The 562,779-nt window shown below is 39.0% G+C and overlaps 1 protein-coding gene and 1 pseudogene across 14 annotated transcripts; both read right to left on the reverse strand.

The window, feature by feature from the left end:
• Positions 1–7,562: 7,562 nt before the first annotated feature.
• On the reverse strand, positions 7,563–426,736 carry LOC126458388 (protein bric-a-brac 2-like). Of its 14 annotated transcripts, none has more exons than XM_050095383.1 (7): positions 426,454–426,735; positions 416,804–416,989; positions 388,530–388,745; positions 359,095–359,731; positions 332,676–332,735; positions 81,052–81,310; positions 77,727–77,853 (listed from the first exon to the last, which is right to left on the reverse strand). In XM_050095383.1, coding segments are annotated over exons 2-7 (1,359 nt in total). In that variant the 5' UTR covers positions 426,454–426,735; the 3' UTR covers positions 77,727–77,852. The 14 variants fall into 14 exon arrangements, with proteins under 14 accessions (XP_049951343.1, XP_049951350.1, XP_049951347.1 ...); XM_050095381.1 differs by lacking the exons at positions 77,727–77,853; positions 81,052–81,310 and adding exons at positions 194,947–195,084; positions 202,472–202,749; XM_050095386.1 differs by lacking the exons at positions 77,727–77,853; positions 81,052–81,310 and adding an exon at positions 7,563–8,819 and having other exon boundaries at positions 426,454–426,734.
• Positions 52,538–52,655, reverse strand: LOC126459718 (5S ribosomal RNA; annotated as a pseudogene).
• Positions 426,737–562,779: the final 136,043 nt, after the last annotated feature.

A 562,779-nucleotide genomic window follows, 5' to 3' on the forward strand; every position in this document is an offset into this window, starting at 1 on the left:
AATTTTCCTATAGGCGGTATCTATCTTGCCCCTAGTGAGATAGGCCTCTACATCCTTACATTTGTCCTCTAGCCATCCCTGCTTAGCCATTTTGCACTTCCTGTCGATCTCATTTTTGAGACGTTTGTATTCCTTTTTACCTGTTTCACTTACTGCATTTTTATATTTTCTCCTTTCATCAAGTAAATTCAATATTTCTTCTGTTACCCAAGGATTTCTACTAGCCCGCGTCTTTTTACCTACTTGATCCTCTGCTGCCTTCACTACTTCATCCCTCAAAGCTACCCATTCTTCTTCTACTGAATTTATTTCCCCCATCCCTGTCAATTGCTCCCTTATGCTCTCCCTGAATCTCTGTACAACCTCTGGTTCTTTTAGTTTATCCAGGTCCCATCTCCTTAAATTCCCACCTTTTTGCAGTTTCTTCAGTTTTAATCTACAGGTCATAACCAATAGATTGTGGTCAGAGTCCACATCTGCCCCTGGAAATGTCTTACAATTTAAAACCTGGTTCCTAAACTGTTTTTCAGAGTTCTCACTGCTCCACTAGGTGGCATTCTCCAACTCTGGGTTGTCTCACTGCTTGCTGCAGTGCATCCTGAATGATGAATTACATTTTAATTTTTACACAGTGATGATAATGTAGAAGTTTCATGGCTGTGATTATGATGAATGGAGACAGTTTTGTGAGAGAATGGTTGATGTTCCTGCTGCTGATGACATTGTGTTGATGATGAGCAATTAAGCACACTTTCAGTTAGAGGTTATGGAAACATACAAAAGTGTTGCTATTGGGCAACAAACAACCCACAAGAAGTGCATCAGAAACCACTGCATAGTGCATAAGTGACAGTGTGGTGTGGAGTGTCCAAAGTGCAAATCGTTGAGCCTTGTTTTCCTGAAGAATGCAGTGTTAGTGTAACAGTGAATGCTGCATGTTATGTTGCAATGCTAGCCAATTTCATGTGATCACAACTGGGCACTATTGGGATGAACATGGCAGACAAGTGGTTCCAAAAAGATGGATGCTGCTGTTTCACATGACATGTTGATGAAAGTTATGGTGAACTTTGAAGAAAGACTTTTAACTGTGTATTCACTAAGGAGACAACTAAGTTATATGTTATCTTAAAATATAAAAAAAAAAAAAATGTAACAATTCAGAAATTGGATACATTATCAACTGTCATGATGTGAGTACATTTTGTATGTGAGCAAAACAGAGCCAATTATACTCGTATGAAATTCACACATTCTTTTTGCACCACCATTTATTTGTGGTTAATAATAAAAGTGAATTTAAGATGAATTCTGACGTCCGCAACCACAATATTAGAAATAAAAATATTTTTCATATAGACCATGGATCCCTGTCTAAGTTTTAGAATGGCATTTTATATTCTGTTGTAACAGTTTATAGCATACTATTCACAGAAATCAGACACGAAAATGAAAAACCCCAGATATTTAAAAAGAAAGAAAATGAATATCTCATTAATCACTCTTACAATCTGGTATAATATCTGGGCTCAGAGATGTAAATTCCAAATAAATCTAATGTTTGAGTTAACCAGATCTTGATACCACCAATATATAAAATGCTGACAGTGGGCTGCGTAAACTAAATGCTTTATTTGAAGTGTTAGATAAAAACATTATCTGACAGTTATAGTATAAGTGAAGCAGCAGTAGCTTTTTTTTTCATTTCTTTTTCAAAAGACCTTTTTTTTCCTTCTGTAACAAAATAATCTAGAAGCAGACATTTATCAGTGTGGGTAACTTAGCACAAGTAATAATTTGTTGTTAACATATATTAAAGTAGTAGCTGTTAGTGGCTGCTTTTCCCTGTTAATGTTTACGTATAGAACTGAATTATAGAGGTATGCTGCAGCCAAGATATAAACAGAGTATTCATCCTTTTTTTAAAAAAAAGGCAGTTAAGGCATTAAGCAAATGTCAGCCAAAGAGCATGAGATTAAAGTCAACAGGACATACATTAACAAGTAACCACAAAAGCCTCAACAATTTTGGAGTTTGGATTCTGTGCAATATCAGATACAATGAACAATATAAAAGTATGTTCAATATATGAGGGCAAGCTGATAAGTTATTCTCCAACTTTTTATGTGAAAACTCTTAAAGCTATTTAAATAAAACAAACTTTATTAAGATTCTACATCTTTATTCTTCATGTCTACATATTTTTTCTCGTACATAGTCACCTTGGGGATGAATACACGCTTCACAATGAGAGACAAGTTTGCTGATACAATCACTGTAGACTGTTTGACTTTGTCGATGAAGTGATGACCTCACCTCTGTTTGCACCACTTCATCACTATTAAAGGGAAGTCTTTGAAAGTGTTCAATTTCTACAAACAAACAAAGATTGGATGGGACTGTATGATAGGTAACTGAGAACAGTGAACCCTGGGGCGTCAGACTGTTGCAGATGTCACAGTGCTCATGGTGCAGGAGAGGGTGCTCCATGTGTGGAAAAACATTCTCTATGGTTAGAAACTCGATTACAGCACATTGCATCCCAAGCACCGGCATAGTTACATTACCCACCACACTACAATTCAGAGCCCTCGAGCAGCAGAGGGTTGCGACTTGAATCAGTGGAGCAGAAAGTCAACCGAGTAATATGCATGACACAAAGTATCTCAACTGATATTGAGAATAGGATAAAAAATTTGGAGGCATTACTTCTCAGCATGCCCTCGTGTATTTCTCACATTGCACAACTAATTTTAAAGTACAGGCAGTACAACAGGTTTTTTTTTTTTTAAAAAAAAAAAAAGATGTATATATTTTTAACACTAGGGCAGGTTGTGATTATAAGATGGCAAGATACAACATAAAATGTACAGACAACATCCCACAATCATATGAGAATCAAATTGTTTAACAAACTTCCAAAGTTTATTAAAAAGTTTAAATGGAAGTTGCTTTAAGTATGATTTGATGGTGTACCTCTGTAGAAATGTTTTTATAGTGTTATGGAATTCCTCTTAGAGGAATATATTATCTTAATTTCCACTACATTATTTATAGGTAATATGTAAAATAAAGGAAAGGCTACCACTCACCTACAGCTGACTGACACATGGTGCATAACACATACGACAAAATCAGTGTTTAGTAGCTTTTGAGCTCTTGCTCTTTGTCTAGTTGGAGTACTCACATTCACACACACAATCGCACAAACACCCAAATGAAGACACGTGTGGTCATGGCGAGATTGACTCAGTCAGTCAGTCTTTCTGCGACTGTAGGTGTGTTCATTTGCATGTCTGTGTACTTTTACTAGACAAAGAGGGAGAGCTCGAAAGCTACAAAATATTGTTTTCGTTGTTTATGTCTGTGTGCCACATATCGATCATATAGGTGAGTGGTTGCCTTTCCTTTATTCTATGTATTATTCCATCCAGGAATTTCAATTGCTGTTAGTTATAACTAACTAATATAATGGGTGGCGCAGTTAAAAGTAGCTTGCCCCAGACCCCATTCTGAATGTTAACACAATATTTTGGCTTCTAAAATAAAGTAAACAACCACAACAATGCTCAATTTTATGCAATAATTGATTGTTATCATTCTTCTGTCAACATCTCAGTTTATTTCATCAGCAAAGTTAGATGTTTCTCTTTGCAGTCTGCAAAATGACTTTCTTGATAGAAGAAAGAATTAAAATTGTGGAAGCATATGTGAAAACCAGTTTGATTTACGAAACTCATGAAACTTTTTGGGGTCACATATCCAGATAGAGGGCTACCTCCAAAGAGAGCAATGCAGAATCTGTATAAAAACTGGTGCACCTATGCATCTGTGCAAAATGTAAAATAAAACAGAATTCCTTCACTTTGCACACCAGAAGTTATTGCAGACATCCACCAAAGAACCCCAGAGCCCAAAGAAGTCTACACATAAATTGGCCCAACATGCGCATGTAAGTAGGTGGAGTTGCTAGCGGATACTGGACAAGTCTTAATTTGACAGTTGTGCAGCAATTATGGGAGCATGATAGTCATAAACGTGTAGTTTACAGCATTTGGCTATGGAATAACATCAACAGCGGTTTGTTAGACCCTTTCCATTACATCATGAGTGATGAAAATTGTTTCAACTTTCCAGTCATATGAATTCACAGAACACGAGGTACTGGGCAATAGAGAATCCCGACATTGTGTGTCAGCAATCACTCAAGAATGAAAAAATTGGTGTTTGGTGTGGTGTAACAGAATCATGCATTATGGGACATATTTTTTGGCACTAACCTCAACATGGTTGTATATATGGAAATTTTTGATACATTTTGTGCTCAACTCACTGAATACAAAAGACAATACCACTTCTTCCAGCAAGATAGGACAACAGCCACATGTCTAAGGTATCCCTGGAAGGAGTCTATGACGTCTTCACTGAGGAACAAACTGTCAACAAATATTTTTGGCCATATTTGCTGGGTCTAGCAACATGTGATTTTTTCCTGTGGGCACACTTGCTGAGCCACACATGATACAGAAAGTGAAAGACAATATCAGCTGTGAAGCTACTGCCATCGATACATGAACTTTATGCTGGGTGTATCCGAATATTCTCAAACATGCACAGTTTTGTACGATGTTGCAGGTGTCACTTTCATCATCTTCTACAAATGGGTTTTTCAATGTATTTTTCATTGTAAATAAATGGTAAGTGTGGTGTCACCGCCAAACACCACACTTGCTAGGCGGTAGCCTTTAAATCGGCCGCGGTTTGTTAGTATACGTCGGACCCGCATGTCGCCACTATCAGTGATTGCAGACTGAGCGCCGCCACATGGCAGGTCTAGTCTAGAGAGACTCACTAGCACTCACCCCAGTTGTGCAGACAACTTTGCTAGCAATGGTTCACTGTAAACAGACACTCTCAATTGCATGACAACAGTTTAGCATAGCCTTCAGCTACGTCATTTGCTACGACGTAGCAAGGTGCCATATTCAGTTACTATAATCTGAACAGACAATATTGTGAATCATGTACCATCAAGAGTGACGTTCATCATTAATGGATTGAAGTTAAGGATCAAACCAGCTACGTCCGCTTTCTGCATTCTAATTCCTTGTCATGTTCCAGACTTCACGTCAGTATAGTTCTTCCCTCCTCACGCCAGCCTGCGTGAGCTAAAACGTGTGCATTTCGGCCTCCTCTAGTAACACGGTGTTGGCTCTTTTGCCAACACAACAGTAAGTCCATTTCAACTTTTCGTTTCTGTAATTTCACTACATTTCCTTTATACTTACATGGGCTACTTTTATCTGTGCCATCCTATACATAACGTTTCTGTAGTTGTCTCCGGAAAGTTATGACATAAATTAAAACATGTGCCCACAATCCAAAACAAATGTAGCATTCATCTAAGGTGAATAAATAAATAAACTTGACTCATTCCATATCCCTCCCAGGTGGGATTTCTTGAACATAATGTGCGAATGAATGTATGGTGAATTGTTGAAATTGCTGGTAATTTCATTGATATATGGTTCAGAAAACCATCACCACATGGGATGACTACTAGTTTAGTGATTCAATATAGAGCAGGGTGATGACCATCAGTGTCACAGTGAATAGTTGTATGCATCACAATTTGACATACTTCTTTGCCATCATTTTTCTGGGCAGCTCCTAAAGAAGTTTTTTCTGGCAGTTTCCAGCAGCCTTATAAAAATTGTCAAAACATATTGTACGCAATGAAGTTAGCTTTGCAGATCAATAAAGGTATAAGTATAAAGCTGTACATAGTGCGTATTCCTAGACACTATGTTGCAGCTTAAATAAATGGAGGCATTCTGTCTGTAAAGTCTGCATTTTATTATCAAAGAACAGAAACTCCAAATTGGAATATCAGCAATTTCCTAATTTGCTGCATTTTATTATGATATTCAACTTTTTAGATGTACCTTGTAATAATTCCATTGGTGGTTTGGTTTAGGGGAAAAAAAGAAAAGAAAAAAAAACAGCAAAGATTTGCATTAAAGGAGAATTTAGTAAGGCCAAGGAGACTTCTGAAAACCAAAGTGCAATGCAATAACAGGACAAACATGCCGAAACAAAAATTTTCAAAGATTACAAGGTGCTAAATTAATACCAGGAATTGAATTACCTAAAGGCAAATTAAAATACATGAAAAAAGAATTTTGTGCTAGAAACACAGTGACATGATAATATCAATAAAGTGCTGTCTGAAAAAGAAGAAGGAAGTATTGTGCACAATACAAAAGATGCCACCCGTAATTCTGTGTCCCATTTGACATTTAATTTCTGTTTAGTCTTATTTCCTCCTACTTTTTTGTGTGATATATATATATGAACATCTGCCTTCAAAGGGTATCATTTTCTGTGACTATCCATGTGTACTTGTTGCTGTTGAAACTTGTTAAAAGAAAAATTTCACAAAATATTTTCTTTGATGTTTTTATTATCTATACAGTACAAATCAAATTATGAAATTACCTAAGAAAATTACAGAATGGCTAGGAAAACAAGATTATCTGAAACAATTATAAAAACTAATTTACATAAAATACACTCCTGGAAATGGAAAAAAGAACACATTGACACCGGTGTGTCAGACCCACCATACTTGCTCCGGACACTGCGAGAGGGCTGTACAAGCAATGATCACACGCACGGCACAGGGGACACACCAGGAACCGTGGTGTTGGCCGTCGAATGGCGCTAGCTGCGCAGCATTTGTGCACCGCCGCCGTCAGTGTCAGCCAGTTTGCTGTGGCATACGGAGCTCCATCGCAGTCTTTAACACTGGTAGCATGCCGCGACAGCGTGGACGTGAACCGTATGTGCAGTTGACGGACTTTGAGCGAGGGCGTATAGTGGGCATGCGGGAGGCCGGGTGGACGTACCGCCGAATTGCTCAACACGTGCGGCGTGAGGTCTCCACAGTACATCGATGTTGTCGCCAGTGGTCGGCGGAAGGTGCACGTGCCCGTCGACCTGGGACCGGACCGCAGCGACGCACGGATGCACGCCAAGACCGTAGGATCCTACGCAGTGCCGTAGGGGACCGCACCGCCACTTCCCAGCAAATTAGGGACACTGTTGCTCCTGGGGTATCGGAGAGGACCATTCGCAACCGTCTCCATGAAGCTGGGCTACGGTCCCGCACACCGTTAGGCCGTCTTCCACTCACGCCCCAACATCGTGCAGCCCGCCTCCAGTGGTGTCGCGACAGGCGTGAATGGAGGGACGAATGGAGACGTGTCGTCTTCAGCGATGAGAGTCACTTCTGCCTTGGTGCCAATGATGGTCGTATGCGTGTTTGGCGCCGTGCAGGTGAGCGCCACAATCAGGACTGCATACGACCGAGGCACACAGGGCCAACACCCGGCATCATGGTGTGGGGAGCGATCTCCTACACTGGCCGTACACCACTGGTGATCGTCGAGGGGACACTGAATAGTGCACGGTACATCCAAACCGTCATCGAACCCATCGTTCTACCATTCCTAGACCGGCAAGGGAACTTGCTGTTCCAACAGGACAATGCACGTCCGCATGTATCCCGTGCCACCCAACGTGCTCTATAAGGTGTAAGTCAACTACCCTGGCCAGCAAGATCTCCGGATCTGTCCCCCATTGAGCATGTTTGGGACTGGATGAAGCGTCGTCTCACGCGGTCTGCACATCCAGCACGAACGCTGGTCCAACTGAGGCGCCAGGTGGAAATGGCATGGCAAGCCGTTCCACAGGACTACATCCAGCATCTCTACGATCATCTCCATGGGAGAATAGCAGCCTGCATTGCTGCGAAAGATGGATATACACTGTACTAGTGCCGACATTGTGCATGCTCTGTTGCCTGTGTCTATGTGCCTGTGGTTCTGTCAGTGTGATCATGTGATGTATCTGACCCCAGGAATGTGTCAATAAAGTTTCCCCTTCCTGGGACAATGAATTCACGGTGTTCTTATTTCAATTTCCAGGAGTGTATATTTGGCTAAAAAAGAAGCATAGGAGTAATATGTAAATCACATGTTCTCTTGAGTCATGCTCAATACTGAACTCACATAGCAAAAGCAATACAAACTTATAGACTAATATAAATAATGACACTGAATACGGCAGCAGTACTTCAATGTAGCAATAACGTTTTATTTTTTTGTTACTATGTATTGTTATTAGATAAATTACTAATACATTTTGAATTTTGTTTTCCTTTTTTACTGTATCAGTGACTGACATTTTTAAATATCAGAGTACATTAAAGAATAATGCCAAAGTAGATATTTCTGTTTCTGACTTGTAGCCATTGCCAACTGATTTTGTAGGAGGATCCACACTGAATTAAAAATTTTATTAGTAAAAAATTCAAGCCATCGACTTCAAAACATTGTGATAATTAAATGCAAAACCTCCAGGAAATTTGTCAACAACAATTTAAAAACTTATAATTTTTATTACAGACTTACTAGTATTACAAAGTGAGACATAATATCGAAATAGCTGTTAACGTGAATTAAATGAAACATAATAAATATTGACAGTTTTAATGAAAATTCTCTTCTACAAATCATTTATAGGTCCCGGAAAAGAATCAGAGTGAAAAGACATCTGTTTGTGATAACGACTGTTGTGAGTAGACAGGCTCCATTTAGTTTTAAAATAACGATTGCATTTCTCACACATAAAGATCCGGGACTGTACTCGATGTTTCGCTGCAATGTGACGTGAAATGATGGCAAATGTGTTGAATGAACTTTGGCAGATATTGCACATGTAACGGTCACCCATAACTGAGTACTCATCACTGCTATCTGAAAAATGAGAAAAAGCAGAAGATTACTGACAATATTAATTTCCCCAGCACATCAGTTATGAAGTCTGGCAAAAAAGAATAGTGTCTGCTGGCAATACTAAAAAACTATATGTACTAGCTTGTGCATACATGACTTTTTTGACATTGGACTATATCTTTACACTGTGATAAATTTCATCAAAATTGATCAATTCAGGAGCAATGGGTGACCGACCAGTTTGCTAGAGATGTTTTTGGTGTAAGATATTACTTTATTTTACTGTTTTCAGAAGGTGTAACAAAAGAGTAGTCAATTGTCTGGAATATAATGAGGCAAAAATGGAAGAGATCCAGTGTAACTTCATGGAAAATAACATGTGGCAGTACTTTAAGTAGTGACAGGTACAAATACGGGCAACAAAATTATCTGGCAAAGTGCAAGAACCCACTGCAGTAAACAGTATGTCCACTGTCACTGAATTGATTAATTTTGATGAAATTTGTTACAGCATAAGGACAAAGTTTAAGGGTGAAAAAAGGTGACAGACTGTTCCTTATAATGCTAGCAGTCTAGTCTCCCTTTTGCCAGAACTTAAATATATCCCAGTTCTAAGTTCAAACAAATGAAGCCTACATTTCACATGAAAATTTGAAGCCACTAGAAAGCAAACTAAAGACAACTTCAAAACAAGTATTTCATATCTGGAAAGATGTGATAAGAATGCAGAATTTTGGAAAAATAATGCATTGCCAGTCAGAGTGCTGAAAATGACCACATTCAAAGGGAGAGAAAAGAGTTATTTTTCATGTATCACCATCAGTATTGGTTGTATAAAAGGAACAGATTGCTGGAATAAATACTGTTTCAGATAGAAGAGACATCTCAGCTTAAATAGATGTGAACAAATAGATGTTGAATTTTCAATAGTCCCTTCATCAGAAGGAGGGAAACATAGAAAATTATTAAAGGAGCTCATTTCTGTATTGTTTGTTACTTCTTATATACATTTAGACACAATATTTCTGTCTATCCAAAATTCACAATCTTTCCTTTAATTTTTTTCCTCATTTATCTTTTCCCCTTAAACAGCCTAAGACATTCTGATAGCCAGGGATTCAAACCCACCCCACACCGCCCCATCTCCCCCAAGAGTTGGACACACTAATATAAACATCCTGCAACAAACTTGTTGTTTCAGAGCTAATAATCTGACTTACTTGTTGCTCACTGTCTTTCATTTCTCTGTTGTACTCTAACATATCCTGAAGCGGTCTACACTCATTAGTGCATCTTTGAGCACTGTGTTGATTTAACATGTTGTTACAGAATTTCATTGAGGAAAACTGTTGGTACTCAATTCACTGGTGCATCCATTAAAACTGCCACAGATTTACAAGGTTTATCATAGAACTAATATATTTACTTGCACAACATGTGTTCTTTGAACTTTAACTACAGAATAACTAGTGAAAGAAAAACTAAATTTGCTGGCAGAGACAGGAGGGTATTAAAGAGGATCACATTGATGTTTTTGACACTACATCTGATTCAGTTTAACTATTTCTTTTGGCTACAGGTACAGTATAGATAATGAACATTTTGCAACCAAATGAAGTTGATAAACTGAAGTGGGTGTAACAATCTTAAAAATTGATGTAGACTTTGAAAATGAAGTTGTACTTCCAGAATGTGTTGGACTTACACAGAAAAATAAAATATTATGGTTGAAGATTATGTAAAAAGATCTCTAATTTTGTGTGACAGAAACTGCATAAACAAAACATTCATACTGAAGTGGCTATACTGCTTGTACACCATGTTAACACAAAGAAAGAGGTTTTAGTAGTGCAAAAAGCACAAAACCTGGGCACCTATAAATGGAAATATATATTTTGGTGAGTCTGGGATACACTGTTTCCTCATGAAGAATTCATTTATACATCAACAATATCATGGTATGTGAAATTCAGACAATTCTGAATTATAGTGCAGTTCTGTAATGAATTACAAGGTCTTATCATCATTTTTAGTTCCATCATTGTCCAGCTCCAAGCTAAGAATGAGGATGGAGGAGAGTTAGTTGGGTCGGCAACCAGCCAGAAAACCACTAACATAGAACACTGGTAAATAACCCAATTCCCTAATGAAGGCAATGGCTTCACACACAAGGCCTTTAAGGAGGATGATGTTACCTCTGTGGAGGAACAGTCACTGGAAAACATCTCGTGGTATCAGTTCTGCTGTTAGGGGTGACAAATATATCTGTTCATGATATAAGGGCAGTCTCTTGGTATGTGGAAACCATTGGGAAGCTACTGCATTAACAAAGTACTCAAACTGCTTACATAGCATTACAAATCTTTTGACAGCAAAAATTAATTTCAGACAGACATCTGCATGCAGGAAGCTGAAGAAGATCACATTGATACAAGATTAAGAACAGGAGCAAGGAATGTTAAGATCTTCTTGCAATTGGGACATTGGAGAATCTGAAGGAGGAAATGAGAAGAAACAGAGTGGATATAATGGGACACCCTGAATGGAGAATGGACAATTTGTACAAAATGAATTCAGGATATTTTATTCTAGAGCAGCATGCAGAGTAAACCATGGTTTTGGCATAGTATTTGGGCCAAAAGTCAAGGATGAAGTCACATGTGTAGATAAAAGGCTGTACCAGTGAAAACCCACAACAAGAAAAATCTGGTGAAAAGTTTACAAATGCCAGACAGAGGTCAATCTGATGATGAAGTAAATGAAAACCACGACAACGTAGAGGCTATAATAAAGAAAGAAGAGAAAAATGTATGTTTAACAGTAATGGGTAACTGGAATGCAATAACAGGTGGAAGAACTGTGAGCTAATGTGGATTAGGAAGAAGGACTGAGTGAGGAGAAGTATTGGAGGACTTCCATAAAACAAATCTCTTCAGTATTGCAAATATTTTCTATGAGCAATACAGAAGAAAAATGTACACTTGGACTAGATAGATGGCTCAAACATACCAGACTGACTACATTTTGATAAGGAAAGGTTTAGAAATTGTTCAGAACATGATAAGACATTATCAGGAGCAGATATCACATCAAATCCGGTCTCTTGACAGGAGAAGAAAGATAGAAAAATGAAGACAAAATTTAATGTGGAAAGACTTAAAAAGGAAGAGGTGACAAGTGTATTTCAAGAATAACTTAAAAATAAAGAGGTAACAAATGTATTTGATGAGAAAAATCCACAAAAAAAGAATCCAAATAACATAACAGTATAAAACGCAGCCACAACCCACCCTCATAGCCAAGATGCAGCTACCACCAGCAGTCGCGGTCATTATCTGCCTGCACAGCAAGTCTAGCAGCAGAGAAATGTTCCCACATCAAAATTCTGTGAGTCAACAGAATCCAAATAACATAACAGTATAAAACGCAGCCACAACCCAGCCTCATAGCCAAGATGCAGCTACCACCAGCAGTCGCGGTCATTATCCGCCTGCACAGCAAGTCTAGCAGCAGAGAAATGTTCCCACATCAAAATTCTGTGAGTCAACAGGAAATTCTGGGGCACTGACAAACTTTTGGGAGGCTTACATGGCTTGATCCAAAACTGTGGGCAATCTTGGTCATTGGTCCTATTTGAGTCCCTACTGCTTGACAGAGAAATGTGATGGCTTCCATTTTGTCAGAGCCTGACAGCTGCATATACAGCCCCACAGCTAGCCAGTTACCATTCCAGACAGCCAGTCAGTGTCGTGGCAACAAGCCAACCACAGAGTCAATATCACACTTATGAGGCAGCCGCTACTGCTGGTGCCGGACTCAGAACAACTGGCTGTCTGGTTTCCAGGCCATGGCAACCAGAAATCCACTTCTCTCTCCTCAATGAGAACACTCATTGATCTGCCTGCTGCCTAATGGCTGGTGAACGAATGGAAGACATCTCCCCCCCCCCCTCCCCCTCCCAGCTTCATTCCATTGATGTCCATCACAGCCAGTGGTCCAGAGTTCATCTCCCTGGGCAGCTTGGATACTGTTGCATCACCAGATATTGAGCCACAGCATATGAAGACTGTGCTGCCTAGTGCAGGTTGCCAGATCTAAGATGGGGGCTGTGACCCCAGTATCGACTAGATGCCTGGTGTGTCAGCAAAACTAAGTCAGTGCACCGCCTCCTGGGTAATGTGTGTATTCCACAGGCCACATGTATGCTCACTTTACTGAGTGGAAATATGAGACAATGCAAAGCTATGTCCTGGGTGAGGTCACACCAATGTAATTGTGCAGATCAGATGGGATTTGTTTATTTGTTGTTTTGCTGCAGTTGCTCACAACATCCTACAGTCCCCTTGCCATCACATGAACACTGCACACCCTAGGTGAGAGTCAACCTCCTCCTTATAGGTACTAAGATGCCTTTCACCACTGAGTAGTAGTAATTAACCTTCTGACTCGCTACATTTTGCATTTAGAAGTAGGATTGCTTGGAGATTGAGAAGAAGGTATGCTCCATTCTGGTGACAGAAGCAGATGAAGATTTCAATGATGAGTCAACTGGGACAGCAACATATGTAAGCAGCAGCTCAGATTTTGGGTTTTTACTCAGGGGTCCTTGTAACCTTGTATCCTGGGAATCCCCCCCCCCTCCCCCCAGTGCCTGGATCAGTCAGATACCATGACAGTATTTTGTAAAGGCCTGAGGGGTGAACCATTAACTCCAGTAACATTCACTGAATGTAATCTACCAGGGCACGCAGCCCCGTGCACCAAGTCGCATGGTGTAATTTGTTGGGTACGTTATTGTAAAAGACATTACACCAGAAAGTGATGGAAGTGCACCTAGCTTACGTGTGGAGGAATTTTGTGAAGTAGAATCAGTACTGTGAACAGTTAACAGCTTAAAAGAACTGTTAGGTGAGGCTTATGTTACATGGACTTATGTTATATGTCACATCTGATAATGTGAATAGCTGGAACATGGCATATTTAATTCAGCAGGAAAAACAGATATCTTGTAGCAAAATACTCTGAACCTTTAGTAAAGTGTGTACAAGAAAATAGGAAAATCTGATAATACAACAACTGCCAAGGTAATAGTTAGAGAATATCATTTAGTTCGAAGCTTTAAGTTAGTTAATGTAGATGTAAACAATAGCAGTACAGCATTGGCAAATTAGAACATGGACTAAGTGTCACAACAGTATAGAATGGTTAGGACTTCCTGTCTTTGCATTATGTGACACAGTCTCAAAGTAGCTATACAATGAGGCACTATATGAACATGAGATTATCATTAGATTTAACGTCATCATTAAACCATTCTAGGTACACCAAGATATGATGAGCTCGGTAGCGGTAAATCTACCTATGATATCTGTCCAGGCTAGAGATTTGACATTATGGAAGAACAAGTCAGATGTTAAGAAATATTACATAGTATCAAAGGTGCACCACAGGCATATGAGGGTAACTGACAAGCAAGTGTGACTCAGGAAATCAGTCCATGATATCGGAGAGCTCTGTGAAGTGCAGCAACTGGGCTAGTTTCTCAAAGTAAGAGGTAACTATGAGTTGAGATTTTAAGGTTTCTTATGAAGTACTGAGAATTTATTGTGCAACTTAATGAGTTAGAGTTACTGTTATGTACTATTGTGGGAGATGATGAAGTACAATGTGCATTACTGAGTTATTGTGAGAATGAAGTTTGTGTTACGAGGATTTAATGGGTTAATTGAATTAGAGAATAATGGTGTTTTTCCTGGTCAATACATCTGAGAATGCAACCATAGCAATGCTACTACTGACTCCTTTCTACTCTAAATAGCTTCCACGATGTTTAGCATTGTGGAAATAAGGTGACAGGGTAGCATAACATAAATGAGTTAATACAAGTCAAGAAATGCCTGTTCTTTTGATTTTGAGCACTGGTGAGGGCATGACACTGTGTGTGTAGGTTAATGCAGGATGTAGCATAACAAGATATATAAGAGCTTTTTACTAGTTATTACAAGTATGCAGTGCATATACTGTAAGAATGTTTGAAATTCAAAAGTCAGTAGCATCAGCATGCAAATATTAAGTGGGAAGAGTGGTGACGTTATTCTCGTAGGATGCTTCACCCTTGTCATTCCTTTCCCACAATGTGGAATAACACAGTGGCTAACTGGACTGAAATGTGAGAGTTGAATGAAAATACTCAAGACAAGGATCTACAGAAGCTGTGTTGTGAGACAGTGTAAAAACAATGATAAGACATATTAGCAGTCTTTTGCAGCTAGTCTCTCAAGTGGAAATCTGGTGGGCAGGATTTACCTATGGAGGGAGGAAGTGTAGTGGCATAGAAGGCAGCCAAACCTAGAGTCATAACAAGGGTACAGCTACTGCCACCAGTTGTGATCAATAACCTGCCTGCACAGGAATCCCAGCAGCAGTAAGATGTTTCCAGACTGAACTTACGTGAGTCAATACCTGGGTCTGAGACACAGACCAACTATCAGAAAGCTTCCACTGTTCTATCCACTATTGTGTGGAAATTGCCAGACCTTGGTTACTGGCCTTTATCCAAGGCACTTCCATGTGACACAGAAATGCAATGTCTTCTGTGTGGTCAGCACTTGACAGCTGTATTTAAATCCCCTTAGACAGCCAGTCATCATCCCCATATGCTGGGAAATGACGCTGTGTTGGATGCAGCCAAGGAATCAACACAGCACTTATGATGCACCACTGACACCAGACTCTGAACCCCTGACCACTGCCTGACTGGCCAGGTCCTGGCAGCCAACACTCCACTACAGTCTGTATGTGACTGCCTCATGGCTGAGGCATGAATGGAAGACTGCCCAGCTCCATGATGCTGATGTCCATCACAACCTGATGCAGCCAACAGTCCAGGGTTCATCTCCCTGGGTTGCTCTGTCTGCTGTTGTGCCACCAGGACCCTGAGCCAGAATGTAAAATGTCTTACTGCCTGCCACAGGCTGTCAGTTCTGAGGCGAGTTGTGACCTTCATGTCAACTCAGCACCCAGCATGTTGGCAGTGTCAAGTCAATGCGCCACCTCCTGGGCAGCATCGATATGCCGTAGGCTGCACTACCTCCGGAATGCCCACCATACCAAGTCAAAATGTTACAAGATGACATCAAGCTCTGCCCTCGGTGAGTGTGCATCCATAAAATTGTCCAGATCAGGTAGGATAGTGAAGAACTGTTATGTTCATTGATTGTTTTGCTGAGCCGCCCACTATGTCCTCCAGTCTCCCTCATAATCACAGGAACCCAGCAAACTCCATCTGAGAGTCGAGCACCCCTGACAAGCACCAAGACAGCTCCCACCATGCAGTAGTGGTCAGTGCACAGCCAACCCTCTACAATACACAACTCCTCAGACAGTAGTAGCAACAATTTGCCTTGAAGAAGAGAACAGCGTTAAGCAACTGTGGGTAACAGAAAAAAAAAATGTTGGAGTAGATGAAAGAAAATACAAAATATGAACATTTTGCTAAATAAGAAGGTAGAAAAAGATACAATGCTCTAAATAATCAGCTTCAAAAAGAAACTGGTAAAGCTACAGCAAAATGCCTACAACAGAAATGTGAAGAAATTTAGGAATTAGAAAGAAAGGGGAAGTATGGAGTGATGTATGGGGAGCAAGTAACTTGGACCTCAGGAATAAGGAGAACAAAATGTGGATGATAAAAGGTGAGAATTGGAATGAAATTGCAGGAAACAAGGATTAATCAATAAATGAAAGATGTATCATGAAGAATTATATGAGGTACGAGGTTGCCCAGATGCTTTGGATGTGTTGTGATCTTCAGTCCAAAGACTGGTTTGATGCAGCTCTCCATGATACTCTATCCTGTGCAAGCTTCTTTACCTCTGAGTAACTACTGCAACCTAATCCCTATGAATGTACTTACAATATTCACCTCTTGGTCTCCTTCTATAACTTTTAATCTCCACACCTCCCTCCAGTCCTAAACTCGTGGTTCCTGATGCCTCAGAATGTGTCCTACCAACCTTTTAGTCAGGTTGTACCACAAATTTCTCTTCTCCCCAATTGTATTCAGTATTGCCTCATTAGTTTACTGATCTACCCATCTAATCTTCAGCATTTTTCTCTATCACCACATTTCAAAAGCTTTTATTCTCTTCTTGTCTAAACTGCTCATTGTCCATGTTTCACTGCCATATATGGCTACTCTCTGTACAAATACTTTCAGAAAGGACTTCCTGGCAAATCTATACTTGACATTAACAAATTTCTTTTCTTCAGAAATGCTTTTGTTGCTATTGCCAGTCTACATTTTGTATCCTCCCTACTTTGACCATCATCAGTTATTTTGCTTTCATAACAGAAAAACTCATTTAGTACTTCAAGCATCTCATTTCCTAATCTGATTCTCCCAACATCAGCTGATTTAGTTTGACCCTCATTTTGTTTTTGTTGATGTTCATCTTATATCCTCCTTTCAAGATACTATCCATTCCTTTCAACTGCTCTTCCAAATTGTTTGCTGTATCTGACAGAATTATGATGTCATCAGCAAACCTCAAAGTTTTTATTTCTTCTCCCTGGACTTTAATTCCTACTCCAAATTCTTCTTTTGTTCCCTTCACTGCTTCCACATTATACAGATTGAATAACATTTTTCCATTATTCTGTAAAGGATTCGTGTTAGTATTTTGCAGCCATGACCTACTAAACTGATAGTTCAGTAATTTTTACACCTGTTGGCACCTGCTTTTTTTTTCTTTGGAATTGGGATTATTACACTCTTTGCCTGTCTCATTCATCTTACTCACCAGATGGAAGAGTTTTGTCATGGCTGGCTTTCCCAAGGCTATTAGTAGCTCTAACAGAATGTTGTCTACTTCTGGGGCCTTGTTTTGAATTAAATCTTTCAGTGCTTTGTCAAATTCTTCATGCAGTATCATATCTCTCTTCTCATCTTCCTCTATGCTCTTTTCAATTTCCATAATATTGCCCTTACCCTTGTATAGACCCTCTATATACTCCTTTCACCTTTCTGCTTTCCCTTCTTTGCTTAGGACTCTGAGCTCTACATTCATACAGGTTGTTCTTTTTATTTTAGATATGGAGGATGAAAAAGAATTACTTGAAGAGGATAATGCATTTCCAAACATTACAGAAGCCAAGAAAAGGTGGAAATACTGAATTCGTCCAATAAGATTTATGATTAAGGTGAGTGGTCAAATGACTTCACAGAAATAGTGAAGATGCCAATATCAACGATAGCTAATACCGTGGAATAAATGGAATATAGAAATAGATGAGATATCTTACTCGGTCAAAAATTCTATTGAGAGTAATGAACTCATGTTGAGACTTCTGGTAGAGAGAATTAGATGAAAAACAGTTTGGCTTCAGATGGGAATAAGGTACAAGATATGCAAATGGACTGTTACAGATCGTTGGGGAAAGATGCCTAAAAAAAGGTGGAGAAGTTTGTGCAATCTCTGATGACACTGAAAGAACCTTTGAGAACAATTTTCTGAAGCACAAACTGCAAATCAGAGGACAAAAAAGCAAATCATCATATGTCACAACAAGTAAAAATAATGAGAGGTAATTAAATGGCTGTAAGAATTAAAATTGGGTTAGAGATTAGACAATGCTGTTATCGTTCACCTACTATTTATAATACCCATTTAGACGATTTAGTGAAAAACCACTTCCAGCACAAGAGTTGTATGATAATAGTAGGAAAGATAATATGATGTATCAGATTTGCTGATGGATTGGTATTACAACGTGAAAATGAGAAATAAATTAACAATACGATAAAAGAACTAAACTCCAACTATGCAGAATATGGAATGAAGATAAATGTGAAAAAGATTACGCAATGGTTTCAACAAGGCAACTGAGAAAGATGAAAGTGAAAAGCTGTGATGAGATAGAGGAACAGCCTGATAATTTCAAGTCCCTAGGATGCAAAATAACATGATTTGTTATCAAGAAATAAAGATAAGGAAGCTATTACAGAAAAAACATTTTACAGAAGGAGGAGTATTTTCTATGGTCCATTAAATGAGCAATTAGGGACAAGATTAATGAAATGTTTTGTGTGGAATGTAGTCCAATATAGCGCCAAAACTTGTACACTGCAATGGAGAGAGAAGAAACATTTATGCCCCTCACCACGGACACTATGTCAGGTTCATTTGTTCATAATTCATACGCTGGCACTAGATGTCATGAGTATTGCTACCAGAGGCAGCCAGACAGCAGACGTGGCCACCAACTGATGGCCGTATTGCGGACATGCCTTCCTAGGCTGCCACTGGCAGTGCTGCTATCAAATTGGATATGAAGCTAGCATCAGGCCCCCTTCAGTATTATGACTCATGCCTTTGAGTACACAGTCTCTTTGTGTCAGTGACTACAGTATTACAGACTTGTCTACAGGCTATGGCACTCGGGGCATTGGTCGAAACTGACTGTACCCGTGCTCTTCAACCTATTGAGTTAGGTACGCGATTTTCTTTTATTTTATTTTTTTGTCCCTGTTCTCTGTGTTCTGCTGTTGAGGCTGGTCCTTTGTTAACCTGCTGCTTGGTGGATTCGTGTCTTGCTGTGACAGCAACACTAGAGCAATGAAGATAGTGTTGTGTTTCTTGCAGATTTCTGGACAAACACCACATTGCTTGGTAATGATTTTCTCTGTTTTTCAGAAACTTATCTGTGACTTCTAATTGAAACATTCCTTACAGATCCAGTGTTTACATTTTGTTTCTATTCAGTGTCTACTCTGTGTTGAGTCATGGCGAATGTGCTGCAGGATTTACCACTGAGCCTAGCTATTGAGTTCCAGGCCCAGCAACTTCAATAACTTAACACAGGAATGACACAACTGATGCATCTACACGCAGAACTGTTGGTGTCACTCGCAGCGCCACAGGGAGCACCAAAACTAGCTCTGCCTGTCTGTGCACCACAGTTCCAGACATCTGGTGCACAGTAGGAAGACTGGTGTGAATACTGTGCTCAGCTTGACACCCACTTCACTGCACATCATATTCAACAGAAAACCACATTTCTTTGGCAACAATAGGCACTGTAGTACACAAGCTGGTATGTGAACTTTTTCCCACCACCTGCCCCAAATGTGTAGCCTATGAGGACTTGATTGCTGTGTTAGGCAAATACTTTGATGAACAAGTGAATGTGGCTGCTTCTCATTACAAGTTTTTCCTATTACATGTGCAACCTCATTAGACTAGCAAACTGTGTGTAGCTGATTTACAAGGCCTGACCAGGCATTGCAACTTTAAGTGTGAATGTGGTAAATGTTATAGTGATGCCATAATCTGAGGCACTATCACAGAGAACATGGCTCACTCTAAAAGCAAGGAACAAATACTGAAATACCCAGATCTAAATTTAAAGCAAATATTGGAATTAACCGAGTCACAGGATTCTTATGACAGTGCTGCAGTAGGCTTTGACTCTCCTCACATTTCTGTGGTGCAAAGTATGATTGATAGTGAGCTGGTTGTCCACCTGTTTCAGGCACTGCACTACTCCAAATTACAGCCAGGGCAGGGCTGTGCGTAACAATAGTGTGATAGGCAGATGGTGTGTGGTGTTAAATCTTGGCTTCAGTGCTTCATGTCACACAAGCGGCAGGCATGCCCTGCCATGATGCAAAGTGTTTGCATTGTGGTAAGCATGGACATGTAAAATTAATGTATTTGCATAAGCAGAAATCCCACAAGCAATCTGTTCCTTATTCAAAATGTCAGTCTGTGAATCTCAATGTTGTACTTTCAAAGTCGCCTGGTGCTATTCATAGTGCCAAGTCAGTGTCAAAATCAGAGTCACAGAAGTCTAATAACTCTTATCCTATTCAGTGACAAGCAAATAAAGTCTTTTTCACTTTGCAGACTGCTAACTGCAACATGCACGTGCAGTTAGGTATGGGAGCTTCAGTGACAATTTTGAACAGATGCATGTATGAACTGTTAGGAAAGCCTAAATTTCACAAATCACAGAACAACTCTCTCAAGTTTTCAAAAGCTATGATACTGGTCATGGTATCCCAGTTCTTGGTGTTTTTAGATTGCCTACCACTTTTCACAATGTTACAAAGACAGCTTCATTCACAGTGTTGTGTTCAAAGGACAGTCAAAACATTTTTGGTATTGATTCATTAAAACTTTTTGAGTTGCAATTTCAGTACTCTGTTTCAAAACTTTGTGGTGATTTCAGTGAACTTTTTCAGGACTGCCGCAGCAGAGCCACCAATTCTAAGGCTCATATTACAACGAAGGAAAGTGTGCAACACAGGTTTAGCTGGGTATGGCCTGTACTTCAACCAATTAGAGACCTAAGCACTACAACAATTGTTAAACTGGCAGGGTAAAGGTGTAAACACTCCAGTAGCAACTAGTCAGTGGGCATCTCCTCTTGTAACTATCATGAAACCATGTAGCAAAATAATATTGTGTGCTGATTTCAAGTCAGCGGAGAATGCTCACACAGTGATTTACTCCTTTCCATTAACATGGTCTCATGGACTGATGGATGAGCTAGGAGCAGGTAGCTTCTTCTCTAAAATAGACTCACAGGATTCTTATTTGCAGATGGCAATTTCAGTACTCTGTTTCAAAACTTTGTGGAGATTTCAGTGAACTTTTTCAGGACTGCCACAGCAGAGCCACCAATTCTGAGGCTCATATTACAATGAAGGAACGTGTGCAACACAGGTTTAGCTGGGCTCAGCCTGTACCTCAACCAATTAGAGATCAAAGCACCACAACAATTGTTAAACTGGCAGGGCAAAGGTGTAAACACTCCAGTAGCAACTAGTCAGTGGGCATCTCCTCTTGTAATCATCATGAAACCATGTAGCAAATTGAGATTGCGTGCTGATTTCAAGTCGGTGGAGAATGCTCACATGGTGATTGACTCCTTTCCATTAACATGGTCTCATGGACCAATGGATGAGCTAGGAGCAGGTAGCTTCTTCTCTAAAATAGACTCACAGGATTCTTATTTGCAGATGGCGTTGGATGAGCAGTCTCAGAAATTTTTTGTGACCAACGCTCACAGGTGGTCACTCAAGTTTTTGCATTTGGCCTTCAGCAGTGTTTCAGTGCTTGCAATTTTTCGGCACTTTCTTGAACAGCTGACTGCTATAGTGCCTTCATGCACAAATTATTTGGGTGGTATTGTGGTTTGGGGTCATACTCCCAAGTAAAATCTTTCTAAGCTTCTGATGGTCTCAAGTGCTACAAACACAAGTGTTATTTTTTTCAGACCAAAGTCGAGTGTCATCAATGCTCAGAGCATCCAACCATAGCAGTCTCATTAAACTGCAATTCATGACCTTCCAGTGCCTTGCAACATAAGTGAACTTCAAGCAGTAATAGGAAAACCCACTTACTACTCCATTTCATTCTGAATGCAGGGCCAATTGCTGATCCATGGACAGGTTAAGCAAGAAAAATGTTCCTTTTGTATGATATCAGGAGTGTCAAATGGCTTTTCAGAGACTGAAGGAAGCTTTGTTGAGTGTTTACTCCATCATGATTCCATTACTCCAGCCTAGTTAGCGATAAATGTTTCCTCATATAGGATTGGTGCAGTGCTTTCACACATAGTTGGATCCATGGACAGACCAACTGTGTTTGCTTCCAAGCTTTTTGCAAGGCTCAGTGCAATTATTTCCAACTAGAGAAGGAATCCCTCGCCATTATCTATATGTGAAAAAATTCCATTAGTATCTTTATGGAAGGACATTTTACTTGGTGACAAATCACTAACCATTGACATCATGGTTCAGACCTTCCAGGCCAGTTCTGCCATACACAGCAGAGAAGCTGCAGTGCTAGTCTTTGATATTATCCAATTACCAGTATGAAATCATGTACAGACCAACAGCTAAACATTCCAATGCAGACACCTTCTATCATTTACTTGTTGGCAACAACGCAGCATTCAACCCATTTAAAGACTCTTGTTCCCATATTGATGTGCAGGACCATGAAACTCTCGATATATTCCCCATTGAGCTTGTCAGATTGCTTAGGCGATGGCTGCAGGTCCCAATCTGCTGCAATACATCCACACTAGTTGGCCACATACTGCATTTCAGGGTGGGTTATTGGTAAAACATGGTGTAATTCTATTTCACTTGGGTAATGATCAATTTATGTGATAGTTCCACAGTCTCTACAGAAGAAAGATCTTCATCTTTTGCCTCAAGGCCTTGGAGGCAGCTCACTTAATGCCACTGTTTATGCCAGGATGGACACACAGATTGAACAGTTGACCTCTCATTGCCAGGCATGTGCAGAGCACCAGTCTGCTCCACCCCAAAGATATTTCAATGGCCCAAGCCCAGTGCCCCTTGGCAGCGACTATATATTGATTTTGGGGGTCCATTTTGGGACAACCATTGGCTAATTATTGCAAATTCCCATTTGCGGTGCCAATGAAATCAACCACAATAGCAAACACCATCAAAACTCTCAAATAAATTTTCAGTATAGAAAACCTCACAGAAGTTATAGTCTCAGATAATGGACCATAGTTTACATTGGCAGACCTCAAACATTTTCAGAGGCCAACAGTAATCAATATGCGACAAGTGCACTGTTCCACCAAAAATCTAACAGCGAAGCAGAATGCTTTGTTAGAACATTTAAGCAGCAAGTGGGCAAGTTATATGTCTCCCACACATGGGAGCTAACTCTGGTGATTTCCCTGTCCTCATACCATTCCCAGTCACACAACGGCAAGTTGCCTGTGGAAGTCCTGCATGGATGCCAACACAGAACACTGCTGCATCCACTACAGTTTTCAGGCCTTCCCCTTCGGTGTACTAAATTTAATGTCAATGATCATGTCTTTTACAGAGTCTTTGGCAGAAACAGACGGTGGGAACAGGGAGTCGTAACTCAAGTCTTGTGCTGCTTTCTTTATCTTGTACAGCATTTGTCCAGGCTGCACAGGCAGCTGCTGTTGCTGTTTGATCCTGCCACAGATTTCTCATGGAGCCCTAAGGTACCTCACAGCCCCAACTGACCTTGCTTCCCTTGTGTCCCAAGCCACTGGCACTGGATGGGGAGCCCACAGACGTCAACATGGTACCACCAACTCAGCAGAGTCAGCAGTCCTTACCATGGAGGTCTGGTCCTCTCCATCCTTCCCCTTTTCTGCATGCCTCCGAGGACCCACCATTCACCAACGTGTCATCATTTGTTCACAAAGATGCTCCATCTCTTGGCATGGGTGTACACCCTATGACCGATTTCTCAGCTGGTGTTTGTGGTTATTTGTAAGGTGAATGTCAGAGTGCAAGCAGGAGCTTGCCATCACCTACAGTTCTGGCTCCTGCATGCACTATGACACCTGCATCCAGACTGCTCTCCCCTTCCCCCACTGTCATTACCAATGAAGCCAGTACACAACACAGTGAGGACGTTTCCAAGAACAGAGGGGGCAAAATGTGGTGTCATTCGCCCCGACACCATGCCAATTGTGTCTACTTGTAATTCGTACGTTGGCACCAGACGTTATGAGTACTGCCACCAGAGGCAGCAAATGCAGTTGCTAACCAGAGACTGTGCTACAGACATCAGTTTCTAAGCCAGTGTTACTATTAAAGTGGTAAGAGGCTGCTGTAAGCTAGTATCAGCCACTCTTCAGTATTATGATCAATGCCTGAGAGAACACAGCCCCTCTCTATTAGTGACTGCAATATTATGGACCGACTATGACACTCTAGACATTGTATTGGCTCTGACTGCACTAGTGTTCTGCAACCCATTGAGCTAAGTAAATGAGTTAACTGTTGTTGTGTCTCTCACTCACTTCCTTCAGCCATAGAACCCAAACTTCACTACAGGATACAACAAGCCACTTAGTGGGTTTTGAGATGTGGTTTTGGAGAAGAGTGGGAGATATGAAATGGATGTATAAAGTAAGGTATCAGGTTGTGTTACAAATGGTGAATGAGAGAAGACATATAGTGGAAACAGTGGATGAGAAGAGATTGCATAATCAAGAGTGGACTAGAACAAAAGATGTTTGGGAAGAGAACTAGAGGAAGTAGATGATTCTAAGTAACTGACAACATCAAAAGGCATTCATAGTACAAAGGACGTAAAAAATGTATACACACCAAGGAATGAAAACTATTTATTATTTCATTGTTTTAGATTAAAATACTGATCACATATGTGCCTGTGGTGAGGTTAGATGTTCAAAATGTCCACTGCTGGGCAGCCAAACACATAGTGGAACAATGAGTGGTCACCACAGCAGCATCGGTCAATGTTTCAATGGTTATTGCTGCACATGCTACTGTAGTCTCATGGCATGATCTCCAACGCACATGGCTTGAGTTGAAAGACTTGCTCTTTCACAGTTTCCCAAAAGTAAAAGTCCACAGGGGTTAGATCTAGAGACATTGGTGGAAACTCACTGGGCTCTCTTCGTCCAATCCAATGTCCCTGTTGACTGTCACCTGTGAAAGCTCATAAGGTTAGGTGTTAGTGTGGTTGTGCCCCATCCTTTTTGTAGAAAACTTCACCATCAGCTCCATAAAGTGCACGCACACTTGGAAAAATTTACTCATGTAATATTTCGAAGGGCACTTCTCCAGTGAGAGTACCATCAAAGAAAGTGTGTCCTACGAAGCCTCTAGATCAGTGGTTCCCAACAGGTGGTCTGCGGACCCCCAGGGGTCTGCGAGCTATGCCAGAGGGTTCTGCAAGGTGCTATTAGAATAAATAATATATTAAATATATTTCGTATGATAACAGATATTTTGTTTTGGCCGCTTTCTGCATAAGCAGAGCTTTAGCGAACACTAACTTCTGCGTCTAGCATATTTTGAGCAATAATCAAAAATTTAACAGTAACAATGATGGCTAAATTGAAAAAGTTTTAAGCTCAATATGTTTTCAATAATGAATATGTCAATGTTTTTTTCTAAGTACCAAAAATAGAAAACATATAAAAAGATTCTTAATTTAGCTTTTTTAGGTACTTGGTCAAAATATGGGCCAGCATTCAAATACTGGTATCTGTAGATTTCTGCTTGATACAGTGATCACTTCAACCATCACCCGCTGACTCAAATCATCAGTCAGCAGATGATGGTTGAAGTGATCACTGTATCAAGCAGAAATCTACAGATACCAATAGCTGAATGCTGGCCGCTATTTTCACCGGAACCGAGATTGGAATCTTCCTAAACATCAGTCAAGGGGCCTGAAGGTGGTGTAGTAAATTGCCAAAACTGGTAGCCAAATAAAATAACAGATTGAAAATTAAATGGCTGAAAGGTGTCCGATTTGAAATTCTGTACTGAGCAGCTGAGTCCCACAACCATCTCTGAAAAGATGGACACACAGAAATTTCATCACAAACTGTTCATTATCAGCTATCATTTGTTGCTGATACCATTCAGAAAATTGTATTGATGATCAGAATCATCATCATTAATTGCATACAGTAATTGTGGGATGTAAATTTTCCATTTAACCACTTTTAGAATTTATTGTACACTTGTAATGATAATCCTGACTTCGCATGATAATCCTGACTTCGCATGCACATTGAGTAATAAACTTCTGTGGAGAAGTAACACACTTTTCCAACACAAGAGCTCATGAAGCAGGACTTGTAACTGTACATGGTCTTTGTAATATCACAAATTGTTCCATATGTTTCAAACTAATCAATGATGCCTTTGGGTGCACTGGAGGTTCTGTTTCAAACTACCACCTCCAGTGACACTGCACTTCAACGGCATTATCAAACTTGATAAATCACTTCAGAATGCATTTTTGCTCCTCAGACATTGTGTTCAAGCCATTTTGTTTTCTCATTATTGTGATGAAAGTACTGACATCCACTGTGTGAAAGACCATACTACAACATACTCGTAATTCAAATTGACTGACAATATCAGTATTCTGATAGTCTGACAAAGAGCATATACATTTTTTGGCAGACTCTGTACACAGCTATGAGAACTGGGTGGGACTGGAGAATGCTCAGTTTGCAGTAATGGACCTGCCTTATGGACAGAAAAGTCATCATAATTGTGATTTTCAGTGGCTACACTGATGTACTGAAAGGAACCATATCTAGTAACAGTTTTGAATCCAGTTTAGGTGTCTGTATTTGTGGAAAGATAAAGGCATTGCTCTCAGCAGGGGACAGCATCTTCCAAGATGGTGTTAACCGCCACTCACAATCTACCCAAAACTAGACTGATGAGAATGAGAATCAGTAAGTCATTACACCTGACCTAATGAGTTTGAATATTATTCAGCCATTGTGGTTGTGCTGAAAAGACAACAAAAAATATATATTTAAAAAAAATCAAGAGTTTGTTCCCTCCATCCAGCACCTCACAAGGTACTGGCATGGTTTCTTTGTGAAGATACATAAAAATCCTGTTGCCCACCTTTCAAGATTTATATGCATTGGTCCTCAGGAGGATTCAGACTGTTAGTTTCATTTTCCACGCAGCATTTGTGCAATACATAATAACGATGTGGAATGAGTCATTTTACTTTGACATCATAGATTAATTTGTAAGTATGTTTTTCTTTAAGTTACTTCAATTTTTTATTCAAAACATACAGATTTGACTACGTAATTCCTACCCACCATCTTCCATACATTAAAACAACAGAAATTCTTCTACAAAATAGGAGTTGTCAAGGAGAAACTTTTTCAGTTTGTTTTCATATTTTAGTTTTGCTGTCTGTGAGACATTTTATATCACTGGGTAAGTGACAAAAGTTTTTGTTGCAGGATTCTGCACCCCTTTTTGTGCTACAGACTATCTTAATGTGAAGTAACAAATGCAATTTTTCTTCTGGTATTGTAATTACTTACATCATTGTTCCTTTTGAAAGAGGATTGTTTACAACAAGCTTCACAAGGGAATAAATAGCAGTAGTCAAAATGCTGAACTCCTTAGTCCGATGTCTACAAGTTGTCATGGGTGACCACTATATATTATTCTCACAGCCTATTTTTGGGCAATGAACACTTTCTTTCTTAAAGATGAGTTACCCCAGAACATTTTTTAGAAGACAAACTTAGTGCTTCACTCCTAAACAAACACAACATTTCAGCTGTTCAGAAAAAATAATGAAAGCTGATAAAATGCAAATATATGAGACAGGCTGGCCATGTACTGACTTACTGCCTTACAGTGGAATTCAGAGTTATGGCAACAAGGAAGCTGCAGCAGAGGAGGAACACCAGACATGGGCAAACAGAACAGAGATTGGAGATAAAACAGCTAAAAAAGCCAAAGGGTGGAGGGCAGCAGTAAATATGTGCACCTGAGTTGGTGAGGAAATTGGAAGTTAGTGTCACCAGGGTAGGGTGCATCAACAGAATTCCTCTATCTATAAATGAGTCAGAGGCGTGCAACTGAAAGACCTATTTCTGCCACTCAGGAGCCTCAACTGTTCATTTTCTGACTCATACCAATCAAAAGTACAGCTCTCTCCTGCTTCAGCATGTAGACACAGTTAATTGCTTTTTGTAGCCACAACTTTCCTTTCACAGCTTCTGTTGATCCCCACTTAATTTCTTATAGTAAGGTAAGTTCTGGCACACACACACACACACACAAACACACACAGACACACACACACACACACACACACACACACACACACACACACACACACACACACACACACACCTGTGTCCTATGTACAGGGTGTTTCAAAAATGACCGGTATATTTGAAACGGCAATAAAAACTAAACGAGCAGCGATAGAAATACACCGTTTGTTGCAATATGCTTGGGACAACAGTACATTTTCAGGCAGACAAACTTTCGAAATTACAGTAGTTACAATTTTCAACAACAGATGGCGCTGCGGTCTGGGAAACTCTATAGTACGATATTTTCCACATATCCACCATGCGTAGCAATAATATGGCGTAGTCTCTGAATGAAATTACCCGAAACCTTTGACAACGTGTCTGGTGGAATGGCTTCACATGCAGATGAGATGTACTGCTTCAGCTGTTCAATTGTTTCTGGATTCTGGCGGTACACCTGGTCTTTCAAGTGTCCCCACAGAAAGAAGTCACAGGGGTTCATGTCTGGCGAATAGGGAGGCCAATCCACGCCGCCTCCTGTATGTTTCGGATAGCCCAAAGCAATCACACGATCATTGAAATATTCATTCAGGAAATTAAAGTCGTCGGCCGTGCGATGTGGCCGGGCACCATCTTGCATAAACCACGAGATGTTCGCAGTGTCGTCTAAGGCAGTTTGTACCGCCACAAATTCACGAAGAATGTCCAGATAGCGCGATGCAGTAATCGTTTCGGATCTGAAAAATGGGCCAATGATTCCTTTGGAAGAAATGGCGGCCCAGACCAGTACTTTTTGAGGATGCAGGGACGATGGGACTGCAACATGGGGCTTTTCATTTCCCCATATGCGCCAGTTCTGTTTATTGACGAAGCCGTCCAGGTAAAAATAAGCTTCGTCAGTAAACCAAATGCTGCCCACATGCATATCGCCGTCATCAATCCTGTGCACTATATCGTTAGCGAATGTCTCTCGTGCAGCAATGGTAGCGGTGCTGAGGGGTTGCCGCGTTTGAATCTTGTATGGATAGAGGTGTAAACTCTGGCGCATGAGACGATACATGGACGTTGGCGTCATTTGGACCGCAGCTGCAACACGGCGAACGGAAACCCGAGGCCGCTGTTGGATCACCTGCTGCACTAGCTGCGCATTGCCCTCTGTGGTTGCCGTACGCGGTCGCCCTACCTTTCCAACACGTTCATCCGTCACGTTCCCAGTCCGTTGAAATTTTTCAAACAGATCCTTTATTGTATCGCTTTTCGGTCCTTTGGTTACATTAAACCTCCATTGAAAACTTCGTCTTGTTGCAACAACACTGTGTTCTAGGCGGTGGAATTCCAACACCAGAAAAATCCTCTGTTCTAAGGAATAAACCATGTTGTCTACAGCACACTTGCACGTTGTGAACAGCACACGCTTACAGCAGAAAGACGACGTACAGAATGGCGCACCCACAGACTGTGTTGTCTTCTATATCTTTCACATCACTTGCAGCACCATCTGTTGTTGAAAATTGTAACTACTGTAATTTCGAAAGTTTGTCCGCCTGAAAATGTACTGTTGTCCCAAGCATATTGCAACAAACGGTGTATTTCTATCGCTGCTCGTTTAGTTTTTATTGCCGTTTCAAATATACCGGTCATTTTTGAAACACCCTGTATGTATGAGTGCATGAGTGTGTGTGGCTGTGGACAACTCAGTGCTTCTACTATTTGGTGGGTGGTCACCTTTCCTCACACATTATTCACTTCTTTTGTGATTCCCAAGGATAAGCATGCTCTAGACTTTAGTCTCTGTTTCGAAATTCCAAATTTTAGTTGTCACTTCCAATAGTGAACTTTCATGTTTCAAGAACAACTCAGACTTTGGCCAATTGAATATCACAATTCATAGTTGGGAAAACAGAATATTATAACTATACATTCCATTGAGATGTCACAAAAAGGAAAGAAGAAAAAATGGGACTTAAGATATTTAACCTAGAGTATGTCACTGCTAATAAATATTTTAAAATTGGTTCTTTCTCTGTAGTCTGTTTCCTGTTTTTCACTTAGTTTATTATAACGGAATTTTTAATTAAAATATGAGATTAACCACTGCTGCCAAAATTTCAGGCAGTTGTTGATAAAATGAGCTCCCCTTTTTCTGATCTTTTTTTGTCTTTGAATACCATACATTAATTGTAAGTTTAACACCATTTATGGAGAATGGGTAACAGAAACCATATATTTGACAACAGAGTAGCTGTATTCTATCCATTCTCCAGTACGAAAAAAAATCTGAGAGTGATGTAGAAGTGTGTAAATAATGAGCAATTGGGGAATCTTTCTGATAAGTAGGTTTTTAGTTAACTCACAACATCCATGACTTAATTCCCACAACCATCAAAATGTGCTATATACGTATATGCTGCAATACGCTCTTTGTTTTGTCTTCATGACACTGACATGGAATTACAGAAAAGCTAAGCTGAGAAAGACCTTCATATTTCTCAGCTGTGGTTCAGTCTTGTAATATGGTACATTATGTTTTATGGAACAACCTCATTAATTTGAATCATTTAAATATTTTTGTGAGAATGTGAGTGTGATCTACTGATTGTCACTATAATTCCAGTTTTTAACTCTCTTTGCCAGTCATTCATCTGATGAATATCAGCTAGTTTCTTATGCTCATAACTGGAAGACCTGACCTAAACATGTCGCTCCTCTCCCATACATTTCTCCATGGTGGTTGCCGACCTGATACAGCAGAAGACATAAGATTTCCCACAATAACATACCTGCTGGATCTACACTGTGAAATCAATCACATCAATTTCTTGTATGTGTAGTTCTTCATTACCCATTATACAAATTTTCAAAGGCTAAATTAACATCATTGTTTCTGACTGAGCTTTCTTCCAAATGGAAGTTAGAATACGTGTGCTAGATGAACTATGTTGCTGCTCTTCATGTTTGTTTGATTGACTAGAATCTTCTTAACATTGACTCATTAACTTACTGTGCTATACACATTATGTTTATGTTCACTGATTTCATCCACAGATCTGACAACACAGTCTGACACTAAGGATGTTGGACAAAATATGTTAATATTTACAAGGGTAGACTGAGGTTCACAGTACATTAAAACGTGTTTATATAAGGTTTGTTGCATTGAATAGTTCATGTGCTACACTTAATCATAAACAGCACATTTACTGTTCTAGATATTCTTTTCCCCTATGAACCATGGACCTTGCTGTCGGTGGGGTGGCTTGCACATCTCAGTGATACAGATAGCCATACCGTAAGTACAACCACAGTGGATGGGTGTCTGTTAAGAAGACAGAAAAACAAGTGGTTCCTGAAGAGAGCCAGCAGCCTTTTCAGTAGATGCAGTGGCAACAGTCTGGATGATTGGCCTTATAACATCAACCAAAATGGCTAGTTGTGCTGGTACTGTGAATGGCTGAAAGCAAGGGGAAACTATGGAAATAATTTTTCCTGAGGGCATGAAGGTCTACTCTATGGTTAAATGATGATGGCCTCCTCTTGGGCAAAATATTCTGGAGGTAAAATAGACCCCAGTCGGATCTCCAGGCGAGGACTGCTCAGGAGGATGTCATCATCAGAAGAAACAAAATTGGTGTTCCTTGGATCAGAGAGTGGAATTTAGATCCATTAATTGGGTAGGTAGGTTAGAAAATTTAAAAAGGCAAATTGATACTTTGAAGTTAGATATAGTGGGAATTAGTGAAGTTCGGTGGCAGGAAGAATAGTACTTCTGGTCAGATGAATACATGGTTATAAATACAAAATCAAATACGGGTAATGCAGGGGTGGGTTTAATTATGAATTCAAAAATAGGAATGCAGGTAAGCTACTATGAACAGCATAGTGAATGCATAGACAAGATAGACCCAAAGCCCAGGCCTACCATAGTAATACAATTTTACATGCCAACTACCTCTGCAGATGATGAAGAGATTGAAGAAATGTGTGATGAGATAAAAGAAATTATTCAGATAGTTAAATGAAATGAAAGTTTAATTGTGATGGGTGGCTGGAACTTGACAGTGGGAAATGAAACAGAAGGAAAAATAGTAGATGAATATGGACACAGGAAAGGGAATGAAACCATTGTTAAGACTTGGTTTAGGAATTATAAAAGAAGGATGTATACAAGGAGGAGACATGGAGGCACTAGAATGTTTCAGACTGATTATATAATGGTAAGACAGAGATTTAGGTTCCAGTTTTTTAACTGTGAGACACTTACAGGGGCAGAGGTTGACTCTGACCACAATTTATTGGTAATGAGCTGTAGATTAAAACTTCAGATATTGGAAAAAAGGTAGGAAATTAAGGAGATGGGACCCAGATAAGTTGAAAGAACCAGAGGTTGTTGAGAGTTTCAGAGGGAGCAACAGACAACAATTGACTAGAACAGAGGACAGGAATACAGTAGAAGACAAATGGATAGCTTCAAGAGATGAATTAGTGAAGGCAGCAGAGGATCAGCAAGTAAAATGACAAGGCCATGTGGAAATCCTTGAATAACACAAGAGACATTGAATTTAATTGACGAAAGGAGAAAATACAAAACTCTGTAAATGAAGTAGGCAAAATGGAATACAAATGTCTAAAAAATGTGATTGACAGAAAGTGCAAAACAGGTATGCAGGAGTGGCTAGAGCATAAATGTAAAGACTTACTTGGGAAAAGACAGGTACCACCTACAGGAAAATTAAAGAGATCTTTGGAGAAAAGAGAAACACCCGAATGAACAACAAGAGGTCAGACAGAAAACCAGTTGTAAGCAAAGAAGGAAAAGCTGGAAGGTAGAAGGAGTATATAGAGGGTCTGTACAAGGCAGACAAACTAGAAGGCAAGATTATAGAAAGGGCAGTGAATGTAGGAGAAGATAAGAAGGGAGTTATGATACTGCGGGAAGATTTTTTAACAATGAAAACAATCAATTACTGACAAAATTATTTAATTGGATAGATAAAAAATCTACTCACTAAGCAGCAGCAGAAAACACACATACAAGATTGTTGTAATTGGCAAGCTTTCAGAGCCAGTGGCTCCTTCTTCACGCCGAAAGGTTGAAGGGGAAGAAAGAGGGATGAAAGAAAAGGACTGAAGAGGTCTAGGAAAAGGGGGTAGATTATGGGAAAGTCACCCAGAACCGTGGGTCAGGGGAGACTTACTTACGGGATGACAAGAAAAGACTTAATTGTGGGGACTGCATCAGACGAGATTTGAAAAACTCAGAGCTTAAAGGTGGAGGATACGAGTAATATGCAGACAGAGATTACTGCTTAAATACCATGCATGAGTTAATAAGAGTGAAAGGCTAAGTTGATTGTACATAACAGAGGTGAGAGGTGGGAGGGGGGGGGGGGGTAGTGAAAAACAGACATGAAAGACAATGAAACGTGTAGAAAACTAAAACAGAGTGAAGCAAAGAGTAGTTGCACTGAAGAAATGCTGAGAATTAATAAATTTACATAAATTAAGGCCAGGTGGGTGGTGAGAACCAAGGACATGTTGTAGTACTAGTTCCCACCTGTAAAGGAACTGGTGTCTGGGGGAAGAATCCAGATGGCACGTGTGGTGAAATAGGCACCGAGGTCACGAATGTCATGTCGTAGAGCATGCCCTGCAACAGGATATTGCAAGTTGGCAGTATACACCCTCTGCCTATGCCCATTCATCCTAATTAATAATTTGGACCATCCCTGCTGCGAGACTTGCACTATGCACCCTCCTACCACCACCTATAACAGCCCTGTAACTGGCAAAATATAAACTATCAAAGGGAGAGCCACCTGTGAAAGAACACATGTCATATACCAGCCGTTATGTAAAAACTGTTCGACCTTCTACATCGGCATGACTACAAAATGACATTCATGACCTCGGTGCTTGTTTCACCTCACACGCCAAGTAGATTCTTCCCCCAGACACCAGCTTCTCCAAACTCTGTAGGTGGAAACTAGCACTACACCATGTCCTTGGTTCTTGCCATCCACCTAGCCTTAATGTATGTTAATTTATTCCAGCTCAGCATTTCTTCACTGTAATTACTCTTTGCTTCACTCCGTGTTAGTTTCCTACTTCTTTCATTGTCTTTTGTGTCCATTTTTCGCTGCCCCCCTCCCACCTCTGTTATGTACAATGAATTTAGCTTTTGACGCTTATTAACTCTTGCATGATGTTTAAGCAGTAGTCTCTGTCTGCATATTATCCTGACTTCCCCCTTTAAGCTCTCAGGTTATCATATCTCATCTGATGCAGTCCCCAACAATCAGTCTTTCCTTCTCAGCCCATACAGTAAGTCTCCCATGACCCATGGTTCTGGGTGACTTTTCCGAAATCTACCCCCTTTTCCTAGACCTCTCCAGTCCTTTTCCTTAATACCTCTTCCTTCCCCTTCAACTCTTCTGCCTGAAAAAGGAGCCACTGGCTCTGAAAGCTTGCCAATTACAACCATATTTTATGTGTGTGTTCTACCGCCATTTGGTGAGTAGATTTTTTATCTATCCAATTAAATAATTGTGTGAAGAATTTGATAGAGCTGTGAAAGATCTATGTCAAAACAAGGTCCGAGGAGTAGATGATATTCTATCAGAACTACTGATAGCCTTAGGAGAGTCAGCCACGTCAAAACTCTTCCATCTGGAATGCAAGATGTATGAGACAGGTAAAATACCCTCAGACTTTAACAAGAATATGATGATTTCAATTCCAAAAAAAAGCAGTTGTTGACAGGTGCATAAATTACTGAACTATCAGTTTAATAAGGCATGATCACAAATTACTAACACTGATTCTTTGCAGAAGAATAGAAAAAACTGGCAGAAGCCAACCTCAGGGAAGATCAGTTTGGATTCCGTATAAATGTAGGATCACGCAAGGCAATACTGACCCTGCTACTTATCAAAGAAATAGATTAAGGAAAGGCAATCCTATGTTTATAGCTTTTGTAGACTTAACAAAAGCTTTTGACAATATATATATATATACTAAGATGGTATCTGTTCTTTCAGACATGTCCGAAAGAACAGATACCATCTTAGTATATATATATAGTTAAGGCTCACCGGCCACTTGAGCATCTTCTTCTTCTGTGCGAATGCACAGACAGTGCCCGAACTCTTACTGGAATCAGCAATGCACCGCGAGTAATGAGTAAAATGGGTAGGGGCACTACGAATGTAGTGCGGGACAATACGTTGACAATGTGGGTTTCGCGGGAGGCATGCCAGAGATGAATCCCTGCAGTTGTGCTATCCTCTGTGTCCACAGTGGCTCAGATGGATAGAGCGTCTGCCATGTAAGCAGGAGATCCCGGGTTCGAGTCCCGGTCAGGGCACACATTTTCATCTGTCCCCGTTGACATATGTCAACACCTGTAAGCAGCTAAGGGTGTTCATTTCATTGCTTATGACAATGTTGAATGGAATACTCTCTTTCAAATTCTAAAGGTAGCAGACATAAAATACAGGAAGCGAAAGGCTGCTTACAACTTGTACAGCAACTGGATGCCAGTTATAAGAGTCGAGGGACTTGAAAGGGAAGCAGTGCTTGAGAACGGAATGAGATAGAGTTGTAGCCTATCTCTGATGCTATTCACTCCTCATATTGAGCAAGCAGTAAAGGAAACCACAGAAAAATTCGGAGTACAAAGTGATGTTCAGGGAAAGGAAATAAAAACTTTGATGTTTGCCAATGACATTGTAATTCTGTCAAAGACAGCAAGGGACTTGGAAGAGCAGTTGAACAGAGTGGACAGTGTCTTGAAAGAAGGTTATAAGATGGACATTGACAAAAGCAAGATAAAGATAATGGAATATAGTCAAATTAACTCAGGTGATGCTGATGAAATTAGATTAGGAAATGAAACACTGAAAGTAGTAGATGAGTTTTCCTATTTGGGGCAAAATAACTGTCAATGGCCAAAGTTGAGAGGATATATAATGTAGATTAGTAATGGCAAAAAAATTGTTTCTGAAGAAGAGAAACAAAATTTGTTAACATTGAGTATAGATTTAAGAGTTAGTAAGTCTTTTCTGAAAGTATTTGTCTGGAGTTTAGCCATCATGTATGGAAGTGAAACATTGTCGATAAACAGTTTAGACAAAAAGAGAATAGCAGCTTTCAAAATATGGTGCTACAGAAGAATGTTGAAGATTAGATGGGTAGATCATGTAGCTAATGAGGAGGTACTGAACTCAATTGGGGAGACAAGAAATCTGCGGCAGAACTTGACCAAAAGAAAGGATCAGCTGATAGGACGCATTCTGAGGCATCAAGGGATCACCCATTTAGTATTGGAGGGAAGCATGGGGGATGAAAATCATAGAGCAAGACCAGGAGATGAATACAGTAAGCAGATTCTGAAGGATGTAGGTTGCAATAGTTATTAGGAGATGAAAAGGCATGTATAGGACAGAGTAGCATGGAGAGCTGTATCAAACCAGTCATAGGACAGAAGGCTGCATCAACAGGTATTCTTTTACAGAATAAACCAATGACTCAGCAAAGAGGGCTTCTTGAGTTTATAAATCTGTGTATTACCCTCAACAGGTTTTTACTTATGATGAGCTTACTGAACAGTTAACGCCCATATAGAATGCTCCCTTTTGACAAAGTTGTGAACTAGTATCTAACTCATTTAGGTTTGAATTTGTTCTAGTATAATGTTAGTAGTTTCGCTGTTTTTCTTTATTCTGCAGTTGTTTGATACTATGTGGTTTTCAGAAGAATTTTACAGTTTCAAGAATTTTCATGCAAGGATCTCCAGCCTTCTGAAAATAGGTTTGCTAGAGTCCTTGATTTTGATTCCATTAATGATTGTCACAATGTTCTTCTGCATTCTAAAAATAATTAGGGCAGTTGTAAAATTACCCCAGAATGTCACACCATATCTTAGCTGGGCCTGTATTTGTGCAGAGTATGCACCGTTGACTGTTTCCTGACCCGTGCATGCTTGCAGAACACACAAAACACAGCAGCCAGTATTTATTTTACTAGCTCAGTGTGTTTATCTTGTTTCAGATTATCTAGCTCCCACAGACAAGGGATATGTATTCAGTGTTTTTTTATTTGGTTGCTCATCGACTATTATAGGTGGTTTGGATGGGTTTATGTTTTGTGTGGTGTGGAAATTGATGAATACTATCTTTTTGCTGTTTATAGTCTATTTTTACGGCTCAGTTCCAGTGTTATTCTGCTTTCTATATTGCTGTCCCCTTTGAAGGGTACAGCTGTGTCATCTACAGCTATAATGTTTTTGTAATCATTTATATTCATGCTTGGGTCATTTACATACAGGAGGAATAGCAGAGGTTTCAGTACTGAGACCTCATTATGGAAAGGGTCTTCAAGAACATAGTGTAAGTAAAGGTATAAATTGTTTCTGTACAATATGTTCGTAATAGCAATCATTAATATGTTGATTTCTATTTGAGTTTGAAAAGGTTGCCACTGGCCATGTCATAAATGACAAAGAAGTTATTACTTTGGGAAGAAGGTTTCTGATTTCCCAGTTATAGCACATAATTTCTGTTTACTTACTCCTGCTTGCTCCATATTTATATATAGTGTATTGCTGTTTGTCCTGAGGCAACAGTAATCCACATGGTATAGCATGAAGGCCTCTAAAAGTCACACTTACAATTTATCACTTTAGTAACATGAATTTTCAATCCCCGAGTCTCCAGTTATGGCACATAATTTCTTTTTACTTACTCCTGCTTCCTCCATATTTATATATAGTACACTGCTATTTGTCCTGCGACAACAGTAATTCACATGGAATAGGATGAAGGCCTCCAAATGTCACACTTGCAATTTGTCGCTTTAGTAACATGAATTTTCAATCCCTGAGTCTACATGATCATATAATTTCAATATAATGGAAGGAAACATTCCACGTGGGAAAAATTTATATATAAAAACAAAGATGAGGTGACTTACCGAACAAAAGCGCTGGCAGGTCGATAGACACACAAACAAACACAAACATACACACAAAATTCAAGCTTTCGCAACAAACTGTTGCCTCATCAGGAAAGAGGGAAGGAGAGGGGAAGACGAAAGGAAGTGGGTTTTATGGGAGAGGGTAAGGAGTCATTCCAATCCCGGGAGCGGAAAGACTTACCTTAGGGGGAAAAAAGGACAGGTATACACTCGTACACACGCACATATCCATCCACACATACAGACACAAGCAGACATATTTAAAGACAAAGAGTTTGGGCAGAGATGTCAGTCGAGGCAGAAGTGTAGAGGCAAAGAAGTTGTTGAACGACAGGTGAGGTATGAGTGGCGGCAACTTGAAATTAGCGGAGATTGAGGCCTGGCGGATGACGAGAAGAGAGGATATACTGAAGGGCAAGTTCCCATCTCCGGAGTTCGGATAGGTTGGTGTTGGTGGGAAGTATCCAGATAACCCGGACGGTGTAACACTGTGCCAAGATGTGCTGGCTGTGCACCAAGGCATGTTTAGCCACAGGGTGATCCTCATTACCAACAAACACTGTCTGCCTGTGTCCATTCATGCGAATGGACAGTTTGTTGCTGGTCATTCCCACATAGAATGCATCACAGTGTAGGCAGGTCAGTTGGTAAATCACGTGGGTGCTTTCACACGTGGCTCTGCCTCTGATCGTGTACACTTTCCGGGTTACAGGACTGGAGTAGGTGGTGGTGGGAGGGTGCATGGGACAGGTTTTGCATCGGGGGCGGTTACAAGGATAGGAGCCAGAGGGTAGGGAAGGTGGTTTGGGGATTTCATAGGGATGAACTAACAGGTTACGAAGGTTAGGTGGACGGCGGAAAGACACTCTTGGCGGAGTGGGGAGGATTTCATGAAGGATGGATCTCATTTCAGGGCAGGATTTGAGGAAGTCGTATCCCTGCTGGAGAGCCACATTCAGAGTCTGGTCCAGTCCCGGAAAGTACCCTGTCACAAGTGGGGCACTTTTGTGGTTCTTCTGTGGGGGATTCTGGGTTTGAGGGGACGAGGAAGTGGCTCTGGTTATTTGCTTCTGTACCAGGTCGGGAGGGTAGTTGCGGGATGCGAAAGCTGTTTTCAGGTTGTTGGTGTAATGATTCAGGGATTCCGGACTGGAGCAGATTCGTTTGCCACGAAGACCTAGGCTGTAGGGAAGGGACCGTTTGATGTGGAATGGGTGGCAGCTGTCATAATGGAGGTACTGTTGCTTGTTGGTGGGTTTGATGTGGACGGACGTGTGAAGTTGGCCATTGGACAGGTGGAGGTCAACGTCAAGGAAAGTGGCATGGGATTTGGAGTAGGACCAGGTGAAACTGATGGAACCAAAGGAGTTGAGGTTGGAGAGGAAATTCAAGAGTTCTTCTTCACTGTGAGTCCAGATCATGAAGATGTCATCAATAAATCTGTACCAAACTTTGGGTTGGCAGACTTGGGTAACCAAGAAGGCTTCCTCTAAGCGACCCATGAATAGGTTGGCGTACGAGGGGGCCATCCTGGTGCCCATGGCTGTTCCCTTTAATTGTTGGTATGTCTGGCCCTCAAAAGTGAAGAAGTTGTGGGTCAGGATGAAGCTGGCTAAGGTGATGAGGAAAGAGGTTTTAGGTAGGGTGGCAGGTGATCAGCGTGAAAGGAAATGCTCCATCGCAGCGAGGCCCTGGACGTGCGGAATATTCCACACGTCCAGGGCCTCGCTGCGATGGAGCATTTCCTTTCACACTGATCACCTGCCACCCTACCTAAAACCTCTTTCCTCATCACCTTAGCCAGCTTCATCCTGACCCACAACTTCTTCACTTTTGAGGGCCAGACATACCAACAATTAAAGGGAACAGCCATGGGCACCAGGATGGCCCCCTCGTACGCCAACCTATTCATGGGTCGCTTAGAGGAAGCCTTCTTGGTTACCCAAGTCTGCCAACCCAAAGTTTGGTACAGATTTATTGATGACATCTTCATGATCTGGACTCACAGTGAAGAAGAACTCTTGAATTTCCTCTCCAACCTCAACTCCTTTGGTTCCATCAGTTTCACCTGGTCCTACTCCAAATCCCATGCCACTTTCCTTGACGTTGACCTCCACCTGTCCAATGGCCAACTTCACACGTCCGTCCACATCAAACCCACCAACAAGCAACAGTACCTCCATTATAACAGCTGCCACCCATTCCACATCAAACGGTCCCTTCCCTTCAGCCTAGGTCTTCGTGGCAAACGAATCTGCTCCAGTCCGGAATCCCTGAATCATTACACCAACAACCTGAAAACAGCTTTCGCATCCCGCAACTACCCTCCCAACCTGGTACAGAAGCAAATAACCAGAGCCACTTCCTCGTCCCCTCAAACCCAGAATCCCCCACAGAAGAACCACAAAAGTGCCCCACTTGTGACAGGGTACTTTCCGGGACTGGACCAGACTCTGAACGTGGCTCTCCAGCAGGGATACGACTTCCTCAAATCCTGCCCTGAAATGAGATCCATCCTTCATGAAATCCTCCCCACTCCGCCAAGAGTGTCTTTCCGCCATCCACCTAACCTTCGTAACCTGTTAGTTCATCCCTATGAAATCCCCAAACCACCTTCCCTACCCTCTGGCTCCTATCCTTGTAACCGCCCCCGATGCAAAACCTGTCCCATGCACCCTCCCACCACCACCTACTCCAGTCCTGTAACCCGGAAGGTGTACACGATCAGAGGCAGAGCCACGTGTGAAAGCACCCACGTGATTTACCAACTGACCTGCCTACACTGTGATGCATTCTATGTGGGAATGACCAGCAACAAACTGTCCATTCGCATGAATGGACACAGGCAGACAGTGTTTGTTGGTAATGAGGATCACCCTGTGGCTAAACATGCCTTGGTGCACAGCCAGCACATCTTGGCACAGTGTTACACCGTCCGGGTTATCTGGATACTTCCCACCAACACCAACCTATCCGAACTCCGGAGATGGGAACTTGCCCTTCAGTATATCCTCTCTTCTCGTCATCCGCCAGGCCTCAATCTCCGCTAATTTCAAGTTGCCGCCACTCATACCTCACCTGTCGTTCAACAACTTCTTTGCCTCTACACTTCTGCCTCGACTGACATCTCTGCCCAAACTCTTTGTCTTTAAATATGTCTGCTTGTGTCTGTATGTGTGGATGGATATGTGCGTGTGCACGAGTGTATACCTGTCCTTTTTTCCCCCTAAGGTAAGTCTTTCCGCTCCCGGGATTGGAATGACTCCTTACCCTCTCCCATAAAACCCACTTCCTTTCGTCTTCCCCTCTCCTTCCCTCTTTCCTGATGAGGCAACAGTTTGTTGCGAAAGCTTGAATTTTGTGTGTATGTTTGTGTTTGTTTGTGTGTCTATCGACCTGCCAGCGCTTTTGTTCGGTAAGTCACCTCATCTTTGTTTTTATATGATCGTATAATTTATAATGTTCTTTTCAGTTTTCAGAATTTCCAGACTTGTTTCCTTATGTCTGCAAATAGTTTATTAAAGATATTTATACCAGATTATGGTACTCAAGTCTATACCTACAACAGCAAAATTTACATGAAAATAATCAGGCATTATTCCCAATTAGTTTCCTTAAATGATACGTTATGTCTTCTCTTTGCAACTGAAGTGATTTTTTTAGTACCGTATAAGCATACTCAAGTCTCCAGTTCACATTACTTACAGTTATGACTATCACATCATTTCAAATTCCCTCACTTGTTATTTAGAGACATTTGAATGGCATGTTTTGTTTTCACTGTGCTCAACAAAACCCAGCAGCGGCAACTATTACAGCTCAAATATGACATTATATTTAATAAAAATAACGCATTTTATGTAAGCTATAAGATGAACATGTACTAAATAATAAAGGCTTATATGAGATGAAATATTATTACCACTCACAAAAATTGGAACGATTTGGGGTGAACTGTTGGGAAAATGGAATGACATTTGATGGGAAACTACAAAATTTAAAAAAAAAATCCAGCATTTCTTCCAAGTTAAAGATACAATAAAAATAAAATATGTTTTGTAGTGCAAGCTCTTCTTTTTGATGCTGTTTTAATAGCTTGTGTGTCAGTTTGGTACTTATTTTTATTAAGCAGCTTCATTGTTAGGCCTCTTGTAACTTGGTGAAGTCCATTCCTGACCATTCAATTAAAGAAAAATGTGAGATGTTGATTAGGAACTGAATGTTGGGCCTGTGTATTAGTAGCCATCACATGATAGACACCAAACCATGGATGAGATAGGAGACAGCAAAAGTGGTGAAAGCACATGAGAGTAATTAAAAAAGGGAGAAGTCATATAAAACACTGAGCTGGAGATAATGTTATGTAACTGAAATTGAGCAAAAAATTGAAATGGAGCAAAAACCCTGTGGGCCCATCAGTAACGAACAGTCCCAATGTTATACTCTGCCACTGGCATTATTTAATGCAGTATGGAGGGGCGTGGGGTCAGCACACTGCTCTCTTGGCTGTTGTCAGTTTTCATGATCTGGAGCTGCTGCTACTCTGTCAAGGTTCAGTGCACCCCGTTCCAGTCCTCCCACTGAAGAAAAATCCCTTGCAGTACCAGGGATTGAACTCAGGTCCTTTGCATAGCAGTCAACTGTGGAGGCAGACATAAAATTTTATATACATACTAATAATCAGGAACTGAAACTCGTGACACAGGCATAAGAAAAAAATAAGAGACAAACGGGAGATGTAGTGTCGAATTTGCAGGGGGTAGGAAGGGGACTGGCAATAAAAGAAAGAAAGAGTATGTGGGGATGAGAAAAATTAAAAAGATTAGAAGTGAAAAGGCAAGAAAGCTAGAATAAAAAGTGATAGTTGCAGTAACAACAAATTGCGCTGCTATGACAATATTCAAATTATAAGTGATAATTTACTACAGTCACAGTTTAAAATTAAGTCCAGAGAACATAAGTGATTTCAACCTATTGGAGCCATCTTCTAATCTTTAACCCCCTGCCCCGCGCAGAAGCACAAGAGCGCGCACACACACACACACACACACACACACACACACACACACACACACACACACACAGAAAGAACTGTAGTAACTTGCTGTTTGATTATATATATATGTAGATGTTCGAGGCATGTTGGAATATAAAATTATATGAAGATTGACTGGTTATAGATTATAAGGCCACAAAGAATTATTTGTTACGAATCGCTGTCTCAGTGCTGAAATACTGAACAGGAAAATGTCCAGAATGGTATCCATCTAGATGTTAATCTAAGAACTTTAGGAAACAAGTGGTATGGAATGGAGATACGCACATAAGCTTAAAAGTAACTGGTGTGCATTACAAATAATGGTGACCTTTTTGAGTTGTTTAAAGAATGACATGCTTAATTTTAAAAACATATATTCTAGGTAATATGAAATCTAAAAGTTGAAACATTTTTAAAAAATAGAACATTTTTACAGCTGATAAAATTTGTTTATTTAGAATATGTTTCACAACTACATAACCTATGTAAATAAAGAATTTTCATTTCAGTTTACATTAAAAGGTACTTATAATTCAACCACTGTATTATGTGAAGGCCTTATTTAAATGTAGTAACATAACAAAATGGCCCAGATGGTCCTGTGACATGGAGGGGGTTGCAGTACTGCTAAAGAAACTAAGTGTAGTCTTCAGTTGTCATGAAGACACTGGAGAGGTGCTGTCCACACATGAATATTGACTTACATAAAAGAAAAGTAAGGAAGGCTAGGTTTGCTGTATTTTTGTTGACATGGTCAACAGGGATAGAACACAAGCTGAGAATGGAGGATAGTGAAATAAATCTGCTGAGTTCTTTTCAAAGGCAACAGAAACACAACAGCATTTCAATTCAGCTATTCAGGGAAATCTTGGAAAAAATGTAAATCTACATGGCTGAATAGTGATTTGAACCTCATTTCATTAAAATATGAGTGCAAGGCCTCAACCAAAGCACTACCTCACTTTTTGTTAGCATCAGCTGTCCAGCATACTGTGGGCACTGCAGGACAGGGATTCAATCTCATATTTTATGTGTTGGATGGCACATGGAACTGACAGCAACAAGCTAAAATTATCATCAGGTTGCACCACACAATACCAATAAATTTCTAGTTCTTCAAGTGGATTCAAAAACCATCATTTACATGTCTAAAAATGTTAGGAAAGGCATAGATTGCTACTCACCATAAAGATGACGCACTGAGTTGCTGGCACGCATAATGAAGAGACTGTTATACGTTATAGCTTTTGGCCAAAGCCTTCTTCAGAAAAGAAAATGCATACACATTCACACAAGCAAGCACACTTCATGCTTACACGACCGCTACCGCTGGTGGCTCTGACTGAAATGTGACTGTCAAGTGAACGGCAATCTGGAATGGCATGCGGAAGGAGGAGGGATAGTATGGTATGGGTGGGGGGGAGTAGAGCACTGTCTGGTGGTGGGTGCAGGGACTATGTCACGGCCCGACAATACCTCCAGGCATAGCATCAGGAGGTGGGGGAAAAAACAGGGAGCGGAAAAGGAGAGGAGCATGGAAGGGGAAAGAATGCATGGGTACATTGGCAGAGGGTGGCACACAATGACGATGAGGGATGTGAATTGGGAGGAGGTGATAGGATGGGGGGGGGGGGACAGAATCTGTTTGGTGTAGGGTATGGGGACAGTATGTCACCGTAAGTTGAGAAGGGGACAATTTTGGGAGTGAAGAATGTGTTGTAAGGATAACTCCGAACTCCGCAGTTCAGAAAAACTGTTGTAGAGGGGAGGATCCAAATGGCCTGGGTTGTGAAGCAGCCATTGAAATCAAGCATGTTGTGTCACAGGGTGGTCTACTCTTCTCTTGGCCACAGTTTGTCAGCAGCTGTTCTTCCTGGTGGACAGCTGGTTGGCAGTTATACCAATATAAAAAGCTGTGCAGTGGTTGCAGCAGAGTTGGTACACAACATGGCTGTGTTCACAGGTGGCCTGGCCTTTGATGGAGTAAGATAATCTTGTGATAAGACTGGAATAGGAACTGCTTGGTGAGTGGATTGGGTAGGTCTTGCACCTGGGCGGTCCACAGGGATATAATCCTTCTGGTAAGGGGTTGGGACTGTGAATGGCATGGGGATGGACTAGTACGCTGTGGAGGTTGGGTGTGCAATGGAACCCCACTTTAGGAGGGGTGGGAAGGATCATGTGTAAGATGTCCCTAATTTCAGGGCATGATGATGCATAATCAAAGCCCTGACAGAGAGTGTGGTTCAGTTGTTCCAGTCTGAGGTCATACTGCATGACAAAGGGGGCACTCTTTTGTAGCTGGCTCTTTGGGGGTGGTGGGAGGATTGGGGGTGTATGGGGACATGCCATGTGAAACCTGCTTTTGGATTAGGTCTGAGGGGGGTAGTGCCTGTCTGTGAAGGAATAGGTGAGACTTTCAGCTCACTGGGAAAGGGAGTTCTTGTCACTGCAAATATGCTGTCCCTGGGTGGCCAGGATGTATAAAGGGCGCTGATGACCTCGATGTTGAGCGCCCATAAACCCCAACACACACACACACAGGATGTATAAGAGGGATTTTTTGGCATGGAAGACATGGCAGCTGTAAAAATACATGGACTGTTGGTGATTGGTGGGTTTAATTTGGACAGAGGTGTGGATGGAGCTGTCAGAGAGGAGAAAGTTAACATCCAGAAAGGTGGGACACTGTGTTGAGGAGGACCAGATGATGCAGATGGGAGAGAAGGTGTTGTGGTTGTGAAGGAATGAGGATAGAGTGTCTTGGCCCTGAGTCCAGATCATGAAGATATCATCAATGAACCTGAATCACATCAGGGGTTTGGGAGGCTATGGAGATTTCCTCTAGATGGCCTGTAAACAGGTCAGCATAGGAGGGTGCCATCTGTTAGAATGAAGTTGGTTAGAGGTATGAGGAATGGGGTAGTAGGTTTGGAATCTGAAGGATGTTGGGAAAGATAGTGTTCAGTTGTGGAAAGACCATGGATATGAGTAACACTGGTGTATTGGGAAGTGATATCAACAACAACCAGCAGGGAACCAGAAGGTAAATGGATGGGGATGGTGGAGAGTTGGTGATGGAACTGGTTGGTATATTTGATGTGGGAGGATAGATGATGGTCAACTGGTTGGAGGTGTTGGTCAATGAGGGCCCAAACCCTTTTTATGGGGGCACAATAACAAGCTGTAATGGCACAGCCAGGATTGTTGGGTTTGTGAATTTTGGGGAGCATGCAGAATGTTGGTGGGTAGGGTATCATGGGAATGAGGAGGGAAATGGATTCAAGGGAGAGGTTCTGGGAAGGGCCTAAGCCTTTAAGCAGGAACTGAAGGTTGTGTTGAAGTTCTGGGATGGGATCACTCTGGCAGCATTTATACACACATCAAAAAATGTTTTCCAACACCCCAGTTCCTGGAACTCCTGAAGATACGACATTGACTGTGGATATTGTATCACAGACACAGACCCTTTGACTGTTCGGAGATGTCACTACACCCGCCCAAGATGTAAATAACCATGCATGAGCAGCACCTATTAGACGGAGGGGGTCTGACAGCCGATCAGTTCCAGTTATTCCACCAGGAAGGAGGTACAGGTTCGTGTTGTCTGTAGTTCAACCATGCCTAGATGGTCAATACCACAGTTCAATCACATCCACATTGTTACTTTGTGCCAGGAAGGGCTCTCAACAAGGGAAGTGTCCAGGCATCTCAGAGTGAACCAAAGCGACGTTGTTCGGACATGGAGGAGACACAGAGAGATAGGAACTGCCAATGACATGCCTTGCTCAGGCCGCCCAAGGGCCACTACTGCAGTGGATGACTGCTACCTGTGGACTATGGATTGGAGGAATCCTGACAGCAACGCCACAATGTTGAATAATGTTTTCTTGCAACCACAAGACATTGTGTTACGGCTCAAACTGTGGGCAATAGGCTGCATGATGCGCAACTACAATCCCGGTGTCCATGGCGAGGTCCATCTTTGCATTGCAACCATGACACCATGCAGCGCAGCCTGACAACATGCCGAATGGAATCATGTTCTCTTTCACCAATTAGTGTCACATATGCCTTCAACCAGACAATCGTCGGATATGTGTTTGGAGGCAACCAGGTCAGGATGAACGCCTTAGACACACTGTCCAGCGAGTGTAGCAAGGTGGAGGTTCCCTGCTGTTTTGGGTTGGCATTATGTGGGGCCGACGTACATTGCTGGTGATAATGGAATGTGCCACAATGGCTGCATGATACGTGAATGCCATCCTCCAACCGATAGTGCAACCATATCGGCAGGATATTGGCGAGGCATTCATCTTCATGGATGACAATTCGTACCACCATCGGGCACATCTTGTGAATGTGCTTCCTTCAGGATAATGGCACCACTCGACTGGAGTGGTCAGCATGTTCTCCAGACATGAACCCTAGCAAACATGCCTGGGACAGATTGAAAAGGGCTATTTATGGACGACGTGACCCACCAAGTACTCTGAGGGATCTACGCCAAATCGCCATTGAGGATTGGGACAATCTGGACCAACAGTGCCTTGATGAAATTGTGGATAGTATGCCATGACAAACACAGGCATGCATCAATGCAAGAGGTCATGATACTGAGTATTAGAGGTACTGGTGTGTACAGCCTCTGAAGTTCTCACTGTACAGTGGTACAACATGCAATGTGTGGTTTTCATGAGCAATAAAAAGTGCAGATATGATGTTTATTTTGATCTCTATTCCAATTTTCTGTACAGGTTCCAGAACTCTTGGAACTGAGATGATGCAAACTTTTTTGACCAGTGTAGGTTGACAAGTCAGACATTTGGCAGAGGCAGTCTGCCAGGTAGTCACTACGACTCATCATGACACAGGTGCAGCCTTTGCTTGGATAACTTATGGAGGTGATGTCTGGAATGCTCTTTGAGGTGCTGGAGAGCAAAGCACTCAATTTCAGAGATGTGACGTATGTAGTACGCATTGCACAGTAGCAGCATCTTGCAGAGGGAGCAGAGGTGGCTCTGAGATGCCTGTACCATGGAAATGTGTTTCTGCAGTATCAGGTTTGTGAGGGGCAGGTTCAAATGGCTCTGAACACTATGGGACTTGACATCTGAGGTCATCAGTCCCCTAGAGCTCAGTACTACTTAAACCTAATGAACCTAAAGACATCACACACATCTATGCCCTCTGAGGGGCAGGGACTGGTGAAATTTGAAAAGTTGGAAGTCATTGTGAACGGAGGAGTGGGTTCCAGAGAAAGGAATTTTTATGACTAGGCTGTTGGGAGGGGGGATTCAATGGTTTAGGCAGTATTTAACAAACAGAACGTGGGACTGGTTTTTAGCCAGGGAAAGGAATACTTTTTTGAACTGGTGCAGAAAGATGGAGTGGTGGTCCATTGTGGCAGTGATGGCGTTAGGGAAGTGGGAAATGATGTAGGAAATGGACAAATGAAGGTGTTGGGTGGTTGTGAGGGGAGCCTAATAACAGAAATATACTCGTAAAAATAGACAGAGGTGTGTAAAAACATGCACAAATGCGTAAAAAAAAAAAAAAAAATGCACAAATACTTCTTTTATGCATCCTGCATGCAACTTTGAAATTCTGAGCAATATTACCAATAAAGAATTTAAATGTATATAGAAGTGTACACTGGGGGCTGTTTCATTGCTTCTTAATTGAATATACCCTTTAAAGCATATCTCAAAGATCCTTCCCGTGTGCTCCACTTCAAACCTCATTATATTTTGCCATTTGTAATTTTGTAGATACAAGAGTGGACCAATTTTGTTTTAATCATACTAATGACAGTCATTTGTGTATAACAGCAAATACCTTACAGTTCACAGCTACATACTACCCCTACCTACACTCTTGTTTGTAGGTATGAAATACTTTCTTGGAAACCAAGTGTACAAAATATGGCTCCAATATTAAAACTAAAGGAAGGGCCCATAAGAATAGTAACTAAAAGTAATAACTGGGATCACTGTAAAAATATGTTTAAAGGGTTGGGTATTCCATTTACCTTGCACTACTTCTGATACACAAAATGTTCAAGCAACTTACGGACATGTCTTTGACAACTGCCGTTATTTCATCAAGTGCACAACCCTGTTGTTTTCAAGGGACAAATGCCATTCCCTGCCTCAAAAAGATGGGGTCTGTATTTGGCAAAACATTGGTGGTTGTCGAAGACATCACTCAGCTGCATTTTTTATTTTATTTTTATTTACACGTCAAGTTCTGTAGGACCAAATTGAGGAGCAAATCTCCAAGGTCATGGAACGTGTCAGTACATGAAATTACAATATATGTGTAATAACAGATAAAAATAAAATGTTTATAAACCCAAAAAAAGTCAATCCATAAGTTTAAGTAAATGCAATCAACAATACAACAAGAATCAGCTTAAGTTTTCAACGAACTCCTCGACAGAATAGATGGAGTGACCCATGAGGAAACTCTTCAGTTTTGATTTGATTGCACGTAGATTACTGTTAAGATTTTTGAATCTCGGTGGTAGCTTATTGAAAATTGATGCAGCAGTATACTGCACACATTTCTGCACAAGAGTTAAGGAATTCCGACCCAAATACAGGTTTGATTTCCACTGAGTATTAACTGAGTGAAAGTTTCTTACTCTTGTAGATACGCTAATATTGTTAACAAGAAATGACAGTAAGGAATATATATAATTAGAGGCCCATCATCTGGCAGCATTTTTTATTTTATTTTTATTTACACGTCAAGTTTCGTAGGACCAAATTGAGGAGCAAATCTCCAAGGTCATGGACTCGTGAACAGGGGTCGACAAGAAGTTCGTGAACTTACACCACTTATTGCCCGAACCACCCATTTCTGAGCCAAAAATATCCTTTTAGAATGGGGATCGTTACCCCAATTTACAATACCATATGACATAAATGAATGAAAATAAGCAAGGTAGAATAATTGTCGTGTCGAACGATCACTCACTTCAGATATGTTTCAAATAGTAAAAACTGCAGCATTAAGTCTTTGAGCAAGATCCTGAATGTTGGCTTTTCACAACAGTTTACTATCTATCTGAACACCTACAAATTTGAAATGTTCAGTTTCACTAATCACATGTTCATTCTGTGGAATTAAAACGTCACGTTTTGTTGAATTGTGTGTTAGAAACTGTAAAAACTGAGTCTTACTGTGATTTCTGTAAGTTATTTGATCATTCCATTTACCAATCAACAATGCATATTAAGAAATCTATTATTCATTACATGGTCATTTATGATCATGCCATAAGAGGAAGGAAAAACATTTTCTATCAGATTAGAAAACTGCCAATTCTGAGCAACACCATCTCTGGCACTGATAATGGCCTCAATTTTGGAAAGAAGAGAGAGTTCACAAATTTCTTCAGAGTTGCCTATCCAGCTGAAGCCACTCACTGATGATTACATCCTGTACATTTATCAAATTTCAGGGATGTTGAGTGCTATATTACACCTGCTGTTTCCAATAATCAGAGACATTTTCTGTTGAATTAAAACCAAGTGATTTAGCATGTCAGTCAAGATGCCACATGGCATCTTCAGTGTTCATCAAACTGCAAACGTATTTGTGCAGTCCTGTGAACATGAGTGTTGTCATCTTGGAAGACAGGAGTGTCCACAGCATACTCATCATGAAGAGGTAGAAGATAGGGCAGCAACTGTCACAAAAATTAAACAAACATCTTGGTTCTCATTCACAGTAATCTGAATGTGTGGGTCAAAGTCATGGTAAGAAAAATTCCCCAAAAACATTACAGAACTACCTCTGACATGAACTACATCCTCTCCACACTGCAGGCTAAATGCCTCAGTGGATCATTGATGAATTTGAGGACTTTGCATCATATGAAGAGGCAAAATTGCAGCTCCTCGGATCACACTACATGTCTCCAGATGGCTACTTTCCAGTTCCTGTGTTGTTTAGCCCACTGAAGACACCTAGTTTTATGTGCTGCTATGAGCAATGGTCTTTTGTGGGATACCAGTCTTCAGCTGTCCAAGGCATGCAGTTCCGTTTTTGGGTTTGAAATCGATTGTCATTGACTAGATACGATACTCACCTTTAGTACCCGTTAATTAGGATATTCTTACAATCACTGTTCTTATGCCATGTTAAATGGCTACTAGTGGTACACCATTCTTGTAAACACATTGGACAACCTGCATCGATTCTCTGACAAATCGCGATACTTCATTCACTCTGATGTCATGGGCACTTCCAAACATGAAACTCCTTTTTGCCGTTCTGTCATTTTTCTGTGTTGATCCAACTTGTTGTGCTGATTCTATACAGCTGACTGGCACATACACACCACTTCATTATCATGACTTACACCTGTGGTAGATGGTCACATGACTACCTGGTGGCAGTTCTATGGCATCTACTCTCCTCCAAAGTAACCACTGACCTCATTTAATGGGATGAGTAATACTTTGGCTGGTGAGCTTACATACTACACAGTAAACTATCACACAAATAACACTACACTGAGGTGACAAGCGTCATGGGATACCTCCTAATATTGTATCGGACCTCTTTTTGTCTGGCATAGTGCAGCAAATCGATGTGGCATCAACTCAATAAGTCGTTGGAAGTCCCCTGCAGAAATATTGAGCCATGCCGCCTCTACAGCCACCCATAATTGCCAAAGTGTTGCCGTGCAGGATTTTCTGCCCAAACTGATCTCTCGATTATGTCCCAGAAATGTTTGATGGGATTCATATCAGGCAGTTTGGGTGGTCATATCATTCGCCTGAATTGGCCAGAATGTTCTTCAAACCAGCTGCAAATAACAGCGGTTTGGTTGCATGCAGCATTGTCGTCCACAAAAATTCCATCATTGTTTGGAAACATGAAATGCAAATATTTAAGTAAAGCACTACGTCTTCAGGCCACAAGTGGCCCATCGGGACCATCTGACCACTGTATCATCCTCAGCTGAGGATGCAGATAGGAGGGGCATGTGGGCAGCACACCGCTCTCCTAGTCATTATGATGGTTTTCTTTGACCAGAGCCGCTACTATTTGTTGAGTAGCTCCTCAATTGGTATCACGAGGCTGAGTGCACCCCAAAAAATGGCAACAGTGCATGGCCGCCCGGTAGATCGCCCATCCCAGTGCTGACCATGCCCGACAGCGTTTAACTTCAGTGATCTGACGGGAAATGGTGTATCCACTGCGGCAAGGCCGTTGCCCACAAATGTTCAAGTACTAAGTGCAAATGTTCTCGAAGAAGTTCACTTGGGCCAGAGGACCCAGTCCATTTCATGTAAATACAGCCCACACCATTACGGAGGCAGCCCTAGCTTGCACAGCAGCTTGTTGACGACTTAGGCACATGGCTTTCTGGTGTCTGTGCCACACACGAACCCTACCATCGGCTCATACCAACTGCAATCTAGACTCATCTGACCAGGTCACAGTTTTCAATTCATCTAGTATCCAACCCATATGGTCACGAGCCCACGAGAGGCACTGCAGGTGACATCATGCTCTTAGCTAAGGCACTTCTGTCAGTTGTCTGCTGCCATAGCCCATTAATGTTACATTTCACCACACTATCCTAATGGATACATTTGTTGTATGTCCCACATTGATTTCTGCGGTTATTTCATGCAGAGGTGCTTGTCTGTTAACACTGACAACTCTACGCAAACATTACAGCTCTTGGCCGTTACGTGAAGGCTGTGAGCCATTGCATTGTCTGTGGTGAGAGGTAATGCCTGAAATTTGGTATTGTTGCCACTCTTGACACTGTGGATCTTGGAATACTGAATTTTCAAATGATTTCTGAATTGGAATGACCCATGTGCCTGGCTGCAACTACCATTTCGTGTTCAAACTCTATTAATGCCCGTTCTACAGCCATATGCACTTCAGATTCTTTTCACATGAATCACCTGAGTACAAATGACAGCTCCACCAATGCAGTGCCTTTAATACCTTGTTTATGTGATACTACTGCCATCTGTATATGTGCATATCATGGCTTTTTCAGATATTTTTGGCCAAAAACAATTCTTTAATGATGCCGCAGACTCAATATTTACTGGAAGTGGCCCCATATGATTTTTATCTGTTCCAAAATAAAGAAAATTTTAAGGGACCGTCATTTTACAAGAAAAGTTGAGGTTAAAACCACATCAGTGTGAGAATTAAATGCTATCTCGAAGATCGAGTTTGTAATGGAACTGGTTAGTAGAATGAGATTTTCACTCTGCAGCGGAGTGTGCGCTGATATGAAACTTCCTGGCAAATTAAAACTGTGTGCCCGACCGAGACTCGACCTCGGGACCTTTGCCTTTCGCGGGCAAGTGCTCTACCATCTGAGCTACCGAAGCACGACTCACACCCGGTACTCACAGCTTTACTTCTGCCAGTATCTCGTCTCTTCCTACCAAACTTTACAGAAGCTCTCCTGCGAACCTTGCAGAACTAGCACTCCTGAAAGAAAGGATACTGCAGAGACATGGCTTAGCCACAGCCTGGGGGATGTTTCCAGAATGAGATACTGGCAGAAGTAAAGCTGTGAGTACCGGGTGTAAGTCGTGCTTCAGTAGCTCATATGGTAGAGCACTTGCCCGCAAAAGGCAAAGGTCCCGAGTTCGAGTCTCGGTCGGGCACACAGTTTTAATCTGCCAGGAAGTTTCATGGTCAGTAGAGATCAGAAACAGCAAGGGCATGTCTAATGTTCGAATTGCATATATAACAATTCAAGGTACCACCATTACATCAGTAGTGATGGGCTCCCTTCATTCTTGTTGCACTTCTGTGAGCATGAGAACTGTGGCTGCAGTCACTTCATACTCATTGACTTGTTCTTTCTTACTAAACCACACAGGTGTGTAAGGGTAGTTGTGAATTATTGTTAGTACTGTTAGTACAGAAGGTGAGTACACAACTTGCTGTTGTAAAGTAACACTGACAAGGCAAAGTGTCTGAGTGTCGGGATCAGATGGTGTTTAATGAAACTGTTTTTTGTGAGACTGTGGAGGGTATAGCACGAAAATTAATGATGCAAAATCCTCAATGGCAAATGTGTTCCATTAGAGGAGAAGTGAAACCTGGAATAAGTTTCACACTGTAGTTCATGCTTGAGATGAAAAACATACAAATTTTGTCAAATGCAAACAGAATATTTGTATTCTTATTTATTCTATATCCACCATGAGAAAATATACATGCTGTGTGAAATGAAAACTGGGTATAGAAAACATTACTGTAATATCCCTGCGACAAAAAAGTATGCTATTTCTGTGCTCATTTGATCCTGGCAACTTGCAAGTTGTGTAGTGTACCATTCATTTCTGCAATTTATTTTAACAATTAATCACAATTTAGAGATTGCACTTCAATCTCATGTCATGTTTTTTGATACTGTCGTAACACTCTCAGTAACATCTCAAAAGTGTGTTTATGTCATTGTAAATATTAGACATTCTCCGAATAGGTAGTAAATAATAAAACAAATTTACAGAAGTCTCAAAACAAGTTTTACCTACTTAAACGTTTGTATAAACACATCAATAATCACTGCTAACAAATCAGTTGTTACAATGGTATATAACTTATTCCTGTCATTTAGGTAGGTTGGACATTTTGTGACATTTCAGCTCGCACTTGAGAATGGCTGTCAAGCAACAATCATGATTATGCAAAATAAATTAGCAGTAATTTACAGTTTAATGGCAGAAATTTCTTTCAAGTCATTTGTGTGTGTAGTGGGACTGCTGCAAGTCCGTGGTTACACTTGTGAATTTGTGTACTTCTCTCCTTTCTGAGCAAGCTGAGTCCACTTGTATCCAGCATCAAACTCAGGTAACAATTTGGTTGTGGTAGAGACTCAAGAGTCAAGTCTATGGGCACATAGAGCTGGCAAGTTGGGAGATAATGTCACAGTGCTCGCTGGTGAGTTTGCAGCAAATATAGGGAGCCCATTTCTGACCTCTACTGGTCAGTGGTCTGATACATATATTTAATTCATGTAACATCTTCGATCATCTTTGGTTGTTTTGGCGGGAAATGAGTTGTAAAGTACCATGAGTTGTAATCTGACATGCACTGAAGTCAGAAATGTTTATGGATGACATTATGTTGTGTCAAAAAAATGGCTCTGAGCACTATGGGACTTAACTACTGAGGTCATCAGTCCCCTAGAACTTAGAACTACTTAAACCTAACTAACCTAAGGACATTACACACATCCATGCCCGAGGCAGGATTCGAACCTGCGACCGTAGTGGTCCCTTGGTTACAGACTGTAGTGCCTAGAAGCGCTCGGCCACTCCGGCCGGCTATGTTTTGACAGTTAAATAGATTTTGTGAAGATTTACTCTGACAGAGTTAAAATATTGGAGCTGTAAATAAAATCAACTTTTCATTTACAAACATACACTCCTGGAAATTGAAATAAGAACACCGTGAATTCATTGTCCCAGGAAGAGGAAACTTTATTGACACATTCCTGGGGTCAGATACATCACATGATCGCACTGACAGAACCACAGGCACATAGACACAGGCAACAGAGCATGCACAATGTCGGCACTAGTACAGTGTATATCCACCTTTCGCAGCAATGCAGGCTGCTATTCTCCCATGGAGACGATCGTAGAGATGCTGGATGTAGTCCTGTGGAACGGCTTGCCATGCCATTTCCACCTGGCGCCTCAGTTGGACCAGCGTTCGTGCTGGACGTGCAGACCGCGTGAGACGACGCTTCATCCAGTCCCAAACATGCTCAATGGGGGACAGATCCGGAGATCTTTCTGGCCAGGGTAGTTGACTTGCACCTTCTAGAGCACGTTGGGTGGCACGGGATACATGCGGACGTGCATTGTCCTGTTGGAACAGCAAGTTCCCTTGCCGGTCTAGGAATGGTAGAACGATGGGTTCGATGACGGTTTGGATGTACCGTGCACTATTCAGTGTCCCCTCGACGATCACCAGTGGTGTACAACCAGTGTAGGAGATCGCTCCCCACACCATGATGCCGGGTGTTGGCCCTGTGCGCCTCGGTCGTATGCAGTCCTGATTGTGGCGCTCACCTGCACGGCGCCAAACACGCATACGACCATCATTGGCACCAAGGCAGAAGCGACTCTCATCGCTGAAGACGACACGTCTCCATTCGTCCCTCCATTCACGCCTGTCGCGACACCACTGGAGGCGGGCTGCACGATGTTGGGGCGTGAGCGGAAGACGGCCTAACGGTGTGCGGGACCGTAGCCCAGCTTCATGGAGACGGTTGCGAATGGTCCTCGCCGATACCCCAGGAGCAACAGTGTCCCTAATTTGCTGGGAAGTGGCGGTGCGGTCCCCTACGGCACTGCGTAGGATCCTACGGTCTTGGCGTGCATCCGTGCGTTGCTGCGGTCCGATCCCAGGTCGACGGGCACGTGCACCTTCCGCCGACCACTGGCGACAACATCGATGTACTGTGGAGACCTCACGCCCCACGTGTTGAGCAATTCGGCGGTACGTCCACCCGGCCTCCCGCATGCCCACTATACGGCCTCACTCAAAGTCCGTCAACTGCACATACGGTTCACGTCCACGCTGTCGCGGCATGCTACCAGTGTTAAAGACTGCGATGGAGCTCCGTATGCCACGGCAAACTGGCTGACACTGACGGCGGCGGTGCACAAATGCTGCGCAGCTAGCGCCATTCGACGGCCAACACCGCGGTTCCTGGTGTGTCCGCTGTGCCGTGCGTGTGATCATTGCTTGTACAGCCCTCTCGCAGTGTCCGGAGCAAGTATGGTGGGTCTGACACACCGGTGTCAATGTGTTCTTTTTTCCATTTCCAGGAGTGTATATAAAACAAAACTGAATTCTGTAATTTGTTCTAAACGGTAAAAATGTCGTATCTTCAGATGACTGTGCCAACTGTGAGAACATCGAGGAAAAAAAAAATTAATGTAAGTAAAATATTATTACAATTTTTGAATTATATTACCATTGTGCCAATTACAGAAAAGGTTAGAAGGTCCAGAAGTGTTTTGGGGTCTGGAAAAAGTGCTGATATATGTGTGTAATATCTAGTGGAAAATTTTGGGAGATAACATTCATGTAGATGAATAAATAAAGATGTTTCCAAGAGACAAAATTCTTATTATTTTTAATACTCTTCTTATATAGTAGTAAACTCTTTTAAATGGTAAAAGAAATATGTGTAGATTCAATGGAGTTAGTGGTATAAGAAGAGGTCTCATTTTAAAGTAAGACTGAGACTATCTACTCTTTAAAAATGCCATTATGACCTCTGCCCACCACTGCTTAGTGGCATTGCAGGCATGTGATGCAGTAAGGAAAAAAATGTAATGAGAGTAGAGATGGATGGGGAATCATTCAAGTGACAATGCAGGCTCCGAAAGGGGAAATCCACTGACATTTGTGTCACTGACAAAGGGCAGATTGTTATAGCTCCACACCTGGTGAATATGAAAGTAGTTGAAGGATGGTGAAACCATGAGTAGGTGGCAAGGTGTTGGGCATCCATACATCATCATGGGACACATAGATCAGAGGGTTGCACACTAAGTAAAGCAGTATAGGTGACTGTCTGTGGCAGATCCGATGACAGAGTACAATGCTACTGGAGGCACAAGTGTTCGAAGTAAACCATCCAGCACACATTGTTGAACATGGGACTCCACAGTAGATGGTGTCTATGTTTACAGATGTTGACCCAACAACTTTGTCAGTTACAATAGTGGTAGTCATGGGATCAGCAAGATTGGACTATGGATCAATGTAAATGTGTTGTGTGGTTGAGGAAACAAAGTTTCTTTTTACACCAGGTCACAAACATCTGATAGAAATACAATATATTGTGTGCTGTTGCTGTACAGATTTGTTGCACAATATGCTCTTCATACAGACTGATTCCAAGCATTTATGCAATTTTCTGCAATCCTGTGGCTCTGCATACTCAATTTTTGACAGTTTTCTTGTGTTCAATAATTTGTACATCTGTAATTCAATAATATTGTCTCAGTATGATACTGGGGTGTGATGGATAAAACAAACAAAATGAAAGGCATGTACAGCTGTCAACCTAAATGAATGGCTGTCCGCTAACTGTGTTCAAGAGCAAAGTTTATCACCTAATGACTGAACATGCCTAAAACTTCAACAGCTGTTTCACAACTCATGGCATACACCTTCCCACCACTCCCCCCACCCCTTCCCAGTTTCTGTGAATTGCGTATGGCAATTATCTTCCTAATACATCCTTCTAATTTCATACTCCTCCTGTCTTCAATCTCTGCTAGTTCCTGTCAAGCCCCGATTTTACAGTTACCTGGCAGAGAATAGCCCAAGATTATACCAGCTTGAGGAATTTGCTAAAACTTATATCAGTATCTGATTTGAAGATGCCCCAGCACTTTATGACAGAATTGGCTATTGCTGGTGATGATGATAACTTGGCATAATTTTCTGCATTCACGTTCGACAGTAAGAATTACATTAGTCTACATCTACACTCTGGAAAACAGTGTGAAGTACACGGCAAGGGACACTTCCTATCGTATTTGTTATTAGGGCTTTTTCTCATTCAGTTCACACATACGGAGTCTGAGAATAATGATTGCTTAAACACTTCTGTGCACACTGCAATTAGTCTAATCTTGTCCTTGTGACCGCTAAAGAAGGAGCCTGCATAATTTTCCTAGCTTCATTACTTAAAGTTGGGTTTTGAAACTTATTAAGAAGGCATTCACAGAATAGATGACATCAGTCTTCGAACATCTGACAGTCCAGTTTTTTTCAGCTCTTCATGATGCACTCCAAGGGTCAAACAAACTGGAGATTATTTATTCTGTCTTTCTTTGTACACATTAAATTTCTCAAGTAGTATTATTTGGTATGGGTCCCACACACTTGAGTCCTATTCTAGGATGGGTTGCATAACTGTTTTGTATGCAATCTCCTTTTCAGACTGATTACATTGCCTTAATATTCTACTAATGCACTGAACTTTGCCCCCTGCTTTATCTATGACTGAGCTTATGTGATCATTTCATTTCATACACCTACAAATTGTTACACCCTGATATTTATATGAGGTGGGTGACCCCATCTGTGACTCACTGATAATATAGTATGTTTGTTTGTTTACATTTTTGAACTTTAAAGCAAGTCACCAGCCTTTGCACCTGTTTGAAACCTTATCAAGATCTGACATGCTCAACTCCCTTAGTTCCATGAAAACACAACTTCTCTGACAGAATCTCATGAACAACACAACTAATATCTTGGTTAAGCTATACAGAATCTCAGCTGATGACACAATATGATGTTTAATTAGTAGATAAATGTCTGTAAGGGTGAAGGATAAGGAGACATCAAGGTGGAACCTTGGTTAAGTATATTAGCAACACAAAAATTTAGAAAATCGTTAGATCAAGGAGATCAGGCAATAGTTATTGGCCTGTGCATACTCAACCTATTATAGAGAGGTGTTATAATGGCATCAGTTTCAGAGTAGCCTCCCTGCGAAGTGAAACAATACTAAACAGACACGTGACTGATTATTTCAATAAAACAGTTCAAAAAGTTTTCAACTTTTATTTCTATAAGACTGTACACTCACTGAAGATTACAGTATATAATAATTTCTTTTTAACGGATTGAATTGTCTGGACATACAATCCAAAGATTTTTAATAAAGATTTAAAATCTTTCTTTAAAGCATAGAAATAAAATAAATTCAGTTCTTAAAAATGATTGTCTGAAAACTGTTTTGTCACATTCAGCTGTAGGTTCCTGTGTTGATTGGATAACATTTTTACAAACAAGGAAGAAATAACATGCACTATGGATGTGGGTATAAGCTATGCACTCTCGTCAAATAAATTCTCTAATCTGCTGTTTTTTTTTTTTTATGATAACAAAATCACCATTCAGTCAATTACTAAATTTCTGCCTGGCTCTGTAGGCATCTGCATTAATGTTGCATGAAAAATGACCACATTTTTTGCCTTACAACTATGTTGGCCAGAGAGAAAAAAATCTCAAAATAGACATTTCTATCACTGCCTCTTCTGGGCTGTAAAAGTCATTACTACACAAGCATTTGTGAATTGTAGGACAAGAAAATTTTCACCATCAAACTCTAACAAGTACAGATTTTGAATTATTTACAAAGAAATGTGTTCACTCAGTTATGAATAAGATAGAGGAAGAGAGAAATATGCATTCAGACTGGGAAATTAACATTTATCAGTTTTGCTTCTTTCTGCAATAAAATGTTAGAAGGGTTCAATCATATTCACAGATTAGATTGAAGACCATAGTACATTTACATGAGAGTTTATAATTTGGAAATTAGAATTTTCCAGTTCAATGCAAAGATACAACAATTAAGTTTAAAAACACTGTTTATAGCTTTACAATTATTTCAATTCTGTTCTTTGTAGGTTTAAGGCAATGTTTCAAACCTTTTCATGTCTATTCAACTGTGACTAACCAACCTTCAGGAGGAAGGTGTATGGTAACCCTCTTTGAATAGTAGGTATTCACAGGCAAGCTGCTGCAGATTCAGTCTACTCTAATAGGTGAAAACAGACATCATACACAACAGTTTACTTAATATTGCCACAAATGCAATTTCATAAAAACAGAACTGTTTTGTATCAACAGTTAACTTCATTTATCAATACCACACTCTCAGAATAAGTTTAAATTTAACATCAAAGCAAAACTGGCACTAGAAACTGTTATCAGAATTCAATTACAACTGTTGAAACTCATAGCACAAACTGAGGTAGTATGACAAGCAAAGTAAAAGAGATCAGATGGATATGTGATCTGAGCTTTTGCACAGTTAAAGGTGGTGATGGTGGTTGTATCCCAGCTCCTGCTTTTCTAGTGGTTCACACTCCACTTGAGCTGTACCATTTAAGTTTGAAGTACATGTTTTTCTGAAAACTTTTAGGAGAAAGGACTACATTTTTAATCAGCAAACATAATACAATAATGGATAGCCAATGATAGAAGATACATAATGGTATGATGATGAACCTGCTATCACTATACAGAGAATATTTTTAATTCATGTGGACATGAAAAACTAATGATGATACTGATCATGTTTAAAGTTTCTCTCTTTCCAGGTTACTCACACACAGATGTATTAGTACCTAGGGTGAACTGGAAAGGAAGAGAATACAGAATTCAGAAATGGAGGGGAAAGGAGTCAGATGAGAAACTTTGGAGGAAAACTTTTTTTATAAGGCACAACTGTGACAGTTATCAATATCAACTGAAATACATAAATAACTGTAACCAGATACTTCATTTATTTGTCCATTATGCATTTCTGAGCATTAAATTTCTAGCATCAAGTGGATTTATTTAAAACAATGAAACATACATGGTTTCTAAATATGATTTTCTGAACAACATGTGTGTAATATAAATACGATTCAGTAAAGGGCCTACGAATACTGGAAGGTATTATATTGCTGTCTGGCCCCGATAGCTGAGTGGTCAGTGTGACGGATTGCTGTCCTACGGGCCTGGCTTCAATTCCCGGCTGTGTCGGAGATTTTCTCCGCTCAGGGACTGGGTGTTGTGTTGTCTTCATCATCATTTCATCTCCATTCAGCACGCAGGTCGCCCAATGTGGCGTCAAATGTATTAAGACCTGCACCAAGGTGACTGGACCTGCCCCGCAAGGGGCCTCCCGGCCAATGATGCCAAACTCTCATTTCCATTATATCGCTATGTACAAAAGCAACAAAAGTTTACATGTAACTACAAAGTTGCATAAAAGCCATGTACTAAATAGTTTCGTTTTAGCCTTTTGCTGGCAGACAGTGCCACTTGTTGATTAGAAGAGATATGTGTAGAAATGACCAAAAATAAATATTTAAAAAAAATTTAAAGTTGCAAAACCTACTGTGTCATTAGGTCATCCATGATTAATATTATATTAATTTAAATAAATCCACCGCATGATGGGTTATAATGCACTGATAAGCATACTGGAAAGATGAATAAAATGACTGGTTACGTCATTTCAGGTTTTCTTGCATCCACAGTCATGCAATATTTCAGAAACTGTTACATTTTCCACTTGGACTGTTATTAAATATATTTATTCATGATTCCGACTCTGGCCTATTACGCATTTCTCAAGTGACAGCTCACTGTGAAGTGCATCAGTGCATAACTGAAAGGAACATTGTCATTTCTTGAGTGACTGGTTACAGTTATATGTATAGCTGATACAGGAAGCTAAAAATAAAAGTATGATAAGACTAAAATAGTATGGGATAATGGGACTGGACCAAAGGCATGTGTTGGGGCAAGAGACTGGATGGGAATGAGCTGTGCACCATCTGCAGAAAATAAGAATCCAGGATTATACACTGAAGGGAAAAAATCACAACACCAAAAAATAGTTAATGTAGAGTAATTAAATTTTTGGAATGCATCTGTCTAGGTACTATATTGAAGTGATTAACATTGCAATACCACAGGTGAGTGTAAGTGCAAGACAAGCTATTGAAAATGTGAACTGCTGGTACATTAATAGCCAGTGCCATTGCCCAAATGTTGAATGAAAGCATGCAAACTTGCGTGTATTGTTTTGCACAGGTGCTGGATGTCAGTTTGTGGGATGGAGTTCCATGCCTGTTGCACTTGGTTGGTCAATACAGGGACAGTTAACGGTATTTGTAGATGATGCTGGAGTTGTCATCTGATAATGTCCCATATGCGCTCGACTGGAGACAGATCGGTATGTGGGTGAGCGTTATCCTGTTGGAAAACACCCCCTGGAATGATGTTCACGAATGGCAGCACAACAGGCTGAATCACCAGACTGAAGTACAATTTGCAATCAGGGTGCATTGGATAACCACAAGAGTGCTCTTGCAGGCATATGAAATTGCACCCCAGACCATAAGTCCAGGTGTAGGTCCAGTGCATCTAGCATGCAGACAGGTTGGGTTCAGGTCCTCAACTAGCCTCCTTCTAATCAATACATGGCAATCATTGGTACCAAGGCAGAAGTAGCTCCCATCACAAAACACAACAGTCTCAACCCTGCTCTCTGAAGAACTCTCGCTTGACACCACTGAAGTCACAAATGGTGGTGGTTTGTGGTCAGTGGGATGCACACTACAGTGGGTCTGGCTCAGAACTGTCCTTAAATTAACCAATTTGTAACAGTTCATTGTGTCACTGTGGTGACAATTGCTGTGGAAATAGCTGCTGCAGACGCAATGTGATGCAACGGAGCCATATACTAAATACAATGGTCTTTCTTCTCGGTAGTGTCATGTGGCCATCTAGTTTTTAAATTGTAATTATAGATATTTGAAGAAACACATACAATTATGAATTCATACCTTTTTACCACATGGTGTGGTTTTTCTGATATATTGTGTTTCTACAGTGACTGCTTTGTTTCACAGTTTGTCATCTGCAACCACTTACACCTTAAAGCGGATAAATTGTTTAAGCCAAAATTACGATTTGAAAATTGTTATTTCTATGCCTGAAATTAATTAATTCTCCATGTGTGTGTGTGTGTGTGTGTGTGTGTGTGTGTCACTTACATTTTCTTTTCCTCATCTTCATCACTGTCAAACACTATATATTGAGCAGTCACTGTCACTGTCACTATTTCACTGTTTACCAGCCGTAAAAAAAACATGGCGGACAGTGGAACAGTTGAAGTTGTAAAAACAACATGGTTGACAGTGGAACAGTTGATGGTGTTCCTGGCGACTGTTCTGAATCTTTCAGACAAGTCTGTGCATTTGTGTGTGTGTGTGTGTGTGTGTGTGTGTGTGTGTGTGTGTGTGTGAAAGTGGAGGGGGGGGGGGGGGGCAGAGAGACAGACAGAGATAGAGAGAGAGAGAGAGAGAGAGAGAGGCAGGGGAGTGTGACAGTAGGTTTGAGGATTTTTTTGGGGGGGTTGGGGGGGGGGGGGAGGTGGGGGAGCACTCTATAGGTTGGTCTTGTCTAATAATTCCTTGTTGAGGGCAGAGAACAGAGTGCTGTTGCAGAGAGCTGTGTATTCATTTATCACTTGTTTTCCTTCCACTATGGTTTTTTGTATCTGATAATTTTTGTTAATTATTAGTTTTTGTGTGGGACTGTTACAGCATTTGAGAATTTTCAAATCAGTATTGATGTTTGTTGGGTTATGTTTCTTGACCATAAGGTGTTCAGAAAATGTGGAATGACAGCTCTTACTTTTTAATGCTCTTCTCTGTTCTGTGTATCTGGTATTAAAGTTTTTGCTTGTTTGCCCTACATAAAATGATTTGCAGTCTTGACATGTTAGTGGGTAAATACCAGATGTGTTGTGTTTGTCTGTGCCTGTGTTGGTTGTCCTTAGTTTTCTCGGTGTTGAGGTGTCTGTCCTGTAGACTATTTTTACCCCTTGTTTTTTTGACATGTTGCCTATTCTGTGGACTGCTTTGTTGTTGTAGGTGAGAGTTTTTACAGCTGGTAAACAGTGAAACAGTGACAATGACAGTGACTGCCCAATATATAGTGTTTAACAGTGATGAAGAAGAGGGAAAAGAAAACCTAAGTGAAACATAATGAAAACACACACACAAACATAATTAATTAATTTCATGCGTAGAAATAACAATCTTCAAAAAATAATTTTGGCTTAAGCAATTTATATACTTTAAGGTGTGAGTGGTTGCAGATGACAAACTGTGAAACAAAACAGTCACTGTAGAAACACAATATATCAGAAAAACCACACCATGTGGTAAAAAGGTATTCATAATTGTATGTGTTTTTTTTCCCAAATATCTGTGATTACAATTTAAAAACTAATAGTTACATGTATACCAACAGTAAAGAACATTCTTTATCTTTAACAGTCATAAACTAAATACCCACTGAAGATGCTGCAACTGCAGTGAAACATGTTTGGGTTAAAAAACAAAACTGTGTTTTGTTAAAGGCAGACCCTATCCAAAAAACATATGTATTGTTAAAGCAAACAAGGAAACAAGAGCTTCAACCCCAAGATGATTAACGGTGTCTTTGTCACAGTAAAGGCATTCTTGACTAACATCAACTCACTATGTTCAGTCTTAAAGATAACAAATCCTCATGACCATTACAATGTCTATTTAAAGCAAACATGATTTGCATCCTCATAGTGGCACTACTAGTGCCACTCTTACTCGATTTGCTTGATGTTTAAGTAGACATAATCTTTTGGATGTAGAAACATGCCTACCATCTTTCATTTGTTGCACAACTCCTTCTTGGTGTTGCATTTTTTTTTTCTCATCAGTGTAAATTTCAGAATGTAACCAGAATAAATGGTTGAAACGTATCACACTTTACAAAATTTAGTTCACAAGACACATCTGATTGCTTACTGCCATCACAAGGAAATACCTGAATAGGAAGGGACAAACCATGGAACAGAAACAGGACTTAAGCTATAGTACTACAAGGAATGGAAAAAAACAATAAAATGAGAGCGGAAAATAAAAACCAGGAGATTTTCCCCAAAACTACCTGCAATTAATTATTTTTTACAATCAATCTATGGCAGCAGGACAAAGTGTGAGGGGGAGAAGGGGGACAGAGAAGGGGGGGGGGGGGGCACTGCGTGTGTTTGCGCTCTGACATGAATAGGAGCTCAAAAGCTGAGCAATAACACAATACCATCATTATTGCTTTGTGTACCTGTCTATCACTCAACCTTCCACTCCGGAGTGAGTGCTCATCTGTCCTTAATCATTCATTTATTTTTCCATGAACATATGCAATTTGTACCTCAAAAATCAAGATGACGAACACATTCACAATGGCTAATAACCATCTACTGTACATGAAGCTTCTATCACAGACTTAAATTTTCTTCACATTCATTATTTTTAGTGAAGGCTATTAAAATGGCAATAAGAAATATAAACTGCTTTTCAGGTGTACATACATCAACAAATGCTCAACTCTGGGTCAGCTTTACAGTACAGTGAGAGTAATACTTCAAAGAGAAATATGAAAAACCAGTCATTCATTTTCCTAGAGTTACACTACAAATAGTTTTCTGCCAAGCCAGCCTGAAAATCACAATTGTGTTCCCTTACATATTTCCACTCAATCAAAAAAAATCTCAAATAATTGCCCATTAAGGTTTGGTATGCCTCAGACCGAAGCAATGAAGATGGCACAGTGTAGTGTACATCTCCATCACTGCTAGAGAGTGCAAGTGTTATCTTTTCCAAACACCGTGCACCATGCGGGTGTGTTCACGTAAGCTGTACTTGTTCTTGAAGATGCGGCTGCAGTAGGTACATGAGGCAGGTGGTATGCCTGCATGTTGTGTCCTGATGTGTCTTCGAAGATTGCCCGAGGACAACACTGCATAACAGAAGGGGCACGCCTCCATCCCCGGAGATGGGACGGTGTTCCCTGTGATGCAGGCAACAACAGTCAGTCAGTACCTATGTGAAATACAATACTATCGTAACATATAGAAAGTAGTTCCTGTTGAGGAGTCTTTTTTCAAGAAATTTGATAGTAATGTTGCAACTTTAACTCAGTGTAGGATAGTAAATGAAACCAATAAAAATTTAGATTCAACAAAAGTTTTCTCAGATGTAAATATGTATCACCATGTCTAAACGCAAAAGTGTGGAAAGATAAGAGAGGTACAGCACATCTAAGCAGAAAAATGTTAGGGATAATTAGAATAACCACTACACCGTGACAGAAAGCAATAAACAAACAGAAGAACTTAAAGAATATATTGAAGGACCACTAATGGGATAAGATAGATACTGAGAGGGGGTAGGGGTGGAAGTGGAGGAGGCAAGAGTCCTGAGACAAGGAACAGGGGGGGGGGGGGGAGGGAGGGAGGGAGAGAGGGAGAGAGAGAGAGAGAGAGAGAGAGAGAGAGGGGGGGGGGGGAGATGAGTAAACAATTACTTTATTAATTAATTATTCCATCAATGTTTGCACACTTAGCATATTTGTATTTCTTGTATACTTCTTTTTAATACTTCATCGATCTGTTATCCTTATTGCTGTTCCCTGAGCAAAAATTTACAGTCCAAGTTTGTACAACTCAATAATTTGCACACTGTTATTGTTGCAATTTCGAAATAACAAATGTTCCTTTCAATTCAGATCAGATGTTCCCACTATAACGATAAAATATTAACTGTATCATTTGTGATACAGACAGGTAACCTTATGTCAATAGCAAGGCTCAAAACCACCTTCAAGAAAAAAGACAATGGGGCATAAAATATGTAAAAGTCTGAGAACAAAGTGTAGACAATTTCATGCATTACTATACATAAAATGAATAAACTCAATAAGGCAAATGATATCCAACTTCTCGAAGAGAGGAACAAGACACATGATAACAAGTTGAAATAAGTGACTGCAAAATTCAATGAATTCTTCCTACCAGTAACTGAAAACAGAAGAAAAAGAATATTTGAGGATCAGAAGGAGATCCATTACACTTACTTAGACAAACATTGATTACTCCACCATGACATCAATTTTGCTAAGTCATATGTCAGGAAATTTAGAAAAATCATCAGATCACTGAAAAGAAGTAACTCTCTCTGGCTGTGATGGTTCCCATCAAAGTATGAAAACCTTGTGTGACTAAGGTGAGTTATCTTTGCAACCATTCAATGAGTTAAGGCGTATTTTCTGAAAGACTGAAGTATGTGGTAGTAACAGCTATTTATAACAGTGGAGTTATTCAAGGCACTTCTTATTATAGAACCACCTTCTCCTTCCTATGGTTTGAAATTTTTTTGAGAAGGTAGTTTATGACAAAATACTGAATCATTTGCCAAGAATAACCATCCAACAAGAGCTCTGTTTGACTTCCATGAAGGCTTCTCTACTTAGAAAGTTCTTCTGGGGAAACTAAAATGATATAATATTAAAGGCATTCTATAGGCTTGGATTAAGCTGGATCTTAACAGTAGAAAACACAGGGTTACATTAGCAAATGAAATAACAGGAATAAAACTACACTTAATGTGGAAAAAACACTAAATTTGGTGTCCCAAGAGATATGATGCTGGGTCCCTTCCTGTTCTTGGTTTACATAAATGATTTACCTGAGGTATTAGACAACTTTTCAAAAACTATGATGTGAGTTGAGGACACTAGTATATTGATAGAGAATATAAAAACACTGACACCAATCACAGCGAGAAGATTAATTCAACAGGCTTCAACTAGTTCACAACAAACAGTTTAATCTCCAGTCTTATAAAGACTCATATTATCGATTTCCAAACAAATAAAAATTACTTAGAGGTGCCCAAATATAGAACAATGGGCACTCATTTACATGGACAAGAAACTGAGGTAGATACAAATATATGGATAAGTTAACTGAAAAACTCAGCTCTGCCTGCTTTGAAAAGTATTTACTGTACAGAAGTGAGCAATAAGAATATATTATAAAGCCAATAACCAAACATCTTGCACATGCCTTTTCAGGGAACTTGAGATTCTCATCCATAATACATGTACTCCCTGACACTTTTTTGGGTTAATAACAACAGTGAATTTAGGATGAAATGTGAAATTCATGATCACAATACTATAAACAAAAATAATTTCCTGTAGGGAATACATTCCTAGCTAGGGTCCAGAATGGACTCTTTTATTCTGAATTAAAATGTTATAATGTAACAGATTACTGCCAGGAAATTGGAAACACTCAGATATTCAAAAACTTAGTAAAAGAATACCTCATCAGCCAGCCTTTCTACAGTTTATCTGAGTATTTTGTACTCAGGGATGTAAATTTCATATATCTCTAATGTTTATAGTCTTAGTTTGAATAAAATAAATTTCCTTGAGAGAGAAAAGCTTCTGTTCACAAATCAGCACAGATCTAGAAAGCATCACTTGTGTGAAACTCAGCTTGTCCTTTCCTCACATAATATGCTGTGGCTCATGTATGAGGGACAACAGACAGATTCTGTGTTCCTAAATTTCCAGAATACATTCAACATGATGACCCACTGCAGAGTGTTAATGAAAGTATGAGTATACAGAATAGTTTCCCAGATTTTCAAGTTGCTTGTTAAGACTTCTTAAGTAACTGAGCCCAGTGCACTGTCCTCGAAGTCAAGCATTTATCAGAAACAAGAGCACTGTCAGGAGTGCCCTGGGGATGTGTGATAGGACTGCTCTTGTTCTCTATATACGTAAATGATCAATGGACAGGATGAGCAGCAAGCTGCAGCTATTTGCTGATGATGGTATGGTGTATGGAAAGGTGTCCTCATTGACTTACTGTGGGGGGATACAAGATGACTCCACAAATTTCTAATTGGTGTGATGAATGGCAGCTAGCTCTAAATGTAGAAGAATGTAAATTAATGCAGATATGTAGGAAAAACAATCCCACATTGTTCAAATACAACTTTAGCAGTGTGCTGCTCGGCACAGTGACCTTGTTTAAATATCTGAGTGTAAAGCTGCAATATGATATGAAATGGAATGAGCATGTAAGGACCATAGTACGGAAGGTGAATGGTAGACTTTGGTTCATTGGAAGAGTTTAAGGAATGAGTGGTTCACCAGTAAAAGAGACCGTGTACAGAACATAAGTGCAACCTATTCTTGAGTACTGCTCAAGTGCTTGGGATCCCTACCAGGTCAGATTAAAGGAAGATGTTGAAGCAGTTCAGAGGTGGACTACTAGATTTATTACCGATAGGATCGATAGGATCATAGCATCATCATGAAGCTTTGTGAGCAGAACAATTCTACTGCTGTCAATGTACATTTCGTATAAGGACAATGAAGAGGAGATAATGTAAATTAGGGCTCATATGGAGACATAGGTCAGTTGTTTTACCCTTGCTTTATTTGTTAATGGAATGGGAAAGAAAATAACTAGTAGTGATACAAGCTACCCTCTGCCACTCACCATGTGGTGGCTAGCAGAGTACATACTTAGATGTAGAAACAGATCTTGACTCAGTATACAGGGAGTGTCAGGAGTAATGGCCACTATCCAGGGATATGACACGAGTCATTATTCAAAGCCAAAAAAAGTCTAGGAGACACAGGCTGTAAAATGTATACCTTGAGAGCTACAAGCACTTCTTTATCTTTGATATGGTGAAACAAATCTCTTCTGCAGCAAGCTCTTTACACTCCATATTTTGGAAGGAGGACCAAAACAAGAAAAAACTGTCTACTAAACATGGGCTCTACAATGCAAACCTCAGCAGCTGTGAGCACCTATTCAGTAGAAGTACTGTGTTTCACACTAGCGAAGGTGAAGAAGTGCTGTTAGCTCTTAAGGTATGCAGTTTAGAGTCGATGTATACCAGACTTTTTTGCTCCAAATGATCATTCCTGTCATGTTCCTGAATATGGTCCATTCCTCATGGGACGTCCTGTGTAGAGAGATGATAGGCCTGTGTTAACTTACATACAAACTTTGTTTGAAGCAATTCCAGTAAGTATCATGTGACACCTGTCATAATTTGTTATTAGAACATTTTACAGAAGTACCTTGCAGTGGCTGGTACTGCCTGTGAATGTTTAACTTGATTCAATCCATATTCCTGAAGCCTCTCCTTCTTGAGCTTTGAATGAATGCATTTGCTTTGTTAAAAATATTTTAAGTGAGTATTAGTCAGTCCCCTAAAAAGAAATTTCATGATGCATCTGTGAACTTCATTACTCAGTTTACAGTTATGTAATGGATTCCACTAAAAACTGACATCCTGAAGCCTGGAGCCAATCACCAGATTATTTGCCAGATTATTTTTGCTATGGCCAAAATTCAAGAAAACACATCTTTGTTAGCCTCCTGGTATCTGACACATTACTGGATTCACAGAAAAAGGCAACAGGATTTTTTTCAATCACTTGTTCTGTTCTTCTTACAGAGACTGTAGTGTTTGTTCTTTTTGACAGAGCACTCATTTATAACAGAGCACAATGCACTCCTGTGAATACTTGCACATAATAATAGCATGTTAATTATATCATGAGTAGTGGAGCTAATTTGGCTGGAAAAATCTTTTTTAACTACTTCTTTATTTTCAAACATTCAAACATCAGTAGTACTGATTGTTAAATCACTCTACTTCTAGCTGCATGGTGGTTATTTGCATGAAGAACATCTTGAGCTTCCCTTGCAAAGTAACAATTCACAACAGTATGTGAAATTTTACGTTTTATTTTCTCATCTTCTGCTTCATTTCTCATTTGATTAATGACTTTGTGGACAATAATTTCTACGTTACTGACAGCAGTAGTGCACAAACACAATTTCCAGTGACTGACGGTTATCTTTAATAAACAAAATATAAGCCTGTGAACACTTGCTTTTGACAGTGTGTTAATTACATCATAGGCTGCTGACTTTGTAGTAGAAATTAATATCAACACTATGAGTAGACAGCTAAAGAATGTCAGAGTTTTTTTTTTTTTTTTTGAAGTCTTAAACAAGGGCTTGTTTCTTCATATACCAGGAAAAGTAGGTGGTTCATTGAAATGGAAACTGTACAGTAGTGAATCTGAACTACTTGCAGAAGTGTAAAATATCATTTGTTTCTGTTCCATTCTCTTCAATGTACAAGATATTAACTCGTGTTAGGATATAAAATAACTACTGATACACATATTACACAATGTTTGATGCCTATGCTACACAACCCATAAGGAAAACTGGGTTTGCAGTAAACTACTGGATGCAGAGGGTTCCTTCCATCAGTTTCTTTTTCGAGACTTGCTTCTGTGGCTACAGTTAACTTTTTGAAGGAGAAGATGTTTCTGTATAACCTGTATTCTTTATAAATAATTATACTTTGTAATTATCTAATTTATACCTCATTGGTGATTACCAAGCATACGCCACCAAATATAATAATCAATATGGCTTAATAATTTCAGAATTTGTTATGTTCAAGAAAGATCTGAAGTAAACATAAGAGCTGGATGCACCTCGTATGTCTGACACTGCCATGTGGTGGCACGGGGGTTCGACAAAAATATGCTAACACCAAAAGAAATGCATGCTTGAACATAAATGCACAGATGCTAGCCAAGCCTGCAGGTTTCACTGTTGCATTTGACCATGAACGGTACCTGCACGATGTCCTCAATACACTGCAAATGGCAGCCATTGTCACAACAGTGTTCTATGTAATTGTGAGCACATTATGTCAGGACTAAGTGAATTCGAACATGGTCAAATTGTTGGTGCCAAAGTACATGGTGTTTCAAGAGACTGGATTTATACTGCATACAGAGAAAATAGGAAAACATCAACAAGTCACAGTGGGGACAAAAGTGTGTTTTGATTGACTGTGACAGATGGTCATTGAAGAAGATTGTGATGAAAAATAAGATGATGATAGCTACAAAAGTCACTGCAGAACTGAATGTCACACTCGCAAACTATGTCAGCACCAAAACACATGAAGGAAGTTCCATAAGCAGGGCACTGCAGAGTGAGCTAAAATTCTGTGACCACTCATCACCGATGTAAATGCCTGTAACAGGAAAAAGAGGGTGCCAAAGTCATACAATCTGAACTATGAGTGATGGAAAAAAGGCATTTCGTTATGCGAGTCTTGTTTCACACTGTAATCAGCTTATGGGCAAGTTTTACATCCCAAGAGTGAAACAAGTGGAGCTTTGGTAATGTATGGCCGGCCATGTCATGGTATTCCATGCCCCCCATCGTTAGTCTGAAAGATTGCATTATTGTGAAGGATTATGTGATCATTTTGGCTGATCAGGTCCATCCTATGCTACAATGTCTGTTCCTCAGTGGCACTGTTGTGTTCCCAGGTGACAGGCCATCGTTGAAAAGTTCACATCATCCAGGACTGGTTTTGTGAGTGTGAGGTGAACTATTGCATCTCCCTTGGTCACCACAGTCACCAGATCTCAATATTATTGAACCTTTGTGGTCTACTTTGGACATTAGGGTGCATGATCCACTTCCATCATCATTGCTGGAATATGCCACTATTTTGTACAAAGAATAATACAAGATTCCCTTGAAAATTTTGATGCAATGAAAGAACATGCACCAAATATGCGAATAACTGTACTCCTCTACTACTCTAGTGTCTCATTTTGTAATCAAATTCAGTCAGCATAATCTGATTCACAATTCGACTACATTCCATTACTCTTCTTTTACTTTCGTTGATGCCCATCTCATTGTTTCTTTTCAAGACACTATCCATTGCATCCACCTGATTTCCCAAGGCCTTTGCTGCCTCTGACAGGCTCCAAAACTGTCTCACTCCTTTCTCAATTAGTGTTTCCTTTTCATCCCCTTCAACTCTTATAGCTGAGGTCTGGTTTCTGTACTCTGCTCCTGTATTTTATCATTACTACCTTCAGAGTTTTAAAGAGTGTATTTCATTTAACATCACAAATGCTGTAAACAAGAGCTTGTCTTTCTTCAGTCAATCTTCTTAAGATAAGTCACAGAGTCAGTATTGCATCATATCTTCCTACAGTTCTCCGTAGCTTTCCTGAGGTCAGCTTCTATCAGTTCTTCCATTCCGCATGAACATTTATGACTCTGCATACCATTAGCTCATGAAAAACGTGCTGTTCCTCCTAAAATAGTCTTTGTAAAAAAAGAAAATGGCAGTGTTTATTAAAGGGCGAACCTAAAATGAAGTATAAATATGTGGAGATATATTCCAGCTTTCATAAAAACGAAATTTAATTCACTTACATAATGATAAGCATGCCATTCACATCCAAACCTCATAATACATTGCATATGGTAATTATGTTCATTAAATTGTCATTACTGCTAAAGAATACAGACAAAAATGTAAGTTGCTCTTGAAAACTAGTTAGCTTCAGATTGAGATGAACTTTCCCATGAGAGTTCCAATGCAATGCTTTTCACTTCTGATATTATAATATTAATAATGTGGCCTGTTGTAAAGAATAATGATTCCTTCATATGATGATATTCAGGGATATCTTAATAAGCACATGAAATCTCCCAAGCCAGTATGTTCTGGCTTTATAATTTATTCTGTACATTTTGTGAGGAATACAATGGTGCAATATATAAGCTTATAACAGTGAAAATCATCTTTAGCGACAATGATGCCTTTTTAATGTTAAAGCTTAGCCTTCCAATAAATGATGCTTCAAGAAAATTTGGCACCTGAATATTTTGAAACCAGTGGTTGAGTGTGATCACCATCTCACTTATGAAATGGATAAATTTGTAAGCTAAAAGAAACAGTTCTTGTTTCAGTAAATTCTCAGATTCATAGGTGAGTGTACTTACAAGCAATTTAAAAAAAAAATTATTAGGATACAGCACTCTTGTTCAGTGTGGTTTTACCACGTCTGTTGCAAAAACCAAAGCACACTATGTGCCATGTTGGTGCTCTTTCCTTTTACAAATTGCCCTCCTTATCTGCAACTAAGATACAGAGCGCGCTGTTTATCTAGCGAGTGTGGTGGTGGTACACCAATCAGGGTAGTCAGATGTTGCCACGTGGAGTAGTTAATGGGACCACTGGTGCTTGGGTGGCAACATTCTCCTCTCTTGGTGTCAAAGGGGTCACATGGCACGAATTATGGTGAGACATACAGACTTTGGGCACTGGGAAGTTGTGTCATGGACAGTGCGGTATGCTACCTTATGGCACTTCTGGACCATAGTGCCTTTGCAGCTGTGCTTCTATAAGCCACGCCAGCCTGCATCATCTTCATTGAGGAGGTCGTCGCTCACCAAGTTATGTAATTGTAATCTATTAATGTTCCATGTAACAGCTGTTATCCTGATTCTAAAAGCCTACGTGGTCAGTGGAGGTTGCCACTCGATAACTGCCACATTAGATGTGGCAGCCCTCAACCCTTCCCCCTTTCTTTTAATGTCGGGGGCAGTAAAAGCACTGGCTTTGGTGACCTCATGCTTGGTTTGACCACAATTGACTGTATTTCATAGGCACTGTGTCTAGGCACAAACAGACTGTTTTCAGTTATTCCTTATTTTGTCAGGTCATCACACTGTTGGGTTCTATTTATTGTGCTTGGTGTTACTAGTCAAATTTTGTAAGAGAAAAAGCACATAATCCCCATTGTATAGATTAAACATTGTGCTTAAGAGCTTTATCTCTCTTGTGCAGAGTAGAATTCCTTAAGAAAAGCCTCCCTTAAGAAAAGCCTGGCAGAGCCAAATAATAAATTTGTTCCTTACTCATTGAATTCTAAGGTTAGCTAAGGTGCTGGAATTTGTTTCTCGCTGCAGATATAGAGGCAGTGCCTAGTCGTGGCATTTCATATTCATTATTTTTTTAATTCTATAATTCAGGCAATTGCATTTTCGTTTTAGCGTTGTTTAAGTGTTGAGTTAGCCCAGTGAAGCAAGTTTGTAACATTCTTGTCAAAGGTGATGGAAAATTATATTTAACTTATTTGCACCCATTGCTCTTCTCTCACACTGTATAATAACATTTTGTCATAATTTGACATTTAAGGTTTCCTGTTTATGGATTTGTCTATAGAGAGTTATAGTCTGATAAAAGGCCCTATTTAATTTTATAAGTGTTGTTGGTATTCAAATTGTTGTCCCTTTCTAACTGCCGTTTAATGTAATTGTTGCTTGTCTCAGGAAATGATTCTCTTAGTATATATATCATTTTTTAATGGTAATAAAGTTTGTCAAATGGTGAAAGAGGTGTCCTTAAAACCTTGGCCCAGTCCTTGAATATGTTTGATTTTGGTTAAGCTGCACTCTTCAAAAGGTGACAATTTCACACTATATGTAAATTGTTGTTTAGGTTTTTTTGAATAAAAAATATTATTTAAAAAGAAATCTCCATACATTATAAAAAGGCTATTGTAAATCCTTTCCGTGAGTTTCCATTGACATTAAAATGATTTCATTCACTGTAACAGTAACATGAGACAAATCAAACTTGTGATTGAACTTTTCATAAACCGTTTGCAACTACCCATAATGCAATAACAATTACTTAACTTAAATACTTTTGTCTGCTTACAGTGAAGTGGGAGACTGTTTACCTGCCTTCTTGCAAGTAGGCAACACTAATAAATAGTAGCAGATAATTTTCTCTACCACTGGTATACCAATTCAGTCACCAATGGTCATGTAAATAAAAATGTATGTGTTCATTAATCGTACATGGAACTTCTTGCTAAAGACTTCTAGTTCTCATACTTCATCCATGCCATTTCCGTAGTACACAAATACAAATTGTACATCGCAGATCCCATTGATATGTCTCTTACACCTGAGTTATGTATGTTATGAAACTAATACATCACAATTCACAAATCTGTTATGAATCTAAAAAATAAAACATGATTTCCAGTGCAGCACTACGAAACAGTATAACAAAAACAGTTACTAAGAAAATGTTATTTTCCAGTTAAACTGCAGGTGAATTTACTTAGGGCATAGTAACTAATATCAAGAACAAGATTTGACTCTCTAAATTATACAGTTTACAGAATGCATTGTGAATGAGAAATACTTCCAGATTCTTTTAGAGAACATAATAATAATTAGCACTTTTTGAAAGATGGCACAGTTTTTCTGAAAATTGTGTTTGTCTGTGTCATCATGGTAACAGATGTCTCTCTTAGCATCTAAAGCAACAGGTTTCAGGAAAGTCATTACTTTTACGCATAGGTCCTTTTACATTTTTTTGTAGTTTTATTTCATTAGTTACAATTGTATAACAAATGCAGTCATTTTATTTTCAATGGAGGGTAAGAAAATTTAGCTTACTTACAGGAAGTAAACTACTAATTACACATAAATATACAAAAATTACAATATTTATAATAAGGATTAACACTTATATTATATAGTGAAATGTCTTTTAATGCAATCTAATATCACACTCATGGCCACTGTATGCAGAACATGAAAATGACAGGCTGCTCTTTGACTTCTCCCATCTGCAGGTGTTAACTACTTGTTGCAAAATCAGTGGCACACTAGATGGAATAAAAGACTTTTTGGTATTTCAGTTGCCACAGGTACCTCCACCTGACAGTATGTCAAACATTCATAAATTTATTTTACAATTTTTTCTTTTGTTGTATCACAGACTGTGGTCCCAATCACAGACATATTCTGACCCAGATTCAGCGTTTGAGGATTGTAAGTGTATATCTCATACGTCATTTAGCATGAGTCATGTGAATATGATTCTTGCCACACTTTGGACAGACGATGCACCTTGCTGCGATGGACCCACATATTGTACTTATTTTTGAACAATTTTCCACAGACTGTGCATGGTTCAGGCTCAGCTCCAGGATCCGCATGTGCAGTGTGAATGTGACGTGTTAGGGATGTAGATACAGCCAAAACCTTCCAGCATATTGGACATTGCCGAGAAGCCCTCATTTCTGGAATGAGGAAACCCACAATGTTTTATGAACAATTAACATAAAATAATTAGACTGCTCCGTTCTTAAGGTTAGTGATATTGTTTCTGAACTTCAGACGGTCATCTTTATGTAACCATATTAAAGTCAGTTTAAAAGTAAAATACATGTGGAGAAAGAGCAGTATTCTGTAGATGACAGACACATAGTGTTGGGTATCAACATCCACTTCCTGAGTGGCTTTGAATACTTATATTGTACTTATAAATACTTTCACACATGTGAGTAAAATTGCAGTAGTGGTCAGCATGACTGGTAACAAAAGTTTATGTACATAAGGAGAAGATGGGGTTGACAACATAACAGATTAAAAATTTTTCTGCAACAAAGCAATTCATCTTCAGTAAAAAATACTAGTTCTGTCACAAATTTAGCTGTGAGTATTTTCTATTACATTAAATTCCAACTGCTGAAAGTTATTATAAAGATGCCCTGCATAATTACTGTGCTTCTACATTTCACACAACCTATCCTAACACACAGCAAATTGGATGGCACAGCACAAAATACTACATTAAAGTAATTGCATGTAGTGATAGTAAATGGAAGCTCTATTATCATTATCTGACAGTTCAGATGGTATGCACAAGAGTAAACATAGTCATGTTGACATGGGCTTATCTGCATAGTCACAGAAGTACAGATTATTTTTGAGTTAAGGAGAAAATAGAAGCATTAGTTAATAGAAAAGTAGAAGTAGTAATACATTACTCTTTTCAAAATGCTGTTTTTGATTCTACACTGCAGATACATAGTGGTGTTCTATTGCAATAACTCGTTCAAATATCATTTATAGCACTTTCTTGTTCCTTTTATAAATATGATCTTATAAATTTAGACTATTATTCCAATCATCTCACAAATGCACATCACACAAGTATGAATTTCTTTCATACCGTAAAATTCCAGATTTTAAATACAATTACTTATATCCTTTACAAAGAAAAAGATCTCCAAAACTGAAATAGAATCAAATAAAAGAAGGAAATAATGCCCTTATCAGGGAGCAGCAGACACAGCCGAGAACAAAATGTAACACAAAAGCTAATGATTGATGCCAGATAATCCTCAATTCTGCAAAAAAGGAAATGATTAGTCGAAACATGACTTTTCAGTAACGGAGTAGAAAAGTCACACATGACCCCACGCCAAAGGGCATGTCAGGATACAGCAAAATCAAAAGTGCCAGATGACATTTCTACCTAACTCCCGTAAAATTCCATTTTCTACAGTTTGGGGTTCTCTGATTCAGAAACTATCTGTGTCTTCTGCTGCTTGGCATGAAATATTTCTTCTGTAATTATGTGAAGATGTACAATTTGTGATATTATTGACATTGAATTATAACTATTCATATTTACACCAGAATAAATTTTCCTGACGATCAGATGACTAATGATTAATAGTGATTTAGAGTTATAAACACCTGACATTCAGATGACTAACAATTAATAGTGATTTAGAGTTAAGAACAAACTTATATACATGGCATTTCTATGTAATACTTAGCAAACTGACTGTAGTATTATAAACAAATTTATCTTTGCTACAGGTATGCAATGTTCAATTCATTTTAGAATTGAGTCTAATGTGGAATTTAACTTTTCATGATATCACCAAAAGAAATTTCTTACATTTACTGATTAAATTGATTTAAATGACATTATTTACGAGTGTATACATCTAAGAGCAGGTAGTTGATGCCATCCTTTTTTTTCTTTTATGAAAGACTTCCAAAAATATCCAAACTGTCTGATATTTTTTAATGCAGTGGGCACAAATTGAGATGGCTCACTAAGTATAATCTTCACTACAGATGTTACTTCTCTGCACTCACCATCATAATGTTAATGAATATTCACTTATTGCATGCACTCAGTATCATCATACAAAAGAATATTCACTACCATTAACAGATTGAACAGTGATATTGCACCAGAAGACAAAGTATTCCATTTGTACTTCATTCATTAGCCATCTCTAATGACCTCACTGTTGACAGGACAATAAACTATAATTATCCTTTCTTCTCCCCCCCCCCCCCTCCCTCTTTCTCCTGCCCACACCCCCTTACCCCTGAATGGCCCACTTCCAAGTAAGAACAATGGGCCAATTACAGTTCCTTATTCTTTCTTCTCTTCTTTTCTTCCAGTAGTCTTTCATCTGTTCACTTCATTTTTTCTTTCTGTCTTCTGGCCAATACAGATCAGTTTTTTTCACTCTTTTACCCTGCAACCCTTCCATATTTAATACTTTTTCCCTAATGACTTCCCTATCAATTGTTTCTTCAGCTTTTATATTACTGTTTTCTAACCATATTTTTACTTCATGGATCCAACTTGTTGTTGACTTCTTATCTCACAAATATTTGAAGATATTTATGGTTGATCTATAGTCTCTAATCAATATAAAAGTCCATAAAACACCAGTTTTCTTTTTCTCATTACTTCTGATATGTTTTCGATTAATTAGTACTTATTTCTTTCAACTCTCTGAAGAAAAGGGTTCAGATTCTTATCTCTCACTGGTCTCATTTCTGTTCAGCCAGAAAAAGAGTGATAGCTCATCTCAAAAGCCAGTGCAGTTTTGCTGAGATGTTACATGTGTCTTTCAATCAGTTGTAGATTTATTTCCTCATTTTTGTCTGTTCTTTTCCAGAATGTATTCTCACAATACAATAGAATGTTGAGTGGTCCATGTTTGTCTATATATGTATCTAACATGTATGCTAAAGTGGAGCACATTTCTATCGGCAGTAGAGTAATAAAATCATCACCTGCAGAATTAGAGAAAGGAGTCTTAACCTGGCTCTCCAACTCCTAAACTATTTTTGGAACAAAGTCCTCCTCTATTCATTTCCATGGATATCTTAATATTCTTCTACACTCTTTTCATTTTTATGATTTGCATGTTGTATTTAGTTTGTATTTCTTTCTTTACATTTTCACTGATTTCTGAAGAGCTTGTGCTCCAGTCCCCTGAGATATGCCAGCAGTATTTGAAGTCACAACTACAGTAGTCAGCACAACCAAATAGTTTTCACATTACATGAAATAAAGAAGTACTGGTTCTTGGATTCACTTCAGTATGTTTAAACACTTTCTTTTGGTCAAAACATGTTTTTACAAGAGTAAAAGGGGTACACTGAGTACAACATACTAGAGTTGCAGGAATCCCCCAATGCCACTGTTAGGGCTATCAAATCCTGGACAACCATGTACCAGTTTCATATGTCTTCGGAAGTTTGATTTGCGACTGAGTACTTTGTTACAAAGCGCACATAATGTCTCTCCAGAATGTATTTTCTTGTGTGATGTTAGATTTGCAGCATGTCTGTATGCCGCTCCACAAATATCACAGCTGAACATTTTTGCTCCAGGTGATGAGTTTCCCTGCTGGTAACTGATATTTTGCAGACCTGAGGAAAGAAATAATCTTCAGAAATAGTAAATAAACTGTCAGGTATCTGGTTTTTACATAAATATGATTGCTGATTTGAAGTTAAAAAACACACAATTTCTACTAACTTCATTGCCTGTACTACGTGAAACATGATTACAAGAAAAAAACAATTTTTTCTGCTGTTTCAATTAAAGAAGTATGTAATCTTTCCTTGAAGGGATCACAATGTACAAACAGTAAGGGGGATGCTGAAAAGAAGAATTTCTGCCTTTTAAATTCATTACTGAATTTGATCATTTTTGGAAAACCACATGAATGTGTTTGATCTACAACAAACTGAAATATTCACTTTAGCTAAAGTTATTTTGCAAAATAACTGTGGTTCTTCTTTTAAAGAAAGCCACAATAATGAAAAATGAATACAATAAAAGAACTGAAATGTTCATAGATGATCAAATTATAGAACTAATATGTCCATTTAAATATCTGAGGTGTGATTGCCCCTGGGAAGTGTGATAGGACCTCTCTTGTCGTCTATATACATACAATCTGATGGATAGGATGGAAAACAATCTATGACTGTTTGCCGATGACGCTGTATTGTATGCGAAAGTGTCATCTTTGAGTAACTGTAAGATGATATAGGATGACTTGGGTAGAGTTTCTGTGTGGTGCGATACATGGTGGATTATTCTAAACATTAAATAATGTAAGATAAACCAATCCATAAATGTTCAAATATAGTATTATTCATGTGCTGCTTCACACAGTCATGGTGATTAAAAAAAGAAACTCTACCCAAGTCATCCTATATCATCTTACAGTTACTCAAAGATGACACTTTCGCATACAATACAGCGTCATCAGCAAAGTTACATGAAGTGCAATAAGCATGTAAGGAGCCAGTCTCTCCTTCTTCTGGTGGAAGAGTTGAAGAGGAAGGAAGAGGGTTGAAGGAAAAGGGCTGGAGAGGTATACGGAAAGGGGTGCAGTTAGAAAAGTCACCCAGAACCCTGAGTAAGGAAAGACTCACCAAACGGGATAGAAGGAAGACTAATTGTTGGGAACTGCGCTGGACGAGATTTGGAAACCTGAGAGCTTAAAGGTGGAAGACAGAGATTACTACTAAACATTGTGGATGAGTTAATAAGAGTGAAAAGCTGTGCATTGTATGTAACAGAGGTGTGAGGAGGGATGGTGAAAAATAGACAAGTCAGAAAATGAAAGATGTAGAAAACTGAAATGGAGTGATGAAAGGAGCAGTTATTGTGAATAAATGCTGAGATGGAAGGAATTAATGTAAATTGAGGCAAGGTGGGCGGCGAGAACCAAAGACACGTCCTAGTTCCCACCTGCGGAGTTCTGAGAAAATTGTGTCTTGGGGGAAGAACCCAGATGGCGTGTGTGGTGAAACACGCACCGAGGTCATAACTGTCATGTTGTACAGCATGCTCTGCAACAGGATATTGTGTGTTGCCTGTATACACCGTCTGCCTATGCTCATGCTTTTGAACTTTTTTCCATTTGTGGTCCACATCTTTGTCCTCAGCACTGAATATCTTAAGCTGAATACCCAGATACTCTGGAGTTTGCTCTCTTGTAACAATGTGGAAAATTGTGGAAAAACCTACAGAACAAGATAAAATAAAATGGTGTGAAAACCTGACACCTGCTGTTGAAAGCAGGTTTTTGAGGGAAAGTGATACAAGAACAATAAAAGGAGAGGAAAACGTAAAAGGGTAGAGATACTTGTGTTACTCCAGTGACATGCAGAGAAAGTTGTGAAAACCAACCTCACTCACTGAATTTCAACAAAGTTCACAATCTGCAGCATTTTTCCCAGAACTAATCATGGCCCCTGGTTCCAAGCGGAGCGGAAAATTTGAATCAGTGACTTTGAAAGTTCTGTGAAAAGCTAGGCTGTTTCTTCCTAGACTTCTGACATAAAGTTGAGAACTGCAGGGTTCCTTAAATCAGTAGGGTGTGCACTACACATCAGGTGATGTTACACAGGCAGCTAACTGTGTCTGGGGTGCGCACAAGTGGTTTTTTAGATTAAGAGGCTCACCTGCCACTCCAGGTAACAGTAGCTGTAGACAATAACAATAGCTGTGCAACACCTGAGTACATAGGTGACATGGTACATCTTCCTTACTAAAGAACTCTAAATACAGTCATAAATTTTACTCGATACTTCATGTGACTGCACTATAATTAATAAGCACTATGTAGTACTGAGTCAAATGCTTTTGTAAATAAGAAATACTGCCTTGATCCATGGCTTGTGGTGTAACATATCCCTCCAGTAGAGCATTTACCTAACCAATGAAAGATGGTTGCAATAATATAAACCATATAGTAGTTAATTATTTAAGAATACAAAGCTATTTGCAGATTTTTATCATCTGTTTTGCATGTGGACTTATAGGGTTGCATACTGAGTTTCCTTATGTTGGGATGGCACCTGCAGTATTATCATGAGTTACAGTAACTGCATGGGGTTTGTGTAAACTCCATGAGCTGACATCCTAGCTTGGAGTAGAATGGTGTGCTACTGAGTACAGAGGATGCCGTGACAATGCAGTATGACATCATGACAGAACAGAGGACAGCTACAGAACTGTCAAACATGTCATTAGACTGATATAGGATTTCAAAGTGTACATACGAGTGATGTTTCCTGTTACTAAGAGACAGCACATTGGCACGTTTTATAAACAATTGTTAAAATGAGAAGTATTTCGTATTCCCCCTTAGAAAGTTGGAAGTTGGTGATGTTTATCAGATTCCAGCACCTGCACAACTGTAGTGGTAATGAAGCCCATCAAGCTTCTCCAGCACAGTCCAAACAGAAAGTTTAATTATAGGTGGAGCAATTCAGAACTTCAAGAAAATGACAAATTTGTATCTGAACAAACGTATATTTAAAGGGGAACATTGCAGGCTTTCAGGATGTTGTTGTTGTTGTGGTCTTCAGTCTTGAGACTGGTTTGATGCAGCTCTCCATGCTACTCTATCCTGTGCAAGCTTCTTCATCTCTGAGTACCAACTGCAATGCTTTCAGGATATCATGTGAGAAAAGTACAAATTGAGTTTCACATGACCAATATTTTTGTAATTTTTGCTGGTTGCATGAAAGTGTTCATTATGTTCTCATTATGTTTAAGCTCATAATATGTTCTATGATCCTACAACATATGGCTGACAAGAACACTGGACAGTAGTTTCGTAGCTCACTTCAGCTATCATCCTTGTACCTAGGTGTGAGCTGTGCTTTATTCTGACTATTGTGCCCAGACTTTTTGTTCAAGAGATTTACAGTATATTGTGGATTAAAAAGGGGTTAACTCATTCCAAATTCTGCATATTATATAATAAGGATCCCTTGTAGCACTGGAACTTAATTAATTTTATACATTTACAGCAGTACTCTGTGAACCTCTGTGAAGTGTGTGGCGGAGGGTACATCCCATTGTACGAGTTATTAGGGCTTTTGCCCGTTCCATTCACATATGGTGCGCAGAAAAAAACAATTGTTTAAATGCATCTGTGCATGCTGTAATTACTCTAATCTTATCCTCATGATCCCTATAGGAGTGATGTGTGAGGGTTGTAGTATATTTAGAGTCATCATTTATAGGCAGTTCTCGAAATTTTGTACGTAGACTTTCTTGGAATAATTTACATCTATTTTCAAGAGTTTTCTAGTTCACTTCTTTCAACATCCATATAACACTCCCTCACAGGTTATACAAACCTGTGACCATTCCTGCTGCCCTTCTCTGTATATGTTAAATATCCCCTGCTAGTCCTCTTTGTCAGGGGTCCCACACACTTGAGCAATATTCTAAGATGGGTCACATGAGTGATTTGTAAGCAACTTCCTATATAGACTGATTGCATTTCACTGATATTCTATTCTACCAATAAATCAAAGTCTGCTATCTGCTTTAGGCATGACTGAGCCTAAGTGATTGTTCCACTTTATGTCCCTACTAAGCATTACATCCAAGTATTTGCAGGAGTTTACACATTCTAACTGTGACTCACCAATATTATTTTCATAGGATACTATGATTTTTTTTCATTATGTGAAGTGCACAATCTTACATTTTTGAACATTTAAAACAAGTTGCCAGTCATTGTACCTCTTTAAAATCTTCTCAACGTTTGACTGAATATTCGTACAGTTTCATTCTGACTGTACTTCTCTGTAGATATCTGCACCATCTGCAAAGACTCTGAGGCTACTATTAATATAGTCCACAAGATCATTAATATACAACATGAACAGCAAGGGCCCCAACAACTTCCCTGGAGTACACACGAAGTTACTTCTACATCTACCCACTCCCCATCCAAGAGAACATGTTGCATACTCTCTCCCAAGAAATCCTCAATCCAGTTACCTATTTCATCTGATACCCCATATGATCGTACTTTGATAATAGGCATATGTATACCACTGAGTCAAACGCTTCTTAGAAATTGAGAAATACTGCATCTACCTCACAGTCTTGAGCCATGACTTTTATGATGTCATGAGAGTTGGGTCTCACATGATCTATGTTTCCAATTCCATGCTGGTTGGCATGGAGACGGTCATTCTGTTTGAGGTACCTCATTATGTTTGAGCTCAGAATACATTCTAAGATTCTACAACAAATGGATGTCAAGGGTATTGGATGGTAGTTTGGTAGATCGCTTCTGCTACCCTTTTTGTAGACAGGTGTGAACTGTGCTTTTTTCCAGCTACTGGCCACAGTTTTTTGTTGACAGGATCTACAAAAGATTATAGTTAACAGAGGAGCTAACTCAGCCACGAACTGGGTATAGAATCTGACAGGGATTCCATTGGGCCCTGAGCTTTCTTCAGTTTTAAAGATTTCAGCTATTTCTCAATGCCACTGACACTAATATCACCGTATTTCACTCATCTTTTGAATGGTATAGGAATTAAATTGAGCCAATACTCCTGGGTTTTCCTTTATAAAGAAACATTTGAAAACAGAATTAAGCATTTCTGCTTTTGCTCTGCCACTCTCAGTTTCATTTCCTATCTCGTCCATGAGTGGCTGGATGCTAACTGTGGTGCCACTAACAGCCTTTACACATGACCAAAATTTCTTTAGGTCTGCAGACTGTAGCTTCTCATTTGCTTTTCCCATGACTAAGGTTATGTGATCAATCTACTTCTATCTTTAGACATTGCTACTTCCTTGTATTTGTCTCATATATCCGAGCAACTGTGGCTCATTAACCTTGTAATCAACGTTTACGATATTTCTGCATTTCATGAACTTTAAAACTTCTCATTTTCCTATATAAAGGTGGAGTTGCCTGTCCTTATGCCAGATTGATATTGTGCCAAAAATTAACTGGATGTTAAAATAATTTCAATAGGTAAAATTTTCCCATAGACAACTGCATCTGGTATGGTAAGTATGAAACTACATTAATTCAGTCCAGCGAGACCACGACACCTAACATGAATAATATTGGGGATATTACACTTCCTTTTCATCCAGGATAATGTGTTGCATTCTGCCTGCCAAGAAATTTTCAACACAGTTGCAAATCTGATTAGACATACCATACAAATGGAATTTCTTTGACAGACTTTGGTGTGTTACTGAACAAAAAGCTGTTTTAAAGTCTAAGACGATCAAATCCAACAGATTATCTCTATCCATAGCACTCCAAATAACATGGCTGATGAGTGCAAGTTGTGTTGCACAGGATCAATGTTTTTAGAATTCATAGTAGTTTTGAGGGGGAAGGTGATTGTATTCCATTATATTTGAACTCAGAATATCTTCTAGAATTCTGCTACAAATGTAGATAAGTGGTATATGGAAGTAGTTCTGCAGAGGAGTTCTGCTGTCCTTGTTGCAGGTTTAGTGTGATCTGTGGCGATTTTCAATTGCTAGAAATATCTTTGGTAAATTATGGTCAAGGTGCAACAAATTAATTTGCAAATTCCATGCATATCTTGACAGGGATTCCATCATGCATTTGGACCAAGCTGGGTTTTAGTGATGACTAGTCTAATAACATCATTCATCTTTGCAGCAGTAAAACAGCTGAATGACAGCAACATTCTTTGGTTTTCTTTTGTGAAGGAACATTTAAAGCAAATATATTTAAAATTTATTTTGTTATTATTTGCTTCAGTCTTTGTCTCTTTACAATTTCCACTGACAGCCTTCACTTGTGACCATTTGTATGAGAATTTTTAAAAATAATTTTCAAAAAAACCATAGGTTTTCCATCATACTTCATTTCTGCACTTGTAATTTCCCCAACTTTGAGCTGGTTAAAATGCCCTCAACAAGTATCGCATAGTCTGAGAACACATAGCTCAGACAGGCAGCTACTAGAGATGTTAAACATCACAAGATTCTCATATCAGTACAGTGAAAAATAATTTTAGTGCACCACAAGATTCTCATAAAAGCACAATGAAAAATATGTTAGTATATTGCGTCAGAATATCAGGGGATTAAAAAACAAAGTACATGAGCTTCTTGTTTGGTTATAAGATTTAGAAACTGAGGGTGGAACAGATGTACTACACCTGTCTGAACATCATGTAGTCACAGGTATGAAAATGGGAAATGTAGGTGGATATAAGCTTTCAGCACATGTAAGTAGAGACACTATGGAAAGAGGAGGAGTTGCCGTATATGTTAAAATCTGTCACAGTGTGAAAAATTTGGAAACTAAAAAATTTTGTGTATAGCAAAATACAGAAGCATGTGTGTGTGAGCATAAACTAAATAATTGTACTTTTATAATTGTAGCCATGTATAGAGCCCCATTGAGAAATTTTCAGCTATTTTTGAAAAACTTGGATTCTTTGTTGTGCTATCTATCAGACAGAGGGACACAAATATTGTTTGTGGAGATTTCAATGTAGATTTTCTGAAAGAGGCCAATAGAAAGGTTTCCCTTGAAGTATTACTTGGTTCTTTCAATTTGATGTCAGTTATTGATTTTCCGACTCGGGTGGTACAGGAAAGAAGCACACTAATAGATAATGTTTTCATAGACCAAGATAAATTCAATCAAACAAAAGCTTTTTCTGTTAAGAATAGTCTGTTTGATCATGATGCACAGCTAGATACAGTATATGACAAAGCTCCATACAGTAATGCAAAGCAGTCCTCCAAAATAGTGTGTTCAATTTATGATTTTAACAACTGAAAATTTTAGGGAAAGTTTGCAACACTTGGACTGGGATGAGGTGTACAGGGAACCTGATGCTAATTTAAAATTTAACCTATTTCATGATACCTTTGTGAGGATATTGGAAAACAGTTTCCCTGAGAAAACAGTGAAATACACTACCCTCCATAAGTTTGGAAGCACCTAGTAATTATAGACAATGGAAAGGAAATACAGTATAAAAATGCATTTGGTTGTTTTCCAAATGTTTATTAAGCTCAAATAATACACAGGAAGAGGCAACAATTAAATTTTCAATTCCTCAAAATAGCCACACTTTGTTTTCATCACTGCCTTGCACACTCTCGGCATGCGCTGCATCAGTTTTGCCAAGGTTTCAGTTGGAATTAATCTCCATTCTTGCTGCAGGACCTCCCTCAATTGTGACCCACTCATGTTTTCCTGTTTTTGGATCCTCCTGCCCAATTCATCCTATAGCAGCTCGATTGGGTTACAATCAGGGGATTGGGGCAGCCATTCCATGTTTTTCAGTATCTTACGAACTCTAGAGACTTCACATAGTTCTGACACAAGCGAGACGTATGCTTCGGGTCATTGTCTTGCTGCAAGACACACCCTTTCCCAATCAGATGCAAACCCGATGTATTAGCATGTCGCTGGAGAATGGCATGATAATCCTTTTGGTTCAGTTTTCCATCTACTTTCACCAAATCTCTGACTTTATTCCCTCCAAAGGATCCCCATACCATCACAGAACCCCCTCCGTGCTTTACAGTTGGAATTACGCACTGAGGATTCAAGCGTTCATGGGGTAAATGGCATACAAATTGACAGCGTTTACTTCCAAATATTTCGAACTTGGATTCATCAGTGAATAAGACTCTTTCCCAATCCCCCACTGTCTGATGTTAATGTTTCTTAGCCCACTGAAGCCTTTTCTTCTTGTTAACAAGGCACAATAATGGATTCCTTGTTGCTACATAACTTCGGAGGATGTTGTCTGCCACGCGTCGTCTCACTGTTGTCTCACTCACCAGTTGTATCCCTCGTTGTGTTTACTTCAGCAATCAATTCATGGACAGTTTTAATCTGTTGCATTTACTGGTCACTACCAAATACTTTTCCTGGCATTCTGATATTTTCCTGGGTGCTCCTGTGCAAGGACGATCTCCAAAGGAGCCTGTTTCTCGATGCCGGTGTATGGTTTTGACAACTCCGCTGATGGAAATCATCAGTTTTTTTGCTATTTGTCAGACACTACTGACTTCTTGGTGCAAATTGATTATCATTACCCATGATTCATAAGGAATCTCGCACTTTGGGGCCATTTTTAATTACTTTCGCGGCGTGTTATACCTTTATGCAAACGCTAATACAAGTGAACAGAAATGCAAACATCGTAACTCTACATAGCCATGCGGTCTACTCGCACCACCTGGCGTGTGTAGTAGAACTGCTTGGACAGGTAACGTCAGTTTACGTAAAACAGAGCAATACTAGTATGTTCCAATATGTTTGTAAATGTACAAGAATTAAGTGTACAATACTGTACGTGTCATTATTAACCATTATTTGAGTTTGCTATTCAATATTCCACCCAATAACTCACATAGATCACTTCCATCTTGCTCTGTTGTAATACGCAACATGGTGTTTCCAAACTTATGGAGGGCAGTGTATAATTGTAAGAAACCATCTAAAACGTGATGGCTTACTATGGGATAAAAATATATTGCAAACAGAAAAGGGAAATGTATCTTATAGCTAGGAGGAGTAATGATCCAGAAACAGTGAAACATTATAAAAACTACTGCACTGTATTAAAAAGTCCAGAAACCCTGAGAGCACAGGTAGACTGTATTTCTATCAAACTCAATGAAAAGTTTGTTAACAAGAAGTCAGAAGTAGAAAACATTTTTAATAATCACTTTTAAGTGTTGTAGAGAAAATAGGATCCAGCTATTCATTATAAAATGCAAGGCAGTATATGAAAGAGGCAATACCTATGCAATTTGATAAATTTGAAATTCAACCAGCCTCTCCTACTGAAATTAGGAAAATAATAAATTCACTCAAAAGTAAAAAATCACATGGAATTGATGGCATTTCCAACAGAGTACTAAAAGCTTGCTCCCAACAGATAAGTAGGATTCTCAGCCACATATGTAGTAGCTCACTGAAATAGGGCATTTTCCAGAGAGACTGAAATACGCTATTGTTAAACCATTGCATAAAAAAGGTGATAGGTCTGATGCTAACAACTGCTGCTCAATCTCACTTTGACAGCTTTATACAAAATTCTTGAAAAAGTAATGTATTCAAGACTAGGATCACATATTTGTAAAAATGAGGTACTAACAAAATATCAATTTGATTTTCAGAAAGGCTTTTGAACAAAAAATGGTATATATGCTTTCACTGATCAAATATTAAAGGCTCTGAATAACCGAACATCACACACTGGGATATTTTGTGATCTCTCAAAGGCTTTTGGTTGTGTGAATCATGAAATACTTCTAGATAAGCTTAAGTATTGTGGTATGAGTGGGACAGTGCACAAATGGTTTAATTCATATTTAACTGGAAGAATGCAAAAGGTTGAAATTAACAGTACAAATAGAATGCAAAACTCAGCAGAGTCCTCTGACCGGAGAGGTATCAAGAATGGCATCCCACAACAAGGTTCAGTCTTGGGTCCCTTATTGTTCTTAATATTTATTAATGACTTGCCACTCTATATTCATGGAGATGCAAAGATAGTTCTTTTTGCTGATGGTACAACTATAGTAATCACACCCAAAATACATAACTCAACTGAGGAAATTGTAAATAATGTCTTTCAGAAAATCATTAAGTTGTACTCTGCAAATGTATTCTCACTAAATTTTGAGAAAACACAGTATATACAATTCAGTACAGTAAACAGCATAACACCATTGATAAATATAGACTATGAACAGAATTCTGTTGCTAAGGCAGAATATTCAAAATTTCTGGTTGTGTGCATTGATGAGAAATTGAATTGGAAGAAACACATCGATGATCTGCTGAAATGATTAGGTTCAGTTATGATGCTATTAGGGTTATTGCAAATTTTGGTGATAAACATATCAATAAATTAGCCTACTATGCCTATTTTCAGTCACTGCTTTCATATGGCATCATATTTTGGGGTAATTCATCACTAAGAGAAAAAGTATTCATTGCACAAAAGCACGTAATCAGAATAATAGCTGGAGCCCACCCAAGATCACCTTGCAGAAATTTATTTAAGGAACTTGGGATATTCACAGAACCTTCGCAATACATATATTCACTTCTGAAATTTGTTATTAATAACCGATCCCAATTCAAAAATAACAGCAAAGTGCACAGCTACAACATTAGAAGAAAGGATTATCTTCACTATTCTGGGTTAAATCTGACTTTGGCACCGAAAGGGGTGAATTATGCTGCCACAAAAATCTTTGGTCATGTGGCAAATAACATTAAAAGTCTGACAGAGAGCCAACCAACATTTAAAAACAAATTAAAAGGATTTCTGAATGACAACTCCTTCTACTCAACAGCTGAATTTTTAGGTATGAACTAGTAACAGTAAAAAAATAAGAAAATGAAAAATAAAAATTAATTATTTTATGTAAAGAAAACTTATGTTAAAGTGACATGTTCCACATCATTATGAAATGTCGTATTCATGATCTATGGAACAAGTATTAGTGAAATGAAATGTAATGTAAATACTAGTGAGCTGAGGTTTTCTCTGAAGTTCTCAGTTATTTTTCTAGACATTTTACAGTCTAACAGAAAGACACAACTACAGCTTTTATCCAGTATATGCTCAACAAAGTGCATACTAACAAACTAAATAACTTACAGAACACTTTCACTGGAAAAGTGTGTGAACATGGGGGGCAGGAGAAGAGTGAGGGAGGGAGGGAATCAGGACGGTGGATAAAGAAAGGGGGCATGGGGAGTAACACTGGAAAAATTAAAATCAGACTTGTACAATAGTCATACAAGAAGACAGTTTTCCTATTGACCATTTGTGTGTGGAAAAGAAAGGAAAGGGGTTGAGGGGCCAATGATAGTGTGCATGTTGTGTACACTCCACTAGATACCATACCATAGCTTGCAGAGCATAAAAGTACATCAATAGTAAAGCATAAAATTTTATCGTGAGTGAGGAAAATATAATATAGCTACACACAATAGAACTCTGATCAAGTTTTCCAACACAAGTACTTTAGAAATTACTGAGATATTTGCAGACCAAACCATGTGACATTTTACAAATCTGAACACTGAAATACTGTATGGTGTTATTCTGTAGATGCTATACTTCTGCTCGTGATTCATGTCTCTTATGAAACTAAAAATTGGTGAACAGATTTTCTTTAAAAATAATGAAGCCTTCCAAAATAAGTTGTCTCAGCCTTCTAAGGGATATCTAAAATGAGTTCCATAATCACCTGATTTTACCAATACTGCAATGTGCCTAAATTATATTAATCATTGCAGGAGAGAGGGGAAACAGGCTTTCTACAGCACTGTTTCTGAGTCACCTTATGGAAGAAGCGTTACATTTCAGACTATTCACACTCTTCAAGCACAAATTAAAGGAAGAAAAAAGAAAGAAGACCAAATGATTATTCACACTCTTCAACCACAGATTACAAGAAGGAAAAAGAAAGAAAACCAATGAGAAGGTATTATATGGTACTATGATCTCTTCTCCTTCTTTCTTAATTTATATATATTTAGGTGTACATTTCATAACATGTAAGTGTACAGAGTAAATCCATCATCACTTATTACAGAATAAATAATGTCTGTTTTATGTGGATGTTCATTTGAGTATTCTGCTGTATCAACACAAATTGTCGTAATCACCAAAGGCTGGTTACTGCCCACAAGCTCAATCTTAATACAGGTCTAAAATATCTACTTACCGGCATGGCTGGCAGCAGACACTGTACTGTCACACACAAGAGGTATGAATGTCAAGCTTTCAGAAGCAGAAGTGAAGGTTCTTCTGTATGGAGAATATAGGAAAACAGAGAGACTGAAAGGAGAGAAAATGTTTAATGGACTAGAGGGAAAGTAATTCAGAGCCTTGACCCTAGAGAAATGTGACAACATTGGACAAAATCAAAATTAATGCTAGCTTACAATAAACTCCACTATTACTTTCTGTTATCTCCAGTCCTCTTCTGCCCTGTTGACAAAAATTAATAAATCTTTCCTCCCATCACTATATGTAACTCAAAGGAGCCCTTAAGGTTCAAGAATCAAACACCTCTCATGTGTGACTGTAGAGTTCCTGCTAACTTATATGCCAGTACATAAATTTTAACAAGCTATAAGGTTCAAAGTTCCCTGAACAGATGCTTATATTACATAAATGCCTGCACAGTGTACCTTCATACATCCTGGTCTTTTCGATCCGTTTTCACAGATACAGAATATGGTGAATGCACATCTGCCGGCAGGTTGGTTCTTCACTATCCCTTCTACATGACACACATACTTAACTACTTTTGCTGTCCCAGTTTTTCATCCCACTTCTCACTACATGCTCTCACTCTACATAATCACACAATTTTTTCTGTATAATTATTCCAGTTACCTTCTCACACTGCTCACTGTTCCTCAGTCCATGTCCAATATTTGATGTGCTGTACTGTACATTCAAGATTCGTTGGACCAAATAAATACAAATATAAAACACTGTACTGCAGGATACTCCTTATCTCATATTTTTATTCCCTGCTATATACTGAAAATCGCTGTCCATATGCATTTGTAAATCCAAAATGACATGGTGAAGCTTGACAAAAGCATCGAATAAGCCAGCTCTTTTCTCCCTCATACAGGTTCAACGTGGATCTTGCAACTGTCAAATGTAAGACAGTAACTAGAATTACTTTCATTCATCACAGTCATTTTTAGTACAGTCTATCATTAGCAACACTGTATCAAATTTATCTGGCTATGATTCCATAAATATATTAAATTATAACTCAACATTTGATACATTGAATCAACATACCAAAAGGGTTGGGAACTAACACACATTTTCATATGCTTGAAGGTGTGGAAATCACTTGCTGCTAAATTCAAGCTATACACTGGATATACCAAAATGCCCCATCTGAACAGATGCAACATTTCTTGTGTTTGCAGCAAATAGCTTCACCACACATTACCCAGAAAACACAAAAACATAGAGTAAGCTGAAACAAGATGTTTTGGAACAATGACCTACAGTCCAGTGATACCTCCAACTCTCTTATACATTTTCATGCCCATGAAAAAATGGATTCTTGTCAATGAACTGACTCTGATAAGGAACTTCTAAGACAATGTCATGAGATAACTGTGCTCATGTGTCTCAAAATTTTATACAGATGATATTTGCCAACTAATTAAGATGTATGCAAAAATCTGAATGGCAGTGAAGTAGAAAAGTAATACAAATGTTTATACTTCAAATTTTTCTAATAAATGTTCTTTAAGTATTCCAGTACTGTATTTATATTAGATTAGTGTGTAAGTTCGTAGTGTTTTTGTTCTGCATGTTTGTATTCTGGTTGCTATGGGTTTATTTATTGATTGTAATTTTTTATTTGTAGTTCACTGTTGTTATTTGTTGCCATTTTGTTGCCATTTTTTCACTTGTAAATAGTGAGTAGAGCTGTGGGCTCTAGAAAATGGAGTGCCAAGTGGAGCAATTGGAACATTTAGACATATTCTTCTGTTTGAGTTCAATAGAGGTGTGACAGCAATGGAGGCAGCCAGAAACATATGCACCATGTATGGGATAATGCCATTGGACAGAGCATGGCAAGAAAATATTTTTATCATTTTAAGGAGATTTGTTTTGACATTAGTGACTCTCTTCATTCAGGAAGACATTTTGAGTTTGATAAATATTGTTTAAACGCATTAATCCAGAATGATCCATGTTACTGTACTCGAGAACTGGCAAATACGATGAACTGTGATCATTCCCCAATCATGCAACATTTGCATGCAACGGGGAAGGTTCAAAAATCAGATGTATGGGCACAACATATTCTAAACCAAAATCACAAAAATCAGCAGGTGCCATACGTGCATCTCTGTTTGCTTGTCAACAATTGGCTCATGAATAAAACTGACCATTCCTATCCTGCATCATTGCCAGTATGAGAAATGGTGCCTTTAAGCTAATGTGTGGAAAAGAAAGGAATAGTTCAGCCCAAACAAATCAGCAACTCTCCATACAAAAATCTGTGCACACCCACAAAAGATAACATTGTGGTGCTGGTGGAACAGCAATGGTGTGGTGTACTGCGAATTACTTCTTTGAGGTATAATCATCACTGCTGACTTTTATTGTCAACAACTAAGCACATCTTGCAGACACAGTCCGTGCCAAGAAAAACAACCAGGATGACTCTGTCAAATGACAGCACACCGTGACAAGGCCTGCCTGCATTCTGCTAGACTGTCAAAAAACACTTTACAGGAGTTGGGTTGCGAAATCATTACACACCCAACTTCTTCACCTGATCATGTGCCCTCAGATTTTCACCTTTTCTGCTCTCTATTGAACAACCTTCAAGAAACTTCCTTTCCGGTTGGAAATGGGCTCTGAACATGGCTTGACAAGTTCTTTGCCTCAAAAACCACGTGGTTTCCACAGTCGCAGAAGCAAAAAGCTACCCCAGCGTTGGCAGACTGCTGTAAATAGTGAAGGAGAATATATTATTGATGACTAAAGCCTCTGTTATGTGTACCTGTTGTATTTATTAAACTTATGGATAAATGCTAAAACCTTATGCACCAATCTGATAGCTTACTTCCTGGCTAGCCCTAATACAAACATTTCAGTATTCTGATGACTTTACAGAGAATTTTATAATCCAATTTTTCATCTGATTTAATTGTGTATTCCTATATGTTAAGTACATTTTTCTCTCAGTTTTGCTCACTATTTTGATGCCATTTATAAGCCAGAGTTTAGGAGCATTTAATCTACTGACACAGGTTACTTTTTAGGACAGCAATTTTCAAAGGAAACTATGTTACAGAATACTTTATTTACACAAGGTGTATGGTATGTATCTTTCCTGTATCTATTTCACAAATATTTTTTGAATTCCTCTGTTTCTTTCTCATTCAAGACCCTTGCAGTTTTTCACTTATTATTTTTATTTATGTCAAGCACCACAATATTAAGTTCAGCTGATGAGCTTAATGATCTCAGACACAATTAATTATAGAATAAGTCTAAAAAATTCTGTCAATTAGCAGTGGTGCTACTACCCATACCTGTAGTTGGAAATTCTTATGTTGATAATTTAATTATATGAAATGAACCAGGAGTATAGTGTAATTATAGAATGCTAAGTTCTCAAAAATTTAAAGGTTTAGTATTCCTTATTTTTTTGGAAGTTTAGGAGCTTGATAGAAGAAGGATTCAGTATATGATAGAAAATCTGTTATGGCTGGTTCTTTTTTGTGCAAAATCTGTTCTATAAATTTTGCCATCTGTCTTTTTTGGGCTTTTGTCTCCTTTAATCATACATGATTAATTTTTACTGTAAAAGTTCCTTTAGTTGCAGCAGACACTGCTTTAATTCAAATTGATGTAAAAATAATTATTACAAGGTGCCCTTTGTGAATTTTCATTACTGGTCCCTACCAAGAAATATTGCAAGCAATTTCTAATAAAGCAGTCCAGCAACATTCTTGTTCCCATAGACGATAACTGTGCTCTTTTATGTTAGAGTTTTTCATTGGTTTTGAGGTTCATTTTGTTGTCCTTTTGGCTTATCCCATGATCTTGGTTTTCCACTTCCAACATGGGAAGAAAATTTCTATTATAGATACATATTCACAGTTTGCAAGACATGAAGTTTTGAATAGTGGGTGATAAATTCATCACTCTCAATCAGGTACCTCTCCATTTTATTTATGTACAAAGAGAAACAAAATGAAGAATTCTGCACTTGTTCTAATTTTATTCCTTTGAACTCTGTGCTGTACATGTTTGTGAATGTAGTTTGTATTACAAACATCTAAGGCAAGCCAGATTCACAACAGTTTTATTTTGATTGTTTCCAATGTGAGACCTTACGCACATTAGCAAACTGACAGTAAACAACACCTTCGGTGAAAGGCCACTCTTCAGGTGAATGAAGTTCCTTAGTCATTCTTAGACAATAAGTGATACAACATGTCAAAAAGGGGCTGCAAATGAGTTCACAAGTAGTCTTCTTTTCCCACAAGCTATATTTCTTGAAGTTCAGAAAATTGCAGTGTATAATCTCCTTGCCCATGTATCATATGTTCTTTCCATTTTATACAGTCACCCAATAAATATTATATTCAAGTACTTCATTATAGACATTACAGTCAACAAAAGTGCTATTTCCTGTCTGCCCATGAGCACTCAGTTCACATTTAGCTGTAAATCAACACACTCAAAAGTAAATTCCTTGTACACAGTTATGAACCTGTGAGTGTCTACCATGGAAGAGTAGCTCTTGACAAACAAGAAAATTATTTCTAGAAAATATCAAAAGGATACTGAAATTATTTGATAAATATGAGATATATTTACAAAAACTGTCTTAACAGTACTGCCTTATGGCAGCTACAGCAATACATCAACATTTCTACAGAGACTGCTGTACAACCAACAATACTTACTGAGAAAAAATACATGATAAAATGAAATTCTGAAATGGGTGCTAAAGATACACAGTTTTGTCCTGTAAGAAACAGTACTTTGTTCTTTTTAAAAACAAATTTTCTTAGTTCCATTTCTAACAAAATGTTTAGGAACTGACAGACTATTTATGGAATCAAATCCTGTGTTACCTATCATCCCTTACGTCATTCAAAGACAGATATTAGTGTCAAGATTATAAAAAGCAGTATTGCACATTGTTCTGGTCATAGTGTATTTACACTACTGTTACCATAGCAACCAGAAATGCTGAAGATATTCACAGTAAAACCACCAAAAAGGAACACACAATTCTACAGTGCATGAAGTAAACCATGTACTGTTGCCATGTGATGCTTGAGATAGGCCAGGCGGCTGAGGACGACATTGCATACTGGACAGCGTGTCGCACCTCGGTGTACGTCTTTGTGTTTGGACAATGAGCTGCCAGATTTGAACACTTTGTCACAGAGCTTGCACGCATAAGGCCATCGGAACTGAGATGTGGAATGGGGTGCAGGTACGGGTAGGTGCAAGGGCTTTGTCTGTGCCTGACGTGACGACTGGTCCAGCTCCGGCGCTTCAGGTATTGTCCCTCCACTGGTGGGCCACCAGCCGAGTTCTTCATCCAGCCACACCGCCTCGGGTTCTGGAGGGAGAGGAACCTCAATAAGTATCCATAATTGGACAGCAGTCCCCCTCTCCACTGGAGTAAGCCCCACTTGTACTGATAACATGTACTTGTTACGACAAGTACTGACGAATTTTAATTGAACCTGACTCCAAGGCTAAATGTGATAAGGGTTTCAACTTGCAAAATTTTCCATAATCGTTTCAATGAATGTATGGGAAATTAAATAAAGACACATTTCTCCAAAAATCACTAAAATGTCAGTTATAATTACATAAGTCATGAAACACAAAAACAAGCTATGTAACAAACAGAAGAAAACACGTTTTACTACTGTAACTGAGAATTAAAGAGTGACTTCTTTTTCAATTCAGTAATCTCAAGATAAATTTCACACAAGCTTCAAATGTTCTGCTTTGAAGGATCAGGATATTGGTTCCTTGTATTTACAAAACCTCTCTGTGAAAGCTCCAGAACAATTACCAGAAGTTAGATTCTGGAACTATGTTAAAATGGAGACAAGAACATTATAATTACACACTGATGCACAGCATAGCATAATATGTAAGTTCAGTTTCATGAATTTCTTTCTGCAACTATAAATAATACTAAGCTATAAAAAGAAATTTCTGAAGTAAATAGCTTCCTGTCTGTAGCAAGAAACTCATCTTCTGAGGTGGCACGCATCAGTGTTGTTATGAGCATACTGTATAGACATTACCAGGAGCAGAATTTTTGTACTTACTTTAATAGCCTCCAGTTACCACTATTAATAAATGAATTCCATAACAATTTCTCTCATGAAAGGAGAAAGGTAGTAAGTTAAGTAACACAGTGATGAGCAAAGACATAAAAATTCCATCAAAATTAATTTGCTTGATGACTCAAGAATAAAAATCACTGTACATGGGGCAAAATGTAATTTTACATTACTTGGAAAAAATGAAAAGAATAATGTGCAGTAGGTAATAACCTAACTTTCACATTTTATATAATCATGTACTCAATAGATAGTTATCTGTTCACATAAAACATGACAGTTTTTTCAAACATTCAAAGCATTTTTTGTTTCCAATTTCAAAGCTTAACAATAGTAGTGGTTTCTCCAGAAGTACTACTCATTTTATGTAATTAAAGAAGTAAAGTAGTATTATTCTAATGGTTGGTTTAAACACCACTGTGATTTTCTACGAACTCTCCTAGTTGAGGTGTATTGTTCTTGCTTTCCTCTGACCTATGTATTAGCTCACTTAATCAGCTATGTGTGGATTTACAGTTCAACAAACAATTTGAGTTATGGTTCAATAGCACTATTTTTACAGGCACAAAATACTGCGAGGGGTGAAACACACATTAGGAGGCTGAAAACACTCTTAGCCTGAGCTGAATTTCACATTGTGCACCTCTGGATTACTTGGATGTACACTTAACCAACCGAGTAACGAAGCTGTGCGATATTTGTGTTAATAAATCCGACCCACTTGAATCTTAATACCCACTTGTACAGTATGTAACTTAAATCCATTTTGGAGCCCTAACAGGAATGTAGTCATTCACAAGAAGACTAACTGCACACATAATACAGAAAATAATCATAATCACTGGGAAAAATTGCTCACAAATTGCTTTTACAAATATTTAAAAGTTGATATTCAAAATTAATGTTTTGAAATGGAATTTCCTTCATGGATTCCAAAGGGGTAAAGGGAAAAAGGAAAATGCAAACCAAGAAGCAATCAGTCACTTACCAGCAATTTGTGGGCAAACATATCTGTTGAGAGGCCAGACAAATGTGTGGTTCCTGAAGAGGGGCAGCAGCCTTTTCAGTAGTTGCAGGAGCAACAGTCTGGATGATTGACTGATCTGGCCTTGTAACACTAACCAAAACAGCCTTGCTGTGCCAATACTGCGAATGGCTGAAAGCAAGGGGAAACTACAGCCTTAATTTTTCCCGAGGGCATGCAGCTTTACTGTATGCTTAAATGATGATGGCGTCCTCTTCGGTAAAATATTCTGGATGTAAAATAGTCCCCCATTTGGACCTCCGGGTGGGGACTACTCAGAAGGACATCGTTTTCAGGATAAGGAAAACTGGCGTTCTACGGATTGGAGCATGGAACGTCAGATCCCTTAATCGGGCAGGTAGGTTAGAAAAAAGGGAAATGGATAGGTTAAAGTTGGATATAGTGGGAATTAGTGAAGTTTGGTGGCTGGAGGAACAAGACTTCTGGTCAGGTGAATACGGAGTTATAAATACAAAATCAAATAAAGGTAATGCAGGGGTAGGTTTAATAATGAATAAAAAAAAATAGGAGTGCGGGTAAGATACTACAAACAGCATAGTGAATACATTATTGTGGCCAAGACAGACATGAAGCCCACACCTACCACAGTAGTAAAAGTTTATATGCCAACTAGCTCTGCAGATGATTAAGAGATTGATGAAATGTATGATGAGATAAAAGAAATTATTCAGATAGTGGAGGAAAACGAAAATTTAATAGTCATGGGTGACTGCAATTCGATAGTAGGAAAAGGAAGAGAAGGAAACATAGTAAGTGAATATGGAATGGGGGTAAGAAACGAAAGGGGAGCCACCTGGTAGAATTTTGCACAGAGCATAACTTAATCATAGCTAACACTTGGTTTAAGAACCATGAAAGAAGGCTGTATACATCGAAGAAGCCTGGAGACACTGGAAGGTTTCAGATAGTTTATATAATGGTAACACGGAGATTTAGGAACCATGTTTTAAATTGTAAGACATTTCCAGGGGCAGATGTGGACTCTGACCACAATCTCTTGGTTATGAACTGTAGATTAAACCTGAAGAAACTGCAAAAAGGTGAGAATTTAAGGAGATGGTACCTGGATAAACTGACAGAACCAGAGGTTTTAGAGAATTTCAGGGAGAGCTTTAGGGAACGATTGACATGAATGGGGGAAAAAGATAAGGTAAAAGAAGAATGGGTAGCATTGATGGCTGAAATAGTGAAGGCAGCAGAGGATAAAGCAGGTAAAAAGACGAGGGCTAGTAGAAATCCTTGGGTAGCAGAAGAAATATTGAATTTAATTGATGAAAGGAGAAAATATAAAAATGCAGTAAGTGAAGCAGGCAAAAAGGAATACAAACATCTCAAAAATGAGACTGACAGGAAGTGCAAAGTGGCTAAGCACGGATGGCTAGAGGACAAATGTAAGGATATAGAGGCATATATCACTAGGGGTAAGATAGATACTGCCTACAGGAAAATTAAAGAGATCTTTGGAGAAAAGAGAACCACTTGTATGAATATCAAGAGCTCAGATGGAAACCCAGTTCTAAGCAAAGAAGGGAAAGCAGAAAGGCGGAAAGAGTATATAGAGGGTCTATTCAAGGGCAATGTACTTGAGAATAATATTATGGAAATGGAAGAGGATGTAGATGAAGATGAAATTGGAGATATGATACTGCGTGAAGAGTTTGACAGAGCACTGAAAGACCTAAGTCAAAAATAGGACCCACAAGTAGACAATATTCCATTAGAACTACTGACAGCCTTGGGAGAGCCAGCCCTGACAAAACTCTACCATCTTGTGAGCAAGCTGTATGAGACAGGCTAAATGCCGTTAAGACTTCAAGAAGAATATAATAATTCCAATCCCAAAGAAAGTAGGTATTGACAGATGTGAAAATTACCAAACTATCAGTTTAATAAGTCACAGCTGCAAAATACTAACGTGAATTCTTTACAGACAAATGGAAAAACTGGTAGAAGCCGACCTCGGGGAAGATCAGTTTGGATTCCGTAGAAATGTTGGAACATGTGAGGCAACATTGACCTACGACTTATCTTAGATGACAGGTTAAGGAAAGGCAAACTGGAATGGTCTGGAATACTCTCTTTCAAATTTTGAAGTTGGCAGGGGTAAAATACAGGGAGCAAAAGGCTATTTACATTTTATACAGAAACCAGATGGCGGTTATGAGTCGAGGGGCACGAAAGGGAAGCAGTGGTTGGGAAGGGAGTGAGACAGGCTTGTAGCTGATCCCCGATGTTATTCAATTTGTATATTGAGCAAGCAGTGAAGGAAACAAAAGAAAAGTATGGAGTAGGAATTAAAATCCATGGAGAAGAAATAAAAACTTTGAGGTTTGCCAATAACATTGTAATTCTGCCAGAGACAGCAAAAGACCTGGAAGAGCACTTGAAGAGAATGGACAGGGTCTTGAAAGGAGGATATAAGATGAACATCAACAAAAGCAAAATGAGGATAATGGAATGTAGTCGAATTAAGTTGGGTGATGCTGAGGGAATTAGATTAGGAAATGAGACACTAAAAATAATAGATGAGTTTTGCTATTTGGGAAGAAAAATAACTGATGATGGTTGAAGTAGAGAGGATGTAAAATTCATACTGGCAATGGTAAGGAAAGCGTTTCTGAAGAAGAGAAATCTGTTAACATTGCGTATAGATTTAAGTGTCAGAAAGTCGTTTCTGAAAGTATTTGTATGGAGTGAAACATGGATGATAAATAGTATGGACATGAAGAGAATAGAAGCTTTCGAAATGTGGTGCTAGAGAAGAATGCTGAAGATTAGATGGGTATATCACACAATTAATGAGGAGGTATTGAATAGAATTGGGGAGAAGAGAAATTTGTGGCACAACTTGACTAGAAGAAGGGATCGGTTGGTAGGACATGTTCTGAGGCATCAAGGGATCACCAATTTAGTATTGGAGGGCAGTGAGGAGGGTAAAAATTGCAGAGGGAGATCAAGAGATAAATATACTTAGTAGATCCGGAAGGATGTAGGTTGCAGTAGGTACTGGGAGATGAAGAGGCCTGCACAGGATAGATTATCATGGAGAGCTGCATCAAACCAGTATCTGGACTCGGGACCACAACAACAAGATGGTTTTGTTAAATTGTCCATGTGTAAAAATGCAGAAATGGCTACTGAAATATGGTAATTATTATAACCCTTTTTTAAAGTAATTTGACTTGTCTCCAGTATAAAAATCTTTAATTTGTACATGTACATCATGAGATGAATAAAATATATTCTACATTGATTTCAATCAAACAGTGCTGTTTGTCAAAACTATTTTTCCCTTCAAAAGTGAAATTATAATGGAAAAACAAAGACTACCTATTCCTGAACAGTGGCAGCAGAAGTAACAGTAAGAACACTTGTGATTGTTTTTGTCCTCTTATGAATACAATGGGTATATCATTGTTTAGAAAATTTTAGCTGTATCAGTTTTAGAACACCTTACTCTATGATAGAGATAGCTGTACCATGGGTGAAACAACACAGCAGGTGTGCCGAGAGGTCACACAACCATGATTTCTGAAAATGGGCAGTAGTCTCTTCAGTAGTCTGGTTCATTGACTGATTGAGACTTGTAACATCAGCCAGTATTGCGTTACTATGCTGTCACTGCTTGTGGCTGAAAGCAAGGGTAAACTAAATCCCTCATATTTCCAGAGAACATATGGATTAATGATTATGGCATCCTCTTGGATAAATATTCTGGCAGTAAAATAGTCCCCAATTTGGATCTCTGGGGGTGGACTACCCAGGAGGATGTCATAATAAAAAACAAAACAGGAGAGCACAAATGTAAAAGGTATTACAGTTTGCAAGCTTTTGGACCCAGTGGCTCCTTCCTCTGCCAGAAGGGTTGAAGGGGAAGGAAGAGACATGATGGAAATGGACTGGTGAAGTTTACTAAAAGGAATAGCGTTCGGAAAAGTTACCCAGAACCCTGGGTCAGGATGAGAAGGAAGGAATAAGTCTCCACTGACCTCGAGTTCTGGATGACTGTTCCAAACTCTACCCTTTTTTCCCAGACCTCATCAGTCCTTTTCTTCACCCGTCTTCCTGCTTCTTCAACATTTTTACCAGAAGAAGGAGTCACTGCCTCTGAAAGCTTGCAAACTGTAATAGCTTTTATACAGGTGGCACAACAGTCACTGCACAGTGGTTAAAAGAAATTGAAAGTAACAGCGAGACATAGTTAAGTTGGTATTACCGAATGGTGATAATTACACCTTGTCAAGTTGGTATACAATGCAATGACAAACAAATCAAACACAATGATCAAACTAGTGGATTATTGAAAGTGTGAGCTGTGAGACATGTTTACAGCTGTAGTTTTTCAAACTGTCGTGATGTTAACGAAAGAAGAAACATTTTATGAAAGTGGTAATACAGCAGTTTTTAATGAATGGGGAAGACACGAGATAGATTTGAAGACTATGGATTTGTTTAGGATGCACAAAGATCTGGCCACCCCACAACAGTCACAACTGAGGAAAATGAATTGTGAGTATGTTTAGTTGTGACCCAAAGTACACGGAAATCAACCAGATGATTAACAACTGAGCTGGATTTAACACAAATGTCAGTTCAAAGTGCAGGAGGTCAGGTCCATACGTAGGAGGATAAGAGTGGAGAAAGTTCAGGATAAGGAAATCAGGCACAAGTACATAACAGTGATCTCAGAAAGGTACCAGTTAGTTAAAAGTAGTCAATTACAGTCATTGGAAAAGGAATGGACAAGGTACTGGGACACAGTACTAGAAGTGGCTAAAGAATGTCTTGGACCAGTAGTGTGTAAAGGTAGGATGAAGCAAACAGCTTGGTGGAATGACACAGTCAAGGCAGCCTGTAAAAGGAAAAAGAAGGCGTATCAAAAATAGCTACATACTAGAACTCAGGTAGACAGAGAAAGTTATGTTGAAGAAAGAAACAAAGCCAAACAGATAATTGCAGCATCGAAGAAGAAATCTTGGGAAGACTTTGGAAACAGGTTGGAGACTTTGGGTCAAGCTGCCGGAAAACCATTCTGGAGTGTTATTAGCAGTCTTCGAAAGGGAGGTAAGAAGGAAATGACAAGTATTTTGGACAGGTCAGGAAAACTGCTGGTGAATCCTGTTGATGCCTTGGGTAGATGGAGGGAATACTTTGAAGAGTTGCTCAATGTAGGTGAAAATACGATCAGTATTGTTTCAGATTTCAATGTACAATGGGATAGGAATGATGATGGAATTAGGATCACATTTGAGGAAGTGGAGAAAATGGTCAATAGCTTGCAGTGCAATAAAGTGGCTGGGGTGGATGAAATTAAGTCGGAACTCATCAAATACAGTGGAATGTCAGGTCTTAAATGGCTACACAGGATAATTGAAATGACGTGGGAGTTAGGACAGGTTCCATCAGACTGGACGAAAGCAGTAATCACACCAATCTTTAAACATGGAAACAGAAAAGATTGTAACAACTACAGAGGTATCTCTTTAATCAGCGTTGTGGGTAAAATCTTCTCAGGTATTGTAGAAAGGAAAGTTCGAGTATTAGTTGAGGACAAATTGGATGAAAATCAGTGTGGGTTTAGGCCTCTTAGAGGTTGTCAGGACCAGATCTTTAGCTTATGGCAAATAATGGAGAAGTGTTACAAGTGGAACAGGGAATTGTATCTATGCTTTATAGATCTAGAAAAGGCATATGACCAGGTTCCTAGGAGGAAGTTATTGTCTGTTCTACGAGATTATGGAATAACAGGCAAACTTTTGCAAGTAATTAAAGGTCTTTACATAGATAGTCAGGCAACAGTTAGAGTTGATGGTAAACTGAGTTCATGGTTCAGAGTAGTTTCAGTGGTAAGACAAGGCTGCAACCTGTCTCCACTGTTGTTCATATTATTTATGGATCATATGTTGAAAACAATAGACTGGCTGGGTGAGATTAAGATATGTGAACACAAAATAAGCAGTCTCCCATATGCGGATGACTTAGTTGTGATGGCAGATTCGGTTGAAGGTTTGCAAAGTACTATTTCAGAGCTAGATCAGAAATGTAAGGACTATGGTATGAAGATTAGCATCTCCAAAATGAAAGTAATGTCAGTGGGAAAGAGATATAAATGGATTGAGTGCCAAATAGGAGGAACAAAGTTAGAACAGGTGGACGGTTTCAAGTACTTAGGATGCATATTCTCACAGGATGGCAACATAGTGAAAGAACTGGAAGCGAGGTGTAGCAAAGCTAATGCAGTGAGTGCTCAGCTACAATCTACTCTCTTCTGCAAGAAGGAAGTCAGTACCGAGACTAAGTTATCTGTGCACCGTTCAATCTTTCGACCAACTTTGCTGTATGGGTGCGAAAGCTGGGTGGATTCAGGTTACCTTATCAATAAGGTTGAGGTTATGGATATGAAAGTAGCTAGAATGATTGCAGGTACTAGTAGATGCAAACAATGGCAGGAGGATGTTCACAATGAGGAAATCAAAGAAAAACTGGGAATGAACTCTATAGATGTAGCAGTCAGGGCGAACAGGCTTAGATGATGGGGTCATGGTACACGCATGGGAGAAGCAAGGTTACCCTAGAGACTCATGGGTTCAGCAGAAGAGGGTAGGAGGAGTCGGGGTAGACCAAGGAGAAGGTACCTGGATTTGGTTAAGAATGATTTTGAAGTAATAGGCTTAACATCAGAAGAGGCACCAATGTTAGCACTGAATAGGGGATCATGGAGGAATTTTATAAGGGGGACTATGCTCCAGACTGAACGCTGAAAGGCATAATCAGTCTTAAATGATGATGATGATGATGATGATGTCAGTTCAAAGAATGTTACACAAACAGAAATTTAAAGTTTCCATTCCACGTATACAAAATGGGTACTTGACAACGACCCAGATTGACAATTTCAGTTTTGTGAATTGATGCTTGACCAACAGAAACACACTCCTAACCTATTCAATAAAACTGTGTGGGCTGACGAGGCCAATTTTAAGTTAAGTGTGCAAGTTAACAGGCATAACTGCACTTACCGGTATACTGAGAAACAAAATCGTTTGTTAGAACAACCCACTAAATCAACTTGGTGTGAGTGTTTTGGGGATAATATCATCATTTGGGAGACTTGGACAATATTATACCATGCAATGGGACACCCTCCTCTAGCATTACCTTTCTTTAACAGAAGTAGTCGATACGAGGGATATTTCCGAATCTTGTATAGGTGAACATTATTTTGGCTGTTTAACTTAAAGAATTACATATGATTTTATATTCGATGTATTATATTTCAGACTGAAATGTATAAAAAGAAATTACTTTATTACAATTGATACTTATTAACTCTGTATGTACAGTTAAAATGACCCTTCTTTTAGAAATATTTGAAATAACAAAATATCTGGCACACTTAAAATTCCTATTATTAATTGTGCAATCTGACACTAATTATTAAATTTATTTCTGGATTCGTTTACAAAATAATGATATAACTTGGTGAAGATTCTTCTTTTGTCAAGAAAGTTTATAAACCCTTTTGTTTTGTAAACGCTTTCGAATATTGTTAGTACTGCAGAATGTAGTAGTAGTGGGCATGCCTTTGATGGAATCAGACATGCTTTTATGTTTGGCAATAACAATGTAAATTTCTGTTTTAAAGTGGAGATTTTAAAGACAGTGTGACATAGAAAAATGAGGTAAAATAAAAAAGTCATAGAAACAGAAATTTCGCAGCAGACTTACTAAACAGTTATCAAGTCATCTAGAATGCACAAAGTCAAAAATTTCAGCCTCAAGAATTTACCCCGAGACATGACGAACTGCAGCCAACAATGAGAAAATGAAGGTAAGTAAAAATTTTATTTGTAAATCTCACTCCTCTCGAAACTTATGAAAGTTATTTGTGTATACAGATATGGTGATTTTATTTATTTAATCGTGTCAGAAACACACTATAGCTTACAAGTTATACAAAATGTTCCAAAACATGGTACTAAAAGCATTACAATTAAATGCGGCGTGACCAGTATGCAGCAACTTCGCATGCTTCCTTGGTGACATCGATGACATTCTGTGGCGTGCATGATGTTGGGCACAGGCTGCAGACAAGAAGATGACTCATTGTCTGTTCTTCACCATATTCACATGCTGTGGAGTCACATGCAAATCCCCAGTTTTTCAAGTTGGTCTCCATTTTCCAACTCCGGAACACAGCCTGCTGATGGTCTTCCATACTGACCAGCTTTCTTTGTGACCTGATGGGAGGCTTTTGGTCGAGATCATCAACCTGCAAGGTGGCTGGCTCTGGAATGCCATGAGTTGACTCTGAAGTTCGAAGGTCGTTCAGTGAGACTTTCAGTTGAATGGAGAAAGCTTTTCCTTGACTTGAGCCTTGGTACTGCTGGCTGGTACCTGTGTAGTGTGTGGGTCTTCAGATTCAATGCCTCAGACTTTTCCAGCTGGATGCAAATTCATGGTGGATATCAGGTGGTGGGATGCCCGCTAGACAATAAACTTTATCTCAAACATCCCGTAATGAGTCTGCAGGTTTCATTCAAGGCGATATCCACTTGTTTAGCATGACTAGATTTGCACCAGACAGGGCAAGCATATTCTGCAGCCGAATAACAAAGAGCTACAGCAGAAGTTCTTAAGATGCGAGGATGTGTCCCTCAGGTTGTCCCCGATAATTTCCGGAGAATGGTGTTCCTTGCAGATACCTTCCGTTTGGCGTTCAAGCAATGTATTCTGTAGGCATAATGATACCTAGTCTAGAAGAGCTATTCCTGTAGATTTATTGTTGTTGGTGTTGTATTCAGTCCTGAGACTGGTTTGATGCAGCTCTCCACGCTACTCTATCCTGTGAAAGCTTCTTCATCTCCCAGTACTTACTGCAACCTACATCCTTCTGAATCTGCTTAGTGTATTCATCTCTTGGTCTCCCTCTATGATTTTTACCCTCCACACTGCCCTCCAATGCTAAATTTGTGATCCCTTGATGCCTCAGAACATGTCCTACCAACCAGTCCCTTCTTCTTGTAAAATTGTGCCACAAACTCCTCTTCTCCCCAATTCTATTCAATACCTCCTCATTAGTTATGTGATCTACCCATCTAATCTTCAGCATTCTTCTGTAGCACCACATTTCGAAAGCTTCTATTCTCTTCTTGTCCAAACTATTTATCATCCATGTTTCACTTCCATACATGGCTACACTCCATACAAATACTTTCAGAAATGACTTCCTGACACTTAAATCTATACTCGATGTTAACAAATTTCTCTTCTTCAGAAACGCTTTCCTTGCCATTGCCAGTCTACATTTTATATCCACTCTACTTCGACCATCATCAGTTATTTTGCTCCCCAAATAACAAAACTCCTTTACTACTTTAAGTGTCTCATTTCCTAATCTTATTCCCTCAGCATCACCCGACTTAATCCGACAACATTCCATTATCCTCGTTTTGCTTTTGTTGATGTTCATCTTATATCCTCCTTTCAAGGCACTGTCAATTCCGTTCAACTGCTCTTCCAAGTCCTTTGCTGTCTCTGACAGAATTACAATGCCATTTTTATATCTCCTGATAACGACGTCCTCTTGAGTAGTCTCCGCCCGGAGATCCGAATGGGGGACTATTTTACCTCTGGAATATTTTACCCAAGAGGACGCCATCATCATTTAACCATACAGTAAAGCTGCATGCCCTCAGGAAAAATTACGGCTGTAGTTTCCCCTTGCTTTCAGCCATTCGCAGTACAAGCACAGCAAGCCCGTTTTGGTTGGTGTTGCAAGGCCAGACCAGTCAATCATCCAGACTGTTGCCCCAGCAACTACTGAAAAGGCTGCTGTCCCTCTTCAAGAACCCCTCCGTTGTGGTTGCACCTACGGTACGGCTATCTGTATCATTGAGGCACGCAAGCCTCCCCACCAACGGCAAGGTCCATGGTTCATTGGAGGGGGGGGGGGGGGGGGGGGGGGGGGGGTGTAGATTACGACTATATAATTGTGTTCTGTTTGTCATTAATGTAGTATGTAAGACCATGTAATTTCTGAAGTTCTATCTTATCCCTTGACAGAGTTTAAATCTATTTGCAGATTCATAAGACTATATAATTGAATGTGTTATTTATTGACTGAGTTGAAATCTATGATACACTATATAATTACGTTCTGTAATAGATTTGTGCTTTACAATTTGATACATATGTGCCATGAGACTAAATGAGTAGATCCTTTTGCAGTTTTGACTGAGACAATGTTCATAATTTGTGCTGTAAAAATTATGAAGAGTATCTGAGTATATCTGTATTTATCTTGTGCGATGTGAAGAAGGTATTGAACAGCATATCTACTACATAAAACAATGTTTCAGGATTTGATGTGAATGCTAGACAGGAAGTTAACTATCAGTTGAAGCATGTGACAAGAACTATAGGGAGAAAACTGACAGATGTTGGTGGATCCACTCCCCGCACTGCTGTATGGCGTTATGCTGCTGGACTGTTGAGTGTCTGTCAACTACATCAGTGTTGTGACTCAGATTTGTAAATTGTTAGCCAAGACTGCTAAAGACAGTGTTATTCTGCATAAATGCATGTTTTTTCAAGTAGGGGGATTGACTTCCCAATAGATTATGTAACTTTAAATCAGTAAGTATTTTTTTATCAATTGTAAATGAATCCTCTAGGTCTTTATCTATGTAGGTTAGTTGGATGGACAATTAGCAAATAGTGTGGAAGACATTTTCTAGTATAGACAATATAACAAGATGTATGCATGTCTGCTTTCATATACTGATTTTAGTCCTTAAGCTATTCGACTATGTCATCATTCAAAGCTATTTATGACTCTGTTTACCTGTATTTATCCTGAGTATTGCAATATTGCATCTGACTGGAACTTCAGTTGTGGACAGACTCAAGCTTTACTCTGTTTTGGGTACCCCTGGTCATTTATTTATTTATTGTCTTTTTTTGCATTTAGTCACCAACTGGTGACTTTTGCAAACGTAATAGCATTTTTACACAATCTTTGTACAAACAGTAGGAATTTGCAATTCACATTTACAAGAAGCCACTTAAGAGTGACACACTTGGCAATATATGGTACAGTACTTCATAATGCAACATACAGTTGTTACACAGTATAGGTATCTGAATTTACAGCATGTTGTTACAAAAATAATATGTATTACAATCACCTCAGAATAGTACATTGTATAGATAGAAGAGTTAGGCCTACATTTAAGAATAGCTACATTTTAATATCAGTATTCATTCAGTGAGTACAAACATTTGAGAGTTAAGAATGATTTTAATTCCCTTTTGGATGCTTTACCTCTGTGGCATCTTATAGCACTTGGCAGTTTGTTAAACCATATCTGGCCATTTATCCAAGGATTATGATCTGTTGTCTTTAGTTTAGTTCTGTTTCTGAAGAAGCAATCTTTTTGTCTTGTGTTATGGGTATGCACAGCATGGCACTTAGCTTCATTATTTTTATGGTTCACATAGAATGTTATTAATTTGTACAGATACAAGGAGTATAGTGTTAGATATTTATGTTGTACAAAGGTTTCCCTACATGAATCTCTGTATCCTAGTCGATGCATGGTGCTGATTGCTCTTTTCTGCAACGTCAGGACTCTGTTCATGTGTCTATCAGCAGCACATCCCCATACATCTGTTCCATAATTAATATATGCAAATATAGTCCCATAATAAGCAGATTTTAACGTTTGTTCAGAGACTAATTTTGATGGTTTGCTAATGAAGTGCAATGAACTGCTGATTTTATTGCACACAACATTGATATGTTCTACCCATCTAAGATTTTCATCTAGGTATATCCCCAAAAATTTACATTTGTCAGTGTCTACTTCATTGATGCCACTTATATTATCGATACAGGTTTGGTATGAATTACCAACTTTAAATGGTAATAGCTGTGATTTCCTAATATTGACTTTTAGAACTTGATCATGGAAATCAGTTGCAGCCAGTGTCAAGTCATTAGTTTGTTTGCAAAAGAACAAAAGTGAGGTATCATCTGCATAACTTACTTGTTGGGAGTACAGAGGTGCCTCTAAATCATTAAGGAAGGGCCCAATACGGAGCCCTGGGATACACCTTGTTTTACTGTTTCATAGCTGGATTGGAAATGTTTGATCTGACCATTAATTTCATAACTCAGCTTTGTACACTGCTTATGATTGGTTACATAAGTGATCAGTAGTTGTATGGATGTGGCATTTATATTGTAAGTTTCCAGTTTGCTTAGTAGTAGCTCATGGTTCACTGAGTCAAATGCTTTAGTAAGGTCTAGAAATATCCCTGCTGTCTGCATTCCCTCATCCAGGGTCTGCATTCCCTCATCCAGGGCATCATCACACCTTGTGGAGAAATTTGGTAATTGCCGTAATGGTACTGTGATGCTTTCTGAAGCCATGCTGTGTTTCTGCTAGTAAATTATTCTTTGTGAAATAATCAATAAGTTGTGTCAACTAAATATTTCAAATATTTTACTGAAAATTGGTATTAGTGATATGGGCCTGAAGTTTGACAGCTCTTCTTTCGATCCTTTTTTATTCACAGGTTTAACTGTACTTTTCTTCAATATATTTGGAAATGTGTGTTCCCTGATACTACTGTTGATCATATGGGCAATTATTCCAACTAATTCCTTATTGCATTTTTAATTATAATACTACTCAGTCCATCCCAGCCAGATGAGGTCTTATTCTTTAAGTTATTTATTATTTTTCCTATTTCCTCCACATTCACTTCCTTAAATTCAAAAGCAGTTTCCACCCAAGGGTAAGGCTTTACCATCCGAATCAGACCAGTGTTATTAACTGGATTCACAGCTGAAGATATAAAATATTCATTAAATATATTGCAGATGTTATCTGGATCATTAATATAGTTTCCTTCATGTTGGATTCTGTCAATCTGAGCATCTAACTTAGGGGTGGCTTTGCGATATCTATTTACTATATTCCATGAAGTCTTCCCTATATTTGATAACTGAGCTATTTCCTTATCTAGGATCTGTTATCTTAAATTTGAGAGCTGTTCCTGAAATTGTTTTTTATCTTGATTGTACTTATCCTGAAATATTTGCAGTTTAGTTGACTTATGAAGCACACTTAGATCCTCGATATTTTGCCTGAGTTTAGTCATGCAAGCTGGAAGAATCAGTCTGGTGTTTTTTACATTTTGTTTGTGAGTTACTACTTTCTTAATGACTTTCACTGGGCAAAAATTAAGATATTGTACAATAATATCATAAAATTTGGCCCATTTGCATTCGGACCCTTTTTGCTGAAGAACTGATTGCCATTTCTCAGATTCTAGTTTACTTTTAAGACCATTAATTTTTTTTCTCTTTAAGTACTCTTTTATATTCTACGACCTGAGTCCTTTCTTGGATGCTTGTGTGTTCATAATCTACAAATTGACATTTGTGGTCTGAGTAGTGGAGTCCACATTCCAGCATCTAATACTATCTTTTACCTCTTTACTTAGTATTATGTAGTCTATTCTACTAGAAGTAGACTGAGTTACTCTTGTATCTAAATTTATTACATTCATAAGATTATAGGAGTTAAAGGTATCTATTAGCCTGCTGTTATGGTTATTGCAAGATGTTGCCTCTATATTCAAGTTACCAAGTATTGTTACCTCGTCTGGGTCACAGAGCCCCACTATTCTACTAAAAAAATCTATGAAATGCCCTACCTCTGATTTAGGTGGACGATAAATCCCAATAATTTTCTGTTTCATCGTGCCCCTTTCCGCAACCTTTGATATGGAGTTCAACGCATGTAACTCCAATCAAGCCTTCATTATTATAAAGATCTAGATGGTTTAATTTATTTACTTTGAGCTGCTCTGTAACAAATACTGCTCCACCTCCACCTTTAAGATGCTGTCTACAGTAGCTATTTCCTGTCGCGATACAGTGTGTGTGTGTGTGTGTGTGTGTGTGTGTGTGTGTGTGTGTGTGTGTGTTCAAGGCGAGTGTACAACCATTGATTGAGGTTGGATGCTTCTTGCAATTACTCTTTGCATATGATTCAACTTATTGATATGATTATGAGCTTTAATCAAATTTTTGTGTCGAAATATTTTTTGCTGGTTTTTACCCGGTGTGGTTTGGATCCCTGGGTCGGTCCCCACATTGTTAGCTTAGGCAGTGATACCACACTATGGCCCAGAATATGTAACAGCGTTCCAAAAAAAACTTCAAAGGTGTATTAATGAAGACGGAAACCAGTTTGAACATAAAAAATAAATGTAAGCATTGTTTGTGTTTGTAATGAAACATAAATTCAGTCTTCTATTTAAATCAGTGCCCAAGTCCAGTGACTTTTGCGCCATCCTATATGTGTGCTCTCCTGCCGCGTCTTGGTGAGTAATTTTTTATCAATACAATTACATTATATTTTCAAAAACTGGTTATTTTCATTGATATAAAATACAAAACAGGTATTCTACGGTTTGCAGTGTGGAATGTAAAATCCCTTAATCTGGAAGGTAGGTTACAACATCTGAAAAGAGAAATGGATATGTCAGAGTTACAAATAGTATGAATTAGTGAAGTATGGCTGCAGGAAGAACAGAACTTCTGGTCAATTAAGTACAGGGTTCCACAAACACATACACAGTCATAGGTCCTGCAGACCATACACTGCAGCCTCCACAACCACAAACTGCCACCCAATCCCCCCCCCTCCCCCCCCCCCCCCCCCGCCCCGTTTGGTTCCTCCATGTGTCTTCAATCTGCAGGACTACCAGGTCCTCTGCCAGGTTGTCCATCCAGCGCTGACCTCCTCATGCTGTGGGGCGTCTGGTGTTTGGTTGAAAAAGGCAAAGGTCCCGAATTTGAGTCTCGGTTTGGCATGCAGTTTTAATCTGCCAGGAAGTTTCATATTGGTGTACACTCCACTGCAGAGTGAAAATCTCATTCTGGTGTTTGGTTTCCCCTCAAGAGGTTTCTTCACCTGACTTTCTTGTAGCATCTGGCTATGTGGACTGCCCACTAGATTCTTTTCAGCTTGCACAGTATTTATTGAAATAATCAGCAACCAATACTGTAGTATTCTTCATTGTTGCATCAAGAGGTATATTTCCTCATTCTTCCTCCTCCTCCATTCTCCTTTATCTAAGATTGGTACCCATATCTTCCTCATTACTCTTCTTTCAGATATTAATAGTTTTTCCTTTTCTTGCTCAAACAGTCCACAGTTGTACTTCCAGTCCATAGTGTCCAATGGGCACAATATTTTGGCGATCAGACATACTGCCATGGTCAGGTGCGCTGACGAACTGAGCTCCTGAGGGCTGGCGGCTGTCTTAAATCCCCTCCCATTTCGTGGCGTTCTCTCCGTGGTCCGCGCCCACGGCCGTGCGTCGGCGGTCGCTGAGATGCTGGTGTCAGCATCTGTGGTGGTGTCGGTACAATTGCCTCGTCTGCCTTGGTCGCCCATTTGTTTTCTTTGCTGAGCATCTTTTTAATTAGACTCAATGCTGGTTCCCATGCTTTGCTGAGGTTATAGCCACAATCTCACTTGATGAGTCCATCCCAGGTATGAATTTTGATAGCCTCTCTAATGACGCTGTCCCAGTATATAGATCTCTGTGCCAAGACCCTGGTATGTTGGTAGTACATTTCGTGATTTTAAGACAAACAGTGCTCTGTGACCACCAACTTTGTAACGTCGGAAATGCATATCCTCCTATTTCCATCTATTGTACTATTATTTGTTTTCCTTAGTTTTGTTACCTCAAGATATGACTTTTCTGTCTCTTTATATATTGTAATTGTTTTACTGTTTGTATATATATATATTTATGCACTTATGTCGATGTATAATTGGTTTGTTTCGTAAATATTATTTGTATTTTTACGCTGGGTCTTGCCTAGGGAAAACTGCTATCGAACGATTACATCGATAGGTCGTGTGAAGAATCAAAGTGTGTAGGATCTTTGGTAGTGTTAACTCTGCCGCGGGGAGCGCGGGCAGAGCAAGAGAGGGTCTGGCTGGAGTAGCGAGTGGAGCAGGTGTGTTGTGTGCAGTTGCCGCGCTTTCGGGGTTTGGCAGCTAGTAATTGCGCTCGGCTTGCGATAATAGTTTCTGACATGGTGTCGCGGACGGGAAACATTAGCTGGCGCACATCAAGAGCCCGTTTCGTCTGGTGACCGTGTTGAGAAGAAGGCGCACCAACATCGAGCTTCTGCAACAGCGACGGCCGACAATGAGTGACTGTCGCCACCTCCTCGATCGACGGCTTCAAACCTTCAATCAACCAACAAGGAAGACTGGAAGCACGTAAAGTTTTAGAACTGTATGGCAGACCTCAGCTTTTCAAATTGTTCCATTTGCCTCGCAAAATTACAGCAACTTAGCATGAACCTTTGTTGCTCATTGTCCCAATTGCATTACCAAGCAGGGTCCCTTCCTTTTCCGAAATCAACCCGAGTGTCGTTGAAATTCAGATGCCAGCATTAAAGTACAATCATTCCATTTCACTGCTTTAATTTCAAAGTTCAGTTTAAGTATTCATAGCTGGCTACAATATTTAGATTACGCAAGCACAAATTAAGAGTGCGAGTTTAGTTACCGTATTTTAGCTTACCTGTGACTGCAGCTCAGCTTGGTACGTACTAAATCTTACTATTGTTAATTGTTCAGAATCATTTAATTTAAGTTCAAAGCTAAATCTCTTATTGCTAAATTGCGTAGATTCAAGTAGCTTTTGAAATGATTGTTGAGGTAGTCCAAGACTAACCGTATTTTACTGAATTTCGATGTGCTTAAGAAAGAAAGCTTCTTATTAATTTCAGTCACTAAATTAATTTTCAGTTTTCCGGTTTTATTAATTCTTTTGCTAAATTAAGTCAGAGTGCAGCGAAAGTTATTACTCTGACAAACTTTCAGTTTTCACACTACACATGTCAACCTTCAGTTGCCACGCTTCTAGTGCTAATTATATGTGTAATTACCTTTCTTTTTCAGGTACTATAGTAATTGTCCTTAGGACTGGCGACCGTAATTTCCCCCAAATCTCAAATATCTAATTACCGCTAGTTAATTGTGAACGTAACGGCCGCACATTTACTTTCTTCATTAACTTTACCCCTTTTCAAAATTAATTTCCACCAGTTTCATTTGCATTTTTCCTTTCATTTAGATGTAACCCTTTCCTCCCTCTTTACCGACAGATTAACTTTGGTGACGATTGCTTTTTCCCAAATTTCCATTAGGTACACGCGGTTTAATTTTTCACTGTCATTAAGGTCGATAAGTGAGGGGGAGGTTACACGTGGCGACCTGGTGACAGGACAATCTTCAGTTTTGAGGTTGTTCTGGACACGAATTTTGTATGGTGCAAATCTCGTAACAAAGTACTGGTTACGTACAGGCCGTTACGTCAGCGAGAATAAGTAGTGGGAGTAATCCTAATTATATTTGAGATTTGGCATTTATATTGAAAATTATTAAAATGAGTGACGGCAACAATTGCCAAAATTTGGTAGACTTGGATACGGAACAATCGGTCGAACAGTGGGAAACGCGCACCGCGGTACCCATTGTTCAGGGGCAGGCGGCTAGCATGAAAGACGCGACCGCCGAAACGCAACAAAGAGCAGAAATGGAATTCCAAACTTTAGAAAATGTTTCGGAATCGGAAGTGAAAATCAAATCTGAATCCCTTGATGACGAACACGGGGGGACAATTAAAGAGGAAGCCGCTACGGAAGTAAAACCGGTAGTTTCCGGGAATTTAACTGATTTATTGAATGTTTTGATTAACGAAATCAAGAGTCAATTGGCCAAGCAAGAAGCTCAGGCTGCCAAACAAGAAGCTCAGGCTGCCAAGCAAGAAGCTCGGGCTGCCAAGCAAGAAGCTCAGTCTGAAAAATTTCAACGGATGCTAGACAATCAGAACAAAGCTATTAACGTTGTTATCAACAATGTTGGAGTTGTTAACACAAAAGTTGATAAAATCAAAGAAGATATTGTTGTAATTAATACCGAAATCGGTAATCTTAAACAGGAAATGATAGGCGTTCAGGCGGAAATTGCGAGCATAAATACTCGTTTTAATTCCGAAATTAGCAGAATCGAGAAAAGTGTAGGAGAATCAGTTGCTCCGATCATCGAGAATAAGGTGACGGAACAAATTCAATTAGTGAAAAAAGAGGATCAAAAGAAGGTGGAAACTTTAAAGGCTTTAGTATCCGAAGTAGATACCAAAGTGACGAAGCAGGCTAATACCTGCGAAGAGAAAAAGAGGGAAGTGGAAACGCTTGCGACAACCACTTGCCAAGTAATTACGAGAGTGTCGGAATTAGAAAAGAAACTTGACGAAAAACAGAGCTATGTGCCAATCTATGCACGTAGTTCGGAATTGTTGACGAAAGAGGAGCGGTTCGACCCCTTGAAAAAAGGCGGTATACACGCGACGGATTTCATTAAGAATTGTGAAAGAGTTTTACCCAGATCATGGACTGATGAGAGAAAAATTAATGCGATTATTGATGTGTTGGCTGGTGATGCCAAGCGTTGGGGCTTAAACCTCAACATTACGAACCTGACTTTTGACGAATTTAAAAATTTCTTTCTGGCTGAATACTGGTCAGAGCAAAAACAGCAAAGTGTCTGGCGCGAATTTGTCTTATCGAGGCCTTTCGATGCGAATTCGCGCGGTTCGATGAAGGAGTTTTGTGAGGGCTGGATCCGCAAGTTGGAATACTTGCGTGATCGCCGCACGGAATCCGAAATAGTCTGGGAACTCTACAAAAAGCTTCCAGATGATACAAAACGCTACGTAGGAAGCAATTACAGGAAAATAAATGATTTCGTGGAAAGAGTGGAGGACGAGGACAATTGGCGCAATAATCGCGACAGTGGTAGAGGCCGTGGTGACAACAAAGGGTACCACAGCAACCACAACAACGATAACCATGGGAATAATGCATACCGCAACCATGGCAGCAATAACAATAATGGTTCGGACCGTAATAACAATCGGTACAATGCAAATAATAACAGGAATGACGGAAACCAGAATCATACTAACGTGATACGGGCTTCACAGAATAGTAATAACGCCAGAGGGTGTGACCAGCCGCCTCAGCAGTATCCGGGGAGCGTATCTGCTGGGACGAGACAGGGAAACCATTAGCCGCGCCGGTGAGGGGGCCGACCGGGCGTGGAGAAATTTTGGCGGCCCAATAACAGGAGAAAACTCAGGTGCCGTCGTTATGAAAATTCCGTATGGAATAATCAACGGCGGGAGAATGTGCCAGTGTTAAGAGAAAGGAGTGCGCCCACAAGTAGTAGATCAGCTGTAGACACGGCAGTAGAAAATACATTCACTGTCAGTGAGAACAATTTAAGTAGTGTTCCGGAAATCGATTATAAAGTGGCAGCTGTAATACCCACAGCGGAACTGGAGATTGAGTTTAAGAATGATTCGCAAGTGTTGAGAGAAGATCAGATGTTGGATAAAATGTCCGCCATCGAGCGAGGGGATGCAGAGAGGGATGAGGTCTGGTTAAGGCAGTTCGGTCGCTTATACGACGAACTAAGAGATTATAGGGGCCTGTATGGGAGAAGTGTTTATGGGGAGCACGTGCAGGATTTTCAGCGTCTCGTCCCGCAGGAAGATAGTGTTTGTGAAATGATAGAAAGTTCTGGCCCTAACCGGCAGACTTTACTAGAAATAGTTGATGTTAATGGGGAGCACGAGCAAGATTCGTCGTGTCTCGTCCCACAAGAGTTGGATGTTGAAGTAGTAACGGAAAGTTCTGGCCCTAACCGGCAGACCTTACCGAAAGTCGTAGTGGTAGAAGTAGCCGACCCATCCGACGCAAACCTCCAGTTTAAACATTGCGAGAGTATTAAGGAGAAAGATTACGAAAATTTTAGTGATAGCCGGACACGATTGGTAGAAAAGCACGTAGATTACGGCGTGTATGAGGTTAGAGCTGACGTTATGCGGTCAGACGGTAGCAGTGTGGGTTGCGCAGATCCAGAGGAAGTAATTTCAGATGCGACTGGGCACATTCCTCCAGGTAGATTGGCAGATGAGATCAATCTGGCCAAAGTGGAATCAACAAAGGTGACAATTAGTGAATTGATAGCAAAGCAACACTCACTAGTTGACAAGTTACAGGAAAAGGTTTCGGTATTGGAGGCGAAGCTACAGACTAAGCCTCAGGACAAACGTGTTGAAATTAAAACTGTATGTGAACAGAGGCTGAAAAAGCCGCCAGACAAGCCGAATTTAGGATCAAAGCCGGATGGTTTTTTCTGGAATGACCTGGATATAGACGAGGATTTACTGTGGGAAAATAATGAAACAGTCGAGGACAAGTGTAGACAGATAGTAGTGTCTGTTAATATGCACGACCTATAACTAAACGTGTTGATTGACACCGGTGCAGAATTGAGTGCTGTATCTGGGAAAATATTTGAGTTACTGAAAGACAGACCCGGCATCGTAGTTATGCCAGTAACAGGAGTGAAAATTATCGGTGCTACTGGGAAGGCCAGTAAACCGGTCACAAAACAGATTTTTGTCAACTTCGAGATATGTGGGGCATGATTTGAGCAAGAGTTTGTCGTCGTGCCAGACTTAACTACGGAAGTAATTATCGGGTTAAATTGGCTATTAAAGTACCGTGCAGTGATTAATTGCGAAAGCAAAACTTTGACATGTACGTCCCAAGATAAAACAATAGTAGTTAGTTTTGACGAGGCAGGAGACGGTGTGCATAGGCAATACCAGCCTGTACACATTGTTAACTGGCCGAATGGTATTGACGTAGGTATGAATTTGAACTGCTGTAATGTGAGGAATCTCGGCATTGACAATAGGGTAGAAAGTGAATTGGAAAGTATTGTAGACGGTGTGTCAAACGTAACACACGAACAAAGACGAGGCCTGTATGAAGTAATAATGAGGAATAAGAGTGTGTTTTCAGACAAACCGGGACTTGTGGAAGGATATAGATGCAAGTTGCATGTAATTCCGCACGAACCATTCTTCGTGAGACCGTAGGCAGTGCAACGGGAGATAGATAAGATGATCGAATGGGGAGTGATTGAAAGAAGTACGAGTCCATACAATAACGGTTTGGTCATTGTAGCAAAACGGGATGGTAGTGTGCGTATTGTGATTGACGCACGCACGTTGAATAGGGTCGTTCAACGCGAAACAGACAGACCAGAGAGTATGGAGGAGATTTTGCAACGTTTTCATGACGTTAAGTTCATGACTAGCCTCGATCTGACGGCTAGTTACTGGCAAATAGATCTCGAAGAAGAATCTAGGCCATACACCGTCTTCTTGTTTGCGGGCAGGTGTTATCAGTATAGAGTACTGCCGTTTGGATTTAATATATCTGTGTCCGTATTCATCAGGGCCCTAGATAAAGTGCTAGGACCGGCTTTGAGTTCAAGATTAACTGTATATGTTGACGACCTATTGTTGGCCAATGCCACTTGGCATGACCATTGTGACCTGTTAGATGAAGTTTTTGGAGCATTGCGCCGTGGCGGAATGACTCTAAAGCTAAAGAAATGAGAATTTGTGAAGCAGGAACTGAAATTTTTAGGGCATGTAATTACCACTGCTGGTATTACGAAAGACCCAGAGAAACTAGAGGCAATAAGGAATTGTCCTCCATCCAAGTCTAGGAAACAGTTAAAAAGTTTTCTAGGGCTCACAGGATTTTACCGTAAATTTGTAAAAGGACAAGTGTTTAATGATGAAAATTTGAGTAACCTCTTACGCAAAAATGTTCCGTTTGTGTGGACTGACGGGTGTCAGACCGCTTTCGAGAGATTAAAAGAGGAGTTGTTAAGATCTAACATACTATTTCATCCTGATTTATCGCTACCCTTCCATCTGGGAACGGATTCGTCGAATTACGGGGTGGGGGTAGAACTGTTCCAAGAAGTTGGTAAAGGAGAGGATAAGGAACACCGGACGATAGGGTTCGCGAGTCGAACTTTATCAAAAAGTGAGCGAAACTACACGATTTCTGAGAAAGAGTGTCTCGCTATCGTATGGGGATTCAAGAAGTTCAAGGGTTACCTATGGGACCGTAAGGTGATTGTTCATACGGACCATAAGGCGCTCACTTATCTGAAGGATTGTAAACTACTTCACGACAGACTGACTAGGTGGTCGTTGTATTTACAGCAATTTAACTATGACATCTGTTACGTAAAAGGGACCGACAGTTGCGTAGCGGATGCGCTGTCGCGGTTGCCCGAGTCTAATCAAGGTCTATTGAAAGATGAGGCAGATGGAGTGGTCAAATTGTACTATTTTAAAGAAGTTGAGAGACGTAAATTAATAATGAGCATCTGTAAGAATCTACGTCGTCATCAGAACGAGGATGGTTGTTTAAATATGGTGAAAACCCGATATGATGAAAAGAGTCCAGAAGGAGAGAAATTAAGGAAGTATTACAAGATATACGATCATATCTTGTACATACGTAAGGGTGAAGATAGTAATATTTGGCGGGTATGCTGGCCCACCAAATACGTCACGGAAATAATAGACTGCTACCATTTGACGTATGGTCACTGTGGACCAAAGAAATGTACGGAAAAGCTGAGTGAAGTAGTGCATTTTAACAACATGTTAAAACGAGTTACTGACAGAGTGAAAACTTGCGATTTATGTCAGAAGGTGAAGGTTACCAACTGTACGAGTCGTGGTCCTATGCAAAGTATAAGGCCTAACGACACCTTTGAGTTACTGTGCGTGGACTTGTACGGACCTTTGCCCAAGTTATCAGGAAACTTTGCCTACATTTTAGTAGTGCTAGAAGCTTTTTCCAAGTTCATCAAACTATACCCGATTAGGAAAGCTACAGCCAAAGCGGTCTATAGCAAGCTTGTGAACGATTATTTTGTTCATATTGGTAAGCCCAAGGCGATTCTATCAGACAATGGGGCACAATTTACTTCTAAGTTGTGGAATGAAGGCATGGAAAGTAATGGGGTCGAGGTGATCAATATTTCAGGTTATTGTCCGGCTGGGAATCCCGCTGAGAGGCATATGCGCGAGCTAGGCCGACTGTGCCGTACCTATTGCCATCACAACCATAGGGCATGGGGCGAATATGTAGCAGTATTTGAGAGAATTATGAACACCTTGAGACATGAATCTACGGGATTTTCTCCAGAGGAAATCCTGTTGGATGACAGAAGTAAAAGTTTAGTGGAAGAGATAATCAAATTCCCTCCACGGATTGACATTAGTATTGGTGTGAAAAAAGATCGTTTGCGAGAAGTAATGAAGCTAAAAGCCGATGCTCGCATACGTCGTCATGACGCCAAAGCGCGTTTTGCTAAGTTTGCAATCGGAGACTTAGTACTTGTAAAAGCTCATGAGAAATCGAGCGAGTTAGACCATGAAATCTCTAAATTTAAGTTTGTTTATAATGGACCATATAAAGTCATTGGTATACCTCACACAAATGCTTATTGCTTAGAGTATCCAAGCTCTGGAAAACTATTAGGTATACGGAACATTGTAGACTTGAAATTGTACCAACCTAGCATCGATTAATACCACACAATGGGTAATTTATACAGTATGTAAAATAGAGTGTAAGATTTAACGATTTGCTAGATTGCCATGCTTTTGACTGACCAAGGTCATTAAAGAAGTTGTAATTAATAAGTAATTAATTTTGATTAATCAATTTAATTTTAATCAAGTTAATCATGATCTAATCAACTGAAAAATCCAAACTGCTAGTTTAAGTTTTCAGCTGAGTCACAGTAGATTAAAGAATGTAAATATGATTTTGTAAATAGCTGTAAGATTTCATAAATATGTGATTTACTAGTCATTGCCGATGTACTTAGACGCTGTTTTAAGTTTCAGGCTAGTACATGCGTGTGATGATGGACAGTGTTGAGTTATCCACTGTGATAGTGTTTATGGACTCCTTGAGATTACTCGGGAGTGAGTTTTTCCGAAAGAATTCAGTGAAACGGACGTTCTGGAAACGCCGTCACAAGGGCGAGTGAGATCAAGCGTGCCCCCCTCGCGGGCGCAACAATACTGGCGAGGCGAGCCGCTGTCGGCTCTTGTGCCGCTGTTGGCTCTTGTGCCGCTGTCGGCATTCTTTGTACTTGCGGAAGGCGGAATTGTTTTTCTTCCTGGACAGCTGAAAGAATTCTGCTGTTAATATTTATGTTTTTGTCGATCTGTTGTACATTATTTTCTTGTTTAGCGTTAAATAGATTCTCGTGACGAGAATATTAATTATGAAAAGGTTATATAAAATGTGTAGTCTATTTAATTATTTATTTGCGTATTTTGATCTACCTGTTTTTATGACCATGCACTCTAATTAATTTTGCAAATAGTATTCCATTTCTCATAGTGTTACGAATTTTAATGATTTTAGAATAGCTAAACCATTTTCTATATTTTCTATGAATTTTAATATGTTGTCAACCTGTTTTATTTTGTGCAAGATGACAGAGTGGAATAAGATTAGGAGTGTCTCCACTCAATTATTATGGTCTAAAAATTGATTTATGGTTAATTATACGAATGCTAAATTTTGTTGATGTTTTGAGCATATGCACTTCCGCTGTTTCTTTTTTGGGACATTTTCTGAGTCTGTTTACGTTACACGAACATCCTCAGACAATGTGGGGCACGTGTAACGCCGGAAATGCATATCCTCCTATTTCCATCTATTGTACTATTATTTGTTTTCCTTAGTTTTGTTACCTCAAGATATGACATTTCTGTCTCTTTATACATTGTAATTGTTTTACTGTTTGTATATATATATATATATATATATATATATATATATATATATATATATATATATATATATATATGCACTTATGTCGATGTATAATGAGTTTGTTTCGTAAATATTATTTGTATTTTTACGCTGGGTCTTGCCTAGGTAAAACTGCTATCGAACGATTACATCGATAGGTCGTGTGAAGAATCAAAGTGTGTAGGATCTTGGGTAGTGTTAACTACAGGCGTCTAAAGCTAGCGAAATGAGGGACTCGCAACTACCGGACCTACCGATAGATGGCTCTACCAGCTGATCACTATCGTCTGTATTGCCCGCCATATTTGAATTTGCCAAGAAGTTTCTCTCGGTCTGTACGGTGTATAAGGAATTACGGATTATCGAAATGGTGATTTCTTGTTCTGCTTTCAATTGTACGGAGCGATGGAGTGAGGAAAGTGACTTACCATTTCACAGGTAATAGGACTACCGATACAGTACGACAACAATACAGACTTAGTGCGTTTGCAAATTCGATGTTTTTGAACAGGTTTCCTCTAAAGCACCAAGAGCTGCTAAAGAAGTGGATTACTTCCGTGACGCGCAGTTTTCTTTGCGGAAACCTTTTCCGACAAGATGATTACGTAGTGAGCCCTGGAACGTGGAAGAAACGTCTCAGACCCGAAGCAGTGCCATCAGTTTTTGGCTTTCCGACACATTTGATGCCGCCAAATAAACAGCCACGACGACATGTTAGGATTTTGAGTGACAACGATGCTTCTCCAATTGAGGTAGCTTATTAATTTCCTTGCTATGTGTGTGCTTTTGACTTTTGTGAATTTATTTCGTACGGACACAAATGGGCTACATAGGTCTAAGCAATCGTGTAATACAGTTCCATATTTTTGTTTTTAGCGTTCTGTCCTGGAATCCGTGCTTGATTTGCCCTCTGCAGTAGCTAGTGATTGCGTGGAGAATGTTGTCAATGAGAATTCTTCCGTGGAAAGCATGTCCCATTTATCCAATGCAGAAGCTGCGAACTGTGTCGAAAACGTTAGTATAAGGATGTTTTCACACCCCCAAAGTTTTCTTATAATATTTTTTTATCAAGCCTTGAGTTATTTCAATCATATATAACGAAATTATTTCTTTATTTCAGGGTGTAGTTGGTTCTCAAGTAATTGATTGTGGTATACAGTCGAAAGTAGAAATGGAAGACAAGGCGACCGAAACTTGCAATTTTTTCTCAGACATTGTTCACGAATTGAAACGTAAACTGAAGTGTGTCCGAGAAAAACTTCGAAGAAGAGAGAAGAAAGTGTTTTCCATGGATAACATCATATGTTCATTGAAGGAGAAGGGGCATCTTCCTGAGAAGTTACATAACTTCCTCAATCATCAGAAAGGAACACAAGTGGAATTAGTGTGCAATTTAGTGGACAACTCTCTCTCGTCAAAGGGTAATAGATACACAACAAATGTGAAAATGTTTGCGATGACTGTGTACTTTTATTCACCAGCAGCATATGAATACCTGCAAAAATTAATGCCTCTGACCCATAAACCATTGATTTCCAAATGGGTGGCAAGTGTCGACTGTGAAACTGGCTTCTTAAAAGATGTTTTTAAGTACGTTGATTCGAACCCAATTGTAAGGGACCAGTTCAGCGATTCATGTCTAATTGTAGACAGTGTGGCAATTAGGAAGCAAGTAGTTTGGGACCAAGGAACTAAGCAATACACAGGTTTTTTAGAGTTTGGTGGGGAAGTGCCTCAGTCAAAAGAAGTAATAGAGGCATCTGAGGCTCTGGTTTTCATGCTTGTCTCTATTAAAGGCAAATTTATATGCCCCATCAACGGTGTACAGGCAAATAATCAGGCCACACTGATAAAATTCGCTTTAGAGAGGCTGCATAGTTCTGGCATTAGGGTTTGGTGTGTTACATGTGATGGCTGCAAGGTAAATATAAGCACTTTATGTACACTTGGCTGTACTTTAAATTTTTCCAAGGGTGATTTTAAAAGCTACAATGTTTATTGTATCTTGGACATGTCGTATGATTAAGTTTGCCAGAAATGCTCTAGCAGAAGTATCTGCTATTGAGTCTCCAACTGGCATTATTAGATGGCATTTGATTGAGCAATTGAACAAGGTACAACAAGAAGAAGGTATGACATTTGCCAACAAACTATCAGGACAACATATAAGTTATGTAAATAGAAAAATGAATGTTTCATTAGCTCCACAGACTTTGAGTTCTAGTGTGGCAGATAGTATAGTGTTTTTGAGGAGGGCTGGTGATCCAAATGTTAAAGGAAGTGAAGCAACAGTAGAATTTTTGTATAATATTGATAGGATTTTTGATATTCTGAACTCCAGAAATCCATTAGGTAAAGGGTATAAGAGCCCCCTGAGACTTGACAAAAAATCTTATTGGCTTGGTATTTAAAATAAAATTTAAAAAATGGTTCCAATGGCTCTGAGCACTATGGGACTTAACATCTATGGTCATCAGTCCCCTAGAACTACTTAAACCTAACTAACCTAAGGACATCACACAACACCCAGTCAACACGTTGGTATTTTCAGACACACTGAAAATTATAACAAAAGCTTAAAAATCATTGGTGTTCCATTGCTCCATGCAAGAAATACTTTTGCTTTTGGGATAATTTTCAATATGCAATCAGTAAGGCACATAGCTCTGACAAGTATTCTTCATGTTGAATCTCCTTTGAAGTATTTGCTAACATATAAACTGTCACAAGACCACATAGAGCTTTTTTTCCCCTGCATTCGGTCCAGATGTGGTTGGAACAACAATCCAAATGCATACCAGTTCAAATGTGCCATGAGAAAGTTGCTTTTGGGTAAGTGTGTCACTGCAATGAATGGGAATTGCTCAAATTTTAATTTGTGTTGTTTGCCACCTGTTTATGATTTTCATGCAAGAAAGCATGTAGTAGAAAGTGATGAAAGTGCTGCAGGAGTGGTGTGCACTTCTTGATGATAAGATTAAGTTCTCATTTCACAAGTAAAACATACTCTATTATATTGCAGGGTATGTGTCATTGCGCCTTTCAAGGCAGATCAAATGCAAAGACTGTCTTCACATACTGAAGCCACCAGTCGTTAAATCTTCATTAGAATGTGATTCTCTCTATGCTTTTCCCAATATGGCCAATAAAAATGCATTTGTAAATTTTGTTAACCGGGGAAAATGGTTAAAACAAGTGACTGCGTGTACTGTGTTGTAGAATACTCAGAAACTGTTTCAGATGTTTGTGATTGCTGGGGATATGCGACAGAAATAGGCTATATACAGGCCAATATTTTGCATTGTGTTAAAAATAAATTTGTCGATTACCCATTTCCTGCTCTTGGTCATGATTACCATTATGAAATTATGATTGAGGACTTACATCAGACTCAACTTGTTTGTAAGATTGCATCCCTATACTCCTGAATACGCTTAAAAACATGTGGAAAAAAAGCCTGCTGAGAAAATTTTAAACAACAAATCAAGTATAAGGCAGAAGTTAAATAAACTCGTATTGTTTAATCATGTATAGTGCTCAAATTGGAAAAATTATGTAACGGAACATTCTATGCAGATGGGTGTGACATTTTGACAGATTTTTTAAAACTATTTTGTCCATAGAGTTGTTGTTGTGTAATGATGAACTTCAAAATATGAATCACATTGAAGTAAAATTAAGTCTTTACGTCCTGTGTAGATATTGTAGAAAAATTATAATTGTTTATTATATAAGCTTATTTTAAGATGTTTGGTGTTACAAAATATGCACTTGCATTAAAAACGGGTGATTTGTGTGAAATTAATGAAAAAAAATGTTCTGAGACTTATTTGACAGATGGCTTTCAGTGTGAGAAAATATTTCCCTCAATAATTATGTCAACTTGAATTTTTCACTTTAAGAAAACAGTTTAATCACAGGATGGGTGTGATCTAATGGAGTATGCAGTGGCCCTATGTTTCAAACAGTAATGTTTGTGGATACTCTGCAACATAAGAGAAATAAAATTGTTACTCTGTTAATTCTTGTTTTAATACTTCCTATAATGAACACAATGTTCCAGTTGATCATAAGCATTCTTATTACTTTATAACCATTCTAGAATAAGGGGGCCTGAGTCAGGCAAAACCTGTCTTTATTTTGCTAGGATGTCTTTCTATTATATTTTCCTGTGTTGAGAAGGGGGGGGGGGGGTGGAGAATGCAAATAATCATATAGAATTATCTTTCTAGCACTACAAAGTACGTAATACAGTGATTACAGGTACACGTGGAAATCTAGGAAATTTCAGTATTCATGTTACATGCCTAATTTTCATCAACATTTACCTTAATTATACGGTTACACTTTTTGCTGATTTGAACTGTGTACTACATGTTAAAAAGATTTTGTTTGCTCATAGTAATAAAAGCATTTCATTTTGTTAGTTCATATGTCCCATACGGAACTGAAATTATCAAGTTATGATGACAAAGGAAGGAAATAACATTAAGGAATCTTACTTCACAGAAATTATGTAACAATGGTTACACTTTTTGCTAGTTAACTTTAACATAAGCCATTTGGTTTCCATTAAGAGTGAAAGCAGTTGCACGAGTCACGTAAAGAACAAAGTTTCCCATAGGGAACTAAAGTATTTTACGTTTGAGTTATTGCAGACCCAAAGTATTGTGATCTTCATATTTCTATTTAAAAAAGTTTGTAACTCAAATTCACAGACATTTTGGAATCTGTACATACATGTGTGTAGCAAGGTACTTTTCATGTGCCATGTGGAACCTTCAATTTTCTGGTTTAAATATAGTTTATTTCATGAATTACCTTTAATACCAGCACTGTCTGAATGCATTATTTACCATTTAGAAGAAGAAATATTAGTGTACAGAATAACAAACCTCATGAAAAATGCGAGAGATTGTTCTGTACAGAACTTGGAATGGCTCTTTATCAGTAGCAGGTAAAAAAGAAGGCTTCTATTAAATGTTCAAAGAAACCAGCAGTACCTCTTAATTCACCATAGAGGTGATACAGTAATAAAACAATTTACTTTTTTCAGAATTTCTGCTAAGTATTAAAAGCGTGAAGACCTATTCAATTAGTATTTGCTTTACCAATAACCTGTAGTACAAGCACACGTATAAGCAGACAATTATGGGAGTCAAGAGTTATGTTAAAATTAAAGATACTGACTGTTATTACTTGCTCACAAAGCACTGTAGTTGCTGTACAGTTTATGCTGTATGTGGTGTACCCAATGCGATTCCTCGAGGACATAATATTCTGTTATCCTATGGGAGTGCACTGGTACCACACCTATTGAAAGTACGTTTTGCTGTGGAATAGTTGTATCAGATGTCTGTACCAGAAAACAAATCTCCACTGTGACACCCTCATGTTCTTGGTATGCTATTATTACAGGAATACTCTTCACATGGAGGAGGAAGCATAGTGAGATTTTCTTTTTCATCATTTCCAACATTGTACACAACTTTCTTGCACTTTTATGTTATCACATTTTTCCCTTGATAATCGAAAAGGGAGAGGGGGAAAAAAATGTAAGCGAGCTTCATAAAAACTGAAAACTCTACTTGGATCATTTGTTATTTTCAAAATGTTACTCTATCCAAATACTGTTCTATTTCTTCAAACCAATTTTGAATTTTTCAGGTTATTACATATTATTTACTGTACATTGTCCACCAATACTTCTGTTGTTACCAGATAGTTTGTAATGTGTGCCACTGGTATTGGCTAGTGTACTTTTGCAGATACGAAAATCGACTGGACTAGAATGTCCTGTCAGTATAGGACAAATTCAGACAATATGGAACTTTTTACACTAAATTTGCAATATAATGTCACCCTTGTCTCACACAGATTGTAGCAGCCATTGGGGTGCCTGTCTGGCCAGCTTCTGTAGGTTTCACTTTCAGGTTTGTTTTTTGCTTGGGCCGTATACTGACAACTAGTCATTCCATTGGTTGACACCATGTCAAAGACTGGAACCAAGATTCACACAAATAGAAATCTATGGTTTAATTCAAAGTGTAATTAATTTTGCTCACTGACATGTTTTGAATTCAATTTTAAAATTGTTTGGGTGTCAGACAGGAAAATTACAGTTTTAAGACACCCCAACCTTAAAATTAACAGCTGTGATCGAGGTTATTTTCAACAAGTTCCTAAACTTCCTAGATCATCATGGATCAGTCCAATATAATATTATTACTAGACTTAACTTCCAAATGATACAAGTCATGCATTTACGAGGAGCCTTAACGTTGGGCTTTGTGTTTGTCTCATTTAAATGTATTTCTTGTCTCGTATCAAAGACTGAAGCACTGTTAAAAACTGGTGCTTCTACCATATCACTCAGTTTACATACACCGTGTCATGTACAGGCGTTAATAAAATCATGGCATTTAAATTACTGATCAAACAGAGAGCCAAATTCGTAAGTGCATGTTGCAATTACAGTATCAGCATATATGCAGTCTGGTAATGCATCACTTCAGATAAAGAAAAAAATAACGATTTTTTTCCGTTTATACGTAAGTAATACTTTAATAGTTCAGTTGTAATTTCTGTTGTCAGTAAAGATACCCCTAAGCAAACGATGTCAGCTTTTTTTCAAGAGACGTCTTCGCTGTTGTCCACACTTGATTTTCCGAATTATACCAGTAGTTAAAAGCTTCGGCAAGTAAGGTAATTTGTTGACCTCCACTGAATCTTAAATAGTGTTTTAAAACGGGCAAATAAGTAAAGCACTCATAAAATAGTAAACAATTTATAGGTCAGCTTGTCAAATTTTCAAAACACACTCGAATTTAGGAATTTCATAGCAGAACTGTCACCGTTTTTTCTCGCTAGATTAGAAACACTTCATTATGTTGATGTGTAGATATCTAGAACATCCAATATAAAATACTTATGAGGGCGCAGAACGAAAAACATTTTCATCCGTGTTTTGACACGGCACGCGCTACAGCCATCTATCCGTAGGTCCGGTAGTTGAGCATCCCTCATTTCGCTAGCTTTAGACGCCTGTGTGTTAACTCTGCCGCGTGGAGCGCGGGCAGAGCAAGAGAGGGTCTGGCTGGAGTAGCGAGTGGAGCAGGTGTGTTGTGTGCAGCTCCCGCAAGTTGCCGCGCTTTCGTGGTTTGGCAGTATGTAATTGCGCTCGGCTTGCGATAATAGTTTCTGACATGGTGTCGCGGACGGGAAACATTAGCTGGCGCACATCAAGAGCCCGTTTCGTCTGGTGACCGTGTTGAGAAGAAGGCGCACCAACATCGAGCTTCTGCAACAGCGACGGCCGACAATGAGTGACTGTCGCCACCTCCTCGATCGACGGCTTCAAACCTTCAATCAACCAACAAGGAAGACTGGAAGCACGTAAAGTTTTAGAACTGTATGGCAGACCTCAGCTTTTCAAATTGTTCCATTTGCCTCGCAAAATTACAGCAACTTAGCATGAACCTTTGTTGCTCATTGTCCCAATTGCATTACCAAGCAGGGTCCCTTCCTTTTCCGAAATCAACCCGAGTGTCGTTGAAATTCAGATGCCAGCATTAAAGTACAATCATTAAGAAGAATGGGTAGCTTTGAGGGATGAAGTAGTGAAGGCAGCAGAGGATCAAGTAGGTAAAAAGACGAGGGCTAGTAGAAACCCTTGGGTAACGGAAGAAATATTGAATTTAATTGATGAAAGGAGAAAATATAAAAATGCAGTAAGTGAAACAGGCAAAAAGGAATACAAACGTCTCAAAAATGAGATCGACAGGAAGTGCAAAATGGCTAAGCAGGGATGGCTAGAGGACAAATGTAAGGATGTAGAGGCCTATCTCACTAGGGGTAAGATAGATACCGCCTACAGGAAAATTAAAGAGACCTTTGGAGATAAGAGAACGACTTGTATGAATATCAAGAGCTCAGATGGAAACCCAGCAAAGAAGGGAAAGCAGAAAGGTGGAAGGAGTATATAGAGGGTCTATACAAGGGCGATGTACTTGAGGACAATATTATGGAAATGGAAGAGGATGTAGATGAAGATGAAATGGGAGATATGATACTGCGTGAAGAGTTTGACAGAGCACTGAAAGACCTGAGTCGAAACAAGGCCCCCGGAGTAGACAATATTCCATTGGAACTACTGATGGCCGTGGGAGAGCCAGTCCTGACAAAACTCTACCATCTGGTGAGCAAGATGTATGAAACAGGCGAAATACCCTCAGACTTCAAGAAGAATATAATAATTCCAATCCCAAAGAAAGCAGGTGTTGACAGATGTGAAAATTACCGAACTATCAGCTTAATAAGTCACAGCTGCAAAGTACTAACACGAATTCTTTACAGACGAATGGAAAAACTAGTAGAAGCCAACCTCGGGGAAGATCAGTTTGGATTCCGTAGAAACACTGGAACACGTGAGGCAATACTGACCTTACGACTTATCTTAGAAGAAAGATTAAGGAAAGGCAAACCTACGTTTCTAGCATTTGTAGACTTAGAGAAAGCTTTTGACAATGTTGACTGGAATACTCTCTTTCAAATTCTAAAGGTGGCAGGGGTAAAATACAGGGAGCGAAAGGCTATTTACAATTTGTACAGAAACCAGATGACAGTTATAAGAGTCGAGGGACATGAAAGGGAAGCAGTGGTTGGGAAGGGAGTAAGACAGGGTTGTAGCCTCTCCCCGATGTTGTTCAATCTGTATATTGAGCAAGCAATAAAGGAAACAAAAGAAAAATTCGGAGTAGGTATTAAAATTCATGGAGAAGAAATAAAAACTTTGAGGTTCGCCGATGACATTGTAATTCTGTCAGAAACAGCAAAGGACTTGGAAGAGCATTTGAATGGAATGGACAGTGTCTTGAAAGGAGGATATAAGATGAACATCAACAAAAGCAAAACAAGGATAATGGAATGTAGTCTAATTAAGTCGGGTGATGCTGAGGGAATTAGATTAGGAAATGAGGCACTTAAAGTAGTAAAGGAGTTTTGCTATTTGGGGAGCAAAATAACTGATGATGGTCGAAGTAGAGAGGATATAAAATGTAGGCTGGCAATGGCAAGGAAAGCGTTTCTGAAGAAGAGAAATTTGTTAACATCCAGTATTGATTTAAGTGTCAGGAAGTCGTTTCTGAAAGTATTCGTATGGAGTGTAGCCATGTATGGAAGTGAAACATGGACAATAAATAGTTTGGACAAGAAGAGAATAGAAGCTTTCGAAATGTGGTGCTACAGAAGAATGCTGAAGATTAGATGGGTAGATCACATAACTAATGAGGAGGTATTGAATAGGATTGGGGAGAAGAGAAGTTTGTGGCACAACTTGACCAGAAGAAGGGATCGGTTGGTAGGACATGTTCTGAGGCATCAAGGGATCACCAATTTAGTATTGGAGGGCAGTGTGGAGGGTAAAAATCGTAGAGGGAGACCAAGAGATGAATACACTAAGCAGATTCAGAAGGATGTAGGTTGCAGTAGGTACTGGGAGATGAAAAAGCTTGCACAGGATAGAGTAGCATGGAGAGCTGCATCAAACCAGTCTCAGGACTGAAGACCACAACAACAACAACAACAACATTCCATTTCACTGCTTTAATTTCAACGTTCAGTTTAAGTATTCATAGCTGGCTACAATATTTAGATTACGCAAGCACAAATTAAGAGTGCGAGTTTAGTTACCGTATTTTAGCTTACCTGTGACTGCAGCTCAGCTTGGTACGTACTAAATCTTACTATTGTTAATTGTTCAGAATCATTTAATTTAAGTTCAAAGCTAAATCTCTTATTTCTAAATTGCATAGATTCAAGTAGCTTTTGAAATGATTGTTGAGGTAGTCCAAGACTAACCGTATTTTACTGAATTTCGATGTGCTTAAAAAAGAAAGCTTCTTATTAATTTCAGTCACTAAATTAACTTTAAGTTTTCCGGTTTTATTAATTCTTTTGCTAAATTAAGTCAGAGTGCAGCGAAAGTTATTACTTCTGACAAACTTTCAGTTTTCACACTACACGTGTCAACCTTCAGTTGCCACGCTTCTAGTGCTAATTACATGTGTAATTACCTTTCTTTTTCAGTTACTATAGTAATTGTCCTTAGGACTGGCGACCGTAATTTCCCCCAAATCTCAAATATCTAATTACCGCTAGTTAATTGTGAACGTAACGGCCGCACATTTACTTTCTTCATTAACTTTACCCCTTTTCAAAATTAATTTCCACCAGTTTCATTTGCATATTTCCTTTCATTTAGATGTAACCCTTTCCTCCCTCCTTACCGACAGATTAACTTTGGTGACGATTGCTTTTTCCCAAATTTCCATTAGGTACACGTGGTTTAATTTTTCACTGTCATTAAGGTCGATAAGTGAGGGGGAGGTTACAACTTGTTGGGTGTACCTAAATAGAGTGTGCCTCTGATGTTCTCAGCAACGATCTTCGATGGTGCGCACTGTCTGTCCAATAGAAGTCTCCCCACACTGACACGAAATCTGGTATGTGCCGACCTTCCACAAACCGAGATGATTGTCTTTGACACTTCCCAATAATGCTCATGTTTTATTGGGTGGGCAAAAGACAGTTCCTAATCGGTGTTTCCTCAATATTCATCCTATTTTTCCCAATAGTGCAACAGTATACAGTATATAGGCAGTGGCTATCTCTTCTCCGTGACTTCTTCCATCTCCACACACTGTATTGTAGAGGTGGGGTGGAGAGCATGTCTGATCTGCCATTCCAAATACCCGTTTTTCCAGAATACAGTTTTGAGGTGTTCCAGCTCATGGGGCAGACTCTCTGCGTCAGGGATGATGCATGCCCTGTACACCAGTGTTTTTAGCACCTCATTCCTCTGTGAAGGGTGGTGGCAGCTATCCACATGCAAATAAAGGTCGTTGTGTGTTTTCTTCCTGTATACCGCGTGGCCCAGGATGCTTTTGACCATGACGTCCAGGAATGGTAATCTTCCTTCTGCTTCGGACTCCGTAGTGAATTTGATGTTCGGATGTATGGAGTTCAGGTGTGAAAGGAAGTCTAGGAGATTGTCACTTCCATGGGGCCAGATCACAAATGTGTCATCCCCATAATGGAGAAAACAAGTAGGTTTCTATTTGGATGACGCCAAAGCTTCCTTCTCGAAGTACTCCATCTAGAAATTCGCGACCACAGGCGAGAGTGGGCTCCCCATTGCGACTCCTTCTGTTTGTTCATAGTACTCTCTATTAAAGAGAAAATACATGGAGGTCAGAATGTGCCTGAAAAGGTCAGTCCTCTTCTCATCAAATTTCTGTGCAATAGGCTCAACTGACTCTCGAAGAGGCACCCTGGTGAATAATGAAACAACGTCAAAACTCACCAGGATATCTGAGTCTTTCAGCTTGAAGTTGTAGAGACGTTTTACGAAATCCACAATATTACGAATGTGATAAGGGCATTTAGCCTCGTTGTTTAATTATTCACCAGGGTACCCAATCTTCTATGCATAGTTGTCCATTTTTTACTACATTTCTTTCAACTCATGGTTTGATTCACTTACTAGTACTATATATGTGAGACAATTGAAACAACCATCCATCTGTACTCCAACCCAGTCCTGTTGCCTACATTTCTTAATACATTCTCTAAAACGTTACTGAACAGAACACATGAAGAGCACCCCCTTCTTTAAGACCTATCTCAATCTCTGACCTTTCTGACATAACCTTTCAGAAAAGCAGTGCTGCCCTTGACCCATCCAAACAAGTTTGCACACTTCTCACTAGCTTCTCAGGGATTCTGAAGTCATGCACTGCATTGTATAGGCTGTTCCAATGGATGCTTTGGTATGCACATTGAAAATAAACAAATGGAGTATAGATATCTTTATCATATTTCCAATGTTTCTCAAATAACTGTCTTAGGGTGAAAATATGATCTATTGTCCATTGGTTTGGTTGAAAGCCACTTGGTATTCCTGTGTGTTATTCTCTATGAATGGTTGTAATTTTCTGAGGATAATGATACACAGTACCTTGTACATTACATTCATTAAGTTGATTCCTCTGCAGTTACCACATTCCATTTTGCTTCCCTTCTTGTATATTACACATATTATGGCCAATTTCCACTCTTCTGCCAATGTTTCATTCTTCCATATCAACTACATCAATTTATATAGCTCTAAGTACAAGCTCTTGCCTCCCTCTTTGATTAATTTTCTATTATTCTATCTTCCATGGGCCCTTGTTATTTGTGAGTTTTTTGATTGTAATTTTCACATCTTCTTCTCACTTCCCATTCTTCTTCATCTTTCCTTTGCTCCTGGTAGCTGCAGGTAGCATCTCATCTGTGCCTGGTGATTCAAGAGATTTGTGAAGTAATCTCCCCATCTTTCTATAATTCTTTCCGTATCATTTATCAAGTTCCCATTTTTATCTCTAATGAAAAAGGCTGGGCTCTGAAATACGTGTTTCCGATTTTTTATGTACTTGAACAATTGTCTTGAATTCTTCTTTTGGTTCGCTGCCCAACTTTTATTCTGATGTTGAGAAAATGTTCCTTTTTCTGCTTATTCTCCCTCATCTTCCTTCTCTTTTTTGTAGCCTCCTGGCATGTCTCTTCCTTATTCTCTTCCTTCTTCCCAATGTACCCCCATTGCCCTTAGTATAATGGCCTTCATTTCTTTCCACTTTTCCTCCACATTCTCTCTAGCTTCCAGGTTTTCTGATGCCTTGAAACAGTTTTTCATTTCTACAGCAGACTGTTCTTTAATTGTACTTTCTCACAGTTTCCCAACATTTCACGCAGGTTCTAGTGTCTCCTTTTTCTTAAGCAGATAGAGGAACATCATTTTTTAAGTCTAATTACACACAAGAAGGAAATTGTATGCTGCACAGTCAGCCTGGTGACACTATGGCTATAGTGCTGGCCCACCAAGATGTGATCTATCTCGTTGATAGTTCTTCCATCCTGTGGGCACCAGATTCACATAGTACTCTTGTGTTCAGCTGAGCTTACTCTTAGGTTCTTTGAGACACCTAAATTGATCATCCTCTGACCATTCTCATTGACCTCATCATGCAAACTCTGCCTTCCTATACTTGGTATTCCTCTTTTCATGCTTTTCCATTAAAATTGCACTAAACCATCTTCATACTTCTAGTTGGTGCACTGTCAATTGTTTGTTCTAGTTCATCGCAGAACTCTTCCTTTTTCCTTATCTGTACAGGGTTAGCTACACAAAATCAAATAAGTAACACTGGCAGATACATGTCTGTACTTATTATTTATTTAATTGCAAATTAAGCTTCATTCATCCATTCCACCATCACGAGCCCCTCTACGGCAAATGATAGTCATATGACCTACAGTATTCAACACTATAAAAGAATTGAAAACATCAGTGTCTACAAACCTACTCACGTGTGGTGTGTCTAGTACAGCTGATTAACAAAATATTTTTGCATTTAGAGGAGAAAGCTGAAATTCCATGAAAAGATCCTGCCTCAACAGAAAACATCGTTTTTTTTTTAATGTTTGTCACCTCACTGGATTATCGTATCTGTGACAATCTCTCCCTTATTTTATAACATTACAAAACAGATTCCCCTTTGTTGATGTACTTATCAACCCTATATGGTAAGGATCCCCTATCACACATCAGTACTCCAGAAGAGGATGGACAAGCATGCATAGGCAGTCTCTTTGGTAGATCTGTTGCATCGTCTAAGTGTTCTTTGGTTCACCTACCCCACAATTTCCAAATGATCTTTTCAATTTAAGTTGTTCATAATTGTAGTCCTTGGGTATTTAAATGAACTGACAGCCTTCAGATTTGTGTGACGTATCATGTAACTGAAATTTAATGGATTTTATTTATGGATTCTTCTGTCACTTCTTGGTAGAACAATTTGATATTTGTGGTTGGATAACACATAAACTGTTTTTGCTCTCCTCATTTTTGTTTATTTCTTACAGTTTTCCACTTACTGTGTCATGTTCAAGAAACAGCTGACTTGTGTCAACCAGAAACACTAGTTCTTAGGTATCCAAACATTATAAACAAAGAAAGATACACACCACTTGTACAGAATGTTGTGCACAAAACTTGTTTCTAACATGTATATTACATTTAACACAACGGACAATATTAAACATATTAAATAATTAAACTACACAATATTACAGTATTATAGTTTATATGGTTATAATTCCAAAGTCTGTGATGTCATGACATTGCATGAGAAACTATCAAACTGAGCACACTTCATTTAAGTTGTTTTAACATGTTTTTAACATTCCACAATGAAGAATATTAAACACAATAAATGATTAAAATACAAAACATTACAGCCTTATAGGGTATATGGTTATAATGCTATACACTGTGAGGTCATGCCATTGGTTGAGAACTGTCTAACTAAGTACTAGTTATCTACGTTGTACAACAAACGTGTTTTACATTCTAAATTACAGTTTGTGCAATGAACAAACATGCTGCCTTCCATCCTATGGTACAGTCTCTTATATCGATACCAATGTCAAAACAGAATTCTCAAACAGAATTAGAAAGCATTTAACATATTGTGTCTAAAATGGCTATATCCCTGACTTAACTGATAACATTCCACACAAGAAACAATGAAGAAAAATGTTGTCCTAATTGGATACTCCCTCTGCAGCAACAGTCATATCTAAAACCCACTAGTGTACTATATCATATTTAGAAAAGATATTTGATAAATGAGTGAAAACTCTTGAATCCTGCAATTATAAAACTTCGTTTTATGTAAGAGGCACTACAGCTCATATCTCATTCAGCACCAAGGACAAAACAGATTTATTAAACAACGGTAATTTTTACAAAATCACCTGCAATGATTGCAATAACTCTGTATATAGGTCAAACAAGCAGAGCTATAACAACTAGGCTGACCGAACATGATTGCAGCTGGAGGTCACGTAAGTCACTCTCCACCTTTGCCAAAAGTACTGAAGGAAGGGCACAGATACCAAGTCCACACACAAGTGCTAGATATAGCCAAAAATGAAGAAAACTATCCCTGTCTAAATCACTTGAGGTAAGCAAACAATTAGCTCCAAATCCCCAGCTGGTTCTAAATGATCAATTACAGCTGAGCACATCCCCACTTTTAAGTTTCTTCACATAATTCAATCAACCACATACAAACCCATAGACTGGCACAATGACACAAACTGCTGCACAAAATTAAAAAAATAAAAATAGATTTTCATATTCCTTACCTTGCTTACCTCTCAAGCTTCAGTATTATAACAATACAACTTGTTGTATTGTAATATCGTGCCTTTTAACCACGTACTTTGTTTCATAGATGTAATGTAACAGATTATCACAGAAAGTAAATCCCTTTGTCCGAGGTTAAAACTCTGAAAACTTTACAAAATTCTCAAAAGTTTCTGTGGAGGATGTAGAAAATGCTATTCTAATATTAAGAAACAAAAAATCTGCAGGATGGGATGATATTTTGAAGAGGGCTGTTTACCAGAGGTCCTGAAATATGCTGAACTCAAACCACTCTTCAAGAAGGGATCAAGAGAGATCATGCGAAATTATTGTCCTATCTCGATTCTCCCAGTCCTATCTAAAATACTTGAAAAACTTGCTGTTGCACAAATCCAAAACTTCACTGCGAAATATTCTGTTATTCTAAACAATCAATTTGGTTTTCAGCAGGGTAAAAACACCATCGATGCAGTAAACAGTTTCATTGAGAAAATAAGTACATCATTCAACAAGAGAAATAAAGTGGCAGGAGTTTTCTGTGACCTCACAAAGGCGTTTGATTCCATAAACCATGCATCGCTTGTTAACAAACTTGAAAAGTATGGCATTAGCGGCAATGCCCTACAATGACTTAAATCCTACTTATCCAACAGAAAGCATAGAGTTAGCATTTCTTCAAATGGCACATATTATTTTTCCGACTGGAAAAAAAAATATCTCAGAGTGTTCCACAAGGCTCCATACCAGGCCCAGTCCTATTTCTCTTTTATGTTAATGACTTACCATTAAATATCAGCTCCCTATCAGTCCTGTTTGCATATGATACTTCTATCTTAGTTGAAAATCAGGTCTCAGAAAAAATTCCCAAATCTGTGATCAGTACCCTCAGTACCTTAGAAACTTGGTTTCAGCTAAATGGGTTGAATCTAAACATATCTAAGACTCAGTGATGCAGTTCAGAACCAAACAGTCAAAATGTGAGCAGATTAAGATTGTACACAACAACCAAGGTTGTCAAATTCTTAGGTTTAAATGTAGATAAAAATTTGAGCTGGCAGGCACACATTGAATATCTGGCAAACAAACTGAGCAGTTTTGCATTTGCAATGCAAATACTGTCAACTGCAACTGCCATGGACACACGAAAAGTAGCATATACAAGCTACTTCGAATCCATTATTAGGTATGGTATTGTTTTTTGGGGTAACCCAACAAACATAGTGCGAATACTAAAAATACAGAAAAAAATCATATGAAATATGTGCACTGCAAATCACAAAGAACCATGTTGACCATTATTTAGAAAACTTAAAATATTAACTCTGCCATCCTTATATGAGATTATTATATTTTTGTACACCAGACATGAATTATTTGAGGGAAACCATTTTGTTCATTCACGTTACCAGAAACAAAGAAAATTTTATGCTCCTCACCCACCGCCTGCCTCAGACTGTATGCCCAGGGACCTCAATACATGGGAATGAAAATTTGTAATAAATTAAAAAGGAACAAGTTGATGCAGATGAATTTAGGTTCACTTAAAAGAAAGCTATATGAGGTACTGACACTGAAGTGTTATTACTCAGTGGATGAATTCATGCGGGACAAACTGGAAATTTGAGCTGGGTACAATGTGTTATCCTTATAGTGTTGTTATTTATTATAGTGCTATTACTTATTAATGTAAAAATCACTGTAATTGTTTTATAAATTTTTGACATGTCTCCTGTATGCAAACCAAATGGATTGCAAATGTATGTCATGAGATGAATAAAACACGATTCACAAACTGTCTATTGCATAAGCTTTCTTTTACAATGTAAAACATGTTTGTTGCACAACGTAAGTGACTAGTTCTCAGTTAGACAGTTCTCAATCAATGTCACAACCTCACAAACTACAGTACTATTGCCATATGTCCTATAATACTTTAATATTGTGTATTTTAATTATTTATTATGTTTATATTGTCCATTGTATAAAATGTAATTTACAATGTTAAAAACAAGTTTTGTGCACAACATTCCATGTAAGTGGAATGTATCTTTGTTTGTAATGTTCGGTTGGCTAAGAACTGTGTTTCTTGTGGATACTAGTCAGTTGTTTTCTGAACTTTGCCCAATAGGCTGAAAACTACTTATATATAAACAAAAATCAGTGGAACAAAAACAGTTAAGTTGTTATTCAACCTTAAATTTAATGGATGCATTTTATTGTTTAGAGTCAATTGCCACTTTTTGCATCACACACTAACCTAACCTATAATTAATACTCTGTATTTTCATTATTTATTGTGTTTAACATTGTCCATTGATAAAATGTAATTTACAACGTTAAAAACAACTTCAGTCACAACATTTTGTGTGAATGGAGAGTATCTCTATTTATAACGTTCGACTGGCTCAGAACTGGTGTTCCTTGCGGATGTTAGTCAGTTGTTTTATGAAACTTGGCCAATAAGCTGAAAACTACTTACAAGGGAACCTCCCCATCGCACCCCCCTCAGATTTAATTATACGTTGGCACAGTGGATAGGCCTTGATAAATTGAAAACAGATCAATTGAGAAAACAGGAAGAAGTTGTGTGGAACTGTGAAAAAATAAGCAAAATATACAAACTGAGTAGTTCACGGTTCGCATATGCAACATCATGGACAAAGTGAGCTCAGGAGCGTCGTGGTCCCGTGGTAGCGTGAGCAGCTGCTGAACGAGAGGTCCTTGGTTCAAGTCTTCCCTCGACTGACAATTTTATTTTCTTTATTTTTGCATAGTTATTATCTGTCCGTTCGTTCATTGACGTCTTTGTTCACTGTAATAAGTTTAGTGTCTGTGTTTTGCGACCGCATTGCAAAACCGTGCGATTAGTAGATGAAAGGACGTGCCTCTCCAATGGGAACCGAAAACATTTGATCGCAAGGTCATAGGTCAACCGATTCCTCCACAGGAAAACACATCTGATATATTCTATACGACACTGGTGACAGCATGTGCGTCACATGACAGGAATATGTTGTCGACCCACCTAACTTGTACACTTGGCGAAGGGGTAAAAAGATTCTTCTACCTTGCCCGATTTAGGTTTTCTTGTGGATGTGATAATCACTCCCAAAAAAGTGATGAAAACATAAGAGTTTGTCACATAAACTGAAAATAAAAAATTAAACTTTTCACTCGATGGAAGATTTGAACCAAGGACCTTTCGTTCCGCAGCTGCTCACGTTACCACGAGACCACGGCGCTCCTGCGTTCCCGGTGTCCTTGACGTTGCCTATCTTCCAATGAACTACTCAGTTTGTATATTTTGCTTATTTTTTCACAGTTCCACACAACTTCTTCCTGTTTTCTCAATTGATCTGTTTTAAGTTTTTCAAGGCCTATCCACTGTGCCAACTTATAACTAAATCTAAGGGGGGTGCGATGGGGAGGTTCCCTTGTTAGAAATAAACAAAAATCAGTAGAACAAAAACAGTTAAGTTATTCAACCTTAAATTTAATGGATTCCTTTTATTGTTTAGAGTCAATTGCCACTTTTTGCTCTACACAGTTATCTTGCTTGAATCATTTTGGATTTTGTTTTGATCTACTGATTATTTTACTAGACAGTAACACACCACCATCTGCAAAAATCTAAGAGAGCACTCGATGTACTTTACGTACATCCAGACTTGAATTTTCTGCCTTATTTCAAGACAGAGTTTTGTCATGGAAACAATAAAAGCATCTCACATTGAAGTCCGCATTAAATTTTGGGGCTTCTATAAACCATCATCAAGGTTGCAGATTTTGTGTTTTTTAAAATCTGTCCTGCTTTTTTCATTGCTTCTGCAGCAGTGTCTTGAGCTATTTCTGTACTGTGTAGGATATGTTCCATCTCTTATTACATTATTTGGTATAAATCTCTCAACTGCCACTGGTATCACTCTTTGAATTTAAGCCACATCTGGTCTGTGCTTAAATAGTTACTTTTGCATGGAGACTGTCTCTTAGGTAGGTATCAGTGAACTTTTATCTACTTTTTTAAAAAATAGACATGTTTTGTGTTTATTTTTGGTAGATTTGGATGTAATGGTATTCCGTCTTGCTACAACCATCTTGTGGTCGCACATCACCTTATCAATTATGGTTCTCCCTATTGGCTCTAGATTATTTGTTACTAAAGGGTCAAGTGTTATGACAGCCAGAAAGGAAAGGGAAGGGAAGGGAAAGGAAGGGAAGGGAAGGGAAAGGATTATTGATGTCAGCTGCGTCGGGATGTTACACAAAATTAGCAGCGATGAATAAAAATGAGTGCCACACAGCGATTCGAACCTGGGATCACCTGCAGGAGATCCCAGGTTCGAATCCTGGTCCAGCACATACTTTCGTTGGCTGCCGCTGATTCCTCGTAATGTCCTGATGCAGGTGACATCAATAATCCCTTCCATTTCCTTTCCTTTCTCCCCCCTCCACCTTCAACGTACATATAATTTACACTTCAGTTTGTTAGTTATTCAGTTTGATATTCCATGGACCATTTTGCATGATACATTGTTATGATGTGAAACAAGTCATTTTACATTTATATCACAAATTAATTTGTAAATATGGTTACATGTTACACATTTATAAGTTTTTTTGATTAAAAAAAAAATCATGCAGATGAGAGGCGTCTGGTAAAAACAGTCCACTCACCCACAGTCAGCTCCCTAATAATAGAAATTCTTTTACAGAATAGGAGGAGTTGTCAATGAAAAACTTTTTCAGTTTGTTTCCACATTTTAATTTGCTATGTGTCAGACATTTTAAGTTCCGGCATAAGTGATCAAAGACTTCACTGCAGCACTGTGCATCCCTTTTTGTGAAAAGGCAACCTTAATGTCGAGTGATTAATACCATTTTTTTCTTCTGGTACTGTAATTATTTACATCACTGTTCCATTTGTACTGCAGTTGATTTACAACAAACTTCATGAGGGAAATAATGTACTGTGAAGCAGTAGTCAGAATGCCCAACTCTTTAAACAGATGTCTACAAGATGATAGTGGCTGAGCACCACATATTATTTTTACAGCATGTTTTTGCACAATGAAGACTTTCATTGTCATAGATGAGTTATGAAATAACAGTAACCATTTGATATTATTAACATTATTATATGTGAATATGCAAAATACATTAAGTTACTGATTTGTATCTCCCCAAGATTTGCAATAATTCTAAGTGCATATGTGGCTGAACTAGGTCATTAGGAGCTCCAAAATGTGCTTTTTCCAGTCAAGGACACTTTTAAAAACTTTAATATTTCTTCTTTTTCTGTATGAATGCTTGGATTGATTACAATAGTACTGCCACCTGCAAAAAGAACTAATTCTACTTGAAGAAAATAATCTCCTTTCAAACAAATGGTTTGGTTACAAACGAGGAAGAAATACCACCTCAGCAGCTCTTGATATTGCAGAAAACAATAAATTTTGGTGAGAAATAGACATTCTCTAATGTAAACGGTAAACAAAGGGGTACCACAGGGATCAGTGCTTGGGCGATTCTTTTTTATAATTGCCATCAATGATTTGCCACATCATCTTCCTCAATCTGTGGTCTGCTATGCAGAAAACACAACAATTATTGCAAAGCACCAAGACGCATCAGCATTACAACAAATGTCACTGGACTCACTAATTTGTGCAGTAAAATGGTTCTCCTCTAACAAACTGCTGTGTAATACTGACACGACCCAGAATCTTCTGTTAGGACTATCTAATGATATAGAAACTACATCAATTAAACTTTTAGGATTCCATACTGACTCCACATTGATCTGTGGAGAACCATCAGTCACTTCTGCAAAAGAATATCAAGAATAACATATCTAATGTGAAACTGAGAGATCTGATTACTCCTAACTATTTAAGATTGATATATTTTGAACTGTTCCAGTCTCACATTTCTAACGGGCTGCTAGTATGAGGCCACTCCACACATATAGCTGATACATTGAAGATACATAAAAAAGTCGTACGAGAAATGTGTAGGGCTGGACCAACAGATCACTGCTGATCTCTGTTTAGAGGACTCAATATACTTAGAATTGTAAATCTGTAAATATATGTCTCATCACTGTACAATACAACAAATATCAAAGAATTTCATATAACTGGAGATATACATGAACACAAAACCAGAGGAAAAATTAAAATGGATATTCTGAGACACAGGCGAGACACATGGCGTAGTGTACAGCAACCTGTTATTGCTAATATATATATATATATATATATATATATATATATATATAACATTCCACGCGGGAAAAACATATTTAAAAACAAAGATGATGTGACTTACCATACGAAAGCGCTGGCAGGTCGATAGAAACACAAACAGACACATACATACACACAAAATTCAAGCTTTCGCAACAAACTGTTGCCTCATCAGGAAAGAGGGAAGGAGAGGGAAAGACGAAAGGAAGTGGGTTTTAAGGGAGAGGGTAAGGAGTCATTCCAATCCCGGGAGCGGAAAGACTTACCTTAGGGGGAAAAAAGGATGGGTATACACTCGCACACACACACATATCCATCCACACATATACCGACACAGTTGGCTGCAGGTGGCTATACTAGTAGTGGCAGCTGTGTAGAGTGTACTGTGTGGCTTTCTGATTTGGAGGGTCTCGGGAAAGTACAAAAAGGGCTTCAGTCTAAAGCAGGTGCAGGTTAAACACGTGATGAGGATAGTCCTAGAAACCATCAGTATTATACTTATAAATTGTTGTAGGCTTTTTGAACCAGACCTCTGAGCGCTAATAGAAAGTGTTGAAGCTTGAATCATTATAGATAGTGTAGCTGTCTAAAGCTGGAGATAAGTTTAGTCGAAATTTTTACAAATGACCTTATGGTTTTTAGAAAGGGTAGATTAAACACAGTTGGTGGTGGAGTGTTTATTGCTGCTAGAAGTGGATTATATTGTAGTGAAACAATGAAAAATGCAGGATGGAATAATGACAATATTATGGAAAGGATCGCTGCTACTTACTATATAGTGGAGATGCTGAGTCACAGATAGACACAACAAAAAGACTGACAACAAATAAGCTTTTGGCCAAAAAGGCCTTCATCGGAAATAGACAAAACACACACACACACACCCTGAAGCCAGAGTCTGGCCCAAGGCAGCTGGAGACTGTGTCCATGTGTGTGTGTGTGTGTGTGTTTTGTCTATTTTCAATGAAGGCCTTTTGGCTGGAAGCTTACTTGCTGACAGTCTTTTTGTTGTGCCTATCTGCGACTCAGCATCTCTACTATATGGTGAGTAGCAACTATCTTTTACATAATATTGTCATTATCTTGCAGTGAGACTGAAGTACACATTCCCTGTAAGCTAGTATGAGAAGAAACTATACTTGGCAACCTGAATAAAGTATGCACTATGTGAACACGGACGGGTCTCTGGGGCTGTTGTAGTGTACGGCTGTTTACAGCTTGCAGGTGAGGTCTTGGTCTGCACTGCTATGCCTGTCATTGTCTCCATGAGGCTGCCTTTAAGTATGACTGATGTGGCATCATTCCTTCTTGCTTTTTGGCATAAAAATTTCTGATCTTTTAACATAATGTTGTGATGCCCTATCCAGGTGAAACACGTTGTTCTCAAGTTAATAAAGAACATTCTTGCAACCCATGACTGGTTGTTGATGTGACTTACCGAACGAAAGTGCTGGCAGGTCGATAGACACACAAACATACACATGAAATTCAAGCTTTCGCAATGAACTGTTGCCTCATCAGGAAAGAGGGAAGGAGAGGGAAAGACAAAAGGATGTGGGTTTTAAGGGAGAGGGTAAGGAGTCATTCCAATCCCGGGAGCGGAAAGACTTACCTTAGGGGGAAAAAAGGACGGGTATACACTCGCACACACACACACACACACACATACACACACACATATCCATCCACACATATACAGACACAAGCCAAGCTTGTGTATATATATATATATATATATATATATATATATATATATATATATATATATATATATATATATATATATATGTCTGCTGTGTGTGTGTCTATATATATATATACGACGTGCCAGCGCTTTCATTTGTAAGTCACTTCATCTTTGTTTTTAGGTATATTTTAGGTGTATTTTTCCCATGTGGAATGTTTCCCTCTATATATATATATATATATATATATATATATATATATATATATATATATATATATATATATAAAAAAAAAACAAAGATGATGTGACTTACCATACGAAAGCGCTGGCAGGAGAGGGAAAGACGAAAGGAAGTGGGTTTTAAGGGAGAGGGTAAGGAGTCATTCCAATCCCGGGAGCGGAAAGATTTACCTTAGGGGGGAAAAAAGGACGGGTATACACTCGCACACACACAAATATCCATCCACACATATACAGACACAAGCAGACATATTTAAAGACAAAGAGTTTGGGCAGAGATGTCAGTCGAGGCGGAAGTGCAGAGGCAAAGATGATGTTGAATGACAGGTGAGGTATGAGTGGCGGAAACTTGAAATTAGCGGAGATTGAGGCCTGGTGGGTAACGGGAAGAGAGGATATATTGAAGAGCATGTTCCCATCTCCGGAGTTCGGATGGGTTGGTGTTGGTGGGAAGTATCCAGATAACCCGGACGGTTTAACACTGTGCCAAGATGTGCTGGCCGTGCACCAAGGCATGTTTAGCCACAGGGTGATCCTCATTACCAACAAACACTGTCTGCCTGTGTCCATGCATGCGAATGGACAGTTTGTTGCTGGTCATTCCCACATAGAATTCATCACAGTGTAGGCAGGTCAGTTGGTAAATCACGTGGGTGCTTTCACATGTGGCTCTGCCTTTGATCGTGTACACCTTCCGGGTTACAGGACTGGAGTAGGTGGTGGTGGGAGGGTGCATGGGACAGGTTTTACACCGGGGGCGGTTACAAGGATAGGAGCCAGAGGGTAGGGAAGGTGGTTTCGGGATTTCATAGGGATGAACTAACAGGTTACGAAGGTTAGGTGGACGGCGGAAAGACACTCTTGGTGGAGTGGGGAGGATTTCATGAACGATGGATCTCATTTCAGGGCAGGATTTGAGGAAGTCGTATCCCTGCTGGAGAGCCACATTCAGAGTCTGGTCCAGTCCCAGAAAGTATCCTGTCACAAGTGGGGCACTTTCGTGGTTCTTCTGTGGGGGATTCTGGGTTTGAGGGGATGAGGAAGTGGCTCTGGTTATTTGCTTCTGTACCAAGTCGGGAGCGTAGTTGCGGGATGCGAAAGCTGTTGTCAGGTTGTTGGTGCAATGGTTCAGGGATTCCGGACTGGAGCAGATTCGTTTGCCACGAAGACCTAGGCTGTAGGGAAGGGACCAGCTGTAACCAACACCTTTTCGCCTTTTTTCACACCAGATCTCCAGTTACTTTCCAGTCCACCTTTATCCCTCCCCATATATTTTTATTTTCATTTTCATTTCCTCATGTTACACTTTCCACCTTCTAATACCATGTCACCTCACAACACCCCCCACAACGACCCCATTAAGTTTTATTTACATTCCCTCCGCAAACATGCCTTCGCCCTAGCCATATTACGCTCCCATATTCTATTTTCTCAGGCTTGTCTGACATTTGGCATTACCCCCATAGGCCTCACACTTAAAGTTCCCATCTCTGGCTGCAACCCTTCTTTCCATCAGTCCCTATACCAGTTCCAAACTGAACAATCCATTGCCCTCACCCACCTAATCCTTCACCTACACATCAACTCAGCCAATGAACACAGCCGTCAACTCCTATCCTTAATAAAAGTCCTTAATCTTTCCTCTCCCACATCCACACCGGCTGTTCAGAGCATCCTCCTACAGGCCAACCGTAAATTAGAACAGCATGCCACCCTCCACCTCAAAAAACTATCCAATCTCCTGGTTTCCCATCTCCGGAAAGGCAACCCACTCACCCTTCACAACCTTTCCAGCAAACCTCAACATCCTCTCATTGCACACAAACCCAGTCTCTCCCATCTACTCAATCTTCCACTTCCAGCTCCACTCCCTCCAAAACCTCAAAATTCCAGTCAACACAATCTGGAACCACAACACCCTAATTCAGTAGTTAACCTTTCCTCCAAACCTCTCTCCCAATCCGAAACCTCTGTCCTATCCAAAGGCCTCACCTTCAGCCCCACTCCCAGATTCAACCAAACAGCCCTCGTCAAAGATTTACTGTCCGACACTCGTACTCTCTGCTGGAAATATCACTTTGCCACGAAGAAAAATGATCCTAATCCTACTCCTAATGATCCAACTCCCCAAGACACCATCCAAATTGAACTCTGCCTGGAACAGTTCCGTCCTCCGTCGCAGCGGGACCCACCTCCTCTTCCTCAAAATCACCCTCTCCAAACCTTCCAGGAATTTCTGACTTCCAGCCTTGCATCTCAATCCTTCTTAAAAAACCTTAATCCTACTCCCAACATCACCACTGCTGAAGCCCAGGCTATCCGTGATCTGAAGGCTGACTGATCCATCGTCATTCTTCTGGTGGACAAGGGTTCCATGACCGTGGTACTTGATCGTCGGGAGTATGTGGCTGAGGGACTGCGTCAGCTTTCAGACAACACCACATACAAAGTTTGCCAAGGTAACCCCATTCCCGATGTCCAGGCGGAGCTTCAAGGAATCCTCAGAACCTTAGGCCCCCTGCAAAACCTTTCACATGACTCCATCAACCTCCTGACCCCACCGACGCCCCGCACCCCTACCTTCTACCTTCTTCCTAAACTCCACAAACCCAATCATCCCAGCCGCCCCATTGTAGCTGGTTACCAAGCCCCCACAGAACGTATTTCTGCCTACGTAGATCAACACCTTCCACCCATTACATGCAGTCTCCCATCCTTCATCAAAGACACCAACCACTTTCTCGAATGCCTGGAATCCTTACTCAATCTGTTACCCCCCGAAACCATCCTTGTAACCATTGATGCCACTTCCTTATACACAAATATTCCGCACGTCCAGGGCCTCGCTGCGATGGAGCATTTCCTTTCACGCCGATCACCTGCCACCCCATCTAAAACCTTTTTCCTCATTACCTTAGCCAGCTTCATCCTGACCCACAACTTCTTCACTTTTGAAGGCCAGACATACCAACAACTAAAGGGAACAGCCATGGGTACCAGGATGGCCCCCTCGTACGCCAACCTATTCATGGGTCGCTTAGAGGAAGCCTTCTTGGTTACCCAGGCCTACCAACCCAAAGTTTGGTACAGATTTATTGATGACATCTTCATGATCTGGACTCACAGTGAAGAACAACTCTTGAATTTCCTCTCCAACCTCAACTCCTTTGGTTCCATCAGATTCACCTGGTCCTACTCCAAATCCCATGCCACTTTCCTTGACGTTGACCTCCACCTGTCCAATGGCCAGCTTCACACGTCCGTCCACATCAAACCCTCCAACAAGCAACAGTACCTCCATTATGACAGCTGCCACCCATTCCACATCAAACGGTCCCTTCCCTACAGCCGAGGTCTTCGTGGCAAACGAATCTGCTCCAGTCCGGAATCCCTGAACCATTACACCAACAACCTGACAACAGCTTTCGCATCCCGCAACTACGCTCCCGACCTGGTACTGAAGCAAATAACCAGAGCCACTTCCTCATCCCCTCAAACCCAGAATCCCCCACAGAAGAACCACAAAAGTGCCCCACTTGTGACAGGATACTTTCCGGGACTGGACCAGACTCTGAATGTGGCTCTCCAGCAGGGATATGACTTCCTCAAATCCTGCCCTGAAATGAGATCCATCGTTCATGAAATCCTCCCCACTCCACCAAGAGTGTCTTTCCGCCGTCCACGTAACCTTCGTAACCTGTTAGTTCATCCCTATGAAATCCCAAAACCACCTTCCCTACCCTCTGGCTCCTATCCTTGTAACCGCCCCCAGTGTAAAACCTGTCCCATGCATCCTCCCACCACCACCTACTCCAGTCCTGTAACCCGGAAGGTGTATACGATCAAAGGCAGAGCCACATGTGAAAGCACCCACGTGATTTACCAACTGACCTGCCTACACTGTGATGCATTCTATGTGGGAATGACCAGCAACAAACTGTCCATTCGCATGAATGGACACAGGCAGACAGTGTTTGTTGGTAATGAGGATCACCCTGTGGCTAAACATGCCTTGGTGCACGGCCAGCACATCTTGGCACAGTGTTAAACCGTCCGGGTTATCTGGATACTTCCCACCAACACCTACCCATCCGAACTCCGGAGATGGGAACATGCTCTTCAATATATCCTCTCTTCCCGTTACCCACCAGGCCTCAATCTCCGCTAATTTCAAGTTTCCGCCACTCATACCTCACCTGTCATTCAACATCATCTTTGCCTCTGCACTTCTGCCTCGACTGACATCTCTGCCCAAACTCTTTGTCTTTAAATATGTCTGCTTGTGTCTGTATATGTGTGGATGGATATGTGTGTGTGTGCGAGTGTATACCCATCCTTTTTTCCCCCTAAGGTAAGTCTTTCTGCTCCCGGGATTGGAATGACTCCTTACCCTCTCCCTTAAAACCCACTTCCTTTCGTCTTTCCCTCTCCTTCCCTCTTTCCTGATGAGGCAACAGTTTGTTGCGAAAGCTTGAATTTTGTGTGTATGTATGTGTCTGTTTGTGTTTCTATCGACCTGCCAGCGCTTTCGTATGGTAAGTCATATCATCTTTGTTTTTAAATATATTTTTCCCACGTGGAATGTTTCCCTCTATACTTATAAACTACTGTGTGTAATGGCCTCTTGATCTGTTAAGTGGAATCTGACACCCCTCCACCCTATGGTGCAGATTTAGGAATCTGCAGCCCACACAGTCACTCTGATTCCGACCCTCCTCTTGGCTCTGCACCAAAAGGTCTGCAAATCAGTACTGCCAAAATGCTACAGAAGGTGAGCTCTGCATATTCATCTTACAATCAAGACTGACCAGTCATTACCACTTCAGATAACCACCTGAAATCAAACAGAATCTCTTCCGATCCATAGTGAGACACATCATTAGTATTCACATAAGCCACCACCTGCAGTTGGCTGCATCCAACAGAATCTCTTCCGATCCATAGTGAGACACATCATTAGTATTCACATAAGCCACCGCCTGCAGTTGGCTGCATCCAGGAGGCAGTTAATTTGATGGATAGTTTTAGTTATGTGTGTCATTGATGTTCCTTGTATCTCTCCTTGACTGTTCTAAACGTTTGCCCCGCATAAACATAGATTTGCACGGAATGTGGTACACACACAGCTTTCGGAGACCTAGGTCATCTTAAAAATTACAAAGCTATGAAATGATGAAAAATTATGGGTTTCAGAGAATACCAGTATGGGCTCTGAAAAATGAAAGAGCAACAAAGGGTGTACTGGGAACTGGGAGTCAAACTCGGCTATAAATAGCTGCGTGGAACCAACAATTTTTCACTGTCTGGATGAGTCCAGGTTACAGCTGAAGAAGATGGCTGGGTTGTTTGTTGTAATAATGTGCATAAAATTAGGTGTTAGGAAACCTTTTATGAAGGTATTTGTCTGGATTGTATCACTGTATGGAAGTGAAACATGGATGATTGGCAATTCAGACAAGAAGAACAAAGAAAGTTTTGAAAAGTGTTGCTATAGAAGAATGCTCAAAGATTAGAGGGGTAGATAAAATAACAAATGAGGAAACACTAAACTGAATTGGAGAAAAAAGAAACTTACGGCACAATTTGACTGAAAGAAGGGATCGGCTGATAGAATACATACTGAATCTTAAAGGAATTGTAATTTTTTTCATGAAGAAGGTGTGGGGGTAAACAATGTAGAGAGACACCAAGACTCAAATACAGTAAGCAGGTTCAAATGGATGTAGGTTGTGGCAGTTATAAAGAGATGAAGATGCTTGCACAGGACAAACTAACAAGAAAAGCCTCATCAATCCAATTTTCAGACTGAAAACCACAACAACAACCACTACAACAAAAGAGAAACAACTACTCAGCTGCATACCAAGATGTTGGGTCTAGTGTAGCATGGGATACAACCCGTCGGCTTTGAACAATGACGTCATTCCTTAGTCATAGATAGTAATGTCTTCTCTTTGAGGCATAGATAATAAAGCAGTTATGTGTTCTAATAAGCGCTATCATTAAAATAATTGAATGTGAATCTAAAAGCGATCGCTTGATATTAGATACAGATGCTTCAGTAGCTGATGAGTGTTTTTTGGCTTTTAAAAAAAAAATCTCACGAGATAGAATACACTGATCCTACTTTATTAAGCAATCAATAAAAAAACTAAACTAAAACATAACAGCAAAAGACAAGTGAAACACAAAGGTTAAATAAACAATCAAAACATATAAAATGAAACAGGTTGCAAATGTAACGTACATGTATTTCCACCTATTCATAAGTAGGATCAGTTTATTCTATCTTGTGAGATTTTTTTTTAAAAAAAGCCAAAAAACACTTATCAGCTACTGAAGCATCTGTATCTTAGGATCAGTTTATTCTATCTCGTGAGATTTTTTTTTTTAAAGCCAGAAAACACTTATCAGCTACTGAAGCATCTGTATCTTCTAATGGGTGCGGGAGTTCCGACTCCTGGGGAGGTGGGTGGGTGTGAGTCGGAACTCCCGCACCCATTAGAAGATACAGATGCTTCAGTAGCTGATAAGTGTTTTCTGGCTTTAAAAAAAAAAAAACTCACGAGATAGAATAAACTGATCCTAAGATACAGATGCTTCAGTAGCTGATAAGTGTTTTTTGGCTTTAAAAAAAAAATCTCACGAGATAGAATAAACTGATACTACTTTATGTTAGTAATAGCGGAGACGAAATAAACAGCACATCTACAATTTGTATCCCGTGTTCCACTTAGGGTTTACTGAAGCGGAGGATACATTGTTCAGGTGAAGAACAGGACAGTAATGCTAGTGAAAACGAAGAAATCGCCTTACGACAAACTCGTATTCCGGACTGTACTTAAGCAACACACTTCGAATGAGCTTTTAATTTGTATCGGGTTTCATTTGCGGTTTAGTGAAGCAGGGGATACATAGTTCAAGTGAACAACAGGACAGCAATGCTAGTTGAAACTAAGAAATCGACTACGCTGAACTTGTATCCCGTACTGCACTTAAGCAATACAGTTCGAAAGACTTTCGAGATACAACTGACATACATGTAACGTGATGTATTCTTTGCTAGTAATTTCATTCATTTCTTTCCATTGTATTTTGCAGAGAAATACTAAGATACAAACACGTGATATCGTTAACGTGAAAATACTACTGGCCCTTACATATGTGAAATAAAGTTTATCTCTCTCGCATTCCTTTGTTTCTCAACATTCTCCTCAGCTCTTTCATCTTTGTAATACATGCTCTCTGGCGACTTGTGACATCATTGTTCAAAGCCGACAGGTTGTATCCCCTGCTACACTAGACCCAAGATGTTCATCATTAATAAAGTACACCAAGAAAATCTGAGACATCAGATAATGGCTGTAGCTTCTCCTTGCTTTCAGATATTCACTGTACCAAAATAGGAAGGCTATGTTGGCTACTATTATGAGGCCAGATCTGTTGCCTCTGAAAGTGTTGAAAAGGTTGTTGTCCCACTTCAGGAAGCATATGTTAGTGAGACCTCTCAGCACTCAGTGATGGTGGCACCTACAGTCCAGTTATCTGTACTGTTGAGGTGTGTAAGGCACCACAATGCAGAAAAGTCAAGAGCTCATAGTTATCTACATTGATAATTAATTTTGCCATTAAAAGTTAAAAAACTAAAATTTATCAAATCTTGCTTGATAGGATGGTTCATATGAGTGTACATTCCATTCATGATGATATTCTACGAAGTTGAATGTTCATTAGTTCCCGTCTACAGACTTTCTCTTTATAATCTGCACATTGATTCCAAAGATATGAAACATTTTTTCTATTTCATCCAATTTCTGTCAACAAACAATTGTTCCAACTACAATCAAAGACTAACTACTTTCCCTTGGTATTATTTAGATGGTAAATAATTGTCATATATATAAAAAAAAAACACCATTCATTTTAAAAATAAACTCACAAGTACAAAACAAAATGTAGTCAACATGCCAAACATCTCCTTCGCTTTTAAATACAGATATAATTATCCAAAAGCTAATGCCCCCCTCATATAGCAACATCATAATACCCTACAAATGTATCCTATTTTGCACCTACGAACTATTCATCTGACTAGGAAGGGTATTTCGGTTTAGATAAATGTAAATATCTACAACAAATAAGTATGCCCCATTTGTATTAGGTTTGTCAATCTGATTTTATGTCCAAAGCAGCAAAGCAAAAGATGGATAAGATCAAAACTTTTCATATGCAATGTAATCAAAATGTTATAAGTAACTATCTTAAGTCTATTTGACACATTCGTTATGTAGCACCTCTGTATTCCCACTCTTCATGAAGCATATAGTGTTTCGAGAGGGAGGGAGGGAGGAGGGAGAGAGAGGGAGGAGGGGAACACATCAAGCAACCCACACAGAAGAGAGTTGTCATTACTAAAGCAATGGATTTCCACGGGAAAATAGCACAATCGAAAATACACATCAAATAATAATATAATTTTGGTGCTAATAAAGTGACACAAATATTAATTAAACAAATACAAACTGTGAATTTTAAATGTTTATTCTTAACTTTGGATACACAGTGCACAACATTGTTATAATGTTCATGCATAGATAATAGGTTTGTCAATAAAACTGTGTTTAACAGTTTTTCACATTAAGCTACAAAATATTTTTCAAATATGGAGTAATCTAGTAACATTCACATGGTCCTGATTTAGACTAGGAAACAAGTGTGTGCCGCTTCTGGCACCAAAACAGAGCAGTTCTTTGAATAAAAAAGTGATGCTTCATTCTCAAATCTTATTCATTAACTCCATATATGAAACCAAGTTAACAAGTTTGCAGCGGTATGACAAATTACGCTGCAATGTACAGCTGTCACCAGAAGATGTGCTGAAATTTTGCTGAATCCAAACTATTGCTTAATTTTTATCCTTGAAGAAGATGTAATGGTGAAATACAGAGAATAAACACTAGAAAGATTGTAACATTCAATCTGACTGATGGGCATTTTTTACCATTTAAAAAATTATGTACATTTCAATTTAGAGGGCTTCTATTTCATGACTTTTAATGTATTTTGTTGGTTTAAAATTTCTGTAAAATACCAACATCTATTACAAAAACTGAATAAAGTATAAACATTTTTAACTTAAAGAACTGCAGCTGGTCATTTTGATTGCTTAAATATTTTTTTACATTTTATGTAACTTAAGGTGCAATAAAGGATTTTTAAATCCATTTAGCTTATTTTATTTCATTATTGTGCTCTTGTTCTCTCTCTTTCTTTCAATTTTAATTTATTTAGTGGAAGAGTGGACATACCTTAGTTGCTATTCTCTGTCAATAAGTTGTTGTGCTCAGCAGAAATTCAGCAGTCCTCATTATTAAAGTGTGTTGCTGTCTTCACTTGGATAGAGAAGTACTGAACTACTTTAGTTGAAGAAGATTCTGGGAGCGATGATATTAGTGAATGTGATGAGTTGGATGATAAGGATGACACAGAATATCCGCCTCATGAAACAGAACAAGGTGAATCACCAGATCCGGAAGATGAACATTCAGAACCTATGCAACAACATGTGAGTAAGCCAGAGCTTACAGGTTTGATTCCAGTGGTCCCACAAATCTCTATTTGCAGCCCAGGAGGGAGACCGAAAGATTCACATTCAACTCAGCATCTGATAATTGGAAGTGAAGAGACTGCAGCTGATGCAACAGTGTGGTCTCGAAATGGACTGAGCCATGCACCCGGAAGATTAGGGCATCATATGGTGGAAACTCCAGGGCCAATGTGTCAAGCTATGACACTTATAGTCACAGGTAGTTACTTGAGGACATGGTGATTGTTGCGAGACAATAATATTTGACAAAACACAAAAAATCTTTACAGAAATTAGAGCCCGAAAAATTCTCCAGGATGACACATGGGTATTTGGTATTGCCCAATTAGAAGTTGCCATAGCTGTAATGTATGCACATGGAGTGTATGGAGGAAAGAATTTCCCCCTCATACTTCTGAGGTCTCAAGCGTGGGGGCAACCATTTTTTTCTCACACTATGAAAGAACTAAGTTCATAGAAGTCATGCAATTATTAATCATGCAATTATTAAGATTTGGTGATAAGGACAAACCAATGACAAAGGAACCAAGACTGATGTCTTCACTGCAGCTACCCCAAACTGGAATCCATTTGCAGACAACTGTATCTGGAATTATAAACTAGATGCATTTATAGCTGCAAGTGGGCAGCTCTATCCATGGAAAGTACATTGCCATTACATACAACACTGGAGTAATAAACCAAGTACATTTGGTTTGAAGTTCTGGCAGTTAGCAGATGCCAATAGTAAATATATGATGAATGGGTTTCCTTACTTGGGTAAACAAAGTTAAAAAGCCACTAAGAGCATATTGTTACATGTCTCACACAACATTACATTCTGAAAGGAAGAAATGTAATGTATGACAATTTTTTCACAGCCAAACATCTGGCAGAATAGTTGAAGCATGAGAACATAACCATGGTGGGTGGAATAAAAAAATGTGAAGAAAAGTTCCTCCATCAGTAAAGTCTACTGCCAGGTCTTTGTATGATACTATCTTATACAAATCTGGTGACACAAGAATTATTTCTTATCAAAGGAAAACCATGAAAAATGTTGTTTACTGAACACACTGCACCAGTCAATTGCACTGGATCAAAGAACACAGAAGAAACTCCCCAAAGCTGTGAGCTTCTACAACTCCACTATATTTGAAGTTGATATTCTGAACCAGATGTCTCATCGGTACACTATAAGTTTGGCTACCACAGATGGCCTTTGCACATTTTTCTCAACATGCTAGATCTTGCTGGAATCAATGCTTGGATCTTTTACAGAGAGACAGCAGGAGAGAAAGCTAGCTGGAAAATGTTCCTTTTCAAATTAGCAGAAGAACTCTCCTTTGCATAAGTACAATCACGGAAAGGGCCTGTTCATGCATTCACTGCAACCAATAAAATATTTAGTGGGCTGGTACAGAAGACTTGTCAAATAGGAGGACACAATTATTTTCAAACAAAAAATTAAAAAAAAAAATATATTTGTGGTGTAAGAAATTCGAATATGGTCCATATGCTGGAAGTGATCAGTACATGTGTGCAAAGTTTTTTGACAGAGATAATGGTTTTCATCATTGAAAACATGTCATTGGTGGTGGTGGTGGTGGTGGTGGTGGTGGTGGTGGTGGTGGTGGGGGGGGGGGGGGGGGGGGCGGAGAGTTATTTTATGTTATTTACCCATAGTTGCCACAGAAACTTAAGTTCATTTTTTCCTTTTATTTCCTAATGATACATTTATGGCTTGTTTGGGGCTTAGTTCATGAACACGTCATAAAGATAAAAAATGTTATTTCATAATTATATGTTTATTTTCAATTGAAAGTTTAGTTTCAATGAATATTGTATTTATGATGTATTCTTTACTTTGATCCTTTTTTTCTTTAATGAAATGATAGTCCCTATGGAAAAATTTAAGAATAATGCTTTGGTAGAGTATTTATAATACACTACTGACATTTAAAAACACTGTACTCAGCTAATTTAACACGCAAAAGTGAAAAAAGAAAGAAAAACATTACCGGTCAAAATGACCGGCAGCAGTTCTTCCAAATAGTTCATGAATGCTGGCCCAAGTTTTAAGTAGCCAAGACAAGAGGCAGAGAAATGCAATTAAACTTCACACACAATATTATATATGCCTATCTGCCACCAATTAAAAATTGTCAGCAGATTTCCTTGATTGTACATGTGCATTGCAATTCTTCTTTGATAAGTTTAGCTTAGTATAGAGCTTTTTTGCACTGAGTGTGTGCTTTGATTATGTGTGAAAGTAAACTGTGATGATCTGTATTCACTCTATTAAAAGGTGGATTAAGAAGCAGGAGGACCATAGCCAACTATTCAGTAGCTTCTACCTATTGTGAATTGACTGCAGATATAGTGAGCTATCACTAGCACTCAGTCATCTTATGGGCACTGAATTTTGTGTGTATTGCCATTAACTCACCAATACGAAATAAACTTTGTGTCGCTTGCTGTGTAATGCAAGTCTTTGAACTAGATATCATTTCAGTGTCTTGTGTTTGGGTTTTGCTGCTTATTCGCCCAAACAGCTTCTCACTTGGTCTCTTGAAGTTGAGCAACTCTATTCCAGATCTTTCTATCACAGAAAATCCAACATGGTCACCATGAATAAAATCCCAGACACATCCATTAATTTCTTGAATAAAGGCTATAGTGTAGTACGCCATTAAAGGCCAACAAAAAATATTGCCTCTCACTGTACTACGTTCATGTGGTGTTAAACGGTAATGCAGAACAGTAATACCCTCCACGACTCCATTCTATTTGCACACAGTTTTCTTCTGCTGTGGGTAAGAAACAGGCATCATTGCTATGCATCACAAGGTATCATCCCACATTCATCCATGGTTTGAATGCAGCTACAGTGTAGTGTAAGGAAAATCTCCAGTTTGATGGTACTAATGGGAATCAGCACAGGAGTTGCCTTGTCCTCTTTTTGCCAATTGTATACCAGTGCTGCAACATGGTACAATATATATCTAAATGGATGGAAACAGTATGGTTTTTCTCTCTATTCTACTACTTTTATTGACACTGTGATTCTCACTTAGTGCTGGTAGTAATAAGCCAATTAGAAGTTTCCAAACATGTAAGAGACTCTTCACATTTACGAGGGTTGTAACATCTTGCAGCTGTTATGTCTGTTAGTCATCCATGTCACTTCACATCAGCTGACAGCACAAAGAATTCAGTCAGCTCTAGATACTCCCACAATGCAGCCAATATTAAATATTACTACAAACAGTATAAAGGTCGAATGTCGTGGCTAGCCATTGTCCCTCCCTTATATGCTATCTCATGGATTTTTATTCAAGCTCAAATCGCTAACAGCTGCACTGTTTCTGTCTACTGACAGTTGAGTTCATCAGCTGGGCATCCTGACCACTTCAGCACCTACACTGCATAACTTTCAACCAAATTTCACTGCATATGATCATATTGTGTATTCAACTGTATTTGTCTGGCAGTGTGCTCAGAGAGGAAAATCAACAATGACCAAAACCACATTCACTACATCTGATAAATATCCTCTGGAATTAAGAAAATATGTATTTCTTAAAATAATAACAATAATAATAAACTTTACACGCAACTGCCATCAACATCTTATTATAACCCACAGCAGTGACTGTAGTTCATTTTAGAATATGTTAAAAAAGAAGCTAATTTTGCTAGACTTCTCATTAACAACAGAACCAGCTTAAGCATGTGTTTCTTGCTTGGTCACTATGATAAAAAGAATGACACAAAGTGAAACAGAATAAACAGCACAACAAGTGAACAAAATTGTTTGAGTTATAAGCTCACAAACTGCACTCATGTCATCAACACAGTCAATAAAGTTTGTGGACCATTTTCAAATGCCTCCTGACATCCACCCTGCGACTCAATGTGGCATGACAAATGGGACATTTTGTTTTGTCGAAATGAGTTTCCATGTGCTGTTTCAGAGATGTTCGTTGCTTGTAGCTCGAATCACACAGACTGCATCTGTATTCTCCACCAGTCTTTGGCATCGAAAAGTCACACGCTGCTGATAAAGAGAATGGGAGCCATTCGTAACCTAGAAACCAAATAACACTGATTTCAAACACACTGTTCCTTACTGTCAGTAGTACCACAACAAATAAAATCCTGACCAACAGAAAATATGAGTATACTCCAGCTGATAAACATGAAGTACGAATGGATTTTGAAAACTCTTAGGTGAGAGAGTAACAAGATGAGTAAAGCTGTAAACTTGTTGACAAAACAACACTTAGCACTTCTGAAAAGTAAATAAGTTAAAAACAATTTAATGGCGCTGAACCAAGAGGCAAGCAAAATTAGGCAACTACTGTGTTCCATTTACAAAAATAAATACAGTAGTGCCCTAACACTGTAACGTGATTTCTACACTTCATTTGGAACTGAAAATTTGTAAAATGAAAGATTTTGAATGAGAACTCTTACAACATTTTTAATTGGTAAAAACGTTGATGGACTAGACTTTTAGTCTTCTTTCAACAGTAATATTCCTAGAATACTAGCCTTTCTCTTTTATCTTTCTAAGAATATAAATAATGATATGAGTAAATAGGTAACAACTCACCATACAGCTGAGTGGTCAATAGGCTCATAAACAAGACTAAAACAAATATTAAGCTTTTAGAAAAGTCCTCCTTTTGGAGGAATTTAACACACACACACACACACACACACACACACACACACACACAAAGAAGAGTGTGGGTGCATGAGCGATGATCTACAACATCCTGGCTGAGCAGCAGCTTAATTGGGTAGTAGTCAGGCAATGTAGCTCTGCCTGTGTGTGTGTTTTCTGTATTGGTTTGCTCTAAAAAGCAGACATTTTCTGAAAGCTTAGCAGCCTTTTCAGTCTTATTTATGAGCCTGTCGGTCAGTTGATACCTATTCACTAATTCAATTATTTGTACTCCACCCGGGATGTTCTATTATCATAGCTAAGAATATAGTTCTAGTATTTGCATGAACTGTGGGTGCTGTCACAGATTTGTTCTGTTCTTCTTCCACTCTGCAGCATGTGGTTGACTATAAGGCTTCACCTCACATTGCTGGTCAAGACCATATCCACAAGATGCTGTCCATTTGGCGAAGAAGATGCGAGATAGAAATTTGCATAGTGCTAGCAATTGTTCCTGGCTAACATACACTGCTAGCCATTAAACATGCAACACCATGCGGGCAGTGTGCAACCAACGTTAAACTGATATTAAGAGTACTACATGTGTGGATATGCAAATGATGATGTTTGTTTCGTTCCGTGACACTGCTGCTCATGTTGGTTGGGATCTCACAACTGTAATGCAAATATGAAGTCTGTGGGTTAAGGAGGGTCATACTCAGCGCCATGCAGAATCTCGATGGCCTTATACGACTTGTGCCTGAGAGAACTGACTTAATTGTTCTCCCAACTGTGCAGTCCCATATGGCTACATAATGTACCTCGAATCTAGAAATAGGCTCGTTTGTAGCATGACAAATATGCACATAGAGAGTGCAAGATGTCTGAAGCTCGACAGACTGTCAGACTTGTGACCACTGTTGCGGCTTAACTTGAAGCTTAAGCAGAAAAAGAAAGCGGTAGGGGGCAATACACCAACAATGGTGTACCCAATGACAACAATGAACTCAGGAGTTGCACCACACCATTTTTTCAGATGAATCTCAGTTCTGCTTAGATCATCACAAAGTACATATCCATGTGTGTTTGTTCCACAGAGAACAAACATTGTCAAATTACAGTCATCATTGTCACAAGCACCTAGGCTGTTGGTATGTGGTTCGAATGGGTACACAAAATGACCACCTCTACTTTGCAAAGCTGGTAATTTCGACAACAGACTGATGGCTGTACTCTATTTTTCAGGTCTCTGTGACATTATCTTGCAACAAGATAACACAAGACTGCATTGTGTCCATGCTGCACCGACCTACCTCGATACAGAAGGTTTTCGACTGTCACTCTAGCCTGCATATCCTACAGATCTCTCTCGTCTGGTCACCCCTTGCCAGGAGACTGGCACGCTGCCACTCACCAGCCACTATGACTGATGAATTCTGGCACAGAGCTGAAGCAGCGTGGAATGATATACTTATTTTTGTCATCCAAGCTCAGTTAGAGTGGCTGAGTTAGAGGTTTTATTACTGTCAGAGGTACCAAATTTTTCACCCTTCATTCCCACAAAGCAAATATAAATTTAATCACTTTCTTCCTACTATATTTCATTACTTGCTGTCCTTCCTGGTGTTGCAATTTTAATGATCAACAGTGTAGAACAGCACTGGACTCAACAAGGTGTAACAGTCATCAACAGGTCAGACAGCTCACAGCCAACAATTCTCAAATGTGCAGTAAGCACATCTACATGAATACTCCGCAAATCACATTTAAGTGCCTGGCAGAGGGTTCATCGAACCACCTTCACACTTCCCTATTATTCCAATGCCGCAAAGCGTGCAGAAAAAACGAACACCCATATCCGTCTGTGTGAGCTCTGGTTTTCCTTATTTTACTTTGGTGATTGTTTCTCCCAATGCAGGTTGGCGTCAACAAAGGTTTTCACATTCCAAGGAGAAAGTTGGTGATTGAAATTTCATAAGAAGATTCCACCACAACAAAAAATACCTTTGCTTTAATGATGCCCACCCCAAATACTGTATCATTTCAGTGAAACTTTCTCCCCTATTTCGCGATAATACAAAACATGCTGCCCTTCTTTGAACTTTTTTGATGTACTCCATCAATCCTATCTGGTGAGAATCCCACACCGCACAGCAGTATTCTGAAAGAGGACGGACAAGCGTAGTATAGCCAGTCTCCTCAGTAGATCTGTTACATTTCCTAAGTGCCCTGCCAATAAAACGCAGTCTCTGGTCAGCCTTCCCTACAACATTTTGTATGTGTTCCTTTCAATTTAAGTTGTCCATAATTTTAATTCCTAGGTATTTAGTTGAATTTATGGCCCTTAGATTTGACTGGTTTATCATGTAACTGAAATTTAAGGGCTTCCTTTAATACTCATGTGGATACCCTCACACTTTTCGTTATTCAGGGTCAATTGCCAATTTTCACACTGTACATATATCTTTTCTAAATCATTTTGCAATTTGTTTTGATCTTCTGATGACTTAACTGGTCAATAAATGAGAGAGTCATCTGCAAACACACTAAGACGGCTGCTCAGTTTGTCTCCCAAATCATTTATATAGATAAGGAACAGCGAAGGGCCTATAACACCACCTTGGCGAACACCAGAAATCACTTCTGTTTTACTCGATGACTTTTGTGAATCCAGTCACATAACTGAGATGATATTCCTTAACCGCGCTATTTCACTACAAGCTGCTTGTGTGGTACAGCGTCAAAAGCCTTTCAGAAATATGGAAAAATCTGGATTGGAAGACTTGCTTTTGTTAAGTAATTTAAGTTGCTTCAGTACTTCGAGGATATCTGCTACTGCGTTACTCATGTTGGCAGCTGTTCTTGATTTGAATTCTAGAATATTTACTTCACCTTCTTTGGTGAAGGAATTTTGGAAGGCTGTGTTTAATAACTCTGCTTTGGCAGCACTGTCATCGATAGTATTTCCATTGCTGTCACTGCCTTACGATAAATCATAGCTGAATTATATATAATTTTCGGGCAGATGAAAGCTCAGGAGATTTTTTCATAACTCCTGGGTAGAAGGACATCCTATAAAGAATTTTATGCTTGTTGATGATAAGTGTCTATAACAGCATTTCAGATAAACTTGTACATACCCATGTCAGCTGCTATTCTGTGCAGTGCTTTCACTGCCACTATTAATAACATTCTTAGAACACTGTCATGTGACACACACCATTACACTTCATGTCTCAATTCTCTGAGAATGTAACTGGCAGTAGCAATACTCTCTACAGAATTGCACCTGTGTTGGTTACTTACAAGTAGACTTCCTAGAAGTTACAAAATTCCATTTGTATTGGAGATTCTTAATTCTTCAAATACACAATTAGTCATGCATAACAAAGTTCAAATAGTTTCTTAATTCTTCAAATACACAATTAATCATGCGTAACAAAGTTCAAATAGGTGGAACCTTGCAAAGCTTGTATAGATACCAAAGATAAAAATGTAGATAGTTGAATTATAATGTTTTGTACCATTCACCCTGTTATCAGAATATTGCTCCCTGAGAAACAAGTGGAACGCACTGTTTTCCCAACTAGAAGCACTTCTGCTGCTTTGTGGGGATTTCAATACCCACAGCACAAGTTGTGGGGATTCTTGCACAGATGGCCCAGGACAAAGCTTAGCTAATGTAACAGAAGGCAGTCACCTTATAATCTGTAATGACGTCTCTCCTACCCTGGGGTCTCTTCCCTATAAAAGCGGCTCTGTTACAGATGTCACGTAATGATCACTACTAACTTTCAATGTTTCTATTTGGTCAATACTGAGTGACACATGGATCTCATCATTCCCCTATTATTGTGAGGATAGAAGTGATGGCAACAGCATGTAAAATTCTTTCCTACATCCCTTGGAACATCAACAAAGCAAACTGGCATTATTTCAAAAAAGCAATGGAAAATATAACTGCGAAGTATGAGAAATGGGTGCAGCACACATAACCTGCTATGCATTCCTCAAAGTATTAAATGAGGTAGCAAACTACAAGATACTTCATTACAGGTTAGGTGCTCCATAATATAGTGGAACACCGAATAGTCTTGAGTGGCTGCCCAAGGTCAATTAGCGCTTAAGCACTATAAGATTTCCTCACCTTGGGAAGATTATTGGCAATCTGAGAAGAAATATGCTTTAACCATGATGTCTGATGTGTGGAATATGACAAGGAATCTCAGAAAATATAATTGGAACCCCTACCAGGGTGAAATGGGTAACATCTACTTGGAAGATATGGCTGACAAATTGGCTTCTTCCTCAATCTGCAATCCATTTATTCACCCAGTAGGCTTAGTGTTAACCCATTTCATTTCCTGTGCCCACCATTTCAGTGAAAAAGAGTTAAAGAATGTGCTGCAGTTCTTGACAAACTCTGCCCATGGAATGGATTATGTGCACTACCCTCTGTCCCCGATCTGTCAGATTGTGCACTTATGACATTTCTACAAACCTTTAACAGCATTTGGATGAAAGACGTTCTTGTTTCTGGCTGGAACACTCAAATAATTGTTCCAGTTCCCAAGCCTAAACCAATACCTGGAAGTCTGATGTCATACAGGCCCATTGTATTGTTGTTGTGTGTTTGAAAATTGCTTGAAACACTTTAGAGTAGTTACTGGTGACAAAAATACGCGTTTCCTTGGAGTCACAACACAGATTTAAAATACCTTCATTGATTTCAAAAATAACCTCAGAAAATTGTAGGTATCTTGAAAAAAGTGTATAAGACATGGAAGAGTTGTATAATCCAACACTATAGGTGACTGCCAATGAAATGTTGGTTCTACCATGTTCATTATTGTCACTTATTACCCACTGTGTTATGTCTATCATTTTACAGGTATTTTGTGATTTTTTCTTCACGAAATATACGAGTACATAGTGCACAAACTGCCAGCGACTGCCACAATTTTCTTCTTCTTATCGTCCTTACTTTCTAATATATAAACTACTTTCGAGGTACCAAAATGTACTAGAATAAATCAATTCATCGCCTGTGGCCACTGGCCTGCCAAGGAGCACTGCAGCCCCAGGTCTACGGATAAACCATGAAAATCCACCACATTATGCCACACAAAAACAGATCCAGCCTGCAGTTGAATCAGTGAGACTATATCCGATGGGCAGGGCTTGCACATTAGTGGAAAACGATTGGCTTCAGATCGTTAGAAATGGCCAGCCATTTTGGCCCGTTGTGGAAGTCCACTCATGTGGCCAGCTATTCACGTGCACGTGTCGCAGACACCATGTTGATGAAATGAGACCACAGTGATCAATCCATGCAAAAGATAACTTCCGCAAATACTCCGAGAATCAGTACTAATGAGGATACAGATAACTGCTGAGCTGCAGAGGGGCATGTAGAAAAGGCAAGCACACTCTCAAAACTAAATTTTCGGCCATAGCCTTTGTCAGAAAATAAAAGCACATACACAATCTCTCAGGCACAACTCAAGTAGACTTGACCACCGTCTTCGGCCGCTGCGCCAACAATCTCTGAGAATCAGATCCAAACAAACGACTCCTCACACGTCTCAGCCTCTCATCGGCAGCTGCTAGGATAGCAGCAAGAAGTGGTGACAGCACTGACTGCAAGCTGAGGGGAGTGGTAGGAAGGGGAGAAGCAGTTGGAACGAGGGGGTAGGAAAGCGGCACCCAGTCAGTGATGATGCATGACATCTCATAAGCAAACCATTTCATCTACTGAGACAAAAACGAGATTTTCCCAGTGTCTTTTTCAAATTTCTCTGATATTTCCCTGATTTCCTTGGCGCGTTTGAAATTCCCTGATTTCCAGAAAATGTGGCAACCCTGCTGCCCCACAACATGAAGCAGTTGGAGGAAAGGGAAAACACAATGAGTATTAATCAACAAGCTGTTTCAGTACACTTTGTTGGTATTCTTCATTCCAACATGGCCCAAAGAAAACATCTGGATGACTTCACATGGGGAAGAATCATTGGGAAATTGGAAGAAAGACCAAGTGTGACGAGTGTATCCCACGAGTTTGGTATTGCTCACAGCATTGGTTCATGTGCCCGGGGAGTATTCCAAACCACAGGCACTGCTGACCAGAGGAGAGGCGGTGGTTGACCACAGTCAACTACAGCAGCAGATGACCGTTACACTGTCCAACAAGCAAGAAGGGACCTACGCCAAACACCAGGTGCAATTGCAGCCACATTTAACAGGACTGCAAGGTATGCAGCCTTGCAATCCACACCGGGACAGTGACAAAATGCACAGGGATGGTCTCCTTGCCCGAAGAGCAGTATGTTGCATTTTGTTGATACCCACACATCAAGAGCATCGTTTGCAATGGTATCAAGAGCACTGGGAGTGTACTAATGAGGAGTGAGGTCAAATGCTCTACTCAGATGAGATCACATTCATTCAGTCTGAGTAGTGATTCCGAACGTATCCTCGTATGGTGAGAGTTGGGAACATGCAATGCACCCAGGAACATAGTTGATTATGATCATTTTGGTGCTCCAGGTGTTATGGTGTGGGGAGGCACTATTTTGCATGGGCGTCCTGATCTCAAAATCTGTAAAAATGGTACAGTCACCATTCAGTGTTATTTTGCCACTCTACTCCTTCCCCATGTGCGTCTCCTCAGGGGTTGCATTTTGCTCTGACTTCATTCATATGGGTCAAAATCTTCATTCATATGGGTCAAAATATGTCAGCACATCAAATGAGATATTCAGTGGATGGACTAGCAAGCCCATTGATCCAATTTAAATTCCATTGAGCATGTCTGGGATGTGATTTGGTACATGTTTGACTGTCAAAGATCTCAGGCCGCATTACCCTGCTGCCTTGCTAGGTGATGACAGAGCCAACACTGTGAAAAATAAAGAAGCACGCACAGCTCGGCTGAATGTCTCTCTAGGTCCCATCCGCAAGCAGTACTCTATGCTGGATGTGAAGTGTTTACACCAGTGTGTCTGTTGCTGCTACGGTTTGAGGGAAGACCCTGCAGCAGTTGTGCTTTCACAATTAGATGCATGATGTCCTTCCTTGGCCAATGTAGGGCATCTAGCAGTGGAGTAATCACGATAACCATAATGAATGGTTGCCAGATACGCTCTGTTTATAGAGGTGCTGCACACTGGTGATCAGAAACACAAGACAGTTTTGAGTCACTCCTCATATTAGTCGTCTACAGTGGATGCTTCCTGATATATGTTTGCTGATGGGGAACAAAGCAACACTTCAGTGCATGGTGAGCATCACATTTGAATGCAGATAGTTTCTTCACTGGCATCAGGACAAGAGGCTCATTTGTGCTCTGAATGTTTGGGTGTGTGTCTGGGCTTTGAATTGCTGAGTTTTAACTGCGCCTAAGGCTTTTGTTGGTTTAAGAATTGATTGTTTTAGGAATAGAAGTAAAATGTTTAAATTTTATTATGTGTTTGTGACACAATATCTTTTAAATGTTCTTATTGTGTGGACCCACATATTTTAATGCCATAAACTTTCTGTAGCTCTTTTGAATTTAAACGGTTATGATGCTTGAAGCAAGTTACGGAAGATTTTGGCTAGCTTGTAAAGCCTTGTGGCTTCCTATCAGTTGATTATACTGAACTGAAAATGAATTTACATAAGTTGCAAGCATTAAAATTCTACCTTCAAACAAAATGTATTTTCTGTTAGAATTTTTGTTGGCAGTCTTGGCCGTTAACCCCTTTAGTGAATATTTACTTAATTACTGGTTCTTCAACTCATCTAATTTAATTTGATTTTTACCCCAAGTCGGCTACATAAGTTTCAAGCAGGTTTCCTTTAATTATGCTAAGTGATAATTTGCCAGTGTACATTTTGTAATTCTTTTAATATATGTGTATTGTGCCAGTACTGGAATATGTTAATACATTCTGTGAAGGTAGCAGTTAGCAAGGCCATAGGGGCTGTATGTTTGGAGGCTATGCTGTTAGTCACATTTCAATGTCACCATCATTTGAAAATTTTTGGAAACTATTCAAGTTGTTATTTGTTGTTAATTTACTGTTAAATAAATGTATATAATTTTTTGTTTGTTTCTCTGGATTTGTGCCCATGGTCATTTCATGAATGAATTAAGCGTGCAAAGTTTTTGTCTACTAATACCGGCAGACTGCTCACTGGAAGCAGAAAAAAATTTGGTTGTGGCGGGAGTGGGCATACGCTCAGATCCGTGTAAGTGGAGGTGAAAGAGATTAGTGTTTAACGTCCTGTTGACAACGATGTCATTAGAGACAGAGCGCAATCTCGGATTAGGGAAGAAAATCAGCCATGCTATTTCAAAGAAACCACCCCGGCATTTACCTGAAGCGATTTAGGGAAATCACTGAAAACCTAAATCTGGATTGCCAGATGTTGGTTTGAACCAACTTCCTCCCAAATGCGAGTCTAGTGTGCTAACCACTGCGCCATGTCGCTCGGTCCTGTGTAAGTTTTGGGTACTGGTTGCTTTGTCACTGTTTCAGGGTGGAGTCTGCACCCTGTACGGTAATGAGAGAAACATATTTGCAGAATGTATGTTTGATACATGAACTTCAGCTTCCGTAAACACCATCAGGAAAGTGATTGCCGCTTGCACTGCTTGCCCTTAGCTGTTGTGGGATGCTCGAGAGAGAGTGTATACAATCACATTTTGGATTTGAGATGGTAAATATGGAGGTCGCCTGTTTTTGCAGATTCAGCAATTGCAAGCAGTCTGTGTTTGCTTCAATGGAGAATTGGTTTATTGAATTGGCAAGGGGTGATGGAAGGTGATGTTCCACAGTTAAATCAAGGTACTAATTTGCAGATAGGCAGTGAGGAAGCTAAGTTTTGGCAGGGCTTTGCAAAATTATCAACTCTATTAGTAACGATTATGGATGGATGGATGGAAAACAGTAAGGAGATTATGAAAATGCTTTCATTTACTGTCAGGTTAGAGACACATGTGACTGTTTTATGTCTTTCACATAATTTTGTCTTCCAAGTACTGTACTCTGACTGAATGACTGCTAAATAAATTAGTGCCGAAGCTATTTAGAGAAGCAGCGTAATAAGGGATTTACACAGTAAAATTGTTCAGGGCAAGTTGGATGTCCATATGGTAAACGTGCATGTTTTTGAGTGCAGGAGTGCAAGAAGGGCTCAGTATGTATGTGAAGAGTATTCGTAAAGCTGGTATTGTGTTGTTGGGGAAGTTATCGAAAGCTGAGATGGTATACATCACTGATGGGAGTGCATCCGCATGATCGCTCCTGTGCGGTGTTATGCGATAAACTGACTTCGTTCACTGATCTGTATGACATTACATCAGCAGCTGGAAACATTAAGTTTGCGGACCAAAAGCAAGAATTAGCAGTGGAGGTAGACTGGTGCAAGACAGCTGAAAGCTTGCAATCAACAGTTAAAGCACGAAAACGATGTTGATCTCAGAAAATCATCTGTTTTCGTTGCAGTCAATCTAGTCACATGGTCCGCGATTTACAGCATCCATGAGAGGCTTTTACAAATAAATGACTCCATCAATTGGTGGTGCAATGTCAGAGGCACTACAGAAAGTTCACAAGTTGCACGTAAATTCTTATCATTTGTTTGTTCAGTTTTAAATTCTGAATTAGTGTGTGCACTGGTCGATTCTGCCAGTTCTGTATTTTTGTGGGACAGCAAATACTATTTTTGGTATCATAGCATGGGAGGTCATGTGCAGAGGAAGCATTTTACAGCCAGTAGTAGTTTGCTGTTGATAGCTGGTCTGTGTTGCTTGAAGGTTGAGATCGGTGGGTTTTCGTGGCCTTTCCAATTTCTGGCGGTCAAAGGGTTGACTACTCAGATAAAACTGGGGTGTGACTTCTTAACTAATACTGGACGTATGTGAAAGTATTTTTATTTCTTTCTTTTTAAGTTATGGAGGTAGTAAAGGTTCTCTTTCGTCAGGCAAACATTCAGCAAAGACTTTGTGTGTCAGTAGTGAGGCCAGCAGGTTTAACTTCAGTCATTTACATGAAGATCACACTGAATATGTGGTACATCTTCTTGAGAAATTTCTTGAGGTATTCTCCGATAATTTGGGAGTCACTAATAACATCCAATACTGGATTCAATTGATCAATCACGCACCTATCAGACAAGCCCCATATCAGTTACCACTGCCGAAAATGGAGGAATTATATAGGATTGTGGATCAGCTTTTGAAGGATGAGGGAGGGGGTTATTAGATATTTGGCCTCCCGTATGCCTCACCCATTTTCCTGGTGCCTAAGGCTGGTGGGATGGGATACCGCCCAGAAGAGCAGACTATCGTGCCCTGATTCAGAAAGAGGTGCAGGGATCATTTCCAATGCCACATTTACAAAGTGTACAACTTTGCTTCCGCTGTTTGCCAATAGGTGGCGACAACGGTAAATAGCGGTTGAAAGAAACAGATCGCAAACATCAGGCAGTTAGCTTGGACCTCAGTCAACATAACCTCATTCAAACATTAGTCGATTTGTGTCTGCATCATAAAGTTGTTCTTGATTGAAAATGTCATTTTACGAGCCTAATTCTCGTCATTTGCAGAAGGTGTAACTGTTTTGCTTCAGTATGAAGAAAACAGCGACTGAGTCTCGTTGAATGCTCTCAAGAACGTATGGTAAGGACACTATTAGTGAAAGAACGTGTCGTGAGTGGTTTCAATGCTTCAAGAATGACGATTTTAACGTGATAGACCGGCATAGTGGTGGAAGAGAGAATGTTTTTAAAGATGCACTATTGGAGACACTGCTAAGTGAAGACCTGCATAAAACTCAAGAAGAATTGGCACGATTAGTCGGAGTGACACAGCAAGCCATTTCAAAATGTCTCACGGCTATGGGCATGATTCAGAAAGAAGGAACTTGGGTCCCGTGTGAGCTGAAACCAAAAGACATTGAACGGCTTTTGTGTGTTTGTGAACAGTTGCTTCAGAGGCAAAAACGGAAGGGATTTCTCATGGGGACAAAAAATGGGTTCATTACGATAACCCTAAATGCAAAAAATCATGGGGATAGCCCAGCTATGCTTCCACGTTGATGGCCAAACCAAATATTCATGGCTCCAAGATGATGCTCTGCATTTGGTGGCACCAGCTTAGCATTGTGAACTATGAGGTGTTAAAACCAAGTGAAACAATCACAGGTGCTCATTATCGAACGCAATTAATGCGTCTGAGCAGAGCATTAAAAGACAAATGGCCGCAATACGGCATTAGGCATGATAAAGTGATTTTGCAGCATGACAACGCTCAACATTGCAAAAGAGGTCAAAACATACTTGGAAACGTTAAAATGGGAAGTCCTACCCCAACCGCCATGTTCTCCAGACATTGCTCCCTCTGACTATCATCTGTTTAGATCAATGGCACATGGCCTGGCTGACCGGCACTTTTAATCTCATGAAGAAGTCACAAATTGGATCGATTTGTGGATCGCTTCAAAAGATGAACAATTTTTTCAAAGCAGTGGCCAACGATGGAAAATACTTTGAATGATACATGTGTAACCAGTTTGTTTCATTAAAGCCTCAAATGTCGGGGAAAAAATGGTGGAAGCAAAGTTGTACACCTTGTACGTATCTGTTTCTCTTGGTTTTTGTTATTGATTCGAACCAAGCTTACTGAACAAATCGTCTTGGCGGAAGGGTCTAAAGCAGCTACCGCTTTCAGTACTGTTTACAATCTTTATGAATTGGAATGTGTTTCCTTTGGGTTGGCTCATGGTTGTGTTGTTTTGGGGGAGGAGACCAGACAGTGAGGTCATTGGTCTCATCGGATTAGGGAAGGGCGGGTAAGGAAGTCGGCCATGCCCTTTCAAAGGAACCATCCCGGCATTTGCCTTGAGGGATTTAGGGAAATCACGGAAAACCTAAATCAGGATGGCTGGTTGGCTCAGGGAGCTGCGGTTCTTCTGGGATTATGGGACACAGTCTTTGGTGATTTAAAGTTTGGGTACATCTATCTCGATGATGTTGTGATAAACAACAAGCCTGATGAATATCTGGGGCACATGAGTAAGTTTTACACTATTTGAGGGAATCTGGCTTAACTGTTATGCTATGTAAGGTCAGCTTGGTTCACAGTCAGATATCCTTCATTGGGAACATTGTTTTGAGCATGGGGATAGAGACAATCAGAGTCGAACTGAAGCTATTTATAGTTTGAAGCCACCTAGGGACAAAAAGGGTGGTACCCAGTTCAGTGGGATGGTCAACTTCTTCCAGAAATTTATTCCTAATTTTGCCCAGCTTGCCACATCCCTTAATCAGTCATGCATAAAAGATCAGTTTTTGCTGGACACATTTACAACAGGCAGTGTTTGATTACCTGAAGAGAGATTTTGCTAGTGTTCCCTTATTGTATGTATCGGACTTTTTAAGACTTTGTGGTGGAAACTGATGCCTCGAATAGTGGACTTGCTTCCCTATTGCTTGAGGAGGAGGAGGGTGAGTGCAGGCCACTCGCTTATGCTTCACAGAGTCTCTCAGTGTTGGAACAGAAATGTTCGGTATATGAGTTACATCCCCTTGCAGTTCTATTTGCACTTCACTTCAGAAACTTAAGTTATATCTTAAACATAAAGAATTTGAGTGGAAACTGATAACCAAATGCTGAGCTGGGTGTTGCCCACACCTTGAAAGCCGGCCATACTGCTTGTTGGGCGATCTGTGTTTCAGCTTTCAAATTTTGGGTCAAACACATACATAGCTCTAAAAATCAGACTGCCAATGCCTTGATTTTGATGTTCTGCCTGTCTAGTTTGGGTTCCAATAGCTTGGAATATCCTGCAGAAGCGGTTGCTGCTGTCTTTTCTGAATCCCATTACTGTTTGGTAATCTGAAGCAGGAGCAGCAGCAGGATCCCGAAATCGGCAGCATTTTGGAAAGACTGGATCAGGGAGAGACAGTCAACAAGTATAGTATTTCAAAAAGAGTATGTATTACCAAACATGATATGATGACAACATGAAAATTTGCTTGCCCAGGAAGTTGATACAAGTGGTGGTTAAGTATTTCCACGGTTCGTTGTGTGGAGGACATCTGGCTTATGCTAAGAAAGTCCAGAAAGTTAAAGGCTAGCTTAAGTGGAACAATCTTCTGAAGGATATTAAAAGCTTTATTGGTCATTATGAACTTTGCAAGATGGCAAAAGCCAATTCCAATACTCATCGGGTGTTCTTATGCACCTACAGAGAAAGCAGCCCCATGGATAAAATATTTATAACCCTGCTGCATACTAAGTCCGAGTACCAGTACATATTCATCACAATAGATGTGTTTATTGGATTAGCCTGGTTGATAACCAGTAAGTCAGTTACCACTGATGTGACCATTCAACATCTCACAGCTATTTTTGCCAGTTTTGGCCCATCCAGGTTCTTGGTCTTGGATAATGCTGTGCAAGCCATTACTGAGACAATGTTGTCACAGTTTATAGGACCTTCGATTGTCTGAATTTATCCCAGTGATCTATTGGGCGCAGAATCCTGAAACCAAGAAATGGATGCTGGTCCATTTGAGCCAACTTGCATCAAATAGGAATAATGACGGTGAAGATGAGGAATCAGGATAATGGCAAGCCAGACGACCCCCTTTCCCCTCAACCACCATCATGGTTTTGAGAGGGAAAGGACAAGTATGCCCATGATCGATTGTCAAAGATCTTCGGCCACACTAACCTGCAGCCTTGTTAGGAGGTGACAGAGTTGACAGTATAAAAAATAAAGGAGCATGCACAGCTTGGCTGAATGTCTCTCTAAATCCTGCTTATGAGTAGTACTTTATGTGACACTGGATATGTAGTGCCTACACCAGTGAGTCTGTTGCTGCTGTGGTTTTACCCAATATGGAATTAATAGAAGCGCTGCACACTGGTGACCAGAAACACCAGACAGAGTTGTGAGCCACTCCCCATATTAGTTGCTTAATGGTATGCTTCCCTGAGATGTTTGCTGATGGAGAACAAAGCAACACTTCAGTGCATGGTGAACATCATGTTTGGATGCACATAGTTTTTTCATTGGCATTAGGGCATAGTCTGAACATTTGGATATGTGTCTGGGCTATGAATTGCTGAATTTTAACTGTGGTTGGGTTATTTACGGGAAGAGACCAGACAGTGAAGTCATAGGTCTCATCGGATTAGGGAAGGAAGTCAGCTGTGCCCTACCAAAGGAACCATTCCGGCATTTGCCTGGAGCGATTTAGGAAAATCACGGAAAACCTAAAATTAGCATGGCCAGATGCTTGGTTGAACCGTCGTCGTCCTGAATGCGAGTCCATTGTGCTAACCACTGCGCCACCTTACTCAGTTTTAACTGGGCCTAAGGCTTTTATTGGTTAAAAAGTTGGTTGTTTTTGGAACAGAAGTAAAAGGTTTAAATGTTCTTATTGTGTGGGACCATTTATTTTAGTGCTGTAGACACAGAACTTTCTGTAGTTCTTTTGAAGTTAAATGGCTGATTTGAGTTATGAAAGATTTTAGCTAGCTTGTAAAGCTTTGTGGCTCTCTGTCGGCTGGTTAAAGTGAGCTGACAATGGGTTTACACAAGCAAGCACTAAAATTCTACTTTAAAACAAAGTTTAGTTTTTGTTAAGAATTTTCTTTGGCATTCCTGGCCATAACCTCTTTGGTGTAAATTCATCTAATTTAATTTAATTTTTACACAAAGATTCACTACACAAGTTTCAAGAAGTTTCTTTTAATAATGTCGAGTGACTATATGCCAGTGTATGTATTGAAATTTTTTAATATACATGTGTTTTAGATTTTGCCTGTACCCAACATGTGTTAATGTATTCTGTGAAGACAGTGGTCAGCAAGACCATAGGGGTCATTTGTATGGAGGCTATGTCATTCATTGTGTGCCCATGTCACAGTCATTCGAAATTTTTTTATACTATTCCAACTGTTATCCGTCGATAATTTACTGTTGAATAAATGTATATAATTTGTGTGTGTTTCTCTGTGTATGTGTCCACAGTTCTTCCAAAACTGAATTGAGCATACGTAAGTTTTAGTCCCATAGTACTACTAGGACTGCTCAGGATGTATTGGGGGACATACTGCAGTATGTCCACATGCAACAATGAACATCCAGCAGCTGCAAACTGCACAACTAACGAATGGAATGTACTACCACAAGAATTCCTTATCAGTCTTGAAGTATTAGCATCTCAATATAATAAGAGAAGTCGGTGCTTCCATGGAAATATCTAGGTGCTCAGTTTTCACTTGTGCTTTTCAGAAATGGAATGGTTGAGAAATAGTCCACAAGTAGTCCAGTGCACCATCAGACAAGTACCTAGGTGTGAATCGCAAACAGTCATGTACATGTAGATGCAGACGTAGGCATTTCATCAACACTGAGGTAATTAGCAACAGGACATTAATATGGCCAGAGAAGGGATAGAGAGGGGTAATGAAGAGGCTATGTTAGGCTTACAGAACCATTCAAGTAGTGATGAAGAGTGGAAAGGGGTACATGCAGTAACTTAAATCAAAATGGCCAGATACGGACTTGAACCTCACTCCTCCAATGTCTTAACTGGTTGTGGAAGAGACAGGGAGGAACACAGCTTGTAATTTATAGTGAGCAGCCCTTTAGGTATGTAGTTGGTCTCTCTTTCAGGTTACTTGCATTTTTCTTTTCTGAAATCAGTATATACTGATGTAAGGCTTGTGAGTAATAATTTTTTCATACCTAAAGGATCTGACACTCAAAATGGTTATTAAAGTAATTTGTAGAATGTAAGTGTCACTCTGCAGAGCAGTGTACTCTGTTGTGAAACTTCAAGACACATTAAAACTTGGTGTCAGACTGGGTTTGTCCCTACTCTTGACTTTCTGGGGAGTGTGCTTAATGACTGAGGTGTTCTAACACAATTAGTATAAGGTTTGCATCCTGCATGTTATGGAGGATTGAAATGTTTTTAGGTGACAAGGAAGAGATTCATTTTTGGACCAGTTAAGCAGTGAATTCATTCCTGTCTTTTCTCTGGTTTTCAGCCCTCAATTTACTTCAAAAAGTCAAGTAGTTGTTGTAAATTGCTTACAGCACTCAACTTCTTTGCAGTTAAGATAACAAGAAGTTTGGGAAGTTTCTACACCCATGAGAACTATTGAAATTCACCATATTGTTCAAAATGTTGAGCAAAAAAACTGGAATGATCAATAATGCTCATCAGAAACATATTTCAAACAGAGAATATGAAATAAACATGGTAATTAGGAGTTTTAAAAAAATATGAATTTAAAAACTTAATTATCTGTTAGCCACTGGTTGCAAGGCACCTGATATCACAGTTGTTGAAACATACTGTGCTTTACTATTCGAAGAAGTGGCTCCCGTAGCCAAATGTAACGAGTCTATTCTTAGAGTATTTTTAATTGAGCTGGCACAATAACATGACATTGTCTGCATGAGGCTCAAGAGATGCACGTGTGCAGTAGCAAATAAACTATACATATTACTCAAAGTCCCACATCATGTTTTACTGCCTCTATGTGAAGACTAACCTCAGAGATTATTGTAGGGTTTTGACAAGGTTTTCATTAGAGATAGACTGATTCACAAGGAAGTTAGGCAGGTCGCTAGTCTTGACTAATTAGGCAATCATTACAAGCTGCCTGACCATAAGGGAGGAATGGTTTCAAAATAACTGAAAGCTTTGAATAGCTCTTCAGTGTCTGAAGAACATACTGAACAGAATAGTAAAATAATGCTGTAGCACTTCTGCTAAATAGCTGTATAACACTGTTAAAAGCCAACTTGTATTAACTCTCTCTCTCTCTTTCATTAAATTATGGAATTTTCTGTTATCTAAATGATTTCCTATTCCGATTGACTGCTGGCAGAGTCTGCCTGAATTATTAAATTTGTATCAAGCTGATAATTTGATTTCTGAGGCAAAAATTTCTATCACGTTAATGGTGTGCTCGCTGCAATGCATGGGGCGTTTCCTGTATGACAGGAATGAAAGAGGAAGGTGCCTGGTAAATTTTGTGCAGAGCGTAACTTAATCACAGCTAACACTTGGTTTAAGAATCATTAAAGAAGGTTATATACGAGGAAGAGGCCTAGAAACACTGGAAGATTTCAGATAGATTACATAATGGTAATACAGAGATTTAGGAACCACGTTTTAAATTGTAAGACATTTCCAGGCGCAGATGTGGACTCTGACCACAATCTATTGGTTATGAACTGTAGATTAAAACTGAAGAAACTGCAAAATGGTAGGAATTTAAGGAGATGGGACCTGGATAAGCTGAAAGAACCAGAGGTTGTGCAGAGTTTCAGGGAGGGCATAAGGGAACAATTGATAGGAATGGGGGAAAGAAATACAGCTAGTTGGCATATAAACTTGTACTACTGTAGTAGGCGTGGGCTTCGTGTCTATCTTGGCCACAATAATGCGTTCACTATGCTGTTTGTAGTAGCTTACCCGCACTCCTATTTTTTTATTCATTATTAAACCTACTCCTGCATTACCCCTATTTGATTTTGTATTTATAACCCTGTATTCACCTGACCAAAAGTCTTGTTCGTCCTGCTACCGAACTTCAGTAATTCCCACTATATCTAACTTTAACCTATCCATTTCCCTTTCTAAATTTTCTAACCTACCTGCCCGATTAAGGGATCTAACATTCCACCCTCCAACCTGTAGAATGTCAGTTTTCTTTTTTGTAGTAACAATGTCCTCCTGAGTACACCCCACCCGGAGATCTGAATGGGGGACTATTTTACCTCCAGAATATTTTGCCGAAGAGGACACCATCATCATTTAACCATATGGTAAAGCTGCATGCCCCCAGGAAAAATTACCGCTGTACTTCCCCCTTGCTTTCAGCTGTTCGCTGTACCAGCAGAGAAAGGCCGTTATGGTTAATGTTACAAGGCCAGATCAGTCAATCATCCAGACTACTGCCCCTCTTCAGGAACCACACGTTTGTCTGGCCTCTCAACAGATAACCCTCCATTGTGGTTGCACCTACGGTACGGCTATCTGTATCGCCGGGGGACATATACCACTAGGTAATATAGATACTGCCTACAGGAAAATTAAAGAGAACTTTTGAGAAAAGAGAACCACCTATATGAACATCAAGAGCTCAGATGGAAAAGAAGGGTAAGTAGAAAGGTGGAAGTAGTATATAGAGGGTGTATACAAGGGCAATGTGCTTGAGGGTAATATTATGGAAATGGAAGAGGGTGTAGATGAAGATGAGATGGGAGATATGATACTGTGTGAAGAATTTGACAGAGCACTGAAAGACCTAAGTAAAAAAAAAAGGCTCCAGGAATAGAGAACATTCCATTAAACCTCTAATTCACTTGGGAGAGCCACTCATGACACAACACTGCCAACTGGTGAGCAAGATGTATGAGAAAGGTGTAATACCCTCAGACTCCAAGAAGAATATAATAATTCCAATACCAAAGAAAGCAGGTGTCGACAGGTGTGAAAATTACTGAAGTAACAGTTGAGTAAGTCATGGCAGCAAAATACTAACATGAATTCTTTACAGAACAATGGAAAAACTAGTACAAGCTGAGCTCAGGGAAGATCAGTTTGGATTCTGGAGAAATGTTTGAATGCGCATGGCAATACTGACCCTATGAGTTATCTTCGAAGATAGATTAAGGAAAGACAAACCTATGTTTCTAGCATTTATAGACTTGGAGAAAGCTTTTGACAATGTTGACTGGAACACTCTCTTTAAAATTCTGAAGGTGGCAGGGGTAAAATACAAGGAGTGAAAGGTTATTTACAATTTGTACAGAAACCAGATGGCAGTTATAGGAGTCGAGAGGCATTAAAGTATTGAATTTGTGTATTGAACAAGCAGTAATGGAAATAAAAGAAAAATTTGGAGCAGGAATTAAAATCCATGTAGAAGAAATAAAAACTTTGAGGTTTGTCCATGACAATGTAATTCTGTCAGAGACAGCAACGGACCTGGAAGGGCAATTGAACAGGATGGACAGTGTCTTGAAAGGAGGATATAAGATGAACATCAACAAGAGCAAAACAAGGATAATGGAATGTAGTTGAACTAAATCAGGCAATGTCAAGGGAATTATATTAGGAAATGAGGCACTTAAAGTAATAGATGAGTTTTGCTATTTGGGGAGCAAAATAACTGATGATGGTCGAAGTAAAGAGGATATAAAATGTAGACTGGCTATGGCAAGGAAAGCGTTTCTGAAGAAGAGAAATTTGTTAACACCGAGTATAGATTTAAGTGTCAGGAAGTTGTTTCTGAAAGTATTTGTATGGAGTGTAGCCATGTATGGAAGTGAAACATGGACGATAAATAGTTTGGACAAGAAGAGAATAGAAGCTTTTGAAATGTGGTGCTACAGAAGAATGCTGAAGATTAGATGTGTAGATCACTTAACTAATGAGGAGGTACTGAATAGCATTGGGGAGAAGAGGAAATTGCGGCACAACCTGAGTAAAAGAAGGGACCGGTTGGGAGGACATGTTCTGAGGCATCAAGGGATCACCAATTTAGTAATGGAGGGAAGTGGGGGGGGGGGGGGGGGGGTAAAAATAATAGAGGGAGATCAAGAGATGAATACACTAAGTGGATTCAGAAGGATGTAAGTTGCAGTAGTTACTGAGAGATGAAGAAGCTTGCACAGGGTAGAGTAGCATGGACAGCTGCATCAAACCAGTCTCTGGAGTGAAGACAACAGCAACAACAGGTCAAAGAAAAGTGTAATTCATCTTGCTAGCAGAAAGTGTCCAGCAGCAAGTGATGGAGTGCCTTTCCAGAATTTTAAGAATAATGGGGATACACTGAAGCTTTGAGTCAGACTGTTGACACTTTCTCAGATGACTCACTTGATCGAATGATGCCCAAGACAAGACATGCCCTGGCATGGAGTGGACTGCTGTCCTGCACACCCCGAATATCCTATGTCTTTCGGCCATGCGTCAACATTTTGTTGACAAAGAAACCCACCTGGATAGCCGCAAGTGTTAGCATGTGCACTTCCAGGATTTGGAGAGCACTGCCAGCACCGGACTGAATCTGTGCAGTGGATTAATGATGAAGGCTTGTATGCCAGCCAGCTCGGATGTGGTTCTTTGGCAGTTTCCCCACATACAACACGGTGAATACCGGTCTGGTATCCATATCCCATCTTAGTTTCATGATTCACAAACATTTTGAAAACGCTTTCTCATTTTCACATGGATAACACTTGACACAAACAGATGGGGTACATAATGTCAGTCTGGGGAGGGAGGGAGGGAGGGTGGGAGGGAGGTAAGAGGGAGGGGAAGGGTAGGGGGTAGCAATAGGAAGGGTGTCAAGCTATCCTCCATCACTGACACTGAACATGCTGACTTCCTGAAGACACAGAGTAAGGTCAGGAAAAAGATGATCTAGTTGACAGAGAGATCATTAAAAAGACAAAAACACCACAATTTTTCTGAGAACAAATGGGAAAGAAATTGGTACTCGCTATGGTCAAAACAAAGAGACTGTCTTCCCATTTGAATAAATGCTATACATAGAATAAATTATAAAAGTAGTTAAACTGAATTCTGGCACTGATTCTAACAGAAGACAAATGATCCATAAACTGTACTATAATCAAACGATGCCATGTGGTAAATAATATATCTTTTGGTACTAAACAATTATATACTGAAGCTGGCAATGGAATGATAAAGAAGGGTGGAATTAAAATAATATCTATGTTATTGCAGTCAGGACTGAATACATGACAAATGATACATTGAATAACGTCAGCTAGCAAGCCTGAGGCAAGGATTGAAAAGGATATTGTTTTCCAAGTCAGACTACTGAACATAAATAAAAAATAAATAAGCAGGTGTGAGTAGGACTTGCACTCAGAGGGTTCAATGCAAACTTAATTACGTTATAGACAGTTCGTCGATTCCAGGAATCAAGGGTTTCCATGATTTTTGCCTGTTACTGACATTGGCACTGGCAAAATATCAGTCCTGGGAATTTTAAGATTTTTGAGAATGTTTTAATTTTAAGTCCGAAGTTATATAGCAAATGATAACTTTTTCCCTTTGTGATACAATTGCAAATTAACAATTTTCAATTTTTTTCCTTTACTTGTACTGTGAAACCTTGCTTCCTGCTGAATTTCATGATTTTAGATCAATGGGGAGTGTCCTGCATGTTTTAATGAGTGAGTTTGCAAGTATCAAAATATAAGACATATAGGGCTGTATCTTTTGACTGCACTGACTTAGAAGCTTAAATTTTTTATACTGTGAAGAAGTGTTAGACTAGGGTGACCAACATTTGACCTTCATTTTAAGGGAGGTTTAAGAGAGATTTAGTCACATTTAATACATGAATCTAAAGAAACAATTTATTTTTATATTATATGATACAACAATATAATACCAACAGAATTAACAAATTTGCACCTGTATATTACATGTACTCTACAAGTACTTACTTATAGAAGCTGCAGAACTATACAATTTTTATGTTCCTGTGATCATTAAAAAAAAACCAACTCTTTGCAATTATAATCAAAACTGATTTCCATCATAAACTTTGACTTCATCAGTTATGAGTTGCCACTGCTTCTCTGATCAGCCAAAGTATTGTTTATACGAGAAAAATATCTCTCTCTGTGAGCATTTGACCCTGGAATGCTTAATACAAACCTATGATTTTAATAAGGTTTGGCACATCAATTTGTTTGTGTTCTAAATCTTAAAAAAATTTAACTCAACTTTCTTCTGTTGTTCCTGTTTTCACCACAGTCACAGAGCTAGCACCATAGCTGGTGATCAGTACAAGGTGAGCACACCCATGGGGTTGCTAGTACTGACCAAGAAACAAGTAAACATTCCTGCCTCCATGAATTCTCTAGACGTGCAAGCTATGTCATTCTTTTTCCATTCCTTGCATTCCCTTGACCCAAGCACAAGCAGAAAAAAAGATTGCATGTCGACAATAGCGTTGGTTATCATAGGAGGGGCGACTGAGAAGTTTCCATTTGAGGGTGTTGCTTCAGCACATATGCAATGCCGTGCAACTCTGATATAGGTATGTAAGTATCAATATGTAGACAAGAGATTAGTGTGGCATTCATGTCTTTCCGACATGTACATTGTAAATGTGGAAATGTGGACTATGGTGACATTATTAGCAAATGTGAAAGAGGATCACTGTGCTGCTATTCTTTTCTTGGCTGCCGAAGGACAATCATTGGTACACATCCACTGGGAAATGAAGAGTGTGTAATGGGGCAGCATGTCTGTCAAAAACCACCGCTATAGGAAACTGTGACAAGGGGAGCTCCTCTTTCATGACAACACATGTCCCCATATTGCAAATGTGGTAATGAAGAAGTTATATCAACTCAAGTGGGAGACATATGAGCACCCACCCTAGGGTCCTGATCTCTCCCCATGTGATTATCATGACTCCAGTTGTTTAAAAAAGGCTTTGAAGGGCCAACAATTCTATTGGAGGATGTGCAGCTGGAAGAGAGAGACTTCTTCACACAGCAGGACATGGCATTTTCTATCAAAAGGATATCTTCAACCTGGTGCACCAGTGAAATGATTGCCTGATTCTGGTCTGTATGGCCTTTGAACACAAACTTTTTGATCACCCCTCACAACAAAAATCTTTTGTGAGCAGTTGGTAATTTGAATTATCCATAGTAGTTTGCCAGATTAATATTTAAAAGGTTGGTCATGGACAAAATACGTGGGAGAAACATGCGATCAATAAGGGACCCGGGATGATTAAATAAGAAATTGCTATATTACGAGAGATCCCAGAAAATATGGAAGAGCTGGTCACCCTGCTTAGACTTTGTATGTGACAGAATTTTCAACGTGATATGTATTCCCATTCCTGAGAGAAAGGGATGTTAACAGACGGACAGACAGAGAGTCGGATAAAAAAATGACAAACTTTTTTTTTAGTGTGTTATAATTACAAATTAACGATTTTCAGATTTTTTTCCTTTAACTATACTGTGAAACTTTGTTTCTTGCCAAATATAATGAATCCAGATCAATGGGAAGTCCCATTCAGGTTTTAATGTCTGAGTTTGCAAGTATCAAAATATGTGAGAGCAATGGCCATATCTTTTGATTTCACTGGCTTAGAAGCTCCAATTTTTTCCACCCCCAAGGGACCACTGACATTAGTAAGTGGCATGAATTTCAGCTTGGTACATCCATCTGTTCTTGAGAAAAAGGGTTTCAGTAGTTGAACAGACAGAATGATGGAAGTGATCCTCTTGCCATCTGGGGTATGGAAGCCTAAAAATGGGAATGTTAGAAATTAAATTAAAATGTGGGATTGTAATCGTAAACACAGAAGAAAAGAACAAAATAAAAATGCTGAAAATAGGCAGGTAATCTTTGTGAAGGCTAACCAATGTGTAAAATAAGATGATGAAGACTGTGCTTGGCAGCATTTTTAAATTTACAAATGGTGTTGAATCTTGGACTTTAGAAATTTCTTTAGAAAGTAATACAATCCTATTTCCACATCTTCTGAAGAAGAAATGCCTTCATACTGTACCATGGCCAATATGTTTTGCTTTTATACTTTCTGATGTTTTATCTGCTTAATTGGGTAAATTTCAGCTTGATATGTCTTGCTGAAACATGCAAGGGGAGACAATCATATGTTTCAAACAAAGTGGCAGGCAGTTCTAGACACAATCATACATTTCAAACATAGTGGCAGGAACTTCCTGGAAAGTGTATTAAACATACTGGCTTACATTCTTTCTTGCCTTCACTTATTATTCTCCTCTCTCTCTTTTTGTCTCCCACTCTTGATATTTACTTCTGATATTTCTCATTTTCCGTTCCATATATCCAGTAAACAAAGATAATAAATATGTTGACAACAGGAATACAATAATGATATCAATTAACATAGATAAAGAATTACAAATTATTGGATTGCACAATGATGGAAAATAAACAGAAGTAGCTCAAAATGTTGTGCCTAGAAAGAAGGATCTCACCAGATTATAGGGTTGATATTAAAGTGAGTAAATAACAATGAAGGCTCACCATTATCTTCAGATCAATTTAGTTTATTAATTTCATAAATATGTAAATAACAATTGAAACAAACATTTTTTGAAAAAGTAGTATTAGTTCAGAAATATATTTATGCATTACAAAAACAGTATTTACATTAGACACAAAATATCCTGCTACCAAACAAACAAACTTTCAAACTGTCATTCATAATATCGAACATGTCACCAAATACAGGAGGTATACAACTGTTCAACAGATATAAAATGAATAGAAAGGTATTCAATAAATGTGCTTTACATCAACCACAATGTTAGTTTCAATAGAAAGAGATTCGAAATGAGCACATGAACACAAGGCATGGTAACATTACTGCCCACTACATGAAAAAAGTAAGTTTTCACAACAAAGCAATAAAGTAATTGTACATTCACAATCTAATTTTCATAAGTACATGAATTTCCTCCTAATATTGCAATAATCAACTACTTTCCTGAAGCTTTATTGCATTTACAATGTCTTTTCCCATTTTTATGATCAGCAACTGATAACAACTCCAAAATGTTCAATTGTAAGGAAAAACAAGAGTTATTGTTAACAGGCACATTATTGCAATCAGACAAATGCATCATTACTCACTCACTATGTTAAAACAGCAAGCATAAACTACTGTGAGGACTATTAAGTAACAATTTAGGAAATAAAAAATAAATAAAAAATATAAATTACTAACTTGGTCAAAACTATATGAATTGTTATTTTAACAAGAACGTACATAGCAAATAGAAAGGAAATGCAATATCATCTCAGCTACACAATTTTAAATAATTTGTAAAATGAAGAGCAGGAAAATGGTTTCACTTTTTCTCTGAACTCTCTTATTTGTCAAGAAATCTTCTCAGAGTGTTAAACTAAGCCATCACGCCCCCCCCCCCCTTTTTTTTTTTGAAAGCCGCTAAGAGTTAATTTTTAGGGATGCACTTAAATAGCATCTACTGATACTATTATGATTGTTCTTATATCAGAGCACTGATATGATTTAAGTATAAGCTATACAATTTCAATCCAAGGGTCTCTGTTAACAGAAAAATATTCACATATCCTAAGATATATGAAAATGATTAGCTCCACCACAGCATTGTCACTATGAGTTTCTATATTTAATATGAAACTGCGTGAAAAACGGATTTTATAATACTACCATCATTCATACAACATACACAAATTTACTGCACACATTTTTATTTTCTCACCTTGTAGTTTGAGCTCGTGCTCATTATCGGATATTAATTCCAATTACATCATTGTGACTGCACTATGATTAAAAAAAAAAACAAGAAAAGAGAGATGTATGATATTCTCATAACAGAAGCTGTTTACATGAAAGTACTAGAAATTGCAGAGACCGGAGGGTTTGCCAGAATTTACCTTCAGGAGGTGGAATACAAATACAACGTACAACTAATAGCTCTTTCCTCCAGGAGGAAAGAAGGGTTGATCAGGCAAGGTTACAAGGGAATGCCAGGTCAGTCAGACCACAGGATAAGAAGGGACTGGTTAGGAGGACAAGGAGAAACAAATATCATCATTTTCCCTGTCATCCTGTAACCTGAACGACCAGCTGTTCCTTTGTAATCTTCCCCCGACCCATCCCTAATAGTTCTGAAAGCTAGGTTAAGTGTCTGCACTCCTAAACATATCTGCTACGTGTACTGGAATTCAAAGTCCTGAAGATAAGCAGTGGCCAACCAGTCTGTATCCTTGTATTTTTATAGTCTTCTCAAGATAATTTTCCTTTTGATACAGTATGACAAATTATTCAAGTTCATGTATAAGCTTACGTCTGTACATATTTAGCCAATAACAATGTGCTATAGCTTTTAGTTTAATGATTCTGTATGCTAAAGATATATTTTGTAACTGACAAACCGGTTGCATACTTCATGTTACACTAGTAAATTCAGTAGAATAAATGCATAAATATGTAAACAACACAGGAAAGATCTGGCAAAGAAGCACTTGCACAATAAATGAAGATTAGAGTTTAATGTCTTGTTGAAGAGATGGAGTCAAGCATATTGTTCGTTTGAGCACTGTAGGTGGTATGCTACTGCAGTCTGCCAACCTTTGAACTGACTGACATTACCAGTTATAGAGACACTGGCACCGTAACAAGGGCTCCCAGCCACAGTGCAATGGGGCTTTTTTCACATCAACACATTACTTCCTGAGATGAAAGAAGTTATTTGTGTGTGGGAAAAAATTAAAAAAGACATTATTAAGTAAAGCAAAATCAGAATTTTATGTTTCTTTAAGTTATCTCACACATGGAAAGGACATTCACAATAATATTTTTGTAATGAACTACAGCCTGATTCACCTTCACCAATTTACAGAAACAGTGTAAAACCAAAACCACGATGGTTGGAAGGGGACTTGAAGTCCACTCCTCCAAAATGTGATTCCAGCACGCTAACCACTGCATCACTTTGCTCAGTGTACAATGCACAAATCTAGCATAAAGTATAATGTATGTTTCATGTGAGAGTAACATATATTAAGTGAAAAAGCAATTTGTCCATCACTTCTTTTTGTTGTTTGGTGTGAGAGAGCAAACTGATTATGCAGTTACAACAATACAATGGTAGATACAAGTATACATTGCAGGAATATACACCGAGCGAGGTGGCGCAGTGGTAGCACACTGGACTCGCATTCGGGAGGACGACGGTTCAATCGCGCGTCCGGCCATTCTGATTTAGGTTTTCCGTGATTTCCCTAAATCGCTCCAGGCAAATGCTGGGATGGTTCCTTTGAAAGGGCACGGCCGACTTCCTTCCCCACCCTTCCCTAATCCGATGACCTTGCTGTTTGGTCTCTTCCCCCAAACAACCCAACCCCAACCCAGGAATATACAAAGACTCATCTTACAGTATTTACTAATGCTCCAACTTTCACCAACTAGAAAACAAAATTTCCATGTGTATCAAAAGTGAAATTTCATCAACATCATTAGAATAAAGGACATCACAACAACTTACGTATTCAAGTTTAGATTACAATCATAGTACAGTCACAACTGTATTACGAATGGTTGCCTGAGAGTGAGTTGATGCTTAAAAACAAAGAAATAGACTGCAGTAATAAAATGCTCATTTCATGTTTTTATTCAAACGAACGATGTAATTTAGATAACCCTATTCCAGTAAAAGACTTAACTTGGACATTTCAAGAATGTGTAACAGTAACAACACACTTTTATCATAAAACATTCTAATCCCCAGTTTTTACTGTACAGTGCTGGATTCCACTGCCTGGCATGGTAGTTATCACCTTGAAAATTATATCATTTTAAGTCTTTCTCTATGAACCTTTTAAATATTTGCAATACAATATGCCAGCGGAGTTACAAAATACTACCAAGTGAAAGACAAACTCTCCCACATCCAATCTGTCAAAAGTAACATACAGCTTGGTTGTTTGACGTAACTAGTGAATTAACTTGAATTTCAGAAAATAAAAGATGTGTGGATTTTCCGTTGTCTCATTATCAGTGTCAATATGTAAATACAGTTTCTCATGAGCTCTCCCACTGAAAATGGAACAGCAAATCGTACAATTGTATCTTTCCTTTGTGTATGTTCAAGTGCTATTGGAGATACACCCTACACAAAAAAGACTTTGCCATGTATGCGACAAGCCGGTATCCAATTCAGTATTTGAGAATAATCTTACAGTTGAGCTCAACATGAAATCACGTTAATACCCTTCCCATACATAATTTTCTTTTTAAATAAAAAAAATATATTAACTGAGACAGAAGATACCAGCAGCACTGATAGAACACAGTCAGTTGGTACAATGAAGCCATGCAGACGTGTATATCTATGTCTTTTCTCAAGGATGACAACATCCTAAGGCTTAAAAATGTTTTCAGTCTTGTTTATATGCCTGTCAACCGATCACCCCAACAATAAAGTGGCTTGTTTGCTTTACTCCTCCTATTATGTATCATTATTTGCACTGTACGCGTTGCATACAACCAGATTAAAGCAGTAAGTTTCAAAATAAAAGTTGCTTTACCAGAATTTTGCAACATAACAGACATGAACATAGTTTGGATAGTAGAGAAAAAATTAGAATTACTGAGAAACAGAAGACAGATCTGGTAAAACAAAATAGAATTTTAAAACATAATCCTCTTGATAAAATCCAGGTACCACATGTTTGTTTTAGTAAACACAAAAAGTACTAATTATTCTCATGTCTGTAACACTTATATACAGTTTACCTGTCCCTATTGTTTACAGCCCCATAACCACAGTTACCATCAGCTAACTCTACTTTGCACTTTAAAAATCACATTTATTCTGAAACATCACGTTTTAATTAAGTACTAGAGGTTTGTAAAATTTCTGTACCACACTCCTAATTCACCTTGGAAACCAGAGTTAACTCCTGTTGCCACATTTTAAATTTTTCCAAACTTACTTATTTCTTTGTTCATCAATGAATGTATCTTTGTTCTAGATTTATTTTCAGTTGTACACTGTTATTGTTTTCATTGTATAACCTATTACGACGATAACTCATATTGATAAAAAATGCAAATATCACAGTATGTTAGTTTGGTAACACCAATCCTCAATCCTCATAGCATAACTGTTTATGGTGCATACATTCATGGAAAAAATGACACTGAAGGTATGATGGTTCTGCATTTACTTTTCTTGACTCTCGTAGATTTGATAAAATTTTGCAACTGGAAAAACATAATGATATGAGCAGTTCCTACAAGGTATTTCTCTATATGTGTCTGTAATATGTCAGATGAATCCCAACCATCACACTAAAATTGAACACTGACGTATTTTCACAGCACCTCCACTGTTTTCATTGGACTTTTTGTTTTATACATGGCCTGGAGTACATTCAATAAGTATATTTCTGGTCTGTTTAATGACAATAAACAAAATTATCAAAATTTTTCTTTTGTATTTTTTTTCTGTGTGCAATTTACACACACTAAACATGAAAAAATTTGTCATGAGATGAATCTTCAAAAATGCTGTTGATTCTGGACAGTTTTACTACTTTGCCTTCCTGTAACTTTAGGACACCATCACAAGCTAACATTTTAAGTGTGAAAGCTACTTTCATACAGCCGCTCTACACTATCCTTACTCTACACTATCCTTAAACATTTCCATAGGTAATGCTAGCTTCCCTATAAAAAGCTAATTACTTCTGTTAATTGACTATTCCAGTACAAAATGTAGAGGCCAAACTTCGGTGTTGCCTAGCATGAAAGAGAAAGTACAAGTAAAAAATGTGTAGCTGACACAGGTCTTGTGACCAAATCATATAAACATAATTTTCATTCACAATTAGATTTTTTAAAGAAGTAATCACTAGCTACATCAATTTTTGTAGTAATGCCAGTTATCATCATGTCCATATTGCTGAAATCATTGTGATAATGACCACCATCATCATTAACGAAAGACAATGTGTTGCTGCTGCAGGCGTTCATCTGTGATTCTTTGCCATCTGCAACCTGTGGTTATAGCTTTTACAATTCATTCCACTGATCACACTCTGCAATATTGATGTTCTGTGCCTATCCCATGATTTTTTCTTTGTGGTATTCTTTAAAAAATTATTGTGCTGAATTAGATGCCCAATCAATTTGATTTTTCTATTTTGTATGATGTTAAATCAGTGACCTTTTTTCATTGACTTATTTTTACAGTGTCTCGGAGGTCATTTTACTACAGTTCTCCACATCTACACCCCAGTGCTTCTAATTTGTTCTCTTACTGTTTCCCTGGAGTCTTGGGATTCACTGCATAACTTAAAACACTAACTGAAAAAAATTGCTGTGTTGACACTGAGTTGGTAATATTCTTTTTCATTAATTTATGTAGCAGATACATAACCTTTTTGGGAGTACTGACAATTATCTTAATATTGTGAACTGAATTGTTTACCAGAGGCATAAGAGGAGATATTAGTATTTAAAGTCCACAAAATAATGACATGACAACATACTTCAAGGAGAATAAAAGAATGGAATATCCCGGTGTATTATACTCTACATGGGCATTCTCTGGAAAAGGTGAAAATTTAGTGTAGTAAGGTGTTTTTCTTTCAAGAAAATTATTTAAGTCAGCATTGCCCAGGATTTTAAAAGGTTTAGATATGGAAGTTTCATATGGCTACTTACAAGTCATCATTCATCTTCCAAAATATTACAAAAGATATTTTTTAAGAGAAGCTCAAATACTACGGTATCAAGAATCTTGCTGGCAACTGATTTTCATCTTATCGAACTAAAAGAATCCAGAAAGTTTAATTAAGAAACCCAGGGGGGGATCCACATTGAAACATCATCTTCAAAAATGGGAATAATCACTACAGGAGTACAACTAGAAACAACACTGAATCCGCTATTGTTCTTGTTATATTAAGTAATCTTATATCGTGTATGCAATAAGCATATCATGTGAGGATTAAAAACTTGACAATGTAAATAATATTTTCTTGAAGATTAATAACCAGTTCTCTGCAAATGGACTGTTGCTGAACTGAGAAAGAACACATTACATGCAATTCAGGAGGCCTGATAACACGAGTGTAAATAAATAAAACAATATTCTAAATTCTTATATATCTACATTAATAAGAATCTGGAATGGAAGTCACATGATACATATCATCTTAAACCTCTCGGCTCTGCCACTTCTGGTTTATGGATAAATCAGATTTTGGAGAGGAAATAGTCAAACAGTTGGCTTAATTTTCCTATTTTCACTGTTTTATTTTATAACTTGTCATCAAGGAAGAAAATGTTTGTTACACACAAGTTCGTAACAAGTGTGGTGTCCACTCTAGAAGCTCCTATAGACAATTCTTTAAACAGTTGGGTGTACCAATAACTCTCACTGTGCATTGACTCCCTTATGGCGTTTGTTGTCAATAATAAATCACAGGCTGGTAACAACAGTAACATTCATAAATATATTACAAGAAGAAATTATTTACACTATCTTTCACTCAACCTTAGTGTGGCACAGAAAGGAGAGAGTTATTCATTCATAAAAATCTTAGAGTACCTACCCAGTGAGGCCATAGATACTAAAATTAACTTCAGATAACACTTTCATTATGACTCCTATTCCATAGAAGAATGTGTGTGTGTGTGTGTGTGTGTGTGTGTGTGAGAGAGAGAGAGAGAGAGAGAGAGAGAGAGAGAGAGAGAGAGAGAGAGAGAGTCACATAAATGGGCCACAAATTTCCATTTTTTCATCGAGAAAATGTACGATAATTATAAAACTGACTTGTTTCAATCACAGCGAGAGGTCGCTATTATGATTCATGTAACATGCAAATAATGAAACTAAATTACACAATAAAAATGTTCAAACTATTTTAACCTAGAATATATTCACGAAAATGATGCAGAAAAGCTACATACACTATACATTTTGTAAAACACAATATGTCGTATATTTTTTGCAACTAATTATTACACCCACATTCTCATGTATATATCCACATTTATCTAACCAACAAAGATATACTGCCTAGTGTCACTGCCTGCCAGTCCACTCTGATCCACTAGTGTTTGGTTCTGGTTGCAAAACAACATGGTGCACTGTTACCATATGCTGTTTGACGTAAGACGTTCGACAAAGTACCACTTGGCATATGGGGCACCGAGTCTTTCCTTCATGCACAGGCATATGCTTGCAAAAAGATTCATAATTTCTGAATGTTTTTCCACAAGTCTGGCAACAGTGAACCTCTCTTGGGGCAGAATTGCGGTTGACATGTGCACACTTCAGCAACATATCTACAACAGAAAAATAAATAATTTTTTCTTTCTTTGGAAAGATATCCCTAGGTCTTTCTCATGTGTGTGCAGCAACTGCCAAGTTCACGAGACAATCAGGGATCACTTACACAGACCCTGTAGCACCAATGATCATTATTATACAAATTAAGATTCTTGATTTTTCAGTGACACTTAAGTACCAAAAGACTTTGATAGAAACCCACATTAAAAAAATCATCAATTTTCATAATACCCCAAGCAGGCAATACAATAGTGAAACATACAGTATATTTGCAAAAGTTGAATCTTAACCTCCATATATCCATATGGAGAATAAAACAAGCAAAGATGAACATATGAAGAAGAAAAATAGAACAGATTTTTCCTAACAGTTGTAATGATAGGACCAACACATCCCGTAATACAAGAATACCCTTCGTACAGTAGCCTCCACCTTACCATGGAAAAATTAAAAGACGAGAGAGAGCGAAACGCTTCTCTTCTGAATGACATCAGAGAGACTATAGGCTACAGCTGGTTTGCTCTGTATTTTTAAACATAAAGAATAGTACCAGTATACTGTCGTTATGCACGAGATGATACAATATTAGTTTTGATAATATGTGATTATACATCTCAAAAGTATGGTAAAGGTCTTCACTGTGCTATTAAAATCTTACAGATGCTTTAAGGCTCAACTTTAATCTAAATCTGAAATAATTAAAAACAAAGAGATAATTTCTGAGTACACTTCTGCAGTTCCTACAGGGCATATTTCAAAACATTCTGCCCGAAAGAAAACCACAGGATAGCATATGCCACTAATCATACCGAACATAAAAGAGTACTTGAGTAGACAACAAAAAATAATAATACAGTCACACTGGGCAATACTGGGCAAGTGTAGGGGCTGTGAATGTAAAGGAAATTAAGTTAACAAATAAAATCAACATGCTATAAACCAATGTGTAGTTGATAAAAGATGGCAATATTTGTGCTACGATGAATTTAACAATCCCCTAACAGGATGACATTAAAAAACATATATTTTCCAGGTTTACAGATCCAATAATGAAAATATTGATACTGATAACAAAGCCGTAAATTTTTGACAAAAATGCCAAAATTATGAATTTTGCCATTGATCTATTTCTTCGTTGTGAGGGCACGTCATTTAGCACAGGAGTTCATTGTTATTTGGCCACAATCAGTATGCCTGAGCTAAAAGGAAGGAAGATTAAAGTTTAGTATCCTGTCAACAGCACACTCATTACAAACGGAGCACAAGTTCAGATTACGAAATGATAACGCAGGAAATCCTTTACAAAGGGATCATCCAGATTGACTGGAGCAATCTAGGGAAACCATGGAAAACCTAAACCTGGATGGCTGGATGGGAATTTGAACACCACTGTCCTACCAAATGAGAGTCCAGTGTGTTAAGCAGTGCACCACCTGACTCGGTAAAAAGTTACTCTCATTCTGTGTGTTCTAGTTTTATTACAATATTTGCAATTATGAAATCTGCAATGTAGGTGACTTTTACTCTTTAGGCAGTCAAATAACTGACCAAGGGAGAACTAAAGAAGATACAAGGTGAAGACCAGCGACAGTAAGAAAAGGGTTTCTGACAAACACAATTTTGTTAATACTGAATAAAAATTTAAGTGTTAAAAAGTTTTTTCTGAAAATAGATTTCTGAAATGTAGCCTTATGTGGAAGTGAAATATGGCAACACTCAGTGCAAAAAAGAGGACACAAAATGGTTTTGAAATGCGGTGTTAGGGAAGAGTGCTGGAGATTAAATAGGTAGAACAAAATGAGAAGGAAAAAACTATATGAGCCAACTTGACTAAAACAGGGGATAATTTTGTGCAACACCTCGACAGGTATCAATGAATAGTCAATTTTATAAAGATGGAAGACTGCACTCAGCAGGTTGAAGTGGATGAAGGTTGCTGTCGTAATACAGATATGGAAAAACTTGCATAGGACAGATTAGTATGAAGAGCTGTATCAAACCAATCTTCGGACTGAAGACAACAACAACGACTAGTTGTATGACCCCAGACAATTATGGTGTGTTCACCTATATCATAGTTCTTGCTCCTTTGCAGAAAAGTTCTCCTGGGAGAAAATGTTTATTACAGTTTTCAAGGTATCAAATGAGGCACTCTGTTATACATTACACTGTTGCTAAGAATAGATGCATTTGCTAGAACACAGCAGCTATTTTATCACTTAACTATAATTACAATACAATATTATGTCTTTATCCCCAAGATATAAATTTCAATGTCCCACACTGATGTGAGAGTAGTTGGAAAGACTTTTAAGCCTGAATGCTATGTCAGCAATCAGCTTCCACATCTATCACATACATCAATCTAACCAACAGTTTTGACACAAAATAATATTTATAAAGCTAAACACTGTGGGATAGTCAATAGGTGACTGGCATTATTAATTTACCCAACAGAAAACAAATCTTTGTAATTGATGCAAATAAAAAAAGACTGACTGAATATTATAAACAGAGTGCATCAGGAATCTCAATTGAGACCTTTTCTGTTAATCAATTACGTGAGTCATTTGAAAGCTGTTTACCTTTCACAGGTCCCTAGTATAAAGAAAATTACTTCAAATGAATCCATCATATCTACATCTATACTCTGCAAACCATTGTAAAGAGCATGGTAGAGATTCACAAATCTAACCGACCATCACTGAAACCATCATGTAATATTGTTGGTAGTCTGAATGTAGCTCATCTGTTGTAATTGTAATGCTTAGAGTCACCCCACCAACAGCCACTTATGATGCTATTGTATCAAACTTATTATGTAGACACAAAGCCGGCCGCTGGTGGCCGAGCGGTTCTGGGCGCTTCAGTTCGGAACCGCGTGACTGCTACGGTCGTAGGTTCGAATCCTGCCTCGGGCATGGATGTGTGTGATGTCCTTAGATTAGTTAGGTTTAAGTAGTTCTAAGTTCTAGGGGACTGATGACCTCAGATGTTAAGTCCCATAGTGCTCAAAGCCATTTGAACCATTTTTGTAGACACAAAACATAAAAGCAATGTAAGTAAAAAAGAAAGCCAGAAACTCTTTTGGGGTATTAAAAAACTTCTGCTTAACTGTTAAAGGTAATGAGCGATTACTGCAAAGGTGACAGACATAAATGCGGTACATACAAATATCATCACGTAGAGGACTCATTCAACATAGATGGGCAATAAAGGAGGTGGTGTATAATGAATATGAGTACAGTATTTTGAGGATACCAAGGGGCAGATCACGGTTTTATTGCTTTCCCACCTTTACCCAAACATCTTTCAGCAAATCTCACAAATTTCAATCAATTTACACACAAAAATTCTAATGAAAATAAAATATTCTCAAAAAATTGAGACCTAACTTGTAAAGATGAACATAAGTAGATAATTTTACAATAACAGTTTAAAAAAAATGTAAGTAGCGAATGATTATAAGGAGCTCAAGCAATCATTCTCAAGTAATTTCACCTTTACGTATAAGTTTCCATTAGAGAAAGTACATTTGATTGAAAGTGTTATTAGGTCCACGTTATATGCGATAGCATAAAGAAAGCTGCTTATTACACACAAGGCAGACGGCCATACAATGACCAAATGTGGAACTGCACTGAGGTGACAAAAGTCATGGGACAGCGATATGCACACATACAGACAGCGGTAGTATCACATGCACAAGGTACAAAAGGGCAGTGCATTGGCAGAGCTGTCATTTGTACTCATGCAATATATGTGAAAAGGTTTCCAACGTGATTATGGGCATACGACGGGAATTAGCACACTCTGAATGCAGAATGGTAGTTGGAGCTACACGCTTGGGAAATGGAAATCATTAAGGAATTCAAGCAATGGAAAATCCAGGATGGAATGTAACAATATTAGAGAAGGAAAGTTGCTACTCACTATATAGCGGAGATGCTGAGTCACGATAGGCACAACAAAAGGATTCACACAATTATAACTTTTGGCCATTAAGGCTTTTGTCAACCATAGACATACACACACACACACACACACACACACACAAATGCTACTCACAGACACATCTGCAATCTCAGACAACTCAAACCACACTTCAGTTGCCTGAGACTGCAGGCATGTGTGAGAGTTGCATTTGCGTGAGTGTGTGTGTGCGCGTGTGTGTCTATGGTTGACAAAGGCCTTAATGGCCGAAAGCTATAATTGTGTGAATCTTTTTGCTGTGCCTATCGCGACTCAGCATCTCCGCTATATGGTGAGTAGCAACTTTCCTCCTCTAATATCATTAAGGAATTCACTATTCTGAAATCCACAGTGCCAAGAGTGTACTGAGAATACCAAATTCCTGGCATTAGCTTTCACCATGGACAACGGAGTGGCTGATGGCCTTAATGTAATGACCAAGAGCAACGGCATTTGTGCAGATTTGTCAGTGCTAACTGTCAAGCAACACTGTGTGAAATAGCTGCAGAAATCAGTGTGGGATGTATGATGAATGTATCCATTACGACAGTGCAGTGAAATTTGGTATTAATGAACTATGGCAGCAGACAACCAAAGAAAGGTGCCTTTGTTAGCAGCAAGGTATCGCCTGCAGCACCTCTCCTGTACTCTTGACCATAACAGTTGGACTCTGGGTGACTAGAAAACCGTGACCTGGTGAGACGAGTCTTGATTTCAGCTGGTAAGAGCTGATGGTACAGTTCGAGTGTGGCGTAGACCCCCTGATGCCATGGATCCAAGTTGTCAACAACACACTGTGCAAGCTGGTGGTGGTTCCATATGGTGTGGTCTGTATTTACGTGGAATGTATTGAGTCCTCTGGTCCAACTGATCATTGACTGGAAATGGTTATGTCTGGCTACTTGGAGACCATTTGCAGCCATTCGTTGATTTCATGTTCCCAAACAATAATGGAATTTTTTATGGATGACAAAGTGCAATGTCATCAGGAACAATTGTTTACAATTTGTCTGAAGAACAGTCTGGGCATTCGAGCAAATAATTTGGCTTGTCCAACAAAGAGCCCAATGAATATATATGGGGCTTAACTGAAAGGTCATTTCGTGCACAAAATCGTGCACTGGCCACATTTTCACAATTATGGCTGGATATAGAGGCAGCAAGCCTCAACATTTCAAAGAGGGCTTCCAATAACTTGTTGAGTCCATGCCATGTCAAGTTGCTGCACTATGCTGGGCAAAAGGAGGTCTGAAACAATCTTAAGAAGTATTCCATGACTTTTGCCACCTCAGTGTAAGGTACTGTTTTAAGATTTTACAGAGAATTTGACTACTAGAGTCATATTAGTGCCTCAATATAACTTACCTTTTTACAATAAATACAAATACAAAATACACTCAGAAATGACAGTTAGATGGATGGGGTAAGCAATATGTACTTTATTATTTAACAAGTGGAGAAGTAAACACGTAAGTAGTAAGCTTCATAAAACTTCAGCTTGCTCTCTGCCTCTGTGGGTCCTATCATTTTTGTACAAGATATGCATTTTTTCGTATAGAATTGTTTAAATTCAACTTTTATGGATTAAAAATGGTGCACAAGGGTAGAGGTGGAGGGGGGGGGGGGGGGGTGAGAAAGTGAGACTCATATGGTAAGTTAAAATCAAGACTGAAACACTAAATGATTTTTTCTGAAACTTCTTTACCAAAGGACACAACTCAGTCTCTGCATTCAACTGTCCCATGAACGTGAAAATGGCAGACAGCAATAAGTGAGCATAGATGTGAAAAATAGATGAAAGTCTCCTTCTTATTATTAGCAGACTGCAAGTCACTTGAACCATGGAGCATACCACTTTCCTGAAAGAAAAAAATAAACATAAACAAAGAAAGACAGAAGGAAAAGAAAAAAAGGGGGGGGGGGGGGGGGGGAGTAAGTGCTCCTAAGCCACGAGATGGATCACAACTCTTTTCTAAAGACTGAACAATTCCTACATAGGGATCAATAAGATTCCTGCAAGCACCAATTGTATGGAACCCTCCTTGTTCTCTTTGTTCATGACATTCAGAAAGCAGTAGATAGTCATATTCAGATTGATGCCATGTTTCTCGATTTCCAGAAAGCTATTCAATTGGTTGCACAAAGTTATATAGATAAAAAAAATATGTGCATATGGAATACCATACAAAGCAAATGGATCGAAGACTTCCTAGAAAACAGAACTAAGTATATCATTCTTAATGGAGAAGCTTTGTTAGATGTGAAGGCAGCATCTGGTGTGCCTCAAGATAGTGTGACAGGGTAGCACTATTCACAATACATAAAAATGGCCTGGTGGATAATACATGTAGTCGTAAAGGCAATGCACAAATAACACAGGTGTGTACAGGAAGGTGACATTGTTAGAAATGAGTTATGAAATACAGAGGGACATGCAGATAATCAGCATCTGGTGCAAGGGCTGGCATTAGACTACAAAGATAAATAAATGTAATTTTCATAAATAGATGAAAAAAATTGATATCATTTCACCACACAATCACAGATCAGAGATTAGTCACAACTCTTAAATATCATGACTTACCTGTCTGACGAAACTTGAGGTGGAACTACTACAGATATCTAATCAGGGTGAAAATCCATGCCAGACTCAAATTTATTGAAAGCAAAACCCTAACATGAATGATTTATGAGTTCTGTCCATTAGTCTGAGACCATTGCCAAGCTGAATTAATGGGAGAAAAAGAAAATATTCGAAAAATGTTTTATAACTTTCCATGGGTTTGTTCGGTCAATGCATGAGCATTACAGAGATGCTCAAGAAACTGCAGTTGGGTATGTTACAAGAAAGATTATGTGAATTACAAAAAGCAAAACTAAAATGATAGAAAATGAAGTTCATTCAGACAGGTAGTAATAGCCTCTCTTCCTGAATACAATTTGTGGATTTGTGAATGGAACAAGGAGGAGGAAAGTGATTCTGGAACATTACATAACCTCTATCACACACCAAATGGTAGCTAGCAGAGTACAGATGTAGATCTAGGTGTAGGGAGAACCCCTGAAGGTACCTCCCTCTCCAATGATATGAGATTCAGCTTCAACTGCCTTTTCTCGGCATCACTTTTGATTATCATCTCTTGATTAACTCTGTTTGGTCAATAACTGTTCTACATGCATCTAAGACTAAAAACAGAAATCGACTTCCAAAAGCAGATCATACGAGTACAATTTCCATTACGAATCTATTGCACCAAATTTACAGAAGAGTTATTTTACGTAAATGAAGAAATACATATCATGTGAAGTGCTATACTATTAATCTAACATAATACAGGATACAAATAAATATACAATATTAATGTCATATTGCAACTGGTTAGTGCAAAAGTATGTATGAAATATTCTTACATGGCAGTCAAATTACTGGATAAGAGAATATTTTAATGTAGACTGATTACTAAGCGTTACACCATGGGCTATTAGGGCGTGAGACACCATAGTGTATCTGCGACTGAACACTTTGCTGCAGACAGGGCATCTTGTCAAGCCGCGGTGGATGTTTCTGTGATGTGCCAAGGAGTCCTTCCTACCAAACACCTGGCCACACACGTTGCAGCTATGATCTGAAGGCACATCAGCAGCCGATGATGACAAATCCGTCTCAATTAGGTGGTGCAGAAGGGAAACTACACAGAAAAGTGCCTATATCACATAACTAACAATTTGTTTTCAACTAAAGAAACAATCAAAACGAAACATAAGAGAGATACATATCTGGTACGTAGCAACCAAACAGTCTGTGGCCTAATTTTTTTTATCTTTACACATATGAACAAGAGGGAAAGCAGTGACATTATGTGATATTCAAAGCATTCTAATATGTAAACAAGACAACCCAGAATGAAAGCTGCAAACATTAAACAGAAAAAGTGATAGTAATGGCACATTGACTGCAATGCTCAAAAGAAATAATGAACCACAAGTTTTTTGTTTCTTGTTTTGGTGTTAATTTAAAAGAAGGAATGGGTGTACACAGATAGTTCAAAGGATGAATTCTAAATTCACCTGGATGGGGAACATACAATGAGGCAACATTCAATAAACCTAGTCAAAATTTAAAAGTGAGTCAGTCAAATATATACAATGGTGGCTTTTCAGAAAGCAGGAGCCTACATAAAAAAACAATGGATTGTTACACAAATGAAAACAAAAGACTATGAAAGAAGACAAAATTTTGATGTTATGCTTAAATAAAAAGGAGAAAGTAAAAGAACACAAGTTACATCTAGATATAACAAAATGGTTAAATAGCAAAGCTGATAGAAGACCTTTCAAGAAACACACATGTCAGGCAACGCAACGGTTATCTCCACTGAAAAAAAATCGAAAATAACACCATTTGTGCTTGGGAGAAAGAACCAGGTGTAATAATCAAGCAATAGAAAATCCAGGATGGAATGTAACAATATTATGAGAAGGTAAGTCGCTACTCACCATATAACGGAGATGCTGAGTCGCAGATAGGCACAATTATAGCTTTCGGCCATTAGAGCCTTCTTCAACAATAGACACACATACACACACGCAAATGCGACTCTCACACACGACTGCGGTCTCAAGCAAATGAAACTACACTGTGTACAGCAGCTTCAGTGCAGGAAAGGTGGGAAGGGGGGAGTGGCGGAAAAGGAGAGTCATAAAGAGAAACCGGTTGTGGTGGTGGAATGACGGCTGTGTAGTGCTGGAATGGGAACAGGGAAGGGGCTGGAAGGGTGAGGACAGTGACTAACAAAGATTGAGGCCAGAAGGGTTATGAGAATGTAGGAGGTAATAACTTTCCTAGCATTTGTGGATGATTTGTGGTCTGAAAGCCTGACAGATGCATCAGTGCAAGACAATCTTCTGGAACAAACAGCCAACAGGGCAGACTTAAGAATCTCAGAAGAGAAAACAAAATTTATGACAAACATAAAAAGTGCTCCAAAATGTGTAACAACAGATATTGGGCTAAAAGAAAAGGCAAAAAATATAAATATTTCAGGATGACTATTCAAGTAAACAGATTAGAAAAATCTGGTTTAGAGGAAAGGACACAAAACGCAGAAAAGGTGTATGTTATAAGTAATAATACCTTCAGTAAAAAGTGTTTATCTAAAAAACTTAAAATAAAGCTCTATAACATGGTAGTGAAACCAGAATACCTGTATGCCAAGGAATGTCTATAATCAAAAAATATGATTGATGAGTTAGAAATATTAGAAAAAAGAATTATAGGGAAAATAGTAGGTCCTCAGAAAAAGGCAGCATTTAGGAAATTAATAAGTAATGATGAAATTTAACAGAGCACAGAAAACATCAGAAGCAATAAGCAAGAAGAGATTACTATTCTGTGGACATATTTACTTAGAAATATTAGAAAAAAGAATTATATGGAAAATAGTAGGTCCTCAGAAAAAGGCAGCATTTAGGAAATTAATAAGTAATGATGAAATTTAACAGAGCACAGAAAACATCAGAAGCAATAAGCAAGAAGAGATTACTATTCTGTGGACATATTTACAGAATGAATGACAATAGTCTCATCACACAGAGTTTCAAATTTCTCGGGGAAAAGAAATTAACTACCACCTGGATTCAAGAGGTTACAATAGGTTGAGATAGGACTAACATAAGAAAAGTAGTAGCATTCGAAAGAGATAATTTTTAAGGATAAAGTTTTAAAACTGGAAGGATTTGCAGGCAATAGGGAAAGCACAATTGACACAAAGTGATTGAAGAGAGGAAAAAGAAACACAGTGAACAATGAAGTAATTCTGGAAGAAAAGGAAAGAATAATAAAGGATTAAGAATTGAAATGGGCATGTACTCCCTAGAAGGCCCTAATGCAAGAAGATAATGGTGTGATGATTGGAATAGAAATATATGTTGTACTTTTAAACTCGTTGTCTTGTTAAAATACTAACCAGCTGAGAGACTCCTGAATAAATGTAATTATATTGCATATAGGAACCTCCAGTGAAAAACACAAAGTAATTCATGGCATTGGTTAGAGACAGATACTGCCTTTAAGATCTAAAAAAGTATAAGGCCAGTGGACCAGTCATATGTCAAAACACAGCTGATTTGATGTAATTACATTTTTCTGGAGATGTATTGATTGTCTGTACAATCACTATGAGAACCATAACCCAAAGAGAATAGCTTTCTGCACAATGAAAATTTAACGAAGTGGCACTTGACAAGAAAGAGGTAGCTATTTCATCAGTGTCATGTTATGTTTTGATGTAGCTATTTCATCAGTGTCATGTTATGTTTTGAGAAAATGTTAAAAATGCCAATGTTGCCAATTTCAAGTTTCAGCTATATTTTTATAATCAACTCCAGCAGATCATGACTGCTGTCTTAAGACACCCCATGAAGATATTATCATAACATAACCCAACCTAGCTCAAAAAATTTTACTTCCCTGTCAATATGTTCACAGAGTATTAACTGTTACATTTTTCTCACTTTTCTTCCTCCTGTTACATGAAATCTGACAAAGAGAACCTCTCAAGACCTGTTCAGTTGTATTTCGATAAGTTACTATTTAAGTTATCCTAGTCTCCTGATGACAACTTGTTAGGAAGTTGAAACTGGTTAGAATAGCACTTGTGTGACCTGTGGCTGAAAAATAATTTTAAAAAATCATGTATATTTCTTCTTTTCATAACCTTTTTACCCTTTCCATTTACTATTATATTTCATGATTGTTTTTGTCTTCAATTCTTTGCCCCTTACTTGATTATTTCTTTTCATTCTTTATCCCTTACTTGATTATTTCTTTTCACATTTGTCGTCTAATAGTAGTATTCTAGCCAGGGCAATCAAATATTTATTAGCTTGCTGGCACTTATCTTATGTTTGCTCTCCAGATCTAAAGTCAGGATTAGAGAGAGAATAACAACCAAATGACATAAAAGCAAATGATCAGCTCATGGGACAGCAGTATAATTTATCTTAAATTTTCGCGGGCAAGAGTTCCTGAAAATGGAACCATAAATGACTATTAATCCACTTCTCATTTGAGTTTCTATCTATGCCTCATTAATTTTTTTCAAACAGTTAATGTGGTGTGAAAGGCTAGCATAGTAGGCTGTGGTGATGATGGGTTGATTGGCTGATTTGGGGGAGGGGACCAAACAGTGAGATCATCAGTCAGAAAAATGAAATATCGTGTGGCTAGGGCCTCCCGTCGGGTAGACCGTTCGCCTGGTGCAGGTCTTTCGAGTTGACGCCACTTCGGCGACCTGCGCGTCAATGGGGATGAAATGAAGATGATTAGGACAACACAACACCCAGTCCCTGAGCGAAGAAAATCTCCGACCCAGCCGGGAATCGAACCCGGGCCCTTAGGATTGACAGTCTGTCACGCTGACCACTCAGCTACCGGGGGCGGACGTCAGTCAGATTAGATGAGGAAGAGATGGGGAAGGAAATCAGGCATACCTTTTCAAAGGAACCATCACGGCATTTGCCTGAAGTGATTTAGGGAAATCATGGAAAAACCTAAATCAGGATGGTCAGACATGGGTTTGAACCATCGTCCTCCCAAATGCGAGTCCAGTGTGCTAACCACTGCACCACGTCGCTGGGTGTGGTAGAGATATTAAGTCATAAGATGACAGGATTTTCCCTCATGCATATACCTGCTTCCTTGCAAACATTTCATATGTATATGTTAGTGCATGTGTTAATGTCTGAAGAATTTCATGAGTATGAACAAAAAATGGTATCTCATTAACACCACAAATAGAAGAAATTTGAATGGTATTAGCTTATCTTTAATTTATACACTATATTGCAATTCATTTACTGGAGCTGGAAGAAACACTGTTCACTGCATTTTCTTTTCACTGAAACATAGTATCACTACCACGATGATGAGTACTTCAATATACTTTTGGTATCGTCTATACAGAATATTAACGCTTGTACAAGTAAATTCATATAACTGGTTTATATTCCATATCCTTGATGTTTTTAGAACACAGAAAGTAAGCATTTCTCTATGACATCAACAATATTTTTAAAGTGTACTGATTTAATAAAAAAATCTTTGAGGCAGTTGCTGAAGTTCAACAAATTGAAACAAAATTTGTTTCTAACTGTTTATTAAATGACAGGCATTTGCAAGTGAACAGACTTTTTCAAAGAATGGAAAATCCAGGATGGAACACACAAGATTACAGCCTCTGGCAGTTGAAGCCACAATGCGAGCAACAGCAGCCGTGCATGGTGGGAGTGTAAATTGGGTGGAGATAAGGAGGAGGCTGGTACAGGGGAAGGGATAGCAGGATATGGTGGGGGACAGTGAAGTGCTGCTGGAGAGTATGCAAGAACAAGGTGAAGAGATGTAGGGCAGCTAGGTGCAGTCGGGAGGTTAAACGATGGGCAGGGGAGAGATGGGGTGGCCGGTAGGGGGAGTGTAACAGAAAAGGAGAGAAGTAAAAAGACAGAGTACATTGATGGAAAGAGGGCTGTCTAGTGCTGAAACGGGAACAGGGAAGAGGCTGGATGGGTGAGAAAAATGACTAATGAAGGTTGACGCCAGGAGGGCTACGGGAATGTACGATATATTGCAGGGAGAGTTCCCACCTTCATTGAAATGAAGGATGTCGTGTTGGGTAGCGTATTCAGCAACAGGGTGGTCCACTTGTTTTTTGGCCACAGCTTGTCGGTGGCCATTCATGCAGACAGACAGCTTGTTGGATGTCATGCCCACAAAGAATGCAGCACGGTGGTAGCAGCTTAGCTTGTAGATTATATTACTGATTTCTCAGGTAGCCCTGCCTTTGATGGGATAGGTGAAGTTTGTGACCAGACTGGAGTAGGTGGCAGTGAGAGGATGTATAGAACAGGTCTTGCATCTAGGTCTGTTACAGGGTATGAGGCATGAGGTAAGAGGTTGGGAGCAAGGGTCGTGTAGGTATGGACAAGTATATTGTGTAGGTTTGGTGGATGGCAAAATACCACTGTAGGAGGGGTGGGAAGGATAGTGGGCAGGACATTTCTCATTTCAGGGCACGACGAGAGGTAGTCAGAACCCTGGCGGAGAATGTAATTCAGTTGCTCCAGTCCTCGCTGGTACTGATTTACGAGGGGAATGCTCCTCTGTGGCCAGACGGTGAGACTCTGGGAGATTTGTTTTTGTACAAGGTTTGGAGGATAATTGGCAGTCTGTGAAGTCCTCAGTAACACCCTTGGTGTATTTCGAGAGGGACCGCTCATCACTGCATATGCGACTACCCCGGGTGGCTAGGACGTATGAGAGAGACTTCTTGGTATGGGACATGTGGCAGCTGTCACAATGGAGGTTTTGCATGTGGTTAGTAGGTTGATATGGACAGAGGTACTGATATTGCCATCTTTGAGGTGGAAGTCAACATCTAGGAAGATGGTTTGTTGGGTTGAGTAGGGCCCGGTGAAGCAACTTGGGGAGAAGCTGTTGAGGTTCTGGAGGAATGAGGGTAGTGTGTCCTCACCCTCAGTCCAGATTGCTAAGATGTCATCAATGAATCTGAACCAGGTGAGGGGTTTAAGATTCTGGGTGTTTAGGAAGGATTCCTCTATCTGGCCCATGAATAGGTTTGTATAGTTTGGTGCCATGCAGGTGTCCTTAGCTGTACCCCCGATTCGTTTGTAGGTAATGCCTTCAAGGGGGAAGTAATTGTGAGTGAGAACATAGTTGATCATGACAACTAGAAAGGACGTTGTTGGTTTGGAATCCATAGAGTTTTGGGAAAAGTAGTGTTCAACAGTGGTAAGACCATGGACATTGGGGATGTTAGTGTAGAGGGAGGTGGTATCAATAGAGATAAGCAGGGCACTGTGTGGTAAAGAGCCAGGAACTGTGGAAAGTCAGTGGAGGATATGGTTGGTATCTTTTATATAGGAGGGTAGATTCCTGGTAATAGGCTGAAGGTGTTGGTCTACGAGAGCAGAGGTTCTCTCAGTGGTGGCACAGTAACCGGCCGGAATTGGGCATCGTGGGTGGTTGGGTTTATGTACTTTAGGAAGTATGTAGAAGTTAGGAGTGCAGGGAGTGGTAGGGGTGAACAGAGAGATGGGACTCCAGGGAGAGGTTCTGGGATGGGTCTAAGGATTTGAGGAGAGACAGGAGATCCTGCTGGATTTCTGGAATGGGGTCTCTGTGGCAAGGTTTGTAGGTGGATGTATCTGACAGCTGGCAGAGTCCTTCTGCCAGGTAAGCCTTGCAGTTCAAAACAAGAGTGATGGAGCCTTTGCGGGTAGGATCACAAAGTTGGGATCAATTTTTAGATGGTGGTCTGTGGTTCTTTCTGTGGGTGTAAAGTTAGTTTGCATGTTGAGGGCTTTGGGGAATAACGGTGAGGCAAGTTTAGGGCTTAAGAAATTCTGGAAAGTTAGCAGGGAGTGAGTTGGGGGCAGGGGCAGTGGATCTTGGTTGGATGGAGGAGTGAACTGAGTCAGACCAATGTTGAATCCTACCTGGCTCAGTTCACTCATCCATCCAACCTTGATCCACCCCCACTGACCCCAAATTACCCCCCACCCCCAGTTACTTTCCACAATTTCTAAAGCTCAAACCTTGCCTCACCATCATTCCCCAAATCCCTCCAAGTGCAAACTAACCTTACACCTACAGAAAGGACCATAGTCCACCATCTAAAAACTGATCCTGACTTTATGATCCTACCTGCAGACAAAGGCTCCATCACCGTTGTTTTGAACTGCAAGGATTACCTGGCAGGAAGGACTTTGCAAACTGTCAAATATATCCACCTAAAAACCTTGCCACAGTGAACCCATTCCAGAAATCCAACAGGATCTCCAGCCACTCCTCAAATCCTTAGGCCCATCCCATCACCTCCCCCCAAGTCCACCTCTCTATTCATCTCTACCACTTCCTGCACTCACACCTTCTACATCCTTCCTAAAGTCCATAAACCCAATCACCCACAATGCCCCATTGTGGCCAGTTACTGTGCCCCCACTGAGAGAATCTCTGCTCTCGTTGACCAACACCTTCAGCCTATTACCCAGAACCTACCCTCCCTGTATAAAAGATACCAATCATTTCCTCCACCGACTCTCCACAATTCCTGTCCCTTTACCACACACTGCCCTGCTCGTCTCTATTGATACCACCTCCCTCTACACTAACATCCCCAATGTCCATGGTCTTACCACTTTTGAACACTACCTTTCCCAAAACTCGATTGATTCCAAACCAACAATCTCCTTCCTATTTGTCATGATCCACTATGTCCTCACCCACAATTACTTCCCCCATGAAGGCATTACCTACAAATGAATCGGGGGTACAGCTATGGGCACCCACATGGTACCATCATATGCCAACCTGGCCAGATAGAGGAAGCCTTCCTAAACACCCAGCATCTTAAACCCTTCACCTGGTTCAGATTCACTGATGACATCTTTGCGATCTGGATCGAGGGTGAGGACATTCTATCCTCATTCCTCCAGAACCTCAACAGCTTCTCCCCCATTTGCTTCACCGGGTCCTACTCAACCCGACAAACCATCTTCCTAGATGTTGACTTCCACCTCAAAGATGGCAATATCGGTACCACAGTCCATATCAAACACACTAACCACATGCAATACCTCAACTTCAACAGTTGCCACCCGTTCCATACCAAAGAAGTCCATTCCATACAGCATAGCCACCCTTGGTTGAGCAGTGACGAGTGGTCCCTTTCAAAACATACCAAGGGTGTCCCTGAGGCCTTCACTGACTGTAATTATCCTCTCAACCTTGCAAAAAAACAAATCTCCCATGCCTTACCTTTCCAGTCTCCCACAATCTCAAAGTCTCACCGTCTAGCCACAGGGGAACATTCCCCTCGTATCTCAGGACCACCCAGGGCTGGAGCAACTGAATTACATTCTCCACAGGGTTCTGACTACCTCTTGTTGTGCCCTGAAATGAGAAATGTCCTGCCCACTATCCTTCCCAACCCTCCCACAGTGGTATTTTGCCATCCACCGAATCTACACAATATACTCATCCATCCCTACACAACCCTTGCTCCAAACCCCTTACCTCATGCCTCATATTTCTGTAACAGACCTAGATGCAAGACCTTTTCGGTACATTCTCCAACCACCACCTACTCCAGTCCAGTCACAAACTTCACCTATCTCATTAAAGGCAGGGCTACCTGTGAAACCAATCACATAATCTATAAGCCAAGCTGCAACCACTATGCTGTATACTATGTGGGATGAAACCAACAAGCTGTCTGTCCGCATGAATAGTTACAGACAAACTTGGCCAGGAAACAAGTGGACTACCCTGTTGCTGAGCACACTGCCCAACAAGACATCCTTCATTTCAATGACTGTTCCACAACCTGTGCCATATGGACCCTTCCCACCAACACCAGATTTTCTGAATTGCGCAGGTGGGAACTCTCCCTGAAATATATCATACATTCCCGTAGCCCTCCTGGCCTCAACCTTCATTAGTCATTTTTCTCACCCATCCAGCCCCTTCCCTGTTCCCATTCCAGCACTACACAGCCCTCTTTCCACCAATGCACCCTGCCTTTTTTACTTCTCTTCTTTTCTGCTACCCAACCCCCCACCCACCCAACTCACCTCTCCTCTGCCCTCCGTCTAGAATTCCAACTGCACCTAGCTGCCCTACTCTCTCTCCACCTCGTTCTTGGATGCTCCCCAGCAGCACTTCACGGTCCCCCACCCCACCCTGCTCTCTCTCCCCATCCCTACCACAGCCTCCTCCTTATCCCCACCCAATTGCCACTCCCATCATGCACTGCTGCTGTTGCTCGCAGTGTCGCTTCAGCTGCCAGAGGCTGCTGTGTGTGTGTGTGTGTGTGTGTGTGTGTGTGTGTGTGTGTGTGTGTGTGTGTGTGTGTGTGTGTGTGTTAGTGAGTGTGGCTGTTGTCTAATTTCGACAAAGGTCTTGTTGGCCAAAAGCTTATATTGTGACAGTCTTTTGTTGTGCCTATCGGTGCCTCAGCATCTCCGCTATATGAACAGACTTTTTCTCATTCATTTATAATGCATGTTTGGAAGTGGGCTGCATATTGACAAATGGCAAATATCAAGACGTCCCTCATACAAATTATCAGATACTTTATTTCCAGTGTTTCTGAAGACTTTGCAATTCTGTTGCTGTTCTGTATAGAGAGCATGTCCAAACAAAGATGGGCTGTGGGGAGTGTCATGTGACACCTAACATTTTAAAATTTATCCTTTATTGCACAATCTTGTTTGTACATTTATTTTTATGATGAATAGCTTTTTGTATCCACATCTGATGTGGTGTTCCATATCGATATGATGGGTTGCTTACACACCTACACAGATCTGGAGATGATCAAATATTGCTTGGAACTAATCATATAAAAATAAATGTGCAAATGAGATGATGAAATGAAGCATAAATTTTAAGTTTCATTATCATTGCGGAATCTCTCACTATGAATATATCTGCAATAGTGACACCCAGTGTTAATGGAAAACATGTTAGTTCTCATGACAAACTAAATGTTTGTTAAAAGTTTAATTTAATGTGCACCTCAATATATTTACTACAGCTACTTTGCTGTGATAATCTGTCCAGGATATTTATAAACTGTAACATCACAACAAAAAGAATACCAGTATCAAGTGTGACCAGAAAAGGGAAATAGGGTTGCAAGAATGACACTTGACTAAATTTATATGCTTCAAATTCTATGGTGGGAAAAAAGCTAGGAGACAAGTCAACCCAAAATACACAGGCAATCTGCAACAGTCAAATCACTGATGATCCTATTGAATGTGACAATGAGGGCAGAATAATGAGACACTCACTGATTGTGGACTGTTCATTAATCAAAACCTACCATTTAATTCACTCAACCATCCATTGGATTAATTTGAACATCAAGTCTAGCTTATGTGTGGAGGTCATCAGTAAAACCTGATTAGGACAGCTTCACTTCAACAGTAGTGTGGTTGAGCTTATGTCATGATTTGGAATTTCCTATCATCAAATTCCAGCAGCCATTACAGTAAAAAAAATTTTCTTCCAAGTGCTGTTTTTACTATGCTAATATGAACTAAATTAATACAGCTGGTGCTGTACAATCACTGTCACTGGATATGTACTAATGTATTGTCCCTTCATGATTTGGAATAATTTTTCCACAGTTAGTGATGAAAGTATCAAAATCTCAGATTCAATAAATAGATTTCACTCCAGTAATTGTATTTCTTGTAGGAAAACTTGTGATGCTGCACTAGAGAAATTTAGCAATTTACAGTTTTCTGTATAAAGGGTTGTGGAAAAAATTGGAAAAATAAGACAGATAAGATACTCCTCTGATTCTGAAGCTAGAGGTTTACTTGAACATATTAGGAGCAACAGTATTTTATTAGACAGAATGATATTAGTTTGCAACAAAATAAATTCAATATGTAAATCGGCATTTTCTGTACACATAAATCTGTGCCAGGAGTAATTCCAATTCCCTGGGCTTTTTAAAACTGTTCTACCCAAAGCTGATCTGAATCTTTCAGGCACTTGGCCATAACAATGAATTGCATGAGCATTTAATTCACAATACAATGGAGAGCAAAAAAGGCAGCTAAGGAATCTGATGCCCAGTTTCACATTTTACCTTGAACAGAACATCTAATAGTGTTAAAAAGTCATGAATGTAGTTGGTTTTTATATTTAGTGAAGCAAAGGATTTTAAAAAAAAATTTATTCAACTTCTTTGATTATGAGAGAGTCAAGTTTGTTCAACAACATGAAAGCACCACAGAAACAGCATCATTCAAAGCAGCAGTTGATTGAAAATTCCTGATTGTTCAGCAGACAGTAGGCAAGTAAAGTCCAAGAATCAATTTCCAATAATAAATTAAATAAAGGTTACTGAACCCCACATACATTTCATAATGTAACAACCAAAGCTGCAGGAAGAGTGTTGATACTACAGTATCATACAAAAACATTTTCTACCAAACACACATTCACTGCTGTATGAAAAACACCACTTTAAGTTTCCTATGCCACACAGTTATCCACAGTTTCAATGGTACTGCTAAAGCTTTTTGTACAACCAAAACTGCTTTCAATACATAATAGCAAAAACTTTTTTCTTAACATATTTATATTGTATAAATCTTGGATTTCCAACAAAATTATTATTCACAGCCACAGTCAATAATTTTATCAAGGGAAATTGGGTAGCAACTGTACCTGTTCACTTTGAAGATTGGTTTCATGTCAACAGAAATATCAATTTCACATTTTGTAAAACCAGAACTTCCTCTAATGCGTGACATAATGGAGTCACAACTAAAGTACAAATATTAGTATGGTAGATGGTAAAAGAATCTTCAGAAAAAGTAATGTTCTCCCAGTCAAATTTGTAGAGAAGATACATCAGCTGAAACACTGAAATCCTGCAGCTAGATAGTTTCCTACTACTGGAGGAACACTACAGCTCAGTACATTTTTGATAGCAAAGATAAGGCACAATTACTAGTCAAACAGTGGTGTAAATAAAATACATGTCTTGACTGTGATACGTTTTCTATTGGTCAGTCAGGCTGAGACATGGCAGCTAAATTTGCTGAACATGTGTTGCAGAATTCTGACTTCAAATTTGCTGAGCACGTACTGAGTGAAGGTAACAGCTATCGGCCAGTCATATGTCCTCCACATATCCAAGAGCAAGAACTGAATCTCTTGGAAGCCCTAAAGATCAACAAACACAGTCCTCATTAATATTAATGAACACAGTTTTAGTACTTCCTCCTGCCTCTAGTTCACTAAGGCATTTCTCCAATTCTTCTCACATGGACTGTTCCTGTTTTTCAGTGTATTTATTTATTTTATTGTGACAGTCTATGTATTACATATATTCTGTTGTTTTATTGTACATATTCTCTACAATGGAAGCATTTCTTCATAAAAATGATACAGAATTTAGCTGTTAGCAATTCTATCTTTTATCTGTCTCTGCATCACCTTTCATGTGTTGTGTAGTACCTCTTCAAGTTATAATTCAATACTCTTGCGTAATATTTATTTGATTTGACTGAGACTGTTAATTTACTTTAAATTGTTACATAGATGAGTACATTGTTTCACTGCATACACATTCTCTCTTCTATGAGTGTAATTCTATGTTAATGGTGTTAGGACCCCCCTCCAAAAAAAACTTAATTTTTTTCTGGTTTGTTCCCTTTACATAAATTTACTGTTTAGCTTGGACTCAGGACCTTTGCATTTCACGGGCTAAGACCCTGAATTAAAGATTTGCTAGGAAGTTTCATTTTCAATGTTGTTCACCAGTAATGTATCCTCTATGACGACGATAGGCAGATAATCTGCGATGGCTTTGTACGTCAAAAACCAGTACAAATTAATGATGCAGAACATCCACAATTTTGTGCTTTTTCATTATAATTGTACAAAAGAATTTAATAATTTTTGAAACATTAGAATATTTATACATATGTAATTAGAAACAAAAAATTCAGCAATACATTCAAGGTCAAGATACATAGACATGAAATACAGTTAATTTCATGTTTGTCCACTAAACAACTTGTAATGCACAGCTGATAGGTGCAATTTCATGTTGTACACTCGGCTGAATACTTTGTGGCAAACTGGGCACACTGTATGTCCTTGGTGAGAGCGTTTGTGGTGAGACAGTGAATCTGGGTGAGAGAATGATTTGCCACATTCAGTGCACCAGAAAAGTTGGGAGGACTCATACGGAATGCTTCCACCAAATTCACTTCTGAGCAATGTTTCTGAGAAAGAAAAACATACTGACAATGTCAAAACAATATTTTACACTCTCACATAAAACAAATTTAAGTACCTTACTACGGGCAATAGGGAGACTAACACTTCCTCATAAATGAATGTATTCCAAAGTTATACAACATAATGAATATTGACAATGTTTGCAATAGAAGACAGGGATTTTATTTAATACATAACAAAGCAGCAGTAACAACAGCAGGGCTGAATGACAAATAAAATTAAAAATTCAGTTTGATCAGAAAGGTGAAGTATCAACAGTTACTTACAGAAATTAAACACTCTGAAAGTCAGAGAGCTTGCCATATTTGTAAATCTATGTATCTGTCTTTCAGAAATTGGTAAATAAACACTTCTCTGTTCTTTCATGAAGACTTCTTGACATTAACAAGGTTGGGACTTTTTCTATAAAGAACACAGATGTTACTCTTAACAGCAGCAGATTGTAGCATAAATATGGGAACATTACTGCTAAAACCCAGGAGCACAATTAAGTGAACAGGATAAGAAACCTCTGAAGTTACTTACATTAGTATGTCATCTGTAGCACTTTGGGGTATCTACACTGCCAGAAAAGAACTGCAACACCCTCAAGGACAAGGCTATTTTATTGACAAGTGATGTGACAGATAGTTCATTATTGTATGAGTATATGACAACAAATACAGACCAAGTGAAACACATTTGCCACAGCACAGGGGGCCCAAACAGTTGCACTGAAACACAATGGACCATCCTCTGGCAGCAATGCCAACACGTATTCTCAGACAACCATGCGGTTGACTATCCCCAAACATTTCACACCTTTTGTTGCAATTCAGCAGTAATTCTTAGAGGTTCTGGAAAGTGAATAAGTTCCCATTTCACCATGTCCCGTACCTGTTCAATTGGTGTGAGATTTGGTGATCATGCTGGCCAGAGCAGTTGTGTACACCAAGAAGAGTACATTGCATTGCAGCAATCATATGCGAATGTGCACTGTCCTGCTGAAAAAGCACATCACCGCCCTGTCAAAAAAAGGCCAGTAGAATGGGGATAACAACGTGTGTAATTCTGCAGGCACTGGTAACTTTACCCTGTTGAAACACAAAATATGACCGCAAATTGTAACTGATGGCTCCCTACAACATGAAGCATGGTGGGGGACCTATCTGTCGCAGGCGAGTACACTCTGGAATTAGCTGCTCATCAGGTCTACATCATACACATGCATGTTCATCATTCTCACACAAAGAGAATCTACTCTCATCACTGAAGACAACTGAGAATCATTCCACTCTCCAGTGAATACTTTCATGAGACCAGAATTGCAGTGCTTGGCAATGTCATGCTGTCAGTGGCAGCTTGCCCATACGCACATGTGATCTTAGTCCTGTTATGAACAGGCAGTTCCCAATGGTCCTTGGGATTCATCAGTTGCAACATGTGCCCACACCTCTTCCCTGGATGACATTCGATTGGCAACTGTTGTTCTAACACTGCATCAATCTCGATGTGCATCCACACTATGTGGGTGTCCAGAACCTTGTCTATGGGTATGGTAAAGTTCCACAGACCACTTTTGTGAGAAGTGACAACCCACGATTCACTGTGTCCAATAGGTGAGGCAACCAGTCGGTATGTCCATTTTGGTTACCGCAGGCACATTTTGTGAATCTGTTCAAATGGCTAAAGTTGTTCAGCAGGAGTACATACTTGTCAGCAGTGCACAGTTGTATGGTAGAATGGATGCTGTATACTGTTCACCTAACTCAGAAACAGTTACTGCCTGCAGAGTCAAAACAGAGGACACACAAGATAGCCCTCTAGAGTCAAAACAGAGGGCACACAGAGAGCGTCCGCACCACTGTATGATTGCCAGTGTCTGTGGCAAATGTCTCTACAACACCTTAGTATGTACAGGGTGCAGCAGCGGTCATAGTAGGATATGAAAAACACACCATCAGGCAATAACTATAATTTATTTTTTACCTCTTATGTCAATTAATAGTTAAAGGTATGCCATTTACTAATGTGTAAGTCGCTGTCCATTGCGTGGATTACTTTTTGAATATGACTCCAGTCAAATGATGCACCCTCTGCGCAACACATTCATCTAGGCAGCGTTGGAAGCTTTCCATAACTCGGCATAAAATATTCCATGGGGCATAGCTGACGGCAGTTTTGATGCGATCCTTCAACTCACGAATGGTGGCACAATGTGTTCGGAACACTTCTTGCTTCAGGTAGCCCCAAAGGAAAAAGTATGCACATGAAAGGTCAGGTGAGCGAGGCGGCTAGGAAATGTCACCAAAATGGGAAATTACTCTACCGGGAAATGTCTGTCGAAAGAAATCCAAGCAAAATCTGGCTGTGTGCGAGGTCACTCCGTCTTGTTGAAACCATAATTGTTCCACATCCACATCGACCGTACCTAATTGGGGAAGAATGAAGTCTTGAAGCATCTTTAGGAAGTGTTCACTGGTGACAGTTACAGCCACACTGCTGTCATCCTCAGAGAAGTAAGGGCCAATAATCGCAAAGGAAGCAACTCCACACCACACTGTGATATGCGAACTATGTAAGGGCTTGATGCGCAGTTCATGTGGGTTTACATCACTCCAATAACGCATATCCTGTTTATTCACCGAACCACATAACTTGAAATGAGCTTCATCTGACATCGGGATGGTGTGCAACAATCGTGGATTTTGGTGAAGATCGCGCATGGTTAAGCAGAATGTTTCGCTTAAAACCCAATCATAAGGCCTAATTTCCTGAACAATCTGCAGCTTATATGGGTGAAAATGGAGATCTTCGTGCAGTATTCTCCTGAATGACCAATCGGGCAAATGTACAGTTTGCGCATGACAACAAGCAGACCTGTTTGGGCTACGCAATAGTGCAGCACGAACATTTTCCACAGCTTCTGTTGTCTGCACAGTTATTTCACTTCTTCCCTGTTTGCCATTGCAAACAGAACCTGTTGTTCAAAATGCACGTACCCATCTCACAATGGTCCTTCCACCTGGAATTTTCCCATGATGTCCAAGTTGAAATGGTGCCGAAATAGATGCTGGGTAGCAATAACAGAGTCTTTATTCTTGAAATAACTTTCAACAGCAAAGGCACGATGTTGTGCACTCCACTAATGCTGTGCACTCCACCGCTCCATATCACTGTCACACTCGAAATGGCAGCTCATTAGTGCATGAATGCAGCACAAGCTGGCGTGCATTCCTGCAGTATGTCATTGTACTGTGCAAGTCAAATTATGCTATGAACGCTGCTGCACCCTTTACATATTATACCCTGGTGCCATTGGACACAGTCATTGAGGGTTTTGCATTTTTTTCCCAGCAGTTTCTGAAATAATCAACAACATGGTTATCAAAATCCACTGATATGACAGGAGTAAAATCTGTTTTTTCAATCACAGGAAGGTAAGGGCAGTACTTCCTCCTTCCACGCCAAGTAATTTCTCTTGTCGTGAAATTTTTGCCACATAGTTCACATCAGTGAAATATCAACAAGTTTATACAAAGTTCCAGTTCAGAAAAATTTTATTTTACGAAGATCAGCAAACGTAAATAAAAATCTGAAGTATTATTATACACCAAAAATAAAACTAAAAAACCAATGAGTTTGAAACTATATTATCGTATTTTACTGAAATTTTATTTTTTACCATTACTTCTTAAGTGTAGCAACATTTATATGGTGCTTGATGTGATGAAAAGATCAACACTAAGGTCATATTCTTTTTTTAAATACCTGTCACATAACAGATAATTTCATTGTAGCCCTATTATTTCAAAATAATTCAAAATGGTGTTTGGTTTTACTTTTTCTGAGTTTACTGAGGGCTAGAAGTAACATTCTTTCCTTGTTTACAACTTTTAAGTGTTCAGTTCCAACTATTCCTCGCCCAATCCAAAATGTCAATTTTTTGTTTTTTAGATGTGTGAAAAAAACTAATGCCATAATTGAAACAATAAAGAGAAAATTCCACCTTATTCCTTTCTGTCACGCCCCCCCCCCCCCCCCCCCCCCTACTTTCTATTTTTCTCTCTCATCCTCCACCACGCAGTCTGCATATTGCCATGGTTTAGTTGGTGAAAATTTGTTAATACGTTTTTGTACAGACAACAGCAGTGGGGAAGAAACACAGGATGTTAAGCGAGAATCTTCCACAGAATTTTAAATTAGGCCAGAAAAATTGGAAAACAATTGAATTAACCTAGATAATAAAACTTTTGGATGAATGTGTAAATATTTCAGCAGAGACCTGGTAGTGATAACTGGGGGAACCTGGTAAAACATAAAATAAGAGTTGGTACTGAACACACTAATGTTGATTTTCTGGAGGTGAAAATGTACTACAATCAACCTTGGGTTAGCACTGTTGTAAAGCAGGTAAAGCTGTCTGGATTCCCTCGGACAGCTGTGAGGTACCATATCAGTGGGTATATACAAAGACATACCTATAATTGTCTATACCTTGGGGGTTAGATACATGAGATATCTTTTATTTGTTAATTTCAAGAATCAGGCAGACAATTTTAAGTTGTTCTCAAGAACACAACAGTGCTTTATTAAGAATGGTCATATTGGAGGCAGTATGCCCTTATCTTTCTCTGACTTTTAACAGTCTTATCCAGCAACTTAATGGGGGCTCTATGGTATGACATGGGGTCTGAAATTTGGTGCCACATGGTTTGCCTCACTTTACCATACCACCGCTAGAAATGAATGAAGTGTCAAGTAACAGAAAAAATCCTAAGACTGATCGAGGACAGAGGACCTTTTGATCTGTAGTCCGACACACACTTAGTCAGAGAATGGAACTGATGGCCCTCTGAAGTCATCGCACAATGTTACTAGGATTGCAAAGAATATTGTCTGTGGTCACTATGAGTATTTAATTTAATTTTAATAAATTACTGGTTTCAAAATTTGAATATCCCATTATCAAATTAAATATAAACCACATGTCATACCGCCAATGTGTGTAATGTTGATCCATTGATCATATAACCAATGTGTTGACAACACAATTACAATGAACAAATAACTATCAACACTTAGGGTGGTAAGCACCAGAGTAGTATAAGTTACTCTTGTAGAAACTGTTACCTCTTTAGTCTGGACTACTTTAGTAAATTACTTCTGTAGTAATACACTCTTTTAGTTGCTGTTGGAGAGCTCAATTCTATTTACTTCTTCAGTTGTAACTAAAGTAGTAATGCCTTTTTACTAAAGAAGTAAGCCACTTCTGCACACTGCTGACATTTGCATTACATTCCCTCTCTGAAAATATTGATTGTCAGCAGACATTGCATCACCTTTTGCGTAACTTATGTTCACTGCTATAATTTTAGACACTAGAAAGGATTATTGAATTGAATTATTAAAATTGGAAAATCTAAATGCTGTTGTACTAATTAATGACAAGATCTGTGTATTATGAAAAAAAAAAAAAAAAAAAAAAAAAAAAAAGTGCTATTAATGGATGAATCTATTGTTAACACCATCACCTACAGCTATCAACATCCATTGTTGGTTGGTGACATGTATTAATTTAAACAGCAGTTTGAGATACGAGCTAGCAGCAACATGGAGGTAGCCAGGAAACGTTCAAAAAAACATACCAGAAAATGAAAATGAGCAGTTTGCTGAAATAATGAAAACATACAAAACTACTATTGAATCTAAAAAGCATGATGTAATCATGTTAAAAAGGAAAAAGGATGCTTGGGAAAAAGTACACATTGAATACAACGCAGAAGCTTTTACACATAGACCACAAGATCAGCTTAAAGTAATCTGGAAGGACATGAAATCGAAAGCAAAGAAAATGAAAGCTAAATGTAATCAAGAACAATTTCAAACTGGCGGTGGAGTAGGTGAGACGAAGATCGATGATATAAGCCAAATGGTTGTTGATATGACCCCACAAGTTTTTGTGGGGATAGCTGGTGTTAACGACAATGGCTTGTCTGAAGATAATGTGATACTTTCAAGCAACTTCGATGATGATAACTGCTCTGAACATAGCAATGAAACTGCTGAAGGCGGAACTTTATCCCATAGTCATGAACCTCGGCCTGCAGTCTGGTGGAAGCATATCAGATGATGCGTCCAACAAAAGAGAGAGAGACCATGCAGTTGTAGTGAAGAACCAAGCGTTGTTGAAAACAGCAGACGAGCTTCATTCCTTTAAAATGCATTTAATACAAGAGGAATACAATGCAAAAATGTTTGTTAATAGAAGGACAAAGAGAAAACATAGAAGAAAGCGTAACCTTAAAATGGAAATTATGAAGAAGTTCAAGAACGTAATGGAGCAAACTTCAGGTTCCAGTTCTTCAGCCAATGTGCTCGAGAAATTTGGATTTTTGTGAATGAATAAGAAAATATTCATATCAATAAAGCATCTTTTATTTTCTTGATATTTTTTCAAATGGTCAATGTGTTCTTGTTTCTTGTATGGCATAATATTTTCGTTTATCATTTCAGCATCAGAAATAATTTTTGTTAATATACATTCTAATATTTATCTAAGTTTGCAATATTAAAAAAAGTTTTCTTATAGAAACAATCAAAACATTGTATGACTTTGTATACTCAATTCTCAATTAAGAAATACAATGAGAATGTTAATTCCCTAAGGGGGGGGGGGGGCAGAAAGGAGAGAGAGAGAGAGAGAGAGAGAGAGAGAGAGAGAGAGAGAACATAACTATAAAATTACACATAAATAAAATGAGTCACTTTTCGCTGCAGTAGTGACAATCTGGTGGCTTATTTATTCATTTAAAAAGGAAAAGACTTTACACTAATTTCTAATTTTACTAACAAACTAGGTACAATTTTAAGTAATTAAGTTTAATAGACCTTCAGACCTTGCCCTGCAGCATCTGATTCTGGCTGAAATGCATATTGTTCAATGTCATTCACCTCCACAACATCAGGGTGAAACACATCTCCAACTTCTATTCCAAACTTCTGTAGAACTGCAGCAGCCACCAGAACATTCTCTCACTTGTTTGGTTTCAATTGCACTGTTTTAATGAGAATTTGAAAATGTTTCTTCCAAACACCAAAATCTTCATATTGGCATCACAGATGATTTTGTATTGATAGAAAAGAAATTTTGCGATTTCTGTATAGTTCTGCTTGTGCTCCAAAAGGACAAAGTGTGGGTATATTATGTACACAAGCTATGACACCTATGACATTTGGTAATCCACCAGTTGGATACAATTCCATTTTGTTCTTTGATATATTTTCTTGGCTCTGTGGCATGCACACATACAGTGTCTTTAGGGCAATTAAACTGTTTATCATACCGTTGAAAGCTCTTCCAGCAGTAGTACGATGGACATTAAAGAGATCCCCTGCTATGATTTGATAAGTATCTGTGCGAAAGATTCGCAGTCCACTAAGAAGTTGCAGCCTAGGAGACAAAGCAAGGTTCCTATCAGAATTATGCTGCAGTAACGGCTCCAGCATACCAAGCAGCAACTGAAAAAATTCCTTACGAAACCCAGCCGCTGTTTGAAATCACTGTCGCTACACATCACAAATGGGTCTCTTCTCTCCATTAAAACCCTCATTCTTGGGCTGTTCACCTCTTTCTCCATCTCCATATATTCTTCATAGTCCAGGTAATACAAAGAATTCGACACTTAAAACACAGAACTTAAAGATTGCACCTTACTCTCTTACTTTACTCCTACTACTGCCTAGGAGTAAATTTTGACCTTTCCTCTTTAAGTTACTAATGTAGTAGCGTACTCTTCAATGGTGCTCTCCACCAGCAACAGAGTAAATAAATCTATTGCAGAGGTAAATCAAAAATTTACTCCTGGACTAATTTACTCCTTTAGTTCAGTACTATCGATTGGAAGTCGCTGATTTCCTTCTCTCTTAGTAACTTACTATTTTAGTTTCACTTACTCCCAGTTGGTGCTCGCCACACATAGTGTGCATAAGATAGTGCATAATGTAACAATATTACTACCATCATTCCTAATTAACAAAGTTCTCTATTCGATACCAAAAGAGAGGTGAGACATCATAAAGTTGCCACAAATATAACTAACTGCAGTTGTGGAATATTTTGGAAATAAAAGTAAACCATTTAGCTAGAATCTGCAACTGCAAGATGTACTGCAGTATGCAAAGTGGTTTGTCCCGGAACATTTAGACGTAAATCATTGAGCTCTAGTACCAAAATAGCAGTTGGTCTGAACTGCTTCTTTCGTAATTGGACATCTGACATGTAACTTAATACCTTCAACCATCATGTTACTATTCTCATTTTCTAATATTTTGTGGTTTAGAATTTTTAAATCTTAAATGATTTTGAGACAATTTTCTCAACAGTCGTTGATGACTTTGGGGAATACTAGCCTTGAAGGTAAATATGTAGCAGATAACAACAGCCTCCCTTACATTCAATATTTTTCATTTCAGTTATTTCATATATTTGTATTTTTTCACAACTTCCACCTCGTAGCGTGCAGGATCACATATTTATATTAGAGGTAGCACACATTTTAAAGCCAGAGAAAATCAGTCATAAGTAGGCAGATAAATATTTTGAACTGGCAGCCACTGAAGCAAAAAAGCAAGATGTCCACACGAAGTTAACCTTACTGTGCATGTAATGTGCACCTAGTAGAAATGTGTATACTTCCTTCAACAAATTATGAGATGTGTTTTGTAAGTAATTACCTGAAATAAAAATAAAACAAATAAACTTTTCTTACCAATTTTGTGTTTACATGAAGTTTGTCCTTTAATCTGCTTTTCTACGCAATTCTCACCATTATTAAGGAATTTATCATACTGTACATCCAGCTTTAAAAACCACCCTCGTAAAAATCTGACGCCTGGGAATAATTTTTGATAATTTAAACAATCTGTAACAATCACATAACACACACTTCCTGACAACTGAAAAAACCCATCACGTAACATTGAAATCAAAAAACATCTGTTCTCTGTCACTCTTTCATAATCTTTCTGCACCAAAATGTCAGTAATGACTGGTTTTCAACTTTGTTCCTCACCATGCACATTCATACAGCCATCTTTAAAAGCTCTCACCCACCGCTGTACCATCCCATCACTGTTCTTTTGTTTGTTAAAGAGTCAGGCAGACTATATTAAGTTGTTCTCAACCTTAAGTCTGGTTTCAACACAACATTGCTTAATTACAAATGGCTGTATTGGAGATGGTATGCCCTTATTTTTCTCTGACTTTTAACAATCTTATCCAGCTACTTAAAGGGGCTTCTATAGTATAACATGGGGTCGGAACTGTGATGCAACTTGGCTTTTTTCTCTTTACCATAATACTGCTAGAAGTCAATGAAGTGATAAGTAAAGGAAAAATCCTAAGATGATCAAAGATAGAGATCTGGACCTTTCAATTTGTAGTCCGACATTTAATTAGCCAGGAAATGAAACCGATGGCCCTCTTAATTCATCACACAAGGCTATTAGGATTGCTACTAATATTCTTTCCTTGGTCACTTAGAGAATTTTATTTCATTTTAATAAATTATTTGTTTTGAAATTTGAAGATCCCATTATCATGAAATGGATGCTTTATCAAACTGTTTAAATTATCGAATGTTACACTCAGGCAGCAGATTTCCATGGGGATGGTTTTCACAGCTAGTTCTACGATATGGTAAATGCCATAACTTTGGTGGGAATTACTTAGAAAAGTAGATTAAAGTACAGGCTTTCATGTAAAAATAAACTGCTACAAAAGTCTATTTGTTTTATTATCATTTCAAAATGGTACTTATTTAAAAACAACATATCTTGCAGCTGAAGTCCTGGAAGGGGTCCCAGACCCAAAACTAAAATAATAAAATGTGGGGACATTAATATTAACATAGGTGCTGAGGCTAACATTAGTAAAATCTTCCTAGACATTCTGAACACTTTTGGTATGACACAGGTGGCAAATAGTGCTACTAGGATATCAAAAAGTTCAACATCAATTTTAGACCACGTACTTGCAGATATCAATTAGGAAAACTTTAAAGTATTTATAAAGTATATTGGCCTCTCTGGTCATTACTTTTAGATAATAAAGCTAAAGACAAATGTGGTAAAACACACAAAACAGGAGGCCGACAAAAGATCTTCTTGGAACATAAAACATATACTTTTTCCAGGGCACTGGCAAATCACACCTAGGATGCAGGCATGTGGAAAACAATACAGTTTCTAAGTTCTCTAAATTCTGCACATTGCTACGCCAACAGCAGCTGCTACGGAAAATATTCGATAAATTTCTCAAAAATATGTGATAAATTTCTCAGTTCTTTGCAAAAGTGCTACACTAATCTAGAGTTCCTACATTAATATCACAGGTACAAAAAGATTTATGGGAAGATATTGCTTGCTGGGAAAAGAAGTTCAATAATGAAATAATACATATTGCAGAAAACAAAAGCAAAGTGGTACAGGATGTCATAAAACGAGTAACTGGAAAAGGCAACACACATGTATAACACAGAAAGTAAAGATGGGGCTATAGTAACAGAAAATCTCAGGAATTGGCAAATCTGACGAATGGCTTATTCTCTGGGGCTTTGGAGAACTCACAAAAAATTTTCTTAAACACATGTGGCACCACAATGAATTACACAACAAGCACAATGCTGCTGTTTCCTATAAAAGAGCTTGAAGGCATGAAGACAACAGACAGTATAGAATAATAAGTCAGCAGGCATGTGCATAAACACAGCATATCAGTGTCATCAAACAAACATAACAAAAAAAGAGTCCTTTAATTCAGGTATTTTTCCTGAGTACTTAAAGTATGTACCTTACTAAAAAAAGGTAATGCAGAGAATACAAAAGGCTATGTGCCAGTTTCTCTACTGTCAGCATTCTAAAAAAAAATTGAATCAATAATGAAAGATAGACCAATGAGTTAGATGAATAAACACAACCTTTTTAACAAAGCACAATTTGGTTTCCGAAGTGGAAGTAGTACAATACTGACTAGCACAGAGTGACAATAATGGTGCTTGAAGCTCTTGACAAGGATTAGTGCGTCACCAGCATATTCTTAGACTGGTCTAAGGCTTTTGACACTGCTGACCATCTACTAAACAAGCCAGAAGCACTGCGTGTATTAAGGTCTTACCGAAAAGACAGCATGCAAAAGATAGAGATAGTTCACATGTCTGACAATGATGAATTTTTAATAAAAACAATAGTCAGGCAATAAACATAAACATAAGTGTGCCTCAGAGTAATGTTGTGTGTCCCATTACTTTCTTAATACATCAATGTGTTTCTGACAGCACAAGACATTGAGAAAAAGTTCTCTTTATCATAGTCACTGATAAAACATCAGAACTCCTATTAGAGAAATCAAAAGAAATCCTCAATACATTTAGAATTGAGCATAATGTAATAGACTGTGAACATAAAAAAAAAAAGACAAAGAGCTTGCGCTTCGGCATACCGGGAGAAAACAGCCCTGTCACATAAAGTATAGATGATGAATCTATACGTTGTATAACAAACACAAAGTTTTTTTTGGATGAATATTGATTGCCGATTAACATGGAATGAACACGCAAATATGCTAGCAAAAAGAATACCTTCAGTGTGCTCTGCTCCAAAGGTTATATCATCAGTTTATAACACCAATGTCTTGTCGTGACTTATTATTCTTATAATACATACACTCAGTTCTTATCTATGTGATTCTTTTCTGGGGATCAAATATAAAAAACATGGACATAGTTATCATTCCATTTATAAGGGCTGTAAGAACAATAACTAAGGTAGCAGCCTAGTTCATTGTAAAGAATTATTGTAAAACACTAAGTATTCTTAATGTACCAAGTAAGTACATCTACCTATCTGACGTAATTAACAGGCAAAATATTAATAAGTATTTCACTTATAGTTCTACACATAATCGTGGGATAAAAGCCTGTATGGACTTACATTTACTACAGAAAAACAAACAAAAAAACTCAAAACAACATTTACTATCATTGAATAGAACTGTACAATAAATTCCCAAGAGGATTGGAAAACGTAATTAAAATTTACCTGTTTAAAAAGATAGTAAAACATACTTCATAATTAAACAATATTTATAACATTCAGATTAGGGGTTCATAACAAATGGGTACAACTACAAAATCCTGTCACATTACAATACATACATATTCATATTCACAATGTAATGCCTTTACAAGCATATATGTCAAGATTTAGAAAATGTATCTGAATTGTGTGAAAACTGACAACTGACCCTAAATAACAAAAAGTGTGAGGTCATCCACACAAATGTTAAAAGGAATCTGTTAAACATTGGTTACACAATAAATCAGTCTCATCTAAAAGCTGTAGATTCGACTGAATACCTAGAAATTACAATCATGAACAATTAAAAATGGGCAGAGCACATATAAAATGTTGTGGGGAAGGAAAACCAAAGACTGTGTTTTATTGGCAGAACAGATCTACTTAAGAGACTGCCTACATTAAACTTGTCCACCCTCTTTTGGACTATGCTGCAGGGTGTGGGATCCTTACCCGATAAGATTACCAGAATACATTGACAACATTCAAAGAAGAGCAGCACATTATGTATTGTCACGAATTAGGTGAGGGAATGGCACGGACATGATACAAGATTTGGCCTGGACACCATAAAACAAAGGCATTTTTTGCTGCGGTGGAATCTTCTCACAAAATTTCAATCACCAACTCTCTTCTCCGAGTGTGAAAATATTTTATTGATGCCAACCTACATAGGGAGAAACAATCATCATAATAACATACGAGAGGTCAGAACTTGCATGGACTAATATAGGCGTTCATTTTTTCCACGCACTGTTCAAGAGTGGAATAACAGAGAATTATTGTAAAGGTGGTTCGATGAGCCCCCTGCCATGCACTTAAAAGTGTGATTTGTAGAGTATCCGTGTACATGTAGATGTAGCTGTAGATGTACACCTATAATGTGTGACAGTTCCGTCCCATCATTCTCCTGAATTCAACTATCACTCATCTTGCAGGGGGGGGCGGGGGGGGGGTGGGGGGTGTACGTTGACGTGGTTTCCATGAAGACGTGCTTCGGTTATAATAGCTTGCTTATGGATCTGGAGTCAGTATACCTGACTGACTGGAGAGAGTGCAAGGGGTATAGCAGGTTACCAGTGTAACTTGAGTATGAGCAAATGAACACTGTACAATCATGAAGTTTCAGTTCCAAGGCCTTACAGTCCAGAATGGGTATGCCAATCAGGAAAAATCGCTGTTTGATGCAATCATCCCACACATACACCAGGTTGAAGACATAGTTTGGTAAAACACAGTGTCCTGGTGCATAAAGTCTGTAGCTGCCTGCTGCACATCCTCGTCCAACAGGAATCATCAACCCTTTAAGGCCTTTTTTAAGGTACCGTAGGAGTGATAATTGCGTGAGATCAGGGCTACAGGATGAGTGCTCGAGTGTCTTCTACTTGAGTTTACGTAACTCCTGCAATATGTTCCAAATTGACTGGCATTTTGTATTAAATTGTGACGAGCACTAACTTTGTGCACTATTCCACAATGGTGGTTTTGGACAGACATGTTGTCCCATACCCACTCCATAGTTCACGTTTCTGCATTTACTGCATGCACGTCAAAAAGACACAAATGTCACAATATTCTCTTGTCTGTATGTTGGTGCTTATATACCTGCACTGGAGTAATGCTATGTTGCATATATGCTACAGCAACACCCTCAAATGGAAACTTTTTGAGCACCCCTTATACAATAGGGATCAACCGAACGAGGCAGTGCAGTTGTTACACACAGTCTTCATACCCAGGAGGGTGGAGTTAGCGCTTTTTGCCCACTGTGATTTAAGTTTTCCTAAATCATTTAAGGAAAATGCTGGGATGATTCCCACAGCAAAGCCATGGCTGACCACCTGCCCTGTACTACCCTTGTGAAAACTCACTTTCGTATCCTATGTGTATGTATATTTTGGGGCATATATTTTCGTTGTATTGTGATGACAAATCCTGTAACATTGTGGGGTGATTCCTGGAGGAATAAATAAATAAGTAAATGTAGCAAGTTTTTAAAATTCAAGTTTTTGTTTATTCCACTCAAAGCAAGAATAACTATCAACTACAAAGACAATATAAAAAACATAGATGATGGCAATAATACCAGAAATATGTTAAAAACTTGTGGCCCAAAAACAAGTGACATTATCATTCAAGTAAGCAGATACAGAAACTTACATTACGGAATTTAAACAGTGAAGTTACTTAATCTATTGTTGGGAAATTGTGAAAGGCATTGCACGAGGTTCAATGATAGCCCGCTTAATTTTCTTTGTGAACAACCATCCATTTAATTTTGAACATTAGTCAGACATTTTTACAAATCTACAAAAAGCAGCATCAAAACAGAAAATTACAAGTAATACTTTTGTAAAACGTTATTAACTGGTTTTCTGGTAATAAGCTTCCTCTGAATTTGAAAAACGTGAGAGCGACAGGGGACAGGGTGGGGGCGGGGCGGGGTGGGGTGGGGGGTGGGGGTGGGGGGGGTGGGGGGCGAAACAACTGGTGCTTGGCCACGAGAAAGCCTGGCAATAACATTTGAGTTTTGCACAATGCTGATTAATTGGGTACTGAGCAATAACTAAGATCTTATATACTAACAAGGGGAGGCCGCCAATTGTGAAATTCAGATTCGATTCATACTGCGCATAATAAAAGCTCATGGCCAGAGGTGTAATGTGGCAAAGCAGCAAGATGCACTTTTCACCCATTGTCGAGAAAATAATTAAAAGAAACCGTTGCGCTGAAATACTCTCTACGATTAATAGTTTTCTACAGCGTCGTGGCGCAGCGGTAAGCGCTCGGATTCGTAATCCGAAGGTCGCCGGATCGAATCTCGCGCCATGCAATTTTTTTTATTGTTAGTTTTTTGTAATTCAAATATATACAAACTATTAGTGAATTGCTTATGCATGTTGGTGAAGGCGGCTCGCTCTCCAATTGTACCGCCTCCATTTTTCCGTTTTTTTAACAGGGTGTACCAAAGCTCTCCTGTCCGAACTGATTTTCGACGATGTTATAAGTTGCGCTAGGGACCGCATCTACCTTCTTTCGAAGTTAGCAGGCAACTACGCTGTTATGTGGCGGAACGTTTCGGCCCATTCAACATCTGTCCTTCAAGTGTAACGAGCGAGTAACGTGGGGTCTCATTTCTAATTCGAACGTTTGACTTACGTTATACGTATTCGTTTCGGAATATCGTTTCTATGTCTTCCGTTAACTATATGTGGTTAACATTATGAAGACAATTAATAACATTTGTGAAATACAACTTTGTTTGCAGAAAACATAATGATGTTCGAAGTCGCCAGTTTTTCCACAACAAACGACTTTCAACAACTTCTTATATGCATAATTGTTGCAACTGATTGCCAGGGAAAAAATAAAAAATAAAAAAAATAATACACACACACACACACACACACACACACACACACACCTGAATTACAAAAAACCAATACTAAAAAAAAAGTTGCATGGTGCGAGATTCGATCCAGCGACCTGCGGATTACAAACCCGAGCGCTTACTGCTGCACCACGACGCTGTGGAAAATTATTAATCGTTGAGTGTATTTCACCGCAACTGTTTCTTTTAACTGTCGATTTTCTCGACAATGGCTGAGAAGTGCACCTTGGTGCTTTGCCACATTACACATCTGGCCATGAGCTTTTATTATGCGCAGTATGAATCAAATCTGAATTTCACAATTGGCGGCCTCCCCTTGTAAGAGATCAGCAGCACGTATTTAGCAAACTTCAGATGGCTACAGAATTAAGTTAAGAGAGGCATGAATAAATTCCACAATTATGTCACCAGACTAGTACATTCTCTCAAGAACAGTCTTATACAATTAAATTTCACTGGTGTCACAATGACTTATACATATGTAAACAAAAATATAGAAAACACACACACACACACACACACACACACACACACACACACACACACGCACACGCACGCACCTGCTATAACTGGCTGAGAAGACACAACACCACTTCAAAAAAGAAAGTGTTAACTATTTTTGTCTTTTGTTGCGCAGTTTGAAATTTCAGCTAGTTATTGAAAATTCTGTTCCTCATTCGCAGTTATTTCCTTCTTACCCTGTACAGTGTCACATTACCATAAATGTCTTTTAAGTTACTGATTTGTAATACTCTGGAAGGCACCTTGTTATTTTGAATTCATCCCTTAACTGTAAAACATAATGACTGCATTGAATTAATCACAGTAAGTACAGCAAACTCACGAAGAGTTACAGATTGACAGTTTCCTTATAAGTCAGTATAAAAGCAACTGCATAGTTTTCTGCGCTGGTATGAGGTTTTTCTTAATTATATCAAAAACAGCACATTTGAGGTAAGGTGGACCATTTTCAACACTGAATATCACTTTGCATCTCACTACACAAGATGCTTACATGATGAGGCACCTTTATAAGTGCTAAGTGATGAAAAACAAACCAGAGGTAGGAATCTCTTAATTGCAAAAGGCCTCTCTCCCCTCCTCTTTCTTATACCACTTGACATCAATCAATCTTAAGTTTAACATGGTAAGATACTGCATCATCGGTTTACTATGCACTTGATAGGTATGTACCCAGTAGAACAGTTCATAATGGGAGGGAACCTCCATGGTATAAAATCACTGTAAAGGGACTTCTAAAGGAACAGAGATTACTGCATAATAGGTGTAAAACAAAGTGTAGGGCTATAGATAGAGAGATGCTGAATGAAACACGTTTGGCTGTCAAGAGAGCAATGCGTGATGCCTTCAATGACTATCATAGCAGAATATGGTCAAGTGATCTTTCACAGAACCCAAAGAAATTCTGCTTGTATGTCAAGGCTGTTAGTAATATCAAAGTTAGTGTCCAGTCCCTAAAGAATAGGAAAGGAACTGAAATTGAGGGCAGCAAATCAAAAGCTGAAATGCTTAACTTTGTTTTCAAATGTCCCTTTACAAAGGAGAATTGCCCCTTTAATTGTCGTACCAGTGAAATAAATGAATGAAATCAGTAGTAGTGTCAGTGGGATTGAGAAACAGTTGAAATCATCAAAACTGAAAAAAGCTCCACGGCCGATGGAATCCCTATCACATTCTATACTAATTTTCAGCTGAGTTAGTCCCTCTTCTAACTATAACCTATCATAGATCCCTCACACAAAAAACGATGCCCAGTTCTTGAAAAAAGCACAGGACACACCCCTCTACAAGAAGGATGGTAGAAGTGATCCACAAAACTGCCATCCAATATTCTTGACATGATTTCATGTAGAGTCTTAGAACATATTCTGAGCTCAGACACAATGAGGTGTCTTGAACAGAATGACCTCCTCAATGCCAGTCATCATAGATTTCGAAAACGTCAATCATGTGAAATCCAACTCACACTTTTCTCACATGACAAAGCTTTGGATCAAGGGAATCAGGTAGATGCAGTATTTCTTGATTTACGAAACGCATTTGACTCAGTACAACTACGCTTATTGTCAAAAGTGTGATCATAAGAGGCATCAAGTGAAATTTGTGCCTGGACTGAGGGCTTTTTGGTAGGAAGGATGCACCACGTTATTTTGGATGGAGAGTCACCGTCAGATGTAGAAGTAACTTCAAGTGTGCCCCTGGAAAATGTGTTGGGACCCTAGCTGTTCATGTTGTATATTAATGATCTTGCAGACAATATTAACAGTAACATCAGGGATCAGGTTTTTTCAGATGACACAGTTACCTGTAATGAAGTACTACTGAAAGACGCTACATAAATATTCAGTCTGATCTTGATAAGATTTCAAAGTAGTGCAAAGATTGGCAACTTGTTTCACATGTTCAGAAATGTAAAATTGCGCACTTCACAAAACGAGAAAATGTAGTAACCTATGACTATAATATCAATGAGTCACTGTTGGAACTGGCCAATTCATACAAATACCTGGGTGTACCACTTTGTACGGATACGAAATGTAATGATCACTTACGTTCAGTCATGAGTGAGGCAGGTGGTAGACTTCAGTTTATTGGTAGAATAGCCAGGAAGTGAACTCACTCTACAAAGGAGATAGCTTACAAATCACTCATGTGACCGGTTCTAGAATACTGCTGAAGTATGAGGGACCCATACCAAACAGGACTAGCAGGGGATATTGAAAGTATACAGTATTTTCGTAAACTGTTTTAACCCAATGCCGAGAAGATTCCTTTCCAGGAAGTCCCTAACCTGACATTATGCTCTGTCTCTAATGTTTTCATTGTTGACATGACATTAAACCTTAATCTTCCTTCCTTCTTATCAATTTTGTTGCAATGTATTACCTAATAGATGGATAATTTTGAAATTGCGAACCACATTTTGTCCCGTCTTGTATGCAAAGATGTCTTCATTAAGCCAGAAAAATAAATTCTTTGTTTAAATAATCCAGTATTCTACTGATTGAATTATTAAAGGCAGTCAAAAGAAAAGGTCATTTTCAAACCATATAGATCTTACTACACATAGATATATGTTCTAATTCCTTCGTGGGAATCGCAAAAACATGATTGTGATTATATTTTACTACCACAAGAACAAGGGATTCTGTGAAATGTGCCATAAAATTCCAGTCAACAGCTGGCTTGTAGCTAAAGCTTCCACACTCTCTTTAAAAAAATAAATATGGATAAAAATGTAGCTTCATATTTCTGTTTTTCAAGGTCACAAAATGAGAAATTACAGCAGTATATTGCTTTCATGCCAGGTGCACTCTTGCCATGTGACACCTCATAGCATACATGCGATTGAAAACACGCATGCACACTGGACACACGGTTCTTCCCTGGTGCCATAACCTGTGCTGACGCAGTGAATTTTCGTGCACGAACAGTTTCCCACATTCGTGGCAGCGGTGATGTGGCTGAAGTGCCCTGACCCCTGACAGGGATGTCTCCCACGTGGTCTGGTCTGAGAAACAGAGAGAAAGAAAAGAACAGTTTCGAGACCATCTCCAGACTTCACGAGACCACAGAAGCAGTACAGGTCAAAGACTTCCGTGTGTCATCGCAATGCAATTAACACAAAATGTGTTTTTTGAATGATGTTTATAAACTACATGTAACAGACACAAAGGAAGCACCTACTTACCACCTGACAAAGCTGGAATAACTGGAACAGAGGCAACAAAAATATGAAATGGCAAAAGACATGAAACAGTAAAAACAGTGAACCTACCCTATTCCTACAATTTGTCCTATCTGCCTTGCCAGTCTTAGCCTGGGTTGTTCAACAGCTTTTCAGCTCCACCATCCACAGAAGGAAATGGCATTTCCTAAAACTATGAGATCTATTGTCTTTTAATATTTCACGTTTTCATAGGCCCCAGCCACATCCCAGATTGGTAACTAGTAGAGAGATGCCTATTATCTTAATACAGATTATAGCCTTCATTGTTTATTTTATGGTGGGAATAATAATTGCATAAAAGAGTGGTACCTTGAAAGCCAGAGAAATTTTCTGTACTGTGAAGTATATGTGTACCACTCAACAATTAGTTAGAGGATACCTTTTTTCATTTTTGTTTCTTACAAATGATCAATATAAAAGACTGTTCTCAGGTTTGTTGAAATTAAACTCTGAACATGAAGTTGAAAGCTGCACCTACAAACCCATTACAGATAAAGAAGCAATAATTAAATAATAACTGCTACAGCAGTAACCATTACAATAAGGTAAAAAAAAGTCAGACAGATCAAATTTCAAGTTTTCAAAGGTTGAAGTTCCGCTGATGGAAGTTACCAACAAAGGAAAATGATTTCGTGCAGAAACAAGTACTGAATTGACTAAGAATTACGAGATACACAGAATACACGAAAAGAAAATAACAATGCAATACAAGAGCCAGAATTCAAACACCCAGTCCCAATGCTATGATTCAAACACCTAGCCCCAATGCTATCAAACTGATACTGCAGTATTAATGGGATATGCTGATTAAAGTTTCATTATTATTCAAACTTATTTTTAGTACAGAAAAAAGCTATTCCTGCAAACAAAGAAGGGTGTATGTGATGACTATTGGGACAAAACACAGCATACCCACAGAAAAGCATGCACAACTTATTACCATCTATTAGACTATGAGAAACACAGTACAAGGAACATGGGAGCATCAAACTGACAACTCGTTCAGATAGCTGACGGTAGTGCAATGACAACAGAACATGTGGCGACGAGACAGCCTCAGGACAACACTGCCAATAAGAGTAGGCATGTGGCCTTCCTGAAGAACTACACTCTGAGAATATCACAACGTTGTTCAACTAGCTCTGACAAATGGATGCCAACAGCTGAAATCAGGGCAACCATGAAAGTCTGGAACATGTTATGGAAGCTGGGTTCAGATCCTGAATGTGTGGTTTACTGCTGCACCATACCACAAGCAATTTTTTATATAGACACACACACAGGGTGGTTAGAAAATGTCTGAAACACTTGTCGTGATGTTGTAGGGCAGATTGTACTTAGACATAAATGTTAAGAAAAAAATGCAATACATTGCACCCTTTCTGAGTTATCTAGCATTGAAGTTAGCCAATAAGGTCGTTGTGTGCACGAATTCAAGTTTCTGCTAACCAAACAAAGCACTCATTAGGTAACACTGCCCCTGGCAGGCCGCTTGAATGTGAGCACGCGACGCTCCGATTGGCTACATTCAGTGCTTAATAACTCGGAAACAGTGCAACGTATCGAATTTTTTCTTAACATTTATGTCACGGTGCAACCTGCCCTGCAACACCCCTTATGTGCGTTTCAGACATTTTCCGACAAACAAAGATGATGTGACTTACCAAATGAAAGCGCTGGCAGGTCGAAAGACACACAAACATACACACAAAATTCAAGCTTTCGCAACAAACTGTTGCCTCATCAGGAAAGAGGGAAGGAGAGGGAAAGACGAAAGGATGTGGGTTTTAAGGGAGAGGGTAAGGAGTCATTCCAATCCCGGGAGCGGAAAGACTTACCTTAGGGGGAAAAAAGGACGGGTATACACTCGCGCGCACACACACACACACACACACACACACACACACACACACACACACACACACACACACACACACATATCCATCCGCACATATACAAATGGTGTCTGTATATGTGTGGATGGATATGTGTGTGTGTGCGTGTGTATACCCGTCCTTTTTTCCCCCTAAGGTAAGTCTTTCCGCTCCCGGGATTGGAATGACTCCTTACCCTCTCCCTTGAAACCCACATCCTTTCGTCTTTCCCTCTCCTTCCCTCTTTCCTGATGAGGCAACAGTTTGTTGCGAAAGCTTGAATTTCGTGTGTATGTTTGTGTGTCTTTCGACCTGCCAGCGCTTTCGTTTGGTAAGTCACATCATCTTTGTTTTTTGATAAATTTTTCCCACGTGGAATGTTTCCCTCTATTATATATATATGTGTGTGTGTGTGTGTGTGTGTGTGTGTGTGTGTGTGTGTGTGTGTGTGTAGGGGAAGGTGGGGAGGGGTGTTGCACGATAGTTCATAATCCTCGTTACATCGTAGGTGCTCCTTTAAGTGACTGGGTAAGTCCGTTCAAAAGCCAGAGAAAGGTGAGGGCATGCTATCTCTAGTACCAGCATGCCTAGTAGAGCACTGTGGCACTTAATCAACCTTCAAGCTGATGACAACTTTACCTACTTTATGGGAATCTGTTCATTTGGCACTCTCTTCTTCCAAAAATCTATTTTATCCATTATGTTGTTACTCATGTTGTCTCTACCCATAACGTTTGTTCAAATCCAGAAAGGTGCCCAAAATAATTTTCTGTATTATCTACAACTCATCTTGCAGTAAGGAAATTCTTACTTACCCGTTACTCTTTTTCCATATTTTGTAACTCATAAAAAATAGAGTTTCTTTTTCTCTTGTCACTATTATTAATTTTCTTCAGCTATCTGTCCCCCCTCCACCACACCCCTCCCTCCTGACCTTCTGTCAAGCTACAGGTCAATGTCTTCTCATGTTTCAATTACAGTACAGCTTCCCATTAACAAAGTTTATTGGAGTAAAAGTAGAAACTCTACTGAAAACCAACAGGCCACAGTTCACACACAGGTCCACCCACAACATGGGGAGCATATTAAAACCAACAGACAGAAAGTGACTACCACTTCAATTCTTGCTTTAACAGATTGTAAAGAAAGTACAGGCAACACAGTTGGTAGGTAATAATGAGTTTGCAAGGAGTATACCACTAAAGTAGATGAGTATTATAGACAACACCACAGACAAGTTTCGAGTACCAAGAGAAAGTCATTAATGTGAGCAGCTACAATGTGAGGAAAATGTTAAAGTAAATAAGATTTACAAGTTGCTCTGGTTGATGTTCACAAAATGGGAACAATTATTGATAAAACTCAATTCTGACTCCTAGCAAAAATGAATGGCCTTATGCCCAGAAAATACGAAAGAAAAGGCAAGAGAAGAACAGTAAGGCAGCTACATCCAAACACTTTTGCTGAACATATGAAAGAACTCAAATATGTGTTCAACAGCCATCTTCCACCCACAGAGTTCTGAAATACTTCTTATATCGCTCACTCATGCTACTGTAGCACAGTTCAGTCTTGACAGCAACATGTCTGTGCCTGTTGGTCTTCTACTGGAAGAGCTGCAGTTGTAATTCTCACACAAATAATTAAATGAGGACTATAAATGAGTTACTGTAATAATGGGATATCCTAGGTGAAATACAACAAAACTCTCTCCCTCCCAAAGTAGTGGCTGTTTTATGTGGTGCTGGTGATACCAAACAGGTCAGACAAAGAGGGGGCACGAAACACGGGATAGAAAGACTGTTTAAGAAGTAATCAGTAGATGTGTGTTAATTCTCTTAGCCCTCGTGTTACTATCTTCCACCTCCTAGAAGAAGCCTTTCAATCAGCCAGCAACTGTAAACACATGCTGTTGTCAGAGTATCATTTTGTCCAAGCAACATTACAAAGAAATGACTACTACTGAACAAATGTGTATCACTAATAAGGTTTATGTGGCAATAGTGTGCTTGGTTCACATAGCTACCACCTCAGGGTCACCACAAGTTTCCCCAAGTGATATTTTCCTGATTTCCAGACATGTTTTAGCATTTTCCCCTAACAAATTTTGCAAGGATGACTAAACACATAAGTTGACAAAAAAAGTAGGGACTTCTGTATTTATAAATGGGTGAGCAAAATTTTTAAGTACTAACATCTTATGTAACGAACTGCATTTAGATGGAGAAAGCAAGCCAAACTGTATGTGTGTTTCATTAAGACCACTGATGTTATTTTATTTCAATAAAACGAAATACATTTGGTGACAAAAATGAGCATTTCCTTGGAATCGCAAGACAGATTTAAAATACCTTCACTGATTTCAGAAATGACCTCAGAGAAAAGTAGGTCTCTTGGAAGAAGTGTATAAGGCGGGAAAGAGTTGTGTAAACCAACACTTTAGGTGACCACCAATAAAATTTTGGTTCTACTAACCGTTATTGGCAGTTATCACTCACTGTGTTATGTTTATTATTTTAGTGGTATTGTGTGTCCTTCCGCTTAGCTGAATGGTAATGTGTTTTCCTACCATGCAGCGGGTCCGGGTTTGATTTCTGGCTGGGTTGGAGATTTTCTCTGCTCGTGGACTGGGTGCTGTGTTGCCAAAATGTGCTAGAATAAATAAAATGCCACGGGCTGATCGGTAAGATTAGATATGACAGCAGGGCCTACACATTAGTGGGAAATGATAGGCTTCAGATTGGCAGGCCCGATCCATTAGAGATACCCACAGAAATGACCTGGGGTTTTGGTCCGTCATGGAAGTCCCCTCGTGTGGCTAGCTAAATCATGAGTCAGAGACAGCATGTTGATGAAATGAGACTGCGGTGATCAATCTATGCAACAGATAATTTGTGCAAATATTCTGAGAATCAATATTGATGAGAGTAGGTAGCAACTCTCCGTGGAGATGATTGCTGAGCCCCAGACAGGCACGTAGAAAAGACAATCACACTCTCACAACTAAATTTTCAGTCACAGCCTTTGCCAGAAAATAAGAGAACACATACTTTCACATAATCAGTCAGGCACAACTCATGCACACATGACCGCCAACTCTGGTCGCTGTGCGTACAGTCTTTGAGAATCAGATCCAAACATACAACTCTTCACGCCTCCCTGTTTCTCGTCGGAAGTTGCTAGGCAAATGGCAAGAAGTGGTGGCAGCCCTCACTGCAAATGGAGGGGAGTGGTAGGAAGGGGAGAAGCAGTAGGAATGAGGGATTAGGGAAGCAGCGCACATAATCAGCTGTGTCCAGCCAATGACGACGCATGACACCTCAGTAAACAAACCATTTCACCTACTGAGGCAAATGGAAAATTTTCAGTGTTTTTTTCCCCCTGACACGTTTGAAATTCCCTGATTTCCAGAATTTGTGGCAACCCTGCACCTGCACAGTTCACTCGGTGTTAAACAACTGAGCTCTTGCTGCTTCTTTACTACGGTAATGTAGGATCTTAAAGAACAAACAGCAGGTGCCGAGGCAAATATGCTATGTGGTCAAAAATTATTGCTTACAATATCTTTCATTAATGTCGTTCATTCACGTTATATTTTTGCAAAAATTCTTCATTTTTGATAAACCTACTTACAAAATTATAAAATCTGCTAAATTCAAATAGAAAAATCTCCAAAAAGGTAGTTTTGTGGGGGTTGGGAAGGACAGAGCTGTGCAGCTTTGGCTGTTCTGCTTGGCTGCAGGAACTCTTCAATGCAGGATTGTTCCCAAACCAATATGATTAAACTTTTTGTGTGGCAGACTACTGAGGCATGAGTGTACAATACAGAAATGATGGTTTATAGATACACAAAACATCTTAGGTGAAAAATGTGGGTAACTGTGGAAATAAAAGTTTAATGACATTGTTTCATTGTGAATAGAAACACAAAGAAGATACACATACAGCAATCAGTGTCAAGGCAGATGACACAGGTCATTGAAAAGAAGCAGGTCGAGCCAAGTCAAATCATCAAATTTTAAGGAAGACATGTTATAGTTATAGCTCAACCTAAATCCGTACAGCAAATTCCTTACACATCAATATCAATGTCAATCAGAATAGTGTCTGTCTTTAAAAATGGAAATCATATTGCTTCTCATGCTATCAGTAACATTTGCATGGCTGACCCCCCACCCACACACACACACCAAAAAAAAAAGTGAAGTGAGGTTGTACAATGGTTAAAGTGCTTACTCTTATTGAGGAGAAGTGGGTTCAAATTCTTATTCTGCCATTCAGATTTTGAAAAGAACAAAAGATGATTTCTTCGTTCATCCCTGTCCAATTCAACATAGAATGAGGACTGGGTTTTAACATCCCATTGACTGCGAGGTCATTACAGATTGAATACAAGCTCAAAATGGATCAGGATGAGGGTGGAAGCTGAGCATACTATAAAGCTAACGAATGAGAGCTGGGAGATACTTCCTTCACACAGTCTTAAATGCCATGAGCTACAGCAGTGGATATCTTGGTTGCTAAAAAAAATTCTGTTGATCTCAGTTCTGCAGTCTTTTTCCTGGTATTATTACTGCTTCTGGGGTCTGAAGAAAGAAAACTGGCATTCTACGTATCAGAGCGTGGAATGTCAGATCCCTTAATCGGGCAGGTAGGTTAGAAAATTTAAAAAGGGAAATGGATAGGTTAAAGTTAGATATAGTGAGAATTAGTGAAGTTCGGTGGCAGGATGAACAAGACTTTTGGTCAGGTGATTACAGGGTTATAAATACAAAATCAAATAGGGGTAATGCAGGAGTAGGTTTAATAATGAATAAAAAAATAGGAGTGCGGGTTAGCTACTACAAACAGCATAGTGAACGCATTATTGTGGCCAAGATAGACACAAAGCCCATGCCTACTACAGTAGTACAAGTTTATATGCCAACTAGCTCTGCAGATGATGAAGAAATTGATGAAATGTATGACGAGATAAAAGAAATTATTCAGGTAGTGAAGGGAGACGAAAATTTAATAGTCATGGGTGACTGGAATTCGTCAGTAGGAAAAGGGAGAGAGGGAAACATAGTAGGTGAATATGGATTGGGGGGAAGAAATGAAAGAGGAAGCCGCCATGTAGAATTTTGCACAGAGCATAACTTAATCATAGCTAACACTTGGTTCAGGAATCATGAAAGAAGGTTGTATACCTGGAAGAATCCTGGAGATACTAAAAGGTATCAGATAGATTATATAATGGTAAGACAGAGATTTAGGAAGCAGGTTTTAAATTGTAAGACATTTCCAAGGGCAGATGTGGATTCTGACCACAATCTATTGGTTATGAACTGCAGATTGAAACTGAAGAAACTGCAAAAAGATGGGAATTTAAGGAGATGGGACCTGGATAAACTGAAAGAACCAGAGGTTGTAGAGAGTTTCAGGGAGAGCATAAGGGAACAATTGACAGGAATGGGGGAAAGAAATACAGTAGAAGAAAAATGGGTAGCTCTGAGGGATGAAGTAGTGAAGGCAGCAGAGGATCAAGTAGGTAAAAAGACGAGGGCTAATAGAAATCCTTGGGTAACAGAAGAAATACTGAATTTAATTGATGAAAGGAGAAAATATAAAAATGCAGTAAATCAAGCAGGCAAAAAGGAATACAAACGTCTCAAAAATGAGATCGACAGGAAGTGCAAAATGGCTAAGCAGGGATGGCTAGAGGACAAATGTAAGGATGTAGAGGCTTGTCTCACTAGGGGTAAGATAGATACTGCCTACAGGAAAATTAAAGAGACCTTTGCAGAGAAGAGAACCACTTGTATGAATATCAAGAGCTCAGATGGCAACCAGATCTAAGCAAAGAAGGGAAGGCAGAAAGGTGGAAGGAGTATATAGAGGGTTTATACAAGGGCGATGTACTTGAGGACAATATTATGGAAATGGAAGAGGATGTAGATGAAGATGAAATGGGAGATAAGATACTGCGTGAAGAGTTTGACAGAGCACTGAAAGACCTGAGTCGAAACAAGGCCCCGGGAGTAGACAACATTCCATTAGAACTACTGATGGCCTTGTGAGAGCCAGTCAAGACAAAACTCTACCATCTGGTGAGCAAGATGTATGAGACAGGCGAAATACCCTCAGACTTCAAGAAGAATATAATAATTCCAATCCCAAAGAAAGCAGGTGTTGACAGATGTGAAAATTACCGAACTATCAGTTTAATAAGTCACAGGCGAATGGAAAAACTGGTAGAAGCCGACCTCGGGAAAGATCAGTTTGGATTCCGTAGAAATGTTGGAACACGTGAGGCAATACTAACATTACGACTTATCTTAGAAGAAAGATTAAGAAAAGGCAAACCTACATTTCTAGCATTTGTAGACTTAGAGAAAGCTTTTGACAACGTTAACTGGAATACTCTCTTTCAAATTCTGAAGGTGGCAGGGGTGAAATACAGGGAGCGAAAGGCTATTTACAATTTGTACAGAAACCAGATGGCAGTTATAAGAGTCGAGGGGCATGAAAGGGAAGCAGTGGTTGGGAAAGGAGTGAGACAGGGTTGTAGCCTCTGCCCGATGTTATTCAATCTGTATATTGAGCAAGCAGTAAAGGAAACAAAAGAAAAATTCGGAGTAGGTATTAAAATTCATGGAGAAGAAGTAAAAAATTTGCGGTTCGCCGATGACATTGTAATTCTGTCAGAGACAGCAAAGGACTTGGAAGAGCAGTTGAACGGAATGGACAGTGTCTTGAAAGGAGGATATAAGATGAACATCAACAAAAGCAAAACGACGATAATGGAATGTAGTCAAATTAAATCGGGTGATGCTGAGGGGATTAGATTAGGAAATGAGACACTTAAAGTAGTAAAGGAGTTTTGCTATTTAGGGAGTAAAATAACTGATGATGGTCAAAGTAGAGAGGATATAAAATGTAGACTGGCAATGGCAAGGAAATCATTTCTGAAGAAGAGAAATTTGTTAACATCGAGTATAGACTTAAGTGTCAGGAAGTCGTTTCTGAAAGTATTTGTATGGAGTGTAGCCATGTATGGAAGTGAAACATGGACGATAACCAGTTTGGACAGGAAGAGAATAGAAGCTTTCGAAATGTGGTGCTACAGAAGAATGCTGAAGATAAGGTGGGTAGATCACGTAACTAATGAGGAGGTATTGAATAGGATTGGGGAGAAGAGAAGTTTGTGGCACAACTTGACTAGAAGAAGGGATCGGTTGGTAGGACATGTTTTGACGCATCGAGGGATCGCAAATTTAGCATTGGAGGGCAGTGTGGAGGGTAAAAATCGTAGAGGGAGACCAAGAGATCAATACACTAAGCAGATTCAGAAGGATGTAGGTTGCAGTGGGTACTGGGAGATGAAGAAGCTTGCACAGGATAGAGTAGCATGGAGAGCTGCATCAAACCAGTCTCAGGACTGAAGACCACAACAACAACAACAACAACAGGGTCTGCATATGATTGGCTCTAGACCATCCTATCACATTCAACAGAAAGAGGAGACCCTTATGTGGCAAATTAAATAAAGAACTAAGAAAAGGCTTGGCAAATGTTTTGTCTCGAGTGCGGCACTATATGGGGCAGAAGCATGGACGCTGAGACGAGAGGATGAAAAAAGGTTAGAAGCATTTGAGATGCGGATGTGGAGGAGAATGGAGAGAATAAGCTGGATGGAAAGAGCGAGTAATGAAAGAGTATTGGAAAGGGTTGGTGAGAGAAGATGTCTGCTGAAGGTTGTAAGAGAAAGGAAAAAGAACTGGTTGGGACATTCATTGAGAAGGGAGTGCTTGCTTGCAGATGCTTTGGAAGGACTGATTTGTGGGTGAAGACTGAGAGGAAGAAGGAGATACAAGACGATAGACAACATAAAGAGAAGAGGAAATTATGCAGACCTGAAGAGGATGGCAGAAGACCGGACAGCCTGGAGAAATACCATGTGAAAACCTGCCTTTTGGCAGAACACTCATGATGATGATGATTATACCATCCTAGACATTGCAATTACTATTGTTTGTTACACTATACTAGCAAAGAACATTACAAAATACTGGAGTCTGAGGGAGCAAATTCCACAAAACTGACAGAGTATCATGTTAATAATAATGTTGATACTGTTTCAAACATGTTATGAGTTTCAGAAGGCTGCTCTCACACTATATCCCCTTGTAGGGTGTTACAAGATTCAGGATGTTGCAGTTCAGCATGAGTTCAAGTCACAAATATACATATTGGCAATTCAAAACATTCAAAGATTGGGTAACATCTTGAATTTTAGTTGACACTACTGCTGAACGATAATTATCTTATTGCAAAACTATGGTTACATCATTAAATGTTAAAAATAACGGTTTTGGGGACTACAGACAAATGATAAATCTACGATCTATAACACTGATTCTTCATAAAACAATGGCTACCTTATGCTTTGGATTGCTCATAGGAGCAAGTTGATGAGCATGAATTAGTGTCATCCATTAGACATGTCATCAATTACAACTAGAAATCACTATTTCTTTTTCTTCTTTTAATAAGTAAGCAAATCTGTTTGTACTCAAAGACAATTAACAATCTATCCAAACTGTTTGTGTGTATCTGTAGCACATTCAAAGAAAGAGGAGGAAGAAAGGAAAACAGAAAATTATTTGCACTGATGAAGAATAAAAGTTTGGTACTAAAACTATTATTATTGCCACTGTTTATAACAGAACTGATGTAGCAAGATGAAGACCACATGCTATTTGTAGATATTAACATAAGATTCATATCAACAATTTAGGAAAACACTAAAAGCATAAAATCATCATATTATTGCAGGAAACATTCCAAGTCCCACACAGAATTAAGTGCAGCAATGTACTGCCACCAGGTGACTTGTTAAATACAGAAAATGCTATATATGCTTTCAATGGTCAAATATTAAATGCTCTGAATATCCGAACATCATCCCATGGGATTTTTTGTGACCTTTCAGAGGCTGTTGACTGTGTGAATCATGAAATTCTTCTGGATAAGCTTAAGTATTGCGGTATGAGTGAGTCAGTGCACAAATGGTTTAATTCGTATTTAACTGGAAGAATGTAGAAGGTCAAAATGAACAGCATAGGTAGTCTGCAAAAATCAGCCAAGTCCTATAACCAAGGAGATATCAAGAACAGTGTCCCAAAGAGTACAGTCTTTGGTCCCTTATTGTTCTTAATACACATTAATGACTCGCCACTCTACGTTCATGAAGGTGCAAAGCTAGTTCCTTCTGCTGATGATACATGTATAATAACCACACTCAATAAACAAGAATTAGCTGAGGTAAGTGTAAATAGTGTTATTTTATAAATTTATTAACTGGTTCTCTGCAAATGGACTTTCACTAAATTTTGAGGAAACATAGTATATACAGTTCTGTACAGTAAACTGATTAATCTCCTCCTTAGCCCCACCATCCAGTAGCATCTCCCATCATGTGCTGCTGTTCGCAATGTGGCCTCAGCAACCAGAGACTGCAGTCATCTGAATGTGAGATGCGTTTGTGTGTTTATCTGTGTGTTCTATCTGCGATGAGGGCCTTGTTGGCTAAAAGTTCAATTTTCTGAGAGTCTTTTTGTTGTGCATCTCTGCTACATAGTGAGTAGCAACTATTCTTTTCATAATATATCACATGTATGGTGGCAGAGAAACAGTAAAAAGACTAGTAAGGATTACGCATATCTGCATAATAGTTGATTTTATAATTTTTTTCTCTATCTGACCACGATGCCACATATTCAAAACATCATCAGTTTGAAATATACTGTAAAGGAACTTCTCCAGACTAAAAATTACCAGCTTCTTTTATTGACCCAGTTAGGTGTACCCATTCTTAAAAAGATTTTTCTTGAGAAATTCCAGTCAACCTTCACTGACAACATCACACAAAATAAAGTTCTTCTAACAGCTACTAATATCATCCATAAAGAATACGAAAAACTGCAATACTCTATAACCAGGTAAAGTAACTGTCCCAACAGACAATATTCTGAAGTTTGCATATTCAGAATATCAATACAGGATGCAGAAATCTGCTCAGCTGCATACAAAAATTACTCCTCTTTCCAGCTCAGCTGAAAAGAGTATAATGGAGACAACTATGCACAACCCATATCATGGTGAGTAGTATGGTGAAGGAGGTAGGCTGCATTTGACTAGCGTAATGTTACCGACACGAAGAATAGAACTGATATTTTGTTTTCCTTACACTAATGATTACTACTAAAAAAAAGCTCATGAATGCTTAAGTGTTTTATGTAATGGAAGCTGAAAATGCTTTTATAAATTGTTATACATGTGTAATGTAATATATTTGCTATTATGTTAGTATCAGTTCACACAAAAATAAAAAATAAAAAATAGAACAGTCCAGAAATAAGGTCCACAGCATTTGACTGCAAGGAATGGTCACTGCTTATGTGTTACACTATTTTCACAATATTTCCTAATTTGCTCCCATTGAGGACTGTGGAGGCAGAAAACAAAGGAAATATCTTTAGGTACAATACAGACCCAAGGTGAAGCACATAACCCTTTACTTTATAAAAGATAAGAAATTAAAAGGCATAACAACAACTTTTCTAAGCATCTCTAGGCAGTGTTTGCTATTCTTCCCTACAGGACACAGCTGAGAAGTACAATTTAAACTGTTTTAATCTCACACAAGAGAATCTTTGTGATTTTTATAATTTTTTATACCTTGTCAGACTATAGAACCTAAACTGTAATTCTGAACATAGAGTAAATTGTTGGAGCATACTGCTTTGCTACTGTATACACTAGAATTAGGTAACCATACATTTGCTCTACATATCACATGTGATCGTAACCAAACTAGTCCAGTCTATGATTTTTTTATTCTTTGTATTAAGCCAGCTAAACAAAAAATAGTTTTAGTGAAATAAAAGGTGCCTTACTGTGTATTCACATTAAACTAAATCTTAAATGGCACGAAATTCATACCCTTTCACTCTCAACAGCAGTAAAACAGGATGGTATTAAATCCTCTATACTGATTAAATAAAAGTTCTAAGTACTATAAAGTTCTCAGGATGAACATCATGTATTAAATATGGACAGTTTGGCAACATACTGCGTAAATTTAGAAATACTTTCTCTTCTTAAAGAGTAAGTACCTTCCACACAGATATTAATAAAGCTGTTATACCAAAATATAATTTGAAGTTAAGCTTCTTGGTGACTAATAAAATAACTGATGATAGCATAAGTTGAATACACCAAATTTCAATTGGTATCTGACATTTCTATTCACGTGTGTGTATATTAAACTGGGGACCTAGAAACGATGGAGAGGCTTCGTCCCGCCATAGCACTCAGTGGTTCACAATACAACAGGCCACAGCAGTCCACCCACCCCACACCGCCGAACCCAGGGTTATTGTGCGGTTCGGACCCCAGTGGAGACAACAACAACACGCCCCCCCCCCCCCCCTCCCCCGGAACGTTTCATACCAGATGAGTACAGCCCCAGATATTTGCGTAATAGAATAATTATGGTGTATGTGTATGTGGAGACAGTGTTGGCATAGCAATTGCCAACATAGTTTAACTAAGGCAGAACACGGGGAACAAGTCCACATATGCCGAGATAGATGGAAAACTGCCTTAAAAACCATCCACAGGCTGACCGGCACACCGGACCTCGACACTAACCCACCGGGCGGATTTGTGCCGGGAACCGGCACCCCTTCCTGCTCGGGAATCAGTGCATTAGAACGTGCGGCTAGCCGGGCGGGCTTTCTAGTCATACTCAATACAATGAATATGCTGATTACAATCCTCAGCAGGTAACCTTGGATACATTCTAGAACTAATTTCAGATTTTTTGAAACCAGATTTTAAACTGTACGACATTTCCTTGGGAAGGTATAGTCTTGGACCATAATTTACTGGTTATGAATTGCAAACTGAAACTGGAAAACTAGCAAAAATGTAGAAAATTCAGGAGATGGGACTTGGATAAATTGAAGGAAACAGAGGATGTTAAGAGTTGCAGAGAGAGGATCAGAAAACACTAAACTGAAATGGAGGAAAGGAATGAAACAGAAAATAGATGGGTAGCTGTGAGATATGAAATAGGGATGACAGCAGAGGATCACATAGGTAAATAGACAAGGCCTAGTCAAATTCCCTGGATAAACAGGAGATACTTAAGTTGCTGACAAAACGAGAAAATACAAAAATGCAGCAAATAAAGCAGATGAGAGAAAATACAGACTTTCAAAAATGAGATTGACAGAAAGTCCAAAATGACTAAGCAGGAAAAGCTAAGACGACAAATGCCAAGCTGTAGAAGCATGCATAACCAGGGGAAACATAACACTGCCTACAAGATCTTGGAGAAAAGAGAAGGAACTGTATGAATATTATCAGTTCTAATGGCAAGCCATTATTAAGCAAAGGATGGAAAGTGTCTATGTAAAGAATACAAACTTGAGGACAATTATATAAAAGGAGAAGAGGATGTAGGTGAAAGTGAGAAGGGAGATATATACTGTGAGAGGAATTTAGACAGAACACTGAAAGGCTTACTGAAAACAAGGCCCCTGGAATAGATGACATCCCCGAGAATTACTGAGGTCCTTGGGAGAGTCAGCCATGACAGAAAATTATTCCAACTGGTGTGCAAAATATATGAGACAAGTGAAATACCCTGGGACTCCCGAAAGAATGTAGTAATTCCATTTCCAAACAAGGTAGGTGGTGGTATGTGTGATTAGTACTGAAATATCAGTTTAATAAATCATGATTGCAAAATATTGACATGAATTATTTACAGAAGATAGGAAAAACTGGTAGAAGCTGATCTCAGCGAAGATCAGTTTGAATTTCGGGAAATATAGGAACACTTATTCTAGAAGATAGGTTGTAGAAAGGCAAACTCAAATTTATAGGATTTGTGATTTAGAGAAAGCTTTTGGCAATGTCGACTGTGCTATACACTCTGAAATTCTGAAGATAGCAGGGATAAAATACAGGGAGTGAATGATTATTTACAACTTGTACAGAAATAGAGAGCAGTTATAACAGTCCAAGGACATGAAGAGAAGCCAGAGTTGAGAAGGGATTGAGACAGGAAGCAGCCTATCCCCAATGTTATTCAATCTGTACACTGAGCAAGCAGTAAAAGAAACCAAAGAGAAATCTGGAAATGGAATTAAAAGTTCAAGGAGAAGAAATAAAAAAAAATAAGGTTTACCAATGACAGTCTAATTCTGTTGAGAACTCCAAAAGATTTGGACGAACAGTTTAATGGAATAGATAGTGTCTTCAAAAGAGATTATAAGATGAACATCAACAAAAGTAAAGTAGGGTTATGGAGTATAATCAAATTAAAACAAGTGATGCTGAGGGATTTAGATTAGGAAACAAAAACAAAAGTCATGGATGAGTTTTGGTATTTGGGCAATAAAACAACTGATGATTCATCCTGAGGTTGAAGCTCATTGTTGTGTTCTTTTTGCTTAAAAATAAATTTATGTTTTGGATAGGGTTCCACCATAAGCAATAATTTTTCTCATTTTTATCTAGACATGTTTCACTCAAGTTTTTCTTAGAAACTGAAATTTCTGTCATACAGGCAGTAAAAAGCAATTTTTCTGTTGTCTGATTGAAAGAAAATTAAAAAACCCTCACTTATGATGTTATAACTTTGGGTTAACTTAAGGCAGAATTCGATTCAAAGATAAACAACTGATGACAATACAAATGCTGTAGCAAAGTTCTTGTAGAATATAAATACTTTAGGATTGAAGGAGACCACTCACAGAAAAGCAGAAGTGTTGAGTTTTCGATAGGCACACACAAAAGAAGGAAAACTTGCTAGCTTTGGAAGTTATTCCTTGATGATCTACAGTACACAGACACATATACACTCTCACAAAAATGCATACACGTGCCTATACGGTGCCAGCTGGACTGACAATGCCAAAGCTTCTTTGCAGCAGGTGGGCTGGTTGTGGTGGAGGTGGTGTCATATGGTGTGGGCAAAGGAAGAGGGAAGCAGAAGGCAAGGACAGGTTCCGGCGGGTGAGTGGCTAGTGGCTCGGAAGGAGGCCAAATTGCTGGCTAGCAACGTGGGAGGGAGGGGTGGCAGGTATAGTTGTAGCAGCCATTAGGAAGTGGCACATACTGAAGGTGACATGAGGACATGAATTGGGAGGGGTTATAGGATGGAGGAAGGGTAACTGTTGGGTGGAAGGTGTGGGGACAGCGGGTTACCTGAGATTGAGGCCAGGACGATTACACGATCGGAGGACGTGTTATGAGGATAACTCCCATCTGCATAGTTCAGAGAAGTTGGTGAGGGAGAGGAGGATCAAGAAGGCACAGGCTGTGAAGTAGCCACTGAAATTGAGTATGTTGTGCTCAGCTGTATATTGTGCTGTCAGGTGGTCAACTTTGTTCTTGACAACAGTTTGGTGGTGCCCATTCATCCTGGTGGACAGCTGGCTGGTAGTCATACCAACACAAAAGGCTGTGCAGTGTTTGCAGCACAGATGCTATATGACATTGCTGCTTTCACTTGTGATGCAGCCCCTGATGGAGTAGGGTAAGCCTGTGAAAAGACTAGAGCAGGAGGTCCTGGGTGAATTAACTGAGCTGTTCATGCACAGGGATACGATCTCTGTGGCAAGGGGCTGAGAGTGGGAGAGACACAGGGATGTTGTGTAGGTTGGGTGGACAATGGAGCAACACATTAGGAGGGGTGCAAAGGATCTTGGGTAAGATGTCCTTAATTTTAGAGCAGGGAAAGGGTAATCAAAGCCCTGGTGAAGGATATGGTTCAACTGTTTCACTCCAGGGTGATATTGAGGGTGACGAGGAGGATCGGGGGCACTGCTTTGTGGTTAGTTCTTGGGGGTTGTGGGAAGATTGGGGGTGTGTCAGAATATGGCGTGGGAAGTATGTTTGTGGACTTGTTTTGGGGGATACTGCCTGTCTATGAAGGCCTTTGGCAAACTGGGAAAGGGAGTTCTCATCACTATGGATACATCGTCCATGGGTGGCTAGGCTGTATGGGAGGGAGTTTTTGGTGTGAAAGGGATGGCAGCTGTTGAAATGCAAGTACTGTTGTAGGTTAGTGGATTTAATGTGAAAAGAGGTGGGATGGAGCCTTTAGCAAGGTGGAGGTCCATGATCAGGAAAGTGGCACATTTGGTAAATGAAGACCAGGTGAAACGAATGGGGGAAAAGGTGTTGAGGATGTGAAGGAATGTGGACAGGATGCCCTGGCCCTGAGTCCAGATCATGAAGATATCATCAATGAACTTGAAAAAGATTATGGGTTGGAAGTTTTGGAAAACTATGAAGGTTTCCTGTAGACTGCGAATGAACCTGTTGGCATAAGAGGGCACCATGTGCGTGCCCTTAGCTGTGCTGTGGATTTGTTTGTAAACCTTCCCTTCAAATGAAAAATTGTTGTGGGTCACGATATAATTGGTAATATGTATAAGGAATGAGTTGGTGGATCAGGAGTCTGAGGGACATCAGGAGAGGTCATGTTTGATAGTGGCAAGGCAATGAGCATGAGGGATATTGGTGTATAGTGAGGTGGCATCAACAGTGACAAGTAGGGATCTGGGAGGTAAAAGTGTGGGGATGGTGGAAAGTTAGTGAAGGAAGCAGACAGTATGTTTGTTGTGGGAGGCTAGGTTTTGGGCAACTGGTTGGAGGTGTTGGCCAACAAGAGCTGATGATGGACAATGTGGACAGGATATAAAATGCAGACTGGCAATAGCAAGTAAAACATTTCTGAAAAAGTTAAATCTATTAACATCAAATATAAACTTAAGCATCAGGAACATTTTTCTGAAGGTATTTGTATGCTGTGTAGCCTTGTAAGAAGTAAAACATGAACCACAATCAATTCAGATAAGAAGAGAATAGAAGTTATTGAAATATGCAGCTACAGAAGACTTCTGAAGATTAGATGAGTACACCAAATAGCAGATGAAAAGGTACTGAATCAAATTGGTTAAAAAAGAAATTTGTCGCGAACTTTACTCGAGAGAAAATATATAAAGGGAAAGACTGAGAGGATTTATAATGGAAGGAAGTGTGGGGGTAAAAGTTGTAGGAGACCAAGGATATAAATTGCAATAGTTATACATATATGAAGGGGCTTGCACAGAACAGACTACCAAAGAGAGCTGCATCAAACCATTCCTTCGACAGAAGACCACAATAATGACAAAACTGCATCACATCACAAAATTAAGCGCCACATCCATGATTGACAGTACGTTAACAATATTACAATACTTGAGGCAGAAAACTGAATCAAGATTAAGAGAAGCAAAAATGAAGAGGCAGACTTCAGGCTTCTCGTTTTTAAAATGTCAAAGATGTGCTTCTCTATCAGCCACGATATAGTTGCTCCTGTTCCAGCAATTGACAAGTTGATCCATGTATTCTGTTTAAGCAATATTAGCAAAAAATAAAATTTTGTGTCCACAAGAAGTATAAAGAAAGCTCAGCTTAGTTTCTTTGCCAGCTTCAACTTTAGTTTATTATCCGTCTACATATGCTCCAATCAAAATTACTTTGTGATTGACGTTTCAGGGAGTCGAGTAAAAGGAGTCAGCTGCCATCCAATTGCATGAGGGCAGCTAAGAAAGTAACCATCATTCTAGCATGGTAATAGTAATTGTGCGTGGAGTGCTGCCTTTGTCACATCTGTATGTTGTCTGATTCAGTATGTGTCCAGCTGTGAAAGTATGAACCTCGTCTTTTTCATGAATTCACTTGTTATAACCTCAAAACACATGAGCTGTAATAAAAAAAATCCCATGAAAGTTGATGTGCAAGCAGTAATGAGAGTTCTTTTGACAAAAAATGTTTCAGGAGCAGACTTTAAATCAATAATTCTGTATTGAGTATTGTGTAAGATCCAAACGTTGCGAGTGAAAGTGTTGTGTGGCAATAGGTCTCATTTTTTAATAATGGTTGAGCAAACACTCATAATGAAGGCAGGAACGATAGGCCTTCTGATTTTGAAGCAATTCAAACGGAACAATTTTGGTCGTGGCCCATACAGCCCAGACTTGACACCAAACATTTTTCAACTCTTCACTCACATGAAGAAGTGCCTTACTTGGCAGCAAATCAATGATGATGATGAACATCAAAATGCCTTGAAAGATTGGCTATGCACAAAGGCGGCAGAACTTTATGAAGAAGGAATTCGTAAATTACGGTATGACAAAATGCTTAAATTTAAATGGTGACTATGTTGAAAAATAGCAAAGAACTGGTTTCAAGATTTACATAAGAATCTTTTTCTATGAAGTTTCTGTATGTACAGCCAAAAGGAGGTTACTTTCCAAATGGTCCTCATAGTTCTTTCTCGAGTGCCATATGCCTACTGCATTGCCTGTTTTTCAGATTACATGCAGAGCCTTGTGAAACATTGTTGGCTGCATACCACCAATACTGTCCTCTATCACTGCATATGTCAATCACAATGTGCTTTTATTCAGAATATAACCAACAATTTTCCATCCATTACATAATTATTTTTTGCCCACCAATCTAACCTCCATGGACAACAAAAAAACTGTCATAAGACAGAGGGCACCAAATCCACATAACGTGCACATACTGTTTGTTACTTTCTGCACAGTGTACAGCAGTGACTTGCTCTACCCTAATGTTCAAATAAGAAAAGCAATGAATTGGTATATTCAAATAAAATATTAGAAATATTCAACCATGAAACTGGGTGTCACTAAAGCATTGATTATCTTATATTTACGAGTACAAATATTAGCTGTCTATCACATGTTTTTGTAGCAATAGAAACATTCCAACGGAGGTATTCATATAATTGAGGGAATACTTACCACACAGGCAATTTACGTAAATAATTATGAAAAAATCTGCTGAGTTTCATCTTTATCAGGAATGAAGTGTTGAAGCAAGTCATAGGCACACTAGATGTGTATTGGATCTTATCATTGGTGTTTCAAACGGAAGCACATTGTTTCTTAAACATTTCACACAATAACAATAAAACTGTCTTGCCAAAGTTCTTTCTATGATTATAATTTTTTTACATGTAGCTACAAGTGCAAATGAAATGTTAATAATTAACACACCAGTAAATATTTTCTGGAACATGTTTGCAGTTCTTTGATGTACAAATATTTCCACCAACTGACTATTGTAAACACAATGACTGAGACATGTGTAACAGTTCTCCAAGTCCTTTACATGTTAACTGAGTCACATTTTGGATAATTCATACACTTCTAAGTTTCTTCATGCAAAGATACTCCACTTCAAATGTTTCAATTCAGCTTCCATCATGAAAAAATTGCATGTTTCAGTCACTGTTAGATCTTTCTGACCAGCCTGTTGGAAAAGTACTATGTGCCTTGGCAAGATGTATCTTCAAAGTGTGTATACGACCGAACACTCTGCCACAGATGAAGCATTTTGTTTGCCCCCTGTGGGTGCTCATGTGATGGTACAGGGATCCTGGGTTTTTGAATGTCTTCTTGCAGCATGGACACTCAACAAATGGTGGTCTCTTGACTGACATGGGACTGCGGATGAGGAACCCACGCTCCCAGTAGGTTGGATAAAGCGTCTCTGCTGTTGCACCAGCTAGACCAAAATACTCCACATTACTACAGCACACATAAACATCTGCTAAGGATCACATGCAGCCCAAAATATTGGCCGGAAAGAAAGTCGCAAGTCAATTAGAATCTGATTTTACTCAAATGTAATGTTTTGTGAGGTTACAAGTAATGGTTAGGTAAACTTGTTACTATTATACATTTGTTCAGAAACTTTCTACATCTGATAATGAATTGTCACCTGTGTACATCATGTAAGACACCTAAGGATTTGGCATTAAATACAACTTCCATTTCTACACTTAAGCCATTTTTTCACAAATCTCAAAGAAAGTAAACCAAACGATAGGTTATACTCTGCCACAGAACCATTACACTACAAAAAATGGAATGTATATAATCATGTATCAAGGGGTGCAATGCAACTGTACTATAGAATGAAAAAGAAGGGCAGCATAAAGCCACATCTAACAAAAATGTGTCACTGTCACCAAGAGATTGGTGATGAAGAGGGACCAATAACTGAATAAGTTAAGACACATTTGCACAACACAAATTGCACTCCTACACTGAAACATTGCAATACTTTCTTTCCGACCAGACTAAGCAAATATTCAAGAAATGATTTTTACCACCCAATTTTCTTTACATTCTGTACATCGACTGCTCATCTTCTGCATTATATCACCCCTGAAGAAAACTGCAGACCTCCTAAAGAAAATCATTATGTTCATTCACCAACTGGGATAAGCACCTGCTAGATAGTGAAATGTTGTATTTACTTGGCTCCTAGATGGCATGAATGCATCAAATAAGTCTGAATTTTAAAAACCCCGGCAAATCCCCAGGATGCTACTTAGGAGATTGTGCAATCATTTACGCAAAATTCCACTCTCATTTCTGTTTTACATCTGAATTATGAAGACACAAGAGCCAAAACAGGTTCTGACACCTTACCTCACCCACAATGTAACATTATTACACAAGCACAGAAGGAAAGCAACATCAAGTTATGACACTGATGATGATAGTATAGAGGGTGATCAACAGGACATGTATCAGTGCCCAAAATATCAAATGATTCTTACTTGAAATGATGGAAGAGGAGGACTAGTGCCCTATTCCAATGAAAAAGATTTCATTTCTCAGTATTAGTGTCAGTAATGATACTGGATCCGTCAACTAAAATGCAAGTCAGGTATTATAATAATAATCATAGTAATAATAATTCTGCATGTTTCAATTGCCTGGTCACTGAATTCACTTCAGCAACCTGCTAGTCCCTAACCTACCTCAAGTATCTACCAGGGAAAGGGATCTACAGTTTAACATGGAATCCAAACCACATGTCAGTACTGGCAAATATTCACATCATTGAGATGTGAATTCTAAGCTAAAGGTACCCTGGCAGGAGGGGTTTTTTTTTTTTTTTTTTTCTTTTTTTTTGGGGGGGGGGGGGGGGAGAAGAAGAAAAGAATGGTTTGATCACAATTTGATACCATGACCTTCCAGATTCCAGGCTCACAATTTACCAGAAGACAAACAGGCCCAAGTCATGCATATAGACACTTGAATAGACATATGTGTTTAATGAGAAGAGCGCAGAGCAGATGCAAGCTGTGACATGAAAGTCTTCAGTGTTTATTCATCTGCATTGTTGCTGAACTGTTTGAATTTCTTATTTCTGCAGGTACATCTAAATACTAAGGCATTTCACAGTTTCATTTTCTATTTTAATCTTTACAGTATGTAGATTAAAAAGTGGTCGTTTCATTTCTGAAGGCTGCATCTGAAAATCTTCGAAGTGTTAAAAAAAAGTGTCTTCTAAATGTACTCTGAAACACAAATGATACCGTTTACAGTATTTTGTGTACGTTTCCCACAAATAATAACAGTTCCAAGGGCACATTAATAACAAGCACAGTACAATGGAGGCCGAGTGGTTCCTACAATATGTATGTTGTTTCTATTTTTACACTGTTGTTGCTATTCCAGGTTGAACCACTAAAATATTCACACACACACACACACACACACACACACACACACACACACACACACACACACACACACACACAAACAAATCACAACACGAATGAAGAGTTGTGCGACATAAACGAAAGTTGGTAGGTGTGCTATGAGGATGCAAATCAGGTTTGCGTTAAATACACATTGTAACAGTCTTGAGCTTGAGATTGGATGTAGTGAGTTGATGCAGGTCAAGAATGTCTTTAAGGTGACAAAGAAGTCATTATCATCACCTCACAGAGCTTGAATGAGCTCTTCTAATTAGGGCTACAAGAAACTGGATGTTCCTTCTATGATGGAGAAAGACTTGGCAGGAATGTAGCCGCTGTACTTGATTGCCTGGCAGTGGTGGTCATGAGAATGTATGGTTGCAGGAAGACCAGGTTCTGGACAGCCATTTGGCACTACCGAGAGGGAAGACCATTGTGCTTGGCGTATGGCTCTGGTGCATTGTACTACACCTGCAGCAGCAATCTGGGCAGCAGTTAGCATCACAACGACACAAAAAACTGTTACAAACTGGTTACTTGAAGGACAGCCTTGTAGCGTGCTTTCCACTGACGCCCACCGACGTTTGGAACTTCAGTGGTGTCAAATGAGAGCTCATTGGAGAGTAGGCTGGAGGCATGTTGTTTGTTCTGACAAAAGCTGGTTCTGCCTCAGGCCTGTGACAGCCATGTGTAGATTAGAAGGGGGCCAGTTGAGGGCCTGTAACCAACCTGTCTGTGTACTAGACACACTGGACCTACACCTAGAGTTATGGTCTGGGGTATGATTTCCTATGACGGCAGGAGCACTGTCATCATCATGCCATGCACCATGACTGCAAATCTGTATGTCAATCTAGTGATTCAAGCTGTTGTGCCGCCATTCATGAACAGCATTCCATGGGGTGTTTTCCAACAGGATAGCGTTCACCCATATACTGCTACTGTAACCCAACACGCTCTACAGAGTGACAACATGCTGCCTTGGCCTGCACAATCATCAGATCTGTCTCCAATCAAGCACATATGGGACATCAACAAACAACAATTCCAGCATCTATCACAACTAGCATTAACTGTCCCTGTGCTGACTATCCATGTGCAACAGGCATGGAACTCCATCTGGCACTGTACAACACAATGCATGCATGTTTACACACATGCATTCAACCCTCTGGTGGTTGCACTATTTACTTATGTACCAGCATTTCATAATTGCAATGTCTTGTTTCATGCTTACATTAACTTGGGATCTTGTAATGTTGATCACTTAAATATCTTACCTAGACAGAAGATTCCCAATTTCATTACTCTACAATTAATTATTTTTTGGCATTGCAATTTTTTTCCTGTCCGTCTACTATATGAGGTTAGCAGAAATTAGTTATGCCAATTTAACTTTATTTCTATTGCATTCATTCACTCTGTCATACACCCATCATGTGGAACAAGTCCAGTTAACTAACATAGTAACAGCAGTAGCAAACACTGCTGGCTATTTCCATGAAGTGCAATGTACAAATGACCATGTTCTTTCATAAAAAGCAATTCATTTCCAACTGATAAACCAGAAGTGGTCACTTAAGTAAACGTTTACAGTTCTTTGTTTTTTACAGACAATTAAAACAAAAGATCCATGAAGAACTGCATGGAGATTTGTGAATATAAATGTAAGTTATAAATAAAAGCTTGGGCCCGAACAGACATCATAAGTATATAACTGGAATGTAAGATCATCTACTGTCCAATTTCACTGATTAGTTCAGCCTTGTGTAGATCACAATATCCCTCTTTGAAAGATAAAATTGAGGTCTACTGCCATTTTCCCAGTATCTATACCATATAATTTTATTACTAATTGCTGCAAGACATTTTCTGTCAGTGTGACTCACTGTGGCTTCACTTCTCTTTATTTTTCAGGTTCTAGAAGTCATTCTGCAACTAAATATTCTGCACGAACACCTTTAACACACATTGCTTTGTTTTGTGGACGAGTCTTCTTCCTTTTCCCTTCTTTTCAATTTCTTAAATATTATTGTACTGAGCTAGAACTACTTGTTAACATTAATATTTTCAATTTCCGATTGCCTCAAAGATGGTGTCAGCTCATGGAAGGTTCATGTAAGTAGCTGAAGCACAACAACACTGTTAACATTAAATTATTTAAGAATTTACTAACGGTGACTGAAATGTTACTTATAACACAGTTTTTCAGATTTTCATTCTACAGTTTACAATTAACATTCTCATTTAATTAGGGAGACTTGTCTGTTGAATAGTATCTAAGATTCCTGACAAGAACTAAAGGAAAAAGGAAGAAAGATTAGGGTATAACATCCCATCAGTAATGAGTTCATCAGAGACGGAGCACAAATATAATTGTTGAAACAATGCTGACAGAAATTGGCTATGCCATTTCAAAGGAATAATCCCAGTTGTCTGAAGCGATCTAGGGAAATAACATAAAATCTAAATCTGGATGGCCGGCCACTGATTTGAGCCATAATTCTCCCAAATGCTAACCAATGTACCATCTCCCTCACTCAGCCAACAACTGACATGTTCTTTCACAACAGAAATTCATAAATACAAGTGCATTAAAAGGAAAAGCAACCTTGGAAAGCCAGTAGAAACATTACACAAACCCCTGTTGGATCAGGTAAATTAAATCTAAATGCAAAAAAGTTACCACTCCATCTACATATCCACAACTGTTAGATAATATGACCAAATAAAAATTTAAAAAAAATTTTAAAAAAATTATTTGGAACTTCAGCACCCTTTGACAACATAATGATGATAACCACACAGATTGATGCAAGTTATCTGATAGCCAGTAGTATACACAATGTGTCGCCCAACAATGAGGCATTTCTCTTAAAACAGAGATATGCTATATACAGCATGGCTAAAAGACTGAAAATTACGCACATTACATAGTTACAGCAGTGCACAACTGTTCTCATTTCCAATAACTGTTCATACGAAAATAAAAACAAAGTCTTAAAAGAAATTTTTGCTGCCCTTTCTATCAGATCAGAACTTGACACATAATAAGTAACAGTATGCTGAAGGTGAATTCACACTGGAATGACTTTTCTCCCTCCAAAATATACATCAGCCCATTATGTGATGGGATGGACAAAGCAAGGAACAGAAAGAAATACACTTACCCATGTGTAATTTTCCATGCAGATCACTTATTTTTCAAATATTAAGAATACCTTCCCTTTAATTTCACGTCCATCAGGCATAGGAAAGAAAAAAGAAAAGAGGGAGCCCACCACTGCAAATATCAGGGTACAAATCTATCACACTGAAAAAATTGTGTGCATGACAATTAACAGATAACATTGGTAGCCATCCCTGCAACGAAGAAGCAGCATTTGTGTACCACTTGATTCACTCAAAATTAATGAATCGAAGCCTAAATGTCTATGTTCGTGAACAAGGGCTGCCATCTGCTTTTTAACAAGTATAATATAGCAACATTAATAGACAAAGTGTACTAACATGCTACTAATTATAGCTGTATTATACAGTTTCCACGTCCTTTTATTTGAAGTAAAGAACAAAGTGTCTAGAAACCCTAATACTAGAGCAGTAGCGTTTTCACGTCTAAATTGTAATGTTCTATATTTACTTTTTAATTTATGGTAATTCTTGAAAAACTTTCTAGGACAGTAAGTATGCATTCTTCAAAATTTAGTTTGACTTTTTAACAATTTTTCTGTGGCTCACCAAAGTAAGTAAAATGAAATTGTCACTGATACTCTTGACATTGTACTTTATTTTACAATTCAGTTACATATAACTGTAATTTTTCTTCTGTTTAGCAATAAAAACTGGGAAATAACAATCTGAGGACTATTCTTAAACATGGTAAAAAACTGTCATATGGGGGGGAAAAGAAAGCACAAGCAAAAGCGGCTATGTGAATGCACAGAAAAGTTTCCTTTCGTTTACAATGTAGAATTTCATGCTAAAGAAAATTTAGAATACTAATACAGTAAAGAAATAGCAAACGAGTAATTATTTTCAGAGCCACAAAGAACTCAATAAAACTTTTTTTTTCCATTCTCCTGTAAAATCAGCTTCAAATCACATGGCCCATTTTGCAGGCACTACATGTCTAAATGAAATGTACAAAACACTTGTCAATATAACAACTAACAGCCTATGAAAATTGAACAGTCACATAAAAATAAATACTAAATAAATAACTGTCAAAATTGGCAACACCACTAAATGTTTACTCCTTTCTGGTTGTTCATATTCTTTCAAGAGGCTGAAATTACTATTCAACTATCTATAGTTAGCCTCTTTTCTACCGTCACTAAAAGAAAACAATCAGTCACAAACAGTGTAAGTGAATATGATTAGCAGCATGCAGAGCATCACTTAAGTTCAAAGCTTCAGTCTGTTGTTATATTATGGATGAGGTGCATATGGATCTTGAGGTAGTATGTCCTACTAAACACTTTTTGGCAAATAGGGCACAGGGTGTGACCACGATGGAGCCGGCGGTGCATCGAGAGGGATCCAGAGTGCTTGAACACCTTCCCGCAGATGTTACATGTAAACCTGGGTGGTATGTTACCCTTACCCTGTTTACTTACTGCATCCGGAATTCCCCAGCAGCCTAGCGACAGGCGCTGGGGAGAGTCTGGAGAAAAGAAGATCACATTTCAGATTATATAAATACCAATATGGCTCTCACATCTTTTAAGCTGGACCTCTCTTTACACAGCACTGTATAAAGATTAAAGTGTTGTTGCCCAACCGAACTACAAAAAGTATTTCTGTAAACCTATTAATTATTTGGCATATTTAGTGAGAGGCAAGTTTCTTGTAATTATTGTTTGGAACCCCTGTAAGTACAATGGCTACAAAAATAACATTTATTTTCTACTTTAGTCTCTCTTAATCTGAAGTCCAGTATATCTTTTGACAGTCATGTCACCATCATGTGGTGAAATTCATTACTCATATTGTGGGCTACAATTGTGCTATGCTTATGTGATATATTTTTGGCAGACTGTGATGAGAAAACAGAAACATTAAAATATTATATACACAATTTATGCATGATGACTTGGGAACACTGCACGTGTTATTGGAAAAAACTGCAACCATTCATATTTTTTAAAGACTAGTTATTTCTCAGCAACTATTGGGTTGGTGTATAAGTTCTTAGTGTTTTTCCATAAGTTTAAAACACATGGCAGATACACAGAACAGCAATTTCAATCTTCAATAAAACACTCTCCTTCACTATTTACAACAGTCTGCCAATGCTGGGGTAACTTTTCGATTCTGCAACTGCAGAAATCACATGGTTTTGAGGTGAAGAACTCGTCGAGCCATGTTTGGATCACATTTTTATCCAGAGAGGAAGCTCCTTGAGTGTTCAAGAGAAAGCAGAAAAGGTGAAAATCTGAGGGCACAAGAACAAGAGGGTGAAAATGACTTTCCAACCCCACTGTTACGTAGTGTTGTTTGTCAGCCTAACAGAATGCAGGTGGTCATTACCCTGTAATAGCTTTAGGCAGCCTTCCTGGTCATTGTTCTTGGATTGGGTCTGCAAAATGTCTCAGTAGTTGACACTAAATGTGAGCAGTGATGGCTACACCTCTGGAAAGCAATTTGTACTACGCCATACCGTCACTGTTCTACCAGATGCACAACATTAGCTTTTGTGGATGTGCGCATGTCTTTGTCTGGGAAATTACTGCTTTGTTTGGAAACAACCATTCCTTTCTTTTCCTTATATTAGCATAAAGACATCATCTCTCATCACCAGTAACAAAACAGGATAGGAATGGCTGGTGTTGCTCACGAGCCAATAGACGATGACACCAAGCAGAAACGTAAATAAGGCCAACTCTCTGATTTTTTGTTGTTTTGGCTTAGAGCATGCTGTACCCACACACCACTCACCCAACTTTTGAACCTTCCCCATTGCATGAAAATGTCGCACGATGTTGGAATGATCACAGTTCATCATATTTGTCAGTTCTCAAGTACAATGACATGGATCACTGTGGATTGATCTTCATCAAATCCCAAAGGTCGTCCTGAACATGGAGAGTCATTAATGTCAAAACCGATCCTCCTTGAAACGTGAAAACCATTTTCTTGCCGTGCTCTGTCCAATGGCTTAATGCTTTCACCCCTCTACCACTGAAGTCAAACAGAGAAACATGTCTGAAATGTTCAGATTTCTCCACTTGGCACTCCATTTTCTAGCATCCGCAGCTCCATTCACTACTTCCAAAGACAAAATGACAATATGTAAACTCAAGTAGCAAATGACAATCGATAAATAAACCCACAGCAACCGGAGCACCAACATGCAAACCAAAAACCTACAAACTTATGCACCAACCTAATAATTACAGGTCAAAACAATATAACTGTAGTTAATGTTAATGGCTCAATAGTGCATGAAAACACACAACCTTGTTGTCTCATCACCAACTCCCTAACAGATTCCATGTTAGCACACTACAAATGAAATCCACAATGTAAATAATGATGGCACGAGTATCAAGGCATGCACTGGATTTTAGATAAGGAGTAAATGAAGCAGAAAATCAATGTTGTTTGCGTATGACCTAATCAGTCTGAGCCCTAAACAAACAACTCATCACTGGTGAAGCGCTAGCTTTTTTTTTTTTTTTTTTTTTTTTTTTTTTTTTTTTTTTTTTTTTAACAATATACTGCGATAACTTCTGCAACTGTTGCTCAATTAAAGGTATTGTTACTCTCATCACATCGTTATTTCTGCTTTACTTTTCTTAGTAAGCAGAAATATGTGTATCACATTTAAGCAAAGAAAGCATTCACCTGAAGAAATGGATACACGGCTTCCTTATAAATTTATATAATTTTCTGACTTTCCTGTTTCATATTGCTGCCATCAGTATTTTATGAGATACTCAACTTGTTACAATCATCAATGAAATGGGTGCCCAAGTGACATTAAACAACAAGCCATGAATAAAGGAGCAGTGCAGCACAGAGTTTCTGAAGCATGAATTATATTATTCCAAACATTAACCAAGATAAACAAAAAATTTCACAATGAAGGGCCACATACGAACACAAGTACCCATTGTTTTCTTGTAGTTTAAAATGTCAGTTTCACTACAGCGAAAAAATTAATCTGATCACTGAAATACAGAGATTACACATGTGATTACCACTTTTAAAGGAACATATTTCACTTAAGTTCACATGTCTAGTAGGATGACAATTCATGGACAGCATACATGTGAACTTTTAGGTACTGTGTTCTACTGAACACTTTGTGACAAATGGGGCACAAAGTGTGGCCTCGATGGAGCTGACGGTGCATAGAAAGAGATGTAGAGTGCTTGAATGACTTCCCGCAGATGTCACATCTGAATCTCGGCTGTGTGTAAGGTTTGCCCTTCATACTTTCATCATCTGGAATTCCCCAGCATCCTATCGAAAAGAAGACCGTTTCAGAATACACAAGTATGATATGTAGTTAAAATATGCTAAACAAAACCTCAATACAAAACTGAACAGTCCAAAATGAAAATTAACTTGTAGTGGTCAGAAGGGGGAGCACCCATTTACTGAATGCTGAAACAAGGAAAAATGGAGTAAAGAGTACAGATACTCAAATTTGAATCTCACTTTCAGGATTTTGAGCAGTTCCTTTTGCACGGGAAAATTGTGTTATAGGTAATGTGAAATCATAAAAGTACAATTTACAGGCGCTGAAGAAAAAGAAATCGCACAAAATTATGCACCAGAAGACAGACAGCTTAGATTTAGTGGTCACTGTGGACTACCACACAGTTGAGAATGCAATTCAGAAGTACAAACAACAAACCGAAGTTCAAAAGAAATCACAGGGTCCAGATACAGACTACAGATAAAAAAATAACAAAACTTGAGAAACTGACTCAAGATGTGGGTTGGATGTAGCCAGTAGGTGATGGGAAAAAAATTTAAATAAACAAAATGTAAATTATCAAAAGAGGACACACACAGATGGACTGAAAGACAGACACGGTAATCAAACACTATCTGGAAGACATGATAAACTCTAGAGCAAAATCAAAATGAAGAAATTGAGAGGATAGTAGTACAAAGTCGATGGCGAAAGCCAATTATGTTTGGTAGACCCATCTCTTTACCCGTGGTACCACATTGTGGAATTGTTACTAACTGTCAAGTGTACCTCAGTTACACAGTTTAATATTATATTACCCCTATTCATGTTTTCATACACAACTGGTACTAACTATTTCTGAATTCTGGAGGTGTGAACTATCTTTTCACCACCCACTAAAGAAACTGCTCAAAAAAATGTGAATGTCTCAGCTCTATGCTGCTACAGCAACGGGTAAACAGGTGATCCTCTTCTGTTTCACGTGGTTTAAACTGAAGCTTGTTATTCTTGGAGGTATGCAAGCCTCAATATACATTACTGTACTTGTAACGGCAGATTGTGTGAAATTTTAACAGTATGCTACAATATTACAAAAACAAACAGATAGTGTCTCGCTATGTCATCATGATAGGAGTGGCAATACTGTTGCAATATTTGCTTTACCTAATAAACTGAGGTCAAGTACGTTGTTTATATTTTTACGATTTCCGCTATGTTTTTTATTAATGCATTAATATGTCCTAGATCTTTCGCTCTATCCAAACCCCACACATCTCTGTTCCCAAATAAGAAACATGAAAAAGCAGAAAAGTGAATTACAAACATCACACATTTTCATACTAAATTTCCTCACATATTTCCTTTAAGAACATCTAAAGCCTTTTGACTTATAGGGGTAGTAATTGTAACTAAATTGAATATATTAATTTTATGTATATAAACTGAACTATTTAAATACATTTAAGTTTTCATTTAATAGTTTGAACATTGTAAGGAATAAAATAAGATTGGGGGGGAGGGGGGGGGGGGGGGAATTATCATGGTTGCAACGTGACTCGATCCCTTGCTGATCAACTGCCAGTTTGGCTTGCACTCGAAGAGGAATGGCATAATTTAAGTGTGATATTTACAGTGTTCTGTAGCACATGATCACCAGCCACCACCATTCACAGAAAAAATGGCACACTATTTACATTCATTCTGCACATACTATGTGATGTACTCCCTGACATCCAATTAGCAGTCATTTGCCTCCTCAGCTCTATACTTAGAAGAGTTGCTGGGTGAAAATCAGACATGCTTATATAGTAAATTATTCCCTGTAAAATTGTTGGAATAAGTTGCAAGAAGACACGACCTCTGAGAGGGGGAAGGAACAAATGTTGCATAAACAACTGAGAGTCATCAATCAGCATGGTCTTGTAGCCATCTGTTGTGATCTTCATTAACGAAATAAGCACTTCCCTTAACTTTGAAGTAGAAAACAGTGCTTCCATTATCAATGCAGTCAGGTCTCAGGAACACACTGTATCAACTCCATGACCACGATAAATCTGCAATTAGCACCACCAGTTCTGCAGATGCTATCACCACCTCTTACTGCAACATTTACCTACTAAAATCGTATCTAATGAGACATAAATTGTTTTCATTTTGTTATTTTCCTGTTATCTATCAGCATGCACACTGCAACTTTAGTAATCACCTTCAGGTTCTAATTTTAATGTTTTAATTTTTGTTGGCAAAAATATAAAAGGCACTGATAATCTGCTGACATTGTCAGTATGTCTGCTGTAACTTTTTTGTGTTTAGGGAATGTATCTTTGCTACAAGCAATTTATGGGGTACATTATTCCACCCTTGGAATTTATTCCCTTGCATCACTGAAATATATCAATTTCTTAGAACTGTCTGTAGAAAGAAAAATGACCCTTATAGAAAAGATAATGTGGTGCAAACAAGACATATAGTAGATAAATGCCAGAAAAATACGTACAGGCATAAATTCTGTGCATCTTCCCCTCATAGCTATAAAACAACCACCTAATTTACAACTGCAGCTGAGGAAGTGTTAAAACAGTTTTAAATTCTTTGTAACAAATATGTCAATTGCCATTTAGATCAGTCACAAGAAAAGTGTTTGTAACAACGATATCTAGTAAGATAAAGTGCAAGTTTTTGGAAACAGATGGATACAAAAATCTGTTTATGATTTTCTTAAATCAGTTAATGTGCAAGCTGGGATTATTTCCTAACAAAGGACAAGGCCAATTTCCTTCCCCAATCAGGATTTTTGCTCTGTCTCGAATGACCTTGTTACTGACAGCACATTAAATAATCTTCCTTCTCCCACCTGCAGTGCAACTACGAGTCACACAAGTAAGTCAACTCCTATCAAGTAGTGAGTAGCAACCTCAGCTGGCATTGTTATGGTGTGAATGCAAAAGAACTAAAATGTAAGGACACAGAACTGCAGCCTAGAAGATGGATAGAAATGTAAGGACAGGGCAGCTGCTGCAAGGGAAAGTGACAGCAGTTGCAAGCATACGCAGCAACATAAGATGACTGATAATGAGAGACAACTCACGGGGGTTGAGGATACGGATGACTGCTCAGAGGGAGAAGGAAAAAGGATAAAGAGATTAGCTAGCTGAGACCAATAATTCAAGTACATGGCAAACAGAAGTATGAAACAAGTAAGATGTGTTCGGAAATGGATTGGTAACAGAGACAGGGCCAGATGAATTGGAAGGGGGAAGAAGAAGATGCATATCAGGGATCTGTGGAGATCAGTACTAAATGGGAGGCATTGTCAAAGAACACAGAAGTTCATCTCTCACTTACGCAATTCAGGTAAGCCCGTGTTTGATATAATAGATAGGGGTGAGGGGCCTAAATGGCACAATTTTTGAACCAACAGCTGCAAGTGATCATATAATATGCTGCTAACCAGTGTGCACTGCAACTGCTCACACTGAAAACCAAGCAGTGGTTACAGCCTTTTGCTATAGGATATGCTTTGACAAATGATTGTGCTTGTCACAGAAGTGACAGACATTGCACATGGAGGTTTTGTAGGTATAGGAATCAAGGGAAAATGGACTTGAAAGGGGGAGGGCTATAAATAAAGCATTTTGTAAGTCGCTTGAATATTGGAATACTACTTCAGTAACCATAGGATGAATTTTCTGAAAATAGTTCATGTTTCAGGGAACAATAAAACATGGTATACAAAACTAGTGCTTCTCTCACATGTGTTATCTGCAATACCCTTATTACACACTCCACAGACACATGGTGGAACACCATCAGCCAGAACTCTAATTGCTTCCCAGAATGGCCTAACCTGAAATGAAAACTACACTTGTCAAAATCTTCCTACCGCTAATATTAATGTAGTACAGTACTATCAGCACAGCCCATGAAAAATCTTTGTCCCTACTTATACCTCTTCCGCTTCCAACATCATATCAAATGTCATATAAATGTGGAAAGATTCACTGAAAGACCTGATCCATGTAACCAGCTACTGCCTCCAATTGCAGTTATTTTACCAGCAATTTCTAGTCCATTAATAAAATGCGATTTGTGGAAGCAATTACAGTCAGCACCTCTGAGAACACATTGCTCAGTATGGTGACTAGTAATACAATTTTAATTATCACCTCAAAAAAAATTTCATTTTGAAATCCTCACATCACAGTACAAAAGCACACTGCTAGAGGAGACAAGACAAAATGGTGCTGGCCTTTGATAATCTGGAGACAGTTGGCTCCTCTAGTGACATGCTACAGTACGATGGTGCTGGGATTTCAAAGTGTATCAAGACTGCAGACAAGTAACTGCAAACGGCAAAGAGAGTACTATGTAACTTTTTTCTTTTTTTAGGTAATAATTAAATAATATGACTACCAATTTACAATGTGGATAAAAAAAGTGGGAAATGTCCTTCCAGTGCAGCATTTAGCAATTCTTCCAGCATCAATCACTGCACTGTTCTTCAATTGGTGTTGCTCTTTCACAGTCTCCTCCTCCGCTTTTTGTCTTAGCCAGTTTCTCTCATTATCCTTTTTGGGACATTTCCCCCCTCTTGCTCCACATCCTTAACCATTCTCCAAAGCTGATTTCTTTTACACTTTTCCATTATCATTTACACAGCCCACCGCTTTACATGGCCCTTTGCAACTACTGTCAGTGTTCAGCTGTCATAGCCCCAATATTTCTAACCTGCACCTCATTTACATTTATGCCATCACCTCCAGCTGGGAGCACTATTCACAACAGTTGGGAGTTGCAGTGGCAGCAAAGATAGAAAGAAAAAGAAAGATAGATAGATAGAGAGAGAGAGAGAGAGAGAGAGAGAGAGAGAGAGAGAGAGAGAGAGAGATTTTGCTTGCAGTGTACAGTGAGTGAGTGTCTTTGCCGACAAAATTCTTTAAATTCCGATTTTCCATTATAATATTATATAAAATAGTATGAAATAAAGTCCCACCGAAATTAGATTTTCAGTTGGGCGACACACTGTGGACGCGAAGCATATGGTTCTTGAGGTCATAAGTTCTATTCAACACTTTGTGGCAAATAGGGCACGACGTGTGGCCTCGGTGGACCTGGCGGTGCATCGAGAGAGACGTAGATCGGTTGAATGCCTTTCCGCAGGTCTCACATCTGAATCTGGGCTTTAAGTAGTGTTCATCTGGCTGACTTACAGCCTCTGGAATTTCCCAGCTGCCTAGTGAAAAGTGCTGTGGGATGTCTGGAGAAAAGAATTGTGAACTTCAGAATACAAAAATATGAACACGTATCAGAAAGACATACTCACACACACGGACGCACGCACTCTCTCTCTCTCTCTCTCTCTCTCTCTCTCTCTCTCTCTCTCGCTCCGCCACACACACACACACACACACACACACACACACACACACACACACACACACACACACACACACCTACGCAAATGCAGTACGATGTAAAGCTCATAAATCAGATGCCCCATTTCTTTAGAATGAGGAAGTCGTTATGCAAAAGGACAATAAAATGTGCATGACATTCACTGCTTTAATGCCAAGGAGCATTTGGAAATAAATAAACAAATTTCAACAAATATCAGGGGAAGGGATAGAACAGTAATAATCACCACCTTGCAGCCACCACAACATGGTCAGATTACTATTGAGCTTTCAATCAATTCGCTTACGCTTTACATAAGTGTAGTTGGTAGAACAGTCAGCAAAACTAACACAGAGTAAGTAGTACTCTAATCAGGAGCATAATATCTATTTAACAAGTTTTCAGCTCAAAAGTAAGTAAGTAAAATCATTTAGAAATAGTAGATGATTTCTCTCAGTACAGTTTGGTAACCACTTCTGACCTCTATATAGTCTAATGCCCATATTACACAGAAAAAGAACCTTCACAAAGATCTTTGACAATGTTTTATTTAAACTTCTTTGGTAAAAGTATCTCACTGGAGTCATTACATTACAATAAATTTTTTCGTCATAATTCTTCAAATGATTGCTGAAAAGTTAATCGTCTGTGCAGTAGAAAGTAGTGTAATGTTGGCAATGATCATATCGGATTGAAAGGAAATACGAACGAAAACAAATGCGAATGGTACTGTAGGCAGTGAGAAGTGAAGCTCAAAGTACTCACATGAATTTGATTTGTGAGCTGCAGTTCACGAGTGTTTCAGAATGTTATAGAATCTTATGGTAGATTCAAGAGAGTTCTAGTGTGTTCCTGGATCAAGAATGTTTTAGGACATTCCATTATCCTGTCATTGAGGTCATACATTCACACTCAGAATGCTACACTGTACACAGACAATAGTGAGACACAAGTGTTAGCATAGTTTTGGAAATCGATTAGAGTGGATAAAAAGAATGGAGGTGACATAAATTTAGGTACAGTGAATTGCATAAGTTAGTGAACAGTGTATTAAGTGGAACCTTAGTGCCTCAAGTAATGTTAACATTTAACATAACACTGAAATGTAAAAGGGGAGGAGGATATTGTCGGTGGTGAATTGAACAGAAGGAAACAGAAAGAACAGCGAATAAATGAAACAGAAAAGGAGCAAGACACACATTTAGCTTCAGAATGGAGCAGAATGAATAGACTCAGAGAAAACACAGTACATGAACAAAATTATAGAAGATGTTTGAGTGAGATACACAGCGAACAGACAGAGAGAAACTGGCAAAGAAACAAGATTGCAAAATGAACTAAGTAGAGCTACAATGCGAGAAGTTCATGGGGGGGGGGGGGGGGGGGGGGGCAATATTAGTGCACAAATCACTCAAATATGCTGTCATTAGCAAAAGTGGCTCAAGTGCATCAGCTTTTCGGTGCCAAGAAATTTAGCAGAGAAACCCCTGGAACCTCTTGCATGAGCGGAAAGATTGGATTAGCACCACTGGAAGTGTCTCCACCAGAATAAATTCATTAAATGACTGGAAAAACTACGGAATCAAAATGTTTTCAACAAAATATGAGAGCACAAAGCACTTGCTTTCAAATGATATACTGTCTTGTTACTCCCTTGAGCAGTGAAGAACATCAACTCAACCCTGTGTTTTCATGACAAGTCTATGATAGAATGGGATCACTGTCTCCATGGTAAATGATTCTTATAAATTTTTGCAACTGTACTTCATTGGTTATGAACAAAGGTAAGTTGCTTTATGGTGTGCAAATATAAGTGGACTGGTCACTGAAGAAATTCAGATGTTTTTACGTAAGTTCAATCAATTGGTGCATGTATTAAAAACAGCAATGGATCAAATGGTATCCAATGAGTATAATGGTGATTGAAACTGACTAAAGACCATATGGAGAAGAAGAATGACAATGTAACAGTGGACAGTGAGTACATAAGTTGAGTTACAATGATTCCACAAGAAGAAAGGGACTACAATGAATTGTAGAAACACACTTAACTGACAAAGCACTGTAATTTCTGTTAATTTTTATTAAGGAGAAGATGTTTACCAATTCAATTTGAAACACGTGAACCCAAGTACATGTGTGGAAACAAAAGAAAAACATAACCTCAAAGGAATTTTATGCATATCACATGAGGCTGAGAGACAATCATGTTACCAACTCCTGTCATTTATTTCAAAAGCTCCTGGGACAAGTGACAGTGGTGGCAAGCATACACAGGAATATAGCATTGATGATGCTGTGAGACAAGTTAGAGAGATGTAGGATAGGGGTTGAATATTCTGAGAATGGAGAAAGACATAGAAGTTAGCAAGCTGAGAAAAAAAAAAAAAAAAGTTCAAGTAAGTAAGAGGTAAACAGAAGTGTGAAGCTAGCAAGAAGTGTTTGGAAATGGAATGTTAACAGAGACATGGCCAGATGAATGGGAAGTGGGAAGAGGCAGATGTAAACCAAGGATATGAATACTACGTGGGTTGCTTGGTCAAAGAACATGTAGGCCCTTTTTACACTTATAGAATTCAAGGAACCTACTGTTTGTATGGATGTACAGGAGTGGGGTGCATATCTGTCACAGATTGCGAGTTGGCAGCTACAGATGACCACAAACTAGTTATTCGAAGCTGTATTTAATCTCAGTTCATAAAGTTTAACACATGGTTTGTTGTTACACTCACACAGAACACCAAGCAGGGGTTACAGCCTTTCGCTATACGGTTTCAGGAATTCCTGCCAATAATCACCAGCAAAGGGTCCTTCCATTGGGTGTTGCAGTTGCAAAGAGCATCCAACGTCGAAACAAAGATGATTTCTTAAAGACAAAAGTTTAAGGACTAAAACTCTATCATCAGATTTCCCACTGCATCATCATATTTAGTATTACATTTTATTTTACTTGGAAAGAAATAATGAGACTCGCCTCTTATTCATGCATTCCAGGAGGGTTTACCAGCTTAAAGAGAGCAGTAGAATACAGCTTTAGAAAATGGAGGAGTAATTTTTTCAAAAACAATTCACATTTCAGGAAAATAAAAATATGCTAAGGTGGTATGCTAAATCCCGTGCTTCTCTCACATACATTAATTAGCAAGTTCTTACTATATAGCAGCACTCCTAATAGAAATGACTGGACACCATCAGCCGGAATGTCCTAATCTGAAATGAAAAATATTCTTACCAAAATCTCCTACACCTCATGTTAATTTGGAACAGTGCCATCTGCTCAACCTATGAAAAATGTTGGCTCATTTTCCTGGCTCTTCTGCTTTCAACCTCGTAACGCGTCATATACCAGTGGAAAACTTCACTGAAAAACCTGAACCATGTAGCCAGCCACTGCCTCCAATTCCAGTTCTGTTACCAGCAATTTCTATTCCATTAAGAAAACACTATTTGTGAAAGCAATTACAGTCTGCACCTCTCAGAATATGTTGCTCAGTATGATGATCAGAACTATAATTTCAATTATCACCTCAAAAAAAAATTTATTTAATTCACTTTTTTTTTCACTCTGAGATCCTTACACAACAGCCCAATAGCATACTGCTAGAGGGGACAAGATAAAATGGTACTGCCCTCTGACACACTGGAGACGATTGGGTCCTCATTACAGTACTGTGGTGCAGGAATTTCAGAGTGTTTCAGGACTGCAGAGACACAACTGCAAACAACCAAGGAGACTACAATGTAACTTCATTTTTCTCATTTTTAGGTGATAGTTAAAACATTGTGACTACCCCATGTACCATGTGTCTAATTTCACAAGATCCCCCTCATCCACACCACTAAAATATCCCCTTAAACTACTCTAGCTTCTTTGGGTTGAGCAAGTGGCAAATGTCCTTCCAACACAGCATTTAGTAACTTTTCTAGCATCAATAACTGCACTGTTTTTCAACTAGTGCTGCTCTTTCAGTGTCTCCTCCTACGTTTTTTGTCTTAGCCAGTTTCTCTCATTATCCTTCTTCGGACATTTCCCCCCCTCTTGTTCCACATCCTTAACCATCCTCCATAGCTGATTTGTTCTCTTCCATTATCATTTACATAGCCTGCAACTTTACAGTCTACTTTACATCTTATGTTACTGTTCAGCTGCTCCAGCCCCAATATTTCTATCCTCCCTCCTTTTCCTAACTTGCACCTTGTTTACATCTATTCCACCATCTGCAGCTGGAGCACTACTCACACCAGTTGGGAGTTGCTGTGGCAGCAGAGAGAGAGAGAGAGAGAGAGAGAGAGGAGAGAGCACTATTTTGCTTGCAGTGTACAGAGAATGACTGTCTCTGCCGAAACCATTCTTCATATTCCATCCAAGATTTTCATTATCATGTTATATAAAACAGTATGAGATAATGTTCCATCGTAATTAAACTTTCAGTGGGGCAACACACGATGGATGCGAAACATGTGGTCCTCAAGGTAATATGTTCTATTCAACACTTTGTGGCAAATAGGGCACGAAGTGTGGCCAAGGTGGACCTGGCGGTGCATTGAGAGAGATGTAGAGTGGTTGAACGACTTTCTGCAGGTGTCGCATCTGAATCTGTCCTTTAAGTAGTGTTCACCTGCCTGCATTACAGCCTCTGGAATTACCCAGGTCCCTAGTGAAAAGTGCTGTGGAATGTCTGGAGAAAAGAATTGTGAATTTCAGAATACAAAAACATGAAAAGATATAAAAAACACTTAATTACTTATGCACATGCATGCACACGCACATGCTTGCTTGTGCACACACACCTATGCAAACAAAGTACGATAAAAGTAACATATAAAGCTTGAAAAATCGGATAACCTGCTCCATTCAAACAAGGAAGTTGTTATGCAACAGAACAATGAAATGTGCACCACATTCACTGCTTTAATGCCTTGAAGGATTTGAAAATAAATACATTAATTTTAATAAAAATCAGGTAGGGGTGGGTTAGGGGTAGGAGATAAATAATAATAACCACTACCTTGCAGTCACCACAACATGGTCAGATTACTATTACATTTTCAGTCAATTTTCTTACTCTTTACACCTGTGTAGTCTTAGGAAAGTCAGACTAACATGGAAGATGTACCACATTCAGGGGCAAAATACCTTTATAACAAATTTTTGGCACAAAAGTAAGTAGAACTATTTAGAAATAGTAAGGATCTTCAATGTACTGTTTGGTGAACAGTTCTACTTTTGTCAAAGTTTTATTAAAACTTCTTTAACCAGAGTACCTTATGGGAGACACTATTACAATACAGTAAAATTTCGTCATAACTGTTAAAATGCGGGAAGTTAATCACATGCGCACTGTGTGTCATGTAATGTAATGTATCAACACAGTTCAAGTCAATGAAATTACCATTATAACCGTGTGATATAATTATTCAATAAAGAAGAGAAGGATTACAAAGCATAACAGATAAACAGTTCCTACAGCCCACTTCAATATCAGTAATTTTTATAAAAGGGGAAGACCATTACCATTTCAATTTGAAACAAGTGAACCCAAATACATGTGCTGAAACAAATAGAAAAATAACTGTCAAGGAGTTTCATGCATATTGCTTAACAATCAGAGAATATGAGGCCTTCAATCTATTACCAAACCCTGTCATTTATTTCAACAGTTTCGAGTTGATAAGTACACTATGTACACAAAAATAAAGAGGCAGAACAAATGATATTCATACTACAGAACCAAAAGAAATTAATATATCTAACTCACTAAATAATAAGGTGACAAACACAGTTCATAAGCAAGTATCATAGTAGAATAAACAGTTAAATATTAAATAACAAAGCCGAGTTTTTTGATTAAATTAAATAAAAGTGTACAGAAAATATAATTACTTAATTTAACCTTATAATTTCTGTTATTATGATTCACTTTCTTAATTCATATTTGATAGGAGCTAACTGGCTTTGTCCAAGCTAAGGGAGGGAAACTTCGAGCATTTAGACATAAAAATTGAAGTGATTGTGGCAAAATTTTGTGATACTTCCATACCCATCTGCTGCCAATCACTGGTTTTTGTGTGCTATTGGATTCCTTTGTTGTGCACTACATTGGTTACACACTAAAAGCTGTTTTAGTTGCAGCAATATGTGAGTTGGAAGTGGTCGATATCACATTGTGATGGTCAACACATCACCTTCAGTCTCCTTCATATCAATGTCTATTGCAACGGAAAATATTGAGATTTATCTACGACGCTCTTGTGTTTTTACAAATATTCCAGAATGTTAACTGATGTTCTAAAATATTCTCAAATGTTTCAGTAATATAAATTATCCCACAGTGCTCTTCAACATTTCTGAATGTTCTTGGATGTTTTTGAATGTTCTGGAATGTTCCCAAAAGTTCCAAAGTTTTCTTTAATGTTCTAAAATTTTTATGAATGTTCTATTTCAAATTAGGGTACTGCTGAATACTTCAGAGTCAAGAGTATGTTTAAGTATTCAAGAGTTATTTTTTAGAGCATGAAATACTTACATTTTGAGTTTTATCTTACTATGATTTTTTTTTCATTTTTATAATGTTCTCCAGTCATCTTTAATGAACTCAGGAAACAAAAGAAAATGTAGAGTAAGGAAAATGGTCTTTTTCAGCTAGTATATAAGAAGAAAAATCCAGAGAAATACATGCAGGAATGAATTCTGTGCTTATTCCCTCATGAACAGCACTTGATTTACAACTGCAACTGAGGAGTTATTAGAACAACTTTCAGTTATTCATAACAGGTATGCCAATTGCCATTCAAATCAATGTCACAAAAATGTGTTTAAAAACAAATGTAAGAGGGACACAAGAAATCATTTGTCATTTCCTTAAAGCACTTAATGCATGCTCTGAGATGCTTTCTTTGAAAAGCACATGGCCAGTCTCCTTCCTCAGTCAGTGCTTGTGATCTGTCTCCTTTGTCAACACCAGAGCACATTAAATCATCTTCCTTCTCCCTCCCTCCAATGCAACTATGAGTTACACAAGTAAGCCAACTCCTACTCCAAAGCAAGTAGAAATATCAGATGAGGCTGTGTGGTGTGGCAAGCATACAGAGGGAGACAGGATCAATTACAGTGAGAGACAACTTCAGGAGGTGCAGGGCAGGGGTTGATTTCAGTGAGCAAGAAGGAGAGATTTCAGTGAGCGAGAAGGAGAAAGGGCAAAGAGATTAGCAAGCTGACCAAAAAATGTATTCCAAGTCAGAACAGAGGCATGGACAGATGAATGGGAAGGATGAAGAGGAGGATGGAAGCCAGGGACTTACATAGTTCAATACTGTGTGGGCTGTAGGCTCCAAAGAACATGTAGATACATTTCTCACTTGCATAGTTCAGGGAAGCTAGTGTTTGTTGTTATGCTCACATAGAAAACCAATCAGTGGCTACAGCAGTTTACTATAGGCTGTGCTCTGGAAATGGCCTTCCCTTCGACAGAATAGCAAACACCAGCACACCAGTGATAGGATCAAAAAGGAGATGAGCATAGACACATACAGAACAGGCAATGCAGATGGAGTTTTTAAATGACAAACATCATTTGCCAGTACTCAAACTGCTTCTCAGAATGCCCTAATCTAGAATGAAAAATACTCCTGCCAAAATCATCCTTACCCTGATGTTAAAATAGTGAAGTATCATCTGCACAACCTATGAACAATCTTTGTCCATTCTTCTGGCTCCTGCTTCCAACCTCATATGCAAGTCATATATATAGCAGTGGGAAACTTCACTGAAAAACCTGATCCATGCAGCCAGCTGCTGCCTCCAATTGCAGTTCTGTTATCAGCAATTTCTATGTCATTAGGAAAAGGCCATTTGTGGAAGCACTTAGGGTCTGCACCTGTATCATTGCAGTCACTGTGAGGTGTTATTTTTGAACACAACTAAAAACCAACTGTCCATCCCACTGAACAGCCAGAAGAACTGAGACCAGGGTCAGAGAACACAAAGCTCAGTATGATGGTTAGTAATAAAATTTTAATTATCATCTCAAAACAAAAAAAAAAGTTAGATAATTAATATTTTTGTTGCACTTTGATATCACTGTAGCACACTGCTAGAGGAGGCAACACAAAATAGTCCGGTCCTTTGATAAGCTGAAGACGGGTGTCTCCTTTAGCAAACATGCTACATTATCGTGTTGCTGGGATTTCAAAGTGTAATCAGGACTTCTGACAAGTAACTGCAAACCACCAAAGAGACTACTATGTAACTTTATTTTTCTCTCTTTTAGGTGATAATTAAAACATTATGACTATCCCATGTACCATGTGGCTAACATCACGAGGTCCCCCTCATCTGAGCCAATAAAATATCCCCTTCGAGTACTATAACTTCTTTGGGTTGAGCAAGTGGGAAATGTCCTTCCAACGCAGAATTTAGCAACTCTTCCAGCATCAATAACTGCACTGTTCTTCAACTGGAGCTGCTCTTTCACAGTCTCTTCCTACGCTTTTTGTCTTAGACAGTGTCTCTATCCTTTTTGGGACATTTCCCCCCTCTTGCTCCACATCCTTAACCATTCTCCAAAGCTGATTTCTTTGTTCTCTCCCATTATCATTTACATAGCCTACCACTTTACATGCACCTTCACAGCTACCTTCAGTGTTCAGCTGTCCCAACCCCCTATATTTATATCCTCCATCTTTTTGTTCAGTGCCTCTTTTGCATTTATTCCACCAATTCCAGCTGAGCGCACTACTCACACCAGTTGGTAGTTGTATTTCCAAGAGCGAGGAAGGAGGGGGGAGACAATTTTCTGGTAAATAAAGTATGATAGCTGAGCTACAATAATCAAGATCCCATATGTACTGAACATCTGCTTTGCAATGCTTGCAGTGCACATTGTGTGATCTTTGCCAAACATTCTTTACATTCCATCCAGGATGCTTCATTATCAAATTATATAAACTATTATTAAAGAAAGTCCCACCAAAATTAGATTTTCAATTGTGTGAGACATGGTGGATGCAAAGCATATGGTTCTTGAGGTCATACGTTCTGTTCAACACTTTGTGGCAAATAGGACACGATGTGTGGCCTCTGTGGACATGGCGGTGCATCGAGAGAGACGTCGAGAAGTTGAATGACTTTCCGCAGGTGTCACATCTGAATCTGTCCTTTAAGTAGTGTTCACCCGGCTGACTTACAGCATCGGCAATTTCCCAGCTGCCAGATACTCCATTCCTTAAAAATGAGGAAGTCGTTATGCAACAGCATACTGAAATGAGCATCAGATTCACTGCTCCAATGTCAAGAACCTTTAGCAAGAAAATAATATTTAAACAAAAATTGGGAATGCGAAGGGATAAGAAAACAACAATAATAACCACCACCTTGCAGTCACCATAAAACGGTCAGATTACCATTCAGCTTTCATTCATTCAAAGTCCCACCAAAATTAGATTTTCAATTGTGTGAGACATGGTGGATGCAAAGCATATGGTTCTTGAGGTCATACGTTCTGTTCAACACTTTGTGGCAAATAGGACACGATGTGTGGCCTCGGTGGACATGGCGGTACATCGAGAGAGACGTCGAGAAGTTGAATGACTTTCCGCAGGTGTCACATCTGAATCTGTCCTTTAAGTAGTGTTCACCCGGCTGACTTACAGCATCGGCAATTTCCCAGCTGCCAGATACTCCATTCCTTAAAAATGAGGTGCCAGATACTCCATTCCTTAAAAATGAGGAAGTCGTTATGCAACAGCATACTGAAATGAGCATCAGATTCACTGCTCCAATGTCAAGAACCTTTAGCAAGAAAATAATATTTAAACAAAAATTGGGAATGCGAAGGGATAAGAAAACAACAATAATAACCACCACCTTGCAGTCACCATAAAATGGTCAGATTACCATTCAGCTTTCATTCAATTTTCTTTACCTTTACACCACTGTGTAGAAGAGCCAGCATAACACACACACCGTAAGAGGTGGAACACAAAATAAAAGTATCATAAGCAGGGGCATATTTCTTTTTAACAAGTTTCCAGCACAAAAGTAAGTAAAACCATTTAGAAATGTTGGGAATGATCAAAACACAATTTTGTAAACAGTGCATGCCTAAAATCATATTACACTGGAAAAGAAATTTGACAAAAATGTTTGTCAAAGATTTTGTAAAACCTCTTTGATCAATGTACCCTGCTGTAGTCATTACACTACAGTAAAATTTTTCCATCATAATTGTTCAAGTGGATGCTGAAAAGTTAATCATCTGTGCAGTAGCATGTAATGTTCTCGATGAGCACATTTGATTGAATGGAAAGAGAAACAAAAATGTTTGTGGGCAACACTGCAGGCAGTGGGTAGAGAAGCTCCAGAATTTGATTTGTGAGCTCAGTGGGAATACATAACGCGCTGTGGGGAAATTATGTGAGAACAGACCAACAACCATTTCAATTTGAGCTTAAGAAAGTAGTCCATCATATTTTCAAACAAAATACACATTTACGAGATGCTATTTCTGCTTGTCTCACCTTTATAGTAAGATTTTCAGTGACAGATGAAAGACAATTGCTAGCAATGTTTATTTCAGAAAATAAAATGCATTTTCTTTAAGAAATGTGCAGTGGCTGTGGACCCACTCACAGAAACGGCTACTGTTACTTTTCAAGTATTGACTTCTCAAGCTATTTAGTTTCTTATTCATATTGTCCACTATGCAGCCACTTCTAACACTGCTGATTGATGCAGTTATTTCCTTATATGTTCCTAACCACTTAATGCAGTTTCTTTACTTAACATGCTACGGAATATGCAGTATTTTATTCTCATAATATTGAGAAATTATCATGGTGGAAGAGTACACTCTGGTGTCATTCTACTAGTTGCAGCTGCAGCAGGAGCAGCAGCTGCAGCTGGAGCAGGAGCAGCAGCAGCAGCAGCAGTAACAATAGTAGTAGTAGTAGTAGTAGTAGCTACTAGTACTATTAGCAGCAGCAGCACAACTGTTCAAGTAAGTGCCAAGCATTCAATGGCAAACTTTTATTTTAAAAAAATAGGATCGTATTCTAATTTTTATCAAAGACCTTATATAAAAGATTACTTTTATAAAAACAGTCCAAATATACTGTCAAATATTTTACAAAGACAATTTTATGAAAGATCATTTACAGTGTAGTACAGATCTAAGACAAAAATTCTGTAAAATTACCAAAGAAGCCTGAAAGTAACACAATCATCCAACACCTGCAGACATCTGTCACTGGTCATTTTTCGATCTCTTTGATGCTGATCAGAGCATATGATACCACCAGTAGTGGGTGGATTCAAAAAACATTCCACATAAATTTTGTAATTCCACGCACTGGATTATTCAACTTCTTGACCAAGAACTGATGGAGTCAAGCTTGGAAATTTACCAAAGGACTCATCTTTAAATATATAGAAGATAGATGGGAGGTTTGCAGTACAGGATATTCATATGTGATAAGAGATAGCTTCAATATTGTGAAAAGGAAAGTTGCTACTTCCATATAGCGGAGATGGTGAGTCGCAGATAGACACAACAAAAAGACTGTCACAAATAATAGCTTTCGGCCTCAGTTCCCTGAGACTGCAGTCGTGTGTGTGTGTGTGAGTTGCGTTTTTTTGAGAGTGTATGTGTGTGTTTGCTGTCTAATTCCGACAATGGCCTTACTGGCGGAAAGCTATTAATTGTGACAGGCTTTTTGTTGTGCCTATCTGCGACTCAGCATCTCCACTATATGGTGAGTAGCAATTATCCTTTTCACAATACTGTTACATTCCAACATGGATTTGACTTTAAGGGACAACTCACCAAGTGAAGATGATATCAAGTCACCAGCACAAGAAGTTTCTCATTACAACATTGGGAAGGGAAGGGAGAGGGGAATTGCAACTTGCTCTCAGATTTTTCCTTTTTAAAAAAGTCACTATCAACCTGCATCTTCATTAATGTTACGTGTAACCTACTCGAAAATCTTGATCATACCGAGGAACACAAAGTTTGGTAAGACAACTGTTTTCAAAGATGAACAAAACTTTACTTTCTATTGCATAAATTTTATGCTAGTGATGAATTGTGTGTTATTAGTAGAATTATTAGTGCAAATGCCAAAATATCCATTTAAGACTGAATGAACTGAGTCTATATATTAGCAACCAATAATAATGCATGTGTGGTAATAACTTCTTGAAATTTTCCCTCTACTGACAAAGATGCAAGAGTTGTAGCTTGGCTGTCTTTTTTTTTTTTTTTTTTTTTAAAAAAATAAAAAAAACACGCACACAAAAAATAAAAATATTATATTCTTAAATATGTTATGAATTCATCCCTTTATTCCTGACTGCCTCTAATACCAAAGCATCACTATACATCATTATAAGACAATGATCATCCAATTTCTTCATTGCACATTGAAAAGAGTGAATATTACAAATTAAGGAAAGATCCATAAATTGTTTTAGAAATATAAAAGTGATTAGGTTTGACATCTTTTTTTACTTTTTTTTATTTCCCAGAGTTCGACATAATAGTTTAATTGTATGAGAAATACAAACAATTACAGTATTTTTCAAAGTTTTGCATTATGCCAATCATTTCAGTTTATCCGAATATGTGGATGAGGACCGATATCTCATCATGAAATAGAACAGTTGCTGTGCAACAGATAAGCAGCAGATGGGACAAATGGCTGTTTAGCTTTAGGAAGAAGTTCACATCATAAATAACAAACATACAGGCGTGGACGTGTTTTTCAGGTCCAGATGGGCTTCTTCAAAACTAAGTTTCATTTGCGGAACAAAAATAACTCTTTTCCAAACCTCTGAAGACACTACACAAAAATGTAGAAACAATATGTGTACACGTCAGATAAACATACATAAGACTTGTCAGATGTAACTTCATATTTCTAAAAATTACATGTAAAGGCATCACAGGTGTTCCCGAGATGGTACAAAAATAATGGCAACTACATTACTCAACAAAACATTACAAAGTTATTATTCAAAAGGAAAACAAAGAGTAATTTAAATGTGACAGTATGAAACATTATAAATACACGTCTTTCGGATCCCTGCTGGCTTCTTGGGTAAGGAAAAAAGTTAACTTCAAAACACTTAGGGAAATAAACAAATTATGTTCTTGATATTTTTCTCCATTATTGTCCCACTGACTTTTTAACAACTTAAATAGTTCTCATAAAAGTAGAACGCAGAAAAAAAAACATTATTTTTGGTTTGGCAATGAGTTTTAGGCATGATGTCATTTATAAAGCTAATAATAATTGCCAACACTTATTCTTTTATCCAGTGGATCTGTAACAACCCTATCAAAAACTATACACATAAAAAGTAATGTAGGTTTAACAGTTCCTTAAGTAGTCAAATGGCAAGAAATGTGAAGAAAATCCCTTGAGATGTAACACCTCTTGAACTCCTGAACATAGAAAGCAAATGAGCACCTGTTACTTCTCTCTCATAGATCAGGCCTTAAAAGATCTTAGTGGGGCAGAGGGGAGTAGATATTGGAGTCAATCGACATATTACATTACAAAAAACCAAAATCACTGGCTAATCTAAAACAAATACTATTCTGTCAAAAGATGTGGAACTCACCTGATTCATTTTCTGCAACTTCTATATGATGTTCCATCCATAGTGATCTTGTAGAACTTTTCAAACTACAAATTCTATCATTTCAAAATTCTCTTTTGCCTCTGTTCATAACTTTGGCATTTAACACAGAAACCTAATACATTGATTGAAATGTCACTTTTGATACATCCCAATCCATCCAAGCATAACAACTGAACAAAGTACTTTTTACAAAATTATAGCAGTAACAGCTGCTTGTTTTTTGTCTTCTAAAGTACAATTTTGATTCTGCATGTAGTGATTGTAGCAATAATGTCAGATGCGCACATAGGCCAACAGAAATCATGAATATTCTGTTGTATGTCATTGATAAATGACATTTCAGGCCAACAGATACATAGCTATTTGCACATAAATCATTCACAAAGAAAACGATGCAAGTCAAGCACGCATACCTCATAACAGGCTCTTCAACTCAATGCCATACCAGTTGCTTGTATCCACTGTTGCATATTCATGTTGAGCAGCTTCTGTGTTGCCCAAAGACACCAAAATGAATATTGTTGCTGATTTTTCAATCACAAAAAAACTTGGGCTAGTCATGAGAATCAACTCTAGCGTCTCGATGTTATTAGGTGATAACCAGTACATTTTGGAAGTGTTTGGCCATACATGGTACTGGCAGTAACAGGATGTGAGTAATTTCAATCATTTACATTAAAGATTGCTTACACTGAATTTAACATAACGTAAGTAGTAACTAATAATTGTGATAAATGAAATTTGATATGTTCCATAGCTTTCCAATATGTATGAAGTTTCATATCAGAAAAATTTCTAGACTACAGAAAATTGGAACAACAAATGTTACACTGCTATAATAAGACTATTAAAATTTTACTTTCAGAAAAACAGATACGTAACTATCAAAAACAAAGTTTTATTTGCGATTGAGAAATACAGCTTCTCTCAAGTTAAGGTCCAAGATGTACATCATTTATCCAGCATGTAGAAACAAAATGTTTTCACATGAGAGAGACAAATAAGACTACCCTGTTGCCAGAAAATCAAACAGCTGTTTACAAATTTTGCAACATTTATTCATAAATAGAGGCTGGACATCATCTACCTCAAGTGATTCCAAATGTAGCAGGATATGGTCCAATATTCACTTTTTCTCATTTCCTGAGCAGTACGCGACCTGTAGCAACTAGCACAGCTGTGTACTACACTGGCACTTCCACTGTACAAGGTGGAAGGTCATAGGACAGCGAGTGACTTACATATAAATGCTTTATTTATTGAAAAACAAGTGTATCAATTGCCGGTGCCTATTTAGTGTGTCTGTAATACATAAAGGAAAATCGGCTTTGGTCCAATATCAAGTAGGCATGCTTTCCTACATACCATAACCATGATTTATGGTGCAAAACAAGTAGTTCTGAGGCCACTTCCATTTTTTGTAGTGAAAAGTAACAGTTACAGGTTACATAAAGTTGTTGAAAAGCAAATAATGTGAAATATTAAGAAACTGATAAATATTTTGTGCAATGCATTTCAGTTAATTCAGCTCCAAAATGAGATTTCACAAGTTTTTCCTGTAATATCTTAAAACTAATGTCTTTTGACTATGGCAACAACACCAAGAAAAACAGAATGAAAGAAAACTTAAAAGAAGTTAGAGATAATGTAGAAAAAAATTAATTTGGAGGACCAGGACAAAAAGAAGAGTGATTAAATGGTATTAACGGCAGATCCAAAGGAGGAAGTGTGGTGGGGGAAGGATGCTATCCACCTTTCTGCACAAGTACATGCCCCTTAATTACAACGCCTGGATTCAGAAGACTATGACACGTGACAGTTATTGTTTTTCTATTTATTACTAAGTGTTTTACTCTGTGATTCTCCTATAGGTATTAGATGAATTACTAGGCCATCATTTGTCGACATTTGTGTTAATTTCTTTAATATAATGTTTTTCGCTTCTGCAAGTGCTGTCAAGCTGACATGCGTATATTTCAAATGTTGTCTGGGTGCATGGTCGAAATAGAGTTGCCAACACTACTAGTAGAAATCTTTCCTATTTTGAAAGACGCAATGAAGACTGACTCCAGCACTTCCTTCGTCATACGTTTCACAATATTTACCATACACAATTTCCAGTATGACACTAGATTTAATGAATGATTTGTTCCTCCTCTTTTGGAGTACTGCTGCATGGTGTGGGATCCTTACCAGATAGGACTAAGAGAGTTCATCGAGAAAGTTCAAAGAAGAGCAGCAAGTTTTGTATTATCGAGAAATATGAGAGGGAAAGTGTCACTGACATGATACAGGATTTGGGGTGGATATCAGGGTTATAAACACAAAATCAAATAGGGGTAATGCAGGAGTAGGTTTAATAATGAATAGGAAAATAGGAATGCGGGTAAGCTACTACAAACAGCATAGTGAACGCATTATTGTGGCCAAGATAGATATGAAGCCCACGCCTATCACAGTAGTACAAGTTTATATGCCAACTGGCTCTGCAGATGATGAAGAAATGGAAGAAATATATGATGAAATAAAAGAAATTATTCAGGTAGTGAAGGGAGACGAAAATTTAATAGTCATGGGTGACTGGAATTCGAAAGTAGGAAAAGGGTGAGAAGGAAACTTAGTAGGTGAATATGCATTGGGGGTAAGAAACGAAAGAAGAAGCCGCCTGGTAGAATTTTGCACAGAGCGCAACTTAATCATAGCTAACACTTGGTTCAAGAATCATAAAAGAAGGTTGTATACATGGAAGAAGCCTGGATATACTGACAGGTTTCAGATAGATTATGTAATGGTAAGACAGAGGTTTAGGAACCAGGTTTTAAAATGTAAGACATTTGCAGGTGGACTCTAACCACAATCTATTGGTTATGAACTGTAGATTAAAACTGAAGAAACTGCAAAAAGATGGGAATTTAAGGAGATGGGACCTGGATAAACTGAAAGAAACAGAGGTTGTACAGAGTTTCAGGGAGAGCATTAGGGAACAATTGACAGGAATGGGGGAAAGAAGTACAGTAGAAGAAGAATGGGTAGCTCTAAGGGATGAAGTAGTGAAGGCAGCAGAGGATCAAGTAGGTAAAAAGGCAAAGGCTAGTAGAAATCCTTGGGTAACAGAAGAAATATTGAATTTAATTGATGAAAGGCGAAAATATAAAAACGCAATAAATGAAGCAGGCAAAAAGGAATACAAACGTCTCAAAAATGAGATCGACAGGAAGTGCAAAATGGCTGAGCAGGGATGGCTAGATGACAAATGTAAGAATGTAGAGGCTATACTGCCTACAGGAAAATTAAAGAGACCTTTGGAGAAAAGAGAACCACTTGTATGAATATCAAGAGCTCAGATGCAAACCCAGTTCTAAGCAAAGAAAGGAAAGCAGAAAGGTGGAAGGAGTATATAGAGTGTCTATACAAGGGCGATGTAATTGAGGACAATATTATGGAAATGGAAGAGGCTGTAGATGAAGATGAAATGGGAGATATGATACTGCGTGAAGAGTTTGACAGAGCACTGAAAGCCCTAAGTTGAAACAAGGCCCTGGGAGTAGACAACATTCCATTAGAACTACTGATAGCCTTGGGAGAGCCATCCCTGACAAAACTCTACCATCTGGTGAGCAAGATGTATGAGACAGGTGAAATACCCTCAGACTTCAAGAAGAATCCCAAAGAAAGCAGCTGCTGACAGATGTGAAAATTACCGAACTATCAGTTTAATAAGTCACCTCTGCAAAATACTAATGCGAATTCTTTACAGACGAATTCGGAAAATAGTAGAAGCCGACCTCGGAGAATATCAGTTTGGATTCCCTAGAAATATCAGAACACGTGAGGCAATACTGACCCTACGACTTATCTTAGAAGCTGGATTAAGGAAAGGCAAATCTACGTTTCCAGCATTTGTAGACTTAGAGAAAGCTTTTGACAATGTTGACTGGAACACTCTCTTTCAAATTCTGAAGGTGGCAGGGGTAAAATACAGGGAGCAAAAGGCTATTTACAATTTGTACAGAAACCAGATGGCAGTTATAAGAGTCAAGGGGCATTAAAGGGAAGCAGTGGTTGGGAAGGGAGTGAGACAGGGTTGTAGCCTCTCCCCGATGTTATTCAATCTGTATATTGAGCAAGCAGTGAAGGAAATAAAAGAAAAATTCGGATTAGGTATTAAAATCCATGGAGAAGAAATAAAAACTTTGAGGTTCCCCGATGACATTGTAATTCTGTCGCAGACAGCAAAGGACTTGGAAGAGCAGTTGAATGGAATGGATAGTGTCTTGAAAGGAGGAACATCAACAAAAGCAAAACGAGGATAATGGAATGTAGTCGAATTAAGTTGGGTGATGCTGAGGGAATTAGATTAGGAAATGAGACACTTAAAGTAGTAAATGAGTTTTGGTATTTGGGGAGCAAAATAAATGTTGATGGTCGAAGTAGAGATGATATAAAATGTAGACAGGCAATGGCAAGGAAAGTGTTTCTGAAGAAGAGAAATTTGTTAACATCAAGCATAGATTTAAGTGTCAGGAAGTCGTTTCTGAAAGTATTTGTATGGACTGTAGTCATGTATGGTAGTGAACCATGGACAATAAATAGTTTGGACAAGAAGAGAATAGAAGCTTTCGAAATGTGGTGCTACAGAAGAATGCTGAAGATTAGATGGGTAGATCACATAACTAATGAGGCAGTATTGTATAGAATTGGGGAGAAGAGAAGTTTGTGGCACAACTTGACTAGAAGAAGGGATCGTTTAGTATGACATGTTCTGAGGCATCAAGGGATCACTTATTTAGTATTGGAGGGCAGTGTGGAGGGTAAAAATCGTAGAGGGAGACCACGAGATGAATACACTAAACAGATTCAGAAGGATGTAGGTTGCAGTAGGTACTGGGAGATGAAGAAGCTTGCACAGGATAGAGTAGCATGGAGAGTTGCATCAAACCAGTCTCAGGACTGAAGACCGCAACACCAACAACAACATTGAAACAGAGGCAATTTTCACTGCAGCAGAATCTTCTCATCAAATTTCAATCTCCAACTTTCTCCTCCGAATGCAAAAATATTTTGCTGATACCAACCAACATAGGGACAAACAATTATCATAATAAAATAAGGGAAATCAGCGCTCGCACGGATAGCTACAGGTGTCCATTTTTTCTGCATGCTGTTCGAGATTGGAATAACAAAGAATTATAATGAAGGTGTTCAATGAACCCTCTGCCAGGCACTTGTGTGTGATTTGCAGAGCATCAATGTAGATGTATTTCCAATTAATTCTCACACTTATTCATTTGCATGAAACTTTCATTGTCTTGTTTAATTTGTTCTTCTGGAGCCATACAAAAATTTATGATTTTGCCACTCTGGAAGGTTGCATTGTTGCCACCACAGTGCCTGTGTTAATGCCCGAGTCACATTAGGGCACAGAAAATCAATTACTTTTTAATAAAGACAGGGAATGTAACATCAACAGACTAATTAGGGTACTTGTGGTACTAAACGATTGGGAAGATTTGGTTGCCACATAAGTCACACAATTTGTAAAATTCTGTTCATTGCCTAACATTGCAAACAGTCTCACAACAGATGCGCCAAATATGTGCCCCTGGTGACAATGGCATTGTCAGTTTCCAGAAATGACCTGTTCACTATCCTACATAATATATACTATAATTAAATTTCCGGACAGATTAAAACTTTATGCCACAATCGACTTACTTCTGAGTTTTTGCTTTCACACAAAATGCTCAACCATCTGAACCACTGAAGAAAGGTCGATTGGAGTTTAACATCCCTACAATGGCAACTTCTTATTACGTCATGTCAATGGTCAGTTAGAATGCACTTTATTCCAAAAGAATGCTTGCTCAGTTATGCAAGAAGTACGGTGACTCAATTTGGTCTACACTACGAGTATACAAACCCAAAAATATTTTATTGTATCTCGAAACATAACATACAGAATATAAGTTTACCTGTCAGAGTATGATTACTGAAATTCAACACAAAGTGGTGAAAAGAAATGCACAGGCAAATTTTGCCTGCAGTAACACAACTTCGCAAGTTATAGAAAAGAATAATGTACTTAAAACAAGTGAGGAAAACATTTTAAAAATTATTGTAAGTGTTTTGTACTTATATTAGGCTCATCAGCTCTGTTTGAGATATTTTCACTACTAATAAGATTAACATCTCTCCTCAGAGCGTACAACCACAGAGTATGCTCAACCACCAAAGTGAATGAAAGTGTTCACTGACAGTGCTTGTAGTGACAGCCACACTCCATCAGAACGTATATGACTTCTACACCTTCTGTTAAGACAACTTAATGTAAAAGAATTTGACTGTATTTAAAAAAATAAAAAAATCAATAAATTTAATTTTTGATTGGACTTGCTGAAAACAATGCAGTCTGTGAGTCGGTAGCCCTTTCAATGCTTGGGTCAAGGAATAAGAATGTAAGTTAGCCACAGTGAATGCAGCAATAAGCATATCCTTTAACTGAACTCTCAATGTACAGAAAGATTACTTTAGTTAAAATAAGAGATCACCAAGAATGCAGAACTGAGACGATTGATGCCAAGATCAGCCGTTACAGGATTTGAGATTAATTTATTAGCAAGATGTAAACACGAGTCTAAAGTTCAGTAGATATGCAAACTATTGCTTTGCACACATTTTGGTAAATGTGTTTCAAGTCTTGAGAGTTTATTTAATACAAGGGTGTGCTGAAAAGTAATGCTTGCAAATTTTTTATGTAAAAACTCTTAAACCTTTTTAAATAAAACAAATATTATTAACATTTTAGATCTTTATCTTGCATGTCTACACATTTATTTCTCAGTAGGGTCACCCTATCGACGAACACTTGTCTCCCAATGGGGGACCAGTATGCTGACACCATCACTGTAAAATGTTTTTTGTTGACTGAGCTACGATCTCACTTCTGCATACACCACTTAATCACTATCAAAGTGAAGTTTTCGAAGATGTTCTTCAACTTATGGGAACAGATGAAAATCGAATGTGGCCAAGTCGGGACTGTATGCAGGATGTTTGATGAAAATGAGCCCAAGACATGAGATTGTTGCAGACGTCGCAGTGCTTGTGTGTAGCCTGCCACTGACACATTGAAGGAGAGGGTGCGCCATGTGCAGACAAACGCTTCGAAATCGAAAATCATTACAGTTTGTTTCTGATGCATCGACACAATTACATTACACACTACAATTTGGAGCCTCCTAACAGTAGAAGGCTTCGTATGAGTAGACATGAAGAATGAATATGTAGAATGATAATAAGGTCTGTTTTATTAAAAAGCTTTAAGAGTTGTCACACACAAAATTTGGAGGCATTACTTTTCAGCGTGCCCTCGTACTAAGAGCCAATTGCTTCAGAATCAATTTAGTTACGTGTAGTGTTACAGCGCTCATAATACAGCATGATACTAATGTATGTCAACTGTGAGCACACGGAATAATGATGGTGCACTGAGGACATGTTCTCTCAGGACAAAATGGAAATGATACAACACAAAGAAATGTAATGATGCCTACATTACAAGATCAACACTGAATTTTTTAACAAATTCTAGTACCAAGTATTACCACCTCTAAGGAGAAGTACGATACACCACAGCAAATAAATTAATAAAAATAGTGTTCACCACCAAAGCAAAAGATTATGAGTAGAAGGAGGCGAAGAAGAATGATGAAAAGTTAGCCTGCTCTTGTACATCCACATGAGTCGAGCTGATCATAATTCTCTTCATTAGTGTCTGTACTTACATGCTACAGATTATGGTACTTGAAACAGCACCTCTACAGCAGGAAAATTTCTATTAACAGGAATTGCTAAAATTTCACTTCATTCAGTACATAATAGTTTGGGAAAGCCTGCAGCACTGTGAATGAAAGGTTGACTCATACGTAGGATAAACAATTTGTGTTACTTCTAAACAACTGTTTGTTGCGCTAAATAGGGTAATTTTTGAGAACTCATTCTGGTTATAAAGTGGCTATCACTCGGACGTTCACATTTTATCAGCAATATATGTGTTCCCCTGAGGGAGTACTAGAATTTTACACTTTATTTCATCTTTGTTCCCAAAGACATCAGGCATTTGGTTCTGCAGAAACTCGTTCATGCGCACTATCCTCCCAAAATCTAAATATGACACGAGAGCTTATACATTTTGAATTGCTGGGAACCATCCAATGCTGCACATTTGTCTACAACATGTTTACCACTTGACAAACACCCCAACTTTAATCTGACAATTTGGAAGAACTGGGTTGACAGTTGGTTGGAGGTTAAAGGTCTAAACAATAACGTCATCAATACTTTGGCCAAGAGGTGGTTGATCTGGAGTTATTGACATACCTGGAAATTTGATCAAGGCTGTGAAAGTATGTAGGAATGGTAAAGACAATTCAATGAAAACAATATTGGCACCAGAGCTGAGAAATACGTTTCAGAAGTAAAAGTGTATGGGTCAGGTGGGTACAGAGGTCATAGCAGACGAGAGATCTCCCAGGCCAAATCTGTGTGAGAGAAACCCCACCCTCATGCAATCTCCCATAGCAACCCAATTAATGGCAGTTACAGAGTAAAGAATGCCTTCTAAACAGGAGATGTATAATAGTAGAAGTGAGAAGGCTAAAAACATAATGGACATCAGTTGGATCATAATTGTATCAGTAGGAATGACGGGAGAGAAATAATCATGTCAGCAGGTGGTTGAAGCCAGGTTAGTGTCCGCTGGGGCTCTGCACGTGACTGGAGCTCTTCCTCTCACAGCTGTCTCACCCCCAAACCGTTATTGTCAAAGTGTAAAACAGGTAGCAGCACACACTATTCATCGAAGTGTTGTCTCTAAAATGGATGTGTGTGGCTGAATAAAGGTCCTAACTGCATCCAAAATAATTAAAATAGAGTACAAGAGGGATGACCAATGCAGCTGTCAAAGGAGGTAAGGTCAAGGATACCCCATACCCAGCAAGCAGCAGGAGACTCTCCACCCCAAACACCTCGCCCCACCCCAAAAGTAGTTTAAAACATTATATCAGAGAATAAAAACCACTTTCTGGAGAAAATGGAGAATCACTGCAACTGTCCGCGAGTCATCCCCCGACATTAGAGGTAAAGATTCTGAAAGGTTATGCTTAGCACGGAAAGCCAGAAGGACGAAACATTCCACCAGGACGTGAGGTACTGTCCATAATATTCCACAACCACAATGTGGCGGTGGCTCGTTGCGTAAATTAAAACTACGAGTTAACCTGATATGACCAATCCATAGGTGACATAACAATGATGGATTCCTTAAAGGAGAAATGGAAGGAGAAGTGTATGCAACAGCAGTTCAAAAAATGGTTCAAATGGCTCTGAGCACTATGGGACTCAACTGCTGTGGTCATAAGTCCCCTAGAACTTAGAACTACTTAAACCTAACTAACCTAAGGACAGCACACAACACCCAGCCATCACGAGGCAGAGAAAATCCCTGACCTCGCCGGGAATCGAACCCGGGAACCCGGGCGTGGGAAGCGAGAACACTACCGCACGACCACGAGATGCGGGCTGCAACAGCAGTCTCCTTGTTAGTGTGCAGTTTATTAGATGGGGCAGTAGCCCATTAGATGATGTTTCATCTACAACTGAAGGAGGCATTATTTCTGCCTGTAAATCTGCACCTGGGATCGTCACGTGAATGTCGGGCAAGTAATCACTTCGCTAGCCAAACGGTCAGTCACTTCATTCCCTGGGATAGTTATATTACTTCAGATCAAGAGATAGAGAACTGAGCAGGCAGTAGAACTTACGTCAGAGAGAAAATTATGACTATCAGTTATCACAGGTTGATACAAGTAACATCAATGTCCTGGAGACTGGTCACTGGGTCATCACACATTAAAATGTGGTCAAGTGACGTCTGCTGTTTAATAAAATATAGGGCTCTGTTAATGGCTTTCAGCTCTGCCATTAAAACATTTACTGCCGTGGCAGTAAATGTTGTTCCTGACCAGAGGGAGACAAAAAGCATATCCTGTCCTCGTCACGATTTTAGAGCTGTCAGCGTAAATGACGAAAGTTCCCCGATACTCCTGCACAGCTCGGAGGAACGTCAAAAAGTCATATGAATGACAACCTTTTGAAATAGTGGTCTCAGTACTAACCAAAAGGGGTGAGGTGGTTCGCGAGAAAAACACGGAGGGAGATATGGGGTTAGGTGGAGGTCCTGACACAGGGTCTCGAGGTGCATTCCAACAGGTAATCCCAATGGAGGTTGGGTATCAGTGGGTCAATACACCTTGCATGCAAAAAGAATCTAATAAATTAGATGATCAGGAAGTTGTCACATGCTGATTGCTTAAGTGAGCAAGAGTTGATACTGTGGGAACTGAAAAGGAAGACCCTTGCTTTGGCAAGAAGACTGCCTACAGGACTAGGCTGGAGGCTGGAGGCTGGAGGGTGCCAGTGGCCAGTCTTCCTCCACAATCATGGACTAGGTCCAACAATTTCAAAGTTGAACGTGCCACTAAGCCAAAAACTTAGCAACCGTTGTCCAATCGGGACAAGATAAGGGCCCATTAAATTACGGAGAAGAGAAGCACGATACACATCCCACGAGGTGCAGGCGAGGAAGCAGAGAATATGAGCTTTTCACATGCAGTTATTCTTTAGTTGATGTATGTGGGGCAGCCTTATCAACTTTTTATCAACAAGCAGCCCCAAAATTCAGGACTGTGCAACAACGTCCAAGTGCTGAGTACCCAAATAGAGTTCTGGGTAAGGGCCGTAGTATGATGGCAAAAATGCACGACTCGTGTTTTTGTGGGAGAGAACTGAAAGCTATCGGAAAGGGGCAAAGCAGAGGCTCTTCAGATGGCACCTCGGAGCTGGAATTTTGTCGACGCTACGGACTGGAAGCTATACTAAATATAGAAGTTGTTGACACGTAGAACAAGGATGACCACTGGGCTGGCAGAGGTCACCAGCCGATAGATGTTGAGAAGGGGTGCAACACTCTTAGTGGAACCATGCAAGATGCCATTCTCTTGGGCCCACGGAGGCCCAAAACAACTAGTGGGATAAACACTGAGGAATAAAAATTGGTAGATGCCTCGAAAGCCCAGTCAGGAGAAAGGAAGCAAGATTTGGTTTAACGTCCCATAAACATTGATGTCATCAGAGTGGAGCACAAGTTCAGATTGTGGCAAGGATAGGGAAATTGGCCATGCCCTTCCAAAGGAACCATCCTGGCATTTGCCTCAAGAAATTTTGGTGAAATCACAGAAAACCTATATCTGGATGGGCAGATGGGGGTTTGAACCACAGTCCTCCCGAATGGAGGCCTGTGTGCTAACCACTGCGCCATCTGCTCAGTAAGCCCAGTCGTGGAGAGTAAGTAAAATGTAATGGTGCCAAGCAGTGCCATACGCCTTATGTAGATAATAAAAGACTGCAATGAGGTGCTGGCACTTAAAAAAAGCCTGTCAGATTGCTGTCCCACCCTAATCAGATGGGTGGTTTTGCATCATCCCTCCTGTAAACCACACAGATATGGGACAAAAGGCCCTGTGAATTGAGAACACAGCATAATCGACAGGCTTCCATCCTTTCAAGTAATTTGCAGTGCAAATTGGTGAGGCTAATCGGTTGGTAGCTGTTGATGGACATCGAGTTTTGCCTGATATAAGGGTTGGGACAATGGCACTATCTCAAAATTTCAGAGGGAAAACACCTAGCCAAATATGGTTGAAGTTGCTGGGTAGGCAAATCTTTGAGTAACATTCAGATATTGGATCATCTGATTGTGAATTGCTTCAGGGCTTACGGCCCTATCGTGTGACGAGTCAAGAGCCTGAAGAGGTTCCCAGTCAGTGAAAGGTTCATAATATAATTCAGTGAGGACAAGGAGCGGAGGGGGAGGGGGAGGGGGGGGGGCAATGATAGGGAAATGACAAACTTGACATTTATGTGTTCTAAAGGTCTGAAGAGAACACTAATGCTGCCATTAAATGGATTGCTATGTGCTCAACAAGAACTGACACATCAGTATAAGTACCAACCTGAACAAAGAGATGCAAAACAGTTGTTGTTCTCTAGTGGTGGCCCAGAAGACTATGGTGTTCGGCCTACGCCTGGGAAGAAGAGGCATATGTTCCCAAGGAGGAGATGCAACATTCCTCTTTAATGCATTTACTTAAATAGCAAACCATAGTGCAAGGCTGCTTAAAAGTGAGGAGGGTGGTCTGTGAAGGATGTCCCTTGAGACATTGCAGGGGCCTTTAATTAACATGAACAGCTGTTATAATGTCTTTGGTCTACCTTGGCACCGGTTGGTGGCAGATGGGAACTGCAGAAAGGAGAATACCAGTCTGAGTGCCCTGGGTGATCTCATGATAGACTCCTCCAACTACCTCGATGGTGCAATCTGACAGAGAGGGGGCAAAGGGGATACAGCAGATGTGTACAACTGCTGCTAGCTCTTTGAGTGCCCGAACATGTTAAATGGTCCACCAAGAGTGACAAGGAAGTGGCAGCATCACAGGTAACTGGTGACTGTCATGAAACAACCACTGCTGCAAAGCCATGAAACTGGGGAAGGTAGACAGCTGAAAAGGCACCGTGGGCAGCGCTGAAATAGTTAGGAGTACCATCATGGAGGAGAAAGAGAGATCAAGATCAGAAAGAAGCTGGTAAATCAAACAAAGTGGTACTTCCCCACAGGGAGTGGTATGCTGTGAAATCTCCAAGTAAGAGAAAAGAAGCCAGAGTTGTCAGCTTAAGGTGGTCAGATCCGGATAAATAAGTACTCTGCCTGGATGTAAATAAAACATTACAAGTGGTGATCGCTGGGATCACTTGCATTCACAATGCTATTGCTTCCAACATGGTATGGAGGGGCATCATCTCACTGATGACATCTTTGCGAACAAATGTACAGACCCTCCGGATGCCCTCTTGACACCAGTAAGGTGCCAACAGATTGCATGGCAACCTTGAAGAGTTGGGGAACAGTCATAAGTGAGGTGTGTTTCTTAGCCAGCAACACAAATTACAGAACATGAAGAAATGAGTTGTTTTAGTACTGTTAGGTGACAATATTCATAGCAGTTCCATTGGACCATCACACTGAATGTATCCTGGTTAGGTGCGAAGGGATCAGGAGGACAGGTCATTCCAGAGGATCACTGTCTGTCACTGGTGGGGGTGGAACATAAACAATGAACACTGGTTTGGAATATGACAGCGTAGGGGTGTCTGGTTCCTCTGGGGTCACTGGAGTAGCCTCCCAGGATCCATTCCTTCTTTTTTTTTTTTTCCACAACCCTGGCAGTCGAGGTTCTTGTGAAGGCTTATCCACTGTGGGTGCAGGAATGGAAGAAGAGCAGGCAGCCCTGAGACTCACAGTCTGTGGCTCATTCAGCTCCTGGCTGGTGTCCCGCTTCTGATATGAGGGTTACCAGGGAAAGGGCTCTTGAGAGGGAGTCCTTCACAAGTACACAACAGGTAAGGAAGCTGCACCTCCAACTGGATGTGAGGAGTGGTTCCGAAAGATGGTACCACAGTAATCACGAGAGGGGAGGGCCTATCATTGCCACGTTGTTATATATCACACCTCCACTGGCTGAGACATAACTCTTTCTGTTTAGTTTTGTAGTTTTATGTATAGTTTTCACCTTTTTTAAAATCAAGTATTCTTTACTATCAATTAGGTACACACTTGAGCAGTTTTACCTCTGATGCCATCTCATTTTCAGTTGTCTCGAAATAAATTTGTGTTCTCAGTTCTTGTGAAGCTAAGTGGGCACAAAGAGAAGGGAGGCACGCTCACATTTTTATACTATATTTGTTAAAATAAAGAGTGAGTCTCACAATATGTTGGTGTGGACTACCTTCATAACTATTCCTTTTTAATTATTTTATATATGCTATGGTGCCTATGGGCAGAACAACAGCTGTAATGTGCAACTCACGGAAAGCAATGCTCACACGGTTCACAACAGTCACATGGGATATTCAAGTATGCTCCAAGCCTTCCAGGTGGCATTCTGAGAACTTCAAACCACCAGGTACCTCACCAGGCAATAACAAGAGATACCTAGCTGTATCACACGACCACTCATATGTCCTTTCATGTGTTACTAGGGGGCAGCACGTCTCTTCCTCTAGAACAGCTGTTTAAGGAAAACAAAAGGATCACTGCAGACAGTTCTTGTCAACAACAGCTGGGCGACTCGTGCTGACTACTTGCAGTCCCTCTATTAAGCTCTCATCGACATGCCATCACCAACAACAGCAGAATTCCAAGATGTAGGCTTCTGAGTTGGAAAAGACCTTTCTTCGAGTGTTAGTCATTTCAGTGGATTTTGTCTGGAAACTCAGAAGAGGTGGAGTTAATTTGTAATTATAAATTGTGACAAACAGGTTTTTGGTTTTTGGGAGGACAAAAAGAAGCTATTGTTCTCCAACTGGGACTCTTTTTCGATTAGGATATTTTTCAATATTCATGGTGAAGAAGAAAACAGCAATCATAGAATACTGACATAAAGCAACCAAACTATTTCTTCCACCAATCACAGTCAGAACAATAGGAAAATATAAATGAGAATGGTTAAGTTTATTTGCACAACAACCGGATCTATACATCGAGGCAGTAAATACACCACATACTGCTGAAGATTGGGCCACAGCAGCAGCAAAGGTTGATATGCACTAGATTGGATGCAAGCAATCACATTTTTCCAAATATGAGAGATGATCTGTGACCTTGAGTTCCTGAATTTTGCATTCCTTGAATAGGTTGGCACATTTTGGGTGGTAATTTCCTCAACTCAGATAACAGATAGTAGCATACATGGTGAATTTTTTGTAAAGTGGCTGGCCATACTCTACATAAACCTGATCATATGTACAAGTGGAGCCACACGCATAAAGTGCTTGCATTTAAAACACAGTATATCAAGGGTGGGGAATATAACACAGGATTTCGACCTTCCTCGGAAGCAAATGCCCCTGAAAAAAGCAAGGCTTGATGCACTGGTGTCTCACCTTGTTGTCAGCAGGCCTTGATGTACACAACATAGTAAGTAGATCCCTTGCTTCTCCAAGTATTTGTGTGGTCCTACACCTGACTGCAGGATTAGGTCCTGGCTTAAACTTAGTCCCTGTACCATTTTGAGGTTCTTGTTGGATATGATGGTAACAGGGATGTCACCAAGTTGTTTATAAGAGTAACACCAGAGGTTGAGTGGGATTTGCCATCTTAACTAAGATGGAACCACTTCACAATTTGCTACAGAAATGAAGTTTACCCAATACATTGTCAATATTCTCCACAAAGACTTTGGTTTATTACAGAGAAAAGATGCTCTAACTGTTCAGGTTTAAACCATAAACTGAAGGGGATAACTGACAGCAAGTCGTCTGGTTTTGTTCTCCTCCTGTGGCACAGCAAAGGAAGGAAAGTTCCTAGGGCCATAACAGTTCACACTGAATTTAAGTCTGTCTGATAAGACTACTGGGACCTCACTATGACTGCCTGATAACTTTGCGCATTATTCAAAATTCCAGTTCCAGAAAGGCAAGTGCCGACACGGTGACATTACCAAATTAACAGTTTAGTATGTCGCTGTTGCAAAATATTAACACGAATTATTTACTGAAGATGGAAAAACTGTCAGAGGCTGACTTCTGGGAAGAACAATATAGCTCCCACAGAAATAGAAAAACACAATACAGTACTATCCCTTTGATTATCTTAGGAAATAGGTTAAAGAAAGGCACATCTATGTTTATAGCATTTGTAGGTTTAGAGAATGCTGAATGGACTAATGGACTATACTATTTGAAATGCTGAGGGCACCAAAAATAATATACAAGGGCAAAACATAATCCACAACTTGTACAGAAACCAGACTGCAGTTTTAAGAATCTAAGGACGTGGAAAAAGGAGTAGTCATGAAGGGAGTGATGGACATGGTCTATAACTGCTGATGTTATTTAATCTGTATGTTGAGCAAGCTGTGAAGGAAACCAATGAGCAATGTGGAAAGGGAGAAGAAATAAAAATTGTGATGTTTGCTGATGACACTGTAATTCTGTCACAGACTGCAAAGGACTTGCAAGAGTGATTACACATACTGGATAATATCTTGAAAGAGGCTATAAGATGAATATTAATAAATGTAAAAAAAAAAAAAAAGGGTTTTGAGTGCAACAGAATTGAATCAGGTGACACTGAGGGAATCTAAATGGCTAAAAACGTCTGGTTTCAGTAGCAGGCTGCCTATCTAAAAGCTTCCAGAGGCAACAAAAACTTGATTGTCGTTGACTGAATTTCATTGATCAATTTTGAAACCTTAAAATGCCTTTGTAATCTACTCATTAAGAAGTATAATCTCTCATTATAGATTTCAAATGAGAAGTTGACTATTAAAGTTACAAACTGTAAACATACCTTGAGGCATCATAACTCACTGCATACAAGTTACCCAGATTATATTATCCAGTATTTGAGAATGAAGCACTTGGGAACTTCCAACAAACTTTATGAATAATTTCAAACCATTCAAACTTTTTCCCGCTAACACACCACACAAAATAATGAAAGTAAAACAGCTAACTAAATTTTCACTATTCTTGCAGTAATACTTTAGCATCATGCATTATGTCTTAAAACATTATTTCTTTAGTGCTAATTCTATTCCAAGCCTGTTTTGCAGACAATATCCACATACACCACTGAATGTATCTGTAAAATTCTATCATTGTACGACACATAGTTACACAGCTATTACATTATAAACATTGAAATGTGTGGAAAACTAGCAGTTTTGTACATGCAAGTTCAGTTCTTTAAAGTACTGGGGTGGAGAGGTTACTGGTTAGATAACCAAATGAGACACTACTTCGTTGAATTACGAAATGAGAAACTAAAATTAGTAAGTGAATTTTGCTATTTGGGCAGCAAACTAACTGTCTGTTCTGAAGATAATTGCATGGACTGTAACCTTGTACAGAAATGAAACATGGATGATGAATGGGTGAGACAAGAAAAGAATATAAGTTTTTGAAATGTCGTGCTACAGAAAAATGCTTAGGATTAGAAGGGTAGATCAAAAAACTAATGAGGTGGTACTGAACTGAATTGGAGTAAAAACAACTGACTAACAGAAGGGATCAGTTCTAGGACATATCCTGAGGCATAGGAATCATCACTTTGATAATGGATAAAACAGCAGAGGGAAAAACTGTAAAGGGAGAAAACATCTGACTACAGTAAGCTGGTTTACGTGAGCTGATTGCAGTAGCTATGGAGAGAAGAGGAGACTTGCACAGATGGTTTAGAGTGGATAACTGCATCAGAACATTCTTTCAATTGACGACAATGATGATGACAATGACGACAAAACAACAAAAATACTACACTGTCATATACTGTGGTAGATCATACATTGCTTTGAAAAGTATGCTTTCAAAATGTTTGAAACAATATATATGCAGTGACTGGAATAAGTGCTTGAGGTTGGACAGGTGTGGCAAACTTGCTTATGAGTAAGGTGATCAGGATTGCAGTAGGTACAAGCTATCAACTGCTGTTACCACACTGCCAACGCAAAGTGCTGCCACTACGCTTTCCATGGTGTAATGTAACAGTCCATTTCTTTACTATCAATTCTTTTCACATTATCATTTGTGTATTTGCTTCAAAAACTTTTTACAGCGATATTTTCTGCAATTCAGCTACTCTTTTCCATTAATCATTTAAGGTTTGTTCCATATTTTTTGCTGTTTCCCTTCTCCTACAGTTTTAGAGTACCAAATCCATTACTCTGCTTTTTCTCCTAGCATCTTTTGTAAGTCTTATTTTTATCCTTCTTCTTCCAAAGTCCACTACTCCTCAGTCTTACTTTTGAATACATTCCGTGTTAACACACACACACACACACACACACACACACACACACACACACACACACACACACACACACAAATCTAGGCGTATCTACTAATTCATTCTTTCCTAAGCTTTCCCTGTTATTGACTGCATTGTCTACTGTGAAGCTAACCCCCAAATTTAAAATCTTGAGATTAGCTATGTACTTCGTTATTTTCTGACTCCTACTGCAGAAAATGCTATTAACCAGATAAATCAAATAGCATGGCATTCTAAGAAAAAGAAATATGGAAAAGTTAAATAATGAATAAGACAGAAGTAAGGAACAATAAATAACTGCATCCAAAATGGAAAATTTGTGTAAATACTGAAAAGACTAATCATTTTGCCACAAATCTGAATGATCCACTTGCTTTCTCTTTCTCTGTTCATCAAGAAGTGTACAAAGGAGTAGTTTCGTACCTAAATAGTTTCCCAAAAGAATTAAATAGTAAAAAACAATTATTAAATTATCATTTATCTAAGCCTTCAGTATCAACAAGAATAAGCAAGCTTGATTAGCCATTTCTAAGTGCATACCCTGAAAACTGTTTATTATTTTGATAGTAATTAACTTCTTTACAGAGGCATTATTTTTAGTACATTTTGATGGAACCAGGATTCAAGCCTTCCTAAATTATTTTCGACACTTTCTAGAATCATTTTGACATCTCATTTTCAATTAAAACTGCTTTAGCATCTGCAACTAAGAGTGAATGAATGTCAATAGTGAAATAGTCATTTACATAAAACAGAATTAGATGGGGATCCCAATATTGATTGCTGTAGGATTTCTCAGGAAATTATCTTCCAGTCTGAGGATTAACTTTGAAGAAAATTCAATAGCCAAGCAATTACAGATTGATCATTCTTACCTCTAATTATCAGAAATTTTAATCAGAGGACTAACTGCTTGATTTGACAATTGCTATTGGCATTACTGTCTGCTTCCTACCTTAAGTATAACCTTAGGCACTGTAAAGCATTTATCCTGATCGCACACAGCTGCAGTTTTTGGAGAAGGGGTGATTCAATAAATCAAATGCTTTTGTTAGATCACAAAATATCCTTGCAACATTTTTACTCTCATCTAATATGGATCTTAGCTTAGCTGTAAATTCACTAATGGTATTTACAGTGCTTTTTCTTTGCTGGAAGCCAAACGGCCTCATTTTTAATTATGTTATTTGTTGTAAGAAATTTTTAAATTTGTTTAGCTGCAATTTTTTAAACAGTTTAGAAAAGACTGCCTGAAAGGAGATAGGGAGGTAATTCCCCACTTCGTCTGTTGATCCCTTTTTTGAAAAATCATTTTATTTCTGACAATTTCAGCAAACTAGGAAACACTCCTTGTCGAAGGGCTGCCTTACAATAATGGACAATGGCTTTAAAATAATGTAATAAACACACATGTTTACACTGTGGGAACTCTATCCCACCTAGATAAAAACACTAAAAATAACTGTTAATTTTAACAACATATGCCACAAGTATGGATAATTTCTCACAATATTTTACACATATATTATTATCATAAAAGTTCATTACCACTAGCTCATTCTGCATGTATGCATATTTTCTGACAACATTTGGAAATGCGCTTCTGTACCAAAACTGGCAGGATGCAAGAATAATGAAGAAAAATTGTAGCAATTAAGAGTTTGTTCCCAATAATTTCCTGCCAATAGTTTTCTACTTAATATCTTAACCACGCCACTCGCTAAACAAAAACTGAGGTCTTTTAAGAATATAGGTCTCTTCTGATAAAGGCTATTTCAACAAATGAACCCCCCATGGAACCTATTCTGCTAGCAATATAACATAGTCTAACTTAGGCATTATTTTGTATACCAGGGGAGTAGAATGAAGATAAATTAATATTGGGAAAAATCCTACAAACTGCTCTAAAAGGTGAAAAGAACCAAAATGTAAATGCAGTGTGTTTCCCTAAAAGCAGTAGTTAAATTGCAAAGATACAAATGTAATAAAAATAAGGATTCAACAAATGAAGCGTAATATATTTTGGACCATATCTGTTGACAGAAATATGAAATCGATTGCAGAAATGATTTTTGTAAAGGAAATAAACACTAATGGAAGAAGAAGAAAAAAAAAAAAGAGCTTTGTGCTTATTTCATCTGCAACAATGGAAATGGTGTCCTATACTTAGAGAGAGAGAGAGAGAGAGAGAGAGAGAGAGAGAGAGAGAGAGACTTGGTGTGTGTGGGGGGGAGGAGGAGGTTACTTGTTTTGTACAAGTGGATGAGGGACACAAAAATAAAATAAAATTGTAATAAATACGAAGTATGTAAAATCTCATGTCATCACAGAACCACACCATACTATGACTTGTCCTATATGAAATGTATGTTCTGTGCTTCAGCATGTGCGTATCTTGTACAAGAATGATTTCAGGAACAAATAAATAACCTCTTGCCAGCCATACAAGTGTAGTTATTTACAAAATGAATTAGTACGTCTGAAGAACCATCTTCTGAACAATTTTGTGTCACACATCATCTTACCTGAAATTAGTTTCATTGGAGAACATGGGGATAAAAATCTTTATCAAATCAGTTTCAATTTTTCAAGTTACGTGACTGTGTTGTTCAATGATGTTGTTCTGCATCTGAACACAATGAGTGTGCAAACTGGAGCCTTATTATCTAGCCAGAAATTGTCCTCATTAGAGAAAAATAAAATCAGCCAAGAATTTATGGTAACACTTGTTCTTGTAAATAATGGAAGCAATGGAAACCATTAAATTCCATCCCACACTGTCAATACTATGGTTAATGACACTGTAGTGTATATTTCTGACTGAGTATCTACTATACACAACCTGATCTGTAATTAAGAATATTAAATAAATGAAAACGTAACTCATCAAACCACACAGTACTATTCGCATTGTGCTATCACACAAATGGTGATCAAAATATTTGGAGACTCACTGTATATCTCAAACAGACTGCTAATAAGGAAACAGGCTGCTAGATGTGCTAACTTGCTAGATGTGCTAACTGTGTTCTGATTTCAATCTGAGTGCCACAGGCATCTTGTTTTTGCTTGTGGTACTTGTACCTTGCACCAATACTATATTCTGCAACTAGGTTGCTTACAGTTTGCATATTTCTCCATGCATTAAATACCTACTCTTGTTATCTGCCACAAACTATTACATATAACTCATGCATATGCTGAAGAGGCTATACATCACAATAACAGAGACATGTATGGTTGTCAAATGCCTTTTAAACACAATCAAGTTCTTTCTTGAAACACATCAAAGTCTAAAACATAAGCTTATTTCTATTCACTGGAGTGGTTATCAGCTACTCATTCAATGTGTTCTTGATTTCATGTAATGCGTAGCAGGAAGTCCGTGCTCTTATTCACAAACAAATGGTGTGGGTGTCAAAAAGCACTCATTAAGCAAGTATATTTTTTGCAGTTTCGGGCTACTGTAGTAGCTTAAAATTTTTTTAGAGAATATTAATAACGTGTAAACTGTTGTATTTATGTTTTCAGCATCCCATCCACTTTGCCGTGCTCTTAAAAACTAAATTCTACATTACAATGCACTCCCCCCGACCCCCCCTTTCCCCGCTCCAAAATTTCTCTCTTCTTTTTCTGGTAACTCAAGATGCACTTTCTCTTATGAAGTCTTCAAGCTCATGTATTTCTAATCCCCTTTTTCTTTACTTTCATCTTTCATCCTGTTGCCCTCCAAATCCCCTTAAATGCTACATCTAAATGATTAATGGAAAATCTCATATAAAGATGTGAAACAAATACTAACAAAGAGATAGAGGGGCTGGCCAGTACTTACCTCAGCTCAGTACAGCCGATAGATACACATAAAACAGAACTGAAAATTTACGTTCCTAGCTTTCGGAACAAATGTTCCTTCATCGGGGAGGAGAGAGGGGAAAGAAAGGGAAGAAGGGAAAGGAGATTCAGTTACTCACAACCCAAGTTATGAAGCAACAGGGAAAGGAAAATTTTCCTTTCCCTGTTGCTTCATAACTTGGGTTGTGAGTAACTGAATCTCCTTTCCCTTCTTCCCTTTCTTTCCCCTCTCTCCTCCCCGATGAAGGAACATTTGTTCCGAAAGCTAGGAACGTAAATTTTCAGTTCTGTTTTATGTGTATCTATCGGCTGTACTGAGCTGAGGTAAGTACTGGCCAGCCCTTCTATCTCTTTGTTAGTATTTGTTTTAAATGCTACATCTCTTTCTCAGTTTGGTTCACTTTCTATAACATACTTCCTGCAACCACTGAATCGTCTGACCAGGTTATGTTCATTAGCATTACCTTCAAAGAACAATTCCCCAAAGACATGTTTCAGCAACTTTTTCTTTTCACCTCCTTCCCTATTACTTCCCTTCCTCAGGTATAAGGGATTTTACATTACAAAAACTTGAGAAGCAGTGTCTACATTTGTGTGTTGACAGGCTCTGTTTCTAGTCAATGGAACACATATTCTCCTTCCTATCCTCAAACATGTACTGAGGGTTTAATTACTCACTATGTTCTATCAATGCAATTAATTACTTGTGAATCAGGAAGCATTTCCCTGCTACCAATATACACACATCAAAAAAAGTTTTGCTTCATCCCAGTCCCAAGAAGTCCCGAAGTTAGAAGTTGACTGTGGATATTGTATAACAGACACAGCCCCTTGACTGTTCAGAGATGTCACTAAACCCACACAAGGATGTAAACCACCATGCATGAACAGTGCCTATTAGACAGAGAGGGTCCGACAGCCACTCAGTTCCAGTCCTTCCACCAGGAAGGGGTTACACAGCTTGTCTTGTCTGCAGTTCAACCAAGCCTAGACAGTCAATACTGCGGTTCAATTGTGTATGCATTGTTCCTTTGTGCCAGGAAGGGCTCTCAACAAGGGAAGTGTCAAGGCGTCTTGGAGTGAACCAAAGTGATGTTGTTCGGACATGGAGGAGATACAGAGAGACAGAAACTGACAAAGACATGCCTCGCTCAAGCTGCCCAAGGGCTACTACAGCAATGGATGACCACTACCTACAGATTAGGGCTCGGAGGAACCCTGACAGCAATGCCACCATGTTGAACAATGCTTTTCGTGCAGCCACAGGACGTCGTGTTACGACTTAAACAGTGCGCAATAGGCTATATGATGTGCAACTTCACTCCCAATGTCCATGGCAAGGTCCATCTTTGCAACAAGGACAACGTGTAGTGTGGTATCCAATGGGCCCAACAACATGCCGAATGGACCACTCAGAATTGGCATCAAATGCTGTTCACCAATGAGTGTCGCATATGACTTCAACCAGACGATCGTCGGAGTCGTGTTTGGAGGCAACCCGGTCTGGGTAAACGCCTGGGACACACTGTCCAGCGAGTGTAGCAAGGTGGAGGTTTCCTGCTGTTTTGGGGTGGCATTGTGTGAGGCCAACGTCGCCGCTGGTGATCATGGAAGGCGCCGTAACGGCTGTACGATACGTTAATGCCATCCTCCGATCGATAGTGCAACCATATCAGCAGCATATTGGCGGGGCATTCATCATCATGGACAATTCATGACCCCATCGTGCTTCAGCATAACGACATCGGTCGACTAGACTGACCAGCATGTTCTCTAGACATGAACCCTATCGAACTTGCCTGGGATATATTGAAAAGGGCTGTTTATGGATGACATGACCCACCAACCACTCTGAGGGATCTACGGCGAATCTCCGTTGAGGAGTGGGACAATCTGGACCAACAGTGCACTGATGAACTTGTGGATAGTATGCCATGACAAATACAGGCATGCACCAATGGAAGAGAATGTGCTACTGGGTATTAGAGGTACCGGTGTGTGCAACAATGTGGACCACCACCTCTGAAGGTCTCGCTGTATGGTGGTATAACATGCAATGTGTGGTTTTCATGAGTAACAAAAAGGGAGGAAATGATGTTTACGTTGATATCTATTCCAGTTTTTTGTACAGGTTCCAGAACTCTCTGAACCAAGGTGATGCAAAACTTTTTTTGATATGTGTAATTCACTGTTAAAGCATGACCACTATTAACTCACAGAATATGTTATAACACACTAACATAATATCTTCTTCTTTTTTTCTTTAGATGCTACATAAATACTACACACTGCAGCTGCTTTTTTGATTATTATTACCAAACTCTGCAGACAAGTACATTTTTCTTCAAAAGTATACACAGAAAAATTACAAATTCAAGTAACAATGTATTTCTCTTCTACTCTCAGTAAAAACTTGACAACTGAGCCACTTGATTTGTAATTAACGGCACTAATAGCATTTTGATTATTCCTACACCATTTAGGAGAATATATGTTCCAAAACCACATAACAAAATTGGACTTTTCAAAGGTAACTAAACATTATGGCAAAAACTTACCTTTAACGAAAATATGAAAGTCTACACTATACAAATGTAAGTGTAGCAAGAAGCAGCATTCCTACAAAATTACTTGAATCCAGGCCGATTCACAAATAAAATACCAAAGGAAAAGTCTGTTACTCTTCTACTAGAAGAAATGTGCAAATTGTAAATCAAGACATAACTGTAATTATGGTATGTTTCTGAGCAGCAAAAACCTGAAGAAAATGACTTGATTAAATATTATGAACAAAAACTGAATCAGAAATTTGATGGGAGACACAAGGGCATATTTTCTAATAATTGCATTGAGAAAAACCTCATAAATTATAAACATTATATTGTATAAAATGGCATCCACTGTGAATTCTTTAATGAAATATAAAAATATGAATGGACAAAAAATGTTTCCTGTCTCCATGTAGTCACCAACTCCACCACGAAAACTAGCAGTTTATTTACACAAAAACAGAAATTGAAACAGACAGACACCAGCATCAAAGGAAAACTAATGAATTGGCGCATTACTCCAGCCCCCGGTGAGAGCAAAAATAACACAGTACATGTAATTTTCTTATATACGCAATATTGGCTGTCCTGAGAGACAATGCAGTAAGCGAATACAAGGAAAACACTATCTTTATGATGGTCTATCAATAGTATGTACTTTACATACTGGCTGAGTATTTTATTCCTTCAATGGTATTAATTTTTTACTCATATTCATGAACATATAACGCTGGATTCCCCCACCTCTCCTCTCCCAATCTGATATCCTTTATCTGATACATAGTTTTAGCTTGTATTTCTCTTTTCTTGAGCTTTACAAAAATTATAGTTCAAATTATAATCTTACAATTTTTCTTTACAACCTGCATTTATAAATTATAAAATACTAGTATTTAATTGTTTAACCTATGTCATGCTCCAATAAAACTAGAAATGTCATAGTTCCATTGCTACTATTAATTACTGTATTTTAAAAAATAGAAAATTAAACAGTGTAGGGAAAACAAGACTGGTGTGATTAAAATTTGATCAATATCTTTGAAAGTTCTTTAAATTTAAACAACACTAAGTAAATGTAAAAAGTGAGGTCTACAATGTTTCTCCTATTATTCTATAACATGACTTTTTACAAATCGTAATGTCACAGGACTCCATGTAAAAGTCTAGAAAACTGCCATTATGACAGACTGAAGGTGCTTTACAATATAAGTCAGCTTCAGGTCATTGAACAAATGTTAAGTATTTCATACTGTAACCACCAGTATCCACATATCAATCATTTGCAGCATAAATATTTCTACAAAAAAATGTTGGAAACCAATTTTCCCATAGAGTTTGGTGACTCTGTCCAAAATCAACTGAATGAATGACGATGCAGTTTTACTGCCTAATCTATGACATTTGCAACAAACTCTTCTTAGCACTGTTTTGCCAGCGTTACAAGGAACTTTTCTGAGCGCTGTTTTGCCAGCAATGTCAGAGCAATGTGTAATTGCACTGATTTTGGATCTAAGATGAGGAATCACATTTTAACAACGATACTAGTAGCATAGTGACACATGTAGAAATTTTAAAAGTTGTGACGTAAAGAGAAATAGCTGATCAAGGGGAGGGAGGATCTAGAAATGACAACATTAGGTGAAATCACCTAACATCTCCATTTCTATATCCTCCCTCCCCTTATCAATATTACAAGTGCACTGGTTGAAACTATTAAGTCCCTACATAAGTTAATGACGGAAGAAATTGGAAGTGTTTAAGAGAATTTTCTGGCTTTACTTTTCAATCAATAGCTGGTAAGCCCAACACAAAGCATCATTTTCAGAAGAGAAGTGGGAGCAATCTACAAAATATTGTGTATAGATAGTGGGACAAGAAATGAAATGACTGCCAAAATTTGTTGTTATTTATCTAAAATTAACAACTTGCAATGAAAACTGACGATGACACAGAATGTGAAGACAATGGTGATGATGCTTATGATGAAAAAGGTGCAGTCAAAATGCGTATCTAGAAAAAACTGAGTTTACTTGAAAACAAAACACAAAGAGATTCAATTTAGAAATGGTGCTCTTAAAAGGGGATGATCATGAAAGACATACACTATTTAAAAGGTGCACAATTTTGAAGATACTGCAATGAAATTTTGTACCAAGCTTTACATGAAATTAACACATTTACTGTTAAGTTCCTTACATTATATACATTTGACAATTTTTTATGGAATTTAAAAACTTTATTTTCAAAAAATTATATATGTATCTTTTTTCCAGAAATTATTCAAGAGATTTCTACAAAATTCTTTTTGTTTGATCTCTTTGCATATTGTAAGCTTATCTCCTAAGCTTTTTTGAATATATCAAATAGGAGAACTTAAATAATTTTTAATTATAATTCTTTAAGTATAATATATAAAATTTATGCAAATTTAATTGCTCTTTGTCTCAATCTCAGCTCACCACCCAGAATTTCAAAATTTTCTTTTGAGTCAACATTTACTGTGTTTATTGAAATAAGTGTACAAAATTACATAATTCAAGCGTTCACAGATTGTGAGGAAAAAATGCGTAAACTTTAAAAAACATAATTTTGAGGTTCTGCAGTTTGAAGTTCAACCCAAGGGTTTTATCCCATCTTTTCTGAAGGCTCTGGATTTGTGGTCATGGTCTTTTTTCCCTTCAAGGCTTCTCTTCTGGTTTCTTGTCTTACTATGTCTTCAACTGACTTTTCAGCTGCAGATAGGCAGTGTAAAATTTATTTTCCTCAGAATGCCTTGAGTGAAATTTCCTATCTTAATGCTGTTATCTCTAATACCTTGATCTTCCCAAATTTCCCAACATTAAATACAAAAACTGAATCATAAGTCACAGTTCTGACAACTGTAGCAGATTGAAATGTGGCAAAATAAACAAGGCAATTGGTATGTTAATGTTTCTAAGATACAGAACACAGTCACATATGATACATAAAACCAAATAGTATGCTTTTAAATCACAGCTTTCTAGATGTATCCCATATAAGTTTATCTGAAAGTAAGCTACAGAACTGCTGTTCATTATGATAGTATTGAAGGGTTGCTTCAAAAAGTGGGCATGGCAGGAAGGTCACATCACATATTTAATTATTTTTCAGGCACTTTGGATGCAATTTCATAATTGAAACTTTGGGAATTTATTGTCGATGATTTCTACTAATCAGTAAAAAATAAACTGAAAATTTACATTTTTGGTTGATTTTCTGAACACCCCTGCCCCCTAAAGTCCTTTAGCAGCAGTGATAGATCAGTTAAATAGTGAATCATATACTTTGAAGACATTGGGCCTGAGTCAACTTCAAGGTTTGGCTAAGCTTTTTATTCAGGTTAAGAATGGTCTCGCATCATGGGCTACACTGAAACAAGCTTTACAAGAAGAATTTGACATGAAAACAAGTTCTGTGTAAATCCAATAAATGCTGTATAGAAGAAAAAAGAAGAATGGGAAGAATCTCTTCAAGAATATTTTCTCGCAGTGAAAGAAATGACCAACTGAGCTGATATAGAAAATGAGTCATCTCAAAAGAGCTTTAAAGTCAAGTGTGAAAAGAAATAACAAAATTTAGAGCAATGAAAATTTTGGAAACTCCGGTAGGAAAGATGCTAACGACTCAAGTAAAAAGTACTAAATGGCCTCCAAACATAAAGTGTTTCTACTGTGGTGCCAGTGCCCACAGGTCAAGTGACTGCACCCACAAGAGCAAGGGAAAGATATGCTTCAACTGCAACAAGTTTGGCATATCTCGCCTGAATGCAAGAATGAGAAGAATAATCAAACGGCAACAATGAATGCAAAAACTGTGAAGAATAGTATTAACAACTATGAACTTAAAAAATTATGAATAAGTAACCAAGGGGTGAAGATGCTAACTGCCTGTGGTAGTCAATTTATTGTGACAATATGTTTATGAGAGTATGAATGCTCCAAGTTTGCAAGAGACAGATGTAGTCTGGACAGTATTTGGGAAAAACTTCATCTGTCCACAGGAGTAATTTACAGACATTGTTGAGATTGATGATATGAAAATTGAAACAGATGTTTATGCGGTTTCTAGAGCACTATGTATTTAGAAATGGTAGTTGGGAATGATCTACTAGACCAAACAGAAGTTTTAATAAACAATGATGGAGTTACTGTTTGAGAGCCAGAAGGAAAAGCTCATCATATGTGTATCCATACAGGAAAGAAGCTAGAATTAAGTATTGAAAGCTCAGTTAGTGATGAAATAAAGGAAGATACCAAAGATTTACTGACTATTTACACCCCAACAATGATAAAGTTCACTGATGTCAGAATAAAGATTGTTGTGAGAGACAATAAAGATTGTTGTGAGAGAATAGCAACCAACACACAGTAGACCCAGAAGATTGTCACCAGGGAGAAAGAAATTGTTGACAACCAAACCCAGCTGTGACTTGAGCAAGCAATAATAGAACAAAGTTCATATGAATGTGCTAGCCAGGTTGTAGCTGTAAAATAAAAACAAGGTGAGTATAGTGTCTGTACAGACAACAGAAAATTAAGCAAAATTACAGTGAAAAATCATTACCCATTGCCCCACACAAAAGATCTTTTATATAAACAACAAGACACCTATCTGTTTTGCACACCAGTCCTCAAGAAAGTTCCCTTTGGATTACCAAATTCACTTACAGTGTTCCAGCATTTTATAAACACTGTTTTTTGGGCACTAGCTCAAGGGCACCTCATATGTATTTACATGGATGATAGAACACCAACAAAGCGTGATGATGAGGCACTTCAACAGCTTTGGTTTAGTGTTAGAAACTGCAGCAGAATACAGCTTGGCCATTCTTGAAGAGAACTCTTACACAATATGGACAAATCCGACCTCCTTCTAAAATGACAACAGCAATTAAAAATTTTCCTGAACTGAAATCTATTGCAACAAAGTTTCCTAGGACTACGGATACTTTGGGAAGTTTATCTTAAATTACTCTATACAACTGCCAAACTTCTGAGTGATTTAGTGAAGAATAATCAAGAATATAAGTTTGAAGATGACCAGATATAAGCATTCTAGACACTCAAAGATATCCTATCATTGGATCCAGTTTTAAAAATCTACAGTCCAAACCGTGAAACTTAACTACACACATACACAAGCAAAGAATGTTTTGAAGCCGTGTTATTACGAAAATCGATGACAAGTTCCATCCAGTCTCATTTACGAGTAAAAAACAACATGGCAAGATGAGGAATAAAACCATTATGAGCTTGAAGTTTTTGCTACTGTTAGTGTCTCAGAGAAATTAAATTTCTATGATGGGAAAGAGACTAGCATGGTTCCATGCACTGTGCAACATGAAATCATCAAGGTCATGCATGAGAAGGTACATTTTGCTGTCCAGCGAACTGTACAGGATGTAAAACAAGATTATTATATATCATATATGACTGATGAGGTGAAAAGAGTGATCTCCAACTATATAAAATGTTTGATTGTGATTAAGAAATAAGGAAGAACGAAGGTTTCCTTCAACCGTTATTTAAAGAAAGTGAGCCATTATACACTTATGGATCACATTGGACTACAGCAATAAACTCACGAAGGATACAACCATCTTCTATGTATTATAGATACATTTACCAAATTTACCTGACCATATCCTGCCCAGACTACAAAATCAGCAGAAGCAATTAGTAAGATGGAATTAAGAGAGAACTAATTTTGGGAATCCAGTCCACGTATTTACAAACAAATGTAGAAGCTTTACTTTTCAAGGAGTACGGCATTACAGAAAGAACTGAACACATTTTTATAAAAAGAGGACTCTTTTAGATCAAACAGACACATTGAGAGGACCAATTCTGCTTTGGCTATGAACATTGCTGTGGCATTCCTCAACATAGATAAAGCAGAGGTAGCAGAGCAGCGACCTGCCGACCTCAGAAATCTGCACAAGGGCAAATAATTAATCCATACCAATAGTTGGTTATTGTATCTGCACGCAACTCGGGTCACTCCTGAAGCACAATCCAAAAACAAAGTCCAAACCAGCTGCTGCAGGGTTGTTCTTTATCCATTCCACAGAGTTCGTTCTTGTTGGCAGCCAGTGGAGTATGGAACCAGCAGGCACGCATTGTTGGCCATGGCGCTATCTTGCACAACTGCTATCAGAGTCTGCGGAATTCTCGTGATATTTTACCAATTATCACCAAGCACTGCCTCCAGTAGTATCAATTGCAATGCCACCACAATTGCTAATTTTAGTATAGATAACACTAACGAATAGAATAATGTGATACCATCACATGGTCTGAACTTTTGACAGCAGTTAAGTAGCAGGCACAGACTGATTCACATCACAAAATTATTAGAAGAAGAAATGATTCATTCATTTGAAGAAAGATGCAATAAACTGAATGAAGATCTTAAGCTAAAACTCAGCAAGGTGCAGGAAAAAAGCCGTGCTAGCTTCCACCGACGGCAAGAAATGGCCTTAAAATACAAAGTTGGTCACCTGGTGGCAATAAAACGAACACAAACTGGATCAAAATTAAAGACAAAAGCCAACAATCTAGGTCCCTACTCAGTTACAAAAGTTAAAATAAATGATACATACAATGAGTGTCAAGAAGGTGATGACCACAAGAGTCCCAAGACTACAACACCACGTGACGCATTTATACAACCTCAGCCAAGTGACTAATCATCCAAGTCAGACTATCAGGGTGACAGAATGTAGAGTTCGGTTTTGGGGGGGGGGGGGGGGGGGGTCCCGCACATGAGACTGGTGACATGTCGTAAAAGCCAAATCCAGGAGAGTTGTTTTGTTTGTTCTTGGAGAAACAATGGTCACGGGAAAAACAGATTTATGGTTCTGTTGTTTCATACTTTTTTACTGATCAGTAGTAGAGCAAGGATAATAAATAGTTCTACATGGAAGTTGGGGCTTTTCCCCTACAACATTAAAAATAAAGCTAAAATTATGCCTGTGACAGTGAATAAAAAAGTAAATAACTGCACACTAAAATGAGACATCCTGCATTGGCATAAAATGTACTAAACAAAAAAAATTATCTGTACGTAATTGCTGGCCATGTGACAATATCATTGATGAATCTGAGGTGTTTTTCTTTATACTACTTTTATTCCTTATTGATGTTTTACCATGTATAGCTCTTGTTGCTCTTCTTATTTCTTCCAACATTTTTCTAAACATGTGGCTCTTTATGATCTAATCAAACATCCATCACAAATTATGAGTTCCAAAAGGTATCTGCTACATTTTATCAGAATTCTGTAAAGCAACAGACATGTTTCACATTCTACACACAGGCTCACAATGTGTTTACTGACAACAGCTATGTCCAGTAATAACTCAAACCAGCTGATCTGCAGCGCTTCGCGTTTAAAAGTAATCACAGTATTGCTTCGAATTCTCAACTGGCCGTTTAGTCTTCTCCAATTATCAACTACTTTATGCAGTGAATGTTTAGTTGCACAAGAAAGGATACATAACTCACCAAAAATGATATGACATATCAACTTCAAACATAGCTATATTAAGGAAAAACTTGCAGAGAAAAAAGTTATTTCGATGATGCCATAGTAATGCAGTAATGGCCTTATCAACGAATATAAAATAAAGAAAGTACCTAACCCTCTGGAAACATTACAATCTCCAGTTAATAATTCAAAAATACTCTTGACACAACAGACAAACTGGAAAAGTGTCAGTTTTGCAGTGCCATTGTTTCATATTGGTAGTGAACAGCAAAGCAAATTTGGTAATGTTCTCTGGCTGGGAATTACAAGACAAATTAAAATTTCACGAAATTAATGCATTATTCCATGCTCCAGTTATCTCTTCTAGAGAATTAATCTACATTTATAGTTAATATCCCATTCTCCAGTAATTCTGAACCACTTCATACAACACAGTTACCAAGAGTGAGTGATACCCTAACCAAACCATGGCTCATACATAACAAATTCATTTGAGATAGAGTAAAAGTGAGTCTTTCAATGTGTTGCAAAAGTACGGACAAATAAATGTGTTTCGCTTTCTGATAACAGACTAAAAGATTTTGTAACACCTGTGGTAATGAAGTTTTAACTATTGGCTACAGCTTGTGCGCTCAATTAAGTAGTGTGTCCTCTTTCTAGGACTAGATGCTTTTAATCTCATCCCTTGTCCCTGCTTCTGTTTAATTTTACCTCAGTATCTTTTGGGGGAAAACAGAATTCGAGGCACTAGATGAATATAGGTATTTGAGAAATACGTTACTTTTTAATCAAAATGGTCTGTTCTGCAAATGTCTGCATAATGTTCTTCTGTACATTATATCTCAGCACCATCACCAAGTTTCTGATTTTGTTCCCTGTTATATTCCATTGTCTTTTTGTGATGTGAACCTAACAGCTTGGCACATTTTATTGTTGACCATTATTGTGGTCAGGCATAACTTTTACATCTAAACAACTTAAAGTATTTTGATCAATAATATGACTTTTATTGTTGTCCATATCAGCATTAATTAGTCTTAAATAATCCACAAAGCAACTACTTACGCCACACTTTCAGCATATTCAATGAAGTAATAAGTCAAGTCTCTTAATTAACGTAATGTGCAGTCACAGTTTTACACCATCAAGGTTTTCTCTGAAAATCTCGTGTGATAGAAGAAAGTATATCACCTAAAGACTAACAAGTGAGACTACACCCAGATTGAGGATGTCATTTTTTGCATTTCCAGTGCAATATTTGCATACAGTACGTAATATGTAATTAGCAGCAAAATCTATATTCTTGTTTCTTAAATGGAACTATGAAATGCCATTTTATCTCATTCATAAAGCAATAAACAATCCCTGCTGGTCAAATAACAAAACAAGATACATTTCTGTAAACTGATTCATGCTTAACAATTCAGAAATGATATTCTGTATGGAAATATGTAAGGTCCTGCTGAACAACAACAACTACAACTACATTGCAGTCTTCTCTCAACATGGATGTTTGAAATTGTTTTAATTGTTTCTTTCGACAGTAATATTACTACTGAAAAGCAACTCACTTCTGACAAAATTTGTGAAAAACTTAGCCTAATATGCTCCTACAGCTGGAAGAAACATTTCAGAATATTTGGAGTCTTTAGTGCGTTACCTATTCTTGTACAGAGTGTAAAATTCTAAATTTATCTTTTCAGACCTGAGGAAGAAAAATTTTTCTTTGAAAAATTTTTCTTTGTGTTCTAACACTCTTAGGTGATTTTTTGATTTTTTAACATTTTTAAATTCAAGATTTATAAACATATATGTACCCATTTTCAAAATATAATTTGTACACTTGGCTTATTCTTATGGACTAAACCACTTATATTGAAACATTTTTGTTGTAATAAATAAACTGATCATTCAATAATACCATGCAACATAACAATATTCGATTATACAGTGGAATATAACTAATCAACAACTTCCGCGCATTCTGGTGGCCTCAAGCTGCTGCGTACTGCTACATTCACTTATTATTTTTGGAGTTATGCCCAACAGTTGGCAGCACTTGTGATGGTGAAAAGATTGAACATTCACAAATGTGTACATGAGGGTTCCACAGAGGAAAAATACTTCTGTTGCAGCTGATACACAGCAAACATTAATGAACACAATTGTAGACAGAGGGCCTCAAAGAGTTAACCTACTACAATGCTGTAATATGGTCTACACTTAAAAATCAGGTGTTAGCTAGCATACTATATCTAACGCTATCAATCAAGACATGATGAAGGAAAGTATAAGATCACTGTGACAGCAATAAGAGTTGAAGCATGTGTTGTACACCAATAACTAAACACAGTGAAAAGAGAAATACAAATCAACATAAAACAATTAAGTAAGAAAATTATAACTGGACTTCCAGGATTCACATTATCACACTTTGATCTCAAGTGTTAGAGTTGTATACAAGAGAAGGGAAGGGAAGATGAGTATATCTGTCAGACATACTTACAGCGCTATGCTACGTAATCTGAATATTGAATTATTGATGTAGCTGGGTGAAGCAGAAGCTCAGTTTTAAATCTGCAGGCTTGAGATCAGGTTTATAGATTTAAAATTATTTTTTATCAATGGCAATTCATTTGCTAACTGAATAAAACTTCACAAGCTATGATTGCTAAAAATGAATTTTATTGGCTGACCGGTTTTGACAGAGCTATGCTGTCATCATCATCAGATCTTATGCTTTAAAATATTGCAACATATTGTCTATCACTTTTGCCACTCACTTCACACTGCATATACCCTTCCCACTTGCAAGAAGATCACTATAAATTGGCAAATCAAACATAAAATTACTATGTACAAACATAAATATAAATGTATTGCATCAATTACAATTACTTGTAACCAACACAATATACTATGTTTATGTTTGTATATAGTAATTTCACACTGTTGATTTGTAGTGGTCTCCATTACAGGAAAAGTATATGCAATGTGAAGTGACTGGCAACACTGATGGACAATACTTTTTAATATTTTAAGGCTTAAGAGCCGATGATGACAGAATAGATCTGTCAAAACCAGTCAGGCAATAAAATGCTTTTTTAGTGATCTTGATTTGTTAAGTTTTCTTCACACTGCAGATCGCCCTCTTACTGATAATCAGAAATATATAACAGTTCATTTCATATAATAATAATAAGCAATAATAATAAATATAAATTAGGATAAACTGCTACTCACCGCATAGAAGAGATGTATAATTACTACTCCCCTGAAGGCATCACGTACACCTGTGGTACAGCCATTGGCACTACTTGGCACCATCCTGTGCCAACTTACTCATGGGCCATATGGAAGAATCCTCCCTAGCAACCCAAAATCCAAACCCCTCCCTCACCTGGTTCAGATTTACTCATGACATCCTTCTTCCAGAACATCAATACCTTCTCACAGTTCACTTCACCAGGCCCTCCTTAGACATACCTCAATGTCGACCTTCATCTCACATGTCCCACATCTAGTCTCCCCAGTCACCTATAACCCCCACATATCCACCATCTAGCCACAATTAAGCAATCTCTCCCCATGACTCAGTACGACCCAGGACTGGAGGAATGAATCACATTCTCTGTCAGGGCTTTTACTACCTCTTGTCAGGCCCTATGAGAAATATCCTCCCCACCTCTCCCTCAAAGGTGTTCCACTGTCCACATAATCTAAGCAATATTTTTGGCTGTCCCTATTCCACCCTGGTCCCAGCATCTTGCCCTATGGCTCATACACCTACAAAGGACCTAGATGCAAGACCTGTCCCCAACAGAGGCAGGGCCACCTGTGATAGCTGCCATGTAGTTTACCACTTAGCTGCAACCAATAGACAGCATTCTCTGTGGACATGGCAACTGACTAGCTGTCTGCCTGCCAAACTGTGGCCAAGGGAAAGCTGGACCAGTCAGTTTTCAAGCATGCCTTGCAATACAGTGTGCTCCACGGAATGGCTGCTTCACAGTAGGTACCATCTGTACCCTTCCCATCACAATGTTTTTTTAATTATGCAAGTGTGACTGCAACATAGTCTTAATACCTGTAATCCCTGTTGGCCTTCGCCTTCATTAGTGTTATACTCCATCTACCTCTATACCTTTCCCTGCTCCCACTCCAGCCACAAACATGCATTCTATTCCCCCCCCACCCCCCCCCCCCACCCTCTCCATCCATCTGTGTAGTCCTTTCCCTTCCTCCTCTGCTTCTCTCTTCTCCCTGGCCCCACCTCCTCCCAGCAAAGAGCTCTCCGAATACAGTGCCTAGCAGCCCACCATGCCATCCCTTGTATGTTCCTGTACACTCGCACAGACAGCACGGCATCATCGTTCCCACCGCTGCCATCCTATCCCTCCTCCCTCCACCTCTTCTGTGCCCCCACTATCCATCCCAGTCAAGATTGTTACTCATTCCAGTGGAGCCACAGTGTCCAGATTCCCGTTACCCACCAGGCCTCAATCTCCGCTAATTTCAAGTTGCCGCCACTCACACCTCACCTGTCATTCAACATCATCTTTGCCTCTGCACTCCCGCCTCGACTGACATCTCTGCCCAAACTCTTTGTCTTTAAATATGTCTGCTTGTGTCTGTATATGTGTGGATGGATGTGTGTGTGTGTGTGTGTGTGTGTGTGTGTGTGTGTGTGTGTGTGTGTGCGCGCGCAAGTGTATACCCGTCCTTTTTTCCCCCTAAGGTAAGTCTTTCCGCTCCCGGGATTGGAATGACTCCTTACCCTCTCCCTTAAAACCCACTTCCTTTCGTCTTTCCCTCTCCTTCCCTCTTTCCTGATGAGGCAACAGTTTGTTGCGAAAGCTTGAATTTTGTGTGTATGTTTGTGTTTGTTTGTGTGTCTATCGACGTGCCAGCGCTTTCGTTTGGTAAGTCACATCATCTTTGTTTTTAGATATATTTTTCCCATGTGGAATGTTTCCCTATATATATATATATATATATATATATATATATATATATATATACACTCGCACAGACAGCACGGCATCATCGTTCCCACCGCTGCCATCCTATCCCTCCTCCCTCCACCTCTTCTGTGCCCCCACTATCCATCCCAGTCAAGATTGTTACTCATTCCAGTGGAGCCACAGTGTCCAGATTCCCGTTACCCACCAGGCCTCAATCTCCGCTAATTTCAAGTTGCCGCCACTCACACCTCACCTGTCATTCAACATCATCTTTGCCTCTGCACTCCCGCCTCGACTGACATCTCTGCCCAAACTCTTTGTCTTTAAATATGTCTGCTTGTGTCTGTATATGTGTGGATGGATGTGTGTGTGTGTGTGTGTGTGTGTGTGTGTGTGTGTGTGTGCGCGCAAGTGTATACCCGTCCTTTTTTCCCCCTAAGGTAAGTCTTTCCGCTCCCGGGATTGGAATGACTCCTTACCCTCTCCCTTAAAACCCACTTCCTTTCGTCTTTCCCTCTCCTTCCCTCTTTCCTGATGAGGCAACAGTTTGTTGCGAAAGCTTGAATTTTGTGTGTATGTTTGTGTTTGTTTGTGTGTCTATCGACGTGCCAGCGCTTTCGTTTGGTAAGTCACATCATCTTTGTTTTTAGATATATTTTTCCCATGTGGAATGTTTCCCTATATATATATATATATATATATATATATATATATATATATATATATATATGTGTGTGTGTGTGTGTGTGTGTGTTTATCATCATCATCTACCTTGGTCACACATCCCTTCACCGCCACAATCCGTCTGTCTCTCGAAATTCCTCAAGGTCTCTTGCCACTTCAAATCTTAAGCTTGTCTTTCCTATGGCCATTTGCATGGGCTTCTCTTCCACTATTTCTCTCATGTGTCATTTCTTACTCCACCCATTCTAGTATGTCCAGTTCAACCTCTCTGGGTTTCCAATTCGCAAACCTGTATCCTGCTCACCTGCCTTTTTTTCATTATCCACATTTCCAACATATATGTGAATATATGCTCGATATTGCATTTGTTTGCATTTTGGTGGTACACCCCTACTCTGCACTAGGTTTCTCACATTCTGCAGAAATCCATGAACTTGCCTTTCTCTTTTACTAATCCTATATCATTCCTTCTGCTGTCTGCTATTATGCTCCCCAGGTAGTTGAAAATTTCCACTTTCTTTTCTGCTTTCTCTCTAATACTTTTATCTGTTGCTACTCTCCTCTTATTCCTCATTTTCACCATCACTTCACACTTCTTTGCATTAAATTTCAATCCATATTGTCCCTCCACTTCCTCTCATACATTTAGGCTTTCTTGTACCTCTCCTTAATTTCCTCACATTAAATAATCTGCAAATACCATTGCTTTCGTATTTTCATCTTCTGTTCATGCTACCGCTCCAGTCATTATACCATTCATATCAGTGACGCAAAGTACAGGGGATAGTGCACTCCTTTGCTTGACAACATTTTTTCTATTCCAACCAGGCTGTCTTCTCTACTTTTACACAACTCACACTCCCTTGATACACCTTGATACACTTCCTTTATTATTCTCAAACTCAATATATCAAGGGTTTTCTGAAGGGTTTTCCAGATCTTGCTTCCTTTCACACTGTCATATGCATTCTCAATGTTCATTAACAACATTATTAAATCCTTACCATATTCTTCTACTCTCTTGGAGCTGCCTTACACTGAAAGCAATATCTACTGACAAACTTCCTATTCTAAACCCATCTATTCCTCTCAGCCCCTTCTCTTACTATGTTCAATACTTTCTTTTCCAGAATTTTCTCAAATACCATGGCAGCATTACGCGTCAAGGTAACTACCCAATAATTTTGACGGTCAAAACAGGATTTGCAGGACTGTTCACTGTGAAGCCTCCTGCAACCGCCACATCCTCTGGGGGTGCAAGCCGTGCTAATACATGGCAGACAGGTCACAGTAAACAGTGCTGCAGCCGCAGGTACCTATTTGCATCTGCGTTGTCACATTTCCAAATCTTGCTATGCCTGTATTACTCCACTGACGGGTAATTAGTTCACTGCTCAGCCCCTCAACAGCCACTTCTAATCTGTGCTCCAGACTGAACATCAGCTGCCTTGATTCCACATTTTGGACAACAACACCTGTTGCTGTCACTATTCACCAGACAGTGCCATCTCACACCTTCACCAGGATCATCACCCACTGGAGATCCATCAGTCACTTCCGAAGACTGGACCTGCATCTTAACAGCCTATGAGTTTCACCACACTCATCACCACTACCGAGGATTATGGACTTAATCATAGCGGGCACCCGCTACAATCATCAAGATGGATTTTCAAGTTGTACTCGCATGTGGACTTTTTTTCTCTAAAGTTGTACCGAGTTTAGTTCACAGTTAATAAACAAATAGTTGTTATTGCAACGAGTGAATCCAATCACTGCCAACCACACCACTCGACTAATGTTATTATACCCACCGTCTTCTTGATTTCCTATACAGCCTTCGTCTCCTTATTTATTGATTATTCTGACATTTTCTGTATATGACCTCGTTACTCGTCCCACAATCCTCTTCCATCATTTTTGTCCACACTTATATCCATTTCCTCTTCCACCTTCTTCTTCTCCTCAATGTATTCCTTTCTTGATCTCTCTGTTCTCTCCTGAAACCACACACAATGCTCCATTTTTTCTGAGTTTCTTGCCTTACCTTTTTTTCAACAACTGTTGTTTTGAAACTCCCCCACTGCTCCTGAGTTGTGTGGGTATGAATAAGTGTGTGAGCATGCAAAAAAATCTTTTTTTTTTTGTGTGTGTGTGTGTGTGTGTGTGTGTGTGTGTGTGTGTGTGTGTGTGTTCAGCTGCTCAATGCCTCTTCTATGTGATGAGTAGCAATCTAACCCAATTCATATAGTTATTTCATTCACATTTCCCACTGTTTCATTTCTCTATCATGATACTTCTATTAAGCTACAAAAGTAAAGAGAACGTTTACACTGCCCCTTTTAACACACACTTTAAAAATCCCTTCACTACATCTATACTGTAGATGACAAAAGTACACAAAATTAAACATGCATGCTCTTCTGTGTCCTATCAAGCATTCATAGGGACCATTTTATTCGTATGAAGACCATCAAATGTAACTAATATGTCAGTTTGTGAATCATAGCCATTACTGAATAAAATTCTATGCATTATCTGATTATGCCTTATTAAAATGGATTAAGTACTTTTTTTAGGTAGTTTTCTTTTTACCTTTCTGTTGTAATATGATTTATACTCTTGGAAAGGAGACATTAAACATATGTCTCACTATCTTTAATTAAACACAATGCCAGTTTTTTGTCTAATCACACAGCTGTTGTTTCACTGTCAACTGTTGGAAATTATCTCATATATACAATTAGGTGAGGTTAAACAATGTAAAGTTTGCAGGGTGGACACATTTTCATTTATCCTTGACACATTAGAAAAACTATGTCAATGATAGGAATGATTACATGGTAGCAAATATTTATATGTCAACATGAGTTTAATCTAAACTGTACAGTTTATAACCAAGAGTTCTGACCATTAAAATACCGTATCGCTAACATAAAAAAAACAACACCAACCTAGATAGTACCAAGCTGAAGACTGATTCTTAATAAACCAGAGTTAAATAAATCAACAACTGAGCACTTTTTGAAAAATATCCCCATGAACATTTATGTATTTTTTCGTTCTTTGGAACCACCAACAAAAGGGGTTAGTCAACACATCTGAAGGAATGTCTTTTAAAACTCTGATGTAGGATGTAACAGCCTGCTCTGATGAAGAAACAAAGCTGATCTCAAAACTTTTCTTTAATCCCTGAGAATACAAAGTCGCAGGGTCTCATGTTAAATGAACAGGCTGTGTGTAATAGCACTCATGCCTGTTTTGTTAACAAAAAGTCAACAATTCTCAGTGTTGTGAGAGCTGATGGACTGTTATGGAGGAGAAGAAAATGTATTTTCTTTGGATGTTGCAATATCCGAGATCCAATTACAAGACACGAGAAACATATCAAATGTTCCACGAAATTTCTGGTGAACTGTCAATAACTTGCTGCCATGATATTTTGGCACATCTTCAGGTGTATACTGGCGAAAGTACACCGAGTTCCCCTAATTAAAAAGATACACTGCACATGTGTCAGTGGAGTTTTAAACAAGAGAGCTCAGTGTACTTTCGCTAATATACACCAGACGACTCTGTGCTGATATATTGCAGAATCAAGTTATAGTCATCTGCAAGATTGCCCAAAATTTCATGGAACAATCTATACGACACATTCCACTTGACAACATTTGTGCACCAGGTACCAAAAGTAAAGAGTAGTCAAATGTTCAGTCTGTAAGAAGAATAAGATGATTCTTGTAACTAGATTTTCATCTTGATATCACCTTTATCACGGAAGCAGCAAACTGGGAATTGCTATTTGGTTTGGCATTCATAGAAACAAAAATATTTCTCCTGTAGCACAGGCAGACCTGGTCTGATTTCAGTTGCTCTATCAACAAAACATGGCACCCAACACACACACACTCCTTAGAAGTATGTCTTCTGTTGTAATTTTCCTTGCCTTATCTATGTTCATCAGCATCATAGTTGCTGTAGCAAAATATACAAAGTGGAACATCTTTAAGAGAGACAGAGAGCCTCTCTTTCCCAAACTCACAAAACAAACTTTAAACTGTCTTGCTGGGTAGAATGCTCTCAAAATTGTGTATCAAAGAAGTGTGCCACTCCCTTACATTTAAGCGCCTTTTATTGTTGTACAGAATGAGTTCATAAACATTATGTCACAAGTGGTCTATATTGGAACGAATCTTGTTTGCCACTGACTTTTCATCATCCTGCCCACTGTTATTTGTGCAATAGCCCACACATTTGTCTTTGTGATATTTGGGCAAACAGGCAGCTCTAGCTCCATTTTTGTATAGATTGCAGACATATGTGCTTGTGTAAAACATTAAAAGGAACAAAAAACAGAAATTAAATAAAGGTGTGGAGAAAATGTAAACTACCATTTCTGTTACAGGTAATATGTCCTTATGCCTTGATTATGGGACAAATAGTACCTGGGGCATACAAGGAACACTTGTAAAATGTGAACAGATACATCATTTTTGCAAGGTGTGCTTGCTTGTAAATTTGACATTAACACACACTGGTGTGACAATTTTGACATCATGTAGTAGCTAAGCAAACAGCTAGGTAAAAGCAGGACACATTTGACCATCATGAAAGCAGCTGGTCACTAGCAGCAGTGCTGTCAACGAATGTGTGATAGTAGAATTAAATTTGCTAGACTTTTAATTGTTTATTGCAATATTAATAATTAAATATCTTTTATTCTAGTATGGAAGGACCAAAATCACTTCTTCTGCTGTTACTGGGTTAGGACACATCACAGAGCAGTCAACAAGTGTCCAAATGTGAATAAACGTAATTATTGAAAGTAAGTTGTATAACAAAAGTAAACAATCCAAAAGAAAGTAAATCATTGTAAATCAATGAAAATGCTAAGGAAAAATGGAGGAGGTGAAGAAGATTAAGGACATTCTCAGCCAATGTATGAAACTGCCTCACTTAAAAAGATGAGATGCATTCCACCAATATGAGATTTGTAAGCCACAAGCACTGCATAGCATAGTGGATCCAGCCAACAGAGAAGGTGTTTTAGGAGCACTCTGTCTCTGCGCAGGAGATGGAAGGAATTATGCCCTTGTCAGACAAGGCACTTTCACTGGCCACAGCTTCTTCTCCTTTATTTCCAGCTACTTATCCTCTCAGTGATGTACAAGGCAGTGTTCAATAGTGACGGCCCCATGGAAGGGATAGCACATTGTGCCATAGTGGATATCAAGCAAGTCACATCATCATCTGTTTCTGCCAATATGTCTGACAGAGGTTCTCACATGCTCAAGAATCCAGTAGAATATCACTTTCTTCGGGTGATAAGTTGCTTGAGATGAATTATACTACCTCTGATTGTAGGAGACCATAAACACACTAAACTTGCCACAGAGTTCTTTTATCACATATTTAGCTACAATGAGAGTTTATTTACTTTGAATTTTCTGCAATTACACGAGACATGCTGCAGTAAGAGCACTGATACATAATTTCAATACTAAGCTGATTTCAACATGACTACCTTTGTGAAAGTTAGCTGGTAGATGTTTGTTTGCTGTCTGCACTACAGTCCAACATTTGTCGAGGAAATTGCAACCACAAAAATACGTGTAGTTTCACAGAGGACAATTTTTGAATAACGTTGTATTTGCCTTAATTATGCACGCACTTCTACATGTTTCCTTTCGAAATACTATATGGTTGAATGGTTCCCTCATCATCTAGAAAACACTTCACATGGGCAAGGTATCGACAGTATTAAGAACTTTTAGCATAATCCTTGTTCTGTGTGTGCCTTCCTTGTGTAAGGATCTCACAAAATGAAACCCATCTACTGTAATAACAACCTTCAGTATTGATTGTATGACCTAACAGTCTCTTTGTGAAGAAACAAACAACATATATGATATGAAATCTCCTCAAAATAGTTCAGACAATGACGAGTAAGCATTGCACTATTGGAATATGTACATGCCTAATACACAGTAACACTCAGGTCACCAAACTGTAAATGTTTTGCTGCCACATTATTCAAAAGTACACAATTCTAAACCGTTAGGAGGCCTCTGAGAATTTTAAAAACTAAAACAACAGTGGAATGAAACTACAGATATTCTAGAGACAGAAAATGTCAATAATGGTGTGAGTAAGAATCTCCAAGTACTCTAAAGTCCTGCCTATACATATACACACCACAAACAATGAAAATTTATTTCTTAAGTAAACACGATGTGTTTATGAAATGATTTACATTGCGATAGTATGTACAGTTCTCTATTAAGCTCCCATGTTTACCATTCCCTCTACCAAATGACCATATATACATGGGGTGCCAAAAAAAACATCAAGATCATCACAAACAAGGGCAGGGGAATGTTCTAGTGCCAGTATTTCCCTATCCAAGTTAACTGCACAACGGTGCATAAGTGTACCCATGAACATGACTTACAATGACAGAGAAAGACACACACTTCCCAAATGTCACAAAGTCAAATCAAACAGGGATCATAAATTGGAAGTGATAAATGATTTGTGCAATTAAACAATGTGTGTGAGACAACTGCCAAATAATCCAGATTGTCCGTAAATCACACTTATATATATATATATATATATATATATATATATATATATATATATATATATATGTATTTCACTAGTTTTAGCAGGTGCTCCAAGTACACCATCCATCAAAATGATAAGATTTTCTCATTTGAAGAGCAAATCTGACACATGACTGGTTACTGCATGGTTGCTACACTTACACTGGTTTACTCATCTGGCTTCATCCTCTGTGTTTGGTGACACATACAAATCAATAATTGTTATAATATAAAATAATTTTGACTTACCTTGCATCCTACTACATGCACCCTCTTTTTTTTTAAAAAAAAAAAAAAAGGAACATGGGTCAATAGAAGAAACTTGATGTTATCCACTTCCTATTCATATATTCACTGGACGCTGGAGTCCTTACAGTTTGACAAAACATATAGTCACTGTGCAAATGCTCTCTCTCCCCTTCTACCTACCTACCTACCTACCTACCTACCTACCTAACTCCCCACCTCTATATCAACTATCAATGACTGCAATGTTGGCTTCCAAATCTCCATGTTCTGGCCATGATAGGCATGACCTTTCATGTTTCAAACTAAGTCTCTTTATTTTCTTCATAAATTTCTTAGTTGTTTAACAGATGTGTAGGAAGATAATCCATCACTGTGAATATGATTAGAGGGGAAATATTTGCATATAGTCCGCATTTACTTACGTCTCTGTTACTACTAATTAAAGAACGGTCATAGCCTTATCACCTAATCAGATTCTTAGATATCAATACAAACATATGCTGGAAAGTCTTTTGTGCCATTTCTGAGGAGAGGCAGAAAGAGATGATATAGGTAAACAGGAGACACAGAAAGTGTCTCCGCCAGTCCAGAGGAGATAAACATTCATTAACAGCTAGTTCTTTCACATGTGGCCTGGAAATTGTTTACGAAGTAAATAATATCCAACATTTCCAACTGGATGACACAGTTAAAGATAAATTAACATTTTCACAATACTACCAATGATCCTTAAAACAGAAAACTTAAAATTTCAGTTTTCTTTGATACCAAAGATCTTACCACAAATTACAGCAACATCACACCCGATGTGTGGAATCGGTTTGAAGTTGATGTACAGCAATCCAAACATGAACAGACCATATGTTAATGCAATGTAGTTCTCATTAACCCTACTTGGTAAATTTAGAGAGCCTGTATTTGAAGAAAATTGTGCGACCACTACACTGTCACCGTCTTATATCTCAGGCAGTGATCATGAGAATAAAATAAGACAGAAAAAAGCTGTTCTTCCCTTTGCTCAATAAGCAAATGGACTGGGGGGGGGGGGGGGGGTCATAGTGGTGGTAGTTAGGTGCGGTATACAAGTCAGATATGCTGACACTTCATTTTACAAAAAAATAAAATACCACCAATGATGTGTTCACAAAAGGCAAAAAATCAGATCTCTTGGGTACGCAGACCCACTAAAAACTAATCCACAATGGCATATACATGCTAATAAGATTACAAATCCCTACTGAAGATGCTTCACAAATATAAAGAAGCAAAATGCGTACTCAACTACAAACAGCCTTTCATTTAGTTTTATTAGATAACCACATTTCCAAGAATGTTACAGGAACTTCTATGTTGTCTAAAGACCTCCAATTCTAACCACCAAGCTAATTCTCCACATGAAAGATGATATTAATTCTGAATTACTATGATAGCCAGTCTAAGTCCCTACCTATGAATGAACTAATGAAGATGGACACATCATCCAAGAGTGGGGCTGCACCTCATCTGTATTATTACTGTTCAACAGCAGAATCCAGATGCAAAGTTACAGCTCAACTACTCCGTACAGCAGGTTAAATATTAGCAGCTACACACCATCATTAGAAAAACAGAAACATCTCTTAGCAAAAGGTTCAACTTTATAAATGCTCAGGCCTTTTAAAGAGGGTTTGGATGAAGCAGGGGACAAAATATCAGTATGTCTGCACCACACCACCACCTCCACGATTGTAGTCAATAAAGTTTCCAGACAGCGTATACCAAGATGTAGTAGAAGAAGAGACTACATTCCGTGGCAAACAGCCAAATGTAAAAGTATGAACAACGTGCACGAGAATCTATACAAAGGAAATACTTCCTTACAGGACACAACCCAACTTGGGTACAGTCTCACTCAGGCTTTTAGGCGAAGAGAACAAGAGCTACTGAAATGTACTGTTACAACTGAATGTTCACGTTTGGATGCTTAGATCAAGTATCTAATAAGGAGGAACTGTATTGACTTGGAGCAAAAAAGAGCTTTGTAGGACAATTAGACTAAAAGGAGGGATAGGTTAATAGGATTAATCCTCAAGCTTCATGGAACAGTTGATCTGGCAACGGAGGGAAAAGGGGGGATGAGGTGGGGAACAGTAGATGTAAGTCCAATGCTTGAATATAGTAAGCAGGTTAAAATATACGTATGGTGCAGAAGGTATGCTTAAATGAAAAGACTTGCACAAAATAGACAATTGTGGAGAGCTGCATCAAACCAGTCTTTTGGCTAAAAAACACCACAAAGCCACAAAGCTCATATTTCTACTCCAAAGAATCTCAATAAAATGATGATTACACAAACAACACCTAATTCATATTTCCACTACAAAGAAACTAAATAACATTTAACCATATGAGGAATGTAAGGTTACCAGAACTGATAATCTCCACACAGCACAAATTATAAACTGCTGGAGCCAACACAAAACAGAGTATATATATATATGATAAGGTACAGAAACAATTAACATATCAAAACTCTGGAAAAGTTTAATATAGTGCTAATATAAAAAATCTGAAGAAGACTGATCTTTCAAGTAGTTAAAAAATTATCACACTAATGTGTCACCTAGTTATGCTATATGAGGACTTCCCACAAATTAGAAAGGTCACCATTCCAAATTCAACTCTCAAAATACATTAAACGTTGCACAATTCAGATCATAAACTTATTAGGATTTACAGAAGATGGTTTTCAGATGAAACAAATAACTAATTTTGCTTTAGTAGGCCTATTAGCTGTAATTTACTGCAAGTAATCTTAAAAATAAAACACAGGGATCATAGTCTCTCAAATAATATACCAGTGACTGTACATAAGACGTATAAGTTTCTTGTACTTGCAAATGAGGGACAATAAAAAAAAGTGAAGGTAATATAAAGGAAAAAAAGGGCCATTATTCTGGGGACCACACCCAACTATGTGAACAACTAGTAGAAAACTGACGGATTTCACACAACACAATTATTGGGAGTTAATTGCAGACAATACTTAACTCGTTTTTTGGAATTTTCTTGCTTCTTTTCGGTATTAGATTTTCACAACCTATCAACAATGGATCACTGGAGTTACAGCTCAGCTCAGATATAAGAAGGATGTAGGAAAATGCAAACTATTGCAACAACGAATGATAACAGAAGTCACAAAAAACTTAATTTACTTGTATTAGTGGGGAAACAAATGAATAATTTCCTTAAAAGGGTAAGGTGAATTATGGAGAACTCACATTAGCATCACTGTTAAAAGAAGATTATTGGTAATACAAGCTAATGCAATTTTCCTGTGTTTTTCAAGTGACTTATAGATTTCAAGAGTAATACAGGTACCAAGTGCGACAACACTGTGAGTAGATCTCAACATGAAGGGGAAATGCATTAGACATATACAAAAATAGGACCAAATTTTGAAAACAAAATTCCTTTTGACAATATTACAATCATTGGACTGACAATTAACAATTACTGTTGACAATGAAGCCATTAGCAGAAAAATCTGCGAAATTTATGCCCTTCTTAACAACTCAATTCAATCCAAAAAGAGAACTACGGAGTTGTGATTCTGACTTTTTTTTAAATTAATATTATTATTAGAAACAATCACTGTCTCTTTCAATAGACATTACATCAAAAATTATTAAAGTAGTAATTGCTCCTCAGTTTGACGTGGGTGCATCCAAACACATTTTATTCCATTCTACACAGATAACAAAATACTGAAAACTTAGTTCCTTGCTAAAGATTGCTGACAGGGTCCTTAAATTGTTAATGCAAAGTAATGGAACAACGTAACTCAAGGAGTTTGCAAAAAAAAAAAAAAAAAAAAAAAAAAAAAGCTTTCATTAAAAAGCAATGTTCCTGAGATTTCAACAACTTAAGGAAAAACTTCAAGCCACATGAAAGACCCTGAACAGGAATAAAATGAAGATATGTCAAAGGAGTACAACTTTGGTATAGGAGCCGTATCTTTGCTTACTATTCTCCAAGTTAATTGTGGCTTCTGCAACAAATGTGCCACTTTTTGTAACCTTTCTAAGATATCAAATTAACAAAAGTACCATGGATGAAGCCAGAGAGCACACATTATAAATTTATAAACACATTTGTAAAAAAATAAAAATAAAAACTGAACACTCACCCTGCAGAGAATCTTGGCTCTGGCTTTCTCCCGACGGTCCCGGTTTCGCAAGGATCTGGGCTACAAATTACAAGAAAATAATTTTCCCTTGTCACGAACAGTACAAAAATGAATAAATATAATTCTTGTCTTTTAATTTAATTTTACTAACTGTACATAAAAGGGCCATTTATTTATTGTGTAACTGGACATGTGTCAGTGATACAGTGTCACAATGTGTCACACCATAGATATGACTTAGTGAAACAAAAGAAAACAATATAATACAATATTTATTACCCAGCCAAGTGAACTGGTTATCTGGCCAGAGTGGCAGCACCACAGTGCTCTTGCCTGAAAAGCAGGGAAGGGAGACAGTAATAGCATACACTCTAACACTCTTACACGAGAAGCGCTGTCACACACTACACATTTTTAAGCACCACTGAATAAAGTGCCTGTTTAGAACAATAACAGAAATAGAATGTGCTGTATATCTCACTTATGCTCCTCAGAACACTTCGCGGGCAGTAGCCATAATACCTTTTCCAGTGATGTCATTATTTTCCATAGCAGTGTCCGTCAATTCTTCATCTGCAGTTTCAGTCACAGATGGTAATACAGACTCTTTGTTGCAATCTATACCAAACGACTCTGTTAAATTATCTCTTCTCCTGTAGCCATCACACACTTTTCTGGTGTGATATACAACCTCAGAAGACTTCTCATGCCACAATAGAACAAGCTAACTTCACAGCATTGGAAAGCAGAAAGATTGCATAGTATGGTGGTTAGTGCTTACATTTAGTATCTCACAGTTCCTGGGTTCGATTCACAACAACCACTTCAAATCCTTTTTCTTATGGAAAGTTCTTGAAGGGCGTCCATTCAGCCTTGTGAGGATGACTGAAAAGCAGCAGCAAAATTGACGCATGTCACCGAAGTAGTATTTTGTCAAACGGCTTCACCAGGCAAGATGACATACAACATTCACTTATTAGCAGCGAAAGCATCAGGCATTATTTTTATGATGAGATAGCTAGACGCTTGATGCATTACGATTATAGATCTTATTCATTGCAAGATTCCGGACTGCTTATATAGGATTTAGGTTTAGACAGTACAGCAGAAATAGGCAGGGAGCCATTTTCTTGCAAAATAAAATATGGACTTGCTATGGTGTGGTGGTTTCCATGCCTCAACAATACAGATAGCTGTACAGTAGGTGTAACTACAATGGAGGGGTATTTACAAGAGAGGCCAGACAAATGTGTGGTTCGTGAATAGGGGGAGAAGCCTTTTCAGTAGTTGAAGGAGCATTATCCTGGATGACTGGTCTATCTGTCCTTGTAACATTGTTCAACACTGCAAGGCAGTGTTGAACAGAGTGAATGGCTGAAAGCATGGGAAAACTACAGTTGTTATTTCTTCCCCGAGAGCATGCAGCTCTACTCTAAGGTTAAATGATGATGGCATCCACTTGCACTAAATTGTCAAATTGTCAGGAGGATACAACCCCCCCCCCCCCCCCCCCCTCCCAGCTCGGACTCCTTATGAAGATGTCAGTATCAAATGTTCAAATGCGTGTGAATTCCTGAATTCCTAAGTGACCAAACAATTTCAGTATCAAGAAAAACAAAACTGGCACTCTATGGGTTGCTGCATATTAAATCTCTTAATCGGGCAGGTAGATTAGAAAATTTAAAAAGGGAAGTGGATAGGTTTAAGTTAGATACAGTGAGAATTAATCATGTTCGGTGGTAGAATGAATATGACTTCTGGTCAGGAGAGTACAGAATTTTAAATACAAAATCAAATAGGGATAATGCAAGAGAAGGGCTAATAATAAATAAGAAAATAGGAATGCAGGTAAGCTACTGCGAGCAGTATTGTGAAGGCTTTGTTGTAGCCGAGACGTACATGAAGCCAATACCCACCACAGAAGTCCAACTTTATATGCCACCCAGTTCTACAGATGACGAAGAGAATGACAATTGTATGGTGAGATAAAAGAAATTGTTCATACAGTTAAGGGAGAGGAAAAATTGTGATGGGACACAGGAATTCTTTAGTAAGAAGTAGAACAAAAGGAAAAATAGCAGGTGAATATGGACTGGGGGAAAGGAATGGAAGAGGAAGGCACCTGGTAGAATTTTACATAGAGTATAATTTAATCATCATTAACACTTGGTTTAATAATCATGAAAGAAGGTTGTACATGTGGAAGAGACCATGAGGTGCTGGAAGGTTTCAGACTGATTATATAATGGCAATACAGAGAGAGTGGAACCAGATTTCAAACTGTAAAACATTTCCAGTGACAGATGTGGACCCAGACCACAATTTACTGGTTATGAACAGTACATTAAAACTTAAGAAATTGCAAAACAGTATGAAATCAAGAAGATGGGAAATGGAAAGTTGAAACAACCAGAGATAGCTGAGAGTTCTAGAGGAAGCACCAGGCAAGGTTTGACTGAAATGGGGGAAAGGAACACAACAGGAGAACGGTTAGCTTTGAGAGATGAAAGAGTGAAGGCAATAGAGGATCAAATAGGTAAAACGATAAAGCCTAGTAGAAATCCTTGGCCACCACAGGATATACTGAAAGTAATTGCTGATAGGAGAAAATATAAAAATCCAGCAAATGAAGCAGGTGAAAGGGAATAAAAATGTCTAAAAAAATGAGGCTTACAGGAAGTGCAAAATTCTTGCCACAGCACCCATAGATATCAGTCAAGTGTGTATGAGATATGCCTGCTTTTGTGAATGTGCGTTTTCTTGCCTGAAGAAAGCTTTAGCCTCACGCTTAATGTGAAACTGCCTTTTCATTGTTCCTGTCTGCAACTCAACATATCATCTTTAAGGTAAGCAGAAATCTAACCTTTCAATTATGTTATTAACTAGGGGAAAGATAGGTATTGCATACAGGAAAATTAAAGAGAAGCTTTTGGAAAAGAAAAGCAACTACATGAACATCAAGAGCTCAGATGCAAAACCAGTGTAAACCAAAGAGGACAAAGCTGGAAGGTGTAACGAGTGTGTAGAGGGTCTGTACAAGGGAAATGAGCCTCAAGACAATATTACAAAAGGGAAGAGGACATACATGAAGATGAGATAGAAGATATGATACTGCGAGAAGAATCTGACAGAGCAGTGAAAGACCTAAGTCAAAACATGGCCCCCGGAGTAGACAACTTCCCTCAGAACAACTGATATCCAGGGCGAGCCAGCCATAACCAAACTACTCCATCTGGTGTACAAGATGTATGAGATGAGGGGCATACCCCCAGACTTTAAGAGGAATGTAATAATTCTTATTACAAAGAAAGCAGCTGATGACAGCTGTGGATGTTGCCAAGCTATCAGTTCAAGAAGTCATGGTAGAAAACTACAAACACAAATTCTTTACAGAAGAATGGAAAATATGGTAGAGGCAACATAGGCCCTGCGACTTATATAAGAAGATAGGTTAAGAGAGGACAAACCTACCCTTACAGCTTTCGTAGATTTGGAGAAGGATTTTAATACACTCCTGGAAATTGAAATAAGAACACCGTGAATTCATTGTCCCAGGAAGGGGAAACTTTATTGACACATTCCTGGGGTCAGATACATCACATGATCACACTGACAGAACCACAGGCACATAGACACAGGCAACAGAGCATGCACAATGTCGGCACTAGTACAGTGTATATCCACCTTTCGCAGCAATGCAGGCTGCTATTCTCCCATGGAGACGATCGTAGAGATGCTGGATGTAGTCCTGCGGAACGGCTTGCCATGCCATTTCCACCTGGCGCCTCAGTTGGACCAGCGTTCATGCTGGACGTGCAGACCGCGTGAGACGACGCTTCATCCAGTCCCAAACATGCTCAATGGGGGACAGATCCGGAGATCTTGCTGGCCAGAGTAGTTGACGTACACCTTCTAGAGCACGTTGGGTGGCACGGGATACATGCAGACGTGCATTGTCCTGTTGGAACAGCAAGTTCCCTTGCCGGTCTAGGAATGGTAGAACGATGGGTTCGATGACGGTTTGGATGTACCGTGCACTATTCAGTGTCCCCTCGACGATCACCAGTGGTGTACGGCCAGTGTAGGAGATCGCTCCCCACACCATGATGCCGGGTGTTGGCCCTGTGTGCCTCGGTCGTATGCAGTCCTGATTGTGGCGCTCATCTGCACGGCGCCAAACACGCATACGACCATCATTGGCACCAAGGCAGAAGCGACTCTCATCGCTGAAGACGACACGTCTCCATTCGTCCCTCCATTCACGCCTGTCGCGACACCACTGGAGGCGGGTTGCACGATGTTGGGGCGTGAGCGGAAGACGGCCTAACGGTGTGCGGGACCGTAGCCCAGTTTCATGGAGACGGTTGCGAATGGTCCTCGCCGATACCCCAGGAGCAACAGTGTCCCTAATTTGCTGGGAAGTGGCGGTGCGGTCCCCTACGGCACTGCGTAGGATCCTAAGGTCTTGGCGTGCATCCGTGCGTCGCTGCGGTCCGGTCCCAGGTCGACGGGCACGTGCACCTTCCGCCGACCACTGGCAACAACATCGATGTACTGTGGAGACCTCACGCCCCACGTGTTGAGCAATTCGGCGGTACGTCCACCCGGCCTCCCGCATGCCCACTATACGCCCTCGCTCAAAGTCCGTCAACTGCACATACGGTTCACGTCCACGCTGTCGCGGCATGCTACCAGTGTTAAAGACTGCGATGGAGCTCCGTATGCCACGGCAAACTGGCTGACACTGACGGCGGCGGTGCACAAATGCTGCGCAGCTAGCGCCATTCGACGGCCAACACCGCGGTTCCTGGTGTGTCCGCTGTGCCGTGCGTGTGATCATTGCTTGTACAGCCCTCTCGCAGTGTCCGGAGCAAGTATGGTGGGTCTGACACACCGGTGTCAATGTGTTCTTTTTTCCATTTCCAGGAGTGTATATCGAATGGAATACAGTCAAAATTCTGAAGGTAGTGGAGGTAAAAGAAAGGGAGTGAGAATTTATATACAACTTGTCGGAAATCAGATGGCAGTAATAACAGCCAAGGGACATGAAAGGGAAGCAGTGGTTGAGACAGCAGTGAGACAGGATTGTAGCTTATCCGCAATATTATTCAAGTAAGTAGTAAAGGAAACCAAAGAAAAATTTGGAGAACAAATTAAAGTTCAGGGAGAAGAAATAAAAACTTTGCCGATGACACTGTAATTCTGTCAGAGACAGCAAAGGACTCGGAAGAGCAGTTGAACAGAATGGACAGTGGCTTGAAAGGAGGATATAATATAAACATTAATAAAAACAAAGCAAGGATAATGGAATATAAGAGCATTAAATCAGGCAATGCTTATGGTATTACATTAGGAAACAAGACACTAAAAGTAGCAGATGAGCTTTGCTATTTGGGCACTGAAATAACTGATGATGGCCAATGAAGAGAGGACATAAAATGCATACTGACAATGGGAAGAAAACTATTTCTGAAGAAGATAAAATAGTTAGTACTGAATACAGATTTTGGTGTTACGAAGTCTTTCCTGAATGTATTTGTCTGGAGTGAAGACTCGTATGGAAGTGAAATGTGGATGATAAAACAGTTCACACAAGAAAGAAATAGAAGCTTTTGAAATTTGGTGCTACAGAAGAATGCTGGGGACTAGCTGGGTAGATAATGTAACCAACGAGGGGTACTGAACAGAATTGGAGAGTAAAGAAATCTGACCTAACTTGACTAAAAGAAGGGATCAGTTGACAGGACACATTATCAGACACCAAAGTACACCAATTTAGTATTGGAAATAAGTGTGAGGTAGTAAAAATTGTAGAGGGACATCAAGAGGTGAGTACACTAAGTAGGTTCGAAAGGATGTTAGGTGCAGTAGTTAATCAGGGATGATGAGACTTGCACAGGGTAGAGAAGCATGGAGAGCAGCCTCTAATTTGTCTTCAGACTGAAGACGACGAAGACGACGACAACAACAACAACAATAACCCATTTTCCACCAAACCAATTGAAAGAAAATCCTTGACAACCCCGAAATAGTAGACCTAGTTATTCAATTCAAGTAAGAAGACTGAACTTGAATGGTGGCAGTGCACGACTGTTTCAAATCTGGATTGCTGTACAAGAATATGTATGGCTTGTCATCTATAACAATCTGGTACAGCAAATCATATCCATCTTGCTGGCAAAAACATGCTCATCTGTTAGGCATTTTTTGGTCTGTGTGTTGGTCAGCAAGTTTCTCGGTGCTCTCCTTCCACAAAACTAGCAATATTCAAACTTAATAGTGACAATCATGAAAACTGTGGCATTTGCTTTCCCTGCAACTACTTATATGAGGTTTTAGATCATTTTGGGGGTTACTCCAAGATATGTCACAGTTATTACCATTTGCGGCAATTTCTTGCCAACCATAAAAGTAAACAGTAATGGGCATTTCCATCTATGTAATACGTCCAATATTTGAACTGAATGTTGAGCCTTTTTGGGTCTTCTCACACTCTACTAGAGTTTTTCTGTGTACTGACTTTCCTATAAAAAATTACATCTCTACCAACAGCCTCACGGAGGTTCCAACATTATATATCGTATATAATATTCACTTCATGAACATTGATGATCTTATATTAAAAAAACCTCCTTTTGGGTACCCCTGAAATTACTTTTACATCAAACCCATCAAACCATTTTGCCCCATCACAAACGTACAGTTCTATCTGCTAGGAAGAAGAAAATCCGGTCGCAAAGCTAATCTGATGTTCTGCAAGTACCTATTTTGTTCACTATGTGACAGTGCAGGCCTGTATCCTGGGTTGCCACAAGTTTCCTCAAGTGAAATTCCCTGATATTTCCCTGAGTTCCAGACAAGTTTTAGCGTTTTTCCCTGACAAATTCTGAGATCTCAAAAACATGAAAGGACTTCTGTATTTCTCCCCCGCGTCAGCAAAAATCTTATGTACTAACATCAAAATCTTTTGTAATGAACTGCTTAAATGTTCAACAGTGAAATGGCATTCAACAATAGGCAACATCTAACAGTGGCATTGACAGACATTAAGAGTGCATATCATAATGTTCAAACTGAGTTTCTACTACAAAAATTAAGTCGTGGGGACTCTAAAAGATTCTGTGTTTGGTACTCAAACCATCCCCCACTACAGAACTATATATTGTCAGTGAAGAAGCAATACCACGTAACTGACATGTTGTCAATTTTGTGTTTTTGAGTCAGCTGACAACCTTTACTTTCAGAGTACCTGCTCTTACCACCAGAATGCCATATTTTTAATTATTTACATAGAAAATGAACTGGAACAATATTCCACATGTGACAGTGGAAAAAAATTGATGGAAATACTGTAGAACTATAAAACAACAAAATACTGCATAACTACAGTTTTTAGATGCAGGAAGCAATACCGTGGAAATGCAGAAGCGCGCACAGCCACAGCACATTGTTATTGCTTACTAAGTATCTCCCTGAGTTCGAAAGTGGTTCCTTGGTTGTAGCTTCAGTGCATGAAAATGGACAATGTTTTATGAGACAGTCTTTTTACGGAGGAAGAAATTGTTTCTTGGCTCTAATTAGCATATGAAGGCGGAGATTTCCTGAGAATCCTTGATAGTCATATGAAAATTGTTCTATCATTTACTTCGCATAAACAGCAATCCACTAAAACTATGAAACTCAATAGTATCACAGTTGTTTTATTGTCATATGAATCAGACCATCACACTTCACTCATTCTTTGCTTTAATCATTTCTGCCTAAGATATTTTGAACACCCAGTTAACTCTATGTTCTCCAGTAAATGCAGGAAGAACAACAGGCGAGAAAAGTAGTAACATGCACAAAACAAGAATTAATTTTGTATATTCCTTCATCATTTAATGACACACATTAATTTTCTTGTGTAACAATGTTACTAATATCACCATTACCATAAATACATGAATTTGAGCTTCAGCCTTGATCCTCTGCTGCTTATTTACAAATATTTGTTATCTAGAAACTTTTCTGGCTGTATCCAGGAACACCCAAAAAGAAACACAAGTCACAGTTGCCAATAGAGATTGTTGTAAAAACCCACCAATTACTATACCTACCACTCACAGTGTGCGTAAGCTGGGCCACTACAGCAAGTTCAGTATTCTACAACATCCAAACGGCATGCACACAATTGCCCGTGTCGGCCATCAGGGGAAGCCCAATCGCCAACCGACGTCATCAGGTCTCCCGTCACACAGTATTACACCAGCGACACCTGATGCGGACAGCATCTTCATAAGGGCAGCCAAGAGCCTTCGGGCCCTCAAATGTTAAATGTCTTCATGATGTGTAAACTACTTTCATTGCATTCTTGTTGATGTCGCACTATGACCCAGTAAACTGTATCTCACCAAGCGAGGTGGTGCAGTGGTTACTACACTGAACTCACATTCCAGAGGATGACGGTTCAGACCCACATCTAGCCATCCTGATTTAGTTTTTCCATGGTTTCCTTAAATTGCTTGAGGCAAATGCTGGGATGGTTCCTTTGACAGGGCATAGCCTACTTCCTTCCTCATCCTTCACTAATCTGATGGGACAGATGACCTCACCATTTGGTCCCCTCCCCCAAATCAACCAACCAACCAACCAACTGTATCTCTTTTACAGTTGTGTGTTTCCTTGTGTTCCTAGTTAGAACAACGTCACTATTCCTTTACACTCATTGCTACATGATTGTGTTCACTGTTTACCAGAAAATTCAGACAACTTATTGGAAGACAATGAAAGCACAGATGTTGAAAGTGAAGGCCACGAATTTTATGGCGAATCCTTGAGAAAAAGGCACACTAGTTTATCATTTGAGGAATAAGATGAGAAAACATAAAGTATGCAAAAAGATGTTTCTCGGTAATCTAGGGATTAAAGAATGGACTGTCCAATATTGGTAAATAATTCCACACGTGGGATGAACCCCCACATTCAGTCTTAACATTCACGAATAAATCAAATGAAGAAAAAAGATGGAAGAACCTTCATAAAAAAAATCCTGAACTGCCTTCCAGAACTGCCACTGCAGTACTGCAGGAAATCCTGTTCCAAGCTGTACCCTGAACCTATTCCACAATGAAAACAGGAGCTGTATGGACTCTACAAGGAAAAATGTAACATGGAGAAAGTTCCACCATTAAGTTGATTTTCGGAGAGGGTAACGTTAGGTTATTTCCCCCCAAGAAAGACCAGTGTGATTTGTGTCATAACTATAGGCTTGGAAACAAGTCAAGATGTGGAAGCAGCACACAGAAACTAAGAACAGCCAAGGTTGCAAAAAGATCTGGATGTGGAAGATACCCAACAGCTCTGCTCAGTGTACACTACAGACATACAGGCCACGAAATTAGCTCCATTTTTACATGCAAATGCAGTTTATTATAAAATAAAGTGAGCTGTTCATAACTTTACAACATACTTTTGAAAGCCATGATGCAGTATGTTACTGGTTCAATGAAACGTGAATTGGTTGCAGCATGTTTTGCCTACTGCATCATGGACACCCTGTTCAAAAGATTAAGAAAAATCCTGTCCAAGTAATCTTGCATTCTGACAGCTGCACAAATCATAATAGAAATGTAATATTATTAAACACTCTTTTAAGATTAGTGATTGACGCTTGAGCTTTGACTATGCAAAAGTTTACAATGGAAGGTCATAGTCATATAGAAAGTGGCTCAGTTCACAGTTCAATTGAGTGCAAGCTTAAAGGATGTGAAGGTACACTTCCTAGCCATTACATCTTGATTGCTAAAGTGATCAGAAAAAAGCCACAACTTTACGAAGTCTACAACCCTGACTGCTCCTTTTTCACTGACTATGTAAAATTTTTGGCTGTACAACTCAATGAGGCCTGGAAGAGCTGTAACAAAATGATTCTACAGTTATGGACCTAAGTGCGATGCAGTAGGGTCCAAATGGTATTATTTACTGCAAGCACACTTTCTGTCTAAGGATAACTCTTGGAAAATCTTGTTTCCCAAAACCATATAAATAAAGATTGAAAATCAAGAAAACCAAATAGGATCATTTATAGCAACTTAAAGCCGTTCTTCCTAAGGGTTATCACTGAAATTATTACAATAATCTTTACAAGTGAACATCACCTTGCAAGTTACTGTTTCAGGAATGACAGTGCAGTGTAGTTCTTTCTTGCTGATTGAATGGCGTTTGGCATTTTTTTCTTGAAGAAATGTGAAGACAGTATCAGGACTATGCAAACGGTATGTGCTATTGAAGTTGCTTCCGTGAAGTCTTTCAATAAAATAAATCAATAAATAAATAAATAGAATAAAATAATTAATGCTCCAAAACATTGTTGTAACCAACTTTTCAGGCACCAAAAACAATGTAAAAGCAGTAGGTCACACAGGAGACTCTGACAAACAAATACCATGCAAATAACATATCCTGCCATAAACACTGAGAGAGTTCTGTGTATATGTCATTATTAAACTTTCATAATATTATTTTCTTTGTTGCACTTTTTGAATGATCCAAAATTTCACTGTAGTGCTACAATGCAAATGTATCAGGTATTCTATACAGTTTTTTGTTTCTGCTGCAAAATTCATGTTTTGCTACTTAAGCTGTACTGTTTCTTTATTGACAACATGTAAGATTCCAGAATAAATTACTCAGTCTTCATACAACATTACAAGGACTGCCTCAATGCTCGGCCCTCTTCTATTTTCATATATTTTACATATTTTAATATACACATGAGATAAGGACAACATCATTTCACCAGGCATTAAAACTCTCCAGTATGGAGATGATTTATGTTTGTTTTTTTTTCTGCACAACGATCTCTTGAATCTCTCTGCCTGACGTCAGACAGGGCCATTTACACGATAATCTACTGGCTGAATATTAAGGGCCTAAGAGTTTTAACTGAGAAATCTTCTGTAGTTCACTTCAGCTGCAAAAGGACATGACTGACCAGCTCAGGAATTTTATTAGGAAGTCTCTCCTTCCCACTGGTCACTAAAGCAAAATTTTTCAGGTATCATATTTGACATGCGCTTAACATGGGCTGATCACATATCTTGTGAAAACAGAAAAGAGGATTAATGTAATGAAATCTGTAGCTGGAACTTGGTGGGTTGCAGACCCCTTGCATTTCTCGACCGTATTCAAATGCCAAGTCCGCTTGGTTATCTATTACAGATGCTTCTTACATCATAATCCCACTAAAGGTGTACTTCATAAACTGGGCATAGTAAACTCCTATGCCTGTGAATAACCCTTGGAACAATACGACTAGTTCTTACAAGCGCCTTACTAGTTGAAGCTGCTGAACCTATGCTGTATGATGGATGCCGTACTTGGTGAGAAAACGTGTTTGCTACAAGAGTCAGCTGCACAGTAGTAGATTAATCACCCTCCAATGAGACATAGGAGACAAACTTCTGCTCATAAGGTCTACATTGGAAACTATGAATTTTTGTCTTTTGGTAGAGGCAGCACTAAATTAGTACGTACCACAAACAGGTTGATTTGAACAGATTGATACAGAGCCCCATTTAGAACTTCATTCATTACTATCAACATACGAAAAATTGCTTTGGCACAATCTATTCAAGCTTCAGTACGGATTTATCTTCACTGGCCACACTTTGTTCACTAGTATACTAATGGCATTCAATATCAAGACTTCAACTACAGAATGTGCATTTCTTGCCCCCAAACTGAAGTATTCCAAGCCGTTTTGTCTGCCCCCTCATTATTCAATTTTTATCCCGAACTTGATAGTATTTGAGAGGTTTTCAACTTTGATCACCACCAGAACCTACTGACATGTTAGACTCAAAAATTGTATTGCAATTTATTGAAAACTCGAAGTGGAAGAGTTAAACACATATTGAAATACTGGAACTCATAAGAGAATCGTTGCTAAATAAATGAAGAGGTATAAGAATGTCCTTTCTATGGCTGTCAGCTTGTGTAGGATTGATCTTTAATGACAAGGTCGACCACGATGAAAGAAGGTAGTGTTACTGGCCCTACATCTACATCTACATGACTACTCTGCAATTCACATTTAAGTGCTTGGCAGAGGGTTCATCGAACCACAATCATACTATCTCTCTACCATTCCACTCCCGAACAGTGCGCGGGAAAAACGAACACCTAAACATTTCTGTTCGAGCTCTGATTTCTCTTATTTTATTTTGAGGATCATTCCTACCTATGTAGGTTGGACTCAACAAAATATTTTCGCATTCGGAAGAGAAAGTTGATGACTGAAATTTCGTAAATAGATCTCGCCGCGACGAAAAACGTCTTTGCTTTAATGACTTCCATCCCAATTCGTGTATCATATCTGCCACTCTCTCTCCCCTATTACGTGATAATACAAAACGAGCTGCCCTTTTTTGCACCCTTTCGATGTCCTCCGTCAATCCCACCTGGTAAGGATCCCACATCGCGCAGCAATATTCTAACAGAGGACGAACGAGTGTAGTGTAAGCTGCCTCTTTAGTGGCCTTGTTGCATCTTCTAAGTGTCCTGCCAATGAAACGCAACCTGTGGTTCGCCTTCCCCACAATATTATCTATGTGGTCTTTCCAACTGAAGTTGTTCGTAATTTTAACACCCAGGTATTTAGTTGAATTGACAGCCTTGAGAATTGTACTGTTTATCGAGTAATCGAATTCCAACGGATTTCTTTTGGAACTCATGTGGATCACCTCATACTTTTCATTATTTAGCGTCAACTGCCACCTCCCACACCATACAGCAATCTTTTCTAAATCGCTTTGCAACTGATACTGGTCTTCGGATGACCTTACTAGATGGTAAATTACAGCATCATCTGCGAACAACCTAAGAGAACTGCTCAGATTGTCACCCAGGTCATTTATATAGATCAGGAACAGCACAGGTCCCAGGACGCTTCCCTGGGGAACACCTGATATCACTTCAGTTTTACTCGATGATTTGCCGTTTATTACTACGAACCGCCACCTTCCTGACAGGAAATCACGAATCCAGTCGCACAACTGAGACGATACCCCATAGGCCCGCAGCTTGATTAGAAGTCGCTTGTGAGGAATGGTGTCAAAAGCTTTCCGGAAATCTAGAAATACGGAATCAACTTGAGATCCCCTGTCGATAGCGGCCATTACTTCGTGCAAATAAAGAGCTAGCTACATTGCACAAGAACGATGTTTTCTGAAACCATGCTGATTACGTATCAATAGATCGTTTCCTTTGAGGTGATTCATAATGTTTGAATAGAGTATATGTTCCACAACCCTACTGCAAATCGACGTCAATGATACAGGTCTGTAGTTCGATGGATTACTCCTACTACCCTCCTTAAACACTGGTGCGACCTGCGCAATTTTCCAATCTGTAGGTGCAGATCTATCGGTGAGCAAGCGGTTGTATATTATTGCTAAGTAGGGAGCTATTGTATCAGCGTAATCTGAAAGGAACCTAATCGGTATACAATCTGGACCTGAAGACTTGCCCGTATCAAGCGATTTGAGTTGCTTCGCAACCCCTATGGTAACTACTTCTAAGAAACTCATGCTAGCAGCTGTCCGTGTTTCAAATCCTGGAATATTCCATTCGTCTTCCCTGGTGAAGGAGTTTTGGAAAACTGCGTTCAATAACTCCGCTTTAGCGGCACAGTCGTCGGTAACAGTACCATCGGCACTGCACAGCGAAGGTATTGACTGCATCTTGCCGCTTGTGTACTTTACGTACGACCAGAATTTCTTCAGATTTTCTACCAAATTTCGAGACAATGTTTCGTTGTGGAACCTATTAAAGGCATCTCGCATTGAAGTCCGCGCCAAATTTCGCGTGTCTGTAAATTTTAGCCAATCTTCGGGATTTCGCGTTCTTCTGAACTTCGCATGCTTTTTCCGTTGCCTCTGCAACAGCGTTCGGACCTGTTTTGTGTACCACGGGGGATCAGTTCCATCTCTTACCAACTTATGAGGTATGAATCTCTCAATTGCTGTTGCTACTATATCTTTGAATTTGAGCCACATCTCGTCTACATTTGCACAGTCAGTTCGGAAGGAATGGAGATTGTCTCTTAGGAAGGCTTCTAGTGACACTTTATCCGCTTTTTTAAATAAAATTATTTTGCGTTTGTTTCTGGTGGATTTGGAAGAAATGGTATTGAGCCTAGCTACAACGACCTTGTGATCACTAATCCCTGTATCAGTCATGATGCTCTCGATCAGCTCTGGATTGTTTGTGGCTAAAAGGTCAAGTGTGTTTTTGCAACCATTTACAATTCGCGTGGGTTCGTGGACTAAATGCTCACAATAATTTTCGGAGAAAGCATTTAGGACAATCTCGGAAGATATTTTCTGCCTACCACTGGTTTTGAACAAGTAATTTTGCCAACATATCGAGGGAAGGTTGAAGTCCCCACCAACTATAACCGTATGAGTGGGGTATTTATTTGTTATGAGACTCAAATTTTCTCTGAACTGTTCAGCAACTATATCATCGGAGTCTGGGGGTCGGTAGAAGGAGCCTATTATTAACTTAGTTCGGCTGTTAAGTATAACCTCCACCCATACCAATGCGACAGAGTATCTACTTCGACTTCACAACAAGATAAACCACTGCTGACAGACACAAACACTCCACCACCAATTATGCCTAATCTATCTTTCCTGAACACCGTCTGAGACTTCGTAAAAATTTCTAACAAACATCAGTCTGCCATCCTCCTATTTTTAATTATGAATGTGGCAACTGTACGAGGAAGAAGTAGCAGCGGATTGGCGCATTTCAGTCTGCCATAATGATCAATACTACGCTGTAATCCAGCCAGTAATTAAAAGTAACCCCTTGTTTCAAAAACTTCAGGAAAGCAGGAGGCTGATAACTATATCGATACAAATGCGTACCAGCTATGCTTCAACTCCTTACCACGTATCCTTCACAGGTATCGAGGAAAATTCTTTGTGTGACTATCAGAGAAAAGGAGATGCCAACCACTTGCTGTTTTCCAGCAGTTTCTTCAAACAACAGTAAAACTGCTTACTGCAAATCTTGTGAAATTGAAGAAGCCCATTTTATTACACCACAAAATTCCTCTAATACACAAAGCCTTTTTCTGTCTGCCTTGAACTAAACCATTTGCTTGTGAAACTTGGTGTTCTATATGTGGTTGCACAAACACACTAATCTCCATACAGATGCTTCCCAATCTCTGATGAGCTCTTTCTTATACTCTATTTTGTCTGTGATCGATATATCAAGATTCGTTAGCTATAAGTATTGAACCTTTGTGGAAAGAGTAAAATAATTTAAAATCATTGTTCAAACTATGTATATTGCGATTTTTCTACCTACATGATTTTATATTTGTACAAACCTGTAGGCAGTATAGTTTCATAAATCTATACCTGTATGTTCTTGTGTAGATTATGCAATATAACTTGCTCTGTAGTAGCAGTAGTTGCAGGCAAGTAGACAAAGGCCTAGGTCACCCATTCTAAAGAAAAACAACCACACAGACAAGTGCAGCAAAAAGGTCGTAGCCCTCCTTCTATAACAGGTATAGAACAGTGGAATTCATTTTATATTTACGTACAATAACCTAAGTCGAAACAAGGCCCCGGGAGTAGACAACACTCTATTAGAACTACTGACAGCCTTGGGAGAGCCAGGCCTAACAAAACTCTACCATCTACTGAGCAAGATGTATGAGACAGGCAAAATACCATCAGAATTCAAGAAGAATATAATTCCAATCCCAAAGAAAGCAGGGGTTGACAGATGTGAAAATTACCGAACTATCAGTTTAACAAGCCATGGCTGCAAAATACTAACACAAATTCTTTACAGACGAATGGAAAAACTGTTAGAAGCCGACCTCGGGGAAGATCAGTTTGGATTCCGTAGAAGTGTTGGAACACGTGAGACAATACTGACCCTACGACTTATCTTAGAAAACAGATTAAGAAAAGGCAAACCTACGTTTGTAGCATTTGTAGACTTAGAGAAAGCTTTTGACAATGTTCACTGGAATACTCTCTTTCACACCCTAAAGATGTCAGGGGTAAAATACAGGGAGCGAAAGGCTATTTACAATTTGTACAGAAACCAAATGGCAGTTATAAGAGTCGAGGGACATGAAAGGGAAGCAGTGGTTGGGAAGGGAGTGAGACAGGGTTGTAGCCTATCCCTGATGTTATTCAATCTGTATATTGAGCAAGCAGTAAAGGAAACAAAAGAAAAATATGGAGTAGGAATTAAAATCCATGGAGAAGAAATAAAAACTTTGAGGTTTGCCAATGACATTGTAATTCTGCCAGAGACAGCAAAGGACCTGGAAGAGCACTTGAAGAGAATGGACAGGGTCTTGAAAGGAGGATATAAGATGAACATCAACAAAAGCAAAATGAGGATATGGAATGTAGTCGAATTAAATCGGGTGATGCTGCGGGAATTAGATTAGGACGCTTAAAGTAGTAAATGAGTTTTGCTATTTGGGGAGCAAAATAACTGTTGATGGTCGAAGTAGAGAGGATATAAAATGAAGACTGGCAATGGCAAGGAAAGCGTTTCTGAAGAAGAGAAATTTGTTAACATTGAGTATAGATTTAAGCGTCAGGAAGTCATTTCTGAAAGTATTTGTATGGAGTGTAGCCATGATTGGAAGTGAAACATGGACAATAAATAGTTTAGACAAGAAGAGAATAGAAGCTTTCGAAATGTGGTGCTACAGAAGAATGCTGAAGATTAGATGGGTAGATCACATAACTAATGAGGAGGTATTGAATAGAATTGGACAGAAGAGAAATTTGTGGCACAACTTGACTAGAGGAAGGGATCGGTTGGTAGGGCATATTCTGAGGCATCAAGGGATCACCAATTTAGTATTGGAGCGCAGTGTGGACAGTAAAAATCGTAGAGGGAGACCAAGAGATGAATACACTAAACAGAATCAGAAGGATGTAGGTTGCGGTAGGTACTGGGAGATGAAGAAGCTTCCACAGGCTAGAGTAGCGTGGAGAGCTGCATCAAACCAGTCTGAGGACTGAAGACCACAACAACAACAACAATAACCTTTTACATGATCTAAAATCTCCTCTGTATTAAAGGACATAGATCCCACACGCAGATGACAGCACCCAGGTTGATACTGTGTTCCCTAACTCAGAAACAATGCAATACAGCTCTGCATTCTTGTATAGTGAACAAAACATGAGACTGATGATAAAATACTTTTGGGCGTTTTACCACGTCACTGTATAAAATACTTTCATTACTAACTGTAAAAGCAATATTTTGACCATATTGTAATGGCCTTCCACAGGGCAAGACTGAGGAGGTCCGGTGTAATAAAGTCAAAATGTTTGTTTTGCAGTATATAATTAAAGTATTTTACACAATGACATGGTACAACATCCAGAGGAATTTTAATTGTCATGACACCGGCCGTGGAATCCTAAGTAGTTGTGTCAAAAAAATGAGATTATGAAATGCATGTCCAGCTTTGTGACTGGATTCGTGTCTCCCTAGCAAACAGAACTCAATGTATTATTTTAACTAGGGGGGAGGGGGGGGGGGGGGGGGGGGGTTATAAAGCCATTACTGTTGTGACACATAGGGATGATCTGGATAATTTTGGATGATTACTGGACTGTTGTGGTACCTAATTAGGTACAGGTGCCATAGGGAACAACATTAAAAAGTTGATTTTCAACTATGACACACTATAAAATCACATGATTTTTTATAATATGTGAGCGCAAACATCGTTTCGACCCAACAGCATATCCAAATAATTGTTTTCAATTCACCAGCAAATAATCAAATTGACATTTAAACATTAAAGGTTAAAACAATTGATCCACCAGGAATAATAGTTTTAACCTTTTAACAAATTCTCAGGAGTTGTAGAACACAACATTAAGAACACAACTGACATTTAAATGTGTGTACTTATACCCATTTCTGTCTATAATAACATAGTGCAAAAAAAAGTTTCCCTTTGAGCACATTCTATCAAGACGAAAATTAACTACTGTTTGCCAATGGACATTACAGTTCTTTGGAGAGAGACTGGAGAATCTGGAAAGTTTCGACTTTGTTCTCTTTACATGCAGTTAGTGGCCGAGAATGTTCCACCTCACATCCAGACACTGACAGTCTGTGAACTATTTTAGGAACCTCAGATCATTACATGCTCTTCAGGTCACATACGATGGATGGCTGTGTGTCAAATTGGCTCTTAAGATGGGATTGTTACCTTTTTATCATATGTTACCACATTGTCAACCACATCTAAGCTTGAACTGTGTACATGCAACAATGTCATCACTACCTGCCAATATTATCAACATTTTGTTTAAAAATCCCATGCCTTATTTGAGATACGTCCCACTGAAATGTTCCTTTACTTATTTCATGAAATTCTACGTTCAATTCCATGTGCATAGTCCATAGAGCCAATACGGAAAACTCACTACAATGTGAGATGTGTCAGTAAATTAACAAATGAGATTTTTTTCTGTAAAATTTGGATGCAGGCTGGTGGTCAACTACGTATTTTAATTTTTTATTTTTATCTCAGTATATGGTGTAACTTAGTGGTGTAACAAAATCACACATTTATTAACTATTCAGAAATTTAAGATTATGAGTTGTAATAGCAAAATAATTTCAATTTGTTTTAAAGCTATTTTCTTTGTCAAGCAACACCTTTAATCCAGAAGAATGGAATTAAATATTTTAATAACTGCATACTTCGGTTCTTTCTGAGCAAGTATAAGAACGCTACTGTTTTTGTACCTACTTTATATTTATTAATGCTACAATTACATTTAAATCAAGAGTAGCTCTTCATGACACACTTCGTAAGAAAGTAAATGTATGTGAGGCTGTTGTCAGTATACCAAGTTCTTAAAATAATCACTTACATGAAATCTGAGGATGGATTTTACACACTCATGACACTTAGGCAAAACTGATTCTGTTAGAATGGTTTTAAAGTTTGTAGGGTTCCTGGTTTGCTTGTTGGTATTCTGCCAGCTTTGGGTTTATTTATTGATTGTCATTTTTTATTTGTAGCTCATTGTTGCTATTTGAGTTTACATAATAATGTCATTTTGTCATTTGGAGATAGTGAGTGGAGCTGTGGATGCTAGAAATGGAGTGTCACGTCGAGAAATCAGAACATTTATTTGCATCTACACGGATACTATGCAAATCACACTTACATGCCTGGCAGAGGGTTCATTGAACCTCCTTCACAATATTTCTCTATTATTCCACTCCCAAACAACGCACGGAAAAAACCAACAGCTATGTCTTTCCGGGCGAGCTGATTTTCCTTATTTTATTATGATGATCATTTCTCCCTATGTAGGTCAGTGTGAACAAAATATTTTCCATATATTTTCGGTCACTGAAATTTTGCGAGAAGTTCCCACCGCATCGAGAAATGTCTTCGTTTTAATTATGTCCACCCTAAATCCTGTATCAAGTCTGCGACACTCTCTCCTCTATTTCTCAACAAATACAAAACATGCTGCTCTTCTTTGAGCTTTCTCGATATACTCTGTTAATACCATCTGGTAAGGATCCCACTTTGCACAGCAGTACTCCGAAAGAGGACGGACAAGTGTAGTGTAGGTAGCCTCTTTAGTGGACCTGTTGCATCTTCTAAGTGTTCTGCCAATTAATCCCATTCTTTGGTTAGCCCTCCCCACAACACTTTCTATATGATCTTTCCAATTTAAATTGTTCGTAATTGTAATTCCTAGGTATTTAGTCAAATTTACAGCCTTTAGATTTGATTGATTTATCATGTAGCCGAAGATTAACAGATTCCTTTTAACACTCATGTGGATGACCTCACACTCTTTGTTACTTAGGTCCAATTGCCTATTTTTGCACCATTTAGATACCTTTTCTAAATCATTTTGCAATTTGCTTTTATCTTCTGATGACTTGCTAGACAATGAATGACAGCAGCATCTGCAAACAACCTAATACAGTTGCTCAGATTGTTTCCTAAATCGTTTATATAGATAAGGAACAGCAAGGAACCTGTGACACTACCTTGGGGAATGCCAGAAATCACTTCTGTTTTACTCAATGACTTTCCATTAATTACTATGAACTGTTACCCCTCTGACAGGAAATCATAAATCCAGTCACATAACTCAGACACTATTCCATAAGCACACAATTTGATTAAAGGCTACTTATCATACACACAAAATTCAAGCTTTCGCAACCAACAGTTGCTTCATCAGGAAAGAGGGAAGGAGAGGGAAAGACGAAAGGATGTGGGTTGTAAGGGAGAGGGTAAGGAGTCATTCCAATCCCGGGAGCAGAAAGACTTACCTTAGGGGGGAAAAAGGACAGGTATACACTCGCACACACACACACATATCCATCCGCACATACACAGATACAAGCAGACATTTGTAAAGGCCTTTTTTGTGAACATACTTGGAACATTTAGCTATACATTGAGCATATTCAATGTAGTCTCCATCAGCTGTGATGCATCTGGCCCAATGTTCTTATCATGATGTAAATGCTCTTTCGTAAAATTCCAGGGATTGACTTTTACACCATTGCTTGACACAGGAAATACGGCCTTCCTCACGATCAAACGTTTTACCATGCAGGTGGGCCTGCAGACGACCAAAGAGGTAAAAATCAGATGGAGCCAAGTCCGGACTGTAGGGAGGATGAGGAACTATTTTCCAACTCATTTCCCTGATTTTCTCCTGCATCATAAGGGCTGTATGGGGTTTGGCATTGTCATGGTGTAGTCTGATGAGCTGATCCTGAAGCTGTGGTCTATGAGTCTTGATGGCACGTCACAGCCTGTCCAATGACAAACAGTAATGGTCCTGGTTAACTGTGGGGCCAGGTTCCAAAAAGTCAAAGAAAATGACACCACACTGATCACAGAAGGAGGAGGCCATCACTTTCAGCCTGCTGTTCTTGAAAGTCTTTGTTTCTTCTGCCGAGGAGAACCCAGATGACGCCAATCCATGGATTGGGTTTTGCTCTCGGTTTCGGACAAAGACAACTATGTTTCATCCCAGGTAATGACGCCATCAAAACACTGCTTCCACTCTTCAGTAAAGGTCTTCATGAGACCCTCGCACACATTCTTCCTCATCGTTTTCATTTCTCTTGTCAATAATCTAGGCACCCAACATGCACAGATTTTTCTGTATCCTAGTGACTGTACCAGTGATACCACACTACCCAATGACAAACGAGTCATTTCAGGAAGCTATCGTGTCGTCACACATCTGTCATTTTGGATGATTTGATCAATGGTCTTATTCACATGTTGTCGATGGTCTTCCACATCGTGGACTGTCCAGTAGAGAGAAATCACCTTCTTTAAACCTCTGCAACCACCGCTGGATACTGCTGCGATCCACTGTGTTTCTTCTGCCGAGGAGAACCCAGATGACGCCAATCCATGGATTGGGTTTTGCTCTCAGTTTCGGACAAAGACAACTATGTTTCATCCCAGGTAATGACGCCATCAAAACACTGCTTCCACTCTTCAGTAAAGGTCTTCATGAGACCCTCGCACACATTCTTCCTCATCGTTTTCATTTCTCTTGTCAATAATCTAGGCACCCAACATGCACAGATTTTTCTGTATCCTAGTGACTGTACCAGTGATACCACACTACCCAATGACAAACGAGTCATTTCAGGAAGCTATCGTGTCGTCACACATCTGTCATTTTGGATGATTTGATCAATGGTCTTATTCACATGTTGTCGATGGTCTTCCACATCGTGGACTGTCCAGTAGAGAGAAATCACCTTCTTTAAACCTCTGCAACCACCGCTGGATACTGCTGCGATCCACTGTGTCCTCCCCATAAATAGTGAGCAACTTCCTGTGAATCGATGTGGCAGAGTCATCGCCGGTCTTGAAGAGGAACTCCATCACCAACTGCTGTTGTAACCTGACATCTACTTCACGGTCCATTACGGCGCATGTGTAAATGAAAGAAAATACTTTTATATACCAACTTACAGCGAAATGTCCGAAGTATGTTCACAAAAAATTCATTCTCCTCGTGCAAAAAATAAAAAAATTACAGACGACTGTGCAAAACCTTTTGAAATCCCTTTGTATGTTCCAAAATCCTGCTGCAAATTGATGTTAATGATGTGGGCCTGTAACTCGGTGAATTACTCCAATTGCCTTTCTTGAAAATTGGTGTGACTTCTGCAACTTTCCAGTCTCTGAGTACAGATCTTTTCTCGAACGAACAGTTATGATCATTTAGTATGGGGCTACTGCATCAGCGTGCTCTGAAAGGAACTTAATTAGTATACAGCCTGGACCAGAAGAGCTGCTATTATTGAGTGGTTTAAGAGGCTTCACTACTCCCGAGGATATCTACTTCTCAGTTACTTAAGTTGGCAGCTGTTTTTCATTCGAATTCTGGAATATTTACTTTGTCGTCTTTGGTGAGGGAATTTCAGAAGGCTGTGTTTAGTAACTCTGCTTTAGCAGCACTGCCATTGAAAATATTTCCATTGTTATCATGCAGAGAAGGTATTGATTGTCTAGCTGCTAGCATACTTTACATACAACAAGAATCTCCTTGGATTTTCTTCCAGATTTTGAGACAAAGTTTCATTGGGGAAACTATTCTACATATCTCGCATTGTAGTCCACACTAAATTTTGAGCATCTACAAAAGATCGTCAATCGTGGGAATTTAGCATTCATTTAAATTTGGTATGCTTTTTTCCTTGTTTCTGCGATAGTGTTCCGACTCCTTTTGTGTACCAAGGGGAGATCATCTTCATCATTTTTTAATTTACTTGGTATTAATCTCTCAATTGCTGTCAGTACAATGTCTTTGAATTTGAGGCACACCTGGTCTGCCACTTAGATTGTTAATCTGGAAAGAGTGGAGATTGTCTCTCAGGAAGGTGTCAAGCAAATTTTTATCTGCTTTTTTGAACAGGTATATTTTTCACTTATTTTGGGGGGATTTGGGAGTTCTGGTATTCAGTCTTGATATGTCACCCTGTATTCACCAATCCTTGTATCCATTTTGATGCTCGTTGTTAGCTCAGGGACATGTCCAACAGATTCTTCTGCTTGAGTTCAACACAGGGGTGACAGCAGCAGAGGCATCCAGAAACATTTGCATCGTGTATGGGAATAATGCCATTGGACAGAGCACACTGAGTAAATGGTTTTCTCGTTTTGAGGAGGACTGTTTTGACATTAGTGACTCTCCACATTCTGGAAGATCTTTGGGGTTTGATGAAGATCATTTAAACACATTAATCCACAGTGATCCCTGAGAACTGACAGGTGTGAAGAGCTGCGATCCTTCCACCATCATGCGAGATTTGCATGCAATGGGGAACATTAAAAAAATTGGGTGTATAGGTAGTACACGCTCTAGCCCAAAATCACAAAAATCAGCAGGGTGGGCATATTTACATCTCTGCTCCATCATCATCAAATGCCTCTTGACAAACACCGACCATTCCTAACCTGTATCATTATTGGTGGCAAGAAATGATGTCCTTGTGTTAACATAAGAAAAAGAAAGGAATGGTTGAACCCAAAAAACGCAATAACTCCCCATACAAAGATCTGTTTGCATCCACAAAAGATAATTATATGCATTTGGTGGAACAGCGATGGTGTGCTATGAATTGCTTCCCTGAGGCAAAACAACCACTGCTGACATTTATTATCAAAAAACTGAGAAGTTGAAGACACAATCCATGAACAACGACCAGAAAGACTGCATGAAGTGATGTTACTCTGAGTTACACCTGGTTGCATTCTGCTAGACTGACAAAGAATACTGTACAGGAGTTAGGCTGGGAAATCATTCCACACCCACCATATTCACCCGACTTTGCGCCTTCAGATTTCCACATTGTTCACAATCTGTCGAACAATCTTCAAGGAACACCTTTCTGGAGGGGAAAAGCACTTCGAATATGGGTCGACGAGTTCTTCACTTCAAAACCATATGATTCCTACAGTTGTGGAATCGAAATGTTACCCCAGCATTGACAGCCCCCTTGTAAATAGTTAAGGAGAATAAACTATTAATGATTAAAGTCATTGTAATGTGTATTGTTGTGTTTATTAAACTTATGGAAAAATGCTACGAACGTGTGCACCACCCCAATATATTCATTCGTTTACAATATTAACAGAAGGGTAAAATATCCTTTTAAAATGACACATGACACACGCAATTATGATAGAAAACATAAATAAATTATTGCAGAAATTCTATATACCATCACTGACTGCATAGTTTTGTCACAAGTGAATAATTTCATTACATTATATACACTATTTCGACACTTTAATGTAAACTGTTATAAAAATCTGAAGTGACAATATAATTATTGCGATCCGATAATGTGAAGGAAAACAAGTACATTTGTAAAGAATCACTGATTGGCAAACCCCAGGGACTACTACTCATCTATTTCTCACTTTGCTTATAATATCACATTTTCTTCATGAAGTGTAGGTGTTGTATCTCAAGTGCATGTGTCTAGCACACAGGTCTGTGATAATCTTGTGTCAACTGCAGTATTGCTTCGACTGATTATGAAAAAGTGAGAGGGTGAAGCTAGTGCTGGGATACAACCTATTCCTCCCAAACAGCATGAAGAGGGGACAATGCTGGACATCACCATCCAAGTCAGGCCATCAACAACAGTGTCATATCGCCTCTCTGACAAACAGGAGAAACAGTCACAACTTAACCAAGTTCAGTGACAACCAGACTTGTGATTGGGCACTGTTGATCAACACTTTTAATCTATTAGAAGGCAAATTCAACTAAACACCTTTCAGTCACCTCAGTGACATAAGCAGGTAGACTCCGTCTGTACACTCAATTCTGAATTTTCCATTGTTTAATTAATTTTTAATTCCATAGATGTAGCTTAAAATTGGTATAAAATACAAATAAATTGTCAGCATGTTACCATATTTCTCACTATTGAGTATATAAACTGATTGACTCATTTTTCAGCATAGTAAAAGGTCACTGATCCGTGAAACATAAAGTAACTAAAACTTAACAGTACTAAAACTCATTATACACATACAAAGCACTGATGCCACAAACTTTATTTTCTGATATGTTTCTAATTTTTACATAGCACAAAACTATCAAATATTAACAAGTCATAGCACAGCTTCAGAGTACATCAGTGTCTTGATAGGTTTATATTTTGACACTGAAGTATAATCCTATCAAGTCTGATTCTGTTAGGAAACAGATGTGCCCAGCAACTGTATTTATTTCAAGTGCCGAAGAGTAAACAACCTATAGCTACATCTGAAATTTGCTAGCCACCTTATAAGGAGTGGTGAAGAACACGTTAATTACCATTACCATTCCTTGTTCTTTCTGTTCCATTCACAAATGGTGTCTGGGAAGAAAAGCTATCGGTAATCCTCTGAATAGGCTCAAATTTCTCTGATACTACCAGCTTGATCTCCACATGGCATGCATTTAAGAGAAGGTTTGTCTTATATATATATCTGTGTCTGACATAGCCTTTTTTACAAGTTGTGTTATGTGCTTGCCCAATATTAAATTGCTATAAATGCTTACTACAAGATATTTTACGTTGCTTCAATGACTGATCACCAATAATGTAATCAAAGAATGATGACTCTTTCCACATATTTATGTACAATATGTTGAACATGTTCGAGTTTAGGACCAATTGTTGATCTGAGCATCAAGCATTTGGCCTCTGCTACTCTTTGTACGCTTCACTACAACTTTCTGGCATTGAGGCTACACTATGTACAGCATTCTTACAGAGCTTCTGATGTCAGCCCACATGTCATTTATATACGTTGCAAACAGTTGCAGTCATATAGCACTTTTTTTGGAGCATTCATCATGCTACTTTCATACCTTACAATTTATTTTCTTGCTAAGTTATGTACCGTAGGTAATCTCGAAGTCAATCAAAAAACTGGTCTGATATTCTGTGAGCTCTTTTTCATTTCACTAGTTGACAGTATGGAATCCTAATGAATGCTTCCTGGAAGTCAAGGACCACAGCATCAGCCTCAGAAACACTATCTCCTGTTTTATAGATGATCTTGCATAGTACCATGGCACTACTGCATGTAACTAGCCACCTTGCATGTCACATATAAGTCTGTCCTTGCACTTATTACACATAAATTGACTTATGTATAAAAACCAGTTTCCGGAAGAGAACAGCAGACAAGAATATCTCCACCTTTTTTTTCTGGAATGAATTAGTTTTTAAGTTCAGCACTGAAAACATATTTAAAATTCTAACACACCACTTTCTCTCTCTCTCTCTCTCTCTCTCTCTCTCTCAAACACACACACAGACCCTATGTACTTACACAGTTCAACAGCAGACAAGCTGTCCGAAGTGGCCCCTGCATCCCGCGAGCTCCCTCCGTAAAGATCTGACAAATCTGGCGGAGCCGAACTCACTCCTTGTGTCGGTGATGAAGCACCCTCAGTTTTTGCAGCAACAAGTTGTGCCATGCTCGCAAGAGAGTCATTTTCAACAGCTGTTCCACTGGGCATCTGACCCTGATCAGCACGAGTCCGAGATTCATCAACATAATCGGGCATTTCCATTTTGACGGGAGGGTTTGGCGTAGGTGGCACAATTTCAGTGGTGTCTGGGGTCTGATCCGTAACTGGCCTTCTGGCTGGAGAAGGTGGTGGTGGTGGGGAACCACTTCCCTCATCGTCACATTTCCTACTGGTCACAGACACTGCAGCAGGTTTTGCAATTGGCTGCTGAGTAGATGACCAACGGCGGCGTTTATTAGGTGGTGACTCCGGGCGCCGTTCTATATTAGAGGTGGTGGGAAAAAAGGCCGGAGCCTGAGGGGGACTTCGCGGGGACGACGTACGCTGCCTGTTGTGTCGCAAGAGCCCAATATGGCTACTGTTACTGACAGAGGCTTCAGTCTCATGAACTGGTGGTGGTGGCGGCGGTGGTGGAGGAGAGTCCGTCAAGTCCACCTGTAGAAAGTTTGCATACATGTTACATAACTGCACCCCTATTATTTATGAATAAACATTACAAAAACTTTAGAAACAACTTCTGGCATTAATATCACTGCCATAGGTTACACATCACGCTTACCAGATAGTTACTCATCAACATAAACTTAAACAAAGCATCATAAAAATGTAAGGCTCACTACTTACCACGACACAAATATAACAATTTTCAAATTAGAATCAAGTAATTAAATTTATAATGTAATGCAAGGCACATAAACATAACTCTCCTCTCTCCCTTAAGGTCAACAGCATTATTCAAAGTGTATCACTAGCTAATCTCCCAGTTCCTTACCAATTACTAATTACTAATTACAAATTAACATATTATTATTATTATTATTATTATTATTATTACTACTACTACTACTACTACTGCTGCTGCTGCTGCTGCTGCTACTGCTGCTGCTACTACTGCTGCTGCTGCTATCTTTCACAAAGTCTTCAAATTCAACCAACAAAATTATAGGTCCCATGATCAAGAAGCATTGTTACTGTGACTCATGGAAAAAAAAGGTCAAATGGAAAAAAGGTCAAAACGATCACAGAATATTAGCCATTAAATTCATGCAGGCACTACACTGAAGCTAAGGAAACAGAATTTTACTGTAAAGTGGACATCTGTGAATACAATTCTGAAAAATCATTTTTTTTGAAATCTCTAGAATGCTGAATAGCTGCCAGCAAAATGTTTACATTATTGTTCAGTTTTTGAAAGTTGTTGTTCATCCATAGGACTTCTATTCTGGATGCAGCAAACTTTCTTGTAAAACACCTAATTGTATAAAAAATTTAGAGGAAAAACCTACATAATTTACAGTAAAATTTTAATCTACACTGTGAGGCATCTATCAACACACAAGCAATAACCAAATTCAGTACAACATAGACACATGTAATTAGTGTATGTGCCCCCTCCAGGAAGTAACCAATCACTTCTTCAGAATCGAGAGGTATGTCTTCTATGTGGATTTTGAAATTCTTTTGTCTGATAACATCCCACGTTGCTTTGCATTTGATGGAAGTATCTTCCATGTACTGTTCACAAGCAAGTTTTTGGTCAGGGTTGGGGTTCCGAATCTCAGTCGGTAAAATCGGAACTATTAAATGATAACTTTGTTGTCTGTCTGACTGTTACAAACACTTTTACTCAGGAACAGGTACAGGTATCAAATTAAAATTTATGTCAAATACTAAGGTCTATGCTCCATTGGCATCTAAGCCAACAGAGTCATAATATACAGACATTTATGCCACGTATTTCAATACTCACAAACTCACTCATCAAAACCTACAGCATACTTCCCATGTTGATAATTTATAATTCTATCACATAATAATTATTTTTTTAATTTGTTGTCTCTCTTTTAAAATTCCCTTCCCTCAGGAACACATAGAAACAAAAAGGTTGAAATTTATGTCACATACTACAGTCTATGGTCCCTTGGTAGAGTAAATAATTTAAGCTTCTAAGTCAATCAATCAAGAGATATGGCCATATATGTCCCAGCTAACATCCAGTAACCCATCAATTAATAAAGAGGTGCTACAAATGATTTACTCATTTTCAAAATCTTATATTTTTCAAAGTACAGGGTGAGCACAAAGTCTTGCCCTGATTATAAAAATTTATAACAGGATAATCATTTGACATAATAAGTTATATTTGATGCCATTACATAGGTTAGTGTTACTAGTTTTTCTTAAGACCACTTACCTTAGTAAACCTCAATATATGCTCCCTTGGTAGCTCGGAAAGTCGAGGCGGTATTCCAGTTCCCGCCAGGTGTTTTGCAACTTGTGTTCTGTCACAGTACCCACAGCAGCTTGTATCCTAGCCTCCAGTTCGTCAACGTCAGCAACTGGTGTGACGAAGAGTCTGTCCTTGATACAGCCCCAGGAAGTAAAGAGGCTTAATGTCTGGAGAGCGGGGTGGCCGGGAGTTGCACCGTGCCTTCCAGTCCACTGATCTGGACATTATTCCCCTCTCCAGACATTACACCCCTTGACTTTTTTTTTCTGGGGCTATATCGAGGACAGAGTCTTCGTCACACCAGTTGCTGACGTCGACAAACTGACGGCTAGGATACAAGCTGCTGTGGGTACTGTGACAGAACACATGTTACAAAACACCTGGCGGGAACTGGAATACTGCCTCGACGTTCTCCGAGCTACCAAGGGGGCATACGTTGAGGTTTACTAATATAAGTGGTCTTTAAAAAAAAAATTAAAAAAAACTAGTAACACTAACCTATGTAACGGCATCAAATGTAAATTATTATGTCGAACAGTTATTCTGTAATAAATAGCTATAATCAGGGCAAGACTTTGTGCTCAACCTGTATTACATGTACACCCATGACTGGTACATGAATAGAGCCATAAACTCACCAAGTTTGCATTGAGCCCACCAGTTGAAGATTACGAGTGCAATGTCTTCGCAAAATAGTGACAAAGCAAGAAAAAAGTTTGTGTGTGTTGGAATATGTAAGATGTTTATCTGTTATAACAGTGCAGCATACATTCAGAAGGAATTATGGAAAATAGATGAGAAGGAATTATGGAAAATAGAGCACTGTGCACTGGTACTGGCCCAGTTCTCTCCGTTCCCCAGGACACTTGACCTAACACCATGTGACTTTTTCTTTTGGGGATACATTAACGACCATGTTTAGTAAACCACCCTCAGTGCCAAGAATACCTGAAAAGCTACAAGAACACATCAATGCTGTTGTGGTGACCATCAACAGGATGTTGCTACTCATGTCACGGAATGAACTTGACTACTGCTTGGACACTTGTCACGTGACCAGAGGAGGCATTCATCGAAGAGTGCAAAATGTAAACTCGGTGGGTTTATGGTTCGCTTCATGCACCAATCATACTTGTATATGTAATGCTTTGGAAAATATACAGGGTGTTACAAAACTATTCATTCAAATTACTACAGGAGGTAGAGAACATCAAAATACATATATTTCGTTATGTTATATATGGTGCCTGACAGCAATGCTAGAAATGAGTCACACACAAGGTAGTACAGCATGTTAATTACAGCAGTAGGCATAATTCGTAACACTTCAGGCAGGGGAGTTACCTTCGTAGTCTTGGATGTTATTGAATTTAGCATATGTTACAATTCAGGAGTAAGTAAGAAACACATATTTTATTCCCCACAAAAATTCCTGCCCTGAGACACAGGCCGCCAAAGATGACACTGCGAACACCATTTTGAAGATCCGAATTTCGGAACAAGTTTTTAAATGCTGTACCTCTGTAACCTTTTTTAGGATAGGTAAGACAGAAAGATGTCAAGTTCTACGAGAGGTCAGGATTGAAACAAATCTTCAGTTTAGGAAAGAAATTAAACAGCACAATTCTAGCACATTGGATCACCAATCACAGCTGTCACTTATAAATTTTCACCAATCACCTGAAATTTTATCTCCACCAAGTTGTATCTCAGTCCTAGGTAATTGCATTGATGAATTAAAGTCACCCAACCCAGTTGACATAATCTGCCTCTCTGAACACCATGTGACCACTGGTATAGGAACTAAGCCTAAGCACAATGAGAAACTCAGACATGAGAGTACTGCAAATGTTAGAATAAGGAAAGGTTCTCATAAAAGTATAATTAAAAATAATGTAAGTATATTTCATCAAAATATTGGAAGTTTAAAGAATAAAATAGATGAGCTTCTGGTTTGTTTAGAAGAGTTAGAAGCTGAGGATGAAATAGATATACTATGCCTGTCTGAGCATCACGTTGTTACTGATATGGATAAGGTAAACGTAAGTGGATATAAGCTCTCTGCAAATGTAATGAGAGAAAATATGGAGAAAGGAGGAGTTGCCATATATGTCAAAAGTTATCATTGTGCAAAAAGTATAGAAACAAAAAAGTTTTGTGTAAAGAAACATATAGAAGCCTGTGCCTGTGAGCTTAAATTAAATAAAGGCACATTTATAATTGTAACTGTATATAGATCCCCATCAGGAAATTTTCATCTATTTCTGAAAAATTTGGACTCCTTGTTGTGCTATCTGTCAGACAGGGGGAAGCAAATTATTATTTGTGGGGACTTCAATGTAGATTCTCTGAAAGAGGGTAATAGGAAAAATGACCTTGAAGTATTACTCGGTTCTTTCAATTTGACACCCGTTATTGATTTTCCTACTCGGGTGGTAAAAGATAGCAGCTCACTGATAGATAACTTCTTTATAGACCAAGATAAGTTTAAACAGATAAATGCTCAGCCTGTTGAGAATGGTCTTTCTGATCGTGGTGCACAGCTAGTTACTATAAATGACGTAGCTCCATTCAGCAATACTAAACAGTCCTCCAAAGCAGTACGTTCAGTCAACGATTTAACAATTGCAAATTTCGCGGAAAGCCTACAGCAGTTAGACTGGGATGAGGTGTACCGTGAACCTAATGCCAATTTAAAATATAATTTATTTCATGACATTTTTGTAAATGCATTTGAAAACTGCTTCCCCAAGAAAATAGTTAAATATACTCATAAGAAACCTTGTAACAAACCATGGCTTACTAAGGGTATAAAAATATCTTGTAACCGGAAAAGGAAGAAAGAGTAGTGACCCAGAAACTATCAAACATTATAAAAACTACTGTGTTATATTAAGAAAAGTTATTAAAAAATCCAGAAGTATGTGTATCATGTCTGAAATCATCAGCAACTCTGATAATAAAATTAAAACAATTTGGAATATTATTAAAAGAGAAACAGGTCAACCAAGAGCACAAGGAAGACAGTATTACCATCAAATTGAATGAAAACTTTACGAACAAAAAGTTAGAAGTTGAAAATATTTTTAATAATCATTTTCTAAATGTTGTGGATATAGTAGGATCCAGGTGTTCATTAGAAGATTCTAGGCTGTTAATGGAAGAGGCCATACCTATGCAATTTGATACAATAGAAATCTCACCCACTTCTCCCTCTGAAATTAGGAAAATAATAAACTTGCTTAAAAGCAAAAACTCACATGGAACTGATGCATTTCCAGCAAAATACTAAAAGCTTGTTCTCAACAGATAAGTAAGATTCTCAGCCACCTGTGTAATAGCTCTATGAAACAGGGCATTTTCCCTGATAGACTGAAATATGCTATTGTTATACCTTTGCATAAAAAGGGGGATAGATCTGATGTCAACAATTACCGTCCAATCTCCCTTCTAACAGCTTTATCCAAAATTATTGAGAAAGTAATGTATTCATGAGTAGCTTCACATATCTGGAAAAATGAAGTACTAACAAAATGTCAGTTTGGTTTCCAGAAAGGTTTTTCAACAGAAAATGCCATATATGCTTTCACCAATCAAATTTTGAATTATCTGAATAACTGAACACCACCCATTGGGATTTTTTTGTGATCTCTCAAAGGCTTTTGATTGTGTAAATCATGAAATTCTGCTAGACAAGCTCAAGTATTGTGGCATGAGTGGGACAGTGCACAAATGGTTTAATTCGTACCTAACTGGAAGAGTGCAGAAAGTTGAAATAAGTAGTTTTCATAATATGCAAAGATCAGCACATTCCTCAAACTGGGGAACTATCAAGAATGGGGTTCCACAAGGGTCAGTCTTGGGTCCTTTGTTGTTCTTAATATATATTAATGACTTGCCATTCTATATTCATGAAGAGGCAAAGTTAGTTCTCTTTGCTGATGATACAAGTATAGTAATCACACCTGACAAACAAGAATTAACTGATGAAATTGTCAATACTGTCTTTCAGAAAATTACTAAGTGGTTCCTTGTAAACAGACTCTCACTGAATTTTGATAAGACACAGTACATACAGTTCCGTACAGTGAATGGTATGACGCCATTAATAAATATAGACCTTAATCAGAAGCATATAGCTAAGGTAGAATATTCCAAATTTTTAGGTGTGTCCATTGATGAGCGATTAAATTGGAAGAAACACATTGATGATCTGCTGAAACGTTTTGAGTTCAGCTACTTATGCAATAAGGACCACTGCAAATTTTGGTGATAAACATCTTAGTAAATTAGCTTACTACGCCTATTTTCACTCATTGCTTTCATTTGGTATCATATTTTGGGGTAATTCATCACTGAGGAATAAAGTATTTATTGCACAAAAGCGTGTAATCAGAATAATAGCTGGAGTCCACCTAAGATCATCCTGCAGACATTTATTTAAGGATCTAGGGATAATCACAGTAGCTTCTCAGTATATATACTCTCTTATGAAATTTGTTATTAACAACCAAACCCAATTCAAAAGTAATAGCAGTGTGCATAACTACAATACTAGGAGAAAGGATGATCTTCACTATTCAAGATTAAATCTAACTTTAGGGGTGAATTATACTGGCACTAAAGTCTTTGGTCACTTACCAAATAGTATCAAAAGTCTGACAGATAACCAACAAGTATTTAAGAAGAAATTAAAAGAATTTCTGAATAACAACTCCTCCTACTCCATAGAGGAATTTTTAGATTAAAAAAAAAAAGTTGTTATATTACCTTAAGTATATTGTTAAATTAACTTAATTACGTCATGTATTGGAAAATTTGACTCATTCCACATCATTACGAAATATCGTATTCATGATCCATGGAACTAGTATTAATCTAATCTAATCTAACAGTTCTAGATATTTTGTTAGAGTTTTTTTTATTTGAAAGATAATTGCTTTATGATTACAATAGTATCCTCCGTTTGGACAAATCTGTCAAAAGTTCTTTTACTGTTGCCTTTTGAACATTTTTCTTTATAATTTAAATTTAATTTTTTTTTTTTTTTTTTTTTTTTTTGTTTCGAAAATGCCAATCCAGAAAAGTTAGATTTTTTTTGTTGTTGTTGATTAGAACCATGTTGTACTTTACTCTCTGTAAAGGAGAGGTTCCACTTTTAAGTTGGACAGGTTTTATTTTAAAAAATCATTTTTTTTTTTAACTTTGAATGGTAACATACGTCTTCACTGAAATTGTTTCTTACTAATTTTTTTGTTACAATGCTTATTTCTATTGTCTTTGTTGCAGTTATTTCTTACACTTTGTTGTAGTTTCTTGTCAGTTTCTTGTTGTGGTTGTTCACTGCCGGCTTAGGTATTGTAGTTGTTCAACGCTAATTTGTTTACTGAAGAGGCTTCTAAGAAATCTGAGACCATCCAGTGAGTTCTGTGTTTTCATGAGGAATTTGCCATTTGACACAGTTGCAGTGGGTTTTGTGAAAAGGACTGTTTGAAATGTCTTCTGACTGGGGCCACAGGAAAGTGAAGTGTGCTAACTTTTTGCATATCCATAAAAGAGTGATACATAAGACAAACATAAATAGACTTCATTCAGGTTGGGAAAAGTGTTCTTATTTGAAGACTGTTTCAATGTGAAGATGTTTCCAGTGATGGCTTTTTGTGTTCTAAATATTTTGACACAATAACAACAATGATAGTATCTGGACAAGGTGAATATGGTGCAAATGATGCAGATTTTGCATAAATAGAGGAAGAACTAAACACCCTGAATAGGTCAACTACAGAGGTAGGTGTTAGTCCTGTTAAGAAACCGTGGTCAGTGAAGTCGAGTCATAAGCTCAAGGCATCAAGAAAGCACAGAGGAATTACTAAAGCTATGGGCGAATACACTACAGCAAAACTGACCACACTCTTCAAAGCAGAAATTCCATCTTCAGAAGAAAATGAGCCAAAGCACTCTTGCACCTCTTGCCACGAATTTTTTACAAATATCAATTCAGCTGTTGAATATTGTGCATCCTACAGTGAAAAGGTGCAAGTTTTAACTATTATTCCAGAGACATTTTCAAAGGAAACAATTTTGAACCACATTCCATCAGTATCAAAGTATATGGTAGACAAATCAGGAAATGTGAGGCCTGTAAAAGGAGTCTTTGGAAGACCAGATCCCTATTATGGTCATCCTGTACAAGCAGCTCAAGTTCAAGTAGTGCAGTCATTTTATCTGGAAGATAAAGGGACTGTTCTCACTGGAGTGCCAACGAAAAAGACTATAACTGTAACAGCTGAAGGTCAAAAAGTTGTGAAAGTGAAGAGGTATATGACTCGCAGTATTAAAGAAACTTTTGCAATTTATAAGAGCAACTATACAACTTCACATATTGGAAGATCAAAATTTCATGCACTACGACCTAAATGGGTAGTTCTACACCCACCTAGAGATGTCTGTTTATGTACACACTGAGCGAATCATGAACTTTGTGTGGTAACTTTGAAGAACTTACTGGAGCACATGACATAGGACACCTTGGTTGGGTGTGTGAAGTCATTAGTAGTCTGTGACGTAAAGCGACAGACTTGTTTGTTTCAAGAATGTTGTGACTGCCCTCGAAACTTTACACACACCTGGCCTGGAAGATACATAGCAGGTAACTCTGCAGAAATTACACATGTGACATGGGAGGAAAATAAACTAATTAAGAACACTGTTGCCCTTGACAGTTTCATTGATGAACTTGGTAAATGATCAGTGAAAGCAGTAACACACCAGCATCTAAAGAAGTTGCAACAACAACTCATTACAGAAGTGAAAGGGTGTATACAGGCTGAAGAACTATGTTTAGTGCTGTGATTTTGCTGAGAACTCGTCTGTAATTCTCTCATAAGAAGTATGAGGGTATCATTGGAGTAATGACCAGGTTTCAATTTTTACAGGAGTGACAGATCTTCAAAACAAAACCACAAGTGTTGCAGTTATAAGTCATGACACAGGACATGGCTTAGCACGTGCTTTGCTAGTAATGCGCAAAATTCTTCAACTGCAAACAGGGGCAGAGAAGATCGTTATTATTTCTGATGGTGCTCCTAGTCATTTTAAAAATTGTTACCAGCTGTTTGAGTTGAGTAAGTCACTTGTGCCAACTGACTGGGTGTACAGTGGTGCTGGTCACGGGAAGGGGCCTTGTGATGGTGTAGGAAGGCCTGCTGAAGCACCATAATCTTTCCAGACCAAATATAGCTGTGATTCAGAATGCTGAGGATTTTACGAGAGTCATGAAATCTTACATATCCCACAGCCCCATTCTTTTGTCCAATGAGAAAATCGAAGAATTCCGCGAGCAGAAAAAAGATGAAGGGTCCAAACAAACTACTACTGTGAAAGGAATTCAGAGGACACCTTCTGGACTCAAAGTGATGTGCGAACTCATACTGCACGCACTTTAAACAGCAAGAAAGAAGAAATTTTGTTCGTTTGGCCAACACCTCAGAAACAGCAGGAAGGGGGATGTTTGTGACGTGTGTATGACTGTGACTGGTGGACTGCAGAGATTATAGACGTGAGTTACGAGGTAAAGGAAATTGTAGTGAACTTTATGCTACCACGTGGACCAGCTGCTGGATATAGGTTTCCAGCTGAAGGACAGCAACAATGCCATCAGTGCTCACTTCCTATTCACAATGTTTTGAAGATTGCAAGTGCTCCACTTCCTATTGGTTCAACAGGAAGGCATCCCTCTATATCAAAGGAAGATACTGAAGCAGTGGAACACATTTGTAGTTCCTTGACTGGCCAATTTCAGTACAAAATAGAGTGCGCAGAAGTTGTATAAATTGAAACATTGAAGTCTTTGGACCTTTCACATACATTGTGGAACCATTTAAAACGCCTGAAAAATGAGTCTCCTACACATTTTTCAAAACTAAAATTATGTTAAATAAGGCTAGTTTTTGATTTTTATGAGCCTGATGTGTGATAATGTGGTAATAAAACATGTTTTATGTATGGAAAAAATTTCAATTGTTTATCAAACCTGTTCAACCTAAAAGTGGAAGCTCTCCTTTTCAGGGAATGTAGAACTATATGGTACTAATCAACAACAAAAAATAAAATTTTTATGGATTGGCATTTTTGAAAAAAAAAATCTGTGAATTATAAAAAAGTTCAGAATTTTATAGTAAAAGAACTTTGACAGGTAAGTCCAAATGAAGGATTTCTTTGTAATCTTAAAGCAATTATATTTCAAATAAAAAAACCAACAAAATATTTAGAACTGTTCCAGAGATACAGCATTTTAAAATTTTTTCCAAAATTTGCATCTTTAAAATGGTATGCGCAGTGTCATCTATGCAAGGCTGTATCTCAAAGCAGAAATTTTTTTTGGAGAAAATAAAAAGAAATACGTGTTCCTTAATTAGTCCTTCATTTTAACATAGCTAAATTCAATAACATCCACAACTATGAAGGTAAGATTTTTTCCTAGCCAGCCTGAATTGATATGGACTATGGGCCCGTTGACTGTCGTGCCAGTTTGAAGATCCCTGGCACGTCTGGAATGGTACCAACAACAGCAATTCTAGCAATGAGGTCTTCTTCTGTTTCCACAACAGTTTCATACAGCAGCTTCTTCATACAAGAGGTCAGGTGACCACAGTGGCCGGGCTGATCCATCATTTCCAAAGACGTCTCTCAGATGATCACTCACTACAATGCTGAAATGGGCTGGCACCCCCTTGTGCTTTGTCTAATATGCCAAAGTACATCCTCCAGCAATTCAGGCAACACATGTTCCACAAAGATGCGATATCTCCAACTGTTGAGGTGGAATGGATGAATGTATGGTCAATCAACCTATCACCAACAATATTGTTCCACACTGCCAAATCGCTTTTGATGAGCACTAGGTTGAGTACCTCATGGACTCATGTGTGCCAAAACATGTGAATTTTGGAAATTGAAACAGCCTTCACAAGTAAACAAAGCCTCCTCAGTGTACAGGACCTCAGCCAGAAATAAGGAGTGCAGGGCAGTCTGTTGTAAAAATCACTGTGCGAACTGCACGCATTATGGGAAAAAATCTTCAGGCACTAGTGCTACCACACACTGAAGATGGAAAGGATGAAGCTACTCATCATGTAACACACTCCACACAAGACTATATCCAATGCCAAGGAAGTGTGCACTATACTGTCTGCTCGAAGGTGGATTGTCTTCAATTGTCTTCAACATATTGCAGAATTTTATCTTCCATTTCGGGAGTTCGCACTGTTTGATACCTATCTGTATCAAGCATACATGCATAGAAAGTGATTGTTTCATGTAGCACGCAATGCAGACATCTGAATGTCTGGTGTTGTGGCACCCTTTGCTTGAGAAAGCACTGTCAATACTCTTTCACTGCAGGTAGCACATTTCCATTCACAGAACCATATACCAGATGCAGGTCAGCTTGTTCAGCGTATGTAAACCACTAGATGGTCACTGTTGTCATCACAAGGTGCTAATGACTGCAACTGAATTGGTACTTTTACAAGAAAGTCATTGTTGTTGTCACAAGGCGGCGATGCTTGCAAATCAATAGGTGTGTTCCCAAGCACACCTCTGAGCCAACCATCCACACACAGGGCAGTTTTGTGTGTCAGTACACATTTCCAATCCACAAACTGACAGCAGCTTACATCAGCACCACTAACAAAATGTTCCCTAATGTTACAAGTTGATTTCAGAGACCATATGTGCCTTATCAAAATACATTTGTTTTGATGGTCTCTACCTCCTGCATTAATTTGAATGAATAGTTTTAGAACACCCTGTGCAGCTTTGAAGATGAATGAATCGTTCATAGAAGCCCCATAATTTAGCCCTGTATATTCATCTTTCAGCCCTCTTATCCATTCAACACTTACTGTTGACTGATAAGTCCAATTTTGAGCACTGTTCAAAGCAGAACATTAAAAGTAGAGATTCACGATCTTCCAGAGCTCCACTAACAAGTCTGGAATCATACATACCCCTTGAAAAATATAACCATGCACGCATAATTCTGTGTGAGTTGTTGTTCGTATAGATCTTAAGATATTAAAAAAATGTTCTTATGAAAAGGATAGATTGCTACTCACCACATAGAGCAGGCATTGAGTTGCTGACAGGCACAATGAAAAGACTGTTAAACAGCTAAGCTTTCAAACAAAAAAGTCCTTCAGAAGTAGGAAACACACACACACACACACACACACACACACACACACAAGCACAACTTGCACACACACGGCCACTGTCTCAAGCCACTCGGGCCATAGCAGCAAAAGACAATGGTCATGTGTATGCGAGTTGTTCTCGTGTGACTGTGCATGTATTCTCTATTTCCAAAGAAGGCCTTTTGGCTGAAAGCTCAAATGTGTAGTAGTCTATTCATTGAGCCTATCTGCGACTCAATGTTTCTATGTTGTGAGTAGCAATCTATTCTTTTCATAATACTGTTGTTATTCCATCCTGGACTTTCCACTGTTTAAAAAATGTTCTTGTTTATATTCTTCAGGGTTTTGGCTATACTAAGTTGAAATTGTGACATGTAGTGATTCCGATTTTTGATTATACTATTTTCATAACAACTAGTTCAAGTCTTGAGAAAATGTATTTACCAGGGGTGGCTTCAGAGGTAGTGCCACTGTGCTGTAGCACCACTTGTATAAAAAGGGAAGAAAGAGAAATCTATGTGAACTGTGCATAAAACATTATTTCAGAGTATGTATTTTCTGATTTGAAGAGACACGTTTCGCTGGGCGCTCTCTCGTGGTAGTTTTCTGAAGCTTGCAGGCAACTCCAGATTGGCACCATCTGTTCTCATAAAAGCTGTGTGAAAGGCTCGGCCATTGGTTTCTAAATGCTTCTTATGGCGGTGGTGGAGCCATAGCCAGTCTGACTCAGAGCTTTATGTTCCTTCGGCCAGAGACAGTAAAGTGCAGGACCAATAGAAGCACGATTGCCATCTAGCAATCATGTTAGAATAAATCAGGGCACAGATTTCTTGTAATCCAGTTTTACAATCTTTCTGCAAGTTAATGCTAATGCATTCCTAAATGATAATTAATGCTTAATTAAACTGAATACGGAAATAATACACTTAAATATTGTTACAAGTAGTTATATGTAACTTAATCTAATATGTCCTTAGATTTTGAAACTAAGAGGCATTATTTCAATGTTGGCGTATCTCACAATGGCAGCACTATTGTCACAGAAAAAAAAACTAATGTATTCACCATATATTGAGCATCTGTTTTCCAAACAAAGGTTTAGTATTTCTGTTTCTACTCACTACGTTCGTGTAATACAGTTCTGTACAAACACGTTGTAGTTGCTGCGAGGTCAGGTAATTGACCATATGTAACTGTCTGCACAGTGTTATCTGTATGGAAAAATTCAGTTGACTGCGAAAAAAGTAAACACGAACAAAGTAAATGAGTTATTAAAAATGCCGTTTAGTGAGAGGACTCTCAGATAAAAAACACCAGGTAGGCCACTCTCGAATCTGAAGCTGTAGCAGCAAACAAAAAAGCAATCCAAAAATTTACCAAAAGAAGAAATGGATTTGTGATTGTGAAGAAAGCAACGCTGCATTTGTTCTCCTTGTGTGTCATTTGGGGGAGATGTTCATTGGTTTATGACTGGAATAACTGATATTGGGCGTATGGTCTAAAATGAAATGTCAAAGTGACACATAAATAATGTGCTTAGTCTTTCATTCCGCAGAAATTAGATTCACAATATAGACTAACAATTGAAAGCCACAACAAATGTGTAGAAAAGAATAGATATATATTGAATTTAACTGTAAACTGTATTCGGTTCTGTGGTGCTTTGGAACTGGCTCTCAGGGGACACGATGAATCTGATGCCTCTCAAAATAAGGGGATTTTTTGTGAGCTAGTTCAGTTCACTGTAGAACTGGATAAAGATCTTCAAGTACATCTCATTCAGGCATCCAGTGTGCAAAGGCATTTCTAAGACTGTTCACAGCAAACTACTGCAATGCACATTGAAAGTGTACCATGATGAAGTTCGTAAAGAAATAAAACGTGCCGATTATGTTGCAATAATGGCGGGTGGATGTACAATTGTGATTGCTCATACTATAGCTGAGAGTATTCTGAAAGACATTCATTCAACCATTAATTGGCAATGATTGAGCAAAACTAATAGCTCAGATTACAATGGTGCAAACGTTATGAGTGGCAAGTCGAACGGGGTTCAGAAATTAACTAAAGACGAATATTCAAATGCAAAATACATGCATTGTTATGCGCATCAGTTCAACCTTATGTCTACAGCAGTCTCTGTTAATCATAAGGCCTGCAACTTTTTTGCACATCTTTCAGGTAATTCTTCTTTCTTTTCTAACTCACCACAGAGATCAAAAGTGTTGCATAGCATAATTCAAAAAAGCTTGCGGCGTGTGTGTGATGAGATGGAATTACCATTTGCGAGTAGTAAAAGATGTTTTTGAAAACAGGGAAAACTCTTATTATTGTTCTGAAACAAGTGAGAGCATAAAACTACCTTCTACTATTGAAAAAGCTGGTTCATATAAACAAAGACTGCAAGATAATGAATTCATTTTCTTGCTATCATTTTTCTGTAAGATAATGCCTCATGCAGTCATATTTTTTTAATCAGCTTCAGAAGAAGATAACCAAACTGACCACAGTGATGCAAGACAACCAGAACTTTGAAGCGGTAATGCAAAACATCAGAGATGACATTGACTCCATCCTTAATGAGATTAGTTTTGAAAATGACGAAATGATGCCAGCCCAGAAGCCACCGATTCTTGATGGGCACAAAAAAAAAGAGGTGCTTTGGAAGTGTGTACTGTTGCCGTTCTTTCTGAAATAAAACTACATTTTTAGAACACTGGATACCTCATTGCAGCCAACTTATTTTATGTAAATCAGTTTGACAAATACATCACAGATTTTCCAGACAAGTACCATGAAATTAAAGACACACATATATTTTTGGAAAAAAAAAGAAAAGGTTGAAGAGTGAGCTTCAATTCTTCTACGCTAGGCCTGAGTTGAGAGCCGTTTCTGGAGCAGTTCCATTCCTTTCGCCGATTCTAGAGGGTGAACTTCGTGACCCATTCGATGACACTGTTGTTGTTGTTGTTGTTGTGGTCTTCAGTCCTGAGACTGGTTTGATGCAGCTCTCCATGCTACTCTATCCTGTGCAAGCTTTTTCATCTCCCAGTACCTACTGCAACCTACATCCTTCTGAATCTGCTTAGTGTATTCATCTCTTGGTCTCCCTCTACGATTTTTACCCTTCACGCTGCCCTCCAATACTAAATTGGTGATCCCTTGATGCCTCAGAACATGTCCTACCAACCGATCCCTTCTTCTGGTCAAGTTGTGCCACAAACTTCTCTTCTCCCCAATCCTATTCAATACTTCCTCATTAGTTATGTGATCCACCCATCTAATCTTCAGCATTCTTCTGTAGCACCACATTTCGAAAGCTTCTATTCTCTTCTTGTCCAAACTATTTATCGTCCATGTTTCACTTCCATACATGGCTACACTCCATACAAATACTTTCAGAAATGACTTCCTGACACTTAAATCTATACACGATGTTAACAAATTTCTCTTCTTCAGAAACTCTTTCCTTGCCATTGCCAGTCTACATTTTATATCCTCTCTACTTTGACCATCATCAGTTATTTTACTCCCCAAGTAGCAAAACTTCTTTACTACTTTAAGTGTCTCATTTCCTAATCTAATTCCCTCAGCATCACCCGACTTAATTAGACTACATTCCATTATCCTTGATTTGCTTTTGTTGATGTTCATCTTATATCCTCCTTTCAAGACACTGTTCATTCCATTCAACTGCTCTTCCAAGTCCTTTGCTGTCTCTGACAAAATTACAATGTCATCGGCGAACCTCAAAGTTTTTATTTCTTCTCCGTGAATTTTAATACCTACTCCGAAGTTTTCTTTTGTTTCCTTTACTGCTTGCTCAATATACAGATTGAACAACATCAGGGAGAGGCTACAACCCTGTCTTACTCCCTTCCCAACCACTGCTTCCCTTTCATGTCCCTCGACTCTTATACTGCCATCTGGTTTCTGTACAAATTGTAAATAGCCTTTCGCTCCTTGTATTTTACCCCTGCCACCTTTAGAATTTGAAAGAGAGTATTCCAGTCAACATTGTCAAAAGCTTTCTCTAAGTCTACAAATGCTAGAAACGTAGGTTTGCCTTTCCTTAATCTTTCTTCTAAGATAAGTCGTAAGGTCAGTATTGCCTCGCGTGTTCCAGTGTTTCTACGGAATCCAAACTGATCTTCCCCGAGGTTGGGTTCTACTAGTTTTTCCATTCGTCTGTAAAGAATTCGTGTTAGTATTTTGCAGCTGTGACTTATTAAACTGATACTTCGGTAATTTTCACATCTGTCAACACCTGCTTTCTTTGGGATTGGAATTATTATATTCTTCTTGAAGTGTGAGGGTATTTCACCTGTTTCATACATCTTGCCCACCAGATGGTAGAGTATTGTCAGGACTGGCTCTCCCAAGACCGTCAGTAGTTCCAATGGAATGTTGTCTACTCCGGGGGCCTTGTTTCGACTCAGGTCTTTCAGTGCTCTGTCAAACTCTTCACGCAGTATCATATCTCCCATTTCATCTTCATCTACATCCTCTTCCATTTCCATAATATTGTCCTCAAGTACATCGCCCTTGTATAGACCCTCTATACACTCCTTCCACCTTTCTGCTTTCCCTTCTTTGCTTAGAACTGGGTTTGCATCTGAGCTCTTGATATTCATACAAGTCGTTCTCTTATCTCCAAAGGTCTCTTTAATTTTCCTGTAGGCAGTATCTATCTTACCCCTAGTGAGATAGGCCTCTACATCCTTACATTTGTCCTCTTGCCATCCCTGCTTAGCCATTTTGCACTTCCTGTCGATCTCATTTATGAGACGTTTGTATTCCTTTTTGCCTGCTTCATTTACTGCATTTTTATATTTTCTCCTTTCATAAATTAAATTCAATATTTCTTCTGTTACCCAAGGATTTCTACTAGGCCTCGTCTTTTTACCTACTTGATCCTCTGTTGCCTTCGCTACTTCATCCCTCAAAGCTGCCCATTCTTCTTCTACTGTATTTGTTTCCCCCATTCCTGTCAATTGTTCCCTTATGCTCTCCCTGAAACTCTGTACAACCTCTGGTTCTTTCAGTTTATCCAGGTCCCATCTCCTTAAATTCCCACCTTTTTGCAGTTTCTTCAGTTTTAATCTACAGCTCATAACCAATAGATTGTGGTCAGAGTCCACATCTGCCCCTGGAAATGTCTTACAATTTAAAACCTGGTTCCTAAATCTCTGTCTTACCATTATATAATCTATCTGATACCTTTTAGTATCTCCAGGGTTCTTCCATGTGTACAACCTACTTTCATGATTCTTAAACCAAGTGTTAGCTATGATTATGTTGTGCTCTGTGCAAAATTCTACCAGGCGGCTTCCTCTTTCATTTCTTAGCCCCAATCCATATTCACCTACTATGTTTCCTTCTCTCCCTTTTCCTACACTCGAATTCCAGTCACCCATGACTATTAAATTTTAGTCTCCCTTCACAATCTGAATAATTTCTTTTCTTTCGTCATATATTTCTTCAATTTCTTCGTCATCTGCAGAGCTAGTTGGCATATAAACTTGTACTACTGTAGTAGGTGTGGGCTTCGTATCTATCTTGGCCACAATAATGCGTTCACTATGCTGTTTGTAGTAGCTTACCCACATTCCTATTTTCCTATTCATTATTAAACTTACTCCTGCATTACCCCTATTTGATTTTGTGTTTATAACCCTGTAGTCACCTGGCCAGAAGTCTTGTTCCTCCTGCCACCGAACTTCACTAATTCCCACTATATCTAACTTCAACCTATCCATTTCCCTTTTTAAATTTTCTAATCTACCTGCCCGATTAAGGGATCTGACATTCCACGCTCCGATCCATAGAACGCCAGTTTTCTTTCTCCTGATAATGACATCCTTTTGAGTAGTTCCCGCCCGGAGATCCGAATGGGGGACTATTTTACCTCCGGAATATTTTACCCAAGAGGACGCCATCATCATTTAATCATACAGTAAAGCTGCATGCCCTCGGGAAAAATTACGGCTGTAGTTTCCCCTTGCTTTCAGCCGTTCGCAGTACCACAACAGCAAGGCCGTTTTGGTTATTGTTACAAGGCCAGATCAGTCAATCATCCAGACTGCTGCCCTTGCAACTACTGAAAAGGCTGCTGCCCCTCTTCAGGAACCACACGTTTGTCTGGCCTCTCAACAGATACCCCTCCGTTGTGGTTGCACCTACGGTACGGCTATCTGTATCGCTGAGGCACGCAAGCCTCCCCACCAACGGCAAGGTCCATGGTTCATGAGGGGATGAGACTGTTAAGTTTTCCAAACTGCTAATCATGAAGCCTATCTCAACATCAGAAGCTGAGCGGCGCTTTTCAATGCTCAAGGCTGCGTGGAGTGGCCGAGCAATTAGAGGCGCCATGTCACGAACTGCACACCCCCTACCGAATTCACACACATCTGAACATTTTCTCAATGCTCAAGAGAATTAAAATGTCCCCACGAAACACCATGAAAGAACAACATCTGAGTGCCGTAGGGATACTATCCTGTGAAAAGTCAATCATGTGTAAAATGAACATTTCAATCTGAGGTGACAGATTTATCTGCCAACAACAAGGAGTGATGAATCAATTTACAATATTGTTCCTACTAATTATTTTGAAGCAGTCTCCCCAAAGTCATGGAGTTGCTGCTTTTGGTGAGTACAGTGCTTTTAATTTTAAATTTTGGTAATTTGATTAAATTTGCTTCGCAAAATACAGATTACAAGTTCGAATAATTTATACGTGCTCTATTCTCTCTCATACTGGCAATCATGTTGTAGTGGACAGTTTTCTGGCAGTCAACCACAAACGTAAAACAAACGATGAGTTTTGGCTGTTGAGGGAATAAGAGCAAGTGGGGGTACAAGCCACGCCTCCCTCTCACAGGGCTGGCAGTCTACATCCGTGTTCTGTGCTCCTGAGAAGGCAGAACCAATGTAATAATGTACATCTGGATCGCTGATTCCATCTGGTGTCGTGAGAGTCATATTCAAACCCTGTGACAGAGTAAGATTGCTCTCTCCACTCATTTCAAAATAAGAAAAGGAAACAACCAACAACTCAAAGCAAAGCGGAGCACATATATCATTCAGTAACAGCTAGAGTGCAATTGTTAGCTGACATTGGTGTTGGTGCTGTGTGGTAGTTCAGACCCTATCTCCACCAGTATCTTAAGCAACTATACATCAAAACACCCCTTCTTTTATGACTGCCATGTAAAAGTGACTAAACATACCCTGTGAGGAGTGAAGAGTTCTGTTGTTGATATGAGTGCACACTTGTGCATTTGTGTGTGGGAGAGAGATTTTCGGAGTTTGTGCTACTTTTTACATCTCATGCAGACATGCGAAAAAGATAGCTAAAGCAACCCCCCCCCCCCCCCCTCTTCCTCTCTCTCTCTCTCTCTCTCTCTCTCTCTCTCTCTCTCTCTCTCTTATACAATTACTTGCTATCATGTTCTCCAGGATTATATCAATCTCTTACTGTGCATAAGAATGGTACTGTTGTAATAAGTGTTTATTTCTGTTTCTCTATATGTTTTGTTTGATATAATCTCTGATATAATATCTTATGAAATATGTAAGGCTTTTTCTTTTTTTTTTTTTTACACAACCAATGTAATGCCTCAGCAGCTGCCACTGGTATTTACATCTCACATTTAATATCTGTCCTTACATACATAAGCGAACAATAGCGGTATTCTCTGCAGTCATTCTTTCATTTCTGCACATAGTGTCCCAAAGGAATAAACTCAAGGAAGACAAAATGCTGCCTATCATCTTAAAGCCATTGTTCTGACAGACATAAAACAACATTTTCAGGAAATGTTCTAATTCTACTATTTTGATTATAATGCAGCAAATATTTGTTTGCATTACAGTAAGAGATTTATTTTTAACGTTTTCCCTTTCCAGTGTTACTTTTAGCATCGAGCTCAAGTGCAAGATGTTAACCAACAGTTTTCATAGACAGTTTTATTTCATTGTAGACTTTCTTTAATTATATTGCTGACACGAACAGCTATGAACCTTTTCCTTCACAGTTTAAATGCATGCCATGCTTAGTGTGTAGATTATAATGAAGCTCATTTATATCCAACTAGCTTATTGCCTGCGCCTACAATGGTGAATTAGTATGTCACATGTACCACGAGTTTCAAAATGAATATAGGGGTTTTAAGGCTTTATAGTATTTATTAATTCAACTTATAATTATAAACAATGTGAGGGTTATTTCAAAAGTTCTGCACACTGTATGACAGAACTGAAGAAAATAATTTATTTTACAAAATATTTTACACACCATCCATGTAATCTCCATTCTTGCTTATGACATCTTCCCAACGTTTTGGCAACTCCTGTATTCTGGATGGGCACCTTCATTGTTGAGCTGTCTTGTTACTTGGCTCACCTCATGAAAAATGAGGACATAGCAGCAAATATGTCAGGCCTTCTTTGATGAAATTTCAGGCACAAAGCATTTTGCAGAAACAGCTCGTAGAATGTGCCTGTCTCAGACAACCCCTGGGGCACTATTTGTAGCTATGACTCCATTCATGTCATACACAAAGATCTTCATCAGTTTCACCTTTGATCGTTGGCGGCAGAATTTTTTTGGGCGTGGAGTCAGAACTTTTACATTGTGATGACAAAACTTCAGTTCTGGGTTAAATTTCATATACAGGTTTCACCAAATCAAGTACAACAATCCTTTTCGGAAACTGTTCTCCCTCTCTTGAATAACACTGAAGCAATTCTTCTGTGATTCTTTTGCGCCCTGCTTTTTGCTCTTCACTCACATCATGTGGAATCCACCTGGCAGCAATTTTCTCGCCTTTAAATTTTGCATTATGATTCTGTGAACTGAAGTGACGCATTCTGGCTTCATATGTATTTCCTCACAAGGTTTTCATCAATCCTCTTGAAATTTCATTAACAATAACCTAAGAGGTGTAGTCTGTTGTAGCTGATGGCCTTCCACTTCTTCGGTTGTCCTCAGTGCTTACCTAATCTTATTGAAAAAGAGCAGACCACTGAGATACTGCAATACGATCCACTCTACTATTCCCATACGCCTCTCTAGGCATTGTAAACTTCCATTGTGTTCTTTCCAGGTAGGTACTTGATTCTGATGTAAGAACACTTGTCACTATGCATAATCCGACCTGACGCAGTTTCAGCTTCCATTTTAAAATGTAATCACTCATGACATAGCCACACGAACCGGCAAACACATATACTAGCATCACACCTAAAGTCTCATTCATAACTGACATGAACTTTAACTTGCTCATGCCATCGTAATAGTCATGCATCCCCAGTGTGCGAGACTTTTGAAATGACCCTAGTACATCAAATGAGTTATCTTCAAATACCTGTGTGTGCATGCACTGTTTTCCAACATCTTTCGTTAGAAAGCTCTAATAGCAAATTGGTGAGTAGTGAAAAGAAAGCTATTTGTGTTTTACAGTTTGCAAGGACTGAATCTGTTGTTACAGAGCATTGTGCATTCTGTGATTAGTCCCATTGTAATTTCCCAAGTGATTACAACATCTGTAGATGGTATTATCAGTTGAAGATACTGGCTGTCTTTGCAAAGGCAAGAGTACAGGACGATCGAGAGTGGCTGAAGACAGAGTTGAATGACTGCGAATGTTTCACTCACAGCCCCAAGATATCAGTTCGGAAGGCTAGTAGTGAATCAACAATTCCAGTGACAACTATGTGGATACTTTTAAGGAAACGCTTACAACTATGTCCTTATTATTTGCGATTGTTACAAGCTCTAAAGCCTACAGGGTACAGTTTACATGCCAACTTTGCAAACAAAATGCTGCTGCATGACGATGAAGATTTTCTGGATCACATTGTCTTTAGTGTCAAATTGACATTTCATATAAACAGAAATGTGAACACACATAATGTGCACATCTGGGGTCAGCAAGTCCCAACAAGTGGCACAACTGCAACGAGACTCCCCTAAACGGAATTTTTTTTGTGCCCTGTCCTGGTGGAAAGTTTATGGCCTTTTCTTTTTTGGTGAAGTAACAGTAACTAGTGTTTCTTATCTTGATGCACTAGAACTCTTGACTCTTTCCCCAATTGAAAGCAGCTGAACCACAGAACACTATCTGGCATCAAGACAGTGCCCTGTCGGCCCGGCATAATTCAGTACCCGATTGGTTAAACAACATTGTACCCAAATGCTAGACTAGCCCCATGGGGCCAGATGACAAAGCTTGTTTTGTATGGCTTCTACATTCACCCAACCTGACGCCATGCGATTTTTACCTTTGGCAGTTAAAAAAAAATCGTGTGCATGTGTCTCCGCTACAAACCGATCTATCTGACTTAAGAAAACAGGAGTGATCAAGGTTTGGGAAGAACTCATTTATCGACTCTATATCAGGGTGTATACATGGATAAGGAAAAAAAAATTCCCGGATTTCCTGGTTGAAAATACACTTTCTTCTGGGTGAAAATACACTTTTTCCATGTCAAGTGGCAGTATACTTTTCCTCGGCACTGTAAAATGTGTCAATCCTTTATATGGGTTTTATACACCAACGTAGAATATACTGGCACTTTAGAAAACGAAACTCAGGGGGAAAAAAACACATTTTGGAAAGATCTTTGATGTGCAGCAACACGTATGCTACATATTTTCGTGTTATGAACACATAAATTCAAATTCCACCAAACACCACATGTTACTTTCCGAAGCATTGAAATCGAGATTGCGATGCGCTTTTGTAAGCCAGTCATAGCTCATGTCATGTGATCTCGCCAGCTGATGACAGCATAGGACATGTGATGTAGTCAGCCAATAGCAAGATCAGACTTAAGTAGCGTGCACACACAAATAAGAAAAGTTAATGGTTTAAATTAATATACATAGTGTTGCTACAAGAAAAACAAAGCTTTCACATATAATATTAGTATCTAAGATTAATAAGCTGCAAGAGAAGCTAGGCTTCCACATATAATGTTGATCTTTTTTGCACATGTCACACTTTTTTAAGATACATCACACAAATGTGCCACTAAAAATTTTAATAACGACATAAATGTCTGATCTTCTGGGCTCGAAATTCTTCTAGATGGTCGTCCTCAAAGAGTTGATTTTTAAATGAGAGTCATACGCTCTGTGATTTAAGAAATTCATCGTACATTCTCGCATATAGTTCATCTTGCTTAAAAGGAAATTTACTTTGGAAGTAACACTTTTCAAACCACTATTCGTAATATTTTCCCGTGACCTGTTAAGAAATTAGTTTGTTTGAGCAGTTGCCAGAGAGTGCCAGATAAGAGGTGTCACTGCACTTGTGCAGCTACAATGACGCAGGAAGCCCGTATGTTTGTATGTGTAAAATATTAAAAGATCTTGCATTATGTCATAAAAGAAATAAGACATCAGAGGATACTTCAAGACCATTGAAAGTCCATGAGCCATACTAAAATGCATAATTTGGCTTAAAGTGCACGTTCATATGTCCAGACTCGGATGTACACTTTCTTGAGTACCAGTACTGTATTATCTCATGTTTGGTTCTTTATTATGGCATAATGCCGTACAAGCTAGAAGATGGAAAATGTGCACCTGAAATGCAGCGAACAGTTGAAACTAGCCAACAGAGCGAAGTTAAAACACTTCCTTTCAAATAAATTGACAGCCTCAGTGCAAAAAATTAATAAAAACCAAATCTCTTTAACAAACCGACAAAAATAACTTCATTGTGCTGCAAGGCGATTAATGCTTGACTGTCATAAAGGTTGAAATAAAACCTGAAACTAATAACATATTTTAGCCTTCCGTAACTATGCGAACATATTTTAATTCATTTGATAGCTCCCGGACACAGAAATCCGTTTTGTTTTCATTTAATGTGAGATCAATAAATGAAGAGGAAACAGCAAAATCACTAAACGTAAACACAGGTCACGTGGAGACTACCCACCTCCCCACTTCAACTCAGACTGCTCTGTGCATCAGCCCCGGATCTACGATATTTCCAAACCGGGGAAATATTAGATAGTGGTACCCAGCCACACATCTGTAGCCAGAAGCGGGAGAAAATACTACTCATACACGACTCAACTGCGCATGCAAAACAGCCCATCCGCAACTGTTCAAACGAATCTAATGTAAACAACTGTCACGTCAAGCTCATCAGAGGCAATTTGTTGTTAGGAAGCATTGCATAGTCTTCCTAAAGCCTTTGACACACTTTGCTGTTGGCAGACACTTGTAGGAGCACTGTGTTTTGTTGTTGTATATGGAGCATTTCCTTTGCGACTTAAGTTGTTGTCCCCCCCCCCCCCCCCCTCCCCCCTCTCGTTCATGTTTTGTTGCTGCAGTATTATTCAGCAGACGTGGGTACAGTAATACATTTTGTTTGAGTATTGGTTCTTACAAGTCAAAATCACAAAAATTTAACTGAAAACTAAAACAATGAAAAATTCTCGGAATTTTAAAAAGTTCCCGGGTTTTTCCCAGTTTTCTCCTGGATGAAAAAATTCCAGGGTTTTTCCTGGGTCTCCCAGTTGCCCCAGGTCGTATACACCCTGTGTATGTGTCATGAGATGAATGGTGCTCATACTGAATACTTGTAAGAAAAACTGAGTTGCTCTCTTTCATCTGAATTATAATTTATAATTGCAAGTAAATGCTACAAAGCAGTAAAACCTCCTTATTCATTTTGAAACACCCAGTACCTCACACAGGCACCTGTACGATTCTCCACTGTTTTACAATTTGTGACTCGGGAAAGGATGTTAAATGTATCTGAGGTATCGTGCCATGTGACACAATCTTTGACGCAAAACATGCTGACAAAATTATTGGCTTGCTACTGTTTGACTCACTGAACAACAAAAGTTGGAGACAGGTTGCACTTCACACTTTTAAAGTACCACAAGTTAACCAAGTGCAGGAAAGAAATACCAATGGATTGTAGTGGAACATTTTTACATGTCATCCCATCTCCTTAGCAACCTCAACCTTACGGTTGATAGGGGTACCTTACTCCCACAATATTTTTATACAAAAAATGGCTGATATGTATACAAAATTTGGGTGAAATTGCTCCGGCATTCCTAAGTTATGCCTTTAGCTCAATATTTTCACACTCAATCTCATCCTTACGTATTTGCTAAGTTTGGTAGCAGCTGCTTCATGCATTTGTGGTGTAACCTATCACTCTGGTATGTGCAACTCTATATCTAATTAGGTGATGAGTGATGGTCATAATCATTAAATCATATGATAATTTAGTGGTTAGAAACAGAAAGCTTTTTGTGGAAAGTCCAGGATGGTATAACAACAACATTATGAAAAGCGTAGATTGCTACTCACCATATAGAGGAGACAATGAGTCGCGAACAGGCACAAGTTGTGCTTATTTGAATATTTGTGTGTTCTTGATTTCAGGAAATGGCCTTTTGGCCAAAAGTTTAAATGTATAGCTGTCTTTTTGTTGTGCCTCTCTGTGACTCAACATCTCTATATGGTGAGTAGCAATGTATTCTTTTCATAATACTGAAGCTGTTTTTTTCTCATCTGTTTCGCATGTGACAAGTATATGGATCGACACCGTGCATCTTCAAAATGAGATGGTGACTGCATTGTTACCATGAGTTGTGGTACTTGCATGGGCTTTGTGTAACGTCCACAATTTGGTGTCTCAGTTTGGAGTAGGATGGTGCAACACCAAATAAATGCATGCACAATGACAATTCTGAGTGTCTCATGATAGACAGAAGACATCCAAACAACGGTCAAAAAGTCTGATGTCAAGCTTTACAGACGAGCAATGTTCTCTGTTACTAACTTTTGTGAAACTGTACATTGGGATATAACATATAAGAAGTTGTTGAAAGAGGAAGTACATTGTATTCACTGGTAGAAAATCATGAATTGGTTGATGTTGATCATATTCCAGCACAAGCAGAACTGCAGCACTAATGAAGCCCCTCAACTCCGCAGGCATGGTCCAAGAAGAAAATTTATTTACAGGTACAAGCAGATCATAATTTCAAGGAAACAAAAAATTTGAATCTAAGCACACATATATTTATAGGGTAACAATGGACATTAGAGATATACATCTCCAATCCCCTCCCCCATCCAAGAGGATAAACATCATTGGGGCTGTCAAACAATGAGCCTAGTAGCCTCAAAAAGTATTGATTTGATACTAATATGGGTCATTACAAGATTTTTTAAATAATTTTTTCATATTTTGTCATGAGTTCTAACCTCTACCCCTATGGGTACAAATAAATAAACAAATAATGAAATAATGGAAACCCAGGATGGAACAACTGCAATATTAACAAAAGACAAAGATTCCTACTCACCACACACAGGAGATATTGAGTTGCAGACAAGCACACCAAAAGGACTGCTAAACATGTGAGCGAGCACACACACACACACACACACACACACACACACACAATGACCACTGTCTCTAGCCACAGAAATGTTTCTTTATTAACACTTGCACTGTAAATTAGACTGTGCCTAAGCAGTGCAATGGTATTTCCGTAAGTGTTCTCTTCTTAACAATTCTGTAAAGCTTTCAAGCAACATTGTTAAGGTTCTCGTGATCACTTAATGATAAATTGCCTGTTGGCTTCTGTCTCGGGTTCTTTGGCCGTTGTTCGTATGATGATTTTTGGCAGTTTGTCTTTCAAGCAAACATCTGCTTCATTTTTGCAACATTATCTGAGTGTATTACAAGAACTATATAGTTATTTTCTTGCATTATTTTCATTTGAAGATCAGCATCTACAATATCATTCGGATGTCTGAATTTAGTGTTGTTTACATTGTAATACACAACATGTAGACAAGGATGCAGTGTGTCTTGGCTGGTGGTCCAATGGTAGGGCCGAACTTTATTTTGTAGCCCAAATGAGTAATTTTCAGTAAAACCACCAGTTACGAGAAATTTTGGTAATTAATTTTGTATAAGCAAAACATAAGTGTTACGAGAAGTCTGAAGTTAAAACTTATGAGTGTAGTTCATTAAAAATTACCATGTATCTGTGTATACTTCTCTAACAGATGGGAATGCACATGAGGACAAGCCTATAAAAATAACTGTACGTAACTGTAAAACGTAGTTGCAAAATATTTTTGCAAAAACAAAGTTACATTTAAAATAAAGTGATTTGCGAACTCACCAACCAACCTCACAATAACACTATTTCATGGGAGATGACAAGCTGCACAACATTGTACAGATCTTACAAATCTAACATTATATAGAATATGATAATAATCACAACAGATTTAAAATGTTTTAGTCTTAAGTTCTGTTTAAATAAAATATATATGCTTTTTAACCCCTTAATACCTAAACAAATTTCTAGATGGAAGATAAAAATAAAAAATTGTCACCCCTTAGAGGTATCCACAACACTCCAGTGATTACAGCACTTGTCAGAAACATGAGTAGCTTCCACGCAGAATGCTACCGGCACTAGCATTAAAACACAGTTAACCATCCAATTATCAGCACTGCACTGATATGATATGAATTCCTGACACTCACCATTAAGGGGCTGTTTTCATTATTTTACAAGGACAACTTTCTGTGTTGTGTTTCTATTGCTAATAAAGAAATATAAATAAAGAAAATAAAAGACAGTGTGCCTGTGGACACCCCCCCCCCCCCCCAAAAAAAGCATGTGAGCGCGAGTACGCACGCACGCGCACACACACACACACACACACACACACACACACACACACACACACACAGTTACATTGTGCCGGCTGAACACAAAATGCTAGGATTGCAGTTTGGCAAGTGGATTGGCATGAGGGGTTGTGTTGGGTGGAGTGGGTAGAGGGAGAAAGAAGCGAAAAAGCAGGAGGAGGTTACAGAGGCATAACTGGCAGATTGAAGGATGGTAACAGGTGTGCGAGATATGAATGCAGGAGGGACAGGCAGCTTGTGCATTGGCTGTGAATGTGACAGATGGGCACAGGAGCCGGTGAGTTCATGTGGAGCATGTCGACAATGACGAGGAACTGGTGAGTTTGTGTGGTGCATGACGATGATGACATAGAAGTGTGGACTGGGAGGGGGTGACAGGACAGAGGAGGGGAGACTGTTGGGTAGAAGGAGTGCAAGCAGTGGGTAAGTGGAAACTGAGGCCAGGACGACTAAAGGAGCAAAGGATGTATTACAAGGATAGCTCCCATCTGCACAGTTGTTGGTGGGGAGAAGTATCCAGACGGCATGGGTTGTGAAGAAACAATGGACCTCTAGCATAATTCTCAGCAGCATTTTCTGCCACTTTGTCTCTTGGTCTTGGACACACTTTGACAGTAGCCATCGATTTTGGTGGACAGCTAGTTGATGACCATACCCACATAAAATGCTGTGCAGAACCTGCAGAAGGGCTGGCATATGGCATAGCTGCTTTCACAAGTGGCCCTGCCTGCCTATGACAGGACTAGAGTAAGATGTGATGGGTCAGTGAATTAGGCAGGTTTAAGATAGATAACATGGAGGATTGCCTAAAAGTGAAATATAACGAGGTCTGAAAGAACAGAACAAAACAAGAAAAGTTATGATACGAAAAAATGAGAAATAAATTTCACCTAATGTTAAATGCATGCACAAGCAGTATGATGTTCAAATAAGTACAAAAGTGCTCAGAATAGTTTCAGGATATTATTATAGCTCAGGACAAATACTGAGAGAGCCTTAAGAACAGAGAGAAACAAAAGAGGCACCTGAGCATTTGGACGTCTATACAATGAACCTACACAGTAAAAATACTGAGGTCTCACCTCACTCTCTGGCAGTGGACTACTGTCCCTCTCCTTTTCCTTGCCCTTATCCTCAGAGAGGCCCTGCACTGCCAACAGTTCTGCTGTTGTCAGAAAGGAAGTGAGCTGCTCCTGCATCACATTCACCTCTCCATGGTACATGAAGTCTATCAGAGCCACCAGGTCTTCAAATTTGACATTGCGAAAAATTATCACAGGATGTTGGCAAGGATTTTCCTGTAAAGAAAACATACTTTATAGAACATGACATACTTCAGTATCACTACAAAAAGAGGGAGTAGTATCATCCAAAAACACCAGCAAATTGTAAATACTGCTCATCCAGCCGCCCTTTTCCATCTCAATAATGTAGAATGGGAATAATTCAGTTTTTTATTACTCTCTACTACGAGTTCCCTACACAATCCTTAAATGTGTTGTATGAATTATTTAACGGGAATGGATTTTAGTTATTTGTTTTATCTTTTTGGGCAAATTATTATACAATTTTAATCCCTAACTAAAAATGTTGTTTTGAGTTTCTCATCTGTGTTTCTTTGATAAACGTCCAAAACAGTTCTTGTTCAGTGATCGTGTATAGAACTATTAATGAAATACTAATGTTTTTCCTGGTAGCAGCAGAGAGGTAGATGTACTAATCTGGCAGAGTAAGGATATTTAATTTCTTAAATAGTTCTTTTAGTTATTATTCTTACAGTCCCTTAACACCAGTCTGAAAATTGTGCCCATGTTTAGTGCATTTGATCCCCAGCAAAGAATTGAGCATAGAGAGGAATAGTGCGTCACCATAATTCACTGGCATAGTGATGATAGGGCCCCAAGAGCATAATATACCAATGACATTCTCTTTGCCAGTATCTTTGTATGTTCGTTCCGTATCAACTGACAATCAATATGCATCCCTAAAACTTTGTGTTTGCTACACTGCCTACAGATTTATCACTTAAAGTGATGGAATTGTTTCCCCTATCATTACTGAAGTTCATAATATTTGTTTTCTTTAAGTTGAATGTTAACTTATTACATTCTACCCAATCGTAAATGTTTATTTATTTATTCACACATCAAATTCCGAAAGACCATACTGAGGAGCAAATCTCCAAGGTCATGGAATGTGTCAGTACATGAAATTACAACGTAAGAGTAATAACAGATAAAAATAAAATGTTTATGAACCCAAAAACAGTCAAGTCATAAGTTTCAGAAAACGCAGTCAACAATATAACATAAGAACCAGCTTAATTTTTCAAAGGAACTCCTCGACAGAATAGAAGGAGTGACCCATGAGGAAACTCTTGAATTCTGATTTGAAAGTGGATGGATTAGGGTTGGGTTGTTTGGGGGAGGAGATCAGACAGCAAGGTCATCGGTCTCATCGGATTAGGGAAGGACGGGGAAGGAAGTCGGCCATGCTCTTTTAAAGGAACCATCCCAGCATTCGCCTAGAGAGATTTAGGGAAATCACTGAAAACCTAAATCAGGATGGCTGTCCGTGGGATTGAACCGTCGTCCACCTGAACACGAGTCCAGTGTACTAGCCACTGTGCCACCTCGCTCGGTGCGCATGGATTACTGCTAAGATTTATAAATTAGCGTGGTAGCTAACTGAAAATGGTTGCAGCAGTTTACTGCACACCTTTCTGCAGAAGAGTTATGGGAGTCCGATCCAAATGCAGGTTGGATTCCTGCCAGGTATTAACAGAGTGAAATCCGCTTATTCTTGGGAATAAGCCGATACTGTTAACAAGAAATGGCAATCAAGAATACATGTATTGAGAGGCCAATGTCAAAATACTCAGACTAGTGAACAGCGGTCGACAAGAGGTTCACGAACTTACACCACTTATTGCCGGAACCGCCCATTTCTGAGTCAAAAATATCCTTTTAGGATGGGAAGCGTTACCACAAAATATAATACCATACGACATAAGCAAATGAAAATAAGCAAAGTAGGCTAATTTTCGTGTCAAACGATCACTTACTTCAGATACTCAAATAGTAAAAATGGCAGCATTAAGTCTTTGAGCAGCATACTGAGCATGAACTTTCCACAACAGTTTACTATCTATCTGAACACCTAGAAATTTGAACTATTCAGTTTCACTAATAATATGCCCATTCTGAGAAATTAAAATGTTGCATTTTGTTGAATTGTGTCTTAGAAACTGTAAGTACTGAGTTTTACTGTGATTTAGCTTTAGTTTATTTTTTGCAAGCCATGAACTTATGTCATGAACTGCACTGTTTTAAAGCAAGCCAATGCTGCATGCAACATCCTTTGCTACCAAGCTACTGTCATCAGAAAACAGAAATATTTTAGAGCTACCCATAATACTAAAGGGCATATCATTTATATAAATAAGGAACATCACAGCCATTCTCAACACTGTGAATAATGACATTTGCTGTCTGTTGTTAAAGTAAGAGGTGAACAAATTGTGAGCTACTCTTCATATTCCGAGGTGAACCAATTGTAAGGTACTCCCCGCATTCCAAGTTGAACCAATTGTGAGCTACTCCCCGTATTCCAAAATGGTCCAACTTCTGGAGCAATATTTTGTGATCAACACAATCAAACGCCTTAGTTAAATCAAAAAATACGCCCAGAGTTCGAAACCTTTTGTTTAACCCATCCAGTACCTCACAGAGAAAAGAGAATATAGAATTTTCAGTTGATAAATGACTTCTAAAGCCGAACTGTACATTTGATAGCAAATTATGTGATATAAAATGATCAATTATCCTTAAATACATATCCTTTTCAATAACTTTAGCAAACACTGATGGCACAGAAATAGGTCTAAAATTGTCTACATTATTTACTACTTACTACACAGAAAAAAAGGAAAAGCTACAAATATGGCTAAGTACATGGCTAACATGTGCAGCACAGTACTTTAATATTCTGCTAGGCACTCCATCATATCCATGAGAGTCCTTAGCCTTCAGTGATTTCATTATTGACTCAATCTCACCCTTGTCTGTATCACAGAGGAGTATTTCAGACATCACTCTCTGAAAGAGTTATATGATTCCCTGCAGAAACTAAAATTTTATTTAATTCACCAGCAATGCTCAGAGAATGATTGTTAAATACTGTACATATATCTGATTTATCAGTTACAGAAATATTTTTGCTACGAACTGACTTTATATCATCGACCTTGTGCTGTTGACCGGACACTTCCTTCACAACTGACCACATGGTTTTAATTTTATCCTGTGAATTAACTATTCTATTTGCACATCACATACTCTTTGCCATCCTAATAACGTTTTTAAGCATCTTACAATACTGTTTGTAATGGGCAACTGTAGCTTGATTGTGACTACTACTAACATTTTGATACAATTCCCAATTTGTTCTACATGGTATCCTTTTATCCCACTAGTCAGCCACCCAGGCTGCCTTTTACTGCTAGTACCCCATTTAGAATGTTCTAATGGAAAGCAACTCTTAAAGAGCATGAGAAATGTGTTAAGGAATGCATTATACACTCCTGGAAATTGAAATAAGAACATCGTGAATTCATTGTCCCAGGAAGGGGAAACTTTATTGACACATTCCTGGGGTCAGATACATCACATGATCACACTGACAGAACCACAGGCACATAGACACAGGCAACAGAGCATGCACAATGTCGGCACTAGTACAGTGTATATCCACCTTTCGCAGCAATGCAGGCTGCTATTCTCCCATGGAGACGATCGTAGAGATGCTGGATGTAGTCCTGTGGAACGGCTTGCTATGCCATTTCCACCTGGCGCCTCAGTTGGACCAGCGTTCATGCTGGACGTGCAGACCGCGTGAGACGACGCTTCATCCAGTCCCAAACATGCTCAATGGGGGACAGATCCGGAGATCTTGTTGGCCAGGGTAGTTGACTTACACCTTCTAGAGCACGTTGGGTGGCACGGGATACATGTGGACGTGCATTGTCCTGTTGGAACAGCAAGTTCCCTTGCCGGTCTAGAAATGGTAGAACGATGGGTTCGATGACGGTTTGGATGTACCGTGCACTATTCAGTGTCCCCTCGACGATCACCAGTGGTGTACGGCCAGTGTAGGAGATCGCTCCCCACACCATGATGCCGGGTGTTGGCCCTGTGTGCCTCGGTCGTATGCAGTCCTGATTGTGGCGCTCACCTGCACGGCGCCAAACACGCATACGACCATCACTGGCACCAAGGCAGAAGCGACTCTCTTCGCTGAAGACGACACGTCTCCATTCGTCCCTCCATTCACGCCTGTCGCGACACCACTGGAGGCGGGCTGCACGATGTTGGGGCGTGAGCGGAAGACGGCCTAACGGTGTGCGGGACCGTAGCCCAGTTTCATGGAGACGGTTGCGAATGGTCCTCTCCGATACCCCAGGAGCAACAGTGTCCCTAATTTGCTGGGAAGTGGCGGTGCGGTCCCCTACGGCACTGCGTAGGATCCTACGGTCTTGGCGTGCATCCGTGCGTCGCTGCGGTCCGGTCCCAGGTCGACGGGCACGTGCACCTTCCGCCGACCACTGGCGACAACATCGATGTACTGTGGAGACCTCACGGCCCACGTGTTGAGCAATTCAGCGGTACGTCCACCCGGCCTCCCGCATGCCCACTATACGCCCTCGCTCAAAGTCCGTCAACTGCACATACGGTTCACGTCCACGCTGTCGCGGCATGCTACCAGTGTTAAAGACTGGGATGGAGCTCCGTATGCCACGGCAAACTGGCTGACACCGACGGCGGCGGTGCACGAATGCTGCGCAGCTAGCGCCATTCGACGGCCAACACCGCGGTTCCTGGTGTGTCCGCTGTGCCGTGCGTGTGATCATTGCTTGTACAGCCCTCTCGCAGTGTCCGGAGCAAGTATGGTGGGTCTGACACACCGGTGTCAATGTGTTCTTTTTTCCATTTCCAGGAGTGTATTTGTCATCTACGTTTTTGACACTATAAACATCCTGCCACACTTTTTCCACGCCGAGGTTTAAAAAACTCTCTACTGCCATTGGATTAGCTTTCCTATATAGTTTGTAATTATATGTGACATTTGTTTGAGTACAAAAGCATTTTAGTGTTAAAATTTGTGCATTATGGTCTGAAAGGTCATTCACCTTTTTACTAACAGCAGGCCCATCTAGTAATGAAAAGTGAATAAAAAATATTGTCTATGGTTGTGCTACTGTTCCCCTGCACCTTAGTTGGAAAGATCAGTCTGCATCAGATCATATGAATTTAGGAGATCTACCAACATCCTTTTTCTTGCACAATCACATACAAAATTAATACTGAAGTCACCACATACAACTAAGAGAATTTCATTTACCTTCTCTACAAATAATTCTGGCAATTTAGCAGTGGATATAATGTTACTGTCATCAGCACAGAGAATGTTTTTTCAATGTCTTATATTGCCTGGAAAGTTACTGATACATAAAAACAGGAGTGGTCCTAACGTACCACCCTGAGGAACACTACGTTAAAATGTTTTGAACATGATAATAGTTTCACTAAAAATATATCACCATCTTTGGCATGGACTATTTATATTTCTCCCTATTTCCAACATATGACTGGAACCAGATGCTGCTCCTGCACCTAGTGCCAGTTTTTTATGCTCTACAGTGCCAAAAGCCTTGGACAGGTCTAAAAATACGCATATAACAAAGTCATTCTTGTTGAGACCTTCAACTATCACAACCGTAAATTCCGATATTGCAGAACTTAAACTTTGAAACCAAAACATCACTTTACTACTAGGGTTGTATTTATCCTCCTTTGTCCTTATGTAGCATATATGCTACATATAACTTTCATTTTTTTCTATTTCAGGAAGTGGACTCAATCTGCCTCAATGAAGCGTACATTTACATCATGTTCTTTCTGTATAGTATTTTTATTTCCGAAGCTCCCAGTAGGTGGTGGCATCTGCTTGAAGAAATCAGTTTATCCCAGTTCACAATGTCAGCATACCTTTGGGAAATACACGTGATTTCTGATTGTTTTCAGTAATTTTGAATCATAATGTGTTTATGATATGCAGAAATACGCTAATCTACCTTGTTGTTGTTGTGGTCTTCAGTCCTGAGACTGGTTTGATGCAGCTCTCCATGCTACTCTATCCTGTGCAAGCTGCTTCATCTCCCAGTACCTACTGCAACCTACATCCTTCTGAATCTGCTTAGTGTATTGATCTCTTGGTCTCCCTCTACGATTTTTACCCTCCACGCTGCCCTCCAATACTAAACTGGTGATCCCTTGATGCCTCAAAACATGTCCTACCAACCGGTCCCTTCTTCTGGTCAAGTTGTGCCACAAACTTCTCTTCTCCCCAATCCTATTCAATACCTCCTCATTAGTTACGTGATCTACCCACCTTATCTTCAGCATTCTTCTGTAGCACCACATTTCGAAAGCTTCTATTCTCTTCTTGTCCAAACTGGTTATCGTCCATGTTTCACTTCCATACATGGCTAAATCTACCTTATACTATTGAATAAGTGATAGTTTATTTCATGACAACAATATCACGATACATCTTTTCCAATGTAGCACTGTATCTACATTTGGCAGCAACCTATACTTTCACATTCACAAGAGAGAATGCAAGAGAAAGAATAGAATGAAGAAGAAGAATGTGATGACAAACATGATGCAGTTCCAATAAGGAACCGGCCTAGAACACCACAGCCTGTGCCATCACCAACAGCAAGAAATTTGAAATGCCTTAAATCTATCGGAGATCCTAGGGGGGGAAAAAAACTGTTGCCCGTGTATGTTGCCTTGGATGTAAATAGTTTCACATCTGTACACTGCGCTATGTGCAAAATATATCTCTGTTTCACAAAATAAGAACTGTTTTTGCAATTCCATAAAAATAGCAGTACCACAAAAATTTTCTGAGTGTTTCACATATACAACATTTTGTGCTACTCATAGAAATATATTTTATGTATTTCTATTGTCAGGAAATATGTTTTATGTATTTCTATTGTCAGTTTTCCATCAAAGCAACACCTGAACACATTTTATTACAAGGATAGCCTATAAAGCATATTTGAATATTAATGTAGTGCAAGCCTTAACTATTTTGATCAATCACATGAGTTTTTTACATTTAGTATTTTAGCTTTATTTTGTCCAATAACAACCTATTGACCACGAACATAAACTTTTAATTTATAAAATCTAAGCTCAGGACTGAGGAGGTTATCAGGCAAGTCATAGGTCTGTATTTTATGATTGATTCTTTTTGAGAAAGATGACAACAGAGAAAATGGCTTGTAGTTTTAATTATTTTCCCTTATTAACTTACTCTTGTAGGGTGATAATTTTCTATGCTTTAGATAATCTGTGAAAATGACTGAATTAAAAAGATTTGTTTAGTATGTTTGTTGATGGGGGTTTGTATGCTGTAAATGCAGAACAGAAATTGACACATAATTTAGGCCTGCCCATCTCCTTTTTTTTTTTCCTGACTTCTGTTTTGGGGAAATTTTGATGTAATTTTTCTGGAATATCAGTAAAAAGCAGCCATTACAAAATTCAGTAAGGAAAGTCTGGGCAGAATATACAAAATTTAAAGGAGATCACTCAGCAAACAGCAGAAATACTGAGTCATTGTACACACAAAAGACAAAGAAAACTTGCTATTTTTCAGAACAAATCCTTTTATAAGCTGTAGTACACACACACACACACACACACACACACACACACACACTTCTCCAGCCAGTGCATGCCCGTCGAAGTCTCTGTTTCCGCTATTTGGTGAGTGGTCTCCTTTACTCCTAAATCTATAACAAAATTTGCTAGTTCCTGTTTATTTTTAATTAATCTACTCTTATCTTTGATTTGTATGAGGAGCAGTCAAATGAAATGTCAGTGACAGAAAAAAGTAAGTAAACTGTTCATTATTTCAAAAGTGTCTGCAGCTTATGGTCTTGCGGTAGCATACTCGCTTCCCGCGCACTGGGTCCCGGGGTTTGATTCCCGGCGGGGTCAGGGATTTTCCCTGCCTCAAGATGACTGGGTGTTGTTGTGTCATGTTCATCATCATCATACATCCCCATTACAGTCAGAGGAACGCAATGGCAAACCACCTCCGCTAGGACCTTGCCTAATACGGCGGTGTGGGTCTCCCGCATCATCCCCTACGCTCCTCGGAGTATGGGACCTAATCATCATCATCATTTCAAAAATAATCACAGTAATTGCTAATATATTTATCCCACTATGAGACAAGCTGCTTAATGCCTTCATCGCAAAATGTCTGTGGTTGCCTACAGAGCCATGATTGTGCCCAGGCATGCACTTCTTTTTTCAAAGCAAACTGACAGCCACAAATGTCTTGCTTCAGGGTTCCAAAACATGGAAATCGCAATAAGGAGAGACCAGAACTGTATGGAGGATGTGTAAGGGCTTCCAAGTGAAATTTCTGTAGCATACTCTAAACAGCCTTTGCGGCAGGTGTAAACTGTAAATTTAGCTGCACTTGTGGAACTTGGAGACAAAATGCTTCGCGATGTGATTATCCAGGACCTTGCAGGCAACAGAATATGGGCTGAGATTCTAAAGAATGGCAAACCCTGTCCCAATGATGTACTTAAAGTAATCGAAGCTCATGAAGTACAAGACCTCGCAGACCTGACTTTCATGTGCTTATTGCAACGCTCACCAAGCCTGGTTCTAAGCAAGCTATGCCCCAACTAGCTCATGTTAACAACAGCTGCAAGCCACAGCATAAGCAGGATAGGAGGCACCCCACCTTTTATACTGCAAATTCACACACTCCAAAACACTGCTTCTTCTGCCAAAAGGAACACTGATATTCTCCCAAGTCATGACACACAGCTAGTGTGCCTCCAAAAAAGCACAAAGTAGATTCTGTTCCACTTCAATGCAGATTTGAGCACATGGAAGTTAATATGATCTCACATTCTGAATCTTTGCCTTCTCTGCCTGGTAATACTCAAACGAACCACAGGCGCACGCACACGAATCCCAAAGCAACATGCACAGTGCAAGACTTGGCTAATTCAAATCAGTTCTTCTCGCATGGACAAACAGTAAACAGCTCTCTCTCTCTCTCTCTCTCTCTCTCTCTCTCTCTCTCTCTCTCTCTCTCCCCCCCCCCCCCCCAAAGAAAAGAGGAAGAAGAAATATCTAAGAGATAGAACTGATAGCCATATTCAGAGAACACACTGCAAATTATTCATAACCTTACAGATCTACAATCACTCTGAACCTTTTCAGTCAGCTACTCACATGTCAGACACACTGATTAATCAAACTTCTTAAGAGAAATTGGGAAATTCTCAGCTTTAAAAAACTATATCAAAATCTCTCAGCCTACAACAGCAACGTCTCCATTCTTGAGATGTGCACTTTGCAAGCAAAATATTGAAATACAATTGTATCAGTGTAATTCACAGTAGTTCAGTCATGCTCAAGTGCTAATATTTTTAAGGATGCATTTGATTTGAGTGGATTAGATATTCAGAACAATGTGCAAGCTACTGATACACAAGTTTCCGATGCCAGCATTCATCAACTGTGTGAAAAAGATGGACACACTGGGACACGCAAAGACTTTTAAAGTGCACATTACACCTCAAAGGTAATGCTCAAGCACAATTTTATCGAGCACACCCAGTGCCCTGAGCCATTTGCGACAGAGTTGCTTCTCAGCCCAACTGATTAGAACAAACTGGTGTCTTGAAAGATATTTCTGCTCATTGATGAGCATCTCCTCTGGTTATCACATGAAAACTGAATGGGAAAAAAATCAGAATTTTTGCCAGCTTGAAAGTCAACTATTAACTCTCCAACAGTTAGTGAATCTTACCGCTTCCAAGTATTGAGATAATTATAGATCACCTAGCAGGTGGACAATTCTTTTCTGAAAATAATCTGGCCAATTCTTATCTTCCACTTCCCCTTGATGAGGAAACGAAAAAATTTATTGTGATAAATACTTGTAAGCTTGTATCAATACTACTGTCATTCTTCAAAAGCGCATCTGCTCTTGGGTTACTTCTAAGCTTTCTTGAACAAGTGACATCAAAAGTTCCACCATGTTCAAATTATTTGGATGACATCAACATTATTTCTGCATAGACATTGGTACTGCACCTGAAAAATTTGTAATATCTTTTTCAAGTTTTAACCGTAAGTGATCATTTTTCAATACTGAAACTGTATATTTGGGACATTTCATTGAGGCCCATGGTGCCCATCCCTCAACTAAGTATTTAGGGGCTATCCAGAGATTACCTTCTCCTAAAAATGTAAAAGAACTACAGGTAGCTCTGGGCAAACTGAAGTACTATATCACATTTATTCTGAATGCAGCACAAAGTGCTGCCCCTTCACATTGTTCTGGCATAAAAATTTTCCTTTCTAATGGGCTGGAGAATACAAACAATCATTTCAAAAGTTGAAACATGCATTGCTTCGTCAGCCTTGCCTTATTTATTTCAATTTGCAAAAAGCCAGTGGTGCTTGCAGTTGATGCATCATCACGTGGCACAATGGCAGTTTTACCTCATGTGGTCAACAACTTTGAATGCTCCATAGCATTCGCGTCTAAAGCCGCATCCACAGCAGACGTGCTGCACAGTGCAGAGCCATGCACAAATGTGTGGCGCAGAATGGAGCAGGGTGTTCATAGGCATACAACATTGTTCCCACGAGTGCACGTGCATAAAAAAATAAAATAAAATAAATGGAAAATGATACATGCCGTCCAAACAGAGCCTTGCACAAATGAAACATTTCCTTTGATGTACTGACACTGCATGAAACATGTTCATTATTGCACAGAGCATCGCAGTTCGACCACATGCGCTGAGCCTCTTTTTTTGGTTTTGCACAGCACAAACCTGTGTGGACACAGCTTAAGATGTTGAACAAGACCCAAGTTAATTACACTAAGCTGCAAGGAAGCCTTAGCCATCACATACAGTGTCACAAAATTCCATATCAATATCTCCAGGGCAGAAAATTTTTTCTTGTGATGGATCATAAGCCACTGACTGCTCTTTTACATCCAACAAAAGAAGTGCTTGATCATACAGCACAGAAGCTGCTGTGTTTGGTCACTAGTTCTTTCAAATTACCAGTATGAAATTCTCTATTGCCCTATGACAGAGCAAGCAAATGCAAATACACTGGCTCACTTACTTGTGGGAAATGAACCAGAATTCAATGATCAGAAGCTTTTTGTCTTCAAATTGAACAATCTGATTCGCAAGAACTGCAAGCTTTTCACATCAATTTTTGGCAGATCGCAATCTGCTGAACAGGATCAATAACTATGATTGCTAAAGTATTACATTCAGATGGGGTGGTCTCATAATCCAAAATCAATTTCAGATGCAGTAGTCTGCAAATACTATGCACAGCACAACAGCCTTTCTCTTCAGAGAGGTGTAACTGTACTGCAGTCTCCTAGTGAACAAACAGCAAGTCATGATTCCCACATCATTGCAGAAACATGTTCTGAAACAATTACATAGAGAATATTGGGAAATCATTAGAACTAAGCAGCTAGCATGCCAGCATTGTTCATTCCTATCTCCAGTTTTTTGGCTGACGTTCCCAGCAGTTTGCACAGCCAATGTCACGACGCAGGCTGGTTGGCACTGTCTGCCACTGTACCACAGCCAACTCCTTCAGCAGCACCATGGCATCGTCTGCTGTGGCCACCCACTTCATACATCGTAGTGCCTTCTGCACTGGCATCTCACATCCTGTCCAACCCACACAGGATGCCTGCATCACAGGGCATACATTCACCAGGAAACCTACGTTATCTGTGTTGTCAACACAAATATTTACTGGTGGCCACAACACAACACAACACCATGTCTCTACCAACGGCCACCAGGGACTGCTACCCGTTCGGGGAGCCTGCAGAACAGCTTCACCAGAAGTCGCAGCTAGCCCAGGAACTACTCAGAGCTGCCACCCCAGCAGCCATGGCCAATGCCTCTTCTAGCTGACCTATCTCTTGCAGATGGACTTGGTATAGTCAATGAACATCTTCACATTTTAGAACTGTTTTATTGTGATAACTCCCCATGAAGAGTCGGGTCTTTTCTATTATTATTTGTTATTTTATATCTGTGACAATACACAGTTGGGATCAAGTCTGTCGTTCTTTTGGGGATGGTATTATTGTTTCATTTTGGTGAGTCCAATATACTGTTTTCTGTCTTGTAACCCCCCAACACCCTGTCGTCACCCGCACCCACACTAAGCAACGATGGAGTGCCATTTTGTGGAGGAGGAATGTGGTATTGATGGTGTCTTCATTGAATGCACTTGGCAGGTTGCACACTTCTCTCACCTCCGCAGAAGAAACATTTAAATTAGCCACTGCGAGCTGCTACTAGAGAGGGCTCACCAGGTGGCTCTATGCATGCCATCACAGGACCCCAAATTTGCATAACATCACTGCCTGTAGCTGAAATTGATCTTTTTGTGCCAACACACTTAGAGCTAAACCTCAGACTGTCCTCAGGTTATCTTCAGGTTATCATCCTACTACTATCTGATCACACAGGGCATATGGATGACTGTGCAGTGTGAACTTTATGAATCACCATGATGCCAGTCCTCCTATAACTGTTAGTTAATATTGATAACCAAGAACCAAGAAGAGTGAGAGAGGGGGAGAGAGAGAGAGAGAGAGAGAGAGAGAGAGAGAGAGAGAGAGAGAGGTGCCCACAGGATACGAAGTTATGTATGCTTTATATTGAATATATTGTAAATAAATATATTTCAGTTTTAAACTTTCTATAGTAATTTGATTTGTTCCAGAGCACTCATCTATCTTGTTACACGTGGGACAGCCCGTCCAGTTAGCGCATGGCTTTCCAGATTGGGAAGGAGCAACTGGTCCCCGGCATGAATCCGCCCAGCGAACTTGTGTCGAGGTCCGGTGAGCCAGCCAGTCTGTCGATGGATTTTAGGCGGTTTTCCATCTGCCTCGGCGAATGTGGACTGGTTCCCCTTATTTCGCCTCAGCTAGACTTTGTCAGCGATTGCTGCACAAACAAGTTCTCCATGTACACATACACCATCATTACTCTACCACACAAACATAGGGGTCACACTCGTCTTTCGTCTGGTGTGAGACGTTCCCTGGGGCGGGGGAGTATCCACTGGGGGCCGAACCACAAAAAAACTCTTAACCCTGAAAGAGTGGTTCGGTGTGGGGCGGCAGAGGGGTGAAGTGAACTGTGGTAGTCATCGTGGGGTTGTGAACCTCTGCGGCTGCGGCGGGAACGGAGCCTCTCCATCGTTTCTAGGCCCCCGGTTCACATACGATACAATACGATACACGTGAAACACAACAGATATTTTTGTAATATACTGTAAAATGTTGCTGCCAATTATTCAAATAAAAATTTTAGTTTTTTGAACTTTTACTCTGATTTTAATGACAGTTCTTTGTATGAAGTAATAAAACTTCAGTATTTAAACCTCTGTACATGAAGGTAATCAAAATACAGGGTTAGCCTACATGATTCATCGAATTCCAAAGCAAAGTACTGTTTATTGACAAGTTTATCATGTACAGAGACAGCTGACATCTGAAAAGATATACATGCTTGTCAAGTTTAAACAGTCCATCTCGTGACTCATTTGCATGCTGGATGGCAGGCCTGGGATGGCACTCTACAAAATAGTGGAAATGCAGGAGATGAGTGTTAATGCATTACAATATGCAAAGTGTTTGTCAGTCATGAACATTCAGTGTGCATTCGTACACGAATACAGAAAACCTGCACCTGGTCAAAAGAGTGTTTTGCATTTGTTTCACCAGTTTCATGATACTGGTTGTCTGCTTAAAGGGAAAAGCACGAGGTGCATGTCTCAGAGTAATGGAGTGCTTGAGACAGAGTTTTCTGCACAGCCCACAGAAATCAACCATTTGTGCAAGGCGTGAAACAGGCAGTCCACAGAAAACAGCAGGGTTTGTCTTGCAGCAGCGTTTCCATTTCACGAATGGAGTTTTGTGCCCAAATGCAGCAAGCTATTGAATATGATGATGACTGTAGGACACTGATATTCACAAATGAAGCGACTTTCCATCCATTGAGAAATATGAATTGTCACAATTTGTGTTGTAAGGTACTGAGTTGTCACATGTCCATGTGGAGTTGGAAAGGGATTCATCAAAAGTGGACGTCTTCTGTGCCACATCCAAGACAAAGGTGCATGGAGCCTTTTTTTCATCAAGCAGCTGGTGTCAAGTTCCGTGTACCTGGATGTGTTGCAGTTGTGTTAGTTGCCACAACTGACTGCTGATTTCTCCATTTTCCCCTTCAGCAGGATGGGCCTCCATCTCATTGGCACACACCTTTCCATGCCTTTCTGAACAGAAAATGGCCACATCTCTGACTACGGTATGCTAGACTGGGTAATGTTCTTATACTGCTATGGCCAAAAGGTCGCCAGATCTCATCCCAAATGATTTCTTCCTGTGGGTTTATGTTAAGGCCAAAGTTTATGTACCTACAATGCCAACAATGTTGCAAGAAATGGTAACAAGACTGACAAACATGCTAGAGAACATGTAGAAAGAACTAGATCACCATCTGCATGTGAGGCTGTATGACCAAGGGCACATGCGTTGAACATTTGTACAATGTACCTGAAACTTGGTGAGTAAATCTCATGTACCACCCACCTTTGTATGCCTATATCTGTGAATAAACAGTGCTCTGAAACCTGATGAATCATTTAGGCTAAAGCAACCCCAAGAAGGAGTTATGTGACATAAACGAAAGTTGGTTGGCATGTTTGTACATCTGAAATGTGATGTCTATTCAAATTTTGCATCAGCTGCATAAGGGCGGCACTAGTAGCGCCACTATGATGATTCAAATCAGGTTTGTTTTAAATACAAGCTGTAATTGTCTTGAGCATTAAAGACGACAAAGACATCATTATCAACATTTCGCTGAGTTTTAACAAGGTTGGGTAACAGGGCTACAAGAAGCTGGATGTTCCTTCTGCAACAGTGCACAAAGACTTAGAAGGAATGTAGCTACTGTACACGACTATTCGGGATGGAAGTCAAAAGAATGTACGGTCGCAAGAAGACGGGACTCCAGATGGCCACATGGCACTATTGAGAGGGAAAACCGTCATTTTCAGTTTACGACTGTCGCATCACACTGCAACTGCAACAGCAATCTGAGCTGCAGTTGGCACCACAGTGATACAGTGAACTGTTACAAATGGGTTACTTCAAGGACTGCTCTGAGCCAGATATGTTGTAACATGCAGTCCACTGACACCAAACCACTGTCATTTGTTACTTCAGTGGTTTCAAGTAACAGCTCATTGGAGGGCAGGCTGGAAGTCTGTTGTGTTTTCTGATGAAGGCTGGATCTGCTTCAGTGCCAGCAATGGCAGTGCGACGGTTAGGGCCTGCAACCAAACTGTCTGCGTGCTGGACACGCTGGACCTACACCTGGAGTTATTGTCTGGGATGTGATTTTGTACAACGGCAGGAGCGCTCTCTTGGTTATCCCACGCATCGTGATTGCAAATTTGTATGTCAATCTGGTGATTCTACCTGCCTTCATGAATAGCATTCCACAAGGTATTATCCAACAGGATAACATTTCCCACATACCACTGTTGTAACCCAACATGCTCTACAGAGTGTCAACATGCTGCCTCAGCCTGCTCCATCACCAAATCTGTCTCCAATCAGACACCTATGGGATATTATCGGATGACAACTCTATCGTCATCCAAAAACAGCATTAACTGTTCTTGTATTGACCAACAAAGTGCAATAGGCATGGAACTCTCCCACAAACTGACATCCAGCACCTGTACAACACAATCCTTGCACATTTGCATGCTTACATTTAACATTCTGGCAGTTACACCGGTTATTAATCCTCTTCACATTTGCAATGGCTTATCTTGTGCTTACATCAACCTGTGATCTTGCAATATTAATCACTTAAGTATTCCCGAATACTCTACATTAATTATATTTTTGTGCTGCTTTTTTTCCATCAGTCCACTATAGATGGAATCCGTGGTTTTAAAAAATGAATGATTAAAATTTTTCTTTTACAACATTTTACATAAAACTATTAAAATAAAAGAAAATGAATCATTAAAAATATATTCTTCATTAATGCTACACTTAGTTCCCCATTTCAAATACGTTCTTCATTAATGCTACACTTAGTTCCCCATTTAAGTTTTGTGAATATGTGATTTTTCATTATATTTTACAAAATAACAAACACTAATAACGTACTAGATTTAACCGACTGATACTTTTTATATAAAGGCTGGTACAAAGCTAGTAGTCATGATTATAATAGTAGTAAGATGGATGCTATGAACTGATTTGTCAGAATTCTTCAACCAGTTAACGTAAAAATTTTAACACTGTATTCAAAGTTGAGTGCTAACCACCAGTATTTCGTTCTAGAGTTTGAAATATGATGCAGACCTCTCACCAATAACAGATATCAAGCCAGTTTCATCAGATAGGTATTTATCAACTTATGTCTACTCCTCTTATCACAACATAAAATGCAAAATAAGGTTATTTTCTTTAATGGCTGCACTCTAGCTGTTACGTAAGCGACTGTGGACAGGAGGAGATAAATTAGAACATGCAGCTAACTTTACTTCTTGATACACAAACACCAATCAACAAAAATCTCCATAATGATTTTGCAGGCATTGTGTGTTTATGATTATATCTGTTTGTAGGAGCTAAACTGTCAGTTGATGCACGCATACGCCAAAATGAATACCTGGTGATTACAGAAACGTTTTTCACACCTGTATATATGCTAGAAAGATTTAATGGGATTATCTGAAAGTTTTTGATGATATTACTAGTTTTGTGATTATGCTGTTACAATTTACACATTATTTTACACCTGCATACATCTAATGTTAACTTCCCATGCTATAGGTATCACTAAATAATGGCTTAGAAGCTGGAACACATTTGCAGATGATGAGGATAAATTTTTAATTTTGATAAGATAACTACAGTCCTTGTGGAACCCCAATTCTAAACTTCAACAAATTCTTAGTGGCTGTAAAACCAAATGAAAATACAAGGTGCATTCAAGTTCTAAGGCCTCCGATTTTTTTTCTCTGGACTGGAAAGAGATAGAAACATGCGCATTGTTTTAAAATGAGGCCGTGTTCATTGTCAATACGTCCCAGAGATGGCAGCACCATACGGCAGATGGAATTTTACCACCGGCGGCGAAAATGAGAACTGTTTTAAATACTTAAAATGGCGACGTTTTCCTTACTTGAACAGCGTGCAATCATTCGTTTTCTGAATTTGCGTGGTGTGAAACCAATTGAAATTCATCAACAGTTGAAGGAGACATGTGGTGATGGAGTTATGGATGTGTCGAAAGTGCGTTCGTGGGTGCGACAGTTTAATGAAGGCAGAACATCGTGTGACAACAAACCGAAACAACCTCGGGTTCGCACAAGCCGGTCTGACGACATGATCGAGACCGTGGAGAGAATTGTTTTGGGGGATCGCCGAATGACTGTTGAACAGATCGCCTCCAGAGTTGGCATTTCTGTGGGTTCTGTGCACACAATCCTGCATGACGACCCGAAAATGCGAAAAGTGTCATCCAAGTGGGTGCCACGAATGCTGACGGACGACCACATGGCTGCCCGTGTGGCATGTTGCCAAGCAATGTTGACGCGCAACGACAGCATGAATGGGACTTTCTTTTCGTCGGTTGTGACAATGGATGAGACGTGGATGCCATTTTCTAATCCAGAAACAAAGCGCCAGTCAGCTCAATGGAAGCACACAGATTCACCGCCACCAAAAAAATTTCGAGTAACCGCCAGTGCTGAAAAAATGATGGTGTCCATGTTCTGGGACAGCGAGGGCGTAATCCTTACCCATTGCGTTCCAAAGGGCACTACGGTAACAGGTGCATCCTACGAAAATGTTTTGAAGAACAAATTCCTTCCTGCACTGCAACAAAAACGTCCGGGAAGGGTTGCGCATGTGCTGTTTCACCAAGACAATGCACCCGAACATCGAGCTAATGTTACGCAACAGTTTCTTCCGTGATAACAACTTTGAAGTGATTCCTCATGCTCCCTACTCACCTGACCTCGCTCCTAGTGACTTTTGGCTTTTTCCAACAATGAAAGACACTCTCCGTGGCCCCACATTCACCAGCCGTGCTGCTATTGCCTCAGCGATTTTCCAGTGGTCAAAACAGACTCCTAAAGAAGCCTTTGCCGCTGCCATGGAATCATGGCGTCAGCGTTGTGAAAAATGTGTACGTCTGCATGGCGATTACGTCGAGAAGTAACGCCAGTTTCATCAATTTCGGGTGAGTAGTTAATTAGAAAAAAAATCGGAGGCCTTAGAACTTGAATGCACCTCGTAAATGCATGTCTGTACATGGAAAGTGACAAGTTGGTCATCAGTGATTTTGTACTCTATTATGTTCATCTGGAACATAAATGAAGGAAGGATCTGGTTTTAAAACAATTTATATTTCTACATTTAACAATAATTTAGATTAAAACATGTGTTAATTTTACTGCAGAATGTTCCATACAAATGAATAGGTAAGTCTGATTCAGAACATACACCGATGAGACAGAACATTGTGATCACCTGCTTAATAGCTTGTTTGTCTCTGGAACGAAAAATGTCACTGATTCTGCATATCAGGGATCCGACAGTTTGCTGGTAGGTTTGTGCAGGTATATGGCATTAGATATCTACGTAGGTCATGTAATTTGCATAAATAAGGGGCAGCTGATTTGTGTACATGGTGATGGCACCTGATAGCACCTACCGTATTTACTCGAATCTAAGCCGCACTCAAATCTAAGCCGCACGTGAAAAATGAGACTCGAAATAAAGGAAAAAAAAAAAATCCCCAATCTAAGCCGCACGTGAAATTTGAGACTCGAAATTCGAGGGGAGAGAGAAGTTTTAGGCCACACCTCCAAACCGAAACAAAGTTGGTCCATTGTAATACGAGACACAATTTAGGTCGAATGAATGACGATACAGCTATAGTAGTTTGGTTTGAGTCATAAGCTTAGCAGTTAAGCTTTACCAGGTAGCCATTGCTGTGCGTCAGGCGCTCCGTCCGTATTTATACGGGTACGCTTCCTTTTTCACGTGCTTCGTCTGGTTTGAATCAATTGCTTATTTTGCTTCGATCTGATAAGTGCTGTTTTCTTTGTTATAGGTGTTTACGTCACTCTAAGCTGAAAATGCATTACTGTACTGTGTCATGCATTGTTTGTTGCATTCTGATAGTGTGTGTTTACGGCCTGTCGCTGCTCGCGGCATGGCTTGCTTTTGTGCGCGCTATCGCCGCTTACAATTTTAAGAAAAAAAAGAGAGGAATCGTCTCATTAGCGAAACAATGGCAAGAGACTGCTATTTGTTGTTACTTACACTACTGCTTTCTTTGATAATGATTAACAAGAACCAAATAATAGACTGCGTATGATAGAAGATGTTCTGAACGAGAGTTAGGCGAAAATTTCTCTCCGTTTGAAAATCTTTGCGGCCGCTTCTTTAGTACATCAAATTCTGCACAGAAATTAGAGTCATCTTAGATTTAAAAATCTAGTCAGTTGCCGTCTTCATTTCTGACTGTATCACTATTAGACATAAGAATAATACGCATATAAACATGACACTATATGTATATTCTTCCACATTTGCTGTTGTCTCACCCTAGTTTCGTAGTTTATTAGGCATACAGGATTTAAATGAGATAGCAGCAAACACGAAAGAATACATGGCCAAATGTTTACATTCGTATTCTTTCTTATGGTGAAGAGCATACTGCATGTGATTCACATTTCGTCAGGTTTGTATTAGCAACCATCTCTTCTCACAGGCACGAAAAAATTCAGAACGTAGACTTGGCCATATTGACAAACATCCCAAACAGTCTTGCCAGTCGGATTTTCGTAGTACATTGAAATTCTGCTACATTCGAAGATGAACAATACGGAATTTGTATTTACTTCGTTGGATAATGTATTAAAATGCAGTGGTCTAAACTCGGGGCGGAGAAAAAAAAAGCTCGTCTTTCACCTTTTTTTTTAAATTTATTTACTGACGCAGAGGTTTTGGCGGCAGTATTTATCTTTGTGCCTACAAAGCATGCCTGTGTACCGCTACATATATTCGACGGCAGAAGTTAGTTGTGTCGTCACCTACCAACATTTTTCAGAACTTCCGCCTGCTTTGCACTCGATTGTAAGCCGCAGGCGGTTTTTTGGATTACAAAAACCGGAAAAAAAGTGCGGCTTGGATTCGAGTAAATACGGTACATGGGTTCCATAGGATTTACATTAGGCGAATCTGGTCACCGAGACATCAATGCGACACTGTAGCGCAGTTCAGGGTCCGAGATATGGACAGTTATACTGCTGAAAGATGACATCGTCATTGGCGAAGACATCAAGCATGAAGGGATGCAGGTGGTTCGCAGCTGTCAACATGTCTTCAATTACTACCATAGGTCTCATGCAAGCACAAGAGAATATCTACCGTAACAAATACTACTCCCACCATCCTGTGTCCAACTATCCTGCCTCTGTGACCTGTTGCATGTTTGAAGCCGCCGCTCATCTTGATGGCAGTGTTTGTGGATCAAAAATGTGATTCACCCAAAGGGCCAACATGCTTCCATTAATCGACGGTTGAATCCTGATGGTCCCATGCCCACTGCAATCATAATTGACAATGTCATTGGGTCAACATGTGAACACATAGGGGTGGTCTGCTGCAGAGCACCATGTTCAATGATGTACAATAAATGGTGTACTCTGAAACACTTGTCCATGCACCACCATTACGCTATTTCAGCAGAGATGCCACAAATCACCATATATCCTACTTTACATAGCACACAAGCCACTGAACCCTACGTTCTGTGAAGAGTCGTGGACATCCAGCCATTTAGTGCCTAGTGATAGTTTCAAGGTCCTTCTACCTCTTTCTGTAGATACTCACGACAGTAGCACATGAACATTCAATCACCTTTTCCAATTTTGAGATATTAGTTCACAGACTCTGCGTAATAATAATCTGCCCTTTGTCAGTCACTTATCTCAATAGTTTTCCCCATTTGCAGCCCATATCTTAGCTAGAGTGATCCCCCGTCCATGTCTGCTCTGTGTATATACTTTTGTTAGCACATCATGTGCCCACATCACCAGATGGCATCCAACGTCGCAATGGGCAGTGGTCATAATGTTTTGACTTATCAGATGAAGATACCTTGTGGTACTTTTACCTCACTTACTAGTCTTTTTTTATTAGTCACAAATAAGTTTGTAAATATATAGGAAAATCTGGCAGAATGTAAGTATTTAGGAGTAAAGGAGACCACTCACTGAATTGCACAGGTGTTGAGTAGTCATACGGCAACCACGAAAAGTTCTGGCAGAATGTAACTATTTACGAGTAAAGGAGACCACTCACTGAATTGCAGAGGCGTTGAGTCGTTGAGCGGCAACCACAAAAAGACAATTAAAATTTTGCTAGCTTTTCCATAAAAACATTTCTCCTTCTGCAAGATTCTGTTACTGTGCAACCCCCACTACATAACCAACACATTGAAATCCTTGCTATTCAACAACTGGAAGAGCACTCCTGATACCATCTCCATAAATCATCAAACTTGTTGTGATTCTTGAGTTTCTCCTGGGGTATTTGATAGTAAAAATATTCACGGGTGTACTGCCAATCTACAGCGTCAAACGCTGTAGACCGGCAGTATACCCGTGGACATTTTGATTATCAAACTTGTTGACATTCTACAACTCATCAACACCTATCCTACCCACTGTGAATCACCCCAAGTCAACCCCTCATAGTACCCGGACCCTGCCTTGCCAACCCTTTCGATCTTTCACATCCTCAACTCCCTCCCAACACTCCACAAAATCCAGAAACTGAACAATACCAAAACACTGCAGGTAAACTTTCCACTAAAAAACTCAATCCTGTGTAAGTTTCATTTCTATCCAAAGGCCTCACCTTCAGCCCCATATCCAAGTTTAACCATGTTGGACTCACCAAAGACCTACTCTCCTTCTCCTAATCCCTGCAGCGGAAACACTTCTTTGCTACCAATCCCTCCAATCAAAGTCAACCTAATACCAACATTGAACTTCACCTCTCCCAGTTCATTTCAACATCCAACCATGACCATCTTCTCCCACCTAACCACCCCCTGGTCGGCTTACATGAATTCCTTACCTCCAACATGACCTTACCATCCTTCCCCTGGTCCCTTTCCAAGAATACAAACCTCATAATAGGAGAAAGGACAGCCATTCGTAACCTCAAAACAGATCCTGGCCTAAACACCTTCCCTGCAGACAAAGGCACTGCCATGATGAACTGAAGTGACTACCTGACAGAAGACTTATGTCAGCTGTCTGACTCCTCCTCTCCACACACACACACACACACACACACACACACACACACACACAAACCTCCTAAATGAACCGAAAAATGCTGGACACCCCACTGTAGGTGGTTATTGTGCTCCCACTGAAAGAATTTCCACTCTCATTGACCAACATCTCCATCCAATTGTAGGAAACCTACACTATCACATTAAAAGATACAAACCAGTTTCTTCACAGACTCTGAACCATTTCAAACCCATTATCAACCACATCCCTACTCCTCAATTGTTGATGTCATCTCCCCATATACTAACGTCCCTCATGCTCATGGCCATGCAACTATCAAACCCTACCTTTCCCAATGCCACTCCAACTCTAAATTCGTCTCCTCATTACTCATACACATTACCAACTATACCTTCACTCACAACTACCATTCTTTTGAGGGGCAAGTATGGAAATAAATCTGCAGCACAGTCATGGGCACCTGCATGGTACCTTCCTATGCCAACCTGTTTAAGTTATTTGCCATCCAAAGGAAACCTTCCCAATCTCCCAAATATCCAAACCCCTTCCAAATATCCAAACCCCTTATCTGTTTCAGGTTGATTTATTACATCTCTAACATCAAGACTCAGAACCAAGGCACCCTATCCTCATTCCTCCACAACCTCAGCACCTTCTTCCCCAACCACTTCACCTGGTCCTCCCCAGCCCCAGTTATTGACCTCCATTTCTGTGATGACTCCATCCACACCTCTGTCCATATTAACGCTACTAACCACCAACAGTACCTGCATTTTTGACATGTCACCCCTCCCATACCAAAAAATTGTTCCCATACAGGCTGCCTCCTTGTGGATGGCCATTATGCTGAAGGCCTTCCCAGACGTGTGCTTCACCCCCACCCCCAAACTTAACCCGCAAGCAGATTTATCATGCCATATTCTCACACACTGTCAATCCTCCTACCACTCCAATAGTCAGCTGCAAAGGACTGCACCCACCCTCTTGTCACTCAGTATAAAGTGAACCAGATCCTTCACCAAAGTTTAATTATCTGTCATCATGCCCACAAATGAGGTACATCCTGTCCAAGATCCTTCCGACCCCTCCTAAAGTGGTGTTTCATCACCAATCCCACCTACACAACCTCCTGGTCTGTGTCTGCTATGACACTTCCACCTGCAAGCACTTCCACTACTCCAGTCCTGTCACAGGCTTATCCTGTCCCATCAGAGGCAGGGCCACCTGTTAAGGCAGCCATGTAATATATCAGCTGTGCTGCTATCACTGCACAGCATTTTATTTAGGCATGACCACCAACCAACTGTCCATGTGAATGAATGGCCTCGGCCAAACTGTAGCCAAGAACAAAGCTTACCATCCAGTGGCATAAAGCGCTGTTAAGCACAACATGCTTGAGTTCAAAATCTGCTTCACGACCTGGGAGATCTGGATCCTTCCATCCAACATCAGCTTTTCTGAACTACTTAGATGTGAGTTATCTTTGCAACACATCCTTCACTCCTGTAATCCTCTTGGTGCCGTAACTTTGGTAATCTTCTGTTTCCACACCCTCTACCCAACAGTTTTTGCTTCCTATGTCCTGTCACCCCCTTTCAATTCTCTCCTACACATCACCTTCATTGTGTGCTGCACCTCATCAACAGCTGGTACAATGTAAGTGTGCGCGCAGGTGTGTGTGTGTGTGTGTGTGTGTGTGTGTGTGTGTGTGTGGTCTAGAACCTTAAAGGATTTATTCTGAAAGCTAGTAAAGTTTTCAATCTCTTTTGCATGTGCCACTCTTGACAAGTTGAGACCTTCCAATGAAACTGTAAGCCTTTATCGAAAGGTAGAAGAGGTAGTGCAGAAAGTAAAACTGTGAGGGCAGTTTACGAGTCTTGTATGGATAGCTTAGTCAGAAACAGAATTACCTGAAAAAGGCAAGGTACCATATTGGAGCACATAGTTTTAATGTCAGGAAGTTTCAAGGTTGTAAGTGGTTAAGTAATATGTGCGCAGTGTATGTTTTGAGAAATCTGGTTAGGTTAGGTTAGGTTAGTGTTGTTTAATGTCCCGTCGACAACGAGGTCATTAGAGACGGAGCGCAAGCTCGGGTTAGGGAAGGATGGGGAAGGAAATCGGCCATGCCCTTCCAAAGGAACCATCCGGGCATTTGCCTGAAATGATTTAGGGAAATCACGGAAAACCTAAATCAGGATGGCTGGATATGGGATTGAACCGTCGTTCTCCCCTGAGAAATCTGGCAGACATGCAAATATGATAATAAGGTGCATGGCGTCAGCTATGCTACTATATCTGTTTTTTATTTACATTCTTACTTGTGTCTACACTTTTAAAATACAACATATGCAAATCCTTTTACTGCCTACTCTCTATAGATCAACTCCTTACTTAACTATACTTTGCATGAGATCTGTTGTTCTTTGGAATTATGGTATCCTTTGCTTACCTTGGCTACGTATAATACAGTTATTTTCACAGCCTACGTGGTTGGTGATGGATTATTTGATCATATAAAAGATGAAAGAGCATGGTGGTAGTTGTTCCCCCCCCCCCCCCCCTCCCCGATAGCCAATCGGTTAGCAGTAGAGTTTCAGGAGATAAAGAAGATGAATGAGCAAGGCAAAATGTGCCTCTATCCCCCACTCCCTCTTGCAGTGGATGACTGGTTTTCTTGAAGAGTTGTGTAGGTCTCAGTCTGTGCTTAGCCCTGTAGGCTTCATAATTTCAAAAAGTTATTCAAAATCAGGCTGTAAGTCACCACATACAATGCCCCAACCGCTCCCCCCTCCACCACACTGAAGCAAGGCAGCTTTTTGCTTACCACACACTGTAGTAAAATTAAGTTTTCTGAATTCTAAAAGTCAGTTTGAATCCAGTTATGCCTGTTAACCATTTCTATTTACTTAGATGCCAACTACTACATTTAGCTTATTCTGAGAGCCTCAGATTGAAATTAGAACCTTCAACTTTCTGTATATTGTATTGGTACATATAAGTCGCGTCCTCATAAGCAGCTTTCCTGCTTGATGTAAATGGCATTTCAGTGGCCTCTGGATTTCATACTTCTTTTCTCTCTGCATACATTATTTTAAATTTTCTATGTGTGGTTTGATTATTTCTCCTGACAACCCATTTGTTTTGGTTTCCTAGTCATCGACTGTGCAGCTGATCCCAGCGGAGGTTCGAGTCCTCCCTCGGGCATGGGTGTGTTTGTTTGTCCTTAGGATAATTTAGGTTAAGTAGTGTGTAAGCTTAGGGACTAATGACCTTAGCAGTTAAGTCCCACAAGATTTCACACACATTTGAAATTTTTTGTTTCCTTTATTGAAACGTTAAATGGTGCCAGTTCCCAATGTCACAAAAGGCACCAAACATTGCTGTCAAGGTCACAGATCTACTAATGCTTCTCTTTTCTATGGATATTTTATATGAAAGACTTCAATTTTACCTTCCACACTCCTCCTGAACAACAGATTTATCAAAATAATAAAACTCTTCTCCTCCTCTTCCTCCTCCTTTTTAGACTGAAGAGACCATGTTTCAAAGCAAACAAAAGGTGAAAAACAGTATTTACACTATCTGTAAAAAAACATACTAATGATTTATTCAAATCATAAAAAGAATCACCAGTCTGCATCTGCCCCTCTGATTTCATGAATATCTCTTATACTTTTCAAAAAATGATTGCTACAGACTGTAAAAATAATACATTAAGTTGTTAAGCTGCAGACAAGCACAACTAAAAGACACATACTTAATACATTAGCTTTGGGCCACAGCCCTCGTCAGAAAAGAAAAAAAAAACCACACACACACACACACACACACACATTCATTCATTCACACAAGCAAGCACATACCTCACACACACGACCGCTATCTCAGGCAGCTCAGAACAGAATGCAACTGCCATGTAGAACGGAAGCAACAATCTGGAGGGGATCGGGAAGGGGAACAAAAAGGGAGGGGGGGGGGGCAAAAGGAGATTAATGGAAAAGGGGAAAGATTGTTGAGTGTGATGGCAGAGAGAGCCACAAAAAAGGGGTGAGAGATGAGAGTAGTGAAGAGGTGATAGGACAGATCGTGTGGAGAATGTTGGGTGCCAGGTGTGGGGACAGTATGTTACTGAGGTCGGGATAATTTCGGAAGCGGAGGATGTGTTGTAAGGATAACTCGCATTTACGTAGTTCAGGAAAGCTGATGGTGGAGGTGAGGATCCAGATGGTTTCAATAGTGAAGCAGTCATTGAAATGAAGCATGTTATGTTCAGCTGCATGATGTGCCACACGGTGATCTACTTTGCTCTTGGCCACAGTTTGGTGGTGGCCGTTCATCTTGTGGACAGCTTGCTGGTAGTCATATCAATAAAAAAAGTTGTGCAACGATTCTAGCAGAGCTGCTACAAGACACAGCTGCTTTCACAGGTGGCCCGACCTCTGATGGGGTAGGGTAAGCCTGTGACAGGACTGGAATAGGAAGGGCTGGGCGGGTGGATTTGGCAGGTCTTGCATCTGGGTCTTTCACAGGGATGATCCCTGTGGGAAGGGGTTGGGAATGTGAATGGCATCAGGACGGACTAGGGTGTTGCTTCACTACACAAGCCACCTGGTTCCTCCCCTGAACTGCACAGATTGGAGTTACACTTTCTTCGCTCCCAAAATTATCCCACCCTCAATCAACGGTAACATACCGTCCCCACACTCTACACTCAACAGTTTCCACCCCCTCTATCCTATCACCTCCTCCCTATTCTCATCCGCCACCCTCTTTGTGTGTCACTCACTGCCAACTCATCTGCCCATCTTTCCCCTTCCCCGCTCCTCTCCTTTTTCATTCCTTATTTCTGCTCCCCTCCCTCCCCACCCGTAGCCTCCCAACTCTGTGCCTGTTGGCATCCTAGTACCTGTACGCTCTGTCAGACAGCACTGTTCCATTCCACCACCAGTACCATGCTATCTCTTTCCCTTCCTTGCCCCCTCCACATTGTTGCTTCCGTTCCAAGTGACAGTTGCATTGCGGGCCAAGCTGCTGGAGATGGTGGTCATGTATGTGTGAGGTGTGTGCTTGCTTGTGTGAATTAATATGTGTTTATGTTTCTTTTTCTGATGAAGGCTATGGCCAAAAGCTAATGGGTGCCTGTCTGCAACTTAACACTTCATCTCCATGGTAAGTAGCAATCTATCTTTTTCCTTATATTGTTCACATAAAAAAGTATTACACTATGACTACATAACCAATGAGCCACAAATGATGTCATAGGTTCTTAAGAGTAACAATGTGTGGCGATATGAAGCAGACCAATTACACAGGTCCATTTCAGATAAAGTGATTGACAGCCTTTGAATCACTGGCAGGACACTGGGAAATTGCTTGGTAAACGCCTAGATGACCATCTGGTAAGCTGCTTACATGTGTAAAACAACCCATATAGTTCAGATGCATAATGTATTTCAAGGGCACAAAATGAAGAGCGATGTGAATGACCACAGAATAGTTTTAGCAGCACAAAATAGTAACAGATATGATGGAAAAAGTCAAGTGGCAGACACTTTTAAGTAATAAGTCTTAACATCACCCAAACAAACAGCTAAAGAAGCATTGATAAAATTGTTAGAATGGAACCTCCCTGATTATTGCTCTCTTTGGTACCTCACAAATAAAATTACCAATAAAAGCTCATAAAGAATCATAAAAGCAATTATTTCTTTGTACAATTTCCAAATGAAAAGTACTGAAAGCCGTGTCTTCTACTATTATTTTCAAGCTGTAGATGTATACTTAGAAGTATTTCTTACCTTGAACAGATCTCTAAAATAAGTACTGCAGACAGACAGCAACATCTTGTGAGCCTTAATGCGCTTGCCTTCACAGCTCAGTGTTACGTCCACCAACTCATCATCATTTCTCAATGTGTCAAAGGCACCAGTTATGTGGTTCAGGTAATTATTCCACCTGAGTGAGAACTGCTGACTGCTACCCATCTTCAGCAAAAAATTATAAGTGCATTAAGTTTGGTTTACTCTTAAAGTATTCGTCTGCATTAACACAACTACAATCATTCATTTCATTATAAACACTTCATGGTTACTAAATATACAACACACTATTTTTTAAAAAAGAAAGGTCATTCAGTACTTAAAGTGAAAACTTTCCATCCATTAAATGGTTCATATACTGTAAGACATAGTGTTAGGCCTACTCAATTTTGTTGTAACATTTAGGTAAAGCTGAATATTAATACATGGTCATGAGAAAGCTCATGTACCATATTGTCGTAACATCTAGGTACAGCCGAATAGGAGACGGAAACATCAGTTGGCTGAGCTTCTTGCAGATAATATACGGGAGGTCACCAACATACAAAGTAAGATAATGTGGTTACTGGTGCCAGAGAGGCATGCATTTTTAGGTTAGGATCAGGATTCAGGCACCCTGTTTTGAAAGATGTCAAACTAACAGAAGAGCCCCATAAAATGCTTAAGAATGCAGAGAAAAGTAAGGTCAGTTTATTTCATCAATATATTGGAAAATTTAGAGAGCTCTTTAAAGATAAGACATCCTGCACCTGTCTGAACACCACAAAACCACACATTAGATAAGTTACATATAAAATATTACATCCACCAGTTTCCTCATGCAGACGATTTGTTACATATATTAAGACAAAATGCAAGTTCAAAACATAGAGGCAAGTAGACTTTGTATTGATCAGCACATTGAATTGTGTACTTGTGAATTAATACTGAAAAACAGTTCACTTTTAATTGTAATTGTATATAGCCCACCACTGGGAAATTTTGGAATGTTTGTGAGGAAACTAGATTTCTTAGTCTGCTGTCAGACAGCAGCAATCAGCTAACACTCTGAGGTGACTTCAATGCATATTTTATAAAGGATTCTGACAGGAAAAATGATCTAGAAATCTCATTTGGATGTTATAATTTGATTTCAGTAATCAACTTTCCAATATGGATGGTTAAAGACAGTAGGACCCTAAGTTAGTTAGTTACTTTCGTGTTCCATGGATCATTTTGCACAATAAATCGTCATGATGTGGAATGAGTAATTTTAATTTCATATTGCAAATTAATTTGTACATCTATTTGTACTCTAAACATCGCAATATAATTAATCCCCTCCCTCCAAAAACAATGAAAACAAGATATACAGATTGAGTTAGCAATTTACACATTACAAACATAGAAATTCTTCTATGGAATAGAAGGAATTGTCAAGGAGAAAGTTTTTCAATTTATTTTCAAATTTTACCTTACTGTCTGTTAGACATTTTATATCACTGGGTAAGTGGTAAACATTTTTTGTTGCAGAATTGTGCACCCCCTTCTGTGTTAAAGAAAACCTTAATGTTGAGTAATGAATATCATTTTTTCTTCTAGTATTGTAATTATGTACCTCACTGTTCCTTTTGAACTGTAGTGGATTATTTTGAACAAACTTCATGAGGGAATAACTATACTGTGAAGCAGTAGTTAGAATGCTCAACTCCTTAAACAGATGTCTACAAGATGATCACAAGTGAGCACCACATATTATTCTTATAGCAAGTTTTTGGGCAATGAAGACCTTTCTCAAAGATGAGTTACCCCAGAACATTACTGAATGAAAATAATCAAAATATGTCAACTTACTGATTTCTCTCTCCCCAAAATTTGCTATGATTCTAAGTGCAAATGTGGCTGAACTAAGTTGCTTTATGAGTTCCAAACTGTGTTTTTTTTTCCAATTTAAATTCTCATCAATATGGACATCTAAGAATTTTGAAGTTCCCATCCTATGTATTACTTCATCATTATGTGTTACACTTATCACTGGTGCAGTACCCCTATAGATGCAGAACTGAAAATGATGTGTCTTTGTGAAATTCAGGGTGACACCACCCGCAGAAAACCAGTCAAGGATACTTTTGAGAACTTCGTTCACAATTTCTTCCATTTCTGTATGTATACTGCGAGTGATTACAATACTGGTGTCATCTGCAAAAGGAACTAATTCTGCTTGTTGTACATTAGATGGTAGATCATTTACATATATGAGAACAGTAGTGGACCTAAGACTGAGCCTTGGGGAACCCCATACATGATTTCTCCCCAGATAGAATTATGTCTCTGGATTTTGCTGGTTGAATTTCTACTACGTACAGCTTTCTGCATTCTTTTGGTCAGATATGACATGATCCATTGGTTGGCTATACCATCAATCCCATAAAAATTTCAATTTACCTAGGAGTATCTTATGATTCACACAATCAAATGGACAGGTCACAGAAAATACCTACCGGTGCTCTTTTGTTATTTAACACTAGCAATATCTGATGTGTGAACATGTAAATGGCATTCTCAGAAGAGCAACCCTTCTGAAACCCAAACTGTGATTTGCTGAGGATTTTATTGTTGCCAAGGCAAGATACTATTCTAGAATACATCACCTTCTCAAAAATTTTGGAAAATGATGTCAGCAGTGAAATCAGCCGGAAGTTACTGACGTCTCTCTTATCACCTTCTTTAAAGAGGGGCTTAACAATGGCATATTTTAGTCCCTCTGGAAAAATGCCTTGAATTAGTGATGCAATACATATTTCAGACAATACCGGACTTATTATATGGGAACAAATCTTTAGCACTTTATTGGAAACGCAATCAAAACCAGAAGAACTATTACTCTTGAGAGAATGTATGACCCTCTTAATTTCAGAAGTAGAAGCTTTCCACTGCGTTTAAGAAATGATTATAAAGTACATTTGCTACCTGTGACTTGTCATTTATAACCCTTCCATTCAATTCAATAGTAACGTTATCCTCTTCTGTGGTTGGTTGTCCTGTCTCTTGCTTCACTATGTTCCATATTGCCTTAACTCTGTTATCAGATGCACTGATTTCTAACTTTATGTGCATGTTTCTTGATTTTTTAAAAATTTTTCTTAGAAATTTTGAGTAGTCTTTGTAGTGCGCAACTACTGCAGGGTCTCTACTTGTTCTTGCCAAAAGATACATTTTCCTTTCCCAAAATACTTTAATCCCCTTAGTGATCCATGGTTTTTTACATGACTGTTTAATGTCCCTTCTGATTAGCTTATGCGAAAAGCTATTTTCAAATACTGATATCGATTTATCTTGGAATAGATTAAATTTTATCTTGGTATTTGGTTCTTTATAAATTTCATCCCAGGTTGTCTCTTGTAAACTACTCTTCCAAAAACATTTGTCCTGTAGTCATTAATGATTCTGACTGACTTCCACTGAGTTGTATTCACATTGTAGGGCACTATGTCATTTGTCCTAACTGTGGTACACAGTTATTTCCTTGCTTTGCACCTCATCAAAGAAAAATTATCAATTGGGGACTTACTGTCTTTATCCACCCATGTCGGAAAGTTAACTACTGAGAGCAAATTGTAGGATTCAAATAAGATTTCCAAATCATTTTTCCTATCAGAATCCTTTAGAAAATCCACATTGAAGTCACCACAGACTCTTAACCGCTTGCTGATGTCTGACAGACAGCACGGTAAGGAATCCACGTTCCTCATAAATAATTCAAATTTCTATGTATTGTTACAATTAAAAGTGAACTGTTTTTCAGCTTTAATTCACAATCACACACTTCTATGTGCTGGTCACTACAAAATCTACTTGTGTCAATGCTTTCAAATTTGTGTTCTGTCTTAGTATATGCAATAACTCCTCCATTTCCCATGTTAGTTCTACATGAGTAAGCTGCTAGACTGTAATCTTTTATATGTGACTTATCTAACCCTGTGGTTATGAGGTGCTCAGACAGACGCAGGACGTCTATCTTTTCCTCTAAATATTGCAAGCAGGCAAGAAGCTCTTCTACCTTATTACTCAATTCTCTTATATTCTGGAGGAATATGCTAACCTTACTTTTCTGTGCATTATTGTAGGGGTCTTCTGTTAGAGTGACTTCTTTCAAAAATGTTTCTTGTGATGAAACTCGAAGTAAAAAATTAACTGTCTACCCAGTAACAAATGCACCCTCTGATCATGATGCACAGTCAGGATAAATAACAGTGCCTCAAAGTATGGCCACTCCTCAATGGAAATAAGTTAGAATAATTAATGTCTCCAGGAAAAATGTTTTTAAGAATATTTTACAAGAGATGAAATTGATATTGAACCAAATGCTAACATAAAATTTAATCTATTCCATGATAAATTCATACCAGTATTTGAAAATAGCTTTCCACATAACCTAATCAGAAGGTATATTAAACACCCGTGTAAAAAATCATCGAGCACTAGGATTAAAGTATCTTATGAAACGAAAATGGGTAACGTAGGCATGAACAAGCAGAAATCCTGTAGTAGTTGCACACTGCAAAAACAACTCAAAATTACTAAAAAAGGTTATTAGAAAATCAAGGAACATTCACATAATGTCAGAAATCAGTAATTATAATAACAGAATTAAGGGCATATGGGGTATAGTGAAATGAGAGGCAGGGCAACCAGCCACAGAAAGGACGACGTCACTATTGAACTGAATGGAAGGGCTATAAATGATGAGTCACAGGTAGCAAACATATTTAACAATCATTTCTTACACGAAGTACAAAGTATCGGGAACAGAGTGTCACAAGTTCCCCCAACTGAAATTTTCTGATATTTCCCTGATTTCCAGACAATTTTTAGCATTTTTCCATGACAAATTTTGAGATTTTAAGGGTACCGTAAGTAAAGACATAAAGAAAGTAAGGACTTCTGTATTTCCCCCCATGTAAGCAAAAATCTTAAGTACCAACATCAACATCTTTGTAATGGACTGTTCTTAGATGGAGAAGGCAAGTCAAATGGTATGTGTGTTTCATTAAGACCAGTTGTTATTTTATTTCAATAAAACAAAACACATAAGATGACACAAATATGCATTTCTTTGGAGTCGCAAGACAGATTTAAAATACATTCACCGATTTCAGAAATAATCTCAGATAAAAGTAAGCCTCTTGAAAGAAGTATACAAGGCAGTGAAGAGTTGTGTAAACCAACACTATAGGAGACCGCCAATAAAATGTTGGCTCTACTATGTTTGTTATTGTTGGTTATTACCGGCTGTGTTATATGTATTATTTTACAGGGTATTGTGTGATTTTTCATTCGAGAAATATATGAGTACACAGCATACAAACCACAGTGACGGCCACAATTTCTTCTCCTTATCGTCCATATTTTGTAATACATAAACTATTTTCAAAGTGCCAAAATGTATTACACTAAATAAAATGTCTGTAAAATGCCACACTGTACAACGTACTTGTGGTGAGAAAGTCACAATTCCTGAAACCCAACGCCCGTGGGCTCTGGCCTGCCAAGCAGTGCCTCTATTCTGGGTCCACAGATAAACCACGAAAATCCGCTGCATTATGCCACACACAAGCAGACCCGGCCTGCCAGCAGATCGCTGATACTAGATCCGATTGTCAGGGCCTGCACATTAGTGGGAAACGATGGGTTACAGATTGGCAGGTCCGATCCATTAGAGATGCCCACAGAAAAAGTCTGCGGTTTGGGCCAATCGCGGAAATCCAATCATGTGAGCAGCTATTCATGTGTCACAGACATGAAATGAGACCGAAGTGAATCAATCCATTCAACAGACTTGTACAAATACTCTGAGAATCAATACAAATGAGGGTAGGTAGCAACTCACTGTGAAGATGATCGCTGAGCCACAGACTGGGACATAGAAAAGACATCACAATTTAATTTCTGGCCATAGCCTTTGTCAGAAAACAAGAGCACACACACATTCACACAATCACTCAGACTCACCTCATGCACACATGACCGCCATCTCCAGCCGCTGCGTCAACAATCTCCGAGAATCAAATTCAAACAAACTGCTCCTCGCCTCCTTGCCTCTTGTAGGTAGCTGCTAGGCTAGCACCAAAAAATGGTGTCAGCACTGACTGCAAGCTAAGGGGATTGGTAGGAAGGGGAGAAGTAGTAAGGATAATGAGGGAATAGGGAAGCAGCATACATACTCAGCTGCACCCAGCAAGCGACGATGCATCACATCTCAGTAAACAAACCATTTCATTTCATCTACTGGGACCAAAATTAGATTTTTCCAGTGTTGCTTTTTCTTCCAAATTTCCCTGACACAATTGAAATTCCCTGATTTCTAGAACTTGCTACCCTGGCGACAAACAGTTCAAGAGACAAATCACTGCTTAGTGTGTTGAAAACGTAACTCTCATACAATTCAGTCTTATGAATACATCAGCAACTTCTTCTTCTGAAATTAAGAAAATTATACTTTCTCTCAAAGAGCACTAAATATTTGTTCCCATACAATCAGCTTACCTAAAATCATAACTAACTCAAGGCATTTTTCCAGAGAGACTGAAATATGCAGTCACCAGACCCCTATTTTAAAAATGTGATACGAGAGATGACAATAACTACTGACCTGTTTCACTGCTGACATCATTTTCCAAAATTTTTGAGAATGTGATGTATTCTAGAATAGTATCTTACCTGGGCCACAATAATATTCTCAGCAAATCAGTTTGGATTCAGTAGATCTGCTCTACTGAGAATGCCATTCACATGTAAACTCACCAAATTTTTCAGGCATTATATAATAAAATCAAGCCGGGGGATATTTTCTGTGACTTACTAAGCCATTTGACCGTGTGAACCACAGTATTCTCTTAGATATAATGAAGCTTTATGGGACTGATAGAATAGCCAACCAATGGATGATCTGAACAAAAGTATGCAGAAAGCTGTACTTAGAAATTCCACCAATATAGTCCAGTTAAATACTTCTGACTGGGAAGAAATCAAATACAGGGTTCCCCATGGTTCAATCTTATGTCCACTATTATTCCTCGTATATGCTATTTGTTGCAGATGACACTAGTTTCGTAATCAATCCAAGCAAACATACAGAAACAAAAGAAACGGTAAACATGGTTCTTAAAAATTTTGTTGATTGATTTTCTGCATATGGTCTCAATGTCAATTTTAAAAAGACAGAACCATATTCAGTTCTACAAATCTTGGAGTACCACAACACCGATAAGTTTAATACACAGTGAGGAAATAACAAATACAGTAAAAAACTTCAAAATTCTTAGGTTTCCATATCACAGACAATTTAATCTGGAAAAAGCACATTTTGGAACTCCTAAAACGACTTAGTTCAGTCACATTTCGACTTAGAATCATTGCAAATCTTGGGGGAATACAAATAAGTAAGTTGACGTTTTGGGATAATTCATCTGTAAGAAAGAAATTCTTCGTTGCTCAAAAATGTACTGTAAGAATAATATGTGGTTCTTAATCAAGATTGTCTTGTAGACATCTGTTTCAGGAGTTGGGTTGGGCATTCTGACTGCTGCTTCACAGTATATTTATTCCCTTGTGAAGTCTGTAATAAATACTCCATTACAATTTAAAAGGAGCAATAATGTACATAATTACAATATCAGAAGGAAAAATGACAAGCAGTACTCCACATTAAGGCTGTTTTCAGCTTGAAAAAATGGGCACAGTGTTAAAGCAAAAAATGTCTCACAACAGTTAAGTAAAATTTGAAAACAAACAGAACTTCTCCTTGATAACATCATCTATCCTGTAGAAGAATTTCTACTATTGTAATGAGTAAAAAGTGGTGGGTAGGAATTAGTAATTCATATCTGTAAACCTTTTCTTCTTTTGGGTATTAAAAAAAACCTTTGAAATTTTGATCATGTAGTCACATGTACAAATTATTATGCAATTTGAATGTAAAATGACTCATTTCACATCATTAGGATTTATGACGCAAATTGATATATAGTGCACGTAACTAACTACAGTAACTTACCACCCACCTTATTACAACAAACAGCAAATACAATTATTTTAGATTAATGGGGGAGAGGGTAAAACAACACAAATACATCAATTTGTTCTTCACTGATACTGTTACAATATCTTCTGGTTAAACAATCGCCCAATAGTCCATGAGGTAGTACAGGAATGGTCCATGGGAAGACACATGTAACAATCTATGTAAAAAATACATAATGAATCTGTATGTTGTGTCTTCCAAGGAATGGTATTTCAACACGTGCAGTCTCCTCAACAAGGTGACTTGTGAGGAACATTACACCCAGATGAATGAAAGTTTGCTTTAAATCACCTTCTGTAGTAAAATGAACTAACGGAGGTGACTGAGGAGGTTGTCATGGCAGAAGTGCATCCTTGTGAAGTAGGTTACATTACATGCCTTCTACTGCATATCCAACCAGTAAACCATGATATTCTGGAAGAGGCTAACCTAACCTAAGTTGTACTATTTTTAGTCACTCAAATCACCAAGGTAAACAACAATTATCCAGCAATTAACTTCGTTTGTGAGATATTCTAAAAGGAGAGACAACTTGTTTTAGCATTTTTATTTTCACAGGATGGGAGAAGATGGGGGGGGGGGGGCGGAAAGTAGTAATCCTAACACAATTCTGCACCCACTGAAACTCACTTCGCATTTGTCGTGCGCCACATTCTTTTCAATAAAAGTTCGTTAACTGACATAGAAAATTGAGCCTACTATTTTCAATGTAATGTCTGAAATTTTATTTTAAAGTAGATCTACATCTTCCGTATCAGTCCAACAATCATTCGTCAATAGAATATCGACATGAATAATAACGGTAAGACTGATGGATTTTCCAAAATGGGGTTGCTCTCAAACCACTGGCAGTAGCAGGCAGTTGACAACATGGTTTTTGCTTAGAACTGACAGCAGTAATAACCACCCCCTTCTGCACACTACCGATGAAATTGATCAAGTTTATGCCAAAATCGAAGAGTGGATTCAACATAGACAACAGACAAGGCGGGCTTATGTATATACAGCAGTACAATTCAGTAAATAGATTGGGTAATAAATGCTCGAAGACTTGCAGACACTTTAAAATAGCCGTCAATTAACAAAGTTACTCTCTCTTGTGTACGACGCTGTTCATGTATCGGCACAACACGATTCACGGGCGCAGCTTGCTGTCATACATTGTGAACAATCTGCTACGGTTCCGATCGCTGCTTCTTCAGACGACTACAATGAATTGAACCATTAACAACAAAAAGCTGTACACCAACTTCGTCTATTCAGATAATCAATGACCGAGAAAGGTACAACCGGCAAACATATAAATAAATCCCTGCACGCTAAATCGCACGGTAGGCCCTAAAATTACACAAGTTTTACACAGGATAGTTTGTGGGCGTGTGACATCAAGAGATAAACAAACGAGTTAAATGTGTTTTCATCACAACAAATTTTGCTTCGTCGAAAAAATCACAATGTAAATTCCCATAACTCATTTTGTTTCATAAGACGAATGTAACATGAAATCACGCCTTTATCTTAGCGCTAATACAGCAAATCTGAAAAATTGTTTATGCATGGAACTCACTTTTCTTCATTGACGCCTCAAGCGTTCTTGACTTTCAAAAAATCCACTAGCCTACGGTCATCAAACAAACAAAATGGCGTCAATAAATAATCACAAAGGACTAAAACGCTCCAGGAGGCGGACATACAGTACACGACAATTTTCGGTTATTAAGCGGTGCAACAATAATCCAAAAATAACTCGAAAACTAAAGTCTTTGGGTTAGATTAAATTAAGTTTACACCACAGTAATATAAGACCAGGATTGATTTTTTTCGGCATACAGAATCTTGAACACCAAACACCGGTCTGCCGCGAAATTTTAACTTGTTATCGAATTAGACACCAGCTGTCACATAAGTACGCGTGGATTATACCGCTACAAAACAGTAAAACAATAAGTTACTTAGGTATGCTAAAAGAAACGGGCATGCCGTTATCTTTTTAAGTTCTCTACATTGCGTAGTGGTCATTTTTGCAGTTGCGGTTTGGTAATTTCAGCAATAGCTTTAATTTCACAACAATGTTTATGAACACTTGATCATTCTGGAACGAAAGAGATTTCGCCATCGATACATGAAAAACCGCTACCATAAATAGACTAGGTATATTTATTAAGCGGCGGTACTATTTTTATCTATTAATGACGAATTCAATTCAGCGCAGTATGAACTATTTAATACCTATGTTGAGACTTATTTTCTCGTTACTTTGATAAGTATTTCTTTGGCTGTTGTTCTATATCTTACCTGCGACGATGCCAAGGTCAAGGAAACACTCTATGGTCTGTGGACTTTATTAATTCAAACTTTTCAGCGAAAACGTATAGCTAATCAGCTGTTATTACGAAATTTTTTAATAATTAAGATTTTGGCTGTGGGGCTGAATCTGGCCCGTACGACTCGTTAGCCTGCTTGTTTGGAATAAAATCAGTAATGCAGAAATGCCGTAAGTACGGAGATTGAAAGGGACTTTATTCTCCCAGTCGACAAGGTACTACAGTACATCGTTAAATGTAACGAAATTATAATGAGCTAGAGAGAGAGAGATTATGTTTGACTGTTCAGCCATAATTAACTAAGTAATACGAAGAGAAAACCCGGTTGACAATTTTCTAAAAGTAAAGGAACACAGAAAAATCATTACAAGTATATTTCAAAACAAAAGAATAACAAGCATGGCAATGATGGCAAAACATAGCGCTCCTGACGGCTGGCACAGGAACTGAATTGCCAGCGCGTGATCCAACACTTACTGCACGAGACACGTATCAAACACTCGCGCACTACACTGAACAGAACTGCACTGGTGGCGGCCGCGGTCGCTGCAACAGCCCCCTTGGCTGAAGCGGAGTACCGTACAGAAAGCACTCAGTGGAGTGGACGCATCGACCAGATCTCATGGTCTGTTTGTTCTCCTGGAGATGGCATCATGGGTAGTACTGACGCAGGAGGTGTTGTTGCAGGAGCAGGTGCTGGCGCAATAGTTGCTATGGCTGGGTCATGTGCTTTGTGAGGCTGTGTCTGTCGAACATCGGTGTGGGGCAGCTCATTGAAAATGAGCCTGTCTATTGTAACAGAAGTGTGTTTGCCATTCACCAGAAGGTCCAAGGAGAGACCTCCTCTCTTGACAGCATGATATGGCCCAGGGGTTGTAGGGCCGTTCTGACGCCACCAGTGCTTAACATCATGTGTGCAAGTACCAAGGTCGTTGTGGACAAACTTGGCAACAGTTCTATGTCTGAATGGTTTTGGTGGTCGAATCTTCTTGAAGTGATCTCTAAGGCGACCAACAAAGATAGACAGGTCTGTACCAACTGGCAGAGTCACATCTACAGATTCGCTAAGCAGTCGAGAAGTGACTCTCTGTAAACCAGTTCTGCAGAGGAACCATCCATATATTGTTTGTACGCATTCTGTAGACAAAGTAGAGCCATCAGCAGAGCTTCTGTCCATGCTGCAGCTTGGCACTTGAGAGCTACATTTAGTGTTTGGCGCCAATTCTCTATCATTCTGTTGCTGGGTTGGTGGCAGCTGCTTGTTTTGTGATGATTCATACCACAAAATGCAACCAACTTGGCGAAAAATTCTGATTACAACTGCTTGCTGCGATCTGTTGTAATGTCCAAAGGAGTGCCGAAACATGATACCCAGTTTAGCATGAATGCATGTACCAAAGTTTGCCGAGAGATGTCGTCCACACGTGCCACTTCTGGCCAATGAGTGAATCAGTCAATTATTGTCAGCAGGTACCACTGACTACATAAAGGTGGTAGTGGTCCCACGATGTCCACGTGCAAGTCAGTGAAATTCGTGGCAGTGTCAGGGAAGTTACTGACTGGTGCTTGTATGTCCCAGCTGACTTTGCAATGCTGACATCATTGTATGCAACATCGCATCCACTCATACAGTCTTTCATCACTTCTGATCACACCATGTGGTCTGTGATGAGGTGTAACATAGATTGTGTGCCGGGTTGACACAGGTTATGTAATGATTTAAAGGTGTTCTTCTGAAATGTAGACTAATTGCAAGTATAATGATGAAGTTGTTTCCTGCAACAGTTCTTGCAGTTGCTGGTCAGTACGTTGTGCGCCAGAGAGCTCTGCATAGTCAGTAGTGGGGACACTATTGACTCAAGGTAGACAGTGTGCTACCACATTTTCGATGCCAGATGTATGCTGAATGTCCATGCTGAACAATGCAATAAACATTAGCTGGCTATGCTGCTGTGGCAAAAAGTTGACATTGTTCTGCTGAAAAGCATACGTGGGCAACTTGTGGTCGGTGAAGGCTGTAAACTCAGAGGCTTCCAGCTGAGGCTGGAAGTACATGACTGATTAGTATATCACTAATACCTCGTGGTCATAAGCGATCCATTTCTGTTGAGGTGTTGGCAGTTTCCACAAGAAAAAGGCAAGAGGCTGCTATGCATCATTGTTGCATTGCTGCATCACAGCGATCACCACAATCTGGCGTGCATCTACCACCAATACTAATGGCGTAATTTGTTCAGGGTGTGCCAAAAATGCAGCACCCATTATCGCTTGTTTTGTTTGCTTGAATGCAGCAGCCAAATGATGTGTCCAAGCTACTGCTGCGTTCCCTTTGCCTTTCAGACCTGCGAGCAAATCCGTTAACGGTTTTTGAATTTCTGCTGCCGCCAAAAAAAATTTAGCATCTCTACGCTCCGTACGTCGAGAGAAGAGCTTTGACAGCTGGCAGTGTAGTTGCCAGTATTCGACACGGACGGCCAGCGAGCCAGCGGCGGGGAGAGTGGGGTGACAGACCTTCCCGTCCCACCCTTCAGCCCATGGCAACACTCGGCTCCTTCAGAACCTAACAATGCTGCATCATTCAATGGAGCATTCCCGTAGTGGCAGCATTTTGCTGACTGATGTGTTCCTTCATGGAATATTTTTTCACGTGTGTTACCAGCTTTTGTTACCTTACACAAACACACAGATAAATATTTTCTTTAATGATGTTGCAGCCATTTGACGGCAACAATTTTTGTTTTATTGTTATACGGTTCAGATTTTGCTGTAACAAGGTAAAGCAAATAACACAAATGTAATGTGTTAAATATCTAATAAGGACGTTACCTCTATTTTTCGTGTGGGAGATTGGAAACCCCAAGATCATCGTCATCTGATTGGTCATCTCTCATCACGACCACGTAGTCTTCAGTATCGTCGCCTCTGTCCTCATCATCTGATTAAAAAATAACAATATTATGAACGGATTCTTCTCTTACATCTTCTTCTGTGTTTGACCTTGTAATCTCTTTCCACGTGTGGTTCACGATGTTCTTCCAATTTTCTGGCATTATTCGAGTGACAGCCTCATTTACCAGCCTTTCTGTGTCTCATAACGTAAAGGTTTTGTTTCACTCCGCAACATCTGCTTTTATTTGAGCCCATATGAGTTCAATTGTGTTGTAATGGCAGTGGTAAGGTGGAAGATGTATTACTTTGTGGCCGTGGTTCTCTGTAAGTCTATCAATCTTCTGTGGCTTGCATTGTTTCACTAATTCCAGAAGTTCCATTTTCTGCATATTCTGTTCAAAGCCTATTTTATTATCTTTAAACCAGCTGACTATTTTGTCTCTCCTCACAGCAGCCGTTGGTAACTTACTTAATTGTACAGGATGGTATGGTGCATTGTCCATTACAAAAACACTATTAGAACTGACATTTGATAGCTCAAATGGTTCCAATGGCTCTGAGCACTATGGGACTTAACATCTGAGGTCATCAGTCCCCTAGAACTTAGAACTACTTAAACCTAACCAACCTAAGGACATCACACACATCCATGCCCAAGGCAGGATTCGAACCTGCGACCATAGCGGTCGCGCGGTTCCAGACTGTAGTGCCTAGGACTGCTCGGCCACACTGGCCGGCGTTTGATCGCAAACGAGTAACAAACCAGTCTTTGAATGTATCTGAATTCATCTCCTTATGGTAGTCGACATTTTTTTTTTGACTGAAACATCATCATAGCATCAGTTACAAAACCGTTCATAGAGCCAACATGAACTATAATTAGTCGCCCTCACTTACCAGTTGGCACACACATAGTTCCGTGGCGCGTGTCGTCTGTCCATGCAACAGAACATGCTTGACATGCATTGAGCCATGTTTCGTCAATCCATATTACATTTTCCGAATTCCCTGCTAGCAACTCGCGCAGGGAACGACAACTCCATGCTACAGTGTCTCCGCATTCCATTAACACCTTTCGTCCTGAGAACTTTTTCCAACGAAAGTCAATTTTTTTCAAAACAATGGAGAGACTTGTCGTTCTGCCTGTGAACAAACCGTTATCCGACAGAGATGCCATCAACTTTTTAAGTGTCAGATATTCCTTCCTGCTTTAGCATGCAAGTATGCATATATGTGTTGTCTGACAGCACTTTCGTCAAAGTTGTCTGTTTCAGTCGCACGACACGATCTCTTCCTTACCTTTCCAGGCATCAGAATAACAGGGCTCGCAGCTGAATTGGCAGCCTCTTTATCATTTATGACACTCTTCACTGGCGCTGTAGAGATGTTCAATGCTTCTGCCACTTGTTAACCACTTTACTCACTGATATCAAAGGGCCACTGTTGTCCCTTTCCCTTTCAAAGTAAACACGCAATCTGTATACAAATTCGCGTGCTAGGGATTTCAGTGTAGCTCCATTCTGGCAAGCCCTCTTCTCTGTACTACAGGCAGCCATTTTCCACGTATACACACTTATACATACTTTTCCACTTATGCACATGGCAAGAACTCACAGAAGTAGCGGAATGCACACGTATACGCACAAACCTGAATATAGCACGTGGCACAACTGACTGAAAGCAGGGGTCGCCCAGCACTGCGGCAACACTGGGGCATTGCCACAGTAACGTAAACAAAAGCTCCCAATCTGACTGGCCATTATAGATGCGTGAAGCATGTGCACCTAGGCCACGTCAACTGTCAGAGCTCTTCTCTCGCCATATGGGGTATAGCATCTTTCACAGCTGTGGAAGGCCAAGGGATCTTTAGAAATGCTTCCATTTTTTCAGTTAGTGGTACGGAAACTGATGGGGTAATGTGATAACCAAGGAAATGGGCTTGTGGCTAGTCAAAAATACACTTTGCTGTGTTCAGAACAATGTCAGGTTTGTTCAGTCATTTGGAAACTTCTATGAGATGCTGGCTGTGTTCTTCGGGCGATGCTGAAAATAAAAACAGTATGTCGTCAAAGAAAGTGAAGCAAAATGGCAGATCTTGGTGTGTTTGCACAGCATTTCTGAGGCCGGATGTCATGAATTTTGTCTGAAAGATATTAAACTGAGTAATGATGGCTTTCTTTGGGATGTGTTCCTTGGCCACAGGTATTTCTCCGCCACAGTCCAAAACAATGCATGATTGATCACCACTCAACATGTAGTTGTAGTCATGGAGCAATGGCACTGGATATCAGTCTGGTATTGTTCTGGCATTGAGGGGTCTGTAGTCAACACAAGGGCGCCATGCATTTTGATATTAGATGCGGCAGTGAAGACCAAGATGGTCACATGATGTCCTCTTAAATCGTACTGTCAAATTCTGCCTTTGCAATTGCTAAGCAATCTGGGGCTAACCATCATGACCTTAAAGATATCAGGGGTCCCCTCGACAGTCTTTACATTGTGCTTGGTATTACGTTTAACAGCTTTAGACATTCCAAGCGGTCTTGTCAGTGCTGGGGAATTCGAAGCAGTGTAGCATACTCACTGTCAGCAGCTTTGATAAGCTTGGTGGACTGGATGGTGGTGTAGCGCCGAAATCCCATGGCCATGAGTCCGGTGACGTGGTCAGCCAGGCGTTTATTGGCGATGTCAGGCTATAGATTGTAGTGTGCCAAGAAGTCAGCCCCCATTATCTGCTCAGCAACGTCCACGATCGTGAAACTCCACTTAAACATACAGTGTAGGCCTAGATTCAGTTTGAAACATTGCGTGTCGTACGTCATGGTCCAAGAGTTGTTTGCAGCTGCAAGGCAGAATGACAATCGTGGCCTAAACTGATGTAGCATCGACTCATGAGTAACTCAAGAACAAACCACCAAAAACAATTTCATCCACAACTTCGCAACGATTACGACTCGAAACATTAACACCCAGCACAAGAAAGAGCCACCAAGTACTACAACATGCCATCTAAAACAAGATCTGACTCAAAAACCATGCATCACTGTGATGTCGCACAACACAATGCAGTTACATCACAACTCAGCACCTACATGTGGTATCAAAGCTACTGCTTGGGCTCTCCCAACCTGCCAGCTGCTAGTAATCATGTTGTCAGCACTACCAAATTGTGCACATTGTTGTTTATGTCCCCTGAAGTAGGTCAGTAGTTTTACAAGACAAACAAATAAATTTGAAGAAGCATACCTTAATTTTCGGCGGTAAATGTACTCCTCAATTCATTCCTACATATTGTGAAGATAGTGACTCAGTTATATGAAGAAATGTAGCTGTATCATCCAAAACAGTACCTTCTCGAACATCGATCGAGCTGGAACCGACCATGTTCAGCTATTCAGACAGACAGTACCCATATCTGTCTCACCTAAATTTATTATGCCTGGCAATTTCAAAATAGCCGTAACCACGAATACCCTACTTTTCCTCAGTTTGAATGAACATTGCACTCATACACACAAGTAGTTACCAAACAGTATTACATTATGAATGATCACCCTTTAGCCCTATCAAATAGATTACCACTGATAAAACTCTTTTAAAAACTGAGCAATTTGTGGTGTGCATCTGCCTACTAATGTATTGCATATAATGCACAGCATGCAAACTTCATCTGCACAGCACAATAATTCATACGATGTTAAATGCTGAACAATACAACATGAAAATGCAGGTGAACCTTTACAAACTACATATGTAAAGAAATACTGCCAATTAAGAGAACTCTTTAACTCTTATCTCACTGGTATTGGTAGCTATTGTTTGCAAAAATCATTGTGTCGGGAATTAATGGGTTTGCAAAGTTATTATAATTATGAAAAGAAATAATTGAATGAATTAAACCGAATTTTAACACCTTTCTGAATGTTATTGAAAATAAAGTTGAATAGCATTACAATACGACAAATTACAATTATGTAAAATGAATGACCAAGAAAAGCTATTGTTGTTTCTATATAAAAAGTTTATTCATTACTGATTAGAAAACAGTAGTTTCAAGTGTCTCTAGGCCAAAGTCGTTCCCACTTAGCTGATGCTGCTGGCAAGTCGTCGAAGTCCTTGTTGTCAGTCTATGGTCCAGCACTTTCCACAGTATATCCGTCTGCACTACAAACATAAATCAAATCAATTGTACTGCAGATCATTAGTCCACAGTTTAAAAGAAACAATATATGCCATTCACAATTATCCATGTAATCACTCAATCACACAGCAATCAGCACACTATACATTCACAGTTAAAATTCTTTGATCAAATGTAACAAGAAAATGCGTTACCATATTTTCTGTTTCATTCCATAGTCAATGGAACACATTAAACAGTTTGTGCTGACTACATTAGAAAATAATATCTTTACATTGTACACACAGCCTATTGGTCTTCACATCAATGTTTTATAGTTAATAATGACTCAAATCACAGTTCTGGAAATGAGCAATGTGACACATAAAGTCACTAACACTTTAATTGTGGTACACACTGGGATCACAAATATAGCACTGTCCAAACACTGATATTTTTCACTGGCAACGCAATATGTAGCACTACTCATGCAGCACAACGATCACCTACATTCTCTTCTTCACACTCTCGACTCTTTGGTGATGCTTTCTCCCTCAGCCTATCGATATGGGTCGACACCACTCACACATCTCGTTTCACATAATGCTTAAAAATTCTGATTACAACGATTTACAGTTTTATACAAAACCAAAATTTCATATTACTCTGCCAATTATTATTCAATTAACTTGTTAACAAAAACGAAAGCACACAACATCAGATAACTGAAAATGACAACTACATTCATATCAACTCCATTATGTAAACAGAAACATAATTGTAGGTGGTGGTAAGTTCCTATGGGACCAGATCGCTGAGGTCATCGGTCCCTAAGCTTACACACTACTTAGTCTAACTTTAACTAATTTATGCTAAGGACAAAACACACAAGACCCGAACTTCCGAAATGGGGAGCTGCGTGAATGATGGCAAGGTGCCTCAGACCGTGCGACTACCTCATGCGGCAACATAATTGTAAAAATAATTCAATTTATAGGACTGACTTCTGAGATAACCCTTTCAGGGTGTGATGAAAATAAAGCAGGATATAAGCAAAAGAACATATAGAAATGTCTCAAGACTCAAAAACGGATTAAATACGTTCTTTGTGCATTGTATGTATATATGTAACCCAAAATAACTTAAAATACCACTGTCATCTTTTGAACTTATATCAGAATAATATACCAGTTGTTATTATGAGAGATACACATAAGAATAACATTTACATTTCTCCTGAAGTTCCTAAACTATCCTACCAATAACAGGAATAACGTAGCACAGTATCCAAAAAATTAGTTTCATCTTCCCTCACTGGCATACAAGAAAAAATGATACAACTGATGATTTACATAGGACCGCAGATCATCATATTTTGGATCCCATTGTTTTTAATTCTTTTATGTAAATTTTCATTTCTTAACTCCTCACATTCAAAGTCCTGATTTCTGTACATTGATTCCTTAAGCTAAAAGGTTATAGAAATCACTGTTGTTACTTTGTTTCATGATAAAAGTAGTCTTTCAACCCATTTCTTATTACTAACCTATGCAATGAACTGAAAATTATATACTTTTACAAATTCCAATTCCATTTATGACTTGACATAATCCTTTTCTATTACTACTTTTCCTACTGTTATTTCTCTATTTGCATATTATAGACAAATTTAGAAGCACTGAACTACTGTTAAATTAACACTCATCATGCTATGAAATATCCTCTGCCTTATATGGCCTGGCGAATTCAAAGAATTTAAACTTTCACTTTTATTCTTCAAAAAACAAAATTGTTCACTCGCTACATCTTCATTCAATTCTCCCCATGCATCTCAGGCTTCACATTGAGAATTCATAGCATTCATTAATTCACAGATTTTGCTGGTGCCATTCTTGCTGTGTATAGCTTCAGATCTACTATATTCTTAATGGCAAACTTCTTCTTCGATTTTGGATAAACCAAATAGAATGCTTTTGGGTGAGGTATACTGGCTACTTTAAATGGTCCTTTTCACACAATTAAAACACTTCTATATTTCATTATTTATTTCTTTTCATTTTTGATATGTCTTCACTAACACCAGATCCCCTACTTTCATATCAACACATTTTATCTTATCATCATATCATTTCTTCCCCTCTAACATTTTCCTCTCTACCAATTCTCTCAATCTCTTCATTCTGTCTTCTCAACTTAATTTGCTTCCAATAGGGAAAGATATTTTCTCCTCCACCAAATTCAAAGATCTCTCACCTTTCACAAACTCATAAGGAGAAAACCCTGTTACATCATAACTCTAATTCTTCAAAGTCACTTCCTATTGGTATCATCTTTATTTTCAGATGTCCCAATAGATTGGTACTATCTATTACCAAATCCTCCTCTGCCTCACACATATGTTGGGGGGGGGGGGGGTGGAAGGCGAAGACACTATGCAGAACAAAAATATTATATCAGAAAAGTAACAATTCTGTAAATATAGTGGTAAATTACCTAGAAAAAAATCAAAGTGAAGACAGTTTTACTTTCCCAACAACTGCTGAAAGCTTTTCAGATGAAGTGAAGTATGGTGTTAATGCACTATATAGAAGTGTTGTGTATCCCTATGCACTTTTACCAATTAATGATGCTCGGAAATAAATGACGATCGGAAACGAAAGCCATACAACAAATTATCTCAGAGTAGAGTACAAATACTGTGCACATTTGTTATTTTGTTTGCGTGTGAGAAACGGTGCCAAGGGATGATGCATATATTCAAGATATGATGGTCATTACAATAACTTCTCAAGTATGTGCATGGACATCATTACAGAAACTCCCAGCATCATCAGCCTACTTTCGATAAGTGCAACATCCTCAGAGAATATACAAATCTGACACTTGCTACACTTGGTGTCAATCGAATTAACGTTAATTTTGATTCTAACAATCTATGGATAGACTTGCATGTAGATGTTTCAGTTTGGACGATTTCATCTGACAGATGGTTGAAGTTATGTAGTTGAGGTATGTGTTGAGACAATATAGGTGCATATATACAAAAGTGTTTGTATATTATTCAAGAAAAGCAAAAGTTGCAGTACGACACTTCCTCACAGAAATAATAGAGCAAGGAGGAGATAAAGTCCTTTATCGCCTCATTCAAGACAATGGTTGAGCATATAAGAGATAAAGAGGAACAATATCAAATATGTATTGAATAAAGCACATCCAGCTGAAGAGGCACCCTACATTATGGTGCTCTACTGGAGGACACATGGCTAATTATTGCTGGAGGAAAGACAGAAACACAAAAAGTTGTGTGGGTGATTATTAAATGGCATTATTTTAAAAGACCAAACCATTTTAAATGAATAGTTACTCTAAAATGGTGCAGTTGCCCCTGATAACGAGACATATACTTCATAGGCAAGGAATGCACGTCTCAATGCATACATTAAAAATCATATATTAGGAAGAAATATACTGCTGATGAAAGACAGTTGAAACAGATGGTATTAAATGCAACAAAGAAGATTATTAAGATGGTGGTTCAGAAGATTCGCTGTCGATAGTTTTTATGGGTAAAGAATGTTTTCAACAGGCAATCGATGAGTTCACAGCAGCTAGTGATATAAGCAGCACTTGCACTATTTCGCCACAATGTCACCGATTTGCAGTGCCACAGTGTACTCCACATTACGATGCTGTGTGCTGGAAGACGATGTATGATGATCTCTATTTACACAAAAACAACTTTTTTGATTTTTTTGTGGTATTATGTGTTAAATGAAGACTGAATTGTTTTTTTAAGAAAGTGCTAGTGACTGTTGTAAATTGTCAAAGAGTTATTCAGTTATTAGCATTGCATATCAGTGAGAGCTAGAACAATAAAAGAAATATTAAAAGCTATTTGTGATTTGAATGGTGAGATTCGACAAGCCAATACTGACTTAAAGACTCAAGGTGTTGAATTACATGTAAAGATGAATGGTTAAGGGGTCATGTGTGAAACATTTTTGGCTGATGCAAATATTTAAGCAGTTACTCAACTAAATTTCAAATATGAAACAACTAATAACAAAATAGGTCAGCAAACCAATCAATTTGGGGGTACTAATGACAAGTACATAAACAAGCTAGTAAATTAGGTGAACATAATGGTGAAACCCATCATGAGAAGCAGAGATAGACAGAAATTTATTGGAATTAGAATCCACAATATTATATTTAAAAAGTATGACACAGTTGAACAGTCAGATTTAGTTACACATTAAGTAAGTGAACGTTCTAGCGACTGAAATGCTACTCAAAATAATTTCAGATACAATAGGCAGACTGATTATTTCATAAGAAGGTAGATACCCAGATGAAATAAAAGTCTCGTGTTTCATTTTAACAAGATTGGTAGAATGTGTTAATAATTTATTTAATGAATGGTTCAGGAAAATACTGAGTTGTCTCTTCATGCACCTCTTTCATCACTTATTGTCTGTGAATAATCTGTTTTGGGAAAAAATGTGCAAATTCGTTATACAATAACACCTGAAGTGGTGGAGAAAACATACAAATGGTTTTTTAGGACAATTAAGCACTAGCTGTAGTCACTTTGGTTTATCAGTAAGATTTGCTGTCTATTTATTTATAATATTTGAATTTCGGTATAAGTTATGTAGTCATAGTCTAACTATAGTATTAAGATAGAGAACTATTAATGAAAAGAAAAGAATAAGGTTCAGTTGTCCAGTTAAAGTTAGATTGTTCAGTACAGACGAAAGGAAACGTAAATGTGTAGGGAAAACAAATAAAAAGAAAAGGGAACAGAAAATTGAAATAGAAAGTAGAAAACTTCAAGGTGGTATGAAGCAAAACGAGACAGATAGGTCGACAGCCACAGCCAGAGATACACTTTAATTTTAGTCTTGTACCAAAAGCCCTTAGGGGATTTACACCAACCAGATCATAAATCGGCCATTGTATTTCTCTTTATTTTGTTTTCCATGCAACGACACTCCTTCCTTGTTAATTACATTTTATTCAACCATATATAATTATCGTCATAGCTATATAGGAAATTCAGTGTGGGAGGTGTTTGGAATTGTGCTGGATGCTAGAGAGCCAGGTTAACCCGAACTTATTACTAACAACAGACTGTACAGACAGACTGTGTGTGTACAGTACAATCGTTCACAGTGAACAGAGGATGATCCAAGTAACAAAGATATTCCTCCCTGTGGAAGGGCTATCACTGCTAATGAATTTTATTTGTGTAATATTTTGCGTCATCAATGGTAAGATGTGGAACACTGGTAGGAGAAGGCCACAAAGGTTCCAACCGCTCACATATTCTTTGCGCAGTTGCACATAACCAGCCATATTGCGGCCAGGTGCAAGGTAGTACAACTGGACAGTTTCTCGTTGAAGAAGTGCAATGATGGTGCCCCCCCCCCCTTTTAGAGTCCAGGTGATGCTGGTTAAGCTTGAGTGGAGGTCGTCAGATAGGGCCATAGCGAGTGTGCTTATCAGTGCCAAAGCTCTCGAGTTGCAGCAGCGGAAGGGTCGCTTATGATGGTGACAAATAATGTGAGTACCGGGCGTGGTTCGTGCTTCGGTAGCTCAGATGGTAGAGCACTTGCCCGCGAAAGGCAAAGGTCCCGAGTTCGAGTCTCGGTCGGGCACACAGTTTTAATCTGCCAGGAAGTTTCATATCAGCGCACACTCCGCTGCAGAGTGAAAATCTCATTCTGGAATGTGATGCATTTTAGTCCCTCTCTTCATGTGTCTTGTCTACTGTCATGCGGCACTTGTGTCTTCTTTGCTGGGTGAAACTCACGAAACCTAGATGCATTTGAGGTGATGTGTGGAGATGGTGGCCAGCTTCCATTATAGTAGTATGTTGAATGTATTATCTGATCATTTCACTATCCAGTATGATCCAGAATATGGTGGTTACCCTAATGGTGCGATAGTATTGTCTCGAAACACAATCACAGACTGCTAGAGTCTTGTGCACTAAAATTTTTGATGAGCCACAGGGTTGGGGTATGGTTTTCACCCTATGGACTTGGGCTGGTAACTCTGTAGGGGCTGGTGATTGTACTGGAGAGATGAAATCTGCTGGTAGGCTGAGTGACTCGCCATATAAGATCTCTGCTAATGAAGCTTGAAGGTCGTCTTTTAATGTAGAATGAACACCCAATAGTATTCAGAGTAAGGACTCTGCCTAGTGACTCCTATGGCATAAAAGTACTGCCTGGAGTGTTTGATGCCACCATTCCACAAGTGTGCTGCTCTGTGGTTGGTAGTCTGTGATGTGGTAGCGCTGGACGCCACAGAAGCTTGGAGAACGATACAGACTTGAACTGGAGGCCCTGACCAGTAGTGATAGAAGCTGGGCGGTTAAAAATACGATGTTCACAATTGTACGAGCGCCCTGGAGAGATGTCTGTCAAGCGTCTCGCCTCAACCCGGAAAATGATGCAATCGATTGGAAAGAACATATCGATAGCCTTTTGACCCTGGTAGTGGGCCAACCAGATTGAGGTGGACATGTTGTAAATGGTCTTTCGGTATTTTGTATCTCTCATGTTTTGGATATACATGTGGACCAGTCTTGCAATGCTGGCAAGCCCATGCAGGTTTGAGTCTACTTTTCAGTCTCACTTTATATCAGGATAGACAAAGCGGTCTCTAACATACTCAGTGGAAGTGTGTACCTCTAGGTGCAATGGTCGGGGTAAGCTTCCGAAGACACGCTCCCCCACAGTTAGCAGTGCTACTGGACAGAGTCAGTGTTGAGAAATGTCGCACCAGACTTGTGTTGGGGAAGTGGGGATGGTGCGCTGCTCCAGTTTCAGTGAAGACATACTATCCTGCAAAATTTTGAAGATTTGTAAATCCTGTCGTTGAGCTGCAGCGAGACGTTCGTTGTTCATCTTAACCAAACATGTATTGACTCAAGACAGGTAATCTGGCATGCTGTTATCTGTGCCCTTGAGATGTTGAACTTCAATGGTAAAATTGTTAGCGGTGTATCCTTGATGTATTTTTAGAAATACAGTATGGCCTTGTACACAGCTGGCAGCTCCTGATCATAAGCCAATCACTTACATTGACACTTGGTTAGCTGCTGAGAACAGAAACGTAACTATTGTTGTTCGCCTGCAGTTGTTTGCTGAAGTATTGTGCCAGTTGTAGTTTCACTTGCATCTGAGGTAATTTACAAAGGAGCTGCTGCAGCAGTAATGATTGCTTGTAGCAAGCTGATCTTTATTCGGTCGAATGCCTCTTGCATTTCAGGAGTCCAAGATAAAGACTGTTTACCACATGTGTTTTCCCCAACTAATGCATCTGTCGACAATGCCTGTAGCATGTGGTATTTGTAAAAAACACTGCTGAAGGAGCGCTGTAACTCCTAATAGTGTCTTGCCCACGGGAGTTGGCCGATAACTTTTTTTATACATTGGGTCATGGATCGAAGCCTAGTTTGATTATTAATGAATCAAGCGTCTTGAGCCACAATAGTCAGAAATTATTTGATTGCACACATATGTTAATGTCACCACACCTGACCATCCACTTGTTGATAAACATGTACAGCCATCCAAAACATTTTATAAATTGCTTGTCTTTGAAGTTCATTCCTTCTGATGGAGTTTGGTTTCCAATGAAAATTCATACAAGTATTGAGTTACAACAATATACATAACATGATAGCTTATACATATGGCTGACATTCCATCCATCGCTTATACTATGAACATATATTTCTTAAGTTTTAAAATGTCATTTATTTTTCATGAACTCGATTCTGTTATTACAATTTTTGTTAGTTTTTAACTTACCTTTGTTCACATTACAAAAGCAAATTAATTACATAACACATTATTATGGTACAATACAAGCATATGATCCATTTATACTTCATTTTATAGATAGGCTTTTCTCACTTATAGGAGCTCATCTCTTCGTTAGGTACTGGGGGGAGGAAAAGGTTCGAAATAGGACTAAAACATTACATATTGCTGGTCTAACTATGCTTGGCACCGCCTCCTTTGTTTGGGAGGGAAGAAAGGAAATACTCATCTACTAGTTCAAGGGTGAGGAAATATTACTCGTACAATTATGGACTAGTTGCTAAGGAACTTTTATTTCATGAAAATGATGTGTACTGACTAATCATTCATGTACTATCATGTTGTTTCTCGATGTGCTAGGGCTGTTTACTTCAATTTACAGGTAGCTTGGTGTTAAATATGAAGAATTTTCAGCCATTGTAGACTTATTTTTCTCGAATACATGGAAATATCATTGTCTATGCCTTCATGTGACACAATAAATATTAGTTGGCTCTTCTGAAATCACAAGCTTAAATGTTTATGTGTACTCTGTAACAAATAGGTACTGGCAAATGACACAGAGATATACTGCGAAAATACATATATTTATTTCTCATTGCCTTATGACCTTTGTATAAATATTCTCATAACTAAAGTGTTTACTCGTTGTGTGGCACGTTTCTGCATTTAATACCTGCTACTCTCGACATATCTCTCTTCTTCTGTGGCATGACGGTGGACTAGTCACTGAAAGAAAAAAAATATAAAACTAACTTAAGACTAATTGCACTACGTAGCTCGATGATCACTGATTCATTTGGTCAATACATCCATCTGTAGATATTTCCATACTTCGTTTAAATTCATAGACATTCGTTTATTCTGTTATCCTTGATGATTATTTACTCTGCAAAGAGAATTATTTGACATTTGCTACAGTATTTTATCGTTTCTTCCTAGCTTACACGTCTCTATTTCATCATAATGCTTCCCTTTGCTTGTAAATGTGTTATATATAGCTTAGTATTTAATTAAATCTCTGTGTACATAAATCAATAGGTTCCTTAGTTCTTAGACAGTAGATGTAATTGCTTAGTATTTCCGTTTACGTTGTATTTAAGTTAGGTGCTTGTACATTTCGCATTCCTATTTGGTTGCACCTTCTGCCAGTCTGTCACTCATGCACACAGGTCAATGCCTCCTCTCATACTACTGATGTCAGCACATGTTGCTGAGTGTGCACAGCTGAGCTTTAAGCTAATTTTACTCTTAGAGTTATGTACACTATGTACAATTATCTTGTGGTTGAAAGAAAAATGCTGCCTAGCTTCATCAGTCTATATCTTTATATCTTTGTGAGGGTGGAGACCTATGTCTCTCCTTTTTGTGTCATAGATTAATCTGTATGTCCCAGGGTATGGTATTTTGGAAATTATATTTTAGTCATGAATAGAGTAATTGCCACTTCTTATTCAGTTTGCCAAATTTTGTCGATTTAGGATGTGTCTGTAAGAGGACTCACCATCCCACAAAAAATTATGTAGCACGTTTCAGTGTATTATTATAAATTTTCTTTCTATACTTGCCCCTGTTTCCTAGTGAAACCACGGTTTGTTTGATTTTGGCTTACAGTGCAATTTCTGTAGTGGGTACTTTTGGGGTGGGTAACTCCCACTTATTCGTTTGTTTTGCTGGAACATCAATTCGTTAGGTGTGTGGAAGAAAATGCTTGGGATTGTAAGACAAAAATTAAGCTCTGCTAATAAAAAAATTTATAGGCTTCTGTGCAAAGATATGGTCCAGGGAAACTCCCAGTAGTGACCAAATCTAACACAAGTTGGTTTTGGTCACAACAGTTTGCAAGGGCAGTAAAGATAATGCAACAGAAAAGCAACAAGTATTCCTCCCAGTAACAGAAACGATTTAATGTTATTTCATGTTAATGTACAATCCCTAAGACATGAGGTTAATGAATTACAGTACTTGGCAGACAAAATTAACTGTAGAATACTGTGTATTAATGAGCATTGGTTGCATGACTGAGAAATAGATTTGTGTGTACCTTATGGCTACATATTAGCTACAAGATATTGTAGAACAAATATTGCACATGGTGGAGTTGCAATCTACTTCAAAGAAAACTTAAATCTGCAGCATTCAGTGATAGACCTACACAAACATTGCATTGAAGGACTATTTGAAGTAGCAGCCACAGTATTGCATACCCAAAAAATTATTATTGCTTCTGTGTACCGTACACCAGCCTCTGGTGAGGAAGTTCTTATAGATAAACTAAATTCACTAATCAAATTATTCACTAAACACAAAAATCACAATTTTTTATTGCAGGTGACTTCAATATAGATATAAGGGAATGTAGAAAAAATGTAAATGACATTGTTAACAGCCTAAAGGTACTAAACTGCTACTGTATAAATGAAGAACCTACTAGACTAAATGCATGCCTTGACAGTGTAATTAGTAATGTAAATCAGGATCAACTAAAGCATGATGTGATTAAGTTAGAGTTATCTGATCATGACAGGATATGGGTCAGAATAGATAGTATGAACCCAGAGAGAAATAAATTGTTAGTCACTTACAGAATACTAAAAGAAAGCAATATTGTACAATTGAAACATAGACTGAAGGTGGTAGATTGGTCAAATACACTACACAATATAAAAAGTCTTGATGAATGTTTCTCTATGTTTTTATATATCATTAAAAAGGCAGTAGATAGTCACTGTCAACTTATCACAAAAAGATGCAGAAAAAACCTCAGCACTCTAACAAGTGGTACACTCCAGAGCTCAAGCAAACGAGGACACTGTTACTTATACTAAAAAATAATAGTGATAAAAATAAGGAAGCCAGGAAACACTATGTGGCCCTTAAGAAGTTGTACAAATATGAAATAAAATCAGCTAAATGTAAAGTAAATGATGAATATATTGCAGGCTCAAAAAATCCCTGTCAAGCAGCTTGGAACATAATAAAAAGTGAAATCAATATGAGCAAACAGGAAGCCACAGTGCCTATAGATTGCAACATCCTTAACAATTAGTATATAAATTGTGCCAGCTCTCATTCTTCTTCTTCTTCTTTTGGTAAAAATAATTCTGATATTATTTAAGCTGCTGTAACCCTTCTTAAACAACAAGCACCAGCAACCAAAAAATTCTCTTGGTCAAAAATCACCTCTGGCCACATTATCAAACCTATAAAGAAACTTAAAAACTCAAAAACAGCTATGTTCAGGGATATTATATCTAGAGTGTTTTTTGTGAGTATTGGGTATAGCTCAGTATATGTTGGACTTTTTGATTTTTGACATATTGCACACTTTCTTAATACGAAAATGCATAATCATATCCTTTACCACAGACAACAAGATTGGACAGAAGCTACCCACAACATTAGCATACAAAAGTGACTTCATCACACGGGTGTGACATAATTGAATGTTTGCACTGTGACTGCTTCTACATAGGCCAGACAGGCAGATCATTTGTGACTAGATTCAAAGAACACATGGCAGTACTAAAAAACAAAAAATACCACACATCAGCAATAGTCACTCACCTGCATGAAACAAAACACCATCTTAACAACACAAGTATCAGCATCCTACACATCCAAACAAAAGGCAGAAAAATAGACATCTTTGAAACACTTCAAATATACAAACATCAAACAAAACAACCTGAATCCATATTAAATGACAAACGTGACAATATTTACAATAGTATCATCTCTGTTTTCTTCAACTGCCTACATCATTAAATTGCACACACACATGTACACACACACACACACACCTACCTCAATATTTGCCATAAATATTTAGTTATGTTACCATGACAGCTGCAAGAGTACAAGAGATTGACCTCATTTACATATATATCATCACACCGACAGCTTGTACCCCCTGTCAGCTTGAAACTATATATACAACTACTGGCACAAATTGTACATCTATCTGCATATTTTAAAGCATTAACCAATGTATTACCCCAAACTTTATGCAGTTGTGACATATAACAGATATAAGCTTAAGAACCTTTGCCATGTAAAGTTTGCTCTCATACAGTCACTCTTTCCACGCTCTCCCTCCCTCACACTTTCTCTTTCTCTTCCTCTCCCCCTGCCTCCAGCCTTTCATATCTATGAATTAATCCCAATCAAAGTTGTTGTTTATGTATAATTTTACCACTGTTGCCAATTTGATTATTGTACTTAAAGTTTATAACATTTCACCTGATTGTATAAACAAGTATGAAGTTTAAGCTATTTTAACATTTCACCTGACTGTATAAACGAGTATGAAGTTTAAGCTATTTTAACTTGTCAAAATCGGATTTGTATACCACCTGAATTATTTATTCCAATGCATGTATTCGACACCTCAAAACAAACAATTCCAAATCCTTAAAAAATTATTCTGTAATAATGTTGTTATGATTATATTATTTGTACTTTGTGATAATGTTTTCTCTTATGCTATACGATCCTTGCACCCAATAGTTTCCAGACGCCATATCTGTTTACAAAGTATGACTGTATATATGTGATGTGTCACCACAGCGAAAGGGACCTGTGACCACTGGAGGTACCCTATTTTACTTATTTTATATATCAAAGTTTAAGTTAAGCTCGTCATTTATTTACCCAGTAACTCCATTTAACTTTACTTTCAAAATTTAGCATTTCAGAATAAGAATTGATTCATTTATTTTCTCGTGAACTATTCTTCTGTGGAAAAGCGTGACAACCTTCTGTTGCCACACCAGTGATTATTTGCTTAAATTTCTTTGCCTTTGCCTTTCTTAGTATTCTGGAAATTCATTACCCTAGTGGGCTGGCAACCATTTAATTATCCCCTTTTTAGCTAATCAGTGTTATCTTTGTATTATCAGTAATTTTTGTAGTAAATATAGCGTGGTACACTTCCCATCGCCCCCTGTGTGTTTCATGAGTGATTGCATTGTATTCCAGCCATTTCAAAATTATCGTCAGTATTTAGCTTAAGTTTGGAATAGATTCTTCCTTCAGAAGAGTTTGTTGTACACTTTCCTCCAAATAACCAGTGTTCTTTTCCTTTGGTAATGATAGTCTTACTCACTATAAAATTTTATTAGGCATATGCGATCATGGACAGTTATACCATAATCCATTAGGCTGATTAGGAAGGAGGAGATTAGAATATCATTACATACTGGTACCATTACTGCTTCAAAAGGGGCTCAATATGGCGCCCATCAGTGATCAGAAGTGTCTGAAAGCGCAGGATTGCATTCTGCATAGCAGAACGAAGCATGTCCATATGTATCCTGGCTCCCTCTCTTGATATGCTGCACTTCAGATCAGCACATGTGTGAATGATCGCCTGGTAAACCCTGTTCTTCAGGTAGCCCCACAACCATATATCACAGGGATTGAGATCAGACGATTGGAAATGGTCAGCTGATAATTCGATGATTTCCAAATGCATTTAGGAGAAGCAGATGAACTTTAAGAGCTATGTGTGGTGGAGCCCCATCTTGAATGAAAACTGCTGAGTTCAATGAGTCTCTTTTCTGTAGGGCAGGTATAACATGCTGACGAAGCATATCGCAGTAACGCTGGCCAGTCACACTGTATGTCTTTGGTCCTTGAGCTCCAGCCTATTAAAAAAAGAATTGCCCAATGATGAACGTAGCCATGAAGCCACAACATACGGTGACACGTTCACCACACAGAGGAACTTCACGGACAGTGACTGGAGGTGAAAGTCCAGCTCATGAGAGAAAAATGAGCTTCGTCTGTCCATAGGTTAGTCCAGGGCCAGCCTTCGTCAGCTTCAATCATTACCAGAAAGTGGAGAGCAAAATCAACACATCGTTGTGCATCCTGTGGTGCAAGATACTGTACAATATGCATCTATTACGGATACCATTTGAGAATGATTCGAAGTTCCTTCCATAGAGTGGGCCACAGGATGTTCAGTTCTTGTATCACAGCACGTGCACTACCTGACGATCAGGAATTGCGCACTGCGTTGTCTGCCATAGCAACAGCGATTTCATCAACCACCTGTGGTGCAACCGATCGTTGGATTCTTCCTAGAGCGATGCTCAGTTCTCCTGTTAATTCATACTCCTTCATCAGGCTCCTCACAGCAGGTGGAGAAAGGGGACTGTTCTGTAATCCTTTCAGCTGGCCATATTCTCGAAGTGCAGCTGCAGCATTACTGTTGTTTTGATAATAGAGCTTCACCAATAATTCCATCCTCCGTTTGTCCAAGCTCATGTTGATACATCAACAAGTACACTGCGACTTGTCAGGTGTGTGAGACTATGAATCACGATGACTGATCATGACACCTAATGGCCATAGTTTGGACTGGTCAGTGCACATTAATGCTACCAAGTTTGGTACTAGTACAGTAATTAGTTTCCATTTTATAGTTTGTTAAATAGGGAAAGTGGAGTATGATGTAGATGTAAAAGTAGAAAGTTTATTGATAAGCAGCCGGCATACAGGTATTGATCCATAGGAACAGGTGGGCAGTGATCAATGTCAGTCGCAAAGACCAGTGTAAAGTCTCGTCACCTTTCCTGTAGGAGGACCATATTCCAGAGACTATCAATCGCTGCAGTTCGTGTGTTGTTCTTGCATAAGCAGTTTGAGGCATTGTTTTTTTCTGCTGTAACATATCAAAGCAGGGTATGACTACAGCTTTGTACATTATATATTTTATTTTTTTCCACCACGACTTTCAGGTCTGCCTCAGGCACTAAACCAACATTAACATGTGTCGATCCATTGGCTCTCACAGAAGCTGGACATCACACGGTGTAAACTATTCAGCTGCCACAACACACAGGATGATTGAAATAAGAGACAGAGACAGTATTTCTGATTGACAAGAATGTGGAAGACATAACAATAAGTGGAAACTAGAAGACTTTGTGCTTTGTAGGGTGTTTCCAAACAGCTGCCCGAAGGTGATGACCTCTACATTTAATCTTATCTTTCACAGTGATGGTATAGCAGATGTGTACGTGTTCAGTTTCGAAGAGACCAAGAGCATTGGCTCCTTATGTGGTCACTGATTGGGTGCAGACCATTCCTGGAAGGTATTGGTCCTACCAATACTCTCTCCATATCAAACAAGTGGAGTCAGTCGATCATTATTTGGTTATCAACAGCATACCAGTGGATGGATGAGATGGAAAAGACACTGTCGATACGCTGTAATAGGCACCACAGTTGATAGTGTGATCAATTTTAGCAGTTTTACCAGTTTTTCCGTAATTTCAACACCAACCACTGACACAACAGCATGCTTCCCAATTTCAGTATCAACACTAAACCACCACTCCACTACTTTGCATGTATCAAACACTAGACTGCGAATGTAGATTCGTGTATGTGCTGTACGTCCATTCATGGTTAATTCTCGAACATATACATCGCCCTATACCGATGAAGTTAGGTTATCTACATATTCCTAGAACTTCCATTTTAGGGCATAATTTACGATTACGATAGCCTATTTTCTCCTATGTAGATGGTCACAGAGCATTTTCGCAATCTTAGAATAAAGTCGGAGATTGAAAGATCTCCCTGGACTGTCTTTAACTAAGCGTTCCTACAACACTGTCACCGACTTAATCTGCAGCTGACCAGAAGTAGCAGGGTACTATACCTGCTGCATTCCATGTCTCGTGAAGGAACATAGTGAGATGAGTCCATAACTGCTGTTCAGCGAAGACTGTTGTGCACCAGTCTTAGTCATGCCACCCATCTAAGTGCACAAGATCTCTCCAAATGCTTGTATATCAATATTTGCACCCCTTATCGGTGTACGGTAGATATGAGGTTGTGTTGTGACGATATAACAAATGGTTGAGAAGAAACGTGCGGTTTATGCATGATGGAGCTCCTGGCGGACGGAGTTTGAGGCGTTTTACGTAAATCAACTGCGCTATCAATTCTAAAGTATTGCTCTAGTGTACAGAACATAAAAACATTCGAAGGGTTGGTAGGTTCTACACTTAAAAAACACTCTATAATGCTGGAGCAGTGCGGTTTTCAACCTATTAGTTGCGTGGAATGCAACACTGTAAATATTCCAATGTAAGAAATATACGTATTTCCAGTGCGTGACATACATTCTTCCTGCAAATTTCTTTGTGATAAACTACGGTGTCCAACTGTAAGGTGATAAAATAGCTACCTTGCACACCAAAGAAAAACATCGAATGTTTGTAATGCAAACACTACATAGTTTTCCAGAGGTGTGTGACGCCTACTACTTGCAAAGTTCAAGCCCAATTAAGATATTATGATATATTCACAACAGTCCTATAACATGATTGTCAGCAGCTGAAAATGTATATGAAGAAACAGTGACATCTCATGAGGAAATGAAGATCATGATCAGTAGCCAAAGGAGATGTACCAGTCTTATCACAGTCTATCGTCTCCCCTGGTAACCTTCCTCTTGCATACAGAAGTCGTAGTCCGATGTTAGGCTGTATTATTCATGTGCGAGATAATATTGCCATTCTGCCTTGGCGCCACATCTCTAGAATGCATCCTCTTTCCACTATTAAGATGTGTATTGTAGCATCAGTATACTCTCCTCCATTCATGTATCCTCAGTCAATTTTCGTAATTTTACTACTTCATTTTGCTGATATACACATGTTCTGTTTGATTTTCTGTGACAGTATTTGTTCATCTTATACACCAACCTACTAAAAAATCCTGACTTGCCCTACCTATGATGATCCAGATGCATGCATTTTGAATAGGATGATCATGAAAGGTATAGTAACAGTCACTTTGCAGCTATATGAAACTGAAGACTTTATTTATGTCCCAGACGAGACATAGAAATGGAGTATTTTACACAAATCTTCGTTCGTCTAGAGGAGGGTGCTGAAATGAGTTTTCCTTCAACGAACATGATTCATCATACAAGCGTTGGAAGTCCTCTGATGGCAATGGTATGAGGACAGTTGTTGTTAACGATTGCAGGAAGATAGCGCTGTAAATCACACACAGAACGCGCAACTGTATACAAGTCGATCGCGAGTTATACCAACAACTGATGCATGCCAAGAGAGCCATGGAAAAATGCTTAAATGCATGATAAAGGACCTACAGCAACATCTCCCTCTCTGAAAACGCATAATCAGTCTACCATTAAATCATACCTCATTACAACACTTCTCAACCCATCACCCCATCTACCTTCTATCGCCTTTAACGCAGATCTATGTCAATTTAGAGACAGGTGGTTCTCTTAGCCAGGAAAGCATCAAAGACATCAGTCAACTTACATGTATCACTACCACCAAAATAGACATACAGTTGAATGTTGTTAAAAAACCATACAGAAACCGTTCTGCAAGGTATTTGTTAGCTGACACCGCATGGTTGTGATTGGTAGAGAGTACAGAGAAGCACTTTGTAAATACCGATTTTTACGCTTTAAAACACCTAAACAGTCCTGCACAGGGCTAAACACGCAAACCGTTCTGTGGGTGTATATTGCAGTCACCCCAGCTGGTAATACAACTCTTTAGCTAAGGAAACTTCATAAAAACCTGTAAGGCAGTTGCTAAAGACCTTGGGGTCACACTTGGGCTTGTGATCCTACATATATAAATTTGATGCTCATGCACATTCTACTCCAACCGTCTTCTGACTAGCGACGAAAAATGTCTGTTTCCCTAGTTCCCAGTGTTTCCACTTTAACTTTTTCTCATATTCCTTTAGTTGTCGCATATTCGTGCCCACGTGCAAGAATTTTCCTGCTCCAAGCAGAAGGTATGCAAGTAATAGCTTATTCCCCTCAATTTCCCCCGCATTCTGATGCATTTTCCCTCAATTTGTACGTTTGTTCTGTGATTTTTCGTAAATTTGTCGATTTTATGTTCCTTCTGCCCATGTGATCATAACATCACTTCTCGCCACACATTGTAAAATTGTTGTAAATGTGGTACAGTTGTCAACACCTAGTACAAATGCACTATTTTCTGGTTGGACTGTATAGTATAGCACTGCACTCAAATGCCCCAGTCACCTCCAGCGACATATTATACAGCTGCAGTGCATTTTCTGTTTTCTTTATGTCTGTGTCTGTTCGTGATTTGCGGATAGCTCCCATGACCCAGTTCTCCCACTGGTGCTTTCGCCTTCGAACATAGAAAACATCACCTGATCGATGTTCAGAGGCGGATCGACAATATGCTACATCCAGGACAGGGTTCAGAGGCAGATCCACTATGCGTTACTTCCCGAGATGTGTTATACATCCCATGGTGCATCCACCAGCGGGAGGACTGGGTCATGGGAGCCATCCATGACAGACGCAGAGACACAGACGTACAGAAAACATAGCAAATACGCTGCCACTGTAGAATATGTGGTTGGAGGTGACTGGATGCATTCGAGTACAGTGCTGTACTATACAGTTCGACCAGAAAAATAGTGCATTTGCACTAGGTGTTGACAATTGTACTACATTTACAAGCAATTTTACAATGTGTGGCGAGAAGTGATGTTATGATCGCATGGGCAGAAGGGACATAAAATCGATAAAATTACGAAAAGTCACAGAAGATATGTACAAATTGAGGACAATGCATCAAAATATCTTGGAAATTGAGGGGGAATAAGCTATTACTTCCATGCCTTCTGCTTGGAGCAGGAAAATTCTTGTACATGGGAACGAGTATGCGAAAACTAGAGGAATATGAGAAAAAGTTAACATGGAAACACTGAAACTAGGGAAACAGACATTTTTCGTCACCATTGAGAAGGCGGTTGGAGTAGAATGTGCATGACCACCAAATTTATATACGTAGGATCACAAGCCCAGGTGTGACCCCAAGGTCGTCAGCAACTGCCTTACAGATTTTTATGAAGTTTCCTTAGCTAAAGAGTTGTATTACCAGCTGGGGTGACTGCAATATACAACTAAAGAACGGATCGCATGTTTAACCCTGTGCAGGACTGTTTAGGTGTTTTAAAGCGTAAAAATCGGTATTTACAAAGTGCTTCTCTGTACTCTCTACCAATCACAACCATGCGGTGTCAGCTAACAAATACCTTGCAGAGCAGTTTCTGTACGGTTTTGTAACAACAATCAACTGTATGTCTATTTTGGTGGTAGTGATACATGTAAGTTGACTGATGTCTTTGATGCTTTCCTGGCTAAGAGAACCACCTGTCTCTAAATTGACGTAGATCTGCGTTAAAGGCGATAGAAGGTAGATGGGGTGATGGGTTGAGAAGTGTTGTAATGAGGTATGATTTAATGGTAGATTGATTATGCGTTTTCAGAGAGGGAGATGTTGCTGTAGGTCCTTTATCATGCATTTAAGCATTTTTTCCATGGTTCTCTTGGGATGCATCAGTTGTTGGTATAACTTGAGATCGACTTGTATACAGTTGCGCGTTCTGTGGGTGATTTACAGCGCTGTCTACCTGCAGTCGTTAACAACCGTCTCCATACCATTGCCATCAGAGGACTTCCAACACTTGTGAGATGAATCATGTTCGTTGATGGAAAACCTATTTCAGCGCCCTCCTCTAGACGAACGAAGATGTATGTAAAGTAGTCCATTTCTATGTCACATCTGGGACATAAATAGAGTCTTAAGTTTCTTATAGCTACAAAGCGACTGTTACTATACCTTTCATGATCATCCTATTCAAAATGCATGCATGTGGATCAGCAGAGGAAGGGCAAGTTAAATTTTTTAGTAGGTTGGTGTATAAGATGCACAAATATTGTCATAGAAAATCAAACACATGAGTATGTCAGCAATATGACCATATACATATATTAAACTATGTAAAAATATGAAATATGACATAAAATCGGTCAAATTCGAGGAAAGCCTGGATAACCACAAAAAATTGGTATGAAATAAGAAAAAAATTAGGGAAATAAAAGATGTACAACTTCGCTTCCGATGCGACGTTTACCGATATGTGGCAACAACGGTAAGTAGAATGAAGCAGATCGCAGACGTCAGGCAGTTTGCTTGGACCTCGGTCAACATAACCTCTTTCAAACATTAATCGATTTGTGTCTGCATCATAAAGTTGTTCTTGATTGAAAATATCAGTTTACGAATCTAATTCGCGTCATTTGCGGGAGGTGTTGCTGTTTTGTTTCAATATGAAGAAAACAGTGGCTGAGTCTCATCGAATGCTTACAAATACGTATGGTAGGGACGCAATTAGTGAAAGAACGTGTTGTGAGTGGTTTCAACGCTTCAAGAACGGTGATTTTAACGCCGTAGACCGGCATAGTGGTGGCAGAGAGAAAGTTTCGAAGATGCAGAGTTGGAGACATTGCTGAGTGAAGACTAGCGTCAAACTCAAGAAGAATTGGCATGATTAGTGAGAGTGACACAGCAAGTCATTTCAAAACGTCTCAAGGTTATGGGCATGATTCAGAAAGAAGGAACTTTTGCTCTATGCGAGCTGAAACCAAGATACGTTGAACAGCGTTTGTGTGTTTGTGAACAGTTGCTTTAGAGGCAAAAACGAAAGGGATTTTTGCATCGCATTGTGACCAGGGGCGAAAAATGGGTTCATTACGATAACCCTAAACGCAAAAAATCATGGGGATATCCCGGCCATGCTTTCACGTCGACGGCCAAACCGAATATTCACTGCTCCAAGATCATGCTCTGCATTTGGTGGGACCAGCTCGGCGTAGTGTACTATGAGGTGTTAAAACCAAGTGAAATAATCACAGGTGCTAGTTATCGAACGCAGGTAATGCGTCTGAGCAGAGCATTAAAAGACAAACGGCCGCAATACAGCGAGAGGCACGATAAAGTGATTTTGCAGCACGACAACGCTCGACCCCACGTTGCAAAAGAAGTCAAAACGTACTTGGAAATGTTAAAATGGGAAGTCCTACCCCACCCGCCGTATTCTCCAGACATTGCTCCCTCTGACTGTTTAGATCAATGACGCATGGTTTGGCTCACCAACATTTCCGATCTCATGAAGAAGTCACAAGTTGGATCGATATGTGGATCGCTTCAAAAGATAAACATTTTTTTCGACGCGGGATTCGTACACTGCCCAAAAGATGGGAGAAAGTAGTGGCCAGCGATGCAAAATACTTTGAATCATTCATGTGTCACCAATTTGTCTCATTAAAGCCTCAAATGTTGGGGAAAAAACGGCGGAAGCAAAGTTGTACACCTTGTACCATGAAATATGTAAAATCGCGAAAACCTAGAAAAATTACGGAAATTGACTGAGAATACAAAAATTAGAGAAAAATACCATGAAATGAGTATTGAATGCAACCAACAAAATTGCGTGTTCTGGTTGAGGAGTGTAGGCTGCTGATACCTATACACACCTTAATAGTGGATACAGGAGACTTTCTAGAGACGTGGCATCAAGGCGAAGTGGCAATATTATCTCGCACATGAGCAATAGAGCCTAACATGGGACCATGACTTTTGTGTAAATAAGAAGGTTACCAGGGGCTGTGGTAAACTGCGATAAGACGGGTATGTGTCCTCTGGCTACTGATTGTGGTGTTTATTTCCTCGCAAGATGTCACTATTCCTTTGTATGCATTTTCAGCTGACTATGATCATTTTATAGCACTGTTGCGAACATTTCATAATTTCCCAAGCGTAATCGGGCTTGATCTTCATAAACATTAGGCGTCATATTCCTCCAGAAACAAATGTAGTGTTTGTGCTTCAAAGAATCGATGTTTTCTTTGGTGTGTAAGGTAGTTGTCTATTCTCCTTGCAGTCTGTAACCATAGTTCATCGCAGAGAAATTTGCAGGGAGAATGTATGTCACACGCTGGAAATATATTTCTATCTTTGGAATATTTAACAGCGTTGCGTTCCACACAACTAATAAGATGGAAGTCTCACCGTTCTAGCATTACAGCATGTTTAGTGTAGAATCTTGTAGCTCTTGGAATGTGTTTATGTTCCAAAATTATTTCTCTCTCTCCAATTTCTTCTTGTTACTGACCCCAGACACAAGAACAATGCTTTAAAATTGATAGAGCAGTTGATTTACGTAAAATGCTTCAAACTCCATCCGTCTGGAGCTCCATCATACATATACCATATGTTTCTTCTTAACCGTCTATTAGGTCATCACAACACAACCTCATATCACTATATGCCATGCGTTGGGAGAGATCTTGTGCTCTAGGATGGGTGTCATGATTAAGATTGGTGTGGAATACTCTTCGCTGAACAGCAGTTATGGACTCATCTAGGATTATGATGGTTACAGTGGAGGTATGGAGGGTGATGGAGCCCATTTATAACGTTATTATACGAAGTACCTAGGCGATGGGGATTCTAAAGCTTTCAATAAAATTAATGAGTTCAACTTTATGGTGATACCTTGGTAACGAAACTGGAATGTTGTGGATATGTGAAAAAGAGGCTGAGTGCTAGATTGAGGAAGTTCCTATGCGATGGAAAATCTCTGTCTGGCCACGGCAGATCGACAGAAACTGAAATAGACCTTCTTCAGAGTTATTATGCCACCTACACAGACTTTGCCCTAAAGGAGCAGATTCTTGGTGTGATTACAAAAAGCAAAAGAAAATTATCAAACATAGCATCATAAGCATTCTCTTCCTGAGCCTGTTATGAATGAAATAAAACCAATTTTTGAGAGCAGAGTGACCCTGTTTTGCTTAGTAAATGTCTTCATGGTGGCACTCAGAATACAAATGAAAGTTTCAACCACGCCATATGGGAAAGATTACCAAGAATGTTTTTGTAGGACTAAATACATTAAAAGTTGGTGTACTAGATGCAGTGATATGTTTCAATGATGGAGTGATAGGAATGTTGGAAGTCCTGAAAAATTTAGGCATAAAATGTGGCTCTAATATAGAAGATCAATGTAATGAAGAGCGAATCTTTCAGCTTCATGCACCTGTTACCAAAGAAGCAAGAAGCGCTAAAAGAAATGGCAAGAGGAAGCTTAACGATGAACTAATGCTGCAGGATGAAGACCATGCTTCAGGAATCTTCTGAGGCACAGTTCAATTGGACTCATATCTTCATTCGCAATTTCCTGGAAGTTGTATTTTTCAGAATTCAGGTACAAATATTTCCTAAAGTTTATAAAGCATTGCTTTAATTTTATCTGTAACTTGCAATAGTCCACACTTATGTAGTAGACCTAAGCTTTATTGCAGAATCAACTAAATTATAGAAAAAATAACATTTTTATTAGGGAAAAAATTACAAAAATTAAAATGTAGGGTGTGATATTTTTTATCCTTGTAGTATACATAGTGGGTGGAATTAAATAGGTCTAGTACCTCAGCCATCATGTTATACATATCTGGTAAAAATTTGGTCTCTGTCAAATGTATAACATTGGATTAAATCGTACCACAATTTGAGGAAGCATTTTGGGAAAAAATGCATCAATTTCTTTGTAATTTTTTAATAACGTTAAGCAGGTTCAAAGTTATTCAAAATATTTCTAATTTGTTTAGAAAGTGTGCTGCATTACATAATACCAACAAAAAATCTATAACACATATACATTATAAACAGTGCCTGAAAGAAATAGGTGTTGATTTTTACATAATATTGATCTGTAAAAGTACCCTGTATCCTTAAGGCTCTCATGAATGGTAAGTACAAAAGAAAGTCTGGCTGTCCGGCTAGTATGTTCTTGCCCTCAGCCTCAGGGGTAAGTCCCATCTGTAGCGCCCTCTGCATAGCTGAATGGCGATCTAATACTCAGTATGCATTATACTGTTTTCACGATCATGTGTTGCATGCATTCTCTGTGGAAAATTGAGAGCTTCAATATCAATCACTTCCAAGTATTGGTGCTGGACATATTAATGACATCTGAATTCCTACCTGTCCAATTATCCCTGGATGCCCTTCCACAGCCTGGGTGGTGCACTGTGGCATACATGTGCATGCACAACTGCATCTATTTTCTCCAGCCTTTGAGTGTTGGCGCTGGCAGTGTATGAGGGGACAGACATGCTGCTTGTGGACATCTGAGACATGAGTGGGCTGTATGTACAGGTGTTTCCAGCGATCTCAGGCATCTATCCATGACAACTGCTAGGGTAACGGTTCAGGACTTCTCAATACGTTGTAGTGCACGCTGCTTTGGTGTGGCATTTGTTATTGTTACTATGTTGTTACACAGTAGACCCTTTCACCTCCTTCTTCCGAATGTAATGGAGAGAACCAAGTTAGTACTTCTATAGTGCTTTAAAAATCCAATCGCGACGTCCAATTCCTGGATCATAGCTGTCTCCAACACCTAGCCATGTGAGTTATTGCTACTATACAGATTGTATTGTGGTTTAAATATGTCGTGTTTAGTGCTTCTCAACACATAGCAGTGGATTCTGTCTTGCAGAGGTATTTGTTGTTGTTTCTACCCTATCATGCAGTAGACCCTTCCTTCTCCTCCTTCTTCTCCTCCTCCTCCTGCTCGTTCTTCGTCCTGGTGTAGCATAGAACCAACTTCCCCATTATATAGTGTTGTAAAAACACAGTCGCAGCATCAAAATCCCGAATGATCAATTTATCGTTTCCGATAGTTGCATTATGAACACGAATCTGTCCAGCCCCTCCCGCAAATTAAGGACAGAGCATGCAACTGAGCTGAAATTTGAAATTTCCAATTGCGTCCAATGTGATGGACTTCCTACCAAATGACGTAATTATGCAAGTATCTACCAATAGGAGGTAAGGAAAAAAAAGATCCGGTAGGGTTTGGGAACTGGGTGGTTGTAGGATAGTATACTGCAAACATTCCACTCCTAGTATCCACCAATAGGATGCAAGGAAAAGTTTTCAAACACAGAGGGTATGAACTTAATTAATTAGTCAATCAATCAAGTAGAGTGAGGAAATATTTCAAAGTCATCCACACCTGGAGTTCTACCAGGTAGTTGCTGCTTTGTTTGTGGCGTGCCACAACCTGAAGCTTTTATTCAGAGGATTAGTGCAGTCCAGTGGCCACTACGGTGTTGCAACCGAGTGCTAACTGCAGGCTGGTGGATGGCGGATGGCGCGTTCATTGCGGTTGAAAAATTTTTAACAGTCTCATTAAGTGCAGTAAGATATGTTGATGGTATTCCTTGTGCGACTGGAATGAAATAAGACAGCATTTGTTTAAATATTCCGTACTGCCTTGCCACCCTCAAAATGTTTAAATAAACACTATTCCATCCAGTGCCGTCAATTTTCCGGCAAATTCTTTAAATAAATAAATAAACTATATTTCTAACACTGCCTTGTATCCCCATAAATCGTCGAAATAAACAACACTCCACACATTGCCTTGTCTACCAAAATATTCGATACACTGCAATAGATTCCCCGCCAAATAGCAATCAAATGGGTCTTTTTCATGCCATTTTTCAGCTGGAGGGTAGGACGTAGGCTGGGGTATTTCCCAGAGGTTGATAATTAATTAATTAGTCAATTAATTTGATATCACAATGTGCTTTTATGGTTGAGGGAGTTCCAAGAGGGTTGGGGAGGAGGAGGTTGTTGAGAAGCTGAGGGGGAGAGGGAGGGGTAAGACTTCATCCAAAGGGCAGATTATCCCCAGGGGCTCACAATCCACTTAATAGAACAATAAATTAAAGACCTATCCATCAAAAAGGAGCAATTGGCTTGCCCCTGAATGTGTGGTTGCAGCTGATGCAGGCAACCCACACTAACAAAATTCACTGATGTTCTTTTTGCCTCAATGCTAATGGCAGTGCAGGATAGTGTCGAATGACTTCTTACAGTTAAGGAGCACAGCGTCAACCTGAGTGCCTTTACCTACACCATGTAAAGAAACTTACTAATTTTTGCTTATTGATAAATGTATAGATAATTATTCTACTCTCATACCAAAGGTTTATTTGAAAAGTATTTAACACTGATGGACAAAAGAAGATTTACGCTCTTCGCTTATTAGTTTTAGCAATAGTTACCTTTCATTGTTGTCATGTCCTGGTGATTAGACGTGTAAACGAAGTGCTCGGTATTGTCAAGTTAAATAGTGCTAAATAATGAAACCAGCTTTTGAAACAATACGATTTTATCATTTATGAGATCATGGATCCCAGCTCCTGTAACTCTGGAAGATTATTATTATTTTAATGTTGTATGGAGAATTTAGATGGAGGCAACGATCTTCACGACCGCACTGTTCAACAATAGAGGTACGTGAAAGTGTTCATCTCTTTCCCTTCCTGTCCGCCAATGTCAGTTTCAATATTTAGGTCATATTTGCTGTGACATTCAGAACCTGCAGTCTTTGTTTTTTTCAATTTAATTACGAAGTTCGGTTATTTTCTTTTCAGGTGAATAAATGCATTTTAGCCACAATTCTTTTTACCCAGGCCACAGGAAATGATAGTACTTAGAACGCACCTGCCTCTATCCCTATCATACGTTTGCATACATCTAAATGTGTACCGACGTAACTATACTTATGACCCATTTCCCTTACAGTATTAATTCTTAATTTGAACCACTCACTCGTGAATGTATATGCCGTCTTATTTTGTGTAGTCAGTCGGGTGTATTCCCTAACAACTTTACTTTTAATATTCAGTGGCTTGGTTTCCACAATTGACCTTTGCCTGTGTTGCAGCGGCGCTTCATGTGAAATATTTATTACGTGACGTTCATACTAAATTTCATTCCAAAATTACGACACTGGCTGAGTAAGTCCTTAACAATTTAAAAGGCTGGTTACAACCAACATGGATCTTATGGAGGAATATGAACTGAGTTTTGTAAGATCTCGCATCTATGTTTAATTTTATAGAGGAACTTTTCGTTCACTAAACACGTAATAATCTTGAGCATACAGCATGTAGCACAATTCTACGATAGACTGGTGTCAGTGATACAGTCTGTAATTGTGTGCATATGTCGTATGTCCTTTCTTGAAAATGGGAATGACTTCCGCTTTTTTCAAGTCATTAGATGCTCTTCATTGCCCCAGTATTCTACGATTAACTGGGAACAAGTTGTTTCACATAATATTTTTAGAATCTTATAGGTATCTCGACTAGTCTTAATGTACTTCCATTACTAAGCTATTGTAGTTGCTTTTCTGTTCTACAATCTGCTATCTCAATATCAGCCATTTTGATGTTCATACGTTGATTGATACGAAGGACCATGTTTTGATTTCCTCCAGCGAAACAACTTCAGAAAACAATATTCAGTATTTTGGCCTCCCCTTTATTGTCTTCCATTACAGGTCCACTATGGTCAGTGAATGAATGAATAGATGATTTCGAACTGCTAACTGATTTTACATAAGACCAAAATCTCTTGGGGTTCTTACTCAGGTCTCTTGACAAAAGTTTTCTTTCATTGTCATTGATCGTATCTCTCATTGCTCTCCTTTCCCTCATTTTCTCTTCGTTCAGCTAGGTTTGGACTTCTTTTGAAGTGAGATGAAGCTCTCTTTGTTTACAGAGCAGCTTCAAATACAGGTATTAAACTACGGTGGGTCTTTCCTGTAACTTAAGAACTCACCTGGAACACACTTAGCTAAGGCACATTGAAAGATACTTTTCATTTTTTTCCATTTGTGTACCATATCTTCGTCCACGTTGCTGAATATTTTAGGCTTACTACTCAGACACTCTGCAGTTTGTATCCAGTCATTTCTGTTAAGGATAAATATCTCCCTACCCTTCTTAACCTTCCTTGTTAAACCCCTTGTCATAGTTGCTCTCACAGCCTTAAGATCGTTTATACTTTCCTCTACATTAATTGATTTGATAATTTCAGGTCTGTTTGCTGCTAGGAGATTTAAGACGTTACCTTCATGAGTTGGTTCTCTGACTATTTGCTCAAAGTAATTTTCAGACAAGAGGTTCAGAATAATGTCACATGAATCCCTGTCGCTGGCACCAGATTTGATGGCGTGGCACTCCTGATCTATACCTGGAAGGTTGAAACCACACCCTCATTACAACAGCATGACCAGCTTAAGGTTTCTCTGAAGCATTCTACCACTGCTGCTCCTGAACCAGATGGTCTACAAAAGCATCCACTAATTATTTTTGACTAACCTTTGATGCTTAACTTCACTCAGATTAATTCACATTCCGGGCTCTTGATAGCCTCACTAGATATTATAAAGTTCTGTACTGCAACTAATGTGCGACCACCATTGGCGACTTACTTACCCTTACAATAAATAACATAGTAACAGTATCACCATATCTAATAAATAACCAGAATATAACGAGCTAAGTGCTGTAGGAATAACATGTACTGACAAATAAATGCAGGTTACCTGTGATGTAAGCAGTATGTCTGGTAGGAATATTTTGTTAAATTAAAGACTAGGATATTTTTATTACATTTTACAACATATATTGAAGTTGTCAAATATTAAAAGCTATATATACATATATAAAGTAAAAAAAAATTTTCTAACACCAAATATATTAAGCCAGTATTTTTGATGCCCCTAAAGAACACAATGGCTGGTTGACAGTCATCCACGTGACCACTGATGTTACAAAAATTAAATTAACATGACTGCTCGAAGATGAAGAGAAATCTGTGTAGTTCTTATTGTAGGATAATACAGTCAGAATTTATTGTGTTCTCATAAAAAAACATATTTTAAAATTCTTTCTTGAGAGTATACCTTATGTAGAAGGTGGAAAGAGTCCATTGAAGGCCCTTATGAGAGAGAAGCCTTGTCTGACGATATGGCAGAAAAAAATACTCAGTATTGAAAATATAGGGGATACAGCATTAGAATCACAATTTAGAGAGCTTTGGGAGACTTGAGATCAGATAAGGCAGGAAGGATAGATAACAGTCCTTTGAAATGTCTAAAATCTTTGGGGGAAGTAGCAACCAAGTGACTATTCAAATTTGTGTACACAGTCTGTGAAATGTGACATACAATCAGTCTTTCAGGAAGTATAATCCACACAATACCAAAGATAAAAGAGCACATAAATGCGAGACCTGTCGCACAACCAGCTTAACAGATCATGCATTCAAACTGACAAAAATGACGTGCAGAAGAATATAAAATGAAATCGAGGATCTGTCGGAAGACAATCAGTTTGCTATAGGAAAGGTAAAGGCAGCAGAGAGGTGACTCTGACGTCGCTCTTGGTAATGGGTGCTAGACTGAAAAAGAAAGATATGTCCATAGGGTCTGTGAAGCTACAACAAGTGTTCGACAAAAGTAAAATGGTGCAAGATATTCGAAATTATGAGAAAAATAGGAGTAGGTTATAGCAAAACTGTTCAACCTATACATCAAAGAAGCTATGGTGGAAATAAGACAGGTTCAAGAGTGGGATTAAAATTCAGGGTGAAAAGATATAAATGATAAGAATTGCTGATGACATTGCTATCCTCAGTGATAATGAAGAAGAACTGTAGGACTTGTTTAAAGAAATGAATAGTTTGGAGTACAGAATATGGATTGAGAATAAACACAAGAAAAACGAAAGTAATAAGAAGTAACAGAAACGACAAGAGTGAGAAGTTGGTGGTTTCAAAATAGCCAAAGTTAATGAACTCTGCTACCTCAGAACCAAAATAATCCACAATGGATGAAGCAAGGAGGACATAATAAACACAATAACACAGGCAAAGAGTGTTTTACTGGGCAAAAAAGTCTGCTAATATCAAACACAGGCCTTAATCTGAGAAGGTATGTCTGGAGCATAGTATTTTATGATAGTGAATTATGGACAAATGTTGATCCAGGACAGAACTGAAGCATCTGAGATTTGGTGCTACAGAAAACGATGAAATGTGGGCTGATAAGATAAGGTGGTAAGGTAAGGTGGTTAGTGTTTAACGTCCCGTCGACAACGAGGTCATTAGAGACGGAGCGCAAGCTCGGGTTAGGGAAGGATTGGGAAGGAAATCGGCCGTGCCCTTTGAAAGGAACCATCCCGGCATTTGCCTGAAACGATTTAGGAAAATCACGGAAAACCTAAATCAGGATGGCCGGAGACGGGATTGAACCGTCGTCCACCCGAATGCGAGTCCAGTGTGCTAACCACTGCGCTACCTCGCTCGGTGATAAGATAAGGAACGAGGATTCTCACACAGACACAGAGATGAGAGAATTATATGGAGAACACTGCTGATGTGCAGCAAACGAAAAAAGGGGAAGTCTACAAGTGCTTTGATTTAAAATTGATGTACAGGTTGGAAAAGGCGGCTAAGAGTGGATAGGTTGATGACCCAGTGAATGTAAGTGTGAATGTGCTTGCAACTGAACAAAACTTTTTTGAGTGGATACATATTGAAAAGGATTTATTAGAAGATGTTTTTGAGAAGCCTGTTCAGACTAAAATAACTCAGCCTTTTATAAAAACAGACATATCACAAGTAATACAGCTTTGTCTTCTTGGTAGTCGCAGTGAAGCAAGTGCCTTTACCCAAGCAGTCTCTGGTGCTATTCCTAATGAGAGTGAAGTAGCTGACATGAAAGGAAATGGTTTAAGAATAATACATGCTACTGGAAAAGCTTCTAGACCAGTGCAGCTCGAGGCTTTGATACCAGTTGGTATAGGTAACATAACAATAGATCAGATTTCTGGTAAACAGAGAAGCAGTAATAATGAAACATGCGAAATGCCTACTAGAGTAATGAGGAATAAGGGATACTTGCAGGAGGATACTAAATTCGGTAGTAAGGTGCAAGATGCTAATAGGAAAGGAACTGTATCATAGAAGAGAGAGATGTAAAGGTTCAGCCGTATATGCTATTAGTTTGTAATGTCTTCCTAGTAAATAGGAATGATTCGCGAAAATGACTATACCCAAATGATGACTTACAAAAGAATGTGAGAGGTAGTTTGCAATAGTGAATTCTGTGTTAAAATAACAGTGGGTAACTTTTGAGCTTCAATGGAGGAAAAATAATGGTTGAAGTAAATAAATAATAAGCAAAATCGGTAAAACGGGTTATTAACTAAAAAAAATGTGAACTCTTCGCATTAAGGAAGTTATCGAAGTTGGAAATTCTTATAATCTGAGACAGACTCTGAATAAATCAATAATTTTCAGTTGAGAGTAATGTTGTCTTAGGGTACACTATGTGATCAAAAGTATCCAGACACCCTCAAAAACGTACGTTTTTAGTATCAGGTGCATTGTGCTACCACCTACTGCCAGGTACCTATATCAGCGACTTCAGTAGTCATTAGACATTGAGAGAGAGCAGAATAGGGCACTCTGTGGAACTCACGGACTTCGAACGTGGTCAGGTGATTGAATGTCACTTGTGTCATACATCTGTACGCGAGATTTCCACACTCCTAAACATCACTAGGTCCACTGTTTCCGATGTGATAGTGAAGTGGGAACGTGAAGGGTCATGTACAGCACACAAGCGTACAGGTCGACCTCGTCTGTTGACTGACAGAGACCACCGATAGTTGAAGCCGGTCATTATGTGTAATAGGCAGACATCTATCCAGACCATCACACAGGTATTCCAAATTACTGCAAGTACTATGACAGTTAGGCGGGAGGTGAGAAAACATGGACTTCATGATCGAGTGGCTGCTCATAAGCCACACATAACGCCGGTAAATGTCAAACGACGCCTCGCTTGGTGTAAGGAGCATAAACCTTGGACGATTAACAGTGGAAAAACGTTTTGTGGAGTGACGAATCATGGTATACAATGTGGCGAGCAGATGGCAGGATGTGGGTGTGGCGAATGCCTGGTGAACGTCATCTGCGAGCTTGTGTAGTACCAACAGTAAAATTCGGAGGCGGTTGTGTTATGGTGTGGCCGTGTTTTTCATGGAGGAGGCTTGTACCCCATGTTGTTTTGCATGGCACTATCACAGCACAAGCGTACATTGATGTTACAAGCACCTTCTTCCTTCCCACTGTTGAAGAGCAATTCGGGGATGGCGATTGCATCTTTTAACACGATCGAGCACCTGTTGATAATGCAAGGCCTGTGGCGGAGTGGTTACACCACATTAAAATCCCTGTAATGGACTGGCCTGCACAGAATCCTGACCCGAATACTATAGAATACCTTTGGGATGTTTTGGTACGCCGACCTCGTACCAGACCTCACCAGCTGACATCGATACCTCTTCACAGTGCAGCACTCTGTGAAGAATGGGCTGTCATTCCCCAAAAAACCTTCCAGCACCTGATTCAATTTGTGCCTACGAGAGTGGAAGCTGTCACCAAGGCTAAAAGTGGGCCAACACCGTATTGAATTCCAGCATTACCGATGGAGGGGGCTACGAACTTGTAAGTCATTTTCAGTCAGGTGTCCGGATACTTTTGATCACATAGTGTAAAAAAGAGCAATTAAATGGTGCCACTAGAGGCAGGCCAAAGCGTTTTGATATTAATTAGAGATGTAGGGAAGTGTTGTGAGGATCACACCAAAAGTATATGAAAATAATCATGTCAGCAGCGTTGAACCAAATGTATAAATGAAAGTAGAGAGAAATTGGAGTTAGGAAGTCAGTACGCTGACATACACGGTGGAAAGGCGAAAAATTGATGAGTAATTCCTACATGTTGCGTAAAAAGGTTTGGGATACACATAATCTTGTTTAAGGAATGTGGTCACTTAACCGATAAATACAGACAACAAAATACAAATAATCGAAGGTGTTTACAAATGTAGATCCTAAGGTATCGATATGTTATACTAAAACTGCTTTCTAATGATGTATGTAACAAAGCAAAGTAACTGCTGTCAAACAAATGACTTCTTTAGCACACTAATCCTTACGGTAATTGAGTCAAATGAAAGAAAAACTTACAAAGGCTACTCGATTTTCTAAGTTAAAGCAACACCTAAAGTAATGATATAAATTGCTAACATTCCTAACATGTCACTATTTAAGAAAATAAATTGACCTTCAGTGCAAAATAGCTATAGTTCATGTATAACAGAAAACAGAACTGCAAAGTTTGTGACTAACACTTAATAATGAAGTAAAATGTTGCGTTTTTCTGATGTAATGTATTGGCAAAAATCGTTTTGAAAAAAGTTAATGACAGTTTTCTATATACCAAATTTTAAAAAAGAAATAGAGAAAAGAAATTCTTCCTGGTACCTTCTCAATTATTTCTTGGAACTATAGAAGGAAAATGGAGTGCAGAATCTGTTTTGTCCTGACTTAGATGTAAGCTGAGAACAGAAGCTTAGGCTATGTTATGTGCTTCTCAGGGACATGGAGGCATCATGAAAGGTAGCCTACAAGCTGTAGTGGAGAAAGAAGAGAGGAGAATATGATCTACAGTGAGTCCTTCCACTTCCTTTTTGTAATAAAATATAATGGAGAAGTGACTTCCCACACTTGGCCTATAATGTTTTATAGACAGTGATTTGTACAAACACTCACAGTGGTGCCTACAATTGTGATTAAATAAGTGAGTACAGAAAAGCGAAAATTTTGTGTTTCACTTTCAGGTAAAGTCTGAAAAATTTATGTAAAAATAATTTTGTAATAATCGAAAGTTTTGGTTCATTTTTCTGCATTATTTATGTACATGATTTGTAAAAGTCTGTCATGTCATGGTTTTCTATGAATATTGTTAATTTTGTGAGTTTAGTATTAAGGAATTTTCCTAAAATCAATTTCATTTAAAAGATGCCTGCTATAGTAACATCTCTTGTTTCTAATATTTAATTTTTTTTAAAATAAATTTTTTGCAAAAATTAATAGGGGGTGATGTGGGGAAACAAACACTGTATCATTTGAAAGACACAGAGGTGAGCGAGTGTGCCGGAACTTACCCCAGTTCACTGCTACTAGGACCATGTCATCATAACATGCCTGTGCATAACATGGAAGTATTGCATCATAATTTAAGAATGAAATTGAAAATTAAAGTTGCTTTTTCAAACTTTGTCAACATGTGCTTCAGTATGGTAATGTCTGAATTGTTAAATTTCAGAGTGATCCAATGAATATCTTTCCCTAAAATACATTGCTTTAAGAAAAATATAAGTTACACTAAATAATACGTTATAAAGCCAAAAATCGGTCAGAATGTGGAAATGTATGTCAAAATTAACTGTTACAAGTTTCAATTTGATCAGAGCAATATTTTGCTCAAAATCAGTGTTACTACAAAAAAAATTAAAGGTGCTAAAGATTAGTCTTAGAAATATGAAAATTTGTATGAAGCTTCAGTTCGATATAAAAACAAGAACTATGCGACCCTATTAAGCTACCTCTAGTAGTTTTCGAGTAACTTACTGAAAATTAAATTTGGAACAAAAACGTCCTTGTTAAGTGTCATTTATATTAATGATAGAAAGTTTTGATTACAGTGCCTGATGAAACCCATTAAATAATAGAGCTGTTATAGGTTTCAAGACTTCAATGCAAATAACAATCAGTACAAGTTCTCTTAAAGTTGTAGTTCATAGACCATGTTCTGCTGTCAGTTCCAGTCTAAAACTTCTAGATGGCAAAGTCTAAATGCACACGAGCTAAATCTTTTCCTGTGAGTACAGCCAACTTAATTCCATTCATACAAAAATTACGAAAATTCTACAATTAATACACAACAGTATTATAAAATAATACTTGTCCGAGAAATTGGCCCGTTAGCTGCTGCTACTTGGGGATAGAGCGGATGATGGCAGGTGTTTCCTTCGGCCGTCTGATGTGCCCATACATAAATATGGCCTGAGAGGCAGTGACTTGACTTCACTTCACACCTATCCACTGCACGGTCCATGTCAGTCAAACACCAGCTTACGTGCTGCCTCAGGTGACATCTACGTCACAACCTAGCTTCTACTAAAAGCTTGTTTTTAGTGATAACAGGAAGAGATCTCGCAAGTACTGTACACCGTCCTGGATTGCTTAGAATTCATGGAACTGTTTGTCTGCCGCCCGTAATGTTAACAAAACCGTGTGGCAAGTGGTGAGATCATTCTCTACTTTTTTGGCGAGCAATGAGCTTCGATTATTAGAATTGAGGGCGAAAGACGGTTTGTTGGGAACTTACAGTAGAGATCGCCTCTGAACTGGTCCTAGTGCTTAGAATAGAGACTTCAATATTATTATTACTATCAGGAATATTACTACATTGTGCACTTTAATGTTTATCAAATATGTCAGTCAGTTAGAGTTTAAATCTTTCATTTATAATCATAGTTCCTGATCACACTAAGCAAACAGAGAGTAGAACCATTTCTTTCAGGGAACAAAAGAAGAATGTGGACTTGCAGACTGGAAACTATGGTCAATATGTTCTCCATCGCTTTCCGGCTGACCACAAAAATAGTTTTCCAGAGCCTGTAGAGGACAGCAAACACAGCTGCTTATTTCTTATTATTACCCCATCGCCCTGCAGTTGGAAGGCTTACTCTGAGATGAAGAGGCTGGAACAGGGGAGGAATTCAAAATAGGGTGCATCAGAACAGTCAGAAGAATGATGAGGAAAAAAGTGTGCACGGAAAGAGAACTATTACTACATTTATTCAATACCATTAACAGGCATGTATTGTAATGATAGAGCAGTAGTAGGTGCAGAGGCTCATTAAAACAAGTATACGACAATGGACATAAAGGTTAAATATTTCTCAAATGTGCCAATGTAAAGTACACTCCTTCAAATGCAATTGGAGTATTATTATTATTGTAGTTTTAGTTGTGATGAAACAACAAGAAGTGCAAAATTAGATGCACACTACTATACTTTCAAGACCATGGCTATTAAGTTTATAATGTTTCAGTAAGTTGTGCGATTATCAGAGAAATCTGTTGGTCATATGAAGGATTGGAAAATCGCACATGTTTGATGTATGAATTAAGGGAAGTGACTGTATATACCATGAGATCGTTAATGTAAGTGGGGCAATGCTATATACCACCCACTCCAGGAGAGTGAAGTGTATTCCTCTGTATTTTTACCAACAACTGAGATTTGCAAATGAAAGTCATAAAATAAGTATTGTAGATGAGAGCATAGTTGTGTGGATTTGTTATTTTATTTGCACATAGAACACCGTGTCAAAGACACTGTCTGTTTTCAAAATGGGACGGTGATCACAGTTACTTCGAGAGAGGAAGCACCTGTGTAGATGCAAGTATAGAACCTCTCAGCCTCTTCAGCCCACATCGCAGAGAATATATAATTCTGACAATAGTTATGATTTGTCTCAAAATAGTGAAATATTAATGAACTGTCGTTCTGTTTCTAGAGTTCTGTGGACAGATTTGCATGTAGAGGCTTAGGTTTGGACTCGTAAATTTTGATTTAACAGGAACTTGATGTTATCTTGTCAGCAGATATACTTTGTATGTTCTAGCTAAATTTTCACAGTATGAAAAAATCATAACATTTCAGCTAAATTTCATGAAGAAATTCATCAAAAGGTGTCACAACAAGATTTTACCAAAAACTAATGTTTCAATAACAAAAACAGAAATCAAAGCGAATGAAGAACAATAGTGGTCTTTTCTAGCATTTAAAGTTTTTAGAATACTTTTTCAAGCATTTTCAACATTTTCTCGATCATTTTTACTACTTTTAGAGCAATTTCACTACTAATTTCACATGTTTGTTTCAGTCACCAAAATATTGCATGAAGACGTCAAGGTAAAATCTTGAAATTTTAAGCAAACACATATAAAAGGTTTCAAGAACAACATTTCAAACATGAAATAAAAAAATTATAAACATATAAAGTTTCTAAATTAAAAACTGAATATTATGACATTCATTATAAAGACCTTGATTTTTCTTGATGTTAGATTTTAATTTCACATTCCCTTTTTCAAAAAATTGAAAATCCCATCCATTACTTTGTTTCAAATATTAATTTGTCAAAAAAATTTTAATTCATTGAGCTCCAAAAAACTTTTTTCTCCATGTTAAGTGTTAAAATACTCATATCTAGTAATATCATATAAAACATCTACTTCTAGTTCATTAATTTTTACAATAAGTTAGTATTGTTCTATTATTGAGGTTTGTATGTAGGGACTCCATTTAATAACACATAAAAAATCGATCACAAAAACTAGTTTTTATTTTATTATTAAAGAATTTTCTACTAAATTAGGATGACTAAAAAGTTACAACTTGTCTAAGAGATCTAGTATATCGAATATAACTAATATTTGGGTCCAATTCGAATTTAACAAAAATATCTTTTTGAGCAAAATAAGAAACAGAAAGAGAAACAGCTTCAGCAGCACATTTGCAAAACATTATTTTAAACCATCTTGAGAAGTACAAAACAGAATAATGCTATTGATTATATTAGAGATCGTTATATAAATGGTGCAAATCAATTTTAAGTTTGTGATAGCATAAACAACGTTTTAAAACACTGTGAAGGAAACGAATAGACAAATTCTCCCGTTTTTATGACAGCAAAAAATTCCAAATTACGAATTTTATGATTATCATTACAATTAACTAAATAATAATTTACAAAAAATTAAAAGATTTTATTGTGTTTATATACTATTCATTGAAGTTTCTTACTCAAGAACCAAAAAATCTGTAGGATACAGAAATTAAAGAGATATTTGAAGATAAAATTTTTTTCAGGAGAGTTTCTGCGAAGATTGAAATGTAGAAGACGAGGTATTGGAGGAAGTGAAGCTGTGATGACGGGTCATGAGTCGTGCTTGGGTATCTCAGTTGGTAGAGCATTTTTCAGAGATAGGCATTGGTCCCAAGTGTGAGGCTCAGTCCAGCACACAATTTTAATCTGGCAGGAAGTTTCATATCAGCAACCACTCCGCTGCAGAGTGAATATTTCATTTAGCGTAATTTTGCAATTTTTCGTTCATTATTTATTTGACTTAAAAACTCACACTAGGTATTGCAAGTTCTGCATCACATGTTAAATTCTTTTTTCCATGAATGATTACATAAGCTAGTCATCAGCTGGCATATTGGGATTAAAATTTGCACATAGTTTCACTGTCATTTTTTATGTCACCACAATTTCTTTCTCTGTGCATTTTTATAACATACAGATCTATAGATAGGATAAGTTGTTATGAGGTTATATGAGATCAGCATCTCCTTTCATTTGAGTAACTTGTTTAAAAGCATGAAATGAATCATAAGATTTGAATTAACTATCTGATGTATCTAAATCTACATTTCTTGCGGAAATAATTTTCTTTTCAAATATAAAGATTGACATGATCATATAGTGATGAATCGATCAATTGATTGTTTTTATGATTAGTATGAAAAACAAGAAATACAAAATAAGACATATGAAACTCAGTTGAGTATAGTAATTTGTGATATCGGTATGCAAATTTTTCTTACCTCTTAATACTGCTAATTCTTTTGTCTGTAATTCATAAGCAGAAATCAGTGACTTAGGATTTTTCGATCAATTTCTCACAGTTGAAGTTCATAATTAGGTTTACATATAACAACTGACTGTCGAATTTCGATATTCTCAACTATAATTTTACCTACTTTTGACAAAGTATCTTTCATTTCAACTCTAGAATTATCATAATTAGACTATCTAAAAATTGCATCATTTGCAATTGCACTCCAAGCAAAAATCACAGTAAGAACTTCTTTGCCACATTTCTTCTTTATAATATTTTTTAAAAATAAAAACGCAAAAATTTCCAATGGAGGTGGTACCTAATTTTTTTGCTCCCTATTTTACCATTACTAAGTATATGTTCTTCAATACATATCTTGTTAGCAAGAGATAAAATTAAATTCAATAAAACACATGGAGAAATGAATGGACATTGAAAAATAGATAAAATATTATTTCCTTTCATTATGGTTATAAAATTAAATAGCTGTTACATGATTATCAGTTACAATTTTACAAGATTTTGCATCATATGCCACATGATCTGGCCCTTTGACTATAACAATTTTAAAACTCATGTCGAAATGAACATGATTTGAAAGTGGCTAGCCATCACCAATATGAATGTTAATTTCTACATCCTTATTAGAAATGTATCAATTATCTTTACTTTTCTCATTCACAGGAAATGAACAAAACTGAATGCTTACAGTCTTGTTCATTTACAAAGAAGAATTTTTTAAATTCATTTCTAAAATACAGTGTCACCACTGAAATAAATTACATTATCATTTTCATTACTAGCAGTTATTTCTAAATCGTAAGAGTTATTGTGAATTGGAATAAATAAAGGATTTTGTGATTCATAAATTACAGGTGTATCTAATGTGACAGTAGGCTTCAATGAAGCAATAATATTAGTTTCATGATGAATATAATCTTTTTTTTAGTAATATCCCAACAGCAAAATTAAAATGAACATTAATTCAAATGCTAGAATTATACAAATATTGTTACCAATAATTTCCTATTTAGGTATGATAATTCTCTTATTAAATCCTAGGACACTTTTGATACTATCTTTTATATTCATACACAAGGTTTATTTTTGTACAAATAATTTTCTCCAAGCTTTTTAAACAATATTGCCAACTTGAATTCCTATTTTCTCTGTTACGTTAATTGTTTGATGCGATATTTGGAGTAAGCAACATTGTCTAAAAACCAAATAGTACAACATTTTTATAACTATCTCTTACAGGAACAGTTAATCTTTGCTTGAGAACTGATAAATTACCACTTAGTTGTAATTATCATTTTATTTAAAAGTAATACACTGCTACTAATTACATGAAAACGATTTGGGAAAGGAAAGTGGAAACATAAACATCGTAAACTATTAACTAATTCATTATGACTTGTGATAATAGGACCTAGCAGATGTGAGGAAACGATGTTGATTATGATATTTACCTCCAGGATGGTTAAATTTGGATAAAATCAAACATTTATACATGTATTCTAAACGATTGTATCAATCGAAATATCAAGAGGTAATGAAAATATAGAAAAGGTTATATGAAGATAATTCTGTTGTTTTATTTGATTTATAATTCTTGAAAAATCAGGATGTGCTTTATTAGATGTAAATATAAAGGGGTAGATTGTTTTTCTTTGGCACAAACATATTGAAAAATACCTAAATGATTAGATAGATAACTTAATTTTTTAAATTTATTTAGATATAATTGATTTAAATTATTTTTTATGGGTGTTTGTTGCTGCAAACTTAAATTTTGAAGATTTTTAAAGAAAAATGTAGTAAATGTTGGAATAAGTATCAGTTCGGATTTTTCACGAAAGATGTGACAACAGAAACTAATGATAGATAATATCGAAATAAGATTAAATATTGTGTAAGAATATGAACTACTAATGCTTCTCATATTAAGTAGTTAATTAATTAAATGGTCACAAATGAGCCCCTATTAAAAAGATATTAAAATCATTTGATAAATAATCTTATTTTTCCACAAATATGAAACAGAATCTTAAGATGCTCTTGATCATTAACAACAACAAGAAACTCTGAAAAAAAATTACTAATGCTGTACAGTTTGCCATGGTCTAATAATGAAGCTTAATGTCTACTATATACATGTGGTTGTTATTGTTTTAACAAATTTAATATTTATAAATCTATGAACATAACATGATTTTGACTTATTAAGGCCAGTTGATGAACCCAAAAGTTAAATAAATATTATCAAACCACTATTATAAATTATTCAGTGATAAATTGCAAACATCAAGAATCACATAAATTTTAAACATAAACTTAAGCTCAAAGAACATAAAAGTTACTTTAAACGTGAACATGTACAATTTACATAGACATAATGGAAACATGAAATATATAAACATAAATTTTAGGTACAAAATGTAATAATTTAACAATTTATCTTAATTAAATGGTAGCAATATAAGATCCAGAATTTTTTGAACAGACTAAACAAAACAGAGAAAGTTGGAGAATTAAAAGACTTTTTTGAGTGTGGAAGTAACAACTGACACCAGATTATAAGAAATATCAAAAAAATTCAACCCATTATTAATGCAGTCAAACAACTTAAACAAGGGTTATGCGCTTCGGTGACAATTTTCTGTAAGTTACTGAAAAAATTGTGAAGCTGAAAAACATTTCTTATTATTGTAAACTTTTGGAAAATTTGAAGATTTACTGCCAATCGATTACCATATTTTATAGATTATAAGACGCTATGGAATGTAAGATTGACTTTCGTTTTTAAGGAATTTAAAAAATATATCATTTACATACTTTTTATTATTTGAGTGCAAAGCCACATTAAAATAATCTTAGTTTATAAAACCAAACAGATCTTTAAAATCCTGAATATCTTTATCTGAAGTTTCTTCTTCTCCTTCTTCTTCCTCTTCATCATCATTGTTTCCCTCTTCTTTTATAAGACAGTCTTCACTGCATCGAGAACATTACTTGTGCTGCACTTCTTGAAACATTTAACATTAATGTATTCTCTCCCTCTAGACTATGACTGTTTTTCCATTGACTCACTGGTTTGTTTTAAAGCTCCCTTTATCGCGAATTCATGTTGAGTTCCATACACCAACCATTTGTTCCATTCCTCTCTCACATACACTTTAAATGGTTTATTTATTAAGACATCAAGAGGTTGCAGTTGTGAAGTAGGTCCTCCCAGAATAATAGCAAGCTCTGTATTTCCCCGTCTCAGTTTCCCTTTCACGGAATTTTCATGTGAGTACTAAACTGATCTAGCACATGAAGAGCACTCATCTTCAATAAAACACTTTTCCTTCTCTCCCAGGCTCTGTTAATCCATAATTTCATACCAGCCCCCTCCATTCAGAGCTTACAAAGTACATTAACAATTGTTTTGTGCTTATAAATGACCACTGGGTTATGCATAGTACCGTTAGCACAATCTGAAAGGCCAGCCTAGAGTGCCTTTCTTCATATCCACTTGTTTTTATAGTTACAGTTTTACCACCTTTCACAGTAACAGTTCTGTTACTCAGCACATCACATGTTAGAGGAGTGCTTTCATATTCGTTCTTGGGCTTAAAGCTACACCAGTTTTCTTTCGATGTTGAATAATAAATCAAAGAAAGATAATATTTTCTCTTCCTACTATTGTGGATTATTCTGAGATATTTTGGTTTTGGTTCTCATGCTAAGTCCATGACTCTTCATAAACCTGTAGCACCAACCAATACTACTCTCAAAGTCTGTTAAGTACCACGGCAGTGCTAGTTTATGAGCATGTATTTGAATCATTTTTGTGTTAATTTTAATATCAGTTTGATGGTATCCTGGAATCCATTTCTGTATGTAATCTTCTAGTTATGGCCGTTTTGCATTCAGTCATCTATTTGCACATTCAGCCTTATTAATTTTTTTCAGTTCTTCTTTAGTATGCCACCAATCGCGATGGTTTTTTCTATTGGTGGAGGACTCTGTTTCCATGTTCTTCTGCACATGCTATTACTTTCGATTTATAGCCCACTTCAAATAAATAACTTTAATTTTTTCCATTATGAAACTAGCTACTGACAAACATATTGTACTGTTACCAATAACATAAATCACTTTAAATTCAAGTTGAGTGGTGCCATAAACTGCAATGATTCATCAAAGGCAAGCCCAGGTTCTGGGTTTGTGACAGCAGGGCAAGAGGGAGACACTGTTAGCAAGCATTTGAATCCCCACAACTCGTGTTCATCATATCATTGCACTGCTGCTGCCTGTTATCAGATAGATAGAGGTTTCCCACAGCATCGAATATATGGCCAATTTTAAGACTGGTTACAATTATAAAGCAGTGGACATTTTTTATTAATTTGAAGTGTATGATGTACCTGAATTTTGGAGGCAATTTATGGAATAAAAAATTGCATCTAGTATCTGTAAAATACGATATACATTAAGTGAATCAAAAATAAAGGATGTACTGGATAAACATGAAGAAGAGAAAAAAGTAAATGATGAAGAAAAGAAAAATAAGTACAAGCGAAAGAATGTTGAAATATTAAACAATATGGGAGACACTGATACTGAATTAAGACCACCTGGAATGTTTAAATAAATGAAAGAGAAAATGAAGGTGCAGATGGCTTAATGACTCTTTCAATAAAAAACATATTTCTGTAGATCAGATGAAAACAAATTTTCATTCTGTCATTTTGTCATTTATGCAGATGCATTATTTGATTCAGGAACTCTAAATTCTGATACGAACCCAAATAAAATAAAATCAAATTGAGTTATTAAATAAAATGATCTTAGATAAGAAGCAACTGAAATTAATTTTCATAATTAGCAGCAGATTACTCAGAAAGTGGGAAAACAGGTTAAAGATAATTCAAAAACATACAGCAAAACCTGCAGAGTATGATTGGATGAACGTTATTAGACATATAATCGACTGATTAATGATAATTAATGAAGTTGAAACAGCAGCACATGAAAAAACATCATAATGAAGATGCTATTTTGTCTAAAACTGACATAGTGAGACTGTAACAACAACAACGTTATACTATTGTACATATAATAAATTTTGCTTCTGTTTTTCGATAAATTAGTATAATCGATGTTCTGATTTCATTTCTTTTTTGGTTCATGCCATTATGTTAAAGGAACTGTAAACAATTTTCGATGTGAATATTAATGTTTATGTTAAATTGCAAGCAATATTATAACAAAATGAAAATGTAAGAAATGTTGAAACTGTTGTAAGATGTTAAAATTGTAACTGTGTGCCTGGTCCATAGGTAGGCAATGTATTAGGATATGTAGAATGCAAAACCTTTGGTGAATACCCTGTCTGTAGGGGAGCAGTAGAAGGTGGATGGTAGGCGAGCACGGGAAAACGCACACGGGCGAGGCACGGCATAACGGGCTCAGCAGTAGTAGTCGGAGTTGGGCATTGGTCTGAGTAACAACATTCTGGATCGAGAAGGCTCTCCTGGAAAACGTGGTTTCGTTGAGCCTCTGATGTGCCGTTTCCGACGCCTATACAGCATGGCAATATTCCATAGGCACTAAATGGAAAAATATTGCGGCGGTAAGAAGAAGTAAAGTGCCGATACATCAAGAGCCATAGCTGTGATTGTATGTGTGCTCTGCACCTCGCCATCTCGCCGCCCGCCAACCGCCGCATCGATACGAACAGGTTGAAACTTTAAGTACTGTATTCGTGTGGACCAGTGTTACTTTTGTTTCTAACTGTTCAATAACAACTTGACTTTTACCAGAACTGTCCTATCATTTAATTATCCTCATCACTAACCTAGACAGCGTCCTTTCCACATGTTGTGCAATCCCAGTGTCCCGAAATGAAGATTTAAAGTTTATGTTAATAATAATTACCTACAGACCTATCTATGTTAGAATGATGTTTAAAGAACTTTGTTGTTAATGAATCAATAAGTAAAGAGCAAAGGTCTGACAAAGTTGGAAGATAATGTTGAAATTGGTTTAGTAATGAAGTTTAGTTAATTTGAGACAAAAATAATGGTAGTTAAATGAGCAAGAAATAAGACAAAAAGAGTAGTAACTCATATATTGGAAATCTTGAGTGCTTAACGATTTCGATAATCAAAAATTTCAGTACAGTGATCATAACAGTTTCAGGGTCCCCCCCACTTTTCTTTTCTATTCATTTAAATTCTGAAGTGTACTGAACTAATTTGACCAGCAAAGCTAAAGTCAATACAAAACCAAAATTTATTAGTGTTTTACCTTTTTCAAAATTGACATTGTATGTACATTTCGAAAGTACTATTTCTAGGGTAACCTATGCCCAATTTTAATCAGATCAGTAGACAGTACGAAGTTTGTAATAAACATTATAGTGTATTGTTGTGTATTTATGGCTTGTTCATATTAGTACAGTAAATGAAATTATTAGTTCAGTAGATTTTCGGGTTCTAAAATTTACCATATTATGCAGTGTCATTACGTGTTGTTTTGTATGAACGTACATCAACTTGTACTGGAAAGAAACTCAGTTAATGCCTAATTAGGCTGGTGACCGTATTATTAACAATTTGGTAGCATCTGCTATGTTGTTTCTTGTCCGTCCTAACGTGTAGTTGCACTTCAGACTTGCTTGACGTATCATTGTTGTTACTGAGTGGGTGAAAGTCTGATTTTGCCTCCATTCAGGTACACGCAGTCAACATATATACAAAAATCCTGTTTTATGAGGTGAAGCCCATCAACTTACCATAGTACAGGCTTTAAAGAGTATCGTGCTCCAGAGCTTAGTGTTATAAGTGGCTTCTCGGTGACAGGACATCCAGTTGTTGTCGGTCACAAATTAATGTGAATACCGAACAGTGGATGTTCAGTGGCACGAATTGCAATAATATTTAGTAAGGTAAATAGCAGTGAACGTCAAGTACGTTAGTGTGATGTAATTTGCATTCAGTATGGACAGGAAAATAGACACGGTAGATGTGCCGAGCGTAATGGCAGATGCGCATGGCAATAGCAGGAGTTTACGCGGCCAGATAACAGATGGCGTTAGCGGAAGACAATTGGCGTGCATACAATATCACGAACACGTTAACGAACAGATTGAAATGTCGAGATCGTCTCGAACACAGCAAGGGATAAAACAGGAAGTAGAGGATGACTTTGTAGACGATAATGGGTACGTGAACGAATCCAATGACATGTTTGATTCTCCACAGATAAAGAAAGAACCGAAAGAAACTTTTGAAGTAGGATCGGAACACACCGATTCCGTAGAACAAAACAGTGTGAAAATTTTAAGCATGAACGATTTATTTGAACAATTAACCAAACAAATTGCAGGACAGAGTGAGCAGCTCAAGACGCAGAATGATAATCTTTAAAAACAAGTTAGTAGTCAGGTTAGTCAGCTTAAAACACACGTTGACGAGCAGCTTAAAACACAGAGCCATCAGCTCAAAACACAGAATGGTCAGCTTAAAACACAGTTAGAAGAACAAGGAATTAAAATCAGTAAACAAATAGAACAGGTAGAACAAAAAGTGGGTAGTTTAAGCTCTGTAGTAAATACTATGAAATTTGAAATTGACACAATTAACAAAAATATGGATACTATGCAGGGGGAACTTGATAACATTAACAGTAGGTTTGATGTTGAAATTCTCAACATCCAAGAGAAAGTAGAGCCTCTGGTTGAAACAAAAGTAGACGAAAAAGTTTTCGGTCTTAAAACTGAGATCGTAAACGAATGTCAACACGGAATCTCACAGTTGAAAAAGGCAGTTTCAGACACTGAAAGAGATTTAGGTGAGAAAGTTACCGGATGTGTACAAAAATGTGAACAAAATTCTTCGAAAATTCAAGGCAAAATTTTCGATCTTGAGAGTAAAATTAAAGATAGGCCTGGTGTTGTCTGTAATGGCACACCACTTACGAAGCTGTTAGAAGGTGAGGAACGCTTCGATTCCGCCAAGAAACATAACGGATGGCATCCGTTAGATTTCATCAAAAATTGCGAGAGAATGTTTCCTGAACACTTGCCTGCTCAGGAAAAGATAAACGTAGTAATTAGCGCCTTAGCAGGTGATGCTAAGCGCTGGGGAATTAATTTAAATACCGAACGAATGACGTTCGAAGAATTTAAGCAAAAATTTACGGAAGAATATTGGTCCGAACAAAAACAGGATCATTTGTGGCGCGAGTTTATCATGGCCAAACTTCATGATAACAGGGGCAGGAATTCTTTGAAAGATTTCTGCGAATATTGGTACCGAAAACTGACACATTTAAGAGGGAGAAGATCCGATTCAGAAATCGTATGGGAGCTATATAAAAAGCTTCCAGAAGATTCAAAGAGATACGTGGGAAGCAATCATCGCAACTTGCAAGCATTTCTTGAAAGGGTCGAAGACGAAGACCACTGGCGCGAAAGTCGTGCCAATTATCAAAATTTTGGTAACAGAAACAATCGTAATCATGACGAGAGAAATGACGGCGATGGGTTTCACGTCAATATGATACAAAGAGGTAGAGGCAGAGGAAGAGGAAGAGGAAGTTATTCAGGTCGCGGTAGAGGGTACACCGCGCAAAATAATAACGACGCGGGAAACTGACTTCCGCGAACGTTGCGGGCCAAACGGAAGCGGACAGTATATACCGGCCCCGATTTAAGAAATGTTACCGGGCTAACAGTAAAATTATGAGACAGGTTAGAGACAGGCGTGGAACGACACAACGTGTTGTTGCGAAACAAGCGTCAGGTGCAAGCGCGGATGAGTCATCTTCACCGCGTAGAGCAATACTTGTTAACAGGTGAGTGGAGCATCAGAGGGCATCGGCCCAGCCTAGCGGAACAGCTGTTCAAAGAGAAGCCGCTAGCAATGCGGCGGCATTAGGTACGAACATTGCCGTAAGAGCTGGTGAATACATTACGAGTGGTAATTCAGTGGCGAAGGAAATAATAGGCGAAACTGTGGATACACAGAGAGGTGCGGTTAGCAGTGTTAGCAATGAAGTAAATGGCGAGAATGAATTAGCAGAAGTAACTGATTGGCGTGTGCAGATAGACGATCTGTACAAGGGCCTAAAGCAATGTGAGTGGGAGGATTTTAAGAAGGAGTATGAGGCAAGGAAGTTAGTTAGTGGAAAAGGAGATAGTATGGACGTCGATAAGGTGACGTGGCCCGAATTTAAAGAGGAGAGAGTAAATAGCGGCGCGCAAAGTACGCGTGCTGCCTATAGGACGAAGGTTAAAGATAGGAAGGAATTGGAGGATGAAATCCTGAGCATAAACGAGGAAGTAACTTCCGTTAATGATCCGCCAACAGTACAAGCTGCTACCGAAAGGCACCGTGGGGAAGAGGCAGGTGATTACCTAAAAGTAATTGAAGTCCAAGAGGATTACACTAAATATGAAGTAACAGTGGGTGTGAGTAAAGCTGATAATGAGGCCGTTTTGCCAAAAGAGGATATTGAATTAAAATTAAAGCCTGACGAAAAAATAGAGGGAGAACTTAGTGTCTGTCTCAGAAAAGCTTTTATGTTAGAACCTGAAAGCGAGCCAGAATGGTCGGGTTCTGACGAGTGTTCAGATGACGAATATTTCGGTACTAGTGGAAATAATGGAAATACAGTTAATTGCGATATTGTATATATTGATGATGAAGTTTCAAAACAAAACCCAGATGTTGAGACTGAACAAAGAAAGAAAGAGCCACCTGATGACTCAGTGTTTATTTTGCAAAGAGTTCAAGTAAGTAAAGACTTTGAACTCCAGAAACCGAAAAAGCCGCCAGATATAAATGGTTCACAGGTCAGGAACGTATCTTGGGACAATGTCACAGTCGACCAAGGTGCGTTGAGGAAAAAACAGGAAGGGGCATGATTTAGAGTCTGGGACAGGTTTATCTCGGACTTTGAGAATGTCATAAACACAGTACATCATGAAACTACTGGGTTCCCACCGGAAGAAATTTTGTTAGTCAGCAGAAGTAAAAGTTTAATTGAGAAAAAACTTGAGTTTCCACCTTGTACAAGCGTGGGGTTGAATCAAAAGAAAGAATTAGTCAGAAAAAGGGCAAAGCAAAAAGCTGAATCTAGATCTAAAAGATATGATAAAATCTGAAAGTTTCAAAATTTAAAATTGGGGATTATGTTCTTTTAAAAACCCACGATAAGTCTAGTGAGCTGAACCATGAAATTTCCAATATATATATATATATATATATATATATATATATATATATATATATATATATACCGTATATAATATAATACGGAACATTCCACACGCTAATGCTTACTACCTGATCTACCCAAAATCCAAAAGACCTTTAGGTGTAAGAAATGTTGTGGACCTGAAACTGTATGTTCCTAGGAGTGAGTGACCTAAGTACACTCAGAGAGCAATTTGCCGTAAATGTGATGTATCTTATGCTGAAACTAATTTATTCCAAATGTAACTAATCTTTGTAAATATATGTGTACCAATATCAGTGTGCTAATGTTCTTATGTGAGTTTCAGCTTACCAAATGTACTGTAAATGTAAAGATCTATGGAGAAAAGGGCTGAAAAGAAAGGGTAAATGCTGCAAGCCAAATAAAAGATGGGACTGTCAAAAATCAAAGTGGGCAGTATATGAGTCATAATATAAGGGTCTGCCAAACACCAATGAGGGCAGATAAATAGTCAATGGAGAATTGTAAGTGTGGTACAGGTGATGTGGTAAAATGATGCGAAATGTACTGCCCAAATCCGAATAATAGGCAGCAAATATGTGTAGTAAATTTTCCGAATATTATTGTGTGTTTATTAGTAAATAAGGAAGTGGACTGCCATTCAATGCAAGCAGCAAAAAATTGTCTTATAGTATATATAGATATATGCATTTGCTTTTGTAGTTAAATGTTTGTGTTCCAGATTTTGAAATTATTTCTTTGAGAAATTTAGTAAAAATGAGTAATTTGCTATTTAAATAATGTTGTGATAGGAGGTTGGACTGTGCCAAAGGCGCTTAAGTAAATGATAAGTAAATGTTCTTGATATGTTAAAAAGTGTAGACCTATATAGTGTGAGTGAAAGGAAGTTTGTGGTATAAATTTTTTTGGGACATTCACATAAAGATTCAGAACCATGGTATAAATATAAAAATTAGTGTTCCCATCAAATTTGCACTTAGTGAAATTTACTGGAAACAGGGGCATGTGTAACAACAACAATGTTATACTATTATACATATAATAAATTTTGCTTCTGTTTTTTGATAAATTAGTATAATCGATATTCTGATTTCATTTCTTTTTTGTTTCATGCCATTATGTTAAAGGAACTGTAAACAATTTTCGATGTGAATATTAATGTTTATGTAAAATTGCAAGCAATATTATAACAAAATGGAAATGTAAGAAACATTGAAACTGTTGTAAGATATTAAAGTTGTAATTGTGCGCCTGGTCCATACGTAGGCAATGTATTAGTATATGTAGAATGCAAAACCTTTGGTGAATACCCTGTCTGTAGGGGAGCGGTAAAAGGTGGATGGTAGGCGAGTGCGGGAGAACGCACACGGGCGCGGCACGGCATAACGGGCTCAGCAGTAGTAGTCGGAGTTGGGCATTGGTCTGAGTAACAATGTTATGGATCGAGAAGGCTCTCCTGGATAACGTGGTTTCGTTGAGCCTCGGATGTGCCATTTCCGACACCTATACAGCATGGCAATATTCCATAGGCACTAAATGGAAAAATATTGCGACGGTAAGAAGAAGTAAAGTGCCGATACATCAAGAGCCATAGCTGTGATTGTATGTGTGCTCTCCGCCTCGCCATCTCGCCGCCCGCCAACCGCCGCATCGATACGAACAGGTTGAAACTTTTAGTACTGTATTCGTGTGGACCAGTGTTACTTTTGTTACTGACTGTTCAATAACAACTTGACTTTTACCAGAACTGTCCTATCATTTAATTATCCTCATCACTAACCTAGACAGCGTCCTTTCCACATGTTGTGCAATCCCAGTGTCCCGAAATGAAGATTTAAAGTTTATGTTAATAATAATTACCTACAGACCTATCTATGTTAGAATGATGTTTAAAGAACTTTGTTGTTAATGAATCAATAAGTAAAGAACAAAGGTCTGACAAAGTTGGAAGATAATGTTGAAATTGGTTTAGTAATGAAGTTTAGTTAATTTGAGACAAAAATAATGGTAGTTAAATGAGCAAGAAATAAGACAAAAAGAGTAGTAACTCATATATTGGAAATCTTGAGTGCTTAACGATTTCGATAATCAAAAATTTCAGTACAGTGATCATAACAGTTTCAGGGTCCCCCCCACTTTTCTTTTCTATTCATTTAAATTCTGAAGTGTACTGAACTGATTTGACCAGCAAAGCTAAAGTCAATACAAAACCAAAATTTATTAGTGTTTTACCTTTTTCAAAATTGACATTGTATGTTCATTTCGAAAGTACTATTTCTAGGGTAACCTATGCCCAATTTTAATCAGATCAGTAGACAGTACCAAGTTTGTAGTAAACATTATAGTGTATTGTTGTGTATTTATGGCTTGTTCATATTAGTACAGTAAATGAAATTATTAGTTCAGTAGATTTTCGGGTTCTAAAATTTACCATATTATGCAGTGTCATTACGTGTTGTTTTGTATGAACGTACATCAACTTGTACTGGGATGAAACTCGGTTAATGCCTAATTAGGCTGGCGACCGTATTATTAACAATTTGGTAGCATCTGCTGTGTTGTTTCTTGTCCGTCCTAACATGTAGTTGCACTTCAGACTTGCTTGACGTATCATTGTTGTTACTGAGTGGTTGAAAGTCTGATTTTGCCTCCATTCAGGTACACGCAATCAACATATATACAAAAATCCTGTTTTATGAGGTGAAGCCCGTCAACTTACCATAGTACAGGCTTTAAAGAGTATCGTGCGCCAGAGCGTAGTGTTACAAGACCAAAGAATTTGGTTTATCACAAATATTTATTACAGGGTTTAATTATTTTATTACACCTCATTTAATTAGTTTTTCCATCATTTACCATATGCATTTTGGAAAAATGTAAAATAGAGAAGGTTTAGTTAACACATAAATCAATAAATTACCATTTGAAATTCATCTACATAGCTGTAAATATTGTGGTCCATGAACAAAATTAGAAGAAAGATTGGCTAGAGAACATCAGAGTATAAGTACATTAGTTGAAACATGTACAAAAGTTGATATTTCATACAGAGGTCATAGAGATTTAGACTCTAGTCATGAGGCAGATAAACAACTTAAAACATCACAAAAGAAGGAATGTTTGCCGAAGAGAAAAAGTAGCTGGTGCTGTGGCTAGAGGCATTATGTATGGAAAAAGAAAATTACACATGGCAGTTGAACTTGATGATAATGGCTGATATAAAATTTTTGTTTTTTTCTGAATAAATGAATGACGTTAGTGTCAGTTATTCTGTGCTACCAAGTGGCAAAACTGTAGCTAAATCAATTAAAAGTGAACGCAGTAATGATCAAATACACATTGTTAACGATTATTTAACTTGCTCAAAAAAGAAAGAGATAAGAGAAGTGATGGAAACTTGCTCAAAAAAGAAAGAGATAAAAGAAGTGCTGGAAATTTAGTCATATCGTGAAGTATACCTGTTATACAAAATTGTTAAGGCTTTCGTGGCCACTTGTTGACAAACTGCCTATTGGCATCTGTCTCGGGTTCTGTGGCCGGCGTTCATCTAATGATTTTTCTGACGTTTCGCCAGCACGAGTGGCTGGCATTGTCAAAGCTTCAACCTCCATTGCCGGTGGTGAACTGGAGCGAGCTGGATGCAATGACCTTAGACGCTCTCACAGATCTTATTGACCAACTCCCCCGCCCATTTCTTCTCCTGGGAGACTTCAATGCCCATCATGTCCTGTGAGGCTCCACTTCTCTTTGCGCTCGAGGTCGAATTTTGGAGAGCCTCCTAACATCTCAAGTGTTGTGCATCCTCAACACAGGTACTCCGACTCATTTCTCTACTGCTACAGGGTCATTCTCAGCCATTGACCTATCTTTCTGCTCTCCAACCCTCACCGACTCTGTTCACTGGGAGGTCATTGACGACCTTCATTCCAGCGATCACTTCCCTATCCGCATTCATCTCCTGGATGGTGTATTGCTGGAGCCGCGGCCACCATCGTGGATGATTGGCAGGGCTAACTGGCCACTGTTCACTCGGTTGGCTTTCTTTGACCGTCACAATAACGTACAGGAATGGGTGGATCACATCACGCTTGTGGTCCATCATGCTGCTGACCTGTCCATACCACAGTCTTCTGGCACTCCTAAGCGGCCTTGGTGGACGGAAGAGTGCCGTTCAGCCATCCGGGACAGGCGTGCGGCTCTTCGCCGATTTAAATGTCGCCCAACAGCGGTCAATCTTACCGCCTTTCGAATCGCGAGAGCCAGGGCACGCCGTGTCATAAAAGAGAGCATGAAAAGGTCATGGCAGGAGTTCCTGGACTCCATCAACCGTTCCACTTGTTCCACAAGAGTATGGGAAGCCATCCAGAGGATTTCCGGTAAACATAGCCGTTTACCAATAGCTGCTGTCCTGAACCAGGGATGCCTCCAAACGACACCCAGAGCCATTGCTCAGACGCTGGCAGAGCATTTTGCACAAAGTACTGCCACTGCAAATCAGGATCCAGCGTTTCGTCGCTACCGTGCGACTGTCGAAAGAGCCACCTTGGACTTTCGGTCGAACAGTTCTGAGGCCTACAATTCCCCTTTCTCCATGTGGGAACTTGAATCGGCACTTACTGAGACTTCTGACACTGCACCAGGTTACGACCGCATCCGGTACTCCATGCTTCGACATCTGCCAGCGGCGTCAAAGGAAATCCTCCTCGGATGTTTTAATCTCATATGGCAGACAGGAGTGTTCCCCACCTCGTGGAGGGAGGCAATTCTCATCCCTCTCCTCAAACCAGGAAAGGACCGCACATGTCCCGGTAGTTATCGTAGTATCGCCTTGACAAGCTGTGTCGGAAAGACCCTGGAACGGATGGTTAACCGGCGTCTGGTCTGGCTGTTAGAGACCAGACAGCTCCTTAGCCGCTTTCAGTGTGGATTCCGAAAATTTCGGTCCACGGTCGACAACCTGACCCTCCTAGAGGCGGCTATTCAGCAGGCTTTTCTCCGTCAGCATCACTGTATCGGTATCTTCTTTGATATCAGTAAGGCATATGATACTACTTGGAGACACTGTATTCTTGCACAAATGCATCAATGGGGCTTTCGTGGCCGCCTCCCCATTTTCATTCGGTCTTTCCTGTCTCAGCGCTTTTTTCGGACCCGCGTTGGTAACACACTGTCTGATCGCTTTGAGCAAGAGAACGGTGTCCCCCAGGGCAGTGTTTTAAGCGTTACCCTCTTTGCCATAGCCATCAACAGTATAACGTCTACAGTGAGGAGTCCAGTACAGTGCTCCTTATTTGTGGACGACTTTGCTGTTTTCTGTTCCTCCTCCAGTGTTGCAACCGTGAGCCATCAGTTGCAGCTAACAGTGCGGCGGTTAGAGGAGTGGGCTGCAAAGACGGGTTTTCGGTTTTCTGCTGAAAAGTGTGTTTGTGTTCATTTTAATCGTTCTCGTCATCTTTTTACCTTGCCTGCCTTGCATATGGGGGATACTGTCCTACATTTTAGAGACACAGTGCGGTTTCTGAGCCTAATTATTGACTCCAGGTTGTCATGGCTGCCACACCTACGTGACTTGAAAGCCAGAACGCTGAAGGCACTGAACATCGTCAAGTGCCTCAGCCACAGGTCTTGGGGCGCGGACAGGGCGCGTCTCCTACAGTTTTATGGAGCTTTTGTGCATTCACGGCAGGACTATGGGTGCACAGTATATGGGTCAGCGAGGCCATCTTATTTGCGGATCCTTGACGCTGTTCACCATGCTGGGATCCGACTGGCCACGGGTGCTTATCGGACCAGTCCCGTACCCAGCCTCTGTGCTGAGTCTGGCGAACCACCACTTACCATCCGGCGGCAGCTCCTACTGGTGCGCCAGGCTTGTAAGTTTCTTGCATCTCCCAGCTCGCCCGCTCACCATCTTGTTGCCCATCCACCTCTGGACCGCCTTTTTTCCCGTCGTCCCCGGGCTACGTTGCCGTTTGGGATCCGTGTGCAACGTGTACTAGAGTCCCTCGGTGTGGAGTCTGTACAACCCCAAATCCAAGGTTTTAACCGCCTGCCACCCTGGTTACTGAAGAAGCCCGGAGTGATTTTAGATTTATTGCAGTACAAGAGAGATTGCACTCCTGCCACCGTTTTTAATGCAGCATTTTCTGCCATTTCATCTGAGCACCACGACTATGTAGCTGTTTTTACGGATGGGTCGAAACAAGGGGATTCTGTTGGTTGCTCAGTTGTTTTTCCATATCATGTTCTCAAGGTCCGACTGCCTCAGACTTTTACTGTCTTTGATGCAGAATTGTTTGCGATCTTGCAGGCACTGGAGCACATGAGACATTCTTCTTCTCCTAAATTTCTTGTCTGTTCCGATTCACTCAGTGCCCTTCACTCATTGCAACGTTTGTATGTGGCAGACAAAATTGTCCAGACCATCCAGGATGCCCTCCTCCGACTACAGCGACTGGGGAAAGTTGTAGCTTTCTGCTGGGCTCCGGGGCATATTGGCATTGCTGGGAATGAAAGGGCAGATCTCGCAGCCAAGGAGGCGTGTCTCGCCCCACAAGTATCTCAGTGTGCTATCCCCTTGCACGGACTCACCTCGCTGTTGAGCTCACGGGTCATGCGCCGGTGGGAGGATGAGTGGCTGGAAGTGACTGACAATAAGCTCCGTATAGTCAAGCCCACAACGCGTGTGTGGTGTACTTCCTTTCAGCCCCATCGACGGGACGAGGTTCTCCTCACTCGGCTTCGAATAGGTCACAGCCCTACGACGCATGGCTTCCTTCTCCGGCGAGAGGACCCTCCAATGTGTGGTGCTTGCGGCGTCCAGGTCACTGTGCGCCACGTTTTATTGGATTGCGTTTTATTTTCTGACCAGCGGGTCGCGGCTGACTTGCCAGCGGACCTGCCATCTCTTTTAGGCAACACTCGGACGAATGTGGCTAAAGTTTTAAAGTTTTGTGCCCTGTCAAATGTTTTTACAAAGATTTTAGGGAAAGGATTTTAATTTGCTCACTGTGTGACAAGCTCGTCCATATTTTATGTACGTGGCCAGCCAATAACAATTTCCTGTGACATTCTTGTTGCTATGTTTCCCCTTTCCTTAGGTTTTACTTTCTTAGGTAGCATTTTCCTTCTTTTCCTGCTTTGTTTGAGTGTGTGCTTTAGTTTTCTTAGGTCTGTCCACATTCGTTCCTTTTAATGTGTGTCAGGGCGCTGATGACCTCGATGTTGAGCGCCCATAAGCCCCAACACACCACCACCACCACCACCACCACCACCGAGCTCGCGGGCGCAGACTATATGTACCTGGCGCGCCAACGTCCAAGGGCTTCTCCGCGGTCATTTCCGGTGCGGTTTATAAAGGCACATTTGCATGCCGAGCGTGAGTTTCCTCGGAAACGCGAGATATTAATTAAATAAATAATCAGTGACAAATAAATAAAGCCTATGGCACACAACTGCAGCGCTGTGTCGCTGATAAAACAAAAGTACATTTTCGTTAGTCGTATGTTTGATTAAAAAAAAAAGAGAAAGAGCTCTCGTTGAAGTGGTGCGAGAAGCACGTATTTTAGTTTATTGTCTGGCACACCGCCATATTTCGTGATATAGAAAATTACTGCGAGTTGCAACCATACTAGGCACTCGATTCTGTAAAGAATTTATATTTATAAAAGTAAGTAGGATTATGAACTGTAGGCTTATTCATTGAATATATCTGATTTAACTAACTGTGTAATTTTTTGTTTAGTAGACAATCACCTCTGTACGACGTTTTGGCATGGCTGGCAAATTATTGTAATATTGAGATTTAGATTATGAGTCCGCACCTACCGCAGCAGTCTTTGGAAACGATTTAATTACGAAGTCCGATTATTTCAGTTTTATTTCACGGTCAACTACGAGTAACATTGCCTTTACGAAAAAGCCATTGTCAAGCGTCTGATACCGAATAATCAAAACCTGACGACTCATAGGAGAGCCAATCAGACAGATAAAAATAATTAATATTTTATTTTATTTTATTTTATTTATTTTATATTGGCGACTGCGTGTCGGACTTGTTATTTTGTCATTTGTTACATTGTTCTCTTTGTTTCATGTGAAAAATCAACCTTCTGGTCCTGGACTTGACTATATGAGAAATAAAAAAAAATCAGAAGATATTTGCCAATTATAAAATTTTGCGGGAAGACGCAAAGAAGCTTCCAGCAAAATAAGGTAAGACGCAGCATCTTTGCATTAGCAGGCTTGACCAGACGTATAATTCAGTGTATTAGCTTTTCAGTAAAATTCTGTAGTGTTTTTTTTCCGCATAACAGTTTCAGTGATAAATTCCATTCTCAGTATTTTTCCTTAAACAATAACGTATGCAACAATACCAATACACGAGTGTACAATATGGCCGACTTCTGTACGATATCATGTAACATGGCCAGCAGCCATTACCAATAATCTCAAATTCAGTTTATATTTTTAAATTAACAGACAGCCATTGTTGCTACGACCGATTCATGCTCAACTGCATTTTATTTTAAAACCAGTGTCAAACATTAATTTCTTGAAATATATAGCACGTGTGGCATGGTAATAACTAGAAAACAATACGCAAAAATGGAACAGCAAAGACGTACTATTCAGACGCAATCCGACTCGGACGAGAGACAAATGTTAGAAAATGACTTTACGACAGCAACCGGTAGTGACGATACATCAAATATTGACGCAAGTGTCAACGGAAATTTTGACAATAGGCCGTCCACCACAAAAATTTCAAAGTCTCAGTCAGAGCCCATGTTAATACATGACGTCACGTCTAATGACGCGGCGGGGGCAGAGACCTTGCAAACAGTAAACATTGCCAACATGTTACAAATGCTAATGAAACAAAACGCAGAAAATATGGCAACCTTAAGGATGCAGAACGCGGAAAACATGGCAACCTTAAAGACACAAAATGAACAGTTAAAGACACAAAATGACGAAATTAAATCTGATCTCATAGCAATCAAGGCATGTAATGACACTTTGTGTAAACGTGTGGAACTTATAGACGCCACACTGACCGAACAGATGACTGAACTCAGTACGAAATTTTCCAAGCTTAATACGAGACAAGAAAAGACTACAAATGACGTAGCACTTTTACAGAAACAATTAAAAAACCTTAATGTCACGTGTGAAGCTCTTACTGAACAAATTCAAACATATCCTTCAGTACACGACAACCTTGAAAAACGAATTACTGACGTGCAGAATAAATTTGACGATGTTGAACAACACCTGACTGACATCTTACAATCTGATGCCACAGCTCATTTTCAAAATATTAATAAAGAATTTCATGATTGGGTAGAGAACAAAGACAAACATTTTGATAGATGCATACGTGAAAATTTACCAACAATTGTGCACGACTCCGTAGCGGAATACATCACTAATAACAAACAGCTGATTAGTGACGCAGTACAATCCGTCACTGCACCCATGAGACAATTCACCGATCAACCACAGTCTGAATGTAACGAAAATATCAGTCAAAATGTACAGTTCAGAAACCAATATACATTCGAGTATGACGCACACATACCGCACACCACTAACACACAAGAACAAAACACACCACGACTACAACACATACCACGACGTGCAACCACAAACACAAGCTATTATCATGGTAAACCACAGCAACATTATCGTAATTACTCGCCAGCTGAGCATTGCAGTAATTACAGTGGAACAAATCCATATCATAATGCAAAGGAAGAAGAAAGCTTAATAAAACACAGGCAATTTCAGGCTTTTATCCCAGAGAAACGAACCATTCATCCGGTGATTTTTCTTAAATCTTTTAGTAACGCATTTCCACGCACTTGGAGTGACCGGAAAAAGATTTCATATATTGTCGGTTACATCCAAGGCGATGCAGCTGTCTGGGCATACAGTCAAGCTGACGTATGTACCACGTACAGTGAGTTTGAGCGTGCCTTTCTGAACAAATTCTGGTCGCAATCCGTCCAGGAGCGACTCAGGAGACAAATTTTAGAACCTGAAACTTTTAACAGTAAAAATGGTAACTTACGCAGATATTTTGAAAAATACTTGAACATGGGACATTTTTTAGACGAACCAGTCGCAACACGTGATATACTCCGAGCGTTGAAGGCCAAATTGCCTTTCAACATTAAGGAAAAACTTCTACATATCCCGGATGACGATTCAGATTATTTTTTAACAGCTTTAGATTCGGTTGACATGTTACTTGAAGATCAGCGCTTCGCGCGGCAAAACAGCAGCCACAATGTTTACACTAGTGGTATGCAAAACATGCAGGCTTGCCAACACAATTCTGGCGCGCCCACAGTTGGATACGCGGTACAACAAAAACAGCAAACTCACATGCCGTCTCAGTACGGAAATCAAAATCAACACGCGTATTCCAATACGAACAATAGTTACAACAGTAATAACATTTCATGCGGCAATCCATACAAAAGGCACCGCGGTAATAACTACAACGGTAACAACGGATACAAAGGTAATAACAAAAACACAAACAGAAATGGAAATAATAATAACTACGAGCCAAGACAGCATCAAGGTTGGACTCGTAACGATCAGTACTTTCATTCAAACTCTGCTTTACCACAGCAGCCACCAGGTCAAAATTGGAGCATACCTTACGACCGACAGGTAAGTTATAATGCGCAACAGCAACAACAACCGCAAAAGTTTGGAGATCATAATAGGCAATATCCGAATGTGAATATAATAGAAATGACACCTGATGCACAACCTCAATCTGTGTCAGTACCTAGTACAAATGCTAATCCAACAAACTAGAAACAGTCACTACTTTGCCCCAGGTCGTGGCTGAAGAATCCTTGGGGGGCGGCTTCAATGTTAATCAGTTATTTGATACCACACTTGAACAACAGAATAATGATATGCCGAGTAATTCTAAACAAAAACTACCTGTTTTATTTATAAGATACAATCACAATAACAATATATCAGATGAACTTTTACAAGACAGTACACAATGTCGTTTAAACACAAATGAAATTGTTTTAGCATCCACTACTGGTGTAGTAGGTGGGATTCCAACTACTATTATCCTAGATACAGGTGCAGCTGTGAGCGTTTTATCTTTTAATTTTTATAAAAAGATGTGTGAATTGGAACCTGTGCCTGAGTTTCCTGCCCAAAACTGTAAAATAACTACTGCACTAGGTAATAAGTCATGTAGGGTTACGAAGCAAGTTTTTGTAAACGTTAAAATAGGTAATGGAACCGTACAATGGCCATTCCTGGTTGTACAAAACCTTGTGACAAATTGCATATTAGGAATAGATATTATGAGCGAGAAGGACTGCATTATAGACTTCTCCAAAGGTAAATGTATTTTAAATGATAAAGGCAGTGTAATTATTATTGATTTGGACAGGAGAACTCTAAAGCATGACAAACACTGTACAGGGTACAAGGTACAGTTAGTACTTGACAAAGACATTCAAGACATGCAAACACACTCATCTGACAGAGAGCTAATGGACTTGAAAACATTGCTTGATCATAAGATAAGTGAAGCTACAGCTCTCAGTGTACATGAACGTATAAAACTACAGGAAGTGTTATCCAAATATTTACAAGTTTTTACCAAACGATTAGGTGTTATCAACACGTATGTGTACAAGATTGAAGTTAAGCCTCACAAGATCTTCTACCATAAGACATATAACGTACCGTTATCTCAACGACCTGCTGTGTGGCAAGAATTAAAACAAATGTTAGACTGGAAGGTCATTGAACCATCCACCTCACCTTATTGTAGTCCTCTACTTGTTGTCAAAAAATCAAATGGAGGCATTAGGTTAGTGTTAGACGCACGAGCTATTAATGAAATAATTTTACCGGTTCACACAAAACCTGAAAATTTAGAAGAGCAATTACAGAAATTTCTAGATGCAAAATATTTTTCCACAATAGATCTCGCTAATTCGTTTTGGCAGGTGGGTATCACTCCTGATTCTCGGAAATATACTGCATTTATGTTCGGGGGGCGAACCTATCAGTTTTGTGTTCTACCCTTCGGACTGAATGTCAGCTCTGGGGTATTCATTACAGCCCTGGATACCGTGCTTGGCGACGATTTAGTTGAGACAGTCACACACTATGTAGATGATATACTGATAGCTACACAATCCTGGAATGAACACGTTGACACACTTCAAAGAATTTTAGAAAAATTTGCACAAGCTGGAGTCACAGCCAACCTAAGAAAATCAAAATTTGGTTGCAGTGAGATAAAGTATTTAGGACATATCATTAATTCACAGGGCATACGTCCGGATCCCAGTAAATTAGATGCTATCAGAAACTTTCCTAGCCCTCGAACTAAAAAGCAGTTAAAATCATTCCTTGGGCTATGTTCATTTTTCAGACGTTTTTTGCCACAACCACTTTTGAACAGTAAACATCTGCTAAATCTACTCAGAAGGAATCAAGTTTGGATCTGGTCGGAACAGTGCCAGAATGACTTTAATACAATTAAACATGCTTTAGTGAATGCTAACATTTTGAGCCATCCAGATTTCAATTTAGATTTTTGTATGACTTGTGACGCTTCACGTACTGGCTTGGGCTGTTGCTTATTTCAAGTTGTAAAGAATAAAGAGGAGGAACAGATAAGAATTATTGGGTTTGCGAGTCGCACTCTAACTGAATGTGAGCGTACATACTCCACTACTGAGTTAGAAACACTTTCCATAGTATGGGCATTCAAGAAATTCAATTATTATTTATTTGGAAAACATACGGTAATTTACACCGATCACCAGGCCCTGACATTTTTGTTAACTTGTAGACTTGTACATCCTAGACTATCACGGTGGGCAGTTACACTTCAGAACTACTCTTTTGAAATTAAGTACATAAGAGGTAAGGACAACACCATTGCAGACACTTTGTCTAGACTTCCACAAGGTATGAATGATACCAACAGTGACTTAGAAAATATAAATGACTACAGGATTCTCTTAATGCAAGACAAGCAGTATCACCAATATTATATTGATATGTGCAGAAACATGGCTGAATTACAAAAATCTGATCCTCACTGGTATAAGATAATAACATTACTGGTAGAAAAACACAACCATCCTTTGACTCAGTATTACAAGTTACACAATGATGTGTTATTTTACCGCCGACATCCAAATGCTACTAACTGGTGTGTATGCATTCCCAAAGAGTCTGAACGTAATCTAATTTGGCACACACACTTAGTTTGGGGTCATTATGGGACGAAAAAGTGTTTGGCAAAGCTCAGTACATACTGTTATTTTAGCAATATGAGAAGAAAAATTTACAGGGAACTAAAAACATGTGTCATATGTCAAAAATCAAAACCTCAGAATTTATCCACAAAAACAGATTTACATTCTATTTTACCTGGTAGACCCCTGGAAATTCTGTGTACTGACATTAGTGGACCGCATCCAGCAAGCTCTGGAGGCGTCAAATATATCTTAGCTTTTTACGATATATTTTCTAAACACGTAAAACTTTATGCTTTAAAATCCGCCACTGCAAATGCTATAATACGAAGATTCTCAAGTGATTACCTGACGCACGTGGGAAAACCTAAAGCAATTCTGTCAGATAATGCAGCATACTACTCTGGGTACAAATGGAGAAATTTCTTGAAGGACAATAACATTAAAAGTATATTTATTTCGAGGTTTAGTCCACAATGTAACGCGACTGAGAGACTTTTCCGAGAATTAAATCGATTCATGAGGACCTATATTTCATCAAAACATACTAATTGGGTGTCCTACCTAAGTCTTTTCGAAGACGTACACAATAACTTGAATATTTACGATACAAATTACACACCTAACGAGATCATGTTCAATTGCAAACAGAACGATCAGTGGATAGAACCATTACCTAAGTTGTCAGACAAGGAAATCACACCTGAACAGAAAATAAAAGAAGTATTGACTACGCTGACACATCACGCACAGATACGAAACAAACATCACAGAAACATAATAAAAAGAAAACAAAAATTCGAGGTAGGAATGCTTGTACTACTTCGTACTCATCATAAATCTGTTGCACTCAAACGACGCAACGCTAAGTGGCGTCTGCTATATGAAGGACCTTATATAATTGTTAACATACCGCACCCTGGTGCGTATCTGTTACAACATCGTAGAACTAACAAAATTATTGGGCTATACGCACACCGAGATCTTAGAGCATTTCATGCTGAATAATGTAAAAGTCATACCCATCAAAATATTGCTAAGCAACTCGAAAAACTCTGTTGCTACAACACAGATAATAAGTAGTATAGAAATTTTCATTTCAGCGTTCCAGAGTCGCAGTTGAAGACAGAAGAACTTTTCTTTCAACGCCGCGGTTCCACCGAGAAGACTGAATATTAAAGTAAAATTTATGATTACGTAGCAGTGAATGATATATAAATTTTTCACGGAACATTTGTGACTGTAGGTACCACTGACTTGCTATGACACCTGACGAACCGACAGACGTCATCTGTGAAGCGATCTTTTACTTCGAGAAATAGATTAGACGCACATCTCTCAGCAAGAAAAGCATCTACCAGTAGTCAAGGCCACACAGACACACTACACACACGCACAAAACGCGAGGAATCGAACATTTTCTCTCTCTTACTATTTTGAATATTTATTGAGTAGTGAAAACGCCTGGTCTTGCCTACTGATGTAATGAATGTTGTGTCTAACCTATCTTAATTTCAGATGACATCACAAAAAACATCGATAATATCCCAGCAAAACCGCTAAAGAGGATGTAAATATCTGCAATTCATGTAATCAAATATGACACAATGTAATAACCTATAGCTATGTAATGATGATGTAAACATGTTTATGTGCAACTGTATTATGTTTATGCTAAGAAAATATGTGACGTGTGTATGTATTATTACTTATGTTTTTTTAAACTGATGTATAATGTAACTGTTACTGTGTGAAAATTTGAACGATAACGAGTGCCAAAATGTGAAAAACTTTTTTTTAAAAAAAAAAAAAATTGCGTAGTGAACCACTATTCACGGACATTAACGTACATTACTAAGTCTGCAACTACGCAGAAACCTATGTGAAAGAAACTGTTAATGACATTCATGATGCATCGTACCTTTGTTAACGCGATGAACGATTTCTTCGATGAGTAACCACGAACATTTAGGTGAGCTATATTTAAAAAAAAAAAAACTGAATATGTGAAGTGCATAATTCGTGCATCGTCTAGCGACATTACTACAGTACCCAACTTCAAGATGTTAACTGGATTAAATGGACACAAAGTGCCTGTCCAGAAAACAACACGACGGGTGGAAGAATTTTGGTTGGAACTTCAGGGAATGAAATGTTCTCGAAATGTGACGGACACGCTTACCTGGACTGTCCAAGGATCGACGCCAGCTATGTGCCGTCCGAGGTTCTGCAACCAAGCTTCCACGGAATATCGAAAACGAACTGCATATGGACTAATTACTCGACGGGTCACGTCTGATCTGTAATAAACAATGCTTTTTGTCACAACGAACTGCATCACAACGACTATAATGGAAATAGGAAATGGACATGCTTATGTATCAATCACGTTGTTATACAACGATGTTACTGTGATCAAAAAAACTTTACCACGACGATACTAACCTGTAAAAAATTATTGTGCAGCAGATGAATATGAACTGTGATAACGACACCATGTGTATAGGTCAACGCACCTGAAAAATACGGACATTTTTCTTTGAAGCATTTCATTGCAATGCTATGTAACTAAGAACATTCAACAATCTAAAGTTGTATTGTATTATAACAAATATTGTAATTTTAAAACTAAGTTACCTGTCATAGAATGTAGTCTTCATATGTAATCTTGGTGGAATATTTTCTTTGTGCAACGACTAAGAAATGCGCGCGCACACGAACAATATGAACTGCAATACTGTGCCGCGTGATCTAAATTTACGAAATAACGGCAGTGCCGTAGTTACACAGACGCTTCTGCGCATGCGCGCACTCTGTTTTGCCAACATAAGAACTTTTTCGGCGCACGCGCGTCATTCAAATTTTGTGTATAATATACAGTATAATGTAAGTCATGTAAATAGTTGTAGATAACTTAGATTTTCTTGTGCCTTTAGGTGAATTGCTCGCCTGCAGGTGTGTCCTTTCGCCTCGCAATTCAGGGGGCAATATAAAGGCACATTTGCATGCCGAGCGTGAGTTTCCTCGGAAACGCGAGATATTAATTAAATAAATAATCAGTGACAAATAAATAAAGCCTATGGCACACAACTGCAGCGCTGTGTCGCTGATAAAACAAAAGTACATTTTCGTTAGTCGTATGTTTGATTAAAAAAAAAAGAGAAAGAGCTCTCGTTGAAGTGGTGCGAGAAGCACGTATTTTAGTTTATTGTCTGGCACACCGCCATATTTCGTGATATAGAAAATTACTGCGAGTTGCAACCATACTAGGCACTCGATTCTGTAAAGAATTTATATTTATAAAAGTAAGTAGGATTATGAACTGTAGGCTTATTCATTGAATATATCTGATTTAACTAACTGTGTAATTTTTTGTTTAGTAGACAATCACCTCTGTACGACGTTTTGGCATGGCTGGCAAATTATTGTAATATTGAGATTTAGATTATGAGTCCGCACCTACCGCAGCAGTCTTTGGAAACGATTTAATTACGAAGTCCGATTATTTCAGTTTTATTTCACGGTCAACTACGAGTAACATTGCCTTTACGAAAAAGCCATTGTCAAGCGTCTGATACCGAATAATCAAAACCTGACGACTCATAGGAGAGCCAATCAGACAGATAAAAATAATTAATATTTTATTTTATTTTATTTTATTTTATTTATTTTATATGTTCTCCTCTTGCTACCTGCGACGGTCGTTCGCTGCAGTACCGGAAGCCAGGATCCGTTTACCTTAAGGCTTTCCTCTTTCTTGTTCGAACTGTTCGCGTGGTTTTGTATTTCTACAGCTTCTCTGAACAAGCGCGTGTGATAATGCTTCTCTACAGCCAGAACTTCCGTGTCGGCGAATTTTATTACGTGGTCGGTCTCATTCAGTGCGTGCTCTGCCACGGCCGATTTCTCCACCTGCCCCAACCTGCAATGTCGCTTATGCTCTTTGATCCTGGTGTTGATGGATCGTCCAGCCATTCCGACATAAACTTTTCCGCATGTGCATGGTATACGGTATATTCCCGACATTGCAAGTGGGTCTCTTTTCCCCTTCGCCGATCTAAGACATTCTTTGATTTTCCTTGTCGGTTTGAAAATCGTCTTTACGCCATGTTTGCGCAATATACGGCCGATTCTGTCCGTCACTCTGGGAATGTATGGCAGAAAGGCCGTACCCAACATTTCTTTTTCTGGTTCCTTACTTCGCCGAGTGTTGGGCTCTTTTACACTTCTAATATAATTTGTGGAATACCCATTGCTCCTCAGGACAGTTACCACGTGTTGCATTTCTCGTTTGAGGTGTTGCGGCTCACATATTCGTCCTGCTCTCGTTACGAGCGTCCTAATCATGCCTCTTTTCTGGCTCGGTTTGTGGTTTGACAATTTGTGCAGGTATCGGTCCGTGTGTGTCGGTTTTCGATACACTCTGTGTCCCAGGTTTTCGCCGTCCCTTGTGACCAGCACATCTAGAATTGGCAGTTTCTTGTCCTTTTCTACTTCCATGGTAAATGTTATGTTGGCATGGAGGCTGTTCAAGTGTCTTAGGAAGTCACCAAGTCACCGAGCTGTTCTTCACCATGGCTCCACACCACGATAGTATCATCGACGTACCTGTACCACATGTTAGGTTTGCAAGTCGCCGAGTCCAGTGCGTGTGCTTCGAATTGTTCCATGAAGAAGTTGGCCACCACTGGACTGAGAGGACTACCCATGGCGACGCCTTTCAACTGCTTGTAGAAATCGCCATTCCACATGAAATAGCTCGTGGTGAGACATGCATGGAAGAGCTTTCTGATGTCCTGCAGAAAAATGGAACCGATGTGCTCCAGAGCGTCACTGAGTGGCACTTTCGTAAATAACGAAACAACATCAAAGCTGACCAAGATGTCGTTTGGTGCAAGTTTCAGTTTCTTCAGCTTCTCAATGAAATGTCCTGAGTCCTTAATGTATGTGTCGGTCTTCCCCACGTGTGGCTAGAGCAGAGAGGCCAAGTGTTTTGCCAGTTTGTATGTCGGTGATCCAGGAGCGCTAACGATCGGTCTCAGTGGAACGTTGTTCTTATGGATCTTGGGTAATCCATACAGCCGAAGTGGTAGGGCTTCTGTGTTGCGCAGGTTTCTCTGTATGTCCGCCGGCAGAGAAGACGCCTTGATTAATCGATTCGTATTCCGTGTGATATGCTGCGTCGGATCTGCGCTTAATTTTCGGTACATCGTCGGATCTAATAGGTCTCGGATCTTTTGCTCATAATCTTCGGACTTCATTACGACGGTTGCATTCCCCTTATCTGCAGGCAGTACCAATATACTCTTGTCGGCATTGAGATTTTTAAAGGCTTGTACCTCTTCTTTCTTCAGGTTGCAAGCTGGTGGTTTTGCTCGGCGCAGTATCCTGGCTGTTTCCGTGCGTATCTCCTCTGCCCTTTCACAAGGAAGGGTCCGAATGGCTGCTTCGGTGTTGGCAATGATATCCTCCATAGGTATAGTTCTCGGGGTGATAGTGAAATTCCCTCCTTTTTGAAGAACAGACACTTCCTCTTCGGTCAGTTGTCGTTCAGTGAGGTTGACCACTGTGTGTGACATGTCGGGAATCGCCTTGTCGGTCTGCTTCCGGCATCTTTCAAACTTTTTCTTCTGTCCCTCGGTGCAGCACTCGAGTTCGTTCTTCATGCACCTGTGAGTGATGCTGTCGATCTTGTCCCAGTCGTCTCGATGCATTCTGCTACTTAGTTGATAGAAAATGTCCAGAAGCTCCTAATCTGTTTTTGCCAAGTCTCTCCATGTTGTATGTATTCGTTCACGAAGAAAAGCTCTTTCCAGTCTGTCGTAGATACGATGTGCTTGGGCGGTGATGAATAGGCGCTTACATTTCAAGAACTTCGGTGTAGCACATTCATCATGGCACCGTGACAGAAAGGCGAGAGAGGACATCAGTCGCGCTTTCTTCTTCCGTCGTTGGTCAAGGCGTAGGTACAATCTGCAAATCTCCTCCCCGTAGACGCGTAATACAAAATTGTTAAGGCTTTCGTGGCCACTTGTTGACAAACTGCCTATTGGCTTCTGTCTCGGGTTCTTCGGCCGACGAGCTTCACCCTCCATTGCCGGTGGTGAACTGGAGCCGAGCTCGCGGGTGCAGACTATATGTACCTGGCGCGCCAACGTCCAAGGGCTTCTCCACGGTCATTTCCGGTGCGGTTCTCCTCTTGCTACCTGCAACGGTCGTTCGCTGCAGTACCGGAAGCCAGGATCCGTTTACCTTAAGGCTTTCCTCTTTCTTGTTCAAACTGTTCGCGTGTTTTTGTATTTCTTCAGCTTCTCTGAACAAGCGCGTGTGATAATGCTTCTCTACAGCCAGAACTTCCGTGTCGGCGAATTTTATTACGTGGTCGGTCTCATTCACTGCGTGCTCTGCCACGGCCGATTTCTTTACCTGCCCCAACCTGCAATGTCGCTTATGCTCTTTGATCCTGGTGTTGATGGATCGTCCAGTCATTCCAACATAAACTTTTCCGCATGTGCACGGTATACGGTATATTCCCGACATTGCAAGTGGGTCTCTTTTCCCCTTCGCCAATCTAAGACACTCTTTGATCTTCCTTGTCGGTTTGAAAATCGTCTTTACGCCATGTTTGCGCAATATACGGCTGATTCTGTCCGTCACTCTGGGAATGTACGGCAGAAAGGCCGTACCCGACATTTCTTTTTCTGGTTCCTTACTTCGCCGATTGTTGGGCTCTGGTAAGCTTCTAATATAATTTGTGGAGTACCCATTGCTCCTCAGGACAGTTTCCAGGTGTTGCATTTCTCGTTTGAGGTGTTGCGGCTCACATATTCGTCCGGCTTTCGTTACGAGCGTACTAATCATGCCTCTTTTCTGGCTCGGGTGGTGGTTTGACAATTTGTGCAGGTATCGGTCCGTGTGTGAGTCGGTTTTCGATACACGCTGTGTCCCAGGTTTTCGCCGTCCCTTGTGACCAGCACATCTAGAATTGGCAGTTTCTTGTCCTTTTCTACTTCCATGGTAAATGTTATGTTGGCATGGAGGCTGTTCAAGTGTCTTAGGGAGTCACCGAGCTGTTCTTCACCATGGCTCCACACCACGAAAGTATCATCGACGTACCTGTACCACATGTTAGGTTTGCAAGTCGCCGAGTCCAGTGCGTGTGCTTCGAATTGTTCCATGAAGAAGTTGGCCACCACTGGACTGAGAGGACTACCCATGGCGACGCCTTCCAACTGCTCGTAGAAACCGCCATTCCACATGAAATAGCTCGTGGTGAGACATGCATGGAAGAGCTTTCTGATGTCCTGCGGGAAAATGGAACCGATGTGCTCCAGAGCGTCACTGAGTGGCACTTTCGTAAATAACGAAACAACATCAAAGCTGACCAAGATGTCGTTTGGTGCAAGTTTCAGTTTCTTCAGCTTCTCAATGAAATGTCCTGAGTCCTTAATGTATGTGTCGGTCTTCCCCACGTGTGGCTAGAGCAGAGAGGCCAAGTGTTTTGCCAGTTTGTATGTCGGTGATCCAGGAGCGCTAACGATCGGTCACAGTGGAACGTTGTTCTTATGGATCTTGGGTAATCCATATAGCTGAGGTGGTAGGGCTTCTGTGTTGCGCAGGTTTCTCTGTATGTCCGCCGGCAGAGAAGACACCTTGATTAATCGATTCGTATTCCGTATGATACTCTGCGTCGGATCTGCGCTTAATTTTCGGTACATCGTCGGATCTAATAGGTCTCGGATCTTTTGCTCATAATCTTCGGACTTCATTACGGCGGTTGCATTCCCCTTATCTGCAGGCAGTACCAATATACTCTTGTCGGCATTGAGATTCTTAAAGGCTTGTACCTCTTCTTTCTTCAGGTTGCAAGCTGGTGGTTTTGCTCGGCGCAGTATCCTGGCTGTTTCCGTGCGTATCTCCTCTGCCCTTTCACAAGGAAGGGTCCGAATGGCTGCTTCGGTGTTGCCAATGATATGCTCCATAGGTATAGTTCTCGGGGTGATAGCGAAATTCCCTCCTTTTTGAAGAACAGACACTTCCTCTTCGGTCAATTGTCGTTCAGTGAGGTTGACCACTGTGTGTGACATGTCGGGAATCGCCTTGTCGGTCTGCTTCCGGCATCTTTCAAACTTTTTCTTCTGTCGCTCGGTGCAGCGCTCGAGTTCGTTCTTCATGCTCCTGTGAGTGATGCTGTCGATCTTGTCCCAGTCGTCTCGATGCATTCTGCTACTTAGTTGATAGAAAATGTCCAGAAGCTCCTGATCCGTTCTTGCCAAGTCTCTCCATGTTGTATGTATTCGTTTACGAAGAAAAGCTCTTTCCAGTCTGTCGTAGATACGATATGCTTGGGCGGTGGTGAATAGGCGCTTACATTTCAAGAACTTCGGTGTAGCACATTCATCATGGCACTGTGACAGAAAGGCGAGAGAGGACATCAGTCGTGCTTTCTTCTTCCGTCGTTGGTCAAGGCGTCGGTACAATCTGCAAATCTCCTCCCCGTAGAGGCGTAATACAAAATTGTTAAGGCTTTCGTGGCCACTTGTTGACAAACTGCCTATTGGCTTCTGTCTCGGGTTTTTCGGCCGACGTTCATCTAATGATTTTTCTGACGTTTCGCCAGCATGAGTAGCTTGCATTGTCAAAGCTTCACCCTCCATTGCCGGTGGTGAACTGGAGCCGAGCTCGCGGGCGCGGACTATATGCACGAGGGAGCAGTAACTGCTGCGCAAAAGCAAACCCATTTCTGACGTTCTTCGCATGACGTCACTGAGGAACAGCTCTTGGCGCGCGCAAAGTGTACGTCTGAGCTTTGTGTTGTCGTGGTTCGTCCGTGTTGTGTTTCGTGCATGTTATCGTTTCCGTTTGGTTATCTTTGTGCAGTGAGTGTTTGTCCGATGTATTTGAGTGTGTGGAAGCAATGCCAGGTTGTGCTGTTGTTGGCTGTAACTCTCACAATCGCAATACACAAGGGACTGAAATAGTGTTGCATTGTTTCCCACGTGATGAAAGTCTGCAAAAGGTTTGGCCTTTAAAATGCTTTAGGAAAGATCCTGTGAACGTAGGGAACGCTAGAATATGCTCTCGTCATTTCAAGGAAACGGATTATATCCGGGACTAACGTTCAGAGCTGTTAAAATTACCGTGGAATCTAATCCTTAAGAGTGATGCGTATCCGTCTTGCAATTTGCCTTGTGGTAGTAGCGCCAGTGATAACACACCGATTGCAATAGAAGAAAGGAAAGAACGCTTTAACAAACGTGAAATTCGTAGAAGAAGCCTAGAGACTTTAAAGAAGCTCTCACCATTGAAGAGGAATGTTGACAAGTATACATTTACAGATGAAGTTCTTTGTAGTGATCCACATAAAGTCACTTTACAGAATTCTGTAGCGTCACTACAGAGGAGAAATGCTCATCTAAGGAACATGTGCATGAAATTGCGAGCACGTAATAAACATCTTAGAGGTCAGCTGTCCTCAATGAATCGACATCTGCACGAAGAAGAATTTAATAAAGAGTAACTTGTGTCTCGTGAAACTAATCAAATACTGGGCAAAATAATTTCACCCAATCAAATTAGAAGTTTGTTGCATGGTTCAAAACGGGTTCGATGGGGCAAAGAGGACATTTGTAAGTCTATTACTTTATGTGCTCTTCTGCAGAAGAGTTACAATTTCCTTAGAGAAAACTCGGATATCCTCTACCTCCAGTGTCAACCTTGCGTTCTTGGATTAATCGCAGTTTCAGTTGCCAACCAGGAATTTTGAAGGATGTTTTAGTGGTGATGAAAATGCAGGCTGCAACACTGACTGACAGGGAACGTATTTGTGTTTTGTCATTTGATGAAATGAACATTGACAGTAGAATTTGTTATGATCAGCAAGATGATAGGATTCTTGGACCTCACAGTAATGTCCTTGTTTTCATGGTCTGAGGCTTGTTTGCAACGTGGAAGCAACCTATCTATTTCAATTTTGACGTTCAGATGACAGCAGCACTCTTGAACGAAGTAATTGTTTCCCTGGCCAGCATTTGCTACAATGTTGTGGCTGCAGTAGCAGACATGGGTCCAAAGAATAGTTCTGTCTGGAAGGAGCTTGGCATTACTCATTAAAATACTTGTTTTCCACACCTGTGTGATTCTCTGATACGTATGTGGGTGTTTGCTGACGTTCCCCATTTGCTCAAACTCTTAAGGAACCACTTGCTGGATCAAGGAATAATGTTGGAAAACAAGGCTGTGGCAAAAACTGTGTTCGAGAAACTGTTAGTTCTGGACAGTGGCGAGATGTAAATATGTCCCAAGTTATCTCAGCAACACATTACAGTGAAGGGCAGAGAGCGACAGCGAGTACGCTTAGCAGCTCAGCTGCTAACAAATACAACTGCACAGGCGATTCGGTATTTGATGCCTGAAGAAGGACACGCAAGTGATTTCATACAGATGGTGGATGAGACTTTCGACGTACTTAATTCAAGGACAAAAGAAAGTAATAAATCACTAGCCTGTGTATTTGGTGTCAGTTTTCAAGCCCAATAACAGTGCCTACGTAAATTTTCGAAGTGTTGTGAGAAGATGCGAGTTGGCAACTCAAAGCATCTCCTACCCCTCCAGAAAGGATTTTTGAAAACTGTTCGGTCACTTTTGGGTCTGTTCAGTGACTTAGCTGTTTATAATATTGAATATATTCTTACAGCAAGATTAAATCAAGACTGCTTGGGGAACTTTTTTTTCTCTTATAAGAGGCCTTGGACGTTTTCATGATCATCCATCGCCAGTCGAGGTAAAGAGCCGGATAAGACTGTTGTTGTTGGGAGCAAACACTCATGATATTCCACTTTCAAATGCATCGTCTGTTGAGCCAGATGAAGAAGGAAGATTCGTGACTGCAACTGTTTTTGGCAATATCCTGCCTGATATGTCTGAGGCGTTGGCAATGGTTGAAGGAGAGGAGATAGAAGATTTAGATTTTGGAGTAGGAGAATCCGATGTGCCTCCAATGTCACTGGCTTCTGATTGTAGCACTAAAGGATTTAAATATCTTGCTGGATATGTAGCTTATCGATGCAGACAGTATGACAGATCACTGGCCACACCCACTGGAGAGTTACTGACACTGCCTGAGGAGACATCAAGAGGACGGCTGGGCATGGTTTCTCGTGGGGGTTTGCTTGTGCCTTCAGAAACTTGACTCGAAACAATTAGCAGATTTGATTAATTTTTGCCCAGATCCATGGACACGACAGTTTGTCCAGGGAAACTGGTCTCATCAAGAACCTGTGCGCTATACTTACCGAGCAATTCCCCACTATTCACCCAGAAATCATTAAGATTTACGCTAGGACGAGAACATTTATCCGACTGCGTTGGCGGTCTGCAAAGGACAAGTCGAAGAAAGCAGTTGCCGCTCAGCAACGGAAAGCAAGGAAGTGGTATTTGTCATCGCTTTAGAATGTAAATAAACAATATTTGTGAAAGTTAAATAATATATAAACTTAGTGATAGAAGTGAAGGTCCTCTGACTGTGTGTTTCACAACTAGCAAGACTCTACACTGACAGTGTCAAGGATTGGCTTATTGTTTCCCACACTACATACCAACTTTGCTGAATGGCGGACTCGGTAAGTCAATTTACCACTATTTCCTGTAAATCGAATTTTGCAGCACTTTTTTTGATTCAATGCTCTTTTATATAAGTGAATTTTAACAACTAGGGCAAACATTATACAACCACCTTTGAAAAAATATAAGCCATAGGTTTGAGGTGTGAGAAAATTAAGAATGTGTATGTGTGTGTGTGTGTGTGTGTGTGTGTCAGTTCAGGTAGGTACTTCAAATGCTTCCTACAAATAAGGCAATTGCATAATTTCATGAGTGAAAACGAAAGTGTTTTTGTAGACATGATCTAAACAGAATATAAATGAGCGTTACATAGATCTTGTCTACAAGTTAACACTTTTCCCAGAGCCAAAGTTAGAAAACTGAGTGCTCATTTCGAACGTTTACTTCGTAGAGAACTGCAAAACAGACTGTACTTTGCACTTATTTTTGTATAGTTTATTCTATTGATGCTTGATTTTATTAAAGTCAGCACTCAGCAGTGTCTGTTTAAAAGCTGGACAATTTACAGAATAAAGCAGTAACTTTCTAGAAATAGCAGAATAGCAATTTACCTTTTACTATTTCTGTAGAATCTGAAACATTTCACAAATACATCGCTTAAATGCGTGGGCTGCGTCTTGTAGCGCTGTTCAGAGGCAGCGGCGGTTCCATCGTGACGTCACAGCCTCAGCCAATGGCAGGACAGAACGCTTACTGCTCAACCTAATTTTTTTTACGGACCTTGACTATATGTACCTGGCGCGCCAACGTCCTAGGGCTTCTCCGCGGTCATTTCCGGTGCGGTTCTCCTCTTGATACCTGCGACGGTCGTTCGCTGCAGTACGGGAAGCCAGGATCCGTTTACCTTAAGGCTTTCCTCTTTCTTGTTCAAACTGTTCGCGTGTTTTTGTATTTCTACAGCTTCTCTGAACAAGCGCGTGTGATAATGCTTCTCTACAGCCAGAACTTCCGTGTCGGCGAATTTTATTACGTGGTCGGTCTCATTCAGTGCGTGCTCTGCCACGGCCGATTTCTCCACCTGCCCCAACCTGCAATGTCGCTTATGCTCTTTGATCCTGGTGTTGATGGATCTTCCAGTCATTCCGACATAAACTTTTCCGCATGTGCACGGTATACGGTATATTCCCGACATTGCAAGTGGGTCTCTTTTCTCCTTCGCCGATCTAGGACACTCTTTGATCTTCCTTGTCGGTTTGAAAATCGTCTTTACGCCATGTTTGCGCAATATACGGCCGATTCTGTCCGTCACTCTGGGAATGTATGGCAGAAAGGCCGTACCCGACATTTCTTTTTGTGGTTCCTTACATCGCCGAGTGTTGGGCTCTGTTACACTTCTAATATAATTTGTGGAGTACCCATTGTTCCTCAGGACAGTTTCCACGTGTTGCATTTCTCGTCTGAGGTGTTGCCGCTCACATATTCGTCCTGCTCTCGTTACGAGCGTACTAATCATGCCTCTTTTCTGGCTCGGGTGGTGGTTTGACAGTTTGTGCAGGTATCGGTCCGTGTATGACGGTTTTAGATACACTCTGTGTCCCAGGTTTTCGCCGTCCCTTGTGACCAGCACATCCAGAAATGGCAGTTTTTTGTCCTTTTCTACTTCCATGGTAAATGTTATGTTGGCATGGAGGCTGTTCAGGTGTCTTAGGAAGTCACCGAGCTGTTCTTCACCATGGCTCCACACCACGAAAGTATCATCGACGTACCTGTACCACACATTAGGTTTGCAAGTCGCCGAGTCCAGTGCGTGTGCTTCGAATTGTTCCATGAAGAAGTTGGCCACCACTGGACTGAGAGGACTACCCATGGCGACGCCTTTCAACTGCTCGTAGAAATCGCCATTCCACGTGAAATAGCTCGTGGTGAGACATGCATGGAAGAGCTTTCTGATGTCCTGCGGGAAAATGGAACCGATGTGCTCCAGAGCGTCACTGAGTGGCACTTTCGTAAATAACGAAACAACATCAAAGCTGAACAAGATGTCGTTTGGTGCAAGTTTCAGTTTCTTCAGCTTCTCAATGAAATGTCCTAAGTCCTTAATGTATGTGTCGGTCTTCCCCACGTGTGGCTGGAGCAGAGAGGCCAAGTGTTTTGCCAGTTTATATGTCGGTGATCCAGGAGCGCTAACGATCGGTCTCAGTGGAACGTTGTTCTTATGGATCTTGGGTAATCCATACAGCCGAGGTGGTAGGGCTTCTGTGTTGCGCAGGTTTCTCTGTATGTCCGCCGGCAGAGAAGACACCTTGATTAATCGATTCGTATTCCATGTGATGCGCTGCATCGGATCTGCGCTTAGTTTTCGGTACGTCGTCGGATCTAATAGGTCTCGGATCTTTTGCTCATAATCTTCGGTCTCCATTACGACGGTCGCATTCCCCTTATCTGCAGGCAGTACCAATATACTCTTGTCGGCGTTGAGATTCTTAATGGCTTGTACCTCTTCTTTCTTCAGGTTGCAAGCTGGTGGTTTTGCTCAGCGCAGTATCCTGGCTCTTTCCGTACGTATCTCCTCTGCCCTTTCACAAGGATGGGTCCGAATGGCTGCTTCGGTGTTGGCAATGATATCCTCCATAGGTATAGTTCTCGGGGTGATAGCGAAATTCCCTCCTTTTTGAAGAACAGACACTTCCTCTTCGGTCAATTGTCGTTCAGTGGGGTTGACCACTGAGTGTCACATGTCGGGAATCGCCTTGTCGGTCTGCTTCCGGCATCTTTCAAACTTTTTCTTCTGTCGCTCGGTGCAGCGCTCGAGTTCGTTCTTCATGCTCCTGTGAGTGATGCTGTCGATCTTGTCCCAGTCGTCTCGATGCATTCTGCTATTTAGTTGATAGAAAATGTCCAGAACCTCCTGATCCGTTCTTGCCAAGTCTCTCTGTGTTGTATGTATTCGCTCACGGATAAAAGCTTGTTCCATTCTGTCGTAGATACGATGTGCTTGGGCGGTGGTGAATAGGCGCTTACATTTCAAGAACTTCAGTGTAGCACATTCATCACGGCACCGTGTCAGAAAGGCGAGAGAGGACATCAGTCGCGCTTTCTTCTTCCGTCGTTGGGCAAGGCGTAGGTACAATCTGCAAATCTCCTCCCCGTAGACGCGTAATACAAAATTGTTAAGACTTTCGTGGCCACTTGTTGACAAACTGCCTATTGGCTTCTGTCTCGGGTTCTTCGGCCGACGTTCATCTAATGATTTTTCTGACGTTTCGCCAGCACGAGTGGCTGGCATTGTCAAAGCTTCACCCTCCATTGCCGTTGATGAACTGGAGCCGAGCTCGCGGGCGCAGACTATATGTACCTGGCGCGCCAACGTCTGAGGGCTTCTCCGCGGTCATTTCCGGTTGCGGTTCTCCTCTTGCTACCTGCGACGGTCGTTCGCAGCAGTATGGGAAGCCAGGATCCGTTTACCTTAAGGCTTTCCTCTTTCTTGTTCAAACTGTTCGCATGTTTTTGTGTTTCTACAGCTTCTCTGAACAAGCGCGTGTGATAATGCTTCTCTTCAGCCAGAACTTCCGTGTCGGCGAATTTTATTACGTGGTCGGTATCATTCAGTGCAAACCACCACCCGAGCCAGAAAAGAGGCATGATTAGTACGCTCGTAACGAGAGCAGGACGAATATGTGAGCCGCAACACCTCAAACGAGAAATGCAACACGTGGAAACTGTCCTGAGGAACAATGGGTACTCCACAAATTATATTAGAAGTGTAACAGAGCCCAACACTCGGCGAAGTAAGGAACCAGAAAAAGAAATGTCGGGTACGGCCTTTCTGCCATACATTCCCAGAGTGACGGACAGAATCGACCGTATATTGCGCAAACATGGCGTAAAGACGATTTTCAAACCGACAAGGAAGATCAAAGAGTGTCTTAGATCGGCGAAGGAGAAAAGAGACCCACTTGCAATGTCGGGAATATACCGTATACCGTGCACATGCGGAAAAGTTTATGTCGGAATGACTGGAAGATCCATCAACACCAGGATCAAAGAGCATAAGCGACATTGCAGGTTGGGGCAGGTGGAGAAATCGGCCGTGGCAGAGCACGCACTGAATGAGACCGACCACCTGATAAAATTCGCCGACACGGAAGTTCTGGCTGTAGAGAAGCATTATCACACGCGCTTGTTCAGAGAAGCTGTAGAAATACAGAAATATGCGAACAGTTTGAACAAGAAAGAGGAAAGCCTTAAGGTATATGGATCCTGGCTTCCCGTACTGCAGCGAACGACCGTCGCAGGTATCAAGAGGAGAACCGCACCGGAAATGACCGCGGAGAAGCCCTAGGACGTTGGCGCGCCAGGTACATATAGTCTGCGCCCGCGAGCTCGGCTCCATTTCATCACCGGAAATGGAGGGTGAAGCTTTGTCAATGCCAGCCACTCGTGCTGGCGAAACGTCAGAAAAATCATTAGATGTACGTCGGCCGAAGAACCCGAGACTGAAGCCAATAGGCAGTTTGTATACCTGTTATCCTAATGCATTGAGTAATTTTGACATAAAACGTATTAAACTAATGAATATTAAACACTTTCATGGTGTTCTTATGATTGAAAAATTACGTAACAAACTAAAAAATTTTTGAATGTAGAACAGTAAATTTAGGCATTTCTGATAATGCTGCCACACACTGCGAATGTTACTATAAAGCTAAAGACATGAAAGTTGTGTTTGATTGATTCAGTGACAGTATACCTAAAGTATTAATTAGCTATTTTGGAAAAAATGAGCTTTACTGTGCTGTTGATACAATACAGCATTATGATGAATTCACAAGTTGTCATTTGTGTGTATTTGTGTTAATGCTATTCTATAATATTTTAAATTTAATAATTGAACATCTTTGGAAGTAAGATAAATGTATAAAGTACTCAAACAATTAGGAGAATTAGAAAAATCAAACGTAAGATAAAAAAAATTTTGATTCACAAATAAAAAATTCAGTTCAACAATTTTGTAGTGAAGTCAGTAACATTTTTCAAGTGTCTAAAAGTTATATTAATTTTAATGGGTAAAGATTAGTAGATGTAAAGGATCCAATGTATGAAAAGGATGTAGTTAACAATAGGTCTTTCGCAAATGAATTAAATAAACTTGTTAGAAAAGCTGAAGACACAAGTATTCTAACACCGTTCAATAGATTTGTTACTAAAACACATTGTAATGAAAAAATTAATCAGTACAACACTATAACTCATCTTGTCATCAGGTCGCCAAGACAACATGTTCTGTTATTCTTGCATAACGTGACTCAGCTTTGAGATCTTTAGCTTCAATGCCTAGCCTCTATTCCACAAGAGCATTTGATTATTGCATGGTGATATTTGATACTTGATTGCTTCATCCTAGAAAAATAAGTGGTTGCAAAGTGGGGCACCTAGTTTCACAAGTGATGCAATATACATGTACACAGAATTCTATTAATCTAATGATCTGTGAAGTTATTTAAACAAAACGATTTCTGACTTTTACTACCTGCATCTTACTGGTCACTTGATAATCACTTGGTATTACAGTCTAGTATGGCATATAGTGAGAATGTTGAAAGTATTTTGCTTGCAGAAACAAAAGTTAATGAAAGTAAGTGATCTAATTATCTTGGATGCTGAACTAGATTTGTGATAAAGTACACTGGTTAAAAGGCATAAGTTTCAAGTTTGTTTTGTTTGTCAAAGTGAAATAGAGATTTAATTTCACAAACCACTGCAGAATGACCTGTTTGTTGTTAAAATTCCGTTTTAATGACTGAATGACTTAATGTATCTGCACAAGTGATTATATTTGTAAGTTCCAACCATGAATGAAACATTGTCAAAATCTATCAAACGAAACTGACAGTGTGTAGAATGGCCTAGAGTTACTTGGAAGGGGATAAAGGTATGAAAGGGTCAAATGAAAGTTTTCTTAACATTGAGTTTAGGCTTTGATTTTAATAGCAATGTTTAATTGCATCTAAGATCAATCAGTAATTTTCATACAATGTAGATATGTTTCTGATACTAATATGCATTTCACTACTTGCATTATGAAAATCGTGCATTTTTGTAGTGAAATGATCAGATGGATTTGGTGCCATGTAGCTCGAGTCGCCATGTAATCAACGCATGTTGAATGAAATATCGCATGAACAATTTTAGTTCTCAATTGTTTGATTATGAGTATTCCTCCACGAAAGTATGTGGTGTCTAAGGACATACTCAGATATGACTGTCAGTTCATTGGCTTTAAGCAGAGAGGTCAAGTTTCACATGGGGTTTTAAGGGAGAAACCCTTGTTACTGCTTCAAAAAGACTGAGGACTGCTCTACCCTCTGGCCCTAGACAGTGCCTAGTCTCGGTGTAGGTATCGCAATGTCCCTTTGTTCTAACTGCCTCATCTATATTCTGTGTGGATGCAGAACCCTGCCCTTATACCATAGAGTTTCTGCACATCAGCAGCTTATTGCCATCTATATCCTCTGCCATATAGTAGTATGGCAGAAAGTTTCTGTTAGCCTGTACATTATTAAGAAGTTTCTAATAGTGATATATTTTTCTCCTTTGGCTGTAGGAGTAGATGGATAAAGGACTTGATTCAACATTTCGCTTATAATAAGACTATGTAAGGGAAGAATCTTACACAAATACTAAGTAACTCACTTCGGTTATTTGCTAATTCATTATTGTGTTGAACTCTAAAGAACCAAAATTTCTAAATAAGTGGATCATTGTTGTGAAAGGCAAAGGTGTAATCCTGCACCATGCAGCTTCCTTTGTGGAAACCATTCCACATAAGAATATTACATAATGTGGCCCATAACGTCACAGGAAATTTCCCAAACCAAAAGCAGTGTCATAAGTAATTGACTTTCCAGCACATTTGATACTACCAAATAAACAGCCAAGGCGACTTGTTATTTGGATTTTGAGTGAAAATATTGCTGCTGGAGTGTGGGTAATTTGCTGACATTTGAGTATGTGTGTGTAATTACTCTTTTGTGCACCCCGACAGCATGATGAACTGTCATGCCAAGGGCCCCAGGTTCGATTCCTGGCTGGGTCAGAGATTTTCTCCACTCAGAGACTGGGGTGTTGTTTTATCTCTCTCATCATTTTCTCGTCCCCATAGACACGCAAGTTGCTGAAGTGGCGTCAACTCAAAAGACTTGCACCAAACGAAAGGTCTACCTGATGGGAGGCCATAGGGCCACACGACATATCCATTTACATTACTCTTTTTTGTGAATTTGCTTGAAAATATTTCAAAAATAAAAACAGCATCAATGCTGTAATACAGGAGCCATATTTATTTTAGAGCTCATCATTGGAACACATGACCAAGATGTGTGCCGTAGAATCTGCTAGTTGTCTCGAAAACATTAGTAATGCAGTTTTCACATCTTAAAGCTTTCTTTTAATATTATGTTATATCAAACCATGAGTTTGGGTTTACATTTATTGTTCTGGAAGTATTTATTTGTTTGAGAGTGAGGCAGGTTCACACTTATTTAAGGACTGTGGAATACAGACGATTGTCAAAGTGATGGACAAGGCCACTGAAACTTGTAATTATTGTCAGAATTTGTCTACAAATTGCAAAGAAAACTTTAGTATGTCCAAGAGAAGCTCTGAAGAAGAGAGAAGAAAGTTTTTGCGATGTTGTAAGTTCACTCAAGTAGAAGGAACAGCTTACTAAGAAGCTGACTGAGTTTTTCAGGTAACAAAAAGAAATACAAGTAGATCAGGTGTGCAATATTGTAAACAATTTTGTTTCATCCAGTGGAAAAGTGTACAACAAGTGTGAAAATGTTTGCAATGACTGTAAATTTCTATTTACCAAAGGCAAATGAATATTTACAAAAATTAATACCTCTGCCTAAAATATCATTAATTTTGCAAAGGTTGGCAAGTGCAAATTTTCAGCCTCACTTCCTGAGAAATATATTAAATCACATTGATCTGAAACCTGTCATTAGGGACAGTTTCAAAGATTGTTGCTTAATTGCTGACAGCATGGTAATTAAAAAGCAGGTAGTTTGGCCAATGGAACCAAGTACTGCACAGATTTTGTAGTCATTAATGGGGAAATGCCTCAGTCAAGAGTTATAGTAGAATCATCTGAGACACTGATTTTAATGCTTGTCTCTTTTACACCCCTGTTGCATAGTTCTTTATCAACTGTATTGAAAATGAAATCTGCCATTCCTGATAAAGACTTTTATAGGGAGGATATACCTTTCTAGTATTAAAATCTACTTTATTACTTGTGATAGCTCTAGGGTAAATGTAAACTCTTAAATTTATAGGACTGTGTACGAAGCTTTTCTAAAGGTACTTTTAAGTCATTTTCCTTAGCCCGTCGAAAAATATAATGTTTACTGTATGTTGGTCATGAGTCACATGCTTAAGTTTGCTCAAAATGCTCTTGCAGAAGTATTTCCCTGTTGATTCTTGAGTTTCTCCCGGCGTATTTGATAATCAAAATATCCACGGGTGTGCTGCCGGTCTATAGTGTCCAATGGGCACAATATTTCGGCGATCATACATGTCGCCATCATCAGGTGAACTGACGGACTGAGCTCCTGTGAACGTGCCGGCACGGAGATCCGTACGCTATGGCTGCTCAGAGGGAACTGGGTTCGGTCGCGGCGGCGGCCGATTTAAATACCCTCCGCCCGCGGCGCGCTCCCTCCGCCGTCCGCGCCCCGCGCCACGGTCGCGCGGTGGAACAGATTGCGACGGCGTCTGAGATGACGTCCGTGTGATGGCTCTGTCCGCCGTGGTCGTCACAACTATACGTTTGCTCGATTTACTCTTGATTAACCCAATCGCTGGTTCCCAAGCCTTGCTAAGATTATAGCCACAGTCACGGTTTATGAGGACGTCATTGGTGCGAATTTCTATGGCCTCTCTAACAGCGCTGTCCCAGTATCTCGACGTCTGTACCAGAATCCTCGTGCGGTCATACTCCGTGGCGTGATTTTCCGACAATGTTCAGCGACCGCTGACTTGCTCGGATACATCAGTCGAGTGTGCCTCTGGTGTTCACGGCATCGATCCTCGACGGTACGCATCGTCTGACCAATATACGACTTGCCACATTGACACGGAATCTGGTACACGCCGGCCTTCCTCAAACCGAGGTCATCTTTGGCGCTCCCCACCAGTGCACGAGTTTTATTTGGAGGACAAAACACAGTTCCGACCCGGTGTTTCTTCAGAATGCGGGCGATTTTCCCCGAGAGTGCACCTGTGTATGGAATAAATGCAGTGCCTACCTCCTCCCTCGTGACTTCATCCATCTCAACAGGATGTGCTGCAGTGGTTGGGCGGAGAGCACGTTGAATCTGCCACTCTGAGCAGCACACTTCAACCAAAGCGAAGAAGCCTAGGAATGTACAAAGTGTTAGGAAGAAGAAAGTGCCGCTACTAGGTAGTAGCCATGGGCGAGGTGTAGGCCATCAGTTAAAGGAAATTTTAGGGGCCGTGAACCAAGCCACCAGTATCTTCAAGCCAAATGCAGGGCTAAGTCATGTGATAGAGGACCTAGGGTCTTTACGTAAGGACTTTACAAAAGAGGACCATGTAATGATAGTCGATGGGGCAGGAAACAGTTTGGACAGGGATGGGGAATATGACATAGGTGGTGATCTGGAAAAGATAGCTTCCCTGACTCATGGCACCAACATACACTTTGTTGAGCTGTTCTGGCACCTTGATGGAGCTGCGAGGCGAATCAATGTGGGGTTAGGGATGGCTCTGAGGACAGCGAATTTTGCTCATGTTTCTCTGGTGCTCATCAGGACTATCAACAGATGGGGTTTCACTAGGCATGGCCTACAACTAAACAGGACTGGGAAGGGAAGATTGGTTCAACTGATTCATGAAAGTATAGGGGATTTATCTCGGGCCACACATGGTCAAAGACCTGTTGTCATGCATGGATAGGAAAAGTAGGAAAAGTAGGCCTTTCTTAGGATAAAACCAAACAACAGGTTCCCCTGCCTAAAGAGCATCTCCAGCAGATTAAAAAATAGTGAAACAATCACTCACGAGACAGATTTTAACACTTCAAATATCACACATGCTAGATTTCAAAAATAAAAACAAACCATTGGAAAGAGTAACATCAGACATTTCACAGACTTAGCAATCCTCTATCAAAACATGCAACAATAAAAACTAAAATACGACTATTAGAAGTTGAGCTCCAATCTTTGAACTGTACAGTAGTTTGTATTACTGAGCACTGGTGTAGAGACACAGAAATACAACATGTAGTATTATCATTGTATGAAAGGGCAAACTCGTACTGCAGAGCTGCTTCAAGGGGTGGAGTATCATGCATTTATATCAGAAAAGGAATACAATTCAAATCAAGACATGACCTCAGTACAGTAAGTGAAGACAAACACTTTTGAAATATAAGCTATTGAATTACTAGGGCTTGATATCATCAAGAAATTAATCATTTTGTTTGTGTATAGATCTCCCAGTGGTAGAGTGGACACTTTTTTCAATAAATTAACAGAAGTTCTAGATAAAGTCAGAAGTACAAGGGTCAATTTAATTCTTTATATGGACATTAACATCAACACTAATATGATAAATGAATCCAGCAGCATCTTCATAAATACCCTTCAAAGTTTTGGCATGTCCCTATTGGTCAACAGTGCAACAAGGGTTACTACAATGACTTCATCAGTAATTGGCGATGTGGCCACAAATATGGACAGGGAAAAATGTGATGTAGCTGTAAAAGACCTCTGACTGTCAGGCGATCTCTGTCAAATAACAAGAGTAAAATCAGGCATCGAATCATTCCCTAAACTACAAACTTACAAATGACATCTATCAAAAATCAAAATAAAAGGTTTTTCAAAAGAACTAGCAAAACAAAGCTGGGATGAACTGTATAAGGAGGACAATGTGCATTTGAAATTCTCTGAATTCTCCACATTGTTTAAAATGAACTCTGAAAAGGCATTTCCAAAAGTATGCATGTCTGTATCAACATCTCACAAAAACAGACGGATAACAGCAGATATTAAGAAGTCCTCTCAAACAGTTAACCACCTCAATTCCATGAAAAAGAAATCGCAATGAACCAGAATTCTTAAATATCTATCATAGATACAAAAAGATCTATAGGAAGGTGCCATTTGCTGCAAAAAAAGTAACTTAATGACAAAATAATATATAAAGCAGAGAATAAAAGCAAAGCAGTCTCAGATCTTATAAAAAAGGAAATGGGGAGAGGCAAACAAATGCAGAATAATATATTGCTAAGGGAAGGGGATAAGGTAATAAATGATCCACAACATGTAGCAAACTATGTAAATGAGCATTTTTCAAGTATAGCAGAGACGTTACAGCAAATATTCCCCCAAACAAATGTAACACCTGTAAATAATGTTGCACTAAATACAATGATGTTACTTCCAACCACAGAGAATGAAGTCAATAAAACTGTTCAAAAACTAAAAAATAAAAAGACAGTAGCCTTAGATGAAGTACCAATGAATGTACTGAAACAGTGCATGGGGATTATACAAGGCCCCTTAACAAATATATTAAACGAATTCTTCACATCAGGGACATTACCAGAGCAGGTAAAACAGGTAAGAGTTGTACCTTTCCTTAAGAAAGTTAATGCAGAAGACATAGAAAATTACTGCCCAAATCCCTGCTGTCACCATTCTCAAAAATAACAGAAGCAATTATGAAAGACAGACTAATGAATTACTTGCATAAATACCATCTTTTAAGCGAATCAAAGATTGGTTTCCAAAGTGGTAAAATACGGACTCAGCCGTAGAAGAATTCACAAAAGCTGTACTTGATGCTCTTGATAAAGATGAGTGTGTCACAGGTATATTTTTGGATCTTTCTAAGGCGTTTGATACAGTCGATCACAAGATTCTGTTAAATAAATTAGAAGCATTAGGAATAAGAAGGGTAGCTAATGACTGGTTTCAATCATACCTAGCAGATAGGGTACAAAGAGTAGAGATAACACATACTTCAAATAGATCTAAACATTTAGTAAAACACTTATCAGATTCAAAATACATTGATATAGGGATTCTGAAAGGTAGCATATTAGGACCAGTACTATTCCTCATATGCATCAATGACTTTCCCAGCAGTGTTACTCATAGTGCAAAAATTCTCTTCGCTGATGACAGCAGTATTATAGTCATTGAGAAAACAAGAGGACTCCTTGCAGAGAAAGCAAATGAAACCCTCAAGGAAGTTTATTATTGGTCAATAAGCAATAATGTGACATTGAACATAAAGAAAACTAATGCCATGAATTTCAGTTTGAAGAGGAAAAATGACAATGTTAAATTAAATGTAGATGGCACCTTTATAGACTGTGTAACAAATGCAAAATTTCTAGGAATGAATATTGATTCTCAGTTGAAGTGGTGTGAACACACAAAGGTACTTGCAAACAGAATTTCATCAGCATGTTATGCCCTTAGAATCCTATCATCAGTGCATAACATGTGGTGTCTTTTAGTTACATATTACTCATATGTACACTCAATTCTTAGCTATGGCATTCTATTTTGGGAAACAAACGCACAAAATATGAACACAATTTTCAAACTCCATAAAAGAGCCATAAGAATAATAACCAAGAATACTAGTTGAGCTCATTGTAAAGATCTGTTCAAAATACTGGGGATTTTAACTGCTCCATGTGAATGCATTTACCAGTCAGTTGTACACATTAAAATTAACATTGGTAATTCCTGCACAAACAGTTTTGTCCATGACCATGCAACAAGAGCTAAACTCAACTTACATTTACTAAGAAAAAATAAACAAAAACTTCAAACCAGCATTTTCTACCAAGGAATAAAACTGCAATAAATTACGGAAAGAGATTAAAAAATTGCAAAAATACACTTATTTAAAAAGGTAGCTAAAAGTACTTGTTATGCAATACATTTTACACACTGAAGGATTACTTAGATAAAACAGAGAAGGGGCTTGGTAAAAAAAGTTAAACAAATAAATAATAGTTATAATGATTATAAAACAACCAACATTCAACATAACACCTTCACATTATGTTTTTTCCTTCTTTTTTCCTGTCTGGAAATACTTACCCCCAAGCTATGCATAGCACAATACTAACACCTCTTCCTCTTTCTGAGCTCAACATTTCATTCATTATAGAGGGATGCTGACTCAGTTCCAGGAAGCAAATGGGAAGTTGTGGTACAGAAAATGGCCTAGATATCACCAGTGTGTGTGTGTGTGTGTGTGTGTGGGTGTGTGTGTGTGTGTTTGCATGTGTGCATGTGTGTGTGTGTAGTGAGTGAAGTGTTATGCAACAATGTGTGTATAGTGTGTGCAACCAGAAGAAATGGCAAACAAAGTTCTTTAAAGTATAATTGAATCATTTTCTGTGAATGGTCTTACCTTCAATTTTAAAAATACACAACATATTCTGTTCTGCACTTCTAGAGGTACTACACCAGCGATAGGTGTTACACATGGCGAGGAAGTAATAAATAAAGTGTTAAGTTCAAAATGCTTAAGAGTCCATGTTGGTGAGAATTTGAACTGGAAAAACCATATTTTGGAACTCTTAAAACAACCTAGTTTAGTCACATTTTCGCTTAGAATCGTTGCAAGTTGACATTTTTTGTATTTTCATTCAATAATATCATATGGAATAAAGTTCTGGGGTAACTCATCTTTAAGAAAGGAAGTCTTCATTGCTCAAAAACTTGGTATGAGAATAATATGTGGTGCTCACCCACAACCATCTTTCAGCCATCTGTTTAAAGATGCATTTACACTACTATTGTGACTCCTGTGCTTGTCAGACTTGAGAGCCTTATGTATAATGTGGACAGAATTAGGATCCAAGGACTCTCCACAAGACATGCCTATGAGCCTAAAGTCTATAGCTTGTCAGGCGCCTTCTGTTGTCAGTATATCAAAGGGATGCAAGGCAAGCTGCACAAGTGGTGTGGGTGATGACAAGCCTTGATCATTTGGCTTTTTCCACTTGTCCAGTTTGTTCTTGTTACTTTCTTTTTCTATGTTGTGGACATCGGATTCTCTTTTGAAATGGAGTGAGCTCACGACTTAACTACTAAATTGATAAATAATTATGAGCAATATCGTGTGCTGTGGGATGCTACAAACTCCCATTATAAAATAAAATCCAAAAAGTTAAGTGTAGGATTCAATCATGACTGAAATCTATGTGGATGTAACAAACTTAAAAAAAGCTTATTAGTCGCTTATAGGAAAGTCTGTCAGAAGACAAATGAGCCTGAGAAGACTGGCATTGGGCTGAGGAAGCGAACACTCCAGAGTTGTTCAATTTCAAAGTATTTGAATTTTTACACTGCAAATATCTGCCACAGAAGACGATCACTATAGAATAAGTACAAAATTTTTCTTTTGGAAAAAGAATAAAAAGACCTATTAACAAACTTAATTGGGTTGGGTACCTTTTGGTTTCTGTGTTCACACATGCTTAACTTTTCGCCTCTCAGTTTATATTTCAGTATGTGTTCTTTTGTTATTTTTAATTTAATTTCCTGATTATATCTTATATTAAAATATTTTTATGTTATTTTAGCTTACTACCATTACTATTAGGAATCTAATAATTGCTTATGGTTTTCAAATTTAAAAATTAAAAAAGGTCTAATTGTGATAAAAATATAGGGTTTGTGGCAAAATGAGCTTTGAACATCACAGATTTCTAAACAATAATAAAAATTTTTTGACATAAAAGGCCATGAACCCCTTTAAATGCCAGGGAAAGTCGGCAGAGAAAGTAAATTATAAATAAATAATAATGCATAAGATTTGTTTATGTAACACAATATGTATGTGTGTGTGTGTGTGTGTGTGTGTGTGTGTGTGTATTTTACTTGTATCTTCCATTTATTTCTTTATTTAAGGAAATAATAATAATAAAAAGTAGGAGTTAAGAATGTAGAACATCACACAGATGGGTAATTGAAATGCATGGAATCGGGTAGTCACTAATTCACAGATAGCTAGTAGCTGAAAAGAAAAAGAAATTCTGTAATAAGTTATTGATAATCATCTTGCCATGGCAATCTCCCATCTCCAGGCATGAAATAAGCAGTGAATTCATCTCAAATGTCTTGGAAAGTCTGCTCTGAACATTGCAGAATGTTTGCTAATTGTGTAAATGTTGTAGTAGGAGTGATCGCACTCCTCCAAGTTACTGGCATTAAGTATTCATTCTCCCCATGATCCACTGCCTACAAGAGTATGAATTTGTCTCGAAGCATAACTTTTTTGCAAGAAATTATGGAGGTATATACAATAGGCAGAATATTGAAGAAACTATTCTGAATGCATTTTTAAAAATCCGCCATGCTCTTGAAAGTTAAAAATTCTTTTCATTGAGCTCAGAGTTTGTTGTCCACAAAACGGCTTCATGATGATAGTTGAGGTGAAATGCGTCATTTCCAACAATAATATAGGGTACTTTTTTCTGTTTATCTGGGAGGGTACGGTCATTGACCCTCATATTCTTAAGAAAATGATATACTCCGAAAAACTCCACGATCTGAAATTCGACCTTGGCAGTCCACAACAGTATACAAAAAACAGTAATCAGCACTCACTAGACCAAAAATAACAGTACTGAAAAACGTCTTATGATTGAAGAAATTACTTCCAGACTTAGCTGGACTTCGGACTGCACAATGTTTGCCTCCCTGGCACCAAGGTAATGAGGAAATTTCCATTTTCTCTCATTTTTCTCTGCTACAAGCAACCACTATTGTTGTGTCTGCAAAAAAATAAATAAATAGTACCTAATAATTGTTAAAAAATATTAACAATTATTACTAATAACATTAATGATAATGAACATTCTGATAATAATGAAAATTAATAGTAATTGAAATTAATAATAATGCATAACAATCGGCAGGTAATAATTATCATGAATAGTCTACATTTGTCATATCAACTTTGCATTGGTCCCAATTTTTTATGATTATTAACGTATTTTCCCTCTAATCCTACATCCATTCTCTTTTTTTTTATTTTCATTCCTTCATTATTGTGTATGTTAGTCTATTGTTGTCGCTTTGTTTTAGGAGGAATTAAAGGATGATCCAGAAGAACAGTGGGTTGCGAGTATGGATTCAAATGTAGGTACAGCAAACACTTGTGAAGAAATCAGTAGTCAAGAAGTGTATCATCAAACAATACAAAGCAACAAAGTACCACCCACTCCAAACCTCTGCAAGAATATGTCTGCTTCACCAAGAAAATATCTGTGGAAAAAGGCCAAAGATCTTCACATATGAGCAGCATGTAAAGCCCGGTCCACATGCAACGATCAGTCTGCGCAGACATCGGCGCAGATGTTTGTACATGCAAAAGATCGCTGCAAATGTGGTGTGTTCACACGACACAAACCCCAATCTACTACTCACCCGCCATCTGTCGGTGTAGAAGAGAAATATCAGTGGCAAGCGACTACGCTCCCCATTAACGTCAAAAATTTAATTCAGTTATTTTGAAATATAGAAATGGAGGAAGTTCTGTTATGGTCTGTGTTCGCAACTTGTGTTGCAAAAAACATTCAGACCAACTGCAGGAAACAGAGAAAGCGGTCAAAATGGTGTAGACAGTGGCTGCTAAAGCGAAAGCAGTTTTCTCACGTAAATTTACTGCGAGAGTTGCAGGGCCAACCTAACGACTGACGAAATTATTTGCACATGGATGTCGAAACTTGTAATTATTATGTCTTGAAGCTTGTAACCCCTCATATTATTAGAAAAAATACTTCTATGAGAAGGGCAATTTCTCCTCATGAACGGCTGGCGGCAACACTAAGATTCCTAGTAACAGGAAGGAGCTACACGGATTTGGAATTTTCAACTGCAATATCGAAACAAGCGTTGAGTGAAATAATACCCAACACATGTGAAGCTATTTACGCTGCCCTGAAGGATGAGTTCATGAAGGCAAGTCAAGTAAATTAAGTCTATCAAGTCACAGATAATATTTTTGGTGTTGTGTTTGAAACACAGTAGGCCTATATTATTAGCGACTAGACTCCTACATGGCCAATGAGCTATGGTTTACTTTGTTTCTGAGTAGGCATTTTCAGTTCGCTACTGTGTAGAAGCAACCTGTTACAAACTTTTGTTCCAGGATACAAAACTTCTACACCAGATCTTCTAGATTTCTGAACTTTGGATAACTCTTTTCGGTAAACAGTTCGCAACGAATTTATTTTTTATTAATGTTTCTCTGTTTGTCGAGGCGTCAACTGCCCGCAATTTTTCAATTAGAGCATTGTATGCTGCTGTATTTTTGTCTCGGTCACTATATTCTTTACTTTTAATCGTCCACAAACATTGGTGGTTTCTATATATTTCAATGAATTCACTTACAAACTCTCGAGAACACTGACGAGTATCAGCCATTTTAATGCCCTGTGCGCACAAATACAAACACTAGACTGAGCAAACAGATTTGAGAAGTTTCGCGCAAACCTCCAAATCCAACTTCCAGGTTTGCACACAACTCAGGTTGGTGCAAATCTTCTGTCCACACGCAACGATCTGTCTGCGCAGATGTGATGTGCGCAGACAGATCGTTGCGTGTGGACGGGCCTTAATGCACTACAAACTGCTATATCTGAAACTAGAGACGAGTTTGACATCTATGGAGAGTTTGCATCGAATGCTGTATGATCTATGGAGAGTTTGCATTGAATGCTGTATGATCCATGGACAAAAGAACATGTGCGTTTGTTAAAAACGAATTTTCTGAACTGGTTTTCAGAGCAGAATGGGTCTGTTTCAAAAATTCTAAACCTAGTTCGACCAACAGCGACTACATTTGCTCATCGCATTTATTCTTTTCTTCAACTCAGCGTGTAAATACCCATGAGCAGATGCAAACCAACATCCAACAGACGTCTACTTCTGCTTTTAACAACACAGAACAAGGCTCTCCACATTTTCTCGATTTTCTTGATTTATAATACTTATTTCAAAGTAATAATCTTTGTGTTAAATTTTTACACATTTTCTAAAGCAGAATTTTGTTTATTATTATTTTTGCTTAATAACTGATGAATAAAAGTGCATTACTAACAAAAGTTGTACAATTCATTGACTTACCTTTACAGCCTCCTTCAGGCTGCCGGAAAGAACTGCACATACTTCAGGAGCAATGTTTTTGATACCCCTTACTTGGAGACTTTAAATAAAAGGCTGAGGCTGTAATAGGAACCATAAGTTGCTGGATATCTGAGTGTAAGTACAAACCAGTCAGTAACTAGCATAGTTTTCCGAAATTTGCTGTCAGCTTTTGCTATCCTTGGCCCAACCATATTTATCAAAAATTTAAAATCAAGTGCAGTCAAAATGTTCTTGAAATGTATGTTTTCAACATCCAAGTCATGCATCTAATCACTCCCACTATATCTCTTTCTACTTCTGAATACTGTGGTCATCCACCACCTGCGTTTTATTGGGTCTTCGTTATATCTTCCTGTATCTAGTTTCTCAGCTAACAGGAGCATCACAAGAAAGCTGGCACTTGCTATAGCCACTTCGCCCATTTTTAAATTAGGAAGCTGGCACTGGTCATGAGTGCGAGCGCGAATCGGAATCTCAAGAGTCAAAGACTGGCAAGCAACTGGAGTACTTTTGGACAAAGATAGATGCAGCATGAATGCGAGTCAGACAAGTTAGACAAGTCTCCTGACGCACACTTCTGGAGTGCATAAGTAGTGTCGATGCACTTTAAGGAGTTTGGCATTCTGTCTACATGGTACATTTATTCCCTCAGGAATTTCATCTATATCTACATGGATACTCTGCAAATCACATTTAAGTGCTTGGCGGAAGATTCATCGGACCACATTCGTAATTTTCTGTTATTTCAATCTGGTATAGCATGTACAAAGAACGGACACCTATATCTTTCCGTACGAGCACTGATTTCCCTTATTTTATCGTGGTGATCGTTTTTCCCTATGTAGATCGCTATCAACAAAATATTTTAGCATTCAGAGGAGAAAGTTGGTGATTGGAATTTCGTGAGAAGATTTCGTCGCAATGAAAAACGCATTTCTTATAATGATGTCCAACCCCAACACCATTCATTTCTATGATACTCTCTCCCATATTTCGTGATAAAGCAAAACGTGCTGCTCTTCTCTGAACTTTTTCGACATACTCTGTCAGTCCTATTTGGTAAGAATCCCACACCACACAGCAGTACTCTGGAAGAGGATGGACAAGAGTAGTGTAGGCAGTCTCCTTAGTAGATTTGATACATTTTCTAAGTGTCCTGGCAATAAAACGCAGTCTTTGGTTTGCCTTCCCCACAACATTTTCTATGTGTTCCTTCCAAGTTAAGTTGTTCGTAATTGTAATTCCTAGGTATTTAGTTAAATTTACGGCCCTTAGACTTGACTTATTTATCGTGTAACTGAAGTCTAACGAATTCCTTTTAGCACTCATATGGATGACGTCACATTTTTCGTTATTTAGGGTCAACTGCGAATTTTCTCACCAATCAGAAATCTTTGCTAAATCGTTTTGCAATTTCTTTTGATCTTCTGATGACTTTATTAGTCGATAAACGACAGTGTCATCTGCAAACAATCTAAGACATCTGCTCAGATTCTCTTCCAAATCGTTTATATAGGTAAGGAACAGCAAAGAGCCTACAACCCTGTCTTGGGGAACACCAGAAACCACTTCTGTTTTACTCGATGACTTTCCGTCAATTACTATGAACTGTGACCTCTCTGACACGAAGTCAGAAATCCAGTCACATAACTGAGACGTTATTCCATAAGCATGCAATTTCACTACAAGGCGTTTGCGTGGTACAGTGTCAAAAGACTTCCGGTAATCCAGAAATCCCTTGTCAATAGCACTCGATACTTCGTTCGAATAAAGAGGCAGTTGTGTTTCACAAGAACTATGTTTTCCAAACCCATGTTGACGGTGTGTCAATAGACCGTTTTCTTCGAGGTAATTCATAATGCTCGAACACAATATATGTTCCAGAATCCTGCTGCATATCGATATTACTGATATGGGCCTGTAACTAAGTGGATTACTCCTATTACCTCTCTTGAATATTGGTGTGACCTGTGCAACTTGCCAGTCTTTGGGTACAGATCTTCCATTGAGCGAATGGTTGTATATGATGGTTAAGTATGGAGCTAATGCATCAGCATACTCTGAAAGGAACCTAATTAGTATACAGTCTGTGCCAGAAGACTTGCTTTTATTGAGTGATTTAAGGTGTTTCACTACTCCAAGGATATTTACGTCTACGTTACTCATGTTGGCAGCTATTCTTGATTCGAATTCGGAAATATTTACTTCGTCTTCTTTTGTGAATACATTTTGGAAGACTGTGTTTAGTAACTCAGCTTTGGTAGCACTGTCTTCGATAGTATCTCCATTGCTATCGCGCAGTTTGTTGTAAATAATCCACTACAGTTCAAAAGAAATAAGGATGTACATAATTACAATACCAGAATGAGAGGTGACATTCATTACCCTCATTAAGATTGTTTTTAGCAAAGAAAGGGGCGCACAATGCTGCAAAAAATTCTTGATCACTTACTCAATGATATAAAATTTCTGCCATACAGCAAAGTAAAATTTGAAAACAAACTGAAGCAGTTTCTCCTTAACAAATCCTCCCATTCGGTAGAAGAGATTCTATTATTGTAATGTGTAAAATTTAGTGGGTAAGAATTACTAACTAACATCTGTGTATTAAAATAAATGAATAAAACCACCATGTAACCGTATTACAAATTACTTTGTGATGGAATGTAAAATGATTATTCCCATTATTACGATTTCTGTAAAAAATGATCAATGGAACATGAAACTAACAAAATATAAACTCTTCAGCTAAAAGCTTTGCAGCTCCCATATGAATAATTTTGCTTGTCCCCATCTTGAAAGTCACGTAAGTAGCGCTTCCAACTAGGGTGCATGGAAATGCTAACTTGCTTGGAATGGTAGAAGCAGAGGGGATGCACATGTAAGAAATTCATGCCCGTGGAAACCCAGCTAGTCCATGAAAAGAAGCATCATGTGAGTAGCTGCTGTTCAGGTGCGGCTGCTACAAGAAGTTAACAACTGATGTGGAACTGTATGATCAAGAGGAATATGATTGTATAGATTCGTAGCTATAAAATTTGTGTACTTTTCTTCTCTTTTATCCCTCAATTATCTACACATTAAAGAAATTAGTAAATATACTAAAATGCCTGCATGCTATTAAAGGGTAAAATATCATACTAACTACATTTCACTTGTGCTTAAGAGCTTCTACCTGCCAGAAAGAAAGTGTGTGATTGCTTTTTTGTAACACATTTGGATCCCATTGTAAAAGTCAACTCAAGGGTGAACAGCAGGCAACATTCCTTGTAACGTACATGGCCAAGTTAAGTATCATTGTGCATTAAATATTGAGAAATGTATTATGGTAAATTAATACAGCATTATACCACATGCTACTGGCTCATTGTGGATGACTCTAAATACATTTACACACAAAATTTAAATGTAAATATTACTCTATTCCTATAAATTACTTAGATGTTGTATAATTGTTTGTCTAAACCAAATGAGAAACCTTCGGATTCACAAGCAATTATCTGTTGTAGATTGGTGTATGACATGAAACACTTACATCTTTGTAGGTGTCTGTGTCATTGGTAAAGGTAGATCATTAACATCTTCATCTCAGAAGACTTAAGACTATTAATATCTATTCAGTCTAAAACTGAAATTTAGACTAATACCATATTTAAGATCATGTCTGTATACATCAAGCCTTCTTCATACTGCCTTACCTGACATTTGTTTGCTTTTGGAATAAGCCATTTTCTTAGCATGCAATAGTAATACAATTAATGTTGTAAATCACTAAGAAGTGTTGGCCTGTATGCTTCAGTCATGTATTCGATATTATTTTAATAGCTCTGGTTGTTTTCTTTTGCCACAGAAATACTGTTGGTGTACAGTATAGTTTCCACAGAGACTGATACAAAGATGAAAATATTAACAGAAGAAAGTATAGTATGCAATCAACTTCACTTACTATACTTCTTAATTTGTGAAGGATGGACCCATTTTCATTAGGTTCTTATGTACCTGATGATTGTGTGCCTGTTATGTCACTTTGGGATCTAGCCACGTGACTGACCGAATTTACTAATTCTGTCACTGAGTTTGTGATAGAAAATGTGTATAGCTTCAGCTTGTGTGTTACTTACAAAATAGATGCCATGTGGAAAAACGACGTAAGAGTACTTATTATGCTTACTTTCTTTCTGGACTTAAACTGGATTTCATATTCTTTGGTAATTTGGCAGCACCTAAGCGAGTTTAAAGAATACAAGAAAAGGTCATTAGAATCATAAAGGATGTAAAACTAGAAACTCCTTAAGCCGTTGTTTAAATTTAGGTGTTCTGCCTCCACCACGTATCTACATGATTGAGACCATTGTTTTTTAAAACTAACGTAATGGCCAAGGAATAGCAGACTATTTAAAAAGTGACAATCATCAAATGTTAATGTTGTGATCTTCAGTCGGAAGACTGGTTTGATGCAGCTTACCACGCCAAATCCTTACGCAAGATGGCGGCTGTTGAAGATGTACTTATTGTCAGGTCTGTATATAATGGAAAAAAAGGCTTGTGTAAGTGTTCTCTGTGCGAGAAATATAGCACAGTGTAAGAAAATGTGTCTGTGCCACGTGACGTCTTAATAAAAACACTAGAAGAAAAGAACAAGCAAATCCTTGCGTAAGTAAAAGTGACAATGACGTACTCGCAAAACGCGGACGTTTGCAGAAAAACAAAGACGAAATACTTCGTGAAATAGACACAAAAGAAAGAATTATTAACGTCCTGTGTGATGCTATTGTGAAACTACAGCAGGATTCGAAATATTTACAGTCATATAAAAGTAAAAATATGACACATAATGCGCCAAGCATAAACTATGTCGAGACTGTTAGGCCTAAGCAATTCACTTGATGAAAAAAGGTGAAAACGTGTTCCAAGTGCCACTAAAAACAGTTTCAGTGCTTTAAAAGCAGACAAAAGACCAGATATACATGCAAATGAAAACACAACTAAAAGTACGTCCATTACGACGAGAAAGGTAGGAAAGAAAATTTCCAAAGTAAAGATACACTCGGATAGTCATACATTACGAACATGGTGCAAACCCATGTAGTTATGTGAAACTGGGGGAATCTATGCACGTAACAGCAAAAAAAACTTAAAATCCAGAACTTTTTTAAATGCACAGTAATAGCGCAATTTACGAAAACAAATTATCGAGTGCTGCCGAAAACTTGGAAGTAGTACTGGATTCTAACCAGGGCAAAACGATGGTCATCATTGGAATACTGCATAGACACGACCTCACAAATGATTTGCGTGTAAGTAAAGAAATCATGAAAGCCAAGAAACAGTTCGAGAATATAAGAAAAATGTATGAAAACACTCAATTTCTACCTGTCAACTACCTAGAGACAGTTTTACAAGATATGGAGTGCACTTAAATGGGAAGGGAATGAGACTTCTCAGCTATAAAATTGTGGAAAGTTGATGGCAACAGCAGAACCAAGATTACCATGCCAGCACAGATAATAGTACAGCAAGTACCACAGATCACAGCAGTGAAAACATAAAAAATTTACAGTAACAGGAAAACCACTATTAATGTCAGAAACAAAACCACCATCATCAGCTTATACAGCATAGCCAACACCAGTGGCAGAAAGACCAACATCAATTGAAGCAAAAAATTCTCTTCAGAAGTGGCAGGAACTACAGAAGCTGCAACATCATCTCAATCAACAGCAGAACCACCACCATCAGTGACAACAACAGAGCCACTGCCACCAGTGGCAGCAGCATCAACATTGCCAGAATGAGGACCTTTATGACCACAAGAACAAGCAAAAAGGGAAAAAGAAACAACAGCAACAAAGAATGAACAACATCAACAGAAGAAACAACATCACAAGAAGCAATAGGAACAAGTTATCCCTGTAACAAAAGAAAAATTTCCTCGACATGCCATCTTAAGAATTTTTTAGTAGAAACTGGGATGAAAGAAACAGTAAGATAAGCTACCTACGAAAAGTTGTGCCTGGCCAGTTTAGAATAGGTAATTTTGATGAGATGATGTCTAGAATTGTAATGATAAACTTATCATTCATGTAAATACTGGATGTTTACCATGACTTAGAAATATTTCTAGAGAGAAAAAAATGGCCTGTAATGGTTGTTTTCTCACATGAACATTGGCTTAGAGATGAAAATATAAATTTATTGATATACCCATTATGAAGTAGCAGCTAACTTCTGTGGGTGTCGTGGCTCTTATATTCTTGATCGTTCATCAGTAAAATACCTAACAGTCAAAATTTCAACAGTTTAAATGAAGACCACACATTTGAGAGTTGCTGCATAGAACCTAAGAATTATAACATGCTGACATTCAGCATATATCGTACCCCTGTTACTCAATCTAATGCAGTTTTCTGGTCAAACTTGAAAATTTACTCCACCAACTCAAAACTGAAAAGTTATGTAAATAAATTCTTGTTTGTGCTGATTTAAATATAGTTGTGAGTTAAAAACGACGAATTTTCCTCTAAGATGAAGGAGCTTATATCTATATACGGTTTTATTCTAAATTTTGTAGAAATGACAGGGGTAACTTCTTCATCTGCATCCTGCACAGATAACATTGCTAGAGCCAGCTGTACAATATTGGGATAAATGCAAGACTAGCTAACAGAGGAACAGGCTAACCACTAGTGCGCGTTGTACATCGCCATTTTATTCCTTGGTTAGTTATTTCCAGAATAACATTCATGTCCAGTTAAGTTGGCAACAACTGTAGAGCACTCTGGGTACTTTCGCGTGCATCATTTCATATTTACACAGTCGTTTTCTGCTGAAATAGCTTGTCAAAGATGAGTGGTAAACGTTCCAGATCGCAAAGCTTTTCGCTTGAGGGTACCTCGAGGCTGGTAGATATTATGAATGAGTTCAGGAGTATAGTAGAAAACACAAAAACTGTTGTAGTCTCATTCAGTGAAAATATTAGTGCAAAATATTTAACCAAATTGATATGGTACATACATGTATAACTTTCTATCTTGAATTTAGTTAAATGATCAGAAATTTGTTATTTGACACGTAAGAGATTTTTTTAGATTTCCGAATAAAGCATTTGAAAAAGTATGCAACAGTTCCCATTCACAAACAGCTTCACACCGATCGACATACATACATAGATACATACATACATTAATCCTTGTTCCATAGATCATGAATACGACATTTCGTAATGATGTGGAATGTGTCACTTTAACATAAGTTTTCTTTACACAAAATAAATAATTAATTTTTTTTATTTTCTTTTTTATTTTCATTTTTTATTTTTTTACACTTACTACTTCATATCTAAGAATTCATTTATTGAGTAGAAAGAGTGGTCATTCAGAAATTCTTTTAGTTTCCTTTTAAATGCTGGTTGGCTATCTGTCAGACTTTTAATACTATTTGGCAAATTACCAAAGATTTTTGTGACAGTGTAATATACACCTTTCTGTGAAAAAGTGAGATTTAATCCCGAATAGTGAAGATCATTCTCTCTTCTAGTGTTGTAGCTATGCACTTCGCTGTTATTTTTAATTGGGATGGATTATTAACAACAAATTTCATAAGTGAATATATGTATTGTGAAGGTACTCTGAATATCCCGAGTCCCTTAAATATATGTCTGAATTGTGATCTTGGGTGGGCTTCAGCTATAATTCTGATTACACACTTTCGTGCAATGAATACTTTCTCTCTTAATGACAAATTGCCCCAAAATATGATGCCATATAAAAGCAGTGAATGAAAATAGGCATAGTAGGCTAATTTACTGATATGTTTATCACCAAAATTTGCAATAATTTGCAATAACCCTAATAGTATAAGTAGCCAAACCTAACTGTTTCGGAAGATCATCGATGTGTTTCTTCCAATTCAATTTCTCATCAGTGCACTCACCCAGATATTTTGAGTATTCTGCCTTAGCAACAGACTTCCGTTCATAGTCTATATTTATCAATGGTGTAATGCCATTTACTGTACATAATTGTATAAATCGTGTTTTCTCAAAATTTAGTTTGACTTCATTTGCAGAGAACCACTTAATAATTTTCTGAAAGACATTATTTACAATTTCCTCAGCTGATTCTTGTTTGTTGGGTGTGTCAGAGCAGCTACAACAGACATACGATTATTATTATTATTGTTATTATGATTAATATTATTTAAAGAAAGAAACATGTAAACATTAAGCACAGAAAACGTAGCAGAGGCAACAGATTGATGGCGCCTCATATGTGGAATGTAAGTTCCAAATCATGTACAGTGAAGTCCATGATTTGATAAAGTTGTCAACAGAAGGCTGCCACAGTCAGTTCTATTAAGATGCAAAATTTCTTTACAATAGCATTCCATCAAATGTAGCTGTAGGGTAGATGGTGAATTGAATTATAAGTAGACAAAGAAATAGAAGCAACTGTGAAATGGGTCTGCTATGTGAAATAGTTGGTCTTTATAGTCTCGCCAACAAACTGTGACAACACAGACATCATGAACTTTGATTTGACTGAAAATTCTGAAAGGTGTTACGGAATAGCTTGCTGTTGTATTTAGATCTTAGAATGATTCATTTGTTACAGCAGGAATGGGTGTTATATAGAAAATACCTTTGCTAAATTATTAAACACTATTCTTGCATCCACTTTTGCAGTTCTAGGGAATATATAAATCACGTTTCTGTGATGTGATAACTATTAATTATATTGAGGGTATATAACATGAGGTAACAGGCGAGTTGTGGCACCCTGAAAATATTCAAGTTTGGAGTTGGTGTGGCCACACGGGCCACTCAACAAGCCAGGGCCCATCAGCAACCGCGAGGTGCCAAACATTAGCTGGAGCAAGAGGGGTAGCCCCAGCGTGTGGTCCAGGCTGACCGTGTGGCTGCGAATTTCATTTTGACGCTGTGTCGAGGAATGGGCTTTGTGTTGATGAAGGAGATTTGCATGCTGGGAGTGCCAATGATGGCGGACTTTGTGAAACCATAATGGCAGACATTTCACAGTTCATGTAGAAATTATAATGGCCAGAGGAATCATGATACCTTAAAAAGAACCATGTACATTACCATTATTTGCACGTCGATTCTGAAGCTGTAAAGTTTAGTATCTGTCAGTAAATTACACAAGTAACACCCAGCAACGAATTTCCAACATCTAAACGGTTTATCCGATTTTGTCGAAAGACAGTCTTTAGAAAGCTATTAGTGTAAACCTAAATTGGTATGAATTACAGGCATGTAACTTGAATAGTTATTGGAGGTCAAAGTTGCTGATTACTATTGATCACGTCAGGCCATAAGTACCCCACAGTTACATGAAAAAACGGTAACAGCATGCTTATAAATGTTTTTATTCGTCTATGTCTTTGTTTATATCCCATATATACTATTCATGATGAAATTGGTCAGATATTTACTGTGTTCTAGTAAGCAGAGAGACATTAGGCTACTGGCCCACTTTTGGTTTCTACTCCTTTGATATATGTGTATTTAATTTCTTTAGGTATTTAATAATGTGTGTTATGGTCCAGCAATAGGAATATTTATTTAATTTCAAGTTATTTAAATGTAAATCCAGTATTTCGTATGTATTTCAATATGTTTGTAAGTGTTTGGAGATATGGCGGGAGCACTCTAGCCAAACACAGTGCTCGTTACTACAGCAGGAGACTACCAAAGTCAATGGAGAGACTGGATGAAAGTGGGGGAGGAGCGTCAGGTCGAGAGGACCCGGGGAGTGCTGAACAGGAATGCGTGATGTACGGACGCAGGAAGTAATTGGAGAGTGTTGAGCAGTTTGCGAGTGGTCGTGGAACATAGAAATATTTCGTTGTGCCGACTTGTGCACTTGTGAGATTTCCGTGGCTTCTCCAGTGAAGACATAGTATGCATTTAGAAGTGACTATCTCATGAGCTATGTTGTTGCTCATAACTAATTACTTGAAGTAGGAATTTATTGTTTCCCTGTTATTCAACTTATATTTTATTTAATTGTGGGCCATCGACACTATTAAGTGTTTTTCAGTAATAAACGGCATTCTTAAAGGTACTTCTGCTATCGTACTCATCATTTAAAGTCGTTAAAAATAGTATCTGCAGATTTTATTTAATTGCAATCTTCTATTTATAAATTTCCATGTTACATTCAAAATTCGCAATTGGCGAGTGATAGGAAACTTCGATGATTCGATTCATGTGTATATTCACATGGTATACTGTAAACTCAGCAGTATTTGGCTTGGAATGCGGCAACTACGTATTCAAGCCCCTAACCAACGATACCAGCCAAAACTTTTAATATTTCAACTCTGGGTCTAAGGGTATGTAGTTAAGGTCACATTTTATTTGAAAGCCCGCAATTGGGGGCTTGTGTGGGATTTGTGTTCTGCGAAGTGATAATTCCGTTGTTCTCTGTTCTTCAGCGTACTATGTGAAGTGTAAAAACCTTTGCAAAACCTGTAGAGAGTTCTGTAGAGTGAACCTCTCGCAAAACACAGTGCGAGATCGGTTTTTTTCCGTAAGTAGGGTTTTGGAAATAGTGAAATTACGCAGTAATTTTCACAACTAACGCATGCTGTCGATAGAGGTCCTAATCAATCACGTTAAAGGCAATTTGCGTGGGGGCCCAGAGTCTAAATATGTTGAGTGTAGGGAACGGTAGCGGTTAGCGTGTTTAATGGACAGCAGGGTCGGAGACGGTTGGGACATGCAGTAACCGGCAGCAGCTACAGTTACATCAGGCGACTTCTCCGGCGGACACAGATCAACAGCAGGACGACAGCAGTGTCTTCAAGTACTCTAGGGCAGTCTTCAATGTCGACTTCCACTACAACCCATGGCATCACCATGGCAGAGGGAACCATCTCAGATCAGATAAGTGCCTGCGCAAATAGTGAGATAGTGTTTAACTCTGAAGTTCAAGCTCCACTTACAGATCTCACAAATACAAAACAGTCACCTAGCATGTGTAATTCTGAAAACAGAAGTGAACCGTTTAGTCTGAAATCAGAGTGCAAAAGTGTAACTAGTAGGAATTCAGGCAAGAGGAATGAATGTGGGGGAGATGTCTCAGCTAATGCAAATGATCCAGTGATTGGGAAATAATATGAATACAATGGGAAATAATATGAATACAATGGGAAATAATATCAGTACAATTCGAACAGATATGGGTACATTGCGAACAGATATGGGCACAATGCAAACAGTTACAGATACAATTCGGACTGACAATGAGTACAATGTGAACTGAAATAGGTTCCGCTATGAAAGAGGAAGTTGAAAAAATTATGGGTAACATTGAAAAAGCAATTAATGATAAATTAAAATGTGTCCGAGTGGATATGGGGAAAATTACAGACAAAGCTGTAATAGTAAAATCTAAAATCGAATCAGTGGAAAAAGATCTTTCGGAAAAAATGGCCAAGATACAGACAAAATTGGTGGCAAGGTAAGGTAAGCTATATAAATATACCAATTGGTGACATTGCCAATCGTGTACGTGAGGGGGGAAAGAAGTGGGCAAAATTAAAGATAAAATAGAGTCCAGTATTACTAGTGAAATGGATTTAAAAAATAAATGCAACAGATAAAAAGTGATTTAAATTCGTTAGCCTCCCAACAGGCCACACCGGTTATAAGTATCTCTTGGGCATATACTGGAACTGTGAAATGTTACACAGATGAGGAAAGATATCACCCAGTAAATGTCTTGGCTGCATGTAGAGACACTTTTGTTCATGGCATGTAGAATGAAGCGAAAATAAAATGTGTTAAACGGCATTTGGAAGGAGACCCACAATCTTGGGCAAATGTTAAATGCAGTTTGTGCGAATCATACGAAGAGTTCGAAAAATGTTTTTTTGAATAAATTTTGGAGCGAGGCAAAACAGACACGGATCCAAAATGAATTTTTAAATGGGTCGAGCTACAGGTACAGTAATGGGACGATGAGAGATTTATGAAAGCGGAAACTTGGCAAGCTTACGAATGTGAAACATCCGTTTGGGATTTTAACTGAAATTACCACGTTAAAAAGGCGATTACCCGAAAATCTGCAGTGGGATCTTCTCCATAGTCCATGTGATTCCTTGAACGAATTTCTAGAATTTGTAGAAAAATTAGAGAAGGCTTTGAAGTTCAAACCTCAGAGCAAACCGGGCGGTAGTTATCAAAATGGAAACCAAATAATCATCACCAAAATAATAATTGTGAGAGAAATCAAAGGAATTCTCAGGGAGATAGTAGCTGGAATGAGCAGAACGGTTGGAGAACGATCGGGAGTGATAACTTCTGTGGACAGGACCCAAGTGAAGAATGTAGATTTGAAGGGGGGAAATTCGTATGAAGTGCAATCGTGTAACAACCGGTCAGGAAACTGATGTTCGCCACATCTCAGGTCTGGAGATGGCGATCTGAACAGGCGATGAAAAGGACTGGAGATAATGGTAATGGTAGAAATGTTGATAGGTTTGGAGAAAGGCAACAAATATGTAATATGGAGTATGTTAAAGAGGAAGGCTATATAGGCGGTTCTTTCAATAAAAACAGGCGCGAACAGCGGAAGCATAGATTTGTGCTCTCACAAATGATGTGAGTTATGGATGTGTAATGAATGAGTATGTGAATGGTGATGAATGGAAAGATTCAGTGGCTCAAAAAGAAGTTAAAGAGGAGATGAATTTTGTGCAAGCAAATTGTGTGGAGAGTTCTCAAGAGGTACTAGCAAATAGTAGCAATTGCAGTGAGGAATATGTTGTAGTAGCAAGTTATTTGTGAGTCAGCGAAAAGCATCGATATTAGTGAAGGCGGCGTAGCTTTGGTCTCGCCAGCTGCAAGTGAGGGTGATTGTGTTTCGGCGGAAAGCGTCAATGTTACTGAGGGAGGCTTAGCATTGATCTCGCCAGCAGTTGAAGTCAAAAATGTATCGGCGGAGGTAGATGATTTCTGTTTAAAGGAACAGAGAAATAGTAATTTATGTAATGATGTAAGAGCTACTGGTATTGATACTTCAGAGGAAGGATCTTATTGATGAATGTGTGGATCTAAAACTTTTGTTCGAGTGTGAATGTGAGAATGTATGTAAAGAAGGATCGGGGGTTAATCTGGATGTCAAGTGTGTAGAAATGGCAGTGTGAGCTGACTTTTGTCCGATCACAGCGGACTGTAGGAAGTCTGGAAGTCTCAAAATTGTACGACAAAGTAGCAGCAATTTGTGTAATGTAGAGGCGGAGGATAAAGTTGTGTACGATCCACTTACAGTTCATTTGTCGGCGGAGGCAAGTAAGGTTTCTGATGTGAATTTATGTAGTTATTTAAATGGTGTATCAGCAGGTAGGGTGCTGAGAGAAATATTTATGGTGATGATGGCTTAGGCATCGATGTATTATTTCAGGAAGATAAAGTGTTTAACAGTGAATTGATGTGTAATTTTGTTGAAGCTGCAAATGTCAATATTTTGGAGGAGAAAAACAGTAAAGTTACGCATGCTGTGGGCAGTGAATCGGCGAAATGTGTGGAAGAACTAATAGAAAATTTAGAGAGGGCTGACGTAAATAGTGTGGATGGGGATAGTTTGTGTAATGAAGTTCGTAGGTATTGGTATATGAAGGAGGAGTGTGATTTTAGTGTAAGTGATTGGCGTTGGTACGGCAGAACGATACGGTCGTTACTGCCGAGTATGAGGAAACGAATGAAGTTTAAAATCGTTAGAGGTATAGAAAAGGAAAAGAATGAATTCGGGGCGAAAGAAATACTTAATGAATTATTTGGGATGAACGTGAGATTGAGGGATGGATAGAATAGGATGCGTGTACGCTAGAATTGGAAGAGTAGGGACGAGACATAGAAAATGATTTAGAAAGGTAGAAATATTGAGAACGAAAGGAAATGGTAAATGAACAGCCAATTATTCAAACTGAAGTTGGCAAAGGAATGGTAGATGCACTTCTAGATTCAGGTAGTAATGTGTCAGCGGTGTTGGAACGTTTTATGAACATGATCAAAAATAGGAAACTTGTAATCTTCCCAGTCACTAGCGTTCAGATTAAAACGGCAGTTGGTGGTTTGAGGAAGCCAATAAGACAACAAATACTTTTAGAATTTAAATGTGGAGAAAATAAATTCGAGATAAAATGTTTTGTAGCGAGTGTTCTAGTAAAGGAGGTAAATTTAGGAACTGACTTCCTGTGCAATTACAACATCGCTTAATTGTGTATGGGAATGCCTAGAATTTGAATTTCATAATGAAATAAGGCAAGTAAAATGGTTCAAATGGCTCTGAGCACTAATGGACTTAACATCTGAGGTCATCAGTCCCCTGAGACTTAGAACTACTTAGACCTAAGGGCACCACACACATCCATGCCCGAGGCAGGATTCGAACCTGCGACCATAGCGGTCGCGCGGTCCCAGACTGAAGCGCCTAGAACCTCTCGGCCAAAACAGGCCAGCAGGCAAGTAAAATTTAAAAGACTTTTAACAGGTGAAAATCAGATTGCTCATTTCATAGTTACTGAGGGTTGGAGCGAGGAATTCGATGTGCATAAGAGAATTAAGGAAGTGATTGACGCAGTCAAGGGTATATCAGAAGGGGAAAAGAAAGAGTTGTGTGGGTTGTTGTGCTACGAGGACGTATTCACGGATCGACTTGGTGAAGTTACCGATTTAGGGTACTCTATAGAAGTGAAACCTCACGAACCAATAAAGTGCAAACCGTATGTAATACCTATAGCTGATCGAGATGCCGTCAGAGTTCGATTAAAACAAATGTTGGATTGGGATATAGTTGAACAATGTAGGAGTGATTACTGAAATCCTAACGTTATTGTTAAAAATGTGAGAAATCGGTCAGAATTGTATTAGATGCGAGAAAAATAAATAAAGTAATTGTAAGGGAATTAGACCAGCCTGGCAATATGGAGGAACTGCTGCAGAATTTTAATAACATCAATTTAATGTCCAGTGTTGATATGACCGCAGGATTTTGGCAGATCCTGTTGGCATAGGAAAGCAGACGGTACATTTCTTTCCTTTTTGAAGGGCGAAGCTACCGGTTTATGGTAAACCATTCGGGCTTACAATTTCTGTTACAGTTTTTGTAAGAGCGTTGAGTCATGTCCTGGTGGAGAGTCTAATGAGCAAACTCGTGATACACGTAGATGATATATTGATCGCTGATAGTCCATGCTGCTGCAAACGTCGTTGAACTGTTGTTGCCTTGTAAACGTCCCCATCTCTTGACTCAGGGATCGAGACGTGGCTGCACGATCCGTTACAGCCATGCGGATAGGATGCCTGTCATCTCGACTGCTAGTGATACGGGGCCGTTGGGATCCAGCACGGCGTTCCGTATTACCCTCCTGAACTCACCGATTCCATATTCTGCTAACAGTCATTGGATCTCGACCAACGCGCGCAGCAATGTCGCGATACGATTAACCGCAATCGCGATAGGCTACAATCCGACCTTTATCAAAGTCGGAAACGTGATGGTACGCGTTTCTCCTCCTTACACGTGGCATCACAACAACGTTTCAGCAGGCAACGCCGGTCAACTGCTGTTTGTGTATGAGAAATCGATTGGAAACTTTCCTCATGTCAGCACGTTGTAGGTGTCAACACCGGTGCCAACCTTTGGTGAATGCTCTGAAAAGCTAATTATTTGCATATCACAGCATCTTCTTCCTGTCGGTTAAATTTCGTGTCTGTAGCACGTCATCTTCGTGGTGCACCAATTTTAATGGCCAGTAGTGTAAACAAGCACAAACAGGTGTATAGTATATTGGAGAAGGAGATGCTCACGATCGTGCATGGATTTAAGCAATTCCGCATGTATTTACATCTACATCTACATGGTTGCTCTGCAATTCACACTTAAGTGCCTGGCAGAGGGTTCATCGAACCATTTTCATACTACTTCTCTACTATTCCACTCTCGAAATGCGCGTGGGAAAAAAGAACACCTAAATCTTTCAGTTCGAGCTCTCATTTCTCTTATTTTATTATGATGATCTTTTATCCCTACGTAGGTGGGTATCAATAAAATATTCACGCATTCGGAAGAGAAAGTTGGTAATTGGAATTTCGCAAATAGATCTCGCCGCAAAGAAAACCGCCTTTGTTTCAGTGACTGCCACGCATCATATCAGTGACACTCTCACCCCTATTGCGCGATAACACGAAACGAGCTGCCCTTCTTTGCACTTTTTCGATGTCCTCCGTCAATCCTACCTCGTAAGGATCCCATACCGCGGAGCAATATTCCAGCAGAAGACGGACAAGTGTAATGTAGGCTGTCTCTTCAGTAGGTTTGTCGCATCTCCTAAGTGTTCTGCCAACAAAGCGCAGTCTTTGTTTCGCCTTCCCCACAATATTATCTATGTGGTTTTTCCAATTTAAGTTGCTCGTAATTGTAATTCCTAGGTATACAGTCGAATTGACAGCCCTTAGATTTGTGTGATTTGTCGTATACCCAAAATTTATCGGATTTCTTTTAGTACTCATGTGGATGACCTCGCACTTTTCTTTGTTTAGTGCTAATTGGCATTTTCGCACCATACAGAAATTCTCTCTAGATCATTTTGTAATTCGAATTGATCGTCTGATGATTTTACTAGACGGTAAATTACAGTGTTATCTATAAACAATCTGAGGGGGCTGCTCAGATTATCACCTAGATCATTTATATAAATCAGGAACAGCAGAGGGACTATGACACTACCTTGCGGAACGCCAGATGTCACTTCTGTTCTACCCGATGATTTACCGTCTGTCACTACGAACTGTGACCTCTCTGAGAGGAAATCACGAATCCAATCACACAACTGAGACAATACTCCATATGCACGTAATTTGATTAACAGACGCTTGTGAGGGACGGTACCAAAAGCCTTCTGGAAATCTAGGAATATGGAATCGACAGCACTCATTACTTCATGGGAATAAAGAGCTAGCTGTGTTGCACAAGAACGGTATTTTCTGAATCTGTGTTGGTTATGTATCAATAAGACATTTTCTTCAAGGTGATTCATCATGTTCGAGTACAGTATATGCTCCAAAATCCTACTGCACATTGAGATCAGTGATATGGGTCTGTAATTCAGTGGGTTACTCCTATTTCCCTTCTTGAATATTGGTGCGACCTGTGCTACTTTCTAGTCTTTAGGAACAGACCTTTCGTCAAGCGATCAGTTGCTAAGAAAGGCTCTACTGTGTCTGCATACTCTGAGGGGAACCTGATTGGTATACCATCTGGACCGGAAGACTTGCTTTCTAAAGTGCTTTGTGCTGTTTCACAACACTTATGATATCTACTTTTATGTCACTCATGCTAGCAGCTGTTCTGGTTTCGGGTTCTGGAATATTTACTTCGTCTTCTTTCGTGAAGGAATTACGGAAAACTGTATTTAGTAACTCCGCCTTACTGGCACCATCATCGCTAACATTTCCATCGCTATCGCGCAGTGACGGTATTGACTGTTTTTTGCCACTGATATACTTTACATACGACCAGAATCTCTTTGGGTTTTCTACCATATTTTGAGACAATATTTCATTGTGGAACTATTAAAAGCATCTCGCACTGACGTCCGCACTAAATTTCGAGCTTCCGTGAAACTTAGCCAGTCTTGGGGGTTTTGCGTTCTTCTGTATTTGGAATGCTTTTTTCGTTGGTTCTCCAACAGTGCTCTGACGCGTTTTGTGTACCATGGTGGATCAGTCCCGTCTCTTATTAACTTATGTGGTATGAATCTATCTATTGCTGTCGATACTGTATCTTTGAATTTGAGCCATATCTGGTTTACACTTACATAATTAGCTTGGAAGAAAGGGAGACTCTCTCGTAGGAAGGCATCAAGCGAATTTTTATCTGCTGTTTTAAATAGATATATGTTTTGTTTATTTTTTAGTGCTTTTGGTTGATATGATTTTGAGCCTCGCTAAAATGACGTTGTGTTCACTAATCCCTGTATCCGTCATGACGCTATCTATTACATCAGGATTATTTATGGCTAAGAGGTCAAGTGTGTTTTCGCAACCATTTACAATTCGTGTGGCCTCATGAACTAATTGTTCAAAGTAATTATCAGAGAAAGCAATTAGTACAATTTCGGAAGATGTTTTCTGTCTACCACCGGCTTTGAACATGTATTTTCGCCGACAAATCGGGGGTAGATTAAAGTTTCCACCAAATTATAACTGTATGAGTGGGGCACTTATTTGTAACGAGATTCAAGTTTTCTTTGAAGCGTTCAGCTATTATATCATCTGAGTCGGGGTCGGTAGAAGGAGCCAGTTATTATTTTGGTGCGGCTGTCGAGTATAACCTCTACCCATAGTAATTCGCAGGAACAATCTATTTCAACTTCACTACAAGATAAAGTAATACCAACAGACACAAACACACCATCACCTGCTTTATTTAATCTATCCTTTCTGAACACGGCTTGCGCATCTGTAAAAATTTCGGCAGAATTTATATCCGGCTTTAGCCAGCTTTCTGTTCCTATAACGATTTCAGCTTCAGTGCTTTCTATCAGCGCTTGAAGCTCTGGTACTTTTCCAACACAGCTACGACAATTTACAACTACAATACCGACTGTTGCTTGGTCGATTCTCGTCGATTCTTTGCCCTGTACCCTGTGAGAGTGGAGCCTTTTTGGATCTTTCCCGAGACTGTCTAACCTAAAAAACCGCCCTGTCCACGCCACACAGCCCATGCTACCCATGTAGCCGCCTCCTGTGTGTAGTGGACACACCCTATGGCGCAAGTCTAGGAATCTGCAACCTACATGGTCGCAGAACCGTCAGAGCCTCTGATTCAGACCTACACTCGGCTCTGTGCCAAAGGTCCGCAATCGGTCCTGTCGACGATGCTGCAGATGGTGATCTCTGCCTTCAACTCGCTAGCAAGACTGGCAGTCTTCACCAACTCAAATAGCCGCCGGAAACCAGAAAGAATCTCTTCCAGTCCATAGTGACACACATCATTAGTGCCGACATGAGCCACCACCTGCAGTTGGCTGCACCCTGTTTAGAGGGCAGAAAAGTGACAGTGTTGTCGGACCACAAGGCACTGAGTTATCTGCAGGACTGGAGGATACTGAACGACTGCTTAATGCGTTGGGCAATGTTCATGCAGCAATTCGAATACGAAATCCGCTCGCTACATCAAGGGTACAGAAAATTGTGTTGCCGATGCTCTGTCCAGATTACCAGAGGGGGCGGAAGATGATGGGAGAAGCCGAACGAATTTAAGCTACTATATATGAAGGGGGAAGCGGGGAGAAAGAATTTCGTGCCGTGTGCAAAGAAATGTGGCGAGCATAAAACGACGATCCTGAGCTGAAACGCATTAAGGTGAATTTCGACAGAAAGAGATACGAAAAAGTACCCAAATATTTTAAGATACACAAGCGAGTGTTGTTCGGCGGCAAGATGGAGAGACGGACAAATTGCGACTGTGTTTTCCCAATAGGTATGTGGAACAGATAATAGAGTACGTCCATTCAAGTCATAGACATCACGGAGCTGAAAAGTGAACCGAAATCATCGAGGAACACTCCCACGTAAATAACCTGGCCGCCAGCTGGCGGCGTGCGACCGTTGCCAAAGGGTCAAATACTGCAGACCGCGCAACAGGTGGAAATGCAAAGCATTATACCTACTAAAGTGGGCGAGTTACTGGCTGTGGACAATTTTTGCCCACTAACCACAGGATGCAGCGGCATGAAGTACATCTTTGTTGTGGTGGACGTTTTCTCTACGTTCATGAAACTGTATCTGATACGGAAAGCGAATACTAAAACTCTCATCGCTAAACCGGAGAAGGATTTCTTCAAGAATATTGTAAAACCAGTAAGACTGTTGTCTGACAACGGATCACAGTTTACTTCGAACGATTGATAACACGTTCATGAACGACCATGTTGTGCAACATCTCCATATATCCGTCTACAATCCAGCGAGCAAACCATGTGAACGGTATATATGGGAAAAAGGACGTTTATGTAGGACGTATGCCAGCAATCGTCATTCCAAGTGGGTGGAGTATGTGAGCGAGTTTGAGGTCGTATTCAACAGCGTAAAAAGTAAGGCTGTGGGGTATTCACCCTTGGAAGTCATGATCGGGGTGAAACCAAAGTTCCTACTCACAGAAATGGTAGAATTCTCGCCGCGAAAAGCTGAATCGGCTGCTGAAAGAGAGCAGGCACTAGCGGCCCGCCTTAAGAAATTATTCGAGTTATGCTATGGAGCATTTGTTGTGGCAGAGTGCCCTCACCCAAATGCATGCCGTTTAGAATACTGTGTCTGAGCACAACCTTTGGGTCTAAGAAACGTGACAGAGTTGAGGCTGTACATAGAGAAAGGGGAGAAATGAAAAGCTGTTCTAATTTGTAATTAGTGGTAGTAATTTTGGAGTTATAATTTTATATGTTTTACTTGGGGATTCATTAGTAATTTGTTAGTTAATTGTGGCACTGTAAATGAGCAAGAGGGGGAAGTTTAGGCACTGGGGGTGCATTGAGGTCAGCGACCTCGTGGATTTAAGTAAAATATGTATTGATTTATGCCTTGTGTAAGAGTGTGGCAAAGTATTTACTGGTAAAGTTGAAGAGTATTAAAATTGTAATTGTATTTGTACACATTTTTTGGTACATGGAGGTAGGAAAGACTTATTAAAGTCAATTAAAAAGAAATTGTGGAAATTTGAGTTTACTGTGATTCAGTCGTCTCCCTTGTGACTTTGTTCCTAAAGTATCGTTTTCCACTGGAGGGAATCTTTCGCGAGGATCCTGGTTGGGTTTGGGAAATGGTTTGTTGACGGGTTTCTACTTTTGGTTTTCGTTGTAGACAGATTTGACATGATAAACGGTGGAGCTCAGAATTCAGAGACAGACACGATTTCTGCGAGGCACTTGGTCAAAAGACTGATGTAGGTTGAACAATACTTTGTAGTAAAATCCGTGTGAGCGTGTGTAGTGCGACGGAAAAATCAGTGCAAGAAGGCGCCTTAGCGCTGAGTGAGTGGCACAAGAAGTGCTAACAAAATCGCATGGAAGTGAAAGTGCATTTAAAAAAAAAATTATTTCTTGTCCAAAAAAATTTTTATGCATAACTGAAATGCAGGCATTTATTTAATATGCCGTTTCGTTCATAATTTGTGTTAGTTTCAGTTATTTCGAAATTCACGCTGCTCCCACACCACAACTGGCGTTTTAATCATTTAATTCTGTTCCTTGTGATTTGTTTTTATGTACTTCTATGAACTGAAGGGTGCTACTTCTGAACATTGTGTGTGAGGTAACGGGCGAGTTGTGGCGCCCTGAAAATATTGTAAGTTCGGAGTTGGCGTGGCCGCACAGGCTGCTCGGCAAGCCAGGGCTCGTCAGCAACCATGTGGTGCCGAACATTAGCCGGAGCAAGAGGGGTAGCCCAGCGCATGGTCCAGGCTGACCACATGGCTGCGAATGCCACGTTGATGCTGTGTCAAGGAATGGGCTTGGTGTCAATGAAGGAGATTTGCATGGCAGGAGTGCCCAAGATGGCGGACTTTGTGAATCCATTATGGCAGACATTTCACAGTTCATGTAGAAATTAGTAATTGCCAGAGGAATCATGATAACTTAAAAAGAAACCTGTACATTACCATTACTTGCATGATGATTCTGATGGTGTAATCAGATTTTCAATATCTTTATTAGTTTAAAGTTTAGTATCTGTCAGTAAATTACACAAGTAACACCCAGCAACGAATTTCTAACATCTAAACGGTTCATCCGATTTTGTCGATCAACAGTCTTTAGAAACCTATTAGTGTAAACCTAAATTGGTATGAATTACAGGCATGTAACTTGAATAGTGCAACAGTTATTGGAGGTCAAAGTGGCTGATTACTATTGATCACGTCAGGCCATAAGTACTCCACAGTTACGCGAAAAAACCGTAGCAGCATGCTTATAAATGTTTTTATTCGTCTATGTCTTTGTTCATATCCGATATATACTAATCATGATGAAATTGGTCAGATATTTACTATGTTTTAGGAAGCATAGAGACATTAGACTGCTGGCCCACTTTTGGTTTCTACTCCTTTGATATATGTGTATTTAATTTCTTTAGGTATTTAATAATGTGTGTTATGGTCTAGCCATAGGAATATTAATTTAATTTCAAGTTATTTAAATATAATCCAGTATTTCGTATGTGTTTCAATGTGTTTGTAAGTGCTTGGAGATATGGCGGGAGCACTATAGCCAATCACAGTGCTCGTTGCTACAGCAGGAGACTACCAAAGCCAATGGAGAGACTGGAGGAAAGTGGGGAAGGAGCGTCCGGTCGAGAGGACCCGGAAAGTGCTGAACAGGAATGCGTGATGTACGGACGCAGGAAATACTTGGAGAGTGTTGATCAGTTTGCGAGTGGTCGTGGAAGATAGAAATATTTCGTAGTGCCGACTTGTGCACTTGTGAGATTTCCGTGGCTTCTCCAGTGAAGACATAGTATGCGTTTAGAAGTGACTATCTCATGAGCTATGTTGTTGCTCATAACTAATTACTTGAAGTAGGAATTTATTGTTTCCCTGTTATTCTACTTACATTTTATTTAATTGCTGGACCATCGACACTATTAAGAGTTTTTCAGTAATAAACGGCATTCTTAAAGGTACTTCTGCTATCGTACTCATCATTTACTGTCGTTAAAAATAGTACCTGCAGATTTTATTTAATTGTAATCTTTCATTTATAAATTTCTATGTTACATTCAAAATTCGGAATTGCCAAGTGATACGAACCTTCGATTCACGTATATATTCATATTGTATACTGTAAAATCAGTAGTATTTGGCTTGGAATGCGGCAACTACGTATCCCAGCCCCTAGACAACGAAACCAGCCAAAACTTTTAATATTTCAACTCTTAGTCTGAGGGTACATAGTTGAGGGCCAGCATTAATTTTTTTTGAAAGTCCACAATATGAAGAATAAGATGCCAACATTTACAATAAGCATCCAGTATTTTTTATAATATTGGGGTGAAAATGCACCTATGACACATACCAAACTGGAGGCTGCTGTTATTGTATCTCACCATAAATGGTTGGGAAGTTGTGTTCATACATAATTTTGAGTTGTGCACTCACCTCTAGTATCTGTACGTAATCTGGAAGGAGAAGCAACCAGAGGCCTTTCACCTTCACTGTGTTCTTTCTTCTTTTCTTGTCATCTCTGCATATAACTGTCAGTTTTGTTTTCAGAATAAAAATACCTATTCTGAAATGTGAAATAATTAGCGGAGTTGCAGATGGTGCTGCTCCTAAAGTACGAGAACTAGAAAAGGCAGAAAGAACTTTATTGGTTAAAAAATTATCACAAAGCTCAAAATTAGGGGCAGAAAATAAAAATTAATACGAATGATTTCATAATATGAATGTATTAATCCATATACATTTGTTTATTTAATATTATTTTCTTTTAATCACATCATAGAACTGAAATAATTAGGAACTGTCTCTTATTCTTGTTGTCCAGTATCATACAAATCCTTTTTATAATCATGCTGGCTGTCCCCTTGCCAGTACCAATAAAGTCTCCAATGGGCAGAAATAAATCGTGATAGGCAAAATATTTGAGTGTCTATAGTACCTGGTTCATTGGTAGAACCGAGTCTTTTCTGAAATAAAGAGAAGAACGACATGAGACAATTCAAGAGAAATTTATTAATACAATTTGCAGCCACTCCTTCCACTGTTATTATTATGTAGATACAATAACTAAAGATTCTTGTCAACTGAATGAAAATGACCTATGTTTTTGTAACACAGAGGCAATTACTTTATAATACATATGTATGTGGTTATGTGAACAATACTAATAACTGAGAAATACAACAGCGGTCTGCTGTAGCCTTCTTTTTAAGAGAAGTTACTTTCCTATTAATTTTACTGTGTTAAACGTAGCCTGAGTAAGAGCAAATAGTTCACTGGCTTCAGTGAATAATGGTAGGTGGGAGACAATATTTTTGTTCTGAAGCATTAATGGGCCTGAAATCCTAATATTTTCAATAAAAGATGGATAGTTGTTTTGACACTGTAATGTTTACAGAAGGGGCATTCCGAATATACAGGGTGGAACAATATTGTCTGCTGTTGATGAAACTGGGACACTACTGTTTTGTCAAAACGTTTTGTAACACGAAAAATCGATGTTTCGTCAAACACAGAAAAAACTCTTAATGCAAATTGTACCTATAGCTGGTGTGGCTTTTCGATTTGGTTATGTCTATTATGGCAGTATCTGCTAAATAAAACGAAATAGTCCTTTTCGCTACTGCAGCAGTTGTAGCACACACCAGATAAACAAGACTATTTCTGTACGAATAGTCATTTTAATGTGCTTGATTTACATAAATAACACGACGGAATTCACAAGGTACTCAAATCGAATGCATATTACTACAAATATACACTATTATTTAAGAAAACAGAGAAATAGTCTTACCTGTCCGTCATGTGCTCCAGTTGCTCATGTAAAATTCTGATAAGACGAAGTATGGCTTTTTTTGATAAGCAAAATCTGGATACAAATTCGGAATCGGTGTCATCACACTTTCCTTTCCTTCCCCATTCTCATGAACAGTTCAGCCAAAATCTCGTCATTACTCGCTGCATATGTCACTATCCCTGCTATCTTGAAAAGTTATTCCCTGGTTGAAACTGGACAGAAATTGCCGGTTAAGTTATCTCAATTTTGTTCTCTGATTAGGCATTATTCCAGGTTTGTACAACTCGTTACTCGCGCTATTCCGAGAATAGGGCTTAACGGGCTGCTAACTGGAGAGTGTACAACTGGCCCCTAGTAGCTTAAGCACCAGAGTGACAGAAAAATGTGTAGTAAACTTAGGGATGTCAGACCATACTGCTCTACTATAGTTCAATTCTTTTATCTTGGCGGCTCGCGCATGCCCGCCCAGACGCGGGAGACTGCTGCGTTGCCAGTTGCACAAGACGCACGCACCAATAGAAGCAGCGCCATTGTATAGCTAGTTTGCAAGCTTACGTTTAGGGGGGAGCGCGCAGTTCATGAAGTAAAGCCACCACGGCCTTATTAACCCTTTCGCTGTTACAAAGACGTGCTCCCTGCATTCCGCGCTGTGCGCGATTTTGTCACTGCACTGCTCGCCTGTGCAGACACATGGTGTTCCCACTGCTTTGACACACTTATCATTCGATTCCACAAAAACTATTTGGCCCAAAAATTAGATTTTTACATGTCTTCTTGACTCATACCTTTCCCCCATAAATGACGTTATTTTGTTTCGATGTTCAACGCAGTTATTATGCAGCATTAAATGTAGTAAACCATTGCACGAAATTTTGAAGAGTTTGCAGAGGTAGAAGTCCATAGCGTATATTTCTGTATGGTCGATAATAGTTGCCACAATGTTGAGAATGAAATGTGGACAAGATACCTAAATTTCATATAAAATTTACTGTATAACAATATCTCATTTAAGTACCACATAGGTGTCGTATGTAATATTGAGAAATATTCCGTCTTTCGCGACTGTAACAAAAGTTTTATTTACACTGAGCACGTTTGGCTTTATTTTAAAGCACTTCAATGAATCAAAAGGAAGTAGACAAAATACATTAAACAAAACTGTGGACTTACAAAAACATTAGGACTTGAATATACCGTCTACCAGTGAAGTGCTCTCAGCTATGTCAAATATAATTTTTGTGTGTGGCACACACAAACATCATTTATTTGCTAAAACACTGATCAGCCAACACAAACGTTGAATATTGTGTTACCGCAGCACAAAACTACGAAAGGTGACTTGGCAATGGAGGAGACAAAATACTGTCCACTGAAGATGCTTCAAAAGAGAGAAACACGTCTGGTCTAAATGAGTCGCTTATTACAGTTGCAGAAGAGGAATATATTTCAGTACCATTGGTGAAACTGCGACTGTGGAACAAAAACAAGAAAGAGAACATGAGTACCACTGTGTATGTGCCATACCTTTCATTGATTGAAGTGCTTTAAAATAAAGCCAAACGCATCTGGTGTAAATAAAACTTTTATTACAGTCGCGAAAGACGGAATATTTCTCAATATTACATACGACACCTATGTGGTACTTAAATTAAATGAGATATTGTTATACAGTAAATTTTATATGAAATTTAGGTATCTTGTCCACATTTCATTCTCAACATTGTGGCAACTATTATCGACCATACGGAAATATACGCTATGGACTTCTACCTCTGCAAACTCTTCAAAATTTCGTGCAATGGTTTACTACATTTAATGCTGCATAATAACTGCGTTAACATCGAAACAAAATTAAGTCATTTATGGGGGGAAGGTATCAGTCAAGAAGACGTGTAAAAATCAGATTTTTGGGCCAAATAGTTTTTGTGAAATCGAATGATAAGTGTGTCAAAGCAGTGGGAACACCATGTGTCTGCAAAGGCGAGCAGTGCAGTGATGACAAAATTGCGCACAGTGCGGAATGCGGGGAGCACGTGTCTGCAGCAGCTAAAGGCTTAATGAAGAGACAAAGCACTAGATATATCAAAAAATTGCATTCAAACGAATATAATTCATGAAGTAAGGCACTTCGATATTGTTTTTAAATAATTAAAATATTAAGCTCTGCACAAGGTTTGAACTCATAACCTTTCGCGTAGACGTCCAACACCTTAACCATTATGCTAACACAGATCGTCTGCCTAGAGGACACAGTGAGGAGTCTAACATGTCACGCAGAATACTGACAAACACTTTTGGTATGACTATGAATTACTCACGCTTCGTCGAAGTACAGTAGGAAATAAACAATTACCGCTCTTCTTTAGTGCGAAAAAGCGGTTCGTGAGATTGATACAAACGCCTTTCCTTCCTATCGCCTGAATTAGGAGGTTTATTGCTTGTTTGGTTTAATTAATTAATAGAATATGAAGCAATTGGTATAAAGAACGCTTTTTCCAAACTTTCTATAAAAGGAAGTCTGCTATCAAGACATTGCTTTTGTTCTATTACTTTAGTTATGACTGAACGTTTCTAATACTGAAGACACTCGTCCACTGCAGTTGAGATCTGGCAATGTCGTTCTCTGTTCATTGGCTGACTGTGTTTTGTGACGTCAGATGCGCAGAACGAACCTAAACTCGGCCGCCAACATAAATGACGCGCACTTTAGTGCCATTACCTTGTGTTAGCCCAAAGCACACAAACTGGAAAGCCAAAAATTTTAGACATTTTGTCAATAAAACCAGCATCATCTCAAGCCCGTGTACTTCTCAGATTTCAGTCAATGACAATTTAAATAACTTTCTGGAAACTTTCTTTATGTTTTTCAGTGAATGCCTCCCTTTTATAACTATAAAAATTGACACAGCTAAGAGGGGATCATGGATAAGAATGGATATTAAGCTTTCTAGCATGAAAAAAAGATATATTCATATAGAGGCAAAAGTCAATTCAAACACAGAATTCTTACATTATGTAAGGCAACATAAAAGTATCTTTGATAAAGTAGGCAAACAAGTAAAAAATTGGCAAACAATAATTATATTTCAAATGCCAAAAATAAGTCTAAGGCAATACGGTGGACTGTAAAGAATGAAATAGATATCAAAAAAGGCAGACAATCAAAACCTGAACTAGCAGTTGCAGGTGAAACTGTTTTGGACCCTACACATATCTGTGAAGCTTTTATCGGCCACTTCACAAATCCATTTAAAATGGATGAACCTTTACCTCAAACTTATCTCCTGTTTCCACTTTATGTATCGCTACTGAATTCAAATTCACCCATATATCCTATTCTGAAGTAGCTGAGATCCTGAAGTCCTTGAAGAATTTAATTTCGTTAGACTGGGATGAAATTCCTACAACAATAATAAAGGCAGTCACTATGTATTGCATATCCTCTGTCCCTTACAATCAGTCAATCTTTCAAGGAAGGATATTTTCCCAATATACTGAAGTACACTGGAATACGACCAATTTGTAAAAAAGGCAGACATGACAAAGTGGGTAATTATAGACCAATCGCATTGTTATCAATGTTTTCCAAAATATTTGGAAGAGTAGCATCTTACCATATAGGTAACTATAATAATCTGCATAATATTATCCAGAACAATCAGCATGGTTCCCAAAGAGGACACTTCACTATGCAAGCCATCATGAACTTCTTACAAAAATTAGTAGTATTCACATCAAATGAATGTATTGGTAACCTAACTAAAGCCTTTGACATAGTAGACCACGAACTACTACTTCATAAGCTACAAGCATATGGTTTTAGTGAAAATTAATTGACCTGGTTGTCATGTTATCTATTAAACAGAAAACAAAAGAGTAGTAATATAAGGAAATGGTAAGAGATTCTTCTCAAGTCGGAAAAAGACAGAACAAGGTGTACTGCAAGGATCTATACTTGCGCCAATGCTATTCTTGTACTATATAAATGATGTGGTGACTAACATAAATTCAGATATGATTTCTTCTGAAGAGAACTCGGCTGTCATAGTCTGTTGCAACATAAGTGAAAATTTAATTAGCTATCTTCAGCAGACTCTTGCTGAAATCGAGACCTGGGTGAGAAATAATGGTCTGAAACTAAATGTAGCAAAGACACAAATCATTCACTTTACCACAAAACAATGTGTACAAGACATACTTGAAATATCGTAAGAGGACAATTACCTTGTCACCACAAACTGCACCAAATTTGTAGGTGTAAGGCTGAGGAAGAATTTATCATGGGCAGATCAGACCATGTAGGTCCATATGTCACAGTCTAGTATTTGCAATGAATATTATACGTAATATAATAGAAACACCAGTCAAAAAGTTATATATCACGCATATTTTGTGTTTGTGATTAGATATGATATAATTTTTTGGGGATCAGACAAAACAAACTTACAGAGAGTCTTAGGCTACCAAAAAAATCATTATAACCATGGCAGGTGCAGAAGAAAGACAATCATGCAGACCTCTGTTTAAGGCCCTTGATCTTATGACTGTTCCTAGCCTCTATATATATGATACCATTAGGTTTTCTAAACAAAACTCACAACTTTTTGAGAATAATGTGTTAAAGCATGATTACGAAACAAGAAACAAATCTCAGTTAAGTTACCAACTCAGAGGCTAAAACTGCTGGAGAAAGGTCCTTATTGTATTGGTATGAGGCCCCCTGCCACTAAGGTGGCAGGGGTCAAATACAGGGAGCAAAAGGCTATTTACAATTTGTACAGAAACCAGGTGGCAGTTATAAGAGTCGAGGGACATGAAAGGGAAGCAGTGGTTGGAAAGGGAGTTGGACAGGGTTTTAGCCTCTCCCCGATGTTGCTCAATCTGTATATTCAGCAAACAATAAAGGAAACAAAAGAAAATTGCAGAACAGGAATTAAAACCCATGGAGAAGAAATAAAAACTTTGAGGTTTGCCGATAATGTTGTAATTCTGTTAGAGACAGCAAAGGACCTGGAAGAGCAGTTGAACGGAATGGACAGTGTCTTCAAAAGAGGATATAAGATGAACATCAACAAAAACCAAAACAAGGGTAATGGAATGTAGTCGAATTAAATAAGGTGAAGCTGAGGGAATTAGATTAGAAAATGAGACACTTAAAGTAGCAGATGATTTTTGATACTGGGGGAGCAAAATAACTGATGATGGTCGAAGTAGAGAGGATATAAAATGTAGACTGGCAATGGCAAGGAAAGCATTTCTGAGGAAGAGAAATTTGTTAACATCGAGTATAGATTTAAGTGTCAGGAAGTCGTTTCTGAAAGTATTTGTATGGAGTGAAGCCATGTATGGAAGTGAAACATGGATGATAAATAGTACAGACAAGAAGAGTATAAAAGATTTCGAAATATGGTGCTACAGATGAATGCTGAAGATTAGATTGGTAGATCACATAACTAATGAGGAGGTACTGAATATAATTGGAGAGAAGAGATATTTGTGGCACAATTCTGAGGCATCAAGGGATCACCAATTTAGTATTGGAGGGCAGCATGGAGGGTAAAAATCGCAGAGGGAGACCAACAGATGAATACACTAAACAGATTCAGAAGAATGTAGGTTGCAGTAGGTACTGGGAGATGAGGAACCCTGCAAAGGATAGAGTAACATGGAGAGCTGCATAAAATCAGTCTCTGGACTGAAGACCACAACAACAACAACAATATACACACAGTGGCTTACAGCACATCATTCATGGTGACAGTATTTTTAATGATGGTGTCCATTTTGGTTTACAATTACAGTGCAAAAATTTGTAGTACAACCTGATTAGAAGAAGGGGTCGGTTGGTAGGACACTTTGTGAGGCATCAAGAGGTCACCAGTTTAGTACTGGTGGGAAGGGTGTGAGGCGGGAGGGGAGGGGGGGGGGGTAAAATTGTAGAGTGAGACTCAAGAGGTGATGCAGTAAGCAGATTCAGAAGGTTGTGGGTTGCAGTACTTACTCGGAAATCAAGAGGTTTGCACAGAATAGAGTAGCATGGAGAGCTGCACCAAACCATTCTCTGGACTGAAGAAAACAATAACAACAGCAATACTGTGAATGTATGCTTTCCCGGCGTATACAGCTGGCGAAGAGTTCTCGGGCTTCCAGCTGGGTGGCGGTGTCTTCAAACTGCGACGTTTCGACGAGTGACATACCCGTCATCTTCTGGCGAAGTGCCGACACTTTGCGGATGCTGGTCCCTTTATACTTGCGGCGTGCCCCCCACCACCTGGCGTGGGAGGCTGGGTCCAGAGGAGCTGGCGGGCGGGGTGGAGGGGGAAGCGGGTGCGCCGTTCGTGTCTCCGTCAGAGCATTCTGGTCGCGTCTCGTGAGCTGGACGGTTCTTGGTGCGTTCCTGGCGTATTGCAGCTAATGCTGGATTCCAGGCCGCGCTCAGTTGATAACCTTCGTCCCTGTTCACAAGATTCTCGTGGACCCGTATTTCTATTGATTCTTTAATGACGCTATCACAATAGCTCCCGGCTCGGCACAGCACCCTGGTGTTCTCGAAATCAAAGGTGTGGTTTTCTTTGATGCTATGTTCAGCTATAGCAGATTTCTCTATCTGTCCAAGTCGGACATGCCTGATGTGTTCCTCGCACCTTTTAGAGATGCAGCGCTGCGTTTGTCCAATGTATGGCACACCACATTCGCAGGCAATTCTGTATATACCAGGTGTGTTGAGTTTGAGTGGGTCTTTAGCTGAGCCCAGCAGCTCTTTCGTCTTCAGCGGTGGTCGGAAGACGGTATTTATGTTTGATTTTCTCAGTAGCCTCCCTTTGATTTCGAGAACACCAGGGTGCTGTGCCGAGCCGGGAGCTATTGGGATAGCGTCATTAAAGAATCAATAGAAATACGGGTCCACGAGAATCTTGTGAACAGGGACGAAGGTTATCAACTGAGCGCGGCCTGGAATCCAGCATTAGCCGCAATACGCCAGGAACGCACCAAGGACCGTCCAGCTCACGAGACGCGACCGGAATGCTCTGACGGAGACACGAACGGCGCACCCGCTTCCCCCTCCACCTCGCCCGCCGGCTCCTCTGGACCCAGACTCCCGCGGCCAGGTGGTGGGGGGCACGCCGCAGGTATAAAGGGACCGGCATCCGCAAAGTCTCGGCACTTCGCCAGAAGATGACGAGTATGTCGCTCGTCGAAACATCGCAGTTTGAAGACACCGCCACCTGGCTGGAAGCCCAAGAACTCTTCGCCAACAGCAATACTGTTTAATACTTTGGGCCTTCTGCCTTAGAAAATTGGTTGCAGTTTATTTTTAACAAAGTCCTTTAGCCGTTTTGGAGTAAGGTTTCTTACTGGTCATAAATCTTTGGCCTTCTGCCTATTGAAAGGTTATTGTAGTTATGTTACTTTAAATTAGAATTAAAGACGTTTTCTGTCGATAGTCAAGCTTAGAAGTTGACCTGTAATGTTTGGACAACTAAATAAAGTGGTATGTTTGGAGTGTAACTAATAGCCGCTCATTCGGGTCCCCTTCCACAATTGCTACTACTTGTCCTGCAAGCTTAACAGGGCGTCTCAATAAGTTATCTTTACACAAAATAATTAATTTTTTCACAGTTTCTATTTCTTATCTAATAATTCGTCTATAGAGTAGAAGGAGTTCCTATTCAGAAATTCTTTTAATTTGTTTTTAAATGTTGGTTGGCTATCTGTCAGACTTTTAATGCTATTTGGCAAATGAACAAAGACTTTTGTGATAGCATAATTCACACCTTTCTGTGCCAAAGTCAGATTTAACCCAGAATAGTGGAGAGTGCTGCGAATATCCCGAGTTCCTTAAATAAATTCCTGCAAGGTGATCTTGGTTGGCAACCAGCTATTACTCTGATTACATGCTTTTGTGCAATCCATACTTTTTCTCTTAATGAGGAAATACATCCAGAATATGATGCTATATGAAAGCTGTGAATGAAAATAGGCATAGTAGACTAATTTACCGATATGTTAATCACCAATATTCGGAATGACCGTAATAGCATAAATAGCTGAACCTAACCATTTCAGCAAATCATCGATGTGTTTCTTCCAGTTCAATTTCTCATCAATGCACTCACCCAGAAATATTGAATGTGCTGCCCTAGACACACATTTCTTTTCATAGTGTACATTTATTAGTGTTGTTGTGCCATTTTCTGTATAGATATGTATATACTGTGTTTTCTGAAAACTGTGTTTTGCAGAGAACCACTTAACAATTTCCTGAAAGACATTATTTACAATTTCCTCAGCTGATTCTTGTTTGTTGGGTGTGATAAGTATACTTGTATCATCAGCATAAAGAACTAGCTTTGATCTTCATGAAAATATAGTGTCAAGTCATTAATATACCGGGTGATCAAAAAGTCAGTATAAAATTGAAAACTTAATAAACCCCGGAATAATGTAGATAGAAACGTAAAAATTGAGACACATGCTTGGAATGACATGGGGTTTTATTAGAACTAGAAAAAAAACGAAGTTCACAAAATGTCCGACACATGGCGCTGGACAGCAAAACGTCAGTGACTGCACAGGACAATCATGTATAAAAGGAGCTGTAATGAGAGAGAGAATCAGATGCATCAACAGTCGCAGCATGTTGACGTTACCTGAAAAGGCGCTTTTAGTGAAGCTGTATTATCAGAATGGGAAATGTGCTAGTTCAGCGTCATGATCCTATTGCCATAGGAGGGGATTTGAACGGGTAAAGGTCCGTTGACAAATGCAGCTGTGGCGAGAATGATTTCGAAGTTCAAAGCCATAGGTTGTTTAGACGATAGACCCCGTAGTGCCCGACCGAGCACAAGGCGTAATGCTGCTGAGACAGTTCAGGAAGAAATGGAGACTGTAGCGGGTTCGTCTATGCACGGGAAAGTCAGCACTCGTGCATTCGCCAGTCGCACCGGCATTCTATACACTACTGTTTGGTTGGCACTGAGGAGTACCCTCTGATGCTATCCGTACAAAATCCACCGGCGATTTAGTGATGCGGAGGGCATTTGCGGTGTGGGCGTTTCAAAAGATGGTGGAAGATGACCATTGGTTGAGTAACGTGTTGTGGACCGACGAAACTCATTTCACGCTCCGAGGGTCTGTCAACGCCCACAACTGCAGAATTTGGGCTACCGAAAATCCTAGAACTGTCGTGAAAACTCCATTGCACGACGAGAAAATCACGGTATGGGTCGGATTTACCACATCTACCGATGTTGGGCCTTTTTTCCTTCAAGGAAATGCGTGATTCTGGTTTGGTAACTGCTACCATGATGGGTGAGAGGTACATCGATGTGTTACACAATTGCATCATCCCCAGCCTGGCTGATAAACACCTGCTGGAATGTACAATGTTTATGCAGGATGGCACTCCACTCCATATTGCTAGACGCGTGAAAGATCTCTTGCGCGCGTCATTTGGTGATGATCGTGTGCTCAGCCACCACTTTCGTCATGCTTGGCCTCCCAGGTCCCCAGACCTTAGTTCGTGCGATTATTGGCTTTCCAGTTACCTGAAGTCGCAAGTGGATCGTGATCGACCGACATCTCTAGGGATGCTGAAAGGCAACATCCGATGCCAGTGCCTCACCATAATTCCGGACATGCTTTACAGTGCTGTTCACAACATTATTCCTCGACTACAGCTACTGTTGAGGAATGATAGTGGGCATATTGAGCATTTCCTGTAAAGAACACCATCTTTGCCTTGTCTTACTTTGTTATGCTAATTATTGCTATTCTGGTCAGATGAAGCGCCATCTGTCAGACATTTTTTGAAATTTTGTATTTTTTTGGTTCTAATAAAACCCCATGTCATTCCAAGCATGCGTGTCAATTTTGTACCACTCTATCTACATTATTCCGTGATTTATTCAGTTTTTAAATTTATACTGACTTTTTGATCACCCAGCATATTAAGAACAATAAGGGACCCAAGACTGAACCCTGTGAGACACCATTCTTGGTACATCCCCAGTTAGAGGACTCTGCTGATTTTTGCAGTTTGTCTATAGTGTTAATTTCAACTTTCTGGATACATCCAGTTAAATATGAATTAAACAATTTGTACTCTGTCCCATTCATACCACAATACTCAAGCTTATCTAGAAGAATTTCATTATTCACACCATCATAATGTTTAGGAGATCAAAAAATACGCAAATGGGTGATGTTTGGCTATTCCATGCATTTAGTATTTGATCAGTGAAAGCGTATATAACACTTTATATTGCAAAGCCTTTCTGAAAACCAAATTGACATTTTGTTTGTATTTAATTTTTATAAATACGTCATGCTGGTCTTGAATACATAACTTTTTCAAGAATTGTGGATAAAGCTGTCATAAGTGAGATTGGTTGGTAGTTGTTAGCATCAGACCTATCCCCTTTTCTATGTGATGGTTTGACAATAGCGTATCAGTCTATCTGAAGAAATGCCCTGTTTCAGTGAGCTACTACATATGTGGCTGAGAAACCTACTTATTTGTTGGGAACGCGCTTTTAGTACTCTGTTGGAAATGCAATCAATTCCAAGTGAGCTTTTACTTTTAAGTGAATTTATTATTTTCCTAATTTCAGTAGGAGAGGTTGGATGAATTTCCATTTTATGAAACTGCGTAGGTATTGCCTCTTTGAAATACTGCCTTGCATTTTCTAATGAATAGCTGGGTCCTATTTTCTCTACAACGCTTAAAAATGATTATTAAAAATGTTTTCTACTTCCGATTTCCTGTAACAAACTTTTCATTGAGTTTCATATAAATACAGTCTTCCTGCACTCTCGGTTACCCTGCTTCTTTTTCACAATATTCCAAATTATTTTAACTTTTATTATCAGGTGTGCTAATCTCAGATATAATGCACATACTTCTGGACTTTTCAATAACGTTTCTTAATACAATGCAGTAGTTTTTATAATGTTTCACTGTTTATGGATCATTTGTGCTTCTAGCTATAAGATACATTTCCCTTTTTGTTTACAATTTTTTTTTTCCCTTTAGTAAGCCATAGTTTTCTTAGGGAAACTGTTCTCAAATATACTCAGAAAATTATCAAGAAATTGGTTAAATTTTAAATTGGCATCAGGATCCCAATCTAACTGTTGCAAATTTTCCCTAAAATTTTCAGTTGTTAGATCGTTAATGGAATGCACTATTTTGGAAGACTGTTTTGCATTAATGTATGGAGCTATATCATATACTGTAACTACCTGTGCATCATAATCAGACAGACCATTCTTAACAGGAGAAGTTTTTATTTGATTAAATTTCTCTTGGTCTCTTAAACCATTATCTATTAATGTGCTGCTTTCCTGTAGCACCTGAGTAGGAAAGTCAATAACTGACATGAAATTGAAAGAACCAAGTAATATGTCAAGTCTAGCTTTCTCTCTCACTTTCAGAAAATCTACATTGAAATCCCCACAAACAATAATTTGCTTCCGACTGTCTGACAGGTAGCACAACAAATAATCCAACTTTTCAAAAATAGCTGAAAATTTCCCAGTGGGGAGCTATACATGGCTTCATTTATAAAAGTACCATTATTTAGAGAATTAGAAAAATACCGTTATTTCGTTTAAACTGACAAGCACATGTTTCTGTATGTTCCTCTACACAATTTTTCACACTAAGACAGATTTTTGCATACATGGCAACTCCTCCTCTCTAGTTACATGTGCTGAAAGCTTATATCCACCTACATTTACCATTTCCATACCTGTAACTATGATGTTCAGACAGGCACACTACATCTATTGCACCCTCAGTTTCTAAATATTCTAAACAAACAAGAAGCTCATCTACTTTGTTTTTCAATCCCCTGATAGTCTGATGCAATATACTAACATTATTTTTCACTTTGCTTGTATGAGAATCTTTGACATACTAAAATTATTTTTCACTGTACTCTTATGAGAATCTCGTAATATCTTAACATCTCTAGTACCTGCCTGTCTGAGCTTCTCATTAAACTTAATTTCAATTAATGTTGGATGATTAGACACTGAGCTCAGCTTAAAAAAGAGGCACTCCTATGATTTTCAGCACTCATCCCCCCCCTTAAAGATTTTGCTATCATCCCAGACAATTTACCATTCTCTTTCCTATTTAGATGCATTTCATGTCTTGTTAAGTCCTACCTACCTATACCATCAACAGGAATCAAACCTATGCCTGACAAAATAGAGGCCTGAAGCAGCTGATCTAGCTCCATATTGACCCTCCTGACAGAGCTGATCAATTGGGTTCGATCATACTTCAACAGAATTATTTTTGACTTCATTTTAAAAAAGTACCCATAAAGAAATATTATTAATGTGAAGAAGAATTTATGACTGATTGTCACAAATAACTATGCCTGAAAATTAATTTTACTCTATTTCATGCAAAAGAAGTACTTTAATTAAATATTTTTCTCTTAATTTAACTATATTTTCAACATGGTTGTATTAAATCATTTTGTGGTACTTAAAATTAAAAAACAGCTGTAAATAGTTCTGTATACTTACAATTAGAAAGCTGCTTTAACTTGAAGAGCCACC

The sequence above is a fragment of the Schistocerca serialis genome, chromosome 2, assembly GCF_023864345.2.
Source record: "Schistocerca serialis cubense isolate TAMUIC-IGC-003099 chromosome 2, iqSchSeri2.2, whole genome shotgun sequence".
Taxonomy (NCBI): domain Eukaryota; kingdom Metazoa; phylum Arthropoda; class Insecta; order Orthoptera; family Acrididae; genus Schistocerca; species Schistocerca serialis.

Bases quoted from the DNA above. Each gene is read 5' to 3' on its own strand.
- LOC126458388 (XM_050095378.1), bottom strand. From the start codon at position 416,989: ATGGGTAGCAGTCAGCAGTTCTCACTCAGGTGGAATAATTACCTGAAC. The intron at 359,732-388,529 runs GTGAGACCTCAG...AACTTTCTACAG, and splicing joins GTCCACTGCCAGAGAGTGAG to GTGGACTTGACGGACTCTCC. The intron at 332,736-359,094 runs GTAAGTACATAG...TGTAATTTGTAG, and splicing joins CTTGTCTGCTGTTGAACTGT to CCCAGATCCTTGCGAAACCG.